The sequence below is a fragment of the Schistocerca serialis genome, chromosome 3 (assembly GCF_023864345.2).
Source record: "Schistocerca serialis cubense isolate TAMUIC-IGC-003099 chromosome 3, iqSchSeri2.2, whole genome shotgun sequence".
NCBI lineage: Eukaryota > Metazoa > Arthropoda > Insecta > Orthoptera > Acrididae > Schistocerca > Schistocerca serialis.
The window spans coordinates 7,647,035-8,158,426 of NC_064640.1; the positions used below are offsets into that span (position 1 = coordinate 7,647,035).

At 39.8% G+C, this 511,392-nt stretch overlaps 1 protein-coding gene across 4 annotated transcripts; it reads left to right on the plus strand.

Annotated features, from left to right (window-relative positions):
* Positions 1–35,739: 35,739 nt before the first annotated feature.
* On the plus strand, positions 35,740–472,346 carry LOC126469662 (uncharacterized). Of its 4 annotated transcripts, none has more exons than XR_007586038.1 (4): positions 35,740–35,969; positions 69,398–69,507; positions 110,634–110,819; positions 472,142–472,346. XR_007586038.1 is itself a non-coding variant. In XM_050096801.1 (4 exons), exons 2-4 carry the CDS (start codon positions 69,494–69,496, stop codon positions 164,725–164,727), a joined length of 486 nt encoding a protein of 161 aa, XP_049952758.1. In that variant the 5' UTR covers positions 35,740–35,969; positions 69,398–69,493; the 3' UTR covers positions 164,728–166,281. The 4 variants fall into 4 exon arrangements, 2 of the variants coding, with proteins under 2 accessions (XP_049952758.1, XP_049952759.1); XR_007586037.1 differs by lacking the exon at positions 472,142–472,346 and adding an exon at positions 178,761–179,532; XM_050096801.1 differs by lacking the exon at positions 472,142–472,346 and adding an exon at positions 164,442–166,281.
* The last annotated feature ends 39,046 nt before the right edge of the window (positions 472,347–511,392 follow it).

The window sequence follows — 511,392 nt, forward strand, 5'->3', positions numbered from 1 at the left end:
ACTGAGTATAGAACAGTGAATGTGTTACGTGTACATGTGGACGACGCAATTGGATTAACAACGCATCTGGATTGACGGAGCTGGCACTGAGTCTAGCGGTGCTACCGGCATCGCGAGAAGCCAGTCTCGCCGCACCGCAGTCGTCCGCTGGAGCAGCCGGCGCAGAGCCTGCAATTGCGGGCCACGCAAACACACAACAGCCGTCGGAGAGCCGTCTGCGGTTCAACGTGCCACGTCGCATCAGGAATCCTGGTACGCCGCGCCGGCAACGCCATACGTCGTGCAGAAGGAACTAAGTTAAGTGAAAAGCTGTTAAAAATTTTACTAACCTGCACTAAAAGACTGTCGGCGATGGAATCGCCAAAAGAAACTGAGGTTGAACTTAAATCAGAACCTATGTCTGTTGAGGGAACTGTAAATTCTGACAACGGTTCAAGTGTAAAAATGCAGGAAAGTAGTAATGTTAAAGTGAAACATGAAGTATTGTCTCCTGACAGTAGTGTGGGAAGGGGCAATGATTCAATAATAGAGACCCCTGTAGTAAAGCGGAAAGTAGAAATTGTAAATTTATTGGATGATAGTTTCTCTGATGAATTAAAAATGAAACAGTCATCAGAGATGGTAGAGTTTAAGAAGGAGCAGTTAGATATGACTAATCAATCAGAAGTTTCATGTAGTGGTGATGATTTTGGTATTGGAGCTAGTTTTTCGTCACCTGAGTGTGATAAAAAGCCAGCTACTGAGCAACCCAAAGATGCTGGGGCTGTTGATCTAAATGTTATATTACAAGCAATAGCTGCCAGTAATGCACAAATGACAGCTGAATTAAAGGCTGAAATAAGTGAACAGGTCAAAAGCAGTAATGCTGAAATGTCAGCCAGTAATGCTAGAATGAACGCTGAATTAAAGTCTGAAATTTTGGCCAGCCAAACAAATTTTAATAAACGATTGGAGGTAATGGACGATACCTTCAAGGCTGGTTGCAATAAGTTGAAAGAGGATCTAGACAGTTTGAATTATAAAATTGATTGCAATCATGAGGATATTAAGAAAAAGGTTGCTCAACAGTTTTCTGAAATGTATAAGACAGTTAAATCCGAAGTTGCTGAGGTTCGCAAAGACTTCCAAATGGAAGACGCGAAGCTGGAGCACAAGTTAACAGAAAAGATCGAGGCGGAGTCTGAACTGTGCTCAGATAGATTTAAAGATGCTAATATAAAAGTAAACATATGTCAAGCAGAAGTAGAGGCAATCAAAACTGACACTACTCATATTGTGCAAAGAGTAGATAATGTTGAAATGAAAGTAGAAAATATAAGTACTAACATTGCTAACATTGAGAGTAAAGTAGCTTCAGTAACTTCTGGTAATGGTAATGTACAACAAGTTGTAGCTGCAAACGCCGCTTTTATCGGGTGTCGGCAGTTCTTGCGGTTCGATCCAGATAAAAATATCCACCCGCTAGATTTCTGGAACGATTTTGAAGATGTGATTCCACCAACTTGGTCTGAACGAGAGAAAATCTCGTTTATTAGAAGCCATTTAGCAGGTGACGCCATGCGTTGGTCAGCTGATGTTATGTTAAAGTGTAAAACATTAGCGGAGTTTAAAACAGCTTTCATTAATGAGTATTGATCTAGCAATAAGCAAAATGAAGTGTTGAGAGAATTTTGGAGTGGAAAACGCTTCAATGCAGGCAAGGAATCTATTAAAGAGTTTGCTAGGTCATGGATTTCACGTTTGTCACATTTGGCGGAAAAGCTAAAACCAGAAATGATTATACTAGGTCTGGAAGCCAAACTGCCATGGTACTGGCAAACTAGAATTATATCAGCCCCTAGAGACAATCTGGATCGTTTCATTGAATATTTGGAACGTGTAGAACGTGTTGCTGCCAATGAGGAGCAAGCACGTAATAACCGTAATGCCAATAATAATAATAGTAATTTTAGGAACGAGCAAAATGGCAATGTAAACATCAGAACAGTAGGTGTTCGTCATCCTAAGAGAGATAGGAATTGGGGAAATAATTATCAGAACCAACAATGGCGTCCAAGGGATAATAATTTTGTTCCAAACAGAAATATGCATGTAAACAACAGTACGGAAAGTAAGGCTATGCCAGCTAACTATAATGAAAATAAAGGAAACAGTAGTAGACCTAGGCAGGAAAACTAGTTCCCGTCTATGAGGACACTGGCGCTCACCAGGCGGTTACTTTTCCTAAGCCAGTAGTTAAGGGAATTGGTAAGACAGATCAGAATACTCAAACTGAACAGATGGATGAAATGTCGGTAGCACCTAAGGATACAACAGAAATATTAGATCACTCACAGTATTTGATAGATACCGTGTTAGAGACGCTTTCTAAGTGGGAAGAGAAAGAGAAGGCGCAGCAGTGTAACAGTAGGGATGAGCTACAAAATACTGAATTGACAGGTGAAGAAGCAGAAGAAATTCATGCTTATATTTACGATGAGGATTATGTGCTCTTATCTAAAGTGCCTGTGCAGGATGTTGATAATGTACTAATAGATTTAGGACAGGAGATAAGGGGGAATGTAGAGGGTAGGCTGTTTGGGGTCGATGAACCCAGTAGCTGTGACCAGTTGTCACTTGAGAAGGAAACCGACGATAATGGTGAAAGTGGTTTAGCTGTAACTAATGTTATGCCCGGTCTGGAGGCGCAGAATCGCTCAGACTACAGTAATTTGGGTTATGTTCAGCAAACTAAATGTAATGAAGTCGTGCGGTGTTTCGATTTAAAATTAATAGACCGACTGGAAAAAGCAGCTGAAAATGTAATTCAGGAAACCCCTACACACTGTGACCTAAATGTAATGAAGACAGATGTTGATCACTTTAGTTGGAGACAAATCCAAAAGGAACTATTAGATGAATTTGAGGAACCACCTGTACAACCTAGAATAAGCCACCCTATAATAATAGTGAATATGTTGGGTATCAATGTACGTTGTCTCTTAGACAGTGGAAGTGAGGTGAGTGCAATATCTCAGTCCTTCTTTGATGCATTACCTGGTAAGGACAAGCTTACAGTAATGAGGGTATCAGGACTAAGAATAATTGGTGCTACTGGCAAGGTTTCAAAAACGGTAAAGCAAGAAGCTTTATTACCCTTTAACATAAGTGGTAATTTAATTGATCATCCATGTTTAATTGTAAATAATCTCAGTATTGAGGTTTTAATTGGCATAGATTTCTTGTCAAAATATCAGAGTGTTGTTGACTTTGAAAGAAGCCAGTTAAAAATGGTCTTGCCAATAACCGGAATAATTATAGTACCTTTTAGTGATAAACATGTAGTAACTGATCATGAAACTTGGGAGCTGCCTATACGAGTTCTGAAAAATAGGAGGTATTGGGACGAGGATGTTAATCTTAATAACAATAAGCTGAACACACAAGAAGAAGAAGAAGCAATTATTTTAGACAAGATAGAAGCTAAGTTGCAGGAAATCGATAAAATTTCCGCCAATCAGAAGGAAGAACTGAGACAGGTTCTAAAAAGGCATCATAAGGTATTTTCGGATCGACCTGGCATAGTCAAGGGTTATGAATGTCAATTACAAGTGAAACCCGGCCAAGTGTTTTTCAGGAAGCCATACCAAATACATGTAGCTAGGAAGGAGGCAGTTCGGAAGGAGATACAGAGAATGCTAGAGTGGGGTGTGATTGAAAAAGCGGTCAGTGAGTACAATAATCCTCTTGTTGTTGTACCAAGAAGAGACGGGAGTGTCAGATTGGTCTTGGACGCTCGTTGGTTGAATGAAATAGTGGTTAGGGAAAGTGATAGACCGCAGAACATGGACGAGTTACTGCAAAAATTCCGGGGAGTAAAATTCTTAACGTCTATGGACATCACGTGTGGGTATTGGAATTTGCCACTGGCGGAAAGTTCAAGGAAGTACACAGCTTTCTTGTACGAAGGAGTTTGTTACCAATACCGTGTGGTACCTTTCGGACTTAATATCTCTGTTTGTGCCTTCGTACGTGTGATGTGCCATGTTTTAGGACCAGCTTTAAGCAATAAAATAACAGTTTACGTAGACGATCTGTTAATAGCAACTCCTACCTGGGAAGAACACATAGATTTATTAGAGGAAGTGTTAGAGGCTATTGAGAAAGGTGGCATGAAACTAAAGATTGAAAAGACAGAGTGCGTTAAAGAGGAAATAGGTTTCTTGGGATATAGGATAAGTGGAAAAGGTATTCTGCCTGACCCAGGCAAGCTAGCAGTAATTGAAAAATTTGAGGCTCCCAGAAACAAGAAGCAGTTGAGATCAATGTTCGGTCTTTTCGGCTTCTATAGGCGTTTTGTTAGTGATCAGGCTTTTAATGCTCCCTGTCTTCACCTCCTGCTGAAAAAGAATACCCCTTGGGTTTGGACAGCAGAATGTCAACAGGCGTTTGAGGTGCTTAAACAGTCTTTAATTAATAGTCCAATTTTGCATCATCCTGACTTTGAAAAACCTTTCTGTATGTCTGTTGATGCTAGTGGCTATGGTATAGCTGTGGAGATATTCCAAGTAGAAATAGAGAACGAACAAGAAGTGCACAAGACTATAGCTTTTGCCAGTCGATCTTTACAGGCAGCAGAGAGAAATTACGGCATCTCAGAACTGGAAGCATTAGCAATTGTATTTGGGGTACAGAAGTTTGAGCAGTATCTATTAGGTCACAAGATAATAGTTTACAGTGACCATAAGGCATTGACCTTTTTAAAGACCTGTAAATTGAGGAATTCTCGTTTGGTAAGATGGTCATTGTATCTCCAGCAGTTTGACCTTGAGGTTAGATATATTCAAGGGAAAGACAATCTGGTAGCTGATGGGTTATCTAGAAGTGCGGAGCTCTGTGATGACGCGGGAATTACAGCAACAGACCTAAGTGAAGTACGAATGTTTGCATTGCACGAAGTAAAGGAGGAAAGTGCATTAAAGAGAGTGATTAAGAACTTGAGACGTGAGCAGAATGCAGATGACCAACTGAGATTAGTGAAGAGCTATTTAGGAAATGCGAACTATCCTAAGGTTTCACAATACTATTGTCTGCATAAAGGTATTCTGTTTAGAAGGAAGAAGGTAGGTGTTTCTGAGTGGAAGCTATGCTTTCCCTCACAACATGTAGACTTACTAATCGACTATGTACACCTGAGGTATGGGCACTACGGTGCAAAGAAGTGCATTGCCAAATTACAAGAGAAGGTTGTGTTTGACAACATGTACCGCCGTGTGGCCAAGCGTCTAGCATCGTGTGTAGTGTGCCAGAAAGTCCGTGCTGCCAACACCAGAATACAAGGAGATATGCATTCAGTAGAGCCAACTGAAACCCTAGAATTACTGGCTTGTGATTTGTTTGGCCCTCTTCCTGTTTCGAGAGGTGGTTGCACCCATGTTTTTGTTGTGGTGGATGGATTCAGTAAATATGTTAAGCTATACCCAATTAAAAGAGCAAATGCAAAAACATTGGTTGAAAAGTTGGAAAAAGATTTCTTCGTGAACGTTGGCGTTCCGAAGAATTTGCTGTCTGACAATGGACCTCAATTTACTTCTGATAGATTTAAGGAATGTCTAGATAAGGCAGGCGTGAAACATCTGAAAATATCTGCGTATTTCCCCCAAGGAAATATGAGTGAACGTATTATGAGGGAATTGAATAGGCTTTGCAGAACTTATTGTGCTCGGAAACACTCAAGTTGGGCAGAGCACATTAAGTATTTTGAGAATGTAATTAACAACCTAAGACATGATGCAACTGGTTTTGCACCTTGTGAATTGATGTTTGGCCAAGAACCGCACAATGTGATTGCAGATATGGTAGAATTCCCTATTCTAACGCAAATATCCACAGACGAGAAGAAACTAAAGGCTAGGGCTAATATGAGAAAAAGAGCGTTGGAAAGGAAGAAGCGTCATGACACAAAAGCTGTACCTACTAGCTTTGAAATAGGTCAATTAGTCCTGGTCAAAACCAAAGAAAAATCAAAGAAAGTAAATGCGGAAACAAAGAAATTCATGTTTGTATACCAAGGACCTTTCAGGATAGTAGGAAAACCACATGCCAATGCATATAGGCTAGAGTACCCTAAAAGTAAGAAGCTCTTAGGTCTCAGGAACGTGATTGACCTAAAGAAATTCATAGGTAGCCACTGAATGCTGTAGGGAGGAGGTTGTTCTTTAACCTCTACACAGTGTGGCAGCTGTGCAGTCCCAGCTGTGTGAGATCTTCTTTCCCTTTCAGGTCTCACTCATTCTTCATCTTTCCTATCCCCAGAAATTTCGACCTCTACTTTCTAACACAAAATTTTTCGTTATGATAATCAAGCCAGCATTAAACTAATGAATGCTGTAGGGAGGAGGTTGTTCTGTAACCTCTACACAGTGTGGCAGCTGTGCAGTCCCAGCTGTGTGAGATCTTCTTTCCCATTTCAGGTCTCACTCAATCTTCATCTTTCCTATCCCCAAAAATTTCGACCTCTTCTTTCCAGACATGAAAATTTTCCGTCATGACTAACAAGCCATGAGTTATGGAACCATTCTATCCACCGATTAGTGAAGGAAAAATACCTAATGTGACAAACCTAATAGTGACAAACAATAGAGAAGTATGACGTAATTAAGATACAAATGTATTTGAGTAACAATTATGTATAGAACCCTGGTAATATAGTAAGTACAAAGTGTTGTTTTATTGTAAATGGTCCACCAACAGTAATTTAAAAAGATATATGAATTCATGTACAAGCAGGATCTGAAATGGTAGTGAAACCTAGTGTATGCTGTAGAGCCAACTAATTAATAATAAAAGAGATTGCTTAGTGTTCGGAAAAATATGCAGATAAGTTGTAAGATTAAACTCACCTGGTGTAGCAAGGAAAGACAGTGTAATAGAAATGAGCAGTGTTTGTGGTTGAGACGTGAAGGACACGTCCCTGAAGTATTTATAAGGTTGGAGCTGGCCATTATTTTAGTGTAGAGTGTGACAGGATACACCTACACGTATTGAGGTTATGAGTTGGAGGCGTGAATGCGACCATAGGTACCCTCATGTTAGATGTGACAAAGCAGCTCATGGTGTCCTATAGGTTTAAGGAATTTAGCATTACGCTCGTCCATATTTACTTGATGCACTTTAGTGGTAGGTCTGAGAGAGACTACCTGAGGTTTCAGCGTCCGATCGAGTGGAAATGGATTGTCACGTGAGCAAACTAATCAGCTGCAGTACACTATGAATATGAAATAAATGTGCTTTCCTATGCTTTAAATTTAAATGGAGTGAGTGTTAAATAAGTTCATACACTAGCAATGTAAACAAGTACATAATGGCAGACGTAAAACCTTATTTTACCTCAGCATAAATACACTTCTAAGTAAGTAAGTACCTAATTGCAGATGTGGAACTGACAACAGCAGAGGACCAATAAGTGGATTTTGTAGTCAACTAAACGTAGTGTGTTTTGAACACTCACAACTGTACTATTACCAAAAGTTACTCACCTGTACAAGAAGCTGAGAAAACAACCACTAATCATACTCATACTATCTCTAAGAATAAGGTAATCAAAGATGAGTCAGTTAAGTGCTTAAAATGCAAATGTATGAAGGATGTACCGAGCATTGGTTCAGTGTTCCGGCCCAGAAATAATAAATTCAGATTAAATATGATTTATGATTATATGCCTTAGGAGCATAAATTTTCTCTAAAGTGACTAATGGCGTTTTGAACCATTTGTTTACCGATTTTATGACAATTAAGTAACCACGAGAGTAGAATTGAAAAAAAAAGATTCTGTTAACTTTGTTCCAGCAACATATTAAAGGATAAAATGTATATATCCCCATTTCTTTGTGACCCACCCTTAGATATTAAGTGAACAGAGTCTGAGGCACTCTTTTTGTTTGTTCTACAGGACAAACCAGATAATGGCAGCCTGGTAGCTACGTGAAAGCGTGGAGTGACTTGGACACAACTCACAGTGACCCCTCCCCTTTCCCCCATGTAATTTAGAGAGAACGTGAAGGACGCACACCATAGCAACTTCCCCTCCTCTACCCTTGTGAATGGAAGTGTAGGACGCCAGCCAAAGCGGCTACAACCACGTGTGTAAAAATTATTTGTGAACTTTTCTTTCAGGTTTAGAAAAGACTGCTAAGAGATAATCATCTGTTTATGTATCATGTTATTTTCTTTGAATTTGTGTATGTAAAAATGTATTTAATGTAGTTAAGATTTTTATAATTTTTCAATTTCTATGTGTTTGTTTGTCTAAGGCAATATGTATGCCAAAATATTTCATGACTTTGCTTTAAAAATTTGAGTAATGACATTGTTTAAAAAGGCAGTGAACATGCCTACAATTTAAATAATTAATGTAGGTAATCAGTTTTCTTTAATGTTTCTACAGGTTTATATTTCAATTTTGATTTTTCATAGGGAGTTAAACTGTACTCTTGCTTCCCCTTTTGTAATTAAATTTTTTTTTCATTCATTAACATTCATAAACAAAAAATTTAAGTAGAGGGTGATGTAGGGAAGCAGCCTACTCACGCTGTAGAAAATTCACATCGTTTTCCATTGTGTGCCAGCCAGTCTGCTGTAACTAGCTCTGACGTCATAAATGTTGCGCAATACCTTAAAATCAAGCAAATGAACTAAAACTTTTCTAGCATGTTAGAAATAATACTAAATTAATGTGTGTTAAATATCAGTTCGATAACTTCAGCCATTTCCGAGATTTGGACGTTTTTCTGGAAAAATCATTGGCGCAACAGAAAAGAGCTAGAGACTTCAAAATTTATATTTAGATTCATCTTTCATAATGATTTAATAAAAACAGTACTTTGGATTTTACAAATTAAGACTTTAGTGGAAATTCATGATTTTCTGGTTTTCGTCTCAAAACTGAAGGAAGCAAGATAGATTAAGTAGGTTAATAAATAAGGCTAGGATGTTTAGATTTAAATAGGTTGGAGGTCCGCTATGATTATGAAGATGTGTAAAGTTTCTTTTTAATACCTATAAAATTATAGCGATAGCGGATCTCAAAAGGGACAGTTCAGAGCTCATCTGCTGCGTGCAGTGTAATTTAATTAATTCTCTCGCTCAAAATATTTAACTTAGCCAAGTCAAAATTTTATTATCAATACTTACCTGCGTGCTGAATGCACGTTTAAATTAAGAGCTTCTCCGGCCATCAGCCAAAGAAGCTATAAATTATTATGTAACTTGAAGTGGTGCGTTACTAGCCCAGCGGCTAGTCGGGATAGCGGATTTGATCAGGCGTTCCCTCAGCCGTCCGCACCGCGGCTTTATATATAAGAACACTACGCGAGGAAGGAAGGCCCCAGTTCTCTCCAGACGCTGAATGACACGCCATCTGTGTCGGTAGTCGCGTCGCATCAGTGTATCTGCTACAAACAGCCTCGGGTGCCGTATTAAGTTACTAGAGATACGCGGAACTATGAAAACATTATATGTGAAGTGTTAATTCTGGAATGATTTTCATTATCTAGCTTCAGTTTGCGTATTGTCGTAATTTTCACGTGCCGTCGCGGGACAGACATTCTACCAAATATTTAGCGTGGCGTTTGATGAAATATTTTCATCAAATTATGGCGAGCATTCTTTTTAACATTTGATTCGGACATTTATAGTTGCATCAGCGCATTAGACTCTGAACTGTTCTGTTAGTTAGGTTGTAGGGATACTTGTGATTTTATTAGTGAATTTCAGAATATACTCAACTATTTTGGAAAACCGTTTTTGATTAGAAATCCCGGACAATCTCCTAATTCCTCAGAGCTATAAGCTGCAGCTATAAGAACATTCTCAGGTAAAGTGGGCACTAGGATATCTATTTACTGGCTCCAAGTTTTATTAAATCACTTTCTGGGGGTCACGGAGTAAATAGAGAGCCAGTGCTGAGAACGGCAAAAGACAGCAATAACAACATTCTAAAAGCTAGAAACTGATTCAACATGCAATCATTTATACAGTAAATTATTATTTTACACAAAATCATCCGCCGCCCCAATTAATTGTTGGTAAGGCGGGTACCAGGTTGAGATTAATTGGGAGAGTGCTTAGAAAATGTAGTCCATCAACAAAGGAGGTGGCTTACAAAACACTCGTTCGACCTATACTTGAGTATTGCTCATCAGTGTGGGATCCGTACCAGGTCGGGTTGACGGAGGAGATAGAAAAGATCCAAAGAAGAGCGGCGCGTTTCGTCGCCGGGTTATTTGGTAACCGTGATAGCGTTACGGAGATGTTTAATAAACTCAAGTGGCAGACTCTGCAAGAGAGGCGCTCTGCATCGCGGTGTAGCTTGCTGTCCAGGTTTCGAGAGGGTGCGTTTCTGGATGAGGTATCGAATATATTGCTTCCCCCTACTTATACCTCCCGAGGAGATCACGAATGTAAAATTAGAGAGATTAGAGCGCGCACGGAGGCTTTCAGACAGTCGTTCTTCCCGCGAACCATACGCGACTGGAACAGGAAAGGGAGGTAATGACAGTGGCACGTAAAGTGCCCTCCGCCACACACCGTTGGGTGGCTTGCGGAGTATCAACGCAGACGTAGATGTAGATGAAGATGCATGTACCCAATATTACAACTGAAGAGTTTGAGAAGGTAATAAGGCAAATGAAAAATAAAAATTCCATTAATGTGGATAAAATATCTATCAACGTACTGAAGCACTGCTGCAAATTTATTCATGAAGTTCTTTGCCACACATTTAATAAGCCCATAAATCAAGGTACCGTCCCCAATAGACTCAAATATGCAACTGTGAAACCACTGTTCAAAAATGGTGATAAAGCTGATGTTTCCAATTACCTGTCAGTTTCATCATTAACAAGTCTCTCTAAAATCTTAGAGAAACTAATGTTCAACAGAATCATAGCTCATTGTAATAAAAATAAAATCCTTCATGAAAATCAGTTTGGATTCCAAAAGGGTATTTCCACTGAACACACCATTTTCTCATTTGTCAAACAACTCCTTGAATCCATAAACAATAAAATGTTACCTGTTGGAATCTTCTGTGATCTGTCTAAAGCTGACTATGTAGATCACACAACTTCATGTATGAAGGCTGAGCAGTGTGGATTAAATGGTAAAGTAAGGATGTGGCTCTAGTCACATCTAGATGACAGAAGGCATTTCATGTACGAAGGCTGTGCAGTATGGATTAAATGGTAAAGTAAGGATGTGGCTCTAGTCATATCTAGATGACAGAAGGCAGAAGGTAGTATTGATCAATTCTGCAATGGAACCTGCCTGCTCTGACTGGCATACAGTAAACTGTAGTGCCACCAGGCTCAGTGCTTGGTTCCTTACTTTTCCTCATCTTTATCAATGATCTGCCATTCTGCATGACACAAAAAGCACACTTCACCCTGTTTGCTGATGACACAACCTTCGTGCAATCTAGAAAACACTGCAACCACTGTATTCAAAGAAGCTCTAGCTTGGATCACTTCAAATGGTCCGTTGCTCAATGTGAACAAGACTCAATTCATTCAGTTTCAAACAGCAAATAAAAAACAGGAAAATGTTGATATAAAATGTGGTGACAGAAATTTTGATAGTTGATTCTTCCAAATTCCTGTGATTTCACATGAACAACTCTCTAAACTGGTCAGTTCACATCAATGATCTACGTGAAAGACTGAATTCAGCAGCATTTACCAATCACTCGATTTCATCTGTTTGTGACTTGGAAACAATTAAGCTGCACACCCAGGATATTTCCATTCACTTATGACATATGGCATCATATTTAGGGGTAACAAGTCATGAGCAAACAGTGTGCACCTCAGATACTCTTGCAGAAATATGGTATGTGAACAATAATCATACACTTTACAAAAGAAACAGTGAATATCATGATCATGATACAAGAAGTAAACATGATCTTCACAAAGGTGTAAAAAGTCTCAGCATGGTACAGAAAGGAGTACATTATTCAAGTATAAAGGTATACAATAAACTTCCATTTCATGTTAAAACAGTCATTGGGGATACGACTAAATTCAAAAAACAGCTGAAACTTTATCTTTTGAATAGTTCTTTCTGTTCTTTACAGGGATTTTTTGACAGTGTGTAACAATTAGTACAAAGTGTTTAATTTTAAGCATTCCTATAAGAACTGACTATGTAGCACTGGCATATCAGCTGATGACAGAATGTTTTTTATATGTATTAGAATGTATGACTTATAATTTGTTTGTGTAATCATTATTACTACTATAATCTGTGTTGTTGTTGGTTAAACACTTGAACCTCATGTATCTGTTTGTATGTGATTTGGTTTGTAAGCCTCATGATCATTTACATATGATTATTACATGTTCTACATCCTAGCGATACACTTGCATCAAGGACCTAAGGAACACAAAAATAAATAAAACAATATAAAGTATGGTGGTTGAGCACAAAGTCAACAAAAATGGAATCCCTCAGTCATGAATCCTTGTAGCCTATGGATAGAATGAGAACATCACTGCAAAATTTTTCTGTAGTTGCTAACCGAAGTGGCTTGTGTGGTTTATGCACACTGCTGACAAGTGGACATGCCCAAGTAGCCATAGAACAATGGGACTTTCTACATCTTCACCTACATCCATACTCCGCAAGCCACCTAACAGTGTGTGGCAGAGGGTACTTTGAGTACCTCTATCAGTTCTCCCTTCTATTCCAGTCTCTTATTGTTCGTGGATAGAAAGATTGTCAGTATGCCTGTGTGTGGGCTCTAATCTCTCTAATTTTATCCTCGTGGTCTCTTCACAAGATGTACGTAGGAGGGAGCAATATACTGCTTGACTCCTCGGTGAAGGTATGTTCTCAAAACTTCAACAAAAGCCCGTACCGAGCTACTGAGCATCTCTCTTGCAGAGTCTTCCACTGGAGTTTATCTGTCATCTCCTTAACACTTTCGCGATTACTAAATGATCCAGTAACGAAGCGCACTGCTCTCCATTGGATCATCACTATCTCTTCTATCAACCCTATCTGGTACGGATACCACACCAGTGAGCAGTATTCAGGCAGTGGGTGAACAAGTGTACTGTAACCTACTTCCCTTGTTTTCGGATTGCATTTCCTTAGGATTCTTCCAATGAATCTCAGTCTGGCATCTGCTTTACTGATAATTAATTTTATGTGGTCATTCCATTTTAAATCACTCCTAATGCCTACTCCCAGATAATTTATGAAATTAACTGCTTCCAGTTGCTGACCTGCCATATTGTAGCTAAATGATAAAGGATCTTTCTTTCTATGTATTCGCACCACATTACAGTTGTCTACATTGAGATTCAATTGCCATTCCCTGCACCATGGGTCAATTTGTTGCAGATCCTCCTGCATTTCAGTACAATTTTTCATTGTTACAACCTCTCGACATACTACAGCATCATCCGCAAAAAGCCTCAGTGAAATTCCGATGTTATTCACAAGGTTATTTATGTATATTGTGAATAGCAACGGTCCTACAACACTCCCCTGTAGCACACCGGATATCACTCTTACTTTGGAAGACTTCTCTCCATTGAGAATGACATGCTGCATTCTGTTATCTAGGAACTCTTCAATCCAATCACACAATTGGTCTGATAGTCCATGTGCTCTTACTTTGTTTATTAAACGACTATGGGGAACTGTATCAAACGCCTTGCAAAAGTCAAGAAACACGGCATCTACCTGGGAACCCGTGTCTATGGCAGTCTGGGTCTCGTGTACGAATAGAGTGAGCTGGGTTTCACAAGATCGGCTTTTTTGAAACCCACGCTGATTCCTACAAAGTAGATTTCTAGTCTCCAGAAAAGTTATTATACTATAACGTAATACATGCTCCAAAATTCTACAACTAATCGACGTTAGAGATATAGGTCCATAGTTCTGCACATCCGTTCGATGTCCCTTCTTAAAAACGGGGATGACCTGTGCCCTTGGGCAAGTTCCTTCGTGTACTCTGCATTAAATCGAACTGGTATCCCATCAGGTCCAGCAGCCTTTCCTCTTTTGAGTGATTTTAGTTGTTTTTCTATCCCTCTGTCATCTATTTCGATATATACAATTTTGTCATCTATGTGACAATCTAAAGAAGGAACTACAGTAAAGTCTTCCTCTGTGAAACAGCTTTGGAAAAAGACAATTAGTTTTTCGGTATTTAGTCTGTCATCTTCTGTTCTTTATTAATCTTCTGAACAAATACAGTAACAGTTTCTTAGGTAAGAGTTTTATTATTTACGCTAGCCATACTCAAACCAGTTGCCACGGTTAGACCTAAGAGGGTATCACTGATATAGCCAGGAAGTGTTCATATGTGGACAAAGTCTGTGATTGACTAACTCACAATGACTTGGCACTTTGGATGCAGCACGCAAAGCACCGCTCTCAGATTGGTAGGCCATGGGTGTGGCCACTGTAAAGCCTGAAGTGTATTGTGAACTCAGCAAATGGAATCCTGGTTGAGGGAAGTTTAGTGTGGTTGACATTAGGCCCAGAGATCGACAAACTGTGATTTCCCGATATTGACTGGTACAGAGTGGCAATTTCCTATACAGCCATCCAGCAGGATACCAGGAAACAATGGTGGTGGTACTTGAGTCACAGAAGCAAGACAGTACTGATGACAGCAGGTTTGCGTGTGGTGATCATAGTGCCAGCAGGTACCGTGATGGCTGCTGGAGATGTGGTCTTCTGCAGTTGTGTTGCTGGTGTATTGGAAGGGTAGCAGTCCATGGTACACAACTGGTAGCTGGGCCATAGTGACAGTTGAGGATATAGCGTCCCTCTTTTGTACGGATAGGCTGGTAGAGCCATCTCACTATGTGGTCAGTGGCTGGTCCCAAGGGTACAGAAGGCACTATCAATGATTAAATCTTGACTGCTTATAAAATTCAGCTCTTTACTACCAAACTCATCAAATGATCTCCATTTTAAATTTTACTGTGAAGTGATCATTGATGCATAATACAATGAAAGGAAATTGAAGGGTCAGAACAACAATTTGAAATTTCTTGTTTCATTTTAGTAACTTTACTTCTTACCATATTTATACCTCCATCAGTGGTCACTTTTTTTTTTTTTTTACTTTTTTTCAACTCAATTTCATTTCTTTTAGACTTTGCACACTTTTTTAAGTATATGCCTTAACTAGATTGTACCCTTCAGTCTCTGAAGCGTTGTCAACTCTTTGTGTAGCACAAAGCTGTTGTTGGTACCTCTACTAACAACAGTAAATTTTACAGAGTCAGAGATGTTTGTATTTTCATTCATAGAGAGATAAATGAAGATAAATTTACTAGCACTTTTTAAATATTATTTCATCACCTATGCCTTCTGCTCTTCATTTCACCACTGAGAAACAGTTTCAGATTCTAATAACTTTCCAGGACATGTCACGCCTGCATATAATCTCTCAGCACAGATTTTCCCATTTCTACCTCATTGTGTGATCTACAGCCTCTTCATGTTATCTCAGAAACATAGTAAATATGTTGCAGAGTGGAAACATAATCTTTTGTTTACTTTGAGAAGATATTTTGTGTTGATGTAGGGTTTGCCTTTAATGATGAAAACCTAGTCTGGTGATCAAGGGGCAAATGCATGTCATATGCAGAAATTGATAATCTCTCTTCAAATTGTATTCCTTGAAGACACACATATTTCCTCCCCAAATTAAATACGTAGTGGGTTATTCATATGTTGTACACAAAAGCATCTCCGTCTGTTAACCAAATAAGGAAATAGTGAGGTAATAAAGAAGTATATGCAGATATGATTAAAACATTGCTGATATAGTTACATCAGATTCTAAAAACATTTTCAGTTGATCTGTCATTAGCAGTAGTTATCCTACTGGGTGGAAACAAAGCTTAATTTTGACAATACACAAGGAAGATAACCCAAAATCACTTGGCGACCAGAGGGTAGTCAACATATTGCTCACAGTATGTAAAGCATTTGAAGCAAATTGATTATGAACAGCTGATGGACTACCTTAAAACTTGTAAGATGTCAATCACGGTTCTCACAACATCATAGCACATGTAATAGGATGACCGGAGCGGGTGACACGGTCGGGGTTGTACGGCGTGGCTGGGTAGAAGGAGGTGGCTGTTTTAGCAATCTTCCTCTCTATTGTCGGTTCTTCCAATACATTTTCCGGCAGCTCAGCCCCACCGCTCGTGTCGTGGTGGAGACGTGCTGATGCACGCAGCCCAGGGAATGCGACACCTCGCTCGGTCAGCGGCTGTACGGGCGGTAGGAGGTTAGCAGCACGAGGCCCGACCCGACGCGCCTCCTGCAGATGCTGCGGCCCGTGACGACGCCGGGAGTCGCCGGCGCAGCAGCGGGCAACGCCCTCCACCGGCCGCTCCTGGCGGACAGTGTCACTGCTGACGATGACGTGACAGCGACCGATCGCCCAATCGGTCGAAGCGAATGCCGACGCCCACCTCTGATGCCCTTAAATTCAGCAGACTGCTGCTGAACCCACCGGTTACGCAGTGGCGTGTTTATTAGAAGGTTCTCGATGAGTTTGCTAATGCAACCATACCACACGCGGCCCGCGCCTGTGAAATTCTGCTAATGCTGCGTTCTGATGGCTGCCGCACACGTACACACATACCGACGCTCGTTACAAAACTGTGTCACCTGCATAACGCGCTGGCCAGCCTTCATCCGCCACTTGCCGTGAGGCTGGCGCATCACGAACTGAAACACACTACATCAGAATTTTGCACCGTATTTCCTAAAAATAACCCCTCATCCTCTACAATTCCTCCCTCGTACGAAAAGAATTCGGCTCAGAATTCAACCGAAAAGTCAAAACAACTACAGTTCACTTCAGAAACATCACCACAAAATGCGATTGATTCACTATTTACACTGTGTTCATTCATTTCTATCCTCAGTCTAATCTTTGTGAAGACTCCAGGCAACTTGAGATAGCCATGAATTCTTCTGTAAAATGCATGTGTAACATTCAATTATTTAATCATGTCAGTCCTCCCTACTTATACACAGTGACTACGTCTACTCATCACCACCAACTTTGGCCAGATTTTTGGTTGGTGCAGTGTTTGGCTGAAATGAAAGTGACAGAATTTGGAGATCAAGATGGCCAAGTACTAAGAAAATATAGCATTTTTGGTGTGAGTCAAATGAGGCATGAGCTATTTATGTTAGCATAGTTGCACCACAGCATTTGGTGCAGTGTAAAGAGCACAGAATGGTAAATTGAGGCTCATGGGTTTGAGCTCCTAGGCAAAACTTTTTTTTTTCAATTTTTATGTTACTTACACTGCAAGTAAGCCAAAATACTCAGTGTATTGAATTTAACAGTATATATCCATAAAAGGCATGAAAAGCAGTGCAAAGGAAAATATGGGATTGCAAATAAATTTCCAAGAAAGAATTGTAATTACAGCATCTGCAAGGACTCTGTAAATAACTCCACAAGAAAGGACTGAAATTAAAGTGTACAACACTCCCCAGTCCATTAATTCCATTTTGCCTCTTGAGCAGCCCTCAGCAGTTGCACCCAAACAGTAGTTTTCCAGTGCAGGTAAAATTGGCCCATTGATAGAGTAAAAGAAATCATATCCTGAGAAGACTGCTTCTAAATACATTCCATTGTACAGTACCAACTTTCCTCACCAATATTTGGCAAAGTAATGTGTTATGAATGGTTTGCTGCCAAACTCTGCAGTGAGAGAAAACTTTTCATGAATCTAAAAGATTACAACGTGACAGCCACTGAACTGGGATGGTATAAATCTCCAATAGGGGAAACACCAGCAAAACAGGAGCAGCACGCAAATGGACCATCCAAAAAACAGTAGCAACAGAGGAACCTATTACTGAACCAACAGCACGAAGAATCCTGTCAGCACCACCACCACATCCACTGCCATTACCACCACCACCACCTCCGGCCACAAAAGCACCAGCAGCAACAACAGCAGCAGCAAATGAACCAACAACAACAGTAGCAGCAGCAACAAAACCATCAACAACAGTTGCAGCAACACAACACTGCCTAAGGAGGAGTCAAAGACAAGGTACATCTACATCATTAAATAAGGATTTTTTATGGCTTCAGACAAAGAAATGGAAAAGATTGTGACAAATCAGCAAGAAAATTTGCAGATAAGTCACAACTACTATGGAAAAAGCAGCACATTACCAGGTAATGACAAAAGAAAAAATACTTGCAAAACAGTCAGGATAATGTGTCAGAATATTCAATGCCTCAGAAACGAAAGTACTAGATCTAGAAGTAGCTTTAAATAATCTTGCTGATGTCTCTTGTATTTGTTTATCTGAACACTGGTGCAAGGCTAGTGAATTAAGTCTCATAAATATAAGCAAGTTTAATTTAGCAACACATTATTGCTGAAGTGTTTTTAAAAATGGTGGGGTATGCATTTACTCTAGAGTAGGACTGCAGTTCAAAGTGAAAACAGAATTGGACCATATAAATATAGAAAAACATTTTGAATCATGTGCCATAGAGTTAAAAACTGAGGAGAAGAGTGAAAAACTAGTTGTCATTACAGTATATAGATCTCCACAGGGTGACAAAAACATATTCTTCAAAAAAATAGAAGCAGCATTAAACACTTTTTATAGTAATGAAGCGAAATTATTTTTATGTGGAGATTTTAATATTAACTTGTTAATTGAAAGTGAAAATAGACAGCTTTTGAGTATACTCAGCAGCTTCCACATGAAACCACTCTTTACAGATGCCACCAGAATAACAGAACTGTCATCTTCTCTTTTAGACAATATTTTCTCAAATATGGAGAATGGTATCACTGAGCCACTAAACGTAAACTTAGGTCTTTCGGATCACAATACACTATAAACATACATAAATTACTCTATCCCCAAGGCAGTAAAATATAAGTGGGGATACAAAAGGCACTTCTATACAGAAAAAGTAAATACTTTCATCCAGTTGTTAGCTAATGAAACCTGGGATGATGTCTTTGCACAAACTACAACCGAGGAATCTTTCAATGCTTTTTCTAGTACATTCATGTCCCTATTTGAGATGTGTTTCCCAAAAAAGCTCACAAAGGTCAATGTCATGCCTAGGAACACAAGCCAGTGGATAACACCTGCTATTAGAGTATCTAGTCAAACACTAAAACATATCAGTCAACTCAAAAAAGATAACAAAGATGAACACTTCACAGATTGTGTTAAGGCATACAAGAAAATTTACAGGAAGGTGATCAAAAAAGCCAAGACAATGCACAATGACAGTGTAATTGCTGGGTCAGCAAACAAATCAAAAGCTATATGGAATGTAGTAAAAAAAGAAATAGGCCCAAGCAAAAATGTTAGAAATCCAGATGACTTTGTTTTAAAAGATGATCAAGGTGTGCTAGTCAGAAATCGTACTTTAGCAAATTACATTAATGACTACTTCATAAATAGTCCAATCAATCTGCATAAAAATTGTCCTAAGATTAGTAGAACATCAATCCCTGAAGAACAAAGTGTTAATTCATTATTGCTACCTCCCACAAACAAATTGGAAGTTAATCAAATAATAAAAACAATGAAGAATAAAATGTCCTCAGGGATTGACGAGATACCTCGCTCAGTCATGATGAGATGTGCTAGTGTCATATCAGACCCACTCTCACACATCATAAACATATCATTTTCAGAAGGTGTCTTTCCACAACGAGTGGTTTCAGTCATATCTCCATAATAGGAAACAGGTAGTAGAAATTGCAACAACAAACAGTAAAAACCGAAGTATTGTTTACAGATCGGATATTCAGACTGTGCCAATAGGGGTACTGCAGGGGAGTGTTCTAGGACCTCTCCTATTTCTTCTTTACATAAATGATATCAAGATTCCAGTAAATGGTACTCATATAACACTTTTTGCGGATGACACAAACATTGCAGTAACTGACATAAACCGGGTATTGCCAACATCTGCAACCAGAGTTATAGAATATTTGCAAAATTGGTTTGAAGTGAACAAATTAACTATAAATATCTCTAAAACTAATTATATCCATTACAGGAAAGCAAAGTCACACTCTGATCTAGATCTCAGAATACAAAATAAAGAAATTGTGAGAGTTGCTACCACAAAATTCTTAGGTGTACATATAGATGAAAATTTAGACTGGAAATCCCATATCCTGTATCTCTCACATAAGTTAAGCTCTGCTTGCTTTGCTTTACATGTTATTAGCTTTGTACGTAGTAGGGAATGTAGCAGAGCTGTTTACTTTGCTTATATACATTCTGCTATTACCTATGGCCTCATCTTCTGGGGTCATAGTAAGAAAAATCTCAAAAGCATCTTCACTCTACAAAAACGAGCTGTTAGAATAATTACCGACAGTTCAAGGCTAACTCCTTCAAAGCAATTATTTAAACAGCTGAATATTCTACCCCTACCGTGCCTCTATATACAGAAAAGCGTAATTAATGTAAAACGAAATATTAACAATTTCCAATCCAACTCGGATCTACATACTTACAACACAAGAAAGTGCAATGACATTCTTATAAAAAGAGCTAACAAGGCTTTGGCACAGAAACAAACAAACATACAAGGAAGTAGATTGTATAACAAACTACCGGTAAAGATAAAAGAAATAAAAAAATTGTCTTCATTTAAAGAAGCAGTATTCAAATTTTTAATGACCAACTGCTATTATAGTGTAAAAGAATACCTGGAATAGCTCCATACTAAACAATTATATTTATGTACTCTGTGCCAATAGTAATTTTTATCTGACTGTTGCTATGATCTAAATAAATAATATGTACAAAAGTGCCTGAATTGTATGTGTTATATCTAACTATCCGCTGTGTATTCCATGTAAAAAGTCTTTCTCATACATCAATGTAAATAATCAAAGTTGTACATGCTATTTCAATGTGGTCTGATGTTATGTAGTCTACTATGCACATCTGTATTTTGTATAGTATTGTTCACCCGATATGTGTGTATAGATATACTATGTATTTTTACTACTAAGAAGTTTACTTTTCCATAGAAACATTAAAACTATTAGAACATCCATGTAATTGTAAAAATACTGTGTTTATAGCTTGTGCAAGATGATGAGATAATTATACTGCTTCCTCCATCATCAACGATAAAATAATAAAAGTATGTAGTTTATGCATGAAGTTTCCATATATGCCTTAATGTTCCTTCCTGGAAATTCATTTGCAATCCGAACTTTTCTATTGCCTTTTGCTTTCAAATCCTTTTATGAAAATATTAATAAACACAATGTATTGAGAATGAGATTTTCGCTCTGCAGCGTAGTGTGCGCTGTTAGTTTGGAAGGTAGGAGGCAAGATACTGGCGGAAGTAAAGCTATGAGGACCGGGCATGAGTCGTGCTTCGGTAGCTCAGATGGTAGAGCACTTGCCCGCGAAAGGCAAAGGTCCCGAGTTCGAGTCTCGGTCAGGCACACAGTTTTAATCTGCCAGGAAGTTTCAATGTATTGAGCATTATTTTGTGTTATTTGCAGTGTTAGTAACATATAAAAGGAATAAGGAACAAAGTATGTTCTCAGAGCGCAGGTGGAAAATATCAGTTGAGCTGACATGAGCTATGATTTACAGCCAGTGCTTTCAATGGCCAGTAGCAAAGCTTCCTCCACATTTTGATTGAGACAGCTCAGCTAGCATTCTGAGTGCACAGTGTGGCTTCTTTCCCAACCTTTATATTTTTCTGACAATGAGAGTGTTCTTTATGTGCCTAGTGTTGGAGCTCTGAATGATGAATATACTCACCCTGTGTGATTCTCCAGTCTTGGGAAGAAAATTGGCCACTGGTCCAATAGGCAAGGCATCCCATTCGAACTCAGATGTGTCATCAGCACTGAACAGCACCTCTTAGCTGCCACTTGGCCATGAGAGACATCTGTGCAGCCATTTCACACATTTTGCAGCCAGTTCCCACATTCACCTTCTGCTCAGAGATATGTGATCACACTGCTTTTCACCAATCACTCTCAAATGAGGACAAGTAGTAAGCTGTTATAGATCAGAAGAAGCATTGGCATCTAGCTTTTCATGGGATTCCAGTGACATAGTAGATGTCACTGCATTTACTACAGGTGCTTCAGTGATGCCGCAGCTTAGGATAGCAACATGAAGCCTGTAGACTGTGGTTAATACAGATTCTAGCTGTTCTTGGGCAGCAGCCAATTCACCCTGTATCTGAGCACAAGTGCTCTTATTCATTGCCTACTATATAAAAGTTATATAAAATCATGAAAAATGTACTAACCAAAACAGTCAGAGGCTGAGAAACAACAAGCAGATAACAACAATTGATCCTATTACCCAACTGAGGTACTGTAAGTGGCATAAATCTGCATTGCTTAAATTACGTTAATCATGGAGTACAAATAGGATAAATATAAACTAACTCATTTGCATTTAAGATAATTCTAAAAGATAATAACCATTGTTACCAAAATCTAAAGTACATGCCTCTATATGATGAGTATTTAACAGATCTCAGTTCGTCAACACTCAGGAAATTAACAAGTGGGTATTTTGTTTTGTTACTTCTCCTGTGCCTATCTGTCTTCTCTTTCCACTATCTCTCTTTGTGTCTCCTATTTACATTCATCTCCCTCTTTTGTTTATGATCTGATTTCACTTCTTTATTATAAATTACCTTGCTTCCCTTTCCATCTACCTACTTAAATCTTCTTTCTCCTTATTTCTGCAGGAGGAAATTCAGTTCAAAAAGTATGAAAGTAATGATGAGTTCTTTAGTGTTTCTGTCGTGCTTGACATGTTTTGTCATTTTTTTACGTGTCCAATGATTCTACTTATCTCCTATCAGTGTCATAATATTAATGGAAAAATGGTTGTTGATTATGCAGTCTTCTGTTTTCATTAAGTGCCTGAAGTCATATCCTTTTCAAATGAATGAATTCCCTGGACATGCAGAAATATGGAATATGGCATTAGATGTAAAAGTTAATTTTTACTATTGTATGTGAATACTGATGTCAGTTTTTCAATGAAAGAGGAATATTTTATTTTATTTTATTTTTTTACTGTAGATTTCAACAGAGAATGTGCTGCAGATATCTGTAGGTGGACTGTTTAGAGACAATCTTACTATAGTGCTGAGGGAGCCTCCTCATGAACTGAGAATACATAACAACACACTTGTACTTGAACGTTTTGAAACTCTTCTGAGGCAACTATGTAAGAGAGTTGATCCTTCACAAGATGAAAATCCACCTGACATTCCTAGAGAGATAGAAAACATTAGAGATTTACCTCAGAACCTGACATTGCTTAAGGTACGTATTACACTACTTGTGTAAAAAGTTCACCTCAAATTTTCATTTTTTTTAAGGGAACGGTTTTTCATTAGTTGTAAGTATACTTAAATGTCACATTTGATGTTCTAAGATGCAAATGGAACAGGAATTCATGCAAAAGGTGTATTTTTTATGAAACTCTGTACCTGTGGGTGATGGGAAGGTAATTTATTTTTTTGCGTGAAGAGAGACCCAGATTGTCAACCTCTACATGTGAAACAATGAAATTGATTACTGTATGGTATCATCTAATCATGCTTCATGAGTGCAGCTGGTCATTATTTACTACCACCTACAATACTTGTATTTCATCTGAGTACCTACCAGATATCTTCAGAAGAACTGTCAAACACAGCTCTCCTGAGGGTGTGTGGTAAATTCCCAAATGAAAAATCATGTGTGGTAGCAAACAGTGACCACCTGCACTCTCAAAACATCTACTGAGTATTCAGTGTGCCATAAAAATTACAAAGTTCAGTGGTATCATGTTATTCAATCTTTGTAGTCATATTCTGTGTCTTAAAAATTGATTTAAGGAATTGATTGAAGTTAAGAGGTTTCCTTGCTTATTTGCCTTTTTTCAGCTCAATAACATCAAAATGGATTGTCTACCACCGTCTCTTGCCAGACTTCTCAATGTTGTGCACCTTGAAGTAGTAAATTGCAATCTGATTAAGATTCCAGTCTTCATTGGCGATCTTCCCCAGTTGAAAGTATTAGTCCTGGCTCACAACAAATTAGGTGCACAAGAAAATTGGGACTTCCTTTCACGCCCTCATATTAGACAGAACTTAGTTGTACTTAATTTGCAAGATAATGAGGTACAGTTCTCCAAACAACTATTATACATTTTATTACAGTGATTCTATGCTTTTGTAATATTTAAAGTTGTTAGTTTTTGTATTGTATTTATAAACAAGCTTCTGAATATGATCTAATGGAAGTGATAACCAATAAATCATTAGGCAGTAGCTACAGTAACACTACTTATTATTTGGGTTAGTATTTCTCATTGAAATTTGGTATCATTATCAAAAGTTTCAGTCAATCCTCATAATAGACAATTTGCCGTAGGATATGACATATAATTGTAGTAATTTAAAGCCTTTCATTAAAAGTAAGTAATGGAAAGAGTACAGGTTACAACTTACTGTAAAGCTGAAGTTTCGATTCAGAGATAAATACATAGAAAAGTCTGAGAACGCTGCCTTCCAAAAGTGGTATTTAGTCTATGAAATATCCTAGTCCATCCTTATATCAGACCTGCTCCCAACCCTTTGACACAGGGACCATACCTGTCATGAAGTACAGGAAGTACAAGACCAACCCGACGCACCTGCCCAGTACGTCCTACTCTGGTCTGGTCATAGGCAGATCCTATCCTATCAGAGGACAGGCCACCTGTGAAAGAAGCCATACCATATACCAGCTCTGTTCTAACTTCTGCACACCATTTTCTGTAGGAATAGCAACCGACTAGTTATCCATCGGAATGAACTGTGACCGAGGGTGGAGATGCCCACCAAATGGTGCAAAAACTGCTGAGCACAACACAATCAATTTCAGTAGCTGCTTCACAAACTGTGTCTTCAGAAATTCTCCCCGACACCAGCTTCTCTGAATTATGCACATATTAATTGTCATTGCAACACATGCTTCAGTTTCATATCTCTCCTGTCCTCAATTTCTGCTAGCTTCTATCCTCCACTCACCTGCATCCCTGCCCTGTGATCCTAACAGTCCTGCACTCAACTCCTCTTCTCGATAGTATCCATCTTCTGCTCTTCTGTCTTCTCCTCTGATCCACTCCCCTATGTCATTAGACACTGCACACAACTCCCCCTTTGACCAGAACAAGTTCACATGTGCTGAATTGGTCCTGCTCCCCACCTCCTTTCTCCTCTTTCCCACTCCACCAGACTCAACCTCTCATCTGAAGAAGGATACATCTAAAAGTTAGCAATGTTCTCAGTGCTTTTTATGTGTTTATTGAGGATTGAATGCCTCAAATATATGGTGAGTTATTGATGTTCCTCATATTTACATAAAATGTAATTATTTTCTTTATAACATGACTGTATATACTCAAATAATTTTCACTTGTTTTTTCCCAAAGTTAAGGACAAAAAACTGGGATGTACAGATTATTTGAAACAAGATTGGTACTGCTCCACCTCCAACAATAGATCCTATTATATTATTGCATTGTCGTGACCTCAGTTTACGACGCATCAGTAGCATGTTAGAAGTGAAGAATTAACAACATCTTCAAACTTGTTAATTATGGCTAAAAGTTCTCATTATCGCTCGTACACTGCTAAAGAAAAACTGAAAATTATTGAAGAAGCCAAGAACATTGGAAACCTTGTAGCAGGAGGAAAGTATGATGTGAGTGCAAGTTGTATTCACAACCAGGGAAAAAAACAAAACACAGCTTCAAGAAACTAATAGTAATCCCCAAGCATTTCGTGGCCAAAAAGCAAAGCATCCGGGCCCCAAAAAAAGGCTCTACGATTACGTAGATGAGAAGCGACTATATGGATGCACAGTGAAATGTGCCAACTTAAAGCACTGGCTTTAGCCCAAGAACTGGGTATTACCAGTTTCAAAGCTAGGCAGGGCTGGCTACCAAGATTTTTCAATGAAAATGGATAAGGACTCTGGAGGAAAACTACTATCGCTCAATGGCTTCCAGGTGATGACCAGGAAAAAATAGTGTGCTTTCATCGTTACACGATACAACTGCGATGCGAATAGTCCTATATATTATTGTAAATTGGTAATGCGGATCCGATGCCAGTCTATTTTGAGATGCCCCTAGACAACACCATAAACAGGAAAGGAGACTCCAGCATCATGATACGAACTAGTGACAGTGAGAAGCAAAGGCGTACAGTAATGTTGTTTGCAACTGGCGATGTATGAAAACTGCCATCTAACATGATGTGTAAAAGGAAAACTATTCTGAAAATATCACTGCAAGGCATACTAGTGAGAGTGAATCTGAAAGGGTGGATAGACAATGATCTTGAGACTGACTGGGTGATGCACATTTGGCAACATTGTCCTGGTACGTTACTGAATTTACGTAACATGTCTGTCCAGGACAGCTTCCACGGACATACAGCTAAGGAAGTGCGAGACAAATTGCAAAAAGGGAAAACTGATTTGGTCATTATTCCTGGGGTCTAACATACATCCTACAACCATTAGGTGTGTGTATAAATCAGTCATTCTAAGTTGCACTTAAACAGCTATACATGCAATGGATGGCTTATGAAAACCACAAGTTCACACCGAGTGGAAAAATCAAATGCCCAGATTTGTCCCAGATTTTTGAGTGGGTGAAAAGTGCACGGGACTCCATTGTGCAACTACTGGTGGAAAAATCCTTCAAAAAATGTGGTGTCAAATTCATTGGATGCAACAGAGGATGACAATCTACGGAAACATGGATACGATAATTATTCTGCTGCTAGTGATGACGATGCAAGTGATGGTGAGGAGAGAGGTAATGCAGCATATTTACTGCCTAAAATATTTTATTGCAGATATTAACTTAAATTCTTAAACACGGTAATCTCATTTCTTTCCATTGCTAATGTAGGTAGGCCTATAGTCCCAGCTGACAGGGATAATGTTCCCCAGCTGACCGCCTAGCCAGCAGGCCTGCTAGCCAGCCAGCTGCGTGCCACCGAATCAGTTGCATTTTAATGATTTATCAACCTGTTCAACAGCATGTCAAGGTTTTGACACGTTTTTTCAAACCAATTGATATTATATGTAAATTAGAACAATTTTTTTCTAAATGGAACAAATTAAAGGAAACAAAAGAATTCCCCCCCTCAAAATTAGGGTGCACAGATTATTCGAGCGTTTGGATTATCTGAGTGTATATGGTATGTCGGTTGGATTTCTGTTCCACACTGCACTGGCAGACAAAAGCTATAATGTCATACTCCGCTGCATGGCAGGTATTGGGAGATAAGGTACACAGTGTGAAATGGAATGAGCATGTAAGATTGGTTGTAGGGAAGGTCAATTGTTTAGAGAACTGGCATTTGGGACAGACAGCAGAGAAATTCTACTGGAACCAACATACATCTCACATAAGGACCACAACAACAAGATAACAGAAATAGATTAGATTAGTTTTTCGTTCCATAGATCCCTGCTGAGGAGATCCTCGTGGATGTGGAACATGCCAACTTTTTTTTTCTGAAATAACAATATTAATAGTATGAATATATACAATACATCATTTGTTTCTATTAAAAAATTCGTCTATGGAGTAGAAGGAGTTGGCCGCTAGTAAGTCTTTCAGGCTCCTTTTAAATTGATCTTTATTTGTAACTAAATTTTTTATGTTTGCTGGCAAATTATTGAAGATGAGTGTTCCTGAGTAGTGGACCCCTTTTTGAACTAAAGTAAGTGCTTTTAAGTCTTTGTGCAGATCATTTTTGTTCCTGGTATTGTATGTATGAACTGAGCTGTTTGTTGGAAAAAGAGATATATTATTTAGGACAAATGTCATTAATGAGTAAATATATTGAGAGGCAGTGGTTAGTATACCCAGTTCTTTGAAGAGGTTTCTACATGACGTCTGTCAATTTACTCCACAAATAATACGTAGTACACGCTTTTGGACTTACTTGGATTTACCCCAAAATATTATACCGTATGACATTACGGAATGAAAGTAGACAAAGTATGCAAGCTTTTTCATTTTATGTCACCTATGTCTGCTAACACTCGAATTGCAAATACAGATTTGTTAAGGCGTTTCTGCAGTTCTGTGGTGTGCTCCTCCCAACTGAATTTATTATCAAGTTGTAATCCCAGGAATTTAAGACTGTCAACCTCTTCTATCTGCTCTTCTTCATACTTTATGCATATGCTGGGTGGAAACCTCTTACAGGTTCTGAATTGCATGTAGTGAGTCTTTTCAAAGTTTATATCCATGAAAATATCATTAGCAGATCTATCTAGAACTACACTCGACATACTATTTATTGCAATACTTGTATCATCTGCAAACAAAATGAACTCTGCTTCTGGCAGTGTAACTGATGAGAGATCTTTAATATACACAAGAAAAAGCAATGGCCCTAAGATGGATCCTTGTGGGACAACACATGTAATTTCTCCCATTCTGATGATGACTGATGACTTAATTCACTAGTCCCTTGTACTGACACCCTTTGTTTCCTGTTAGCTAGGTATGACTTGAACCATTATACAGCACTGCCTGTGACACCATAGAATTCTAATTTATTTAAAAGGATGTTGTGGTTCACACAATCAAATGCCTTTGACAAATCACAGAAAATACCTGCTGCTTGTAATTTGTTATTTAATGAATTAAGTACATTTTCACTGTAGGTGTAAATAACCTTCTCGATATCAGAACCCTACAGAAATCCAAACTGTGTTCTTGATAATATGTTGTTTGTGGTCAGATGGTTGAGAAGCTGCCTGTACATTACTTTTTCTAAAATTTTTGAGAGTGCCGGCAAAAGTGAAATCGGTCTGTAGTTTGATGGTAACTCTTTATCCCCTTTCTTGAATAGGGGCTTAACATCTGCATATTTTAGCCAGTCAGGAAATGTCCCAGTTATAATTGACTGGTTGCACAAGTAACTTAGAATTGTACTAAACTCACAAGAACATGTCTTAATTAAATTTGTTGATATTTCATCATAACCACTACAATGCTTTGCTTTCCAAGATTTTATTATGGAAGTTATTTCTTTTGGTGAAGTGAGTGATATATTCATGTAGCTGAAGCTATTTGTAAAGGTTAGTTTAAGATATTCAAGGGCAATAGTTACTGATCCTGACAATCCTATTCTATCAGTAACGGATATAAAGTACTTGTTAAATAGATTTGCCACACTATGCCCATCGGTTACTAATGTGTCATCTACCCTTAATGCTACTTGCTCCTGTTCCTTTCTGGTTCTACAAGTCTCCTCTTTCACTATATCCCATATTGTTTTTATTTTGTTCCCTGACATTGCTATCTTCTTCTCGTAGTGCATTTGCTTAGATGTCTGAATTACTTTTTTTAATATTTTACAGTATTCCTTGTATTTAGCTAAATCATCAGTATTGGAGCTATTCTTGGTCGACAGATACATTTTCCTTTTTGTCTTACAGGAAATCTTTATTCCTTGTGTAATCTATGGTTTTATTATAGACTTCTGTTTAATTTGAGTAACTTTTAGAGGAAAACAGTTTTCAAACATGGTACTGACATTGTTCATGAATGTATTATATTTTTCATTCATGTCATGGGCACAATAAACAGCTTTCCAGTTCATATCTTTCAGCAGTTTTCTAAAACACTCAATTTTTGGTTGACTGACTATTCTCCTGTACTCAGACTTAGCAGTCTTGATAATCTGCTCAGAATTTACATCTAAAACAAGGAGCTGCATGTCATGATCTGATAGTCCATTTATTACAAGTTTTGTGATATGATTTTGTTCCTTTGATTTGTCTATAAAAATGTTATCAATGGCTGTCCTTGAGGATTTTGTGATCCTAGTTGGAAAGTTTACAGTGTGAGTTAGATTGAAAGACAACATTACTAACTGCAGTAAATGTTCACTGGAAGATTGCATTAGAAAATCTGTATTAACGTCACCAAAAATCAAAATTTCCTTGTTTCTTCCTGTTAAATAACCCAAAAGAGCTTCTAGATGATTTATGAATAGATTATAATTTCCTGCAGGTGCTCAGTAAATAGTTACTATTATGTAGGATCTGTTATGGAACTCTACTTCTGTTGCACATGCTTCTAGATGCTGGTCTAAACAGAATTTATTAATGCCAATGTTCTTGAATTTATGGCAGTTTTTAATAAATGTGGCAACTCCTCCTCCATCCATATCTACTCTGCAGAAGTAGGAAGCTAACTTAAATCCTGAAATGTCTAACATATCTATGCCAGTGGTCACTTGATGTTCAGAGAGGCAGATTATGTCAATTTGGTTAGATGAATTCATTTCATCAATACAAATGAGTAGTTCATCAATTTTATTTCTGAGTCCCAGAATGTTCTGGTGTAGTAAAGACAACTGATACTGCATACTAATGGGATTATAACTGCTTTGGCGAAGATGAACTGGCAGTTTCTGATTACTTTCTGTTAAACATTGTTTAAATGGAATCTGTATGCTAAAACTGACTCCCGTTCATCTGTTTTCTCAAACTGAGTGTGTCTGCCAATCTCTCTTAAAACTCGTTTTCTTTCTCCCTTCTCTATCCTAAGAAAGGCATCCCTCTGACACCTGTGACCACTGGTATTTTACCACTTGTGACAGTGCCCCCCCTTACGTTTTCTGAAATCAACCAAGACAGTTTTCCCTTCCCTTTCCTATTGAGGTGAAGGCCATGCCTAGTGTAGTCCCACCTATCGATAGCATCCACAGGAATCAAACCAATATGGGACCCTGTATCCGTCCTAAGCAGCCACTCCAACTCCAAGTTCACCCTCCCGATGGAAGAGTTCAAATGAGGCCGATCATGGCGTCTCAACACAGACACAAATCGCACACTCGTATGCTTCGTTGCTGATGCTATCTTCACCAGGTCACTCTCTATGGAATATTCAGAGTCTCTGTCAATGCTATTTCCCAGACCACCCACTATAACCACGGCATCCTCCTTCGTGAAATCTTTGCACAAAGAACCTACATCCTCTGTTACCTGACCCAGATCTGCACTAGGCTTGAAAAAGTTTGTGACCTGGTACTCTGGACCCAGATTTTCCTGCAGTAGTTGGCCAACACCTGTACCATCGGAGCTACCTAACAACAGAACTTTCTTTTTCTTTACAAATTTCCCTACCTTTTTCAAGTCCTTGAAAGCTTGTTGTGCCATTTCTATGGCTTCAGCTACATGAGGCTCATCCGATTCTGACTGAGGCAACAGGTCAAATCTATTTTGAAGATTTATGACAAAGCTGTCTGATGCTCTCCTTTGCCTGTTCCCCCAATTACCTGTTGCCACTTCCCACCTCTGTTCACCCTTCTCCCTCTTTAACCTGTCCAGTTCCTCCCTTGCCTTGTCTAGGTCAGCTTGAAGAGCTACAATTTTCCCTTCCTGTTCCAGTATTTTCCTATCTCTACTGCAGATCCTACAGTACCACTGGTGAGCCTCATTTCTGTCCCCATTTCCCACGCCACTACATTCGCCCCAATGAAAGAAACTGCAGCACCCATCACACCATACCCTGGAACTAACGATCCTATGGCATGTCACACACTTCTCACTCATGGTAAAAACAGAAATCGTATAAACTGATGTAAGTACTGACTAAAACGTAAACAAAGGACCCTAGAAACTATTCAAGCAGATATAAATAAATTGAAAGATTACTGAATAAAAAACTGGTGATTACATATACGTTTAAGTCACTGTTTACTTACGATACGCGCGCTTGGAATTAAGCCTAAAATCCGTGCTATAGGCGCGAGAAGGAAAATAAACTTCTTACTCCGTTTAATCTTCTTTAACACTTCACTAACACTTCCACTAATGTAACAACACTTATATTATATTTATACCCTCAGGAAACGTTTACCTATAAGTTTAATTCACTGCTTACTTACGATTCGCACGCGTGAAATTAGGCCTAGGATTCGTGCTACAGGCGCGAGAAGAAAAATACGCTTCTTACCCCGATTAATCTTATTTTATACTTCACTAACACTCCTACTAATTTAACAACACTTAGATTATATTTCTAACAATTGTAAACGTTTAAAAACAGCTTAATAACAACGTTTTTTATAATTATTTAATGCAGCAAATACTCGAAGAGTCCGCGTCGGCTCAGCGTTGCCAACCAAATCAGGGCTTGTATGGAAGTATACAGACAGTTGTAACTCTTCAGACTTTCCCAGCGAGCTAATGACATCTTGGGTTGTCAGGTGTTCTGCTGGATAACAGCGTCATTCTTACATGATATTTCAGTAACGTAGCTTGTAACCTGAGACTGCTCCTCAAGTGGACCTGGCCCAGTATTTATGTCTGTGGCCTTCTCCCTCCACCGGCGGTTACGGGCAGTCTGCACCTGCTCGCCGCGACCTACTGGAGTGCTGCCATTCCATTTTCGGTCCGCTTATTCATCTAGACTCTAAAAACCCTTTTCTAGCATAAATATTCTTAATGCTTTCTTAAACTTACCGTATTTACTCGTATCTAAGCCGCACTCGAATCTAAGCCGCACATGAAAAACGAGACTCGAAATCAAGGAAAAAAATTTTCCCGAATCTAAAGCCGCACCTGAAATTTGAGACTCGAAATTCAAGGGGAGAGAAAAGTTTTAGAGTCCGCAGCTCGTGGTCGTGCGGTAGCGTTCTCGCTGCCCGCGCCCGGGTTCGATTCCCGGCGGGGTCAGGGATTTTCCCTGCCTCATGATGACTGGGTGTTGTGTGATGTCCTTAGGTTAGACAGGTTTACGTAGTTCTAAGTTCTCGGGGACTGATGACCATAGATGTTAAGTCCCATAGTGCTCAGAGCCATTTGAAAAGTTTTAGACCGCACCTCCAAATCGAAACAAAGTTCGTCCATTGTAACATGAGACACAGTTTAGGTCGAATGGATGAAGATACAGCTACAGCAGTTTGGCTCGAGTCGCAAGTAGTAGTTAAGCTTTACCAGGTAGCCATTGCTATGCGTCAGGCGCTCCGTCCGTATTTATACAGGTACCCTTCCTTTTTCACGTGCTTCGTCTGCTTTGAATCGATTGCTTATTTTGCTTTGATCTGATAGGTGCCATTCTCTTTGTTGTAAGTGTTTACGTCACTCTAAACTGAAAATGCACTATCGTACCTTGTCATGCACTGTTTGTTGCATTCAGATAATGACTGTATACGACCTGTTGCCGCTCGCAGCATGGCTTGCTTTTGTGTGCTCTACCACCGCTTACAATAAAAAGAATGAATTGTCGCATTAGCGAAACAATGGCAAGGGACTGCTATGTGTTGTTACTTACACTGCTGCCTTCTTTGACAATGACCAACAGGAACCAAATAATAGACTGGGTATGAAAGAAGATGTTCTGAACGAGAGTTAAGCAAAAAAAATTTCTCCGTTTGAAAATCTTTGCAGACGCCTCTTTAGTGCATTACATTCTGCACAGAAATTGGACTCATCTTAGATTTAAAAATCTAGTCAGTTGCCGTGCTTTATTTCTGACTGTATCACTATTCAGCATAAGAATAATACAAATATAAACATGACATGATACGTATATTTTTCTGCGTTTGCTGTTGCCTCACTCTAGTTTCGTAGTTTATTAGGAAGACAGGATTTAAATGAGATAACAGCAAACATGGCATAATGGTTCAAATGGCTCTGAGCACTATGGGACTCAACTGCTGAGGTCATTAGTCCCCTAGAACTTAGAACTAGTTAAACCTAACTAACCTAAGGACATCACAAACATCCATGCCCGAGGCAGGATTCGAACCTGCGACCGTAGCGGTCTTGCGGTTCCAGACTGCAGCGCCTTTAACCGCACGGCCACTTCGGCCGGCCATGGCATAGTGTTTACATACGTATTATTCTTATGGTGAACAGAATACTGCATAACTGCATGGGTTTCACGATTCATAAAATTTCCTATTAGCAACCATCTCTTGTCACCGTTGTACACGTCCTGTTGGTGTCAGTTGTCTGTCGCTTTTCGAAAGGCAGCCTGTGTACATGTGTTTAAGCTTGCCCTTAAATGGTTTATTCAAACAGACGTCAAGTGGTTGCAGAACTGAAGTCATCCCTCCTGGAATTACTGCCAAGTCGCTTTTGCTTTCCTCTAATTTTCGTTTTACTGCAGGTGTTGTATGGCCTGCGTATGCATTTAATACCAACAGACTGCGTAAACCAAGCATTGCGTCAGGACGACGATGCCACAAACGCCAAATCCATTCAAGCACCATGTCCTCCGAAAACCACCTAGTTTCGTTTGCTCCTACAATTACAGTTTTTGGAAACACTTCCGATTTCGGTAAAGTCTTTCGCTTGAAAACTGTGAATAGGGGTAATTTATGTCCATCTGCTGTGCAAGCAAGCATGACGGACACCTGTTTTTCACCCTCTTATGTAAGAACACTTATGTCTTTCTTTCCTTTGGCGTTAAATGTATAATTTGACGGCATGTCAGAATATACGGGAGTTTGGTCAGCATTTCCTATCTGATCAAGAAGGTATTGCTTTTTTGTGTGCCGCCTAATTATGAAGCGCTGGAATTCCACAAGTTTTTCTTCATAATTTTTCGGCAGCTTCTGTGCAACTGAAGTTCGCCTCCGAAGTGAAAAACCCCAGCGCTTCATAAACAGATCAATCCAGCTGCGACTAAACTTAAAATTTTCGATTTTTTGCTCTCTAGCATGCATTTCATGTGCCTTAATTTTTAAAATTTCGGCGTTCACAGGCAGGAATCTCTGACACTATTCCTTAACAAATTCATTTAAAATCACTTCTAGTGCATGATATCGTCCACACTTTGGCCCACTACATACTTTCCTGCTACTTGAACATTCATATAATTTGTCTCTCGTCAGTCGCCATAACCTGACGTTGCTCTCATCAATCCCGTATTGCAGACCTGCAGCACGACTAGAACCTTGTTCCGCTAAAGAAATAACTCCCCCCTTGAATTTGGCACTGTAATGAAAGCGTTTCATTATGGTTCACTAACACCAACAAGCATTTCCCAAAATTCCACTAAGCAATATGTGCCGCTACGTGAAATCTTAATGAGCGCCAGCGTGTCAACTCGTGCAGCAGTCCTAAAGTCTTGTGCATTGTTGGTATTTTTGTGTAAAGAAATTTATTTTTGTTGTTACGAATATTTGAAAGGCTGCTGCATTCGAAGATGAACAATACGGAATTTCCATTTACTTCGTTGGATAATGTATGAAAATGCAGTTGTCGAAACTCGGGGCGGAGAAAAAAGCTCGTCTTCTACCTTTTTTTTTAAATTTATTTTCTGACGCAGAGGTTTTGGCGCCAGTATTTATCTTTGTGCCCGCAATGCATGCCCGTGTAGCGCTACATACATTCGACGGCAGAAGTTAGTTGTGGCGGCACTTACCAACATTTTTCAGAACTTATGCTTACTTTGCACTCGATTCTAAGCCTCAGGCGGTTTTTTTGGATTACAAAAACCGGAAAAAAATGTAGCTTAGATTCAAGTAAATACGGTACTCTCGTTATGAATCTCTGTCTTTATTTTAGGTGGAAGAGCACTGAATAGTTTTGTTCCAGTGTAGTGGACACCCTTTTGCACCAAGCCCAAATTTCTTTGCTCATTGTGTTTGTCATTCTTCCTCCATGTGTTATGCTCGTGATAGTTATTGTTTGGTTGAAACATCTCTATATTTTTATAGACAACACACACAAGTGAAAAAAATATATTGGCATGTAGTTGTGTACGTTTTGAGTTTTTGAAAGCTATTTCTACATGAGTCTCTTGGGCGTAATCCACGTATAACTCTTAAAGCTCGCTTCCGAGCAATGAACACCTTCCTTGGTAGTGGCTGGTTGCCACAGAAGTGATGTCGTATTCAATGAGTGAGTGAAAATAGCCATAATATGCCACTTTTGTAGTGTTAGGTTTAATACATGTAGTGACAACCCGTAAAGCAAACGTAGCAGAGCTAAGCCTGTTACAGAGATCTATAATAAGTGGAGACCAGTTCATTTTCTTGTCAATGTAAAATCCAAGAAATTTTGTTGTTTCCATTCTTTCTATTGGCTGATTACCACATGTTTCACTTAGTCACTTAGTTCTCTCTCTTTTGCTGTTTTTGTACAGAACTGAATAAAATTGGTCTTACTGGAATTTAATGAGAGACCATTCACCTTGATCGATTTAACCACATCTGATAGTATGTGATTAATGGATTCCTCAAGATTCCTATCTGTTCTACTGCTCACAGAAATTGTGGTATCATCTGCAAATAAAGTAAATGTACACAGCAGCAGAAGAATTGAGCCCTGAGGCACTCCACATGTAATGGAAGTCCATTCAGAATGTACAGAAATATCACATACTCTACCGGAGCTATTCAAGACAAGTTTTTCTTTTCTGTCTTAGAGATACAACTGTAGCTAATTACCTGCAACACCACTTATTCTTACTAATTTTGCTTTTGGCAAGAGAATCTGGTGATCAACACAGTCAAATGCTTAGACAAATCACAGAAGACACCAATTGCTAGATGTTCTCATTAAGGGTTTCTAGGACTTCATTTCCAAGTGCATACATTGTGTCTTCTGTTACGGCCCTTTTGAAAGCCAAATTGGCTCTTCCTGAGAACCCCATTCAAGAGATGATCAGTAATTCTTACATTTGTTAGTTTTTCTGGAATTTTAGAAAAAGCTGTAATCTGAGACATAGGTTGATAGTTGACTAATTCAGTTTTATCACCCTTTTTGTATAGGGGCTTCAGAATGGCATACTTCAGCGTACTGGGAACAACACTTTTTTGAAGGGATACTTTGAAAATATGACAGAGAATGTCCCTTATCCACACACAAGAATATTTCAATAAATTATTAGAATGATTAACAACCCCTGCAGAGTTCTTACTTTTTAGAGACATGATGATGTTTTGAATATCGTCTACAGTGACAGGGTTAAGGTGTGTTTCTGAAATTGTGTTTGAATATACAGCTTGACAAAGAGCTATGGCTTCATCAACATCAGCTTGCAACCAATCTGTTGAGTTACTGATAGGAAGTGTGTATTGAAACCTCAGCCACACGTTTTGGCTTATTTACTAGTGTTCCTCTATTTACATCTTCTGTGCTTGTTGTATCACTTCCTATTTCTTTTTTTACAATGCTCCAAATTGTTTTTATTTCATTATTAGAATTATCCATTTTCTTCTCATAATAAAGGGCTTTTGATTTCTGTATTAGTTTCTTTAAAATTTTCCAGTATAATCTATAGTGTTCCCATTTTTCTACATCTTTAGATAATCTTATTGCAGAATACGTTTCCCTTTTGGTTTTGCATTACTGTTCTATATCTTTTGTAATCCAAGGCTTACTTACAGAATTGGAAGCACTGTTTTTGACCCATTTCTGTGGAAATATTTCTTCAAAAAGAGTTAAGAATTCATGTATAAAACAGTTAAATTTGGAGTCATTATTATCAAGGCTACATACTGAAGGTCAATCCATTTGCTACAACTTATGGTTGAAAGTTTCTTTTGCCTCTTTGTTCATTACTCTTAGGAGCTCCCATTGAGGAATTTTTTTTTAAACAGATTAACGTCATAAAGAATGAGAATTTGTCCATCATGATCTGAAAGCCCACTTATAAACTGCCTGACAGTATCATTCTAATGTCTACTTACACCTAAAAGAATGTTATCTGTCATAGTTTGGAACACAGATGTAATTCTTGTAGGAAAATTTATTACCGATATCAGATTATGTAAGGTCATCACAATCTCAGAGTCAATTTTATTCATATTTTCTGTCAAAAAGTTTATATTGAAATCGTCTAAACTACAATAACCTAGGCTTTTGCATGTAACCCTGACGGGAGGAGTTCTATTATATGTAGAAAATTTTTTATGTCACCTGAAGGTGCCATGTAGACAGCCAGCACTATTATTGTGTGGAAATTAGTTATTATTTCAGTTGCACATGCCTCAAATTGTTGTTCCACAGAGTATTTCTTAATGTTTATGGCTTTGTATGCTATACTATCCTTAACATAAATTGTTACTCCACCTTTGTCTTTACTTTTTCTACAGTATTTTGTTAGTAAACTATAACTTACTATAGATGGCAAGGCACATTTATCAACAGCATGGTGTTCAGTTAAGCACAAAACCTGAGCAATATTTATACAGTCCTTTTCATTAATGTTAATAAGTAGTTGATCTGTTTACCTAAGAGGCTTCCTATATTTAGATGAAATGCTTTTTTATTCTATTAGTGCTGTTGTTACCTGACTGAGAATCCACTGACACTACCTACTGTTGTCCCTTTTTTTCTTCAGGCCCATACATAAAAAATCCTTGAGATGTGAAGGAGGCTCAGTATTCCTTCTGCCCAACAACTTTTTATTTGGATTGCTTGATGAAGATTTCTTCCCATTTTTTGAATTTGGAATTTCCATTTTTCTCATACATGTCACATCTTTTTCTTCTGCAGGTGATGTTAATCTTGTAGGTGAAATCACAACTTCAGCATAGAAGAGTGTTTTAAATGGACTTTGCATCTCGATTTGTACACCAGCTGACAAGTTATTTTTCTCCTTTGCATTTTCAGCACCAGGATGTCCTTGTATTACCATTGCTAGGACAGTTTTGACTTGCTTCCCTTAGTTATGCTACTAATATGTCCTCTAATTTGATTACACATAAATCGCTTTACCTTATTATTTATATGCATACCATGCCTGGTATAATGAGCCCTTTCATGGGAATGACATTTGAGGAAAGATGAATTAGGACATGCTGTAGCAATTTTCTGTAGTTTCCTATTAGTATTTTCGGTTTCTTTGTTGATGCATGATGTAGGAATTAAGTCATATCTTGTTGGCATGCTTGAGATGATCATGTTTACATTCCATAAATTGCTTAGGGCTTTCACTGCTTCTCTGACAGCCTGTTTAGCATTATTATGGTACACATCATTAGAACCTCCAATTAAGATAACAACATCATTTTTTGTGAATGTCTCCAATAGTGTACAGCAGTCCTTTGTTACTTCATACATAGGTGCACTTTGTTTTATGAATGATGTTATGTTAATGTTCATTTCACTAAGCATCTTCAAAACATTTCATCCATGGATGGCTATCAACTAAAACTAGCACTTTTCTGTCTTTATAATTTATGTCATGGCACTTCATGTTGCCATGGGGAAACATACTGTCCTTGTTATTCAATTTTATGTACTTCTGTAACATTCATGGGAATATTTACAGTATCTAAAGAATCACTTGGTTTTCGCAATGTTTGAATTATCGTATGGGGACATTTATCATCTGAAATCACTTCAGGACTGTTTTTGGTAGACACGGCCATTGTAAACACTTGCTGGTATTGTTTCACACTTGAAAGTACTTTCAGCACAATGCAACAGTTCTCATTTTCACTACCACTACCATCACTAGACATTTTCACTGTGAGTGATTTTACGACTGTCTCCAAATTACAAACAAACCTTTTTGCTGCCATAAGTTTCTGTTGAAGTGCATCAGCAGTACTTTCTTTTACTCCAAGAGAAAACTTCTTAACAGCAGTTTCTTGAAGGTTGCATGTTTCTATGTCACAGTCACATGCTTTAGTTACTGTGCCTACACTCACCAAACACAAAATGTGAGCCCACACGTGTGTTACTGCACACAATCTGATACCTGTGACATCACTTTTGTTGCAACATACACATAAAAGATTAAATATATTTCCGATTTCTAGAGAACGATTTACAACCACATCTATTCACAATGCCATCTTGTGAGAATGGTGCATGTCTACTGATACACCTGAAGATGAGGGTGTAAACCCTCGAAATACATATTGGGAGAAAATGAAAGTGACTGATACAGATAATTGTTTTAATTTGTTTTTAATGCCATAAAAGTCACAATTTCCGAACCACAGTCTAATATGGACAATGTAAGTTTATGTTGTATATGTGTTAGATCAGACTAAGAGCCTTTCAACCATGTTAAGGAAAATATGGTACAAAATTATGAAAGACTGATTTTAAGTGTGAGGATGTCACAGAATTGCTGAGAAATCTTTTAACCAGAAGATACAGGAACATGCTCACCACCCATCAAACACCTGCTTAGGAAACTTCAGAAAGAGAGAAATCTGAAAGTGGAATATTATGCGTAATAATGAAGAGGACAAAAATCTTTCTGTTCAGTTCACAATAATTTCCTTGTTTCTTTTTGTGATGGATGCAATTGCATTTGATTTGGAGCACTCTAATTCAAATTAATAACTGTTGCCAGTATGAACATGGCAGACGTTACTGGTAAGTGTAGGAACATACTAATTCAAAGTAATAACTGTCATCACTATGAATGGAGTATTTCATGGGAAGTAATGAGAGAATGTCAATTCTTATCATCTTGGTGGTTAGGTGTCTCACTCAGTTCTGTAATAAACAATATATTATATCTGAAGTCTTAATATATAGAGACTTGGGATAAATTACCAGGTGGGCATTTCAAGTTTTATGTTGCTTGAGTTATTTTAAATATTATATTAATTTAAGAAACAGCTACTTTATTTGTAAGATGGATTGAGAGAAGTTAGGAATAATAGCTCTCCCCAATGAAATGAACATATGGCATTATTGGCCAGCAGACCCCATCTGGTGTTATCCGGCCTCTTGGGCAAAAACTTTCTATTTGATGCTACTTACGCACCTTGCCATAGAAGATGGTGAGATGGAACGATTAGGATGAAACAAACATGCTGTCCCCAGTAAAGTCATCTCTGACCTGGCTGGGAATGGAACCAGGGACTATGTGATCTAGAGGAAGTGACACTAATCATTAGTCCGCCAATGACTTGGCAGCAGAAAATATGGTACGGGGACATGAAGATAAAATGTCAATAACAAAACATCACATGGGAATCCATTTGCAGAGATTTGTGTCATGCTTCTATTGCAAATCTGATTTTCCTAAATCTGTTCGGGTAAAGACCAGGATAGTTCCTTTGAAAAGGGCATGGCCGATTTCCTTCACCATCCTTTCATAATCTGAGCATGTGTTCTGTCTCTAATGACCATGCAGTTAGTGGGACATTAAAGTTTAATCTTACTTCATTCCATTTGTCTGTAAATGAAAAAGAAAAGACTGTTATGTATACTCCAGTAAAAAGTATTGTCTGCCAAGCACTTGAGTGGTGTTTGTGATGAGCATTTATAGCTGTAGAAATACAATTGATTTCAGTTGGATAAAAATCATAAAATTGACATTGACTATTTCATTCAGATGGGTGTTTGACTAATAGACTAAACATCTAGGCCTTGATGCCTTAGTGCAGTACATACCTAGACCACTAATTCTAATACATGTTAGTACAGTAGCACTGAACTCAGAGGTTGACAGTTGTACCAGTAAAAGACATTTTCATAATCAGTAATTGGCTGATAAACACAAATAGAGTGATGACATTTTTTGCTTCATGGCCATACTGTGGACTACAGTCCTGAGTCCCCAAAACACTCCCAGTAGTTAATGAAGTTTGTGAGGGGATGTGACATCGTTGGTGATTCATTTGTAAGAACGAACATTAAGTTTTGAATTCCTGTTGGTGCTAAAATTGCAGTACTGTTCAGAAGTAAAGTCTCCACCTCTCTTTCATTTCCATACTCATGCATAATCATCATCTATGTCAGAGTTACACATCTGGAACATTGTGCAAAAGTCGTAAAAAAAAGCAATATCAAACCACTTACATTAGGATCTTGCCATGAGAATTGTCCTGGATATTCCACAACGTCACCATACTGTACCATGATTCGGACAATCAATTATTGGAGATGATACAGGATTGTAGTCAGACAAAACAGGGTAAAGTAAATAACTAAGTCACTCTTCCACATATTAGACTACAAAAAAAAGGTCATTATATTTGAGACTTGAAGCAGTATTATGAGTTATAGATTCTCTCTATAGTATGTATGAAAAAAATTTGCCCAACACTGAAATGTTCTTAATGTCTGCTACTCTTTGTTATGCTATACATGGTAAGACAACTAAGATAAGCCACCCCAAATACTGTCATGTCGAAACCACGGTCAAGTCCAAATCTAAAGACAGGGTCGTCAGTGAAATATGTTTATTACTGACACTAATTTAAAGCCAGAACAGAACTGAATTCCTGCATGCAGAGTGCTGCAGTTTAAACAAACATCAGATATTCCAGACTGTTGCTATTTATGCAAATGTCAAATATTCTAGAATACACAAACATTGCAAATATGAGATTTTTTGAGAAACTTTTTGAAATGATAATTGCTAAATAACAAGTAATGGCTGGTGGGCACATTTCAACTGGTGACCTACAGGACACTAGTCAGTGACACTAACCACTACACCACATTGGTAGCATCACGACTTGCAGCATTGCTCCCTCTCCTGGAGAAACTGTGACCCTCTGATTCAAAAGTTCTCATTGGGACCAACAACAGCATCCTGGATATAGAGCTTGTTAATGGTACCCTGTATGACAATGTTGGTGGTTGTGTTGTCATATCCTCTTCTCTATGTTAAGCTTTGAAAATAGCCCCTCCCTTCAGAGATTCATGATAGTTGAGCTGGTCTTCAGTTTCCTCGAAGCTCCCATTATCGATATGCCCCTCAAGACTGTGTTAGGACTTGATGTGGAGGACACAGATGTCATCTCTGCACTTTCATCTTCTTGATGAAAGGTCATAAGCTTCAACTTCATGTGTGATATATGATGTAGACCAGAGTAGCAAATTAGTTAACTCTTTGGATAGCCTCACTTTTAGCACATGTGTAAAAATCCATATCAAGTGTCCCAGGCTGCATCTCACCAGCTGGTATTTGGCACTAAAGCATTGTCAAGGTTTTTTATTGCTGTCCAGGGACTGTACGCAAGCCAGCTGCCTCTTTATTCATTCCTGGTAATAAGGTGTTTCAAGTAGTCATCCAGACAGTGTATCAATTGACATTTTGACCTCGCAACCATGAAGTAGAAAGAGCAGTGTTAAGCCTTTATTATCTTGCTTCATTTTGTTATATGAGAATATACTGATGGGCAACATTGTATCCAAATCTCTCTGTTCATCATTAAAATACATTGAGGGCATATCTGCCAATGTCGTATTAAAGAATTCTGTTAGGCCATTCATCTGTGAGTGGTGGGCACTTGTCATCCTGTGAGTGATGTCACAAAGTGAAATCACCTTGGGTAGTACTCTGGACAGTAAAAGCTTCCCACAATCGCAGATCATCACACATGGTGCTCCATGCTTCAAATTAATTTTTTATAGAAGTAAATTCAATTTCTGAAGCTATGGCAGTTGGTACAGCTTTGGTGACAGCATAGCAGGTGAGGTAGTCAGTGCAAACTATTGTACACTTAACTCCCATTTGTTTACTGGAGGAACTTGTCCAACAGGTTGATTCCAGTCTGGTGGATTGGTGCTGCTGCAGCCAGGATTGCTACCAGATATCCCAGAGATAACTGCAGCAAGTGGTACCATCCTTGGTGTTCCTTCAGTGGCTCATGTAGTGTGTAATTGGATCAGTAGAGACTTGGCCAGTGATACCTGCATCTGATTCTGTCTGGAATATCAATGAAAATAATCAGTTTTTGATAATATAAGTAGTTGTATAGCAGTAGCAGGAGTACACACACATAAAAGGTATTACAGTTCAGAAGCTTTCAGAGCCAGTGACTCCTTATTCTGGCAGAAGGCCTGAAGTGGAAGGTAGAGGGGTGAAGGTAAAGGATGGATGAGGCTTAGGAAAATGTTAGAGCTTGGAAGAGAAGCCTAGATCAGGGGAGACTTACTGGATGGGATGAGAAGGAAAGAGCCTTTCCTTCTCATCCTCTCCAGTATGTCTCTCCTGATCTGGGGTTCTGGGCGACTTTTCTGAACTCTGCCCCTATTACCAAACCTCACCAGCCCTTTTCATGCACCCTTCTTCCTTTCCCTTCATCCCTTCTCCCAGAAGAAGGAGTCACTCGCTCTGAAAGTTTGCAAACTGTGATGCCTTTACATATGTGTTCTCCTGCCACTGTTTGGTGAATTTTCATGAATCACAGGTGACCAGACATTGGAGAATCATGGAAATACTTCAAGAAAGCTGGCCACATATGAATTGGGGTGACGAGCAACCATTTCCATCCCACCAAATCATAGTTCCCCTTATACAGTGTTCCAATTGTTAATTGGAATTCTTCTTTGGTTGGTTCCTCCTTCCTCAAAGCTTCTGTGGTTTTCAGCAGTTCTGGATCTTCTCTCTGTTCAGCAGCAATGTAATTTAATGCAGTAATGACTGATATTTCATCCATCCTGCGAACTTAGAAAGTATCCTGTAATCGTAAGGTGTCACCTTTTCAGCACAATCCTGTGTTTATACTAGAACTATATGTATCCCAAAACTGCTAGCATCTGTGTGAACTTCTGACATGTCATTCTTGTCTTAAAATCCTAGAACTGGAGATGTTAGTGCCTTCTAAGGGCCAAGTGAAGACCTTTCCTGCATCTCGTTCTGGAAAATTTGGTGTCCCCTCGCAATAGTTCATGCAAGGGATGTGCCTTGGTACAGAAGTCCTTTACATATCATAGGTAGTATGAGCACATTACAGAAAAACTTTCACTTCACAAATATGCCAAGGAGTCAGAAAATCTTATTTTCTCTGAACTGGTGTGGCCTTCATCACCATTAACTGGGTACTCGAAGATCTTTGTTTCTTGTCCGATGAAAAGGCACTTTGTCAGGTTCAGGCAGAGGGCTCCGGTATGTACACACTTAAACACAGCTGACAAGCAGCTTAAACGTTCTTCAAAGGTCTTTGAAAAAATTATGGTGTTATCCATGATAGAAAACGATGTAGGGTTTTGCAGCAGGTTGTCCATCATACACTCCAAGGTGGCTGAGTGTTATCTGGTCCAGACAGCATGACTTTGAACTCACAGATGCTGTCAGATGTTATGCACGCAGACTTTTCCCAGTCTGACTCATAAATATTGACTCACCACTAGCATGTCTGCAAGGCCATAGTTGAGAAATACTTCGTTCCTTTCAAGCAGTCAGGATGTCATCAATGGGCAAAAATGGGTAGACTTTATTTTTCACGATTTTGTTTAGCCATTGGCAGGTGACCTAGAAATGTAACAAGCTGTTGTTTCACTTGAAAAGGACCACAGGTGAGGACTAAGGACTCTCTGAAGGTTCAAGGTGATATCATCTTCCAGCATCATCTCCACTTCCCCCCAGGATTATCTATCGGTCATCCAGTGACACCCCATATGAACCTTGGCTAATTGATGGATGATCCCCAGTATTGACACAGCATTTTACCATGTGCTGCTAGGCCTATCTTTTCTCCACTTTGGATTTGAAAACATCTGTGAATTAATGCAGAATGACTTTCCTTTGTCACCTTTGTTCTTTGGTGAGGCCAGATACTATTGGCAGTTTGATAGTAGCTTCCTCCCTGGTGTTGCATGTAGTGGTAGTGCAGAATGATTCTTCAGTGGTGACATTAAGGTGCCATTCCTGGTCTGGTTGAGCTATACTTATACAAATACTTTTAGGGATGAGTTGAAGCTGACAGTTAGTGATACGAAGTACTCCATGGCCACCTGCAGTGATTATGGTCATTGCTGGCAAGTAGATTTCTTTTGTGAGCCTGAGCAGTTTTTTGTAATTAAAGAACTTTCACAGTTTAGCTGAGCATCTTTATTAATGACTAGAGCTCATCTTGTTGACGATGGTGGGATAAAAATGTTTTCATCGGCAAACGACCACCCGGAGGAATCAATGTTATGTGAGCTTTTTGGAATAGCTTCATCAGTCTGGAGATCTGATCTTCTGTAGCCTATGACTGCTTGTGATGCATACAAGAGCTTCCATCCGAGGATAAGATTATCACTAGCTTCTGCTAAAATGACAAATTTGGAGCGTTGAGTTCTACTATTGATAATTATTCTTGCTATACGTGTTCCTTTTGGCTGGAAATATTTCCCATTTGTAGCTTTCAGCACAATTGCTTTATATCACGGACATAGTGTTCTTTAGCTGATGATGATCACAATCCCACATTACAGGGAAGGAAGACCCTGACTCAACTAGTGCTCAGACAGGTTGGCTGTTAATGATCATGTTACGGAATTTTGCTGACATCTAGGAGGATTTTTATCTGTGGTGGCCTCACCTCCTGAATTTTTTTTTTGCTAGGTGAGTGGCTGGTTTCTCTTTATGGTGATGGGAAATTGCTATGGTACATTGGAGAGTGACGTTGTCCAGGATACAGTGATGACCTTCGCCCTACAAGGTGACTATAATCATCTACAGTTGACTGGTATGAAGAGGATTGTTGTGATAGCGGACATCTCATAGCATAATAGTGATTGAACACTCATCTTCTTTGTCTACAGTAGTGTACAATGTGTCCAGACTATTCACAGTGAAAACATACCACCATGTTGTTCTCTGCCTTCCAAATGTCCATTTCTTTATGGGGCTTCGTATTTGGTGGAGCAGTTGGTTGTACCTTCACTGGTTTGATGCTGGGTTCTCATTTGACAGTTGGAACAGGAGTCCAAGTTGGTCTAGTCCATTATTCATTGTGCATTTGATTGGTGGTATAGATTGGTGCCAAAGACGGGTACACCTCTTATTCGTCGTTCTCTATTACGTCTCGATTTATGAGGTTCACATTCGTAGGTGCTGTACTTGGTCTGATATTTCTGACTTCCATACATTGCTGCAACTCTTCTTTTACTATCTGGCATATGAGACAGGCAAGGTCATGGCGGTCTTCCACAGTTGCCATGGGGACCACATTTGGGAGTCGGTCATACTTCTTTTGCCCAATTCTTTTCTGTTACAGTTCCTTGATGTGGTGGCACCACTTGATAAATTACTTTGTTGTTATGACATCCTTTACCAGAAGAGGTGGGTACATGTCTTCTCAAACTCCTTTCATCAAGTGCGAGATTTTGCCAGCTGCTGCCATATTTATATTCACAATGTGACATAGGGGCTAAAACATTCTGTATGTCATTCCCCTATGATGATGGGCCTTGTTCTTCAGTTGTTCTTCAACTATGTGGACTTGCTGCTGACTGTCACCAAGTATTCTCTTTAGTTTGGCCTGGAATTTGGTCCCGCTATTGAGCTTCTCTTCATTGTTCTCAAATCACTGTTGGGATCTGCCATACAGGTAAAAGTATATGTTAGTCAAACACATCATGTCATCCCACCTTTTGTATATTGTGGCTTGGTCAAATTCTTTCAGCCATTTTGTCAGGTCCTGACCAGCATCTCTGGAAAACACTAATGGATACCTCAGATGCAGCTTACTTACTTCTGTTTTAGAATCAATAGTCTCCTTAACATACATATCTTAGGAGTGCTGCACCGTTTGTATTACAATTCGTGTCCATGTAGGAGACGACTTTTATGTTGCCTAATTGGAACCATGGTGATGAAGACATATTGAAATAAGCTGCATCTTCACCAAACCATCTCATGTCAAAACCACAATCGAGTCCAAATCCGAAGGTAGGACCATCAATGAAGTACAACACTTAGCACTGAAAACACATTTATTACTGACTCCACAATATGGCCAGAACATAAATGAACTTCTGGACAGGTAGTGCTGCTATTTATACAAACCACAGCTATACCAGAATATACAAACGTTACAACTATAAGACATAATGAGAACATTTCAGAAATGATAATTATTGAGTAAAAAAATATTGGCTGGTGCTTAGATTTGAATTGGTGACCCACAGAATGGCAGTTGTTGACACTAACCACTACACCAGACTGCTAGCATCACAACTTAATAGCAGTAATCCACAATGAGTAAATGTATAGAGGTACAGTTTTCACTAAATAATAGCAGACAGTGGTGTGACGTATGCAAGTAATTTTTAACATTTGTTGGTGTTGAATTATTAAACCAACTTCCTTTCCTTAAAATGGTACTATAGACTTTTGCTGTGGTATTGAAAAGAGCATTAAAAAAGGACTTCATTGCCATAGCATGTGTGGAACTTGATCAAATAGTAATAATACAACAGTGCCACTAACTACCGTCTTGTTATCAGAAAAGGAGTCCCACAGGCATCTGCCCTACTGTACAAAATGTAAACCAACACCTACCTCAGGTAGGGTTCATATTTTCATTATTATGACTGTCATATTGAGAGTTCAGACCCTGAGCATTGACACAGGCTAGAAAACAATTCCAGGCAGACAATATTGCAGACTGAATTTCATCTGGACATATTACACCATCGGAATTTTATTTTTTTGGGAGTCATTGTTGTTTACTTTTAGTCCTCTTGTTTTAATTTTCTGTACATGTAAAAGTCCAGAGGTGCGAAGTCTGGTGAGCATGTAGATCACTGAATTACCAATCCAGTGATATCCAACTATTCAATTTAGAAGGTCTGTAATTATCTGTGCAGAATGCATGGGATACACAACGTATTGGCATCACATAGGGTGCTTTAGGTCTAGTTGGACATCTTTCAATAACTGTGACAGCACATCTTTTAGGAACTGTAGATATTTGTGACTATTTAGAGTCTTACAAACGAAACAGAGATCCCTGTAAAGCTCATACTACATGTTGACAGACCAAGGCTGTTGCCAGTCCTCTCCCCTAGCCAGCACTGATATTCAACTGACCTGTAGTGCACATTGTGAAGATTGATTAAGCCTCAGTATGTAAATGATGATTCACTTGTGAGCAAAATCATGCACAGAAATGCCACCTCACATTGCAGTTTTTGTAGACACCATTTGGAGAACTGTAATTAATTCTGAAAGTTATTGACATGAAGTTGTTAGTGGTGATAAATGTGGAAAGGGTAAATGTGTTGAAATATGGTGTTGTGTTCTCAGAACAGTCCTTTCGCTCACCCCACTCATTCACTGAAGCTGCCTCATAGTGACATGTAGACTACTACATCTACATCTACACGTGTTCTATGCACCATTGTATGGTGCTTAGTGAATTGTATCCTGTGCCTCTACTAATTATTTCCTTTCTTGTTCCACTTGCAAATAGATCAAGGGAAGGATGACTGTTTATATGCCTACGTGTGAGCCTTGATTTATCTTATCTTTATGGTCTTTATGCAACTGTGTGTTGTTGTTGTTGTTGTTGTTGTTGTGGTCTTCAGTCCTGAGACTGGTTTGATGCAGCTCTCCAAGCTACTCTATCCTGTGCAAGCTTCTTCATCTCCCAGTACCTACTGCAGCCTAGATGCTTCTGAATCTGCTTAGTGTATTCATCTCTTGGTCTCCCTCCACGAATTTTACCTTCCACACTGCCCTCAGATACTAAATTGGTGATCCCTTCATGTCTCAGAACATGTCCTACCAACCGATCCCTTCTTCTATTCGAGTTGTGCCACAAGCTCCTCTTCTCCCCAATCCTATTCAATACATCCTCATTAGTTATGTGATCTACCCATCTAATCTTTAGCATTCTTCTGTAGCAACACATTTCGAAAGCTTCTATTCTCTTCTTCTCTAAACTATTTATCATCCATGTTCCACTTCCATACATGGCTACACTCAATACAAATACTTTCAGAAATAACTTCCTGACATTTAAATCTATACTCGATGTTAACAAATTTTTCTTCTTCAGAAATGCTTTCCTTGCCATTGCCAGTCTACATTTTATATCCTCTCTACTTCTACCATCATCAGTTATTTTGCTCCCCAAATAGCAAAACTCCTTTACCACTTTGAGTGTCTCATTTCCTAATCTAATTCCCTCAGCATCACCTGACTTAATTTGACTACATTCCATTATCCTCATTTTGCTTTTGTTGATGTTCATCTTGTACCCTCCTTTCAAGACATTGTCCATTCTGTTCAACTGCTCTTCCAAGTCCTTTGCTGTCTCTGACAGAATTACAATGTCATCGACAAACCTCAAAGTTTTTATTTCTTCTCCATGGATTTTAATACCTACTCCAAACTTTTCTTTTGTTTCCTTTATTGCTTGCTCAATATACAGATTGAATAGCATTGGGGAGTGGCTACAACCCTGTCTCACTTCCTTCCCAACCACTGCTTCCCTTCCATGTCCCTCGACTCTTATAACTACCATCTGCTTTCTGTACAAATTGTAAATAGCCTTTCACTCCCTATACCTTTAGAATTTGAAAGAGAATATTACAATCAACATTGTCAAAAGCTTTCCCCAAGTCTACAAATGCTAGAAATGTAGGTTTGCCTTTCCTTAATCTTTCTTCTAAGATACGTCATAGAGTCAGTATTGCCTCACATGTTCCAACATTTCTACGGAATCCAAACTGATCTTCCCCGAGGTCGGCTTCTATCAGTTTTTCCATTCATCTGTAAAGAATTCGGGTTAGTATTTTGCAGCTGTCACTTATTAAACTGATAGTTCGGTAATTTTCACATCTGTCAACACCTGCTTTCTTTGGGATTAGAATTATTATATTCTTCTTGAAGTCTGAGGGTATTTCACCTGTCTCATACATCTTGCCCACCAGATGGTAGAGTTTTGTCAGGACTGGCTCTCCCAAGGCTGTCAGTAGTTCTAATGGAATGTTGTGTACTCCAGGGGCCTTGTTTCGGCTTAGGTCTTTCAGTGCTCTGTCAAACTCTTCACGCAGTATCATATCTCCCATTTCATCTTCATCTACATCCTCTTCCATTTCCATAATATTGTCCTCAAGTACATCGCCCTTGTATAGACCCTCTATATACTCCTTCCACCTTTCTGCTTTCCCTTCTTTGCTTAGAACTGGTTTCCCATCTGAGCTCTTGATATTCATGCAAGTGGTTCTCTTTTTTCCAAAGGTCTCTTTAATTTTCCTGTAGGCAGTATCTGTCTTAACCCCTAGTGAGATAAGCCTCTACATCCTTACATTTGTCCTCTAGCCATCCCTGCTTAGCCATTTTACACTTCCTGTTGATCTCATTTTTGAGACATTTGTATTCCTTTTTGCCTGCTTCATTTACTGAATTTTTATATTTTCTCCTTTCATCAATAAAATTCAATATTTCTTCTGTTACCCAAGTGTTTGTACTAGCCCTCGTCTTTTTACCTATTTGATACTTTGCTGCCTTCACTATTTCATCCCTCAAAGCTACCCATTCTTCTTCTACTGTATTTCTTTCCCCCATTCCTGTCAATTGTTGCCTTATGCTCTCCCTGAAACACTGTACAACCTCTGGTTCTTTCAATTTATCCAGGTCCCATCTCCTTAAATTCCCACGTTTTTGCAGTTTCTTCAGTTTTAATCTACAGTTCATAACCAATAGATTGTGGTCAGAGTCCACATCTGCCCCTGGAAATGTCTTACAATTTAAAACCTGGTTCCTAAATCTCTGTCTTACCATTATATAATCTATCTGATACCTTTTAGTATCTCCAGGGTTCTTCCATGTATACAGCCTTCTTTCATGATTCTTGAACCAAGTATTAGCTATGATTAAGTTATGCTCTGCGCAAAATTCTACCAGGCGGCTTCCTCTTTCATTTCTTAGCCCCAATCCATATTCACCTACTATGGTTCGTTCTCTCCCTTTTCCTACTCTCGAATTCCAGTCACCCATGACTATTAAATTTTCGTCTCCCTGCACTATCTGAATAATTTCTTTTATCTCATCATACATTGTGTGTTATTGCTGCTAAACTGTTGTTTGCATTTCTCTAACCAGTTACTGTTCTTCTTTGTTAGTGTATTTCATTCTTCATAGATACTGTTTCTGGAAAGTTTTTTAAGAATATTTGGAAAGACAGTTTTTAGGCGCTTGAAATGATCAGGATATCTTTCAGCATCCAACTGCACTGCTGTTCTAATCATTTGGCAACATTTGTCATAAACAAAAATCATATCCACTTTCTTGACTTTTGCAGTCATTCTGAATAGCTTCACAAGCAAATTTTCAGTTACTACAAGAGCATAGGACAGACTGATGCACTTCAAGTGCTCAGGCAAACACACAAACTGTTCATGAGTTATGTGTCTGTTTACATGTGCTACAGTATGGTAGACATTAGTGGCATATCTTCACCTGGCAGAGGTACAGCGATTTTCAGTGCTATTATCTTGGTTCTGTATGATCAAGTTCAACACGTACTATGTTTGTGAAGTCCTCTTTGATAGCTCTTTCTAATGTGGATATAATTCCACACTAAAAGCCAAAGTCAGTATTTTAATTCACCAGCAATAAACATTAAAAACTACTTGTGTACAGGGCCATAATAAGGAGGTGGTGAGATAGGAATCCCCCCCCCTCCCCCCTCCTGCTGAGGGTCTAAAAACTGACTGGAAAAATATGACGAAAGAAAGGTGGTTTAAAAATTAACTGAGAGAGGTATGTGAGTTCTCTTGTGCATTGTGATCCCATCTTCTTCCTACAAGAGGAATCCTTTTCTTCAGCCTGTGACTGTAAATGAACACTATTGTCACAGTATCATTTCATCCAAGTTGCATCATAAAGATGCAATTACTACCAAAAAATGTCTAATCGCTAACATGGTTTATGTGGCAACAGTGAGTTTAGGTCACACGGTTGCAATCCACACAGCTCTCTCATGTTCATCAGTGAAGCTCTTACTGCTGCTTCACTGCAGTATTGTAGGACCCATTTTATGTATTTATTTGCTGTCCATATAACAATCAGTTTTCAGACATTCTCATAGATTTAGTTCACATAGGCAAAGCTTTAATTCACACACACACACACACACACACACACACACACACACACACACACACACACAAAGATGATGTGACTTACCGAACGAAAGCGCTGGCAGGTCGATAGACACACAAACAAACACAAACATACATACAAAATTCAAGCTTTCGCAACAAACTGTTGCCTCATCAGGAAGGAGGGAAGGAGAGGGAAAGACGAAAGAATATGGGTTTTAAGGGAGAGGGTAAGGAATGTATATTACTGTTTATGTTATGAATTTAGTTTCACTAACATGATTGCCTGCAGGAATAGAATGTATATTACTGTTTATGTTATGAATTTAGTTTCACTAACATGATTGCCTGCAGGAATAGATAGAATATATGGTAAATATTTTATGTTTTCTGAAAATTTTTCTATAAGGCTCTCTCTTGTTTACCTTACCTACCACTCCAACTGCCTTTTTTTGTAGTCTATGAAGCCTGTCTGTATAGATTGCTGGTGCTCCATATCTCAGTACCATACTGAAGATGGGGTTGTATCAATACAAAATATATTTTCCTGAAGCTATCATGGCCCAGAAAGACTGAGTCCTGTTTCAATAGATACACATTTCCACGGATTTTCTTCCAAATATAACGTATGTGCTCTTTCTGTGATGGGTATTCACCAACAATAATCCCCAAAAATTTATATTTATTTACATAGTAAGTGCCAATAGAGGTTTCACTTTAGTACCATTTACGTTCTCACTATAGCGAAGCAGGAACTGCACTGTTACTGTCTTCCCTTCATTTACAAGTAACTTCCAGAATGAGATTTTAACACTGCAGTGGAGTGTGCACTAATATGAAACTTCCTGGCTGTTTAAAACTGTGTGCCGGACCGAAACTCGAACTCGGGACCTTTGCCTTTCATGGGCAAGTGCTCTACCATTTGAGCTACCCAAGCATGACTCACGCCCTGTCCTCACAGCTTCACTTCTGCCAGTACCTCGTCTCCTACCTTCCAAACTTTACAGAAGCTCTCCTGCGAACCTTGCAGAACTAGCACTCCTGAAAGAAAGGATATTGCGGAGACATGGCTTAGCCACAGCCTGGGGGATGTTTCCACAATGAAATTTTCACTCTGCAGCGGAGTGTGCACTGATATGAAACTTCCTGGCAGATTGAAACTGTGTGCCGGACCGAGACTCGAGCTCGGGACCTTTGCCTTCTGCGGGCAAGTGCTCTAGAGCATGTAAAGCAAAGGTCTCGAGTTCGAGTCTCGGTCCGGCACACACTTTTAATCTACCAGGAAGTTTCATACAAGTAATTTATTTGCAGTAAGGTGAGTTGACAGGAAATTGTAATTGATTTCACTACTATTGGCAGCAGTTTGCATATCATGGCCTCAGCTGACAAAATATGTCATCAGTACAGCTTATGGCGTTACATTTTTGGGAGTTGGTTAAATCATTAACACACACAAGGAATGCCCTTGAGACACACCACGCTGAAGTATCCTGTAGGTTCATTTCATTGTTACAAACTGGTTCATTCCTTTCATAAGTTAGATTGTCACTCTGTTTCCTGTTTTTCAAATAAGAGATAAGTAGTTGTAAGGCAACTCCTCTCATATTCTTGTTTATGCCATAGGATAGTATAATTCAGGATATCAAAAGCTTCATTCATATCTAGGAATGTGCCTGTTACCTTGACTCCCTTAACCAGCTTGTTTACTATTTCATGTATAAAAGTTGCTGCTGCTGTTACAGTACATCTTCCTTTCCTAAAACCACATTGTAAATTGTTGAATAGATTATGTTTGATGAAATATACCATGAACTGATTTAATTTTACTTTCTCTGATAATTTGCCAAGTTCTGAAGTGAATGATATTGGCCTGTGGTTTTTTGTGTGAGTCTTTATTCACTTCTTATACACTGCTAGAATTTCATTGATTTTCAAGGTGTCAGGGAATTCTCCATGACAGAGGGGGGTATTTATTAGGCATGTCAGAGGCTTCACTGAGTCTCCTCTTCATTTCTTTAGCAGCTTCAGAGAAATGTTGTCCCAGAATTTTAGCTTTAAGTTTTGAAATGACTGCCAGTAATGCCACTGCTGGAAACATATTGGCTAATGTTTCTAACAGTAAAACTAGGTGCCTAATTATGTACTTTATTTTTGCCAGTTGTTCTACTGTATGAATTTCTCCCACACTTCTTTTGGGTCATTTATCATCCCATAATTTTCTTTTAATGTTATGCTGTTATGTTCATAACATTGCTGTTGACCACCGTCTTCATACATAATGTTGAGACCTTACTAAGAGTCTAGTGGTAAATTTTCATGTCTCCTACTAACCACAATTTAGCCATATTCAAGGACATTTCCTCTGACCATTTACCAAATTCAGTGTCAGATATCACATCAGCAACAAAAGGAGATACATCTGTGGTTGCTTTTATGGAAAATGCTGCCATAAGATTAGCTGTTGTGGGTTGAAAAGGACAGGTACCCTCAACACAGTTTTCATCTTGATCACCAATGGCTTCCCATTCCTCTATCCTTTGACACAATTCCTCATTGTTCTGTTTCTGTAGGACTATAGTCTCTAATAACACAGCTATTTGCCCCTTCAGGGCTTCCAACATTTTATTTAGTGTCATTGGCCATATTTCTGGCATTTGTGCTACCTTCATCTGCCATTACATAAGAATAATACAGAAACAGTTTACTACACATAACTAGCACAGCTTGAACATATGGCAAATCATACCTGGATAGGTTGTAATACTGACATCTTGCTGGCTGTAGATAGACTTCCCTAGTATTTCCACGAAAGAAAGACAACTCCACAGTTTCTTGTGGCATAACAAATGACACTTTTAATTTATTGAGGAGATCCTCACAGCTCAGCGTGGTCATTACTGAATACTCAAGAAGAAGGCTGACAAATATAAGTCACTTACCATACTGCATCATAGCAAACTGCAATCCATAACTATTGACCTTACAGCAGAGCTGCACAAAAGATGACAGCTGCAGCTGTTGTAGACATATGGGTGTGGCAGCAAGCTCAGACGTCTCCACCATTGGTAGCCATTTGCTAACCCCAGATATAGTGGTGTCCGCCACTTCTGATGTTGGATATGTGTGACCAAGACAGCCCAGATCCCCACATGTGTCCGGACTGAACTGAGTAGGATGTGTTGAGAAGGATCTGCTCATGCTTGACAGCATAAAAAAAACATGAATCATAACAAAACATTTATCAATCAGAAGTTTAGGCAACGGTAGCTCCGTCAGGCCAGTGGAGTGCAGACCCAGTCAGCAGAAGTGAGAGTTCATCTTCAGCAGTTCTGCCAAATCACATAAGGATGGTGTGTTGGCCATTAATGACACAGCTTGGTCAGTGGCCCCAGACACTGACAGACATAGTCCTTACTGGACAATGGTGGACAGCAGCCTCTGTGGGCCAATCTCTGAGGTGCTCTCATTGAGTATGTGTGCCAGGAGACTCAATATCCAGCCCAGCTGGAAGTACTCATTGTGTAGAGTCCAACCCACGGCCCCTAGAGGCTGGCAGCATCATTGTTGGCTGCAGAAATGGGGCGAGCAGCAGCAGCGGTTCTTTCTCACATCGGCAGATAGTATACAGCTTCCTGGCCTGGCTGGTCAAGTCTCCAGTAGGCCAGCAGACTGGTGGCAGTCTCTGCACCCAATCAGTGATGACTCAGAAGTTGTCACTGCAGCTTGCAGTGTCAGAGTCTCACCAGTGAGATTGGCAACTCCATAGATGATTGTAGACCATAAGGCATGCAGAGGGTCAACTGACATAGCTTCCCCTGTATCACGGGACTGCTGCAACTGAGAGTTGCATAGTATTTATACTGGTACTTTCTGTCCACTCTGCTGCAGTGCAGGTAGCAATGACGTCATGTATACTAGATTACTTGCATGACCAGCTCTCCTATTAGCTTCATCTTTCCAAATACCAATTTCTGTAGAATCAGTGGCTGTATAGTTACTGTTGCTTATAACTGTGGTTTCTTGTGTCACTCTGCTCTGTTACCAGTATTATGATATCTGTCTGTTGCCACAATGTTGTTGTGCTTCACTTGCAAATTGGGGCACTCAGCAGGTCCCACTTGTCACAATCACATCCATGTTCATCTCAGTCTGCTCAGTATTTCCCCCCAGCTTGCAGTTTGACAGTTGTTGACTCACATGGCTTGACTTCTGGTGCCACCAGAAAAGAGTTTTAACAAATTTTTAGTGTTAGCCTGATATTCCAGGGTGCAGCAGAGCTTTAACATCAGTCAGATAATCTCTGTATTTTTTCTGGTGAGTTTGTATTTTGTTAAAAATATTGTAATTTAGTATCTCTAAAGAGTATATTACAGTCCTTCAAGTTCTCTCTCAGTTCAGTGATTGCTGGATGTCACTTGTATGTGCATATCTGAGTGAATCATAGGTAGGTGTATAGTGCTGTTGCAGGTCAAAAGTGCCAAAAATTAGTGGGTTTGTTTCATCATTGATGGACTGCACTGGAGGTGTGCTAGCAGTAAACCTGCAGCACAAACCATTATAATCATACTTAAGATGAATCCAGTGACATAAAATACATGGAAGAATATATTATGTGTTTTTGACACCCATATTCAGTTTTATCTGACTAAAATTTCCTATTAAGAAATGTCTTAATATGAAAACTCAGTATCATATCTTGAAAACTGTTTAAATGAATTCTTGTTCAGGGTGTGAAGGCCCAAGGGATGTCTGCTGGCCACCGTCTCATCCTCTATCTTCTGGCATTATGTGGATGCAGTATGGAGGGGCATGTGGTCAGCATACCTCTCTCCCAGCCAGTTTATAGACTTTCCATACTGTGGAGCCCTACTACTCAGTCAAGCAGCTCCTCAGTTGGCATCATGAGGCTGGGTGCACACTATACCAGTTCTCCCACAAAGGAAAAATCCTTGACACTAGCAGCAATTGAACCTCGGTCCTCCCCATGGCTGCCATCTATGCTCACCTCTCAGATATCGAGAGGAACTCATGAAAAATGTAGCAGAGACGTTTATACAGTGGAGACAGTTTATGAAATAGCTGCTTTCAAGTTAAAGGTTTAAGAGCTGATGAAGAGCATAGACACAATTTCCCATTCTGATATAAGTGTACGCTAAGAAATGTAATTCAAAAAGTTGTAATAATGTTAAAGATATTTATGACAATATTAGTGACTGCAGTATTTGGTGAACACAGTTTCAGCAAACTAAGGATTATAAAAATCTTTGTAAGGATAAGCATGAATGACAACAGACAATCAAATTCAACTGTCTTTATGGACTATGACACAGCTGCTAAACTTGACTTCCATGACATAATCAATTAGTTTGCTTTGCTCAAAAAAAGGAAATAAGACGTAAAATTATAATAAAAACAGAATTCTTGGAAGGAGATATTTTCTCAACTCTCAGTTATATATACCTTGATTATAATTATCGTCATTTGGTTTTATTCACCGATGACACATCAGTACTGATAGAAAAGAAAAATGCAGAAGATGTTCCTGAAAATGTCATAAAATCTCTAGAAAATCCTAAATGTGTGGTTCCATCTAAATGGTCTAAAACTAAATATTTCAAAAACACAGTTTGTGGAGTTTAAGACAAAACAATCTAAAATAAATGGTATTCAAATTACGCACAGAAGTCTGGAACTAAGCAAAACAGTGTGTGTTAAATTCTTAGGAATGGAGATGGGCAGAAATCTGTCTTGGTCATCATATATAGACGATTTAAAAAATAAACTGAACAGCCTGGCATTTGCTATGTCAATCTTAGCCAATGCAACTGCCACAGACATGAAAAAGGTAGTGCTCCATAGCTACTTTGTGGAAATAGTGAGATACACCACTGTCTTCTGGCAAAATGCTAGTAATTTGGTAAGAATATTAACTTTACAGAACATAAATATAAGGAACATGTGTAGCACAAAGCCAAGAGAATCTTGTCACCCACTATTAAGAGACCTAAACATACTAAGGGTTCCCTCACTGTATTTCTAGGAAATAATTGTTTTCACAAATAATAATCCAAAACTGTTTGCTTCAAATAACTTCCGGCACAGATATGAAACTAGAAACAGAGAAAGTTTCATGCTTCCTAGACATAGACTCAATCTTTTCATGCAGACCCTATGTTATATGGGAATGAAAATATACAAGTTTAAAAAGACAAATTTGCAAAAGATTGAAACTGATTCAGTAAAAAGAAAATTATATAGCACTCTGGTACAAAAATGCTATTACTCTATTGGTAAAGTTTTAAATGGTGATCTGACCATTTGAGCAGGATAAAAATTATAATAGTATATATATTCAGATAGCAATGGCCTTGCCGCAGTGGATACACTGGTTCCTGTGAGATCACCGAAGTTAAGTGCTGTCGGGCGTGGTCGGCACTTGGGTGGGTGACCGTCCAGGCCGCCATGCGCTGTTGCCATTTTTCAGGGTGCACTCAGCCTCGTGATGACAATTGACTAGCTACTCGACTGAATAGTAGTGGCTACAGTCCAGAATACCATCATACTGACGGGGAGAGCGGTGTGCTGACCATACGCCCCACCTATCCGCATCCTCCACTGAGGATGACAAGGTGGTCGGATGGTCCTGATGGGCCACTTGTGGCCTGTAGATGGAGTGGTTTTATATTCAGATATTTTATAGCTCTAGTAAACGTTGTTCTCCATGTACAATCTATTATAGTCATAAGCTTGACGAGTCTCCTGTACACTAAATCAATGATATAACATATATGTTACGAGACAATAAAATTCTGATTCTGATCTAATTCTTCTACATCTACATCTACATTGATACTCCGCAAGCCACCCAACGGTGTGTGGCGGAGGGCACTTTACGTGCCACTGTCATTACCTCCCTTTCCTGTTCCAGTCGCGTATGGTTCGTGGGAAGAACGACTGTCTGAAAGCCTCCGTGCGCACTCTAATCTCTCTAATTTTACATTCGTGATCTCCTCAGGAGGTATAGGTAGGGGGAAGCAATATATTCGATACCTCATCCAGAAACACACCCTCTCGAAACCTGGCGAGCAAGCTACACCGCGATGCAGAGCGCCTCTCTTGCAGAGTCTGCCACTTGAGTTTATTAAACATCTCCGTAACGCTATCACGGTTACCATATAACCCTGTGACAAAACGCGCCGCTCTTCTTTAGATCTTCTCTATCTCCTCCATCAGACCGATCTGGTACGGATCCCACACTGATGGGCATTACTCAAGTATAGGTCGAACGAGTGTTTTGTAAGCCACCTCCTTTGTTGATGGACTACATTTTCTAAGCACTCTCCCAATGAATCTCAACCTGGTACCCGCCTTACCAACAATTAATTTTATATGATCATTCCACTTCAAATCGTTCCGTACGCATAATCCCAGATATTTTACAGAAGTAACTGCTACCAATGTTTGTTCCGCTATCATATAATCATACAATAAAGGATCCTTCTTTCTATGTATTCGCAATACATTACATTTGTCTATGTTAAGGGTCAGTTGCCACTCCCTGCACCAAGTGCCTATCCGCTGCAGATCTTCCTCCATTTCGCTACAATTTTCTAATGCTGCAACATCTCTGTATACTACAGCATCATCCGCGAAAAGCCGCATGGAACTTCCGACACTATCTACTAGGTCATTTGTATATATTGTGAAAAGCAATGGTCCCATAACACTCCCCTGTGGCACGCCAGAGGTTACTTTAACGTCTGTAGACGTCTCTCCATTGATAACAACATGCTGTGTTCTGTTTGCTAAAAACTTTTCAATCCAGCCACACAGCTGGTCTGATATTCTGTAGGCTCTTACTTTGTTTATCAGGCGACAGTGCGGAACTGTATCGAACGCCTTCCGGAAGTCAAGAAAAATAGCATCTACCTGGGAGCCTGTATCTAATATTTTCTGGGTCTCATGAACAAATAAAGCGAGTTGGGTCTCACACGATCGCTGTTTCCGGAATCCATGTTGATTCCTACATAGTAGATTCTGGGTTTCCAGAAATGACATGATAGGCGAGCAAAAAACATGTTCTAAAATTCTACAAGAGATTGACGTCAGAGATATAGGTCTATAGTTTTGCGCATCTGCTCGACGACCCTTCTTGAAGACTGGGACTATCTGTGCTCTTTTCCAATCATTTGGAACCCTCCTTTCCTCTAGAGACTTGTGGTACACAGCTGTTAGAAGGGGGGCAAGTTCTTTCGCGTACTCTGTGTAGAATCGAATTGGTATCCCGTCAGGTCCAGTGGACTTTCCTCTATTGAGTGATTCCAGTTGCTTTTCTATTCCTTGGACACTTATTTCGATGTCAGCCATTTTTTCGTTTGTGCAAGGATTTAGAGAAGGAACTGCAGTGCGGTCTTCCTCTGTGAAACAGCTTTGGAAAAAGGTGTTTAGTATTTCAGCTTTACGCGTGTCATCCTCTGTTTCAATGCCATTATCATCCCGTAGTGTCTGGATATGCTGTTTCGAGCCACTTATTGATTTATCGTAAGACCTGAACTTCCTAGGATTTTCTGTCAAGTCGGTACATAGAATTTTACTTTCGAATTCAATGAATGCTTCACGCATAGCCCTCCTTACGCTAACTTTGACATCGTTTAGCTTCTGTTTGTCTGAGAGGTTTTGGCTGCGTTTAAACTTGGAGTGGAGCTCTCTTTGCTTTCGCAGTAGTTTCCTAACTTTGTTGTTGTACCACGGTGGGTTTTTCCCGTCCCTCACAGTTTTACTCGGCACGTACCTGTCTAAAACGCATTTTACGATTGCCTTGAACTTTTTCCATAAACACTCAACATTGTCAGTGTCGGAACAGAAATTTTCGTTTTGATCTGTTAGGTAGTCTGTAATCTGCCTTCTATTACTCTTGCTAAACAGATAAACCTTCCTCCCTTTTTTTATATTCCTATTAACTTCCATATTCAGGGATGCTGCAACGGCCTTATGATCACTGATTCCCTGTTCTGCACATACAGAGTCAAAAAGTTCGGGTCTGTTTGTTATCAGTAGGTCCAAGATGTTATCTCCACGAGTCGGTTCTCTGTTTAATTGCTCGAGGTAATTTTCGGATAGTGCACTCAGTATAATGTCACTCGATGCTCTGTCCCTACCACCCGTCCTAAACATCTGAGTGTCCCAGTCTATATCTGGTAAATTGAAATCTCCACCTAAGACTATGACATGCTGAGAAAATTTATGTGAAATGTATTCCAAATTTTCTCTCAGTTGTTCTGCCACTAATGCTGCTCAGTCGGGAGGTCGGTAAAAGGAGCCAATTATTAGCCTAGTTCGGTTGTTTAGTGTAACCTCCACCCATAATAATTCACAGGAACTATCCACTTCTACTTCACTACAGGATAAACTACTACTAACAGCGACGAACACTCCACCACCGGTTGCATGCAGTCTATCCTTTCTAAACACCGTCTGTACCTTTGTAAAAATTTCGGCAGAATTTATCTCTGGCTTAAGCCAGCTTTCTGCACCTATAACGATTTCAGCTTCGGTGCTTTCTATCAGCGCTTGAAGTTCCGGTACTTTACCAACGCAGCTTCGACAGTTGACAATTACAATACCGATTGCTGCTTGGTCCCCGCATGTCCTGACTTTGCGCCGCACCCGTTGAGGCTGTTGCCCTTTCTGTACTTGCCCAAGGCCATCTAACCTAAAAAACCGCCCAGCCCACGCCACACAACCCCTGCTACCCGTGTAGCCGCTTGTTGCGTGTAGTGGACTCCTGACCTATCCAGCGGAACCCGAAACCCCACCACCCTATGGCGCAAGTCGAGGAATCTGCAGCCCACACGGTCGCAGAACCGTCTCAGCCTCTGATTCAGACCCTCCACTCGGCTCTGTACCAAAGGTCCGCAGTCAGTCCTGTCGACGATGCTGCAGATGGTGAGCTCTGCTTTCATCCCGCTAGCGAGACTGGCAGTCTTCACCAAATCAGATAGCCACCGGAAGCCAGAGAGGATTTCCTCCGATCCATAGCGACACACATCATTGGTGCCGACATGAGCGACCACCTGCAGATGGGTGCACCCTGTACCCTTCATGGCATCCGGAAGGACCCTTTCCACATCTGGAATGACTCCCCCCGGTATGCACACGGAGTGCACATTGGTTTTCTTCCCCTCTCTTGCTGCCATTTCCCTAAGGGGCCCCATTACGCGCCTGACGTTGGAGCTCCCAACTACCAGTAAGCCCACCCTCTGCAACTGCCCGGATCTTGCAGACTGAGGGGCAACCTCTGGAACAGGACAAGCAGCCATGTCAGGCCGAAGATCAGTATCAGCCTGAGACAGAGCCTGAAACCGTTTCGTCAGACAAACTGGAGAGGCTTTCCGTTCAGCCCTCCGGAATGTCTTTCGCCCCCTGCCACACCTTGAAACGACCTCCCACTCTACCACAGGTGAGGGATCAGCCTCAATGCGGGCATTATCCCGGGCAACCACAGTCGTAGTCCGATCAGGGGATGCGTGGGACGAGCTGGCCGTCCCCGACAAACCCCCATCCGGACCCCCACAGTGACACCCATTGGCAACAGCCTCAAGCTGTGTGACCGAAGCCAACACTGCCTGTAGCTGGGAGCGAAGGGATGCCAACTCAGCCTGCATCCGAACACAGCAGTTGCAGTCCAGTTGCAGTCCAGTTGTGTTTGTAATCAATTATTTATGCACTATTAATATTTTTGGTAATTTATTTAGTATGATGATACATTTTATTTGTTGTTTGCAACATTTTTCATCAGTGTTCTTAATTTTAGTGAAGTTTTAAATATACTTCATTTCTAAGAAACCTACATACAAAATTATAAATTTTTCTAAATCTGTTTAGGGAAATACCCCCTGCAGAATGGTAGTTTTGTGGAAGGGGGGACAGCTCTGACTGTTCTTCTTTGGGGTGCATGATCACTTTGGCATAGCTTATGTGTGTCCAAAAACTCTTAACACTGTCCCCTAGAACTTGGCATCAACTACACTTTAATACATACTGATCACTGCCTGTAGAAACTACAGGTGTGTTGTGATGTGCCTAACAGCCATTTCTCAAAGAATTTCCTAGTGCAGCTTTCCTGGATGTTACTTCATGATGCGTTATTTCCAAGCAGTGATGGCTTGAAGTCAGTTGTTTGATCTTTAAGTGCTTCTAAGAGACATTAAATGGACGTTCCTGCTTCCACAAAGTTGGCCATGTCTTGAAAAATGTATTACAGGTGTAATCACTTCCCACTCACTCATTGTTGCAGTGCACTTCCATAATTGTCTTGATTGAAAAAGCTTTGTTGTAAAATTGGGCACACTATGATTGATGAAGAAATACTGATGCTTCTTGAAGTATCTGGTTCTTAAATCGATGATGCTTTTGAAATCAATGCCAGTATTTTTGAATTGCAGGGTAATTTGCCTGAATCCTTTATCTTATAAGCAGCAGCGACACAAAGAAATTGAAACTGTTTACATGTGGGAGGCTACAGCAACAACTGTAGCCCAACTGGAATGTGTTAATATACAGGGTGAGCCAAAAGTTCATTAGCATTTGAAGATGCACTAATTCACAGAATAATGTAGGTAGAGAGGTAAAAATTGACACACACATCTGAAATGGCATGGGGTTTTGATGGAACAAAAAGGTGCAAAAACTGGCCAGAAGCTGGCACTGGATAGCAACACATCAGTGACACCACATGAGAATCATGTATAAAATGTGCTGTAGTGTGTGTGTGTGTGTGTGTGTGTGTGTGTGTGTGTGCGTGTGTGTGTGTGTGAGAGAGAGAGAGAGAGAGAGAGAGAGAGAGAGAGAGACAGAGAGAGAGAGAGAGAGAGAGATAATCAGCCTGGATAAGAAACACCTGCTGGAAGGCATGACCTTTTATTCAGGATGGTGCTCCACCTCATATTGCTACACCTGCACATTGTTTGGTGAGGATCACATGCTGAACCACCGTAGCCATGATGCTTGGCCTACCTGGCCTCCCATGTCTCCAGACTTCAATCCGTGTGATTATTGGTTGTGGGGTTACCTGAAGCTGCAAGTCTACCTCGATCATCTGACCGCATTAGGGATGATAAAAGACAACGTACAACAGTAATTTCCTCACCATACCTACTCGTATGCTGTACAATGTTGTTCACAGCCTTATGTCTTGACTACAGGTATTGTTGATGAATGATGGCCAACATGCTAAGCATTTGCTATAAAGAACATTGTCTTTGCTAAAAATCAATTTATATGCTAATTATTGCTTTTGTGTCATATGAAGCAGCATATGTCAGTCACTTTGTGCACTTTTTTTGTTTCAGTAAAACCCTCTGTCATTTCAAGCATATGTGTCAATTCTCACCTCTCTACCTACATTTTTCCATGAAGTATTGAATTGTCAAATGTTAGACTTTTGACTCACACTGCATTTTCTCATTCTGAATATATTTTGGGCATCCTGTCTTAGTTGTGTCTCCTGCATATCAAAGTTTATTCAAATTCCATCCATAGGTGAACTATATATGGATTGTGTACAAAACATAGACCCATGCATGAGCAGTACTTAATTTAATTTTTGTATTTTCTGCAGGAGAAAGATGTAGGGACTACTGAAGACACCTTTACTGAGCTGGCTTCATCAGAAAATGGCCATTTTTTGATAATTCAGATACTTACATGTCACTGAACACATACAGTGTAATAAGCTGTGTTAGTGATAGCGTGTTACAATTGCAATGCAAAGATAAAAAAATTAGTGTTAACATTAAATGTACATGTTAAATATCTTATATTAAACAGATATACAACTTTAAAATTAAAATCTTAAAAATCAATTTCAACATTATATAATCATCTGCCAGTTCAGATTCTTCTTGAATTGTATGAGCTTCCACTATGTTGCAGACAAATTTTTAACCATTTTCATTGTTCTCCTTTGAATATACTCAGAATTTCCTGTTAAAGCAGAATAAGAATAGGTAAATTTTTAATTAATAGGATTTCTGTAGCTGTTGTAATAACGAGCTGATGTGTTCAATCCCTAGAGCTTGCAAAATGTTGCATTCAGTTTATTTCCTTCATCACCACTTTTTTTAAATCAGAATTGCACTTAACTCTGAAGTAATTACACAATCACATGAGCAAGAAACAGAAAATGTAACCTCGTTTACAAGTGCCTATTTCTCTATGTAATGTAATTATATATTCACTACATTTACTGTAATGATCTTACATAATAAACTTCAATGTTCTCTCAAGCTGAATTTATATCCTAACTGAAGACATGTTCAGCTAGTTAGATCTCTGAATTATGAGAGTACTTTATATTCGATGTTCCTATCAAACATAGAACAGTTATTATTTGACCTTATGTTCTTCATTGTACTAGAGGATATTTTTGAAATAGACATTTGAGGAGGAAGCAGTACCAACAACTTATCTACCATCTTTCTATTACTGCTAAATTGTGTAGGGAAAAAAAGAAGAAAGTAAACCAGTTACTCTAGTAAACTGATTATATTGAATATCACATGGGATTGGAATAGCTGAACAGTGTCCTACATCAGGGCTATGACTATTCTGTTTTCATTATTCCCAAAATGAGGAATATCAGTCCTGTCTCTTATGTAGTGGTATTGGCCATGCAACCTTAACTTTTCTACAAAACATTCTAATCCATCTTTTTGAGGTCCCAATGTACAACCACTTGCCTTATTGTTCATATCCATTTAAAATACTGACATGCAAGGCCTGTCCCATGCATCCATGGAGCACATCCTATTCCAGATCTGTCAACAGTGCAGCCAGAGGCAGGGTCACCTCTGACAGCAATCACATCATATGCAATACCTCTTCAACAGCTGCATGGCTTTTAACATGTGCACAAGTATTCATGAACAGTTCACCCATATGAATGACAATCACCAAACTACCAGGTGGTTATAATTAAAGTGTTACCCATGGAAGTTCAGTGTGAGCTGTAATTTTCATATAGCAGTAGAACTAAATGTGCTAATTGATTAATATGGAACTGATTTACACTGGAAAATTATTAGTTCCAATTTTGACCATCAAGTGCAGATCTTACACTGTACTTTGGTTGTATGACGGTATGACATCCACACTGTCATTTGACAAGCCGTATTGTGAGTGAGCAATGTGGCTATTGAAATGAGAGACTGTGCATTGTTAGTGAAACTGTTTTATGTAAATGGCAGCAATTACAGTGCTGCCTTTAGACAGTATTGCTGACCCAGAGCTCTGAGGAGATGCTTGATATCATTAAATGGTTTAAAGAAGATGTTACTGTAATTTGAAAACATGGGTGAGCTTTGCAAGGCACCAGGAAGAGGAAGGCATCCTATCCTGGTGGAAGTTATTGATGAGGTTCCTGTTGCTGTAACTGACCATGCAGCATGTGCCCCAGGTAGTGCTAGTGCTCGTGCAGTGTTATGAGAACTGTCCATCCCATGTTCAACAGAACAGAAAGTTTTATGGTCGATTTTACACCGCTACCTCTACAAGACTCATATGGTGGGCAACTGAAACCTTGTGATCTGCAGTAACTTTCTGAATTTGTTCTTCAGTTTCTGGCATACATCAAAATTGATGACAAGTGGCCAGGCAATATTCTATGGAGTGGTGAGGCACATTTTACTCTACAGGGTGCAGTAAATAAACAGATATGCGAGCTTTGAGATTCTGTTAAATCGATGTTGTGCACAAAGAGCCATTTCACTCACTGTATGTGTCTTTGTGGTGCGGATTTGTAAACACCTTTATTCTCTGTCCATTCTTCTTTGAACAGAATACATTCAGAAGACCTGTCAGGTGTAGCATGATGTCTGAAAGTTATTGTGATCTCCTTGTACAGCATGCTGTTTGGAAGAGCTCAACAGCATGGAAATCACTGTTTCTATGCAAGATGAGGCAACACCTCATTTCCCTCCACCACTGAAAGAGCTGATTAATGCAACATTCCTTGAGCATGCTATCTCCAGAGGTTTTCCAAATGCATGGCCTGCAAGATCATCTGATCTGAATCTATGTGACTTTTGGCTCTGGGGATATCTAAAAGGAGGCATTGTCAATGTCAGTGGCTTCTTTACAGTTGCTAGAATCTCGATTTATACCTAAGCTTCTCTGACTTGTGCAAATGGTAATTGCCCCTCAAATATATTTTCTGTTTCCACAGCCTTCCTGGTCTCATAAACAAGAAGACCTAATCATACACTGGTGTTCATCTCTGGTCCTGTCTCATTTCTTGTGACTCCCTCTCTACCCCATCAGACACTGACTTCTCACTTCTGTTCTCTGGATCCTTCACTTTAGGTTATTTTATGATTTAACAGTTTTTTTTCTTTTTTATTTATTTATTGAAAGCCAGAAATCTTGTGTTTCCACAAAGATAGATGGCTGATGGCAATAAAATTCTAAATACTGGATAAAAATGATTCTGTAAAGATACAGTATTTGCAACAACAAAAAAATGCTTATGACATGAAAAAGTACCATTTACCTTAAGCAGCAAGTAAGTGAAAACAGAAGATAGACAACAAAATTCTGCATACTCACTGTGCCAAAACAACAGCTGCTTTGCAATATAGAAATGAGAAAACTTACATCAGCTGTGCCAATATACAAAAATATAAAAAAAAAACAGTTTAAAAAATAGAAATGATACATGCTAATACATTCATAGAATATGACAGAAATAAATACATTTATGTTATTTCTTTATTTGGCCAGTGCATCTAACAGTGTAACAGCTGTTCGAGATATAGGGCAACTAGAACATTGCACTACGAGCAAATTTAAAACATAAAAACAAATTATATGCACTGTTGACCACTCTGTACATAATACATATAAGGAACAGTTTTTTTAAACTTAAAATCATTTGAGGGAGGGATGGAGGCCATAGTTAATGTAAGTTTGCCTTCAAGTGTTCATTACCAGGAAAAAGATGTACTGCAGTAGCAATTCCTTTATTTTTGTCCTCAAAGTGTTGTTTTTATACCTAATCAATCTACACCATTCTCTTAGTGGTCTTTCTGAACCTCCTTTATAATCCTGTGTCCTTATACTTGTGTGTAACACAAATCTACACTGTAGTGAACTATCTCTGATGCCACACATCTGTCCTGTTCTCCTCCAATCCAAACCCCCCTCCCCTTTCTCCATTTCAGTCTCCTTTTCTTCATCTCTTCTTCATTCTTCCACCAGAGACAACCAGTCATCCCATTCAAGCTGCAGAACCTGGACAGTGTTGCTGTGGGTATATGTGCGCTCAAAGAAGAGTACAAGTTTTTAATCTGAACTACTTTGTTGAAGCTTTGATCACACACTTATTCACTGCTTAAGTCCTCCACTGTATTTTGAGTGGCTGTCATTAATCATTCCATTGTTTGTATTGCATGTAGGATTTTGCAGTGTAATGTTTCAAGTAGTAACACTGCAGGTGACAATAATTAAAAAAACATTAAAATGATGCTGTGTTAGTGATCTTACAAATTTTAATTTAAGTGTTTATTTTGTTTTGACAGCTTCAGAATGTACCAAAACAAGTGGTGGGACTTGACCTTGCATTCTGCCTGTTGGATGATAATTTTCTAGTGACCCTTCCAACTGCTCTAAAAGAGATGGATGGTTTAAGGTATGTTATTGATATTTAGATTGCTGCAACTTCGATTTAATGAGACTAGTAATTATAATTTTTTCCAAAAAAGTGATAACCACTGTTCAAAATAGTGTGACTCTGTGATGCACTTATTTTACTATTTCTTTCCACACCTTCTCTCTGCTACTCTATGCTTATAACAGAATGAGTACAAGCTAATGCTCTGTGCGTAAAACATTTTCATTAACATTTCACTATGTAAGACATTCTGCACAAGAAAGTCTTGGGGATGTGTTATGTAGCTCACAGTTTTAGTCATTTATTTGTGGTGTCTTCAATTTGTGGTGCCTTACTTCTGATATATCATTGCTATGCAGGGAAAACACATAAGCATATGTTTCTGATGAGATCCAGCAAATTTGTGCCCAATGGTCCATGTAGTGCTGCCTTTAAAGTGACAGTGCATGTTATTTTAGTCTTCCAAATCATTCATGTGTCATCTGAAAAAATAAAGTAGGTTATCTTCAGGATGTATGATGCCTGCTATAGTCCCAAGAATTGGAAAATTCTTTCATAACTAGTGTATATTAGAAGAAATCACTTCCTCAGATTTCATGAATGATGTTACCACGTCATATTATCAGATATTGGGTTTTTTGATACTAAGCAGGCTTCATAATATGATAGTGACCGCTAATATTAAATATATTGCTCCAACCATTGTGATATTTTTCCCTGTATATTTTAGAAGTTGGTATCTGATATGCCCATGGGGATTCACATAATCATGATCAGTTAAAATCATAGTTTCCTAAGAACTTCGTATTCCACAATCATTAAACTTACAGCCATTGAGTGACAACTGCTGACTACCAGTGGATTATATCAGTCATTCTTTATTATTTTATTGATTAGATATACCAAAGGTAATACATTCTCAAAGTAACCAATGTATTCAAAAGTGTATCACCACAGGTAAATTCGATTATTATTACAGACAAGATTTATATTTTTAATTTGAATTTCACTTTATACGACTTTGGATCATAATAATGCTTAATGTTCTGCTATGTGCCTGACAAATATTTTTGTGTCTGTGCTATCATATAGTATTTGATTTATTTTAAACTCTTACCTGCATCTGACTGCTATGAATTATTGATATCATTTGATCAAATTTTGCGAAAAAGCTTTGCCACATTCAAAAAAATAGTTTGATACTGAAACTGCACAAATGGTCAAAATAACTTTCTCATATGACCCTAGCTATTTAGTGATGGTAAAGACATTTTTTCCTGAGTTAGTTTCTTCTTCTGTTGTTAGATTATTGCTATTGAGTTATTAATTATTATTGTTATCTCTCTAACTACATGTAAAATGAACACACAACGATACTGGACGAATTAAAGCATAGTACACTGATTGGTGTGGTGTTGACTCACATAAAAAATCTTAAAATCCCACTAATGATCTAAGGTTTTCCAATCTACACTTCCTATTCAATAGGAACAAACAAAAATTGGGACAAATCGTACACGTTTTTGATTACCAATCACTGTCCAACTCTCTCACTATTATTTTCCAAAATATTTTAGAAATTAGACTTAAACACCAATATCAACTTCAGAGATTCAGAATATGGTCTATCACATACATTACCACATTGTAACATACTAGTAGAGCTCCTCATTTACCACTATGACTGATGTGCTGACCCAGGCAAAATTCTAATGAACAGTCTCATGAAAGTCCTAAAACAGCCAAAGTTACAATGCTTTGGTTCTGTATTACAGCTGTTACAATGATGACCTTCAATTTTAGCAGCTAGCTCAAATTCATTTTTTGCAGCTAGCACATAATTGTGTCAACATCGGGCAATGTTCCTGGTACAGATTCTTGCTGATCTCGCAAGATGACTCTTCCGTCCCCTCTGTTCTCTTTCACCAATAAACATACAACATAACATGTAACAGCTATGCCCATTCATTTGAAAAAAATCTAATTTTCATAAATTTTCACATAAAAATATCTTTAATGAGCATCTTGACATTTTAATGCATGGAAATGAACATTTTATTTATTTATTATTTATTTTATTTACACTTCCTGATCAAAAAAGTGGAACATCCAGAAGGGAAGAAGGAAATAAAGTGAAACTCCACAGGTTGAGAGGGTATGCGATGTTATTTCAGTGACTGCAATATCAAATCAAATTTACAAAGAACTTGGCTGTATGAGCCCCCTTAACAGAATGATGTTGCACCCCTACTGACCTCTAGGCATGCACTGATTTGATTGGGAATGTTGTTATAATACCTTTGTATCCTCTCCTAAGATAACCTGGATTACAACTGTTGTAACTAGTCCTCGATATTCTGGATACTGGCACTGGGGCAGAGTTGACATTCGAGCTGGTCCTACATGTGTTGTTTCGGAGACAGATTTGGGGGCCTTGCTGACCATGGGAGTATCTCAATATCACAAAGACAACTCATACAGAAATGTTCCACATGTGGATGAGCATTGTCCTGTTGAAAATAGTGGCATCTCTCGACCACCAAATTGAAGACCATGGAAAAGGGAGAGGGGGGAACAGTTGTGACAGTACTGTCAACATATGTGCATGTGTTTTGGAACCGTCATCTGCAATGGTAAAAAATGTCATGGTAACTACAAACTTTGCTCAGCAGTCACCTCTCATAATGAGCAGAACAAATTGTAGAAAACTGAGTCTCCTAATGACCAAAATCTTGGACAGTGAGTCTGCATTGTGGTTTTTACTGTTTTTAATAACCATATCAAAAACTGCCTACTGATCTAGATCAGCTTTGCCACGAATGGACAATGTGTCGCACACTCTGCTTTGTATGATAGCAGCTCTGACAAATCCATATTCAGATGTACTAGTCATGATGCACCTTGTGCCTCCATTGTTGCTTCTGGCACTAATGCTGCAGCCTCCACAATGATGTTGCAACTTATTAACTACAATTCTGATTTGTTGTCATTAACTAATACACATGTTTTTTGGGCATTAGCAGTAACATTGACAAAAATGATTTTAGAAGAAAATCTAGTGCAAGCCATCAGCACTTTTTTCTGTGATAATACCACACTGCTAGACGTCACAGGCCAGGGTTAAAAGGTTTATCTGGTGTAAAGGAAGCCAGGCAGAGATACAGAGACAAGCACTGTGAGGGAACAGATTTATTAGCACTTTGCTTCTACACAGAACCAAGTCCGTAGGCTAACTGCCGTTAGCGGCCAACATCTTCCCAAAGCCCTCTCCTCAAAGATAGCACACTGACACACTGAACAAATATCAATATTTATTGTGCTCTATGCCACATAGCCCCGCCCCTTCCTCCCCCCCCCCTTTCCCCCCTGCCTGCACAGTATGGAGTACGTCCCTACGAATGGGGGGGGGGGGGGTGAGAAGTTTAGAAGGTAACGTACAGTTCTTCCGCGTCAGGCGGTGGAAGCGGTCAACGGCGAAGTCAGCAAGCAATATGCTGGTGGTTGAAGACGACGTCCCGTCCTGGAGTGGAGGTATAGCACTTAGTCAGCAGGTGGGCGGAGAATCACCTTGCCAGAAGGCCTAACAAAGGCATGTAAATTCCCACACGCAGCACTTGTGCTCAATTTAAAGCGGCGCTCATCGACGAGAAGACAGATGCACCGCCACAGCTGGGAAGGAGACCTGTTGCCGAGACACTCTTCGTAGATGAGCTGTCGCACATTTTCTCTCCTGGTTTTCGAGGCAAGCTCCAGTATCATCTATTTCACCACAGCATACTTCCCTGCTACGGGGGTGCTTTGACCAGATCGTAAATTAAATCGACGCGGTTGTGAAGATGGTTCATGAGGCAGGCAAAGCATGTGTCATTGTCCAAAGCACAGAAATTGAATGTTTGCTCAACCAGTTTAAACCAGAACTCCTGGTGAGCGGGTTTAAAGTCACTAAGGAGGTGCGGCTATTTCTTCGGACGGAAGTAGAGCATGCAGAAGATAGCGAGTCCGAATTATTGGCGTCCCGTAATGCGGGCATCACGAAATTCACTTGACGCTGGGGGGGGGGGGGGGGGGGGGGGCGGCTGAGAAGCGACGGACGCTCGAACAGTGTGAGGATCGTAGTCAAAATGTGCATTCTCATAGACATGGTAGCTCGGAGAGAAGCCACAAGTACTTAAAAACGCCGGTGAATGTCCGTTATGCACACTGTATTCATTCGACCGTGAGTGGTGGGGCTGGTTGTAGATGTCGGGGTAATTACTGTCCAGCACAGAATTGTTGACTTGATTAGAAGCAACACAAGGATCCCACACATGTCCACAAGGATGCACACTCGGTGTGATATTTGCTGTTTGGCGAGCATTGAGGATACACACATGGCAGGAACTGATTCGAGTTTGAATTTACTACTGGATTTTCCAAAGTAGCAAAACTTCGCTCGGCGCCACGAACTGTGTTGAATTGTGCGTTCGACACAGGAGTAGGAATGTTCCAAACAACACTCTGTGGAGAACACGTGGAAAGGTCTAGGCTAACAAAGCCAGGGTCCACGACCGTTGGCGGTTGGAAGAAACTGGTGGCACTCGATGAATTCCACTTCATGTTTGGACTGAAGGATTCCGAAGAGTCTTGCGGCATGTCCACTATGACGGCAGGAGTGCTGGTGAGATGTTGCTGAAATCCGGGCGGCGGTGAGTGCTGAGAGGCCATTGCCTGAAGCTGAACAACGGCCCTCGTGATCGCGAAGAAACCCGACGCGGTAGGCGCATAAATAACATTCGGGCGGTAACTCGGACGCATATTACACAAAAAATGGGGTCACCAGTGAGGGTATAGGATATAGTTGTAGGTAAACAACTAGAATTCCCTCAGACACAGATTTATTAGCACTTTGGTTCTACACAGAACCAAATCCGGAGGCTAACTGCCGTTAGCGGCCAACATCTTCCCAAAGCCCTCTCCTCAAAGATAGCACACTTATACACTTAACAAATATCGATATTAATGGCGCTCTACACGACAACTGCTTGAGAGACTGAAAATCCCATTGACAATCTGCAGCCCAGACAAACTTAACACCTTTCTGGTGAAGCCGGTTAAGAGGTTGGCAGATGTGCACACCTCATGGAGTGAACTGAGAATAATACAAAATCTTACCCAAAAAAGATGGGAACTCCTTCAGGTTCTTGTTTGGTGGCAGGTTCATGATGACTTTGATGCAGTCATCCACAGGAATGACACCATCTTTACTAAGCACATGACTCAAAAAGAGCACATTTAGGAAGAAAATCAGCACTTTTCCAGTCTGCAACAAATTCCATTCTCCAGGAGGCATTGGAAAATTTATTGCATGTTTTGTGGGTGTTCTTCCCAAGTAGGGCATATTACCCAGGCATCATCAGTCAAGGTAACTAACGCAACAGGGAATGTCCTAAATCAGTTGTTCCAAATAGTGTTGATTAAGTCCAGGTGCAGATGAGGTTCCAAAAGGCAAGCAAATAAACTGGAAAAGCCAGATCGGTATGTACAGGACCAGGAAAGTCCAAGAAAATGTGTCCAATGGCAACTGCAGGTAGGCATCTTACAAGCTGATGCAGGGAAAATATTGGTGACAACTTTGCCAATAATTCTGCCTGCCACAGAATGAGATACAAATCAGTGACACATTGTGCATTGATCATCAGTTTAAAATCACAGCAAAGATGCAAAGTGCTTTTGCGAATATGAATCACCACCTAAGGGGTGGCCCACTGACCCAACAAAATAGGAGAAATGACACCTTGATCCTGCCAACCCTGCCTATATCTTGTCATACATGGAAAAGGAAGTGAGAAGGAATGACAGGATTTGTGTACCACTGACAGCTTAAGAGAAATTTGTACCTCAAAACTTTCTGCTGGCTGTATGATTACAGTAAGGAGTTCAGATCTTGAAAAGGCACAGATTGAGACACTATATTTACTTTTTCAGTGATCTGGAACCCAAAAATAGAAAAAGTGTCTAATCCAAAGACAACTAACAATGTAAGTTACCATTCCAGATTCTCAGAAATGGAGAGGAGCCCTCACAAAGGAATGTGCTGTTTACTATAAGGTACAACCTGATAAAGAGGCTACTGCGACTCCAGGCACACCAAGAGCTTCTATGTATCTAAATTAATGAGGTTAACCATCATTCCTGTGTTTGCCTGAAATTTGACCAGTTACCTGTCCACTACCAATGTCAGCAAAATATGTAGGGGTGACCTGTGCGGGCAGAGTGCAGTGAAAACACTGGGGCATCCAGTGCCTCTCATGGCCCACTTACAGTCAGAAACAGATACCAAATGGCCTATCTGATGGATGACCATATACATTCAAGCAGTCTTGGTGAACACGCAACAAAAGACAATTGGGGCAGGCTTGCTGGCTCACGCAACAAGCAGGAGGAGAATGGCACTGATGACACAAGAAATGCTGCATGTGGAATTATGATGGTGTTAGCAGCCTAGACCTGCTGAGCCCACAAGGACAAGGATCGGCAGTGCAGCAATGCCAATGCACCTGAATCACCAATGGCGGCAACAAGTGCTGACTTGGTCAGAGGTGAGGCCACCTGGGAGGTCACACAGGTCGCTGGGGACTGTTTACCATGCTACCTAATTGCTCCACCTGCTAATTATCAGAAAAGATGTCCCTCACTGCCTCTGTATGCTCATGCGATTCTGCAATTTGGGAAACATTGGCTAAAGAAGGGTTGGACATAGTCAATGACCTAGTCTGAACTTTTAGATCAGGAGCTAACCAGATGATCATGTCTTGAATTAGTGAGTCTGAATAAGAGAAAGCTCATTTGGGCATTGAGAATGACACTTATGTGAAATGTCCTGCAGATCGGCTATCTAGACCACATATTACTGTCCAGGGTGCTTGTTGTGCTGGTTAAACTGCAACAGTGCCACCACCACACAGGTTTGATGTCTCAAATACCGTGTAAGTAACTGACAGAACTCATCAAAGGGAAGTTTCTTTAGCACAACAAAGAGCTCCAAATTTTGGACAACTTGGTACAAACCCGTGCTGATGGACAACAACAAGGCAGCCCTATCAAAGGGATGAACGATACATGTTACCTGATAATGTGGTATGAACTGGTGCAGGTAACTCTTCCAGCTTTCTGTCGACCCATCAAACTGACAAACAGCAGGTGGTAGGAGCAGTGTAGAAAACTTCAAGGGAACTGTAAGAGCACTAAGCAAGTCTGCATTCTGGTTTATCAGCACCTACTCCTGCTCCTGTTGCTGCTGCTGCAGCTGTCGCTCCTTCTGCAGGCACAACTGTTCCTGTCAGCATTTCAGAAGTTACAGGACTGTGGTGGCCCAAGTTAACAAAAAGAAAAGGGGCAATGGATAAAAATAGGGGTGTCACATGTGTAAGAACATACTTCATTGCCACTTTAGTATCTGCATAGGCATGAAATGCTGTTACTTGACAGGGTCAGTGTGGATACTTCACAGGCTAGCAGTGGCTCAATAATAGCCAGCGATCAGAACCTCCTGAGAAACAAAGAAATTTGCCATGCACTTTAATATACATGAAACAGATAGTCTGAAGCCATGTAGAGACAGGTGTGGATGGCTAATGGATAATGGCTAATGGCTAAGCACTCAGCAACAGCACACAGCATGAAGTGCAAGGCGAGGTCCATTGTGGTTGAACTCTGGATAATCACTGGCCCACCTTGCCTTCTGCTGCCAGCAGGTAAACACCTCCAGCAGTGGGTCTACCCATAATACACATTACATGCCTCCTCCGTGGAAGGTTTTTGCACTATTTTGCTGTGACACCTGTACCATCTCATCTGCCTCATCACGATGTCTATAGGCAGGAATACTAAACATCATTTTATAAATTTGTCTCATAAGTAATGTTCTTTAGTGTTGTTACCACCTGTGTACTGAGCGAGGTGGTGCAGTGGTTAGCACTTTGGACTCGAATTTGGGAGGACAACGGTTCAATCCCGTGTCCGGCCATCCTGATTTAGGTTTTCCGTGATTTCTTAAATTGCTCCAGGCAAATCCTGGGATGGTTCTTTTGAAAGGGCACAGCCAATTTCCTTCCCTGTCCTTCCCTAATCCAATGAGACTGATGACCTCACTGTTTGGTCTCTTTTCCCCAAACAACACCAACACACCACCTGTGTAGCAGTGGGATACTTAGTCAATCACAACTGATATTTCTGCTATGCTACTCGATATGGGCATCTATTTGTACATTCACTGAGAACATAAGGTGAATTGTACAGAATAAAGTATCATTGATTAGTGTCTTGTATGACTTATAGAAGGTATTTAACTCCTAGTGAAGAAAGAGGGTACAGAGAGGTACACTATGATGTTAGAGCAATATAAAGGGGAAGTGGTGGGGGAGGGGTACCACATTGTTTGCGCAGAAAGAGATCAAAATGAGCATTCCATAGAGTGTGATCAGGGCCCCATTACTTTTTCTTACTCATATTAATCAGGGATGGAATTAATACTTTTTAGAGATTCTACAAGCATTATTGTCAAGCATTGTAAAAAAGCCTTATCTGAGAAAATAGAAGATGATACTTTTATTAAAGCTACTAACAAATTTAAGATAATTGGCATTTTTTCCAAAAAAATAAAAATAAAAAAAAATACAGTTCTGTACTCTCGAAAACCTTGAAATTCCTGTTAATGTCTTGACCCAACAGAAAATAATAAACAGGTTAGAAAGTTCTAAGTTCTTATGCATGCATACTGATGAAAGCTGAAACTGGAAAAAACATTATGGCTAAGCACTCAGCATGGTAGACCTGCAAAATATTTACATTCAGCTATATTTACCATTATAATAACTGTCACCTTTCTGGATGTACAAAACAGTAAATTAGTATATTTATGTATACTATGATTGACTGATGGATGGATATCCAACATCTTTACCTACTTGTGGTTTCAGTTTTATAGCTTCTCCATTTCTGATATGCTCATGCCCAGGTGGTGGCCCATAATAATCTGCCATTTGACAAAGCCATTTATGTCAGTGAATTTCCCCATTTCACTAGAATCACTCCCTGTTCAGCTCTGCCCCACTTACATACTTTCCTCACTGTGGCATGTGCCCATGGTACCACCCAATGGCCTACACTCTTTCATTGATCGGTCGTCATAAGGTCAATGGTGTACTTGGTGTTAGAGAAAAATATAATGTAATCTGTAACTTAATCATAGGTTCCTTGAAAACTGTTGTCTTAAAAAAGAGATTTGTGTTATGAGGTTAAACTCTTCAAGAACCAATAACTTTTTAAAAACTAAGAGACGACTTTATGTGAAGTGAAGGGACATAGATTACGACAGTAAAAACCTATGTTTCAAACTTTGTTGTACAACTGTGAGCAAAGCCATCAGAGCATAAAAATACATGTGTTTAAAAAAAGCTCTTCCAATAACAAGAACTGTTTGGAACACAGAAATGAATTAGAAAAATGAGGAAATGTCTTTTGAGGAATATAAAGCATGGAGCACTTAAACTACAAAAACTATTGACCCTTTTAATAACTTGTTTTAGTCAGAAGTATAAGATTTAGATCTGAACACTTTCTTAGCAGATAACCTACAAATTCTACGAGCAGCATTTCAAAATAAGTTTAATAAAATTCATCTACATCTTGCATATCCAAAACAAGTTTTCAGTGTAACCAACTCTCTTAAAAGTAAATGTTTAAAAGCTTTGGGAAAATCAGTAGTAAAATAATCAAATATTGTTTGGTTGATCCTCATAAGTTGCTTATCTAATGAATCTCTTCACAATGGAAATAAAATGATAAAGTATTGGTAAAGATTTGTAGACTCATCTCATTAATGCCACTGTTTTCATAAATTTTTGACAAAATCATGTTCAAAAGAATCTATAAAAAGTTGTCACAGAAAACATTATCAGTTATAAAACGTTTGTATTTCAGAAAGGAGTATCAACTGAGCAGGCTATATTTACACTGAAGACCTAAGGAGCTGGTACACATGCCTAATGTTGTGTAAAGCTTCTGAGAGCACGCGGAAGTGCCACAACACAATGTGGCATGGACTGAAGTAATGTCTGAAGTAGTTCTGGAGGGAACTGACACCATGAATCCTGCGGGGATGTCCATAAATATGTAAGAGTACGAGGGGGTGGGGATCTCTTCTGAACAGCACGTTGCAAGGCATCCCAGATATGCTAAATAATGTTCATCCCTGGGGAGTTTGATGGCCAGCAGAAGTGTTTAAACTCAGAATAGAATTCCTGGAGCCACTCTGGAGCAATTCTGGACACATGGGGTGTTCCATTGCCCTACTGTAATTTCCCAAGTCCATTGGAATGCATAATGGACATGACTGGATGCAGGTGATCAGACAGAATGCTTACGTATGTGTCATCTGTCAGAGTCATATCTTGCTGTATCAGGGGTCCCATATCACTCCAGCTGCACAAGCCCCACACCATTGCAGAGCCTCCACCAGCTTGAACAGTCCCCTGCTGACATGTAGGGTCCATGGATTCATGAGGTTGTTTCCATACTTGTATATACACATCCATCAGCTCAATAGAATTTGAAATGAGATTCATCTGACCAGTCAGCATGTTTCCAGTCACCAGCACAATGTTGGTGTTGATGGGCCCTGGCGAGGCTTAAAGCTTTGTGTCATGTTGTCATCAAGGGTACACGAGAGGGTCTTTGACTCCAAAATTCCATATCGATGATATTTCATTGAATGGTTCGCATGCTGATGCTTATTGGTGGCCCAGCATTGAAACCTGCAGCAATTTGCAGAAGGGTTGCACTTCTGTCATGTTAAATGATTCTCTTCAATCATTCTTGGTCCAGTTCTTGCAGGATCTTTTTCCAGCTGTAGCAGTATCAGAGATTTGATGTTTTACCGGATTCCTGTTACTCACAGTACACTCATGAAATGGTCATATTGGAAAATCCCCACTCCATCAAAACCCACGTTAAAATAAATGTCAGGTTTCTTTTTTAATTTTTACCTGCTCATTCCCTAGTTCTCTTCGTTTATAAGCAGGACATCATTTTGTCATTTGTCATGACAGTGGGCTCCATTAAACTGTATGCACATGTCTACTAACCACACAGAGCTCAACATTAACTGGTCCTATCAAGGTCATGTAGGGCAACTTCCTGATAGACTATGCACACAATGAATATGTCCATGTGCTTTTGGTGCTGGGTGCATCTGATAACCAAGCTGCTGCTGTTGCTCATGTGTATTCTGCACAATACCCTCAAAGGTGCCATCCCAAAAAGAATGTTGTTTGTCACCAGGAGAAACACCTATGGCTAACTGGTAGTCTTGATCCACTAGTAAAGGGCAGAGGTCATCCAAGGACTAGGCATCTTCCACAAACAGAGGAAGCAATTCTTGAAACCATTCACCTCAGTGAAGTACCCATGATTTTGCAAGGCAGTTCAAAATATCTGAAAGACTGATTGTAGAAGTGTTGCACAACAAAGAATTACATCCATATCATTACACATTAACAGAACATCAGTGGTCAGAAGATCATGTTCAGTGAGTACAATTTTTGTGAATGGCTTTTGCATGAAGTAGGAGATAATAAACATTTTATAAATAAGGTGATATAGACTGATGAATCTAGCTTCGCATGTGAAGGTTATTTTCAACCTCCACAACAGCCATTATTTGTTGAAACACAACCCACATGTCCCACACGAGTACAGCTTTCAGCCATACTTTGTCATATACCTGCAGGCTGGAACCATGAGGGGAGAGCTTTTGGGCTCTTACCTATTGCTAGACAAGTTCAATGTGCCCCATTATCACCCATCTCTCTGCAGTGCTTTGTATGATGCATTAGAAAATGTCCACTTGGTGCTCAGCAACAGCCATTGTCTCAGAATGATGGTACACTGCTGCAGTTTTGAATGAATGTCCATATATATTTAGATGAGGCATTTCCACAGAAATGAATTGGTTGTAGAGGTCCAATGTTCTGGCCTCCATGTTCCCTGGACCTTAATCCACTAGAGTTTTATGTGTGGCGACATTTACAGGAGCCAGTTTGTAATTGCATCCATGGATGCACATGACCTAGCAGCTTGTGTACATACTACTTTCGCAGTGGTGGATGCAGTTATGTTGCATAGGGTCCAGAAAGTATGATCCAGGAAGTGGCAAGGTGTTTGAAAATGCAAGATGGTCACTTTGAGCATCTTCTCTCAAGTGAATGTTGCCCATACATGTACATACTGGCTGTGTGAAGATAATCCTGGGCATCAATCATACAGAATGTGCACTCTAGTGTAGTTTGTGTACATAATTTTTTGTGCCGCACTGGATACAGACAGTGTTACTGTATCCAGTTATTTCTATTGGCTTTATTTGTGTCACATACAAAACAAATTGGTCGTTTATGTCTGTAAGAAGGTAATCGTGTGTGTTAATGCTTAAATAAATTTAATAGTAACAGAAAGAAATACACAAGATAACACACGGTGGATGCAGATTTATGCTGTAACTGGAAAAAGTGTTTGGCATGAGTGCAACTCGAACATTGGTGAGTCTACATATCATTCCTCACAGCATTGCCTCATCTTACAGAGCTAATGGGACAGCTTTGGCACAGTGTAGAGTTCATGCTACCTGTTCTTGGCCATGCTGCATCTAGTTACAGCTTTGCCTCAATTTTTAAATCACATTTCTATAAATCCTATTGGTGGAATTGGATTTTGCTAGATACACTTTTGTGTTGAATTAGGATGAGGACTCACATGGCGACCACCAAATGTGGCACTTTTTTTTCATCTTGTATAATGGTAAGACATAGATTTTGGAACCAGATTTCAAATTGTAAGACATTTTAAGGGATAGATGTAGATTCAGACCACAATTTATTGATTATGAACTGTAGATTAAAGAAATTGCAAAAAGATAGGAAATTAAGGGGATAGGATTTGGAAAAGTAGAAATCACCACAGGTTATTGAGATATTCAGAGGGAGCGTTAAGAAACTAGAACTGGGGAAAGGAATACAGCAGAAGATGAATGGGTAGCTTTGAGAGATGAAACAGTGAAGGCAGCTGAGAATCAAATAAGTAAAAAGACAAGGCCAACTATAAATCCTTGTGTAAAACAGGAGATAATGAATTTAACTAATGAAAGGGAAAAATATAAAAATGCAGCAAATGAAGCAGGTGAAAGGGAATACAAATGTCTAAAACATGAGACTGACAGGATGTGTAAAATGGCTACTCAGGAATGGTGAGAGGACAAATGTAAGGATTTAGAAGCAGTTTTGCTAGGGGAAAGAAACATGCCACCTACAGGAAAATTAAAGACACCTCTGGAGAAAAGATAAGCAGCCATGTGAATATCAAGAGCTTAGATGGAAAACTAGTACTAAGTAAATAAGAGAAAGTTGAAAGGTGAAAGGAGTGTATAAAAGGTCTGGGCAAGGGAGGTAAACTTGAAGGCAATGTTATAGAAATTCAATAGGATATATATGAGGAAATTTCAAAGCTAAATGAACGTATTTCCAGTTTACAATTTATAGTCGGTGCCCTGAAACTGCACATAAAGAAACTTCAATGCAGGAAAGGTGAGGCACTGATGAACCAAGAAAATTCGGCCTCAGCAGACAAGTGGAACAAGGAAGAAAACAGCACCCAGGAAATACAATCTCAAAATAACAGGAAACTTCTGTGTGCAAAAACACTGAAACTTTGGTGCATAAAAACAGTAAACTCGAGTGCATAAAAACTTTTATGTGTTCACTGCTAAAGATTCAATGATCACACCAGCTGAAATCGGAAAGTTGGGAAATCAATCACAAAAACTAAACAGACCATTGCTAGTCGATCCCCTGAGTGCGAAAATTATAAAATACAAAAAAATATGTGTGTCTGGGAATACTCACGACTGGGAATATCCGCAGTGGTAAAGGAAAAATACAATTTCAAGGGATCTGAATTCTTGAAGCCTGGAGCTCCATTGTGTGAACTAGCAAACCTAACAAAATTTATTACAGAATGTATGTATAGCCGCCTCAGTGGCACAAAATTGTTGTCAAATTGACCATTGTTTCAACAATACTAGGGCAGTGTTCATTAGAATTAGCGGCTCTATACCTTGGTAAAAGTGTTTGTTGCGTAATTGCAACTGTTTGTTAAGAGTGAGATAGGTATTTAAAAATCTCTAGCTCTTCTTAGATGTTCAGCCTATCGGAAGAATTCAGAATTTTCATTTTCAAGTCTATGTATATCGTCACAGCCTTAGAGACCTCGGCAGGTGGGAATCATGAAACTTTAAACATTGTTATTGGCTGATGTCCAGCAACCATGGGTTAACTTAATTACAGAATGTATGTATAGCCACTTTGGCTGCATAAAACTCTTGTCAGATTGACCATGGTTTTGACAGAACTATGGTGGTCTAAATTAGAATGCAGGGTGGTCTCATTCTTAATGAACAGCTGCAATTACGCAACAAAAGCTTTTTTCAAGATAGAGCCACTAATTCTGATGAAGACCATTTTAGTGCTGCCAAAACCATGGTCAATTTGACAAATTTGTGCAGCCGAAGTGGCTATACATACATTCTGTAATTAAGTAAACATGTGGTTGCTGGACATCAGTCAATAACAATGTTTAAAGTTTCTAACAAAATTAAGTGAAGTATGTAACTAGTTTGACTTAGGACAATTTCATTATATTGCTGGGAGGCTGTAATGGCTTTTATCGAAGTTAGATTTACAAGTCTAGCACAGAACAAATAAAGTGCTTAAATAATTTAATTCATACAAATGTACTCATTGTGAATGACCCACAACATCATGATTTACTGAATGGCTAGTTGGTCATGCATGAACTGTGAAATTAGTGTTGCAAAAAAGAGTTTCACCAAAATATATACTAATTTCCAGAATATCGGTGTTATAGACATAGACATTTTGGAATGGAGTTTCTATACAGCTCATGGACTTCATTTAAATGCACCAGGAAAGGGCATACTTGCTGATAAAATATTTATTTGTATTTCACGGGACAATGAAGATATTAGGACAAGTGGCAATCAAATGCCTAACCACAAAGTGTTTGGTGAGCAGCAAACAGTAAAGCCACCAATCAGTTGCCAATTACAAAGTGGTTTAAGCCCAGTAGGTCAGAAAGTAACAATTAAACAGTAAAACAAATGCAAGTCACGAAATGGTTCAAGCCAATAAGAACAGAGGTGAATGAAGCACAGATTTTGCGAGCTTCAAAAATAGCTTCACCACTTCATGATCACCATGTATCAGCACCTAAAAATACACCAAGAACATCTTAGGCATAACATCACCTGCAGAAGAAGAAGAAGAAGAAGAAGGAGAAGAAGAAAAAGGAGTTCCAGCACCAACAGAAGTAAACACAACAGCAAAGCAGACTGCACAAAGAATAGTAAGAAGGTGGAAAGTGTGCGCCCATCTCGTGTGAAAGAATTTTTAACTAAACTACAGATACAAAGAACAAAAAGCACCCAAGACAAGTGCCACTTCTACAATCAAGTCTAACCGGTTTATCTTTCATGAAAATATTAGAGTATTATCAGCAAAGCAGATCAGCTAGCAGTTAATATAAATGAGAGAAATTGTATAAACAATGCTCAAATATTATATTTTCTTAAATAATGTATCACAACTGGCATTAATTTATTACATTTAGAGTCTGACTACAATATTGCATGCTACTGTTCTAGGGAGAACTAGGAAAGGGGTGGTGTAGCTATTTTCGTTGAAAATAATGTTTTGTTTAGAGCTATAAATGTAAGGAAATACTGTTTAGAACAACTATTTGGAGCGTGTGCAATAGAAATTAATGTAGATAACTCCCCAGTAAGAGTCGTGGTAATTTACAGAGCACATGGAACTAATTTTAGGTTGTTTTTGTTTTTTGTTCAAAAAGAATTATAGTTCTGATTTATTTACTAAAAATAGTGAAATTATTATTTGGGGGTTTTGATGTAGACTTTTTAACTGAAACCAACAACAAAATAGAGCTCCAACAACTGATGAATTCGTATAATCTTACTGCAGTTGATTTTCCCACTAGTATCACGCCTTAGAGTTAGGCTTTGATAGACAATGTATTTATAGAATTAAGCAGGTACCACAGCTTCACTGTCACCCCTGAATGGGTTGTGTAACCATGATGGACAACTCCTCACACTGTATGACAGTACACCTCTCAAGAAATTAATCCCCATCTGGAAATCCATTAGGTCAATGTCTAGAGTGGACATCTTTACACAAAAACTGCAACAGTTGGGCTAGAGCCCAATATACAGGGTGGCTGAGGTTAATGCTAAATTTAATATATTATTAAATGATTTCTCAGCCACCTCTGAAAAGGTATTCCCAAAACATGTTTGTTAGAAGCAATATTGGTACATTACCAAACAAACCTTGAGTCACAATGGGAATTAAACAATCATGTAAAACAAAGAGGGAACATTACATTGCAGTTACAATGACTAAGGGCACAATGAACTGGCTATTATAAAATGTGCTGTAAGATACTAAAGGAGGTAATACAACAATCAAAAGCATTGTTATTATAAGAAGGAAATTGATAAATCTCATAACAAAATGAAGACCATCTGGAATATCGTTAGAAGGGAGACAGGGAAGTCCATAAGAACTTTTGAAGATCTGAACATGAAGGAACTCTAGTACATGATTCTGAAAGCATAGTCAATATTTTCAACAACCACTACTTGTCAGATTCAGAACAGATAGACTGAAAGGGCTGTGTTAATGACGTACTGTGTCATATGCAAAAGACTCTACCCAAACATACAGGTAAAATTCATATTACACCTGGCAAAGCATCTGAAATTAAAAGAACAATCATCTTTCTAAGGAATATGTATTCCACTGGATTAGATAATATCTCTAATAATTTACTGAAACAGAGCTGTGCTTATATAAGTGATGTACTTAGTCACATTTTCAATATAACCTTACAACAAGGAACGTTGCCTAACAGACTCAAATGTGCTGCTGTAAAATCCCTTTTCAAGAAAGGTGACAAAACTGAAGCCACAAATTAAAAATTAGTTTCCCTTCTAACTACTTTTTAAAAAATTCTGGAAAAGCATATATATAAAAGACTTGTGGAACATACAGATAAATGTAACATTCTCAGTAAAATTCTATATGGTTTCCGAAAATGTCTGCCAACCGAACGAGCAATCTATGCTTTTGCAAAAGAAGTTCTGGATTCAATTAATGACAAAATGGTAACAATAAAATTATTTTGTGACTTGTCAAAAGCCTTTGACACTGTGAACCACCAAAACCCATTACAGTAAGCAGACCTATCAGGAATAAGTGGCGTACCTAATAAGAAAGGTGACAAAACTGAAGTCACAAATTGAAAACCAATTTCCCTTCTAACTGCTTTTTCAAAGATTCTGGAAAAGCGTATATATACAAGAATTGTGGAACATACCTCAAAGGCAGAATTTAGTAGTATATACTACTGATGAGACCCACACTGTCCTGCTCTCATCTAATTGGAGAACTATGAAACGTGGAATTAGTAGAATGAGATTTTCACTCTGCAGCGGAGTGTGCGCTGATATGAAACTTCCTGGCAGATTAAAACTGTGTGCCCAACCGAGACTCGAACTCGGGACCTTTGCCTTTCGCGGGCAAGTGCTCTACCATCTGAGCTACCGAAGCACGACTCACGCCCGGTACTCACAGCTTTACTTCTGCCAGTATCTCGTCTCCTACCTTCCAAACTTTACAGAAGCTCTTCTGCGAACCATGCAGAACTAGCACTCCTGAAAGAAAGGATATAGCGGAGACATGGCTTAGCCACAGCCTGGGGGATGTTTCCAGAATGAGATTTTCACTCTGCAGCGGAGTGTGCGCTGATATGAAACTTCCTGGCAGATTAAAACTGTGTGCCCGACCGAGACTCGAACTCGGGACCTTTGCCTTTCGCGGGCAAGTGCTCTACCATCTGAGCTACCGAAGCACGACTCACGCCCGGTACTCACAGCTTTACTTCTGCCAGTATCTCGTCTCCTACCTTCCAAACTTTACAGAAGCTCTTCTGGTTCGCAGAAGAGCTTCTGTAAAGTTTGGAAGGTAGGAGACGAGATACTGGCAGAAGTAAAGCTGTGAGTACCGGGCGTGAGTCGTGCTTCGGTAGCTCAGATGGTAGAGCACTTGCCCGCGAAAGGCAAAGGTCCCGAGTTCGAGTCTCGGTCAGGCACACAGTTTTAATCTGCCAGGAAGTTTCGTGGAATTAGTATATTGATGAGAGTTCTGGACCAAAGAACATTTTGGAATAAAGATTCCAGTTTATAAATCAAAATTCTAATTTCACAGAATTTCCAAACCAAAAAATTTATCAGTAACTGATGACCAAGCAGTTTGGACCATTCCCCCCACCCCCTTTTAAACCAACCAAAAAATTTATCTATACACACAAAACAAAATTCTCATTGAAAAATTTACAAATCTCACATTTTATTTTTTATAAATGTTGTTGTTGTTGTGGCCTTCAGTCCAGGGACTGATTTGATGCATCTCTCCTTGCTACTCTATCCTGTGCAAGCTTGCTTCTTAATCTCCCAGTACCTAATGCAACCTACATCCTTTTGAATCTGTTTAGTGTATTCATCTCTTGTTCTCCCTCTACAAATTTTACCCTCCATGCTGCCCTCCATTACTAAATTGGTGGTCCCTTGATGCCTCAGAATATGCCCTACCAACCGATCCCTACTTCTACTCAAGTTGTGCCACATTTTCTCTTCTCTCCAATTCTATTCAATACCTCCTCATTAGTTATGGGATCTACCCATCTAATCTTCAGCATTCTCCTGTAGCACCACATTTCAAAAGCTTCTGTTCTCTTCTTGTCTAAACTATTTAATGTCCAAGTTTCACTTCCATACATGCCTACACTCCATATAAAACTTTCAGAAACTACTTCCAGACACTTAAATTTATACTCAATGTTAACAAATTTCTCTTCTTCAAAATCACTTTCCTTACCTTTGCCAGTCTACATTTTATATCCTCTCTACTTCAACCATCATTAGTTATTTTGCTCCCTAAATAGCAAACCTCATTTACTACTTTATACGTCTCATTTCCCAATCTAATTCCAGCAGCTTCACCCGATTTAATTCGACTACATTCCATCATCCTCGTTATGCTTTTGTTGATGTCCACCTTATATCCCCCTTTCATGACACTGTCCATTCTGTTCAACTGCTTTTCCAGGTCCTTTGCTGTCTTTGTCAGAATTACAATGTCATCAGCAAGCCTCAAAGTTTTTATTTCCTACCCCGGATTTTTCTTTTGTTTCCTTTACTGCTTGCTTAATATACAGATTGAATAACATCGGGAATAGGCTACATCCCTGTCTAACTCCTTTCCCAACCACTGCTTCCCTTTCATGCCCCTCTTATAAATGCCATCTGGTTCTTGTACAAATTGTTAATAACCTTTTGCTCCCTGTATTTTACCCTGCCACCTTCAGAATTTGAAAGAGAGTATTCCAGTCAACATTGCCAAAAGCTTTCTCTAAGTGTAGAAGTGCTAGAAACGTAGGTTTGCCTTTCCTTAATCTATTTTCTAAGATAAGTCGTAGGGTCAGTATTACCTCACGTGTTCCAACATTGCCACAGAATCCAAAATGATCTTCCCCAAGGTCGGCTTCTACCAGTTTTTCCATTTGTCTGTAAAGAATTTGTGTTAGTATTTTGCAGCCGTGGTTTATTAAACTGATAGTTTGGTCATTTCCACATCTGTCAACATCTACTTTCTTTGGGATTGGAATTATTATATTCTTCTTGAAGTCTGAAGCTATTTCGCCTGTCTCATACATCTTGCTCACTAGATGGTAGAGTTTTGTTAGGCTCACACACAGTATCATATCTACTATTTCATCTTCATCTACATCCTCTTCCATTTCTATAACATTGTCCTCAAGAACATCACCCTTGTATAGACTCTCTATATACTCCTTCCCCCTTTCTGATTTCCCTTCTTTGCTTAGAACTGGGTTTCCATCTGAGCTCTTGATATTCATGCAAGTGATTCTTTTTTCTCGAAAGGTTTCTTCAGTTCTCCTGTAGGCAGTATCTTACCCTTAGTGATATGCGCCTCTGCATCCTTACATTTGTCCTCTAGCCATTTCTGCTTAGCCATTTTGCACTTCCTATGAATCTCATTTTTCAGACGTTTCCATTTCTTTTTGCCTGTTTCATTTAATGCATATTTATATTTTCTCCTTTCATCAGTTAAATTCAACATCTCTTCTGTTACCCATGGATTTCTACTACCCCTCATCTTTTTACCTACTTGATCCTCTGCTACCATACCTTCACTATTTTGTATCTCGAAGCTACCCATTCTTCCTCTACTGTATTTCTTTCCCCCATTCTTGCCAATTGTTTCCTAGGGATCTAAATAACAATCATCAAACCTTATTTATCTATATCGAAAAAAACGAATTCTCATTTGCTCATTTAAAAGATTTGCAAATATAATAAATTTTATTCTTTACAAAAAGAATCATCAAACATCATTTACCTATCCTGAGAAACTAAATTCTCATTATTCATTTAAAAATTTAAAAAATGTAATAAATTTTGTTCCTTATAAATAAGAAGCTTCAAACTTCATTTGCCCATACTGAAAAAAACAAAGTCTGGTTTATTTAAAAAGTAGCAACCTAATAAATGTTTCTCTTTGCAAATAGCATCAAACAAATCTTAGCTAGTTATATCATCAACCGAAATTTCGATTAAGAAACTCAAAGCTACATTATAAATGTAATCATCTTAATAAGATAAATATCAAATTTCATTCTATATAATTACAACCTAAATAAAATGAACAAGAAAGTTGAGTAATTTAAAAGCTTGGAAAATTATAGTAAAATAAAGTATGGATTGAGTTACAGAGATTTAGAAAATTTTTGGGAAGAAAATGGTTACTCAAATGTAACTAGAGATGATCTGACAGTAATTACTGATTATTTTAATAAGAAAGACATGAAGAAGTGAGAACTAAAATATAAGACTGTAAAAGAACTTCGATCAATTTGTAAAACAGAAAATTTAAACAACTATTCCAAGCTTAATAAACAAAAATTTAATGATCTTATTGTAAATCTTGATGACAATATTAAGAACAATGATAACGATAATGAGCTGAACAAAAATTCGTTAAAAGAACTTCATCAGATATTTAAAACGAAAAAAATAAAAAATTATTGTAAACTTAGAAAAAGACAATTAATCGATCTTATCAACAAATCTGAAGGTAAAATTAATGATGATAACAATTTGGGTAAGGAACCGTTAAGTGATCATTGTAAAATCTGTTAAACAAAAAAAAATTAAAAATTATTCTGACCTTAATAAACAACCATTAATTGATCTTATCAATAAACCTGAGTACAAAATAATGATAATGAAAATTATTTTCAAAAGCTGCTAATAGAAGAATATCAAGAAATTAATCAAAAACATGATCCAAAAAATTAACTAGGTTCCAATTTTCTAGATGATTAAGATTTCATCAAACCAACCAAACGAATTTATAGAAATAATATTGTGCAATCAAGAATAATAACTTGTGGAATTGATAATATTGTTGAACCACAGGAATTTTTTAATCCAGTTGAAGAAGAAATAATCACCAAAGTAAAGAATACTTTAATACATAGAAGTACAATTAAATGTAACATGATATTTTTGTAATTTTAAAAATCAAGATAAAGTACAAGAGTTTAAGTTTAAAACAACTAATCATTTATATTAAGAACAACTGATTTGGGAGATTAATATCAAAAATTAACAGATAAACTATTAACCGAAATGGAAGAAATGCAGATGAAAGAAACTGGTCAGCCTTTATTTTATAAAGATAGTTTAGAATTAAATGTTAACTAACACAGTCCAGCTTCTGGTTCTTATTATATGGATTCGCAAAAAGTAATTATAGACAAGAAAGCTGTAATTAATGTAAAAAATGTACATCATAAATGTTTTTCTACAATAAAATCATCTAAATATCCAGCAAATTATCAGGTAGAGGCCATTAATAATGATAAAAATATTTGATTAGAATTAGATGAAATTTTTGAAAAATCGAAAATTATTCTACCTGTTTGCTTAACAGATATTACAAAATTTGAAAAGAAATAAAATACTTCAGTTGATGTTTATGGATATGAAAGCAATGAAGAAGAAAAAATTATTGTAATCCTCTTTACCATACCCAAAATAAACCAGAAAAACCTGTTAATCTTCATTTAATTCGAGAAGAAAATAATTAACATTATTGTTAGATAAGAAATCTTTCTAGATTAATTAGTTCACAAACAAGTGAACACAATCGAAGAATTTAGCTTTGTGATCGATGTTTAAGATATTTCCATTCACAGGTAAAATTAGAGATTCATGAATACAATTGTGAAGAACACAAAGAAGTAAAAATAGATATGAGTTATACATGTCAGAAAATTGAATTTCAAAATTATAATCATTCATTAAGCATACCTTTTGTAATTTATGCAGATTTCGAATATTTATTAAAAGATATTAACACTTGTCATCCAAATCCTGAAGAATGTTATATTAACAAACATAAAGACATTTACCAATTTCATTCAGTTATTATGTGTAGTGCAAGATGGCGGCTAGTGTTAAAGTAAATCGTGTAGTTCCGCAAAAAAAAGTAAAATTCGATGGAAAAAAGAAATCGTGTATGAGTTGTAAGGACGAGATATCAAAGCTAAATGAACGTATAAAAAGTCTACAATTCATAATCGGTACTCTAAAACAGGATATAAAAGAACTTCAATCGGGAAAATACGGGAAGCAAGAAGACACGGCCTCCACAGGAAAATGGGAACCAGTGACCGAAGAAAACTCTATCCAGGAAGATATATCTCAAAGAAGCAGTGTAACTTTAATACAAAAAAAACAGTGTGCAAAAATCGAGTGTAGTAAATCATGGAATACAGCCATCTGAAGAAAAACTGTTGCAAGGAACTGAAAGTAAACAAAAACGTGTGCAAACAAGCAACTATAGCATGGTAGCGGAAAAGCATGAAAACAGATCAAACTTTCCTCGAAATCGCGAACTTCCAAACATACCGATAGTGAAAAGTAAACTGTCAAATTCTCAAAGAAAGTTATTGACTGATTCTAATATCGTGTGCAAAAACAGATTCAGTGTGCTATCAGAAAAAATGAACAGACAAAGTGAAGCAGATATACAAACGAAAGTTTCGGAACCGAAAACAACAAACGAAAACAGTCAACCAAAAAACAAGATGCTGGCGTTATTTATTTATTTTCTGATAGTCATGGAAAAGGACTGGCAAAGATCATGAACGAAAAACTAATAAATGAAAGTGTTATTGGATTTGTGAAGCCAGGTGCTCCACTGCGAGAAGTTACTCAGCATATTGACACACACAGTAACCATGGAAGTTGTAACTCTTGCATTATTTTAGCTGGCGCAATCGATGTCTACAAGAACGAGGCAAAATTCGCTTTGCGATCTTTAAGGGAAACATTGGCAAAAGTTATGGACATGAAAGTTTTCGTAATAAGCATCCCTATGAGACATGATCTCATCAAAACATCGTGTGTGAATGCAGAAATCGAAGCAAGTAACCGAAAGTTCGAGAAAATATGTAAGCTCTTCAGCAATGTGACATATATTAATGCAGACAGTCAAAAAAGAGAGAATTTCACTACCCATGGATTGCACAGAAACAAGAAAGGGAAAGTAGCACTGTGCGATGCAATCATGGAACAATTAAACCGAAATCAGCCAGGCTTGGTGCAGCCTCCAATTGCAGCAGCAGCAGCAACGGAATCACCAATTTCAAATGAAGAGAATATTACTCCAATGACTTCAGGAAGTGTTGAAGCGGCAAGAAGAGGATCCCCATCTAGCCTGGTTGCGGTTCCTCAAATTACAACTCCAAAAATTACAGCAGAAACGCCATCACACTACAAGTCAACTCGCCCAACACGAAACAGGAAAGAACCACAACGTTTTTTATGGCAAGTGATTCCAGAGAAATGTTGATTTCATCTTCTAAAACATCGCTCTGGAAAGAAAACTTCAATTGTAAAAGTGTTAAAAATGATATGTCATGTGCAGCTGTCGAACATAAGGTAGGCCAAAACAACCTAGTAAATAAGTCATCGTCGAAATTTATGCTCCTGCACCAAAATGTACAATCCTTATCAAATAAAGTTAGAGAGAGAGAAATATTGTTATCAGATGAACTAAAAGAAGTGTCTGTTATAAGTGTTAGTGAGCACTGGTTATCCGAAAATACGTTACATCACACAAGGATAGAGGGCTTTACCCTTTCATCTTTTTTTGTAGGAAAACCTCCATGCATGGAGGAACATGCATATATGTTAGAGAGGACGTCAAACACGAAAATTTAAAGTTCACTAACCAGCTAGGGGAAGAGCAAAACTTTGAAATTTCTGCTACAGAACTGACAAATTTAAATATAATTGTTATTTGCATATATAGAAGCCCAGATGGAAACGTAACTACTTTCGTTGAAAATCTTGAGAAGGCACTTAACAGTATAAAAATAGTTAGTAAAACAACCATCATATGTGGTGATTTTAATATAGAATTCAACAAGAACTCAAAAGACAGATTAAACCTTGAGGCCTTATTAAAAACCTACAACATACATACAACTATCAAATCCCCCACCAGAGTCACCAAATCGTCAAGCAGTGCTATAGATCAGATACTAATAAATACAGATAAATATTTATACAAATCTGGAAATATGAATACAGGTTTCAGTGATCATTATGCACAGTTTATTGAATTCCCAGTAGACACTGCAGGAAATACTGAACAACAAATGACAAGAAAAGGTAGAAATTTTAGCAAGCACAACCTAGAACACTTCAGGCACTTACTGAAAAAAGAAACATGGAATTATATAGACAACTATGAGGACGCATGTAAAAAGTTTGACATGTTCATGGAAATATTCTCCCATTATTTCAATATTTCTTTTCCAGTTAAAAACCAAACATTAAAAACTAAAAAAAGAAATGTTACATGGCTGACGAAAGGCATTAAAATATCATGTGCTGAAAAGAGGAGACTTTATGAAATCTCAGAAACACAAAATGTTACAGAAGAGTTTCTGGTGCATTTCAAGAATTATAAGAGAGTGCTTCACAAAGTCATAAAACAATCTAAAAAAACAACAAATGATCACCATATAAAAATGGCCAGGAACAAAATGAAAGCCATGTGGAAGATAGTCAGAGAACAAGTAGGAAACGAGACCTCCCAAAATGTAAATCTCCAGGTAATCCAAGATGGCAAAAAAATTACAAATCCAGAAGAAGTAGCCAATGCTTTTAATACATACTTTGCAAATATTAGTGAAAAATTACTATCTGACATAAAATCTTCAAATAAAAATCCTGCTACAACACCATCCAATCAAAATAGAAACTGCAACTCCCTATTTCTTACTCCAACCAACCCTAAGGAAATTATACTATCAATAAGAGAGTTAAAAACAAAATTTTCAACAGGTGTGGATGAGATTCCAGATTATGTCATTAAAAATGTGGGGGACCTCATTGCAATACCATTAGCCCACATTTTCAACAGTTCATTAACAAATGCAGTCTTTCCTTCCTGCTTAAAGACAGTGAAACTAAAACCACTGTTCAAAAAGGGTAAGAAAGAAGACATAGCCAATTATAGACCTATTGCCTTGCTATCTACATTTTTTAAAATCCTAGAAAAAATTTTTCATAAGAGGTTGCTAGATTTTCTAGAAAAGTGCAAAATATTATCCACAACCCAACATGGCTTCCGGAAAGGCCGATCAACAGAAACAGCAATATATGAATTTCTGAGTGAAGTACTTGAAAAAATTGATAGTGGACAAAAAGTAACTGGCATATGCCTTGATCTGTCTAAGGCTTTTGACATCATAGACCACACTCTATTGCTGCAGAAGCTTGAAAGAATTGGTATCAGAGGTATGCCTAACAGCTGGCTTAGATCATATCTTACTGACCGCAAGCAAGTAGTAGAAATACATTTTCACAAATAAAATAAATCAACAAGACATTATTCTGATTATAAAGCAGTAAAATATGGAGTACCGCAGGGCTCAGTACTTGGCCCCATCCTATTTTTGATATATATAAATGACCTAACATCAGCCAACCAGTACCACAGCACTATCCAGTTTGCAGATGACACAAGCATATTAGTCAGCGGGAAGACTGCAGAGATACTACAGACAAGACTGTCTGAGGCATTAACAAATGTTGTAAACTGGTTCAACCAAAACAAACTAATAATAAATAAAAGCAAAACAGTAGCATTAAATTTTCATAATATCAAGAGAAACATTGAAGAGGATATAAGAATTCAGATGTCAGACACGGATATTGCAAGTGTGCCTAATACAAAATTTCTGGGGATCTGGCTACAGGATAATCTTAGATGGGAAACTCACATTGACAACATATTAAAGAAGCTAAGTACCATGTGTTATTTAATGAGAGTGCTAGAAAACTGCTGTCATAAGGACTGTCTAATGACAGTTTACTATTCTAATATACATTCTGTCCTAAAATATGAGATCACTTTTTGGGATAACTCGCCATCCTGCCTAAAACTATTCAGGATGCAAACAAGAATAGTGAGAATCATGGCTGGAATAAAAAGGAACAAACCATGTAGACCATTATTTAAAAGGATGGGGATTCTTCCCCTTCCATGTATTTTCCTATTTGAAAGTGCAATGTTTATAAAGAAATATACAATAACAAATCCTAGTATCCTCCCCAAAAATGAAAATGTTCATCATAATAATACAAGACAGAAAACTGACTTTCATGTACTCCATACAAAAACCAGTTTGTGCCAAAAAGGAACATTACACCATGGAAAAATTATCTACAATAAATTGCCAAGAGAAATTAAAGTAATGACAGATGTAAAAAAATTTTAAAGCAGCATTAAAAGAATATCTGTTGACACATTGCTTTTATAGTGTGGAAGAGTTCCTCCAAAATCCTCGAGAGTCTAAGTGATGATTATGCAAATACTGTAACCATTAATATTGGCCTATAAATACATTCAGATGTAATTCTCAAGTTTATAATGGGGTTCAAGTATAAGTTGATTCTCAAGTTTATAATGGGGTTCAAGTATAAGTTGTATAGCGACTTGCCCAGTATATGAAGTAAAATTCTGTGAATGTAATTCTCTAGTGTACATGTCAGTTCATAGTGTAGAAGAGTTCCTCAAAAATCCTTAGAGCTTAAGAGAGGATCATGCAAATACTTAAATCGTTAATATTGGCTTATACATGTATTCAGTTGTAAACTTCAAGTTTCTAATGTGGTTTAATTGTAACTTACACATTGACTTGCCCAGTATATGAAGTGCTGTAAAATTTTGTGAACATAATTTTCTAGTTTCTAAAGTGTTTTAATTGTAACATATACTTTGACCTGTCCAATATCTGATGTGCTGTACTGTACATGTAAGATTTACTGCACCAATAAATACAATACAATACAAATACAAACATTCTAATTGTGCTTATAAAAATACTGGTACACATACTAGTAAAAATGCAGCAAGAAATTCCCTGAAATTTAAAACAAGAATCTAAAGTAATTGCTAAAATATATCAACGAAATATTCTGATGGCAATAACTAAAGAGACTGTAATCAATTTTAAAACCTCGGAAACTTGTTTTAGTAATTCTTAAAATATATAAAAGAAATATTCTGATGACAATAAGTAAAGAAAATGTAATCAATTTTAAAAATTCGGAAACTTATTTTATTTGGAAAACGATATGTATTTGGAAAATTAAGTAAGAGATCATTGCCATTTAACCAGAAAATATCTAGAAGTTGCACCTAAAGATTCCAATCTTAATTACCAAAACCTTAAATTAATTCCAGTTCATACTCATAATTTAACAAATTAAGATGTTCATTTGTTTATCAAATAATTAGCAGTAGATAGTAAAGATGGTGACTCTATTCCATATAATAAACAAAACAATATTCCTTATAGTAAATATGAGAATGATGGATTAACAATAACATTTTTCGATACATTTCAATTCATGGCGTCAAGTATTGATAAATTATCATCTAATCTTACAAAAGAAGAATATAGAGAAATATCAAAACGTGAGCAATTAGATTTAATAAGTAAAAAGGAAGTTTTTCCTTATGAATATGTGAATTCTGCAGAAAAGTTACAAGAAACAAAATTACATAAAAATGTTTTCATCAAAAACTTAATGAAAATATTATTTCTGATGCAGATTATAAAAGAGCAAAAACAGTTTAGAAAAAAGTCAATATTAAGCATATGGATGGATATACAAAATTATATAATAAATCTGATCTTTTAATTTTAGCAGATATATTCGAAAATTTTAGAGATTCACTTGTTCACTCTTATAAACTTCATCCATCTTCATATTTTACAGCACCTGGATTGTCTTGGAATACTATGTCAAAAATAACAAAATTTAGATTAGATTTATTACATGATTATGATATGGCTTTATTTCTAGAGAAAGGAATTTGAGATGGAATTTCTCAAACTATTGAAATTTACACTAAATGAATTAACAAATATATCTGAAAATCAAATTGTATTGCATATTTAGATTCAAATAATTTATATGACTGGACAAAGTCTTAATTTTTACCATTTGAAAAATTCACTTAGGTAGAATTAGAAAGTTTTAATTCTGAAAGAATGCTAAAAATTTCAGATGATTATAAATGTGTATATATTCTTGAAGTCGATTAAGAATATGTGAACAAATATCATGATTTACATAAGGAATTAATATTAGCACGAAAAGAAGGGAGTAACTTATTAACATCATTAAATATCAAAGAAAAATAAGTTTTACATGATATAACTCTTAAACAAAGTTTAAAACTTGGATTAAAATTTTTTAAAAATCATAGAATTTTATCATATTATCAGTCAGATCCGTTGAACAAATGCATTGATTTTTGTACAGAAATGAGAAGGAACGCAGCTAAAGATTTTGAAAAAGATATCTACAAGTTAATGAATAATTAAGCCTTTGGGAAAGCAGCAGAAAATATTAGGAATACACAAAATATTAAAATAATAAAGGATCCAACAAAATATACGAATTATACTTCAATCCAGAATAATGAACATACTACAGTATTTTGAGAAATTCTAGTAGCAGTTCATACGAAAAAAATTAAAACAATGTTGAATAGACCAATTTATGTGGGAATGAGTATTCTAAGTGTTTCTAATATAAAAATGTACCAGTTTTATGAAAACAAAATATGGAGAAATTATTGATTTATGTTATATGGATACTGATTCTTCCATTTATGATGTAAGAACTAAGGTCTTATATTTAAAAAAAAGCACTCCGTCTTCAGGCCACGAGTGGCCTACCGGTACCTTCATACCGCCGTGTCATCGTCAGAGGAGGATGCGGATAGGAGGGGCGCGGGGTCAGCACACCGCTCTCCAAGTCGTTATGATGGTATTCTTGACCGATGCCACTACGATCGAGTAGCTAGTCAATAGGCGTCACGAGGATGGTCACCCATCCAAGTGCCGACCATGCCCAACTGCGCTTAACTTCGGTGATCTCACAGGAACCGGTATATCCACTGCAGCAAGGCCGTTGCCAAGGCCTTATATAAGGACACAAAATTAGTGAAAGATTACTTTGATACAAGTTATTATCCAAAAGATAATATTCAGCAAGTAAATAAGAAAGTATAAAACTCTTTATCAAATTAAAACTACAAAGAGAAATCAGTGGGTGACTACAGGTATCAAAAAATCCTCAGAAACTCTTAGATATCTCAACTCCATAAAAAATAATCAGTCTAACCCAGAAGTTCTGCAATCCTACAAAAAGTACAGGAAAATTTACAGAAAGGTGTTGCTAGCCGCAAAAAAACTTTCAAACAACAAAATATTACTTGAAGCTGAAAACAAGAGCAAAGCAGCCTGGAACATTGTCAAACAGGAAACATCTAACTCTGCTAAAAAGGACCTCAATTCACATATTAAAAACAAAGATGTACCAGTAGGTAACCCTAAAAAATTAGCTGATTTTGTAAACTCATATTTCAGTAGTATTGCAAAAAAATTACAGCAGAAATTTCCAGATACGTATGATTTACCCACTCAGAACCAGCCAACAAACTCAATGGTGCTCTTGCCAACTACAGAAAGGGAAGTGGCACTAGTAGTACACCAACTAAAAAATAAAACTTCAGTAGGACTTGATGAAATTCCAGTCTGCGTAATTAAAGATTGTATAGACTCCATAAAGGGCCCATTAACAGACATAATTAATTAATCTTTCGAGTCTGGATACTTTCCGGAGTACCTAAAACAAGCAAAAGTTATACCTATCCTTAAAAACGGAGATGTGGAAAATGTAGAGAACTACAGGCCGATCTCTATACTGTCTATCATTTCTAAAATAATAGAAATACTAGTCAAAAAGAGACTGCTAAATTACCTGAATAAATATAATCTTCTTTCCAATGACCAATTTGGTTTTAGGCCCGGAAAAGGCACACAATATGCTATAGCACAGTTCACTAAAGCAATTTTAGAAGCACTGGACAAAGGTGAAAATGTAAGTGGTATCTTTTTAGACTTGTCCAAGGCCTTTGATACAGTTGACCACAAAATCTTACTTCATAAATTAGGGCAATTAGGAATAAGAGGTGTGACAAAGAAGTGGTTCAAATCATACTTGGAAAACAGAGTTCAACGAGTTGAGATATCACAAGTTTCAAACAATTCCCTTATAAAACACCTGTCTGACCCAGAAAATGTGAATATAGGCGTCCCACAGGGAAGTGTATTAGGCCCAATATTGTTTCTTATATACATTAACGACTTCCCACAAAGTATCAGACATGGCGAAAAAATACTTTTTGCTGATGATAGCAACATAGTAATAACAGGTGAAAATCCAACACAACTGTCAGAAAGAGCAAACGAGGCTCTCAATGATGTCCACAACTGGTCATTAAAAAATAAAGTAACCCTAAATGTAAAGAAAACTAACTATATTAACTTCCAATTGAACAAAAAACACAATGCCACTAGAATAAAAGTTAATAATAATGAATTAGAATGTGTAACAAGTACCAAATTCTTAGGGATGAATGTAGACAGCCAACTGAAATGGACAAACCATGTCAACATTTTGGCAAAGAAATTATCCACAGCATGCTATGCTCTTAGAATCCTTGCACCGGTATGCAATAATACCTGTCTTAAAATAACATATTACGGATATCTACACTCAGTCCTCAGCTATGGGATCATGTTTTGGGGAACAAGTGCCAGTAACCTACAAACTGTGTTCAAAGTACAAAAAAGAGCCATAAGGATAATAACAAATAGCAACAACAGGGCCCACTGTCTAGAATTATTTAGAAAGCTAGGAATTCTAACTGTTTCTTGTGAGTATATCTTTCAGAACATAATGTTCATTAAGAAAAATCTTAACATGTACAACACAAACAGCCTAATACATGACCATGAAACAAGAGCTTGTCACCACATCCATCTAGATAGAAAGAACAAGGCAAAGACACAAAAAAGTATATTTTACAATGGGATAAAACTGTACAACAAATTACCACAAGAAATTAAAGAAATAAATGAGCCCCTCACTTTCAGACAAAAGCTTAAAACCTTTTTAGTAAGTAAAAGTTTTTATACTGTAAAAGAATATTTAACATAGATGTAGATTATTAGCAACATATGACATTATCACCAAAATATTATGTAATTATAAATATGTGTATGACTAGTTATAAAAACTACACAAAATATGAGAAACCTGTTTAATTGTAAATGTAAATGTGTGCTCATGTGTTGTAATCTGACGACATCCATACAATATTTATTGTTCCACGGATGAATAAATAAATAAATAAATAAATAAATAAATTAACGACGAAAACTGGGGAAAAAATAGGTAGGAACATGTTACTTTTAGATCGGAAATGTGTGCTCATTATGTTGGTTATGAAGTAGAGAAAAAAATTTAAGAAATTACAAATACTTAACAAAGAACTAAATTACTTTCGATAATTTAAAAAAAATGTTAAACTGACCAAATAAAATAACATAGGAAAATGAATTTGATTAGATCATTTAAACTTAATTGTACATGGTACACATGTTTTATTACAAGATGGAATTAATACACTACCATATAGTCATTACAAATAATATCCAAATAAAATAAAAGATGATAAAAATGATTTCTTCCAAGATTTAAAAAAGTGCACAGAAAATAAAATAAAATAAAATAAAAACTTAACTAGTTTATATTATTCTTTCTTGATATGTTAATTTATGATGCCTTTCCAAATAAATTTTACAATCCAATTTTCCACAAATACATTCGACTCTTTGATAATGTCTTTATTTTTTTACATAGCAGAAAGCTATTTTCTCATCTTTTGAATGATCACAGCTATGTTATATTTAGCTAATTTTTAATTTGTTTTCCACATATTTCTCAAATAAACGTTCTCTAATAAATATGCCAATTAGGAAGATGTTCTTTTTGTCTCTGTTTTTTACAATTATTACAACCTGATTTTGGATGCATATTTTGTTTTGTTATATTAATTTCTTTATGAATTCTTTTTTTTATAGTACAATGGGCAAATGATTTTATTTTCACTTTCCATTTATGTGGAAAAAATGTTTTCGAATCTTGAGCAAATAATATTTTTTGATGTATCAATGATACCGCTTGTGGATTTACAAAATAACAATCTTAAATTTTTCACAAACAAATTTATGTAACCATTGATGGAAAAAATTATTTTTGGTTTTATGCAAATGAAGTTGCTGATATTTTAGAATATGGAAGTCCAAGGAATATAATAAAATAACGTATTGAACCGGAATATTGTAAAACATATGAAAATTAGAGTAGCACTGAAATTATGCTACGAAAAATGTTCATCCATACACAAATGAACTTGGTTTATATTCTTGAATTATAAAATCGAAATGCCTTTTACATAAAATTTTCGAAATTGGGTTTATGAAGTAGTTATACCATCCATTAGAAAACATACGAAATATAAAATGAAAGAGGAAATAACTCACTTGAAAAACTAAAATAAAATGAAAGAAAAAATTATAGAGAAGTAATTTCTGTTGGAATTGGAATAATAAACGAAAGAACTGAAGAAATAAATACATTATTGACATATGTGGCGCCTCAATTAAGTTATCAAAATTTAAATCAACTTTTGCTATCTTAAGATTACATCATTAAAAAAAATTGAAGAATTATTTGTTATCGAAATTATTTTAATACTTTGGCTGATTGTTCCCAAAACAATTCTATTAAGATATAATTAAACTAGTAAAAGTTTCCTAGAATTTAAATTAAATTTGTAGCTACTTTTTTCATATTTAAATTTAAATAACAGTCATAAATTTTTTTGTACATATAATATACAAAATTCGTTAAAACCATTTGATTTTATTAACTCAAATTTAAAATTCTCAAATTATTCAGTCAGTAGTCAGTTTTGTTATATATTTGAATACCACAATAAACTCTATATTCTTTAATGAAATAAAAAGCATAGTGAATATTGTATGCAATGAAAATTCGTTCAAGTTCACAACACTTTCCATTTATATTTAAACTTTATTTACTAACCTTTTAAAAAATTACATTACTTTTATTTACCCAACTGTTGCGTGAATTATCAAAACCTAACTATTTAACATACCATTTAATACATTCCATATTTTAAACTGCATCTGCAAAATTAATTTTCAGTAGTTCTTGTTCATAAAAATTTCCTTTTGTTTGTATGTCATTTAAATCCTTCAAACTATGTGTAATTGGATTAGAACAAATAACATGTTGAATTTAAACAATTTTTGTCTACCAACTTATTCTAACTTTATCACCAATTTTATATTCCTGTTCAGTATCCAATAAAACAGTAACATAAACAGTATTCAATAAGATTTTTCCAGTTCCTCTATTTACATCTTTCAGAACCATTTTTATCATTGAATGTCTTGTGTTACTATATTCATCAATTAACTTAGAAACTAAGTCAACCCATTTATAATTGCCTTGAAGAGCGAATTTCTTCCACATATTATCTTTCAGTGTTGTATTAAGACGTTCAACAACAGTTGATTTTAAATCACTAAAACCTGAATAATGCTTAATGTTAAATTTTTCATTAATTCTTGATATTCTTCATTATAAAATTCCGTACCATTTTTTCGTTATTTTGACTCAAATATTTATTCGAAAGAATGACATTAATTTTTACCTGTTTTGCCCTTAACTGGAATAGCCGTGCAAAGTTTGAAAAATCTGCTACATTTAATTTATTTATATCATTTATTTACTTTTGAAATTACTTGAATCCATTTCCACTAAATCAGATTGCCATAATTCATCTCTCCCGAAAGAAATGATATTTTTTCCTTTAAATCCTTTCTAATTGGTTTATGTAATTTATTAATCATTTGTTCACGAATATTCACACATACACTAACAAATATTTTTAACTAATTTACTCTTTTTACTTTTACTAATTGAACAACCTCAGCTGCTGACAGGTAGGTATAACAACAACACCTGTCGGCAGCTGAGGTTGTAAGTTAGTTATCATTTATTCCAGGAAAAAGCTGCACGGTCATCAACAGTAACTGTTCTTTCGAGAACAAGTTACTGTCTTCGTATATATAGTTAAAAGTCTACCCAGCCATTGACCTTCATCTGTGCGAATGCAAATAGGTTGCCCAAACTCTTATGGGAATCGCCAAAGCATGCGCGAGTAATGAGTGGATAGGCAAATGTCTATAAGGTACAATACATATGTAGAATTGTGGACAGTTGGGAATGTGAGTCTCACCGGAAGCGTGCAAGGAATAAGTCCCTGCAGTCGCCCTATTCATCTGTGTCCTCGGTGGCTCAGATGGATAGAGCGTCTGCCATGTAAGCAGGAGATCCCGGGTTCGAGTCCCTATCGGGGCACACATTTTCAGCTGTCCACATCGAGGTATAACAACAACACCTGTCGGCAGCTGAGGTTGTCAGTTAGTTATCATTTACTCCAGGAAAAAGCTGCACAGTCATCAACAGTAACTGTTCTTTCGAGAACAAGTTACTGTCTTCGTATATATAGATTCAGAAGGATTTAAGTTGCAGTAGTTATTCAGAGATGAAGAGGATTACACAGAAAATGTAGAGAGCTTCATCAAACCAGTCTTCAGATTGAAAATCACAACACCAATCGTACCGCACTTCTCATAGAGACCTTCAAGCTATAAAAATAGTCTACTTAAACAATGACATAAAATTCACACTGTATGTTGCTGCTTGTTCAAATTTCAGCTATTTAATGGTAACTAAAATGCCTGCATTGGCTACATAGTACGAACTATTTAAAATTTATCATACTGGACCACTATCAAACCTCATGACTATCTTCTGTGGTACAACAATTTAAATTTATGTTTTAAGATCTGTATGTATTAAAAATAGCTTTAAACTGTTGTGCAACTGACGTAGGGCATGAGACTCAATATTTGGATGGAATATAAATTTTAAATAAATTGTACTATGAAGTTCATCTTGAAATCTTAGTCACCACAAAGATCATCATCATCATCATCATCTTGGACAGTTTCCAGCCACTGGCTGGGTCTGTCGGGAACACAAGCCTCTCCATCATGTTCTGTCTTTCCACCATTCCCCCTCTTCCACCTTCGTCCAGTTCTCTCCTCTTCTCGTCACACATTCCTTCACTCCCTTCACCCATCTATCTCTTGGTCTTCCCCTGGACCTCTTCCTCTCCAGTTGCAGATCAAACATCCTCTTTGGAATTCTTCCCTCATCCATTCTCTTCATGTGTCCATACCACTGCAAGGTGGTGCAAGAGCAGTTAGATGTATGGGAGGCAACGGCAGCACAATATGGAATGCATTTCTCTGCAAAGGAAAGTGAAATAACTGTCACAACAAGGAAGAAGAATAGGCCAAATGTGGATATAACTTGTGGAGGGGAAAAACTACAAGTAGTAGAGAACTTCAAGTACCTGGGAAGCATGATTGAAAGTAAGGGGGGAAACGCAATGGAAATAAATGAAAGGTGCAGAAAAGCAGGGCAGTTCTTCAAATGCATTAGGGGGCTTATTTGGAGCAAGGAGGTGCCACAGAAATCCAAGGGAATTATATACCGAACCACAAAGATCATGAAATAGAATAAATAAATAATGTTAATTTTTATTGAATTACAAATATATCACAGTGTTAATTACAAAACCCTTGTCATGTATTTAATGAGACGCCTTAGTTCACTTACATTTTCAGTACACCTGGTATGTACTATAAGTAATTTAAAAATGAAGAAAGTGCTTTATTCTTCATCTTTCCATTTAGTCACAGAAATCTTAAAAAAAAATCTGGCATCCTGACAACTATTACAACTTAGATAAGCACACTAGGCCAAAAAAAAAAGAATAAATAAATAAAAATAAAAATAGAAAATAAAAAAATCCCAAGATATATCATGCTAATACAGTCTAACATCACATTAGCTTTGATAATGACCTCATTTGAGTGAGGAAGAGAGGCCATATGTTTCTTCAGCTATGCCATATGCATCTTATTGCTGCATTTCATCCACTGTTCCAAACAGGCCCAGATATTTGTATGGAATTGAGATTGGGGGATTCCATGGATAAACTGAGGCATGATTGAATGCCTGAACGTTCATCAAACTGGGAGCATAGGCATGCAGGTCTGTGAAGATGAATTTTGTCATCTTGGAAGAGAGGGTAGTATCTTCAGCATACTCATAATGAAGATGTGCAAGACAAAGCAACAAATGGTCAATGACAATGTTGAAATGCATTGTGTATTTCATATGTAAGTAGATCCAAGTCATGAAATGAAAAACATCATCAAAACATCACTTACCAAGCTTCACACACTGTGGGTTGAATGCCTCATTGGGCCATCAGTGCACTCAGTGCCTCACATCATTTGAAAAGAGGCAAAAATGTGACTAAGTGAACTGCACTGTAATCCTGCCAGTCAAGTACTGTCCAGTTTCTGTGATGATTGACCTACTGAAGACATACAGCTTTATGTAGCACTGTGATCAGTGATGTTTTGTAAGGTACCCAACTCCCAGTATCCATTGCATGCAGTTACCTTTATAATATTAACTTGGACTCTGGTTGAGATGGACTGCATTCATTGACAGCATCAGTTTCTATTAGTTAGTGAAACTGGCTGTCATTGGAAGAGTGTGACATTCATCTCTGGTTCCTTTCATTTAGAATCATTTTATGACCACTGTTCTTATGTCATGGTTGTGAGTGTACCCTATCTTATAGATGTCTCAGACAGTCTGTGTCAATACACCAATAAATTGAGCACATACATTCATGGTGTAATCATGGATGCCTCTGAACAAACATCATAGCTCCTTTTTTCCACTCTGTATGTCACCATGTTGACCCATCTTTACTGATTCCATACAATGGACTTCCATGTACACTTCACTTGACTGACATTACTTATGTCAGTGATAGAGGGCCATGTGACTGCCTGGTATCAGTTCTGCAGCATATACATCACCCCAAAGTGACAAGTATGCTCCTTTAAAGGCATCACTAATATTTCTCTAGTGAGCTCATATTAATTAATTAATGCCCATTGTTGTTTCTGAAAAGTGGAGCAAAGTACAAATCTGATACCAGTACCTATAAAGCTTCAATACATTAACATTAATACATAAAAGACTCATGCACACACGTGTATAACAACCAACTAGAGTGTATTAGATGTTGTATGGATAATTTGGTTACGATTAAGCACGAATTAAGGAAGTACCTTTTGATCAACACATTCTAAGTAACTGAAGAATATCTGAACAGAATCTCTTAAAATTATTATTTTAAATCAGTTTTAATTATTGTTAGCACTTGATTGCAATAATATGTCATTATGTCAAGTCATTTCATTATATTGCTATCATTTTACAGGGTGTATAAAAAAGAATCATCCAATTCATAAAAATCAGAACTGTTACACTATTTGCTATAAGTGTGTTGGAAAGAGGAAACTCTGGAGTTTTGCATGGCTCCCACTAGGTAGCAGTAGTGTGTGCCCACTTCATTTCTAGTAAAAATGATCTCAGGTCAACAGAAAGCATATTTTGCTCTATGTTTTTCACAGTGCAGGTCAGTAATAACTCTTCAGTGTGACTTTCGTACTAGGTATGGTGTGGAGAAAGAGGTTGTTTGTGTAAAGGCAAATCACCAAGCCGTACCTGACTGTCAGACATAGACGTTGAAAGCGTGTGCCGTAGTTTCACAAGGAGTCCGTAGAAATCCATTCATCGTGCATCTCGACAACTCAATATGCCCCTGATGTCCATCTGGTGTGTGTTGCATCGATGTTTACCCATCAAACCATACAAAATTCAGCTACTGCAGGTTCTTCATGAAGGTGACAAACAACAACTTGTGGAGTTCTGTAATTTCATTCTTGGTGAGATGGAGGATGACAGTTTTCTTCCAGGCTTAGTGTTCAGTGACAAGCCAAAACTCCTTTTAAATGGAAATCTGAACTGTCATAATGTGAGAACACGGGGTACAGAACAACCACGCAAAGTTGTACAACATGAGATGGACTCTCCAAAATTTAATATGTTTTGTTCAAAGGAAAAGGTTTATGGTTCATTTTTATTTGCCGAGAACACTATTACATAAAGCATGTCTCTCGATATGCTTCACAGTTTTCTTTTCCCAGAGTTGGATACTGATTCAAATGACTTCATTTACCAACAGGTTAGGGCACTACCACATTGGCATCTGGAAGTGCGGGAATTTTTAAATCAAAAGGTTACTGAACTTTGGATCGATCGCACTGGACCGAATGATCCAGTCTTACATTACTGGCCTCCAAGGTCACCGGACCTGACTGTATGTGATTATTTCCTGCAGGAGTTTATAAAAGACTTTGTTTATCTGCCTCCATTACCAACAGTACTGAATGAACTGAGACACTGCATAACAGCACCTGTGGAAGCTGTAACTCAAGACCTGCTTGGTGCAGTGTGGGAACAATTTGAATACCACATTGACATATGCTGTGCATCTCAAGGGGGCATATTGAACACCTATAACGAGATATGAAAAAAAAACTTTTTGAGTTTCCTGTTCATCATAAAACAAAATTCATTGTATATGTTTATTAGTTTCAGAAATACAGACATGCCAAATTGGATGATTCTTTAGGATACACCCTGTATTACTTTCCACAACCCAGAGAGACACCTCTCTGCAGCATATGACTAACGCAATGTGTTACAGTGTTCAGATGTGCTATTTCATGCAGTTTCAGGGAGATGCTTAACATAATTGTGATTTTATTAATTTGGTGACTGATCAAAGTGATGAAATTCTGTACTGTGTCATTCTAACAATTCTAATATGAAATACATATGAGTGTTGGCAATAGCCACCTTAGCAAAGGCCCCTTCTGTTTGGGAAGGAATCCAAAATTGTCAGTTTGGCCATTTCCATAAGGAAATCACAGTGCTGACAGGCATTTCTCTCTACCTTACACTGCTGCCACCTTAGCAAAGGCCCCTTCTGTTTGGGAAGGAATCCAAAATTGTCGGTTTGGCCATTTCCATAAGGAAATCACAGTGCTGACAGGCATTTCTCTCTACCTTACACTGCTGCTGCTGCTCTGCACTGTGTGAAGCTCAGATTTAAACACCTCAGATTTATACACACTAAAAAATAAAGTTAAAGATACCCTTGCTAAGAGTTCATTATTGTTTAGAGCGAACGGTTTTCTACAAAATGAAAGTAAGACCCAGGCACTTTCCTTTAGCTTAAGAGAGAATCATGAGTTAGAAAGTATAAAAATTTTAGGTGTTATAGTAGACAACAAGTTGACGTGGGAACCACACGTCAAACATTTATCTGCCAGACTCTCAAGAGTTATCTATTTAATTAGAAACTTAAAAAGACATGTCCCTAATAGTTATATAAGATCAGGATATTTTGCTTTCTTTTAAAGTATCATATCATATGGAATCTTATTGTGGGGCAATAGCAGTCACATAAAGGGCATTCTACTTTTACAAAAAAAAATAGTAAGAATAATAACTGACTCAGATAAATTAGAACACTGTAAACCCTTGTTTGTTAAATTGCAATGCCTGACCGTTATAAACTTGTACATCTATAATGTTCTATCGTATGTTAGGAACAATATTTCAAATATATCATTAAGAAGGGATGTACATAGCCATAACACCGGGAACAAATCATGTTTAGATGTACCATATCAAAGACTATCCAAGTCACAGAATTCATATTTAGTTATTGGACTTAAGTTGTACAATAAGTTAAGTATAGATTTAAAAGAGTTACCTGTCAAGCTAAGTTGTGCAGAATACTAGTAAATAATCCTTTCTACACAGTAGACAAATTTTTTGAAACTGAAAATACTTTCTTTCAACACTGTATCTAGTTGATGGCCTTATGTAATCCAAACTAAATTGTATTTAGTAATTAATGTTAAAAATGTAAGTTATCTTGACATTGTCTATTGCTTTATGAGCTGAACGACAATAAAATTTGATTAATTGATTGATTGATCATAGCTGTTCTTGCAGACTTAGGAGGTGATACCATATGTGCAAATGTAATCTCTACCCACAGAGCAGAATAACACCTAGTACTTACCACATCACTAGATCTTTCTTCAGTCAACAATTTCACTGTCATAGTCTGTTGCACCAGATGAGCTATATCTTCTAATGAACTTTCATGAAAGTGACATAAATATGGCACACAAGTTACTGTTATATGTATTTCTTATCATACCTAATTAGATAAGAACAGGAGAGAAACTGTTGTTGATGGTATAGAATTAGTCACTTTGTTAACTGATAATATCTTCTTGTTCTTATTTTTCAGTGTTCTAACGGCCTCCAACAATATGATGCGAATTTTTCCATACAATTTGTTTCCATTACATGAATTTGCTTTGGATTTGTCAAATAATCCATTCACTTCACGCTATTTTGTGATACCAGATAGACCTCAGAAGTACAAAGTACCATCTCTCAAAGAACTTGCTGCCCGAACTGTGGTTGACTACAGGTAATTTCTTGCATATTTTTTCTAGAGCTACAATATACTGATGCACAATTCTATCAAACTTTCTTCCATGATCACTTATTTTTCTTCTGAAGTATAGCCCTTTATACATTTGCTTGCTTACTTGCTTGCATTGTTCTTGCAGTATCATCTTTGTAGATTGACTGAACAGAAAACTGTGTTCCTATGAAAAAAATTTGTACTTCACTTGGTACATATATGCTTCCATCTATGAGGTAGGCAACCATTCAGAATTGACACTTAATTGTCTGTGGAAAGTCTTGGTTACAATTTAATTTGTTGACACAATTCCGTGCAACATCATCAAGTCATAGCCATGTTAGAAGGAATTATGGCATGAAATACCACAGAACAGTTATACGCTGAGGTGAAAAATTCATGGAATACCTCCTATTACTGTGTTGCACCTCCGTTTGCCCAGCTTAGTGCAGCAGCTCCATGTGGCGTGGACCCAACAAGTCGTTGGAAGTTCCTTGCAGAAATATTGAAACATGCTGCCTCTATAGCTGTCCATAATTGTGAAAGTGTTGCTGGTGCAGGATTTTGTGCACAAACTGACCTCTTGATTATCTCCCATAAATGTTTGATAGGATTCATGTCAGGTGGCCTGGGAGGCCAAATCATTCACTCAAACCGTCCACAATATTCTTCAAACCAATTGCAAACAACTGTAGCCCAGTGACATGGCACATTGTCATCAATAAAAATGCTATCATTGTTTGGGAACATGAAGTCCATGAATGGCTGAAAATGGTCTCCATGTAGCCAAACAGAACCATTTCCAGTCAATGATTGGTTCACTTGGACCAGAGGTCTCAGTCCATTCCATTGAACACAGCCCACATTATTATGGAGGCACCACCAGCTTGCACAGTGCTCTATCGACAACTTGGGTATGTGGCTTCTTTGGCTCTGTGCTACACTTGAACCCTACTACCATCTCTTGCCAACTGAAAGCAGCACTCATCTGACCAGGCCACAGTTTTCCAGTCATCTACGGTCCAAGCAATATGGATGAGGAGAGAAGTTTCAGGTGGTGTCGTACTGTTAGCAAAGGCACTTGTGTCAGCTGTCTGCTACCATAGCCCATTAATTCCAGATTTTACCGCACTGTACTAGTGGATACCTTCATCATATGTCCCACAATGATTTCTGTGGTTATCTCACATAGTATTGCTTGTCTGGTAGCACTGACAACTCTACACAAACAGCACTGCTCTCGGTCATTAAGTGAAGGCTGTGGTGAGAAATAATGCCCAAAATTTGGTATTCTAATGATTCCCAAAATGGGATGTCCAGTGCATCTACCCCAGCTACCATTCCATAATCAGATACGTGGCAGATATGATACACGAGTTGGGACGGACGTGATTTAAGCAAAGATGTTTTTCGTCACGGCGAGATCTATTTATGAAATTTCAGTCACCAACTTTCTCTTCCGAATGTGAAAATGTTTTGTTGAGCCCAACCTACATAGGTAGGAATGATCATCAAAATAAAATAAGAGAAATCAGAGCTCGAACAGAAAGGTTTAGGTGTTCGTTTTTCCCGCGCGCTGTTCTGGAGTGGAATGGTAGAGAGATAGTAAGATTGTGGTTCAATGAACCTTCTGCCAAGCACTTAAATGTGAATTGCAGAGTAATCATGTAGATGTAGATGTAGATGAAAGTCCATTAATTCTTGTCGTGTGGCCATAATCATTTCAGAACCCTTTTCAAGTGCATCATCTGACTATAAATGACAGCTCTGCCCATGCACAGCCATTTTATACCTTGTGTATGTGTTACTAATGCCATCTGTGTATCTGCATATCTGTATCCCATAACTTTTGTCACCACTGTGTGCAAAAAATAGTCAGCTGTTACATCAATACTTAGAAATAAATACAAGAACTAACCACACAGCGGTGGGGAAATAAGATATCAAAAACAAGTCATACATATGTGAAACTTAATGCCAATCTGAATGCACATGGGGCCAGTTGTGGTGAGAAAAACAACATTGGCAACTAATACTGTGCATAAATAAGTATCAAAAAATGTAACAAACAGGAGGTCACACAATGAACATTGATTGTGTACATGAGGGAAGCATGCAGACATAGTATTCAAAAATTTATGCAATGCACAGAATAAAACAAATAATACTACAGAATATTCATATTTCATGTGGAATGTTAACTGGTACAATTACTAAACATTAACCTTGTATCAGTTTTAAATCTTGAAATTCTGGTGCCCAACAGCTTTCAGAAACAGTGTCTGACAGCTTCCCAATTGTCACAATCAATAGATTTGTCTTGCTACCACAGTTTGCGTTGTTGTGCTATCTGTCAGATAGAGGAAATCAGATTATTATTTGTGGGGACTTCAATGTTGATTCACTGAAAGAGTGTAATAGGAAGAATGACCTGGAAGACTTGCTCGGTTCTTTCAATTTGACATCTGTCATTAATTTTCCTAATTGGGTAGTAAAGGACAGCAGCACATTGATAGATAACACTTTTGTACACCAAGATAAGTTTAAAAACATAAATTCATGTCATTTTGAGAATGGCCTTTCTGATCATGGTGTCCAGCTAGTTACAGTATATGACATAGCTCCATTCAGTAATTCAAAACTACCCTGCAAAGTTGTGCGTTCAATTAAAGACTCAACAATTAGAAATTTCAGGGAAAATCTTCAGCAGTTAGACTGCGATGAAGTGTACTAGGAACCCAATGCTAATTTAAAATATAACTTATTTCATGATACACTTGTAACATAATTTGAAAACTGTTTCCCCAAGAAAGTAGTTAAATCTAATTATAAGAAACCATGCAAAAAACCTTGGCTTCCTAAAGGAGTAAAAATATCTTGTAACCACAAAAGGGAACTGTATCTAACAACAAGAAAGAGTAATGGCCCAGAAACAGCCAAATATTATAAAAACCACTGTGCTACATTAAGAAAGGTTATTAAAAAGTCTAGAAGTATGTGCATCATGTCTGCGATTAATACCTCTGATAACAAAATCAACCAGGTCACCAATTTTTTTAAACCTAGTGCTGGTCTGGAGCAGGTGACGGAGGATTTAGGATCACTTTCCAAAGATTTCACTAAGGAAGACACTGTGGTTATAGTGGGTGGGGCAGGTAACAGTATTGACAGAGATCCTGGGTACAGTATAGAGTGTGACCTGGCGAAGATTGCATCAGCATCGAAGATAACTAGTGTTGAGTTTGTATCTGTTCTTGGGTGCCATGACCGACCTCATTTGAACTGTTCTGTCAAGAGAGTTAATTTGGAGCTGGAACGGCTGCTCATGTCGGGTGCGGGGTCACACATTGGTGTGGTTCATGTTGATTCTCTCAGTAGGTGGGATTATACTAGGCATGGCCTTCACCTCAACAGGAAGGGGAAGGGTAAATTGGCTGGGGAAATAGCAGGAAAGTTAAAAGGGGGAGGCACTGTCATGAGTGGTAAAATACCAGTGGTTATAGGATTCAGAAAAGACCCTTTTTGAGGGTAGGGAGGACAGAAAGAAAGCAAATTTTAAGAGAGGTTAGAACTGAGACAAACCTTCAGTTTGAGAAAGAAATCAAGAAACATAATTCCAGCTTATTACATCAGCATAAACAGCCATTGGTTAAGAATTTTCAACTGTCAGCAGATATTTTAACTCCACCCAAATTTAACTCAGTCAATGAGAAATGTCAGCTATCTTTATTGCATCAAAATATTCGAGGACTGAGAAATAAAATTAATGAATTAACTATCTGCATAGATGAATTAGAGTCTTCAAACCCAGCTGACATAATCTGCCTCTCTGAACATCATGTGACCACTGGTATAGAACTTTTAAGTGTTACAGGGTTTAGGTTAGCATCTCACTTTTGTAGATCAGAAATGGAGAAAGGAGGAGTTGCCACATTCATCAGGACCTGTCATAAATTTAAGAACATAGACATTCATAAATTTTGCCTAGAACAGCATATGGAAGCATGTGCAACAGAATTAGAATTTCACAAAAAATCCTTCATAATATTAAGTGTATATCGAGCACCTGCAGGTAACTTTAATCTGTTTGTCAACCACTTTGAAGCTGTACTGGCCCATTTAACAACCAAAAACAAAGAAATAGTGGTTGCTGGTGATTTCAATGTAGATTTCCTTAAAGACTCTCCCAATAAGAACTTATTTGAGTTAGTGACACTATCATTCAACTTAATTCCCACTGTAAAGTTCCCCACTAGGATAGCCACTTGCTCACAAACAGCCATTGATAATATCTTTATAGAAAAGTCCAATGAACAAAATTATATTACAAAACCAATGGTCAATGGCCTCTCAGACCATGACATGCAGTTCCTTCTGTTAAATGTTAATACTGAACGGGATATAAAATCTGTTAAATCTGATTTCAAGAGGGTAATCAGTAAGCCAGAAATTGATTATTTTAGGACACTGCTCAGAGACATTCACTGGACTGATGTTTACAGTGCTCATGGCATGAATGAAAAATATAACATTTTTGCTAATAAAGTGCTTACCTTATTCGAACACTGCTTTCCCCCAAAACTTACCAAGGTTAGAGAAAAGTCTACAAAGAAGCCATGGATTACTCGAGGAATAGGGGTATCTTGTAAAACAAAAAGAAAACTGTATCTGTCAATCCGAAACATTTCCAATGTTGATGCTATAACACATTATAAGAAATATGGCAAAATATTGAGGACTGTAATACAGATGTCAAAGCAAATATATTAAAAGGAAAAGATAGTCATATCAGATAACAAAAAAAGACAATATGGGATATAGTGAAGGAGGAGACCGGTAGAACCAGACATGAAGAGGAAGAAATAGCATTAAGAGTAAATGATACATTGGTGACAGATGGGTATAGTGTTGCAGAACTTTTTAAGAAACATTTTATAACTGTTACTGAAAAGATGGGGTTGTCAGGTTCAGTAGATGCTGCTATGGATTACCTTAGACCAGACATTTCAAGTAACTTCCATAATATGAATTTGACCCTCACTACCCCAACAGAAATAATGTCCTTCATAAAATCTTTAAAATCAAAAAGCATCTAGTGGGTATGATGAAATATCAACAAAGTTAATTAAAGAATGTGATTCTGAGCTAAGTAACATATTAAGCTATCTGTGTAACCAGTCATTTATTAGTGGAATATTTCCTGAATGGCTGAAATATGCTGAAGTTAACCCACTGTTTAAGAAGGGAGATAAAGAAATAGCATCAAATTTCTGTCCAATTTCACTGTTGCCAGCATTCTCAAAAATTTTCGAAAAAGTAATGTACAGTCATCTTTATAACCATCTTATCTCAAATAACATATTGTCAAAGTCACAGTTTGGATTTCTAAAAGGTTCTGATATTGAGAAGGCTATCTACACTTACCGTGAAAATGTGCTTAATTCATTAGACAAAAAATTGCAGGCAACTGGTATATTTTGTGATCTGTCAAAGGCATTTGACTGTGTAAATCACAATATCCTTTTAAGTAAGCTAGAATATTATAGTATAACAGGAAATGCTGCAAAATGGTTCAAATCTTATATCTCTGGCAGGAAACAAAGGGTGTTATTAGGAAAGAGACATGTATCAAGCTATCAGGCATCATCCAACTGGGAACTAATTACATGTGGGGTCCCACAAGGTTCCATTTTGGGGCCCTTACTTTTTCTTGTGTATATCAATGACCTTTCATCAGTAACATTACCAGATGCCAAGTTTGTTTTGTTTGCCGATGATACAAACATTGCAGTAAATAGCAAATCAAGTGTAGTCTTAGAAAGATCAGCCAATAAAATATTTGTGGACATTAATCACTGGTTCCTAGCCAATTCTTTGTCACTAAACTTTGAAAAAACACACTACATGCAGTTCAGAACTTGTAAGGGGTGTCCCAAGAGTATATGTCTAACATATGATGACGAGAAGATAGAAGAAGTGGACAGTGTTAAATTCTTGGGATTACAGCTTGATAATAAATTCAACTGGGAGGAGCACACCGCAGAACAGCTGAAGTGTCTTAACAAATCTCTGTTTGTAATGCGAATTTTGTCAGACATAGGGGATATAAAAATGAAAAAGTTGGCATATTATGCTTACTTTCATTCCATAATGTCATATGGGATTATTTTTTGGGGTAATTCATCAAGCCAAGCTAAAGTTTTCCGGGCACAAAAACGTGCAGTGAGAGTTATATGTGGTCTCAACTCAAGAACATCCTGCAGAAGCCTGTTTAGGGAACTAGGGATACTAACTACTGCTTCCCAATATATTTATTCCTTAATGAAATTTGTCATTAAAAATATATCACTTTTTCAAACCAACAGCTCAATTCATGGAATCAATACTAGAAATAAGAATAATCTTCACAAGGATTTAAAGTCACTTAGTCTTGTACAAAAAGGTGTGCATTATTCAGGAACACACATTTTCAATAACTTGCCAGCAGCCATAAAAAGCTTAACAACCAATAAAATTCAGTTTAAGAGAAGCCTAAAGGATTTATTGGTGGCCAACTCCTTCTACTCCATTGATGAATTTCTTAGTAAAACCAACTGATTTGTATATAAGTACAACATAACTTCTGCACAATTTCAGTGCAGTAATGTGTTCATTGAAAATTTGTGTGTGTGTGTGTGTGTGTGTGTGTGTGTGTGTGTGTGTGTGTGTGTGTGTGTTAGTATAATCTAACTTCTGCACCATTTCAGTGCAGTAATGTGTTCATTGTAAATAAGTATTACAGTAGTTGTATTACCTTATAAATAAATAAAAAAACTTTGTTATTTTAAATTCAGTGCATTAGTATTTGTAAAATGACTCTTAGTGTTCATTAAAAAATGACGATCATTCCACTTGGGACCTGTGGAATGGTACATTAGCTTATTTGTTTTAGTTGTAAATATTTGTCATGTATTGTTATTTTTCTGACATGTTCCACATCCTGGAGGACCTCCTCACTACGGATCAATTGAAATGAAAGTAAATCTAATCTAATCTAAAAACGATTTGAGATTAATACCTCTGATAACAAAATCAAAACAATTTGGCGTATTATTACAAGGGAGACAGGGCAACGGAGAGTACAGGATGACAGCATTACCATCAAAGCGAATGGAAACTTGACAAACAACAAGCCGGAAGTCAAAAACGTTTTGAATGGTCATTTTTTAAATGTTGTAGAGAAAATAGGATCTATATGTTCATTAGAAGAAGCAACACAGTTAATGGAAGAGGCCTTACCCACACAATTTGATACAATTGGAATTCCCACCTCTGCTTCTGAAATTAGGAAGATGATAAACTCTCTCAAGAATAAAAGCTCACATGGAATTGATGGCATTTGCAGCAGGATAATAAAAGCTTGTTCCCAAGAGATAAGTGGGATTCTTAGCCACTTATGTAATAGCTCTCTGAGCAGGGTATTTACCCAGATAGAATGAAGTATCCCATTGTTAAACCACTGCATAAAAAAGGGGATACATCTGATGTCAACAACTACTGCCCAATCTCTCTTCTGACTGCCTTATCCAAAATATTTGAAGAAAGTAATGTATTGTAGAGTAGCTAAAAATAAAGTTTTAACAAAATGTCAGTTTGGTTTCCAGAAGGAGTTTTTCAACGGAAACTGCCGTATATACTTTCATTAATGAAATATTAAATGCTCTGAGTAACCGGAAGTCACCCGTTGGGATATTTTGTGATCTCTCTAACTCTTTTGATTGTGTTAGTCATTGAATACTTCTAGATAAGCTCAAGTACTGTGGTATGAATGGGACAGCGCTCAAATGGTTTAAATCATACCTAACTGGAAGAGCGCAGAAAGTTGAAATATGCAGTTCACATAATATGAAAAAAACTGGTGAATTCTCAAACTGGAAAACAATCAAGAATGGGGTGCCGCAAGGTTCTGTCTTGGGTCCTCTGCTGTTCTCAATATATATTAATGACTTGCCATTCTATATTCACAAAGATGCAAAGCTGGTACTTTTTGCTGATGATACAAGTATAGCTATCACACCCAAAAGACAAGAATTAACTGATGAAATTGTAAAAGGATGTTTTTCAGAAAATCATTAAGTGGTTCTCTGCAAATGTGCTCTCATTAAACTTTGACAAAATACAGTATATACAGTTCCACACAGTAAATGGAATGACACCATTAATAAATATATACTTTGATCAGAAATCAGTAGCTAAGGTGGAATATTCAAAATTTCTAGGTGTATGCATTGATGAGGGGTTGAACTGGAAAAAACACACTGAGGATCTGCTGAAACGTTTGAGTTCAGCTACTTATGCTATAAGGGTCTTTTCTAATTTTGGCGATTTACATCTCAGTAAACTAGCCTACCATGCCTATTTTCATTCCCTGCTTTCGTGTGTCATCATATTCTGGAGTAACTCATCATTGAGTAAAAGAGTGTTCACCGCACAAAAATGTGTAATCAGAATAATTGCAGGAGTTCATGCAAGATCATCCTGCAGACACTTATTTAAAGAGCTAGGGATCTTCACTGTAGCCTCACAATATATATATTAACTTACGAAATTTGTTATTAACAATCCGAACAAATTCAAAAGTTTATTTATTCGTTCGGCATATACAAGGCAAATATTACAGTGGCATTACAATCCACCAGGAAATTACAACACTACACAATGCTACTTATAGTTTTGAGCCAATCTATGGCTAGGTTAGGCAAGTAATGTCTGTCCTTCAGTTCACCACTATATCCTACTACTTCACACACCAGTAGGATTAGATGTTTGCATCTTCCCACGCTTGTTCTATAGTGATTTAAGGCAACCCAGAGCTTCCGAGGGAGATCAAAACCATTTATCTTCTTGCTGGGGTCATCGATAAGCTTTTGGTTCTTGTGTGTCCCTTTGCGCCATGATTCCCCTCAGGCTAGCTTTGGGTCGAAGTCCTGTAATTCCCTGCCAATCTTCCAAAAGGGGGACCTAGATTTTAGCCTGTTGTTGGGTGATAAGTTTTGATGTATAGGGAGTTCTGGATTGTGTTCGATCTTCCTATACATTCTTGAGGTCGCCATGGAGCACCTTATATCAGGGGGTTCTATGTTGGCAAGGACTAGGAGCCAGTCACATGGGGTAGCCCTAAGTGTGCCTGAGATAATTCTTATCGTCTCTTTCAATTGGGTGTCTACTTTATTTACGTGCGCACTTTTCGCCCAGACTGGTGAACAATATTCAGCCACACTGTACACGAGGGCTAATGCTGACATCCTTAGTGTATTAGCTCCGCACCCCCATGATGTTCCGACCAGTTTAGACATGATGGCATTTCGAGATTTTAATTTCTGTTTGGTGTCTTCCAGATGGGAGCTAAACGTTAGTGTACGGTCTAATTTTACTCCCAGATATTTGGGCTTATCTTCATGTCTGATATGCCGGTCATTCAGGGAAAGCTGTAGTTTCCTGCTTGAAGCTCTGTTATTAAGGTGCATTATGGTACTGGTCGTTTTATTGGGGTTGGGATGCAAATGCCACTTGAGGTAGTAGGTGTTCAGCGCTTCAAGGTCCGCTTTCATTGTTTTTTTAAGATCTTCGAAATTTTTGCTTTGGTATGCGATGGCCAGATCATCCGCATACGCAAATTTACGCGACCTGGTGCTCAGCATATCAGTTATGTATAAATTAAAAAGGGTCGGCGCCAGGGCTGACCCCTGCGGCAGGCCATTGTTTATGACCATGTTTTTGCTGCTCTTTCCATGGAGGTAGACCTTGATCATCCTGTCTGTCAGCATGTTCTTTAGTAATGTGTATGTCTGATTGCATTTGATAATTTGAGTAAGCTTGAGCAGTAGTCCTTCGGTCCAGACAGTGTCATAGGCTGATGTAAGATCTATTAATACGAGACCTGTTTTCAGCTTGTTCTGATAGCCTTTCTCTATATATGTTGTAAGGGACAAAACTTGTTCACAGCAGTTCCCTCCCACACAGAACCCTGCTTGATAGTCCGGGAGGTTCGCCTCAATGTATGGTGCTAGTCTGGCCAGTAATGTTCTCTCAAATAGTTTGTAAGAGGTACAAAGCAGTGAGATCGGTCTATAGTTCTTTGGATTATCTCCATCCTTCCCTGGTTTCAGTACCGCTATTACCTTAGCTTCTTTCCATAACGTCGGGAGTGCACCTGATTTAATACATTCCGTGAAGAGCTTGGCCATCCATTTCCTCCCAATGTGTCCCAGCTCCCTCAGAAATTCTGGGAGGATTTCGTTGGGTCCGGCTGCTTTCCCTGTTTTCATTAGTGTTAGGGCCTGGGTAATCTCCTCGACGTCTACTGCTTTGACAATATCTAGATTAGTTGGATTATTGGCTAATTCCTTGGTTAGGTTCCTGGAGATCCTTTTCTTCACCTCAATCTTCAGGCGTATTTTGGAGGTCTGTTTCATGGCAGTCGCTATTTCGGATGGGCCCACACCCGCAGTCGATCTTCGTGGTGTTGTGACACCACCCAGTTTCCGTAGTAGACCCCAGCTCTTCTGCAAGAATGGGTAAAGTCCAGATTCTCCATTGCCATCTTCCACCTTTTCCTACGTTCCTCGTTCATAGTGTTGATCAGTCGTTCTGCAGTCTCGTCCTCCCCACTCCTCTCATACTGCTCTAACAATGACTCACACTCCTCTGACCAGCAAGGAATGTATTCCCTCCGGGCCCCTCGGGGGATTGCCTTTAGGGCCCGTTTATATATCAGGTTTACAAACCTTTGGTAGTTCTCTGGACTTGGTGGAATTCGATTTATTGTCTTGTCAATAAAAGATTTATATTTCCCCCAGTCTGCTTTTCTCAGATTCCACTGTGAAATCGGGGGGCTCTTTATGATCGGGATGGAAAGGCCGATCTCCACAATAATCGGGAGGTGTTGGCTCCGTGGGAAAGCTTCGAGGACTCTTCTTGTAGCTTGCATTAGTACGCCCATTGCGCCACGTGTGACAAAGGTCAGGTCAGGTGTCGTCTTTGTGCCCCATACTTTTGAATTAAAGGACGCTCTGTCCTTGGGATCAAACAGGAGGTGTAGGTCCCGTTGTCAGCCCAGTCACTTAGTCCAATGCCTTCCGGAGTGGTTCTCTGATGTCCCCATCTGGTGTGCTGGGAATTAAAGTCGCCGGCATAGATTGCTGGATGATTAGCCTGCGGTAAGTTTCCTATAGGCCATTGCTGCGAAGGTGGTTTGTAGACATTGTAGAATGTCATCTCTCCCAGTTTAATGCCTATTGCGTGTGGAACCGATTCCACATTGTCCTCGAGGTTTCCTAGAAACTCATTTTTCACCAGGGTCGCCATACCATGTTTGTTGTGTCCTGAGTATCCCACATTGGTGAATCCTGGTATGCATAATCGTTCGATGTTTTCAACCGTCAGATGTGTCTCCTGCAAGAGTATGACACTTAATCTTTCTCTTGTTACAATTTTTTTAAGGATTTCTCCTTTCGTCCTTGTGTAGCCTTCTATATTGAAGTGGCACACTCTCACCATCTTCGTGGAGTCATTCTGCTTCTGAATCGTTTGCTTCTTGTGGGCCGGGAGGCATTTGAGCGTCCGGTCACCGGAATTGTGTAGACTTTTTGCCATTGCATTTTACTGCAACGTTGCACGGGGAGCACCATCTTGGAGGTTGTCTACACATCGCTCCCCAATTCAAAAGTAATATCAGTGTACATGGCTACAACACTAGGAGAAAGGATGATCTTCACTACTCAAGGTTAAATCTAAGTTAGGCTCAGAAGGCGGTAAATTATGCTGCCGCAAAATTGGTCACTTACCTAATAGCATCAAAAGTCTGACAGATAGCCATATAGCATTTAAAAGGAAATTAAAAGAATTTCTGAATGACAACTCCTTCTACCCATTAGATTAATTTTTGGATGTAGTAAGTGGGTAATTTCCCACCCCCAACCCAAAAAAAAGTCTTGTAATATTTTGTGTAATGTAATATTTTGTATATACACCTTTTATTAACCTGACACATTCCACATCGTCCCTCAGAGCTACCCATTCTTCTTCTACTGTATTTCTTTCCCACATTCCTTTCAATTGTTCCCTTATGCTCTCCCTGAAACTCTGTACAACCTCTAGTTCTTTCAGGAGAAAAGATGAAAGGAGAAAATATAAAAATGCAGTAAATGAAGCAGGCAAAAAGGAATACAAACGTCTCAAATATGAGATCGACAGGAAGTGCAAAATGGCTAAGCAGGGATGGCTAGAGGACAAATGTAAGGATGTAGAGGCTTCTCTCACTAGGGGTAAGATGGATACTGCCTACAGGAAAATTAAAGAGACCTTTGGAGATAAGAGAACCACATGTATGAACATCAAGAGCTCAGATGGAAACCCAGCTCTAAGCAAAGAAGGGAAAGCAGAAAGGTGGAAGGAGTATATAGAGGGTCTATACAAGGGCGATGCACTTGAGGACAATATTATGGAAATGGAAGAGGATGTAGATGAAGATGAAATGGGAGATACAATACTGCGTGAAGAGTTTGACAGAGCACTGAAGGACCTGAGTCGAAACAAGGCCCCCGGAGTAGACAACATTCCATTGGAACTACTGACGGCCTTGGGAGAGCCAGTCCTGACAAAACTCTACCATCTGGTGAGCAAGATGTATGAAACAGGCGAAATACCCTCAGACTTCAAGAAGAATATAATAATTCCAATCCCAAAGAAAGCAGGTGTTGACAGATGTGAAAATTACCGAACAATCAGTTTAATAAGCCACAGCTGCAAAGTACTAACACGAATTCTTTACAGACGAATGGAAAAACTAGTAGAAGCTGACCTCGGGGAAGATCAGTTTGGATTCCGTAGAAATATTGGAACACGTGAGGCAATACTGACCTTACGACTTATCTTAGAAGAAAGATTAAGGAAAGGCAAACCTACGTTTCTAGCATTTGTAGACTTAGAGAAAGCTTTTGACAATGTTGACTGGAATACTCTCTTTCAAATTCTAAAGGTGGCAGGGGTAAAATACAGGGAGCGAAAGGCTATTTACAACTTGTACAGAAACCAGATGGCAGTTATAAGAGTTGAGGGACATGAAAGGGAAGCAGTGGTTGGGAAGGGAGTAAGACAGGGTTGTAGCCTCTCCCCGATGTTATTCAATCTCTATATTGAGCAAGCAGTAAAGGAAACAAAAGAAAAATTTGGAGTAGGTGCCGATGACATTGTAATTCTGTCAGAGACAGCAAAGGACTTGGAAGAGCAGTTGAACAGAATGGATGGTGTCTTGAAGGGAGGATATAAGATGAACATCAACAAAAGCAAAACGAGGATAATGGAATGTAGTCGAGTTAAGTCGGGTGATGCTGAGGGTATTAGATTAGGAAATGAGACACTTAAAGTAGTAAAGGAGTTTTGCTATTTGGGGAGCAAAATAACTGATGATGGACGAAGTAGAGAGGATATAAAATGTAGACTGGCAATGGCAAGGAAAGCGTTTCTGAAGAAGAGAAATTTGTTAACATCGAGTATAGATTTAAGTGTCAGGAAGTTATTTCTGAAAGTATTTGTATGGAGTGTAGCCATGTACGGAAGTGAAACATGGACGGTAAATAGTTTGGACAAGAAGAGGATAGAAGCTTTTGAAAGGTGGTGCTACAGAAGAATGCTGAAGATTAGATGAGTAGATCACATAACTAATGAGGAAGTATTGAATAGGATTGGGGAGAAGAGAAGTTTGTGGCACAACTTGACCAGAAGAAGGGATCGTTTGGTAGGGCATGTTCTGAGGCATCAAGGGATCACCAATTTAGTATTTGAGGGCAGCGTGGAGGGCAAAAATCATAGGGGGAGACCAAGAGATGAATACACTAAGCAGAATCAGAAAGATGTAGGTTGCAGTAGGCACTGGGAGATGAAGAAGCTTGCACAGGATAGAGTAGCATGGAGAGCTGCATCAAACCAGTCTCAGGACTGAAGACCACAACAACAACAATTCCACATCATTGCGAAGCTTATTAGAAGTTGGCTCAGTGAATTTGTGTACAATGTGTAAAATATAAATTTAAAAGAAAGCTCAGGCTCTACAGTTTTGCTTCATGCCTTCTCTCACAGATGCTAATTTTTACGATCAACAGTGTATGTAGTTTTTGCAACTATATTGTGCCAGATTTGAACATGAAAGTCTTTCAAATGTGCTATCATGGAAACCTTGTTCTATTTCTGTGTGACATCCCTGCCATAGCAAATGATCTGCACAAAAAGTATATTTTCAGCACTTCGCAGAAGGCTTTCACCCCTACCTGCATTCCCGGTGTTGAAGGGCCACTCTCCCTCTTCCACATCCAGCAAGTAAGCTCATTTTATGTGTATCAGTGTGGTGTGGTAGCTGCACTGGCTGTTGTGTGGTGTAACAAGTTACCAACCAATAACAGCTCACTAGCTGGGAATAAGCAATGTTTCCTTGATTCTGATCAAGCATATTCTTTGAGACTTGGTGTTTCCATTTAAAAGATTGGCAATCAATATTGTTGCTGGATACAGTGCATCAGCAATACATGCAAAAAGATGAAACTAAGTTGTAAATGACACAAGAAAAGGTGGCAGCTGGGCTTATTTGTCACATATTGGCTCAGTCCAGAACACGTCACATTAACTTGCATTTTTTTCCATTCCTGCCACAACCTAGCAGTAGTTGTATTATAACTGCATGGTGAAGCTAAACATTGTAGGTGTGCTGGCAATGCTGGTAGTAGATTTCTCTGGTGCATTTTAGTGCTGGTAGTGTATTTCCTCTTCATGTCTCCCCTCTTTGGAATGGCCTAAACTATTGTGTTAACTGTGCCATCACTCACAGTGCAAACTGTCTGTCTTACGTGCCACTTATAACTTGTTCAGACAGATCAAATGTCAGTAGGAAAAAAATGGGATGAATTCAAGTGAGACATCAAGGAGGAACGTAGAATTGAGATAGCCTGACATACCTCATCTGAGAGCTCATATTTCTATATTTCTAAAGAACATGTTATCTTTTCTGACAACATGTAATTGCTTGTACTAGTTTAAAGACATTCAGCTACCATATTTACTCGAATCTAAGCCACACTCGAATCTAAGCTGCACCTGAAAAATGAGACTAGAAATCAAGGAAAAAAATTTTCCCAAATCTAAGCTGCACCTGAAATTTGAGACTCGAATTTCAAGGGGAGAGAAAAGTTTTAGACTGCACCTCCAAATCGAAACAAAGTTCGTCCATGAGACACAGTTTAGGTTGAATGGATGAAGATACAGCTACAGTAGTTTGGTTCGAGTCGCAAGCTTAGCAGTTAAACTTTACCAGGTAGCCATTTCTATGCGTCAGGTGCTCTGTCTGTACTTATATGGGTTCCCTTCCTTTTTCACGTGCTTCGTCTGGTTTGAATTGATTGCTTATTTTGCTTAGATCTGATAAGTGCCATTCTCTTTGTTATAGGTGTTTATGTCACTCTAAGCTGAAAATGCATTATCATACCTTGTCATGCACTGTTTGTTGCATTCAGATAATTAGTGTATACGACCTGTTGCCGCTCACGGCATGGCTTGCTTTTGAGCACTCTACTGCCGCTTACAATAAAAAGAAGAGAGGAATTGTCTCATTAGCGAAACAATGGCAACGGACTGCTATTTGTTGTTACTTACACTGGTGCTTTCTTTGACAATGATCAACAGGAACCAAATAATAGACTGCGTATGAAAGAAGATGTTCTGAACGAGAGTTAAGAAAAATTTTTCTCCATTTGAAAATCTTTGCAGATGCCTCTTTAGTACATTGTATTCTGCAGAGAAATTAGAGTCATCTTAGATTTAAAAATCTAGTCAGTTGTCATGCTTAATTTCTGACTGTCACTATTCAGCATAAGAATAATACAAATATAAACATGACATGGTATGTATGTTCTTCCGCATTTGCTGCTGTCTCACACTAGTTTTGTAGTTTATTAGGCAGACAGCATTTAAATGAGATAGCAGCAAATACAAAAGAATACATGCCATAATGTTTACATTCTTCTACCTTTTTTTAAATTTATTTACTGACACAGAGGTTTTGGCGCCAGTATTTATCTTTATGCCTGCACAGCATGCCTGTGTAGCGCTACACATATTCGACGGCAGAAGTTAGTTGTGGCAGCACCTACCAACATTTTTCAGAACTTCTGCTTACGTTGCACTCGCTTACAAAAACCAGGAAATACGGTAATTGTTAACCAAAATAATGTCTTTACCTAAAGTGAATATATATTGTATACTTTTTTTGTCTTTCATATAAATATCTAAAAGGTAATATTGTATTCTGTAATTTGCAATATCTGTCCTACACATATTTTTAAAGAGACATCACACAAAGTGGCAATCAGTCAGCAGCAAGCATTCAAAGATAGCAGTTACTGTGGTTGTGTGTTCAGTTGGCACAATGTAAGTGCATAGGTATGTGTGGCTGTGCCTGCAAGCTTGTGTGTGTGTGTGTGTGCGTGTGTGTGCGCGCGTGTGTGCACATGCACGCATGTATGTTTGTTTGTACTCTAGCTCAGTGCTTTTCAATCTGTGGGTCGTGAGTCCTGGACTTTCCAAAGTCTTGTTCGGTGGCCACAGTTGCGGGAGGAAGCAGTAGCAGCATAGCCGATAACATATGCTTCATGATAATCATCTGCTATGGTAGAAATGTCAAACAGGAGTGACAAGGTTTTGTGGAAGAACATTGTAAAGACTCTCACATTCAGATTTGGTACTTATTTGTAGTAATGACTATGAAATTAATTTAAACCTGTTGAACAATTCAAATTGACAAAGACTTGCAGTGGTAAGATGTGACACAATGTCCATCAAACTTATCTAACACCTAAAAAACCTGACTAGTGTGGCAAGTGTCAATAAGCCCTGTTCAGACCATATCCATGAGTTCACCTTTGAGAGGTTTGTGGGGAGAGGAGAAAGACCACATTAATTTCTGGGTGGAAATGGCTTTCTCAGGGCAGCATCTTGTGCTGCACTGACAATTTAGTTTCCATGCTGATCATCTGCGCTGGTAAAAATATCACACAGAACTACAACAGCTCATGAAAGTGCATTTAAAAGATGCTCATGTCGAAATGTGATACAAAATGGCTGCAACAACACACACACAGTTCATCTGCAGGACTTTGCTCCACAGTTACTTGAATGAATTTCAGTAACTGTGGTTTGAATCAAACAATAGATCACTAGGATTGGCACCAGTTAAATAAGGCATCAAGTACAGCAGTTTCTCCCAGGTGGATCTAGGACTCTTGAGCTCACCTTAGATTATAATTGACGCACTGTGTGTTGACATTTCTATTTTTCATAGCTCTGTGGGTTGATCAGGATTCCAACAAAATCTTCATTACTTATTGCCTCAGAGCATTTAATATTTCATTAGTGAAAGTATATATAGCATTTTCCATTTAAAAACCCTTCTGGAAACCAAACTGACATTTTGTTACAACTTTATTTTTACAAAGGTGTGAAGCTACTCTACAATACATTACTTTTTCAAGAATTTTGGATAAGGCAGTCAGAAGAGAGACTGGGCTGTAGTTGTTAACATCAGATGTATCCCCTTTTTTATACAATTTTTACAAATCTGTGAGGTTCAGGCTTATTTTTCTGCCATTTGTTTAGTTGTTTCACCTCCTAGTCCTCATTCCATATTGTTATTGCTTTATATCTGTAAGGCACTCAGCTGATCATTTTCATTTGTTATTACACTCCTTACATTAATACACTAACATTTTACATTTGTGATGGATTTTATGTTTTTTACATATTTCTATGTCACTTGAGTCCATAATGTATCATATATGTGATGATTTACTTAGCTTGGTGTATGTTACCATTAATTTTTATCATTATTGTTCTGCCTTTTATCCTTTGTTCATTCATTTTTCTATGTTCCATTGCTCTGTTTCCTAAAAATATCACAAGGTATTACATATTTGAGAGTTAATTAGCCTAATGGCATACCACAGCTCATTCATATTCTATTACATTTTTAAATGGAGTATTGCAAGTGCTCGGACCAGTCAGTCCAGATATTTTCTATATCTATGATGATAATGTCAGTCTGATTGCTCATACGCTACTGGTGCCTGTGCTGCACCATGTCTCCAGACCTCTGGCATGGCCCTCCAGTCAGTTGTTGTTGGTATACATACTGTGCAGCTGCCTCACGGCGCACAGAATGAGTGCAGAGTTTGTTCTTGGTTTTTGTTTCCTTCATCCCACCTGCCCGTATATTACACTTTTAGGTCAGTTTGATTGTTAGACCCTCTCCATTTTTCTAGTTGCATCAAGTACTCTTGCACTTACTGAACCAGTCATATTTTATACATTACCAAATGCACTAAGTGAGTTGCCTTGTTTCAGTAGTCTGCTCTTTTGGTTTTTACAGGTATGTCATATTATATTTCTTCCCTCCTTATGCCTAAAGATAAGATTTTAAAATCCTGAAACTGCTCACTGTTTGAATACATAATTAGTGCAATTGACATGGATCTCTCTAAATTAATATAATGTAGATTGTTTTTAACTATATCATGTTAACAATAAGTAAATGCAGCACCTGAGAACTATTTCAGGAACTGATCAATAACTAAATGAATGAGATACAGTGAGTAACTTTGAGAAATTTGAAAAAGATCTATCTCTTTAATAACTGACTCTACAGTGGGATTCGCTTAATGAGCATAGTTCAGTTTTCAGTATTACCTGCAATATGAAACACTCATTCTGTGAAACATATTTTCTGTAGGAATTCACTTAAAAATAGGATAATGTGTTCCAGTCTGAAAAAATTAAAACAACTTATAAAATAGTAATATATTATACAACAATGTATGCTTGTTTTTATAAGACTGTTGTCTAAAGACATTTGTTTTTGCCTTCTCCTCAAATGAGTTCAAAACACAGTAGACAGCTAGTGAAATGAAGCATCTCTTTATGTATTGGTTAATGGGCAGTTTTATTAAATTCTTGTTGGTTAACAGTGACAACTCTAAAATGGAATTTTGGAATAGGTATTTCAAGACCATGAATTAATATGAGTTAGCAGATCATGGAATATCGTCACAGAGAATTTGCAACATTGCCAGGAAGGCCAGAGCAGAAGTACTGGAGACAACAATCGCAATGCGAGAAGTCTTGCTAACAATAATAGGTAGGAAGTGGTGAATGACACTAATAATTTCAAAGCTTTCCTTTTCAGCTGTGGATATTCTTCTTTTCTCTTCACCCAGATGTCAGTCTCTTGCATGTTAAATGCCATTTTAAACATGCCATCAGTAGCAAAATCTATTTGTGTTTCATATTTGTGCTCAGATCAGCCAGTTGTACTGACATATCCAAAAAAGTATTTAGTATCTGTCTATGCCCATTTTCACCTTCAGGGTCCAGCTCAGGTTGATACCTTAAAGTTTTTCTTCCAAATCATTATAGGAACAGAAAGCTGACTAAATCCGGAGATAAATTCTGCCGAAATTTTTACAGAGGCGCAATCCGTGTTCAGAAAGGATAGATTAAATAAAGTAGGTGGTGGTGTGTTTGTGTCTGTTGGTAGTAGTTTATCTTGCAGTGAAGTTGAAATAGATAGTTCCTGCAAATTACTATGGGTAGAGGCTATACGCAACAGCCGTGCCAAAATAATAATTTGCTCCTTCTACCGCCCCCCCGATTCAGATGATATAATAGCTGAACACTTCAAAGAAAACTTGAATCTCATTACAAATAAGTACCCCACTCATACACTTATAATTGGTGGAGCCTTCAGTCTACCCTCAATTTGTCGGCGAAAATACATGTTCCAAGCTGGTGGAAGACAGAGAACATTTTCCGAAACTGTACTAAATGCTTTCTCTGAGAATTACTTTGAACAATTAGTTCATGAGCCCACGCAAATTGTAAATGGTTGCGAAAACACACTTTACCTCTTAGCTACAAATAATCCTGATCTAATAGAGAGTGTTATGACGGATACAGGGATTAGTGAGGGCAAGGTCATTGTAGCGCAGCTTAAAATGATATAAACCAAAACCACTAAAAATAAATGCAAAATATATCTATTTAAAACAGCAGATAAGAATTCTCTTGATGCCTTCCTAAAAGATGATATCCATACCTTCCAAGCTAATTATGTAAGTGTAGACCAGATACGGCTCAAATTCAAAGATACAGTATCGACAGCAATAGATAGATTCATACCGCATAAGTTAATAAGAGACAGGACTAATTCATCACGGTACACAAAACACGTAAGAACACTGTTGCAAAAGCAACAAAAAAAGTATGCCAAATTCAGAAGAATGCAAAATCCCCAAGACTGGGTAAGTTTCATGGAAGCTCAAAATTTAGTGCAGACGTCAATGTGAGATGCAATAGTTTCCACAATGAAACATTGTCTCAAAGTATGGTAGGAAACCCAAAGAGATTCTGGTCATATGTGAAGTACACCACTCACAAAAAACAGTCAATACCGTCACTGAATGATAGCGATGGAAATGTTACTGATGATGGCGTCACTAAAGCAGAGTTACTAAATACAGTTTTCCATAATTCCTTCACAAAAGAAGACGAAGTAAATATTCCAAAATTCGAAACCAGAACAGCTGTTAGCATGAGTGACATAAAAACAGATATCTCAGGTGTTGCGAAACAACTCAAATCACTTAAGAAAGGCTAGTCTTCTGGTCCAGATGGTATACCAATCAGATTCCTTTCAGGGTATGCAGACACAATAGTGCCTTTCTTTGCAATCATATACAACCGCTCACTTGATGGAAGGTCTGTTCCTAAGGACTGGAAAGTAGCACAGGTCACACTAATATTCGAGATAGGAAATAGGAGTAACCCATTGAATTACAGACCCATATCACTGATCTGGAGGACAAATGTAAGAATGTAGGAGCATATATCACGAGGGGTAAGATAGATACTGCCTACAGGAAAATTAAAGAGACCTTTGGAGAGAAAAGAACCACTTGCATGAATATCAAGAGCTCAGATGGAAACCCAGTTCTAAGCAAAGAAGGGAAAGCAGAAAGGTGGAAGGAGTATATAAAGGGTCTATACAAGGGCAATGTTCTTGATGACAATTTTATGGAAATGGGAGAGGAGGTAGAAGAACATGGAATGGGAGATATGATAGTGCGTGGAGAGTTTGACAGAGCGCTGAAAGATGTAAGTCGGCAAAAGGCCCCGGGATTAGACAACATTCCATTGGAAATACTGACAACCTTGGGAGAGCCAGGCCTAATAAAACTTCACCATCTAGTGAGCAAGATGTATGAAACAGGCGAAATACCCTCAGACTTCAAGAAGAATATAATAATTCCAATCCCAAAGAAAGCAGGTGTTGACAGATGTGAAAATTACCGAACAATCAGTTTAATAAGCCACAGCTGCAAAGTACTAACACGAATTCTTTACAGACGAATGGAAAAACTAGTAGAAGCTGACCTCGGGGAAGATCAGTTTGGATTCCGTAGAAATATTGGAACACGTGAGGCAATACTGACCTTACGACTTATCTTAGAAGAAAGATTAAGGAAAGGCAAACCTACGTTTCTAGCATTTGTAGACTTAGAGAAAGCTTTTGGCAATGTTGACTGGAATACTCTCTTTCAAATTCTAAAGGTGGCAGGGGTAAAATACAGGGAGCGAAAGGCTATTTACAACTTGTACAGAAACCAGATAGCAGTTATAAGAGCCAAGGGGCATGAAAGGGAAGCAGTGGTTGGGAGGGAGTGAGACAGGATTGTAGCCTATCCCCAACTTTATTCAATCTGTATATTGAGCAAGCAGTAAAGGAAACAAAAGAAAAATTCGTAGTAGGAATTAAAATCCATGGAGAAGAAATAAAAACTTTGAGGTTTGCCGATGACATTGTAATTCTGCCAGAGACAGCAAAGGACCTGGAAGAGCAGTTGAACGGAATGGACAGTGTCCTGAAAGGAGGATATAAGATGAACATCAACAAAAGCAAAATGAGAAAAATGGAATGTAGTCGAATAAAATCGGGTGATGCTGTGAGAATTAGATTAGGAAATGAGACGCTTAAAGTAGTAAATGAGTTTTGCCATTTGGGTAGCAAAATAACTGATGATGGTCAAAGTAGAGAGGATATAAAATGTAGACTGGCAATGGCAAGGAAAGTGTTTCAGAAGAAGAGAAATTTGTTAACACTGAGTATAGATTTAAGTGTCAGGAAATCTTTTCTGAAAGTATTTGTATGGTGTGTAGCCATATATGGAAGTGAAACGTGGATGATAAATAGTTTACACAAGAAGAGAATAGAAGCTTTTGAAATGTGGTGCTACAGAAGAATTCTGAAGATTTGATGGGTAGATCACATAACTAATGAGGAGGTATTGAACAGAATTGGGGAGACGAGAAATTTGTGGCATAACTTGACTAGAAGAAGGGATCAGTTGTTAGGACATATTCTGAAGCATCAAGAGATCACCAATTTAGTATTGGAGGGCAGTGTGGAGGGTAAAAATCGTAGAGGGAGACCAAGAGATGAATACACTAACTAGATTCAGAAGGATGTAGGTTGCAACAACAACATCACTGACCTCAATTTGCAGTACGATTTTGGAGCATATACTGTACTCTGACGTTATGAATCACCTAGAAGAAAATGACGTATTGATACATAAACAGATTCAGGAAATATCATTATGTGCAACACAGTTAGCTCTTTAATCCCATGAGGTAAAATTGCTGTTGACAAGGGATCTCAGATTGATTCCATATTCCTAGATTTCCAGAAGTCTTTTGCACCATTCCTCATAAGCGACTATTAATCAAATTGCATACATATGGAGGATTGTCTCAGTTGTGTGACTGGATTTGTGATTTCCTCTCAGAGAGGTCACAGTTTGTAGTGATAGATGGTAAATCATCGAGTAGAACAGAAGTGATATCTGGTGTTCTGCAAGGTAGTGTCATAGGTCCTCTGCTGTTCCTGATTTAGATAAATGATCTAGGTGATAATCTGAGCAGCTCCCTTAGATTGTTTGCAGATGACGCTGTAATTTACTGTCTAGTAAAACCATCAGATGATCAATTCCAATTACAAAATGATCTAGAGAGAATTTCTGTATGGTGTGAAAAGTGGCAATTGGCACTAAACAAAGAAAAGTGCAAGGTCATCCACATGGGTACTAAAAGAAATCTGATAAATTTTGGTTATACAATAAAATAAACTGCACAAATCTAAGTGCTATCAATTTGACTAAATACCTAGTAATTAAAATTATGAGCAACTTAAACTGGAAAGACCACATAGATAATATTGTTGGGAAGACGAAACAAAGACTGCGCCTTGTTGGCTGAACACTTAGAATATGCGACAAACCCACTAAAGAGACAGCCTACATTACACTTGTCCAGCTCTGCTGGAATATTGCTGTGCTGTATGGGATCCTTACCAGGTGGATTGACGGAGGACATCAAGAAAGTGCAAAGAAGGGCAGCTCATTTTGTGTTATCGCACAATAGGGGTGAGTGTGTCACTGATATGATACATGAGTTGGGCTGGCAGTCACTGAAACAAAGGTGGTTTTCTTTGCTGCGAGATCTATTTACAAAATTTCAATCACCAACTTTCTCTTCCGAATGCGAAAATATTTTGTTGACACCCACCTACACAGGTTGAAATGATCATCATAATAAAATAAGAGAAATCAGAGCTCGAACAGAAAGATTTAGTTGTTCCTTTTTCCCACACGCCATTCATGAGTGGAATGGTAGAGAAATAGTATGAAAATGGTTCGATGAACCCTCTGCCAGGCACTTAAGTGTGAATTGCACAGTAACCATGTAGATGTAGATATAGCTGCAGATGAAGCAAGTGAAACTGTGTGCCTATGCAACCACTGATCCCTTCTCACCCCTACATCACTGCTGTGGCAAAGAATATATCACTGCCTGCAGAGCACTGCAACTACCTTGCACAATGCACTTGATTTCTCAGTCAGTATAGAGTCAACAGAAAGAAAATTAAATATGTTGTCTTCGAAACCATTAAGATAATTTTATTATGGTTCTGTGCATCACCAGAATTTTTTAGTTGGAAAATGGTCACTTATCCAAAAAGGTTGAAAAACACTGTTCTAGCTCATCAGATGTTTTCTTCCAAAAGCTGTCAAAGTTTTCAGTCTGTTTTCTATGTGCCTGCCATCAACTCAACACTTCTAATATTTGGTGAGTGGTCACCTTTACTCCCAAATTGTTTACTTGTTATGCAGTTGCTTCATTAAGTCAGTCCATAGCTAGGTATCAATAAATGCCCCCACTGTATAACATTCCATGTCCACAGTGATAAATTGGGCCATGTAAATACAGCACCTTGTATGGAACAGTCATCATGTGATGAACAGAGTGCTATTGGCACTTGCATGTAAGCTTATTGACCTGTTAAATGAAATGTTTAAACACTAATCTACAACTGATCATCATTGTGAGTGATAACATGAACAAAAATATGTTAATGTGAAAGTATAATCCAATGATATTGTGTGAAATTCATAAACAAACAGCGTCAAATTAATTTTCAAGCTAAGGTCAAATGTTGATCCAATAAAGGCTAATTTAAGGCGCCAAATCAAGCCTGTAAGGTTACAAGTTGTGATGTAATTTGTATATTTCTGTTTGTCTATCCCATTTTTGAAGCCTATTGTTATGTGATATTTACAGTGAGGAAATATACATAGTTGTAGGTAAACAACTAGAATTCACTCAGATACAATCTCACTTAGGTTCTACACAGATACAAGTCCGGAGGCTAACTGCCGTTAGCATCCAACATCCTGCCCCAAAGCCCTCTCCTCAAAGATAGCACACTTACGCACAGAACAAATATCGATATTTATGGCGCTCTACGCCACATAGCCCCCCCCCCCCCCCCCCCCGCCCTGCACAGTATGGAGTACGTCCCTGTGAATTGGGGGGGGGGGGGGGGTGAGAGTTAGGAAGGTAACGCACAGTTCTTCTGCGTCAGGCAGAAGCGGTCGACTGGTAGGAGACCGGGGGGTGAAACCCGGTACGTCGACGGTGAAGTTAGCAAGCGACACCAGCGTCCGAAGACAACGTCCCGTTCTGGAGTGGAGGTGTAGCACTTCGTCAGCCGGCAGGCGGAGAATCACCTTGCCAGAAGGCCTAACAAAGGCATGCAAATTGCCACACGCAGCACTTCTGCTCAATTTAAAGTGGCGCACCACACGAGATTCTGCACTTACTCCCTCAATTTTGTCACACGTGAGTACCACACACACCGTATCGCCATCTATGACAACAAATAATTTATGTATGTCATCAGGGTGCACATGTGTTGTGAATTCTTGGATGGCACCTGTATGAGCAATGGTAGGGAGGCAGGGAGGTGTGGGAAAGCCATGGCAGGGGGAAGCATCTGCTAAGAGGGGGGCGGCAGGTGCACTAGACTGCGCAGGAGACAACCTCGGGCGATGAGCTGACAGACGAGGGAGCGTGACCGAAGGCAACGAGGAGCCAGCATGGATTGAACGGCGTGACAAATAGCTGTCACACGAAGATGGTAACACAATGGTAGAATCCGAGTGGTTGGCAGATCCACTGAGAGGGCTGTGAGGAGTGAAGCCCCGAAAAGATTGGCCACTCGAATTAGATGAACGCAGAGAAGGAGCAGTGCTCGACAGAGAAACACGCTGTGGAGAATCAATACCCGAATGCATGGTGTGGGAAGATGGATGGCCGCTCGAAGCAGGAGTGGGAGAAATAGGGGCAGAATCAGGGAGGTTCACCTGAGGCTCAATGAAAGCTGGTTTCACTCGGTTGAGTGAGACCGTGGTTACAGAGTCTCTTATGAGGAGATCCATGTTATTCTCAGAGCGTTTGACGACCTTGTAAGGACCTGTGTAGGGCAACTGAAGCGGGGCTTTGACTGAGTCATCTCTGAGAAACACGTACTCACAAGAGTCTAGTGTGCGCGGTACGTACACGCGCGGAGGTGTATGAGCAGCCGGAGGTGGCGGCTGAATTTTGCTGCAGTGCAAGCGCACCTGCTCGACAAGTGAAGGGAGTTCAGAGGGCCGTGGAAGTGGAGTCGGAGTGACTAATTTTCCAGGCAAAACTAGAGGTTGGCCATACACAAACTCGGCTATGGAACCTTTGAGGTCTTCCTTGAAAGTGGCACGAAGGCCAAGAAGCACGAAGGGCAGTGCCTCTGTCCATAGTGAGTCATGGCAACGCAGGGCAGACTTTAAGGTGCGATGCCATTGCTCGACAAGCCCATTGCTTTGGGGGTGGTATGCAGAACTATGAATTTTGACAATACCACACATTTTACATAAGTCAGAGAAAACTGAAGACTCGAATTGTCGCCCTTGGTCAGTGGTGAGGTAAACAGGTGAGCCAAATTGAGAGATCCACAAATCTAAGAATGCTCGACTTACTGTCTCAGAGATAATGTTCGGAATAGGCACAGCCTCAGCCCACCGAGTCATCCTGTCAATAGCTGTAAACAAGTAACGGAAACCCTCGGAGGGGGGCAAAGGGCCTACGAGGTCAACATGAACATGGTGAAACCGGCCTGGCGGTTGGGCAAAACAGCCAAGGGGTGGAGAAGTGTGCCTGGAAACTTTGTTCTGTTGACACACCACGCATGCCCTTGCCCAAGACTGACAGTCACGGCGCATGTCTCTCCAGGCAAACCGTTCAGCTACCAGACGGGTGGAAGCTTTGACACCGGGGTGTGCTAATGTGTGTAGTTTGTCAAAGACCTGGCGTTGAAGGGGCTTAGGAATGAATGGCCGCAACGTACCAGTCGATTCATCACACCACACTAAGTCAGATATGCCAGGGAAAGTAGAGCGTACCGGTTGGAGAGAGGAGCTGTGGTCTGAAATTAACTGCATGGTATCGGGGTCTGCCGATTGCAACCGAGGTAGGTCCGTTAAGTCAATTAGGGTTGTGACAGCGACCACATTGCCCACTCCTCGGATGTAGCGAATGTCATTTGTAAATTGCAAGATGTAATCGATGTGACTAAAGCTTCGTGGGGGCGGATCAGCCGCAGGATTTTTTATGGCAGGAACCAACGGCTTGTGATCAGTGAGCACATAGAAATCTCGTCCCTCAACATCAATTCTGAAGTGTCTTATGGCCTCGTAAACTGCAAGTAATTCTCTGTCGAATGCTGAGTATTTCTTCTGCGCATTGTTTAGCTTTTTTGAGAGAAACTGCAGGGGGTCATAACATCGTTGTATGTCTGACTCAGTACTGCACCGATAGCATTGTCACTAGCGTCAGTAGTGATAAACATTGTGGCGTCCGCCCGTGGGTGAGCAATAGTGACAGCGGAGGCCAACAGCTGTTTGAGTTCATTAAATGCCTTGTCCATGTCCGGTGTCCATGGTACCTGGCGGGTGCCAGAAGTTTGTGGGCCAGCGAGGGCATCTGTGAGAGGAGCCTGCACTGCAGAAGCGGCTGGCAAATGTTCCCAGTAATAATTAACTGTTTCGATGAACCTGCGTAATTCCCTATAGGTCTGAGGGTGTAGCACCTCGAGAACAGGCTTGATCTTGTCCTGTGGTGGTGTCAGACCGTCCGATGACACAACATAACTTAGGAATGTGACGGATGACTGGTGCAATTGAGTCTTTTTATTGTTCAGTTCAATACCAGCAGCTGCTAAAATATCTGTCACGACTTGAACACGTTCCTCACTCTGTTCTAAAGTAGAAGCAAAAACCAATATGTCGTCCATGTATACGAAACAAAAGTCTAGATGGGATAAAGTTTGACTGATGAAACGCTGCCACATTTGGGGGGCGTTTTTCAACCCAAACGGCATAAATTTGTATTGGAACAGCCCAAAGGGAGTGGTTATGGCAGTCTTTTCAATATCCTCCGGAGCCATAGGAATCTGATGAAATGCGTGCTTACAGTCCTAAACAGAGAAGTACTTTGCACCTGCGAGCGCATGATTGAAGTCTGCAATGTGTGGGACCGGATATTTATCAATGATGGTGCGGGCATTTAAATGCCTATAGTCTCCAACCATACGCCAAGTACCGTCTTTCTTTTGGTCAAACAGGATAGGACCAGCCCAGCAACCGGAAGAAGGTTCAATTGTTGCCTTTTGTAACAGATCGTCCAATTGTTCTTTTGCTATTTTCATAAATTCTGGCTTGAGGCGGCGTGGGCGTTGCGATATGGGCGACCCATCGGTTAGACGTAACCGATGAACTGTGCCGTTAGTGACTACTGCAATACGTGGCGCGGCACGACAGTCAGATGTTCGTGAAGCGGAGCAGGCAGTGGCGGACGGGCCAAGCTGTGGCGCTGAAGGCACGGAAGTACAGGTGTGCCACCCGCTCGTAGGCTGCGTAAAGGCCGCACACGTGTTAACATGAGCGAGGTTGGTACACTGGTTCTTGGTAGCGGGCCGTGCCGCTACGAGTGCTGTAGGCACGAGTGGGCGTGGCTGAACAGCAGATGGCTGTAGTTCATTGCCACGAGCTTGGCAATTTAATTGTCCATTCGGAACGCAAGGAGCATGAGCACTCGGGCATACCCTATCATTACAAAAGGGGGTGCTGACACAGTTTGCAGAGTTCACAACATTGTCGTTAACGTGCGCGGGCACGGGAACACCAGATTGGCATGGACTGACCTTGTCTGTAGCCAACGAGTCATCTGCTTGTAGTGCCGCGAGGCGTTGTTGTGTGGAGGCCAACTCGTGGTGTATGTCGCGGAGATGCAACAGCATTTCCGTACGCTCCATCCGCAACTTCAAAGACTTGGCGCACTCCACTATCCACTTGTTTGTCCAAGATTGCAGCTCCAAGGATAGGTTTACACACTTCTTAGCACAGCACACATGTTTGGTGTTGGCCAAACTGTCACTCGGCGAAGCGAAAGCAATATGTTTGTAAAGGGGGGGGGGGGGGGGGGGTAAAACACAGTATTTTGCACAAAATCTAATGACAACTGATAGTGCTTGAGGAAATCAATTCCGAGAATAGGTTCTTCAATTTTTGACACTAGAAACGTTCACTCCAGCTTGCACTCGGGCGAAAGTTTCACTGTATACAAAGTGAAACCCGAACACTGTAGGGTAGACAAGTTCACTGCACGAAGTACTGTTTTGTGTGGTTGCACTTTATTGGTTGCTAGGCAAACCGGCAGCAAAGAGACGTCTGCGCCAGTGTCTACCAGAAAACATACACCTGATCGTAAATCGCGAACATAGACTCGACCACACTTACTGTTATTGTCCAAAACGAAGTGCAACGTAGGATGGTGCCCGTTGTTTACATCACAGGAGGTGGCACCATAGCCTACCTGCGGTTGGAGTTTGGGTAAGAACACGGTGACTGGCATTTGCGAGCTTGCTCCCCAAATCTCGTGTGGAAGAAACAGTAAGGTTGGGCGGGCCTGTGCTCCTGTGGGTAGTTGCTAGGTGACGGAGTATGTGCCCCAGAGTCTTCCACAGAGGCCGATGCACTGTCGTTGCGGGGAGTTGAAGGTGCAGGCGGGGCGGCTAGTTTAACAAACTTGTTATTAGCAGCACCAGACAAAGCCGTGGCGTCAGAAAGCGTCTTAGTGCGGTCACGTCCAGAATGCAGTGCACAGAGCTCACGTTGCCTGGCGGAGTATGCTCTGTCGGCGGCGCGTAAACGTTCATCTACTGGCCTATCTTCATATGCAGAGATTGCAGTCTGGACAGGCAAAGGCAGCTTTTCAGTCCAGATTTCTGCGAGCGTGTCATCAGGCATAACTTGCTCATCAACGAGAAGACGGATGCACCGCCACAGCTGGGATGGAGACCTGTCACCGAGACGCTCTTCGTAGATGAGCTGTCACACATTTTCTCTCCTGGTTTTAGAGACGCGCTCCAGTATCGTCTGTTTCGCCACAGCATACTTTCCTGCTAGGGGGTGTGCTTTGACCAGATCGTAAATTAAATCGACGCGGTCGTGAAGATGGTTCATGAGGCAGGCGAAGCGTGCGTCGTCATCCGAAGCACAGACATTGAATGCTTGCTCAACCAGGTTAAACCAGAACTCCGGGTAAGCGGGTTTGAAGTCTGGTAATTTCGGCAGATTCGGCACTGCAGTCACTGTGGAGGTGCGCCTATTACTTTGGACGGAAGTAGAGCATGCAGAAGATTGTGAGTCCGAATTATTGGCGTCCCGTAATGCGGGAATCGCGAAATTCACTTGACGCCAGAGGGGCGGCTGAGAAGTGACGGACGCTCGAACGGTGTGAGGATCGTAGTCAAAATGTGCATTCTCATTGACGTGGTAGCTCGGAGAGAACCCACAAGTGCTTAAGTACGCCGGTGAATGTCCGTTATCCACACAGTATTCACTCGACCGCGAGTGGTGGGGCTGATTGTAGATGTCGGAGTAATTACTGTCCAGCACAGAATTGTTGATTTGATTAGGAACAACACAAGGATCCCACACACGTCCACTAGGATGCACACTCGGTGTGATATTTGCTGTTTGGCGAGCATTGAACCCCTGTTGACTAACCGGCGCGGAAGGATACACACGTGGCGGGAACTGAGTCGAGTTTGAATTTACTACTGGATTTTCCAAAGTAGCAAAACCTCGCTCGACTCCATGAACTGTATTGAATTGTGTGTTCGACACAGGAGTAGGAATGTTCCGACCAACACTCTGTGGAGAACACGTGGGAAGGTCCAGGCTAGCAAAGCCAGAGTCCACGACTGTTGGCGGTTGGAAGAAACTGGCGGCACTTGATGAATTCCACTGCATGTTCTGGCTGAAGGATTCCGAAGATTCTTGCGACATGTCCACTATGACGGCAGGAGTGCTGGAGAGATGTTGCTGGAATCCGGGCCGCTGTGAATGCTGAAAGGCCATTGTCTGGAGCTGAACAAAGGCCCTCGCAATCGCGGAGAAACCCGACGCGATAGGCACGTAAATAACCTTCGGGCGGCAACTCGGACGCGTATTACACAAAAACGGGGTCACCAGTGAGGAAATATACAATAGTTGTAGGTAAACAACTAGAATTCACTCAGATACAGATTTATTCTCACTTAGCTCCTACACAGATACAAGTCCGGAGGCTAACTGCCGTTAGCGTCCAACATCCTGTGCCAAAGCCCTCTCCTCAAAGATAGCACACTTACGCACAGAACAAATATCGATATTTATGGCGCTCTACGCCACAACAGCATTGTCTGACAAAGTAAGGCACGTGAAAAAACTACATTATAGATTAGATTAGATTGGATTAGATATACTTTTTGTTCCAATTGATCAATAGTGAGTAAATCCTCCAGCATGTAGAACATGTCAGAAAAACAACAATACACAATAAATGTTTACAAGGAAAAACAAATATGCTAATGTACGTTCCTCAGATCCCAAGTGAAATGATTGTCATGGATGTAGAATGAGTGAAAATATTTAAACATATTTTCATTTAAAAGATATTAAACACTAAATTGAAAAATAATTCAAAACACTTGTTTACAGTGATTGCATTTTGCACTGAATTTGTACAGAAGTCAGACTGCACTAATACACAAAATTATTTGATATTATTAGTAACACACACACACACACACACACACACACACACACACACATCAGTTGGTTCCACTAAGAAATTCATCAATAGAGTAGAAGGAGTTGGCCACAAATTAATCCCTTAGGCTCATCGCAAACTGAATGTTACTTGTAGTTAAACCTTTTGTGGCTGCTGGAAAACTATTGGAAAATTAGTGTACCTGAATAATGTACACCTTTTTGGGCAAAACTAAATGACTTTTAATCTTTGTGAAGCTTATTCCTATTTCTAATATTGGTTCCATGAACTGAGCTGTTAGTTTGTAAAAGAAATATATTTTTAGTAACAAATTTCATTAAGGAATGTATATATTGGAAAGCAGTAGTTAATATTACTAGTTCCCTAAACAGAACTCTGCTAGATGCTCTCGAGTTCACACCACAAGTAATTTGTATCCAGGACCTCTGTCAATACTCTTATTTGGCCACCCACTGTAACTACAGTGTCTTCCATGGTGAAATTTTTGCAAAGTGATCCTAAATCCTCTGTCACCTTCTCCTGTCCAACACTAGGTTTAAAAAAACTGATTATCTGGTATTCTGATCATAGTTCATTCTGCATAAACTAGCCAACACCTCTAGCACAAGAACTACTTAATAACAAAACTTACTTTCTCTTTACAGCTTTCCTGAATTTTTAATTTTCAATTTATTGCTGAAAGTTTTTTGTGCTCTATCTACACCTACATCAGTTTTAAACTGAAGTAACAGGTCAAACATTCACCACAAAGCTGTCAGATGAAGTCCTAAGTCTGTTCTTTCTGTTGTCTATTGCCACTTCCCACCTCTACTTGTCCAGATCTTTCCTGGCCTTTTCTAATTCAGCCTGTTCCACTGTCCTCCTATCTCTGCTATGTATCCTGAAGAGCCTAGATTACTTCCCCAATTCCCACACCACTACATTTACTCACGTGAAAAAAACTACAGCACCTGGACCTAACAGTTCTATGGCAAGTCAGGCACTTTTCATTCATTATAAATATAATACTTTAATAATACTAAGTCAGTTAAATTATTGATAAACAAGATAACACATTTAGAAAAATTAGGCCCAGACACAACTGTATGTAGACAAACAACTAGTGCAATTTTTCTGAATCAACACAAAATTTACACTGCTTTCTGGAAATGTGAACTAAATAATGAAGATATGCACTCTACTTAAATTACTGGAAAGCAGAAAGAACAATTAAATGAAATTCTCTAGGTTTACTACATCGGAACATAAACAAGACTATCTTGATGCAATAATTTACCAACAGCTGTATGTATTGAAGAAATTTATTTTATTTTATGAACTTCTGTGTGCTACCAGTTTGTTTTTAGAAACAAATTAAGACATTGTTTGAAGTCTTTATTTCGTACAGCTTCAAAGGATACCTAGAAGTTAAACAGTAGAGAGGATCTCCCACAAAACAAGAAGAACATCATAAAATGTTTTTGTGTCCATGAACCAGGAAACATGAACATACAACATACATGTTTTCTTGTTGTATAAGAATGATCCTGCAGTTGCTTGCTCTTTTTTTATCATTCTGGGTGCCTTAGATAGACATGGTGATACAAAGTGAGGGTGACATAACATTAGACAGTAAAGATCAGTGGGTGCATCATGTACACTGCAGAAGTTAAATGATGAAAGTTCAAAATCACAAAAATAAGAAGGTGAGTGTGTGAATTTATTGTGGACATCAAATTACTGTTATTCATATTTTTATTTAATTCATTTTATGTTAGTGAAATACTGGTTTGATGTTGGGTATGATAAATTTTGACTAAATTAGGTGATTCTTTGTAATGACATTTGTATAAATGCAACTGAAATTGTGTATAATAGAGGGAAACATTCCACGCGGGAAAAATATAAAAGGACGGGTATACACTCGCACACACACACATATCCATCCGCACATACACAGACACAAGCAGACATTTGTAAAGGCAAAGAGTTTGGGCAGAGATGTCAGTCGAGGCGGAAGTTTGCCTCTGTACTTCCGCCTCGACTAAACAGTGAAAACTATTAACAACAGCATGACATAGGCAGAAGCATTTGTGTCCTAATGTTACATATAGTTTTAATGATATACAATATATCTCTTTGAGCCACTTACATAGTTAACATGATACCTGTCAATTGTTTACGTATGTTCTATTTTTTTATAATAGTACATTTCTTCTACTCGTTGTACAGGGCCCTGAAGATGGCAGGTACTTTATTTCAGTGCACAAACATATCACACAAACTAAATAGACCAACAAAATAAATATTTTCTCTCTCTATCATTAAACAATACAATGTGGTTTAGATTTTAGCCCCTTCAAAGTACCCACCCTTTGTCCTCAGAACAGTTGCACAAACTCTTGTGATTCTCGATATGAGATATTGCTATATTTTTGCAGGTACTTTAGTCCAATCCGACATATATGTAAATTACTACATATATCTTCAACATTAGATGGCCTCAGTTTCCTGACATTCCTCTTAAGTCCATCTCATAAGAGTTCAGTGTGATTAAGCTAGGTGACTGACATGGCCAAATCATATCCTTCAGTTCCCCACAGTTCTCTTTTCTGTTGACATACCCGCTTCATAATGTGGAAGCATGTTTGGGATCACTGTGCTGCTTCTGAACAATTCCATGACCAATAAGTCTCATGTCAGATGGAACTGGATTCATATCCCGTGATACCCTTCCTTCTTTAATTTCACGAGATCACCAGCTTTTTCACCCACAACTCATCTCAACACCATGACCAACCCTCCACCATGCTTCATCATTGGCTTCACAGACTGACTCTTCATATGTTCTTCAAAAACTCAATGAATAAAGATTTGATGGTGGCTTCCAAATATTTCAAACTTAGATTCATCCATGAATAACACCGTGGACCATTGCTGCATGCCTTAGTTTTTATGTTGCTATGCCCATTGCAATCTTTTCACCTTGTTTTGTCAGCAGAGTAAAGGTTTGGTGGCCCCTTTAAAGCTTATCCACACTGACAATATTGCACTGTTGAAATGGAGATTGGAGCTGCTCGTATACTATTTACTTCCTACAGAATTTCAGGTGCTTTACATGTCTTCTGACATTTACTCTGTACACATATAAATTGATCTTTCCTGTATGATATTAATTGAGGTCTTCCAGAGCATGAGACACTTGGAAGAGCACCAGTTGGCTTCAACTACTGAAAAGTATACACCACTGTAGATTGGGCTATGTCAACCTTTGTTGCTACTGTCCTACTAGAATAGCCTTCCTGATGCAGAGCTTCAATTACAGTGTGTTTTTCAATTCCAGTCTCCTGCTTCTGCACCATTACAAAGTAATATGGTATGTACTTGATCAGGTATACAAACACACTGCTAGGTGCACATAATGTATTGTAAACTAGTGCAAATTGTTCGATACACAGACAATTGAAGGAATAAGGGTCATTCGAAGGGACCATCTTAGATAAAGGCATGTCAGTATTGTTCTTGATACTCATCACCACCAGTCTATGTGAACAACCAGTCAGATACACAAGAGAGGCAGTTAGTCTCAACATGATTATACTTGTTTTGTTATCAGATTTAGGATTTGATAGAATATTCAAAATGAAATCCCTGTTTTAACCACAAATCCATAGTTGTGATAGTTGATCAAACACTTTTGACTGGTAATGTATATCTTTATTTAACTGTGCAGTACTATTTGTTTTGAAGTGCATTATTGTTGCAAACAAATATAATGAATGGATAGTCATGACATTAAGTTCTCTAAATTTATTTTCGCAGGATTGTCTTGGGGTAACATTTGTGATGTATCCAACAGCCTTCTTTTTAAGCTTCGGTAACCTATGAATATGTATGTGTGCTGCATATCACTAGACTGTAATGCAGTATGATAAGTGAGTGTAGACTAGGCCATAGCACATTGTTGACTGTATACCTGTGTTCACTGCCCTTGTCATTTTTCTCGTTAAGAATAGGGTAGCAATTGCTTTAGAGCATACTTTGCTGGTATTGTCCTCTGGTGTCAAGTGTTTGTTAGCAATGATATGAAAGAATTTGTGATTCCCTACTTTGCTGAGAACTGAATTAACTAGTTCAAGGGAGACATTGTCAGTCTTGGTAGTTTTAGTTGCTTGTAACTGTATGTATGTTGTCTTATTTGCATTTACAAGCAAGTTGTTTTCCCTGATCGGTCATGTAATGCATTTTAATATTTAAAATTTCACATCATGCCGGAACTTGCTCCATATTTTTACAACAGACTGAGGTCAGTGATACAGGCCTATAGTCATGTACATATGTCTGATGACCCTGCTGTATAATATGAATGATCTGCACAGTTTCGTAATAATTTGGAACAGTTCATTACTCCAACGGCCTATGATAAACAGGTGCTGAAAGTGAAATAGTTTCTTGTGCATAACTGACACTTATAAAAAGGAAAAAAAGTGTACCTTGTTTTTGGAACCGTTAGTTCTGTTCTAATCCTACAAGATAATACCACATGATGGCTGACATAACAAACTTTATTAAATCTAGAAATCTATTTATTATAATGTGTACACTAGCCACGGAGTGGCTCACAATAGCAATGTGATAACACACATGCAGAGGTAAATATGCAACTGAGTTAGAGCTGGGTGGACCTGTCTCTAAAAGCTTTTAGACAGCTGGTAGAATGTGTGGATGAGAGCCTGTGCACACATTCGTGAGTGACACTCCCTGACAGTCGTCAGACTTCTAGCTACATCTCGTAACTTCGGTGGAGCACCTTATGACTGCATGCCCCGATCTCGAGTGAGTATCTACATGGGTCAGCTACAGCCCTCCCCCATCGAGAGTGTCGCTGATCCCCGAGGTGAATTACAGACAACTGCGATTTGGAGGCCGGGCAGACGAGACGAGCTAGCAGCGAGCAACTGCTGAATGCCAAAGACCCGGGGATACGAGGGTGAAAGTGGCCAGCATAAGGAGAGCCAGCCTCTCCCCCCTGCCTCCCGTCAGAGCACGAGATGACAAAACCAGAAACGAGCAGTCCGAGTCGAGATCCATGGCGACGTCCAGCGGCAGTGCAGAAGGTGGAAGTGACGCCACAGCGAGCTGAGGCTGCTCCTGTGACATAGAACCAGTGATGAATACGTGGTATGGCTGGACTGTTCGAGCAGAGCTCTTGCCAGAGTCTGTCAAGGTGTAGGCTCTTTGGGTGAAAGTTTTGCCACTGGTGGAACAGGAGGCCAGAACCCATGAGGGTAGGTGGTGCCCAGTGACCAGGGTACTGGTGGAGGTGGTGTTGTGGCCAGGACTGGGGGAGGGGGTGGGGTTGCTTATTCAGACTCAGAGCTGATTTTGATGGCACTGGACCTCCCAGTCCTCTGGCCATTGGGATGTACATGCGGCAACCATCCTGCTGCATTATGACTGCTGGTTTCCAATGGTGGTAACCACATCCCCAGTGTAAAGCCCTGTATGCCAGAACATGATGGCGGGGAGATCCAGGATGTAGGAGATGGAGCAGTGTCCTCAGTTGGTGAGTGTGGAGAGGCTCCACTGGGCTACAGGAAGCGATACGAGTAGTCCAGTAGGTTGTTGGAAAAAAATATAATGCTTCTTCGGTGGGGAAGTTTTGCAGATATTTTTTTCCTCTGGGTCTTGAGGGTCAAACCATGTGCTCAGTTTTCCCGTTAGAGTGTGGGTGAAAGGGGGGGAGAGAATGTGTCGAATTCCTGACTGAAGAAAGAAATCACGTAATGCCCGAGATAGGAACAGGGGCCCATTTTCTGAAACACGGGTAACTGGAAGACCTTCCACAGGAAAAATTTTGGAGAGAGCTTGAATAATGACCTCATTAGTGGCTGAGGGCACCAGACCTCACATGGTAATTGTAAAAATGCGTCATTGAGAACCTACCAGAACACATTCAGAAATGTACCCACAAAATCAACATGGATGCGTTCCCAGGGCTGGCTTGCTGGAGGCTATGGAGAGATCAGTGACCTGGAAACTGCCTGTTGACTAGCACATTGTGGACATGCAGCAACCATTTGTTCCAGCTTTTGGTCAACACCAGGCTAGTAAACATATCTGCAAGCCAATGTTTTGGTGTAGGAAGCACTCCAATGCCCCTCCAGTAAGAGCTGTAAAACGTCTCGCCGAAAACTGCCGAGAGTGGCCACTCGGGGAGCTGTGTCATCTGTGGAGAGAAGGAGGACCCCCTCTGAGACTGCGAGACAACGGCACAAAACAAAGTAGTTGCAAAGTGGATCAGACGAGTGGCCTGGAGGACAAGAAGGCCAACCCTGTCGGATGAGGCAGAGTACCTGACTGTGGATGGCTCTAGTGATCAGAAAACCGTCTACTGCTTGGCAGGAGGAGACTTATGAATTGAAACACTTGAGGTCCTCCTGATGAAATTCAGGGTCCGGGCCTACGCGCAGTGGGGATAAGGCGTGCACATTGACGTGTCATCCTGAGGTGGGAAAATGAATGTCATAGTTGTATTTGGAGAGGAACAAAACCCACTGCCGAAACATGTGGCCTGCCTCTTCAGGAACCCAGGTGGACAGACTAAATAATGAAATTAAGGGCTTGTGGTTCACAATTAGTTGAAATTTTGTGACCACATACACAATGGCCAGAGCCTCTTTCTCAACCTGAGAGTATTCAACCAGTGCTGGGCTGAGAGTTTTGGCTGTCTGCATTCCATTGGCAAGGACTGTGCTCACGCTGTGATGTGCACGTGGCCAAAATCAATGGTTTATTGAGATCAAAGATAGATAGACACAGTGCTACTGGAAGCATTCCTTCAGCATGGTGGAGGCCTGGTCACATGCTGGAGACCAGACAGGGAGAGCATCTTTGTGGAGAAAGAGATGCAGTATCTGCATGATGATGGATGCCCCAGTAATGAACCAGTGATAATAGGCAATTTTACTTTAAAAAGCCTGCAGTTCACACAATCTCGGGGTATATGGTAGGTCTGTATTGGCCCTGAAAAGACCTTTCATGGGTCAGACACCCTGCCTTGAGCTGAGGAGGCCCAGATAACCAACAGATAGTTGAAAAACATGGACTTATGTAGATTGCATTGGAGACCCACAGTCCAGAGGTTTTGAAATAGGGCCCAGAAGTTGTGCAGGTGGTCTCTCATAGTATATCCTATAATGATGATGTCATCCTGGCAGTTAAAGCAGTGTGAAGTCCACCCCCGGTAGCTGAGTGGTCAGCGCGACAGACTGTCAATCTTAAGGGCCCGGGTTCGATTCCCGGCTGGGTCGGAGATTTTCTCCACTCAGGGACTGGGTGTTGTGTTGTCCTAATCATCATCATTTCATCCCCATTGACACACAGGTCGCCGAAGTGGCGTCAACTCGCAAGACCTGCACCCGGCGAACGGTCTACCCGACGGGAGGCCCTGACCTCACGACATTATTATTATTAAAGCAGTGTGAAATATTGGACATGACCTGTTCAACAGTGTTGAAAAATTGCAGGAGCACTTGCCACCCCACACATCAACTGTTGGTATTGATGAAGGTCGAATGGCATGTTAATGACAATGATTGCTTGTACTCATCATCCAGGGGTAACTAGTGATATGCTTTGGAAAGAGCAAATTTTGAGAAGAATTGACCTCCTGCTATACATGTGAATAGTTTGTCAGGATATGGCAATTCCTAAGTGTTGACCACATACTGTGAATTCATGGTAACCTTAAAATCACCCCCAAAGATGCATTTTCCCAGAGGATTTCTTAAAAATGGAAAGTGGTGTGACCCATTTACTAAAGTAAATGTGAACCACAACGCTGAGAGAGGTGAGCTGGTCCAGCTTCACTTTTCCTTGGGGGTGGAGGGCTAGGGAAATCTGCCAAAAATGAAAAAATCTGGGAAGCGCCAACTTCTTTGAAGTTATGTAGTCTTGAAAGTCTGTGGCACACCCTAGGACTTCGTCAAAGGTATCCTGAAATTCTGAGCACAGAAATTCCAAAGACTGACAGGGCACCTTGGCAGATTCCAACTGTATGGAGTCTGTGACCAAAAAGCTAAAGACATGAAAGGTTTATTGAACTAGTGTCATGGATGACAATAAACGTAATAGGTTGAGTCACTGTTTGATAGGTGACATCCCTCATGTATTGGCTACACAAGGGGATGTGCTGTTTACTGTACCCATGAGATGCCTGTTACTGGTGACAATTGCAAAGAGCCGAGGTGCAGCTGTAACTGGAGAACCAAAATGTCAAGAAAAAGCTTGTTGGAATCTTGATTAGGAACTGGACTTGATGACAACACTTCCTGAATATCCATATCCATGGCCTCTGATGCTGTTTTCTGTGCAGCTGAGTGGCAGACTACTGTAATGTGACCTTTTTTCTGACACAACAGATGGCCTAACAATGTGGACACTCTGATCTGCCATCTTTGGAGTAACATGACACACAGGACAGCAACAGGAAGTGGTGGCTGCAACACTACAGTACTTCACAGGAGCTGCCGGACTGGATGGATTGTACCACCACAATGTCATTCTTTCCAGATGCAGTTGGACACAGCTGGGCCAACTTTCAGTGTCACAACATCGCACCAGGCTTCCAGATGCTGACCAGCAGCTTGTGAGACTTCATATGACTGAGCAGTTGACAAAACCTCTTCGAAGGAAGGGTTCTCTAGCTGCAGGACCCATTGTTGGGATTCCTTATCTGGGATGGAGCAGATGATTATAGTGTGAACTATGACATCTGCATATGACTCTTTGGATTTAGTTGTGACAAAATAACACTTGTGATTAATGCCACGGAGGATCATGACTCAGGCACAATAAGACTGATGGGGCTGCTTCTTGCACTGGTAAAATTCAACCCTAGTGGCCATGACATCTGTGTGGCACTGATAAAAGAAAGACAACAATCAACATAAGGTGTGAAACAACAATGAGGAAGGTTCCTACAATACTGTAACACCTGACAAAAGGTAGGGGTAAATCCATGTCAAAAATGGTCCATTACATATCTCTGCACCTATAATGTGGAAGGCGTGAAAATGCTACCATGGGTAGTATTTGTACACCTCCCAATCTTTTGCTGCCCTATTTAACAGCATGAACTGAGGAGGAAATGGAGCTGGAGATGAATTTTTGGATAGCAATGCTGGCAAAGCCTGTTGCATGACTGTTATGAGGTCCTGTTGCTGCACCAATGTTTGAGTCAGAGAATCATCCACGCTATAACAAAATGCAAAAAGCAACTGTACAATGAAAAACATGTGAAGATATGACCCTACCCATTGCCAATGTGTCCCATAAGAGAATACCACACAATAACTGACACACTAAACTTTATTAAGTCTAAAAAACAACTTATTATAAGGAGTGTCTCACAGTAACAGTCTGATGACACATATGCAAGGTAAACATGTAACTGAGTTAGAGCTGGCTGAGCCCATCTCTAAAAGCTGTTATCCAGATGGTGGAGTGTGCAGACAAGAGGCTGCATATGCATCCATGAGTGGCAACCTCCGATTGTTGTCAAACTTGTAGCTACATCTGCTGACTTCTGTGCCACACCTTACAACTGCGTGACAGGATATCACGTGTGGATCTATCTGGTTCACTACAAGTTCTCCTTTAAGGATAAAAAACATACAGGTTGGGAGAGTTTAGACAGAAGGGACAGGTCACCCACACCCCAGACTGAAAGGGGTCCATTTCTTGTTGTCCATGTGTCACGAACCCGCTCTACTGTGCAGGAAAAGTTATCACCATAAGGACACCGTTACGGTGTGGCTAATGGCTGTATAGTACTTTAGTAGAGCTGGCCATGATGTCTCCTTTGTTGATGCTGCTGAGTCTGCGTTGTCCATGTGGCTTCTCGTTGTCTAGGCGATGATTCCTCCACTGCTCTGGGTCCAAGAAAAGGTGCGGGTTTTTTAATTATTACTGTACTATCGAAAAATGACGCAGTATTCCACGGTTTCTTTGTATCAAAAACATATTTATTGCCAAATCTATATACACAACTGTACTCAACCGCGGCCAACACTCAAGTGCCCGAAAACCCGTTGCAGACCAAAGATCACGGTCATAAGCTACAAAGAACATACAATTCCATTATCGATTATTGATCGCAACACCTGACTTAGTATTATCTTAAGCAAAAGCATTTTGAACATGACTTTAGTGTATAATAAAATTAAATGACATCTATTTGTCAGTTCCATTACAATAGCCCCCCAAGAATTTTGTAAGTATGAAAATGCGAACAAAATTCTGACACCAGAATAATGGAACTGCCAAGAATATGTTTCTAAATAAATTAAAATTTTTAATAGGACTCTTTCCTTTGAATTATGCTAACACTGAAATTGTTATACTCAGTAAAGGAAAACATAGAATTTTTAACCATAGAGTAAATGAAATACAAAAGAAGATTCACAATTTTCACTTAGAAGAGTTCATAATGTTGTAGCACGTCATATGAAACCATTGAAAGACTGTAACTTTTAACTGCAGGCTTGTTTTAATTTCTTTTGTTGCCCACTTTTCACACTACTCACAGTCTGCCCCACATTGTCCATCTGCACATAGGTGACGTCCGTTAAAAGGTCTGATTTCTGCTTGTCCTGCAGTGCGTCTGTTTCCAAAGCTTAGCTGTTTGTATCGCTTCATTGACTATAATGCCATGTTATCTAAAAATCACATACAGACATCACCTTTTGGTTACATAATGTTTATATGTAAGTACACGGTTAGGATACATAGTTGACCTTCTGATAACGTTTATCTAGTGGGAGAAGTTTACAATATCTGTCTGAATAATACTACACAGATATGAACTGGTCCAAAAAAAAAAGATTCTTTAAATACTACTGATAAATTCAATAAACTTGTAATACAAATGCATTAACATATTGGGTGTAAAGTATCTTATCACAAAGACATTACTCCAAGGATAGAAAAAATTAAATTGTTTTCAAAAGTAAAGTTACAGGCAGTTTGTTACAAGGGTTCATATTCACAGTAAGAGAGCAAAGGTAGAATCATGGATGAAAGTTTTGGAATGGTACATATCTATCAAAATTAAAAAATATTACTGCCTATGCATTTGCAGTGGTTGAGAGAGAAATATACAGTAATTCATGTGGTTTACTGAAAATGATTGTCTCCTTGTAGAGTTGGACATTTCAAGCACTTAGTGTGTAGTAATTAGGACTTTGCCTTTAAGATTAAAAAAACTTAATTGTTGCAAGACAGATTTAGTGCTGATTAGTGGTTTGAATTTTAAATGATGTCTCAACAAGTGTGGTGTGAGAGTCACACAAGCTAAAATTACACAAATTATCAAACATCAATCAAATTGTATAAACATACAGAAATATCAAAAAACTAACATGGCTAGCACATTACGCAGAAAATTCATTGCAAACACTTCATACAATGAAGACATATTAAACAAATAATAAACATTTTCAAGGGCACAAAACTGTATCAAAATCAGACAACTTTTTATATACACAATTTCAAAATTTCCAGTGAAAAACTTTTGTTGAGTCACCTTTTAACTTTCTCAGACTAGTCTTATCCCTTCTGTTTATACAATTTCAACAAAACAATATTCCTTAGCCCGAGAACTTTCCTGGATTTAGGATACACCAACCGGTATGCATTTGGGTGTGGATGCTCCACAATCTCGAATGGACCCATGTATATATCAAAGAATTTCTTTATTTCAGAAGTTAGAATTTTTGATTTCTCATGTGATTTTACTAAAACATAATCTCGTACTTTAAACTTGGATGCTTTGATCTTGCCATCATGTCGTCTTTTTCTAATTTCCCCGTTTTATCATTGTTTCTTTGATTATGGCTTCACATTCATGCATAGTCATCGTTGTGCATGGTGGAAATTCTACGAGTTCAGTGATAATGTTGTCTGGTTTTAGATGAAACATAATTTCATAAGGTGAAAATCCTGTGGAAGTGTGCTGCAAGCTGTTCATAACGTCTTCAAAGTCTCGTACATGGTCGTACCATGTAGGATGTTTATGACTGCAATATGTACGACATAAGCGACCAATCTCGCGCATATACCTCTCAGCTGGGTTTGACGATGGATTATATACAGATATTTGAACATGTTTGATTCCCGATTTATCAACAAAGGCTTTCCAAACTTTTGACAAAAACTGAGAACCGTTATCCGACAAGATTGCTTTTGGCTTCCCAACATTTAAGAAATAGTCTTTTTCAACTTTTGTTACTATCTCTTTACCTGTGGCTTTTCTGACTGGATACAACTTGATTAGTTTAGAAAATACGTCCACCATGACAAAAATGTAGCAGTGGCCACTCCTACTCCTTGGAAGAGGCCCACAGAAATCAACAGCGACTAAATCTAGAGGTTGTGCAGGAATAATGTTTTGCATTTCACCTTGACATTTTCTGTTACTTACTTTGACTCGTTGGCACTTATCACAAGTTGACAATTCTTTTCTAACTTTGTTGGCCATATTGTAGAAGTATATGTTTTCTTGTAATTTCTGCATACACTTCTGTATGCCACAATGACCATAGCTCTCATGAGTATATCTAATTAACCTCTCAGCTTCCTCCTCAGGCCAACATAGTTTCCAATTGTCCGAGTCTTCGTCAGTTCTCCTAAACAGAGTACCTTTAAACACCTTACAGTAATTGTCTAATTTTTAATAGTTCTTTTTCCCTAAACAGCTCTTTACTAATTTCCAATTTGCATCACGGTTCTGGCTCCTGATTTTATCACACAATGATCTAACAACTTTTTCGTCTGTGACCCCTTTAATATACCTCATTTTAAACTGTTTTTCTTCATTCTGATCAAAATTTTCTGTTTCCCCTCCTACTGGTAGCCTTGATAGAGCATCCGCAACTATGTTGTCAGTGCCTTTAATATACTTAATTTCAAAGTTGAATTGTTGTAAATACAATGCCCATCTTGTAAGCCTATCATGATACAGCTTGCATTCCTGTATATAGCTTAAGGCTTTATGATCAGAGTACACTATTACCTTATGTTTAGATTAGATTAGATTAGATTAACTTTCATTCCAATTGATCCGTAGTGAGGAGGTCCTCCAGGATGTGGAACATGTCAGAAAAACAACAATACATGACAAATATTTAAACTAAAACAAATAAGCTAATGTACCATTCCACAGGTCCCAAGTGGAATGATCGTCATTTTTTAATGAACACTAAGAGTCATTTTACAAATACTATTGCACTGAATTTAAAATAAAAAAGTTTTATATTTATTTATAAGGTAAGAAACATGTAATACAACTACTGTAATACTTATTTACAATGAACACATTACTGCACTGAAATGGTGCAGAAGTTAGATTATACTTACACACACACACACACAAATTTTCAGTGAATACATTACTGCACTGAAATTGTGCAGAAGTTATGTTGTACTTATATACAAATCAGTTGGTTTTCCTCAGAAATTCATCAATGGAGTAGAAGGAGTTGGCCACCAATAAATCCTTTAGGCTTCTCTTAAACTGAATTTCATTGGTTGTTAAGCTTTTTATGGCTGCTGGCAAGTTATTGAAAATGTGTGTTCCTGAATAATGCACACCTTTTTGTACAAGACTAAGTGACTTTAAATCCTTGTGAAGATTATTCTTATTTCTAGTATTGATTCCATGAATTGAGCTGTTGGTTTGAAAAAGTGATATATTTTTAATGACAAATTTCATTAAGGAATAAATATATTGGGAAGCTGTAGTTAGTATCCCTAGTTCCCTAAACAGGCTTCTGCAGGATGTTCTTGAGTTCACACCACATATAATTCTTACTGCACGTTTTTGTGCCCGGAAAACTTTAGCTTGGCTTGATGAATTACCCCAGAAAATAATCCCATATGACATTATGGAATGAAAGTAAGCATAGTATGCCAGCTTTTTCATTTTTATATCCCCTATGTCTGACAAAATTCGCATTGCAAACAGAGATTTGTTAAGACGCTTCAGCAGTTCTGTGGTGTGCTCCTCCCAGTTGAATTTATTATCAAGCTGTAATCCCAAGAATTTAACACCGTCCACTTCTTCTATCTTCTTGTCATCATATGTTAGACATATACTCTTGGGACACCCCTTACAAGTTCTGAACTGCATGTAGTGTGTTTTTTCAAGGTTTAGTGACAAAGAATTGGCTAGGAACCAGTGATTAATGTCTACAAATATTTTATTGGCTGATCTTTCTAAGACTACACTTGATTTGCTATTTATTGCAATGTTTGTATCATCAGCAAACAAAACAAACTTGGCATCTGGTAATGTTACTGATGAAAGGTCATTGATATACACAAGAAAAAGTAAGGGCCCCAAAATGGAACCTTGTGGGACCCCACATGTAATTAGTTCCCAGTTGGATGATGCCTGATAGCTTGATACATGTCTCTTTCCTAATAACACCCTTTGTTTCCTGCCAGAGATATAAGATTTGAACCATTTTGCAGCATTTCCTGTTACACTATAATATTCTAGTTTACTTAAAAGGATATTGTGATTTACACAGTCAAATGCCTTTGACAGATCACAAAATATACCAGTTGCCTGCAATTTTTTGTCTAATGAATTAAGTACATTTTCACTGTAAGTGTAGATAGCCTTCTCAATATCAGAACCTTTTAGAAATCCAAACTGTGACTTTGACAGTATGTTATTTGAGATAAGATGGTTATAAAGACGACTGTACATTACTTTTTCGAAAATTTTTGAGAATGCTGGCAACAGTGAAATTGGACGGAAATTTGATGCTATTTCTTTATCTCCCTTCTTAAACAGTGGGTTAACTTCAGCATATTTCAGCCATTCGGGAAATATTCCACTGATAAACGACTGGTTACACAGATAGCTTAATATGTTACTTAGCTCAGAATCACATTCTTTAATTAACTTTGTTGATATTTCATCATACCCACTAGATGTTTTTGATTTTAAAGATTTTATGATGGACATTATTTCTGTTGGGGTAGTGAGGGTCAAATTCATATTATGGAAGTTACTTGAAATGTCTGGTCTAAGGTAATCCATAGCAGCATCTACCGAACCTGACAACCCCATCTTTTCAGTAACAGTTATAAAATGTTTGTTAAAAAGTTCTGCAACACTATACACATCTGTCACCAATGCATCATTTACTCTTAATGCTATTTGTTCCTCTTCATGTCTGGTTCTACCGGTCTCCTCCTTCACTATATCCCATATTGTCTTTATTTTGTTATCTGATATGACTATCTTTTCCTTGTAATATATTTGCTTTGACATCCGTATTACAGTCTTTAATATTTTGCAGTATTTCTTATAATGTGCTATTGCATCAACATTGGAAATGTTTCGGATTGACAGATACAGTTTTCTTTTTGTTTTACAAGATACCCCTATTCCTCGAGTAATCCATGGCTTCTTTGTAGACTTTGCTCTAACCTTGGTAAGTTTTGGGGGAAAGCAGTGTTCAAATAAGGTAAGCACTTTATTAGCAAAAATGTTATATTTTTCATTCATGCCATGAGCACTGTAAACATCAGTCCAGTGAATGTCTCTGAGGAGTGTTCTAAAATAATCAATTTTTGGCTTACTGATTACCCTCTTGAGCTCAGATTTAACAGATTTTATATCCTGTTCAGTATTAACATTTAACAGAAGGAACTGCATGTCATGGTCTGAGAGGCCATTGACTATTGGTTTTGTAATATAATTTTGTTCATTTGACTTTTCTATAAAGATATTATCAATGGCTGTTTGTGAGCAAGTGGTTATCCTAGTGGGGAACTTTACTGTGGGAATTAAGTTGAATGATAGTGTTACTAACTCAAATAGGTTCTTATTGGGAGAGTCTTTAAGGAAATCTACATTGAAATCACCAGCAACCACTATTTCTTTGTTTTTGGTTGTTAAATGGGCCAGTACAGCTTCAAGGTGGTTTACAAACAGATTAAAGTTACCTGCAGGTGCTCGATATACACTTAATATTATGAAAGATTTTTTGTGAAAATCTAATTCTGTTGCACATGCTTCCATATGCTGTTCTAGGCAAAATTTATGAATGTCTATGTTCTTAAATTTATGACAGTTCCTGATGAATGTGGCAACTCCTCCTTTCTCCATTTCTGATCTACAATAGTGAGATGCTAACCTAAACCCTGTAACACTTAAAAGTTCTATACCAGTGGTCACATGATGTTCAGAGAGGCAGATTATGTCAGCTGGGTTTGAAGACTCTAATTCATCTATGCAGATAGTTAATTCATTAATTTTATTTCTCAGTCCTCGAATATTTTGATGCAATAAAGATAGCTGACATTTCACATTGACTGACTTAAAATTGGATGGAGTTAAAATATCTGCTGACAGTTGAAAATTCTTAACCAATGGCTGTTTATGTTGATGTAATAAGCTGGAATTATGTTTTTTTATTTCTTTCTCAAACTGAAGGTTTGTCTCAGTTCTAACCTCTCTTAAAATTTGTTTTCTTTCTGTCCTCCCTACCCTAAAAAAGGGTCTTTTCTGAATCCTATAACCACTGGTATTTTACCACTCATGACAGTGCCTCCCCCCTTTAACTTTCCTGCTATTTCCCCAGCCAATTATGTCCAAGTAAATAGGTCCTGAATTTTGAAAATGACCACTGTATGGCTAATAGCTCTTTTTCTGTTACTGTATAGTTCTTTTCATGCTTCAGTAACATTCTGCTTGCAAATGCAATTGTAGCATGAACTGTCTCCCCATTGTTTTACTTGAAATAATTCAGCACCTAGCCCATAATCATTGCTGTCAGTATGTAAACAGAAAGGTAAATTGAAATCTGGTCTGTGTAACAGGTTCTGGTTATTCAGTTCCTTTTTTATTATGCCAAAAGCCCCTTGACAATCTTTACTCCATATCCAAACAGTGTCCTTCTTTAACAAGTTACTTAGACAGGGTGTGTTCAAGCTTTGTTTACTTACAAATTTTCTGTAAAAGCCACATAGCCCATAAAATAATTTTAGTTGTTTTCTGTTACGGGGTATAGGAAACTCTGCAATAGCTTTAATTTTGTCTGGATCAGCCAAAATTCCTTTTTCTGTTATGACATGTCTCAAAAATTTTAACTCAGGTACTGCAGATTTACACTTTTCTAGTTTTAGAGTCATTCCCCCTCTTCTAAGTTTCTCACATGCCTGTCTTAAAAGCCCAACATGCTCATTCCAATCTTGTCCAGTTACTAAAATGTCATCTACATAAATCACTAATTTGGATACAAGTTCCTGCCCAAGCACATGGTCTAAAGCTCTAATGAATTCTGCTACCGATGAGTTCAAGCCAAACGGGACTACATAATACTGATAGCAACGGCCATTGTAAAGAAAAGCAGCGTATTTCCTAGATTTGGGTGCCAGGGGTACTTGGTGAAAGCCTGAGGTTAAGTCTAGACTTGACATTAATTTTATGTCCTTGAACTTGTGCAATAGCTCATCAATGTTTTCAGGGTGGTCTGTTACCCTGTATAAGATCTTGTTTAATGGCCTGGAGTCAAGAACTATTCTCACTCCCCCATCCCTCTTTGACACAACTACCAGAGGGTTATTATAAGCACTGATACTCCTTTCAATAATGTCACACACTTCCATCTTATGTAATTCTTTCTCAACTGCTGTACGTTTTGCTATGGGCACACCATATGGTTTTATGAAAAATGGGTCATGTGGTCTTACTTGCAAAGTACATTCGTAACCCCTAACTTTCCCTGGAATGTTGCTAAAGACATCACTGTATTCCCATAACAAAGACTCTAGTTCCTGTTTTTGCTCATTGTTTAGACCGCTAGCTTCGGAAATCTTTGTGTTTACCAGTGTTTTGAAATCTACTTCACTTAAATCTAGCTCTGTTATGTGTTTGTCAACATATCTTTTCTCCTTTACAAGATTTATAGTGTTAAATTTATCATTACACAAAACTGTATTTGATCTGACAAACTCGGTGGAGATACACCCCTCATTTGGTGTTGTTATGTTAAGTTTTTGTCCTCCCCAGTCAAATCTTGCATCTACACTCCGAATCCATGACATCCCAAGAATACAGTCCTCACTGAGGCCTGGTTTAATTAGGCATCCATGTGTAAATGTGACTCCCTCAATTGTAAAAGATAACAAAGTTTGTCTTTTCACAGTTTTACTGTGTTTTCCTGTAGCCCCTCTTATTTTCACCCCAATGACTGGCATTTCAATGTAATCTTTCTCGCACTTCAGCTTTTTGCTTAGAATTTCAGATATTCCTGACACCTGACTCCCTGTGTCTATAAGGCACTTGCCTTCCCAGGTACCAACTTTTGCTCTAATGAACGGACTACCCATATCATCACCTTTTTCAGGCTGAACATATTCATACAATAAATCATTTTGAATTTCACTGAAACAATGACTTTCTGACTTACAAGTACCTATATTACTGTCACCTTTATTATCTACGGTCATTACATTAATACACACATCATTAGCACTGTCGCTTGCATTGATAATTTCATTGATCCAAATATTTTCACCCATATAACATTGCTCACCACTAAGGTATTTATCCTTCAGTTGTTCAACAATAATATGTTTAGTGTTTTGCCACCAATCAGGATATGATATTTGAGACATATTAAGAATCATTTTTTTAAAATTGCTATCATTTTTAATTGCATCACTATCTAGCCACATATTATAATGAAATAATTCACCTTTGTTCATTGCAAATGGTAGCCTACTTGTACAGTCAGTTTTACTGTTCAGGGAATATTTATCAACTGCGCAGGTTCTTTCATAAGATGTTTGATTACAGAGCCTATTGGTTGTGACACTGGCATTAACACCACTTAAACTGTTAATAACATCCTTGGGTACATCTACAACATGCATATCAGTTTCTCCCACAACACCTAATGCCTCCGATTCCTCTTTCAAGCAAACAAAATATTTTTCACCATCATCATGTATTATTAAATCTTCATTTTCCCAAATACTACAATCATCAACCTCTCTCTCCCGAAAACTTAAAACATTGCTTTCACACCCAAGTTTGCTCGTTAAATCAGTGTCAACAATTTGCTCACCTGGTTCCTTCATCAGTGCATCAGTTCTTAAATCATTTACATCGTTAACCTGCTGGTCCTCTGACAAACTACAAGCTTCTGCCCATTCATAAAATTCAACTAAGTCAATTATTTTCTCTGGCTCTTTATTATAACCAATGTGTTCATTCTTAACAGGTACTGTGTTTAGAGGGTAGTACACATTCATAAGATAACTACTCATTACTTGAGACGTATCTCTTGGTGCAACGTAGTCACTGTTATTGGTCCATCTATTATCTATGCTTTTCGCCCCTACCTTGTGGACCGACAATGGAGCGCATGCTAGTTTTTTACTTCATGACTTCCCATAGCATTTTGACTCCTGGTGTCACTACGTTCACACCAATTCCTGTTTTCAGACTCCCTGTTATTACTTCTGTTCCAATTGTTCCCAGATTGTCCTCTTGAATGGAAATTATAGTTTTCCCTTGAATGGAAATTATTATTAATATTGTGACTATTTTGTTCCCTATGATGAAAACTATGGTTGTTGGGCCTACTGTTTTCCCTCCTGTTGAAATTAGTATTTCCCCAACTATGATCCCCACCTCTTTGTGCGTGATTGAAATAGTTTTTTAGTTTCCCCACTTTGTCTATAATCCTGTCAAGTTTGTCCACATAGTTTAAAAATTGTTCAATGTTGTCATCTGGTCCATACACTAGGTCCCATTCCACATCTGTTGGCAACCTTCTCTTTAAAGCATCTATCTGTGTGAGCTCATCAAAGGGTTTGCTCAAATGTACAAGTTTCTTCAGTTGATTCTTACAAAACTGTTTCATAGTCCCCTGTGTTTCTCTATAATTTGGTCCATTCAGGAACTCGCTCTTTATCCTGGCTTGTTCAGTTTCTGACCAGAACTGTTTTAAGAACTCAATTTCAAATTCTGCATAAGACATGTCCATAGAAAAATTTTGATTGGCCCATGACAAAGATTCCCCCTCCAAAAATTTTTTAACAAACTTAATTTTGAAACTTTCACTCATATTGGGCAAAAAATTGTCTCTACAACTCTGCAGAAAGTCAACAGGATGCAAACTACACTCATTAGAAAAGTTTTTAACTGGAATATTGGCTAATAAGGTACATGTGTTCATAGAAAAATTTTTGTTAGCTACATCATTGCTAAATATTTCAAACTTTTGGTTTAACTCTGATACTGTACTTTTTAATTCACTAACATCTGTCTTAGTTTCAATCTCATGGAGTTTTACTGTGTTACTGACTGTTTCCACTTTATCATTCACAACATTTAGTTTAGAGTCTACTCTACTTTCAAGATCTACTGCCATAGCTTTTACATTTACACAAACTGTATCTATTTGACTATTAACATTCACAAAACACTTTGCACTTTTCTCTCTGTCTGTGACAAGTTCATTTCTTACAGACTGGATTTTGTTACTCAGACTAGATGTTACTTCTCCCACTTTAGATTCTACCGCCAAAATCTTTGTTTCTGCCTTGCTAAGCTTCTTGTCTATCTTTGATATATCGTTGCGAAGTTTATTGCCCCAAAGTAAGACATTATCAAATTTTTTGTTCATAGCTTCCTCTAGACGCGACACTTTCTGATTTATAACACAAAAACTGTCCGCGACCGTCTGATTCATGCTTTGCAATTGTTCTTCATTAGCTTGTAAGCGGGCTGCAACAGTCTGATTTAAAGCTGCAACAGCCTGATTTAAAGCTAACGATTGTTTCATCATTTGTAACAGTGATTTAATGTCCGACGTCTCACGTTCTGATGAATTAAGACTTTGATCCCCTTCTTTGACTGACTCATCTTCCGTTTTTATCGGCATGTTTACGTCCCCAAACACTAACAAATTTTCACAATCCTGCTCGGATTCAGCACCACTTTCCTCTTTCACAATGGTCATTTTCTTTTCAGTCTGGGTTCTCACTCGTGTGGTCAGTCCACTTTACTGCTTCGTTTCATCTCCCTTGACTTCCATGTATAGCACTTCTTCGTACCACGTGGTCATTAGACTTCTGCAAAACAGATTTCGTCAATCCAGTACATATAAATGTCTTAATCCCGGCAACGAGCCCCCAGTTGTCACGAACCCGCTCTACTTTGCAGGAAAAGTTATCTCCATAAGGACACCGTTACGGTGTGGCTAATGGCTGTATAGTACTTTAGTAGAGCTGGCCATGATGTCTCCTTTGTTGATGCTGCTGAGTCTGCGTTGTCCATGTGGCTTCTCGTTGTCTAGGCGATGATTCCTTCACTGCTCTGGGTCCAAGAAAAGGTGCAGGTTTTTTAATTATTACTGGACTATTGAAAAATGACGCAGTATTCCACGGTTTCTTTGTATCAAAAACAAAACTATATACACAACTATACTCAACTGCGGCCAACACCCAAGTGCCCGAAAACCAATTGCAGACCAAAGATCACGGTCATAAGCTACAAAGAACATATAATTACAATATCGATTATTGATCGCAACACCTAACTTAGTATTATCTTAAGCAAAAGCACTTTGAACACGACTTTAGTGTACAATAAAATTAAATGGCGTCTATTTGTCAGTTCCATTACACATGCAACATGTGAATCCCTATCATCCTTGATGCTGAATGAACTGTCCCTCCTTTCTAGCCTTCACCAACCTTTCTTTCGTGAGGGAGAAACTAACCATTCCAAAAACTAGTCATAATTTGCCACTGCTCTCCCCCCCTCCCCCCCCCCCCCCCCACACACACATGCACACATTTTTAAAAGTGTCTATTAACTGTACTTAAAACTTCATCTCCTGGAAGTAAGATTCTTTTTAAGATTCAGCTTATGTATTAAGTGGTAACATTACATTGATATGCATCTTAAAATGTGCTTTTTTCTTTCAGATTACCTGTGACCACTTTACCATGGTGTCTTATAGAGTATCTGCAAAGCGTGCAATTTTGTGCAATATGCTCTGGTGGATATTTTGAGAGCTCTATTGCATGCCGTTATATACCCAGTTTCAGAGTCTGCATTGAGGTTTTGCCAGGAAATGGACACTTACATGGTCCAGGTTTCATTATAAACTTGTGTTCAAGAAGCTGCATGCAGCCAGAGTTAAAGTTTTGTGAGGTTCTCAATCATTTAACCCCTGAACAATATTACGACTGGATTAAAGAAATGTTTTGAGCTGTACGCACTCTAAGTATGCTGACAGAGTTAAAGTTTTGTGAGGTGGACAATGATTTGATACCTGAACAGTATGATGATTTGATTAAAGATATATGTTGAGCTGTGGTTACTCTCTTTCTAGCATATCACTGACATAAGCAGGTCTATGCACTGTTATGAGCACTTGCCATATTTTATTTTTGTAATTTTAGAGGTAGTTTTCTGATGATTTATTGGCAGAATTTGACACTTTGAAATGTTTACAACCAAAAGTTTTATGTGCTTTGTTACACATATTAAAATTCTGTTGTTGTTTATTTGTAATGAATCTGTATTTGCAGCCAGTTGTTCAGTAAACAATGAAGGTGTAAAGTTTTAAATCTTGGACCAATACTCTGTTGGGACATCGTGATATTTGAAATCCCAGTGCTATGGAGGTAGTGATTTGATTTGATATATTATTGGTCCTGTAGATCATACAATTTGTACAGCAAAGCACATCATGATATAGGACAAGTCAATTTGAAAAATTATGTTAAGATGGTATATGACGAGAGATGACAGTAGTGGTACATAACTCACATAGCAGAATACATACAGGATATATAGACAAAATATAAAAAAGGTGGTGTGTGAAGAGGGATGACAGTGGTACATAATGCACATAGCAGAATACATATATGAGATAGTGGAGGTGAACATGATCTGTTTTCAGTGATTGCCTTATGTACAAGCTCAGTTTGTAATTTTGCATTTTCAGTACCTATTTCAACAATATTTGAAACCATTTCAGTGGTTAAGGACTTTGTATTTGATAACTATATGTATAACTTATTCTGCACATTTTTATCTTCTAGTCAGAGCATTAATTTCATTGTAGGGAAGTAATACTCAAATGCAGCTGTTTATACCTAGTGCTCATTTTGGACAGCATGTTTTCATGGCACAGTCACTGCAATTTTGCAAATTTAAAATAAAAGTACAGGTTTAGGAAAGTTATGTCACTGTTGGTGGTATTAATTTGCATAAAATCTGCAAAACATAATTGTCACTCTTATACTCACATTGTGGTATCTGTACAGTCCACTGAGAGGAAGTGATTTACAGAATCATTAATTCATGTCATGGGTTACTAGTTGTTGGCAAACACTGTCACCACTGGTACTACATTACTCTTGCGCCTTAAATATGTGACTATAAAATTTAATAGAAGCTGTGTTTCAGTAATAGCATTAAGAAGTTATTAGCGATAAATAAGCTTTACAATAAATTCAAAAATAGAACTATAAGTAAATGTGTGTTATCCAGTAGTTAATGAGTGTAATTGTAGATTTTAATTAATGTAATGCTGTAGTGGGACTTCCTGTTTTGGCTGCAGCTCAGCATTACTCACAGAGAATGTATGTAATATGTAATGAGAACAACATGACACACATGAGCTTTTGTGCATCTGATTTACATTTTATTAATGAATTGTAACCTATATTTTGAAAGTGGAGCATAAAAATGCACTACTAGTGCCCATAAATTGTGTTCTTCACTATATAAGTTATAATTAGGAAACTAACAAATATATTACAGTGTAAAAATATTATTAAATTACAGAAATAAAGATTATTATTCTAATAAATGAGCTTCCCAGTCTCATTCATCATCATTAAGAAAAATGTTAGCTGTTTAAAAACAAGCCCCCCAAGTAAATCATTCCTTTCCTGTGTTCCTGTTTCCACCTATTCTCCTTTCTACTATTCATGTCATCCTGTCTTTCCAGTTTTCTGGCATAATTTTTCCATTTATCTGTAATTTACATTTAATGAAATTTCCTTCATGCCTAATAGATGTCTACGCACCATTACCCTAATGAGGTATTTAACAGATTCTGCTTTGATAGTGAACCAGCCACTCTTGTTGGTACGTTTTTAAAATGTATTGATTTTTATTTTCTTGATGCTGCAAGCACATCATAGTAGTGATGCTGGAGGTAATACCTATGACCAACAGGACTCTTAATAGTCTCAAAAGAGGACGTAATAGGATATGTGAGCTTGGTATTCACAGTGTATATACAAACAAGAACCCAATAAATCCTCAACACACAGGGAAAAAATTGTTTAATAATTTAATAATTGTTGATATCATTTTGGAACACAGCAGTCATACTTAATATTTTATTAAAAAGTAGACCAAATCACAATAAAATTTAATTTTTAATTCTGGTTACTGGTTTTCATCTATGCGACCATCCTCAGTCCAAGTTTCCAGATGATGTAAGGAGGCAGAGCAAGGAGCTGCTGTTAGACTGACAATTCTGGACCAGCTCCAGGGCAGACAGTACACAGAGTCAGTATGTAGTACTGGCATACCTGCCAAGAAGTGCCCAGTTCTGGAGCAGTTCACAGAAGGTAAAAGTCTGCACTATGCAGCGGGTCTATACACTGGTTTCTCGTGTCATCTGGAGTCATGATCTGAAGATGGTCTTATAGACTGATAACCAGAATTAAAAATAAAAATTTATTTAGACCTGTACTGCTTTTTATTTTTTAAAAATCAAGTGAACCAATTTACGTTTAGTTAGTTACATATGTTCCACAGATCACAATAATATGTCAACTGAAAAAACATAGACTTAACTTCATTTCTCTGGCCTCTTTTGGGGTATATGGCATCCAGGAGAACTCATCATCCACATCTGTCTTTGCTCATTTCCCTCAATTCCAACATGAACTTGCCAACCATCCTTGCTTCCCCTTCCACCATCCTCTTCCATGTAGCTCTGGGCCTCTTTCTCTTCCTTAGTCCCTGAGGGTTCCATTCAAATGCATCCTTCTTAATTGCTCTGTCTGACTTTCTCAGTGTGTGCCCCATCCATCTTTGCCCTTTTCTTTTTAATTACAAAAACCACAGTACATATATTTTAAAAAATAAAGTTGAAAAATATTTATGTACCTACATGCTCTCCATTGACAGGCCTTTTCTCTATACTCAACTATTTATTTATACCCCAGAATTGCTCAACAGTATAGAAATAGTTGTCAAGGAGAAATATCTTTACTCTACATTTGGAAACACTGCTATTGTCTGTCAGACATTTATTTTCATGTGTAGATTTTCAAAAAGTTTTAAAAGTTAGATTGATTAAAGGGTGTCTCAGATCATTTTTCCTTCGAATGTTATGGCAGCTAATATCACTGCTACCCTCAAACACAGATGAATTGTTTATAACAAATGTCAAAAGTGTATAAATGTAATGTGAGGCTGTGGTTAATATTCCCAGTTGCATAAAGAGACGTCTGCAGGAAGATGGTCAAGTGTAAATTCTAGACATAATTCTAATTACTTATTTTGTACAATTAGTACTTTTTACATAAGTAAGGAGTTACTTTATTTTATCCTGCAAGACATCAGTGAATTAAAATATTCAAACTATATTAACTTAACCAAGTTTTATATCTCCAAAGTTAGCTATTATTGTAATGTCAAAAGTAGCCACATTTAACATTTTAACAGGTCAGTTATATGGATTTTACAGTTTAAGTTTTCATCACCATACATTCCTAAGGACTTTGAAGTTTCTAGTGTGTTTATTACTTCTTGTTGATGTAGTATGTTAATAGGAGATGCGATATTTTTGATAGTAGAAAACTGGATGAGCTACTTTTTTTTTCAAACTTTAAAGCTGTTGATGTAGTATGTTAATAGGAGATGCGATATTTTTGATAGTAGAAAACTGGATGAGCTACTTTTTTTTTTCAAACTTTAAAGCTAGCCCTTTTATGCAAAATCACTAAGTAACTTTCACAAAAAAGTATTTGCTCCATCTCTAGTAATGCTCATTTGCTCTCTCTCTGCCATGCATTTCACAGTGGTTCTCAGAATACAGATGTGGGCACAGTTTCACATCAGTGCTTGTATCATCTGCAACCAGGACTGATTTGCACTCCTTTGTAGGTATAGTCTGGATTGGAAAGAGGTGCAAGCTTTTAATTAATATATAGTACTGAGGTTTATAAAAATAAACTGTATCTGTTTATTAGCACTTGGGGTGGGGGATTATATAATTATATGGCAAGGATTGCTAGGGGGTGACAGAAGATAACTGTAGTAGCCCCAAAGCCATCTTAAAAGAGAATGGCAAATACAAAGGTGTAGGAAATAAGACAATAAGCATCTGCTCCAGGTGGTGGAACAGAAAAGAGCGATGTTTTTCATCCACAGCTCCAACAGTCCTCAGTCTTACAAGTCTGGGGAACCAGCAACATGTTTGGTAAGGTGGCTTTACTGAAGGCGATTCAACACATTCTTGCAGGAAGTGGTCAATTATAGTTGGAACAGCTGGAGGGTGATGGACAAAAAAAGCAGCCTCTTTGTAAAATTTAAATAATGAAAATTACTTATGGTCTGGGGCCACCTTGTACATCTCCACTCCTCTCCCTGAAAGAGTTCACCACGCATCAATTTCACAGTCTCAATGGGGCCATAATTCTAGGCAATAACAATATTTGATTTTTATTAACAGTACAATACATATATTGCATTTAAAAATTAAACTCTTGGAGTGTGAATATAATTGTTATGTCAATGTGCAATTACTATAGTTGTTGACACAGTACTGTGACAGTGGTGGCACTACAAATATAGTCAAAGCTGGTTTCAGAGACAGCTTTGAGGAGTACAAGCAACTGAAACACTCGAATCACAAGGATTAGGATATAACTCAAAAATAATCAACACATGTTTACAGGCCAGTTTTTCTTTTAATATTCTCTAATAATAATGGAAATGAATGATTGACTTCTATCATTATTAGAGGAGATAACAGACGCAATGAAATTTGTGATAGAGCAGGGGCCACATGGCATTGAGAGGCCTCCTCATCAGACTGCAGACAGTTACCTTTTTTTTTAAAAAAAAAAAAAGAATGGTGATGGGCATACTGTGTGCAACATCCTTACATGGGGCCTGGGTAACCATTAGGGTGGCACAAATTGGCTGCTGACCTCATGACGGGACAGGTCAAAGTCGCAGAACAGAATTTTGAAACACAACAGTTTGCTTTAACTTAATCATGGGGATGCATGCATTGCAAGTAAAATTCAATTTGAGTTTGTTAGCCACATGAGTTACATCCTCTGACTAACAGTCTAACTACTTAACTGACCAAAGAAAAATTGCACAACTGAAAAGTATATTAATGTGTGTAAGGCATCATGTCAACTGCCTGATTAAATTTCTCTGAGCATCAACCAGAATGATGTTTGAAATTAAATAGATTTAACCCAGAAGTATAAATTTACAAATACAAAACATGATGATTCTTATTGCATTGATGCTTCTTATAAACAAATAATAAATAATTTACAACAAACACCAGAAGGGTTATTCTTTCAACCTAATTTTACATGATCACAAAAGCTAAATAAATAAGTTCAGTTAAACTGAACAGAAAGGTCATAAAAATAACCAGTGACATTAAAAAATATCAAATGAACAAATTAGCACATAATAAAAGACTACTGTCTGAATTCACAGAACTAAGCAGTTTGTAAGAGAAATACAAAGTAGTAGTTCTAATTCAGGAAACAACTCTAAGCCAGATTATAAAATTACATTTCATGACATTAGAAAAATAAAAGTCATAAATAACTTTTGCAATGGAACTTAGCCAAGGGATGTGGTCAGCTGGAGAGGCTGTATTTGTTTCACTACATAAATTGCATATGAAACATCATTATATAATCACACTCACTATCAGAGTAGCCAGCAGGGTTAGAATCACTGTGGGAACAGTTATTTCTTGTAAAATATGGTAGAATGCCATCATATGGGCAGCAGCTCAATCTAGTGAAATTTGTTGGTGCTACTGTGCTATCAACTAATCCAAGGACTTGAACAATTCAGTGTTTTTGGTATCTGGGAGAGCTGATAAGGCAGAATGTGTCCCGAGAGAGAAGTTAAATTCTGGCATGAATAGCAGGTATGATTTGATGAGGCATTTAAAGTTTCTTTCAGCTGAGTGGACAACCAGAATTCAGCTTGCAGGATATAGCAATGAATGCTTTGAATAGAAGTCTGTTACTCAGAGTGTATGTGGAGTGAAATTCTGATGGGAACACAGAGTCCACAAAAGATTCTGAATTGCACCAGCAGTGTCTACTCAGATGCCGGGCACGTGAAGCTGGGTTGAGTTGCACTTATTCAGTGGCAGTTGAACAGTAGGTTGTTCAGTTCAGCAGAGAATGAGATCCTATTTCTGCAGATTTCTTCAAAACAATGTGGTGGCATTCTCCATGATGTTGGCATGTGATCTGTGCTTTTGTAACGTAAGTTTTCATGTTCTGTAAACTTTGAACATAACATCATTATACCATGCAACAGTGAAAACTATGTAGCAACAATGTCTCAACATAGCAAAATAATGCAAACTATATGACAAAACCATTCACTAGTAGAGGCATATAATGAAATATAGAGGAATAAGTAAGAGAGTGAAATCAGGCTGAATAGGGCATACCAGTTAACAGAGAGAATGTAACATACAAAAGTAAAAGTAGTGGTGCATCAGTAGCACAGGTACATGCTAGTCATGTGGAGCTCAGATGCAACCACATTAGAATGTGAGAGTGGCACACAGTGGGCAAAAGGTGCCAGCTTTGTGTCTGGCATTGATTTACAAAGTCCAGATGTTCGTAACAGACTGGCTGTTGTCCATAGCAACAATCCAATGGAGGAGAAGTTTTGTAGAGGCAGAAGTGCTGTCAAACTAAAATGTTTTATGCATAAAATACCCATAAGGCATAAAGGCAACTTTACAAGAATGGCAGAAATGCAACAATAAGAAAAATATTCTAGTTATGAGGGCCTGGCTGAGACAAAATCACAACAGAATCTTGAAAATGTCAAAATAATAGACTGGCATAGAATATAATAACTCTACCTCCCACCTATGACTTGCAATAAAATTTGTTCTCAATCCCTAGACCATGGGTTAACAAACTTTTCCTCTGATGTAATATTTGGAGAGTCTTGGTACTTGGACAGAACACCTCATTTATTTTTAAGGTTAATAAAATTCTGAAACAATGGGAAAGACTCATTTTACTCAGTCATTAGTCCAATTCTAAATTACAACTAATAACAAAATTCAGAATAAAATTTTTAAAAAGTAAGAAAAAATGCCGTATTATTAAGCACTTATTCACTTCTTGTGGAACACCAGTGCTCCATGAAATACGATTTGGAAAACCCTGCCCCAGACATTAAATTGTATGGAGGCATGGTATGTAAATTATAGTGCTCAGAACTCATTGGCTGCTGTGTAATAGTTGTAGTGCACACTGCTTTTGCACCAAATGATCCTTTCTGAGTTTCAATGGATCTGCTACAGGAGATTGTATGTCTAGATCTTTACATTTGGTTAAATAATCAAAATGGACTACAGTCTTCCCATCTGGGAGCTGTAATTTGGCATTGGTAGGTGACATGAAACGCAATATTTGAAATTATCCCTCCCAGGGCCACATAAATTTCTTAGTTATGCCTGGTTTTGTGGCAGCTTGTCATGACATTATATAATCTCCGACTTGGTATAGTGGTAACCTAGCATTCTTTCAACTATGGAGCTGTAGCCTCTACATCTACATCTACATCCATACTCTGCAAATTTCCATTGTTACAACCTCTCGATACACCACAGCATCATCTGCAAAAAGCCTCAGTGAACTTCCGATGTCATCCACGAGATCATTTATGTATATTGTGAATAGCAGCGGTCCTATGACACTCCCCTGCAGCACACCTGAAATCACTCTTACTTCAGAAGACTTCTCTCCATTGAGAATGACATGCTGTGTTCTGTTATCTAGGAACTCTTCAATCCAATCACATAATTGGTCTGATAGTCCATATGCTCTAACTTTGTTCATTAAACAACTGTGGGGAACTGTATCGAATGCCTTGCGGAAGTCAAGAAACATGGCATCTACCTGGGAACCCGTGTCTATGGCCCTCTGAGTCTCATGGACGAATAGCGCGAGCTGGGTTTCACACGACCGTCTTTTTCGAAACCCATGCTGATTCCTACAGAGTAGATTTCTAGTCTCAATAAGAGTCATTATACTCGAACATACTACGTGTTCCAAAATTATACAACTGATCGACGTTAGAGATATTGGTCTATAGTTCTGCACACCTGTTCGACGTCCCTTCTTGAAAATGGGTATGACCTGTGCCCTTTTCCAATCCTTTGAAACACTACGCACTTCTAGAGACCTACGGTACACCGCTGCAAGAAGGGGGGCAAGTTCCTTCGCGTATTCTGTGTAAAATCGAACTGGTATGCCATCAGGTCCAGCAGCCTTTCCTCTTTTGAGCGATTTTAATTGTTTCTCTGTCACTCTGTCGTCTATTTTGATATTTACCATTTTGTCATCTGTGCGACAATCTAGAGAAGGAACTACACTGCAGTCTTCCTCTGTGAAACAACTTTGGAAAAAGACATTTAGTATTTCGGCCTTTAGTCTGTCATCCTCTGTTTCAGTACCATTTTGGTCTCAGAGTGTCTGGACATTTTGTTTTGATCCACCTACTGCTTTGACATAAGACCAAAATTTCGTAGGATTTTCTGCCAAGTCAGTACATAGAACATTACTTTCGAATTCATTGAACGCCTCTCGCATAGCCCCCCTGACACTACATTTCGCTTCGCGTAATTTTTGTTTGTCTGCAAGGCTTTGGCTATGTTTATGTTTGCTGTGAAATTCCCTTTGCTTCCGCAGCAGTTTCCTAACTCAGTTGTTGTACCACGGTGGCTCTTTTCCATCTCTTACGATCTTGGTTGGCACATACTCATCTAACGCATATTGTAAGATGGTTTTGAACTTTGTCCACTGATCCACAACACTATATGTACTTGAGACAAAACTTTTGTGTTGAGCCATCAGGTACTCTGAAATCTGCTTTTTGTCACTTTTGCTAAACAGAAAAATCTTCCTATCTTTTTTAATATTTCTATTTATGGCTGAAATCATCTATGCAGTAACTGATTTATGATCACTGATTCCCTGTTCTGCGTTAACTGTTTCAAATAGTTTGGGTCTGTTTGTCACCAGAAGGTCCAATATGTTATCGCCACGAGTCGGTTCTCTGTTTAACTGCTCAAGGTTAGTTTTCAGATAAAACACTTAAAAAAATTTCACTGTATTCTTTGTCCCTGCCACCCGTCATGAACGTTTGAGTCTCCGAGTCTATATCCGGCAAATTAAAATCTCCACCCAGAACTATAACATGATGGGGAAATCTACTCGAAATATTTTCCAAATTATCCTTCAGGTGCTCAGCCACAACAGTTGCTGAACCAGGGGGCCTTATAGAGACATCCAATTACCATGTCTGAACCTGCTTTAACCGTGACCTTCACCCAAATTATTTCACATTTCGGATCTCCGTCAATTTCCATCGATACTATTGCACTTCTTATCGCTATAAACACGCCTCCCCCTTCACTGTCCAGCCTGTCTGTGCAGTATACATTCCAATCTGAGTTTAAGATTTCATTACTGTTTACGTCTGGTTTCAGCCAACTTTCTGTCCCTAGTACTATATGGGCGTTGTGACCGTTTATTAATGAGAGCAGTTCTGGGACCTTTCTATAGACGTTCCTGCAGTTTACTATTAGCAGATTAATATTGTTATTCCCTGTTGCATTTTGCCTACTCCTACCTTGCTGCGTCTCTGGAGGCGTCTTGTCGGGCCTGGGGAGGGAATTCTCTAGCCTAAAAAACCCACATGTGCACTCGACACATACTCCGCTACCCTTGTAGCCGCTTCCGGCGTGTAGTATTAAAGTAATATTCAAAAATCTGCAAAAAATTGTCATATTTTTCATTTGTAGTTGAAGAAGTAAATACGGTTTGCCAGCCTTCTTTCTTTAAGCCAAGTACAAAGTTATTTATGTTACTGTCACTATAACTTCTACACTTAATAACTGTTATCCTGTTGGGAGTACATTGAGTGGTGGATTAAAATGTATTGTTAGTGCAGTGTGGGGTGCACTCAGCCGCGTGATGCCAATTGAGGAGCTACTCGACCGAATAGTAGCCACTTCGGTCAAGAATACCATCATAACGACCAGGAGAGTGGTGTGCTGACCCCACGCCCCTGCTATCCGCATCCTCCATGGAGGATGACATAGCAGTCGGATGGTCCCGGTAGGCCACTCGTGGCCTGAAGACGGACTGCTTTTTTAGTGCACTGTGATCTGAAAAACCAACATCTATAATTTTACAGTGCAATCAGTGTTAGTAGCAGACCTAATCAAGATAGCTGTTTAATCTCTTTGGACATTAAACTTTCATATTTAAGTTGAATGACCCCATTAAATTTACTAATTGCGACTTTTGAGCAGATTCTTCAAGGAAATCAATGTTGAGGACACCACATATTATTATATTTTTTGAGTTATTGTGACATGCTTTCTCTAGCAGTAGTGAAAAGTTTCTGAGGAACTGTACTTTCACAGTTTTTGCCGTTTTCAACTAAGTTTAGCACTTCAGATTCATTAGAAAGTAGAATATTGTCTTGTTCCTGGGATCTGAATGTGCTATATTTTTTAGGAAACACAAAATCATACTCATAAATTTTATAGTTCACTTCATCCAAACCTGATGACACCAACTGATCATTGCTCACACAAATACCCAATAAGAACTCATTGTTTTGATCATGTACTTGTTTTTGAGGCTGCAACTGTTTTTGAAGATCTTTAATTATTTCACTTATCAGTTCTAAATCTAAGTTGTACTGATGTCCAGTTTCCACGATACAAAAAAGCTCATTGCCAAGTCATAGTTTCACCCACATATTTAATGTTGACTCCTGTACCCTTTTCATGTAGGCAGAAGTTGCACTGTTTACACATCAGTCCTCTCATCATCTTTTTGAAACTTCCTATGCTTATTACTATGTGAAATCTCATTTTTATCAAATGTATTTACGTTTTCAGTATTATGGTAGCTGTTAAAGACATGACTGCTGAGACAACCATTTGGAAGTCCAGAGACTATTAAAAACAGACCAAGGGACAAACTTTATGTCCAGTCTTACGGTAAAGGTATGTCAGCTATGGAAAATAAAGAAAGGGAGAACAATGCATTCTGACGAAGTAGGCGAGTGTCAGCAATATGTCTTGCGGTCTTATTGTGGCATGTTTATCTTCTGCCCTTAGGTCAGACGATAGAAATGCCACTTGCACACTTAAGAGTAGCAGATTGACGGTGACCAACTTTAAATAGACCTTGATTAATTTTCACACACATTTATTAAAATAATAAAAAGCATAGACATTACATAACTTGATTCTGGATGCTGTTTACAATTGACAATCTGAAGTTCTTTTCATCTTGGTATGTTAATTTTATTCCCACATATCTCTAATACTTGACAAAGTGTCTATACATTTCTCTTCATGGCTATGTACAGGAATATGATAATCTTATTAGGTGCAGACTGAAACTTGACTATAGACTGGTACAGACTAATGCAGACTCGTACAGACTGGTGCAGACAAATGCAGACTGACTAATCAGAGGTCTGTACACTCATTATAATACCTCGCGCGTTCATGTATCATTGCATGAGTTGATACGCGAGGAGAAAAGGTTCTACATTAGCAGCAATCTAATTGGCTGCGTTACATATTAATATGCAGATCTGGGGAAGCAGAATTTGGTCCGTCTCCAATGCAGCGTCACCTCATAGTGCGGAGACGGACGGGCGCTGCGCCTGCGCTGTTGTGCTTAGCGGGGCGCGCTATAGTGGGAAAGTTGTGTACGCGCTGACTACGTGGAACTATGTACACAACAGCAACACCTTGAAACATTTTAGCAGTTGCTCGACGCTTGCAACCGATACAGCATGATGCTTGTTTCAAGGAGCAAAATGTTCTGCGCATGCACCAACTCCATTCCACTACCCACCGATACAGCTGTCACACGCAGCTCTGACAGTTCAGAAGCATCTGCTTTGTGTTTTCGGATCTGTGTTTTAGTCAAGTGTATTGCGTAATGACTGAAACAGGAGAAGATGGTGTGGTCAACGATACAGTTATCGATGTTGATAACTTGTAGCCCTCATGGAAACCAGACCCGAGTTGCACGTGATTACCAGGAAAGATCACCACAAGCAGGACGTGATCACCAAACCATGACAACACACAGGTCAGGAAATGAAGATCTCAGGTAAGAAATGTATAATTAAAATACAAATTAATATAATTCGTGCAATTTTGGTTATCACTGTTAGCATTCAACCACGATTCTAATACATATTTTAACAACGCATTTCAAGAGACAATGCTCTCATCATCAGGTTGTAAAGTCTATGTCGTGAAATTAAACGGACTACAAAGACAAAATACCATCACAAATAGTTGGGAAGTCCATAGAGTAAAACAGAATGAAAAGTATATTGGACTGTGGGTCCTCATCTTACATTGGAGTTGTTGACACAAGTCAATGGCCGTCCCATAACTACCAAGTATGCTGTTGCACTGTGCCGGCTCGGGAGGACCTAGGCACGTCAGTCCAATATACTTTTAATTCTGTTTTACTCTATGGACTTCCCAACTATTTGTGATGGTATTTTGTCTTTGTAGTCCGTTTAATTTCATGACATAGACTTTACAACCTGATGATGAGAGCATTGTCTCTTGAAACGCGTTGTTAAAATATGTATTAGAATCGCGGTTGAATGCTAACAGTGATAACCAATATAACGACAACTGCTACCTCGACTCCATAATGGATTATATTAAATCGTGCAATTTTATCAAGAATGAACTTCATGAGTTATAAAAGTGTTCATATTTTGAAAACCTCTTCTTTCAATTGTTTTATAGCTTTAAACATAATGTTTTATAAAGATTTAAACAAAAATATTTAAAAATTGATCATAAATTACTATTTAGTAAGATAATAGGATAATAATTTAATCGTTATCATTACTTTTGTACATGAGTTCATTTCTACATTCAGGTCTATACGTTAATAATTCTTCACACACTGATTGATATCTTAATTACAGAAGGCCATCCTGTCTTGCAAAGGAAAAGCACCTGTTGGTCAATTAAAAAACCGAATGTAGCTTTCTCTAACTTTGTACGCTGCTTTTGAGGCTCGTGCTCCAGCCTGCTGTGGTTCTTCATCAACCTCAACAATATGTGTAAGCTCATCATAGGCTTCTGCTAGTTTGCCTTCCCTTTTTCTTATGGAATTGTGCAACACACAACAGTCTAATACAATTTGTTTTGTGACATCTGGGTGAACGAGCATTGCTTGCTCAAGAACTCTGAATTTTTTATCCATCATACCAAACGCGCATTCTACTATTCTGCGAGCTCTAGATAACCTGTAATTGAATAATTTTCTCTCATTACTTAGAAGTGTTGCTCTTGGAAATGCTTTCATCATATTGATCGCCAAACCATATGCATCATCAGCTACAAACACGTAAGGAAACGAAACGTTTTTGTTTGGGTACAATAATCGGGGTACAGGGAGATTTAACCTCTTGTCAACGCATCTCTGTCCAAAGCTCGAAGAGAGAAACACACCAGCATCATTGTTTCTACCCGGTGCTCCTACGCCAACTATCAAAAAGTTTCCTTCAGCATCTACCACTGCTTGTAGCACAATAGAGTGAAAGTTCTTGTAATTATATTAGGCTGATCCACAGTTCCATGGTCCCTCAATTCTTATATGTTTTCCATCTACTGCGCCACAGCAGTTTGGAAAATTCCACTAGTCTTCAAAGCGTACAGCTACCGACGCCCATTTTTCAGGTGTAGGCTCAGTCATCATATACAACAGTGGCAGTACTTCCCAAATGTAAGTACATGTCTCAGCTACTATTTTTCCGACTGTCATTTTACCAGCACGAAGATTGTAATGGACATATTGAAATCTATCCCCAGTAGCCAGAACCCTGAAAATACCAAATACCATTAGCATACAAATAGTTTTTAACTTATTTTACTAATTTTTGTTGTTTTGTTTTAGGTAATGAGTGCAAGTCCAAATGGCACGTTCTGAGGTCCTCATACGTGAGATATCTGCGTGAGCTGAAAAAAATGCCAGTGGATCAGGTGGGAACAAGAAAAAGTGGTATTTGGCTGACGCAATGAGTTTTTTGCTGCCCTGCATTGGACATCCAAAAAGTACAACCAGCAATATGGTTCGAAGGCTAACAGATGTAGCAGCTGAGAAAGGGACAGAAGAGAACTTGGAACAACCCACAACTGAGACAGATGTTGCCACAGTCGCTGGTACTTCATCTTCACTTACAGCAGTGGTCGAAATGAATCCAAGGAAAAAAAGTTAACACACTAGCAGAGGTAGTGGCTGAACCAATGGCTGTATATTTTAAATCGATCACCCAAAAAAATCATCTGAAGAACATCCTATGATGCTTTATTTTAGAGGTCTAATGCCTGAAACTGAAAAATTGTCTGACACTTCACAAAGACGTTTCAAAATATATGTTAAAAACAGTTGAACTACTATCTTGATCAAGAAGAAGCGGTTTATTCAGGACAACCGAATGTCCCTCAAATTTCACCAGCACCAAATTTCTGCAGTTCTCATGGCAGAAACCCGTCAGGTGATTCGACACCGTCTCAGATATCTGCTCAAGATGAATATAATCTGTTACAGCTTGGTGACTATCATAATTCAAATAACCTTTTGTGGTTCAACAAAAAGTAACTCTTCCTTGAAAAATATGTTTTGACATTTCATTATAATGTAACAATTATATTTTGAATTTCCATTGAACAGTATTGTTTGCTTTTGTTTGGTATCAATTTTATTTTATAATTAATAAAATATGTTAATATAACTTAAGGTTTCATTTCATTTTACCTAATGACATGTGTGATGGTATAAATAAGTAGCGCTTATTTATTAGGCCTATGTTCTATGAGCATGACATTTAAGCCTAAAGACTTAAATTTATGTTCCATATATTACAATATGAGCAACATATAGAAACGAAAATGTACAAAATAAATTCAACTATTTTCTTGATAAATTTAGAAAAGAAACATATTTAGAATACGAAATAGGCGATTGATTTTATATGGATGTCCCATTTCTGTTACGTAAGTGAACTGTGAATTGCTGCCAAAAAGAAAAGAAAAATATCCCCATGACTGATTTAAAAACGAAATATTGTATGTGGTCTGCCTCAGATTCTGAAGGGTAAGAAGTGGTCCTCAGCAGTAACTGGTATAGCCGTTCCACATTACAAATTATAATTATAAATTTTAATTATAAAGTTATTACGAGGCTAATTACGACACTTACAAAGTTCATCAAGCGTCGTAGGTAACCACTGTGATAACTGCACATTTTACATAACCGTTTGAATCGTAATTGCAGTAAATTAAACTTACCTTAGAGTTATTAACAGTCGTTCTTCAGCAGGGATGCTGCATCTCCAATTAGTGTCCTTTTTGAAAATTTTATCTCCGACGAGTTCCAACAACACTTCAAAACAGTTGACACTCATTCTACAATAATTCTTAATGTCTCTCCTCTGATTGATCGGGTGAAACCAATATTTCATTTCATTTGAGTCCAGCATTTGCAAAAACTGCCACAAAGCAGTATCTACGTTGACTTCCTCGTCACACATGTTAATTGCACCACTACTGGAGGAGAACAATACAAACAATATTACGTACTGTTGCTTGAAACAAAATATTACCTCCTGCACACTGGAGCAGCAAAGAAGCAAAACGCTTGCAGCAACACGCTGCGCAACATTTTGCTTCAGGTGAAATGCTGGACCTGTGTGTTCCCAGCCTAAAGAGGGAGCTGTGCCCCGCCGCCACTGTATGATGACACGGAGAGCCAATAGAGCTTAACATATGATGGTAACATGTGTAAAATATAAAATATAGGTCTAGCTGTAGATAAAATATTAAGGATTATATAAAGTGAGCAGGGTGCAGTAGTAATTATTGTACCCTGGCTCAAGTAATTAGCGGCATATGTAAACAACCAACAGAAAATTATTTCTGCCAATGAAAAACAATTACTACTACATCCTGACTGAATTAAATAATCCTTAATGTTGTATTTTATCAACATCTGGATCCACGATTTGTCTTTTACATATGCTACCATCGTATATTATGCTCTATTGACTCTCAACTATGTCATGCAGAAGGCGAGGGGCGGAGCTTCGTGTGAGAGTTTTGATGCTATTTAGTAGCTACCAGTGTTGTCCTCTGACACCAATGCTCCACCGTCATCTGTGCTCGCCACTCACGATATATAAACTTTTTGTTTTATGAAATGTAATTTTGACGCCTATTTCCCTCTAAAGAATATTAATGTTTAACGTTACAGAGACATATTCTGAAGATGCTTTTTGATTAAATCGAAATCAGTTACCATCTGAAATGTTGTTTTTAGTTTTCAATAAATCCTTGCGACCAAGACTGATTAGTATTTCAATTAATCTCGTAGACATGTTTGCAATGAGTCCGCCTGCTTAGCTGAGTGGTAACGTGTTTGCCTACCATGCAATGGGCCCAGGTTCGATTTCCAGCCACGATGAAGGTTTTCTCCACTCGTGGACTGGATGTTTTCCTTTCCTCATCATCAACGACATGCAGAGCGCTCAATGTGGCTTCACCTGGAGTAAGATTTGCAACCTGGCACCCGAAGTTCCTGCATGGGGCCTCCCGGCCATCTATGCCACACGATCATTTCATTTTTTTCGTTTGCAACGAAATCCACAAACAGAGTAATTCTTACCTCTGAAATACCTGCACCTGGCATGTCTGTCCATGACATAATTTTCATGACCTGCTCGCAAGAGGTTCATTCCACGCCAGACCATCCAGAAATTTTACGAAATGACGCCCATTAGCAAGCAAATCCTTGAAATTTTGAGTAGTGGAAGTTTACCTAGCTGTATTCACGTTTCCAAAATGTAAATGTTGCAGGTCAATTACTTTTACACTTACGATAAATAGAAGTTGTACAGATTAAGGAATTCAGTCTTTCATAGACGAACTCCTTTATAATTTAAAAAAGCAATAGTTCCTAAAGTTTTTGCAGTGGAAGCTTGAATTTCTTCTTTAGTTAAAGAGAAAGATTTATATTTTTATAGTCACAATTATTGTAGTGAATATCCATCAACTACATCTCAGAGAAAATTGTAAATAATTTCTTTTAAACAAAATCCATATATGAACATTATAATTTCTTTAAGGTATTGGCCCCTCATAAACACCTTTCAAAAATTTACAGTATTATTATAAATATTCCATTATGTCACACAAAAAGAATCTGTTTGTAGAAATAATGGGAAGTGTGAAAAACAATGTTATTGTAAAAGAAATATTGAAGTTGCTAATTCATGACTACCATGTTATCACAATTGCTGAAGTTGGCTATACTGGATCTCCTTAGGAACAAATCATAGCTGGTGTAGAGGTATGGAAACTGTTGGGATGCACCGTATTAAAGGTTGTCCGAGTTTCCCAAGTGACTTATTATTTCCAGCTAAGTGCCCCCGTTCCTCTCAGTCTGGGTCACTGGGTCCTGCAATGCTGAGGACACCACTTCGCTGTCTGTGAAATGGCTTGGCGCGGAATGTCAGCCTCAGTGACTTGTGCAACGCTCTGCTGTGTGTTGGCCTTTTACAGCCGTGGAGTTCTGACGATGTCTCAGCGGTCTCCATCCCTGCTGCCTCAGCGCCACCCACTGCAAGGCTGCACGTGGCGTGCTTCCTCACAGGTGCGGCTAAGATCGCGGCGACAACAAGCACGCATGATCCAGCGTCAGAATCTGGAGCCCTCATCTCGGGATGCCTCCAGCATGTGTTGGGAGCCAACAAGACTACCCACAGTAGGGAGCTGTGGTGTGGCCCGCCGCTATGGCCTCAGAGTGTCGAACCAGCGACCTGCCGTGGACAAGAATGTTGGCGCCCCATCTCCTGCAGTGTAAAGCCAGTGGTGTAACACGCCCCGCTGTCCAGGAGAGGTGTCACACTGGGATGCCTTGTTAGTGAATCGGCGCTTATTTATACGTGGCTGTGCGCCTCTGTTTTGCTAATGGACTGCTACGAGTCATGCACTCATAACACCTGGGTTGGTCCAGAGGGCCCCTTCTGCCTGTAACTTGGGCCATACTAACCACTGTGTTTACTCTTTTCATCGGCTCTACGGCCCTGTGGCCTCCCTTCTACTTCATAACCGCTGGTAGTGTAACTTATTGCCAGCATCCCTGCACCTGGCTGTAACTTGTGCACTCAGAAATATTGCACTGAAGCTAACCTTTTCCCCTCTTAAACGGTGATGCCACTACACTGAGAACACTGTTTTATTGCCACAACATGTATTGCATCATCCATTTCCTTTGCTTTGAGTCATCTGTTACGATGTAACGGGCGAGTTGTGGTGCCCTGAAAATATTTTAAGTTCAGAGTTGGCGTGGCCTCACAGGCCACTCGGCAAGATGGGGCTCGTCAGCAACTGCTTGGTGACCAACATTAGCCGGAGCAAGAGGGGCAGCCCCAGCACGGGGTCCAGTTCGACAGTGTAGCTGGGATTTCCATGTTGACACTGTGTCGACGACTGTAATTTGTGGCGATGAAGGAGATTTGTATGCCGGGAATGCGAAAGATGGCGGACTTTGTGAAACCATAATGGCAGACATTTCACATTTCATGCAGAAATTAATAATAGCCAGACAAATCATGATACCTTAAAAAGAAACATGTACATTACTACTATTTGCTCGACGATTCTGTTGGTGTAATCAGATTTTCAATACCTTTATTAGTTTAAAGTTTAGTACCTGACTGTTAATTATATAAGTAACACCTAGCAACGAGTTTCCAAAACCTATACGGTTCATCCGATTTTGTCGATTGATGTGTCTTTAGAAAGCTATTAGTGTAAACCTAAATTGGTATGAATTACAGGCATGTAACTTGAATAGTAAATGAATTATTGGAGGTCAAAGTGGCCAATTACTATTGAATGCATCAGGCAGAAGTACTCCACAGTTACACAGAAAAACGGTAGCAGCATGCTTATAAATATATCTATTCATCTGTGTCTTTGTTTATATCCCATATATACTATTCATGAACAAATTGGTCAAATATTTACTGTGTTTTAGGAAGCACAGAGACATTAGGCTACTGGCCTACACGTGTTTCTATTCCTTTGATATATGTTTATTTGATTTGTTTATTTATTTAATAATGTGTGTTAGAGCGTGTTTATGGTCCATCCATAGGAATATTTATTTAATTTCAAGTTACTTAAATGTAATGCCAGTATTTCGTGTGTATTTCAATATGTTTGTGAGTGTGTGTTGGCTTGGAGATATGGCGGGACCACTCTAGCAAATCACAGCGCTTGTTACTACGGTAGGAAACTACCAAAGTCAACAGAGAGACTGTAAGGAAGTGGGGGAGGAGCACCGGGTCGCACAGGACACGACAGGGGTGCTGGATGGGGAGGCGTGACGGACGGTCGCAGGAAATACTTGTAGAGTATTGAGCAGTTTGCGCATGGTTGCAGGAGATAGAAATAATTTGTAGTGCCGACATGTGCACTTGTGAGATTTCCGTGGCTTCTGCAGTGAAGACGTTGTATGCGTTTAGAAGTGAATATCTCGCGAGCTATGTTGTTGTTCATAACTAATTACGTGAAGTAGGAATCTATTGTTTCCCTGTAATTCAACTTATATTTTATTTTAATTCTGGACCATCGACACCAACAAGTGTTTTACAGTAATAAATGGCATTCTTAAAGCTACTTCTGATATTGTACTCATCATTTAAAGTTGTTAAAATAGTACCTGCAGATTTTATTTCATTACAATCTTTCATTTATAAATTTCTATGTTACATCCAAAATTCGCAATTTCCAAGTGATAGGAACTTTTGACCATTCGATTCATGTGTATGATTTACGGTCGCTGCTCGACCTGGGAACCACATGGAGCCCACCATTCATGTGTATGTTCATACTGTATACTGTAGACTCAGCAGTATTTGGCTTGTAATGCGGCAACTACGTATCCCAGCCCCTAGACAACGAAACCAGCCAAAACTTTTAATATTTCAACTCTGAGCCTGAGGGAACATAGTTGATGGTCATATTTTTATACAAAAGCCCGCAGTGTTCACTGAGCATGCAGTTCTGAGCTCTTGTACCGAGTTGTACCTAGAGTCAATTATTGGTTAAAAATTCAGTTGTTGCAGTTTTTAACTGTTTATTCCAAAAGAAAAGTAAGTCCCCTCGTGTTACAATAATAACATGAAATACTTTTGTAATGAAAGAATGGTATGGAATGATTTTTCATTGCTTAAGTACATTTTAGGTTGCACCAATCATGTATTGAATTATTTACGACAAATATTGGTCTTATGAATGAAGCAGTATGGAAAGTACAAGTAGGCAGTGTTTTCTTGGACAGTATCTGCAAGATATATATGATTATGCCCTGACTTGTGCAAATGAACTTTTATTATAGTGAAGCAACAGTCATTCATACTGTGATTTAACTGTTTCATGTGTTTGTGTTAAACACAAAGACAGATACCTGCACAGATTATCTCTATATATGAAAATTTGCTGTGATGCCCTCAAGCGCCATAAACGATCTGTTTCACCTTGATTGAGTAAAATTAGTTTAGAAAAGGCAAAGACCTTCAAAATGGGATGCTCCAGCGTTATTTATGGGGAGAAAATGTTCCCAACCTGTATCAATCTTATTAATGAAAAACAAGCAAGTGACATCTATCTCCAGAATATATAAATGAAAGTAATGTGAAGGTGCAGACTCCTGAAAAATCTGTGCTCAATACTAGCTTAACTACATTATGAGTATCTCCTGCAAAGCTGCATTCAGTTGCTCAGTATAGTCGGTATGCAACAGACAAACGAAAATTGGAATCAGCAGTTGGGGCTCTGAAAACTAAAATTTCACCTACATATCAAGTTGAGCTGGCTGCTGATGCAAGCATTATCCCTGGCAGTGATTTAACAGAACTGGAAGAAAAGGCAGAACATCATGATCAACTCATGGACAAAATCAAACAGAAAATTGATTATGCAAATAATGGTGAAAAACATTCAGTTACTCTTGTGCCACCAACTAGGTCTCGTCAGAAAGGCAGTTCCAAATTTCAGGTTTCTGAATATTTGGTATGACAAGCAAGAGTTCTTTTATCTATGGCTGAGCAGGAAAGAGGAAAAACATTGCCACATGATACAGTGCAAAAAGTAAAGAGTTTTTATTTGGATGGCGAAAACACAAGAATAATGCCCGGGAAAAAATCCAAAGTGAGCACCAGCAAAAATACCTATGAACAAAAGTGTCTTGTCTTAAGTAATTTAACTAAACTGTATTCTCTCTATAAAAAGTATGCTCAAAATAAAACAGGATTCTCAAAATTTGCTTCTCTTCGACCAAAACAGTGAATACTTGCAGGATCATCAGGAACACATACCGTATGAGTGTGCATTTACCACCAAAACGTTAAATTGCTTCTAAATTCCATTTCTATTAAAGAAACATACCAAGATCTTGTTAAAATATTAACATGTGATATAAATAACCGAGCCTGTATGCTTCGTCTGTGTGAAAAATGCCCCACCAGTTCATTGCTTCAAATCCATTTAGAAAATGAAATAGAAGTATATGATCCTGATGAGATGGTTCAGTACAGTCAAAGAGTATCAACTGATAGAATGACTTTAAGTGTTCAAATCACTTCTCTACCAGAATTCTGTGACACACTAATTAAGAAAATTGAAAAACTTACTCCATACTCTTTTATTTCTGAATCACAATCTGATTATCTGAAAATGAAGAAGGAAACACTTGATGAAGGATCAGTGTTAAATTTAATGGATTTCAGTGAAAATCTCAATTTAGTTTTCAAGATAAGTACAGGGGTACCATTGGAACAATGGCAGCTGCTCTCTCCGCACTGTCCTTATATGTTACAAAAAGGACAAACAGTTGCATGCAAAGAGTATTTGTATTGTTTGTGATGATCTAGAACACGATGTTGCCTTGGTGTATCAGACTCTGAAGACGCTACTGATTTTTTTTTTAATTTCCAGTAATTCATCTTGTGCATGTTGAATATTTCACTGATGGTTGTGCTGCACAGTATAATAACTGTAAGAATTTCAGAAATACCTGCTACCATGAACATGACTTTAACATAAAGTGCAGCTGGTCCTTTTTTGCTACCAGCCATGGCAAATCTCTGTGATGGTACTGGTGGCACTGTTAAAAGACTTGTCACAAAAACAAATTTGCAAAGAGTTTATAAAAATCAAATACTTACTGCTTCACATGTATTTGAATTCTGTCTCGAGAAACTGCAAGGCATTTCAGTTCTCTTTGTTTCCAAAGATGAAATGGTACAAGTCAGATAATATCTTTCTCAGCACTTCACAAGTACAAACACAATTCCTGGAGCACGATCTATGCATCACATTGTACCAATGTCACCAACCAGGATTGAAGCAAAAAGGCTGAGCTGTGATACGGATTTTAGTATCGTGCATGATTTCTCAGATGCACTTCTGCCACTAATGCCACAATACACTGTACAACTCAACTGCTATGTAGCATGTGCATATGACTCTTCTTGCTGAGAAGGTGATTTGTCAAGAAGGAGATGTTACAGTAAGTTTCATGCACCCTCATGGACCATCCCCGTCCTTCTATTGGCCTGATAAAGATGTCTGTGATGTTTCTTTCTCTCATATTCTGTGTGAAGTTGATATCATCACAGCAACAGGCCATACTTATTCTCTGAGCAAAGAGTTCTCAAAGTTGGTGGAATAAAAGTGGTTCTCATACAAAGTGTCTCGTCACATGTATAGTTTCGAATCATCTTGAATGCAGACTGCAGCACCAACATTTTGTGCAGTGTTGACAATACTAGATTCTGACAAAATGCTTAAATATTATAAACAAAATGCTATGTATTTTGACACTGAGTTAATTTGGCTATGCTAGAGGTAAGAAAATGTTGATATTTCATGTGACATACAAGTTGCCCTATATTTTATAATGTGTAATTTTGTTTCAAATATTGCAATTTTTGATCCATTTTGATATTGTTATGTGCACTTATGTTGTTAATGTCACTTGAGTGGTAGTTGTATTTCTCTCTAGTGCCATTCATTTCTCAAAACTGTTTTTTGTCTGATGAAACCTTAATATTTGTAGATCACTTTCTAATTTTTTCACTGTTTTCCAGAGGGGAGAAATTGTCCAAAATATTTTTTCTAATTTAACAATAAAATTAAATGAAATTCATTTGCAAAAATTTAACTGGACAATTCTAACATGTTTTCAGAAACTACATGTCCGTGAGGATATGCAGGCAAAAAACTGTCAGCATACCATTTTTTTAAAAAAACTGCAGCCAGTTTTCAAATTTTTACAGTTTGCCTTGAAGTAACGCAACTGCATCAAACTTTCAGCAATTGCTACCAACAGAATGTATACAAAGCAATAAAAATTGGCAAAAGTTCATGATATTAGTTACATAAGCAGTACACAAAATCTCAGTTCACAACTAGGTAATGGGTTTCATGGCCTGGATGACTTGACATGGAATGAACCTAGAATGTTCCAGAAAGAAACCACAAGTAATCACATACTGAGACTTCAAACGCATTGATTTATTTCAATTTGCTACTGAAGGGCAAGAAATAGTTTGGGGAACGTTCCTATTCACTTCTTGCACATAAAAGAAGAACGTAATAGACTTATGAACGAACTTACTCAACTATATGGCAACTATTCTCCCGTAAAGACCAGAAAAGTAAGAAGGAAACCTCACCTTGACTAACTGAAAAACTGAAATAGCTCATGAATCTCAAAAACACTGCATAGCAGGCATACAAACTACCTCCCACACCTCCTGAAAATCATATTGTTTACAAGCAAAAGCAGAACACAGTCAGTCAAGTTGTGTGAAATGTAATCCTCAAGCATGCCCACACATTAACCGACAACAGAACCAGACCATTTGTTCTGTGGAAAAATCCAGGTCCCCTTGGTACAGACAAAGTAAAAGCTGCAGCTGATCCAAATGTCCCAGCTGAAGAACCGAGCCAGTACTTCACAAAACCTACATCCACAACTGAACCATGAACGAAACAAAGACTCTTTGATTACTCCATGGGGGTAAGTGACTGTACTCACGAAAAATTTTGTCTAAAGCATATTACTTGCAATACCATCAAAAAAGGCATCATGCATATTAGATCAGCATCTACTGGACACGATTGCATCACGGTCCACAGGATGAAAATTATTATCCACTCACTACTGCCCATTATAAATGGTATCTTCATCCACTCCTTAATCGCAAGCATTTTCCCTGAGGCCCAGAAACAGGGACTAGTTAAGCCACTACCTAAAAAGGACATTGTCACAGCACCCTCTGGTTACCGACCTATTTGCAGTCTCCCTGCGCTGTCCAATGCCTTAAAATATTTAGTCCACGACCAGCCAACAAACTGCCTAACCGCGAATAACCCACTAGACTAAAACGAATTAGATTTCTGTAAACATCCTAACACAGATTTTGCCTAAATAAAGGAAACAGATGACCTGAAGCTTGACACAGATGCGCAAGAGGCGACTATCATGTATTTCTTCAGCAAAACTTTTACACTGTCGACTTCGACATTTTCCTTGCCAAACTTAGCAACCTAAATCTTTCACCAAGTGCAGTGCAATTTTTTCACTCATATCTGACATCTCGCCAGTAATGTATCATGTCTGGTACCATAAAGCCCCAATGGAGGCAGATACTATCAGGCTTCCCTCATTGTTTGGCATTAGGTCCTATACTCTTTTCGTTGTGTGCCAATGATGTGTCATCTAATTTGTCCTGCTGCGAATACCACATGTACAGTGATGACTTCCAGTTGCATCTAAGAGACAAAGCGATAAACCTGAAGACAGCTATTGAGAATCTCAGTACCGAGCTGTGTGAACTATCAAAATGGACGCAGGATATAGGGTTAAACCTCAAGCCATCCAAAATCCAAGTGGTACTGGTTGATCATTCTACGTTCATTAGCCCAAATTATGGGGAATCTCTACCATGTTTAACTATAAATGGGACAAATATCAACTTCTCTCCTTCAACAAAGAGTCTAGGAGTAATAGTAGTAGAAAATCTAAGTTGGTCTACTTACTTAACTGCAATGTGCAATGTAGAAGAAGGCACTGGCCTGCCTCCATGCCCTACAAAAATATGGGAAGCTTTTTCCTCTTGGCCTGGTAAAGAAACTTGTGCACACTTATACTTCCAGTTACTGATTAGAGCGATGTTATCACGGAACGACTTTCTCAGGAAACCTCACGGTGCCTGGAACTAGTTATGAATGACTGTGTTTTTTACATCTCTGATGTTCGACACTGATTACATTTGAGAATCATATCCACAGCAATCCTGACTCTGTGCATTCAAGTGCAGAGATTTCCATGCCCTCTGTCTCCTCAACTGTGTTATGAAAAGACATTGTCTCCCTATCTTTCTTCGACCATTTCGCTCTTGTCTAGACAACACGGCAGAAACACATATTCTCATAAGAGCAAAATCCTTTCTGTCCCACTTCATTGTTCAGCCACTTTCTCTAAGTCCTCCTCAGTAGGAAGAATTCTACACTGCAATAATCCCCTGCATTATGTTAGAGAACTAAATAACATCTCCAGCTTCAGAAAACAGTTAATGATATCTACTAAAGCAACAATAACGATTACCATTGTCCCTGTAGGTACTAGTTACACCCAATAATCAAATTTTCCAATCAGATCTTCCTCACTTCCAAGTATTCTTCCCTGGTGCATTCTCCTTAAATTTCCTAAGAACTCGCTATGTCAGAAAACATCTATTTTGTACACTTATAAACTCTTAATCCACACATCAAAAAACAGTTTTGAATCACCACAGTTCCCAGAACTCCTGAAGATAGACGTTGACTGTGGATATTGTATCACAGACACAGTCCCTTTGACTGTTCAGAGATGTCACTAAACCCGCCCAAAGATGTAAACAACCATGCATGAGCAGCTCCTATTAGACGGAGGGGGTTCGACAGATCATCAGTTCCAGTCAGTCCACCAGGAAGGAGGTACACGGCTCGTGTTGTCTGTAGTTCAACCATGCCTAGACGGTCAATGCGCGGTTCGATCGCGTCCGCATTGTTACTTTGTGCCAGGAAGGGCTCTCAAAAACAGAAATGTCCAGGCGTCTCGGATTGAACCAAACCGATGTTGTTCAGACATGGAGGAGATACAGAGAGAAAGTAACTGTCGATGACATGCCTCGCTCAGGGCGCCAAAGGGCTACTACTGCAGTGGATGGCTGCTACCTACAGATTATGGCTTGGAGGAACCCTGACAGCAACGCCACCATGTTGAATAATGCTTTTCGTGCAGCCACAGGATGTCGTGTTACGACTCAAACTGTACGCAATACGCTGCATGATGCGCAACTTCACTCCCGACGTCCATGGCTAGGTCCGTCTCTGCAACCACGACACCATGCAGCGCGGTACAGATGGGCCCAACAACATGCCGAATGGACCGCTCATGATTGGCATCACGTTCTCATCACCGATGAGTGTCGCATATGCCTTCAACCAGACAATCGTCGGAGACGTGTTTGGAGGCAACCCGGTCAGGCTGAACGCCTTAGACACACTGTCCAGCGAGTGCTCCAAGGCGGAGGTGCCCTGCTGTTTTGGGGTGGCGTTATGTGGGACTGACGTACTCCGCTGGTGGTCACGGAAGGCGCCGTAATGGCTGTAAGTGAATGCCATCGTCCGACCAATAGTGCAACCATATCGGCAGCATATTGGCGGGACATTCGTCTTCATGAACGACAATTCGCGCCACCATCGAGCACATCTTGTGAATGACTTCCTTCAGGATAACAACATCGCTCCGCTGGAGTGGCCTGCATGTTCTCCAGATGCCTGGGATAGATTGAAAAGGGCTGTTTATGGTCGAACATGCCTGGGATAGATTGAAAAGGTCTGTTGATGGACGACGTGACCCACCAACCACTCTGAGGCATCTGCGCTGAATCGCCGTTGAGGAGTAGCACAATCAGGACCAACAGTACCTTGTTGAACTTGTGGATGGTATGCCACGACGAATACAGGCATGCATCAGTGCAAGAAGACATGCTGCTGGGTGTTAGAGGTACCGATGTGTACAGCAATCTGGACCACCACCAGTGAAGGTCTCGCTGTATGGTGGTACAACATGCAATGTGTTTTTTCATTAGTAATAAAAAGGGCAGAAATAATATTTATGTTGATCTCTATTCCAATTTTCTGTACAGGTTCCGGAACTCTCGGAATCGATGTGACGCAAAACTTTTCATTGATTTGTTATATCTCCCACCATCATTACTGTTGTTATTGTCATTATTATTATTATATTATTATTACTGTCCTTATTTTCGCTATTAGTGGTAGCAGCAGCAGCAGTAGAAGTACTGCCAGTATTAACTTTATTAATTCATTGTCAGTAATATTTACTCTCAATTTAGCTATAGATACTGAAATCATTTTAATATAATTTTCGTATTAAAATTGTCATTTCTAAGGTAACTATGGTGTAAAAAAAGTACTTTACTTGTGAAATCCTGGTCTGATGTAAGAGACAGCCTGATTGCCTTAATCAGATCAAGTTACGAGGGTTGCCCAGAAAATAATGCACCGCATTTTTTCTTCAAGAATTCTTTATTGAAAATAATGAAAATAACACACACGAAAGAATGTTGTTTTACCTGCAGCCCCTATTTTTCCACGTCATCTATATCCCATCCCATGGCCTTCCTGAAGCGCGAAACAAGGGCGTGTATGCCCTGTCATTACCAATCCTTGTCCTGGTGGCGGAGCCAGAGCTTCACTGTATGAACCACCTCCTCATTGTCCTCAAAATATCTTCCACGAATGCGTCTGTCCTCACGAATGACATCAACTCGCTGCAACGTGTCACGTGTGACAGCCGTGGATGGTCTTCCCGATCGCTGCAAGTCATTGAGTTCCGCAGAACCGCCTTCTGATGACCTCACCGTCCGTGCCCAGTGACTAACTGTACTACTGTCGACAGCAGATGCTCCACAGACTTTGCACTAGCGTTTGTGAATATTCCCTACAGTTTCTTCTCTGCACTGAGAAATCCAATAGCGGCACACATTTTGAAACTGTCCTACAGCTACACTGTCTGTCGGTAGTGACGGAAACTTGGCATGCACACTCAGGAGACTTCAGATAATACATACGTAACGTTTCGCATGCATAGCATTTCTTTCTGCCGAGGAAAAAAATGTGGTGCATCGCTTTTTGGGCAACCCTCGTAAGTAAATAAATGAACGTTGGACTCCATCCATACCGATGATGGGCACCATGCTGGTAAAGATGTAAATATCTAGGGGAGAATAAAATGGGTTATACTCCGTCGTTGTCAGCCCCTCGATGTTTTCCATCGTGGAACTACACAGATACTCCCACTTTGTTCCTGTAAACTGCACTTCAGCACCACAGTGAACATTCACGATTGCTATTAGTAGTTCAATCTCACTATTCAGTACTATGCCCACATTCACATGTTTTCATCTGCTGGTGATCAGTTGATAAGTAGCACTGAACAGCAGTATAATGAATCCATTTACCTACTGCTCGACATGTGATACTGGAAACTCAGCGTCTGGGAACAGTTGTGTGGCTGCTCTGATATATTAGGTAGTCTGCTGCTTTCTGCTCCAGTGGATCAGGGTGCTGTTGTCCTCAGGGAGAAATAATAAGTGAAAATTCATATACAAAACAAATAATGATAACGATAATAATAATAATAATAATAATAATAATAATAATAAGCAGTGAGAGAGAAGAGAGAGAAAAGGGTTAATACTTACACTCAACTGTGCGATACAGATTTTTTTATGTTGCCTGAAGGTGGCTGACCTCTGCTGATAGTTCATGATGCACCTTTCACGACAGCAGAGATCCCTAGTCCATATGATGGGTAGTAGGACTGGATATTGCGGGTGAGCGGTGGACGTAGGTGACTACAGTGCAATGGAAATTGGAGTAACGATTTTGGACTGGGAGGTGGTGGGGCAAATCATGTTTCATTGTGGCAGCCATATTGGTCACAAAATATAGCAATAAGGATGCGTGGGTGATAAATTGCAGCTGTAAGGATGTTGTTGTTATGGTCTTTGGTCCAAAGACTGGTTGGATCCAGCTTTCCATGCTACTCCACCCTTCGCGAGCCTCTTCACCTCCGAATAACTACTGCAACCTACATCTTTCTGAATCTGCTTACGGCATTCATCTTTTGGTCTGCCTCTACGATTTTTGGTCGCCACACTTCCTTCCAGTACTGAATTGGTGATCTCTTAATGTCTCAGAATGTGTCCAATCAACTGATCTTTTGTCAAGTTGTGCCATGAATTTCTTGTCTTCCCAATTCTATTCAGCACTTCCTCATTAGTTATGTGATTGACTCACCTAATATTCAGAATTCTTCTGTAACACCACATTTCGAAAACTTCTATTCTTTTTTATCTTAACTGATTATCAATAGTGTCTCAGTTTAATACATGGCTACACTCCAGACAAATACCTCCAGAAAAGGCTTCATCTACATCTACATCTATATGACTACTCTGCAATTCACATTTAAGTGCTTGGCAGAGGGTTCATCGAACCACAATCATACTATCTCTCTACCATTCCACTCCCGAACAGCGCGCCGGAAAAATGAACACCTAAACCTTTCTGTTCGAGCTCTGATTTCTCTTATTTTATTTTGATGATCATTCCTACCTATGTAGGTTGGGCTCAACAAAACATTTTCGCATTCGAAAGAGAAAGTTGGTGACTGAAATTTCGTAAATAGATCTCGCCGCGACGAAAAACGTCTTTGCTTTAATGACCTCCATCCCAATTTGCGTATCATATCTGCCACACTCTCTCCCCTATTACGTGATAATACAAAACGAGCTGCCCTTTTTTGCACCCTTTCAATGTCCTCCGTCAATCACACCTGGTAAGGATCACACACCGCGCAGCAATATTCTAACAGAGGACGAACGAGTGTAATGTAAGCTGTCTCTTTAGTGGACTTGTTGCATCTTCTAAGTGTCCTGCCAGTGAAACGCAACCTTTGGCTCGCCTTCCCCACAATATTATCTATGTGGTCTTTCCAACTGAAGTTGTTCGTAATTTTCATACCCAGGTACTTAGTTGAATTGACAGCCTTGAGAATTGTACTATTTATCGAGTAATCGAATTCCAACGGATTTCTTTTGGAACTCATGTGGATCACCTCACACTTTTCGTTACTTAGCGTCAACTACCACCTGGCACGCCATACAGCAAACTTTTCTAAATCGCTTTGCAACTGATACTTCCAGCACTTAAATCCATGTTTCATGTTAACAAACTTCTCCTCTTCAGAAATGATTTTCTTACCATTGACTATCTACATTTTAGATCCTCTAGTTGAGCTACCATCAGTTATTTTGCTGCCCAAATAGCGGAATTCATCTACTACTGTAAGTGCCTCGTTTCCCAGTCTAATTTCCTTAGCACTACCTGATGTAATTTGACGACATCCCAATAATCTTGTTTTGCTTTTGTTGGTGTTCATCTTATATCCTCCTTTCAAGACACTGTCCATTCCATTCAATTGTTCTTCCAATTCCTTTGCTGTCTCTGACAGAATTGCGCTGTCATTGGAACCGCCAAGTTTTTATTTCTTCTCTTTGAACTTTAATTTCTACTCTAAGTTTTTCTTTTCATTTCCTTTACTGCTTGTTCAATGTATATATTAAATAACATCATGGATTTCTACGACCCTGTCTCACTCGCTTTTCAAGCACTGCCTACCTTTCACGCCCCTCTCCTCTTATAACCGCCATCTGCTTTCTGTACAAGTTGTAAATTGCCTATTGCACCCTGTGTTTTACCCATGCTACCTTCAGAATTTGAATGAAAATATTTCAATTGGTTCAAATGGCTCTGAGCACTATGGGACTTAACTTCTGGGGTCATCAGTCCCCTAGAACTTAGAACTACTTACCTAACTAACCTAAGGACATCACACACATCCATGCCCGAGGCAGGATTCGACCCTGCGTCCGTAGCGGTCGCGCGGTTACAGACTGTAGCGCCTAGAACCGCTCGGCCACCCCGGCCGGCGAAAATATTTCGCTCAACACTGTCAGAAGCTTTCTCTAAGTCTACACGTGCTATAAATGTGGTTTTCCTTTCCTTAATCAATCATCTAAGGTAAGTCGTAGGATTAGTATTGCCTTGCGTGTTCCTACATTTATCTGCAATCTGAACTGATCTTCCCTGAGCTCGGCTTCTAGCAGTTCTTCCATTCTTCTGCAAAGAATTCGTGTTAGTATATGCAACCATGACTTATTAAATTGATAGTTCGCTAATGTCAGCAACTGCTTTCTTGGGAATTGGAATTATTACATTTTCTTCAAGTCTGAGGGTATTTCGCTTGTCTTATAGATCTTGCACATCAGATGGAAGAGTTTTGTCATGGCTGGCTGTCTCGAGGCTATCAATAGTTCAGACGGAATAAGATATAACCCTGGGGCCTTGTTTCGACTTAGATCTTTCAGAGCTTTGTCAAATTCTCTCGCAGTATCATGTCTCCCATCTCATCTTCATCTACGTCCACTTCCCTTTCTATAATGTTGCTTCCAAGTTAATCTCCCTTATATAGAGCCTCAATATACTTTTTCCATGTTACAGCTTTCCCTTCTTTGCTTATGACTGATTTACCATCTGAGTACTTGATATTCATACAGCTGCATCTCTTCCCCAAAGGCCTCTTTAATTTTCCTGTAGGCAGTGTCTATCTTTTCCGTAGTGAAAAATGCTTCTAACTCCTTACATTTGTCCTTTAGTCATTGCTGCTTAGGGGTTTTGTACTTCTTGACAATCTCATTTAAAAACGTTTTTATTCCGTTTCGCCTGTTTCATTTGCTGCATTTTTAAATTTTCTCCTTTCATCAGTTAAGTTCAATATACCTTATGTTACTACTAGGAACTGTCTTTTTACCTTTTACATCTCCTGCTGCCTTCACTATTTCATCTCTTAAAGCTACCCCTTTGTCTTGTACTGTATTCCTTTTCCCTGTTCTAGTCAACTGTTACCAAATGCTCTTTCTGAAACTGTCTGCAGCCTCTGATTCTTTCAACTTATCCAGGTCCCATCTCCTTAATTTCCTGCCTTTATGCAATTTCATAAGTTTTGATCTACAGTTCATAACCAATAAATTTTGGTCAGAGTCCTCATCTGTCCCTGTAATTGTGTTACAATTTAAAATCTGGTCCTTAAATCTCGGTTTTACCATTATATAATCAATACGAAACCTTCTAGTGTCTTCAGGTCTCCTACATATACACAGCCTTCTTTCATTATTCCTAAACCAAGTGTTACCGACGATTAAGTTATGCCCTGTGTAAAACTCTACCAGCTGGCATCTTCTTTCATTCTTTTCCGCCAGTCCATATTCACCTACTATTTTTCTTTCCCTTCCTTTTCCTACTACCGAATTCCAATCCCCATCACAATTAAATTTTCGTCTCCTTTATCTATCTGATAATTTCTTTTATCCCATCATACATTTCGTTAATTTCATCATCATCTCTGGAGGCAATTCGCATCCAAACTTGCACTACTGTGGAAGGTGTGGCTTCGTGTCTGTCTCAGCTACAATAATGCATTTGCTATGCTGTTTAGAGTAGCTTACCCAAAAAATATCTATTTTCTTATTAATTATTAAACCCATTTCCACATTAATCCTGTTTTATTCTGTGTTTATAACCTTGTATTCATCTGACCAGAGGTCCTGTTCATCGTGCCAATGAACTTCACTAATTCCCACTATATCTAACTTTCACTTACCCATTTCCCTTTTTAAATTTTCTAACCCACGAACCTGATTAAGAGATCTAACATTCCAAACTCCAATCTGGAGAATGCCAGTTTTGTTTCTCCTCATGATAACATCCTCCTGAGTTGTCCCTGCCTGGAGATACAAATGGGGGACTATTTTACCTCGAGAATACTTTACTCAAGAGGATATCACCATTATAAAACCATACAGTAAGAGCTACATGTCCTCATGAAAAATAACGGCTTTCTTTCACCCATGCTTTCAGCCATTCACAGTACCAGTACAATAAGGCCGTTTCGGTTGATGTTACAATGCCACATCATTCAATCATCTAGAATGTTGCTCCTACAAATTCTGAAAAAGCTGCTGCCCTTCTTCAGGAACCACGTATTTGTCTCGCCTCTCAACAGATGCCCCTTCCTTGTGGTTGTGCCTATGGTACAGCTATCTGTATCTACATCTACAATCACATCTATACTCCGCAAGCCACCCAACGGTGCGTGGCGGAGGGCACTTTACGTGCCACTGTCATTACCTCCCTTTCCTGTTCCAGTCGTGTATGGTTCACGGGAAGAACGACTGCCGGAACGCCTCCATGTGCGAATCTCTCTAATTTTAGATTTGTGATCTCCTCGGGAAGTATAAGTAGGGGGAAGCAATATATGCGATACCTCATCCAGAAACGCACCCTCTCGAAACCTGGACAGCAAGCTACACCACGATGCACAGCGCCTCTCTGGCAGAGTCTGCCACTTGAGTTTGCTAAACATCTCCGTAACGCTATCATGCTTACCATATAACCCTGTGGCGAAACGCGCCGCTCTTCTCTGGATCTTCTCTACCTCCTCCGTCAACCCGACCTGGTACGGATCCCACACTGATGAGCAGTACTCAAGTATAGGTCGAACGAGACTTTTGTAAGCCACCTCCTTTGTTGATGGACTACATTTTCTAAGGACTCTCCCAATGAATCTCAACCTGGCTCCCGCCTTACCAGCAATTCATTTTATGTGATCATTCCACTTCATATCGTTCCGTACGCATACTCCCAGATATTTTACAGAAGTAGCTGCTACCAGTGTTTGTTCCGCTATCATATAGTCATACAGTAAAGGATCCTTCTTTCTATGTATTTGCAATACATTACATTTGTCTGTATTAAGGGTTAGTTGCCACTCCCTGCACCAAGTGCCTATCCGCTGCAGATCTTCCTGCATTTGTCTGCAATTTTCTAATGCTGCAACCTCTCTGTATACTACAGCATCATCCGCGAAAAGCCGCATGGAACTTCCGACACTATCTACTAGGTCATTTATATATATTGTGAAAATCAATGGTCCCATAACACTCCCCTGTGGCACACCAGAGGTTACTTTAACGTCTGTAGACGTCTCTCCATTGATAACAACATGCTGTGTTCTGTTTGCTAAAACCTCTTCAACCCAGCCACATAGCTGGTCTGATATTCCGTAGGCTCTTACTTTGTTTATCAGGCGACAGTGCGAAACTGTATCGAACGCCTTCCGGAAGTCAAGGAAAATGACATCTACCTGGGAGCCTGCATCTAATATTTTCTGGGTCTCATGGACAAATAAAGCGAGTTGGGTCTCTCACGATCGCTGTTTCCGGAATCCATATTAATTCCTACAGAGTAGATTCTGGGTTTCCAGAAATGACATGATACGCGAACCAAAAACATGTTGTAAAATTCTACAACAGATCGATGTCAGAGATATAGGCCTATAGTTTTGCGCATCTGCTCGACGACCCTTCTTGAAAACTGGAACTACCTGTGCTCTTTTCCAATCATTTGGAACCTTCCGTTCTTCTAGTGACTTGCAGTACACGGCTGTTAGAAGAGGGGCATGTTCTTTCGCGTACTCTGTGTAGAATCGAATTGGTATCCCGTCAGATCCAGTGGACTTTCCTCTATTGAGTGATTCCAGTTGCTTTTCTATTCCTTGGACACTTATTTCGATGTCAGCCATTTTTTCGTTTGTGCGAGGATTTAGAGAAGGAACTGCAGTGCGGTCTTCCTCTGTGAAACAGCTTTGGAGAAAGGTGTTTAGTATTTTAACTTTACGCGTGTCATCCTCTGTTTCAATGCCATTATCATCCCAGAGTGTCTGGATATGCTGTTTCGATCCACTTACTGATTTAACGTAAGACCAGAACTTCCTAGGATTTTCTGTCAAGTCGGTACATAGAATTTTACTTTCGAATTCACTGAACGCTTCACGCATAGCCCTCCTTACGCTAACTTTGACATTGTTTAGCTTCTGTTTATCTGAGAGGTTTTGGCTGCGTTTAAATTTTCAGTGAAGGTCTCTTTGCTTTCGCAGTAGTTTCCTAACTTTGTTGTTGAACCACGGTGGGTTTACCCATCCGTCATAGTTTTACTCGGCACGTACCTGTCTAAAACGCATTTTACGATTGCCTTGAACTTTTTCAATAAACACCCAACATTGTCAGTGTCGGAACAGAAATTTTCGTTTTTATCTGTTAGGTAGTCTGAAAACTGCCTCCTATTACTCTTGCTAAACAGATTAACATTCCTCTCTTTTTTTATATTCCTGTTTACTTCCATATTCAGGGATGTTGCAACGGCCTTATGATCACTGATTCCCTGTTCTGCGCTTACAGAGTCGAAAATTTCGGGCCTGTTTGTTATCAATAGGTCCAAGATATTATCTCCAAGAGTCGGTTCTCTGTTTAATTGGCTCTGAGCACTATGCGACTTAACTTCCGAGGTCATCAGTCGCCTAGAACTTAGAACTAATTAAACCTAACTAACGTAAGGACATCACACACATCCATGCCCGAGGCAGGATTCGAACCTGCGACCGTAGCGGTCGCTCGGTTCCAGACTGTAGCACCTAGAACCGCACGGCCACTCCGGCCGGCCTCTCTGTTTAATTGCTCGAAGTAATTTTCGGGTAGTGTACTCAGTATAATGTCACTCGATGCTCTGTCCCTACAACCCGTCCTAAACATCTTAGTGTCCCAGTCTATATCTGGTGAACTGAAATCTGCACGTAAGACTATAACATGATGAGGAAATTTATGTGAAAAGTATTCCAGATTTTCTCTCAGTTGTTCTGCCACTAATGCTGCTGAGTCGGGAGGCTCTGTACCACAGGTCCGCAGTCAGTCATGTCGACGATGCTGCAGGTGGTGAGCTCTGCTTTCATCACGCTAGTGAGACTGGCAGTCTTCACCAAATCAGATAGCCGCCGGAAGCCAGAGAGGGTTGTTCCACAGATCATGAATACGACACTTCGTAATGATGTGGAACGTGTCAGGTTAATAAAAGATGTCTGTACAAGATATTACATTACACAAAATATTGCATGACACTAATTTTTAAGTTGTTGTTTTTTTCCCTTAATTTATATCTAAAAATTCAGCCATTGAGTAGAAGGAGTTCTCATCTAGAAATTCTTTTAATTTATTTTCAAATGTTAGCTGGCTATCTGTCAGGCTTTTGATGCTGTTTGGTAGGTGACCAAAGACTTTTGTGGCAGCATAATTTACCCCTTTCTGTGCCAAAGTCAGATTTAACCTTGCATAGTCAAGATCATCCTTTCTCCTGGTGTTATAGCTATGCACACTGCTATTACTTTTGAACTGGGTTGGATTGCTAACAACAAATTTCATAAGTGATTATATATACTGTGAGGTTACTGTGAGGATCCCTAGATCCTTAAATAGATGTCTGCAAGATGACCGTGGGTGGGCTCCAGCAATTATTCTGATTACACGTTTTTGAGCAATGAATACTTTTCTACTCAATGATGAACTACCCCAGAATATGATGCCATACGAAAGCAGTGAATGAAAGTAGGCATAGTAAGCTAATCTACTGAGATTCTTATCACCAAAATTTGCAATAACCCTAATGGCATACGTAGCTGAACTCAGACGTTTCAGAAGACCATCAATGTGTTGGTTCCAGTTTAGCCTCTCATCAATGGATACACCTAAAAATTTTGAAAATTGTACCTTAGCTACAGACTTCTGTTCAAAGTCTATATTTATTACTGGAGTTGTGCCATTTACTGTATGGAACTGTATATACTGTGTTTTATCAAAATTTAAAGTGAGTCCATTTGCTGAGAGCCACTTAATAATTTTGTGAAAAACATCATTTACAATTATATCACTTAGTTCTTGGTTTTTGGATGTTATTACTATACTTGTATCATCAGCAAAAAGAACTAACTTTGCATCTTCATCAATGTGGAATGGTAAGTCATTAATGTATATCAAGAACAGTAACGGACCTAAGACCGAACCCTGTGGGACCCCGTACTTGATAGCCCCCCAGTTTCAGGAATCCACTGTTGTTTTAACATTACATGAACCACTTACTTCAACTTTCTGCATTCTTCCAGTTAAGTATGAATTAAACCATTTGTGCACTGCCCCCCTCAAACCATAATGATTTAGCTTATCTAAAAGAATTACATGATTTACACAATCAATGGCTTTTGAGATATCACAAAAAATACCAATGGGTGATGTCCGGTTATTCAGAGCATTTAATATTTGATCAGTGAAAGCGTATATAGCATTTTCTGTTGAAAAGCCTTTCTGAAAACCAAACTGACATTTTGTTAGCACTTTATTTTTACAAATATGGGAGGCTACTCTTGAATACATTACTTTCTCAAAAATTTTTGATAGAGCTGTCAGAAGAGAGATTGGGGCGGTAGTTGTTCACATCCGATGTAACCCCCTTTTTATGCAATGGTTTTACAATGGCATATTTCAGTCTATTAGGGAAAACACTCTGCTCCAAAGAGCTATTACATACGTGGCTGAGAATCCTACTTATCTATGGGGAACAAGCTTTAAGTACCTTGCTGGAAATGCCATCAATTCCGTAAGAGCTTTTACTTTTCAGTGAGTTTATTACTTTACTGGTTTCAGAGGGAGAGGTTGGTGGAATTACGGGTGTTTCAAACTGCACAGGTATGGCCTTTTCCATTAGTAGCCTTGCCTCTTCTAGTGAAGATCTAGATCCTATTTTCTCCACAAAATTTAAAAAATGATTATTGAAAATATTTTCAATTTCTGATTATTTGTTGGTACACTTGTCATTCAGTTTTAGGGGACTAAAGTCTTCCTGTGCTCTTAGTTGCCCTGTTCCCTGTTTCCTCTGATCCATAGCGACACACATCATTGGTGCCGACATGAGCGACCACCTGCAGATGGGTGCACCCTGTACCCCTCGTGGCATCCGAAAGAACCCCTTTCCACATCTGGAATGACTCCCCCCGGTATGCACACGGGGTGCACATTGGTTTTCTTCTTCTCCCTAGCAGCCATATCCCTAAGGGGCTCCATTACGCGCCTGACATTGGAGCTCCCAACTACCAGTAAGCCCACCCTCTGCGACTGCCCGGATCTTGCAGACTGAGGGGCAACCTCTGGAACAGGACAAGCAGCCATGTCCGGCCAAAGATCAGTATCAGCCGGAGACAGAGCCTGAAACCGATTCATAAGGCAAACTGGAGAGTCTTTCTGTTGAGCCCTTTGGAATGTCTTTCGCCCCTGCCACACCTCAAGACGACCTCCCACTCTACCACGAGTGAGGAGTCAGCCTCAATGTGGGCAGTATCCCGGGCAGCCACAGCTGTAGTTCTGATCGGGGGATGCACGGGACGAGCTGGCCGTCCCCGACAAACCCCCGTCGAGACCCCCACAGTGATGCCCATTGGCAACAGCCTCAAGCTGTGTGACCGAAGCCAGCACTGCCTGAAGCTGGGAGCAAAGGGATGCCAACTCAGCCCGCATCCGAACACAGCAGTCGCAGTCCCTATCCATGCTAAATACTGCTGTGCAAAGAACGTCTGAACTACTCTACAGAGAGAACAAACAATTGGACACAAAATTTAAATGGTTATTAAAACACAAGACTGCCTAGTAAATGCAGTAATGCTGCTACTTGCTCACTGCTGACACACTGCTTGGCGGCAGAAGGCTAACTGTACTGTCAGTAACGTACAAAGGCTATTTGAAAGAAATAAACAAACGACAGACAACTATGCGACTTTGCATGTCACAGATATTAAAATTCAAATCTGCCCCTGATAATTACGAAACTACACAATGATTCGACGGATTTAAATAACTGAGGCAGAAAATCCACCCTACCAATGGCAACGTCCATGGTTCATGCGAAGGGAAGGGGGGGGGCGGTGTAAAGATAGGGGAGAAGGAGAGGAGCTTGGGAGAGAGTGGAGGGAAGCCAGCTGACCTTAAAAGTGACAGAGGTGACAGGTGAGAGAGGGGGAGCATAAATCATTGGCCTGCAATTCCCTCTGTCCCATTACTTGGGTTGATTTGTATATCCAAGATAGCCTCAAAAATAGGAAACTCTGCTCTTGTAACAGCCAACAACTGATAACTTGTGATGTGTTCAACATGCACCTGGAAGTCTTTGCAGTATATCAGTAGAACAGTGTATTGATTGTGTGTCAGTAGGTGATTGTCTACATGATATATGTAAATAGTGTTTATCTCTTCTCGATTTCTGGGATTAACGACAACAATTTATGAGCAGAGGTTGTTTTTCTAGCAAAAGCAAACGTTCCTCGTTTGTAGCGTTACCTGAAGACCTTGAAAAGCACTTAGCATAATCAGCTACTGACCTTATCAAACCCAATACTCTGGGACTGCAGCGAGCATACGCGGATCCAGTGATACTGAAATGCAGTGGCCAGTTGGGTAGTTACCATTAGTGTATATTAGACAGATTCCTTCAGGACCCTCTGATTCTGAAATTCATTAAGAACTGTGGCGTCATTAGGTCACATCGACCACACAAATTACGATCTTTGGAACATTAACTGCTCCGACGAGGAGCCATGTTTAATTCGGTCTGCTTTTGTACTTCATGCAGTGTTCATGTGTATCAGTCTTTATGGTAAAATATATGTGTATATAGAAAACTTGGGAACTGTTTATTACGTATATTACGATCCATATGCAGAATACTATATTGGTGACCCCGGACAAAAAGTTCTACCTCTTCCGCGACTTCCGCGCCGGTCGTATAGGATCAACAGGTTTCACGTACTACGCCACGGCTACATCACCTACCATTCTTTACGAAAATTTGGAGGCCCCGCTCTTACAACCAGGCCAACACAACCCTCCGCCGTCGGTTATTTCGCAGCTAACGGACAATGATCTACGATCTTCGACGAGGATAACCTCTACTTTAGCAACTCCACAACGACCGAGTGTTACGCAGTTACCACAAACAATGGACTCAGGTTTTGTTTCGCCGGATTACACACAGCAACAAGTGAAAAGTAAAGTGGACGATCTACTAAATAGTGTGACGATCAATCGCTCCTACGAAGTTCAAAGGGACCGAAATTCGCACACATGCTTTGATCCTCTACACGCCACTTCGTCGGTTACAGTAGTGCCGTGTGCAACGCCGCCATTTGAGGAAAATGCACACTCGGTCAACTATTACCAAGCTTCACCAGCCTCGCCTTCATCACAAATCAGTAACAGACAATTTTATGCCTCCAGTTCGCCAGAACAAACCACCGGATCGCCGGCCCAGTTTCGGGACCTCGTTGGTATGAGTGCACTCAACATAGCCTCTTCACCCAGTAACGTTGTACTACGACAGTGTGACCGCCAACAGGTTTCACCAGTGTTTTATGGTCCTACCACGATGGGTGCTTGGCCAGTGTGTGTGGAAAACTTCCGCTGTTGCCACTTTAGGCTCCAGGCCACCCCCCCCCCCCTACCCCCCCATGGGGTCTGCCGCGCCAGCCTTCCACGTCATTTCCAAGTTGGGCAATGTCAGTGCTATTCTTGCAATTTCCTGTGCAGTTTAGGGGCCCTCATTACACGCTGCTCACCCGTTCACTTCCACGGTACCGACTGTGCCTGCCGGGTCGTGTTTTCGGGCATTTTCAGACATTACAATCAGCAGTTGTTCTGAATGTGTGTGCTAGTAACATTTCCGCTTTGGTAATGACGGATCCCAGTATGAACTCTTGCGCAGTGGGACCTCAGGCCTTCTGAGATATGCCGAAGCCACCTTCGTCACCACCTCCAGGCCGCCTATCCGAGCTACCTCCCCTATAGGAGAACAATCCAGTTCATGGTTTGCACTAATGGAGCACCTCTTCGAGCTGCATCAAGTGACTGATGACAACTCCAAGTTCCTATGTTTGGTCACACACATTCACGACCATACGGATTTAATTTGAGATCTCCTACTTTCGCCTCCACCGCCATCGAAGGACGAGTTCGCCAAGAAAACGACACTGGACCGACTTGCCTGCTCGCCACAGGAATTGATAATCAAGATTCTGTACGAGGAGCACCTAGGGAACTGCACTCCGTCACAACTTTGACGCCACCTCAGATTACACGTGAGTGAACACGCAATGCCAGACGTCACACTGTGGGCGGTACGGTCTGCCAAGTTACCTACTGACCTACAAATACACCTCTTTCAAGTCTATCGGTTCTCACCTACGCATTGCAGATCACCTGTATGCGCTCCTGCGCCAGAAACACCCAGCTCATCCACCATCGCTGTGTGACACTACACCTGCTGTTTAGCGGCCGTCTGCAGGCAGGGGCAGGGCCAGTTCCACTTCCACGCCTTCTACGCCACCAGGCAGTACTCGTTTGCTCTCTCTTCTTTCCGAGCACTCAGGAATCACCCACGCTCCGTATGTCCCAGTTTACGTCCCAGAGCAGATCAATGAGGACAAGCCTCCCCCGCCATCACAGTCACCGCCACTGCCACATCCAGCTCATCCACACTGTTGGTACCACAATAGGTGCTGAGGCCAAGAAGTGCAGGTTACCTTGCGATCACCCAAACACCGACCGCAGGAACTAAGTGCCGCTGAGTCCTGCAGAGAACTTCATAGACGTCCCCTAACATTGCACTCCATCCACTCGTCCCCTCGGCCGAGCGGTCATTTGTACGTGACAGACATTTCATCACAGTTTGTCTGCCTAATTGACACTGGCGCTGACGTGGCTATCATACCACAATCGTTGGCTCCTGCCGACTTTTCGCCGACGAAGCCTCTCCTACGAGCTGTCAACGCATCAACATTACAAACTGTCGGTTCTGTGAAAGTGATGGTGCACCTATCCCCTTCTCTGCGTTTCCCGTGGACCTTCTACGTCGCCGACATGGATAAACCAATTCTCTTTATGGACTTTTTGTCCCATTACAAGCTCTCCCTGAACATAATCCAGTGTTCAGTGTTACACCACCCATCTAACACTCAGATACCGTGCTCTGACACCCATTGTCCTCCCTCCGTTTCCGCTGCAACATAGAATTTAGTTCGCGAGTGTTCCACCCTCGTGGGCATGCTTGTGACCTGTGTCACTAACTTACTATCAGAATACGACTCAGTGGTGCACCTCCGCCAGGAGAACGACGAGCTGAAACATTGCTCACACTTACAATGAGCTCACTGCGGCCCACAACTCACTGTTGAAACTGCAATCTGCAGTTTCTTCACTGGATCGAGCTTCATCATCAAGCATCAGTTTGAACACTCGTCAGGTTAGTTCAAAAACATTCACTGCATGTGACGATTCGCGTTCAGTGACCTCTGCACTGTCCAAGTGCCCACTACGCGCAGTGCCTCATCTTTCAAACAGTGTCTCTAATAACAGTCGCTCACGCAGCACGACCACGCCCACTACGCACGCAGCTGCCCTGCTTGTTGATAAACATTCCCCCTCTCCCGCGCGCCAGCTGAGAAACTCGGTGGCCATCGCTATCCCTCGCGCGACGCCAGCGCCTCTCTCGCCCGCACCGGTTGCCCAAGGCAAAGTTTAAAACAGACAGTCGCTGTGCTCCCCACTCCGATCCGCGCTGCCCGCGCAGCCGACCTCTACAAACAAGCAAGCTCACGCTGGCTCGCGTAAGAGGCATGTGATTTTCGTGCTGCCTTTTCCCACTCCCGCTGATGGCTACGCCTCATTGTGCCGCACTCATCTCAAAACTCCATGGCAGAACGTTACTCAGCCTCGTGAGCACTTCCCAGTCTCTTCTGTCACTGACAGAACGACACACAAGATAATTACTACTGCCGACCTTCCTGTTAGACACAAGGTTCGACGCCTCAACCCCATTAAGTTGCGCACGGCGCAGCAGCAAATTAACGAACTTCTGGAGGCAGGCATCCTACAGGCATCAGACAGCAATTGGTCTTCACCAATTCACCTCATCTCCAAATACGACGGTTCTTTTCGAATGTGTGGTGATTACAGACCTTTAAATGCTCGCACTCTCATGGACAAGTACCCCGTGCCAAACATAAACGATTTCACTCGTATGTTATCGTTCGCCACAATCTTCAGTGTGATTGACTGCAAACGTGCTTATCACCAGATTCCTGTAGTGCCGGAAGACATTCCAAAGACTGTGATCATCATGCCGCTCGGTTTCTTCCAATGCAACTTCATGCCATTTGGTTTAAAGAATGCGGCACAAACATGGCAACGTTTCATCGAATCAATCTTACGACAATTCGAGTTCTGCTTCACATACCTGGATGACGGACTCATTTTCAGCAAATCGACTGAAGACCACGAAGATCATTTATCCCAAGTCCTCCAGACTCTTGCATCCAACGGTGTTGAGGTCAACAAAGACAAATTCCAATTGTGTCAGTCTGTCAGTCTTTTGTGACATTTCTGGGTTACACTGTCTCTGCATACGCAATACAGCCTCCCAAATCCCATGTGCAGCGTATCACGTCATTGCCACCCCCAACTACGTAGAAAGAACTCAGACATTTCCTAGGTACTATAAATTACTACTGTTGCCATCTACTTTCTGCTGCGACCGTGCAATCCCCGCTGACGGACTCGCTCTGCGGGCGTTAAACTAGTCTGTTGGACTGAACCCATGCTAGAGCCTTTCAGGGCTCTTAAAACAGCTTTAGCACATTCAGTCGTACTCGCCCACCCTGATCCGTCTGCCGATTTGTTCATCAGTAGGGACGTCAGCGAGATCGCGGTCTGGGGGCAGTATTACAACAGAGCAAAGGCGACACAGTTTCACCACTTCATTTCTTCTTCAAAAAACCGTCTACAGTGCAGAAGAAATATTCCACTTTTGATAGAGAGCTTCTCGCTGTATACCACGCTGTCAAACATTTCCGCACTGACATCGAGGGCCATCCTTTCTTCATTCTTACTGATCACAAACCGCTGGCGGATGCCTTCTGCAACCCACCACAGGATCCCCCCGCCCCCCCCCCACCCGCCCCACCCACGACTACAGACGTATGCTACAACAAAGGCACGGAGAACATCGCCACTGATTTTCTCTCGCGGATCGATGCCGTTTCAAGTATCGTCGATTTTTCCGACCTCAGCACTCTACAGGCTTTGGACGAGGACACTTAGGGTCTGCTCACGGACCTGCAGTCTTCGCTCGTGTTTACCAAGGCTAAGTTCCCTGGCATTTCGGACGAAGTGTGGTGCGACTCTTCTATGGGCATTCTGCGGCCTTTGCTCCCGCCCACGCTGCGCTGACAGGTTTTCGATACCTCGCATAATCTCTCCCACCCCAGCATCCGAGCCACCACTCGCTCATCACCAAGCGTTTTATGTGGAAAGATGTGAAACGGGACTGTCAAACGGGCATGCAGCTGCATTTCCTGTCAACGAAACAAAATAGGACGTCACACCTCTCCACCACTCGGCAAGTTTGACATCCCTAAGGGACATTTCCGTCATGTACATATCGACCTTATCGGTCTCCTGCCTCCGTCGGAGGGCCACAGGTATATCCTCTCCAAAATATACCGAATGTCTCGTTGGGTGGAAGCCGTCCCCTTATCCAAAATCACAGCAGAAACTGTGGAAAAAAGATTCGTTTCTTCTTGGTTCACTATGTTCGGCTGCCCGTCCACCGTCACAACCACCCAGGGTCGACAGTTCGAATCTGCACTTTTTTCGATTCTCTGTAATCTTTGTGGTATTAAAAAGATCCATGGGACAGCCTACCCCCCCCCCCTCCCCTGCCCCAAAGCAACGGGTTGGTGGAACGATGGCACCACACCCTTAAAACTGCAGTCAGGTGCCACGACTATCTCTGGTCTGAGGCACTTCCTTGGGTGTTGCTGGACCTATGTTCTACATTGAAACCAGATTTACCTGGGACGATTTACGAATTCGTTCTCGGCGAAAACTCGGTTTTACCTGTGAAACTAATTCTCCCCCAAGATCCCAGGGATTCCCCCTCCTTCCCAAACTTTATCAGAAGGATGCGTGAACACTTTAGAAACACCTGGCTATTCCCACCTGTCAGCCATTTTCCACCTGACATGTACGTGCCGACCGCACTCAGCACTTGCTCACACTTCATGCTCAGAGACGACTGTGTCAGACAACCCTTACAACCCTCTTACCTCGGCCCCTTCGAAGTACTCCGGAGGGGCGAGACGACGTTCGACATTATGATAAAAGATCGCCAGAAAACCATTTCCCTACACAGGCCCAAGGCTTCCTTCGTAGACTCCGACACCCCTCTGCCGTCCCAGTCGGACTACCCGAGCACACGCTCTTTTGACAAACCCGCTAACGAGTCCGTTCAACCTACGGCTGGGTTTTCTCCGTCCAACGAGTCACCACTGCAGTTTGCGGTTTCCTCAGGCATGTCATCATCATCCCCATTCACAGGTTCTGAAGACATTTCAGGCACTAGAGACGCGGACGCCCCATCCTTCGTTTTGCGCTGCAAGGTACCATCTGACCGCGTCGACGACGTGTCGATTACGGTGGTAGGTAATCATGTGCTTGTACTGCTCACCGACAGCACACACCTGACCCTCACCGCGGAACTCAATGTCAAGATAGTGCGCAGCTTGTCCCTCCCTCAAGAGTGCGACCCATCATGTGTTCGAGCTTTCATTTCTTCGGACGGCTCAGTATGCATTCGGGGAAGGCACGCTCATACACCACCTCCTCTTCCATACCGTTACTCCCGTTACTCCAGTGTTGGCCGACGCATCATTACCCCCCGCTGGTTTTCAGATTACGAGTTTTACCGACGGCCGCCCGCCGCACCTTTGCACGCCGACCCAACGGAGATGGAGCTTCTGGTCGTGCGCCTACCGCCTACCACTCACGCCGATGCTGACACCCACACGACCCCCCCCCCCTCAGGTCTCATAAACCGTACTCCGTACTGCGGGGGGGGGGGGGGCTGTGTTGCGTCAATAGTGTAACACCCCACCTGTCACTTAGCAAGTTTTGGCGTGTGTTCACCCCAACTAATTGACTAACAGATCAACAGTGAGTGCAAAACTGCCGCAATATCGGATAACGCAAAAAGGTAATATGGCCCTGTGACTCCCGATTGAACTGCGGTGGCAGTGATGACATTAATTTATTCAGAATTGATCACTTTTAATTAAAAGAGGTGCACATTGATGTTATATTCCGCTATTGAATACCAGATGCAAATGCTGAACATAAAATTAATTGAGAAAGTGACTTGGGATTTCAACTACTTGATTGAAAACAGATGCAGTCGATTAGCACAAATTTATTTTAACTCCCGACCTTCGATCATCACTTTACAAGACTCTCCTATCAGGCAGTGGTAATAAATTGCGTTTGCATGGAGTTAAGCGCGATAACTCAAAAGTAATTCCTATCGACTGACCCAGGCGTAATGCGAAGTGCGAGAAGAATTCTAGAATACACGGCCCATGAAACCCTCGCTGAAACTTTGTCAATGTGATCCAACAAATTAATCAGTGGCCGGAGCGGGTGCAATATCACCGAATACAGCGTGGCGGAGCGGCGTCATTGTGTGGGCGTCGGCCGACCTCGTGGTGCTGCAAGGCTGCGCTCGTCAATTCACTCCTAGCTATCTTGCTCAGTACATAGCTGAACCAGATCCTTCTATCTCCAAGCTCAATCTTTCCATTTGCTAAGTCCTAAACTGCAGTGATGCTCACTCTTTCTCAGGCAAGCTGAGTAAAGAATGCCACGTCCGCACTCTAGGCAAGCTGGGAACGGAAGACCTCTACTGAGACTTCTGCCAGTCTGCTCTTTGCCTCGGTTTCCCCTCCAGCAAAATCACTTACACCAATTGCAGCGCAAGTCGCCGACCAATGCCTGCTCTGGGAAGTGAACAAATGCCCTCAAAATTTCCCTTCCTCTCAACTTCTTCTATTTAGCTCCCCCCAGGCCACCCATCAACGTTAGTGTATGCACAAACTCCAATTTTTCCGGAATTCTGACTGCCAGGGGAGTACTTCAAATTCCTTGGTCCTACATTCCCATCGGAGGCGGGCGTATTTCATGCTGTCGCTCTTCACCTGATTTACTTCAGGCTCTGCGGACCGTGAATTCAGCGTGAAGTTGCTATAGTCACGAACACGCATATTTTCACCTCTGTTAACCACTCCACTGTAGCTTTGCGCAGCTTTCTCGCATGTTTCACAGTAAACGGGACGACAGACATTTATCAACAGGCGTGCAAGTTCTCCATCTGTTTCCTGGTACACCTGCATGGAGTCGGGGTCAACCACCCACTCACTGTCACTCATCTTAAGGCGACTGGAGGCCTCGCCACCTCACCGCTTTCTCAGAGCATAAGCTGCCCTAAGCTGCCTATTGTTGCTTCCATTTGCCGTTCCCCAGCCGGCCACGGTCGACTATAATGCTTCCCTGGGGTAAACTAGAGTCCAGTAAATCGACTCGTTTCCACAAAGTTTTTGGGCGCTAATGACCTCAGCAGTTGAGCGCCCTTAAACCCTACCAAAAAAAAAAAAAAAAAAAAACACAAAGTTTTCATGTCGTGTGAATTACTTTAAAACCATCACCCGACATTAATTATTCAAATACGTCCATACTATACCCTCTACAAGATGCATTGTGCCTTGTCAGTCATTTTTTGTTCAGCCCTACTGTTCGTTCAACGTGAGTTAGGTTTCTTTAATGACTTCTTGTAAGTGGCATAGTTCTTGCCATCTTACAATAGGTCGCATCGACCACACAAATTACAATCTTTGGAGCATTAACTGCTGTGACAAGCCGCCATGTTTAATTCAGTCTGCCTTTGTACTTCGTGCAGTGTTCATGTGTATGTGTATATAGAAAATTTGGGAACTGTTTATTACGTATATTATGATCCATATCCAGAATCCCATAGAACTATAACTGTGAGAAAGTAGAATATTCATGCCATTCTAATAGATTTTAATACTTAATACATCACAGTTACACATGAACAGTTAACTAAAATACACATTTTTCAGAGCAGGACATTTGGCAAACGTATTCGACAAAGCATTGACTATGAAAGCTCCTGCACGTGATGGGTGGAGATTTACAGGCACAAAAAGATGTGGAAATTGCAGCAGTCACCATGAGGTGACACTGATAGAAGAGAATGTTGCTACTTCTACTTCATACAATCCGTTACTTAGTGTATTTACCAATAAATCAGACGTACAACATCTTTTCTGCAATGAGATGACATAATCAAACACTGATCGCTTTCTCTCACAAGCACATTCACTTCCTTGTGAGTAGGGTTGTAAATCACCCAGGTTAACTGGATTCCACCTGGTTTCTAGCGGTCTCTTTCAAGCCCCGGCTGACAATCTATAAAACAGTAAAAAAAACTATTTTTGAACTTTCACGTCAAGTTGTTGCTCTGCGATATCAATAAAAGCAGGTTGGCAACACTTTAAGCGATCGTCGACTGCTGTGGCACGGCGATTTGGTCTTCAGCTTCGTTCCTCTAATAGTGTCGTACAGCGCATCGAGACCTCTGCAGTCGTGGGTCTTCATTAATGTTAGCTATTGAGATTATAGAGAACGTTTTGTATATACATTAAGAAAACTGTAAATGCATATTTAAACTACAAAAATCTCACATGTTTTCAGTATTACAATAACATCAAATCCATGAACGAGTTACGGTATGTAAGAAGATTCGAGGAAGTGAGAGATACTCTTTTGAAAAAAAGTAACTCAATTTCATGCACGTAATTATTGCTTGTCATTCCCCCCCTCCGTTTTCTTTATTTGGAAATATGGTAACCCTACTTGTGAGAGACCTTGCTGATTGAGATATAATGCCCACATCAATTAGTGGGTTTACGTTACTTATCACTCACAGTTTTATACTCTGATGGGTGTGGAAAGTGTTACATCATGAAATCCCAACATGATATTTGTTAAATTTTTTAGAGATGTTATTCCCATAAATGGCATTACATTATTAAAATTTCAGTCCGTTTAGAACTAATGACTGTTATCGAAATAAATATGGAATATTGTAACATTGAAGTAAACACGCTCTGAATGTCACGCCGTGGAATATATTTCATGCCTGAAACACATGGGGTGTTGGTTCATGAAGATTATATCTTCCCATCACATTCCAGGTATGCTCTATGGGCGATTGACAAAACGATCCATATTTTCCTCAAGGAGTTTGTGGCGTGAACAGCAGGGCAGTGGTCGTGAACGATATGACAACATTCATCACCATCTACATGCTCGGCAAGTTACCATACGGTGTGTAGCGGAGGGTACCTTGTACCACTACCTGTCCTGCGCTACACAAATGGAGCAAGGGAAAAACGACTCTATGCACGCCTCTGTGCAATCTCTAACTTCTCCTATCTCGTCTTCACAGTATGTATGTTGACAACAGTAGAATCACACTGCAAATGCCGGTTCTCTAAATTTTCTCAATAGTGTTTAGCAAAATGACTGTCGCCTTCTCTCCAGCAATTCCCATTCGAGTTCACAAATCATCTATGTGATAGTTGAGTGTTGATTAAATCTACTGGTAACAAATCTAACAGTATGTCCCTCAATTGCTTCGATGTTTCTCTTTAATCCGACCTGGGGGGGGATCCGAAACACTAGTGCAGTGCTCAAGAATGGCTTACGCTAATGTTTTACACGTTATTTTATTTATAAATGAGATACACTTTTCTAGAATCCTCCCAATAGATGGAAGTCAACCATTCGCCTTAAGTGCTCTTTCTATGTTGTATCACTTTGCAACAATACACCTAGATATTAAATGAACATGACTGAGTCAAGCAGCTCACCACTAATACTGTATTTGAATATCACAGGACTGATTTTCCTGTTCATCTGCATTTACTTACATTTTTATATACTTAGAGCAAGCTCTAATTCATCACACAAAATAGAAATTCAGTCTTGCCACACACTGGTGAGCATCCAGTAACAACTCAAAAAGTACCAGTTCACTCCGGTTGCCATATCCAATAAATGATCTTCCACCAGGCTGTCTGTGGACATGTTGACGTCGATATGAACACTACCAACAGAAGTGGGCCTCAATGCTGAACACCATGTAAGTTAATTAAGAACGCGAAAAAGTATCTGGTATACTGTCATTCATTTATTAATACCGATCACTGCACAGACTACACTTCCTTTCCTCATGACCCACGCAATGGACCTCGCTAAGTTGGGGAGACTTACATGCCTCAAGGATACAGATAGTCGTACTGTAAGTGCAACCACAGTGGAGGGGTATATGTGGAGAGACCAGACTCACCTGTGGTTCCTGAAAAGAGGCAGCAGCGTTTTCGGTAGTTGCAGGGGCTGGATGACTGACTGATCTGGCCGTGTAACATTTCCCAACATGGCCTTGCTGTGCTCGTACAGCAAACGCCTGAAAATAAGGGGAAACGATACCAAAGATATTTTTCTTGAGGGAATGCAGCTCTATTTTATGGCTTATTGATGATGGCATCATCTCAGGTAAAATGTTCGGGACATAAAATAGTCGCCCATTCAGGTATTTCTGTGCAGGTACTACTCAGAAGGATGTTACCATCAGTTAAACAAAACTAGCCTTATAGGGATCAGAGCATGGAATGATAGATCCCTTATTCAGGTAGTTAGGTTAAAGAATTTAAAAAGGGGAAATGGAAAGACTGAAGTTAGATATAGCTTGAGTTAGTGATGTGCAGTGGCGGGAAGAACAGTGTGTTTTGTAAGGTTAGTATTGAGATATCAATACGAAATCACACAGGTGTAGTGCAAGAGTAGGACAAATAATGAATAAGAAAACAGAAATCTGGGTTAGCTGTTATGAACTGCATAGTAAATGCATGAATTTTTAAATTTTACTTTTCTCTCTTATAGTTTGTCTGTTTGTACCAATACATGTCTACCAATTGCTGTGCTATCTTTCAGAAATAACTGTTAGAAGTACCTGTCAACTACTTGTAGTCAGTTAGTTGACTATTATTTTCCAATGATTATTTTTTACTGTGGTTAACTGACCTTGCACCCAGTTTCCTCTTTTGAAAACTTGCTATTTCTGAAATTACATACTAGATTGTCACTTGCTAGTGCGTTTGCTTATGTCCTTTTAACCTAGGTAACAGGTGATAGCTAGTGGGCGCCAAGTCAGGACTATAGGATGGGTGGGTGATTATGTTCCACTGAAACTGTTGTAGGAGAGCAACGGTTTGCCAAGCGATGTGTGGGCGAGCGTTGTCACGGAGAATGTGTACACCCTTGCTCAACATTCCTCTTCTCCGGTTCTGAATTGCCCTGTTTGAGTTTTTTCAGAGTCTCCCAGTACCTGTCAACGTTAATTGTGGTCCCAACGATTCAGCTCTGACGACAAGCTGAAAGAAGAGGTTCATAACTTTCTGAACAGCATGGCGGCAAGCTGGTATGACATGGGCATACAAACACTGGCACAGCGTCTACAAAAATGCATCGACATAAATGGTGATTATGTTGAAAAATAGCTAAATGTTCAAGCTGTAAACTGATGTAAACCATTGTAGAAATAAACAGGTCTAGGTACTTATAAAAAATAGGAGACCATACTTTTGGATTACCCTCGTATATAAGGTGCTGTCTTCTCTGACATTACTTCCCACTTGTGTATTTTGTGATTATAGACGCTACTGTCTCTGATGTCTGCTGAATCTACCTGTGCTTTTCTCATATCAGTTTTGACTTGTGCCATCCTAGGTGTAGTGGTTTTGAGTCTCTCTATGTATCTCAGTATTCTGTTGGTGAGTCTGATCTGTGGGAATTTACTGATGTGGCTGTAAAATTTTAGTCGCCTTTTTCTGATGTCCACTGTGAGCTTGTCAACTTCTCTGTAGTGTGTCTGGACTGAAGCCTGTATCGTTCGTCTCTGAATTTTGGTCCAATAATTTTCCTGATAAGTTTTCTTACTTCTGTGAGGATCTTCACTAGGTCGCCCTTAGTGTAGAGCATCAGTGTCTCGCAGGCATATAGCACCTCATGTTTGGTTACAGTATTGTAGTGACGAATTTTGATGGAGGTGGTCAGATATTTTTTGTTGTTGATACCCTGTGTCTTGTATAAGGCTCTCTTCATCTTCAGTAACCTAGTTTCTGCGTGATTTTCTCTTTTCCTGTCGGTTCGAGCACTTATTCTAAGTATTTAAAATGTGTTACTCTGTTGATCTTGTCATATTTTGTGTTTAAATTCAATATGTTGAATTTTGTGCAGAAGAACTCTGTTTTTTGGAAGAAGGTCTGAAGCCCTACTTTTCTGTGCACACTTTGAGTAATTCTACCTGCCTGATTGCTGTGGTTTCGTTGTCTGCAAGTAGTGCCAGGTCGTCCGTGAAGGCTAAACAGCCAACTTCCAGTTCATCCTTGGGTCGTCCTAGTCTCACTGGTTTCCAGTATCCTTGTAATTTCTGAGAAATACTGTGCCAGCACCCTGCAGTTACTCTTATTTGTCAGTGCCAATTTTCCATCACTTTTCCTGAAGCAGAGGTTCTGTGGTGTGTATCCTGGGATTTGCCCTGCAAACCTTGTAAGACGTTGTGGTCTCCTGACCTTTATTGCTTACATATTCCGCCCTCACAGTCATATTCCACACATCAAGACGCTTCATTCGAACCCAAACTCGATAAGATAAAGTCAATGTTGTATGAATTCATGTAAATGATATGCAATTAACAAGTAAGCGCACCATGGTTGAAATACCCGAGGCTGGCATACACACATACATTCCAGACATGACAGTCATAGAAGCTTTTAGTTCGGGGGAGAAACCGCACAACGAGACGCTGGTCCCTTCAGAGGACGACCCAGCCTATATCAGCCAGTGACCTCCCGTGTAGCGGACAGCGTGGGCCTGAGTGAAAGGGGGAACAACCCCGTGTTCGGCTTAAAAGCAAATTCCGCTACACTGTGTGGGAGCGGCCAGCCTATGCATTCTTTACACACAGCATGCAGTTTCAGAGATTTTCACAGGGAGACAGCAAACGCCAAACGCTAATACTACAGGTTTCTGGATTGGTCGCCTTAAACGAAACGTCAGTCTCCTGTTTTAGAAGAACAATGCTGATTGGCAGACGATATTTCTGACGCCTTGAGTTGAAAGAATAATGGAAGAAACCGAAAGACATACCCCTTCATGTCTGGCACGGAGAGGCGCCGTTCCGTTGTCGCTCTTGGAGCGAGGAGCAAGTCTCTCCTCAGTACTTCACTGGGAGAGCACCTCTGTCGAGAGCGAATCAAAGAGTGACTCCATATTGAGTCCTTGCGATTAAGCGTTGTTCACTGTGTTGGCCGACTTGCTTATTGTGCGGTGTGAACGGACAGAGCTATAGTTAAACGCCTGCGAGTGAATTTTTGAGTGGCATCGCGGTGGACTGGTTATCTGACTGGTGTACCACGCCAGTAGTTAGACTAGGGGCGAATAGGAATCCTTGACTTCATCAAGTCGTAGGGAGAGTTTGATTGGCGAAGGTCAATCCAGATAGAACGAGAGTTATCTTATTTGTCAGCAGCGAGCTTCGCAGACAGCAGTCATCGCAGCTTACGGTATTGTGCGCTACAGATATTGCAAGCCCCATATTTCCTCCAAAACAGTACACTTCACTGCATTTCACACGCGACAGCCTTGACCGTACCTAGCGACATTCTAAAGGATAATTATTCAAGTTGAGTAGGCACGCCTCTCAGCCATTCTGCCAAGTCAACAACCATCTTAAACTTTTTATAGAAATTTCATTAGCGAATCCTATCCTTGAGAGGTAACTTCACATTCCGAAAAGAACCAGGATATAACTTGTTCAATTCATAACTAAAACTGCCATTGTGATTTCTCAGAATTTTTGCAAAATAAATAATAACTTTCGTTAGTTTCATGTTTTTCTTACACTAACTAGCACTACTCCAGTACCCAAGTATCCCACTAGTTATGTAAGAAATTTTGTGAATTTTTGTGTCATTTCCCTACACTGGCCGACTCCAGAAGATATTTATTGCTGAAAGTTTTTCAGCCATTTCTCTTTAGAACGTTAGGAGCGTATGTCTGACTTCTGTAGTAGTGTGGGGGTGGAAATTACATCTTGCAGGAGCCACAGGGTAAAGGGTACATCTCAGATTAATCCGTTGTGCAGAATGACAGAATAACAGATCAACCCCACACCACAGAACATCATGTAGAAATTTTTTGTGTTGTAGTTACGGAAATTGTCGTCTATGGAGTCCAACTGTTCTTTCATGATTTTTCTCTTGGGTTGCCGATAATTTTTGCGGTTGTTTTTCGTGTTTCGTTGAAAGCCTGAAAATGTTTTTGGGATTTTTTGCTGTTGTATTTCTGGTATGCAACTGTCCAAGTGACGAGTGTATTCTTGCAGTCGGTGTCCCACCAAGGCAGTTCGAGGGCTCTTCACAGGAGTGAGGGCTTGTGCTTTTTATGTGATTTTTGGTGGAAATTTTGGCTGTCATTTACATGTTCTTTTTCCAGGCTTCTCTCATTCCAGGTTCTACTATCTTCTTTGTGTCAAATTTTGGTACAGGGTTTTTCTTACTGAAAGTTCTCTCTGAGGCGAATTTGACTTTGAGTCATGTGAGGTAATGATCCGAGTACATGTTGACTCCCCTGCATACTGTAGTGTAACGACGTAAGTTTTGTATAAATGGTTTTCTTTTGACATATGACCATGTGCGGACTTCGTCACCTACGTCAGTTACAAAACACTTCAAAATTATTTAAATTCTTTTTAAAGTTGTTTCTGAATGGTTCTTGAACGAAACTGTAATTAAAACATCATCATTTGAGTCATATGCGCAGAATCACGTCACTCAGTCCATTTGGTTTGCGCAAACTTTTTTCAATTTAGATGTCGTTTGTTTCTTCTCAGAAATTATATTAATGCAAGTTATCTGCTTTGATAAATATTAAAACCACATTGAATAAACTTTTAAGACTCAAACTCGGTAAGAACGTTGTGGAAAATTAATAATCTTGTCAAATAAATCAGTAATACTTCTTCCTTAATATAATTCTTCATAAATAAATTCTCGGAACACGTATTTAAACTTTTGTAGTATACACTAGTTTATTATCTTCATATATACTACATATAGACGTGAACATTAGCATTGACAAGATAGGACTCAACATTTACAACATGATTAAACTTTCTATGACGTCATTGTTGTAGAAACATTACAAGTTCTTATTTTTTCAGTTTTTAGAAGCACGACGCAACAACTCGGTTTCACGATCTTCTGTTGCTCTTTGGCTGTCGACCCGCGACGTATAGTGGCCAGCAATTTTCTCTCTGGTCCCGGCACTGAAGATGCTGTCTCCGTTCGTTGCGCCACCCTCTCCGTACATGAAACATAAAAATAAATACAAAACTTTAGATAATTCACAAACATTACAAATATTACAAAATACATAAACAAAACACTAAATGAAACTTATATTCACCTGCAAACTGGTCTGACACTGGTGGATGGGTGACGCTTCAATTTCGCGTCCCACTACATACCCCACCCACAAGCTCAGTTTGTCAGGTTTTAACCGAAAATAAAACTTCTTCTATATGCAATATTTAACTGTTAATATTATACATTTTTCTCAAATTTTCAGTTATCTAAAGTCCTTGTTCTTAGATAGATTCAATCCTTTTAGGACGATATTGTTGTGACTATTTGTCATTTACTTTTAATTATGCTATTATTGTAATTCATATCTGAATATATGGAAATTACTCCTTTTCATTTAATAGTGCTAGTAAATAATAATTTAGTACATTCTTTAACGTTGTTACATTAGGACAGAGCGTTCAAATTGTGATAGGTTAGTTTCAGTTTTATTCATTTACTAAAGTTATTCTTTCCAAAATATATATTACTAATAAGTTTCTCACAATAACTAATAGTACTATTTACTTTACGTCGTTCTTTTGCATAACTCTTTATTTATGCATGAGGTCAAGAAGAATCAAGCAAAACTTCCTTTAGAATCTCGGCATGACTTTCTTTACCTTCGGACACTTTGTTGGGTTATGGCAATTTATTTAGGAGAAACAAGCGAGAGAGCCCCGTTTGGTGTGTTCTATATTAACACTATTACAAATCTCTATTAAAGGCACTCTGCTATGTTCTCGTGAGCCATATAGCTCTGAACGCCCATGGTCCCTAAAATTATTAACCATCCCCTTTGGTTCCTACTATCCGAGTAAATATAAAATATACAAAATTCCTTCTGTCCTAATAACAAAAATTTCTTCCATATAAATCCGTTTTTAGTTATCTTTCCCTTTTTGAAGTACCGGTAGATTATTGTAGAACACATGTTTAAACTTCCTGTCTTTTCTTTAAAATAACACATAAGTATCACGAAAAACTTCACATGAATAAACTATGAACGCTCGTCCGTATGTAACATATACTAAATATTAACTCATTTAGGAATGAAGGGTTTAATTTGATCGACACTATATAATCCTTTAATTACACCTGATGAACGTTCCATAAGAAGTAGCGCTTTGGGGTGTACAATATTATGAACAACATATGGACCTTCAAAGATAAAGAAGAATTTTCTACATTCCTTATTGATCTTCGTATCCTAATAATTTGCAAGGTTGTGACCATACCCTTTCTATCATTCTTTCCTTTACATAATACGGTAACCTACTAATTAGGACTCGTATTAGATGACTTTCAATAATTGGTTCTTCAATTAATTTAGCACGGTTTAAATGCCATTCGAAATAATTCCTATAACCTCCCCACCGTTTAGAATAAGGAGGAGGGTCTAACAACTCTAAAGTTAAGTGTTGTTGTTTTCCTCTTGACCAATAATTTTGTTTAAACTGCTTAACAAAATCATCCCAGTCCCTAAATTCAGTTCTATGCAGTACTGCCCATTCCGCAGCTTCTGCTTCTAAATGTCCTATTACAAACTGAATCCCTTTTTCATTACTTCATTTAGGAGATAATGAAGTTTCAAAAGCTTTTATAAAGATGAAGGGTGAAGTTCGCCTCCTGGTTTGAATACAGGAAATCGACTTGCTACATTTGAATTTGTCGTTATATCATCCCAAAATTCTGCGAGAGACATAGTTGGATTTTGTTTAGATTGCAGAGGCGGAGTTGCGTCGGATTTGCTTGCCGTGATGTCTTTATTTTTATTGTTGTCGTCCGAGCTAGCAAACACGATGCGACGGTTGTCTCTGATTACATTATTACTTCTACTACTTGAAATGCTTTCATTATTATCTAATTCCGATAACCGTTTAGTAACCTCCTGTATTCGCATTTCTGTACTGGATACACGGTTAGCTAAAATCGATTCTTCACTATGTTTACGATGTGAACGCTCTGTATCTTCGTCAATATTATTATCTTTGGAAGTCTCAAGGTTACTGCATATTTCAATAATTAAAAATTTCATGTTTTCTATTTCAGTGTTGATCTTTTTCTACTCGATGAGTTAATGTCTCTAATTCTACATTACCTATTGAAGAAATCTCTACAGGTTCGGTAGACACCTCTTTAATAGATTCTAATAATTCTATACTAACAGTTTCTGTTTGCATAGAAAATTCATCTCGTAACTTATCGTTATTTTTCTCTATTTCATTTACTACTAAGACATTGACGTTATCTAGTCTCTTGGTTAAGTCAGTAATATCATTTCCCATGCAAGCTTTTTCCTCACGCGATTCCTGGATATGTTCTTCTAAGCTTTTACAATTATCAGCAATCTTATTACTAAGTCCTACTAGTTTTTCCTGCATTTCAATTTTAGAGGCTTCTATTTTATCACGTAATTCTCGACTGGTTTCATTAAGATGTTCCTGTAACCTGTCTGTAGATTTTGTTACTTCCCCTTTAAGTTCCTCTTTTAATCTAGCCGCAGATTCTTCGTTAGATTGTTTTAATTCCTGTTTTAGTTCCTCTTTTAATCTAGCAGTAGATTCTTCGTTAGATTTTTTTTAATTCAGCTAAAAATTCCCCGTTAGATTGTTTTAATTTAGCGATCGCCCTAAAAAGGGATCTCATGCTCCTGTCGGACACAGATTGCTCTTCGTCTGACATTTCACTTCCCGACATTATTGTAAGATATTAACTAGTTACACATGTAGACTTGCATTCAACAATCCTATTAAAAGCACACTCCTTATGTACAACACTCCACTTCCAACTTAAAACAGACTCACCGGACACTAATATTGTAGTTTGTAGTTCTCAGTGATCAGTGTTATGGGCTGCAGAAGTAACAGCCGTCGGTGCAGCCGCTGAGATGCTGCGACCCCGCTTCCGCAACCGGCAAGACGCTGAGTCGAACACCGGAGACGTCACTGGCTGCAACCACACCCGGCCGCACCGTAGACAGGCGAAGCCCTCAGCAACATCTCTAATACCAGCCGGAGGAACGCCCCCTAGCTGACGTACTGGGCCTGTTAGTTTATGGAGAAAAAGGTTGTCGGGGTTTGCAGCGTTCAGCTGCTGCCCAACATATGCGCCTTCTCGTGGAATAACTGCGCGGCCGTACTGCTTGGCTGCGCTCCGTCAGATGCCCACACCCGCGAAGTCGCCACTGGCTGGTGAACGCTCCACGAAGACTCGCGTTGCCTTCCGAAGGACTCTTGATGTTTTAATTGTTTCGTACCTGTGTGCCTTAGTTGCACACAAGTCCTGTTCATAAGGTCGCCACGGTGTAGTGTAACGACGTAAGTTTTGTATAAATGATTTTCTTTTGACATATGACCATGTGCAGACTTCGTCACCTACGTCAGTTACAAAACACTTCAAAATTATTTAAATTCTTTTTAAAGTTGTCTCTGAATGGTTCTTGAACGAAATTGTAATTAAAACATCATCATTTGAGTCGTATGCGCAGAATCACGTCACTCAGTCCATTTGGTTTGCGCAAACGTTTTTCAATTTAGATGTCGTTTGTTTCTTCTCAGAAATTATATTAATGCAAGTTATCTGCTTTGATAAATATTAAAACCACATTGAATAAACTTTTAAGACTCAAACTCGGTAAGAACATTGTGGAAAATTAATAATCTTGTCAAATAAATCAGTAATACTTCTTCCTTAACATAATTCTTCATAAATAAATTCTCGGAACACGTATTTAAACTTTTGTAGTATACACTAGTTTATTATCTTCATATTTTCTCTCTGGTCACGGCAGTGAAGATGCTGTCTCCGTTCGTTGCGCCGCCCTCTCCGTACATGAAACATAAAAGTAAATACAAAACTTTAAATAATTCACAAACATTACAAATATTACAAAAGACATAAACGAAACACTAAATTAAACTTATATTCACCTGCAAACTGGTCTGACGCTGGTGGATGGGTGACGCTTCAATTTCGCGTCCCACTACAATACCTGCACTTTGTGGATCTCTTTCTATACTGATTGCACATAGTCGATTTGGAACTCATCTAACTGCTGAACTGGTGAGCTCCAAGTTTTCTGCTTTCTGAGGTCTTTTCTGAGGGATGTCGACATGACCTTATATATATATTTATAAGAGAAACGTTCTTAGCAGAAATTTCGAACTGATTTTGAATGAATTACTTGAAATTTTTACACTATCCTCTAATAAACGTCTGGATGGACATAGGCTTTTATAAAGTTGAAAAGTTGAAGGTTTCTCGGATCTCCAGCCGGGTGGCAGCGTTGACATATCGCGACGTTTCGGAAAGTGTCAGAGTACCCATCTTCTGGCGAAGTGTCGAGATCCGCGGATAGCAGGGTATTTACACGCGCGGTCTCCCCCTCCACTAGTCCTCGGGAGGCCACGAGCGCGTGCTAGTGGGCGTAGCAGCCGTCCCCAGCGGCCGTGTTCGGCTCTCGGTGTGGGCATTCTGTCTGCGTCTGTGGCGGAGGATGTTGGCGGGTTCCCAGAAGCAAGATGCTCGGCGCAGCACCTTCCGTGTTTTCGAAGTTGACGGTGTGTTCTTCATTTATGCGGTGTTCTGATATGGCCGATTTTTCTGTGTGTCCTAGTCGTACACATCTAATTTGTTCTTCACAGCGTTTATATATATAGTGCTGTGTTTGTCCAATGTGCTGTTTTCCTCATTTACATGCGACGCTGTTTATTCCTGGCGTGTTAAGCTTCAGCAAGTCTTTGGCAGAACCTTGGACCTCCGTCGTCTTCCATGGTGGGCGGAGAACGGTTTTGATACTGTGTTAGCCCAGACGTCGTGCAATTTTGGCTGAGACCGGACCAACGCACAGGAGGAATGCGAGTCGTTTGTCTTCTTCTTCTTCTTCTGAGGTTGTCACTGCTTCTTTCTTCCTTTATAGCGCCTCGTTGATCTGTGTTTCGCTGCAGCCATTTTGGCGAAAGACCTCCCTCAGGTGTTGCAGCTCGGTTGGTAGGCTGCCTTTGTCTGCCTTCCTCTTAATTAGTATATCAAGGAAGGGGGGGGGGGGGGGGGCATCCATTTTCCTCCATTTACAATGGCTCCGGCGACTGCAAACCTCTATATGGAACATTTGGAGGAGGTGGCCCTTCAAAGCTCTAGACGGAAACCAAATCATTACTTCCGCTACGTCGATGACACTTTTGTCGTGTGGGGGCATGGCAGACAGGCGCTAAACGAGTTTCTGGAGCACCTCAACAGCATCCATCCGACAATCAAATTTACGACGGATGTCGAGGAAAATGGATGACTTCTCTTCCTTGACATACTAATTAAGAGGAAGGCAGATGGATCACTAGGCCATACAGTGCATATGGAGGAGACACACACAGACCAGTACATTCACGCAACAAGCTGCCACCATCCAGCACAAAGACAGACAGTGCTGACCACCCTGGTGCATAGGGTGCGCGTATCTGCGGCAAAGACAGCCTACCAACCGAGGGAGGTCTTTCGCCAAAACGGTTACAGCGAAACGCAAATCAACAGGGTGCTAAAAAGGAAGAAAGAAGCAGTGACAACCCGAGAAAAAGAACAAGAAAAAGACAAACGACTCGTACTCCTTCCGTACGTCGGTCCGGTCTCAGCCAAAACTGCACGACGTCTGGGCAAACACAGTATCAAAACCGTTCTCCGCCCCCCGCCGAAGACGAGGGAGGTCCTAGGTTCTGCCAAAGACTCGATGAGCTTAACACGCAAGGAATATACACAATCCCATGTAAAGGCGGAAAACAGTACATTGGACAAACTCAGCACTGTATATCTAAACGCTGTGAAGAACAAATTAGATGTGTACGACCAGGAGACACAGAAAAATCAGCCATATCAGAACACAGCATAAAGGAAGAACACACCGTCAACTTCGAAAACACGAAGGTGCTGTGCCGAGCATCTGGCTTCTGGGAACGTATTACCAAAGAATCCCTAGAAATAAGGATGCACGACAAGCCGGTCAAAAGCGATGAAGGATACCAACTAAGCGCAGCGTGGAGCCCTGCGATAGCGGCAATCGGTCGGGAGCGCGCCCTGCAACATCCTTCGCCGCAGATGCAGACAATGTCTGTATGTCACTTTTCGAATCGTCGCGATATATCAACGCTACCACCCGGCTGGAGACCCGAGAACCTTCAACTGTAGAACATGCCGGGAAAGTCTACAGTCACAAGGTTACAAATTGTCAACAAAAATCTTGAATAGTTCTTCACAGACTTACTTCAAATTTTTGCACAGTACTCTAATACACATTCAGATGGACATAAGCTATATGTTTTTTCAAACAACGCTGTACAGGATTTCTCATAAAACCGACTTTGAGAAAAACTGCTGTGCTGTCACAATCTGTCTTTTTTTTCTTTCTTGCAGTCAACTTTAACTATGATAACAGAACATTTAAACAATTAGATATGTTGTTTCCCTTATATATGTCCTTCTTCCTTACATACAGCTTTAAGGTTCAAATGGTTCAAATGGCTCTGAGCACTATGCGACTTAACTTCTGAGGTCATCAGTCGCCTAGAACTTAGAACTAATTAAACCTAACTAACCTAAGGACATCACACACATCCATGCCCGAGGCAGGATTCGAACCTGCGACCGTAGCGGTCGCTCAGCTCCAGACTGTAGCACCTAGAACCGCATGGCCACTCCGGCCGGCACAGTTTTAACTAAACTTGGCGTACAGACCAATGTGCAGTGCCATACTATTCCCATATGTCGGTCCTAACAGAAAACAGGACAGTTCTATTTATGGCTTATTGGTTTTTGATTAGAGCAACACTATGGAATCTGAATCGTCTTAAACTTTCTAATCCTACCCCTTTGCACATTAAAACCAGCAAAAATACTGTAACTGAATTTACTATACTCACAGTTGCAGCGGCTGAAGAAGTCTCTCTCATACGCTGTCTATCAGTGCTCCCAACAGATTAACTCATTCATTTTAAGCGACTTCAGTTTCCAGTCAAGGTATCTCTTGCAAAACCAGTAAACAAGGATCAAAGTCAGAGAGAGGGGCGAAGAGGAGGTGGACACAGAGGCGGAAGGGAAGGGGGAGAGGCACAGAGAGAGGCGTAAAAGCAGATGACAGAGAAAAGGAGAAGGAGGTGATTCACAGAGAGCCGGCCGGAGTGGCCGTGCGGTTCTAGGCGCTACAGTCTGGAACCGAGCGACCGCTACGTCGCCGGTTCGAATCCTGCCTAGGGCACGGATGTGTGTGATGTCCTTAGGTTAGTTAGGTTTAATTAGTTCTAAGTTCTACGCAACTGATGACATCAGAAGTTAAGTCGCATAGTGCTCAGAGCCAGCCATTCACAGAGACGGGGGGTGGAGAACGAGATGGACAAGGAGTGGGGAAGGAGGAATGGTCACAGTGGGGGGGAAAGTAGAACAACAGAGAAAAGGAGGAGGAGGTGATTCACAGACACAGGGGGTGGAGAACGAGATAGGCAAGAAGTGGGGGAAGGAGGAGATGGTCAGAGAGGGGGGAAAGTAAAACAAGAGAGAAAGGGAGGAGGACGTTATTCACAGAGAAAGGGGGCAGAGGATGAGATTGACAGAGAGAGGGGTAAAAGTAGAATGACAGAGAAATGAGGTGGAGGTGATTCACAGGGAAAGGGGAGGAGAACGAGATGAGTAAAGAGTGGGTGGAGGAGGAGATGGACAGAGAGAGGGGGAAAAGTAGAACACCAGAGAAAAGGAGGAGGAGGTGATTCCCAGAGACAGGGGGTTTAGAACAAGATGGACAAGGAGTGGGGGGGAGGCGGAGATGGTCAGAGAGGGGGGAAAGTAGAACAACAGAGAAAGGGAGAAGGAGGTGATTCACAGAGACGGGGGGGGGGGGGGGTGGTATAGAACGAGCTAGTCCAGGAGTGGGGGAGAAGGAGATGGTCAGAGAGGGGGGGAAAGTTGAACAACAGAGAAAACGAGGAGGAGGTGATTAACAGGGACAGGGGGTGGAGAACGAGATGGGCAAGGAGTGGGGGGGAGAAGGAGATGGTCAGAGGGGTGGGGGGAGTAAAACAACAGAGAAAAAGAGAAGGAGGTGATTCACAGAGACAGGGGGTGGAGAACAAGATGGGCAAGGAGTGGGCGGAGGAGGAGATGGTCAAAATGGTTCAAATGGCTCTGAGCACTATGGGACTCAACTGCTGAGGTCATTAGTCCCCTAGAACTTAGAACTAGTTAAACCTAACTAACCTAAGGACATCACAAACATCCATGCCCGAGGCAGGATTCGAACCTGCGACCGTAGCGGTCTTGCGGTTCCAGCCTGCAGCGCCTTTAACTGCACGGCCACTTCGGCCGGCTAGATGGTCAGAGAGGTGGGGAAAGGAGAACAACAGAGAAAGGAGGAGGAGGTAATTCACAGAGACCGGAGATGGAGAACGAGATGGGCAAGGAGTGGGGGAGGAGGAGATGGGGGAAAGTAGAACAACAGAGAAATGGAGGAGGATGTGATTCACTGATACGGGTGTGGAGAACGAGATGGGCAAAGAGTCTGGGAGGAGGAGATGGTCAGAGAGAGGGGGAAAGTAGGACAACAGAGAAAAGGAGGAGGAGGTGATTCACAGAGATGGGGGTGTAGAATGAGATGGCCAAGGAGTGGGGGGTGGAGGAGATGTTAAGAGAGGGGGGGAGAACTTGAACAACATAGAAAAGGAGGAGGAGGTGATTCACAGTGACATGGGGTGGAGAACGAGATGGGTAAGCAGTGGGGGGAGGAGGAGATGGTCAGAGAGAGGGGAAAAGTAGAACAACAGAGAAAAGGAGGAGGAGGTGATTCACAGAGAAAGGGGGCAGAGGATGAGATGGACAGAGAGAGGGGTAAAAGTAGAATGACAGAGATATGAGGAGGAGGTGATTCACAGGTAAAGAGGGAGGAGAACGAGATGAGTAAAGAGTGGGCGGAGGAGGAGATGGACAGAGAGAGGGGGAAAAGTATAACAAAAGAGAAAAGGAGGAGGAGGTGATTCACAGAGACAGGGGACGGAGAACGAGATTGGCAAGGAGTGGGGGGAGGAGGAGATGGTCAGAGAGGGGGAAAAGTAGAACAACAGAGAAAAGGATTGTGAGGTGATTCACAGAGACAGGGGGTCGAGAACGAGATGGCTGGGAGTGGTGGGAGAAGGAGATGGTCAGAGAGGGGGAGGGAAAGTAGAACAACAGAGAAAGGAGGAGGGGGAGGAGATGGGGAAAGACAGGGGAAAAAATAGAACGACAGAGAAAAGGAGGAGGAGTTGATTCACAGAGAAAGGAGGAGGGGGGGGGGAAATGGGCAAAGGGAGAAGGAAAAGTTAAACGTTAGGGTATAGGAGGAAGAGGTGATTCGCAGAGATTCTGGGAGAAGGAGGAGGAATGAGCAAAGAGAGGGGGAGGAGGAGTTGGACAGAAAGAGGGGGAGATAATGATTAGAATGTACATCCAATACCTATACATATTTAGCAGCTTCGAAACATTGCTGGGTTCGCTAGTACATACATAAAAACTAAATTTTTAAGTAATGATAATGATAACAAATAACCAATAGCACCCAAATATTCTAAACACAGCAAAAGTAAAGAAAAAAGTTTTAGGGTAATTCACACTTCTGTTAAGTTCTAATAGCCTGCATTAATTAGCACAACAACCTTACATAAATAAGGAAGCGCAAGTTATGCCATACTGCAGAAAATGCTAATACAGTTACAATGCATGAATAAGCCCATAGGAGGCCTCAGGGGGGCGAAAGTAAATGAGGCCCCCAGTCTGCTTAATATCTGATGTATTTATATTTACATTTTGAGTAAAATGAACAACGTAGATGTAATGGCTGACAGAAGGATCAAATGTTGATAATGTGTACTCTGTGATGCTTCTAACATGCACTACCTGAAAAACTGCAACACCCACAAGAACTGTGTTCATTTGTACCAGGGATTGTGCACACTGAGGGGTTGTACTGTTATGATCCATTTGTCACGGTCATCAACGATCAGTTGCCACTCAGGAAGCCTAACTGTACGTTCTCTGATTCTGCTCCACAGGCAGTAACTGTGCTGAATTTAGAGGTGAACAGTGTTTACGACCAGAAGATGCAACAGGTCCCACCAAGAAGTACACTACTGGCCACTAAAATTGCTACACCAAGAAGATGACGTGCTACAGGCGCGAAATTTAGCCAACAGGAAGAAGATGCTGTGATATGCAAATGATTAACTTTCCAGAGGATTCACACAAGGTTGGCGCCGGTGGCGACACCTACAACGTGCTGACATGAGGAAAGTTTCCAACCGATTTCTCATACACAAACAGCAGTTGACCGGCGTTGCCTGGTGAAACGTTGTTGTGATGCCTCGTGTAAGGAGGAGAAATGCGTACCATCACGTTTCCGACTTTGATAAAGATCGTATCGAGACATTGCTGCTCGCGTTGGTCGAGATCCAATGACTGTTAGCAGAATATGGATTCAGTGGTTTCAGGAGGGTAATACGGAACGCCGTGCAGGATCCCAACGGCCTCGTATCACTAGGAGTCGAGATGACAGGCATCTTATCCACATGGCTGTAACGGATTGCGCAGCCGTGTTTGGCGACATCATGGTGAACGCACATTGGAAGCGTGTATTCGTCATCGCCATCCTGGCGTATCACCTGGCGTGATGGTAAGGGGTGGCATTGGTTACACGTCTCGGTCACCTCTTGTTCGCATTGACAGCATTTTGAACAGTGGACGTTACATTTCAGATGTGTTACAACCCCCGGCTCTACCCTTCATTCGATCCCTGCGAAACCCTACATTTCAGCAGGATAATGGACGACCGCATGTTGCAGGTCCTATACGGGCCTTTCTGGATGCATAAAATGTTGGATTGCTGCCGTGGCCAGCACATTCTCCACACCTCTCAACAACTGAAAACGTCTGGTAAATGGTGGCCGAGCAACTGGCTCATCACAATACGCCAGTCTGTACTCATGCTGAACTGTGGTATCATGTTGAAGCTGCATGGGCAGCTGTAACTGTACACACCGTCCAAGCTCTGTTTGACTCAATGCCCAGGCGTATCAATGCTGTTATTACGGCCAGAGGTGGTTGTTCTGGGTAATGATTTCTCAGGATCTATGCACCCAAGTTGCGTGAAAATGTAGTCACATGTCAGTTCTAGTACAATATATTTGTCCAATGAATACCCGTTTATCATCTGCATTTCTTCTTGGTGTAGCAATTTTAATGGCCAGTAGTGTACATGCTGCTGTTGAACAGTTTCAGCCATTTGAACAGAGTCGCATTGTGGACCTGCGGAAAGCTGGATGGACATATCAACGAATCACAGCACATGTTGGGCGTGTGTATTGGTGGTGTGCCACAGCTTTTAACAGAGAGCTACAGAACACTCTGAGAACTGTAGACCAGGTTTTGTACATCCATGCAGTACAGACAAACGTCAAGACCAACACATTGTGCAAGCAGCGGTGGCCGACCAGACATTATCCAGGGACGAAAGTTGTGCATGTGTAGCATCTGCTGTGTCATCAAGGACCATTGAGAACCGTCAAATTGCAGCAGGATTAATCATGTGGTGTAGTTGTTTACTGCAGAGGACAGTTGTTAATGTCCCTTCTTTGGTATTTTTACACAATCCTGAGAATGCAAATGTGTGCAGTCCACTGCAATGGATACTCGCTACATTACACAAGCTGTTATCCCCGTGCTTCTGCCAGCTCTATGACCGGAAGTTGGTGTGTTTTTCAACAGGACAATGTGCATCCACATATGGCTCCTGTGATGCAACATGCTCTTCGTGTTGTACAACTAGTGTCTTGACCAGCAAGGTCACCGCTTCTCTCGCCATTTGAACATGTATGGGGAATAATGAAGCAGGAATCTAATCGTTCTCCAGGAACCATGGGAACCACTACCAAACTATACAAAAATAAATAAATAAATAAAAACGCAAGATGTTAGGTATAATCTGTTTGCAGGAGCTATCTGGCATCTTTATGATCGTTCACTTGTGAGATCGCATGACTGTGTTGCTGCCACAGGAGGGTTCACTGTGTATTGATGAGACTGCCTAGATACCCTTTACTGTGACGTACCTTTCATTTGGCCTGACTTTATCATAAGGCCCTATAATGATTAGCTACCCACCACCTCACTTGTCAGTAAAATGATGCCCTTAAGGATGCTGCATTTTTCTGGCTGTGTACATACTTAAATATAAAGGTGAGAAACTTAGAACACAGATCAACAATGTGCACAGTAACCACCAGGTAGGGAGCAGAGAAATAATAAAGAATGGAATAAGAAAAATAACTTACTTTACATGACAGGAAACAAAGCTTGTACATTATTATAATACCAGTTTCGTAACCTTAGTATGAGATAATAGTAATTATTCTGATTATGTTATTAAATGTTTCGGTGCCTTTTTTGCACTGAAATTCTCAGTAACATCATTGAGTTCTACTTCATCTGAAACAGTTTGACTAGTCGTTGGTAGTGGGACAAGGCTGGTGTCACCCCACTCTGCATTGTTGCCAAATTTATCCAAGATGGCGGATACAAGATGGGGGATACAAGATGGCGGCGACAAATACGGTAATGTCGCAATTTTTGGCAGGAAAAAGGCCACTTGGCCTACCTCCACTAACCTAAGAAAATAGCAGGAAAATTTTGATGGGAAAATACATCACTTGGGCTATTTTCACTACCCTGAGTCACCTCTTCCTTGGAATTCGTGGGAAAAGGGCTCAGTCTGTGCTGGGCTACTGGATAGGATGAACATAAGCCTTTATTTTGCAGGCAGTCTTTGTTTCAACAATATGAGGTAATATCTCCATCCAGTGTGTTCACCATTAGGTCTGGAGTCCAGTTGACCTAGTACACAGTACTGCCACAAGAGGGAACTGTCGTACCATGGCGGTCTTGGGGGATGGGTGTGGAAATGGTGGGAAAAGGATTCAGTCTGTGTCCAGCTGCTGGAGAGAGGAAGGACTGCAATTTATTTATTTCAGAACAATATATTTGGGGATGTAAATCAAGTAGTTTTTTATTAGAGTGATACAAAACACTCATTCTGAACTGCTTGGTGTCACAATACACAGCCTGCAGACCTGCAAACAACTAGTAAATCACCAAAATAATGCATTGCAGTCTACAGACACGAAAATAGATAGTAAATGGTCAAAATAATGCTTGTAAAACACAATGCAAACACCCTCACAGCGATTAAGCAGCCCGAATAATGAACTGCAAAAGCACTCATTCCATGTAGAAAACACTTTCGGACTGTCATTAAGATATTCGATTGTGAGGTATCAGCATACTGCCCCCCTACGGAGCACCAAGGCGCGCATGCCAGACGGCGCACTCACATCAGTCCCATACATGAGCTCTCGACCGCGAGTACATGTTTGTCATTGTTGGCGTGATACCTATATACCTGCAGTCCAGTGAAGACCTAATTGCTGAGTGACTCACCATTGTAGGTGCAGATAAAATGTTGTCAGTGTTATACTAATGTCTCATGTCTATGTAGAATGACAGCCAAGTCTCTGGAGCTTTCGTGATTCTCAGCTTGTATGCATGGAAATGTTCGTGCTAACAGGAGCTATTTACAAAAATAGCCCAGAATAACACTCAAAAATGGTCTACAGATTGTCAAATATGGAAAGACACTTGCTCCATTACACTGAGGATGGAAGCTTGAATATTACAGCATGAAACCAATCTCCAAACCAGCAATATACACTATGTGATCAGAAGTATCTGGACACCCCCAAAAACTTACATTTTTCATATTAGGTGCTTGTACTACCACTACGTCCAGGTACTCCTTATCAGTGACCTCACTAGTCATTAGACATCGTGAGAGAGTAGAATGGGATGCTCCACAGAACTCACGGACTTCGGACGTGGTCAGGTGACTGGGTGTCACTTGTGTCATATGTCTGTACGCGAGATTTCCACACTCCTAAACATCCCTAGGTCCACTGTTTGCGATGTGATAGTGAAGTGAAAACGTGAAGAGCCATGTACAGCCCAAAAGCGTACAGGCTGACTGCTTCTGCACATTTCCAGTCTTTATTTGGTTGAGAGCCCATCGACTGTGCTGTGTGTTGTGTGCATGTAGCAGGTGAAAGACGGGTGGAAGACAAGCTTGCTGGTTCTCTGGACATGAGAAACCCCTTAGCTGACTTTGTAAATTATAAAGATGATTTGGATTCTATTATATCACCGAAATTAGTATTCTCGAGTGGAAATATCAGTTTCCTCTATTTATTTAGTTTTCACTTAAAGATCTTCGCCGACAGGATAAGTTTCCAGTTACTCAGTGATCTACAGCACGCTGCATCTCGTTAAGGTTTCGGATTTCTAGAGAAATAATTTCCAGTCTATATCTTCGGAATCACACTGTGAAAGTGATACTGCTATGCAAGTGATACTGCTAAGTGGTTCATGTAGAGACGTATCGCGTGAATGGTATAATATTCTGCCAAATCATGTGAAAATACATCTGTTCTTCTAATCCCAGAGTCTGGAGATGGGTATAGAAAGCAAGCAAACAAGCAGGTTAGGGCCAGAAAAAGTAACGCCTTTATGTAAAGGGAACTGACCCCAACTTTGTACAACAGTTTGGAGAGTTTCTTCAGAGCGCTGAGGGAGATCTGGTCACGTGTTGGTTGTGGATGACTTGTGACTGTCGGCTGTGGTGGATGACCGACCTTGCGGGATAGATCTAGTGCTGCGAGGAGTATATACGGAGCGTAAGCTAATGCTGTCTGTCTTCGCAGTGTATGTATGAGTGTCTCGAGGTCGATAGCTATATGCATGATGCAAAATGGGCGAGTTTGTATGGCACAGGATAAGAATTGTATGCTTACAACATCAACATGGTATGTGGTGATATATTGCTGGGTTGGAGATCAGCTTCATGCTGTAATGTTCAAGCTTCTGTCCTCAGTGGCAGAGCAGTCTAATTGAGCAAATGTCTTTCCATATTTGACAATCAGTAGACCACTTTTTTAGGGTTTAACTGTCAGTGCAATATCGTGGTCTGTACAAAATAGTTTTGTTGCTGGAAGTATCATCTGCATAAAAAAAATGGCAAACAGTGCTCCTTCACTGGCAGCAGTGGCAGTGTGGCAGGTAAATTCAGTAAGAGCCAATCAGAGTTCTCCATTCATTCACAAGACATCCTTTGTGCTGGGACGAACGAGCCTCTACATAGGGGTGAGAACGTTTACTGTTTCTGAGACATATGTCGAAAGCAAGTTGTCACGATTTTCAGGAAGAGTAACGTGTGATGTACGGGGTGCATTGTTAGGACCATCAGGATGAATGCAGTCACTGTTATTCTGGGCTATTTTCGTAATCAGCTCCTGTTAGGACAAAACCTTCCATGCATACAAGCTGAGAATCATAAAACCTCCTACAAAAGCGACTGTTCCCTATTTCTGCGCCACTTTTCGGTTTCTGTGAGGGTCTGATATGTGATGGACGGGCTCTGCCGTTAGGAGCAGCAGAAAGAATGCATTCGTTGTTATTCTGGACTATTCACGTTAAAAGTTTCTGAAAGGATTGCAGAAGATTTCCATAGCGCGTCTAGAGGGTGGATTGGCTGTTATTTACATAGACATGGTTCAAATGGCACTGAGCACTATGGGACTTAACTTCTGAGCTCATTAGTCCCCTGGAACTTAGAACTACTTAAACCTAACTAACCTAAGGACATCACACACATCCATACCGGAGGCAGGATTCGAACCTGCAACCGCAGCGGTTGCGCGGTTCCAGACTGTAGCGCCTAGAACCGCTCGGCTACTCCGGCCGGCTACATAGACATGAGAAATCAGTATAGCACTGACAGCCTTTTAGATGCGCCTGCCCTGGTGAGCCGTTACACGGACATGTCTCACTTGGCAATTAGGTCTTCGCTGAACTGACAGGTACGTGTGTTGGCTGAATAAACACGTATGCCGCCTGCAGCGTCTCGCTTGTCCCGTTACGATCGCTAGGGAGACTGCACCCAGTCCTGTTCTAGGAAACATTGCAACAGACTTTTGTAGCACATTCAGAGAGGATACTTGGCTCTTATTTACATAGACCTGTGACATCAGTATAACACTGACAATCTTTTATCTGTGTCTACAATGGTGAGTCGCTCACGTATAGAACCAGTGTGAGCGTGCCCTCTGGTGTGCGCCCATTGGAGCTCTGTACAGTGGCAGTTCGCTGATACATTGCAGTCGAATGTCTTAACGATAGTCCGAGAGCGTTTTTTACATGCAATGAATGTTCGCGCAGTGCATTATTTCTGCTCTTTAAGCACTGTGTGTGTTTGCATAGCGTTTTACACGCGTTATTTTGACAATTTACCAGCTATTTTCGTGTCTGTAGACTGTGCAATGCATTATTTCCGTAATTTACGAGTGGTTTGCACTTCTGCAGGCTGTGGATTGTGACCCCAAGCACTTCAGAGTGAGTGTTTTGTATCACTGTAATAAATAAACTACGTGATTACTGCCCCTAAATATATGGTTCCAAAATAAATAAAGTGCGCTCCTTCCTCTCTCCAGCAACTGGACACAGACTGAATCCTTTTCCCGCCATCCCCCCCCCCCCCCCTCAGACCGCCATGGAGCGACAGTGAACTCTGGCGGCAGTACTGTGTACTAGGTCAGTTGGACTCCAGACCTCATGGTGAACACACTAGATTGAACTACTGCCCCAAATTGTTGAAATAAAGACTGCCTGCAAAATAAAGACTTATGTCCATTATATCCAGCAACACAGCACAGGCTGAGACCTTTTCCCGGCAATTCCAAGGAAGAGATGGCGGTTGGATGACTTAGGTTAGTGGAGGTAGGCCAAGTGACTTTTTACTGCCAAAATTTGATCTGGGCCAGAGGAAGGGGAGGGGAAGGGAGGGGTTGGGTTTGCCTAGGTAGCCCAGTTGACCTATTTTCCCCCCAAAATTTGAACTTCCCACTATGATGTCATTACCACACCTATCGCGATCTTGGGTCGCCATCTTCAATAAATTATCAATAATGCAGAGTGGGGTGATGCTGGCCTTGTCCCACTGTTGTCGTTCTTGGTCCATTGTAGAGTGAAGATAATTTTTATTGGTTTCAGCCATACAGAGTGGCCGCACGGTTTGAGGCATCACGTCATGTACTGCGCGGTCCCTCCCGCTGGAGATTCGAATCCTGCCTTGGGCATGGTTGGGTGAGCTTTTCTTAGCGTAAGTTACTTTAAGTAGTGTGTAATTCTAGGGACCGATGATCTAAGCAGTTTCGTCCCATAGGAATTCACACACACACACATTGGTTTCGGTTTAGAAAAGCTCTATGTCATAGTGTGACTGAGAGAAACAATGGTCAAGAAACAATGGCTTATAAGTAATGTACAGGATAACAATTCACTGAAGGGTTTCATGCACAGTCCATCTGACAACAAATATCCACAACTGTAGCAGGTGCCTGCGATTTATTTTTATTTGTTGCAGCACCTGCTCCTTATCAGACTTATCACATATTTCTCCCACATTCACCAGTGCTGCAGCCAGAGTGTCATCGGAAGCTTCAAGCTAAAATTTTCTCTTAACAGTTTGGAAAATGTTAGTGATTCCTTTCATAGCCATGTATCGTCGTGACAGTTCTTGCATAAATCAGTCTATGCATTCAAACATTCATTGACAAACTTTTTCTTGAATCGATAATACGGCGCCATGATCTAGCTCACTGAAGCGACAAAGAAACTGGTATAGGCATGCGTACTGAAATACAGAGATATGTGAACAGGCAGAATAGGGCGCTGCGACACCTATATACAAGTGTCTGGCGCAGTTGTTAGATCGGTTACTGCTGCTACAATGGCAGGTGAGTTTGAACGTTGTGTTATAGTCGGCGCACGAGAGATGGGACACAGCATCTCCAAAGCAGCGGTGAAATTGGATTTTCCCGTACGACCATTTTACGAGTGTACCGTGACTGTTCGGAATCCGGTAAAACATCAAGTATTCGACATCGCTGCTGTCGGAAAATGATCTTGCAAAAACGGGACCTACGACGACTGAAGAGAATCGTTGAACGTGACAAAAGTGCAATCTTTCCAAAAATTGCTGCAGATTTCAATGCTGGACCATCAAAAAATGTCACCATGCGAACCATTCAACGAAACATCATCGATATGGGTTTTCGGAGCTGAAGGCTCATTTGTGTACCCTTGTTGACTGTGTGACACAAAGCTGTATGCCTCGCCTGTGCCTGTCAACAGCGACATTTGACTGTTGATGACTGGAAACATGTTGCCTTTTCGGACGAGTCTCGTTTCAAATTGCATCGAGCAATGGACGTGTATGGGTATGGAGACAACATCACGAATCCAGCGACACTGCATGCCAGCAGGTGACTGCTCATGCTGGTGGAGGCTCTATAATGGTGTGGGAAGTGTGCAGTTGGAGTGCCTGATACGCCTACATACGTTTCTGACAGGTGACACTTACGTAAGCATACTGTCTGATCACCTGCACCCAGCTGGCCGGAGTGGCCGTGCGGTTCTGGGCGCTACAGTCTGGAGCCGAGTGACCACTACAGTAGCAGGTTCGAATCCTGCCTCGGGCATGGATGTGTGTGACGTCCGTAAGTTAGTTAGGTTTAATTAGTTCTGAGTTCTAGGCGACTGATGACCTCAGAAGTTAAGTCGCATAGTGCTCAGAGCCATTTGAACCTGCGTCCATTCATATCTATTGTGCATTCCGACGGACTTGGGCAATTCCAGCAGGACACTGCAACACCCCACAACTTCATAATTGCTGCGGAGTGGCTCCAGGAACACTCTTCTGAGTTTAAACACTTCCGCTGGCCACCAAAAACCACAGATATGAACGTTATTGAGCATATCTGGGATGTCTTGCAACATGCTGTTCAGAAGAGAACTCCACCCCCTTGTACTCTTACGCATTTATGGACAGCCCTTGAGGATTCATGGTGTCAGTTCCCTCCAGCACTGCTTCAGATATTAGTAGAGTCCATGCCATGCAGTGTTTCTGCGTGTTTCCAGGGGGCGTACACGATATTAGGCAGGTGAACCAGTTTGTTTAGCTCTTTAGTGTATTTTATTTACCCTTCTCCTTCCTCGTTGGTCAATATTGATGTCCATTTTAGTGCCAAAAGTAACACCATCGTACATGATTGTAGTTTGTTCCATCACTAAAAATTCATTCATGGTATTTAATTGGGCGAGTTATTTATTGAAAGTCATTTTTGGAGACTGCACATATTGTTGGACCATATTTACTTCCTCCAGTATCGTGTGCCAAAAGCTGATGTAGATCAAAAAGATAAAACCACATATAACTGGAAAGAGCAAGCTTTCTGCAGCTCTAGTATCAAGGTGTGCCTCGGCTGGATCTTACATATCCTCCAGAGTTTGTTACAGTGGCTATCAGACAATACTTTCTGACTTTTTCCTTTTTTGCTACAAGTAATTCCCAATTGTATGAATAAGACAAGGACGAAAGAAATATAACTTCTCTACAGTTCCAAACCAGACAACACTAGAGCGAACACTTTAGTAACGCAGCATTCTTATAACCTAGAGAACTGCACAAGGTAATATCCAGGACATCTTTTCCAACTACAATAGAATATCTTTCGATATATCCTCCTCAGTATAAGCGTAGACTTCCGCTGCCATTGTCACAGTCAATACATTTTTTTCTTTGTTTGTAACCGCATTGTCGATATGTGAAACTCCCAACGTTTCGGTCACTGTAGCAAGTGACCTTCAGGGTGTTTTTGTTTAACATTGAACGTGAAAACTTTGTTTATTATACACCTGCAGACATGGATACTATCTAATTCTGACAGGCTATTAAGGGTGATGGGAAGGGATTTTAGAAGTTCTTTATTGGTGGTTTTATTATTTCTTTTCATTGGTGGAAACCCGACGTTTTGATTGGTGTTTGCATTATTGCTTGTGATTGGTGGAAATCGGCGAATGGAAAGCCAGGCAGCAGTTGTGATGTGGCGTTGTTTCCCTGCTTTCTAGAGCTGGATGAGGCGCGACAGTACTCTATGTACCTGCATACATACACACATACATAAATCCTTGTTCCATAGATCATGAATATGACATTAAATAATGATGTGGAATGTGTCACTTTAACATAAGTTTTCTCTAAACAAAGTCATTAATTAATTAATTGTATGGTTACTACTTCATATCGAAGAATTCGTCTATTGAGTAGAAAGAGCTGTCATTCAGAAATTATTTTAATTTGATTTGAAATGTTGGTTGGCTATCTGTCAGACTTTTAATACTATTTGGTAATTGATGAAAGAATTTTGTGGCAGCATAATTCACCCCTTTCTGTGCCAAAGTGAGATTTAATCCAGAAAAGTGAATATCATCCTGTCTTCTAATATTGTAGCTATGCACTTCACTGTTGTTTTTGAATTGGGATGGGTTATTAATGACAAATTTCATAATTGAATCTATGTATTGCGAAGGTACTGTGGCCGGCCGCTGTGGCCGAGCGGTCCTAGGCGCTTCATTCCAGAACTGCTCTGCTGCTATGGTCGCAGGTTCGAATCCTGCCTTGGGCATGGATGTATGTGATGTCTGTAGGTTAGTTAGGTTTAAGTAGTTCTAAGTCTAGGGGATTGATGACCTCAGATGGTAAGTCCCATAGTGCGTAGAGCCATTTGAACCATTTTGAAGGTACTGTGAATATCCTGAGTTCCTGAAATAAACGTCTGCAAGGTGATCTTGGGCGGGCTCCAGCTATTATTCTGATTACACGCTTTTTTGCAATGAATACTTTTTCTCTTAATGACGAATTGCCCCAAAATATGATGCCATATGAAAGCAGTGAATGAAAATAGGCATAGTCGGCTAATTTACCGCTATGTTTATCACCAAAATTTGCAATAACCGTAATAGCATAAGTAGGTGAACCTAACTGTTTTAGCAAATCATCCATGTGTTTCTTTCAATTCAATTTCTCATCAATGCACACACCCAGAAATTTTGAGTATTCTGCCTTAGCAACAGACTTCCGTTCATAGTCTATATTTATCAATGGTGTTGTACCATTTACTATACAGAATTGAATAAACCACTTAATAATTTTCTGAAAGACATTATTTGCAATTTCCTCAGCTGATTCTTGCTTCTTGGGTGTGGTTACTATACTTGTATCATCAGCAAAAAGAACTAGCTTTGGATCTTCATGAATGCAGAGTGGCAAGTCTTTGATATATATTAAGAACAATAAGGGACCCAAGACTGAACCCTATGGGACACCATTCTTGATACATCCCCAGTTGGAGGACTCTGCCGGGTTTTGCAGACTATTTGTACTGTCAATTTCAACCTTCTGCAGTCTTCCAGTTAAGTATGGATTAAACCATTCGTGCAGTGTACCACTCATACCACAATACTTAAGTTTATACGGTATAATTTCATGATTCGCACAGTCAAAAGTCTTTGAGAGATCACAAAATATCCCAATTGGTGATGTTTGATTATTCAATGCATTTAATATTTGATCAGTGAAAGCATATATAGCATTTTCTGTTGAAAAGCCTTTCTGAAAACCAAATTGACATTTTGTTAGTACTTTATTTTTACAAACATGTGATGCTACTCTTGAAAACATTACTTTTTCTAGAATGCTGGATAAAGCTGTCAGTAGTGAGATTGGACGGTAGTTGTTAGCATCAGATCTATTCCCTTTTTTATGCAATGGTTTGACAATAGCATATTTCAGTCTAACTGGAAAAACACCCTGTTGCAGTGAGCTACTACATATGTGGCTGAAAATTCTACTTGTTTTTGGGAACAAGCTTTTAGTACTCTGTTGGAAATGCCATCATTTCCATGTGAGTTTTACTTTCGAGTGAATTTATTATTTTCCTAATTTCAGTAGGAGAGGTGGGTTGAATTTCACTTTTATCAAATTGCATAGGTACTGCCTCTTCCATATACTGCCTTGCATTTTCTAATGAACAACTGAATCCTATTTTCTCTACAACACATAAAAAATGATTATTAAAAGTCTTTTCTACTTCTGACTTCTTGTTAACTAACTTTTCATTGTGTCTGATCGAAGTACAGTCTTCCTGTGCTTTCGGTTGCCCTGTTTCCCTTTTCACAATATTCCAAATTGTTTTAATTTTATTATCAGAGGTGATATTCTCAGACATAACGCACATACTTGGGGACTTTTTAATAACCTTTCCTAATACAGTACAGTACTCTGTTTCACTGTTTTGGGATCAATACTCCTCCTAGCTATAAGATACATTTCCCTTTTCAGTTTACAAGATATTTTTATCCCTTTAGTAAGCCATGGCTTTTTACATGGTTTCTTACGATTATGTTACACTGCTTTCTTAGGGAAACTGTTTTCAAATATACTCGCAATGGTATCATGAAGTAGGTTAAATTTTAAATTAGCATTACGTTCCCTGTACACATCATCCCTGTCTAACTGTTGCAAGCTTTCCCTAAAATTTTGAATTGTTAAATCGTTAATAGAATGCACTATTTTGGAGGACTGTTTTGCATTACTGTGTGGAGCTGTATCCTATACTGTAACTAGCTGTGCGTCATGATCAGACAGACCATTCTTAAGAGGAAAAGATTTTATTTGATTAAATTTATTTTTGTCTATGAAAACGTTATCTATCAGTGTGCTGCTTTCATGTACCATCCAAGTAGGAAAATCAATAACTAATGTCAGATTGAAAGAACCATGTAATACTTCAAGGTCAAGCTTTCTATCGGACTCTTTCAGAAAATCTAGATAGAAATCCCCACAAACAATAATTTGCTTTCCTTTGTCTAACAGGTAGCACCACAAAGAATCCAAGGTTTTCAGAAATAGTTGAAAATTTCCCAATGGGGACCTACACATGGCTACAATTATAAAAGTGCCATTATTTAGTCTAAGCTCACATGCATATGCTTCTATTGTAGTTCCCAAGTTTTTCACACTGGGACTGATTTTAACATATAAGGTAGCTCCTCCTCTCTCAATAGTGTCTCTACTTACATGTGCTCAAAGCTTATATCCACCTACATTTACCATTTCCATAACTGTGACTGTATGACGTTCAGACAGGCATAGTACAGCTATTCCACCCCCAGTTTCTAAATCTTCTAAGCAAACTAGAAGCTCCTCTACTTGTTTTTTTTTTAATCCCCTGATTTCTGATGCACTATATTAACATTATTTTTTGGTGTGCTTTTATGTGAATCTTGTGGCATACTAAAATTGTTTTCACTGTATTGTTATGAGAATCTTGTGATATTTTCGCATCTCCAGTACCTGCCTGTCTGAACTTCTCATTAAGCTTAATTTCAATCAATGTAGGATCACTGGACACTGATCTTAGCCTAAAAATATACTCCCATGAGTTTCAGTGACCCCCCCCCCCCCCCCACTTGAAGATTTTGCTGTCATCCCCGGCTTTCCTATTGAGATGCAGGCCATGTCTTATGAAGTCCCACCTACCAATACCATCAACAGGGACCAAACCCACGCCTGACAAAGAAGCCACCTGAAGCAGCTGATCTAGGTCCATATTGACCCTTCTGACAGAGCTGTTCAATTGTGGGCAGTCATACCGCATGAAAGCAGGAACCAAACCAACATTTGTATGATTCATTGCAGATGCCATCTCCCGCGAGCCTGTGTGTATCGCTTCACGTGGATTGTGGTCCCATAAGACCTCGGAAGTCAGTACCCGTGTTCTCTTTTCATGTGGTCGGGTCGCTTAGCTATTTCTATTACCTCTTTAATCCTCCTCCTGAAAGTAAGAGGCAGTTTCACCAGTACTCGAGCTTCACCAACATCAGTCTCTTTGGCACACACATCCTGGTGTTGTGCCTACACGACTCGGTGTTTTGTCTCAGTAGGATATATCTTTTGTGTTCAGGTATAGATAACAGCCAGGTCTGCAGGCATGTAAGAAACAAAATTTTCTCATTCAACAGTAAACAAAAACACCATGAAGAAGGTCACCTGCAACAGTGACCGAAATGTTGGTAGTTTTATGTATTGACAATGTGGTCACAAACCCAGAAAACATTTTATTGACTGTATCCTCTTCAGTGTTTCCTGGCATCTATTTTTCAAGTATTTTGCATAAGTATGGTGCCTCTAAGTCCAAACTGCCTCTTATTTACTGAACACATTTTGGCCTTATTTGGAATCTGATTAAAACTCTTCTGGTCCTGGGGGGCTTCTAAAGCTCGAAGCCCTCGAGTTTTGTGGCTCTCCAGGCCTAGAGGCCTCAGGGAGCCCACTCCCACACCCCTCTTAGTCCGCCACTGTACATTTATACCAACTGTCATATATGGAAGCCATACTGCAAGAACTCTAGATATTTATAGATACCGAAAACTTTTAAAAATCATATTTGCACTAATATGTAGAGCCATATTATTTTATAATCATGTTCTCTTGTGCATTTTCAGCACTACACTTGGTCCTTATTTTGCCTTCTTTCTGACTGACCTTAGTTTCCAAATGGAAAAGGAAATGTAAACTATAATTTCGTAATTGGTTTTCATTTTTTTTTTTTTTCAAGAAGAAGAGCTAATATTTTTCGTGGAACAGTTAATATCCTCCAAAAGTTTGTCCATGTGATATACAACACTTTCCACATATCATTTGAATCTGATGTTTCAGTGAGAAAGAGTTTTCATCCAAGTAAGGACTGATCCATATATAACTATCTATCTGCGCAAATCTCTGTACACATCACCTCTGCACAGAGAGAACACAGAGTGTGTACAGAAGATTTACTCACATGTGAGATGTGTGCAGAAGTTGGAGTTTGAAGTTTGAACAAAAATGCTCAAATATCCAAGCTGAAGTAATATCTGCACAGACAACTCGTAATAGGTGAACAGATCAAATCTGGTGCTCCAAATTAGTTTGACTCAGCTGTTTATTCAGTATACTGTTTCTTGTCTTTGCATACACAGTGACTTCTAAAATGGTTTATATGTGTCAGTATTGTAGGGAGTTCATTGCTTAATTTATTGAAATGTGCATGCTTGAGTAAAGTGAAAATCAAAGATTACAGTGAGCGAGATAAGAAGGCCGCTGCTTATAATTCTTTAATGGAGGAGCAGTTGACCCCATGGCAAACAGAGAAACTGTAAATCTAGAAGAAACAAAAGTCTTAGCAGGCTTCACCAAAATTATTAGTACTGCTTGCTTTGCACTTAGAAATTCTTTCATTGTGATGCCCTAAATAAACTAGCGTACTGTCAGTCAGTACAGTCCTGCCCCATAATCTTTTTTTCAGTGTAGATACAAATAATAGTACTTAATCTGCAGAAGAATGCAGTCAAAATATTGTATTAAGTTGATAGAAAAATATATCCTGCAGCAGTGTCCTCAGAGATGTAGGGATTCTTACACATGTGTGTCAATACATCTAGTCTGTAATTGAATTTGTGGTTCATAAACACAGTGAGTTAAAGGTAAACTATGCAGTTCACTACTACAGTATTAAAACTTTTCGTATAGACAATGAATTCATATCAAGAGTTCAGAATGGAGTTTTATTTTATGGAGAAAACATTTCTGGTAGATGGTGGATTCAAAATTCCCCTATACTCACAAATAAACTAAAAGCTACCTCTTTTACCACACACATACAGTTTATTATAAGATATAAAATTTAAAACAGTCTAAAATCTAAAAGTATTATCTGTTATTTGTCACAGTTGATAAATTACATACTTGAGATGCTTCAATACAGAACTGAATGGGAGGGTTATAAATGATGAGTCACAGGTAGCAAATACATTTAATGGTCTTATCTTTAATATAGTAGAAAGTACAGGGACAAAAAATTGAAAAAAATTTCATGAATATGTTGAGAAGGAACTCTTGTGCAATTCAATAATATGAATGTATCACCAACTTCATATGGTTCAAATGGCTCTGAGCACTATAGGACTTAACATCTGTGGTCATCAGTCCCCTAGAACTTAGAACTACTTAAACCTAACTAACCTAAGGATATCACACACATCCACACCCGAGGCAGGATTCGAACCTGCAACCGAAGCGGTCACACGATTCCAGATTGAAGCGCCTAGAACCGCTCGGCCACACCGGCCGGCTATCACCAACTTCTCCCTCCAAAATTAAGAAAGTTATGTATTCTCTCAGAAATAAGAGCCCACCTGCTTTTGATTGTGTTTCCAATAGAGTACTAAAGATTTGCTCCCATATAATAAGACTGTCTTATCTGAAATGTGTACTGCATCATTATCTCAAGGCATCTTTCCAGAGAGACTCAAATATGGCATTGTCAAATTCCTCTCTAAGAATGATGATAGACTTAGATAACCACCAACTTGCTTCGCTGGTGATATTGTTTTCTAAAATTTATGAGAAATTGATGTATTCTAGAGTAGTATCTCACCTGAGCAACGATAACATCCTTAGGAAATCATGGTTTGGGTTTCAGAAACGTTGCTCTACTGAGTGTGACATTTGTATGTTCACTAACCAAATTTTATGACCACTAAATAAAAAAATAACGCCAGCTGGTATTTTCTGTGGCCTATCTAAGTTGTAAGGCGTGAGAATCACAATATTCTCCTCTATAAATTGAAGTTTTACGGGATTGACCATGTAACCAACCAATGGATAACATCATACATGAGTAAAGGAATGCAGGAAGTCGTATTTAGTAGTTCAACCAATGTAATCCAGGGAGATTACTCTGGCTGAGGAGAAATCACATACTGGGCTCCCAAAGGTTAAATCTTAGGTCTGCTATTGTTCCTCATAATTGTAAATATTCTTCCATCTGATATACAACAAGCAGAATTACATCTTTTTGCAGATGACAGTAGCATTGTTATCAGTCCAAGCATACTTACAGCAACAGAAGAAATGATAAAAAATGTTCTTAAAGGTATCATTGACTGGTTTTCTGTAAATGTCCTCAGCCTCAATTTTAAAAAGACACAACATATTCACTTCTGCCATATCTAGGGTTAATACACCAATGATAAGTGTAACATATGGTGAGGAAATAATATATGGGATGGAAACTTCAAAATACTTCGGTGTCTGTATTAATGAGCATTTAATCTCCAAAAGCAAATTTCGAAATTTCTAAACAACTTAGTCCATCTATGTTCGCACTTAGAATCATTGCAAATGTTGGGGGGAGACAAATCTATAAGTTGACTAAGCTGACATATTTTGCATATTTTCATTCAGTAATACCATACAAACTAATGTTCCATGATAACTCATCTTTAAGAAAGAAATTGCTCAAAAATGTGCTGGGAGAATAATATTTGGTGTTCAACCACGATCATCTTGTAGACATCTGTTTAAGGAGTTAGGCATTGTGACTACATTTTCACAGTATATTAATGCCTTCATGAAATTTGTTGTAAATACTCCACTACAGTTCAAGAGGAACAATGATGTATATAATTACAACACTAGAAGGAAAAATTATATTCATTAGTCCACATTAAGGTTGTCTTTAGCACAAAATGGGGTGCACAGTCGGCAACTAAAATTTTGATAACTTACCCAGTGATATAAAATGTCCGACAGACAGCATAGTAAAATACGAATATACTGATAAAATTTTCTCGGGCTTCCAGCCATGTCCAGGGATTTAAAATCCATGAGCTTTCAACCGAGTTCTCGTCGGCCATTGTCAAGTGGTGACTGTCGAATGACTGCTGCTGCTGGCCTTATATAACCGCACTGCCTTCAGGACAATAACAGGAAAGATTACCTAGCTTCTAAAGAAGCATAAAATCGATACTGTTTTTAGGGCAACAGGTAAAATTGGACAGCTAGTGGCTAGTGAGGCCTGTGAAAAATGATGTTGGACTCAGAGTGCCGTGAGTGTATAAAGTACCGTGTGGGTGTAGACAGTTCTATATTGGACAGACTGTAGGTACTATTGAACAGTGCCATGTGAAATATGAGAGATGTCTTCGCCTAAGGTGTCCTGAGAAATCAGCAGTGGCGGTACATGCTTTAGAAAATGGACACCGTATTGCATTTACTGAGACATCTGTTATTACGCGAACTACTCGTTTTTGGGACAGTGTTATAAAAACAGCGGTCGAGTTAAGAATTTCTGACAATACCCTCAATAAAGCAGCGGTCTGCAGCTAAGCACAACTTGGAACCCAGCCATTGGAAACTTGAAATGGGCGAAGCAAGTGCGTGGTGAAAACATTACCATATACACTCCTGGAAATGGAAAAAAGAACACATTGACACCGGTGTGTCAGACCCATCATACTTGCCCCGGACACTGCGAGAGGGCTGTACAAGCAATGATCACACGCACGGCACAGCGGACACACCAGAAACCGCGGTGTTGGCCGTCGAATGGCGCTAGCTGCGCAGCATTTGTGCACCGCCGCCGTCAGTGTCAGCCAGTTTGCCGTGGCATACGGAGCTCCATCGCAGTCTTTAACACTGGTAGCATGCCGTGACAGCGTGGACGTGAACCGTATGTGCAGTTGACGGACTTTGAGCGAGGGCGTATAGTGGGCATGCGGGACGCCGGGTGGACGTACCGCCGAATTGCTCAACACGTGGGGCGTGAGGTCTCCACAGTACATAGACGTTGTCGCCAGTGGTCGGCGGAAGGTGCACGTGCCCGTCGACCTGGGACCGGACCGCAGCGACGCACAGATGCACGCCAAGACCGTAGGATCCTACGCAGTGCCGTAGGGGACCGCACCGCCACTTCCCAGCAAATTAGGGACACTGTTGCTCCTGGGGTATCGGCGAGGACCATTCGCAACCGTCTCCATGAAGCTGGGCTACGGTCCCGCACACCGTTAGGCCGTCTTCCGCTCACACCCCAACATCGTGCAGCCCGCCTCCAGTGGTGTCGCGACAGGCGTGAATGGAGGGACGAATGGAGACGTGTCGTCTTCAGCGATGAGAGTCGCTTCTGCCTTGGTGCCAATGATGGTCGTATGCGTGTTTGGCGCCGTGCAGGTGAGCGCCACAATCAGGACTGCATACGACCGAGGCACACAGGGCCAACACCCGGCATCATGGTGTGGGGAGCGATCTCCTACACTGGCCGTACACCACTGGTGATCGTCGAGGGGACACTGAATAGTGCACGGTACATCCAAACCGTCATCGAACCCATCGTTCTACCATTCCTAGATCGGCAAGGGAACTTGCTGTTCCAACAGGACAATGCACGTCCGCATGTATCCTGTGCCACCCAACGTGCTCTAGAAGGTGTGAATCAACTACCCTGGCCAGCAAGATCTCCGGATCTGTCCCCCATTGAGCATGTTTGGGACTGGATGAAGCGTCGTCTCACGCGGTCTGCACGTCCTGCACGAACGCTGGTCCAACTGAGGCGCCAGGTGGAAATGGCATGGCAAGCCGTTCCACAGGACTACATCCAGCATCTCTGCGATCATCTCCATGGGAGAATAGCAGCCTGCATTGCTGCGAAAGGTGGATATACACTGTACTAGTGCCGACATTGTGCATGCTCTGTTGCCTGTGTCTATGTGCCTGTGGTTCTGTCAGTGTGATCATGTGATGTATCTGACCCCAGGAATGTGTCAATAAAGTTTCCCCTTCCTGGGACAATGAATTCACGGTGTTCTTACTTCAATTTCCAGGAGTGTATATCACTGGAGCGAGCACCAGCGACGTCACTGAAGACAACGCAACTATATAATGACGGCAGCAGCAATCATTCGACAGTCACCACTTGCCAATGGCTGAGGAAAACACGATCGAAACCTCACGAATTTTAAACCACTGGAGGTGGCTGGAAGCCCAAGAAAATTTTATCAACATAGTAAACTTTGAAAGCAAACCTAAACAGTTACTTCTTGACAAATCCTTTTATTACGTAGAAGAATTTATATGTGGTTTGGAATTACTAACTCACGTTTGTGCATGTAATAATAATAAAAAATTGTAAATGTTCAGCATGTAGCCACATTTACAAATTAACTTGCAATGTGAATTTTAAAATGAATTATTTCATATAATCATGATTTATCATGCAAGTGATCCATGGAACATAAAACTAACTAACTGTGAGAGAGAATAAATAAATAAATAAACTAATTAACTAACTTTACATGTCTTCATGAAATACTTCTTCAGGACTGGTATACAGCTTCGCATGTGCCAGGTATTGATTCATTCCATTAGATTAGATTGGATTAGATTAGTACTTGTTCCATAGATCATGAATACGACACTTTTTAATGATGTGGAACGTGTCAGGTTAATAAAAGGTGTCTATACAGGATATTACAATAGACAAAATACTGCATGACACTCAATATTTTTATTCTTTGAAATTTTTTAATTTTTTTTTTTTTTTTTTGGTAGGTTTGGAAATTACCCACTTATTATACCCAAAAATTCATCTAATGAGTAGAAGGAGATGTCATTAAGACATTCTTTTAATTCCCTTTTAAATGTTATATGGCTATTGGTCAGACTTTTGATGCTATTAGCTAAGTGACCAAAGACTTTTGTGGCAGCATAATTTACCCCCTTCTGAGCCAAAGTTAGATTTAACCTTGAGTAGTGAAGATCATCCTTTCTCCTAGTGTTGTAGCCATGTACACTGCTATTACTTTTGAATTCGTTCAGATTGTTAATAACACATTTCATAAGTGAATATATATATATATTGTGAGGCTACAGTGAAGATTTCTAGCTCCTTAAATAAGTGTCTGCAGGATGATCTTGGATGAGCTCCAGCAATTATTCTGATTACCCGCTTTTGTGCAATGAACACTTTTTTACTCAATGATGAGTTGCCCCAGAATATGATGACACATGAAAGCAGAGAATGAAAATAGGCGTGGTAAGCTAATTTACTCAGATCTATATCGCCAAAATTTGCAATGACCTTAACAGCATAAGTAGCTGAACTCAAACGTTTCAGCAGATCCTCAGTGTGTTTTTTCCAGTTCAATCCCTCATCAATGCATACACCTAGGAATTTTGAATATTCTACCTTAGCTACCGATTTCTGATCGAAGCCTATATTTATTAATGGGGTCATTAAATTTACTGTGTGGAAGTGTATATACTGTGTTTTCTCAGAGTTTAATGAGAGACCATTTGCAGAGAACCACTTAATGATTTTCTGAGAAACATCGTTTACAATTTCACCAGTTAATTCTTGTCTGTCGGGTGTGATAGCTATACTTGTATCATTGGCAAAAAGTACCAGCTCTGCCTCTTCGTGAATATAGAATGGCAAGTCATTAATATATATTAAGAACAGCAGAGGACCCAAGAACGAACCTTGTAGCACCCCATTCTTGATTGTTTCCCTGTTTGAGAAATCACCAGTTTTTTGCATATTATGTGAACTGTTTATTTCAACTTTCTGCACTCTTCCAGTTAGGTATGATTTAAACCATTTGAGCAATGTCCCATTCATACCACAGTACTTGAGCTTATCTAGAAGTATTCCATGATTTACACAATCAAAAGCCTTTGATAGATCACAAAAAATCCCAATGGGTGACTTCCGGTTACTCAGAGCATTTAATATTTCATTAGTGAAAGTATATATAGCATTTTCCGTTGAGAAACCCTTCTGGAAACCAAACTGACATTTTTTTGCAACTTTATTTTTACAGAGGTGTGGAGCTACTCTACAGTACATTACTTTTTCAAGAATTTTGGATAAGGCAGTCAAAAGAGAGGTTGGGTGGTAGTTGTTGACATCAGTCGTATCCCCTTTTTTAAGCAGTGGTTTAACAATGCCATACTTCATTCTATCTGGGAAAATACCCTGCTCAGAGAGCTATTACATAAATGGCTAAGAATCCCACTTATCTCTTGGGAACAAGCTTTTATTATCCTGCTGGAAATGCCATCAATTCCATGTGAGCTTTTATTCTTGAGAGAGTTTATTATCTTCCTAATTTCAGAAGAGGAGGTAGGAATTTCAATTGTATCAAATTGTGTGGGTAAGACCTCTTCCATTAACTGCCTTGCTTCTTCTAATGAACATGTAGATCCTATTTTCTCTACAACATTTAAAAAATGATTATTCAAAATGTTTTCGACTTCAGCCTTGTTGTTTATCAAGTTTCCATTCGATTTGATGGTGATACCATCATCTCGTACTCTTGGTTGTCCTGTCTCCCTTGTAATAATATGCCAAATTGTTTTGATTTTGTTATCAGAGGTATTAATCTCAGACATGATGCACATGCTTCTGGACTTTTTAATAACCTTTCTTAATGTAGCACAGTAGTTTTTATAATATTTGTCTGTTTCTGGGTCATTACTCTTTCTTGTTGTTAGATACAGTTCCCTTCTGTGATTACAAGACATTTTTATTCCTTTAGCAAGCCAAGGTTTTTTGCATGGTGTCTTGTAATTAGATTTAACTACTTTCTTGGGGAAGCAGTTTTCAAATTATCTTACAAGTATCATGAAATAAGTTATATTTTAAATTAGCATCCAGTTCCTTGTACACCTCATCCCATTCTAACTGCTGAAGATTTTCTATGAAATTTCTAATTGTTGAGTCATTAACTGAACGCACAACTTTGGAGGGTAGTTTTGAATTACTGAATGGAGCTATGTCATGTACTGTAACTAACTGATCATCATGATCAGAAAGCCCATTCTCAACAGGGAAAGACTTTATGTTTTTAAACCTATCTTGGTCTATAAAAGTGTTATCTATCAATGTGCTGATGTCCTTTACTACCCGAGTAGGAAAATTGATGACAGATGCCAAACTGAAAGAACTGAGCAAGACTTCCAGATCATTCTTCCTATTACACTCTTTCAGTGAATCAACACTGAAGTCCCCACAAATAATGATTTGCTTTCCCCTATCTAACAGATAGCACAACAAGGCATCCAAGTTTTCCAGGAATAAATGAATGTTTCTTGAAGGGGACTTATCTACTGTTACAATTGTAAAAGAGCCCTCCTCCAGTTTAAGTTGACAGGCACATGCTTCTATATATTGCTCTAGACAAAACTTTTTTGTATCTAAGGTTTCTACACAGTGATAACTTTTGGCACATATGGCAACTCTTCCTCCCACCTTATTCTCTCTACTCATATATGCAGCTAGTTTATAACCACTGATATTTACCTTTTCCATATCAGACACAATGTGATGCTCAGACAGGCATAGTATATCTATTACATTATCAGATTCAATGTCATCTAAACAAACCAGGAGCTCATCTACTTTAGTGTTCAATCCCGGAATATTTTGGTGAAAAATGGTAACATTATTTTTTACTTTACTTTTGTGAGAATCTGCTTTTTTCTTTGATCCGCCAATATTTTGTTTAAATATGGTAACATTATTATTTACTTTCCTGTTGTGAGAATTTTGTGAGTTTTGGACCTCTTTAGCACCTGCCTGCCTGAACTTCTCATTGGGCACTGGTATTAGTCTACAAAAAGAGTTACATCCATGAGTACTAGTGTCCTCCCTCATGGATTTCACTAACAACACTGCCAGTTTACCCTTCCCTTTCCTATTGAGATGTAGGCCATGCCTTGTGAAATCAATAGCCTCGACAGGAACCAATCCAATGTCTGACAGAGTGTCCACCCTACGCAATTGATCCAACTCCATATTTACCCTCCTGACAGAGCGGTTCAACTAGGGCTGATCATGCCGCACGAAAGCAGGCACCAGCCCAACACTGGTATGGGTCGTTGCCGAGGCTATTATCACCAGGTCTCCCTCAATGCTGTAGCTCTGATCCCTATCAATACTGTTTCTCACTCCACCCACTATCATCACATGATCCTGCTATGTGAATCCCTTGCACAAGGAACCTATATCCTCTACCACCTGGCTAAGACTTGCACTTGGCTTGAAAAAGTTTGTGACCTGGTACCTGTCACCTAATTTTTCCTGCAAAATCTGGCCCACACCTCTTCCATGGCTGCTACCTAGCAACAGAACTTTCCTCTTACTTTCTACTTCTTTTGACACATTTGGTTTCCTAGTGATATTCTGTTGCATCTTAACTACATCTACTTCTACTGGAGCCTCTTCCTTACTTAACTGTGGTAAAAAAGCAAATCTATTGGTTGTGCCAATTGGGAAACTGTCAGACACTGCCCTCTTTCTGTGGCCCCTGTTCCCAGCTACCACTTCCCACCATGCTTCTCTGAACTTGTGTGTGTGTGAGAGAGAGGCAGCTACAACCATCGACAGTATCAAAAAGGAAAACCTATCCTTTATCTCATCAGAGTCTTGCAAGATGAATTAAAAGAAATATGTAAGGAATACAAGATGAATCCATGTAAGTCAGACACTCGTGATTCTCATATTGTATAAGCAGAAAATTTAGTAATTCTGAATCGTCTGCGCAGTAATTGCGAGGCAAAACAGATGTGAAAAGAAACAAAAGTGAAGTGTAGTGTAAGTAGTGATTCGAAGGTACATCAAGTGAGAAGAAAGAAAACAGAAATCTCGTGATAGCCACAGTAAGCGACTAGCCCTAGAATTACTAAAAATAGTTCAACACACAAAATAAAGGGCATTGTAAAGTCTGGTGCACATTTCGATGATGTAACTGAACATGTCGTAAGTAAGAAATATGAAGAACATGATACAGTTGTGATTTGTGCTGGATCCAACGACATATATTGCAATAGTAAATTATAGTGTTAAAGAATTATCTAAGACTATTTGTTCTTCTTATTAGCACAGATATTACTGTAATTCGTTACAGCAAGAGACATAATTTTCCTGAGTGGTCATGTGTGAACAAGAAAATTGACTGAATTAATAATAAGCTTAAGAGATTTTGTACTAAGTTCTCTGATGTTAAATCAGTGGATGTAAGCATGTATGATAGGTCATGTTTAACTACCCACAGTCTTCAAATGAAGAGCCAAACAAGCACTCCTAGTAAATTAATATATTAGCCCTCAGTCACACACACTAGTCAAAGAACAAAGGGTGGAACAAAAGTATTAATATGCTTATTACTGTAGACAAGGTTTCTTGTGAGAGCAAAGTTGGTCTGAACAATTCAGTAATGTAGCCGATAGCAAACAAGGCCTGAAACTAATGCACACAAATATTCAGTACCTCAGAAATAAACTAGACCTTTTACAAGTTTTTGTGACTGAACAACACCCTCCCCCATGTCGTTGTGATTACTGAATATGCTCTTAAAGCAGAAGAAATAAAATTTTGTAAATTAGAGCGTTATATTCTAGCTAACAGCTACTGTAGACAGCGATATAAAGACGGTGGGGGTGGCTATTTTTGTTCAATAGACTTTAATTACTACGAAAATGTCATTCCTGGATAGACATAGCAGTGAAAGAAATCTAGAAATTGCTGGAATTATTCTTGAACTGAAGGGAGAGGGTAGTAATTATACAAAAAATTATACACAAAGTAATAGTAATTTATCACCCACGGAATGCAGATATATCACAATTTTTAATACACTCAGCTGAGTAGTTAATTAAGTGGCCTAGTAATCGTACCATACTTCAGGATCTGAATATTATAGCAAATTCCAACAACATGACTAACTTGAAGCTGACAGATATATAGAATTTATGCAACATTGTGAACAAATTAGACACTGATACAAGAGTGGCAGACTACACCTCCAGCAGGAGAGATTATGTCATAATCAGTAAACATGCTACAAACGGTGTTAAGAACAGCAATATAGAATTTCACTACTCACACCACAATCGACAGTTTGTTGAGTCCATGGGTATAAACACAGCAGAAGTAGCAAATGTTATTGAATACAAACAAATCTTGAACTATCATTGACATTTACCAGTCAGTTGTACACATCAAAAATAACATTGCTAATTACTGCACAAACAGCTCTGTCCATGACCATGCAACAAGTGACAGACTCAACTTACATTCACCAAGAGAAAATGAACAAAACACTCAAAACAGTATTTTCTACCAAGGAATAAAAATGTGCAATAAATTACCAAAAGACATTAAAGAAATTGCAAAAATATACTTATTTAAAAAGGCAGCTAAAAAGTACCTGTTATGCAATACATTTTATACATTGAAGGATTACTTAGATGAAACAGAGTAGGGTTTTGGTAAAAAATGTTATACAAATAAATAATAATAATGGTTATAAAACATCCAACATTCCACATAAAACCTTCACACTATATTTTTTTTCCTTTTTTTCCTATTCTATAAATACTTACCCCCAAGCTATGCATAGCACATCAGCACCTCTTCCTCTTTCTGAGATCAACACCTCACTTATTATAGAGGGCTGCTGACTCAATTTTCCAGGATAGCAAATGGGAAGTTGTGGTACAGAAAACAGCCCAGAGAGCAAATGTGTGTGTGTGTTATGTGTGTGTAATGAGTGAAGTGCTATGAAACAGACTGCTTTTAGTGTGTGCAGTGACTGATAGTGAGATATGAGTGAACAGTGTGACATGAAATTACTTAATAAGTTATTTTAAAGAAAGAATGCATACCAGGAGTAAATTTAATGATTGTCTCTAACTAGAAGTACGTAAATGTACGTGTATACGAATTAGCTTATTTTAAATTGATCCAAACTTGTAAATACTTTCAGATGTCCTATATCCTGGTAAAAAGAGATCTACAGATGACTAAAGCTGCTACTACTACTACTATCATAATTCAAACTGCCTCTAACATAAACTAGTCCAGGAGGAATGGAACAGTGTTTATATGGTAAAATGCCCAAACAATAAATGAAATGAATTTTATGAAACAGTTTTGAGACTCTAATACATGGAAAGAATCCAATGTGGAAACTATGTGGTAGTCTGATTAAACTGAAGCAGAATGTTCATGACCTCTCCTTACTTTACAAATCTAAAAAGGATATCATTGTCAAGGAAAGGTATTGCAAAGCCATGAAAATGTTTAAGACATAGCTTTCAAATTTCAGAAGAAAGATCTCAATGTTTTAATAATTAAATCTGACAATGTGAGTAAAGCATTTTGGAAGCTCATTTATCTACGCCAGAAAGCACCATCAAACATGAATACAGAAGAAACAAGCATATTGCATGAGGGAAATTAACAGAAGATCCAATAATAAACTGTGACTCTTTAATACATGTTTCGTCACTCTGTGAAGCATCTCAGCTCAATCTATTGACCAAAACATTCAGATAAACATTTGCTCACCCCAAGGTACAAACTTTGAATTCAGAACTATAAGTGAGCTTGAAATAAGTCGAATAATCAAGACATCAGAGACCGAGCACTCAACTGGCTGTCATGAGATATCTTGTGCTCTAACTAAAAAGGGTCATACAGAATTACTTTAACTTATTACCTATTTCATTAACTGCTGTATTAGGGAAAACAGCTACCCAGACTCATTAAAAATGTCCTTACTTAAACCAGTATATAAGAAAGGATCCAAAAAATTTAGCAAAATCTATGAATATTTTTGACTTTCACAACTCAGTGACGATTTCACAAAAAATAGTCAACTTACAGAAACACAATATGATTTCAGGTAAAACCACAGCAATCTGTGACTTTTACATAATGGATGTAGTGTACTACACAAAGGAATTGGCAACAGGCATATTCCTCGATTTATTTAAATGTTCCCTATTAATAAAGAAACTTGAGGCATGTAGCTTAAAAGTTTCAGCAATACTACTGCTGACCTTCTATCTGTCAAACCAGAAGCAGTGCACAAAGCTAATTTATCAAATTAATGATCACGCTGTAACCTCTCAGTCTTGTAGTGAAACAAGAAGTCCCCCAGGGATCAATTCTTGGCCCCTCTCTTCTTAGTCTATGTGAACAATATCACCCAGCCACAAAACTCCAAAAGGCTGAGAGATGCAGATGAAAGATCTTTGTTGTTTTTTGGCAAAAACACCTGTCAACTTACATCTTCTGCAGCAGATGGAGTAATAAACAAAATTAATTACTTTCGTGATCAAGATCTAAATGTAAATATTAACAAATCGCAATATCATTTAAGATTGTTAACTCTTACCACACCTCTGTAAACCATATATGTAGAACTGAACCAACTGATGCCACTAGCAGCAAATTCTTAGGCCTAAACTTATCTATGTGGTAAAATTACACTGTTCTACAAAAAAAAAGTTTTTTTCCAATTCTGATAAAAAATATTGTGATCCTAGTTGTATTTTGAGTGCTGAATTGAAAACTGTTTTTGGTTTTTTTCTGTCAGGGATAGTTTATGAGTAATCGCAATTTTATTTCTCTTTTCAGTTTCTGATATAGTGCAGCAAACGTGAGGTGAAATTCAACAAACAAATGCATATCTTTATGATGTTATAAGTTCATCACATTAATGGAGGGTGGGATCTAACATATAACACAGTAACCTTTGTGTATACACTTTGAAGCATTTATTTGACATGAGAAATTACAGAAAATTGACAAACAATGAGCCACTGCCTTGTAATGCACATCACTTTTTTCTCTTGTATTGTGAATCTTTCTTCTCTCGAATGATATTCCAGCAATAATTCGCTAACATAGAAGGTACCCACTTCCCTTCATAGCGCTTTTCTATGGTAGAAATGTCTTTATGGAATCTTTCCCCATGTTCATCCGATACTTCACTACAACTCTCTGTGAAGTAGTCCAGATGAGAGTCCATCATATATACCTTCAAAGACATATTGCACCGCAAATCCTGATATGCTTTGATCATATCCTTCACCATTGCTTTGTAGTTAGTAGCTCTTCTTCTTCCGAGGAAGTTTTCTGACACCATCTTGAAACAGTTCCATGCAGTTTTTTCTTTATCAGTTACACATGCTTCAAAATTAGCACCTTTCTGCAGCTCCCTGATTTGTGGGCCCACAAATACACCTTCCTTTATTTTTGCAGCTGAAAGACGGGGGAATTTGGTAGCTAGATATGCAAACCCATAGCCTGTTGGATCCATGGCCTTCACGAATTGTTTCATCAGGCCAAGTTTGATGTGAAGCAGTGGAAGCAGTATATATTCAGGAGCGACCGGACTTTCACGTTGTACATTCTTTTCGCCAACTTTCCATCTTCACCTAGGCCATTTCTTTTTCACGTAGTGAGAATTTCGGTCTCAACTATCCCACTCGCAAAGAAAACAGGCATATTTTGTGTAGCCTTGTTGAGTTCCCAGTACCATAGCAATTACCTTGAAATCTGCACATATTTTACATTTGTGTTCATTGTCTTTTAATGAATTTGGCATCCTTTGCACGAATTCGTAATTAAAGCTACTGGAACAGAGGGTATTTTATTTCCGTTATGGAGCGAAACACCCTTCAGACTTGTTTTCGATGCATCTATGAAAAGTCTCCACTCCTGTGAAATATAAGTGATTTTCAGCATTTTCATCAGGCCAGCAATGTCATTGCAAAATGTCAGTGCTTTGTCAGTTGAAAAATAAGAAATAAAGGCATGTTCTCTGTGCCTGAACACACTGATTTTAGTACGTTGGTGCAGCAGATTACACTCTTGTAATCTTGAACCAAGCAGCTGCACCTTTTGTTTACTTAGTCTTAGATCACGTACTAAATCATTTAAATCTGCCTGTGCTAACAAATGTGGTGATGACTCACTTGTGCAGTAATATAAAGAATCATCATCTGTGATTTCTTCAGTACTACTTATTTCACTGTCACTTGGAATTTGACCTCGAGCTCTTGAAGGTACTGGAAGGTTGTCGGAATGCTGCACTGGCATTCTCACTGAAGGCAGATCTGGGTAAACAATGTGCCTCTTTGACTTTTTGTTTGTAAAACCCTGAATTTTTGTTAGACAGAAATAACAATCAGTAACATTGTCCTTAGGCTCCCTCCACACCATGGGAACAGCAAACAACGCCACATTCTCTTTACCTTTCCATCACTGAATTAGTTAGCAGTAACATGTAGCACAACAGAAATGTGGTGCCCATTCTTTATCTTGGTCTCCTACCTCTACTCCAAAGTAATGTTTGTAGGCTTTCTGTATGACTGAAGAAATGCTCTTCCTATTTCTGGCAAAAGTGAACTTCCCACAGATGTAGCAGAAGTTGTCTGGCTTATATCGACCTCCACGACGAAATGGCATTTCTGCAAATTTAAAAATACCACTTTAGTAATACACCTGCATTAAATTAATGGAAAGGGAACTAGAGGAACGCTGATGTGTAAAAACAAACAGTCATTTTACCTTCAGCACCAGACTCAATCAGCTTACACACAGGAACTAAAAAATTCAACCGTGCTCGGTAATATGACAGACAATTACTTGTCAGCCAAAATACCCACTTGTTAAGACTGACACAAATTGCGGCTAACACCACTGTTGTAAACTCAATGCACCTGCACCTAGGAGGCGTGAAGCTTTACTGCCGAGGCAGCGACCGGCTGTCGCCGTTCGAGTTAATGAGATGTTTCAGGTGGTCTTAATGACATAGGTGTGGCGGGAGATAACCTAATGATGTCTGATTCTTCCCACCTGCTGTTGCACAACAAATTATCACGTTCTATCACTATTGAATGCGGCACCATACCCGTATTTCTCTATAACATCTCTGTATTTGCCATGAATTGTGAATATACATATATATACATATTACATAAAAAGTATCCCTGACAACGATATTTTGTTTACATATTTGAATTTCCCACGGTAAAATGGTCTAGAAGCACACACTTTAATATCAGAAATAGAACCCATGTCGAACAGTGATATCAGTGGATTGTATCTATGCAGTCACCTAGCAAAAATAGTTACAAACTCTACTAACAAAACTGTTTAGTATGGAACAATATATCCTTTACTAAGCTCTTCCCAACCAAGATCGCCGCCGAGTTAGAGCACAGGTATTTTCTTTGTCCACTAAGAGAACTTATTTAAGAGGAAATAGTGTCGAATTTAAATTTTCTTTGTTTTTTATACTTCCTGTAGTGTCCGTTCTTGTCACACAACTGAATATTAGCATCCCATCAGCGCTTGTTCTTGAAAAAAACGAAAAAATTTTGTGTGACGTAAAATTTGTTTAAAAAAAGACTGCTACTAGTTTCATCAGTGTCTATTGTCGCAATAAAAGTGTAATTAGACGTTTCTAAATCGTATTTAACTAATACATCTAGTATTGTTTACTAGTTAGATAGACGTGATCTAGGCCTAAATTTTCTGAGTTATAAACGTTTGAAAACCTGACCAAACACGCCTGATAACGTAAATTCTCTAAAAGCAAATTAACTACAAATACATTCTTCTGCCATTGTATCTCTAAATCAGGGGAAAAAAAAACCACACAACACCGCACATAAGACCTTTGTGTCGTTTTTTGTTTACACACAGCCAATTTCGCGTCCTTAACAAAATTAAAACATTCTTTAAACATAATTAGTCTTTCGAAACTGACCATGAGTGAGAAAGGTGGGAGCTGTTATAGGGTAGTGAGTCGAGGGATTTGTTGCCAATCTGGAAGGGATGAAGTGGGGAGAACGTTGGGAGAATAGAAGAGGCTCTCTCCTGAAACTGCAAAGTATGCAGTAGGAACATTTTGATTGGGACCAGAAAAGGATAACCTGTGCCCTTCAGGCACAGTTGGAGGAAGCAAGGAAGGAGCTCAGAAGGATCAAGGGAGGTAGGGGGAAGGAGGATGGTTGGGAACTGGCAGCTGGTAGGAGGATAGGAAGAAAGATACCGGTAACGCAATCTGACAGTTTTATCATCAACACCAAAAACAGGTATCTACCACTGCCAGAGTTAAGTGGAGAAGAGCCTCAGGTAGAACGAGGAGCAGGACATGTGCAGCACACTTCAAGAGGGCCAAGAAGCCTAGGAATGTACAAAGTGTTAGGAAGAAGAAAGTGCTGCTGCTAGGTAGTAGACATGGGTGAGGTGTGGGCCCTCAGTTACATGAAAGTTTAGGGGCAGCGTACCAGGCCACCAGTATCTTCAAGCCAAATGCAGGGCTAAGTCATGTGATAGAGCACCTAGGGTCTTTATGTAAGGACTTTACAAAAGAGGACCATGTAGTGATAGTGGGTGGGGCGGGAAAAAGTTTGGACAGGGATGGGGCATATGACATAGGTGGTGACCTGGACAAGATAGCTTCTCTGACTCATGGCACCAACGTACACTTTGTTGAACTGTTCCGGCGTCATGATCGACCACAACATGATGGAGCTATGAGGCGAATCAATGTGGGGTTAGGGATGGCTCTGAGGACGGCCAGCTTTGCTCATGTTTCTCTGGTGCCCGTTGGGACAGTCAATAGATGGGGTTTCACTAGGTATGGCCTACACCTAAACAGGAATGGGAAGGGAAGATTGGTACAGCTGATTCATGAAAGTATAGGGGGTGGATCTTGGGCCACACATGGTCAAATATCAGTTGTCATATGTAGGAAAAGTAGGTCCTTTTTAGAATAAATCCGGACAACAGGTTCCGCTGCTCAAAGAGCATCTCCAGCACTTTAGAAAATACTGAAACAAGCACTCACAAGACAGATTTTAACACCTCAAATATCACATATATCAGATGTCACAGAGAAAAATAAACCACTGGAAGGAGTAACATGGGGCATTTTACAGACTTAACAATCCTCCATCAAAACATGCAATCAATAAAAAATAAAATAAAACTATTAGAAGTTGAGCTCCAATCTTTTAACTGCACAGTAGTTTGTATTACTGAGCACTGGTGTGGAGTCACAGAAATCCAACATGTAGTGTTATCATTGTACGAAAAGGCAAGCTTTTACTGCAGAACTAGATCAAGGGGTGGAAGATCATGCATTTGTATCAGAAAAGGAACACAGTTCAAATCAAGACATGACCTCAGTACCGTAAGTGAAGACAAAAACTTCGAAATATCAGCTATTAACTTAACAGGGTTTGATATCACCAAGAAATTGATCATTTTGTGGGTGTGTAGATCTCCCAGTGGTAGTGTGGACACTTTTTTCAATAAGTTAACAGAAGTTCTAGATAAAGTCTCAAGTACAAAGGTCAATGTAATTCTGTGAGGGGACCTTAACATCAACACTAACATCATAAATGAATCCAGCAGCACTTTCATAAAAATCCTCCAAAATTTTGGCATGTCTCTATTTGTCAATAGTACAAGAAGGGTTATCACACTGACTTCATCAGTAATTGACCATGTGGCCACAAATATGGACAGGCAAAAATGTGATGTACCTGTAAAAGATCTCAGATTATCAGACCATCTCTGTCAAACAACAACAGTAAAATCAGGCATTGAATCATTCCCTAAACTACAAGCCTACAAACAACATCTATCAGAAACAAAAATAAAAGATTTTTCAAAGCAACTAGAAAAACAAAGCTGGGATGAAGCGTATAAGGAAACCAATGTGAATATGAAATTCTCTAAATTCTCCACATTGTTTAAATTGAACTTTGAAAAGGTATTTCCAGAAGTATGCATGTCTGTATCAACATCCCACCAAAACAGATGGATAACAGCAGGTATTAAAAAGTCCTCCCAAACACTTAAACGCCTCAGTTCCATGAAAAAGATTCGCAATGATCCAGAATTCTTAAATTTCTATCATAGATACATAAAGATCTCTAGAAAGGTGTTGATTACTGCAAAAAAGTCATTTAATGACAAAATAATATATAATACAGAGAATAAAAACAAAGCAGTCTGGGATGTTATAAAAAAGGAAACAGGAAGAGGCAAACAAACGCAGAATAACACACTGCTAAGGAAGAGGGATAAAGTTATAAATGATCCACAGCACTTACCAAGCTATGTAAATGAGCATTTTTCAAGTATTGCAGAGAAGTTACAGCAAAAATTCTCCCAAACAAACATAACACCTGTAAATAATGTTGCACTAGATACAATGTTTTACTTCCAACCACAGAGAATGAAGTCAGTAAAGCAATTCAAAAACTAAAAAATAAAAATTCAGTAGATTTAGATGAAGAACCAATGTGTGTACTAAAAAAATGCATAGGGATTACACAAGGCCCCTTAACAAATATAATAAATGAATCCTTCACATCAGGGACATTTCCAGAGCAGTTAAAACAGGCAAGAGTTGTACCTTTGCTTAAGAAAGGTAATGCAGAAGACATAGAAAATTACTGGCCCATTTCTCTGCTGTCAGTATTCTCAAAAGTAATAGAAGCAGTTATGAAAGACAGATTAATGAATTACCTGAATAAATACAATCTTTTAAGCGAATCACAATTTGGTTTCTGAACTGGCAAATATACAGAGTCAGAACCACTCCATCTACAGACCACAAGTGGCCCATCGGGACCATCCAACCGTCATGCCATCCTCAGGGGAGGATATGGATGGGAGGGGCGTGCGGTCAGCACACCGCTCTCCCGGTCATAATAATGGTATTCTTTACTGAAACTGCTACTATTCAGTCAAGTAGCTCCTCAAGTCGCATCACGCGGCTGAATTCACCATGAAAAATGGCAACAGCACATGGGGGCCTGGATGGTCACCCATCCAAGTGCCGACCAACCCCGACAGCGCTTAACTTCAGTGATTTAATGGGAACCACTGTATCCACTGCAACAAGGCCGTTGCCTGTCAGCCATAGTAAACTTCACAAAAGCTGTACTTGATGCTCTTGTTAAACATGAGTGTGTCACAGGCATATTTTTGGATCTTTCTAAGTTGTTTGATACCATCGACTACAAGATTCTATTAAATAAATTAGAAGCATCAGGAATAAGAGGGGTAGGTAATGACTGGTTTCGATCATACCTAACAGATAGGGTACAAGGAGTAGAGATAACACATACTACAAATAGATCTAAACATTTAGTAAAACACTTATCTGAACAAAAATACATTAATATAGGGGTTCCATAAGGTAGAATATTAGTGTTCCTGATATACATCAATGAATTTCCCAGTAGTGTTACTCATGGTGAAAAAATCCTCTTCGCTGATGACAACAATATTATAGTCACTGAAAAAACCAGAGAATTCCTTGCCGAGAAAGCAAATGAAACTCTCAAGGAAGTTTATGATTGGTCAATAAGTAATAAAGTGACATTGAACATAAAGAAAACTAATGCTTTGAATTTCAGTTTGAAGAGGAAAAATGATAATGTTAAATTAAATGTGGATGGCACCTCTATAGATTGTGTAACAAATGCAGAATTTCTAGGAATGAATATTGATTCTCAGTTGAAGTGGTGTGAACACACAAAGGTAGTTGCCAACGGAATGTCATCAGCATATTATGCCCTTAGAATCCTATCGTCAGTATGTAACATGCAGGGTCTTTTAGTTACATATTATTAATATGTACACTCAGTTCTTAGCTATGGCATTCTTTTTTGGGGAACAAATGCACAAAATGTGAACACAGTTTTCAAACTCCAGGAAAGAGCCATAAGAATAATAACTAAAAATACTAGTCGAGCTCATTGTAAAGATCTGTTCAGAACACTGGGGAGTTTAACTGCTCCATGTGAATACATTTAGCAGTTACCCTTGACACTGCATCACAGACAGGAGCGCCTGCGATGATGCACTCAACGACGAACCTGGGTGCACGAATGGCAAAACGTCATTTTTTCGGATGAATCCAGGTTCTGTTTACAGCATCATGATGGTCGCATCCGCGTTTGGCAACATCGCGGTGAAGGCAAATTAGAAGCATGTATTCGTCATCGCCATACTGGCGTATCACCGGGCGTGATGGCATGGGGTGCTATTGGTTACACGTCTCGGTCACCTCTTCTTCGGATTGATGTTTTAACAGTGGACGTTACATTACAGATGTGTTACGACCCGTGGCTCTACCCTTCATTCGATCCCTGCAACACCCTACATTTCAGCAGGATAATGCATGACTACATGTTGCAGGTCCTGTATGGGCCTTTCTGGACACAGAAAATGTTTGACTGCTGCCCTGGCCAGCACATTCTCCAGATCTCTCTCCAATTGAAAACGTCTGGTCAATGGTGGCCGAGCAACTGGCTCGTCACAATACACCAGTCACTACTCATGATGAACTGTGGTACCGTGTTGAAGCTGCATGGGGAGGTGTACCTGTACACGCCATCCAAGCTCTGTTCGACTCAATGCCCAGACGTATGAAGGCCATTATTACAGCCAGAGGTGGTTGTTCTGGGTGCTGATTTCACAGGATCTATGCACCCAAATTGCGTGAAAATGTAATCACATGTCAGATCTAGTATAATATATTTGTCCAATGAATGCCCATTTATCATCTGCATTTCTTCTTGGTGCAGTAATTTTAATGGCCAGTAGTATAGTACATTCTTGGTATATATTTAAAGTATTTTTATTTTTTCAACGTCGTCAAAAACATGCTAGAAAATGCAATGACATATATGACCACAATACTAGAAATAGAAATAACTATAATAGGCAAAGAACTAATCAAAAATAAGTGACCGCACTCCTTACATCAATGGTTAAATCTGGATTAACAAATTGTCAAAAAATTTATGCGCGCTTGATGGAAATATCTTGAAATAGAAAATTAGGTTATTCTTGGCAAAAAAATTTTATACTCACTTTCTGAATTTTCAGTTGAAAACAAGTGACATTACAGTTTTTATTACAAATTAAACATATTTTAATTGTACACCTACTTTTGTGGCTTATTCTTTTTTATGCTTGTATTGCAGTTTTGTTAATTTATATCAACTATCTACTTTATTGGCATTTTAAAAGAAATTCTGAAAATGATGTAAAACAACACTGATGTTTGCAATCTATACAATCTATACAAAAAATAAATAAATAAAAATAAATGTATTGCTAAATCTTTGTAACTTCATACTGTTGCCTGGAATCGCAATATCGCTGTAAGACGGTCGTGTGCTGAAATTACTCTCCTCATACAAGTATTTCACCGTGTGATATGGGGAGTCCATTCTAAAATAATTTCGCCAATCGTCAGGTTTTGCATTTAGCTTGCGAAGCACATTATTTTATGAAAAGCGATTAAGTAGCTTCCTAAAGATGTTTTGGCTGAGATTATTTTATGCTTATAGGCGTTTCTCCCACAACGAACATGAAAACAGAACCCTGTATTATCTCTCATATTAACTAATAATCTCCTCTTTGTGAAAGCGAACATTGGAACAAACCAATAAACCTGGAATGTGTTTGCTATACTGTACGTGCTAGAAGTGAGGACATTCGAGATATCGAGTGGTAAACACAAATAATATCTACGGCAGAGATTATGGTAGCCGTTGCTGCGGACATTTTCTTGACTTCTGGTAGATGTATCTGTAAGTGCGAAAGGTGTGAGCATTAAAATTGGGTTTCATTCTTCAGTTGCATGAATTTTTTACAGTTTTATATGTTTTATTACTTGCTTACCTTTACGCTAATTTTGTTAAGCCTTCCCGTTTTATGTGTACCAATCGGCTATGATGAAATGAGATTTTACGACTTGCTTATCGTTACGCCATATTTATTAATTCTTTCCATGATATATGTAACAGTTATTTGTGTTTTAAAGAGGCCGTGCTTCAAATAATTATTTGATGTTTCGTAGTCGAAGAAAATGAGGCTAGCAGGGAGCGTGGAAATAACCGACTACTTGGAAAATACCGTGCTTCAAAACTACGATTCAGTGGTGTCTCTTCATTCCGCTCATGGCGAAGACTTTTTGTCCGTAGTGAATCCGCACCTCAAACCCGGCCTGAGATACAAGGTACTGGGCTGTTACCATAAGTTATGTTTCACGAAAGGCTACCATTTCATGATATCTTATTTTAAAATGTGTACTGCTTTGCATTCTCTCATTTGCAGTGAATTTACAGAGTCGTATTTAGTTGTTCGTACGTAACATATAGCATATTGGGCGCGTTATTTGGTACGATGTTCATGCAAAACTTCTATCTTTTGTGCAAGTGCAGCTTAATGTTTCAGTGATCTTAACGTGCTGACAACAAAATGTATTTTGTGAAGATGTCGAAAATTGTGTTTAGTCAGTCATTCAGCTACACCAACTAAAGCATTTCACCCTGAAAGTGCGATCTGTACACTATGCCACACTATGATCACGTTAACAGATATTTTAATGAAGCTGACTATGATGATAACTTAATGTTAATAAACTGTAACTTTAATTCTTTTATTTAAATGAATATCTGATAGATATCTAAAACTACGATAATGTTTTTATGTAATAGAGGCCTAGAAAATCTCGTCTTAGTTACATGTTGTTTCCAGTAATCTCTGTTGCACATATCATCACTTATGTCCAAGGCCGTACCCAGGATCTGAAATGGGGGGGGGGGGGGGGAGGGGGGAAGGGCGGGAGGTCATACTAGTCTCAGGAAACAAGGACTCAAGACAACATATAGCACTTCTTATTAAATAAAACAGTAAACCAGTGAAAAACTGCTTTTAATAAACATTTTAAATACGAGAATGCACTTGTACAATCCGAGAAAACATGCAGCATTTCTTATTAAATAAAACAGTAAACTAGTAAAAAACTGCGAATATCTTCTACGGGGGGGGGGGGGGGGGGGCAGCAGCAGCTTATGTCACTGCCATAGTTGCATTGCTTGGAGTTCATTCTCTCTTCCAGGAACTGTAAGCTGCATTTATGCAAGTTAAATCTGAGTTGTAAATTCTATGAAGTTTTATTTTTTTGTGCTGTGTAGAAGACTCTATAGCTGCATGGTTATGTTTTGCTCTCTTGTGTTATTTTAAAGATCAAGATACTGGTGTTTGTAATAAGTCACATTGTTAAGTGGGCCTAATAATCTATCTTCGTATTGCATTCTTACTGGCATGTCCATATCTGTTGGTGCTAATTGTTGACCATTATCACAGGCTGTGTGCGACACTGTTTATAAAATAGTTATTACTTTTGAACACACAGAAGTGTTGTTCTGCATGTATAGTATTAGCTGTAACACATAATGTATAGTTAACAACAACAACAACAACTGTTACATAATTGTGCATTTTTACAGCTGCATTTACTAAATACATACCGGTACTTGAAATTTCCAGGATATTGGGTAATAGTCTGAATAGTATACCTTTTCCTGGCTATGTAGCTATATATTTATGGATGCGTACAGTCATTGCTAAAGTTTGTTCTGGTTAGAATATGGTCTTTGTCTAATGTTTTGAAGTCTTGTGCTGCTCTAATAACCACCCTCCTCCCTTAAATTACTTTTGGTGTTAGCCATTGAATCAAAGTGTGTTTCATGAAAGACAAAATTATATTGTAGTGATATCCATAGAGAAAACTAGGCACCAGCAAGTGTATAATATGTCATCAAAGTCTGCCGACAACGTTCTTTCATTTGTTTTTCTTTGCAAGGAGGTGGTCTATAATAGCTTACAGCTGAGTTTTGGTTTGTAAGCTGTATCACTTCTAGTAGTTGTTTTCACAAGGTTGGATGCAGAAGTTGCCTGTGGTGATTTACTAACCCCAGTGGTATTAAGGATTTATTTTGTAATTAACATGTTTTTCTTCTGTTTGATGTTTGAATTACAGAGTGACAAACTATTAGCCTCTCTGGAATCTGAAATAGTTGTGAGCTATAATGTGAGAACATATTTAAGTATAATTATATTTTGTGACTTCTCTTTCATATGAGAACTGGTGGTAGAAACCAGAACTGTAGCAGAGACATAATTAATGTTGTTTTCAGTACTCCAAGGAGACAATTTGTTGGACTCCCTGGAAGGCTAAATGGCATTTGGTCATTATAATAATATGAGAGTTTTAAGTGCACATCCATAAAATGTCTTTTATATTCTTTGCCTTTCATGTAATCTGTTTTATTACCAACTGACAAGACTTTGAAGAGACAGTATTTGTTATTATGTGAATTCAGTAACCGTAAATAAAACTTTACTCATCAAAAGAAGAGGTTTTTGAATAGGAAAAGCACATAAGTTCTATTACATACTTTATTTTGAATTGTGGACCCCACATTCCAAATAGAAGTTGGAAATCTTCATGACAGTTTTGTATCTATTCATTGCCATTGGAAGATATCAAGCAACACTGTGTTCATCAGAATTGTAGTACTCATCGATTAATGCTATTTCAGTTTTGTGGTACACAGTTCTGTAGTAGCAAGTATTGTGATTGAAAATGTCACTACTTAAGGTGATTGAAGCTACAGATTCATTTACACCAAACAATTAAGTGCCTGATAGCTTTGTGTCACTTCAGATTTCATAAACTATGTCAGTCTACCTATAACTCATGTTTTCATTAACTGTTGGGCTGATTAACAATTTACCCATAATGTGTTTTCATTTTGCTTATCCAGTAACAAGTCCTGACAGTGTTCAGGACTCAACACATATGAAATGTGATCTAGATTACCTTTAGCATATGGACATTGTTCAACCCTGTAACAGTTGTTACTGAGTAAGCAGATTGAGCAGATATGATGGGCATTCTATAGCCTGATGTTGAATGTTTTACTGTGCTGAAGACAATGATTAGATAAAAATTATATCTGCTTTTAAATACATATGAACTTTACAAATTCTAGACTGACCACTGGAAAGTGATATGGAGTATCACTTGAAAGAGTTGGTTATCAGAGTGCAAGATGGTCAGGAGTTATTTTTCTTTGTCTGTATCTACCTTTTGAATATAGCAGTTGTGTTGGTGAAGTATTGACTCTTATGAACGTTTTATCTGTGTAGCAAGAGTTATTGAGTTTTACTATTATCTTACATCTTTTTAATTTTCGGTTGTAGATATTCCACAGAAACAACACTGATCTTTTGTCATAATTTTAGAGAGTTTGATTGATAATTGACAAGCTTCTGCAAGATGTGGTCAAATACCCATCAGCTTTCAGTCTCATAAACTATTTTTAAAACTATGATAGAATGGTATGAATATAATTTGTGTTCATTTATGACTGATAATCCTGTTTAGTTTGTAATGACAGTGAAAATCTGAGTCATGGGTGAAGGTATGCTTAGAAAACTTTATTGCTGAAGCAATTTCTGACAAAAGCAGGAAATACAGGTTCAAGTCATGACCTGTTACAAATTTTAAGTTGTCGTGATATATTTATTAAATTTCAGATTCGACAATTATGAATGATTTGCACTGTTATAATTTCCTTTTACTGCAGCTTAATTGACTTCATCCCCATCAATCAATTTATTTCATTTCAAATATATCCCTTATAGCAGGGAAATTAGTGGCCATCTACTGTCTTGATCTGCCAGTGATGCTATTCTCACATACCCTGTAGGAGAACCTCTGGTATTAGTGTTAAGAAATTACAAACAGAAACGTCAGTGACAGTAAATCACTGATTCTGTCCTGGAGGCATACACAAGTAACCATAATGGTTAACACAACTCCTCACAAATAACAGGAAATCCAGGTTTGGGTCCCAGTCTGGCACAAAATTTCAAATGTCGTGATACGTATTCGTTGCATTACAGGTCTGGTGTTTCAGAACGGACTGCACTAACATAATTTCATATCATTGCACTGTTGTTGATTTCTTTCTCATTCACCTGTTTATATTCATTTCAGCGCATTTAGTTTATTTCAGGAAAATAATACTGTAACCAATGAAGGATCAAGCCCAACTTTTCAGTTTCTTGTCTGATATTTACACGCTTAAGCACTGAGCCAGTGCAATGAAAAAATTTGTCACTGCATATATAGGTAGCCATGCTGTTTGATAAAAAAAGTTTATACATTAAATGCAACTAACAACACGCAGCTTGATGTGAGAACTGCTTGAATCATGAGGGAAAGAAGCCATAAAAAAATAATCATATTGTGATTTAAATAAGTGGGAGTTGTGTGAAAATATTAAATGGACTTTGAGGAAACATATGAACAGCTAAGCAATATCATAATTGAAATGACAGGATAGTTTGCCAACCAAACAAATTTATGAGGAACAGGTAATCTATTTTGCTGAGCTTGCATTTATTGCCTACCCTCATATAATGTCTTTGGAAGGCATACTGCCAGATCCTAAAACACATGATGCCTTTAGGAACTGCTCTGTTCCTCAAAGCAAGAGGCAATTAAAGGCATACTTAGGCCTAGTGTCATTTTTCAGGAAATTCATTCCCTAACCAAATTATGAACACTGATGCTTTACTCAGTCTTCTCTGGAAAAACAGTGTCGAATTGATTTTGAAAACATCATGTAAGCCTTGTTAAATGTTAATATTTTATCTCAACCAGACATGAAGAAAGATTTTTGTTTATGCACCAACATGCCAACTCACAGTCTGGGTGCATGCCTTTTCCAATGGTAGAAGAAGAGGGAAATCTCAACCCTAAAGTAATTAGCTACACTGAAAATTAACTGACCTATATGTTTCTTTTAAAAAATCAAAATTTATTATATTTTCTTTGTATTCACACACACACACACACACACACACACACACAGATATATATATATATATATATATATATATATATATATATATATATATATATATATATATATATATATGTGTGTGTGTGTGAATACAAAGAAAATATAATAAATTTTGATTTTTTAAAAGAAACATATAGGTCTGTGTGTGTGTGTGTGTGTGTGTGTGTGTGTGTGTGTGTGTGTGTGTGTGAGGCTCTGTGAGCATATTTCTTTTCCCTGGTGAATTTTTGAACAGAGTATTAAACATCTGGTAGACTAATAATTACTGACGGTGTTGTATAGACAGCATTTGTTTAGAAGATGAATTATACATATTTACAAAATTAGGAAAATTGATTTTCAAAATGAAATTACAGCCACATAAATATAGAGAATACCACAACTGATTAGATGACAGCAGACATAGATACAGTGAAAAGTTAGTGTAAATGCTAGTGTTTGGAACCAGATAGTCCTGCATCACCCAGAAGTAGGAAAGTGGGTAGAGAGAATAGGACTATTCATGGGTCAAGAAGATAAAATATCCAGGACATTGTACCATAGGAGTTACAGCAGTTTAAGATGAGACAATTTTTCATTCTATAATTTATCATACGAACTTAACATTATTGTGTCACCTGGTCCTTGTGTGGTGTAGGAAAGTTACGGTATATGGAATATCTGAGGTGTTCACAGAAATGTGCCCAAGGAATGAAGTTTGGTGAAGGGGTTGGGGGGAGCAGTTTGTGAAATACATCCGGTATGGTGTATTTTGAGATGTGTCATGCTCAAAGAACTAAATTTTACTGGATATGTGAAAAACTTGTTGGATCTCAAGAAGTGATAGTTATCCATTCAGTATCTTTTGTAAGTAGTTTATATTGATACTTTCTTGAAAATATTATTTCATTGGTCTATAAGCAAATATTTTACAATATTATTGTTATTATGGATACCATCATTTTGAGTTAATGATCTGAAATCATAATGTACAATAATAATTAAATTTTACTGGATATGCATAAAACCTATTGGATCTCAAAAACTGATAGCTATCCCTTCAATAATTTTTGAAAGTAGTTTACCTCAAAACCTACCTCGAAAATATTAAATCATTGGTGTATACAAAGTATATATTTTATATTATTACTATGATTATGGATACCAACATTTTGAGTTAATGATCTGAAGTGGTATCATATCATTAATTAACTCCAGCATGTAACCAGCAGTGTGTTGCAACTCGCAACATATTAGTAGTTGCCAATTCCTGGAGAGGACATCTTTTTGATATGGACACATTCTGCATGGTCTTTTATCATCCTTGTGCCTGTCACACTGAATGTAATGTCAATGAGATTCCACAGGTCTTGTTTGCGTTGTGTAAAATATAAACTGCTGTTGTGGTTAAGTTGTGCAGCAAAAAGGGTGCAGACCATGTGGAATTCGTAAGTGGTTATCAGTAAAGAATGCTATTGCATTGTGTTGGGGTGAAGAAACAGAACTGCCTTTGGACTCCACATGCCAATATAGTGGACTGATCTTTTCCTGTGGTTTGATTAGAATTGTATGAGGAAGAGGTTGGGGACAATATCTTGACACTATTCAGTAAAAGTTCACATTGCCTTGACTCCAGGACAGCGTTCAAACCACTGTCACCCCAAAGAAGTGGCTTAATTTTGCATGAACACTGTGAATACCAAATAAACTTAAGTTGCAGAGTGTTTCATGTTCAGCAATGCTATATTTGTGGTCTCTAGGAAAACAGACAATCATTTCTAAAAAATATGACAATTCTACTACGAGTAAAATGTTTGTGTCACGGATTCCAGGGGGAAGGGGATGTCTGTGTCAAGTAACTCCGCTTGCCTTTCTTTGTGGCTGCACCTGAAAAGTAACAAGAGGCTGCTGTAGAAGAAAAAGTTTTCACTTTTCTTACATTAAGTGAGAATCACAAACATGATGCATAGTAATTGTTTGAGTAGGCTATTACATGAAGTACAAGAGGTTCTGGGTTCTTGATCTGTGAATTTACTTGTCCACTTTCATCTCCTGGAGTTAAGAAATTAGTGCATGTCCTTATATTTTAAGATTAATGTTCTAAATGGATTGAAAGTCTTGCTGTGAAATGTGACTGGCTTATCACATGTTTCTGCATATCTTTCTTGCTGTATGATCTTGGAAAAACTCAGGCGTGCTATACAGCATTTTAATTTAGCTATTTTGTGCAACTGTATGATAGCAGAACATTACACCACTGTTATTTATGTGGACATGAGAGTAAATCATGAAACAACATTATGTTGTTGTGAATAATATAATGACATATTTTTTAAAAGAACTCATAAGTACCTAATTAGCTATACTTCTTATTGAATCTGTCTGTGGAACAAATGTTTCAGTGTTCCTGTACATATTTACAATTGCAGCATTTGACTTGTTGTTTGATTGAAAGATTCTTGTCTCATATCTTTCTCTGATTTCTTTTCTGTACTTCTGCTTCTCACTATCCTCACTGATTATGGATTTGGAGCAAGAATATAACTGGGTAAGTTAATTAAGATAGTATTTCCACCTATTTCCCTTACCAATAGCAATAGCAAAACTGCAGGTCCTTGATATTTTTACACTTGCCAATACTTATTATATGTAGTAGATGTATGGCCTTGCTGCAGTGGATACACTGATTCTGGTGAGATCACCGAAGTTAAGCGTTGTCGGGTGTGGTCGGCACTTGGATGGCCGACCATCCAGGCCGCCATGTGCTGTTGCCATTTTTCGGGGTGCACTAAGCCTCATGATGCCAATTGAGGAGCTACTCGACCAAATAGTAGCGGCTTCGGTAAAGAATACCATCATAATGACCTGGAGAGCGGTGTGCTGACCCCACGCCCCTCCTATACGCATCCTCCATTGAGGATGACACGGTGGTCAGATGGTCCCGGTAGGCCACTAATAGCCTGAAGACAGAGTGCTATTTAGTGGATGTAACACTAAAACTCCCTCACAAATCAGAGATCTTGCTCGGTAGAAGAGACATCCATGTTTCAATGATACAGTCAGCAACATTATAGGAGTAGCAATGTCTGATGTGTGATGTGTGTCCATGGAGAGGCCAAACTAACATATGTTCTCTGACAGGCAACTCCTCTTTGATGTTGAATGATGACGAAGATATCCTGACTATAATATGCAAATTTTAAAGTAGGTCCCCACTCAGATTGCATGGTGGGGACTACCTGAAAAGATCTTTTTTGGAGCAAACAAACAGTAGACATTCTGGAGTGTCAGATCCCTTAATTGTGTGTATAGTTTCGAGAACTTGGAATTAGAAATGAATAGACTGAAGTTAGATACAGTGGGAGTTAGCGAAATTCGGTGGCTGGATGGATAGGATTTACAGTTGAGTCAGAACAACATTATCATTACCACACCAAATAGAGATAATGAAGGAGTAGGTCCAGTAATTGAAAGTTAAGCGGGAGTGTAGGTAGACTGCTATGAATAACATAGTGGACACATTACTGTAACAAAGATAAACTGGAAACAATGGAATACCATAATACTTATATGCCTTCTTGCTCTGCTGATAATAAAGAGATTGTAAAAAAGATAAATGATACTATAAAGAAATAATTCAGTATGTTAATCCTTTCATACTCGATTTTTTTCTGGAAAAAGGAAAAGCATCCTTTACACTGTAATGCTCTTGGCGAGTTATTAATGATTTTAGTTGCAAAATTTAAACAAAATATGTACCTGTTTTCGAAATATACATTTTACAACTGATTTCTTTTCATGGATTAAAATAACTAATTTTGAAACTTTCACAGTTGAAATAAATAAACTGATAATTCACAGAGCCTTCAGCAGCCGCTGGTGAAGTATCAGTGCAGTAGCGGGTCTCATATTTAGCTTTCATAAATGTTTTGCAGTTTGATTCTTAATATCTTTCCGAGTGTTTGTGCATTTGCATATTTAATTACATAAAATCCTTACATATTCTCGTATTTGAGAGAAGTAATATTACTTATTGATAGCCGTAGAGTATAAATTCGTAGAGTTGTTAGATATTAGCAGTAGGATGGATAGGGTGTGTGCGTGCTGTGTGCAGGCACAGGAGGAACTGGTCATGGTTCGCGAGCAGCTGAGCGTGCTGTTGGCCACGGTCAGCTGCCTTCAGGCTGCTGCATCGAGGTGCAGTGACGGCGGAAGATCTGGCGCGTCGCTTGAGACACCCCAGGTGTCACTTGCTGTGTCTGCTGACTCAGCCGCTGAGGCACCTTCTAGTGTACCCAGCGCGTTTGGGCCGCCCTCACCTCAGGGAGAGTGGCGGACTGCAATGCGTTCACGTCGCTCAAGGCGTACGTCGAATGTGGAAGCTGGCCGGCTGGCCTCGACCGTTCATCCTGTCAGTGGGCAGGCGGCCACTCCTTCAGCAGGGCCCGAGCAGGCACACGGGGGCAAAGGCTTGCTGGTTATTGGGAGCTCTAATGTTAGGCGGGTGATGGAGCCCCATAGGGAAATAGCGTACAGGGCTGGAAAGAAATTTAACGTGCACTCGGTTTGTCTGCCGGGGGGGCCTCATACGATATGTGGAGGTAACCTTGTCTGTGGCTATTGAGCATACGTGGTGCAGTAGTCTGCAAGTAGTTGCTCACATCGGCACCAATGATGCTTGTCGTTTGGGTTCTGAGGCGATCCTCAGTTCGTACGGGCAGCTGGCGGATTTGGTGAAGACCGCTGGCCTCGCTCGCGGGGTGCAAACACAGCTCTCTATTTGCAGCTTCGTTCCCAGAGTGGATCGGGGTCCTTTGGTTTGGAACCGAGTGGAGGGTCTCAACCAGAGGCTTCGTCGACTCTGTGGCGGTCTTGGCTGCAAATTTCTATAGACTTGCGCTATTGGGTGGGGAATTGTAGGATGCCCCTAGATAAGTCAGGGGTGCACTACACAAAGGAAGCGGCTACTCGGGTAGCAGAGTACTTGTGGTGTCCACATAGGGGATTTTTAGGCTAGGCAGTAGTGCTAGGTGTCCTGATAAACACTCACCAGTCGACATGCAGGAAGGGAAATCAGGACGTGCTCAGTATAAAGACACTTCAGCTATCAAGATATTAGCAGTAAATTTTCAGAGTGTTCGGAATAAAGTTCATGAATTTACTGCCCTCCAGGAAGCGTGTGGTGTGCAAATTATTCTCGGGACTGAGACCTGGCTGAACGCTGAGATAGGAAGTGCTGAAATATTTAGTAAGGGTTGGCACGTGTATCGGGAAGACAGATTAGACACTGTAGGAGGTCGTGTCTTCATTGCAGTTGACAAAAATATTGTGTCTACTGAGGTTGAAGTAGAGTGTGATTGTGAAGTTATCTGGACACATTTAACAGGGCTAGGGGAAATAAAGTTAATTGTGGGGTGTTATTACCGGCCACCAGGTTCCACTGTGACAGTTCTAGAATCATTCAAAGGGACTCTACATTCTGTATTGTAGCAGTACCCGGATCGAGATATATTAGTTGGAGGCGACTTCAACCTACCTAGTATAGACTGGGATGTCTATGGATTCATTACAGGTGGTACCGATGAGCCGTCATGTGAATTACTTTTGAACACATTATCTGAAAACTGTCTTGAGCAGCTAAATCGACAGCGAATGCGTAATGGAAATATTTTAGATCTGGTAGCCACGAACAGACCAGACCTCATCGACGGTGTCAGTGTTGAGACAGGGATTAGTGATCATGATGTTGTCATTATGATTATGGTTACGAAAGTTAAAAAGTTGGCCAAGAAGGCTAGGAGAGTATTCTTACTAGAAAGAGCAGATAAGCAGTTGTTAGCATCCCACTTAGTAAATGAATCGACTTCATTTACTTCTGGTACGATGGATGTGGAAGAATTATGGGCAAATTTTAAACACATTGTAAATCACGCATTGGACAAGTATGTGCCAAAAAAGTGGGTTACGCACAGAAAAGATCAACCGTGGTTTAACAGCGCAACTCGGAGAATGCTCAAGAAGCAAAGGTAGTTGCACTTGTGGTACAAGAAAGATCGGGAGAATGACGACAGGCAAAAGTTAGTAGAGATTCGTGCTGCTGTAAAAAGAGCGATGCGCGAAGCATACAACCACTACCACCGTCATACATTAGCTAAAGATCTTGCTGAAAACCCAAGGAAATTCTGGTCTTATGTAAAATCGGTAAGCGGGTCGAAGGCTTCCATCCAGTCACTCACTGATCAGTCTGGCCTGGCAGTGGAAGTCAGCAAAACGAAAACTGAAATTTTAAGTTTAGCATTTGAGAAATCTTTCACGTAGGAGGATCGTACAAACATACCGTCGTTTGAGTCTTGTACAGATTCCCATACGGAGGACATAGGGGTTGTGAAGGAGCTGAATGGGTTGAAAATAAATAAATCGCCAGGTCCTGATGGGATTCCAATTCGGTTTTACAGAGAGTACTCTAATGCATTGGCTCCTTACTTAGCTTGCATTTATCGTGAATCTCTTGCCCCACGTAAAGTCCCGAGCAACTGGAAAAAAGTGCAGGTGACGTCTGTATGTAAGAAGGGCACAAGGACGGATCCTCAAAATTACAGACCAATATCCTTAACATCAGTTTGTTGCAGGATTCTCGAACATATCCTCAGTTCGAATATAATGAATTTCCTTGAGACAGAGAAGTTGCTGTCCATGCATCAGCACGGCTTTAGAAAGCATCGCTCCTGCGAAACGCAACTCGCCCTTTTTTCACATGATATCTTGCAAACCATGGATGAAGGGTGTCAGACGGATGCCATATTCCTTGACTTTGACTCGGTGCCCCACTGCCGACTCCTAATTAAGGTACAAGCATATGGGATTGGTTCCCAAGTATGTGAGTGGCTCAAAGACTTCTTAAGTAATAGAACACAGAACTTTGTCCTCGATGGAGAGTGTTCATCGGAGGTGAGGGTATCATCTGGACTGCCCCAGGGAAGTGTGGTAGGTTCGCTGTTGTTTTCTATCTACATAAATGATCTTTTGGATAGGGTGGATAGCAATGTGCGGCTGTTTGCTGATGATACTGTGGTGTACAGGAAGGTGTCGTTGAGTGACTGTAGGAAGATACAAGATGACTGGACAGGATTTGTGATTGGTGTAAAGAATAGCAGCTAACTCTAAATATATATAAATGTAAATTAATGCAGATGAATAGGAAAAAGAATCCTGTAATACCTGAATACTCCGTTAGCGCTTGACACAGTCACGTCGATTAAATATTTGGGCATAGCATTGCAGAGCAATATGAAGTGGGACAAGCATGTAATGGCAGTTGTGGGGAAGGCGGATAATCGTCTTCGGTTCATTGGTAGAATTTTGGGAAGATGTGGTTCATCTGTAAAGGAGACCGTTTATAAAACACTAATGCGGCCTATTCTTGAGTACTGCTTGAGCATTTGGGATCCCTACCAGGTCGGATTGAGGGAGGACTTTGAAGCAATTCAGAGGCGGGCTGCTAGATTTGTTACTGGTAGGTTTGATCATCACGCGAGTGTTATGGAACTGCTACAGGAACTTGGGTGGGAGTCTCTAGAGGAAAGGAGGCGTTCTTTTCGTGAATCGCTACTGAGGAAATTTAGAGAATCAGCATTTGAGGCTGACTGCAGTACAATTTTACTGCTGCCAACTTACCACAAAGATAAGATGAGAGAGATTAGGGCTCGTACAGAGGCATAGGCAGTCATTTTTCCCTCGTTCTGTTTGGGGATGGAACAGGGAGAGAAGATGCTAGTTGTGGTACGAGGTACCCCCCGCCATGCACCATATGGTGGATTGCAGAGTATGTATGTAGATGTAGATGTACCACACAAAATAAGAATAATAATACTCAATTATACAGTGGAATATAACTAACCAACTGCTTCCATGTATTCTGGCGATCACAAGCTGGTGCACATTGCTGCTTTGACTTGTCACTATTTCTATAGTGATGCCCAACAGTTGGCAGCACTTGTGCATGATGAAAAGACTGAACATTCACAAATGTGTACATGAGGTTTCCATTGGGTAACAATATTTCTGTTGCAGCTATGATACAGTAAAGATTAATGTACATGTTTGTATTAAATGGATCTGAAAGGGTTAATGGATACAAGAATGTAATTGTAATGGGAGACTGATATTTGATACTTGGAAAAGGGAGAGAAGGGAAAACAGTAGGAGAATATGTACTGGAGGAAATGGATATGGGGAGCAGCCATCTGATAGAATTTCACCCAAAGTGCATTGATAAGATTTGGACTCTGATCATAATTTATTGGTTGTGAAATGTAGATTAACTCTGGGTGAAGAAGAATAGTATATTACGAAGATGAGACCAGGATAAATTGAAACAACCAGATTTTGTTGAAAGTCTCAGGGGAAGCATTGTGCAATAGCTGACTGAAATAGGTAAATGGAACACAATAGAAGATGTATGTATAGCTTTGAGATCTGATACAGAAAAGTCAGCTGAGTAACAAGTTGGTAGTATTTTTAAAATTTGAAAAAAAAAAAAAAATTATATAGCTGATGCGACACTATTTGAAATTCTGAAATTATTGATGATAAAATACAATGAGTGAAAGCCTATCTGCAACTTACATGGCAGCCTGACTGCATCTGCAGGAGTTGAAGGACATGAAATGGAGGCAGTAGTTGAGAAGGTAGTGAGACAAGATTGCAGTCTGTACCCAATTTTATATGTTATCCTTTGCATACACAGATCAAACAGCAAATTAAACTAACAATTTGGAAAAGGACTGAAAGTTCAGAGAGATAAAATAAAAACTTTAAGGTTTGTTGATGACACTATAATTCTATCAATGATGGCAATGGATATAGATCAGGTGAGTGGATCAGATAATTTCCTGAAAACAGGCTATAATATAAACATCAACAAATTTAAAATAGGTAAATGAGTGCAGTCAAATTAATTCAGCTAATGTTGAGAGAATTAGATTATGAAATGAGACAGTAATTCATTAAATGAGTTTTGCTATTTGGACAGCAAAATAATGATGGCAGAAGTGAAGAGGATATAAAATTCAGGCTAGAAATAGTAAGATAAGTGTTTCTGAAAAAGAGAAATTTGTTAATATTAAATGTAAACTGAGGTATTACAAAATCTTTTTTGAAAGTATTTGTATGGAGTGTAGCCTTATACTGAAGTGGAATATGTGGGATAAACAGTATAAACAAGAGGAGAATAAACGTTTTTGAAATATGGTGTTACAGAAGAATGCTGAAGAGTAGATGTTTAGACTGGGTAGTGATAAAAATGCACCCCATCAAGTTCTGGAGAAAAGAGCTTTATGGCAAAATTTGATGAAAAATGAGATAAGTTAGCAAGACATATCATGACACATCAGCGATGTATTTAATTTGGTAATGGAGGGAAACATTGGAGATAAAAATTGTTGAGGTTGAACATTCTTCATTCTTGATTACAATAATCAGGTAGAAATGGGATGCGTGCTGAAGTAGTTATGCAGTGATGAAGAGACTTGCATGGAATAAACTAACTTGGGAAGCTGTATCAAACCAGTCTTTGGACTGAAGACTACAACCATAACGATATAACCGCCCAAGCCAAAGGTCTTACCTATATGTCAAATGCTACTATTTTTCTATAATCTCTCTGCTGTAATGTAAATATTCAGCTCATTTAGATAATATGGTTGTAGTAACTTCACACACAAAAATAAGTATGCACCTAAAGTGTAAATCACTTAAATGAGTTAACAGTTCAGAAATTCCATACACAGTCCAAGTACAATGCCAGGCAAAATACAGTAGTGCAGATTCAAGTTAAAATGAGAACACACTGTAACACAATGAGGCTGAGTGTACACCACTCTAGGATTATATCAGGTAGATTTCTTGTCAGTAACTTGAGCTGGTACTGTCCATTGCCTGCGTGCATTGTTCCCAAAACGGTGCTGCGTCCAGTATTTGATCCTACTGCCACCTGGCAACTGGAGCTGTGCCACTGGGCACCAGCACTAACAAGTTGAATCATGTTGGTAGCAGCTGCCTAGGTGCCAGTATGATACGAGTGGTAACAGAGTGTTACCACAGTTATCTTGGTAACTTCAAAGTGTCAGAGAATTCATTTTCATCTTCACTTGTAATGCATTCAGGGTCCATTTTCTTTGTAGACAAATCAGCATATTGATGGCTTATTTAAGAAGCAAAAATTAAGAAAAAGACGTTTAGTCTTTTATCTAAATGCAGAAGAGATAAATTTACAAGATGGTACAAATGCAATGGGGAAAAACTGAATGCAATAAACAGCTTCAAAAGAAAGTTTATTTGTATTGTGCAGTGGAAGGCTTTGTTATGGTATGACTCTGGAAATACTATTTTGACCTCATATTATCTAGTTGCAGTTTTGGCAAGAAAAGATTACATATCTTGGTACTGGGTGGAAACAAAGATAGATAATATAATTATAAAGTCCCATGTTCTCCCTCATACATGCCCAGTCTGGACAGACTGAATAGTGTGCCATCCTCGACCAATGACATGACTTGTACGTGGTATGGGTGAATGTGGGATCAGCACACTGCTCTCCCAGGTGTTGTTGGGTCTGCTGATCTTGGAGCCACTGCTTCTCACGCAAGTAGCTCCTCAGCTGACATCACGAGACTGAGTGGACTCTGTTCCAGTCCTCCCACTAACAGAAAGATTCCTGGCAGTACCAGGTATTGAACCCAGGTCCACCAAATGACAAACAGCTGTGTTGACTACTCAGCTACAGAGGCAGACAAAAAGAAAGAAGGGAATATGAAGTATCTGCACTAGCAGATTAAAAATGTGGAAAACACAAGTTCAGAAACAGTTTATTGGACTCACCAAAATGAAACAATAATACAATCTCCAAAAGAACAGCCGAGTTGATCCCAACTGCGGATTGACACAAATATAATATAACAAATAATAATAATAGAAAAGATCTGACTCTTCGTGGGGAGCGAACACGACAAACAATTCTACAATGTCAAGATGTTTGTCGACTATACCAAGTCCATCTACAAGAGATCAGCCAGCTAGAAGAGAAATCTGGCCAGCTAGAAGAGACATCTGGCCTCGGCTGCTGAGGCGGCAGCTCTGTATCCTTCCAGCAGAACTGCCTTTTGCCAGCAGTGAACCACCTTATAAAGCCCGTTGGCAGATGGATGTGCAGAAACTATTTCCGACCATGTGCCTGGGATATCAGAGTAGTTCCTGGGCTAGCTACGACCTCTGGTGAAGCTGTTCTGCAGGCTCCACAAATGGGTAGCAGTTCCTGACGGCCATTGGTGGAGACCTGGTGTTGTGTTGTGTTGTGGCCACTAGTAAGTATTTGTTTTGACAAGGCAGATGGTGTAGGTTTTCCTGGTGAATATATGCCCTGTGATGCAGGCATCCTATGTCGGTTGGACATGAAGTGGGATGCCAATGCAGTAGGTGCTACGATGTATGAAGTGGACAGCCACAGCAGAATTAAAATTCATTTGTAATTTCCTTGGATCGTGCGGCCCAAAATAATTTGTGACATTTTTTAACATGATGTAGTGTAAGCACATGAAACACAAATCAGATTATATTGTTTCTTGTCTAGAAATTTTGATCTTAAAAATACACCTCCATCTTCTCAATTTAGAATGTGAAAAGTCAATGAAATCTTGAGAAAAACCGAGCAACACAAAGGCTGATGTCAACAGAACAGTGCTTTACAAGGTCTGGTCCTATTGAAGCTAATACACCAATGATTTCTTTTGACCTATTGATTAAATTATCAAACCCATTATAGGGGGACTTCCAGATTAACATGGACTCCTTAGGAGAGTCTGACTTGGCATTTGTTACATTACTGAATCATTGCTATACATTAAAGAAGTATCTTTGGATTTGTGTTCTGACAATATAAGCAGTTTCACAGTATTAGCATATTAGCATATAGAAATATGAAAGAAACGAAAGTCAATCATGAAACGGCTTTGAGGCACTTAAATAAGACTGTATAGTAACAGTTCAATTCCATATTATTTGACAGTGATTTGAAACTACATCTGCAAAAAATAGCTGAAAGAGAAAGGATTTTCACAATTTTTGAAGCCACTCATTTTTCCTCTCCAGTGTATATATCTTACATGTGTTGACTGGACGTTCTCCACTTTCCTCTGCCCTTAGCCTCTTCCTCCATGTCTTTTCTCTGAAGTTTTTCCTTTGATCACTCTTCGTTGCAGGCAGTATGTCCCAGCTAAGTTGTCCTTGTTATTTATTTATACATGTTCTACAGATCCGGTATACAAAAGAATTGCATGGATATGTAATGAGTCACAATATAAATTAACACAGTAGCTTACTTGTATATGCTAACAAATGTAAGTTGCAATTGGTGTATAAGAAACAAAATATGTTAATAGTTACAGGTTTAAGCACTTTCCATGGTAAAACAGAGGTATAAAATGATAAAATAATAAATTACAATTTTCCATATTACAAACTATACATTAGCAGGAATTTGATAGTGCCAATTGTCTGAACACGAATTCCCATACTGGTGTAAGATGTATTAAGTTACAAAGTAGCAATAGCAAATACTACAAGTAAAGTATTACATCTAAGTTACAATGTTACACTAAAGAATTGATTAAGAGAGTAAAAAGCTTTTTCCAGAAGATATTCCTTCAATTTACTCTTAAATTTTGGCGTTTCACTGGTAAGATTTTTTGTGTCAGATGGGAGTGCATTAAACACCTTTATGCTTGAGTAGTATACTTCCTTTTGTATCAGACTCAAGTTTTTTCTGTCAACATGAAAGTCATGTTTTGTTCTTACGTCATAGTCATGATAAGAAGTATTGGTTTTGTACATGTGTAGGTTCTTAGCCTAAAAGCATATAAGGGATAAGATATATTGTGAGGTCATTGTTAATATCTTGTGTGTTTTAAAAAGATTTCTGCATGAATGATTCCTGTTAACTCCACTTATAATTCGAATTGCTCTTTTCTGAGTTACAAATACTTTATTTTCCATTGCTTGGTTACCCCAGAATATTAAGCCATAGGATAACAATCCCCCCTCCCCCCCATGAACCATGGACCTTGCCGTTGGTGGGGAGGCTTGCATGCCTCAGCGATACAGATAGCCGTACCGTAGGTGCAACCACAACGGAGGGGTATCTGTTGAGAGGCCAGACAAACGTGTGGTTCCTGAAGAGGGGCAGCAGCCTTTTCAGTAGTTGCAAGGGCAACAGTCTGGATGATTGACTGAGCTGGCCTTGTAACAATAACCAAAACGGCATTGCCGTGCCGGTACTGCGAACGGCTGAAAGCAAGGGGAAACTACAGTCGTAATTTTTCCCGAGGGCATGCAGCTTTACTGTATGGTTACACGATGATGGCGTCCTCTTGGGTAAAATATTCCGGAGGTAAAATAGTCCCCCATTCGGATCTCCGGGTGAGGACTACTCAAGAGGATGTCGTTATCAGGAGAAAGAAAACTGGCGTTCTACGGATCGGAGCGTGGAATGTCAGATCCCTTAATCGGGCAGGTAGGTTAGAAAATTTAAAAAGGGAAATGGATAGGTTGAAGTTAGATATAGTGGGAATTAGTGAAGTTCGGTGGCAGGAGGAACAAGACTTCTAGTCAGGTGACTACAGGGTTATAAACACAAAATCAAATAGGGGTAATGCAGGAGTAGGTTTAATAATGAATAGGAAAATAGGAATGCGGGTAAGCTACTACAAACAGCATAGTGAACGCATTATTGTGGCCAAAATAGATACGAAGCCCACACCTACTACAGTAGTACAAGTTTATATGCCAACTAGCTCTGCAGATGACGAAGAAATTGAAGAAATGTATGATGAAATAAAAGAAATTATTCAGATTGTGAAGGGAGACGAAAATTTAATAGTCATGGGTGACTGGAATTCGAGTGTAGGAAAAGGGAGAGAAGGAAACATAGTAGGTGAATATGGATTGGGGGACAGAAATGAAAGAGGAAGCCGCCTGGTAGAATTTTGCACAGAGCACAACATAATCATAACTAACACTTGGTTTAAGAATCATGAAAGAAGGTTGTATACATGGAAGAACCCTGGAGATACTAAAAGGTATCAGATAGATTATATAATGGTAAGACAGAGATTTAGGAACCAGGTTTTAAATTGTAAGACATTTCCAGGGGCAGGTGTGGACTCTGACCACAATCTATTGGTTATGACCTGTAGATTAAAACTGAAGAAACTGCAAAAAGGTGGGAATTTAAGGATATGGGACCTGGATAAACTAAAAGAACCAGAGGTTGTACAGAGATTCAGGGAGAGCATAAGGGAGCAATTGACAAGAATGGGGAAAATAAATACAGTAGAAGAAGAATGGGTAGCTTTGAGGGATGAAGTAGTGAAGGCAGCAGAGGATCAAGTAGGTAAAAAGACGAGGGCTAGTAGAAATCCTTGGGTAACAGAAGAAATATTGAATTTAATTGATGAAAGGAGAAAATATAAAAATGCAGTAAGTGAAACAGGCAAAAAGGAATACAAACGTCTCAAAAATGAGATCGACAGGAAATGCAAAATGGCTTAGCAGGGATGGCTAGAGGACAAATGTAAGGATGTAGAGGCCTATCTCACTAGGGGTAAGATAGATACCACCTACAGGAAAATTAAAGAGACCTTTGGAGATAAGAGAACGACTTGTATGAATATCAAGAGCTCAGATGGAAACCCAGTTCTAAGCAAAGAAGGGAAAGCAGAAAGGTGGAAGGAGTATATAGAGGGTTTATACAAGGGCGATGTACTTGAGGACAATATTATGGAAATGGAAGAGGATGTAGATGAAGATGAATTGGGAGATATGATACTGCGTGAAGAGTTTGACAGAGCACTGAAAGACCTGAGTCGAAGCAAAGCCCCCGGAGTAGACAATATTCCATTGGAACTACTGACTGCCGTGGGAGAGCCAGTCCTGACAAAACTCTACCATCTGATGAGGAAGATGTATGAGACAGGCGAAATACCCTCAGACTTCAAGAAGAATATAATAATTCCAATCCCAAAGAAAGCAGGTGTTGACAGATGTGAAAATTACCGAACTATCAGCTTAATAAGTCACAGCTGCAAAATACTGACACGAATTCTTTACAGACGAATGGAAAAACTAGTAGAAGCCAACCACGGGGAAGATCAGTTTGGATTTCGTAGAAACACTGGAACACGTGAGGCAATACTGACCTTACGACTTATCTTAGAAGAAAGGTTAAGGAAAGGCAAACCTATTTTTCTAGCATTTGTAGACTTAGAGAAAGCTTTTGACAATGTTGACTGGAATACTCTCTTTCAAATTCTAAAGGTGGCAGAGGTAAAATACAGGGAGCGAAAGGCTATTTACAATTTGTACAGAAACCGGATGGCAGTTATAAGAGTCGAGGGACATGAAAGGGAAGCAGTGGTTGGGAAGGGAGTAAGACAGGGTTGTAGCCTCTCCCCGATGTTGTTCAATCTGTATATTGAGCAAGCAGTAAAGGAAACAAAACAAAAATTCGGAGTAGGTATTAAAATTCATGGAGAAGAAATAAAAACTTTGAGGTTCGCCGATGACATTTTAATTCTGTCAGAGACAGCAAAGGACTTGGAAGAGCAGTTGAATGGAATGGACAGTGTCTTGAAAGAAGGATATAAGATGAACATCAACAAAAGCAAAACAAGGATAATGGAATGTAGTCTAATTAAGTCGGGTGATGCTGAGGGAATTAGATTAGGAAATGAGGCACTTAAAGTAGTAAAGGAGTTTTGCTATTTGGGGAGCAAAATAACTGATGATGGTCGAAGTAGAGAGGATATAAAATGTAGGCTGGCAAAGGCAAGGAAAGCGTTTCTGAAGAAGAGAAATTTGTTAACATCCAGTATTGATTTAAGTGTCAGGAAGTCATTTCTGAAAGTATTTGTATGGAGTGTAGCCATGTATGGAAGTGAAACATGGACGATAAATAGTTTGGACAAGAAGAGAATAGAAGCTTTCGAAATGTGGTGCTACAGAAGAATGCTGAAGATTAGATGGGTAGATCACATAACTAATGATTAAGTATTGAATAGGATTGGAGAGAAGAGAAGTTTGTGGCGCAACTTGACCAGAAGAAGGGATCGGTTGGTAGGACATGTTCTGAGGCATCAAGGGATCACCAATTTAGTATTGGAGGGCAGCGTGGAGGGTAAAAATCGTAGAGGGAGACCAAGAGATGAATACACTAAGCAGATTCAGAAGGATGTAGGTTGCAGTAGGTACTGGGAGATGAAAAAGCTTGCACAGGATAGAGTAGCATGGAGAGCTGCATCAAACCAGTCTCAGGACTGAAGACCACAACAACAGGATAACAATGCATGGAAATAGCCAAAATAAGCATCCTTAACAGTATCACTATTAGCAGTTGTTGCTATAATACGTAGAGCATAAGTTGCTGAAGCAAATCTGTTTCTCAAGTCCAAAATATGACAAAACCAATTTAATTTATTGTCAATGTGGAGGCCTAAAAATTTTGTTGAATAAACTTGATGTATATCTTGATCATTACAGCTTAGACTTGTGTCATCCTGAACTTTGTGAGACCCATGGAAATGTATGAACTGGATTTTATTTAGATTTAATGTTAGGCCGTTGCATCTGAACCACTTATGGAGGTCATGGAACACCAAGTTGGCAGATGATGCAATATCATTTTGAGGTGTTTTTTCAATTACAAGGGATGTATCATCTGCAAAAAGAGTAAATTTGATGGTAGCCTTAGAACAGTGAGGAAGGTCATTAATAAAAATAAGAAAGAGCAAAGGGCCAAGCACCAAACATTGCGGCATGCCTACACTAACTGTTCCCCAGCCAGTGGAAGCTATTGAGCTATCTTCATGATTCATCAATACCCTCTGCTTTCTGTCAGTCAGGTATGATCTGAGCCACATTCCCACTGTGTCAGTTAAACCATAATAGGCTGCTTTTGAAAGGAGGATTTCATGACTCACACAGTCAAAGCCTTTGGTTAAGTCGCAAAAAATACCAACTGAAGCCAATTTATTGTTCAGTGCTACTGGAACATTATTAGTAAAGGAGAATATGGCATCATCAGTTGACAGGTCTGATTGGAAACCAAATTGGCATTGACTAAGAGCCTTGTGGAAATTCAGGTGTTCTACAATTCTCCTATGCATCAGTTTCTCGTGAACTTTGGAGAAGCATATTAAAAGGGATATAGGGCGGTAGTTAGAAGCATCAGTTTTTTCACCCTTCTTGAACAGTTGTTTCACATCGGCATGCTTCATTCTATCCAGGACAATATCTTGTCGAAGGGATTCATTAAATATATGGCAAAGTATTACACAAATGGCATTATGACAATGTTTAAGTACCTTAGTGGAGATACTATCAAAGCCAGATGACATTTTGGTTTGCATTTTAGTGATGATCCTTTTCACTTCACTGACTGTAACTGGGGCTATGAGCATTTGATTAATTTTGCACAGACCAGATCCTTTCAGAAGGTCCATATCCCCGTTGACTGAACTCTTTTTCTTCCCACTTCTGTTCTTGCAAGTCATTATGGGTTCAGAATTTGACACATTAATAGTAATGCAAGAAAAATGTTGTTCTTGAAGTAAGATGAAGCTTTTTGAATGGGGTTGAAGTGAGGACTGGCACATGCAAGATCTTCTCATACTGCCGCAAGTGTGTGTTTGGTTGGGGAGGGGGGACATGGTTCAAAAATTATTCGTGATTGGCAACCCCTCAAAAATGGAGAGAACTTGGTATCTCCACTTGCAGTATTGAACTTGCAATATCAGATTACTTTTTGTTTCAGTCTCTATAGAACTTTTGTGATGTTGTAAATTTGATTTTAAAATAGTCCTGTAAAAAGTGTTTTCATGGTTTTTCACTCAGAAATCACAGTAGTTCTACAGCAGCTGAATTACGTTTTTATCATAATAATGGCAAAAGTTTTTAAAAAAAGGCACATATTTCAGTTGATAAATTTCATTTAAAATAAAAACTCTCTCACTTTTGCATTAAAGTATCAAAAAATTTTCTCCCAACCCTCTCACTTGGGCTCCAGTCTCAGAACAGAGCAAAGTTCAGCAGTGGCAACAGCAGTTTATTGTTTGTGTACGGTTAGTTTAATGGACTTTTTACATCCTTCTGAGTAGAAGTCAACAGTGGATGTTTATTTATCTGCTTTTTGTGGTGTTACTTATTTTGTTGTAAGAGTTTGCACATTTTTTGGGCATTTGTGCTGAGTGAGTTCAACTTCTTGGGTTAGTGTTACATTAGCTGAGGTACAGGAAAAGAATGATTAAACATTTATGTGTATTGCACTTGTTATGTATGAATGCAAGGGGAATTGTCCACTGTCCATAATTAACTGGAATCTGTGTTGCCACAGTTGACAACCTTCAGGTTGCTGGCCTTGGCTGTAGTGGCATCTGAGATAGCTTCTTTGGCACCTCTGGAGCCTATAGCATCACTTGAGATCTCTGATGGCACTGCAGCTTCTGATTCACATGTCATGACCAGTCAACACTTACCTTTTGGTGACTAGTGACAGGATTGTGAATCTCTGGGCAGAAGGCAAAAGTGGGTACCAACTATACTGCTGTCCCTTTATGTCTTAAAAGCACTCACCTACTGGAACTGTGGCTGATCTTCCTGAGAGGTCTGGGCAAATGTAGAGACTGGCATTACTTGTTACTGGGTGCTTCAGTGTTAGACAGGAGATAGAGCCCTTCAGTGAAATACCAGGCAGTTCAGGGAAGAAGGCCAGTGTCTTCTCTGTTTGATCACTGGGGGTCTCTTCCAAGACGTAGAGGAGGATCTTTCAGCAGTGATTGAGCACACTAGGTACAACTGGCTGCAAATTTTGGCTCATGTCAGCATGGATTCAGAGGCCATCTTTGGTTCCTACAGGCAGCTGGCATAGAGCAGGGAATCATTGATCACAAGGCCATTTTTGAGCCATCAGCACAAAGATTTCATCTTCATCACTAACAGCATTCAGTAGCAATGGAGAAAGTTCAAGAGCATTGTATGGTACACTTTAGACCGGTATGTTATGAGCAAATTTATGAGTAATGGAGAAGACCCAATGTGGTTCGACAACCATGTTAGAAAGTTTCTATGATAGCAGAGAGCACATCACTGCAAATTTATGCAGCCAAAGCCTCAAAGACAAACAAAAACTAAATGAAGCAAAAATTAATGTAAGGAGAGCCATCTGTGAAACATTTAATTAAATCAGAAGTAAAATACTGTCTACTGATCTTACAGAAATCCTAAGAAGTTTTGGTCTGATGTTAAATCATAGCTAGATTGAAGCCATCTGTCAAGACACTGTGATTATAATGGCATTGAAATAGAGAATGACATAGAAAAGACAGGAATGCTAAATGCGTTTTTCCAAAACTGTTTTACAGAGGAAAATTGCACTGTGGCATCCCCTTTAATTCATCACACAAACAACAATATGGCTGTTATTGAAGTAACCAAATAAGTGGCCATGGGATAGAAAAGCAACTGAAACTGCACAACAGAGAGAAGGTCACAAAATCTAATGGGATTCCAGTATGGTTCTATCTAGAGTATGCTAAAGAACTTGCATCTTCAAGCAGTGGTGTACCTTGGGTCTTTGGAGGGGCAAAGTGTTCCCGATGATTGGGAAAAGGGACAGGTAATTCCTGTTTCCAGGAAGGGTTGTCAAACAGATGCATAAAGCCATAGGCCTGTATCTGTGTATCATTTGCAAAAAATTGGAACATGTGTTATTCCCACATATTATGTCATTTCTGGAGACCAAAAATCTCCTGTATGGGAATCAATGTGGGCTCCAGAAACAACAGTCATATGAAACCCACCTTGCTCTCTTCATCCTTGAGACCTAGAATGCAGTAGTTACTGGTGCCCAGGTAGCTGCTGTGTTCCTTGACTTCTGTTAAGCATCTAGTACAGTTCTGCACTGCCACCCGATGAACAATATATGAGTGTACAGAATATCTGACCAACTGTGTGAATGGACTGAACCGTTTCCAGCAAACAGAACCTGGCAAGTCATTATCAATGAGGAATTGCAGTATTGAAAAACAATCAGTGGAAGCAGTTACTTCCATAAAATGTGTATGAGTTTGTGCATGGAGTGATTTAAAGTGAAACAACCACGTAAAAGTAATCATAGGAAAGGTAGATGCCGAACTGAGATTAATTGGAAGCGTCCGCAGAAAATGTAGTCCCTCAACAAAAGAGGTGGCCTGCAAAACTTTCTTTTGACCATTACTTGAACATTGCTCATCAGTATGGGATCCAATCCAAATAGGATTGACAGAGGAAATAGAGAAGTTCCGAAGAAGAGCAGCACATTTCATTAAAGGTTCACTTATTAAGAACGATAGTGTCACAGAGATAATCAACCAACTCCAGTTGCATTCAGTGTGATCTAGACAGTTTGTATCATGCTGTGGTTTACTGTTAAAATTCCAAGAGTGTACATTCCTAGAATAGTCAACAAATATAGTGCTTCCTCCCATATGTTTCTCACAAATAGGCCACAAAGACAAAATTAGAGAAATAAGAGTCCACACTGAGTCTTAGCAGCCATTGTTCTTCTAGTGAAACATTTGTGACTCAAGAACAAAAGATGGAGGTGACAGTGGTACACAGAGTACCCCCTGCCACATGCTGCAAGATGGCTTGCAGAGTGTAGATGTAGAAACATAGACTGCCGTATCTATTTAAACAACAAAAGACATCAGTTGTGGAGCCAGGCTGTACAATTTCCTGGCAGGTGAGAACATTTTGGTGGGTTTGGACTATAAAAGAGAACCTTGGCTTTACTTGCAAAGCTCTTTTACCATCTGAGCTATCCAGACATGTCTCAGGATCTGCTCTCACAGCTCCGCTTTTGCCAGCTGTTCTCTCCTAGTTTCCAAATTTTGCGTACGCTTGCCTGCATATTTTGCTGGAAGAAAGAAGAGATATACTGCTGGAAGTGAAGCCATAAACGAGCTCATGTGTCACGCCTGGACAGCTCAGTTGGTAAGAGCACTGGCTGTGAAAGACAAGTACATCAATTCCTGCTTGCAGCTAGGGTGTCCATTTAATTATCATTTCATTTATAGCAAAGCTGCATGGTCATCTACGGTAACTGTTCTATTGGGAACAGATACTACCGTCATATACAGACAAGTTTCCGATTTTTACAAAAGGCCTACTACACAATCTTAAGTTGTCAGGAAGTTTCAAAACACCACATATTCTACTGCAGATTGAAATATTTGTGTTACTGTCATATAATTGAAAAAGAACAGATAATCTGGTAAGCGTAGTCAGTAAGTTGTTGGGGCTGGCGTCTTGGATGCCAGCTTGACAATATCAGCTTTAATGTTGGCTGCACAAATTTTTAAAAATAGATGCAAACTCTTACCTAAAGTCTTGATAGCAATTTGTAATTCTTTTCTTAGAGAAAAATTTTTCTTGCACTCTGAAATGCTGCCGAAGACAGTGTAGTGTGCAGGGTGCAGACATGTTTACTTCGAGAAAGGGTTTGGAAGACTGGGGAAGACTGGCATAAGATAAAAGTGTAATGTTTTTATTAAATAAGGCTTTGAAGCCCCATTACCTCCATCTGTATAAAGTTTCTGGAACTTTCAGGACATCCACTACAATTACTTATATTGCCTGAACACATGTATTACCAGGAAAACTACTTTTTTTCATCATTAAGTTCTGCAGAAGGAATCAAACAAGACAGAAAATGCCCTAAATTTATGTTTTTGATATGGCCTTTAAAGTTTTGATTTTGTCATCAAATGCTTTTACATATGAATAGATTTAACAAATTTTCCATCTCCTTGTAGTTCCAAATTTAAGTCATTCAAGTGGAAAGTGAGGTCACATTTTCATCTTAAATTGGCAAGTTCTTCATTGGGCTTGACTTTCTTTGGGGAAAAAATTATTTGTTTACAAATGTTCCAGTATGTTGAAAATACTTAAAGAACTTATCCTCAGCTAAGTCCGTGCACATTAGAATGATAAATTGTGTTTCCATATTCACTAGGCATGTTAGCCAACACCACTGAAACTGAATTGTCTTGTGTGGTTTATGTTTGCTACTGATAAATAGACATGCCAAGGTAGCCAAAGAATATTGGAACTTTATTAATCTTCTGATCAAATACAGTACTAGTTTCTTAGAAGAAAAGAGCCATATCATTTATGCTAGACATAGTCAACCACGTTGCATTGATCTGCCCTAAAAAAAGTCTCTTACATTGCTGAAAAATGTGCATATGTGGACGTAGTCAACGATTGAGCCACCAGCGATGACTCATCAGTTTAGATGTAGTATGTGAGGCAGTGATCTCCAGTTGGTGAGGCTAGGATTTGGCTGATGTAAAGCCTGGAGTGTACTGCACACTTGGCAAATGGTACGCTGATTAAAGGACCACTTAGCATGGTCTATGTGAAGCCGATAGAAGTGTGAAGTGTGAACTGCCAATGCCAACTGCCTGAAGAGTGGACAGACAGTGTCCTATAAAGCCATCTGGTGAAAGCACAGTGGGAAAACACAATGGTGACACGTGACTCGCAAAAGGAAGATAGTGCTGACAACAGCCACACTACATATGGCAAGTGTAGCACTGCCAGGTGCCGTGATTCTGCTGGAGGTGTGATCTTTCCCAGTTGTGTTGCTGGCATACTGGATGGTTGGCAACCCATGGTAAACCACTAAATGGCTCGTGGCTCTATTGTAGGCAACAACCAAGGGTAGAGCATATCTCTTTCCCAAAGACATGGCAGGGCCATCTCACTATGTGGTCAGTAGCTGTAACATAGGTGACAGCTAAAGATACAGCATTATTATTTTGACTGTGGTCAATGGCTGTGACATAACTGACAGCTAAGAATACTGCACCCTTTCTTCCTCAATGGGGAGATGGAGGGACCATCATGGAGCAGAGGCACTTCCCATAGAGAGGAGGCATCCTGGAGCAGGACAGCAGATCCACAAAAGGGTGACAGGTTCAATGGAGATGTGGACTTGAAATTGAGGCCAAAGGTCAGTGATGTGGAGGTGGTCATAAAGAAAGGGAGGTCCACTCATCTGAGGATGTGGAGGGCTCAACCTGGAAAGAAGAGATATGCAGGATCATTGTTGAGGAAGGGCAAATGAACGTGGTGTGAGATGGTGTAGCCAGTCTTTGCAGCAAAATTTCGAAGGCTGAAGAACAGGAATTCTGGGGGAATCTGGCAGGACTCCCAAGCGGGATGTTGACATGTGAAAAGGCAGGCACTCTGTGTTGAGTGGAAGGCCCTGGAAGTTGCAGGAGACATCCAGAACCAGTGATGTCTAGGGGTAGCAACCAGTATGGGGTAGCACAGGGTAGGAACCTGCAGAAGGTATGGTGCATGCTGTGAAGTCATGTGTCAGAGAAGAAAGCAAGAGCGTGATCCACACTTGAAAATGAAGAGGCCTAGGAGAGGAAACAGGGTGCCGAGGATGTGGGCTGAGCACCAGAAACAGGGAGAGAGGAAGGTGTAACTGAAGGCAACCAGTCAGCAGGGAACAAGTTGTGGTCTGTGGAGCCAGAAGAGAGTGGGGCAATGCCGCCATTGGAAGGAGAGGGTGAATTCATGGAATGAATGGATGTCAGTAGCAAAGTAAGCAAGGAAGAGCGGACTGGAGATGGGCTTTGTATGGGCCTGTGGCATGAGGACTGGTGAAGGAGATGCTGGCAGCATTTGAGCCAGTGGTTCCGGAGCTGGTGGTGCTGGGGCCAATTGCACCTGAGTTAAGGGGGGGGGGGGGGGGGAGTGCTAGAGTCAGTAGTGCTGGAGCTTAGTGTGCCTCCATTTCTGCACTGTACTCAGCCCAACTGCCCCACTGGCCATCAGATCCTCTGAATGTGGGTGCTGATATGGACATTGCTTTTTGGGATGCTGCTGCTGTAAATTGTAGTTGAAGCACCTGATTAACATCTTGGAACAACTGCTGGGTCTACTGAACTCGTAACTGTAAAAGCTGAATGAGACATGCTGAAGAGACATGCTATGACTACTGACAACCCAGGAGGCAATTAGTGAAACAACAACTATCATCCACAGTTCCCTAGAATGGGTAGCACGCATACAATGCCAATGAAGGTCTCAAGCTCCCATAAATACCAACAATAACAGTTTGCAATCTGATTATGAGGTGGGAACCAACTGAAAACGCCATGTGTAGAGCACATGAATGTGGTGAGTGGAGGGAGATGATACAAACTTCAAAATAACCCACAAATTACCTTTTTCGTTGTTACTGTTCCATGGGGACATTATTTAATAGAAAAATTGTGTGTTACTATTGGAATCATGAATACTAATAGGAAACAACAAAAAATTTGTAAATCATTTCCCAATGCAACTTTCATACCAGTTGACAGCTCTAAGAGAAAGCACTTTACAAAACATGGTCAGCACTGAAATAGCAGGGGTAAAGATGCCATGCGTGCTGGAATAGTGAAAGCTGTTCTATCAACAAATAAAATAAACAATATCTCAGTTTCCCTGGCAGCAGTGACAAGTATTGAAGATCCAACCATATCTTTGCAAACAACAGATTACTCAACAGCAACACTACCTCAGACATCAGGTGCTGCAACAGTGGAATCTCAAAATGCAGCAGTCAAACCTGCAACTTCTGTCCCCCTGCATTCACCAGCAGCAGTGGTAGAAATTACATCTACTGTTGACTTTCCATCAGCGACTCAAGACACTTAATTAGTCTGAGTCCCTCCACAATCTACAGAAGGACAAGACCCTACTCCACCTGATGAGGCAAGCAGAAGAATCCCAAGAACCAGGAAATGCACAAGTCTACAAGAGCTTTGGTACCCAGCCTCAGTTCCAGGACTAACTTAAGTCAAAAATCTGTAGGTACATTGCCTGTAATCACTAATTCCAATTTACAACAAAACAGTGACATCAGAACAAAGAGTTTAGGAAATGACAAACTTCGTATTTTTCATTAGAATATAATAGGTCTAAGAAAGAAAATTGACCAGTTGGGCATTAATGTCAATGATGCAATAAATAATGCTCATATGTTATGTTTAACAGAACATCATTTGACAGAAAAAATAGAAATGGTGCAACTATATAATTACAACCTAGCAGCTCATTATACAAGAAATACAATGGATAGTGGTGGAGTAATAATGTATGTTAAAAATAATATAGTGTACAGGTCTGTAGATGTAAAAAAATTATTGTGTTGATCAACATTTTTAGGCTTGTTGCATTGAACTCCACATTAATACTTTGCCTGTTTATGTGATTACTGTTTACAGAGCACCCTCATGAAAGCTTCATATCTTTCTCAAGCAAATAGAATTACTTTTAATTCACCTGTTCTCAAAAACACAAAGAATAATCATGCTTGGTGATTTTAATAGAAATTTTCTTACCTGTAATAATTATAGAACATATATTGACAATGTAATGAGCTCTTTTAATCTGAGGGCAGTTCTTGACTTTCCCACAAGAGTGACTAAGAACTGCACAAGTCTGATTGACAGTATTTTTGTAGACAATAACAGAATTGATAATATTTATATAACACAAATCTTAAATGGCCATGCTGATCATGATGGGCAGTTTTTAAAAGTGCATGATGTAAGCCCAGCCAAAAAGAGTAGTTTTACATATCAAGCTAAGGATGTCAATAACAAATTTAACAAATTACTGAATGAATTCATTACCATTTTTGAAGCTGTATTTCCCAAAAGAATTTTAAAAAAAGTACCAATCTGAAAGAGTACAGGAGACTTTGACTCACTAAGAGAATCAAAACATCCTGTAAAACAAAGAGAATGCTTTATGTTTCACTCAGAAATTATAAAAAACCTCAGGATAGGAAGCACTACAAATTATACTGTAGCAGCCTAAAGAGTGTCATTAAAAAATCAAAGAGCATGTTTATTAATTCTGAAAGTAACAATTCAAATAAAAAGATAAAAACTATTTGGAATGTGATCAAAAGGGAGACAGGAAAAATTACAGAAAGTACAGACAGTATCAAAGTGTGTCATAATGGAAGCATGGTAGATGAGGGTGATATAGTTGTCAAGATCTTGAACAACCATTTTTTGACTGTAGCAGATGAAACTGATTGTAAAGAGTCTAGAGTTGAAACCATGAGTATTCTACAAAAATTAGTGCAGAACAAAATTAGTCAGATGCATGTACCCAATATTACAACTGAAGAGTTTGAGAAGGTAATTAGGCAATGAAAAATAAAAACTCCATTAATGTGGATAAAATATCTATCAACGTACTGAAGCACTGCTGCAAATTTATTCGTGAAGTTCTCTGTCACACATTGAATGAGCCCATAAATCAAGGTACCATCCCTAATAGACTCAAATATGCAACTGTGAAACCACTGTTCAAAAATAGTGATAAAGCTGATGTTTCCAATTACCTGTCAGTTTCATCATTAACAATTCTCTCTAAAATCTTAGAGACACTAACGTTCAACAGAGTCATGGCTCATCGTAATAAAAATAAAATCCTTCATGAAAATCAGTTTGGATTCCAAAAGGGTATTCAACTGAACACACCGTTTTCTCATTTGTCAAACAACTCCTTGAATCCATAAACAATAAAATGTTACCTGTTGGAATCTTCTGTGATCTGTCTAAAGCTGACTATGTAGATCACACAACTTCATGTATGAAGGCTGAGCAGTATGGATTAAATGGTAAAGTAAGGATGTGGCTCTAGTCATATGTAGATAACAGAAGGCAGTTCATGTACTAAGGCTGAGCAGTATGGATTAAATGGTAAAGTAAGGATGTGGCTCTAGTCATATCTAGATGACAGAAGGCAGAAGGTAGTATTGATCAATTCTGCAATGGAACCTGCCTGCTCTGACTGGCATACAGTAAACTGTAGTGCCACCAGGCTCAGTGCTTGGTTCCTTACTTTTCCTCATCTTTATCAATGATCTGCCATTCTGCATGACACAAAAAGCACACTTCACCCTGTTTGCTGATGACACAACCTTCGTGCAATCTAGAAAACACTGCAACCACTGTATTCAAAGAAGCTCTAGCTTGGATCACTTCAAATGGTCTGTTGCTCAATGTGAACAAGACTCAATTCATTCAGTTTCCAACAGCAAATAAAAAACAGGAAAATGTTGAAATAAAATGTGGTGACAGAAATTTTGATAGTTGATTCTTCCAAATTCCTGTGATTACACATGAACAACTCTCTAAACTGGTCAGTTCACATCAATGACCTATGTGAAAGACTGAATTCAGCAGCATTTACCAATCACTCGATTTCATCTGTTTGTGAAACAATTAAGCTGCATACCCAGGATATTTCCATTCACTTATGACATATGGCATCATATTTTGGGGTAACAAGTCATGAGCAAACAGAGTGCACCTCAGATACTCTTGCAGAGATATGGTATGTGAACAATAATCATACACTTTACAAAAGAAACAGTGAATATCATGATCATGATACAAGAAGTAAACATGATCTTCACAAAGGTGTAAAAAGTCTCAGCATGGTACAGAAAGGAGTACATTATTCAAGTATAAAAGTACACAATAAACGTCCATTTCATGTTAAAACAGTCATTGGGGATACGACTAAATTCAAAAAACAGCTGAAATTTTATCTTTTGAATAGTTCTTTCTGTTCTTTACAGGAATTTTTTGACAGTGTGTAACAATTAGTACAAAGTGTTTAATTTTAAGCATTCCTATAAGAACTGACTATGTAGCACTGGCATATCGGCTGATGACAGAATGTTTTTTATATGTATTAGAATGTATGACTTATAATTTGTTTGTGTAATCATTATTACTACTATAATCTGTGTTGTTGTTGGTTAAACACTTGAACCTCATGCATCTGTTTGTATGTGATTTGGTTTGTAAGCCTCATGATCATTTACATATGATTATTACTGCAATAATCTGACATGTTCTACATCCTAGCGATACACTTGCATCAAGGACCTAAGGACCACAAAAATAAATAAAATAATATAAAGTATGGTGGTTGAGCACAAAGTCAACAAAAATGGAATCCTTCAGTCATGAATCCTTGTAGCCTATGGATAGAATGAGAACATCACTGCGAAATGTTTCTGTAGTTGCCAACCGAAGTGGCTTGTGTGGTTTATGCACACTGCTGACAAGTGGACATGCCCAAGTAGCCATAGAACAAAGAGACTTTCTACATCTTTATCTACATCCATACTCCGCAAGCCACCTGACGGTGTGGGGCGGAGGGTACTTTGAGTACCTCTATCAGTTCTCCCTTCTATTCCAGTCTCTTATTGTTCATGGAAAGAAAGATTGTCGGTATGCCTCTGTGTGGGCTCTAATCTCTCTGATTTTATCCTTGTGGTCTCTTCGCAAGATATACGTAGGAGGGAGCAATATAATGCTTGACTCCTTGGCGAAGGTATATTCCCAAAACTTCAACAAAAGCCCGTACCGAGCTACTGAGCATCTCTCTTGCAGAGTCTTCCACTGGAGTTTATCTTTCATCTCCGTAACACTTTCACAGTTACTAAATGATCCAGTAATGATGCGCGCTGCTCTCCATTGGATCTTCACTATCTCTTCTATCAACCCTATCTGGTATGGATCCCACACCAGTGAGCAGTATTCAGGCAGTGGGCGAACAGGTGTACTGTAACCTACTTCCTTTGTTTTTGGATTGCATTTCCTTAGGATTCTTCCAATGAATCTCAGTCTGGCATCTGCTTTACTGATAATTAATTTTATGTGGTCATTCCATTGTAAATCACTCCTAATGCCTACTCCCAGATAATTTATGAAATTAACTGCTTCCAGTTGCTGACCTGCTATATTGTAGCTGAATGATAAAGGATCTTTCTTTCTGTGTATTCGCAGCACATTACACTTGTCTACATTGAGATTCAATTGCCATTCCCTGCACCATGCGTCAATTTGTTACAGATCCTCCTGCATTTCAGTACAATTTTCCATCGTTACAACCTCTCGATATACGACAGCATCATCCGCAAAAAGCCTCAGTGAAATTCCGATGTTATTCACAAAGTTATTTATGTATATTGTGAATAGCAACGGTCCTACGACACTCCCCTGTGCCACACCTGAAATCACTCTTACTTTGGAAGACATCTCTCCATTGAGAATGACATGCTGCATTCTGTTATCTAGAAACTCTTAAATCCAATCACACAATTGGTCTGATAGTCCATGTGCTCTTACTTTGTTCATTAAACGACTGTGGGGAACTGTATCAAATGCATTGCAGAAGTCAAGAAACACGACATCTACCTGGGAACCCGTGTCTATGGCAGTCTGGGTCTCGTGTACGAATAGCATGAGCTGGGTTTCACAAGATCGACTTTTTTGAAACCCACGCTGATTCCTACAGAGTAGATTTCTAGTCTCCAGAAAAGTCATTATACTTGAACGTAATACATGCTCCAAAATTCTACAACTGATCGACATTAGAGATATAGGTCTATAGTTCTGCACATCTGTTCGATGTCCCTTCTTGAAAACGGGGATGACCTGTGCCGCCGGGCAAGTTCCTTCGTGTACTCTGCATTAAATCGAACTGTTATCCCATCAGGTCCAGCAGCCTTTCCTCTTTTGAGCGATTTTAGTTGTTTTTCTATCCCTCTGTCATCTATTTTGATATATACCATTTTGTCATCTATGCAACAATGTAGAGAAGGAACTACAGTAAAGTCTTCCTCTGTGAAACAGCTTTGGAAAAAGACAATTAGTTTTTCAGCCTTTAGTCTGTCATCCTCTGTTCTTTATTAATCTTCTGAGCAAATACAGTAACAGTTCCTTAGGTAAGAGTTTTATTATTTACGCTAGCCATACTCAAACCAGTTGCCATGGTTAGACCTAAGAGGGTATCACTGATATGGCCAGGAAGTGTTCATATGTGGACAAAGTCTGTGATTGACAAACTCACGATGAATTGGCACTTTGGATGCAGCACACAAAGCACCGATCTCAGATTGGTAGGCCATGGGTGTGGCCACCGTAAAGCCTGAAGTGTATTGTGAACTCAGCAAATGGAATCCTGGTTGAGGGAAGTTTCGTGTGGTTGACATTAGGCCCAGAGATCCACGAACTGTGATTTCCTGATATTGACTGGTACAGAGCAGCAATGTCCTATACAGCCATCCAGCAGGATACCAGGAAAGAATGGTGGCGGTACTTGAGTCACAGAAGCAAGACAGTACTGATGACAGCAGGTCCGCGTGTGGTGATCATAGTGCCAGCAGGTACCGTGGTGGCTGCTGGAGATGTGGTCTTGTGTTGCTGGCATATTGGAAGGGTAGCAGTCCATGGTACGCAACTGGTAGCTGGGCCATAGTGACAGCTGAGGATATAGCATCCCTCTTTTGTACGGATGGGCTGGTAGAGCCATCTCACTATGTGGTCAGTGGCTGTACCCAAGGGTACAGAACGCACTATCAGTGATTAAATCTTGACTGCTTATAAAATTCAGCTCTTTACTACCAAACTCATCAAATGATCTCCATTTTAAGTTTTACTGTGAAGTGATCATTGATGTATAATACAATGAAAGGAAATTGGAGGGTCAGAACAACAATTTGAAATTTCTTGTTTCATTTTAGTAACTTTACTTCTTACTTCTATAAATAACTCCATCAGTGGTCACTTTTTCTTTTCTTTTTTTCAACTCAATTTCATTTCTTTTAGACTTTGCACACTTTTTTAAGTATGTTCCTTAACTAGATTGTACCCTTCAGTCTCTGAAGCATTGTCAACTCTTTGTGTAGCACAAAGCTGTTGTTGGTATCTCTAATAACAACAGTAAATTTTGCAGAGTCAGAGATGTTTGTATTTTCATTCATAAAGAGATAAATGAAGATAAATTTACTAGCACTTTTTAAATATTATTTCATCACCAAAGCCTTCTGCTCTGCATTTCACCACTGAGAAACAGTTTCAGATTCTAATAACTTTCCAGGTTATGTCATGCCTGCATATAATCTCTCAGCACGGGTTTTCCCATTTCTACCTCATTGTGTGATCTACAGCCTCTTCATGTTATCTCAGAAACATAGTAAATATGTTGCAGATTGGAAACATAGTCTTTTGTTTACTTTGAGAAGATATTTTGTGTTGATGTAGGGTTTGCCTTTAATGATTAAAACCTAGTCTGGTGATCAAGGGGCAAATGCATGTCATATGCAGAAATTGATAGTCTCTCTTCAAATTGTATTCCTTGAAGACACACATATTTCCTCCCCAAATTAAATACGTGGTGGGTTATTCATATGTTGTACACAAAGGCATCTCTGTCTGTTAACCGAATAAGGAAATCATGAGAATTACTTTTGAATATGATTAAAACATTGCTGATATAGCTACATCAGATTCTAAAAACATTTTCAATTCATCTGTCATTAGCACTAGTTATCCTACTGGGTGGAAACAAAGCTTAATTTTTGACAACATACAAGGAAGATAACCCAAAATCACTAGGCGACCAGAGGGTAACCAACATATTGCTCACAGTATGTAAAGCATTTGAAGCAAATTGATTATGAACAGCTGATGGACTACCTTAAAACTTGTAAGATGTCAATCACGGTTCTCATAACATCGTATCACATGTAATAAGATGACCGGGGCGGGTGACATGGTCGGGGTTGTAGGGCGTGGCTGGGTAGAAGAAGGTGGCTGTTTTAGCAATCTTCCTCTTTATTGTCGGTTCTTCCAATACATTTTCCGGTAGCTCAGCCCCACCGCTCGTGTCGTGGTGGAGACGTGCTGATGCACGCAGCCCGGGGAATGTGACGCCACGATCGGTCAGTGGCTGTACAGGCGGTAGGAGGTTAGCGGCACGAGGCCTGGCCCAGCACGCCTCCTGCAGATGCTGCGGCCTGTGACGACACCGGGAGTCGCCGGTGCAGCAGCGGGCAACGCCCCCCGCTGGCCAGTCCTGGTGGACAGTGTCACTGATGACGACGATGCGACAGCGACCGATCACCCAATCGGTCAAACCGAATGCCAACGCCCACCTCTGATGCCCTTAAATAGAGCAAACCGCTGCTGAATCCGCCAGTTACGTGTCGGCGTGTTTATTAAAAGGTTCTCGATGAGTTGGCTAATGCAACCACACCACACGCAGCCCCCGCCTGTGTAATTTTGCTAATGCTGCGTTCTGATGGCTGCCGCACACATACACACATACTGTGTCACCTGCATAACGCGCTGGCCGGCCTTCGTCCGCTTTTTGCAGTGAGGCTGGCGCATCGCACATTGAAACACACTAAATCACAATTTCGCACCGTATTTACTAAAAATAACCCCTTGTCCTCTACAATTCCTCTCTCGTACAGAAAGAATTCGTCCCAGAATTCAACCAAAAAGTCAAAACAACTACAGTTCACTTCACAAACACCACCACAAAATGCGATTGATTCACTATTTACACTGTGTTCATTCATTTCTATCCTCAGTCTAATCTTTGTCCATAAACATTACTCAGTGTTCTGCTGCAGTGCTTCACGACTGTTCAGTGATTTTGTCTGGACCCTTAGGTTAAAGGTTGGAAGGGGCGGAATTTGGGCTACCTTCCTCTTGAGCCGATAGTACACTAATCCTATGACAAAGATAAAAATACAGGTGGCGGTGGTTGATGATCCAATAACTAGTAAGCATTGCTTATGCTCATTGCGCTACTCATGCACTCGTTGAAAAAGATGTTCCATAGTTATACGTCCATCCTGAGCTGCTAGCATCTGGTCCAAAGAGGCGAGCAAAGTCTGGTCTAATGTGTTATTCAGAAGAGTGAGATTTTCTTTCATGACGAATTGCACCAGTTGGTCGGGTACATACATCAATGTACGTGTTATGTTCATGATTGTAGCTCCAGTACTCATGGCTGGTGAACGGAAAGTTGGCACTGAAATGTCACACTGTGTGCCATTAATTAACAGTCCCTGCCCCTGCAATTCTATTCTTTGTGTACTCCTTTGCTTACCCTGCTCGTAACAAACGCAAATAACGGCTGTGTTTTCCATTACCGAAAATACCCAATGTGGACCCACATGCTGAAAGAACTGCACCGTGCCTACTATAATTTCCTTAGAGCACTCCGTGACTGGTTCTTGAGAGCGGGATGGAGAATACTCACAAGATTTGGGAACAGTGTGTAACAATTTCGCAGGGCAGATGGTAACTGGACCTGTTCGACAACGCAGCAAGTCTTGTGCAGTGAGGAATGCACAAGCTTGTCTGTTACGTGCCACTAACAGTGTTTCCCGTACGGTTAATTGTATGAATTTCTGCAAAATTTCCCACTTCACTGGATACGTATGCAAGGTGTAACATTCAAATTTACAATCCTTACATGTTAGTGGTATTATGATATGAATTCTCAGCAGGGTACCCATCTGCATACTGGTAACAGTGGCCATTTTGTAGAGATAAGTGTTCGTCTGTTAATGTCGTCAGTAGCTCCAGGGATGCGGGCAATTCCGATTGAACTTTCCGTAATCCTTCCCGAAGTTGTTCCGAAGGTAACAGTACCGGGGTTAGGTGCCCACGCATTGCGTGCAACAAAGCCTCCTGTAGTTCCGTGGCTTCTATGTGTGCTTCCGTAATACTATCAGCAAGAAAACGGAGCAGCTTAGTGATTATCAGCTGTGAATTGATGTTATCCAACCGGTACTTGATTATACCCCAGTCGTGATTGGTTGTGTCAGCTGTGGCCTTAATGTGGGAATCAAGGTCGCGGCCAAAGCTCGCAATTGGCGCGTATTATTCACTACATCTTTCTCCAAACTCTCTAATTGGGTTGTGTGAAGATCTATCATTCTCTGGTTGCTATTCGCATTATCCTGTACCTGCCGTACCATTTCATTAATACTTTTAATCTTCTGTGTCAGCGGTCCCAAAAACAATTTTTAGGATATGACCACCTGCGTCTAACCATCCTCTTTTTCTAAAGACGTGCGGGATTAACCCTGCAGTTTGCCGCAACTGAGCTTGTAAGTGTGCAAAAGCTGATCGTAGTAGCTGATATTCCCCCTGTGTGTCATTAAACCTTGACTGATTAGCCACCATGGAATGAAGTTCATTAAATGTATCCTCTAATTGACAGATTTCGTCTTCAACCGCCCAAACATTACAGTCCACCCTTAATGTCCATTGATGTCCAGACATAATTACGTCCGCTTGTCGCGAGAACAAAACACCACTTGATATAGGGCATACTTTCAAGGCTTCAACTAAGTGCAACAGCAAAACAGAATAACTATGCTGAGAGATAGTACACACCTTCCCTCTTCAGCGCAACCCGTGACTCTGGAACTGCTGGTCTTACCAGAACGTCACGCCTCCTGAGGAACAAAAGAAAAACAAATCACATTAGCTCCTCCTTTTTACGCGTGGCCTAAGAGCATAACGGCATGTCTGATCGCTTCCACAATTAACTCGGTTCTCCTGTTTATCTACTCCTTTCTTATTCATTTTCTTAGATTCATCTTTCTCTCCGCTAGAAGTTACTGCAGACAATGAAGGATGTTCCTCAAAATTCCCCTCGAAAGGCCTAATTCGGCTCACGTGCACAATAGTAGGGTGAGTCGGAAGCTGTAATTTTACATTCACCGGTGATGTCATCTCGATCACCCGGAAAGGACCTCGATAACGGGATACTTATTTTTTCGTTTTGCCTTTTGGCACATACGGATTAGTCATCATCACCCATTGTCTGAAATGATATTTGGGTAAAGCTGCCTTTATATTGTGAACTTTGTCCTGTCTCTGTAACGCTTTAGTGTTCATTTTTTTCACCTGCCGCCAGATTGTTTTCAGCTTTGTCGATAAATCTTTAACGGCCGGAATATGGGTTTCCAGTGGGGTCTCAAGCAATTCAAACGGAGATGGCATCTTCTGACCGAACAGTAATTCGTACGAAGACAATCTTGTACTTTCATGCACTTTCGAGTTATATGCCGTGGTTAAAAACACCAATAGGGTATCCCAATTGTTGTGTTGCGAATATACATAATAAGTTAACATCTTAGCCATTGTACGATGAACTCTCTCGGTCTGACCATTAGCCTGCAGGTGTAACACTCTCGTTCTCAATTTCTTTACATGCAACAACTTGCATAAAGGTTCAAATGGCTCTGAGCACTGTGGGACTTGACTTCTGAGGTCATCGGTCCCCTAGAACTTAGAACTACTTAAACCTAACTAACCTAAGGACATCACACACATTCGTGCCCGAGGCAGGATTTGAACATGTGACCAGACATAAAGTTTGACCCTTGATCTGTATTTATAGTTTCAGGTGTTCCGAATTTCAATATCCATTGATGTACCGTGGCGTGAGCCACTGTTTTGGCTCACCGGTCCGGAATAGCTGTCATAGACACACAGCGCGAAAAATGATCTTTTATTGTTAAAACATAGCGATTACCCACTGGTGTTTGCACAAACGGTCCCGAGATGTCTACGCCCAGTTATTGGAGAGGTCTATCCACTTCCGGTAGTCGTTGCAACACAGTTTTCTGATGACTCAGTTCCGCTCGTTGAGCACACGGAATGCAATTCTTTACATACTGATCGACATCTTGCCTACGGGTTGACCACCGGTAACTCTGTGCTAACCTCCTTTCTGTTACTCTGCGACCCGAATGACCAGAAAACATTGAATCATGTGCTTGCCTTAAAATTTCGCTTCGCAATTATTCTGGTACGACTATGCGTCGACCGTTCCTAGTTTTATGGTACAATACCCCGTCTTCCACGACGAACTGTCGCTGCAAGGTAAATCGTTGGCAATCTGTGTTGGCGGTTTATGCCTCCACCCATTTGTTCTCATTTATTCCTATGCATTCCACGGCGCATACTTTACGACTCAGACCACCCGCATTTCTGTGCGATTTACCCAGTCGATGAATCACTTCAAAATCGTATTCACTAAGACACGAAGCCCACTTAGTTAATCTACTCGTTGGGTCTTTAAGCCCTAACAACCACTTAAGTGCTGCATGGCCAGTAATCACCCTGAAACGTCGTCCGTACAAATAACACCGGAAATAGGTTATTCCGAAAATTAATGCCAATAACTCCTTCTCGGTTGATGAGTAATTTTTTTCTGCATTGTTTAGCTGTCTGGAAGCATATGCTATCGGGTGTTCCTGCCCATCTATTTCCTGAGATAATACAATACCCAAAGCAAAATTGCTAGAGTCACAAGATAATATAAACTGTTTACTAAAATATGGAAAAGCCAAAACCAGACTAGATGTTAACAAATTTTTTAACTTTTGAAAAGCCTCTTCACATTCTGCTGACCAGTGAAATTTTGCTCCCTTCTTCAACAACTGCGTGAGGGGCCTTGCAATTTCCACAAATTTTGGAATATACCTCCTGTAAAAATTGGCGAGACCTAAATAAGACTGCAACTCTTTTACTTTTGTAGGTGGCGGAAAATTCATTACCGCCTCTACAAGTTCTGGATCTGTGCGGGCACCCTCCTGCCCTATAATATGACCTAAATAACGGACTTCTTGCAACAAAAAATGACATTTTTCCATATGAAGAGTTAACTGCGCTGCTTTCAGACGATCAAAAACTTCGCGCAAATGGCGCACATGTTCTTGCACGTCCTTTGAGAAAACAATTATGTCGTCCAAAGATACCATACACTGATTAGGTTCCAGCCCTCGTAACATGCTATCTAGTAACCGTTAGAAGGTTGCCGGAGCATTTTTGAGCCCGAAAGGCATTCGCCGATACTCAAAATGACCTGTAGGTGTTGAAAAAGCTGTCTTCGGTCGGTCTTCTGGGGCGACCTCCAACTGGTGGTATCCGCTTCGAAGATCTGAGGTCATGAAGTACCGACATTGACCCAAATTATCCACAGTTTCAGTGATATTAGGCATTGGATATGCATCCGATACAGTTTTTTGATTCAGGAAATGATAATCACAACAAAATCGACATGCCTTGCCCCCATCAGTTGATTTTTTACCCACTATTACGACAGGAGCGGATCGGGGCTACTACTGGTTTCTGTTATCCCATCCTTAAGTTGTTGATTAATAAATTCTTCCATGACAGGCTGTAAACTTTTTAGAACACGATATGGACATTTATACACCGGTGCTTCATTTCCAGTGGGGATGTAATGCTGAACTAACTGTGTGGCGGGCATTGGACAATGAGAACTAAATAACTCTTTATATTCCGTCAAAAGGTTCTCCATGACCTCTCTGTCTTGCCCTTCTAAATGTGCTACTTTATCCCTCAGTGCGGACCAGCTGACAGACTCTCCCCGCATTGTGTAATCTGCTGTGAAATCCTTACCCAGTTCATCTTCCCCTATTATCTCCAGATTAGCTATTACGGTACCCAGTGCTAACTGCGCCTCTTCAAGGCCAAAATTATCAATACTGACAGGAACAACCTTTTTTCCTTGTATCTCCCACACGTAGGACACGCTACAGCACGTAAAACACTTCATTTTATCCAGCGGCTCATTCTCAGACAATGGTTCAACGACATATAACTAATTTACCGGCACGCTAGCTCGAACATCTGCCCAGATTATTTTCCCTGTACCCTTCGGTATAGTATCCCGCGAGTTAACCCTAAGGGACCTTGTACGCAGTTTAGGTGGCCCACCCGACGTCTGGGCGGTTCCTTGCGACAGTAATGGTTTTTCGACCGCAGAACCTAGGCGAAATTGTATTCCGTCCAGTTCTACGGTACATCGCTCCAGGTTAACTTTTGTGTGATGCGCAACCAGGAAATCCAATCCGAGTATGACATCATAGCTGCTGCTATCAACTGGAAGAACTTCTATCATAACCTGAAAGTTCCTCATTTCCACTCAGTAGTTCAACACCGCTGATCCGAGTGACTTAACTTGTCCCCCACCCACGCCACTTAACGCACAGCGTGGTGGTTTTAATTCTACTTTACCGAGTACATTTCTACTCACCACGGATACCTGAGACCCGGTATCCAATAAAATTTTGCACAGTCTGCCCCTCACCAAGCCGGTCAGAAAAAAGTCTGCCACTGATTCTGCACCAACAGTAATCCTTACCGGGGGTGTTGCACAGTGGACACACCACCCCCTGCCCCGTTTAACTGAGGGGGGTGAGGCCCACCTTGCGTTTCCTATCATGTTTCTGTCAGGACCCATTGCAATTACGCTCCCGATGACCCCAACGTCTGTATTTCCTGTATTGCATTTCCTTGCAATCGTGTCTAATGTGTCCCATCCGACCACATTGGAAACATTTTATTTCTGCATTAAACACTGTTTTCCCGTCCCGCGTCTTTGTTACTGCTTCAACTTCCTACAACGCCACAGCGATACCGACTGCCCCATTGAGAGTCTTAGGGAATTCCATCCTAATCTTGCGAGAGGTTTCGGGTTGTATTCCCCACAAAAATGCGTCTAGTGCCCTCTGCTCTGCCTTCTGCAGAATGGCTTCATTAACCCTATTGGAATCCGTTAGCTCATAGGTATTAACATTAAGTTTTGGAATTCGATCTACAAAAGCTTCTATTGATACCCCATTCCTTTGATACATTCTATTCAATTGTTCCCGATCATATCTAGGCATATTTTTCCTCCGATATCTTTTCAGCAACAATTTTTGAATACTTCAAATGTCCGAGCATCCCTTAATTCTTCATGGGATGTAACGTACACTCTGGGATCCCCAGTTATTTTCAGCTTAGCCACATGAAAAATTGTTTCTGCACCCCAATTTCCCAATTTAGCGGCCGTGCCAAGGTTCTAAAAAAAAATCATAACATCCTCCACAACTTTTCAGGAGAAAGGGGTGACCAAAGTGTCAAGAATTACTGCATTAACAGGAAACCGTTCCTTGCTCGCTTCTTTAGACCGAGCAAGCTCTGTCTCTAATTCTGACACTCACTCAAGTAGCTGCTGAATAGCCACCTCGGCTGACACAGACTGCTCCATCACTACCAGCTATCGAATCAAGACTACAGTAAGCCCAGAAAGAAGAACAGGAAGGGAAGACGGGCTATGCTACAGGTTCAGACAAACCCCCAAATGAAAAATTGGCACTTACTTGTCATGTCGCTGTAGTTGCTGATTCATTGTTGCCCTTCTCATGTGCCACATATCCTCGTCGATTATTAGCCACAATTTCCTCCAATTCCAGGGAGAAGACAACTATTATCACCAATTGTAACAGGAGTGTGTGATGCGCAGGTTGCCCGACTGACACAACTTGTAATAGGATGACCAGAGTGGGTGACGTGGTCGGGGTTGTAGGGCGTGTCTGGGTAGAAGAAGGTAGCTGTTTTAGTAATCTTCCTCTCTATTGTTGGTTCTTCCAATACAGTTTCCGGTAGCTCAGCCCCACTGCTCGTGTCGTGCTGGAGACGTGCTGATGCACGCAGCCCAGGGAACGCGACACTGCCCTCGGTCAGCGGCTGTGCAGGCAGTAGGAGGTTAGTGGCACGAGGCCCGGCTCAGCACACCTCCTGCAGACACTGTGGCTCGTGACGACGCCGGGAGTCGCCGGTGCAGTAGCGGGCAACGCCCCCCGCCGGCGAGTCCTCGCGGACAGCGTCAATGATGACAACGACGTGAAAGTGACCTAACGCCCAATCAGTGTAACCGAATGCCGACGCCCACCTCTGATGCCCTTAAATAGTGCAGACCACTGCTGAATCCGCCGGTTACACAGCGGCGTGTTTATTAGAAGATTCTCGAAGAGTTTGCTAATGCACCCGCGCCACACGCAGCCAGCACTTGCGTAATTCTGCTAATGCTGCGTTCTGCTGGCTGCCGCACACCTACACACATACCGACACTCGTTGCAAAACTGTGCAACCTGCATAACGCGCTGGCCGGCCTTTGTCCGCCGTTTGCAGTGAGGCTGGCGCATCGTGCACTGAAACACACTAAATCACAATTTCGCACTGTGTTTCCTAAAAATAACCCCTTGTCCTCTACACACACCAACTGCATTAATCAAATTGATAGATGACATCAAACATGGTATGGACACATGTGAAGCGACTATTTTAACGTTGCATGGTTTCAGCAAGGCTTATGATATCAATTTTGATAAATTAGTTATGAAAATGAATCAACTGAATTTCTCAAACAGTGCTGTACTGCACTTCAATAACTACCTTACAAACAGAAGTCAATAAGTTTTTTTTGGGTCTGAAGTGTCACCATGGAAACTTGTGCTCTCAGGAGCCCCCTAAGGTACAGTCCTTGGTTCACCACTTTTTTTGCTTTTTATCAATGATATTTCATATCTGCTACATTATTGTAACTGCCACTTAATTGCTGATGGTATCCAATTCTACGCGCTGGGCCTAAGGACACTGATGCTACTGTGGTTGGTGTGATTAATGATCTTTATTCAGCACCACGATGGACACAAAATCTGGGTCTTAAGCTTCATCCTAAGAACCCCAATAATTTAAGAAAATTATTAGTTGTATTATGCTTTGTAAAATCACAAAATTATGTTGGAATTTTTTATTTTCCTTGTTTGATGATAGTTACCTTTTAAAACACATTCAGGAAAGAGTTAAAACAAATAATTATTATGGTAGTAAGAAGGTTAACTGAAAATGAGTGATGTGAATCATGATAGTGTTATGGTGCTACGGGTGCACATAGAATTTGTCCTGGTGCGGGAACCTTTGGGTAAAGTCTGGCGACAGTGGGCCGGTGTTCCAGCCGCGGCAACATCAAAAGGACTGGAGCAGAAGCACCTGGAACCGTCCACATTGCATCGCCTTGACGCATCGGGACATTGCCATGCCATGGCTATATAAAGCCCACCCAGCTGTTGCGGTCATTCATTGTGAATAGTTTCGTTCAGTGCATGCTGCAGATGTGTTTAGTGTTCCAACTTTAGTGTCTAGTGGACTGTTTTATATGACAATATTTTATTCGTTTACTTTAGTCTGTTAGTGTATTGTAAATTAAGTTTGCAATGGATAAATTTGTTACCAAAACGGTGCGCTTGGAAGTTGTTGATACTGCAAGTCAACCTCCTACAATTATTGTGTCATCAATTGCTTTGTCGTCTTGAGGCGAGAACATTCACAGGCAAAATCTGGAAATCCAGTAAGGGAAGATCATTTCAGAAGTCTTGGTTGATCAAATATACATCGCTATAATATGAAGCATCTACCGAAAAAGTTTTTTGCAAAACCTGCAAAGAGGCAGATGCTTAAAATGTATTACAAGTTTCTTCAAAAAAAAAAAGAAGATACCTTTACCTCTGTAGGGTTTTCTAACTGGAAAAAGGCTTTGGAAAAATTCTGTCTGCATGAAAATATGTTTCTGCCTAAAGAAGGTGTTCTGAAACTAAATTCTATCACTAACTGAAGTTAGTGAATAAACAGTTAGATAGTGATATGAAGAAAGGCTGTTTAGCTCTTGAAACAATTTTTACTACTATGCTGACAAGGACTAGCAATTAGAGGGCACAAAGATGTAAACACAAATTCTTTTGAATTGTTGGAACTCCGAAAGAATGACATACCTGAGTTTAAAGATTGGTTAGGGCATTTGGGGTATAAGTGGACATCCCACAATATTCAAAACGAGAGCATTGATCTACTAGGAATGTCTGTGTTGAGAAAGGTATTGGCTTCAATCAAGAAGACTGAACATTTTTCTATTATGTTTGATGAAACAAGCGATTCTTCAATTCATGAACAAGTGTCATTTTATATTCATATTGTCAATGATTCCTTAATCATCAACGAAGACTTTATTGGCTTATACGAGACCCCAAGCACTGAATCACAAACTCTGTTTAGTATTTTAAAAGATGTTTTTGCTAGTCTTGATTTGTCAATAGATAACTTAAGAGGACAGTACTATGGCGGTGTCTCAAATATGTGAGGTAAGTCCAAAGGACTAAAAAAGTTAGTTTTGGACATACAACCAAAAGTACGTTATGTGCACTGCACTGCTCACGGTTTGGACTTGGCAGTTCTTGACAGTCTCCACCATCTTACATCTATGAGGGATATGTTACATCTATGAGGGATATTATGGCTTTAGCCAAGGACTTAATAAACACTGTAAGGGAATCCAACAGAAGGATAGGACTTTTCAGAAGCACACACTGTGAGAACGCCAACGAACAAGCTGGTATACAACCCCTTTGCTTGACTCAATGGTCTGTGTGAGCTTCTTGTATCTTGAGAATATTGAAAAACTTTGAAGAACTTCTAGAGTTTTTTGAAACATTTTCTTCAGAGGACAAAACAGAGGCAGGTTACAAATGTGCAGGCTACCTTGAGTCGACGTTACAATTCAAGACTTATTTCTTCTTACGTCTTTATTGCCATGCAGTGAACCCAGAAGAGGATGTCAATGAAAAAATTCAATGCCCTCATCTAAGTGTTGCTCATCTGGAAAAAATATATGAGGACTTGATTTGTATATTGAATGGAAGGCATGATAGTTTTGAACACTTTTGGGAATTGTGTTTGAAAGAAAACCCTTCACAGATTGATGATCCTTCGCTGCCTCAGAATTGAAGTAAACCAAGGAAGTATGAAAACAAGAGAGCCAGCTCACCACACACTTTCAAAACCCCAAAGGAATACTACAAAGCTACTTAAATTGAAGTTTGTGAAACAGTACAGTCTTGCATTACTGAGCAGTTTACTTCAACTGGACTCACACAGGTCACTGCAGTTGAACAAGAGTGCTTGCTTTTAGTAAACAGAGGTGAAAAAAACTTGAAAAAATTAACTGAGTTTTCAAAAATGACCTAGACATAGAAAGACTGCACTTACATTTTGAATATGTTAGCCGATATTGCTAATAAAAAACAATTGGTCTTAAAAAACATGCATGATGTAAGAAAGTACATTCTACATCTACATCTACATTTGTACTCCGCAAGCCACCCAACGGTGTGTGGCGGAGGACACTTTACATGCCACGGTCATTACCTTCCTTTTCTGTTCCAGTCGCGTATGCTTTGCGGGAAGAATGACTGTCTGAAAGCCTCCGTACGCGCTCAAATCTCTTTAATTTTACATTTGTGATCTCCTTGGGAGGTATAAGTAGGGGGAAGCAATATATTCGATACCTCAACCAGAAACGCACCCTCTCGAGACCTGGCGAGCAAGCTACACCGCGATGCAGAGCGCCTCTTGCAGAGTCTGCCACATGAGTTTGCTGAACATCTCCGTAACGCTATCACTCTTACCATATAAAACTGTGACGAAACGTGCCGCTCTTCTTTGGATCTTCTCTATCTCCTCCGTCAACCCGATCTGGTACGGATCCCACACTGATGAGCAATACTCAAGGATAGGTCGAACGAGTGTTTTGTAAGCCACCTCCTTTGTTGATGGACTACATTTTCTAAGCACTCTCCCAATGAATCTCAACCTGGCACCCGCCTTACCAACAATTAATTTTATATGATCATTCCACTTCAAATTGTTCTGCACGCATACTCCCAGATATTTTACAGAAGTAACTGCTACCAGTGTTTGTTCCGCTATCATATAATCATACAATAAAGGATCCTTCTTTCTATGTATTTGCAATACATTACATTTGTCTATGTTAAGGGTCAGTTGCCACTCCCTGCACCAAGTGCCTATCCGCTGCAGATCTTCCTGCATTTCGCTACAATTTTCTAATGCTGCAACTTCTCTGTATACTACAGCATCATCCGCGAAAAGCTGAATGGAACTTCCGACACTATCTACTAGGTCATTTATATATATTGTGAAAAGCAATGGTCCCATAACACTGCCCTGTGGCACGCCAGAGGTTACTTTAATGTCTGTAGACGTCTCCCCATTGATAACAACATGCTGTGTTCTGTTTGCTAAAAACTCTTCAATCCAGCCACACAGCTGGTTTGATATTCTGTAGGCTCTTACTTTGTTTATCAGGCGACAGTGCAGAACTGTATCGAACGCCTTCCGGAAGTCAAGGAAAATAGCATCTACCTGGGAGCCTGTATCTAATATTTTCTGGGTCTCATGAACAAATAAAGCGAGTTGGGTCTCACACAATCGCTGTTTCCGGAATCCATGTTGATTCCTACAGAGTAGATTCTGGGTTTCCAAAAACGACATGATACGCGAGCAAAAAACATGTTCTAAAATTCTACAACAGATCGACGTCAGAGATATGGGTCTATAGTTTTGCGCATCTGCTCGACGACCCTTCTTGAAGACTGGGACAGTACACAAGAGCCTGCAGTTGGAGAAATGTTATGTGAAGTAGTGAAATGCATTAAGCTTCTCCAAGTAGTTCAAATCATGTCAGCAACAGCAGAATTGTCATTTAGCTCCCTTAGACGTCTTAAGTGATATCAACAATGGGACAGAAGCGATTGAACAACTTGCTTGTTCTTCATGCCCACCGAGATTTTTTTGGATGAATTTGATATCTGACTAGTCATCAACGACTTCACATTCAGTAATCCAGTCAGACATTTGCTCCTTTCTAAAGATACTCTAGCCCTAATAATGGCATTTAGAACAATATTAAAAATCTTTATAAAATAGAGAATTAAATACATGCATAATGTTAAATTTTCAGTTTCAAAGTATTAGTACTAGTTTAGCACTGTATTACTATATTACTATAGTACTGTATTAGTTATTTTCAAATACTTATATATTTTTAGGGTGTAAGACCCAATTAAAACTTACTATTTACATACTTTTTGACTGAAAGTATTTGGCATACTGTATTAACTTTATTAACTGTATTAAAGCATTAACTCTGACATATTGTTTTTATTTAATGAACCATGAGCCTTATTCAAAGTAAGCTTAAATTAGCTGTTTCACTTGTTAATCAAAGTGCTATTACTGTGCAACAGCAATATTTTATGTTTTATTCTTTTAATAATAGTTTGGGATTTATTTAAATATAATTTCAGTATTTTCAGAGATATACAGGGTGATTCAAAAAGAATACCACAACTTTAAAAATGTGTATTTAATGAAAGAAACATAATATAACCTTGTGTTATACATCATTACAAAGAGTATTTAAAAAGGTTTTTTTTTCACTCAAAAACAAGTTCAGAGATGTTCAATATGGCCCCCTCCAGACACTCGAGCAATATCAACCCGATACTCCAACTCGTTCCACACTCTCTGTAGCATATCAGGCGTAACAGTTTGGATAGCTGCTGTTATTTCTCGTTTCAAATCATCAATGGTGGCTGGGAGAGGTGGCCGAAACACCATATCCTTAACATACCCCCATAAGAAAAATCGCAGGGGGTAAGATCAGGGCTTCTTGGAGGCCAGTGATGAAGTGCTGTGTCACGGGCTGCCTGGCGGCCGATCCATCGCCTCGGGTAGCTGACATTCAGGTAGTTACGGACAGATAAGTGCCAATGTGGTGGCGCTCCATCCTGCTGAAATATGAATTGTTGTGCTTCTTGTTCGAGCTGAGGGAACAGCCAATTCTCTAACATCTCCAGATACTGTAGTCCAGTTACAGTAGTACCTTCGAAGAAAAAGGGACCAAAAACTTTATTGGCTGAAATGGCACAGAAAACGTTCACCTTAGGCGAGTCACGTTCATATTGAGTTGTTTCCCGCAGATTCTCAGTGCCCCATATACAGACATTGTGACGGTTGACTTTCCCGTTTGTGTGGAAAGTTGCTTCATCTCTAAACACAATCTTTGAAATGAAAGATGCATCTGTTTCCATTTGAGCTAAACGCCTAGTCAACAGCGCCTCAAGCGAACAAATGTACAACTAAATGAAACATTATAGCTCCCTTAATTCGCCGACAGATAGTCCTTAGCTCTGCCTTTTGTCGTTGCAGAGTTTTAAATTCCTAATGTTGTGGTATTCTTTTTGAATCACCCTGTATATTCACTGCTCTGTAATAGTCTATGATTCACTGCTCTGTAATAGTCTGTGAGTATGATTATTATTGTAAATGAAATTAGCTTTTTATGAAAAAATCTTGTGTGTTTATGGTTTGTTTCTTTTTTCAAAGTCAAAAAAAAGTGTCAGGCTTGTTGAGTTTCCCGTTGTGTCGAGTTATCAAGAGTCCAGTTTTCGTGGTTCTAATGTTGATCATATGACTCTAAAATGCTTAAAAAACTTTAAAAATCACTATTTTTCATCTAGAACTTAGAAAATTTCCTGTGGCAAGACCCCCAGTATGCTCACCCCCCACCCCACCCCCCAATATTTGTTATCAGTTGGTGCCCCTGGTAGCTAATTACCCTATCAAATAATAGTAAAAGGTCTATGCATAATCTTTGATGAGCACTTAATCCAGAAGAAAAAACTGTCACAACACACAGAAAAATTTTTTCTTGCCTGCTTGCAATCTAAAAATTTAGAAAAACATGTTAAGCTAAAATAAAACAAAAGCTTGTCTGGTTTCCAGTCCTTTTACTTCCGTGATGTATTTCTGAACAGTGCAAATAGTGAAGACTCCAGGCAACTTGATATGGCCATGAACGCTTCTGTAAAATGCATGTGTAACATTCAATTATTTAATCATTTCAGTCCTTCCTACTTACACACAGTGACTACGTCTACTCAACCCCACCAACTTTGTCCAGATTTTTGGTTGGTGCAGGGCTTGGCTGAAATGAAAGTGACAGAATTTGGAGATCAAGATGGCCAAGTGCTAAGAAAATATAGCATTTTTGGTGTGAGTCAAATGAGGCATGAGCTATTTATGTTAGCATAGTTGCGCAACAGCATTTGGTGCAGTGTAAAGGGTTGTTCTTGTTGTTGTGGTCTTCAGTCCTGAGACTGGTTTGATGCAGCTCTCCATGCTACTCTATCCTGTGCAAGCTTCTTCATCTCCCAGTACCTACTGCAACCTACATCCTTCTGAATCTGCTTAGTGTATTCATCTCTTGGTCTCCCTCTACGATTTTTACCCTCCACGCTGCCCTCCAATACTAAATTGGTGATCCCTTGATGCCTCAGAACATGTCCTACCAACCGATCCCTTCTTCTGGTCAAGTTGCGCCACAAACTTCTCTTCTCCCCAATCCTATTCAATACTTCCTCATTAGTTATGTGATCTACCCATCTAATCTTAAGCATTATTCTGTAGCACCACATTTCGAAAGCTTCTATTCTCTTCTTGTCCAAACTATTTATCGTCCATGTTTCACTTCCATACATGGCTACACTCCATACAAATACTTTCAGAAATGACTTCCTGACACTTAAAAATCTATACTCGATGTTAACAAATTTCTCTTCTTCAGAAACGCTTTCCTTGCCATTGCCAGTCTACATTTTATATCCTCTCTACTTCGACCATCATCAGTTATTTTGCTCCCCAAATAGCAAAACTCATTTCCTAATCTAATTCCCTCAGCATCACCCGACTTAATTCGACTACATTCCATTATCCTTGTTTTGCTTTTGTTGATGTTCATCTTATATCCTCCTATCAAGACGCTATCCATTCCATTCAACTGCTCTTCCAAGTTCTTTGCTGTCTCTGACAGAATTACAATGTCATCAGCAAACCTCAAAGTTTTTATTTCTTCTCCATGGATTTTAATACCTACTCCGAATTTTTCTTTTGTTTCCTTTACTGCTTGCTCAATATACAGATTGAGTAACATCGGGGAGATGCTACAACCCTGTCTCACTCCCTTCCCAACCACTGCTTCCCTTTCATGTCCCTCGACTCTTATAACTGCCATATGCTTTCTGTACAAATTGTAAATAGCCTTTCGTTCCCTGTATTTCACCCCTGCCACCTTTACAATTTGAAAGAGAGTATTCCAGTCAACATTGTCAAAAGCTTTCTCTAAGTCTACAAATGCTAGAAACGTAGGTTTGCCTTTCCTTAATCTTTCTTCTAAGATAAGTTGTAAGGTCAGTATCGCCTCACGTGTTCCAGTATTTCTACGGAATCAAAACTGATCTTCCCCGAGGTCGGCTTCTACCAGTTTTTCCATTCGTCTGTAAAGAATTAAACTGATTGTTCGGTAATTTTCACATCTGTCAACACCTGCTTTCTTTGGGATTGGAATTATTATATTCTTCTTGAAGTCTGAGGGTATTTCGCCTGTTTCATACATCTTGCTCACCAGATGGTAGAGTTTTGTCAGGACTGGCTCTCCCAAGGCTGTCAGTAGTTCCAATGGAATGTTGTCTACTCCCGGGGCCTTGTTTCGACTCAGGTCTTTCAGTGCTCTGTCAAACTCTTCACGCAGTATCGTATCTCCCATTTCATTTTCATCTACATCCTCTTCCATTTCCATAATATTGTCCTCAAGTACATCGCCGTTGTATAGACCCTCTATATACTCCTTCCACCTTTCTGCTTTCCCTTCTTTGCTTAGAACTAGTTTCCCATCTGAGCTCTTGATATTCATGCAAGTGGTTCTCTTTTTTCCAAAGGTCTCTTTAATTTTCCTGTAGGCAGTATCTGTCTTACCCCCTAGTGAGATAAGCCTCTACATCTTTACATTTGTCCTCTAGCCATCCCTGCTTAACCATTCTGCACTTCCTGTCGATCTCATTTTTGAGACGTTTGTCTTCCTTTTTGCCTGCTTCATTTACTGCATTTTTATATTTTCTCCTTTCATCAATTAAATTCAATATTTCTTCTGTTACCCAAGGATTTCTACTAGCCCTCGTCTTTTTACTTACTTGATCCTCTGCTGCCTTCACTATTTCATCCCTCAAAGCTACCCATTCTTCTTCTACTGTATTTCTTTCCCCCGTTCCTGTCAATTGTTCCCTTGTGCTCTCCCTGAAACTCTGTACAACCTCTGGTTCTTTCAGTTTATCCAGGTCCCATCTCCTTAAGTTCCCACCTTTTTGCAGTTTCTTCAGTTTTAATCTACAGTTCATAACCAATAGATTGTGGTCAGAGTCCACATCAGCCCCTGGATATGTCTTACAATTTAAAACCTGGTTCCTAAATCTCTGTCTTACCATTATATAATCTATCTGATACCTTTTAGTATCTCCAGGGTTCTTCCATGTATACAACCTTCTTTCATGATTCTTAAACCAAGTGTTAGTTATGATTAAGTTGTGCTCTGTGCACCTGTACAGAATGGTAAATTGAGGCTCATGGGTTTGAGCTCCTAGGCAAAACCTTTTTTTTTTTCAATTTTTATGTTACTTACACTGCAAGTAAGCCAAAATACTCAGTGTATTGAATTTATTAATATATCCATAAAAGGCATGAAAAGCAGTGCAAAGAAAAATATGGGATTGCAAATAAAGTCCCAAGAAAGAATTGCAATTACAGCATCCGCAAGGACTCTGTAAATAACTCCACAAGAAAGTACTGAAATTAAAGTCTACAACACTCCCCAGTCCATTAATTCCATTTTGTCTCTTGAGCAGCCCCCAGCAGTTGCACCCAAACAGTAGTTTTCCAGTGCAGGTAAAATTGGCCCGTCAATAGAGTAAAAGAAACCATATCCTGAGAAGACTGCATCTAAATGCATTCCATTGTACAGTACCAACTTTCCTCACCAATATTTGTCTAAGTAATGTGTTATGAATGGTCTGCTGCCAAACTCTGCAGTGAGAGAAAACGTTTCATGAATCTAAAAGAAGTTTACTTTTCCATAGGAACATTAAAACAATTAGAACATCCATGTAATCGTAAAAATACTGTTTTTATAGCATGTGCAAGATGATGAGATAATTATCTTCAACCATAAAATAATAAAAGTATGTAGTTTATGCATGAAGTTTCCATATATGCCGTAATGTTCCTTCCTGGAAATTCATTTGCAATCTGAACTTTTCTATTGCCTTTTGCTTTCAAATCCTTTTATGAAAATAATAATAAACACTATGTATTGGGCATTATTTTGTCTTATTTGCAGTGTTAGTAACATATAAAAGGAATAAGGAACAAAGTATGTTCTCAGAGCCCAGGTGAAAAATATCAGTTGTGCTGACATGAGCTATGATTTGCACCCAGTGCTTTCAATGGCCAGTAGCAAAGCTTCCACCACATTTTGATTGAGACAGCTCAGGTAGCATTCTGAGTGCACAGTGTGCTTCTTTCCCAACCCTTATATTTTTCTGAGAGTGTTCTTTATGTGCCTAGTGTTGGAGCTCTGAATGATGAATATACTCACCCTGTGTGATTCTCCAGTCTTGGGAAGAAAATTGGCCACTGGTCCAATAGGCAAGGCATCCCATTCGAACTCAGATGTGTCATCAGCACTGAACAGCACCTCTTAGCTGCCACTCGGCCATGAGAGACATCTGTGCAGCCATTTCACACATTTTGCAGCCAGTTCCCACATTCACCTTCTGCTCAGAGATATGTGATCACACTGCTTTTCACCAATCACTCTCAAACAAGGACAAGTAGTAAGCTGTTATAGATCAGAAGAAGCATTGGCATCTAGCTTTTCATGAGATTCAAGTGACATAATAGATGTCACTGCATTTACTACAGGTTCTTCAGTGATACCGTAGCTTAGGATAGCAATATGAAGCCTGTAGACTGTGGTTAATACAGATTCTAGCTGTTCTTGGGCAGCAGCCAATTCACCCTGTATCTGAGCACAAGTGCTCTTATTCATTGCCTACTATATAAAAGTTATATAAAAGCATGAAAAACGTACTAATCAAAACAGTCAGAGGCTGATAAACCACAAGCAGATAACAACAATAGATCATATTACCCAACTGAGGTACTGTAAGTGGCATAAATCTACATTGCTTAAATTACATTAATCATGGAGTACAAATAGGATAAATATAAACTAACTCTTTTGCCTTTAAGATAATTCTAAAAGATAATAACCATTGTTACAAAAATCTAAAGTACATGCCTCTATATGATGAGTATTTAACAGATCTCAGTTGGTCAACACTCAGGAAATTAACAAGTGGGTATTTTGTTTTGTTACTTCTCCTGTGCTTATCTGTCTTCTCTTTCCATTATCTCTCTTTGTGTCTCCTATTTACATTCACATCTCTCTTTTGTTTATGATTTGATTTCACTTGTTTATTATAAATTACCTTGCTTCCCTTTCCATCTACCTACTTCAATCTTCTTTCTCCTTATTTTTGCAGGAGGAAATTCAGTTCAAAAAGTATGAAAGTAATGATGAGTTCTTTAGCGTTTCTGTCGTGCTTGACATGTTTTGTCATTTTTTTATGTGTCCAATGATTCTACTTATCTCTTATCAGTGTCATAATATTAATGGAAAAATGGTTGTTGATTATGCAGTCTTCTATTTTCATTAAGTGCCTGAAGTCATATCCTTTTCAAATGAATGAATTCCCTGGACATGCAGAAATATGGAATATGGCATTAGATTTAAAAGTTAATTTTTACTATTGTATGTGAATACCAATGTTAGTTTTTCAATGAAAGGGGAATATTTTATTTTATTTTATTTTTGTACTGTAGATTTCAAGAGAGAATGTGCTGCAGATATCTGTAGGTGGACTGTTCAGAGACAATCTTACTATAGTGCTGAGGGAGCCTCCTCATGAACTGAGAATACATAACAACACACTTGTACTTGAACGTTTTGAAACTCTTCTGAGGCAACTATGTAAGAGAGTTGATCCTTCACAACATGAAAGTCCATCTGAAATTCCAAGAGAGGTAGAAAACATTAGTGATTTCCCTCAGTACCTGACAATGTTGAAGGTATGTATTACACTACTTGTGTAAAAAGTTCACTTCAAATTTTCATTTTTTTAGGGGAACGGTTTTTCATTAGTTGTAAGTATACTTAAGTGTCACATTTGATGTTCTAAGATGCAAATGGAACAGGAATTCATGCAAAAGGTGTTTGATGAATTTTTATGAAACTCTGTACCTGTGGGTGATGGGATGGTAATTTACTTTTTTGCGTGAAGAGATACCCAGATTGTCAACTTCTGCATGTGAAACAATGAAATTGATTACTGTATGGTATCATCTGATCATGCTTCATGAGTGCAGCTGGTCATTATTTACTACCACCTACAATACTTGTATTTGATCTGAGTACCTACCAGATATCTTCAGAAGAACTGTCAAACACAGCTCTCCTGAGGGTGTGTGGTAAATTCCCAAATGAAAAATCATGTGTGGTAGCAAACAGTGACCACCTGCACTCTCAAAACATCTACTGAGTATTCAGTGTGCCATAAAAATTACAAAGTTCAGTGGTATCATGTTATTCAATCTTTGTAGTCACATTCTGTGTCTTAAAAATTGATTTAAGGAATTGATCGAAGTTAAGAGGTTTCCTTGCTTATTTGCCTTTTTTCAGATCAATAACATCAAAATGGATTGCCTACCACAGTCTCTTGCCAGACTTCTCAATGTTGTGCACCTTGAAGTAGTAAATTGCAATCTGATTAAGATTCCAGTCTTCATTGGCGATCTTCCCCAGTTGAAAGTATTAGTCCTGGCTCACAACAAATTAGGTGCACAAGAAAATTGGGACTTCCTTTCACGCCCTCATATTAGACAGAACTTGGTTGTACTTAATTTGCAAGATAATGAGGTACAGTTCTCCAAACAATTATTATATATTTTATTACAGTGATTCTATGCTTTTGTAATATTTAAAGTTTTTAGTTTTTGTATTGTATTTATAAACAAGCTTCTGAATATGATATAATCGAAGTGATAACCAATAAATCATTAGGCGGTAGCTACAGTAACACTACTTATTATTTGGGTTAGTATTTCTCATTGAAATTTGGCATCATTATCAAAAGTTTCAGTAAATCCTCATAATAGACAATTTGCTGTAGGATATGACATATAATTGTAGTAATTTAAAGCCTTTTATTAAAAGTAAGTAATGGAAAGAGTACGGGTACAATTTACTGTAAATCTGAAGTTTCGATTCAGAGATAAATACATAGAAAAGTCTGAGAACGCTGCCTTCCAAAAGTGGTATTTAATTTCCCTCCCAGTCTATGAAATATCCTAGTCCATCCTTATATCACACCTGCTCCCAACCCTTTGACACAGGGATCATACCTGTCTTGAAGTACAGGAAGTACAAGACCAACCTGACGCACCTGCCCAGTACGTCCTACCGCGGTCTGGTCATAGGCAGATCCTATCCTATCAGAGGACAGGCCACCTGTGAAAGAAGCCATACCATATACCAGCTCTGTTCTAACTTCTGCACACCATTTTCTGTAGGAATAACAACCAACTAGTTATCCATCCGAATGAACTGTGGCCGAGGGTGGAGATGCCCACCAAATGGTGCAAATACTGCTGAGCACAACATAATCAATTTCAGTAGCTGCTTCACAAACTGTGTCTTCAGAAATTCTCCTCGACACCAGCTTCTCTGAATTATGCACATATTAATTGTCATTGCAACACACGCTTCAGTTTCATATCTCTCCTGTCCTCAATTTCTGCTAGCTTCTATCCTCCACTCACCTGCATCCCTGCCCTGTGATCCTAACAGTCCTGCACTCAACTCCTCTTCTCCATAGTATCCATCTTCTGCTCTTCTGTCTTCTCCTCTGATCCACTCCCCTATGTCGTTAAATACTGCACACAACTCCCCCTTTGACCAGAACAAGTTCACATTTGCTGAATTGGTCCTGCTCCCCACCTCCTTTCTCCTCTTTCCCACTCCACCAGACTCAACCTCTCATCCCCGTCAAGCTGCACAATGTTGTCGGCTGGACACTGCAGTCGTGCAGGTATATGTGTATGTGTACGTATGCGTGCATATATGTATTCTGTTAGCTTTGAAGAAGGATACAACTAAAAGTTAGCAATGTTCTCAGTCCTTTTTACGTGTTTATTGAGGATTGAATCCCTCAAATATATGGTGAGTTATTGATGTTCCTCTTAATTACATAAAATGTAATTATTTTCTTTATAACGTGACTGTATATACTCAAATAATCTGCACTTGTTTTTTCCCAAAGTTAAGGACAAAAATCTGGGATGCACAGATTATTTGAAACAAGGTTGGTACTGCTCCACCTCCAACAATAGATCCCATTATGTTAATTGCATTGTTGTGACCTCAGTTTGTGACACATCAGTAGCATGTTAGAAGTGAAGAATTAACAACATCTTCAAACTTGTTAATTATGGCTAATAGTTTTCGTTATCGCTCGTACACTGCTAAAGAAAAACTGAAAATTATTGAAGAAGCCAAGAACATTGGAAACTTTGCAGCAGGAGGAAAGTATGATGTGAGTGAAAGTTGTATTCACAACCGGGGAAAAAAACAAAACACGGCTTCAAGAAACTAATAGTAATCACCAGGCGTTTCGTGGACAAAAAGCAAAGCATCCGGACCCCCAAAAAAGGCTCTACGATTACGTAGATGAGAAGCGACAATATGGATGCACAGTGAAATGTACCAACTTAAAGCACTGGCTTTAGCCAAAGAACTGGGTATTACCAGTTTCAAAGCTAGGCAGGGCTGGCTGCCAAGATTTTTCAATGAAAATGGATAAGGACTCTGGAGGAAAACTGCTATTGCGCAATGGCTTCCAGGTGATGACCAGGAAAAAATAGTGTGCTTTCATCGTTACACGATAAAACTGCAACGCGAATAGTCCTATATATTATTGTAAATTGGTAATGTGGATCCGACGCCAGTCTATTTTGAGATGCCGCTAGACAACACCATGAACAGGAAAGGAGACTCCAGCATCATCATATGAACTAAAGTGCGCGTCATTTATGTTGGCGGCCGAGTTTAGGTTCGTTCTGCGCATCTGATGACACAAAACACAGTCAGCGAATGCACATAGAATGACGTTGCCAAAGCTCGACTGCAGTGCAGAGCACGGACGAGTGTCTTCAGTTTTAGAATTGTTCAGTCATAAATAAAGTAATAGAACAAAAGCAATGTCTTGATAGCAGACTTTCTTTTATAGAATGTTTGGAAAAAGCATTCTTTATACCAATAGCTTCATATTCTGTTAATTAATTAAACCAAACAAGCAATATGACTCCTAATTCAGGCGATGCCAAGTAAAGGTGTTTGTATAAATGTCACCAACCGCTTTTTCGCAATAAAGAACAGCGGTAATTGTTTATTTCCTATTGTACTTCGATGAAGCGTGAGTAATTCATAGTCACACCAACAGTGTTTGTCAGTATTTTGCGTGACATGTTACAATCCTCTGGAGTTTTGTTGTCGGACGAGTTGCGTTAGTGTAACGGCTAAGGTGATAGCCAGCACGGTAGCTCAGCGTGTATGGTCAGAGGGTAATGTGCCCTCTGTAATAAAAAAACTGAGTCAACAGATCAACAACGAACGTAACTGGATGTCTTACGACGTCCGCCCCGAGCAGATCCAACGAACTAAAGCGAAAAAAAAAAAAAAAAAAAAACTGAGTAGAAGGATCAACCACCGTACTTGAACAGGATGTCTTGAGACGTCCGCAACAACCAAACACAACGATCAATAACGAACAAAATGAAAAAAAAAAAAGGTGTTGGGATGATAAGTGCAAAGTTATGAGTTCAAACCTTGTGCGGTGCTTAATATTTTCTTTATTTAAAAACAATATTTAAGTGCCTTGCTTCACGAATTTTATTCGTTTCAATGCAATTTTTTGAAATTGCTAGTGCTTTGTCTCTTCATTAACCCTGTCGCTGCTGCCGACACATGCTCCCCGCATTCCCCATTGTGCGCGATTTTGTCATCACTGCACTGCTTGCCTGTACAGACACATGGTGTTCCCAACGCTTTGACACACTTATCATTCGATTTCACAAAAACTATTTGGATCAAAAATTTGATTTTAACACGTCTTCTTGACTGATACCTTCCCCCCATAAATGACTTCGATGTTCAATGCAGTTATTGTGCAGCATTAAATGTAGTAAACCATTGCACGAAATTTTGAAGAGTTTGCTTTAAAATAAAGACAAACATGCCAGGTGTAAATAAAAATTTTGTTACAGTTGCGAAAGATGGAATATTTCTCAATATTACATACGACACGTATGTAGTACTTAAATTAAATGAGATATTGTTATACGGTAAATTTTATATGAAATTTAGGTATCTTGTCCACATTTCATTCTCAACATTGTGGCAACTAAAATCGACCATACGGAAAGTATACGCTATGGAATTTTACCTCTGCAAACTCTTCGAAATTTTGTGCAATAGTTTACTATATTTAATGCTTCATAATAACTGCATTAAACATCAAAACATATTTAAGTCATTTATAGTGTGAAGGTATCAGTCAAGAAGATGTGTGAAAACCTAATTTTTTGCCAAATAGTTTTTGTGGAATCGAATGATAAGTGTGTCAAAGCAGTCGGAACACCATGTGTCTGCACAGGCGAGCAGTGCAGTGACAAAATCGTGGGGAGCACGTCTGTGTAGCGGCGAAAGGGTTAATGCGGCCGTGGTGGCTTTACTTCATAAACTGCATGCTCCCCCCTAAACGTAAACTTGCGAACTATGCTATACAATGGCGCTGCTTCTCTTGGCACGTGCATCATGTGCAACTGGCAACGCAGCAATCTTCCGCGTCTGGGCGGGCATGCGCGAGCCGCCAAGATAAAAGAATTGAACTATAGTGACAGTGAGAAGTAAAGGCGTACAGTAATGTCGTTTGTAACTGGCGATGTTTGAAAACTGCCATCTCACATGATGTGTAAAAGGAAAACTATTCTGAAAATATCACTACAAGGCATACTAGGGTGGACAGACAATGATCTTGAGACTGACTGGGTGATGCAGGTTTGGCAATGTTGTCCTGGTACGTTACTGAATTTATGTAACATGTCGACCCAGGACAGCTTCCACGGACATACAGCTAAGGAAGTGCGAGACAAATTACAAAAAGGGAAAACTGATATGGTCATTATCCCTGGGGGTCTAACATACATCCTACAACCACTAGGTGTTTGTATGAATCAGTCATTCAAAGTTGCACTTAAACAGCTATATACGCAATGGATGGCATATGAAAACCACAAGTTCACACCGAGTGGAAAAATCAAATGCCCAGATTTGTCCCAGATTTTTGAGTGGGTGAAAGTGCACGGGACTCCATTGTACAACCACTGGTGGAAAAATCCTTCAAAAAATGTGGTGTCACAAATTCACTGGATGCAACAGAGGATGACAATCTACGGAAACATGGCTACGATAACAATTATTCTGCTGCTAGCGATGACGATGAAAGTGATGGTGAGTAGAGAGGTAATGCAGCACATTTACTGACTAAAATATTTTATTGCAGATATTAACTTAAATTCTTAAACACGGTAATCCTCATTTCTTTCTTTTGCTAATGTAGGTAGGACTATAGTCCCAGCTGACGGGGATAATGTTCCCCAGCTGACCGCCTAGCTAATGGGCCAGCCAGCAGGCCTGCTAGCCAGTCAGCTGAGTGCCACCGAATCAGTTACATTTTAATGATTTATCAACCTGTTCAACAGCATGTCAAGGTTCTGACACGTTTTTTCAAACCAATTGATATTATATGTAAGTTAGAACAATTTTTTTTCTAAATGGAACAAATTAAAGCAAACAAAAGAATTCCCCCACCTCAAAATTAGGGTGCACAGATTATTCGAGCGTGTGGATTATCTGAGTGTATACGGTATGTCGGTTGGATTTCTGTGCCACACTGCACTGGCAGACGAAAGCTATAATGTCGTACTCTGCTGCATAGCAGGTACTGGGACATAAGGTACACAGTGTGAAATGGAATGATTTGAAATGGAATGAGCATGTAAGATTGGTTGTAGGGAAGTTCAATTGTTTAGAGAACTGGCATTTGGGACAGACAGCAGAGAAATTCTACTGGAACCAACATACATTTCACATAATGACCACAACAACAAGATAACAGAAATCAGGGCTTGTATGGAAGTATACAGACAGTTGTAATTCTTGAGACTTTCCCAGCGAGCTAATGACATCTCAGGTTGTCAGGTGTTCTGCTGGATAACAGCGTCATTCTTGCACGATATTTCAGTAACGTAGCTTGTAAACTGAGACTGCTCCTCGAGTGGACCTGGTCCAGTATTTATGTCTGTGGCCTTCCCCCTCCACCGGGCTTACAGGCGGTCTGCACCCGCTCGCAGCGACCTACTGGAGTGCTGCCATTCCATTTTCTGTCCGCTTACTCATCTAGACTCTAAAAACCCTTTTCTAGCATAAATACTCTTAATGCTTTCTTAAACTTACAGTATTTACTCGAATCTAAGCCACACTCGAATGTAAGCCGCACCTGAAAAACGAGACTCGAAATCAAGGAAAAAAAAATTTCCCCTGAAATTTGAGACTCGAGATTCAAGGGGAGAGAAAAGTTTTAGACCGCACCTCCAAATCGAAACAAAGTTCGGCCATTGTAACAAGAGACACAGTTTATGTCAAATGGATGAAGATACAGCTACAGCAGTTTGGCTCGGGTCGCAAGTAGTAGTTAAGCCTTACCAGGTAGCCATTGCTATGCGTCAGGTGCTCCGTCCGTATTTGTACGGGGACCCTTCCTTTTTCACGTGCTTCGTCTGGTTTGAATCGATTGCTTATTTTGCTTCGATCTGATAAGTGCCGTTCTCTTTGTTGTAGGTGTTTACGTCCCTCCAAACTGAAAATACACTATCATACCTTGTCATGGACTGTTTGTTGCATTCAGATAATGACTGTTATACGACCTGTTGCCGCTCGCTTTTGTGCGCTCTACCACCGCTTACAATAAAAGGAATGTATTGCCGCATTAGCGAAACAACGGCAAGGGACTGCTATGTGTTGTTACTTACACTGCTGCCTTCTTTGACAATGACCAACAGGAACCAAATAATAGACTGGGTATGAAAGAAGATGTTCTGAACGAGAGTTAAAGCAAAAAATTTTTCTTCGTTTGAAAATCTTTGCAGACGCCTCTTTAGTACATTACATTCTGCACAGAAATTGGAGTCATCTTAGATTTAAAAATCTAGTCAGTTGCCGTGCTTTATTTCTGACTGTATCACTATGCAGCATAAGAATAATACGAATATAAACATGACATGATACGTATATTCTTCTGCGTTTGCCGTTGCCTCACTCTAGTTTCGTAGTTTATTAGGAAGACAGGATTTAAATGAGATAACAGCAAACACAAAAGAATACATGGCATAATGTTTACATACGTATTATTCTTATGATGAAGAGAATACTGCATAACTGCATGGGTTTCACGATTCATAAAATTTCCTATTAGCAACCATCTCTTGTCACCGTTGTACACGTCCTGTTGGTGTCAGTTGTCTGTCGCTTTTCGAAAGGCAGCCTGTGTACATGTGTTTAAGCTTGCCCGTAAATGGTTTATTCAAACAGACGTCAAGTGGTTGCAGAACTGAAGTCATCCCGCCTGGAATTACTGCCAAGTTCCTTTTGCTTTCCTATAATTTTCGTTTTACTGCAGGTGTTGTATGGCCTGCGTACGCATCTAATACCAACAGACTGCGTAAACCAAGCATTGCGCCAGGACGACGATTCCACAAACACCAAATCCATTCAAGCACCATGTCCTCCGAAAACCACCCACTTTCGTTTGCTCCTACAATTACAGGTTTTGGAAACACTTCCGATTTCGGTAAAGTCTTTCGCTTGAAAACTGTGAATGGGGGTAATTTATGTCCATCTGCTGTGCAAGCAAGCATGACGGACATCTGTTTTTCACCCTCTGATGTAAGAACACTTATGTCTTTCTTTCCTTTGGCGTTAACCGTATAATTTGACGGCATGTCAGAATATACGGGAGTTTGGTCAGCATTTCCTATCTGACCAAGAAGGTATTGCTTCTCTGTGTGCCGCCTAATTATGAAGCGCTGAAATTCCACAAGTTTTTCTTCATAATTTTTCGGCAGCTTCTGTGCAACTGAAGTTCGCCTCCGAAGTGAAAAACCCCAGCGCTTCATAAACAGATCAATCCAGCTGCGACTAAACTTAAAATGTTCGATTTTTTGCTCTCTAGCATGCATTTCATGTGCCTTTATTTTTAAAATTTCGGCGTTCACAGGTAGGAATCTCTGACACTATTCCTTAACAAATTCATTTAAAATCACTTCTAGTGCATGATATCGTCCACACTGGACCACTAAATGCTTTCCTGCTACTTGAACATTCAAATAATTTGTCTCTCTTCAGTCGCCGTCACCTGACGTTGCTCTCATCAATCCCGATCGCAGACCTGCAGCACGATTAGAACCTTGTTCCGCTAAAGAAATAACTCCCCGCTTGAATTTGGTACTGTAATGAAAGTGTTTCATTGTGGTTCACTAACACCAACAAGCATTTCACAAAATTCCACGAAGCAATATGTGTCGCTACGTGAAATCTTAATGAGCGCCAGCGTATCAACTCGTGCAGCAGTCCTAAAGTCTTGTGCATTGTAGGTATTTTTCTGTAAAGAAATTTATTTTTGTTGTTACGAATATTTGAAAGGCTGCTACATTCGAAGATGAACAATACGGAATTTCTATTTACTTTGTTGGATAATGTACGAAAATGCAGTTGTCGAAACTCGAGGCGGAGAAAAAAGCTTGTCTTCTACCTTTTTTTTTAAATTTATTTTCTGACGCAGAGGTTTTGGCGCCAGTATTTATCTTTGTGCCTGCAATGCATGCCTGTGTAGCGCTACATACATTCGACGGCAGAAGTTAGTTGTGGCGGCACTTACCAACATTTTTCAGAACTTCTGCTTACTTTGTACTCGATTCTAAGCCACAGGCGGTTTTTTGGATTACAAAAACCGTAAAAACATGTGGCTTAGATTCGAGTGAATACGATACTCTCATTATGAATCTCTGTCATTATTGTAGGTGGAAGAACACTGAATAGTTTTGTTCCAGTGTAGTGGACACCCTTTTGCAACAAGTCCAAATTTCTTTGCTCATTTTGTTTGTCATTCTCCCTCCATGTTTATGCTCCTGATAGTTTGGTTGAAACATCTCTATATTTTTATAGACAACACACACAAGTGAAACAATATATTGGCATGTAGTTGTGTACGTTTTGAGTTTTTGAAAGCTATTTCTACATGAGTCTCTTGGGCGTAATCCACGTATAACTCTTAAAGCTCACTTCTGAGCAATGAACACCTTCCTTGGTAGTGGCTGGTTGCCACAAAAGTAGTGTCGTATTCAATGAGTCAATGAAAATAGCCATAATATGCCACTTTTGCAGTGTTCGGTTTAACACAAATAGTGACAATCCGTAAAGCAAACATAGCAGAGCTAAGCCTCTTACAAAGATCTATAATAAGTGGACACCAGTTCATTTTCTTGTCAATGTAAAATCCAAGAAATTTTGTTGTTTCCATTCTTTCTATTGGCTGATTACCACATGTCACACTTAGTTCTCTCTCTTCTGCTGTTTTTGTACAGAACTGAATAAAATTGGTCTTACTGGAATTTAATGAGAGACCATTCACCTTGAGCAATTTAACCACATCTGATAGTATGTGATTAATGGATTCCTCAAGATTCCTATCTGTTCTACTGCTCACAGAATTGTGGTATCATCTGCAAATAAAGTAAATTTACACAGCAGGCTTGTACATGACGGTAAATCATTTATAAAAGTGAAGAATAATAGTGGTCCAAGAATTGAGCCCTGAGGAACTCCACATGTAATGGAAGTCCATTCAGAATGTACAGAAATATCACATACTGTACCTGAGCTATTCAAGACAAGTTTTTCTTTTCTGTCTTGGAGATACAACTGTAGCTAATTACCTGCAACACCACTTATTCTTACTAATTTTGCTTTTGGCAAGAGAATCTGGTGATCAACACAGTCAAATGCTTTAGACAAATCACAGAAGACACCAATTGCTAGATGTTCTCATTAAGGGTTTCTAGGACTTCATTTCCAAGTGCATACATTGTGTCTTCTATTACGGCCCTGTTGAAAACCAAATTGGCTCTTCGTGAGAACCCCATTCATGAGATGATCAGTAATTCTTATATTTGTTAGTTTTTCTGGAATTTTAGAAAAAGCTGTAATCTGAGAGTTATGTTGATAGTTGACTAATTCAGTTTTATCACCCTTTTTGTATAGGGGCTTCACAATGGCATACTTCAGCGTACTGGGAACAACACTTTTTTGAAGGGATACTTTGAAAATATGACAGAGAATGTCCCTTATCCACACACAAGAATATTTCAATAAATTCTTAGAATGATTAACAACCCCTGCAGAGTTCTTACTTTTTAGAGACGTGATGATGTTTTGAATATCGTCTACAGTGACGGGATTAAGGTGTGTTTCTGGAATTGTGTTTGAATATACAGCTTGACAAAGAGTTATGGCTTCATCAACATCAGCTTGCAACCAATCTGTTGAGTTACTGATAGGAAGTGTGTATTGAAAACCTCAGCCACACTTTTTGGGTTATTTACTAGTGTTCCTCCATTTACATCTTCTGTGCTTGTTGTATCACTTCCTATTTCTTTTTTTACAATGCTCCAAATTGTTTTTATTTCATTATTAGAATTATCCATTTTCTTCTCATAATAAAGGGCTTTTGATTTCTGTATTAGTTTCTTTAAAATTTTACAGTATAATCCATAGTGTTCCCATTTTTCTACATCTTTAGATAATCTTATTGCAGCATACGTTTCCCTTTTGGTTTTGCATGACTGTTTTATATCTTTTGTAATCCAAGGCTTACTTACAGAATTGGAAGCACTGTTTTTGACCCATTTCTGTGGAAATATTTCTTCAAAAAGAGTTAAGAATTCGTGTATAAAACAGTTAAATTTGGAGTCAATATTATCAAGGTTACATACTGAAGGCCAATCCATTTGCTACAACTTATAGTTGAAAGTTTCTTCTGCCTCTTTGTTCATTACTCTTATGAGCTCCCATTGAGGAAATTGTTTTTTAAACAGATTAACGTCATAAAGAATGAGAATTTGTCCATCATGATCTGAAAGCCCACTTATAAACTGCCTGACAGTATCATTCTGATGTCTACTTACACCTAAAAGAATGTTATCTGTCATAGTTTGGGACTCAGATGTAATTCTTGTAGGAAAATTTATTACCGATATCAGATTATGTAAGGTCATCACAATCTCAGAGTCAATTTTATTCATATTTTATGTCAAAAAGTTTATATTGAAATCATCAAAACTACAATAACCTAGGCTCTTGCATGTAACCCTGACGGGAGGAGTTCTATTATATGTAGAAAAGTTTTTATGTCATCTGAAGGTGCCATGTAGACAGCCAGCACTATTATTGTGTAGAAATTAGTTATTATTTCAGTTGCACATGCCTCAAATTGTTGTTCCACAGAGTATTTCTTAATATTTATGGCTTTGTATGCTATACTATCCTTAACATAAATTGTTACTCCACCTTTGTCTTTACTTTTTCTACAGTATTTTGTTAGTAAACTATAACTTACTATAGATGGCAAGGCACATTTATCAACAGCATGGTGTTCAGTTAAGCACAAAACCTGAGCAATATTTACACAGTCTTTTCATTAATGTTAATAAGTAGTTGATCTGTTTTACTTAATAGGCTTCCTATATTTAGATGAAATGCTTTTTTATTCTATTAGTGCTGTTGTTACCTGACTGAGAATCCACTGACACTACCTACTGTTGTCCCTTTTTTTCTTCAGGCCCACACATAAAAAATCCTTGAGATGTGAGGGAGGCTCAGTATTCCTTCTGCCCAACAACCTTTTATTTGGATTGCTTGACGAAGATTTCTTTCCATTTTTTGAATTTGGAATTTCCATTTTTCTCATAGATGTCACATCTTTTTCTTCTGCAGATGATGTTAATCTTGTAGGTGAAATCACAACTTCAGCATAGAAGAGTGTTTTAAATGGACCTTGCATTTCGATTTGTACACCATCTGACAAGTTATTTTTCTCCTTTGCATTTTCAGCTCCAGGATGTCCTTGTATTACCATTTCTAGGACAGTTTTGACTTGCTTCCCTTAGTTATATTACTAATATGTTCTCTAATTTGATTACACATAAATCGCTTTACCTTATTATTTATATGCATACCATGCCTGGTATAATGAGCCCTTTCATGGGAATGACATTCGAGGAAAGATGAATTAGGAAATGCTGTAGCAATTTTCTGTAGTTTCCTATTAGTATTTTCGATTTCTTTGTTGACGCATGATGTAGGAATTAAGTCATATATTGTTGGCATGCTCGAGACAATCATGTTTACATTTCATAAATTGCTTAGGGCTTTCACTGCTTCTCTGACAGCCTGTTTAGCATTATTATGGTACACATCATTAGAACCTCCAATTAAGATAACAACATCATTTTTTGTGAGTGTCTCCAATAGTGTACAGCAGTCCTTTGTTACTTCATACATAGGTGCACTTTTTTTTATGAATGATGTTATGTTAATGTTCATTTCACTAAGCATCTTCAAAATTTATAGCTTATGTCATGGCACTTCATGTTGCCATGGGGAAACATACTGTCCTTGTTATTCAATTTTATGTACTTCTTTTGTACTTTTGTAACTTTCATGGGAATAATCACAGTATCTAAAGAATCACTTGGTTTTCGCAATGTTTGAATTATCGTATGGTGAAATTTATCATCTGAAATCACTTCAGGACTGTTTTTGGTAGACACGGCCATTGTAAACACTTGCTGGTATTGTTTCACACTTGAAAGTACTTTCAGCACATTGCAACAGTTCTCATTTTCACTACCAGTACCATCACTAGACATTTTCACTGTGAGTGATTTTACGACTGTCTACAAATTACAAACAAACCTTTTTGCTGCCATAAGTTTCTGTTGAAGTGCATCAGCAGTACTTTCTGCTACTCCAAGAGAAAACTTCTTAACAGCAGTTTCTTGAATGTTGCATGTTTCCATGTCACACTCACATGCTTTAGTTACTGTGCCTACACTCACCAAACACAAAACATGAGCCCACACGTGTGTTACTGCACACAATCTAATACCTGTGCCATCATCTTTGTTGCAACATACACATAAAAGATTAAATATATTTCCGATTTCTAGAGAACGATTTACAACCACATCTATTCGCAATGCCATCTTGTGAGAATGGTGCATGTCTACTGCTCCACCTGAAGATAAGGGTGTAAACCCTCGAAATACATATTGGGAGAAAATAAAAGTGACTGATACAGATAATTGTTTTAATTTGTTTTTAATGCCATAAAAGTCACAATTTCTGAACCACAGTCTAATATGGACAATGTAAGTTTATGTTGTATATGTGTTAGATCAGACAGAGCCTTTCAACCATGTTTAGGAAAATATGGTCAAAATTATGGAAGACTGATTTTAAGTATGAGGATGTCACAGAATTGCTGAGAAATCTTTTAACCAGAAGATACAGGAACATGCTCACCACCCATCAAACACCTGCTTAGGAAACTTCAGAAAGAGAGAAGACTGAACGTGGAATATTATGCATAATAATGAAGAGGACAAAAATCTTTCTGTTCAGTTCACAATAATTTCCCTGTTTCTTTTTGTAATGGATGCAATTGCATTTGATTTGGAGCACTCTAATTCAAATTAATAACTGTTGCCAGTATGAACATGGCAGAGGTTACTGGTAAGTGTAGGAACACACTGATTCAAAGTAATAATTGTTGTCACTATGAATGGAGTATTTCATGGAAAGTAATGAGAGAATGTCAATTCTTATCATCTTGGTGGTTAGGTGTCTCACTCAGTTCTGTAATAAACAATATATTACATCTGAAGTCTTGATATATAGAGACTTGGGATAATTTACCAGGTGGGCATTTCAAGTTTTATGTTGCTTGAGTTATTTTAAATATTATATTAATTTAAGAAACAGCTACTTTATTTGTAAGATGGATTGATAGAAGTCAGGAATAATAGCTCTCCCCAATGAAATGAAATGAACATATGGCATTATTGGCCAGCAGACCCCATCTGGTGTTATCCGGCCTCTTGGGCAAAAACTTTCTATTTGATGCTACTTACGCACCTTACCATAGAAGATGGTGAGGTGAAATGATTAGGATGACACAAACATGCTGTCCCCAGCAAAGTCATCTCTGACCTGGCTGGGAATGGAACCAGGGACTATGTGATCTAGAGGAAGTGACACTAATCATTAGTCTGCCAATGACTTGGCAGCAGAAAATATGGCATGGGGACATGAAGATAAAATTTCAATAACAAAACCTCACATGGGAATCCATTTTCAGAGATTTGTGTCATGCTTCTATTGCAAATCTGATTTTCCTAAATCACTTCGGGTAAAGACCAGGATAGTTCCTTTGAAAAGGGCATGTCCGATTTCCTTCACCATCCTTTCATAATCTGAGCATGTGTTCTGTCTCTAATGACCATGCAGTTAGTGGGACATTAAACTTTAATCTTCCTTCATTCCATTTGCCTGTAAATGAAAAAGAAAAGACTGTTATGTATATCCAGTAAAAAGTATTGTCTGCCAAGCACTTTACTGGTGTTTGTGATAAGCAGTTATAGCGGTAGAAATACAATTGATTTCAGTTGGATGAAAATCATAAAATTGACATTCACTATTTCATTCAGATGGGTGTTTGACTAATAGACTAAACATCTAGGCCTTGATGCCTTAGTGCAGTACATACCTAGACCACTAATTCTAATACATGTTAGTACAGTAGCACTGAACTCAGAGGTTGACAGTTGTACCAGTAAAAGACATTTTCATAATCAGTAATTGGCTGATAAACACAAATAAAGTGATGACATTTTTTGCTTCATGGCCATACTGTGGACTACAGTCCTGAGTCCCCAAAACTCTCCCAGTAGTTAATGAAGTATGTGAGGGGATGTGACATCGTTGGTGATTCATTTGTAAGAATGAACATTAAGTTTGGAATTCCTGTTGGTGCTACAATTGCAGTACTGTTCAGAAGTAAAGTCTCCACCTCCCTTTCATTTCCATACTCATGCATAATCATCATCTATGTCAGAGTTACACATCTGGAACATTGTGCAAAAGTCATAAAAAAAAGCAATATCAAACCACTTACATTAGGATCTTGCCATGAGAATTGTCCTGGATATTCCACAACGTCACCATACTGTACCATGATTCGGACAATCAATTATTGGAGATGATACAGGATTGTAGTCAGACAAAACAGGGTAAAGTAAATAACTAAGTCACTCTTCCACATATTAGACTACAAAAAAAAGGTCATTATATTTGAGACTTGAAGCAGTATTATGAGCTATAGATTCTCTCTATAGTATGTATGAAAAAAATTTGCCCAACACTGAAATGTTCTTAATGTCTGCTACTCTTTGTTATGCTATACATGGTAAGACAACTAAGATAAGTCACCCAAAATACTGTCATCTCAAAACCACGGTCAAGTCCAAATCTAAAGATAGAGTCGTCAGTGAAATATGTTTATTACTGACACCAATTTAAAGCCAGAACAGAAGTGAATTCCTGCATGCAGAGTGCTGCAGTTTAAACAAACATAAGATATTCCAGACTGTTGCTATTTATACAAACATCAAATATTCTAGAATACACAAACATTGCATATATGAGATTTTTTGAGAAACTTCTTGAAATGATAATTGCTAAATAACAAGTAATGGCTGGTGGGCACATTTCAACTGGTGACCTACAGCACACTGGTCAGTGACACTAACCACTACACCACACTGGTAGCATCACAACTTGCAGCATTGCTCCCTCTCCTGGAGAAACTGTGACCCTCTGATTTAAAAGTTCTCAATGGGACCAACAACAGCATCCTGGATATAGAGCTTGTTAGTGGCACCCTGTATGGCAATGTTGGTGGTTGTGTTGTCATATCCTCTTCTCTATGTTAAGCTTTGAAGATAGCCCCTCCCATCAGAGATTCATGATTGTTGAGCTGGTCTTCAGTTTCCTTGAAGTTCCCATTATCGATATGCCCCTCAAGACTGCGGTAGGACTTGATGTGGAGGACACAGATGACATCTCTTCACTTCCATCTTCTTGATGAAAGGTCATAAGCTTCAGCTTCATATGTTATATATGATGTAGACCAGAGTAGCAAATTAGTTAACTCTTTGGATAGCTTCACTTTAGCACATGTGTAAAAATCCATATCAAGTGTCCCAGGCTGCATCTCACCAGATGGTATTTGGCACTAAAGCACTATCAATGTTTTTTATTGCTGTCCAGGGACTGTACGCAAGCCAGCTGCCTCTTTATTCATTCCTGGTAATAAGGTGTTTCAAGTAGTCATCCAGACAGTGCATCAATTGACATTTTGACCTCGCAACCATGAAGTAGAAAGAACAGTGTTAAGCCTTTAGTATCTTGCTTCATTTTGTTATATGAGAATATACTGATGGGCAATATTGTATCCAAATCTCTCTGTTCATCATTAAAATACATTGAGGGCATATCTGCCAATGTCGTATTAAAGAATTCTGTTAGGCCATTCATCTGTGAGTGGTGGGCACTTGTCATCCTGTGAGTGATGTCACAAAGTGAAATCACCTTGGGTAGTACTCTGGACAGGAAAATCTTCCCACAATCGCAGATCATCACACATGGTGCTCCGTGCTTCAAATTAATTTTTTTATAGAAGTAAATTCAATTTCTGAAGCTTTGGCAGTTGGTACAGCTTTGGTGACAGCGTAGCAGGTGAGGTAGTCAGTGCAAACTATTGTACACTTAACTCCCATTTGTTTACTGGAGGAACCTGTCCAACAGGTTGATTCCAGTCTGGTGGATTGGTGCTGCTGCAACCAGGATTGGTACCAGATATCCCAGAGACAATTGCAGCAAGTGGTACCATCCTTGGTGTTCCTTCAGTGGCTCATGTAGTGTGTAATTGGATCAGTAGAGATTTGGCCAGTGATACCTGCATCTGATTCTGTCTGGAATATCAATTAAAATAATCAGTTTTTGATAATATAAGTAGTTGTATAGCAGCAGCAGGAGTACACACACATAAAAGGTATTACAGTTCAGAAGCTTTCAGAGCCAGTGACTCCTTATTCTGGCAGAAGTGGAAGGAAGAGGGGTGAAGGTAAAGGATGGATGAGGCTTAGGAAAATGTTAGAGTTTGGAAGAGAAGCCTAGGTCAGGGGAGACTTACTGGATGGGATGAGAAGGAAAGAGCCTCCAGTATGTCTCTCCTGATCTGGGGTTCTGGGCGACTTTTCTGAACTCTACCCCTATTACCAAACCTCACCAGCCCTTTTCATGCACCCTTCTTCCTTTCCCTTCATCCCTTCTCCCAGAAGAAGGAGTCACTCTCTCTGAAAGTTTGCAAACTGTGATACCTTTACATATGTGTTCTCCTGCCACTGTTTGGTGAATTTTCATGAATAACAGGTGACCAGACATTGGAGAATCACGGAAATACTTCAAGACAGCTGGCCATATATGAATTGGGATGACGAGCAACCATTTCCATCCCACCAAATCATAGTTTCTCTTATACAATGTTCCAATTGTTAATTGGAATTCTTCTTTGGTTGGTTCCTCCTTCTTCAAAGCTTCTGTGGTTTTCAGCAGTTCTGGATCTTCTCTCTGTTCAGCAGCAATGTAATTTAATGCAGTAATGACTGATATTTCATCCATCCTGCTGGGTTCCACAACAGGATTCCGTGAAAGACTGTTGGCATCCTTGTGTTTGTGTCTGACTTTGTATACCACTGTGACATCATACTCCTGAAGTCTCAGTACCCATCTCACCAGTTGACCCAACGGATCCTTCAGGCTAGTTAGCTAGCGTAGAGAATGCTGGTACACCATGATGGTGAATGGTTTGCCAAATAAAGACAGAACTTCTTGATGGCCCAAACAACAGCAAGGCCCTCTTTCTTGAATGTACAGAAGTTCATTATGAACTTAGTAAGTATCCTGGAATCATAAGGTGTCACCTTTTCAGCACCTTCCTGTGTTTATACTAGAACTATATGTATCCCAAAACTGCTAGCATCAGTGTGAACTTCTGACCTGTCATTCTTGTCTTAAAATCCTAGAACTGGAGATGTTAGTGCCTTCTAAGGGCCTTTCCTGCATCTCATTCTGGAAAATTTGGTGTCCCCTCGCAATAGTTCATGCAAGGGATGTGCCTTGGTACAGAAGTCCTTTACATATCATAGGTAGTATGAGCACATTACAGAAAAACTTTCACTTCACAAATATGCCAAGGAGTCAGAAAATCTTATTTTCTCTGAACTGGTGTGGCCTTCATCACCATTAACTGGGTACCCGAAGATCTTTATTTCTTGTCCGATGAAAAGGCACTTTGTCAGGTTCAGGCAGAGGGCTCCGGTATGTACGCACATAAACACAGCTGACAAGCAGCTTAAATGTTCTTCAAAGGTCTTTGAAAAAATTATGGTGTTATCCATGATAGAAAACCATGTAGGGTTTTGCAGCAGGTTGTCCATCATACACTCCAAGGCGGTTGAGTGTTATCCGGTCCAGACAGCATGACTTTGAACTCATATATGCTGTCAGATGTTACGCACGCAGTCTTTTCCCAGTCTGACTCATAAATATTGACTCACCACTAGCATGTCTATGAGGCCATAGTTGAGAAATACTTCGTTCCTTTCAGGCAGTCAGGATGTCATCAATGGGCGACAATGGGTAGACATTTTTTTTTTCACGATTTTGTTTAGCCATTGGCAGGTGACATAGAAATGTAACAAGCTGTTGTTTCACTTGAAGAGGACCACAGGTGAGGACCAAGGACTCTCTGAAGGTTCAAGGTGATAGCATCTTCCAGCATCATCTCCACTTCCCCCCGGGATTATCTATCAGTCATCCAGTGACACTCCATATGAAGCTTGGCTAATTGATGGATGATCCCCAGTATTGACACAGCATTTTACCATGTGCTGCTAGGCCTATCTTTTCTCCACTTTGGATTTGAAAACATCTGTGAATTAATGCAGAATGACCTTCCTTTGTCACCTTTGTTCTTTGGTGAGGCCAGATACTATTGGCAGTTTGATAGTAGCTTCCTCCCTGGTGTTGCATGTAGTGGTAGTGCAGAATGATTCTTCATTGCTGACACTAAGGTGCCATTCCTGGTCTGGTTGAGCTATACTTATACAAATACTTTTATGGATGAGTTGAAGCTGACATTTAGTGATACAAAGTACTCCTTGGCCACCTGCAGTGATTATGGTCATTGCTGGCAAGTAGATTTCTTTTGTGAGCCTGAGCAGTTTTTTGCAATTAAAGAACTTTCACAGTTTAGCTGAGCATCTTTATTGATGACTAGAACTCATCTTGTTGACGATGGTGGGATAACAGTGTTTTCATCGGCAAACAACCACCCGGAGGAATCTATGTTATGTGAGCTTTTTGTAATAGCTTCATCAGTCTGGAGATCTGATCTTCTGTAGCCTATGACTGCTTGTGATGCGTGCAAGATCTTCTATCCGAGGATAACATTATCACTAGCTTCTGCTAAAATGACTAATTTGGAGCATTGTGTTCTACCATTGATAATTATTCTTGCTATACGTGTTCCTTTTGGCTGGAAATATTCCCCATTTGTAGGTTTCAGCACAATTGCTCTGTATCATGGACATAGTGTTCTTTAGCTGATGACGATCACAATGCCACATTACAGGGAAGGAAGACCCTGAGTCAACTAGTGCTCAGACAGGTTGGCTGTTAATGATCATGTTATTGAAATTTGCTGACATCTAGGTGACTGTTGTCTGTGGAGGATTTTTATCTGTGGTGGCCTCATCTCCTGAATTTTTTTTTGCTAGGTGAGTGGCTGGTTTCTGTTTATGGTGATGGGAAATTGCTATGGTACGTTGGAGAGTGATGTTGTCCAGGATACAGTGATGAGCTTCACCCTACAAGGTGACTATAATCATCTACAGTTGACTGGTATGAAGAGGATTGTTGTGATAGCGGACATCTCATGGCATAATAGTGATTGAACACTCATCTTCTTTGTCTACAGTAGTGTACAATGTGTCCACACTATTCACAGTGAAAACATACCATCATGTTGTTGTCTGCCTTCCAAATGTCCATTTCTTTATGGGGCTTCGTATTTGGTGAAGCGGTTGGTTGTACCTTCGCTGGTTTGATGCTGGGTTCTCATTTGACAGTTGCAATAGTAGTCCAAGTTGGTCTAGTCCATTATTCATTGTGCATTTGATTGGTGGTAGAGATTGGTGCCAAAGACGGATACACTTCTTATTTGTCATTCTCTATTGCGTCACGATTTATGAGGTTCACATTCGTGGGTGCTGTACTTGGTCTGGTATTTCTGACTTCCATACATTGCTGCAGCTCTTCTTTTACTGTCTGGCATATGAGACAGGTAAGGTCATGGTGGTCTTCCACAGCTGCCATGGGGACCACATTTGGGAGTCGGTCATACTTCTTTTGCCCAATTCTTTTCTGTTACAATTCCTTGATATGGTGGCACCACTTGATAAATTACTTTGTTGTTATGACATCCTTTACCAGAAGAGGTGGATACATGTCTTCTCAAACTCCTTTCATCAAGTGCGAGATTTTGCCAGCTGCTGCCATATTTATATTCACAATGTGACATAGGGGCTAAAACATTCTGTATGTCATTCCCCTATGACGATGGGCCTTGTTCTTCAGTTGTTCTTCAACTATGTGGACCTGCTGCTGACTGTCACCAAGTATTCTCTTTAGTTTAGCCTGGAATTTGGTCCAGCTATTGAGCTTCTCTTCATTGTTCTCAAATCACTGTTGGGATCTACCATACAGGTAAAAGTATATGTTAGTCAAACACATCATGTCATCCCACCTTTTGTATATTGTGGCTTGGTCAAATTCTTTCAGCCATTTTGTCAGGTCCTGACCAGCATCTCTGGAAAACACTAATGGATACCTCATATGCAGCTTACTTACTTCTGTTTTAGAATCAATAGTCTCCTTAACATACATATCTTAGGAGTGCTGCACCGTTTGTATTCCAATTCGTGTCCATGTAGGAGACGACTTTTATGTTGCCTAATTGGAACCGTGGTGATGAAGACATATTGAAATAATCTGCATCTTCACCAAACCATCTCACGTCAAAACCACAATCGAGTCCAAATCCGAAGGTAGGATCATCAATGAAGTACAACACTTAGCACTGAAAACACATTTATTACTGACTCAACAATATGGCCAGAACATAAATGAACTTTTGGACAGATAGTGCTGCTATTTATACAAACCACAGCTACACCAGAATATACAAACGTTACAACTATAAGACATAATGAGAACATTTCAGAAATGATAATTATTTAGTAAAAAAAATATTGGCTGGTGCTCAGATTTGAATTCGTGACCCACAGAATGGCAGTTGTTGACACCAACCACTATGCCAGACTGCTAGCATCACAACTTAATGGCAGTAATCCGCAATGAGTAAATGTATAGAGGTACAGTTTTCACTAAATAATAGCAGACAGTGGTGTGACATATGCTAGTAATTTTTAATATTTGTTGGTGTTGAATTATTAAACCAACTTCCTTTCCTTAAAATGGTACAATAGACTTTTGCTATGGTATTGAAAAGAGCATTAAAAAAGGACTTCATTGCCATAGCATGTGTGGAACTTGATCAAATAGTAATAATACAACAGTGCCACTAACTACTGTCTTGTCATCAGAAAAGGAGTCCCACAGGCATCTGCCCTACTGTACAAAATGTAAGCCAACACTTAACTCAGGTAAGGTTCATATGTTCATTACTATGACTGTCATATTGAGAGTTCAGACCCTGAGCATTGACACAAGCTAGAAAACAATTCCAGGCAGACAATATTGCACACTGAATTTCATCTGGACATATTACACCATCGGAATTTTATTTTTTTGGAGAGTCATTGTTGTTTACTTTTAGTCCTCTTGTTTTAATTTTCTGTACATGTAAAAGTCCAGAGGTGCGAAGTCAGGTGAGCATGTAGATCACTGAATTACCAATCCAGCGATATCCAACTTTTCAATTTAGAAGGTCTGTAATTATCTGTGCAGAATGCATGGGATACACAACTTATTGGCATCACATAGGGTGCTTTAGGTCTAGTTGGACATCTTTCAATAACTGTGACAGCACATCTTTTAGGAGCTGTAGATATTTGTGTCTATTTAGAGTCTTACAAACAGAGATCCCTGTAAAGCTCATACTACATGTTGACAGACCAAGGCTGTTGCCAGACCTCTTCCCTAGCCAGCACTGACATTCAACTGACCTGTAGTGCACATTGTGAAGATTGATTAAGCCTCAGTATGTAAATGATGATTCACGTGTGAGCAAAATCATGCACAGAAATGCCACCTCACATTACAGTTTTTGTAGACACCATTTGGAGAACTGTAATTAATTCTGAAAGTCATTGACATGAAGTTGTTAATGGTGATAAATGTGGAAAGGGTAAATGTGTTGAAATATGGTGTTGTGTTCTCAGAACAGTCCTTTGGCTCACCCCACTCACTCACTGAAGCTGCCTCATAGTGACATGTAGACTACTACATCTGCATCTACACGTGTTCTATGCACGACTGTATGGTGCTTAGTGAATTGTATCCTGTACCTCTAATAGTTATTTCCTTTCTTGTTCCACTTGCAAATAGATCAAGGGAAGGATAACTGTCTATATGCCTACGTGTGAGCCTTGATTTATCTTATCTTTATGGTCTTTATGCAACTGTGTGTTGTTGTTATTGTTGTTGTTGTGGTCTTCAGTTTTGTGACTGGTTTGATGCAGCTCTCCATGCTACTCTATCCTGTGCAAGCTTCTTCATCTCCCAGTGCCTACTGCAGCCTACATCCTTCTGAATCTGCTTAGTGTATTCATCTCTTGGTCTCCCTCTACGATTTTTACCCTCCACGCTGCCCTCAAATACTAAATTGGTGGTCCCTCGATGTCTCAGAACATGTCCTACCAACCGATCCCTTCTTCTAGTCAAGTTGTGCCACAAGCTCCTCTTCTCCCCAATTCTATTCAATACATCCTCATTAGTTTTGTGATCTACCCATCTAATCTTTAGCATTCTTCTGTAGCACCACTTTTCGAAAGCTTCTATTCTCTTCTTCTCTAAACTATTTATCATCCATGTTCTACTTCCATCCATGGCTACACTCAATACAAATACTTTCAGAAATGACTTCCTGACATTTAAATCTATACACGATGTTAACAAATTTTTCTTCTTCAGAAATGCTTTCCTTGCCATTGCCAATCTACATTTTATATCCTCTCTACTTCTACCATCATCAGTTATTTTGCTCCCCAAATAGCAAAACTCCTTTACCACTTTGAGTGTCTCATTTCCTAATCTAATTCCCTCAGCATCACCTGACTTAAATTGACTACATTCCAATATCCTCGTTTTGCTTTTGTTGATGTTCATCTTATACCCTCCTTTCAAGACACTGTCCATTCTGTTCAACTGCTCTTCCAAGTCCTTTGCTGTCTCTGACAGAATTACAATGTCATCGACGAACCTCAAAGTTTTTATTTCTTCTCCATGGATTTTAATACCTACTCCAAACTTTTATTTTGTTTCCTTTATTGCTTGCTCAATATACAGATTGAATAGCATCGGGGATAGGCTACAACCCTGTCTCACTCCCTTCCCAACCACTGCTTCCCTTTCATGTCCCTCAACTCTTATAACTGCCATCTGCTTTCTGTACAATTTGTAAATAGCCTTTCGCTCCCTGTATTTTACCCCTGCCACCTTCAGAATTTGAAAGAGAGTATTCCAATCAACATTGTCAAAAGCTCTCTCTAAGTCTACAAATGCTAGAAATGTAGGTTTGCCTTTCCTTAATCTTTCTTCTAAGATAAGTCGTAGAGTCAGTATTGCCTCACGCATTCCAACATTTCTGCGGAATCCAAACTGATCTTCCTCGAGGTCGGTTTCTATCAGTTTTTCCATTCGTCTGTAAAGAATTCGCATTAGTATTTTGCAGCTGTGATTTATTAAACTGATAGTTCGGTAATTTTCACATCTGTCAACACCTGCTTTCTTTGGGATTGGAATTATTATATTCTTCTTGAAGTCTGAGGGTATTTCACCTGTCTCATACATCTTGCCCACCGGGTGGTGGAGTTTTGTCGGGACTGGGTCTCCCAAGGCTGTCAGTAGTTCTAATGGAATGTTGTCTACTCCGGGGGCCTTCTTTCGGCTTAGGTCTTTCAGTGCTCTGTCAAACTCTTCACGCAGTATCATATCTCCCATTTCATCTTCATCTACATCCTCTTCCATTTCAATAATATTGTCATCAAGTACATCGCCCTTGCATAGACCCTCTATATACTCCTTCCACCTTTCTGCTTTCCCTTCTTTGCTTAGAACTGGTTTCCCATCTGAGCTCTTGATATTCATGCAAGTGGTTCTCTTTTTTCCAAAGGTCTCTTTAATTTTCCTGTAGGCAGTATCTGTCTTACCCCCTAGTGAGATAAGCTTCTACATCCTTACATTTGTCCTCTAGCCATCCCTGCTTAGCCATTTTACACTTCCTGTCGATCTTATTTTTGAGACGTTTGTATTCCTTTTTACCTGCTTCATTTACTGTATTTTTATATTTTCTCCTTTCATCAATTAAATTCAATATTTCTTCTGTTACCCAAGGATTTCTACTAGCCCTCGTCTTTTTACCTATTTGATCCTTTGCTGCCTTCACTATTTCATCCCTCAAAGCTACCCATTCTTCTTCTACTGTATTTCTTTCCCCCATTTCTGTCAATTCTCCCCTTATGCTCTCCCTGAAACACTGTACAACCTGTGGTTCTTTCAGTTTATCCAAGTCCCATCTCCTTAAATTCCCGGCTTTTTGCAGTTTCTTCAGTTTTAATCTACAGTTCATAACCAATAGATTGTGGTCAGAGTCCACATCTCCCCCTGGATATGTCTTACAATTTAAAACCTGGTTTCTAAATCTCTGTCTTATCATTATATAATCTACACTCCTGGAAATTGAAATAAGAACACCGTGAATTCATTGTCCCAGGAAGGGGAAACTTTATTGACACATTCCTGGGGTCAGATACATCACATGATCACACTGACAGAACCACAGGCACATAGACACAGGCAACAGAGCATGCACAATGTCGGCACTAGTACAGTGTATATCCACCTTTCGCAGCAATGCAGGTTGCTATTCTCCCATGGAGACGAACGTAGAGATGCTGGATGTAGTCCTGTGGAACGGCTTGCCATGCCATTTCCGCCTGGCGCCTCAGTTGGACCAGCGTTCATGCTGGACGTGCAGACCGCGTGAGACGATGCTTCATCCAGTCCCAAACATGCTCAATGGGGGACAGATCCGGAGATCTTGCTGGCCAGGGTAGTTGACTTACACCTTCTAGAGCACGTTGGGTGGCACGGGATACATGCGGACGTGCATTGTCCTGTTGGAACAGCAAGTTCCCTTGCCGGTCTAGGAATGGTAGAACGATGGGTTCGATGACGGTTTGGATGTACCGTGCACTATTCAGTGTCCCCTCGACGATCACCAGTGGTGTACGGCCAGTGTAGGAGATCGCTCCCCACACCATGATGCCGGGTGTTGGCCCTGTGTGCCTCGGTCGTATGCAGTCCTGATTGTGGCGCTCACCTGCACGGCGCCAAACACGCATACGACCATCATTGGCACCAAGGCAGAAGCGACTCTCATCGCTGAAGACGACACGTCTCCATTCGTCCCTCCATTCACGCCTGTCGCGACACCACTGGAGGCGGGCTGCACGATGTTGGGGCGTGAGCGGAAGACGGCCTAACGGTGTGCGGGACTGTAGCCCAGCTTCATGGAGACGGTTGCGAATGGTCCTCGCCGATACCCCAGGAGCAACAGTGTCCCTAATTTGCTGGGAAGTGGTGGTGCGGTCTCCTACGGCACTGCGTAGGATCCTACGGTCTTGGCGTGCATCCGTGCGTCGCTGCGGTCCGGTCCCAGGTCGACGGGCACGTGCACCTTCCGCCGACCACTGGCGACAACATCGATGTACTGTGGAGACCTCACGCCCCACGTGTTGAGCAATTCGGCGGTACGTCCACCCGGCCTCCCGCATGCCCACTATACGCCCTCGCTCAAAGTCCGTCAACTGCACATACGGTTCACGTCCACACTGTCGCGGCATGCTACCAGTGTTAAAGACTGCGATGGAGCTCCGTATGCCACAGCAAACTGGCTGACACTGACGGCGGCGGTGCACAAATGCTGCGCAGCTAGCGCCATTCGACGGCCAACACCGCGGTTCCTGGTGTGTCCGCTGTGCCGTGCGTGTGATCATTGCTTGTACAGCCCTCTCGTAGTGTCCGGAGCAAGTATGGTGGGTCTGACACACCGGTGTCAATGTGTTCTTTTTTCCATTTCCAGGAGTGTATCTGATATCTTTTAGTATCTCCAGGGTTCTTCCATGTATACAAACTTCTTTCATGATTCTTGAAACAAGTATTAGCTATGATTAAGTTATGCTCTGCGCAAAATTCTACCAGGCAGCTTCCTCTTTCATTTCTTAGCCCCAATCCATATTCACCTACTATGTTTCCTTCTCTCCCTTTTCCTACTCTCGAATTCCAGTCACCCATGACTATTAAATTTTCGTCTCCCTTCACTATCTGAATAATTTCTTTTATCTCATCATACATTGTGTGTTATTGCTGCTAAAATTTTGTCTGCATTTCTCTAACTGTTCTTCTTTGTTAGTGTATTTCATTCTTCATAGATACTGTTTCTGGAAAGTTTTGTTAATAATATTTGGAAAGACAGTTTTTAGGCGCGTGAAATGATCAGGATATCTTTCAGCATCCAACTGCACTGCTGTTCTAATCATTTGGCAACATTTGTCATAAACAAAAATCATATCCACTTTCTTGACTTTTGCAGTCACTCTGAATAGCTTCACAAGCAAATTTTCAGTTACTACAAGAGCATAGGACAGACTGATGCACTTCAAGTGCTCAGGCAAACACACAAACTGTTCATGAGTTATGTGTCTGTTTACATGTGCTACAGTGTGGTAGACATTAGTGGCATATCTTCACCTGGCAGAGGTACAGCGATTTTCAGTGCTATTATCTTGTTTCTGTATGATCAAGTTCAACATGTACTATGTTTGTGAAGTCCTCTTTGATAGCTCTCTCTAATGTGGATATAATTCCACACTAAAAGCCAAAGTCAGTATTTCAATTCACCAGCAATAAACATTAAAAACTACTTGTGTTCAGGGCCGTAATAAGGAGGTGGTGAGATAGGAACCCCCCTCCTGCTGAGGGTCTAAAAACTGACTGAAAAAAAAACAGAAAGAAAGGTGGTTTAAAAATTAACTGATAGAGGTATGTGAGTTCTCTTGTGCATTGTGCTCCCATCTTCTTCCTACGAGAGGAATCCTTTTCTTCAGCCTGTGACTGTAAATGAACACTATTGTCACAGTATCATTTCATCCAAGTTGCATCATAAAAATGCAATTACTACCAAAAATGTCTAATTGCTAACATGGTTTATGTGGCAACAGTGAGTTTAGATCACACAGTTGCAATCCACACAGCTCTCTCATGTTCATCAGTGAAGCTCTTACCGCTGCTTCACTGCAGTATTGTAGGACCCATTTTATGTATTTATTTGGTGTCCATGTAACGATCAGTTTTCAGACATTCTCATAGATTTAGTTCACATAGGCAAAGCTTTAATTCACACACACACACACACACACACACACACACACACACACACATATATACATATATATAAAACAAAGATGATGTGACTTACCAAATGATAGTGCTGGCAGGTCGACAGACACACAAACATACACACAAAATTCAAGCTTTCGCAACAAACTGTTGCCTCATCAGGAAAGAGGGAAGGAGAGGGAAAGACGAGAGGATGTGGGTTTTAAGGGAGAGGGTAAGGAGTCATTCCAATCCCGGGAGCGGAAAGACTTACCTTAGGGGAAAAAAAGGAAAAAAGGACGGGTATACACTCGCACACACACACACGTATCCATCCACACATATACAGACACAAGCAGACGTCTTTAAAAACGTCTGCTTGTGTATGTATATGTGTGGATGGATATGTGTGTGTGTGCGAGTGTATACCCGTCCTTTTTTTCTTTTTTCCCCCCTAAGGTAAGTCTTTCCGCTCCCGGGATTGGAATGACTCCTTACCCTCTCCCTTAAAACCCACATCCTTTCGTCTTTCCCTCTCCTTCCCTCTTTACTGATGAGGCAACAGTTTGTTGCGAAAGCTTGAATTTTGTGTGTATGTTTGTGTTTGTTTGTGTGTCTGTCGACCTGCCAGCACTTTCATTTGGTAAGTCACATCATCTTTATTTTTAGATATATTTTTCCTACGTGGAATGTTTCCCTTTATTATAACCATATATATATATATATATATATATATATATATATATATATATATATATATATATATATATATATATATATATATACTGATTTGCAAAAACAAACTTATGGCTATTGGCTATGTACATTGTTTTACAAAGAGACAATTCAATTTGAAATCTTTTACTGGAAGCAGATTTTCTCTATCAATAAAAGTTTCAGTTTATTATTTAAGGTGTTTAAATTAGCTATCCGGAGCTCAGACTGTAGTCTGTTGTAAAAAATCATTCCCATTGTATGTGGATTATGGTCTGTAGCCTTATTTTACTTGCAATTCTGTGAAAATTTTCCATTATGTATATTACTGTTAATGTTATGAATTTAGTTTCACTAACATGATTGCCTGCAGGAATAGATAGAATATATGGTAAATATTTTATATTTTCTGAAAATTTCTCTATAAGGCTCTCTCTTGTTTACCTTACCTACCACTCCTACTGCCTTTTTTTGTAGTCTATGAAGCCTGTCTGTACAGATTTCTGGTGCTCCATATCTCAGTACCATAGTGAAGATGGGGTTGTATCAATACAAAATATATTTTCCTGAAGCTATCATGGCCCAGAAAGACTGAGTCCTGTTTCAATAGATACACATTTCCACGGATTTTCTTCCAAATATAACGTATGTGCTCTTTCTGTGATGGGTATTCACCAACAATAATACCCAAAACTTTGTATTTATTTACATAGTAAGTGCCAATAGAGGTCTCAATTTAGTACCATTTACGTTCTCACTATAGCGAAGCAGGAACTGCACTGTTACTGTCTTCCCTTCATTTACAAGTAACTTCCAGAATGAGATTTTAACACTGCAGTGGAGTGTGCACTAATATGAAACTTCCTGGCTGTTTAAAACTGTGTGCCGGACCGAAACTCGAACTCGGGACCTTTGCCTTTCATGGGCAAGTGCTCTACCATCTGAGCTACCCAAGCATGACTCACGCCCTGTCCTCACAGCTTCACTTCTGCCAGTACCTCGTCTACTACCTTCCAAACTTTACAGAAGCTCTCCTGCGAACCTTGCAGAACTAGCACTCCTGAAAGAAAGGATATTGCGGAGACATGGCTTAGCCACAGCCTGGGGGATGTTTCCACAATGAAATTTTCACTCTGCAGCGGAGTGTGCACTGACATGAAACTTCCTGGCAGATTGAAACTGTGTGCCAGACCGAGACTCGAACTCGGGACCTTTGCCTTTTGCAGGCAAGTGCTCTAGAGCATGTAAAGCAAAGGTCCCGAGTTCGAGGCTCGGCTCGGCGCACAGTTTTAATCTGCCAGGAAGTCTCATACAAGTAATTTATTTGCAGTAAGGTGAGTTGACAGGAAATTGTAATTGATTTCACTACTATTGGCAGCAGTTTGCATATCATGGCCTCAGCTGACAAAATATGTCATCAGTACAGCTTATGGCATTACATTTTTGGGAGTTGGTTAAATCGTTAACACACACAAGGAACGTCCTTGAGACACACCACGCTGAAGTATCCTGTAGGTTCATTTCATTGTTACAAACTGGTTCATTCCTTTCATAAGTTAGATTGTCACTCTGTTCCCTGTTTTTCAAATAAGAGATAAGTAGTTGTGAGGCTACTCCTCTCATATTCTTGTTTATGCCATAGGATAGTATAATTCAGGTTATCAAAAGCTTCATTCATATCTAGGAATGTGCCTGTTACCTTGACTCCCTTAACCAGCTTGTTTACTATTTCATGTATAGGAGTTGCTGCTGCTGTTACAGTACATCTTCCTTTCCTAAAACCACATTGTAAATTGTTGAATGTATGATGTTTGATGAAATATACCATGAATTGATTTCATTTTACTTTCTCTGATAATTTACCAAGTTCTGAAGTGAATGATATTGGCCTGTAGTTTTTTGTGTGAGTCTTTATTCACTTCTTATACACTGCTAGAATTTCATTGATTTTCAAGGTGTCAGGGAATTCTCCATGACAGAGGGGGGTATTTATTAGGCATGTCAGAGGCTTCACTGAGTCTCCTCTTCATTTCTTTAGCAGCTTCAGAGAAATGTTGTTCCAGAATTTTAGCTTTAAGTTTTGAAATGACTGCCAGTAATGCCATTGCTGGAAACGTACTGGCTAATGTTTTTAACAGTAAAACTAGGTGCCTAATTATGTACTTTATTTTTGCCAGTTGTTCTACTGTATGAATTTCTCCCACACTTCTTTTGGGTCATTTATCATCCCATAATTTTCTTTTAATGTTATGCTGTTATGTTCATAACATTGCTGTTGACCACCGTCTTCATACATAATGTTGAGACCTTACTAAGAGTCTAGTGGTAAATTTTCATGTCTCCTACTAACCACAATTTAGCCATATTCAAGGACATTTCCTCTGACCATTTACCAAATTCAGTGGCAGATATCACATCAACTTCAAAAGGAGATACATCTGTGGTTGCTTTTATGGAAAATGCTGCCATAAGATTAGCTGTTGTGGGATGAAAAGGACAGGTACCCTCAACACAGTTTTCACCTTGATCACCAATGGCTTCCCATTCCTCTACCCTTTGACACAATTCCTCATTGTTTTGTTTCTGTAGGACTATAGTCTCTAATAACACAACTATTTGCCCCTTCAGGGCTTCCAACATTTTATTCAGTGTCATTGGCCATATGTCTGGCATTTGTGCTACCTTCATCTGCCATTACATAAGAATAATACAGAAACAGTTTGCCCAATACAAAAATAAGAACAAACTGCACCTAATCTTTGTGCTGTATCATGACCCAGCTGGACTCTGTACATCTACATGTAATACACATAACTAGCACAGCTTGAACATATGGCAAATCATACCTGGATAGGTTGTAATACTGACATCTTGCTGGCTGTAGATAGACTTCCCTAGTATTTCCACGAAAGAAAGACAACTCCACAGTTTCTTGTGGCATAACAAATGACACTTTTAATTTATTGAGGAGATCCTCACAGCTCAGCATGGTAATTACTGAAGACACAAGAAGAAGGCTGACAAATATAAGTCACTCACCATACTGCATCATAGCAAACTGCAATCCATAACTGTTGACCTTACAGCAGAGCTGCGCAGAAGATGACAGCTGCAGCTGTTGTAGACAGATGGATGTGGCAGCAAGCTCAGACGTCTCCACCATTGGTAGCCATTTGCTAACCCCAGATATAGTGGTGTCAGCCACTTCTGATGTTGGATATATGTGACCAAGACAGCCCAGATCCCCACATGTGTCCGGACTGAACTGAGTAGGATGTGGTGAGAAGGATCTGCTCATGCTTGACAGCATAAAAAAAAACATGAATCATAGCAAAACATTTATCAATCAGAAGTTCAGGCAATGGTAGCTCCGTCAGGCCAGTGGAGTGCAGACCCAGTCAGCAGAAGTGAGAGTTCATCTTCAGCAGTTCTGCTGCATCACTTAAGGATGGTGTGTTGGCCATTAATGACACAGCTTGGTCAGTGGCCCCAAACACTGACAGACATAGTCCTTACTGGACAATGGTGGACAGCAGCCTCTGTGGGCCAATCTCTGAGGTGCTCTCATTGAGTATGTGTGCCAGGAGACTCACCATCCAGCCCAGCTGTAAGTACTCATTGTGTAGAGTCCAACCCACGGCCCCTAGAGGCTGGCAGCATCATTGTTGGCTGCAGGAATGGGGCGAGCAGCAGCAGCGGTTCTTTCTCACATCGGCAGATAGTATACAGCTTGGCTTGGCTTGGCTGGTCAAGTCTCCAGTAGGCCAGCAGACTGGTGGCAGTCTCTGCACCCAATCAGTGATGACTCAGAAGTTGTCACTGCAGCTTGCAGTGTCAGAGTCTTACCAGTGAGATTGGCAACTCCATAGATGATTGTAGACCGTAAGGCATGCAGAGGGTCAACTGACATAGCTTCCCCTGTATCATGGGACTGCTGCAACTGAGAGTTGCATAGTATTTATACTGGTACTTTCTGTCCACTCTGCTGCAGTGCAGGTAGCAATGACGTCATGTATACTAGATTTCTTGCATGGTCGGCTCTCCTATTAGCTTCATGTTTCCAAATGCCATTTTCTGTAGAATCAGTGGCTGTATAGTTACTTTGCAAAAACAGACATAATGTCTTATGGGATAACAGCAATCAGTGATTTTATGATACTTTAAATCCGTCTTGATTGCAAATATTTTTTTTTTTTTTTTTTATAAAAAAAAAAAAAATTGCAATCAAGACGGATTTAAAGTAACATGTATAGTTACTGTTGTCTTATAACTGTGGTTTCTTGTGTCACTCTGCTCTGTTACCAGTATTATGATATCTGTCTGTTGCCACAATGTTGTTGTGCTTCACTTGCAAATTGGGGCACTCAGCAGGTCTCACTTGTCACAATCACATCCATGTTCATCTCAGCATGCTCAGTATTTCCCCCTAGCTTGCAGTTTGACAGTTGTTGACTCACATGGCTTGACTTCTGGTGCCACCAGAAAAGAATTTTGACAAATTTTTAGTGTTAGCCTGATATTCCAGGGTGCAGCAGAGCTTTAACATCAGTCAGATAATCTCTGTATTTTTTCTGGTGAGTTTGTATTTTGTTAAAAATATTGTAATTTAGTATCTCTAAAGAGTATATTACAGTCTTTCAAGTTCTCTCTTAGTTCAGTGATTGCTGGATGTCATTTGTACGTGCATATCTGAGTGAATCATAGTGAGGTGTATAGTGCTGTTGCAGGTCAAAAGTGCCAAAAATTAGTGGGTTTGTTTCATCATTGATGGACTGCACTGGAGGTGTGCTAGCAGTAAACCTGCAGCACAAACCATTATAATCATACTTAAGATGAAGAATCCAGTGACATAAAATACATGGAAGAATATATGGTGTGTTTTTGACACCCATATTCAGTTTACTCTGACTAAAATTTCCTATTAAGAAATGTCTTAATATGAAAGCTCAGTATCATATCTTGAAAACTGTTTAAATGAATTCTTGTTCAGGGTGTGAAGGCCCAAGGGATGTCTGCTGGGCACCGTCTCATCCTCTACCTTCTGGTATTATGTGGATGCAGTATGGAGGGGCATGTGGTCAGTATACCTCTCTCCCAGCCAGTTTATAGACTTTCCATACTGTGGAGCTCCACTACTCAGTCAAGCAGCTCCTCAGTTGGCATCATGAGGCTGGGTGCACACTATACCAGTTCTCCCACAAAGGAAAAATCCTTGACACTAGCAGCAATTGATCCTTGGTCCTCCACATGGCTACCATCTATGCTCACCTCTCAGTTATGGAGAGGAACTCTTGAAAAATGTAGCAGAGACATTTATACAGTGGAGACAGTTTATGAAATAGCTGCTTTCAAGTTAAAGGTTTAAGAGCTGATGAAGAGCATAGACACAATTTCCCACTCTGATATTTTGAAGAATATTTTTTTTTAAGTGTAGACTAAGAAATGTATATTCAACAAGTTGTAATGATGTTATAGATATTTATGACAATATTAGTGACTGCAGTATTTGGTGAACACAGTTTCAGCAAACTAAGGATAATAAAAATCTTTGTAAGGTTAAGCATGAATGACAACAGACTATCAAATTCAACTGTCTTTATGGACTATGACACAGCTGCTAAACTTGACTTCCATGACATAATCAATTAGTTTGCTTTGCTCAAAAAAAGGAAATAAGACGTAAAATTATAATAAAAACAGAATTCTTGGAGGGAGATATTTTCTCAACTCTCAGTTATATATACCTTGATTACAATTAACATCATTTGGTTTTATTCACCGATGACACATCAGTACTGATAGAAAAGAAAAATGCAGAAGATGTTTCTGAAAATGTCATAAAAACTCTAGAAAATCCTAAATGTGTGGTTCCATCTAAATGGTCTAAAACTAAATATTTCAAAAACACAGTTTGTGGAGTTTAAGACAAAACAATCTAAAATAAATGGTATTCAAATTATGCACAGAAGTCTGGAACTAAGCAAAACAGAGTTTGTTAAATTCTTAGGAATGGAGTTGGGCAGAAATCTGTCTTGGTCATCATATATAGACTATTTAAAAAATAAACTGAACAGCCTGGCATTTGCTATGTCAATCTTAGCCAATGCAACTTCCACAGACATGAAAAAGCTAGTGCTCCATAGCTACTTTGAGGAAATAGAGAGATACACCACTGTCTTCTGGCAAAATGCTAGTAATTTGGTAAGAATATTAATTTTACAGAAAATAAATATAAGGAACATGTGTAGCACAAAGCCAAGAGAATCTTGTCACCCACTATTAAGAGACCTAAACATACTAAGGGTTCCCTCACTGTATTTATAGGAAATAATTGTTTTCACAAATAATAACCCAAAACTGTTCGCTTCAAATAACTTCTGGCACAAATATGAAACTAGAAACAGAGAAAGTTTCATGCTTTCTAGACATAGACTCAATCTTTTCATGCAAACCCTATGATATATGGGAATGAAAATATACAAGTTTAAAAAGACAAATTTGCAAAAGATTGAAACTGATTCAGTAAAAAGAAAATTATATAGCACTATGGTACAAAAATGCTATTACTCTATTGGTAAATTTTTAAATGGTGATCTGACCATTTGAGCAGGATAAAAATTAATAGTTTATATATTCAGATAGCAATGTCCTTGCCGCAGTGGATACACCAGTTCCTGTGAGATCACCGGAGTTAAGTGCTGTCGGGTGTGGTCGGCACTTGGATGGGTGACCGTCCAGGCCGCCATGCGCTGCTGCAATTTTTTGGGGTGCACTGAGCCTCGTGATGCCAATTGACTAGCTACTCGACTGAATAGTAGTGGCTACAGTCCAGAATACCATCATACTGACTGGGAGAGCAGTGTGCTGACCATACGCCCCTCCTATCCGCATCCTCCACTGAGGATGACAAGGAGGTCGGATGGTCCCGATGGGCCACTTGTGGCCTGTAGATGGAGTGGTTTTATATTCAGATATTTTATAGTTCTAGTAAATGTTGTACTCCATGTACAATCTATTATAGTCATAAGCTTGACGAGTCTCCTGTACACTAAATCAATGATATAACATATAAGTTACGAGACAATAAAATTCTGATTCTGATCTAATTCTTGTGTTTGTAATCAATTATTTATGCACTATTAATATATTTGGTAATTTACTTAGTATGATGATACATTTTATTTGTTGTTTGCAACATTTTTCATCAGTGTTCCTAATTTTAGTGAAGTTTTAAATATACTTCATTTCTAAGAAACCTACATACAAAATTATAAATTTTTCTAAATCTGTTTAGGGAAATACTCCCTGCAGAACGGATGTTTCGTGGAAGGGGGGACAGCTCTGACAGTTCTTCTTTGGGGTGCATGATCACTTTGGCATAGCTTATGTGTGTCCGAAAATTCTTAACACTGTCCCCTAGAACTTGGCATAAAGTACACTTTAATACATACTGATCACTGCCTGTAGAAACTACAGGTGCGTTGTGATGTGCCTAACAGCCAGTTCTCAAAGAATTTCCAAGTGCAGCTTTCCTGGATGTTACTTCATGATGCATTATTTCCAAGCAGTGATGGCTTGAAGTCAGTTGCTTGATCTTTAAGTGCTTCTAAGAGACATTAAATGGACGTTCCTGCTTCCACAAAGTTGGCCATGTCTTGAAAAATGTATTACATGTGTAATCACTTCCCACTCATTCATTGTTGCAGTGCGCTTCCATAATTGTCTTGATTGAAAATGCTTTGTTGTAAAATTGGGCACACTATGATTGATGAAGAAATACTGAGGCTTCTTGAAGTATCTGGTTCTGAAATTGATGATGCCTTTGAAATCAATGCCAGTATTTTTGAAATGTAGGGTAATTTGCCTGAATCCTTCATCTTATAAGCAGCAGCAACACAAAGAAATTGAAACAGTTTACATGTGGGAGGCTACAGCAACAGCTGTAGCCCAACTGGAATGTGTTAATATACAGGGTGAGCCACAAGTTCATTAACATTTGAAGATGCACTAATTCACAGAATAATGTAGGTAGAGAGGTAAAAATTGACACACACATCTGAACTGGCATGGGGTTTTGATGGAACAAAAAGGTGCAAAAACTGGCCAGAAGCTGGCACTGGATAGCAACACATCAGTGACACCACATGAGAATCATGTATAAAATGTGCTGTAGTGTGTGTGTGTGTGTGTGTGTGTGTGTGTGTGTGTGTGTGTGAGAGACAGAGAGAGAGAGAGAGAGAGAGAGAGAGAGATAATCAGCCTGGATAATAAACACCTGCTGGAAGGCATGACCTTTTATTCAGGATGGTGCTCCACCTCATATTGCTACACATGCACATTGTTTGGTGAGGATCACATGCTCAACCACCAGGCAGTGATGTCACCAGACTTCAATCCATGTGATTATTGGTTGTAGGGTTACCTGAAGCTACAAGTCTACCTTGATCATCTAACCGCATTAGGGATGCTAAAAGACAATGTACAACAGTAATTTCCTCACCATACCTACTCATATGCTGTACAATGTTGTTCACAGCCTTGTTTCTTGACTACACGTATTGTTGATGAATGATGGCCAACATGCTAAGCATTTGCTATAAAGAACATTGTCTTTGCTAAAAATCAATTTACATGCTAATTATTGTTTTTGTGTCATATGAAGCAGCATATGTCAGTCACTTTGTGCACTTTTTTTGTTTCAGTAAAACCCCCTGTCATTTCAAGCATATGTGTCAATTCTCACCTCTCTACCTACATTTTTCCATGAAGTATTGAACTGTCAAATGTTAGACTTTTGACTCACACTGCATTTTCTCATTCTGAATATACTTTTGGGCATCCTGTCTTAGTTGTGTCTCCTGCATATCAAAGTTTATTCAAATTCCATCCATAGGTGAACTATATATGGATTGCGTACAAAACATAGACCCATACATGAGCAGTACTTAATTTAATTTTTGTATTTTCTGCAGGAGAAAGATGTAGGGACTACTGAAGACACCTTTACTGAGCTGGCTTCATCAGAAAATGGCCATTTTTTGATAATTCAGATTACTTACATGTCACTGAACACATACAGTGTAATAGGCTGTGTTAGTGATAGCGTGTTACAACTGCAATGCAAAGATAAAAAAATTTGTGTTAACATTAAATGTACATGTTAAATATCTTATATTAAACAGATATAGAAATTTAAAATTAAAATCTTAATCAATTTCAACATTATATAATCATCTGCCAGATCAGATTTTTCTTGAATTGTATGAGCTTCCTCTATGTTGCAGACAAATTTTTAACCATTTTCATTTTTCTCCTGTGAATATACTCAGAATTTCCTGTTAAAGCAGAATAAGAATAGGTAAATTTTTAATTAATAGGATTTCTGTAGCTGTTGTAACAACAAGCTGAAGTGTTCAATCCCTAGAGCTTGCAAAATGTTGCATTCAGTTTATTTCCTTCATCACCACTTTTTTAAAATCAGAATTGCACTTAACTCTGAAGTAATTACACAATCACATGAGCAAGAAACAGAAAATGTAACCTCATTTACAAGTGCCTATTTCTCTATGTAACATATTTATATATTCACTACATTTACTGTAATGATCTTACATAATAAACTTTGAAGTTCTCTCAAGCTGAGTTTATATCCTAACTGAAGACATGTTCAGCTAGTTTGATCTCTGAATTATGAGAGTACTTTATATTTGATGTTCCTATCAAACATAGAACAGTTATTATTTGACCTTATGTTCTTCCTTGTACTAGAGGATATTTTTGAAATAGACATTTGAGGAGGAAGCAGTACCAACAACTTATCTACCATCTTTCTATTACTGCTAAATTGTGTAGGGAAAAAAAGAAGAAAGTAAACCAGTTACTCTAGTAAACTGATTATATTGAATATCACATGGTATTGGAATAGCTGAACATGTCCTCCATCAGGGCTATGACTATTCTGTTTTCATCATTCCCAAAATGAGGAATATCACTCCTGTCTCTAATGTAGTGGTATTGGTCATGCAAACTTAACTTTTCTACAAAACATTCTAATCCACCATTTTGAGGTCCCAATGTACAACTACTTGCCTTATTGTTCATATCCATTTAAAATACTGACATGCAAGGCCTGTCCCATGCATCCATGGAGCACATCCTATTCCAGATCTGTCAACAGTGCAGGCAGAGGCAGGGTCACCTCTGACAGCAATCACATCATATGCAATACCTCTTCAACAGCTGCATGGCTTTTAACATGTGCACAAGTATTCATGAACAGTTCACCCATATGAATGACAATCACCAAACACATAATTAAAGTGTTACCCATGGAAGTTCAGTGTGAGCTGTAATTATCATATAGCAGTAGAACTAAATGTGCTAATTGATTAATATGGAACCGATTTACGCTGGAAAATTACTAGTTCCAATTTTTACCATCAAGTGCAGATCTTACACAGTACTTTAGTTGTATGATGGTATGACATCCACACTGTCATTTGACAAGCCGTAATGTGAGTGACCAATGTGGCTATTGAAATGAGAGACTGTGCATTGTTAGTGAAACTGTTTTATGTAAATGGCAGCAATTACAGTGCTGCCTTTAGACAGTATTGCTGACCCAGAGCTTTGAGGAGATGCTTGATATCATTAAATGGTTTAATGAAGATGATAATGAAATTTGAAAGCATGGGTGAGCTTTGCAAGACACCAGGAAGAGGAAGGCATCCTATCCTGGTGGAAGTTATTGATGAGGTTGCTGTTGCTGTAACTGACCATGCAGCATGTGCCCCAGGGAGTGCTAGCACTCGTGCAGTGTTATGAGAACTGTCCATCCCATGTTCAACAGAACAGAAAGTTTTATGGTCGATTTTACACTGGTACCTGTACAAGACTCATATGGTGAGCAACTGAAACCTTGTGATCTGCAGTAACATTCTGAATTTGTTCTTCAGTTTCTGGCATACATCAAAATTGATGACAAGTGGCCAGGCAATATTCTATGGAGTGGTGAGGCACATTTTACTCTACAGGGTGCAGTAAATAAACAGACATGTGAGCTTTGAGATTCTGTTAAATCGATGTTGTGCACAAAGAGCCATTTCACTCACTGTATGTGTCTTTGTGGTGTGGATTCATAAACACCTTTATTCTCTGTCCATTCTTCTTTGAACAGAATACATTCAGAAGACCTGTCAGGTGTAGCATGATGTCTGAAAGTTATTGAGATCTCCTTGTACAGTATGCTGTTTGGAAGAGCTCACCAGCATGGAAATCACTGTTTCTATGCAAGATGAAGCAACACCTCATTTCCCTCCATCACTGAAAGAGCTGATTAATGCAACATTCCTTGAACATGCTATCTCCAGAGGTTTTCCAAATGCATGGCCTGCAAGATCATCTGATCTGAATCTATGTGACTTTTGGCTCTGGGGATATCTAAAAGGAGGCATTGTCAATGTCAGTGGCTGCTTTACAGTTGCTAGAATCTTGATTTATACCTAAGCTTCTCTGAATTGTGCAAATGGTAATAGCCCTTCAAATATATTTTCTGTTTCCACAGCCTTCCTGGTCTCATCAACAATAAGACCTAATCATACACTGGTGTTCATCTCTGGTCCTGTCTCATTTTTTGTGACTCCCTCTCTACCCCATCAGACACTGACTTCTCACTTCTGTTCTCTGGATCCTTCACTTTAGGTTATTTTATAATTTTCTTTTTTATTTATTTATTGAAAGCTAGAAATCTTGTGTTTCCACAAAGATAGATGGCTGATGGCAATAAAATTCTAAATACTGGATAAAAATGATTTTGTACAGATACAGTATTTGCAACAACAAAAGAATGCGTATGACATGAAAAAATACCATTTACCTTAAGCAGCAAGTAAGTGAAAACAGAAGATAGACAACAAAATTTTGCATACTCACTGTGCCAAAACAACAGCTGCTATGCAATATAGAAATGAGAAAACTTACATCAGCTGTGCCAATATACAAAAATATAAAAAAACAATTTAAAAAATATAAATGATACATGCTAATACATTCATAGAATATGACAGAAATAAATACATTTATGTTATTTCTTTATTTGACCAGTGCATCTAACAATGTAACAGCTGTTCGAGATATAGGGCAACTAGAACATTACACTTCGAGCAAATTTAAAACATAAAAACAAATTATATACATTGTTGAACACTCTGTACATAATACATATAAGGAACAGTTTTTTTGAACTTAAATCGTTTGAGGGAGGGATGGAGGCTGTAGTTAATGTAAGTTTGCCTTCAAGTGTTCATTACCAGGAAAAAGATGTACTGCATTAGCAATTCCTTTATTTTTGTCCTCAAAGTATTGTTTTTATATCTAATCAATCTACACCATTCTCTTAGTGGTCTTTCTGAATCTCCTTTATAATCCTGTGTCCTTATACTTGTGTGTAACACAAATCGACACTGTAGTGAAGTATCTCTGATGCCACACATCTGTCCTGTTCTCCTCCAATCCAAACCCCCCTCCCCTTTTTCCATTTCAGTCTCCTTCTCTTCATCTCTTCTTCATTCTTCCACCAAAGACAACCAGTCATCCCATTCAAGCTTCAGAACCTGGACAGTGTTGCTGTGGGTATATGTGTGCTCAAAGAAGAGTACAAGTTTTTAATCTGAACTACTTTGTTGAATCTTTGATCAGACACTTATTCACTACTTAAATCCTCCACTGTATTTTGAGTGGATGTCATTAATCATTCCATTGTTTGTATTGCATGTAGGATTTTGCAGTGTAATGTTTCAAGTAGTAATACTGCAGGTGACAAAATTTAAAAAAACATTAAAATGATGCTGTGTTAGTGATCTTACGAATTTTAATTTAAGTATTTATTTTGTTTTGACAGCTTCAGAATGTACCACAAGAAGTGGTGGAACTTGACCTTGCAATCTGCCTGTTGGATGATAATTTTCTAATGACCCTTCCAACTGCTCTAAAAGAGATAGTTGGTTTAAGGTATGTTATTGATATTTAGATTGCTGCAACTTCGGTTTAATGAGACTAGTAATTATAATTTTTTCCAAAAAAGTGATAACCACTGTTCAAAATAGTGTGACTCTGTGATGCACTTATTTTACTATTTCTTTCAAACACCTTCTCTCTGCTACTCTATGCTTATAACAGAATGAGTACAAGCTAATGCTCTGCTGTGTAAAACATTTTCAATTACATTTCACTATGTAAGCCATTCTGCACAAGAAAGTTTTGGGGATGTGTTATGTAGCTCACAGTTTTAGTCATTTATTTGTGGTGTCTTCAATTTGTGGTGCCTTACTTCTGATATATCATTGCTATGCAGGGAAACACATAAGCATATGTTTCTGATGAGATTCAGCATATTTGTGCCCAATGGTCCATGTAGTGCTGCCTTTAAAGTGACAGTGCATGTTATTTTAGTCTTCCAAATCATTCATGTGTCATCTGAAAAAATAAAGTAGGTTATCTTCAGGATGTATGGTGCCTGCCAGAGTCCCAAGAATTGGAAAATTCTTTCATAACTAGTGTATATTAGAAGTAATCACTTCCTCAGATTTCATGAATGATGTTACCACGTCATATTATCAGATATTGGGTTTTTTGGTACTAAGCAGGCTTCATAATATGATTGTGACAGCTAATATTAAATATATTTTTCCAACCATTGTGATATTTTTCCCTGTATATCTTAGAAGTTGGTATCTGATATGCCCATGGGGATTCACATAATCATGATTTGTCAAAATCATAGTTTCCTAAGAACCTCGTATTCCACAATCATTAAACTTACAGCCATAGAGTGACAACTGCTGACTACCAGTGGATTATATCAGTCATTCTTTATTATTTTATTGATTAGATATACCAAAGGTAATACATTCTCAAAGTAACCAATGTATTCAAAAGTGTATCACCACAGGTAAATTCGATTATTATTACAGACAAGATTTATATTTTTAATTTGAATTTCACTTTATATGACTTTGGATCATAATAATGCTTAATGTTCTGCTAGGTGCCTGACAAATATTTTTGTGTCTGTGCTATCATATAGTATTTGATTTAATTTAAACTCTTACCTGCATCTGACTGCTATGAATTACTGATATCACTTGATCAAATTTTGCGTAAAAGCTTTGCCACATTCAAAAAAATAGTTTTATACTGAAACTGCACAAATGGTAAAAATAACTTTCTCATATGACCCTAGCTATTTAGTGATGGTAAAGACATTTTTTCATGAGTTAGTTTCTTCTTCTGTTGTTAGATTATTGCTATTCAGTTATTAATTATTATTATTATTATTGTTATCTCTCTAACTACATGTAAAATGAACACACAATGATACTGGACCAATTAAAGCATAGTACACTGATTGGTGTGGTGTTGAGTCATAGAAAAAAATCTTAAAATCCCACTAATGATCTAAGGTTTTCCAATCTACACTTCCTATTCCATAGGAACAAAACAAAAATTGGGACAAATCGTACATGGGTCCACCATGTTTTTGATTACCAATCACTGTCCAACTCTCTCACTATTACTTTTCAAAATATTTTAGAAATTAGACTTAAACACCAATATCAACTTCAGAGATTCAGAATATGGTCTATCACATACATTACCACATTGTCACATACTAGTAGAGCTCCTCATTTACCACTATGACTGATGTGCTGACCCAGGAAAATTCTAATGAACAGTCTTACCTAAGTCCTAAAACAGCCAAAGTTACAATGCTTTGGTTCTGTATTACAGCTGTTACAATGATGACCTTCAATTTTAGCAGCTAGCTCAAATTCAATTTTAGCAGCTAGCACAAATTCATTTTTTGCAGCTAGCACATAATTGTGTCAACATTGGGCAACGTTCCTGGTACAGATTTTTGCTGCTCTCACAAGATGACTCTTCCGTCCCCTCTGTTCTCTTTCACAATAAACATACAACATAACATGTAACAGCTATGCCCATTCATTTGAAAAAAATCTAATTTTCATAAATTTTCACATAAAAATATCTTTAATGAGCATCTTGACATTCTAATGCGTGGAAATGAACATTTTATTTATTTATTATTTATTTTATTTACACTTCTTGATCAAAAAAGTGAAACATCCAGAAAGGAAGAAGGAAATAAAATGAAACTCCACAGGTTGAGAGGGTATGTGATGTTATTTCAGTGACTGCAATATCAAATCAAATTTACAAAGAACTTGGCTGTATGAGCCCCCTTAACATTATGATGTTGCACCCCTACTGACCTCTAGGCATGCACTGATTTGATTGGGAATGTTGTCATAATACCTTTGTATCCTCTCCTAAGATTACCTGGACTACAACTTTTGTAACTAGTCCTCGATATTCTGGATACTGGCACTGGGGCAGAGTTGACATTCGAGCTGGTCCTACACGTGTTGTTTCGGAGACAGATTTGTGGGCCTTTCTGACCATGTGAGTATCTCAATATCACACAGACAACTCATACAGAAATGTTCCACATGTGGATGAGCATTGTCCTGTTGAAAATAGTGGCATCTCTCGATCACCAAATTGAAGACCATGGAAAAGGGGGAGGGGGGAACAGTTGTGGCAGTACTGTCAACATGCGTGCACGTGTTTTGGAACTGTTATCTGCAATGGTAAAAAATGTCATGGTAACTACAAACTTTGCTCAGCAGTCATCTCTCATAATGAGCAGAACAAATTGTGGAAAACTGAGTCTCTTAATGACCAAAATCTTGGACAGTGAGTATGCATTGTGGTTTTTACTGTTTTTAATAACCATATCAAAAACTGCCTTCTGATCTAGATCAGCTTTGCCACGAATGGATAATGTGTCGCACACTCTGCTTTGTATGATAGGAGCTCTGACAAATCCATATTCAGATGTACTAGTAATAATGCACCTTGTACCTCCATTGTTGCTTCTGGTACTAATGCTGCAGCCTCCACAATGATGTTGCAACTTATTAACTACAATTCTGATTTGTTGTCATTAACTAATACACATGTTTTTTGGGCATTAGCAGTAACATTGACAAAATTGATTTTAGAAGAAAATCTAGTGCAAACCATCAGCACTTTTTTCTGTGATAATACCACACTGCTAGACGTCACAGGCCAGGGTTAAAAGGTTTATCTGGTGTAAAGGAAGCCAGGCAGAGATGCAGAGACAAGCACTGTGAGGGAACGGGTAAACAACTAGAATTCTCTCAGATACAGATTTATTACCACTTCGCTTCTACACAGAACCAAGTCCGTAGGCTAACTGCCGTTAGCGGCCAACATCTTCCCAAAGCCCTCTCCTCAAAGATAGCACACTTACACACTGAACAAATATCGATATTTATGGTTCTCTATGCCACATAGCACCCCCCCCCCCCTCTCCCGCAGTATGGAGTACGTCCCACCTATGAATGGGGGGGGGGGGGGGGTGAGAAGTTAGGAAGGTAACGTACAGTTCTTTCGCATCAGGCGGCGGAAGCGGTCGACGGTGAAGTCAGCAAGCAATATGCCGGTGGTCGAAGACGACGTCCCGTCCTGGAGTGGAGATATAGCACTTCGTCATCAGGTGGGCGGAGAATCACCTTGCCAGAAGGCCTAACAAAGGCACGTAAATTGCCACACGCAGCACATTTTCTCTCCTGGTTTTTGAGACGAGCTCCAGTATCATCTATTTCGTCACAGCATACTTCCCTGCTAGGGGGGGGTGCTTTGACCAGATCGTAAATTAAATCCACGTGGTCGTGAAGATGGTTCATGAGGCAGGCAAAGTGTGTGTTGTCGTCCGAAGCACAGACATTGAATGTTTGCTCAACCAGGTTAACTACGGGTGAGCGGGTTTAAAGTCGGTAGTTTCGGCAGATTCGGTACTGCAGTCACTGCAGAGGTGCGCCTATTTCTTCGGACGGAAGTAGAGCATGCAGAAGATAGCGAGTCCGAATTATTGGCGTCCCGTAATACGGGTATCACGAAATTCACTTGACGCTGGGGGGAAGGGGGGGGGGGCGGCTGAGAAGCAACAGCCACTCGAACAGTGTGAGGATCGTAGTTAAAATGTGCATTCTCATTGACATGGTAGCTCGGAGAGAAGCCACAAGTACTTAAGTATGCTGGTGAATGTCCGTTATGCACACTATATTCACTCGACCGTGAGTGGTGGGGCTGGTTGTAGATGTCGGGGTAATTAATGTCCAGCACAGAATTGTTGACTTGATTAGAAGCAACACAATGATCCCACACATGTCCACTAGGATGCACACTCAGTGTGATACTTGCTGTTTGGCGAGCATTGAGGATACACATGTGGCGGGAACTGATTTGAGTTTGAATTTACTACTGGATTTTCCAAATAACAAAACTTCGCTCGGCGACACGAACTGTATTGAATTGTGCGTTCGACACAGGAGTAGGAATGTTCCAAACAACACTCTTTGGAGAACACGTGGAAAGGCCTAGGCTAACAAAGCCAGAGTCCACGACCGTTGGCGGTTGGAAGAAACTGGCGGCACTCGATGAATTCCACTGCATGTTTGGGCTGAAGGATTCCGAAGAGTCTTGCGGCATGTCCACTACGATGGCAGGAGTGCTGGAGAGATGTTGGTGAAATCCGGGTGGCAGTGAGTGCTGAAAGGCCATTGTCTGAAGCTGAACAACGGCCCTCGCAATCGCGAAGAAACCCGACGCGATAGGCGCATAAATAACCTTCGGGCGGTAACTCGGACGCATATTACACAAAAAATGGGGTCACCAGTGAGGGTATAGGATATAGTTGTAGGTAAACAACTAGAATTCTCTCAGACACAGATTTATTAGCACTTCTCTTCTACACAGAACCAAGTCCGGAGGGTAACTGCCGTTAGCAGCCAACATCTTCCCAAAGCCCTCTGCTCAAAGATAGCACCCTTATATACTGAACAAATATCGATATTTATGGCACTCTACGCCACAACTGCTTGAGAGACTGAAAATCCCATTGACAATCTGCAGCCCAGACAAACTTAACACCTTTCTGGAGAAGCCGGTTAAGAGGTAGGCAGATGTGCAAACCTCATGGAGTGAACTGAGAATAATACAAACACATTTAGGAAGAAAATTAGCACTTTTCCAGTTTGCAACAAATTCCATTCTCCAGGAGGCATTGGAAAATTGATTGCAGGTTTTGTGGGTGTTCTTCCCAAGTAGGGCATGTTACCCAGATATCATCAGTCACGGTAACTAACGCAACGGCGAATGTCCTAAATCAGTTGTTCCAAATAGTGTTGATTAAATCCAGGTGCAGATGAGATTCTAAAAGGCAAGCAAATAAACTGGAAAAGCCAGCTGGGTATGTACAGGACCAGGAAATTCCAAGAAAATGTGTCCAATGGCAACTGCAGGTAGGCATCTTACAAGCTGATGCAGGGAAAATATTGGTGACAACTTTGCCAATAATTCTGCCTACCACAGAAAGAAATACAAATCAGTGACACATTGTGCATTGATCATCAGTTTAAAATCACAGCAAAGATGCAAAGTGCTTTTGCGAATATGAATCACCACCTAAGGGGTGGCCCACTGACCCAACAAAATAGGAGAAATGACACCTTGATCCTGCCAACCCTGCCTTTATCTTGTCATACATGAAAAAGGAAGTGAGAAGGAATGACAGGATTTATGTACCACTGACAGCTTAAGAGAAATTTGCACCTCAAAACTTCCTGCCGGCCCAAGGTATTTTCAAACAGCTGGCTGTATGATCACAGTAAGGAGTTCAGATCTTGAAAAGGCACAGATTGAGACACTATATTTACTTTTTCAGTGATCTGGAACCGAAAAATAGAAAAAGTGTCTAATCCAAAGACAACTAACAATGTAAGTTACCATTCCAGATTCTCAGAAATGGAGAAGAGCCCTCACAAAGGAATGCACTGTTTACTATAAGGCACCACCTGATAAAGAGGCTATTGCGACTCCAGGCACACCAAGAGCTTCTATGTATCTAAATTAATGAGGTTAACCATCATTCCTGTGTTTGCCCGAAATTTGACCAGTTACCTGTCCACTACCAATGTCAGCAAAATATGTAGGGGTGACCTGTGCGGGGTGCCGGAGGCAGCCCCAGAGTGCAGTGAAAACACTGGGGCATCCAGTGCCTCTCATGGCCCACTTACAGTCAGAAACAGATACCAAATGGCCTATCTGATGGATGACCATATACATTCAAGCAGTCTTGGTGAACACGCAACAAATGACAATTGAGGCAGGCTTGCTGGCTCACGCAACAAGCAGAAGGAGAATGGCACTGATGACACAAGAAATGCCGCATGTGGAATTATGATGGTGTGAGCAGCCTAGACCTGCTGAGCCCACAACGACAAGGATCGGCAGTGCAGTAATGCCAATGCACCTGAATCACCAATGGCAGCAACACGTGCTGACTTGGTCAGAGGTGGGGCCACCTGGGAGGTCACACAGGTCACTGGGGACTATTTACCATGCTACCTAATTGCCCCACCTGCTAATTATCAGAAAAGATGTCCCTCACTGCCTCTGTATGCTCATGCGATTCTGCAATTTGGGCAACATTGGCTAAAGAAGGGTTGGACATAGTCAATGACCTAGTCTGAACTATTAGATCAGGAGCTAACCAGATGATCATGTCTTGAATTAGTGAGTCTGAATAAGAGAAAGCTCATTTGGGCATTGAGAATGACACTTACGTGAGATGTCCTGCAGATCGGCTATCTAGACCACATATGACTGTCCAGGGTGCTTGTTGTGCTGGTTAAACTGCAACAGTACCACCACCACACAGGTTTGATGTCTCAAATACTGTGTAAGTAACTGACAGAACTCATCAAAGGGAAGTTTCTTGAGCTCAACAAAGAGCTCCAAATTTTGGACAACTTGGTACAAACCCGTGCTGCTGGACCACAACAAGGCAGTCCTATCAAAGGGATCAACGATACATGTTACCTGATAATGTGGTATGAACTGGTGCAGGTAACTCTTCCAGCTTTCTGTCGACCCATCAAACTGACAAACAGCAGGTGGTAGGAGCAGTGTAGAAAACTTCAAGGGAACTGTAAGAGCACTAAGCAAGTCTGCATTCTGGTTTATCAGCACCTACTCCTGCTCCTGTTGCTGCTGCTGCAGCTGTCACTCCTTCTGTAGGCACAACTGTTCCTGTCAGCATTTCAGAAGTTACAGGACTATGGTGGCCCAAGTTAACAAAAAGAAAAGGGGCATAGGATAAAAATAGCGGTGTCACATGTGTAAGAACATACTTCATTGCCAGTTTAGTATCTGCATAGGCATGAAATGCTGTTACTTGACAGGGTCAGTGTGGATACTTCACAGGCTAGCAGTGGCTCAATAATAGCCAGCGACCAGAACCTCCTGAGAAGCAAAGAAATTTGCCATGCACTTTAATATACATGAAACAGATAGTCTGAAGCCATGTAGAGACAGGTGTGGATGGCTAATGGATAATGGCTAATGGCTAAGCACTCAGCAACAGCACACAGCATGAAGTGCAAGGCGAGGTCCATTGTGGTTGAACTCTGGATAATCACTGGTCCACCTTGCCTTCTGATTCCAGCAGGTAAACACCTCCAGCAGTGGGTCTACCCATACTACACATTACATGCCTCCTCCGTGGAAGGTTTTTGCACTATTTTGCTGTGACACCTGTACCATCTCATCTGCCTCATCACGATGTCTATAGGCAGGAATACTAAACATCATTTTATAAATTTGTCTCATAAGTAATGTTCTTTACTGTTGTCACCACCTGTGTACCGAGCGAGGTGGTGCAGTGGTTAGCACACTGGACTCGAATTTGGGAGGACAACGGTTCAATCCCGTGTCCGGCCATCCTGATTTAGGTTTTCCGTGATTTCTTAAATCGCTCCAGGCAAATCCTGGGATGGTTCTTTTGAAAGGGCACAGCCAATTTCCTTCCCTGTCCTTCCCTAATCCAATGAGACTGATGACCTCACTGTTTGGTCTCTTTCCCCAGACAACACCAACACACCACCCGTGTAGCAGTGGGATAACTTAGCCAATCACAACTGATATTTCTGCTATGCTACTCGATATGGGCATCTATTTGTACATTCACTGAAAACATAATGTGAATTGTAAAGAATAAAGTATCATTGATTAGTATCTTGTATGACTTATTGAAGGTATGTAACTCCTAGTGAAGAAAGAGGGCACAGAGAGTTACACTATGATGTTAGAGCAATATAAAGGGGAAGTGGTGGGGGAGGGGTACCACATTGTTTGCACAGAAAGAGATCAAAATGAGAATTCCATAGAGTGTGATCAGGACCCCATTACTTTTTCGTACTCATATTAATCAGGGATGGAATTAATGCTATTTAGAGATTCTACAAGCATTATTGTCAAGCTCTGTGAAGAAGCCTTATCAGAGAAAATAGAAGATGATATTTTCGTTAAAGCTACTAACAGATTTAAGATAATTGGCGTATGTGTAAACTTTGCAAAAAAAAAAAAAAAAAATAAATAAATAAAATAAAATAAAATAAAATAATTATCCAGTTCTGTACTCTCAAAAACCTTGCACCTCCTGTTAATGTGTTGAACCAACAGAAAATAATAAACAGGTTAGAAAGTTCTAAGTTCTTATGCATGCATACTGATGAAAGCTTAAACTGGGAAAATCATTATGGCTAAGCACTCAGCATGGTAGACCTGCAAAATATTTACATTCAGCTATATTTACCATTATAATAACTGTCACCTTTCTGGATGTACAAAACAGTAAATTAGTATATTTATGTACTATGATTGACTGATGCATGGATATCCAACATCTTTACCTACTTGTGGTTTCAGTTTTATAGCTTCACCATTTCTGAGATGCTCATGCCCAGGTGGTGGCCCATAATAATCTGCCGTTTGACAAAGCCATTTACGTCAGTGAATTTCCCCATTTCACTAGAATCACTCCCTGTTCAGCTCTGCTCCACTTACATACTTTCCTTACTGTGGCACGTGCCCATGGTACCGCCCAATGGCCTTCACTCTTCCATTGATCAGTGGTCACAAAGTCAGTGGTGTACTTGGTGTTAGAGAAAAATATAATGTAATCTGTAACTTAATAATAGATTCCTTGAAAACTGTTGTCTTAAAAAAGAGATTTGCATTATGAGGTTAAACTCTTCAAGAATCAATAACTTTTTAAAAACTAAGAGACGACTTTATGTGAAATCAAGGGACATAGATTACGACAGTAAAAACCTATGTTTCAAACTTTGTTGTACAATTGTAAGCAAAGCCATAAGAGCTTGTGTTTAAAAAAAGCTCTTCCAATAACAAGAACTGTTTGGAACACAGAAATGAATTAGAAAAATGAGGAAATGTCTTTCAAGGAAAATAAAGCGTGGAGCACTTATACTACAAAAACTGTTGACCCTTTTAATACCTTGTTTTAGTTAGAAGTAGAAAATTTAGATCTGAACACTTTCTTAGCAGATAACCTACAAATTCTACGAGCAGCATTTCAAAATAAGTTTAATAAAATTCATCTACATCTTGCATATCCAAAACAAGTTTTCAGTGTAACAACTCTCTTAAAAGTAAATGTTTAAAAGCTTTGGGAAAATTAGTAGTAAAATAATCAAATATTGTTTGGTTGATCCTCATAAGTTGCTTATCTAATGAATCTCTTCAGAGTGGAAATAAAAAGATAAAGTATTGGTAAAGATTTGTAGACCCATCTCATTAATGCCACTGTTTTCATAAATTTTTGACATAATCGCGTTCAAAAGAATTTATAAATAGTTGTCACAGAAAACGTTATGAGTTACAAAACGTTTGTATTTCAGAAAGGAGTATCAACTGAGCAGGCTATATTTACACTGAAGACCTAAGGAGCTGGTACACATGCCTAATGTTATGTAGAGCTTCTGAGAGCACGCAGAACTGCCACAACACAACATGGCATGGACTCAAGTAATGTCTGAAGTAGTTCTGGAGGGAACTGACACCAAGAATCCTGCGGGGATGTCCATAAATATGTAAGAGTACGAGGGGGTAGGGATCTCTTCTGAACAGCACGTTGCAAGGCATCCCAGATATGCTAAATAATGTTCATGCCTGGGGAGTTTGATGGCCAGCGGAAGTGTTTAAACTCAGAATAGAATTCCTGGAGCCACTCTGGAGCAATTCTGGACATATGGGGTTTTCCATTGTCCTACTGTAATTTCCCAAGTCCATCGAAATGCACAATGGACATGAATGGATGCAGGTGATCAGACAGAATGCTTACGTACGTGTCGTCTGTCAGAGTCATATCTTCATGTATCAGAGGTCCCACATCACTCCAGCTGCACATGCCCCACACCATTACAGAGCCTCCACCAGCTTGAACAGTCCCCTGCTGACATGTAGGGTCCATGGATTCATGAGGTTGTTTCCATACTTGTATATGCACATCCATACGCTCAATAGAATTTGAAATGAAACTCATCTGACCAGTCAGCATGTTTCCAGCCACCAACACAATGTTGATGTTGATGGGCCTAGGAGGGGCTTAAAGCTTTGTGTCATGTTGTCATCAAGGGTACACGAGAGGGTCTTTGACTCCAAAATTCCATATCGTTGATATTTCATTGAATGGTTTGCATGCTGATGCTTATTGATTGCCCAGCATTGGAACCTGCAGCAATTTGCAGAAGGATTGCACTTCTGTCATGTTAAATGATTCTCTTCAATCATTCTTGGTCCAGTTCTTGCAGGATCTTTTTCCGGCTGTAGCAGTATCAGAGATTTGATGTTTTACCAGGTTCCTGATACTCACAGTACACTCATGAAATGGTCATATGGGAAAATCCCCTTTCATCAAAACCCACATTCAAATAAATGTCAGGTTTCTTTTTTAATTTTTTCCTGCTCATTCCCTAGTTCTCTTCGTTTATAAGCAGGACATCATTTTGTCATTTGTCATGACAGTGGGCTCCATTAAACTGTATGCACATGTCTACTAACCACACAGAGCTCAACATTAACTGGTCCCATCAAGGTCATGTAGGGCAACTTCCTGATAGACTATGCAAACAATGAATATGTCAATGTGCTTTTGGTGCTGGGTGCATCTGATAACCAAGCTACTGCTGTTGCTCATGCGTATTCTGCACAATACCCTCAAAGGTGCCATCCCAATAAGAATGTTGTTTGTCACCAGGAGAAACACCTATGGCTAACTGGTAGTCTTGATCCACTAGTAAAGGGCAGAGGGCATCCAAGGACTAGGCATCTTCCACAAACAGAGGAAGCAATTCTTGAAACCATTCACCTCAGTGCAGTACCCATTATTTTGCAAGGCAGTTCAAAATATCTGAAAGACTGATTGTTGAAGTGTTGCACAATAAAGAATTACATCCATATCATTACACATTAACAGAACATCAGTGGTCAGAAGATCATGTTCAGTGAGTACAATTTTTGTGAATGGCTTTTGCGCAAAGTAGGAGATAATAAACATTTTATAAATAAGGTGATATGGCATATACCTGTAGGCTGGAACCATGGGGGGAGAGCTTTTGGGCTCTTACCTATTACTAGACAGGTTCAATGTGCCCCATTATCACCCATCTCTTTGCAGTACTTTGAATGATGCATTAGAAAATGTCCACTTGCTGCTCAGTGACAGCCATTGTCTCAGAATGATGGTACACTACTGCAGTTTTGAATGAATGTGCATATATATTTAGACGAAGTATTTCCACAGAAATGAATTGGTTGTAGAGGTCCAGTGTTCTGGCCTCCACATTCCCCGGACCTTAATCCACTAGAGTTTTATGTGTGGCGACATTTACAGGAGCCAGTTTGTAGTCCCATCCATGGATGTACATGACCTAGCAGGTTGTGTACATACTACTTTTGCAGTGATGGATGCAGTTGTGTTGCATAGGGTCCAGAAAGTATGATCCAGGATGTGGCAAGGTGTTTGAAAATGCAAGATGGTCACTTTGAGCATCTTCTCTCAAGTGAATGTTGCCCATACATGTACATACTGGCTGTGTGAAGATAATCATGGGCATCAATCATACAGAATGTGCACTCTAGTGTAGTTTGTGTACATAATTTTTTGTGCCACACTGGATACAGACAGTGTTACTGTATCCAGTTATTTCTATTGGCTTTATTTGTGTCACATACGAAACAAATTGGTCGTTTATGTCTGTAAGGTCATCAAGTGTGTTAATGTTTAAATAAATTTAACAGTAACAGAAAGAAATACACAAGATAACACACGGTGGATGCAGATTTATGCTGTAACTGGAAAAAGTGTTTGGCACGAGTGCGACTCAAACATTGGTGAGTCTGCATATCATTCCTCACAGCATTGCCTCATCTTACAGAGCTAATGGGACAGCTTTGGCACAGTGTAGAGTTCATGCTACCTGTTCTTGACCATGCTGCATCTAGTTACAGCTTTGCCTCAATTTTTAAATCACATTTCTATAAAACCTATTGGTGGAATTGGATTTTGCTAGATACACTTTTGTCTTGAATTAGGATGAGGACTCACATGGCGACCACCAAATGTGGCATTTTTTTGCATCTTGTATAATGGTAAAACACAGATTTTGGAACCAGATTTTAAATTGTAAGACATTTTAAGAGATAGATGTAGATTCAGACCACAATTTATTGGTTATGAAATGTAGATTAAAGAAATTGCAAAAAGATAGGAAATTAAGGGGATAGGATTTGGAAAAGTAGAAATCACCAGAGGTTTTTGAGATTTTCAGAGGGAGCGTTAGGAAACTAGAACAGGGAAAAGGAATTCAGCAGAAGATGAATGGGTAGCTTTGAGAGATGAAACAGTGAAGGCAGCTGAGGATCAAATAAGTAAAAACACAAGGCCAACTATAAATCTTTGTGTAAAACAGGAGATATTGAATTTAAGTAATGAAAGGGAAAAATATAAAAATGCAGCAAATGAAGCAGGTGAAAGGGAATACAAATGTCTAAAACATGAGACTGACTGGTTGTGTAAAATGGCTACGCAGGAATGGTGAGAGGACAAATGTAAGGATTTAGAAGCAGTTTTGCTAGGGGAAAGAAATATGCTAGCTACAGGAAAATTAAAGACACCTTTGGAGAAAAGATAAGCAGCCATGTGAACATCAAGAGCTCAGATGGAAAACCAGTACTAAGTAAAAAAGAGAAAGTTGAAAGGTGAAAGGAGTGTATAAAAGGTCTGGACAAGGGAGGTAAACTTGAAGGCAATGTTATAGAAATTCAAGAGGATATATATGAGGAAATTTCAAAGCTAAATGAACGTATTTCCAGTTTACAATTTATAGTCGGTGCCCTGAAACTGCACATGAAGAAACTTCAATGCAGGAAAGGTGAGGCACTGATGAACCAAGAAAATTCTGCCTCAGCAGACAAGTGGAACAAGGAAGAAAACAGCGCCCAGGAAATACAATCTCAAAATAACAGCGAAACTTCTGTGTGCAAAAACATTGAAACTTAAGTGCATAAAAACAGTAAACTCGAGTGCATAAAAACTTTTCTATGTTTACTGCTAAAGATTCAATGATCACACCAGCTGAAGTCAAAAAGTTGGGAAATCAATCACAAAAACTAAACAGACCATTGCGAGTCGATCCCGTGAGTGCGAAAATTATAAAATACAAAAAAAACATGTGTGTCTGGGAATACTCACGACTGGGAATATCCGCAGTGGTAAAGGAAAAATACAATTTCAAGGGATCTGAATTCTTGAAGCCTGGAGCTCCATTGTGTGAACTAGCAAACCTAACAAAATTAATTACAAAATGTATGTATAGCCACCTCAGTGGCATAAAATTGTTGTCAAATTGACCATGGTTTCAACAACACTAAGGCAGTGTTCATTAGAATTAGCGGCTCTATACCTTGATAAAAGTGTTTGTTGCGTAATTGCAACTGTTTGTTAAGAATGAGATAGGTGTTTAAAAATCTCTAGCTCTTCTTAGATGTTCAGCCTATCGGAAGAATTCAGAATTTTCATTTTCAAGTCTTTGTATATTGTCACAGCCTTAGAGACCTCGGCAGGTGGGAATCATGAAATTTTAAACACTTTTATTGGCTGACGTCCAGCAACCATGGGTTAACTTAATTACAGAATGTATATATAGCTACCTCTGCTGCATAAAATTCTTGTCAGATTGACCATGGTTTTGACAGCGCTATGGTGGTCTAAATCAGAATGAAGGGTGGTCTCATTCTTAATGAACAGCTGCAATTACGCAACAAGAGCTTTTTTCAAGATAGAGCCACTAATTCTGATGAAGACCGTTTTAGTGCTGCCAAAACCATAGCCAATTTGACAAATTTGTGCAGCCGAAGTGGCTATACATACATTCTGTAATTAAGTAAACGTGTGGTTGCTGGACATCAGTCAATAACAATGTTTAAAGTTTCTAACAAAATAAGTGAAGTATGTAACTAGTTTGACTTAGGACAATTTCATTGTATTGCTGGGAGGCTGTAATGGCTTTTATCAAAGTGAGATTTACAAGTCTAGCACAGAACTGATAAAATGCTTAAATAATTTAATTCATACAAATGTACTCGTTGTGAATGACCCACAACATCATGATTTACTGAATGGCTGGTTGGTCATGCATGAACCCTGAAATTAGTGTTGCAAAAATGAGTTCACCAAAATATACACTAATTTCCAGAATGTCGGTGTTATAGACATAGACATTTTGGAATGGAGTTTCTATACAGCTCATGGACTTCATTTAAATGCACCAGGAAATGGGATACTTGCTGATAAAATATTTATTCGTATTTCACGGGACAGTGAAGATATTAGGACAAGTGGCAATCAAATGCCTAACCACAAAGTGTTTTGCGAGCAGCAAACAGTAAAGCCATCAATCAGTTGCCAATTACAAAGTGGTTTAAGTCCAGTAGGTCAGAAAGTAACAATTCAACAGTAAAACAGATGCAAGTCACGAAATGGTTCAAGCCAATAAGAACAGAGGTGAACGAAGGACAGATTTTGCGAGCTTCAAAAATAGCTTCACCACTTGATGATCACCATGAAGCAGCACCTAAAAATACACCAAGAACTCCTTAACATCACCTGCAGAAGAAGAAGAAGAAGTTCCAGCACCAACAGAAGTAAACATAACAGCAAAGCAGACTGCACAAGGAATAGTAAGAAGATGGAAAGTAGTGTGCCCATCTCGTGTGAAAGAATTTTTAACTAAACTACAGATACAAAGAACAAAAAGCACCCAAGACAAGTGCCACTTCTACAATCAAGTCTAACCTGTTTATCTTTCATAAAAACATTAGAGGATTATCAGCAAAGCAGATCAGATACCATGGAACAGTAGGCCTCTTCCCAGGTCACAAAAGAACTTCAAAAAATGGAGAAAGGCTTATAGAGGTATGTAGGCATTTCAACTTGAAAATAATGACAACACATTTCAAAAAGCTGAGCCGAAAAACTAAAACATGGAGATCACCAAATCCACTTCTCGGAGAATTCCAAATTGACCATGTGGCTATCTCACTTCATTGTCAAGAAGAAATTCAAAACACTAAAGTGCTGTAAAGCCTTGATGTTGATTCAGACCACTATTTGACTACGATTAAATTCAGACCACTCCCATTTCGAAAAGAGAAGAAAACCTTTTACAAAATTCCAAAATATAACACAGAAACGTTAAAAAATGAAGAAATTAAACAACGGTTTCAAAGAGCATTGCACAAAGATAGCGATGGCATATCCACAATAAATAAGGAAGCGGGATGGGAGGAGATCAAAAACGAAATAGTTGAAATAGCAAAAGAAAATTGTCTCGTGAAAAGAGTAAGAAGACATCCATGGTGGGACAATGAATGTGATGAGAACCTGGAGAAGAGAGAGAAATTGTGGCAGAAATGGAACTCCACAAAAGATCCTCAAGATCTTGACAATTTTAAAATCCAGAGAAGAGAAACAGCTAAGCTTTTCCGTAATAAAAAAAGAAGACAATTTCAGGATAACCTAGAACAGATTGAGGAAGACTTTAAAAGAAATAATTCTAGAGATTTCTACAAAACTTTTAGAAAACAGCTAACCAAATACCAATCCCCAAATTTATGTTTTAAAGATGAAGAGAACAAGCTAGGTTTGACAAACAAGACTAATTGTGAAATATTAGCAAAATATTTCGAGAATCTACTAAATTGTGAACCACCCAAAGATAAAATGAGTTTTGAAAACCACCGAAATACTAATACCGAGTCAAAACCTCCAGACGCTGAAGAAATAAAACACATAATACACAGTCTAAAAAACAATAAAGCCCCAGGTGAAGACTCCATAGTACCAGAAATCCTAAAAATAATGGATACCAACCTCCCACAAGTTTTGGAACATATGTTTAAGAAGATCTGGGACGAAGAAAGAATTCCTGAAGACTGGCAGTGTGCCCTGATACACCCACTACACAAAAAGGGGGATAAGATGAATGTTAATAATTATAGAGGGATCTCGCTACTACCAGTAGGATACAAAATTTTGTCAAGGAAATTACTTCAAATCGTGGAGCCAGTTCTGGATAAAAAAATAGGTGAATATCAAGCAGGTTTTAGACAAGGTAGATCCTGTGTTGAACAAACATTACTGAAAGTATTGGAAGAATTTGGGGTCGATACGAAAACAATTCAAATTATCAAACAGACGCTAACAAACAGTAAGGCCAAAGTTAAATTTATGGGTGAAATTTCAAGGAAGTTCGAAATTAAAACAGGTGTTAGACAAGGTGATGGTTTATCCCCAATCCTCTTCAACTGCGTACTGGAAAAGATATTGAGAATATGGAAAGAAGAACTCAAAGGCACCAAGAATGACATCAGAATTGGAACAAAAAAAGAAAAAATAGAAGTGGACTGTTTAGCTTTTGCAGACGATCTGGCAATAATTACAGAAAATGAAGAAATAGCTCAGAACTACCTGGAGAAACTACAAGAAGTTTCGGCCAGAGCTGGACTGCAGATTTCATTTGAAAAAACCGTGTATATGTCTAATCATAGAAATAACAAGAAAAATCTTATTACTAAGCACGGCAATATTAAGAGAGTAGAAAAATTTAAGTATTTAGGTGAAATAATTCAAGTGAATGGTTTAGACAAGAGTGCAAACCAGGCGAGAGCAAGGAAAATGGAATTTGCTTTTCAAAAAACCAAAGACATATATAACAAAAAAAACATTTCGATTCAAGCTAAATTAAGACATTATAAAACTGTCATTAGACCAGAATGCCTGTATGCATCGGAGTGCCTAACTCTTAACAAAAAGGGGGAAATAGAAAACATGGAAAAGAAAGAAAGGAAAATTTTGAGAAAAATATTAGGACCGAGAAAGATTGGAGAAGAGTACAAGCTAAAGAGTAATAAGGAAATATACAAAACTATTGAGAAAGTGAGTGAGGCAATGCGTAAACGCAGACTAACGTTTTATGGTCACCTGTCGAGGATGGATGGAAACAGACTAACAAGAAAAGTGTTTGAACATAGTAACAGGAACGAAAAAACCAACAATAAATGGATACAGATGGTGAAAAAGGATTTGGCCTATTTTAATGTCACCCATGAGTCAATCAGGGACAGGGAAAAGTTTAGACAAATAGTGAACGAAATTAAGTGTTTTCCAGAAGAAACGAAACTAAAGAATAATAACAGGAAATGGTCAGAAGAGCGGAGGAGGAACCACTCGAAAATGATGAGGCAATATTGGGAAGAGAGAAAAAAAGATCAAAAAGCCGGGCAAGTGAATTGTTGAACGTGGTCCAAAGATGGCCGAAATCGAAAGAAGAAGAAGAAGAAAGCAGATCAGCTATCAGTTAATATAAATGAGAGAAATTGTATAAACAATGCTCAAATATTATATTTTCCTAAATAATGTATCACAACTGGCATTAATTTATTACATTTAGAGTCTGACTACAATATTGCATGCTACTGTTCTAGGGAGAACAAGGAAAGAGGTGGTGTAGCTATTTTCGTTGAAAATAATATTATGTTTAGAGCTATAAATGTAAGGAAATACTGTTTAGAACAACTATTGGGAGCATGTGCAATAGAAATTAATGTAGATAACTCCCCAATAATAGTGGTGCTAATTTACAGAGCACCTGGAACTAATTTTAGGTTTTTTTTTTTTTTTTTTTGTTCAAATAGAATTATAGTTATCTGATTTATTTACTAAAAATAGTGAAATTATTATTTGGGGGTTTTGATGTAGACTTTTTAACTGAAACCAACAGCAAAGTAGAGCTCCAACATCTGATGAGTTCATATAATCTTACTGCAGTTGATTTTCCCACTAGTATCACACCTTAGAATCAGGCTTTGATAGACAATATATTTATAGAATTAAGCAGGTACCACAGGTTCACTGTCACCCCTGAATGGGTTGTGAACCATGATGGACAACTCCTCATACCGTAAGACAGTACCCCTCTCAAGAAATTAATCCCCATCTGGAAATCCATTAGGTCAATGTCTAGAGTGGACATCTTTACACAAAAACTGCAACAGTTGGGCTAGAGCCCAATATACAGGGTGGCTGAGGTTAATGCTAAATTTAATATTTTCATAAATGATTTCTCAGCCATCTCTGAAGAGGTATTCCCAAAACATGTTTGTTAGAAGCAATACTGGTACATTACCAAACAAACCTTGGATCACAATGGGAATTAAACAATCATGTAAAACAAAGAGGGAACATTACATTGCAGTTAGAATGACTAAGGACACAATGAACTGGCTATTATAAAATGTACTGTAAGATACTAAAGAAGGTATTACAATAATCAAAAGCATTGTTATTATGAGAAAGAAATTGATAAATCTCATAACAAAATGAAGACTATCTGGAATATTGTTAGAAGGGAGACAGGGAAGTCCATAAGAACTTTTGAAGATCTGAACATAAAGGAAGTCTAGTACATGGTTCTGAAAACATAGTCAATATTTTCAACAACCACTTCTTGTCAGATTCAGAACAGATAGACTGAAAGGGCTGTGTTAATGAAGTTCTGTGTCATATGCAAAAGACTCTACCCAAACATACAGGTAAAATTCATATTACACCTGGCACAGCATCTGAAATTAAAAGAACAATCATCTTTCTAAGGAATACGTATTCCACTGGATTAGATAATATCTCTAATAATTTACTGAAACAGAGCTGTGCTTGTATAAGTGATGTACTTAGTCACATTTTCAATGTAACCTTACAACAAGGAACTTTGCCTAACCAACTCAAATGTGCTGTTGTAAAACCCCTTTTCAAGAAAGGTGACAAAACTGAAGTCACAAATTAAAAATCAATTTCCCTTCTACCTAGTTTTTCAAAAATTCTGGAATAGCATATATATAAGAGACTTGTGGAACATCCAGATAAATGTAACATTCTCAGTAAAATTCTATTTGGTTTCCGAAAAGGTCTGTCAACCGAACAAGCAATCTATGCTTTCGCAAATAAAGTTCTGGATTCAATTAATGACAAAATGGTAACAATAAAATTATTTTGTGACTTGTCAAAAGCCTTTGACACTGTTAACCACCAAAACCCATTACGGCAAGCAGACCTATCAGGAATGACTGGCGTAGCAAATAAGAAAGGTGACAAAACTGAAGTCACAAATTAAAAACCAATTTCTCTTCTAACTGCTTTTTCAAAGATTCTGGAGGAGGAGGAGGAGGAGATTAGTGTTTAACGTCCCATCGACAACAAGGTCATTAGAGACGGAGCGCAAGCTCGGGTGAGGGAAGGATGGGGAAGGAAATCGGCCGTGCCCTTTCAAAGGAACCATCGCGGCATTTGCCTGAAACAATTTAGGGAAATCACGGAAAACCTAAATCAGGATGGCCGGAGACGGGATTGAACCGTCATCCTCCTGAATGCGAGTCCAGTGTGCTAACCACTGCGCCACCTCGCTCGGTAAAAAGATTCTGGAAAAGCGTATATATACAAGAATTGTGGAACATACCTCAAAGGCAGAATTTAGTAGTAGATAGTACTGATGAGACCTATACTGTCCTGCTCTCATCTAATTGGAGAACTATTAAATGTGGAAGTAGTATATTGATGAGAGTTCTGGACCAAAGAACATTTTGGATTAAAGATTCCAGGTTATAAATCAAAGTTCTAATTTCACAGAATTTCCAAACCAAAAAATTTATCAGGGACTGATGACCATTCCCCCCACCCCCATTTAAACCAACCAAATAATTTATCCATGCCCACAAAACAAAATTCTCATTTAAAAATGTACAAATCTCATATTTTATTTTTTATAAATGTTGTGGTTGTTGTTGTGGCCTTCAGTCCAGGGACTGGTTTGATGCATCTCTCCATGCTACTCAATCCTGTGCAAGTTTCTTCATCTCGCAGTACCTAATGCAACCTACATCCTTTTGAATCTGTTTAGTGTATTCATCTCTTGTTCTCCCTCTACGATTTTTACCCTCCATGCTACCCTCCATTACTAAATTGGTGATCCCTTGATGCCTCAGAATATGCCCTACCAACCGATCCCTTCTTCTAGTCAAGTTGTGCCACAAATTTCTCTTCTCACCGATTCTATTCAATACCTCCTCATTAGTTATGTGATCTACCCATCTAATCTTCAGCATTCTCCTGTAGCACCACATTTCAAAAGCTTCTGTTCTCTTCTTGTGTAAACTATTTATTGTCCACGTCTCACTTCCACACATGGCTACACTCCATACAAATACTTTTAGAAACTACTTCCGGACACTTAAATTTATACTCAATGTTAACTAATTTCTCTTCTTCAAAATCACTTTCCTTACCTTTGCCAGTCTACATTTTATATCCTCTCTACTTCAACCATCATCAGTTATTTTGGTCCTCAAATAGCAAACCTCATTTACTACTTTATACGTCTCATTTCCTAATCTAATTCCAGCAGCTTCACCTGATTTAATTCGACTACATTCCATCATCCTCGTTATGCTTTTGTTGATGTCCACCTTATATCCTCCTTTCATGACACTGTCCATTCTGTTCAACTGCTCTTCCAGGTCCTTTGCTGTCTTTGACAGAATTACAATGTCATCGCCAAGCCTCAAAGTTTTTATTTCTTCTCCATGGATTTTAATTCCTACCCCGGATTTTTCTTTTGTTTCCTTTCCTGCTTGCTCAATATACAGATTGAATAACATCGGGAATAGGCTACAACTCTGTCTAACTCCTTTTCCAACCACTGCTTCCCTTTCATGCCCCTCTTATAAATGCCTTCTGGTTCCTGTACAAATTGTTAATAACCTTTTGCTCCCTGTATTTTACCCTGCCACCTTCAGAATTTGAAAGGGAGTATTCCAGTCAACATTGCCAAAAGCTTTCTCTAAGTCTACAAATGCTAGAAACGTAGGTTTGCCTTTCCTTAATCTATTTTCTAAGATAAATCGTAGGGTCAGCATTACCTCACGTGTTGGAACATTGCCACAGAATCCAAAATGATATTCCCCGAAGTCGGCTTCTACCAGTTTTTCCATTCGTCTGTAAAGAATTTGTGTTAGTATTTAGCAGCCGCGGTTTATTAAACTGATAGTTCGGTAATTTTCACATCTGTCAACTTCTAATTTCTTTGGGATTGGAATTATTATATTCTTCTTGAAGGTCTCTTCAGTTTTCCTGTAGGCAGTATCTTACCCTTAGTGATATGCGCCTCTGCATCCTTACATTAGTCCTCTAGCCATTTCTGCTTAGTCATTTTGCATTTCCTATGGATCTCATTTTTCAGACGTTTCTATTTCTTTTTGTCTACTTCATTTAATGCATATTTATATTTTCTCCTTTCATCAATTAAATTCAATATCTCTTCTGTTACCCACGGATTTCTATTAGCCCTCGTCTTTTTACGTACTTGATCCTCTGCTACCATACCTTCACTATTTTGTATCTCGAAGCTACCCATTCCTGCTCTACTGTATTTCTTTCCCCCATTCTTGTCAATCGTTCCCTAGTGATCTAAATAACAATCATCAAACCTTATTTATCTATATCGAAAAAAAACGAATTCTCGTTTGCTCATTTAAAAGATTTACAAATATAATAAATTTTTTTCTTTACAAAAAGAATCATCAAACATCATTTAGCTATCCTGAGAAACTAAATTCTCATTATGCATTTAAAAATTTACAAATGTAATAAATTTTGTTCATTATAAATAAGAAGCATCAAACTTCATTTGCCTATACTGAAAAAAACAAAGTCCACTTTATTTAAAAAGTACCAACCTAATAAATGTTTCTCTTTATAAATAGCATCAATCAAATCTTAGCTACCTACATCATCAACTGAAATTTCGATTAAGAAACTCAAAGCTACATTATAGCTGTAATCGTCTTAATAAGATAAATATAAAATTTCATTCTATATATTTACAACCTAAATAAAATTAACAAGAAAGTTGAGTAATTTAAAAGCTTGGAAAATTATAGTAAAATAAAGTATGGAATGAGTTACAGAGATTTAGAAAAAAAATTGAAGAATTATTTGTTATCGATATTATTTTAATACTTGGGCTGATTATTCACAAAAACGATTCTATTAAGATATAATTAAACCAGTAAAAGTTTCCTAGAATTTTAATTAAATTTGTAACTATTTTTTTCATATTTAAATTTAAATAACAGTCATAAATTTTTTGTACATATAATATACAAAATTCGTTAAAACCATTTGATTTCATTAACTCAAATTTGATATTCTCAAATTATTCAGTCAGTAGTCAGTTTTGTTATATATTTGAAAACCATAATAAACTCTATATTCTTTAATGAAATAAAAAGCGTAATGAATATTGTATGCAATGAAAATTCATTCAAGTTCGCAACAACATGTCCCATTTATATATAAACTTTATTTACTAATCTTTTAAAAAGTTACATTACTTTTATTTACCCAACTATTGCGTGAATTATCAAAACCTAACTATTTAACATACCATTTAATACCTTCCATATTTTAAACTTTTTCGACATGATAAACATCTGCAAAATTAATTTTCAGTAGTTCTTGTTCATAAAAATTTCCTTTTGTTTGTTTGTCATATAAATCTTTCAAATTATGTGTAATTGGATTAGAACAAGTAACATCTTCAATTTAAAAAACTTTTGTTTACCAACTTATTCTAACTTTATCACTAATTTTATATCCATGTTCAGTATCCAATAAAACAGTTACATAAAATGTATTCAATAAGATTTTTTTCAGTTCCTCTATTTACATCTTTCGGAACCATTTTTATCATTGCATGTCTTGTGTTACTATATTCATCAATTAACTTAGAAACTAAGTCACCTCATTTATAATTGCCTTGAAGAGCGAATTTCTTCCACATATTATCTTTCAGTGTTGTATTAAATCGTTCAACAGCAGTTGATTTTAAATCACTAAAACCTGAATAATTTTTCATTTATTCTTGATATTCTTCATTATAAAATTCCGTACCATTTTTTCGTTATCTTGACTCGAATATTTATTCGAAAGAATGACATAAATTTTTACCTGTTTTGTCCTTAACTGGAATAGCCACGCAAATTTTGAAAAATCTACGACATTTAATTTATATATATCATTTATTTACTTTTGAAATTACTTGAATCCATTTCGACTAAATCAGATTGCCATAATTCATCTGCTCCAAAAGAAATTATATTTTTTCCTTTAAAATCCTTTCTACTTGGTTTATGTAATTTATTAATAATTTGTTCACGAATATTCAGACATTCACTAACAAATATTTTTAACTAATTTACTATTTTTACTAATTGAACAAGGACTTTCAATTCCTTGTCTTCTATTTTTAGTTGTTAATTTGAGAGGATTAAATGTTTCAATACATCAAAACTCACCCAAAAATCAAAATCATTTAATGTTAATTCTCTGTTTAAATTTTCACAAACAACAATTACTTTTTTAAGAATCAAATTATATTCATTGAAATTGTGCATTTTCTCTTCACCTCCAGCCTTAAAAGTAAATTGAATAATTTATTTGTCATATACTTCATAAATAGTTTTTTAACCTATTTGAGTATGAAGTTAAATCTATTTCTGTGCTAACTTCTATAAATTCATTTTTTTTAAGTAATTACTTAGTTCTTGTTTAGTAATGTAATTATTGGGTTGTGTTACAATATTTGTATATTCAGATTTTGCAACAAGAATTCATAACTCATTCTGTAAATATTGATTGTTCAGTACATCTTTTGCATCTGTTTGATCACTTATATTCACAATTCTTCTACGATTAAAACCAATCTAACCTCTAGTTACTTTAAAAATAACTTTTAATTTTTTAAGTTGTTTAATTACATTAATTATTTTTGAGTCTACTGATGATTGAATATTTTTTATTTTGAAATTTATTCATTATTAATTTTTGTTTCTAATAACTGAGCATAATAGCTTTAATACAAAAAAAAAGAAACAAATTTCCACACATTGCTTCATTGGAGTTTCGTATTGATTCGATACTGAAATAGTTGTTTACATATATTTCCTCCATATTAATCAAAAACTAACTTCATATCTTTATTTTTATAATCAGAAAGCGAATGAGTACCAACATGATCAGAAGCATCAAAATTTACTGTTCAACATTCTACATTTTTGCTTAACTGGGTACTAGTTACTCATCAGTCACAAAAATGCCACAAAACTGATTAAGTTGTTTAATTAATTGTTATTGTGAAAATTAGATAGGGAATTATTAAACATTTCAATTATTTATTTGATTTTTTCCATTTTCTTATTTTTCCATTTCTAAATTATGACTTTTGGTTCTTCTAATTCTTTATCACTTAGTTTCTTATTTATAACTGCATTTGAAATTGCTGCAGAACCACCAGCAGAATAAAAAATAGTTGCTAAGTATCGTAATACAGCTAATATTAATGGTATAATTCAACCTACATGTTTTGTTTCTTTCTTTTTTCTAAGACATTGAACGATTCTTTTCTCAACAAGAAAATTTAATGAAACAGGTAATATTCCACCAACAGTTTTAAAGTTTTTTTCTTTTTCATGTATTGGTCAAAAATTGCTCATTACTATTTAATTGTCCATTATTGACTTTAAGTGATTTTGGTTTAATTTGTCACTAGATAACACAGAATAATCAATCGGAAAGTTATTAATTTTAATAGATTAAAAATTAATAAATAATTTTTTATTATCACTCTCCACTTTTATCAGCATCAACACTTTCTAGTTTTCCAGTTGCAACAATTTTTTCTCCTAATGAGGAATCATTTGCATTCATTGTTTCTTTTGCTAATAATTGAAGTTTTTGTCTGCTTCATGTCTTTTTTCTAATTCTTAATTAGCTCTATCAGTAATATCGTGGTTTTTTACATTTTTCATCTAATAGATAAGTCTGTTACTACCTCTAGCTTATCTTCCTTCAAATTTTGGTCCAGGACCACAAAATGTTGGTAAATGCTTTTCAAATGGTAATTTATTAATTAAACTATTAAGTAATCCTTTTCCATATTTTTCACTTTTCCAGAAGGTGTATGGTAAATAATTGAAAAAATTCTAATTAAATAAGAAATTCCTTTTGGTTCATAAATAATAAATTGCTAAATTTGTTTGTTAAGATTTGAGTTATTTATAAAGGATAAAAATATGTTAATTATTTTTCTATCTATCTATCTATATCCAAATCCCGCTCCAGCTACTGCCGGGTCTGCGTGCTGACAAGTCCTCTCCATTTAGTTCGGTCCTCCGACCACTTTTCTTCCTCCACTTGCTGCCAGGTCACACCTCTCCTTTCTACAGATATTCTCACTCCCATTTTCCACCGTGTTCTTGGGTGCCGTCTAGGTCTTTTCCCATCCATCTTTAGTTCTTCCATTCATTTTTATTCTACTATAATTCTTTATGTTCAGTGTTCTTGTGTTCTATGTTTAAGTTCAAGGTTTTTATGTTCAACATTTAAAAAGTTCATAATCTTTTCTCTGTAGTTACCATTATTAACGTTTCGTGTCATATCAGTTGTAATTTACCTTCATTCCAACATTTACTACATATATGTTTAAATTCATCAAACTTTAAATCACTAACAACTATTTCATGATAAATATGATTTAAATTTCTATCATGATCTAAGAAAATAATTAAAAAATTTAAATTGTCTGTAACTAATTGTTTTGGTATTTCTGAAAATGTTTGCTTTAAATAAACACAATATACTCCTTTATGTCTTCAGATAGTAAAATATTCTCTAACTATATCTTGATTTTCGAGAGTGCAATCATAAAACAACTGAATTATTTTCACATTCACCTACTGGAATAGTTTCATGATAACTGTCAATACAAGTTGCAAGTCTTTTGTTAATTTTATCTTCAGTTTTTTCACATCTTTTCATTAATTCTTCATATTTTGGTTTATCAAAACTTTTAAAATAAACATAAAGATGCTTAATTTTTCCTTATTTAACCATCCAGGTGCTAAAATATAATTATCAATCACCAATGATGTTTTTCCACAATCACTTGGTCCTGTTACACTACATCGAATGGAATTTGGCAAAAGTTTACCATGTTTATTTTATAATTTCTTTCCTTGAATTCTTATTTTTGGTTCCCAATCCGCCATTTATTGGCACAGTTTTTCTTTTATATAAGTGAGTAGATTATTTCAACTGAGTGATAATTCACCTTTTGTGAAGAAAAGATTAACTATTACAATAAGAAAAACGTAAAACATTTTTTCATTAGTTGGTTTTTTCTGAACTTTCTTAACTCCAAATATTGTATTGAAAAATATTAAAACTTTACAGTATTGGAGAATCACTAGTATTTCTTGTTGGTCAATATAGTTTGAAGAATTGAGAAAAAGGTATTCATTCAAAAAATACAAAAATTCATATTAAAGCAGATAAAATTTTAGATAGAATTGTTATTGAAAGCGATGTTAATTTAGTGATGGATAAAGGAGATGCTGTTTGTCAAGTTTTAAGGTTTGATAATCAAATTACCAAAGGTAATAAAAAAACTATTGTTAAAGCTGTTCCTAAAATTATTTCATTTGAATTAAATAATGTAAATTTTAATTTGGCTGATAGAATGTTTTTATACATTATGAATGTGTAAAAACATTATGATTATTTTCATCTAGGAACTATTATTGCTTCATTTAAACAAAATGCTGAATTTGGTGGTCCAATAATTTATGAAAGAAATCACCCTATAAATATGTACTCCAGTATTTGATACTGTTCAAAATTTAGGTGTAACTATAACTGATGATATTGATTATTTGATTGACTTTAAAGGTGCTTTTATAATATCTGTTTTAGAAATGAGTAAGTAGATTTTTCTCTTAATAAATAATGAACCATATCAAAAGTTACCAGTTTCACTCATATCCCATTAATGAGAAAACTAAAATTAATTTAAATCATCCTAACAAGGTAACAAATTCATATTAAATGGGTGATTGTTGCTTTCATCCTATTGTTCATAACTATACAGGGTGGGCCGAAAATGTGTGAAATACTTGTAGGGATGTTACAGGGCAGGTTGTACTGAGATAAAAATGTTAAGAAAGAAATTCGATACATTGCGCCGTTTCCGAATTATTTAGCATTGAAGTTAGCCAATCGGGGCATTGCGCACTCGCATTCAAGCGGCCTGCCAGGGGCGGTGTAGCCCAATGAGTGCTTTATCTCATTAGCTGAAACTTGAATTTACACGCGCAACTATCTGATTGGCTAACTTCAATGCTAAATAACTCGGAAACAGCGCAACGTATTGAATTTCTTTCTCAACATGTATGTCTCAGTACAACTTTCCCTGTAACATCCCTACAAGCATTTCACACATTTTCTGACCAACCTGTATATGACATTTGATGTTATTTGCACAGATGGAACTGATTTTTCTGCACGTGATGGTAAATCAGATATTAAATTAATTGATAATTATGTTTTAAAGGTGTTCAATAATTACAATTAAAAAAGGAAACAGTATTTTATCTAGAATCGAACATCCGTTTATTTCTTCTTCAGTGCTTATTCGATTAACTTCTTCTCTGTTGAATGAATTAAATGTGGAAGGACATATTCTCACAATGGAAAATTAATGCCAAACAAAATGAAAGTCTCTATCCCCTAGAATTATTTGGTGGCTTTTGTAAAAGTTTATTAGTAAATAATGTGGAATGGTGATTTTATTGTAATTTTTACTCGGAGTTCGAGAAAAGATGAAGAAGATTACATTCTTTGTTGGACTTCTAAAAATGATAATGCTACACTTCCAAAAGAAGGTAAAATTGTTGTCAAAGTGTGGAAATACGTGCTCCTTTTGATAAATATGAGCCAGAATATTCACTTGAACTAGTACTAGAAAGACTTAAAATTCCAAAAAATAGAATTTCTTTCTTCAAACTGCAAACAACTGAATTTGCTGGATTACAAGGAAAAATAAATTTTGAATTAGACATTGCGAATTACTATAATCTGACCAAAATTGATACACCTTACTTTATTTTCGTTGTTCTCCAAACTACCCAACAAAATAATGAGTTACCGGTACATGAGTCTTCTTTATTCGATCATGTTACATTACAAAGTAATTTTTTTAAAAATGGAGGAAATGTTTTGCCTCAATAATTATGGAATGTTGAACCACCAAATAACTTCTTAAAAGCTTATGATTCTTTTGAAGATGTTAAAAGATAAACCAATTAAATAATGATGTAAATGTAACTCCTTTCAACTTCATTCAAAATTATCCTATCTATGTAATCAGTACAACTACAAGAATGAATGTTGTAAATACTCAAAAGACAACAATGAAACTATGTGCATTATTTAATTAAAATACTCCAAATGATACAAATGCGTATGTTATTACATATGGTAAAAAGAATTTGACTGATGATTCACAACATAGAATGCTTACTGGAAATTTTTATTTCCTTAAATGAAAAAATTAGAAAAAAAATTAAAGAACTTTTCACTTCCTATCTCCATTTCCTTTAGAAATATTTTCAGAAAAATAGAGAAGATAAAAACTGAAAAATTTACATTTTCAAAAATTAAAACTTTTTCCAAACGTTTTCAAAACACTTGAAAAAAGATTTTAATATTTGATTCTTTAAATTTTTTCTGTATAATTAAAAATGAACGTCAATGGTTGTATTGAAAATCTGTTAACTGAACTTAACAATATGGTATTTCTGAAATGTTCGCTGAATTACCAGAACTTAAAAAACGTAAATCTTGCGCCATTTCAAAAGTCAAAATTTTACTAAATTTGGGGATAAAGTCTTATACCCTTCCACAATGTTATACACAAATCTTTACAAATGATGTTGAAATTGGATAAAATTGTAGGATTACATTTTATTTATCAATGTAAAAAACAAAATAAATTTCGTCCCATTCATGGTATTGCATTTGAATAATATTTTTAAATTTTTTTTGTGTTTTTCTTTTAGTGGAATTGAAAATTGTGTTTACCTTAATTTTCAAATTTTTTCTAAGTATCTCAACTTTGTTGTTCATCTTGTTTTGGTTGTAATTATGTAGAATTTGGTTGGGACATTGTGTGAAATTAGAATCTTTCTTTATAACGTGGAATTTTTATTCCAAAATGCTCTTTGGTCATCTCTCATCAAAATACGACTTGTGGAGTGCCTCAAGGATTCATTCTTGATCCTTCACTGTTCCTCATATTTAAAAATGACATTCCTCAATGTACAAAGCTACAGTGCTCTTTTACCATCTTTGTTGATGATACCAGGATTATGATTGATGGTCATGCATCTGAAGATCTTCAAGAATCTGTTAAGAATATTCTTATTGATTTAATAGAATTGTTCAACGTCAATGGACTCTCATTGAACCTTAATGAGTTAACTGTGAAGTGTGGCACAGAGTCAATAGAAAGAGCTGAAATTGTAATTGATTCAAGAGTAAACTGGTCTCATCATATAATAAATCTTCAGAAGAGAGTATGAGGGAATATGGTATAGTTGTAGGTAAACAACTAGAATTCTCTCATATACAGATTTATTCACACTTAGCGTCTACACAGATACAAGTCCGGAGGCTAACTGCCATTAGCGTCCAACATGCTCTCCAAAGCCCTCTCCTCAAAGATAGCACACTTACGCACAGAGCAAATATCGATATTTATGGCGCTCTACGCCACATAGCCCCCCCCCCCCCCCCCGCGCAGTATCGAGTACGTCCCTGTGAATGGGGGGGGTGAGGAGTTAGGAAGGTAACACACAGTTCTTCTGCATCAGGCGGAAGCGGTCGACTGGTAGGAGACCGGGGGGTGAAGCCCGGTACGTCGATGGTGAAGTCAGCAAGCGACGCCGGCGGCTGAAAACGCCGTCCCGTCCTGGAGTTAAGGTGTAGCACTTCGTCAGCCGGAAGGCGGAGAATCACCTTGCCAGAAGGCCTAACAAAGACACGCAAATTGCCACACGCAGCACTCCTGCTCAATTTAAAGCGGCGCACCACACGAGATTCTGCACTTCCTCCCTCAATATTGTCACACGCGAGTACCACACACACTGTATCGCCATCTACGACAACAGATAATTTATGTATGTCACCAGGGTGCACATGTGTTGTGAATTCTTGGATGGCAACTGTACGAGCAATGGTAGGGAGGCAGGGAGGTGTGGGAAAGCCATGGCAGGGGGAAGCATCTGCTAAGAGGGGGGTGGCAGGTGCACTAGACTGTGCAGGAGACAACCTCGGGCGATCAGCTGACAGACGAGGGAGCGTGACCAAAGGCAACGAGGAGCTAGCGTGGGTTGAACGGTGTGACAAAGAGCTGTCACACGAAGATGGTAACACAATGGTAGAATCCGAGTGGTTGGCAGCTCGATTGCGAGGGCTGTGAGGAGTGAAGCCCCGAAAAGATTGGCGACTCGAATTAGATGAACGTGGAGAAGGAGCTGTGCTCGGCAGAGAAACACGCTGTGGAAAATCAATACCCAAATGCATGGTGTGGGAAGATGGATGGCCGCTCGAAGCAGGAGTGGGAGAAATAGGGGCAGAATCAGGGAGGTTCACCTGAGGCTCAATGAAAGCTGGTTTCACTCGGTTGAGTGAGACCGTGGTTACAGAGTCTTTTATGAGGAGATCCATGTTATTTTCAGAGCGTTTGACGACCTTGTAAGGACCTGTGTAGGGCGACTGAAGCAGGGCTTTGACTGAGTCGTCTCTGAGAAACACGTACTCACAGGAGTCTAGCGTGTGCGGTACGTACACGCGCAGAGGTGTATGAGCAGCCGGAGGTGGCGGGTGAATTTTGCTGCAGTGCAAGCGCACCCGCTCGAGAAGTGAAGGGAGTTCAGAGGGCCGTGGAAGTGGGGTCCGAGTGACTAATTCTCCAGGCAAAACCAGAGGTTGGCCATATACAAACTCAGCTATGGACCCCTTGAGGTTTTCCTTGAAAGTCGCACGAAGGCCAAGAAGCACGAAGGGCAGTGCCTCTGTCCATAGTGAGTCATGGCAATGCAGGGCAGACTTCAGGGTGCGACGCCATCGCTCGACAAGCCCATTGCTTTGGGGGTGGTATGCAGAAGGATGAATTTTGACAATACCACACATTTTACATAAGTCAGAGAAAACTGAAGACTCAAATTGTCGCCCCTGGTCAGTGGTGAGGTAAACAGGTGAGCCAAACCTAGAGATCCACGAATCTAAGAATGCTCGACTTACTGTCTCAGAGGTAATGTTCGGAATAGGCACAGCCTCAGCCCACCGAGTCATCCTGTCAATAGCTGTAAACAAGTAACGGAAACCCTCGGAGGGGGGCAAAGGGCCTACGAGGTCAACATGAACATGGTGAAACCGGCCTGGCGGTTGGGCAAAACAGCCAAGGGGTGGAGAAGTGTGCCTGGAAACTTTGTTCTGTTGATACACCATGCATGCCCTTGCCCAAGACTGACAGTCACGGCGCATGTTTCTCCAGACAAACTGTTCAGCTACCAGACGGGTGGAGGCTTTAACACCGGGGTGTGCTAATGTGTGTAGTTTGTCAAAGACCTGGCGTTGAAGGGGCTTAGGAATGAATGGCCGCAACGTACCAGTCGATTCATCACACCACACTAAGTCAGATATGCCAGGGAAAGTAGAGCGTACCAGTTGGAGAGAGGAGCTGTGGTCTGAAATTAACTGCATGGTATCGGGGTCTGCCGATTGCAACCGAGGTAGGTCCATTAAGTCAATTAAGGTTGTGACAGCACCAACACCCGAGAGAAAATCAGTGACCACATTGTCCGCTCCTCGGATGTAGCGAATGTCATTTGTAAATTGCAAGATGTAATCGATGTCATGAAAGCGTCGTGGGGGCGGATCAGCCGCAGGATTTTTTATTGCAGGAACCAACGGCTTGTGATCAGTGAGCACATAGAAATCTCATCCCTCAACATCAGTTCTGAAGTGTCTTATGGCCTCGTAAACTGCAAGTAGTTCTCTGTCAAATGCTGAGTATTTCTTCTGCGCGTTGTTTAGCTTTTTTGAGAAAAACTGCAGGGGTGTCGTAACATCGTTGTATGTCTGACTCCGTACTGCGCCAATAGCATTGTCACTAGCGTCAGTAGTGATAAACATTGTGGCATCCACCTGTGGGTGAGCAATAGTGACAGTGGAGGCCAACAGCTGTTTGAGTTCATTAAATGCCTTGTCCATGTCTGGTGTCCATGGTACCTGGCGGGTGCCAGAAGTTTGTGGGCCAGCGAGAGCATCTGTGAGAGTAGCCTGCACTGCAGAAGCGGCTGGCAAATGTTTCCGGTAATAATTAACTGTTCCGATGAACCTGCGTAATTCCCTGCAGGTCTGAGGGCGTAGCATCTCGGGAACAGACTTGATCTTGTCCTGTGGTGGTGTCAGACCGTCCGATGACACAAAATAACTTAGGAATGTGACGGATGACTGGTGCAATTGAGTCTTTTTATTGTTCAGTTCAATACCAGCGGCTGCTAAAATATCTGCCACGACTCGAACACGCTCCTCACTCTGTTCTAAAGTAGAAGCAAAATCCAATATGTCGTCCATATATACGAAACAAAGGTCTAGATGGGATAAAGTTTGATTGATGAAACGCTGCCACGTTTGGGGTGCATTTTTCAACCCAAACGGCATAAATTTGTATTGGAACAGCCCGAAGGGAGTGGTTATGGCAGGTTTTTCAATGTCCTCCGGAGCCATAGGAATCTGATGAAATGCGTGCTTACAGTCCAAAACAGAGAATTACTTTGCACCTGCGAGCGCATGATTGAAGTCTGCGATGTGTGCGACCGGATATTTATCAATGATGGTGCGGGCATTTAAACGCCAATAGTCTCCGACCATACGCCAAGTACCGTCTTTCTTTTGGTCAAACAGGATAGGACTAGCCCAGCAACCGGAAGAAGGTTCAATTATTCCCTTTTGTAACAGATCGACCAGTTGTTCTTTTGCAATTTTCATAAATTCCGGCTTGAGGCGGCGTGGACGTTGCGATATGGGCGGCCCATCGGTTAGACGTAACCGATGAACTGTGCCGTTAGTGACTACTGCAATACGTAGCGCGGCACGATAGTCAGATGTCCGTGAAGCAGAGCAGGCAGTGGCGGACGGGCGAAGCTGTGGCGCTGAGGGCACGGAAGTACAGGTGTGCCACCGGCTCGTAGGCTGCGTAAAGGCCGCACACGTGTTAACATGGGCGAGGTTGGTACACTGGTTCTTGGTAGCGGGCCGTGCCGCTACGAGCGCTGTAGGCGCGAGTGGGCGTGGCCGGACAGCAAATGGCCGTAGTTCATTGCCACAAGCTTGGGAAGTTAATTTTCCATTCGGAACGCAAGGAGCATGAGCACTCGGGCATACCCTATCATTACAAAAGGGGATGCTGACACAGTTTACAGAGTTCACAACATTGTCGTTAACGTGCGGGGGCACGGGAACACCAGATTGGCACGGACTGACCTTGTCTGTAGCTGACAAGTCGTCTGCTTGTAGTGCCGCGAGGCGTTGTTATGTGGAGGCCAACTCGTGGTGTATGTCGCGGAGATGCAGCAGCATTTCCATACGTTCCATCCGCAACATAGAAGACTTGGCGCACTCCACTAGCCACTTGTTTGTCCAAGATTTCAGCTCCAAGGATAGGTTTACACACTTCTTAGCACAGCACACATGTTTGGTGTTAGCCGAACTTTCACTCAGCGAAGTGAAAGGAATATGTTAGTTAAGGGAGGGGTAAAACACAGTATTTTGCACAAAATCTAGTGACAACTGATAGTGCTTGAGGAAATCAATACCGAGAGTAGGTTCTTCAATTGTTGACACTAGAAACGTCCACTCCAGCTTGCACTCGGGCGAAAGTTTCACTGTATGCAAAGTGGAACCCGAACCCTGTAGCGTAGACAAGTTCACTGCACGAAGTACTGTTTTGTGTGGTTGCACTTTATCGGTTGCTAGGCGAACCGGCAGCAAAGAGACATCTGCGCCAGTGTCTACCAGAAAACATATGCCTGATCGTAAATCGCGAACATAGACTCGACCACACTTACTGTTATTGTCCGAAACAGAGTGCAACGTGGGATGGTGCCCGTTGTTTACATCGCAGGAGGTGGCACCGTAGCCTACCTGCTGTTGGAGTTTGGGTAAGAACACGGTGACTGGCATTTGCGAGCTTGCTCCCCGAATCTCGCGTGGAAGAAACAGTAAGGTTGGGCGGGCCTGTGCCCTTGTGTGTAGTTGCTACGTGACAGAGTATGTGCCCCAGAGTCTTCCACAGAGGCCAATGCACTGTCGTTGTGAGGAGTTGAAGGTGCAGGCAGGGTGGCTAGTTTAAAAAACTTGTTATCAGCAGCACCAGACAAGAGCGTGGCGTCAGAAAGCGTCTTAGTGCAGTCACGTCCAGAATGCAGTGCACGGAGCTCACGTTGCCTGGCGGAGTATGCTCTGTCGGCGGCGCGTAAACGTTCATTTACTGGCCTATCTTCATACGCAGAGATTGCAGTCTGGACACGCAAAGGCAGCTTTTCAGTCCAGATTTGTGCGAGCGTGTCATCAGGCATAACTTGCTCATCGACGATAAGACGGATGCACCGCCACAGCTGGGACGGAGACCTGTCGCCGAGACACTCTTCGTAGATGAGCTGTCACACATTTTCTCTCCTGGTTTTAGAGACGCGCTCCAGTATCGTTTGTTTCGCCACAGCATACTTCCCTGCTAGGGGGGGGGGGGGGTGCTTTGACCAGATCATAAATTAAATCGACGTGGTCGTGAAGATGGTTCATGAGGCAGGCGAAGCATGCGTCGTCGTCCAAAGCACAGACATTGAATGTTTGCTCAACCAGGTTAAACCAGAACTCCGGGTGAGCGGGTTTGAAGTCTGGTAATTTCGGCAGATTCGGCACTGCAATCACTGTGGAGGTGCGCCTATTACTTCGGACGGAAGTAGAGCATGCAGAAGATTGCCAGTCCGGATTATTGGCGTCCCGTAATGCGGGAATCGCGAAATTCACTTGACGCCGGGAGGGGGGGGGGGGCGGCTGAGAAGCGACGGACGCTCAAACGGTGTGAGGATCGTAGTCAAAATGTGCATTCTCATTGACGTGGTAGCTCGGAGAGAAGCCACAAGTTCTTAAGTATGCCGGTGAATTTCCGTTATGCACACAGTATTCACTCGACCGCGAGTGGTGGGGCTGGTTGTAGATGTCGGAGTAATTACTATCCAGCACAGAATTGTTGACCTGATTTGAAGCAACACAAGGATCCCACACTCGGTGTGATATTTGCTGTTAGGCGAGCATTGAACACCTGTTGACTAGCCGGAGCGGAAGGATACACACGTGGCGGGAACTGATTCGAGTTTGAATTTACTACTGGATTTTCCAAAGTAGCAAAACCTCGCTCGACACCACGAACTTTATTGAATTGTGTGTTCGACACAGGAGTAGAAATGTTCCGACCAACACTCTGTGGAGAACACGTGGGAAGGTCCCGGCTAACAAAGCGAGAGTCCACGACCGTTGGCGGTTGGAAGAAACTGGCGGCACTCGATGAATTCCACTGCATGTTCTGGCTGAAGGATTCCGAAGATTCTTGCGGCATGTCCACTACGGTGGCAGGAGTGCTGGAGAGCTGTTGCTGGAATCCGGGCTGCGGTGAATGCTGAAAGGCCATTGTCTGGAGCTGAACAAAGGCCCTCGCGATCGCGGAGAAACCCAACGCGGTAGGCGCGTAAATAACCTTCAGGCGGTAACTCGGACGTGTATTACACAAAAACGGGGTCACCAGTGAGGGAATATGGTATAGTTAAAGGTAAACAATTAGAATTCTCTCATATACAGATTGATTCACACTTAGTGTCTATACAGATACAAGTCCGGAGGCTAACTGCCGCTAGCGTCCAACATGCTCTCCAAAGCCCTCTCCTCAAAGATAGCACACTTACGAACAGAACAAATATCGATTTTTATGGCGCTCTATGCCACAAGTACATCAAATTTTGCTCTACGTGTTCTCTCCAAGAGCTACCGAAGCACGACTCACGCGAGGTACTCACAGCTTTACTTCTGCCAGTACCTCGTCTCCTACCTTCCAAACTTTACAGAAGCTCTTCTGAGAACCTTTTATATTACCTATGTATAGATTGTTTAGTGACACACACTATATCCTTGTGAGTTTATTACAGTTAAGATGGAGTAAGAAATAAATAAATAAATAAGAAGTTGAATGGAGTGGACAGTGTTTTGAGGAAAGGATATAATGATGAACACCAATAAAACCAAAACAAAGATAATGGAATGTAGTCACATTAAATCAAATGATGCTGATTAGGTTTGTAAATGAGACGGTTAAAGTAGTAGATGAGCTTCGCTATTTGGACAGCAAATTAACTGATGAGGGCTGAAGTAGATAGGATATAAAATGTACACTGAAAATATAAATTAACCCTGATCTTGAAGCATACTAACATAATACAGTATTACGAAGTTGAAGAATTCCGCTATAAAATTGGAAATTCAAGAAACATACAGACAGGGATGGTGTATGTGAGTGGGACGCCCCACAGTGGCACCTGTGAAGAGAGTGGGTGTTCAGCTGCAGAGGCGGCAGTTCTTCAGGAAATAGCTACCGCCAACTTAGCACCGGCTCAAACAGTCTACGCCTAATTTCAGGCAGGCAGCATTCGCACTGTGCTATGCCGCGCTGCAGAGTGCTGCCGCTTGTACACAGCCGGCGGAATTAGGCTCATTTCTGTCTGACGTCTGAGCAGCCGACCGACCGGCGGGAACCTCACATGTGGCTGTCATGGTACCTCCAAGCAGGAGATGCAGTTGAAACGTGCTGTACGAGATGCAAGGGTGACGATGCAAATTTGTTGCTTTAGGTTTGCTAACTTAGAGGTAAGCTAGACCAGTGTTACCAAAAGACCAGTGTTACCACCCTCGGGGGCGTGAGAGTTTATTGGGTGGGTGTGGCGGTAAGGGGAGGGGGGGGGGGTGTAGACATCTCAGAAGAAAGCAGGTAAATACGGTGAGACAAATAAAAAATTGTGGATTTTTTGTAGAGTTGTCAGCAACAGCTTTGCCTTGCATGACAACTAGTTATTGCTGGCACAACAGATATTTTAGTCTTTAACAAGGAAAATTGGCAAACAGCAACTTGAGAAGTTCCTTTATTTTCACAACCGGTTTCGGAAATTTTGTATGCCGTCTTCAGTCCCCATGTGCACGTCATGTACTCGTATAGACACTCAAATGTATCGATATTGACATTCTGGTGCCAACAGTTTCTGGATGCCATGAATTCGTATTTCAGATGCTCCTTTTGAAGCCTTTGAAATCAAGTCTTCAAAGGAAGCACTTGAAATATGAATTCCAACATCCAGAAACTGATGGCTTCAGTATGCAAATATCAGTTCGTTCGAGTGTACATACATGACGTGCATGTCGGGCCTGAATGGCATATTTAACTGCCAAAACTGATTGTGAAAATACAGTAAAATAGCTTCTCAAATTTCACGGCTGCTTGGCGATTTAGCAAGAAATGTGTTTGAGAATAAGAAGAGATATTTGTCTACGCCATATATAGATTTAAGAGTTAGGAAATCTTTTCTGGAAGCATTTGTATCGAGTGTAGTCGTGTATGGAAACAGAAAATGGATGATCAGCAGTACAGGAGTTTAAACAAGAATAGAAGAGAAGCTTTTGAAATGTAATACTACAGAAGAATAGTGAAGATTAAATGGATAGGTCACGTAAATAATGAGGAGATACTGAAACAGAATTTTGGAGAAGAGACATTTATGGTACAACCTGAATAGAAAAAGGAATTGTTTAATAGAAGTCATTCTGAGATATCAAGGGATCACCAATGTAGTATAGAAGGGAATTGGGTGGGAGGTAAAAATCGTAGAGGGACACCAAGAGATGAACACAGTAAGCAGATTCAGAAGGATTTAAGTTGCAGTAGTTATTCAGAGATGAAGAGGATTACGCAGGAAATGTGGAGAGCTTCATCAAACCAGTCTTCAGATTGAAAATCACAACACCAATCATACCGCACTTCTCATAGAGACCTTCGAGGTATAAAAATAGTCTACTTAAACAATGACATAAAATTCACACTGTATGTTGCTGCTTGTTCAAATTTCAGCTATTTAATATTAACTAAAATCCCTGCATTGGTTACATAGTACGAACTATTTAAAATTTATCATACTGGACCACTATCAAACCTCATGACTATTTTCTGTGGTACAACAATTTAAATTTGTGTTTTAAGCTCTTTATGTATTAAAAATAGCTTTAAACTGTTGTGCCACTGACATAGGGCATGAGACTCAACATTTGGCTGGATTATAAATTTTAAATAAATTGTACTATGAAGTTCATCTTGAAATCTTAGTCACCATGAAGATCATGAAATACAATAAATAAATAGTGTTAATTTTATGGAACTACAAATATATAACAGCGTTAATTACAAAACCCTTGTCATGTATTTAATGAGATGCCTTAGTTCATTTACATTTTCAGAAAGTGCTTTATTCTGCATCTTTCCATTTAGTCGCAGAAATCTTAAAAAAATCTGGCATCCTGACAACTATTACAACTTAGATAAGCACACTAGGCAAAAAAAATAAAAATAAAAAATAAATTTAAAATTTTTTTTAAAAAATCCCAAGATATATCATGCTAATACTGTCTAACACCACATTAGCTTTGATAATGAGCTCATTTGAGTGAGGAAGAGAGGCCTGAAGTTTCTTCAGCTATGCCATATGCATCTTACTGCTGCATTTCATCCACTGTTCCAAACAGGCCCAGATATTTGTATGGAATTAAGATTGGGGGATTCCATGGATAAACTGAGGCATGATTGAATGCCTGAATGTTCATCAAACAGGGAGCATAGGCATGCAGGTCTGTGAACATGAATTTTGTCATCTTGGAAAAGAGGGTAGTATCTTCAGCATACTCATAATGAAGATGTGCAAGACAAAGCAACAAATGGTCAATGACAATGTTGAAATGCATTGTGTATTTCATGTGTAAGTAGATCTAAGTCATGAAATGAAAAACACCATCAAAACATCACTTACCAAGCTTCACACACTGTGGGTCGAATGCCTCATTGGGTCATCAGTGCACTCAGTGCCTCACATCATTTGAAAAGAGGCAAAGATGTGACTAAGTGAACTGCACTGTAATCCTGCCAGTTAACTACTGTCCAGTTTCTGTGATGATTGACCTACTGAAGACATACAGCTTTATGTAGCACTGTGATCAGTGATGTTTTGTAAGGTACCCAACTCCCGGTATCCATTGCATGCAGTTACCTTTATAATATTAACTTGGACTCTGGTTGAGATGGACTGCATTCATTGACAGCATCAGTTTCTGTTAGTTAGTGAAACTGGCTGTCATTGGAAGAGTGTGACATTCATCTCTGGTCCCTTTCATTTAGAATCATTTTATGACCACTGTTCTTATGTCATGGTTGTGAGTGTACCCTATCTTATAGATGTCTCGGACAGTCTGTGTCAATACACCAATAAATTGAGCACATACATTCATGGTGTAATCATGGATGCCTCTGAACAAACATCATAGCTCCTTTTTTCCACTCTGTATGTCACCATGTTGACCCATCTTTACTGATTCCATACAATGGACTTCCATGTACAATTCACTTGACTGACATGACTTATGTCAGTGGGAGAGGGCCATGTGACTGCCTGGTATCAGTTCTGTAGCATATACATCACCCCAAAGTGACAAGTGTGCTCCTTTAAAGGCATCACTAATATTTCTCCAGTGAGCTCATATTAATTAATTATGCCCATTGTTGTTTCTGAAAAGTGGAGCAAAGTACAAATCTGATACGAGTATCTATAAAGCTTCAATACATTAACATTAATACGTAAAAGACTCATGCACACACGTGTATAACAACCAACTAGAGTGTATTAGATGTTGTATGGATAATTTGGTGACGATTAAGCATGAATTAAGGAAGTACCTTTTGATCAACACATTCTAAGCAACTGAAGAGTATCTGAACAGAATCTTTTAAAATTATTATTTTAAATCAGTTTTAATTATTGTTAGCACTTGATTGCAATAATATGTCATTATTGCTATCATTGTACAGGGTGTATAAAAAAGAATCATCCAATTCATAAAAATCAGAACTGTTACACTATTTGCTATACGTGTGTTGGAAAGAGGAAACTCTGGAGTTTTGCATTGCTCCCACTAGGTAGCAGCAGTGTGTGCCCACTTCAGTTCTAGTAAAAATGATCTCAGGACAACAGAAAGCATTTTTTGTTCTACGTTTTGCGCAGTGCAGGTCAGTAATAACTCTTCAGTGTGACTTTCGTACTAGGTATGGTGTGGAGAAAGAGGTTGTTTGTGTAAAGGCAAATCACCAGGCCGTTCCTGACTGTCAGACACAGGCGTTGAATGCGTGTGCCGTAGTTTCACAAGGAGTCCGTAGAAATCCATTCGTCGTGCGTCTCGACATTTCAACATGCCCCTGATGTCCATCTGATGTGTGTTGCATCGATGTTTACCCATCAAACCATACAAAATTCAGCTACTGCAGGCCCATCATGAAGGTGACAAACAACAACTTGTGGAGTTCTGTAATTTCATTCTTGGTGAGATGGAGGATGACAATTTTCTTCCAGGCTTAGTGTTCAGTGACAAGCCAAAATTCCTTTTAAATGGAAATCTGAACTGTCATAATGTGAGAACACGGGGTACAGAACAACCATGCAAAGTTGTACAACATGAGATGGACTCTCCAAAATTTAATGTGTTTTGTGCAAAGTAAAAGGTTTATGGTCCATTTTTATTTGCCGAGAACACTGTTACAGAAAGCATGTGTCTCGATATGCTTTACAATTTTCTTTTCCCGGAGTTGGATGCTGATTCAAATGACTTCATTTACCAACAGGTTAGGGCACTACCACACTGGCATCTGGAAGTGCGGGAATTTCTAAATCAAAAGATTATTGAACTATGGATCGATCGCACTGGACCGAATGATCTAGCCTTACATTACTGACCTCCAAGGTTACCGGACCTGACTGTATGTGATTAGTTCCTGTGGGAGTTTATAAAAGACCCTGTTTATCTGCCTCCATTACCAACAGTACTGAATGGACTGAGACATTGCATAACAGCACCTGTGGAAGCTGTAACTCAAGACCTGCTTGCTGCAGTGTGGGAACAATTTGAATACCACATCGACATTTGCTGTGCATCTCAAGGGGGCATATTGAACACCTATAACAAGATATAAAAAAAAACTTTTTGAGTTTCCTGTTCATCATAAAACAAAATTCATTGTATGTGTTTATTAGTTTCAGAAATACAGACGTGCCAAATTGGATGATTCTTTTTGATACACCCTGTATTACTTTCCACAACCCAGAGAGACACCTCTCTGCAGCATATGACTAATGCAATGTGTTACAGTGTTCAGATGTGCTATATCATGCAGTTTCAGGGATATGCTTAACATAATTGAGATTTTATTAATTTGGTGACTGATCAAAGTGATGAAATTCTGTACTGTGTCATTCTAACAATACTAATATGAGATACATATGCGTGTTGGCAATAGCCACCTTAGCAAAGGCCCCTTCTGTTTGGGAAGGAGTCCAAAATTGTCAGTTTGTCCATTTCCATAAGGAAATCACAGTGCTGACAGGCATTTCTCTCTACCTTACACTGCTGCTGCTGCTCTGCACTGTGTGCAGCTCAGATTTAAACACCTCAGATTTAAACACACTAAAAAATAAAGTTAAAGATACCCTTGCTAAGAGTTCATTATGGTTTAGAGTGAACGGTTTTCTACTAAATGAAAGTAAGACCCAGGCACTTTCCTCTAGCTTAAGAGAGAATCATGAGTTAGAAAGTATAAAATTTTTAGGTGTTATAGTAGACAACAAGTTGACATGGGAACCACACGTCAAACATTTATATGCCAGACTCTCAAGAGTTATCTATTTAATTAGAAACTTAAAAAGACATGTCCCTAATAGTTATATAAGATCAACATATTTTGCTTTCTTTCAAAGTATCATATCATATGGAATCTTATTGTGGGGCAATAGCAGTCACGTAAAGGGCATTCTACTTTTACAAAAAAAAATTAGTAAGAATAATAACCGACTCAGATAAGTTAAAACACTGTAAACCCTTGTTTGTTAACTGTTGATTGTAATAAACTTGTACATCTATAATGTTCTATTGTATGTTAGGAACAATATTTCAAATATATCATTAAGAAGGGATGTACATAGCCGTAACACCAGGAACAAACCATGTTTAGATGTACCATATCAAAGACTATCCAAGTCACAGAATTCATATTTAGTTCTTGGACTTAAGTTGTACAATAAGTTAAGTATAGATTTAAAAGAGTTACCTGTCAATATCTTCAAAGCTAAGTTGTACAGAATACTAGTAAATAATCCTTTCTACACAGTAGACAAATTTTTTGAAACTGAAAATACTGTCTTTCAACACTGTATCTAGTGGATGGCCTTATGTAATCCAAACTAAATTGTATTTAGTAATTAATTTTAGAAATGTAAGTTATCTTGGCGTTGTCTATTGCTTTATGAGCTGAACGACAATAAAATTTGATTGATTGATTGATTGATTGATCATAGCTCTTCATGCAGACTTAGGAGGTGATACCATATGTGCAAATGTACTCTCTACCCACAGAGCAGAATAAAACCTAGTACTTACCACATCACTAGACCTTTCTTTAGTCAACAATTTCACTGTCATAGTCTGTTGCACCAGATGAGCTATATCTTCTAATGAACTTTCATGAAAGTTACTGTTATATGTATTTCTTATCATACCTAATTAGATAAGAACTGGAGAGAAACTGTTGTTGATGGTATAAAATTAGTCACTTTGTTAACTGATAATATCTTCTTGTTCTTATTTTTCAGTCTGACAGCCTCCAACAATATGATGCGAATTTTTCCATACAACTTATTTCCATTACACGAATTTGCTTTGGATTTGTCAAATAATCCATTCACTTCACGCTATTTTGTGATACGAGATAGACCTCAGAAGTACAAAGTGCCATCTCTGATGGAACTGGCAGCCCGAACTGTGGTTGACTACAGGTAATTTCTTGCATATTTTTTCTAGAGCTACAGTATACTGATGCACAATTCTATCAAACTTTCTTCCACGATCACTTATTTTTCTTCTGAAGTATAGCCCTTTATACATTTGCTTGCTTACTTGCTTGCATTGTTTCTTGCAGTATCATCTTTGTAGATTGACTGAACAAAAAACTGTGTTCCTATGAAAAAATTTGTACTTCACGTCTGCGGAAAGTCTTGGTTACAATTTAATTTGTTGACACAATTCTGTGCAACATCATCAAGTCATAGCCATGTTAGAAGGAATTACGGCATGAAATACCACATAACAGTTATATGCTGAGGTGAAAAATTCATGGAATACCTCATATTACTGTGTTGCACCTCCGTTTGCCCAGCTTAGTGCAGCAGCTCCATGTGGCGTGGACCCAACAAGTCGTTGGAAGTTCCTTGCAGAAATATTGAAACATCCTGCCTCTATAGCTGTCCATAATTGTGAAAGTGTTGCTGGTGCAGGATTTTGTGCACAAACTGACCTCTTGATTATCTCCCATTTTGGTAGGATTCATGTCAGGTGGTCTGGGAGGCCAAATCATTCACTCAAACTGTCCACAATATTCTTCAAACCAATTGCAAAAAACTGTAGCCCAGTGACATGGCTCATTGTCATCCATAAAAATTCTATCATTGTTTGGAAACATGAAGTCCATGAATGGCTGGAAATGGTCTCCAAGTAGCCAAACAGAACCATTTCCAGTCAATGATTGGTTCACTTGGACCAGAGGTCTCAGTCCATTCCATTGAACACAGTCCACATTATTATGGAGCCACCACCAGCTTGCACAGTGCTCTATCGACAACTTGGGTATGTGGCTTCTTTGGCTCTGTGCTACACTTGAACCCTACTACCATCTCTTGCCAACTGAAAGCAGCACTCATCTGACCAGGCCACAGTTTTCCAGTCGTCTACGGTCCAAGCAATATGGACGAGGAGAGAAGTTTCAGGTGGTGTCGTACTGTTAGCAAAGCCACTTGTGTCAGTTGTCTGCTGCCATAACCCATTAATGCTAGATTTTGCCACACTGTACTAGTGGATACCTTCATCATATGTCCCACAATGATTTCTGTCGTTATCTGGCAGCACTGACAACTCTACACAAACAGCACTGCTCTCGGTCATTAAGTGAAGGCTGTGGTGAGAAATAATGCCCAAAATGTGGTATTCTAATGATTCCCAAAATGGGATGTCCAGTGCATCTACCCCAGCTACCATTCCATGTTCAGATACGTGGCAGATATGATACGCGAGTTGTGATGGAAGTCATTAAAACAAAGACGTTTTTCGTCGTGGCGAGATCTATTTACGAAATTTAAGTCACCAACTATCTCTTCCGAATGTGAAAATATTTGGTTGAGCCCAACCTACATAGGTAGGAATGATCATCAAAATAAAATAAGAGGAATCAGAGCTTGAACAGAAAGGTTTAGGTGTTCGTTTTTCCCGCGCGCTGTTCGGGAGTGGAATGGTAGAGAGATAGTAAGATTGTGGTTCGATGAACCCTCTGCCAAGCACTTAAATGTGAATTGCAGAGTAATCATGTAGATGTAGATGTAGATGAAAGTCCATTAATTCTTGTCGTGTGGCCATAATTTCAGAACCCTTTTCAAGTGCATCATCTGACTATAAATGACAGCCTTGCCAATGCACAGCCATTTTATACCTTGCGTATGTGTTACTAATCTGTGTATGTGCATATCTGTATCCCATAACTTTTGTCACCACTGTGTACAAAAAATAGTCAGCTGTTATATCAATACTTAGAAATAAATACAAGAACTAACCACACAGCAGTGGGGAAATAAGGTATCAAAAACAAGTCATACATATGTGAAACTTAATGCCAATCTGAATGCACATGGGGACCAGTAGTGGTGAGAAAAACAACATTGGCAACTAATACTGTGCATAAATAAGTATCAAAAAATGTAAATACAGGAGGTCACACAATGAACATTGATTGTGTACTATATAATTTGCAAAACCATGAAGGAAGCATGCAGACATAATATTCAAAAATTTATGCAATGCACAGAATAAAAATAAATAATACTACAGAATATTCATATTTCATGTGGAATGTCAACTGGTACAATTACTAAACATTAACCATGTATCAGTTTTAAATCTTGAAATTCTGGTGCCCAACATATTTCAGAAACAGTGTCTGACAGCTTCCAAATTGTCACAATCAATAGATTTGTCTTGCTACCACAGTTAAGTAAGCAAGAGGCTCCAATAAAATAGATGTAGTTAAGATGCAGGAGAATCTCACTACGAAACCAACTGTTTCAAAAAAGTAGAAAGCAAGAGGACAGTTATGTTGCTAGGTAGCAGCCATGGAAGAGGTGTGGGCCAGATTTTGCAGGGAACATTAGGTGACAGGTACCCGGTCACAAACTTTTTCAAGCAAAGTGCATGTCTTAGCCAGGTGTTAGAGGATACAGGTTCCTTGTGCAAGGGTTTCTCAAAGCAGGAACATGTGAAGATAGTGAGTGGAGTGGGAAACAGTATTGATAGGGATCAGGACTACAGTATTGAGCGTGACCTGGTTAAAATAGCCTTTGCAACAACCCATACCACTATTGGACTGGTGCCTGCTTTTATATTGCGTGATCAGCCCCAGTTGCACCACTCTGTCAGGAGGGTAAACATGGAGTCGGATCGGTTGCGTGCAGTGGCCACTCGGTCAGACATTGGATTGGTTCCTGTCGAGGCTATTGATAGGGGGGATTTCACAAGGAATGGCTACAACTCAGTAGGAAAGGGAAGGGTAAACTGGCAGGGTTGTTAGCGAAGTGCATAAGGGGGGACGCTAGTACTCACGGATGTACCTCTTTTCTAGACTAATATCAGTGTCCAGTGAGAAGTTCAGGCAGGCAGGTGCTAAAGAGGTTCAAAACTCACAAGATTCTCACAACAGGAAAGTAAATAATAATGTTACCATATTTAACCAAAATATTGATCGATTAAAGAAAAAAAGTAGATTCTCACAAACGTAAAGTAAAAAATGATGTTATCATTTTTCACCAAAATATTCCGGGTTTGAAGAATAAAGTAGATGAGCTCCTGGTTTGTTGAGATGACACTGAATCTGATAATGTAATAGACATACTATGCCTGTCTGAGCATCACATTGTGTCTCATATAGAAAAGGTAAATATCAGTGGTTATAAACTAGCTGCACATATGAGTAGAGACAATAAGGTGAGAGGAGGAGTTGCCATATATGTCAAAAGTTATCACTGTGTAAAAAGCTTGGATACAAAAAAGTGTTGTCTAGAGCAACATATAGAAGTATGTGCCTGTCAACTTAAACTGAAGGAGGGCTCTTTTATAATTGTAACAGTGTATAGGTCCTCTTCAGGAAACTCATTTATTCCTGGAAAACTTGGATGCCTTGTTGTGCTATCTGTCAGATAGGGGAAAGCAAATTATTATTTGTGGGGACTTCAGTGTTGATTCACTGAAAGAGTGTAATAGGAAGAACGACCTGGAAGACTTGCTCGGTTCTTTCAATTTGACATCTGTCATTAATTTTCCTAATTGGGTAGTAAAGGACAGCAGCACATTGATAGATAACACTTTTGTAGACCAAGATAAGTTTAAAAACATAAATTCTTGTCGTGTTGAGAATGGCCTTTCTGATCATGGTGTTCAGCTAGTTACAGTATATGACATAGCTCCATTCAGTAATTCAAAACTACCCTCCACAGTTGTGTGTTCAATTAAAGACTCAACAATTAGAAATTTCAGGGTAAATCTTCAGCAGTTAGACTGCGATGAGGTGTACAAGGAACCCAATGCTAATTTAAAATATAACTTATTTCATGATACACTTGTAAGATAATTTGAAAACTGTTTCCCCAAGAAAGTAGTTAAATCTAATTATAAGAAACCATGCAAAAAACCTTGACTTACTAAAGGAGTAAAAATATCTTTTAACCACAAAAGGGAACTGTATCTAACAACAAGAAAGGGTAATGACCCAGAAACAGCCAAATATTATAAAAACTACTGTGCTACATTAAGAAAGGTTATTAAAAAGTCTAGAAGCATGTGCATCATGTCTGAGATTAATACCTCTGATAACAAAATCAAAACAATTTGGCGTATTATTACAAGGGAGACAGGGCAACCAAGTGTACAGGGTGACAGCATTACCATCAAAGCGAATGGAAACTTGACAAACAACAAGCCGGAAGTCAAAAACATTTTGAATGGTCGTTTTTTAAATGTTGTAGAGAAAATAGGGTCTAAATGTTCATTAGAAAAAGCAAGGCAGTTAATGGAAGAGGCCTTACCCACACAATTTGATACAATTGAAATTCGCACCTCTGCTTCTGAAATTAGGAAGATAATAAACTCTTCCAAGAATAAAAGCTCACATGGAACTGATGGCATTTCCAGCAGGATAATAAAAGCTTGTTCCCAAGAGATAAGTGGGATTCTTAGCCATTTATGTAATAGCTCTCTGAGCAGGGTATTTTCCCAGATAGAATGAAGTATGCCATTGTTAAACCACTGCATAAAAAAGGGGATACGTCTGGTGTCAACAACTACTGCCAAATCTCTCTTGACTGCCTTATCCAAAATTCTTGAAAAAGTAATGTATTGTAGAGTAGCTAAAAATAAAGTTTTAACAAAATGTCAGTTTGGTTTCCAGAAGGAGGTTTTCAACGGAAACTACTGTATATACTTTCATTAATGAAATATTAAACGCTCTGAGTAACCGGAAGTCACCCGTTGGGATATTTTGTGATCTCTCTAAGTCTATTGACTGTGTAAGTCATTGAATACTTCTAGATAAGCTCAAGTACTGTGGTATGAATGGGACAGCGCTCAAATGGTTTAAATCATACCTAACTGGAAGAGTGCAGAAAGTTGAAATAAGCAGTTCACATAATATGAAAAAAACTGGTGATTTCTCAAACTGGAAAACAATCAAGAATGGGGTACCGCAAGGTTCTGTCTTGGGTCCTCTGCTGTTCTCATTATATATTAATGACTTGCAATTCTATATTCACAAAGATGCAAAGCTGGTACATTTTGCTGATGATACAAGTATAGCTATCACACCCAAAAGACAAGAAGTAACTGATGAAATTGTAAAAGGATGTTTTTCAGAAAATCATCAAGTGGTTCTCTGCAAATGTGCTCTCATTAAACTTTGACAAAACACAGTATATACAGTTCCACACAGTAAATGGAATGACACCATTAATAAATATAGACTTTGATCAGAAATCAGTAGCTAAGGTGGAATATTCAAAATTTCTAGGTGTATTCATTGATGAGGGGTTGAACTGGAAAAAATACACTCAGGATCTGCTGAAACGTTTGAGTTCAGCTACTTATGCTATTAGGGTCATTTCTAATTTTGGCGATATACATCTCAGTAAATTAGCCTACCATGCCTATTTTCATTCCCTGCTTTCGTGTGTCATCATATTCTGGAGTAACTCATCATTGAGTAAAAGAGTGTTCATCACACAAAAATGTGTAATCAGAATAATTGCAGGAGTTCATGCAAGATCATCCTGCAGACACTTATTTAAAGAGCTAGAGATCTTCACTGTAGCCTCACAATATACATATTCACTTATAAAATTTGTTATTAACAATCCAAACGAATTCAAAAGTAATAGCAGTGTACATGGCTACAACACTAGGAGAAAGGATGATCTTCACTACTCAAGGTTAAATCTAAGTTAGGCTCAGAAGGCGGTAAATTATGCTGCCGCAAAATTGGTCACTTACCTAATAGCATCAAAAGTCTGACAGATAGCCATATAGCATTTAAAAGGAAATTAAAAGAATTTCTGAATGACAACTCCTTCTACCCATTAGATTAATTTTTGGATGTAGTAAGTGGGTAATTTCCCACCCCCAACCCAAAAAAAGTCATGTAATATTTTGTGTAATGTAATATTTTGTATATACACCTTTCATTAACCTGACACATTCCACATCATTGCGAAGCTTATTAGAAGTTGGCTCAGTGAATTTCTGTACAATGTGTAAAATATAAATGTAAAAGAAAGCTCAGGCTCTATAGTTTTGCTTCATGCCATCTATCACTGATGCTAGTTTTTACGATCAACAGTGTATGTAGTTTTTGCAACTATATCGTGCCAGATTTGAACATGAAAGTCTTTCAAATGTGCTATCATGGAAACCTTGTTCTATTTCTGTGTGACATCCCTGCCATAGCAAATGATCTGCACAAAAAGTATATTTTCAGCACTTCGCAGAATGCTTTCACCCCTACCTGCACTCCCGTTGTTGAAGGGCCACTCTCCCTCTTCCACATCCAGCAAGTAAGCTCATTTTATGTCTATCAGTGTGTGTGGTTGCTGCACTGGCTGTTGTGTGGTGTAACAAGTTACCAACCAATAACAGCTCATTAGCTGGAAATAAGCAATGTTTCCTTGATTCTGATCAAGCATATTCTTTGAGACTCGGTGTTTCCATTTAAAAGATTGGCAATCAATATTTGTTATCTTTTCTGACAACATGTAATTGCTTGTACTAGTTTAAAGACATTCAGCTACCATATTTACTCGAATCTAAGCCGCACTCGAATCTAAGCCGCACCTGAAAAACGAGACTCGAAATCAAGGAAAAAAATTTTTCCCAAGTCTAAGCTGCACCTGAAATTTGAGACTCGAATTTCAAGGGGAGAGAAAAGTTTTAGACTGCACCTCCAAATCGAAACAAAGTTCGTCCATTGTAACACGAGACACAGTTTAGGTTGAATGGATGATGATACAGCTACAGTAGTTTGGTTCGAGTCGCAAGCTTAGCAGTTAAACTTTACCAGGCAGCCATTGCTATGCATCAGGCGCCCTGTCCGTATTTATACCGGTACCCTTCCTTTTTCACGTGCTTCGTCTGGTTTGAATTGATTGCTTATTTTGCTTTGACCTGATAAGTGCCGTTCACTTTGTTATAGGTGTTTATGTCACTCTAAGCTGTAAATGCATTATCATACCCTGTCATGCACTGTTTGTCGCATTCAGATAATGAGTGTATACGACCTGTTGCCGCTCGCGGCATGGCTTCCTTTTGTGCGCTCTACCACCGCTTACAATAAAAAGAAGAGAGGAATTGTCTCATTAGCGAAACAATGGCAAGGAACTGCTATTTGTTGTTACTTACACTGCTGCTTTCGTTGACAATGGTAAACAGGAACTAAATAATAGACCGCGTATGAAAGAGGATGTTCTGAACGAGAGTTAAGCAAAAATTTTTCTCCGTTTGAAAATCTTTGCAGATGCCTCTTTAGTACATTGTATTCTGCACAGAAATTAGAGTCATCTTAGATTTAAAAATCCAGTCAGTTGTCATGCTTAATTTCTGACTGTCACTATTCAGCATAAGAATAATACAAATATAAACATGACATGGTATGTATGTTCTTCCACATTTGCTGCTGTCTCACACTAGTTTTGTAGTTTATTAGGGAGACAGCATTTAAATGAGATAGCAGCAAACACAAAAGAATACATGCCATAATGTTTACATTCTTCTACCTTTTTTTTAAATTTATTTACTGATGCAGAGGTTTTGGCGCCAGTATTTATCTTTATGCCTGCACAGCATGCTTGTGTAGCACTACACATATTCGACGGCAGAAGTTAGTTGTGGCGGCACCTACCAACATTTTTCAGAACTTCTGCTTATGTTGCACTCGCTTACAAAAACCAGGCAAAAAGTGTGGCTTAGATTTGAGGAAATACGGTAATTGTTAACCAAAATAATGTCTTTACGTAATGTGAATAAATATTGTATACTTTTTCTATCTATCATATAAATATCTAAAAGGTAATAACTTTATATTTTAACATTTTGTAATATCAGTCCTACACATATTTTTAAAGAGACATCACACAAAGTGGCAATCAGCCAGCAGCAAGCATTCAAAGATAGCAGTTACTGTGGTTGTGTGTTCAGTTGGCACAATGTAAGTGCATAGGTATGTGTGGCTGTGCCTGCAAGCTTGTGTGTGTGTGTGTGCGTGTGTGTGCGCGCGTGTGTGCAAACGCACGCGTGTATGTTTGTTTGTACTCTAGCTCAGTGCTTTTCAATCTGTGGGTCGCGAGCCCAGGACTTTGCAAAGTCTTGCTCGGTGGCCACAGTTGCGGGAGGAAGCAGTAGCAGCATAGCCGATAACATATGCTTCATGATAATCATCTGCTATGGTAGAAATGTCACACAGGAGTGACAAGGTTTTGTGGAAGAACATTGTAAAGACTCTCACACTCAGATTTGGTACTTATTTGTAGTAATGACTATGAAATTAATTTAAACCTGTTGAACAATTCAAATAGACAAAGACTTGCAGTGGTAAGATGTGACACAATGTCCTTGAAACTTATCTAACACCTAAAAAACCTGACTAGTGTGGCAAGTGTCAATAAGCCCTGTTCAGACCGTATCCATGATTTCGCCTTTGAAAGGTTTGTGGGGAGAGGAGAAAGACCACATTAATTTCTGGGTGGAAATGGCTTTCTCAGGGCAGCATCTTGTGCAGCACTGACAATTTAGTTTTCACGCTGATCATCTGCGCTGGTAAAAATATCACACAGAACTACAACAGTTCATGAAAGTGCATTTAAAAGATGCTCATGTCGAAATGTGATACAAAATGGCTGCAACAACACACACACAGTTCATCTGCAGGACTTTGCTCCACAGTTACTTGAATGAATTTCAGTAACCGTGGTTTGAATCAAACAATAGATCACTAGGATTGGCACCAGTTAAGTAAGGCATCAACTACAGCAGTTTCTCCCAAGTGGATTTAGGACTCTTGAGCTCACCTCAGATTATAATTGACACACTGCGTGTTGACATTTCTATTTTTAGAATGAGATTTTCACTCTGCAGAGGAGTGTGCACTGATATGAAACTTCCTGGCAGATTAAAACTGTGTGCCCGACCGAGACTCGAACTCAGGACCTTTGCCTTTCGCGGGCAAGTGCTCTACCATCTGAGCTACCGAAGCACGACTCACGGATGGTACTCACAGCTTTACTTCTGCCAGATACTGAGTATCTCATTTCTATTACTGTAACTATTGTAATTTTCATTTGTGTGCCGCTTTTCATCACGCGGACCTGACCAATCGTTCACGTGATTTCTATCAATTCCATACCGGCGTGGACCATAATCTGTATTATATCTTCGGTCTTCACATCTCTGTGGTGCCGAATTCCTCCGATTTCCATAATTTCAGTTTCCATTATTTGGCCTTGTCGCATAAGGATGCCAACTGTGTGGGTTTTGTCCACTGCCATTAAAATGATATCGGTTTACGTTGTTTTGATTGGTTCCGGAATGATCATTCCGATTACTTGTGCTCGGCTCTTCTTCGTATATTAGATCAATTGAGTCAAGCACGGAAAGAAAGTATTCAAGGTCGTTCTCCGGTATGGTTACCAATTTCTCGCGTAAGTTCGCGAGTAGTCTGTTTTTCAGAATTTTGAGAACATCTACGTGCGGTATTGGATTGTTCCAATAGCACGTCTTATTCAAATACTTTTCGAAATACTTTCTCAACCCGCCGTTTTTGAGGTTGAACGGTTGTGGGGTGAATACTTCACGTCGCAGTCTTTCTTGGACCCCAGCAGACCAATATTTCTCCAAGAAAGCTCGTTCAAATTGTTCGTAGGTGACGCACTGTTCAGCCATGTCTGTGGACCACAAAAGTGCGTCGCCTTGTGTGAAGCCTACTACATATCTAATCTTCTGTGCCTCAGTCCAGTTCCTTGGTAAGACATTTTTAAATGCTCTTACGAATACGACTGGATGAGTTTTTCTGGATTCTGTGGAGAAAACTGGAAACTGTCTATGTTTCAAAAGGCTCTCATCGACTAGAATCGTAGAGATGCAAGGCGACACGCCTACTGCCTGTTGCAGCACCGCGTTTGGCGAATATCCATTGTTTGCCTGCGCCGGTGTGTGCACATACGCCGGACTGGGCGCGCGATGTTCTGCGTTATTGACATCGTAATCGGGCACGGGTGAATAAGTGTCAGGCTGCCTGTTGCTTGACGTAGGCAAATCATTTGAAACATTTAGTATACCTGCAATTTCCTTACGTATTCTGTCCTCGGCTACTTTGATTTCATTACCAAATTTTTCAAAAAGTTTTGTTTCCCGGTCAGTTGTTGATTCATTTACATTAACGGTTTCTACAGTTTCATTTATTTTGATAATGTCCGCCTTGATACGTCCAGTCTCCTGTTTCAGAAGACCGACTTCTTCGTTAACTTTATTAACTTGGTCAGGTATTTCTTCACATGCGGACTGTACTCTAGTTGAATTTAATTGAATAGCCTGTACGTTTTCATGTATTTCTTTTTGTACCGTTTGTGTTTGATTGTGTGTTTCTACGATTTCTGACAGTTCCTGTTCCTGTTTGTTTGTAAGATCTGACAATTTCTTTTCTAAATCATTTGCCAATACATTGTATACACTATTGACTGTTTTGATGACTTTGTCTTCGATCTTTTGATCGATTTCATTGGTGAGTTTATTTAAGCGTTGATCAAAATGTTTGTGCATATTTTCAAATTGCATGTTTACACTTGAAAACTGCTGTTGGAACCCAATTTCCATGTTTGTGTTTGTTGTGTTGTGACTGATCTTTAAATCAGATAATTGCTCGCTCACGTTTGACATCAGACTATATAATGCCTCAGGCGTAACTGACAAAGCTTGTGTGTTTGTATTTATGCCATTATTTGTAGCCATTGTTTCTCTACCACGATCTGATTGAATCGAAACCGGGCTAGGTTCACTGATTTCACGCGAAATATTTTCATCTGATCTGGTAATCGATGCTTCATCGACTGTGTACAAGGTTTCATTTGCGAGTGGTTCGTTATTGTTAATCCCTGTCGAGTGCAATTGAACTGTATTTACTTCTACATTATGTTGTGCTGAAAAACTAATTGCGTCACTATTGTCAGAATCGGTGACGCATCCATGAACATTTGTCAAATTAAAGTTTTCTGATTCCATTGTGGAGATATTATTTTTATCTGTACTTTACTGTTAATCTAAATCTTTAAATTCTCTCGCAGTTGAATTAATAAAAATATCTCGCGATTGTTATTTGTTGCGCGTCGGAAATTTACAAGATGGTGCACTACGTCTTCTAATTCTGCGATTGTTGAACATAAAAAAGTAATTATCAAAGTGTAATTGTGTGTTGCCACAAACACTACCAGTATTTTAATATGGAAAGGAAAAGGTTCTGCTTTAAGTGGAGCTAAGCCAAGGTGCAGCCGCTGCATGCGTTTGCGCTTTCCTACCTTAATTCCGGCTGAGCTGCGTCACTCACGATTACGTTAGTTTTGTAAATCCTTGTCCTTGTTCCTTCTGGTTATTGTGCCATCCGTTTATACAGTTAACATTGTTTCACCTTATTTGTCATTTTCCATGTGCGTCATGTAACAGAGAAAAGGGTAATTAGTACAAGTACGTTTGTAGCACAACAATCAAGTACTTACTCTTTGTTCCACCAGCACTGTCCCTGTCAGCAGTCGCCAGTGTGGCGAAATAAATAAAAAACATTTGAATTTATTGGTTTTTTGAAAAGAGGAAAAATTATGGATATGGAACCGTAACTTTAGAATTTTTGAAAGGCTTTTTTACGGATTGTATTGACCGGCTTGAATGCGGACAAATACAGTGCTGCATGAAATATGCCTGTAATATAATTTACCATTCCGATTAATTGCATTTTGAATTCTACGTCATTGTTGATTTAATCAGAGTTCTCAGCTTAGACGTAGAATTAGTCCTTCTGCCACAATATTAATTCATCAGTCGCCATCAATGTTCTTCTCTTTGTTGACCATGTGTACCATCATGAGTCGGCATCGGTTCACTTCACGAAGACGGTGGAAACCAAGGAATACAATGCTACGTCACTTTAAATAATTTTCATAACACTTTGATACTTTTCACTATTTTTTATTCACAACACAATAAGACTTGCTGTGCTCGTCGCACAAACCATAATTACTAACAATATGGCTGCCTTTCTGCACACACCAAAAATTACGTCCATCCTCCATGAGGCAACAATCGAAAGTGTCTCTTAGCTCCTTCTAGGAGTATGAAACAAAAGAGAATCCAATGTGAACATTACAAAGATTATAATCTACATGCCTCTCAATTTAATCTTTGGCGCAGCTTTTAAGGTAGTGTATGTCTCTGCGTCGGAATGTGTCATTACAGCAGGTGCTTCTATATGTTGCTCTAGACAACACTTTTTTGTATCCAAGCTTTTTACACAGTGATAACTTTTGACATGTATGACAACTCCTCCTCTCACTTTATTGTGTCTACTCATGTGTGCAGCTAGTTTATAACCACTGTTATTTACCTTTTCCATATCAGACACAATGTGATGCTCACACAGACATAGTATATCTATTACATTATCAGATTCAATGTCATCTCAACAAACCAGGAGCTCATCTACTTTATTCTTCAATCCCGGAATATTTTCATGCAAAATGGTGACATTATTTTTTACTTTACTTTTGTGAGAATCTACTTTTTTCTTTAATCCACCAATATTTTGGTTAAATATGGTAACGTTATTATTTACTTTCCCGTTGTGAAAATTTTGTGAGTTTTGGACCTCTTTAGCACCCACCTGCCTTAACTTCTCATTGGACACTGATATTAGTCTAAGAAATAGGTGCATAAATGAGTACTAGTGTCCCCCCTTATGAATTTTGCTAACAACCCTGCAAGTTTATCCTTCCCTTTCCTACTGAGTTGTAGGCCATTCCTTGTGAAATCCCCCGTATCAATAGCCTCAACAGGAACCAATCCAATGTCTGACAGAGTGGCCACTCTACCCAACTGATCCAACTCCATATTTACCCTCCTGACAAGAGCTCCAAATGACTGCATCTTGGCAGAAATAGAAAAAAAGGAGAGGACCTGATAATCAAATTGACCTAAAAATGTAATGTCTCAGTGGGTGGGATGAAGGAAGTAGAAACTGAAAACAAACACTGTACTCACACTGTCACTGTTGGGCAGCCACACAGTATGAATGCTAACAACGGCTAAGTGGAGGGCCACACTGGAGATCTGGAGGCATGGTGTGGTGCAGGTACCAACAGTGTACAAGCAAATAAAGTAGCATTATTAGCGAAAATATAGAAAAACTGGACTGACTGGCCTGTGCACTTGCAATACTTTATTTATAATCATAATTGAATATGAATGAATCCTACAATTGAATATGTTATTAGCCTACATAACTGTCAAATATTAACGCCATGTGACATTTTTTGCAACAAGACAATGTTAGATAGGAAAAATAAATGAGCAAAAGATAAAAACAGAGCAACAATGATAAAAATTAATGATAACATAGACCGTGCTTAGTAAATCATCACATATATGGTACATTATGTGTTCGTCTAACAAGGGGCACTCAGCCTGAGCATGTCAATTTGTCATTTTGCTCATAGCAGTGCCATACGTGCATTTTAGATTTTTATGATGGTTTTTATATTTTTATATTTTGATATATTTAATTTTACATCACTTGAACCTATAATGTATCCTACATATCAGGTGACGTAGTTGGTATAGTTATCTTACTTTTTTTTTTATCATGGCTTGTAGTGTCTGATCCCTTGTTCACTCATTTGGCCTACGTGACATTGCCTTGTTGCCTATTACAGCACATATTTTTACAAATCTGTGAGGTTCAGGCTTATTTTTCTACCATTTGTTTAGTTGTTTCACCTCCTAGTCGTCATTCCATATTGTTATCGCTTTGTATATGTAGGGCACTAAGCTGATCATTTTCATTTATTACACTCCTTACATTAATACACTAACATTTTACATTTGTGATGGTTTTTAACGTATTTTTATGTCACTTGAGCCCATAATGTATCATATATGTGATGATTTACGTACCGTAGCTTGGTGTATGTTACCATTAATTTTTATCATTATTGTTCTGCCTTTTATCCTTTGTTCATTCATTTTTCTATGTTCCATTGCTCTGTTGCCTAAAAACATCACAAGGTATTACATATTTGAGAGTTAATTAGCCTAATGGCATACCACAGCTCATTCATATTCTATTACATTTTTAAATGGAGTATTGCAAGTGCTCGGACCAGTCAGTCCAGATATTTTCTATATCTATGATGATAATGTCAGTCCGATTGCTCATACGCTACTGGTGCCTGTGCTGCACCATGTCTCCAGACCTCTGGCATGGCCCTCCAGTCAGTTGTTGTTGGTATACATACTGTGCAGCTGTATTATCTGCAATATGAAACACTCATTCTGTGAAACATATTTTTCTGTAGGAATTCACTTAAAAATAGCATAATGTGTTCCAGTCTGAAAAAATTAAAACAATTTATAAAATAATAATATAATATACAATAATGTATGCTTGTTCTTATAAGACTGTTGTCTAAAGACATTTGTTTTTGCCTTCTCCTCAAATGAGTTCAAAACACAGTAGACAGCTAGTGAAATGAAGCATCTCTTTATGAATTGGTTAATGGGCAGCTTTATTGAATTCTTGTTGGTTAACAGTGACAACTCTAAAATGGAATTTTTGAATAGGTATTTCAAGACAATGAATTAATATGAGTTAGCAGAGCATGGAATATCATCACAGAGAATTTGCAACATTTCCAGAAAGGCCAGAGCAGAAGTACTGGAGACAACAATCGCAATGCGAGAAGTCTTGCTAACAATAATAGGTAGGAAGTGGTGAATGACACTAATAATTTCAAAGCTTCCCTTTTCAGCTGTGGATATTCTTCTTTTCTCTTCACCCAGATGTCAGTCTCTTGCATGTTAAATTCCATTTTAAACATGCCATCAGTAGCAAAATCTATTTGTGTTTCATATTTGTGCTCAGATCAGCCAGTTGTACTGACACATCCAAAAAAGTATTTAGTATCTGTCTATGCCCATTTTCACCTTCAGGGTGAAGCTCAGGTTGATACCTTAAAGTTTTTCTTCCAAATCATTATAGGAACAGAAAGCTGACTAAATCCGGAGATAAATTCTGCCGAAATTTTTACAGAGGTGCAATCCGTGTTGAGAAAGGATAGATTAAATAAAGTAGATGGTGGTGTGTTTGTGTCTGTTGGTAGTAGTTTATCTTGCAGTGAAGTTGAAATAGATAGTTCCTGCGAATTACTACGGGTATCGGTTATACGCAACAGCCGTGCCAAAATAATAATTGGCTCCTTCTACCGACCCCCCAATTCAGATGATATAATAGCTGAACACTTCAAAGAAAACTTGAATCTCATTACAAATAAGTACCCCACTCATACACTTATAACTGGTGGAGCCTTCAGTTTACACTCAATTTGTTGGCGAAAATACATGTTCAAAGCTGGTGGAAGACAGAAAACATTTTCCAAAACTTGTACTAAATGCTTTCTCTGAGAATTACTTTGAACAATTAGTTCATGAGCCCACGCAAATTGTAAATGGTTGCGAAAACACACTTGACCTCTTAGCTACAAATAATCCTGATCTAATAGAGAGGGTCATGACAGATACAGGGATTAGTGAAGGCAAGGTCATTGTAGCGAGGCTTAAAATGATATAAACCAAAACCACTAAAAATAAATGCAAAATATATCTATTTTAAACAGCAGATAAAAATTCTCTTGACGCCTTCCTAAGAGAGTATCTCCATACCTTCCAAGCTAATTATGTAAGTGTAACCAAGATATGGCTCAAATTCAAAGATACAGTATCGACAGCAATAGATAGATTCATACCGCATAAGTTAATAAGAGACAGGACTAATTCATCACGGTACACAAAACAAGTAAGAACACTGTTGCAGAAGCAACGAAAAAAGTATGCCAAATTCAGAAGAATGCAAAATCCCCAAGACTGGGTAAGTTTCACAGAAGTTCAAAATTTAGTGCAGATGTCAATATCAGATGCAATAGTTTCCACAATGAAACATTGTCTCAAAGTATGGTAGGAAACCCAAAGAGATTCTGGCTGTATGTGAAATACACCACTGACAAAAAACAGTCAATACTGTCACTGAATGATAGCGATGGAAATGTTACTGATGATGGTGTCATTAAAGCAGAGTTACTAAATGCAGTTTTCCATAATTCCTTCACAAAATAAGACAAAGTAAATATTCCAGAATTCGAAACCAGAACAGCTGTTAGCATGAGCGACATAAAAGCAGATATCTCAGGTGTTGTGAAACAATTCAAATCACTTAACAAAGGCAAGTCTTCTGGTCCAGATCGTATACCAATCCGATTCCTTTCAGGGTATGCAGACACAATAGCACCTTTCTTTGCAATCATATACAACCGCTCACTTGACGGAAGGTCTGTTCTGAAGGACTGGAAAGTAGCACAGGTCACACTAATATTCAAGAAAGGGAATAGGAGTAACCCATCGAATTACAGACCCGTATCACTGATCTGGAGGACAAATGTAAGGATGTAGAAGCATGTATCATGAAGGGTAAGATAGATACTGCCTACAGGAAAATTAAAGAGACCTTTGGAGAGAAAAGAACCACTTGCATGCATATCAAGAGCTCAGATGGAAATCCAGTTCTAAGCAAAGAAGGGAAAGCAGAAAGGTGGAAGAAGTATATAAAGGGTCTATACAAGGGCAATGTTCTTGAGGACAATATTATGGAAATGGAAGAGGAGGTAGAAGAACATGAAATGGGAAATATGATAGTGCGTGAAGAGTTTGACAGAGCGCTGAAAGATGTAAGTCGAAACAAGGCCCCGGGATTAGACAACATTCCATTAGAACTACTGACAACCTTGGGAGAGCCAGGCCTAACAAAACTCTACCATCTAGTGAGCAAGATGTATGAGACAGGTGAAATAGCTTCAGACTTCAAGAAGAATATAATAATTCCAATCCCAAAGAAAGTAGATGTTGACAGATGTGAAAATTACTGAACTATCAGTTTAATAAACCACGGCTGTGAAATACTAACAAAAATTCTTTACAGACGAATGGAAAAACTGGTAGAAGCCGACCTCGGAGAAGATCAGTTTGGATTCCGTAGAAATGTTGGAACACGTGAGGTAATACTGACCCTACGACTTATCTTAGAGAATAGATTATGGAAAGGCAAGCCTATGTTTCTAGCTTTGTAGACTTAGAGAAAGCTTTTGACAATGTTGATTGGAATACTCTCTTTCATATTCTGAAGGTGGCAGGGGTAAAAAATAGGGAGCGAAAGGCTATTTACAATTTGTACAGAAACCAGATGGCAGTTATAAGAGTCGAGGAGCATGAAAGGGAAGCAGTGGTCGGGAAGGGAGTGAGACAGGGTTGTAGCCTATCTCCAACTTTATTCAGTCTGTATATTGAGCAAGCAGTAAAGGAAACAAAAGAAAAACTCATAGTAGGAGTTAAAATCCATGGAGAAGAAATAAAAACTTTGAGGTTTGCCAATGACATTGTAATTCTGTCAGAGACAGCAAAGGACCTGGAAGAGCAGTTGAACGGAATGGACAAAGTCCTGAAAGGAGGATATAATATGAACATCAACAAAAGCAAAATGAGGATAATGGAATGTAGTTGAATTAAATCGGGTGATGCTGCGAGAATTAGATTAGGAAATCAGACGCTTAAAGTAGTAAATGAGTTTTGCTATTTGGGTAGCAAAATAACTGATGATGGTCGAAGTAGAGAGGATATAAAATGTAGACTGGCAATGGCAAGGGAAGCGTTTCAGAAGAAGAGAAATTTGTTAACATTGAGTATAGATTTAAGTGTCAGGAAATCTTTTCTGAAAGTATTTGTATGGAGTGTAGCCATATATGGAAGTGAAACGTGGATGATAAATAGTTTAGACAAGAAGAGAATAGAAGCTTTTGAAATGTGGTGCTACAGAAGAATGCTGAAGATTAGATGGGTAGATCACATAACTAATGAGGAGGTATTGAACAGAATTGGGGAGATGAGAAATTTGTGGCATAACTTGACTAGAAGAAGGGATCGGTTGGTAGGGCATATTCTGAGGCATCAAGAGATCACCAATTTAGTATTGGAGGGCAGCATGGAGGGTAAAAATCTTAGAGGGAGACCAAGAGATGAATACACTAAACAGATTCAGAAGGATGTAGGTTGCAACACCAACATCACTGACCTCAATTTGCAGTAGGATTTTGGAGCATATACTGTACTTTAACGTTATGAATCACCTAAAAGAAAATGACTTATTGATACATAACCAACATAGATTCAGGAAATATCATTCTCTTTAATCCCATGAGGTAAAATTGCTGTTGACAAGGGATCTCAGATTGATTCCATATTCCTAGATTTCCAGAAGTCTTTTGCACCATTCCTCATAAGCGACTATTAATCAAATTGCATACATATGGAGGATTGTCTCAGTTGTGTGACTGGATTTGTCATTTCCTCTCAGAGAGGTCACAGTTTGTAGTGATAGATGGTAAATCATCGAGTAGAGCAGAAGTGATATCTGGTGTTCTGCAAGGTAGTGTCATTGGTCCTCTGCTGTTCCTGATTACATAAATGATCTAGGTGATAATCTGAGCAGCCCCCTTAGATTGTTTGCAGATGACACTGTAATTTACTGTCTAGTAAAGTTATCAGATGATCACTTCCAATTACAAAATGATCTAGAGAGAATTTCTGTATAGTGTGAAAAGTGGCAATTGGCACTAAACAAAGAAATGTGTAAGGTCATCCACATGGGTACTAAAAGAAATCTGATAGATTTTGGGTATACGATAAACTGCACAAATCTAAGTGCTATCAATTTGACTGAATACCTAATAATTAAAATTATGAGCAACTTAAACTGGTAAGACCACATAGATAATATTGTCGGGAAGACGAAACAAAGACTGCAGCTTGTTGGCAGGACACTTAGAATATGCGACAAACCCACTAAAGAGACAGCCTACATTACACTTGTCCAGCTCTGCTGGAATATTGCTGTGCTATATGGGATCCTTACCAGGTGGGAGTGACGGAGGACATCAAGAAAGTGCAAAGAAGGGCAGCTCATTTCGTGTTATAGCGCAATAGGGGTGAGAGTGTCACTGATATGGTACACGAGTTGGGCTGGCAGTCACTGAAACAAAAGTGGTTTTCTTTGCTGCGAGATCTATTTACAAAATTTCAATCACCAACTTTCTCTTCCGAATGTGAAAATATTTTGTTGACACCCACCTACACAGGGTGAAATGATCATCATAATAAAATAAGAGAAATCAGAGCTCGAACAGAAAGATTTAGTTGTTCCTTTTTCCCATGTGCCATTGATGAGTGGAATGGTAGAGAACTAGTACGAAAATGGTTCAATGAACCCTCTGCCAGGCACTTAAGTGTGAATTGCACAGTAACCATGTAGATGTAGATGTAGCTGTAGATGAAGCAAGTGAAACTGTGTGCCTATGCAACCACTGATCCCTTCTCACCCCTACATCTCCGCTGTGGCAAAGAATATATCACTGCCTGCAGAGCACTGCAACTACCTTGCACAATGCACTTGATTTCTCAGTCAGTATACTATCAACAGAAAGAAAATTAAATATGTTGTCTTCGAAATCATTAACATAATTTTATTATGGTTCTGTGCATCACCAGAATTTTTTAATTGGAAAATGGTCACCTATTCAAAAAGGTTGAAAAACACTGTTCTAGCTCATCAGATGTTTTCTTCCAAAAGCTGTCAAAGTTTTCAGTCTGTTTTCTATGTGCCTGCCATCAACTCAACACTTCTAATATTTGGTGAGTGGTCGCCTTTACTCCCAAATTGTTTACTTGTTAGGCAGTTGCTTCATTAAGTCAGTCCATAGCTAGGTATCAATGAATGCCCCCACTGTATAACATTCCATGTCCACAGTGATAAATTGGGCCATGTAAATACAGCACCTTGTATGGAACAGTCATCATGTGATGAACGGAGTGCTATTGGCACTTGCATGTAAGCTTATTGACCTGTTAAATGAAGTGTTTAAACACTAATCTACAACTGATCATCATTGTGAGTGATAACATGAATAAAAATATATTAATCTGAAAGTCTAATCCAATGATATTGTGTGAAATTCATAAACAAACAGCGTCAAATTAATTTTCAAGCTAAGGTCAAATGTTGATCAAATAAAGGCTAATTACAGGCATCAAATCAAGCCTGTAAGGCTACAAGTTGTGATGTAATTTGTATATTTCTCTTTGTCTATCCCATTTTTGAAGCCTATTGTTATGTGATATTTACAGCATTGTCTGACATGGTAAGGCACGTGAAAAAACTACATTATAGATTAGATAAGATTAGATTGGATTAGATATACTTTTTGTTCCAATTGATCGATAGTGAGTAAATCATCCAGTATGTAGAACATGTCAGAAAAACAACAATACACAATAAATGTTTACAAGGAAAAAAAAATATGCTAATGTACCTAACTCAGATCCCAAGTGAAACAATTGTCATGGATGTAGAATGAGTGAAAATATTTAAACATTTTTTCATTTAAAAGATATTAAATACTAAATTGAAAAATAATTTAAAACACTTGTTTACAGTGATTGCATTTTGCACTGAATTTGTGCAGAAGTCAGACTGTACTAATACACAAAATTATTTGATATTATTAGTAACACACACACACACACACACACACACACACACACATCAGTTGGTTCCACTAAGAAATTCATCAATAGAGTAGAAGGAGTTGGCCACCAATTAATCCCTTAGGCTTATCTTAAACTGAATGTTACTTGTAGTTAAACCTTTTGTGGCTGCTGGAAAGCTATTGGAAAATTAGTGTGCCTGAATAATGGACACCTTTTTGGGCAAAACTAAGTGACTTTTAATCTTTGTGAAGCTTATTCGTATTTCTAATATTGGTTCCATGAATTGAGCTGTTAGTTTGTAAAAGAAATATATTTTTAATAACAAATTTCATTAAGGAATGTATATATTGGAAAGCAATAGGTAATATTACTAGTTCCCTAAACAGGACTCTGCTAGATGCTCTTGAGTTCACACCACAAGTAATTTGTATTACACACTTTTGGACCCTCAATTTATCCAGGACCTCTGTCAATACTCTTATTTGACCACCCACTGTAACTACAGTATCTTCCATGGTGAAATCTTTGCAAAGTGATCCTAAATCCTCTGTCACCTTCTCCTGTCCAACACTAGGTTTAAAAAAGTTGGTGATCTGGTATTCTGATCCTAGTTCATTCTGCATAAACTAGCCAACACCTCTAGCACAAGAACTACTTAATAACAAAACTTGCTTTCTCTTTACAGTTTTCCTGCATTTTTAATTTTCAATTTACTGCTGAAAGTTTTTTGTGCTCTATTTAAACCTACATCTGCTTGAGGGTCATCAGTTTTAAACTGAAGCAACAGGTCAAACATTCACCACAAAGCTGTCAGATGAAGTCGTAAGCCTGTTCTTTCTGTTGTCTATTTCCACTTTCCACCTCTACTTGTCCGGATCTTTCTTGGCCTTTACTAATTCAGCCTGTTCCACTGCCCTCCTTTCTCTGCTATGTATCCTGAAGAGCCCAGATTACGTCCCCAATTCCCACACCACTACATTTACTCACATGAAAAAAACTACAGCACCTGGACCTAACAGTTCTATGGCAAGTCAGGCACTTTTCATTCATTATAAATATAATACTTTAGTAATACTAAGTCAGTTAAATTATTGATAAACAAGATAACACATTTAGAAAAATTAGGCCCAGACACAACTGTATGTAGACGAACAATTAGTGCAATTTTTCTGAATCAACGTAAAATTTACACTGCTTTCTGGAAATGTGAACTAAATAATGAAGATATGCACTCTACTTAAATTACTGGAAAGCAGAAAGAACAATTAAATGAAATTCTCTAGGTTTACTACATCGGAACATAAACAAGACTATCTTGATGCAATAATTTACCAACAGCTGTATGTATTGAAGAAATTTATTTTATTTTATGAACTTCTGTGTGCTACCAGTTTCGGCATTAAATTGATGCCATCTTCAGGCCCCTGTACAATGAGTAGAAGAAATGTACTATTATAAAAAATATAGAACATACATTAACAATTGACAGGTATCGTGTTAACTATGTAAGTGGCTCAAAGAGATATATTGTATATCATTAAAACTATATGTAACATTAGGACACAAATGCTTCTGCCTATGTCATGCTGTTGTTAATAGTTTTCGCTGTTTTACTCAAATAAAGTATGATATATGAACATATGTGTACGCTATTATTCATAAAACCGTAACACAGTTGTAATAGGCCACGCAACACATCAGATGAACTGCGTACATTCATATGTCCAGAGGAACAGTGGAAGAATTTTTTTAAATAAAAATTAACTAATATAAGTAACAATGAAATAAATTAAAATACAAGAAAATGTGACAACCATGTCAGAATACGTAGTTACTTATATGTGGTCTAGGTCGTATTATGTGTGGTACAACAAACAGCTCCTGCAATATTAACAATAAAAAGCATAAAAGAGTTCGTCTTAAAATCCAAATGCATTCGCAAAGTAAACCAATTCAATCGTACTATGAAATCATCAAACACCTGGTCATCGTAGACACTTCATTAGGACCCTTATGTAGGACAACCCCACATTGTGCTAGATTAGATTAGATTAGATTTACTTTCATTCCAATTAATCCGTAGTGAGGAGATCCTTCAGGATGTAGAACATGTCAGAAAAACAACAATACATGACAAATATTTACAACTCAAACAAACAAGTTTATGTACCATTCCACAGGTCCCAAGTGGCATGGTCGTCATTTTTTAATGAACGCTATATGAAAGAATCATTTCACAAATACTAATGTACTGGAATTAAAATAAAAAAGTTTTTCATTTATTTATAGGGTAATAAATGTGTAATACAACTACTAAATACTTATTTACAATGAACACATTACTGCACTGAACTGGTGCAGAAGTTACATTATATATAAGTCAGTTGGTTCTACTGAGAAATTCATCAATGGAGTAGAAGGAGTTGGCCATCAATAAATCCTTTAGGCTTCTTTTAAACTGAATTTCATTGGTTGTTAAGCTTTTTATGGCTGCTGGCAAGTTATTGAAAATGTGTGTTCCTGAATAATGCACACCTTTTTGTACAAGACTAAGTGACTTTAAAGCCTTGTGAAGATTATTCTTATTTCTGGTATTGATTCCATGAATTGAGCTGTTGATTTCAAAAAGTGATATATCTTTAATGACAAATTTCAGTAAGGAATAAATATATTGGGAAGCAGTAGTTAGTATCCCTAGTTCATTAAACAGGCTTCTGCAGGATGTTCTTGAGTTCACACCACATATAACTCTTACTGCACGTTTTTGTGCCCAGAAAACTTTAGCTTGGCTTGATGAATTACCCCAAAAAATAATCCCATATGACATTATGGAATGAAAGTAAGCATAGTATGCCAGGTTTTTCATTTTTATGTCCCCTATGTCTGACACAATTCACATTGCAAATAGAGATTTGTGCTGACTGGATTAATGCAATGCCAGTAGCTGTCTCATGTACTCATGGTTACAAAGAAGTTTCTCAATGTCTATCTCCCTACATATAAATCCTATACAAATATGCAGGATTATACCAAGTGGAATCGATTGAATAAAAGGAAAGGAAGAAAAAGAGAAATATAGGAGGCCACCTATATCTATGAAGATAAACCTCAAAATGAAATGTATACAATCCCTAAGACTAAGGGTGTGATGTATAACCATGTCAAATCATTCTGAGGTTGCATTAAGGGCAGGTGTTGTAGTGTATGAGATGACTATCTGGATCTTAAGTACATCATCCAGTGTCATCATATTCTGTCTAATTATTTGAGTAAAACAGTGAAAACTATTAATGACAGCATGAAATAGGCAGAAGCATATGTGCCCTAATGTTACATATAATTTTAATGATATACAATATATCTCTTTGAGCCACTTACATAGTTAACATGATACCTGTCAATTGCTAATGTATGTTCTATATTTTTTATACTTTTTTATAATAGTACATTTCTTCTATTCATTGTAAAGGCGACTGAAGATGGCATCAATGTAATGCCAAAACTGGTAGCACAAAGAAGTTCATAAAATAAAATAAATTTCTACAATACATACGACTGTTGGTAAATTATTTGCATCAAGAAGTTCATGCCAGCTATCGTCCCACAATCCATAATGGATCAACGAAGATTAAACAAGACTATGACAACAACACTGCTGTATGATTTTTCACATTTTCTGAAATATTACAAAGAAAAGTGAAACCTTTTAACAGTAACATTAAAAACATGCTAATATACATATTTAATCGGTAATATATGTGCTAAAGTAATTATTACAATCTACATGTCTTATCTGTATGAGAATACAAAAACTTGCCCTTCTCGCCTGGCAAAAGGCTGAACCAGTCCTATAAGATATATTGTTCAGAGATGCGTTGTTTCTTTATTTATTTAATCATTAATCCTTCTGTAGTCCATTTCCATAGTATAGATGTAGCCAAGACATACAGAATTTCACTTGCACTTATACAAATGTCATTACAAAGAATCACCTAATTTAGTCAAAATTTAATTTATCATACCCAACATCAAACCAGTATTTCTCTAACATAAAATGAAGTAAATAAAAATATGAATAACAGTAATTTTATGTCCACAATAAATTCACACACTCACCTTCATATTTTTGTGATTTTGAACTTGCATCATTTAACTTCTGCAGTGTACATGATGCAGCCACTGATCTTTACTGTCTAATGCTATGTCATCCTCACTTTGTATCGCCATGTCTATCTAAGGCACCCAGAATGATTAAAAAAAAGAGCAAGCAACAGCAGGATCATTCTTATACATTAAGAAAGTATGTATGTTGTATGTTCATGCTTCCTGGTTCATGGACACATAAACATTTTATGATGTTCATCTTGTTTTGTGGGAGATCCTCTCTACTGTTTAACTTTTAGGCGTCCTTTTAAGCTGTACAAAATAAAGACTTCAAACAATGTCTTAATTTGTTTCTAAAAACTGATGTCTTTTCAATGCATCTTATTCTGTGTGATAATTTATTGTACAAAATGTGTCTAACATTTTTGGGTTCTTTTTCAGGTAACTTGAGCCTCTTCCTGTGTAGATAATAATCAGCCCTATTTCTTGTATTGTAGTTATGTACATTACCAGTCAAAAGTTTTTGATCACCCACAAGAAAAACTGTATACTTTATTTCAGTGCACAAACATATCACACAAACTAAATAGACCAACAAAATAAATATTTTCTCTCTCTATCATTAAACAATACAATGTGGTTTAGATTTTAGCCCCTTAAAAGTACCCACCCTTTGTCCTCAGAACAGTTGCACAAACTCTTGTGATTCTTGATATGAGATATTGCTATATTTTTGCAGGTAATTTAGTCCAATCCGACATATCTGTAAATTACTACATATATCTTCAACATTATATGGCCTCAGTTTCCTGATATTCCTCTCAAGTCCATCTCGTAAGAGTTCAGTGTGATTAAGCTAGGTGACTGACATGGCCAAATCATATCCTTCAGTTCATCACAGCTCTCTTTTCTGTTGACATACCCGGTTCATAATGTGGAAGCATGTTTGGGATCACTGTGCTGCTTCTGAACAATTCCATGACCAATAAGTCTCATGTCAGATGGAACTGCATTGTTGATCAATATCCTGTGATACCCTTCCTTCTTTAATTTTTCATTAATCCTCACGAGATCACCAGCTTCATCACCCAGAACTCATCTCAACACCATGACCAACCCTCCACCATGCTTCATCATTGGCTTCACAGACTCACTCTTCGTACGTTCTTCAAAAACTCAATGAATAAAGATTTGATGGTGGCTTCCAAATATTTCAAACTTAGATTCATCCATGAATAACACCGTGGACCATTGCTGCATGCCTCAGTTTTTATGTTGCTGTGCCCATTGCAATCTTTTCACCTTATTTTGTCAGCAGAGTAAAGGTTTGGTGGCCCCTTTAAAACTTATCCACAGTGACAATATTGCATTGTTGAAATGGAGATTGGAGCTGCTCGTATACTGTTTACTTCCTACAGAATTTCAGGTGCTGTACATGTCTTCTGACATTTACTCTGTACACATTTAAATTGATCTTCCCTGTATGATATTAATTGAGGTCTTCCAGAGCATGAGACACTTGGAAGAGCACCAGTTGGCTTCAACTACTGAAAAGTATACACCACTGTAGATTGGGCTATGCCAACCTTTGTTGCTACTGTCCTACTAGAATAGCCTTCCTGATGCAGAGCTACAATTACAGTGTGTTTTTCAATTCCAGTCTCCTGCTTCTGCCCCATTACAAGGTAATATGGTATGTACTTGATCAAGTATACAAACACACTGCTAGGTACACATAATGTATTGTAAACTAGTGCAAATTGTTCGATACACAGACAATTGAAGGAATAAGGGTTATTTGAAGGGACCCTCTTAGATAAAGGCATGTCAGTATTGTTCTTGATACTCATCAGCACCAGTCTATGTGAACAACCAGTCAGATACACAAGGGAGGCAGTTAGTCTCTACATGATTATACTTGTTTTGTTATCAGATTTAGGATTTGATAGAATATTCAAAATGAAATCCCTGTTTTAACCACAAATCCATAGTTGTGATAGTTGATCAAACACTTTTGACTGGTTGTGTATATCTTTATTTAACTGTGGAGTACTATTTGCTTTGAAGTGCATTATTGTTGCAAATGAATATAATGAATGGATAGTCATGACATTAAGGTCTCTAAATTTATTTTTGCATGATTGTCTTGGGGTAACATTTGTAATGTATCCAACAGCCTTCTTTTGAAGCTTCGGTAACTTATGAATATGTATGTGTGCTGCACATCACTAGACTGTAATACAGTATGATAACTGAGTGGAGACTCGGCCATAGCACATTGTTAACTGTATACCTGTGTTCACTGCCCTTGTCATTTTTCTCGTTAAGAATAGGGTAGCAATTGCTTTAGAGCATACTTTGCTGATATTGTCCTCTGGTGTCAAGTGTTTATTAACAATGATATGAAAGAATTTGTGATTCCCTACTTTGCCGAGAACTGAATTAACTAGTTCAAGGCAGACATTGTCGGTCTTGGTAGTTTTAGTTGCTTGTAACTGTATGAACGTTGTCTTATTTGCATTTACAAGCAAGTTGTTTTCCCTGATCGGTCATGTAATGCATTTTAATATTTAAAATTTCACATCATGCTGGAACTTGCTTCATATTTTTACAACAGACTGAGGTCAGTGATACAGGCCTATAGTCATGTACATATGTCTGATGACCCTGCTGTATAGTATGAATGATCTGCACATTTTCGTAATAATTTGGAATATTTCATTACTCCAACGGCCTATGATAAACAGCTGCTGAAAGTGAAATAATTTCTTGTGCATATCTGACATGGAATTGTACAGGTGTCCCATTATGTCCACATGCCTTTTTTCTGTTGAATAATTTTAGATGACTTTTCATAGTGTATCCCCTTATTTATCTGTCAGTGGTGTTTGTACAATGACTGAAATAATGGAAGGTAACAGAATTCACTAATGTTACCTTCTCTGTATTATTCTCTGATTTGGTGCCACAATCACTGAAGAGCTGGATTGGTGTGTTTGAACAGTTAATGGCTTTATGTAAGACTATCTCCTCTCTATGGAGTACCCATAGGTTGCTCAAAACATGGAAAGAGGTTACCAGGGCAAATGAGTTGTAATAAATGCTGGCTGCAGTGTAGGTTTATATTGAGAAGCACATACATTTACATGAGCCCTCATAAGTCTGCCATTGTGTCTCACCAGTCAGTGATAGGGAAACCTACTGCATAGTTATGTACTTCCATTTGTACTAATCTGTACTTCAGTATTCTACAGCTAACTTGTGCATTCAGCAAGGCTATGCACCACTCCATTTCTTGCAAGTTATTGTAGAGTTATTTGAAGAAAAATTCGTATACATGAAGATACTGTTGTGATCCCCAGCCCACTTGACCTCAGTCATATCAGGGCATCTGTAATGCTCTGTACATGTGCCTTGGACCCAATTCCTATTTCCATAACTGTGGGCAACAGTTAAGTCATCCTGGACCTCCCAGTCCTCCAGCCATTGGGATGTACATGCGGCAGCCATCCTGGTGCATGATGACTGCTGGTTTCCAATGGTGGTAATGACCAAATCCACATCCCCAGTATAAAACCCAGTATGCCAGAACATGATGGGGGGGGGGTGGGGGGGGAGGGAGGGGGGGAGATCCAGAATGTAGGAGATGGAGCAGTGTCCTCAGCCGGTGAGTGTGCAGAGGCTCCGCTGGGCTACGGGAAGTGATACCAGTAGTCCAGTAGGTTGTTGGAAAAAAAATTAATGCTTCTTTGGTGGGGAAGTCTTGCAGATATTTTTTTCCTCTGGGTCTCCAGGGTCAAACCACGTGCTCAGCTTTCCCGTTAGAGTGTGGGTGAAAGGGGGGGAGAGAATGTGTCGAATGCCTGACTGCAGAAAGAAATCACGAAATTCCCAAGATAGGAACTGGGGCCCATTTTCTGAAACACGGGTAACTGGAAGACCTTCCACAGGAAAAATTTTGGAGTGGAGAGAGCTTGAATAATGACCTCATTAGTGGCTGAGAGCACCAGACCTCACATGGTAATTGTGAAAATGCATCATTGAGAACCTACCAGAACACATTCAGAAATGTACCCACAAAATCAACATGGATGCATTCCCAGGGCTGGGTTGCTGGAGGCTATGGAGAGAACAGTGACCTGGGAACTGCCTGTTGACTAGCACATTGTGGACGTGCGGCAATCATTTCTTCCAGCTTTTGGTCAACACCAGGCCAGTAAACATATCTGCAAGCCAATGTTTTGGTGTAGGAAGCACTCCAATGCCACTCCTGTAAGAGCTGTAAAACGTCTCGCCAAAAACTGCCGAGAGTGGCCACTCGGGGAGCTGTGTCGTCTGTGGAGATAAGGAGGACCCCCTCTGAGACTGCAAGACAACGGCACAAAACGAAGTAGTTGCAAAGTGGATCAGATGAGTGGCCTGGAGGATAAGAAGGCCAACCCTGTCGGATGAGGCAGAGTACCTCACTGTGGATAGGGTCGGTCACTGTTGTCTCGGTGACTCGGGCTCTAGTGATCAGAAAACTGTCTACTGCTTGGCAGGAGGAGACTTATGAATTGAAACACTTGAGGTCCTCCTGATCAAATTCAGGGTCCGGGCCTACGGGCAGTGGAGATAAGGTGTGCACATTGACATGTCATCCTGAGGTGGGAAAATGAATGTCATAGTTGTATTTGGAGAGGAACAAAACCCACTGCTGCAACATATGGCCTGCCTCTTCAGGGACCCAGGTGGACAGACTAAATAATGAAATTAAGGGCTTGTGGTTCACAATTAGTTGAAATTTTGTGACCACATACACAATGGCCAGACCAATTGGCAAGGACTGTGCTCATGCTGTGATGTGCCCGTGGCCAAAATCAATGGTTTGTTGAGATCGAAGATAGATAGACACAGTACTACTGGAAGCACTCCTTCAGCACAGTGGAGGCCTGGTCGCATGCTGGAGACCAGACAGGGGGAGCATCTTTGTGGAGAAAGAGATGCAGTATCTGCATGATGGTGGATGCCCCAGTAATGAACCAGTGATAATAGGCAATTTTACTTTAAAAAGCCTGCAGTTCACGCAATCACGAGGTATGTGGTAGGTCCGTATTGGCCCTGAAAAGACTTTTCATGGGTCAGACACCCTGCCTTGAGCTGAGGAGGCCCAGATAGTCAAGAGATAGTTGAAAAACATGGACTTATGCTGATTGCATTGGAGACCCACAGTCCTGAGGTTTTGAAATAGGGCCCAAAAGTTGTGCAGGTGGTCTCTCATAGTATATCCTGTAATGATGATGTCATCCTGGCAGTTAAAGCAGTGTGAAGTCCGCCCCCAGTAGCTGAGGGGTCAGCGCAACAGACTGTCAATCTTAAGGGCCCAGGTTCGATTCCCGGCTGGGTCGGAGATTTTCTCCACTCAGGGACTGGGTGTTGTATTGTGCTAATCATCATCATTTCATCCCCATTGACACGCAGGTCGCCGAAGTGGTGTCAACTCAAAATACCTGCACCCGGCGAATGGCCTACCCGACGGGAGGCCCTGGCCTCACGACATTATTATTATTAAAGCAGTGTGAAATATTGGACATGACCTGTTCAACAGTGTTGAAAAATTGCAGAAGTGCTTGCCACCCCACACATCAACTGTTGGTATTGATGAAGGTCGAATGGCATGTTAATGACAATGATTGCTTGTACTCATCATCCAGGGGTAACTAGTGATATGCTTTGGAAAGAGCAAATTTTGAGAAGAATTGACCTTGTCAGGATATGGCAATTCCTAAGTGTTGACCACATACTGTGAATTCATGGTAACCTTAAAATCACCCCCAGAGATGCATTTTCCCAGAGGATTTCTTAAAAATGGAAAGTGGTGTGACCCATTTACTAGAGTAAATGTGAACCACAACGCTGAGACAGGTGAGCTGGTCCAGCTTCGCTTTTACTTTGGAGTGGAGGGCTAGGGAAATCTGCCAAAAATGAAAAAATCTGGGAAGCGCCAACTTCTTTGAAGTTATGTGGGCTTGAAAGTCTGTGGCACGCCCTAGGACTTCCTCAAAGGTATCCTGAAATTCTGAGCACAGAGATTCCAGAGACTGACAGGGCACCTTGGCAGATTCCAACTGTATGGAGTCTGTGACCAAAAAGGTAAAGACATGAAAGGTTTACTGAACTAGTGTCATAGATGACAATAAACGTAATAGGTTGAGTCACTGTTTGATAGGTGACATCCCTCATGTATTGGCTACATAAGGGGATGTGCTGTTTACTGTACCCATGAGATGCCTGTTACTGGTGACAATTGCAAAGAGCCGAGGTCCAGCTGTAACTGGAGAACCAAAATGTCAAGAAAAAGCTTGTTGGAATCTTGATTAGGAACTGGACTTGATGACAACACTTCCTGAATATCCATATCCATGGCCTCTGATGCTGTTTTCTGTGCAGCTGAATGGCAGACTACTGTAATGTGACCTTTTTTCTGACACAGCAGATGGCCTAACAATGTGGACACTCTGATCTGCCATCTTTGGAGTAACATGACACACAGGACAGCAACAGGAAGTGGTGGCTGGAACACTACAGTACTTCACAGGAGCTGCCGGACTGGATGGATTGTACCACCACAATGTCATTCTTTCCAGATGCAGTTGGACACAGCTGGGCCAACTTTCAGTGTCACAACATCGCACCAGGCTTCCAGATGCTGACCAGCAGCTTGTGAGACTTCATATGACTGAGCAGTTGACAAAACCTCTTCGAAGGAAGGGTTCTCCAGCTGCAGGACCCATTGTTGGGATTCCTTATCTGGGATGGAGCAGATGATTATAGTGTGAACTATGACATCTGCATATGACTCTTTGGATTTAGTTGTGACAAAATAACATTTGTGATTAATGCCCCGGAGGATCATGACTCAGGCACAATAAGACTGATGGGGCTGCTTCTTTCACTGGTAAAATTCAACCCTAGTGGCCATGACATCTGTGAGGCACTGATAATAGAAAGACAACAATGAACATAAGGTGTCAAACAACAATGAGGAAGGTTCCTACAGTGCGTCCAATTGCTGCAACACCTGACAATAGGTAGGGGTAAATCCATGTCAAAAATAGTCCATTACATGTCTCTGCACCTGTAATGTGGAAGGCATGAAAATGCTGCCATGGGTAGTATTTGTACACCTCCCAATCTTCTGCTGCCCTATTCAACAGCATGAACTGAGGAGGAAATGGAACTGGAGATGAATTTTTGGATAGCAATGCTGGCAAAGCCTGTTGCATTGCTGCTATGAGGTCCTTCTGTTGCTGCACCAATGTTTGAGTCAGAGAATCCACGCTATAACAAAATGCAAACAGTAACTGTACAATGAAAAACATGTGAAGATATGACCCTACTCATTGCCAATGTGTCCCATAAGAGAATACCACACAATGACTGACACACTAAACTTTATTAAGTCTAAAAAACAACTTATTAGAAGGAGTGTCTCACAGTAACAGTCTGATGACACATATGCAAGGTAAACATGTAAGTAAGTTAGAGCTGGCTGAGCCCATCTCTAAAAGCTGTTATCCAGATGGTGGAGTGTACAGACAAGAGGCTGCATGTGCATCCATGAGTGGCAACCTCCGATTGTTGTCAAACTTGTAGCTGCATATGCTGACTTCTGTGGCACACCTTACAACTGCATGACAGGATATCAGGTGTGGATCTATCTGGTTCACTACAAGTTCTCCTTTAAGGATAAAAAACGTACAGGTTGGGAGAGATTAGACAGAAGGGACAGGTCACTCACACCCCAGACTGAAAGGAGTCCATTTCTTGTTGTCCATGCAACATGTGAATCCCTATCATCCTTGATGCTGAGTGAACTGTCCCTCCTTTCTAGCCTTCACCAACCTTTCTTTCCTGAGGGAGAAACTAACCATGATCATAATTTGCCACCGCTGCCCCCCCCCCCCCACACACACACTTTTAAAAGTTAAAAGTGTCTATTAACTGTACTTGAAACTTCATCTCCTGGAAGTAAGATTTTTTTTTTTTTTTTTTTTTTTTTTTTAGATTCAGCTTATGTATTAAGTGGTAACATTATATTGATATGCATCTTTAAATGTGCTTTTTTCTTTCAGATTACCTGTGACCACTTTACCATGGTGTCTTACAGAGTATCTGCAAAGCGTGCAATTTTGTGCAATATGCTCTGGTGGATATTTTGAGCACTCTATTGCATGCCGTTATATACCCAGTTTCAGAGTCTACATTGAGGTTTTGCCAGGAAATGGACACTTACATGGTCCAGGGTTCATTATAAACTTGTGTTCAAGAAGCTGCATGCAGCCAGAGTTAAAGTTTTGTGAGGTTCTCAAGCATTTGACAAACGAGCAGTATAACAATTGGATCAATGAAATGTTTTAATTTGTATGCAGTCTAAGTATGCTGACAGAGTTAAAGTTTTGTGAGGCTACTCTCTTTCTAGCATATCACTGACATAAGCTGGTCTATGCACTGTTATGAGCACTTGCCATATTTTATTTTTGTTATTTTAGAGGTAGTTTTCTAGTACCCATAAATTAAGAAAGAAAATTGTGTTCTTCACTATATAAGTTACAATTAGGAAACTAACAAATATATTACAGTGTAAAAGTATTATTAAATTACAGAAATAAAGATTATTATTCTAATAAATGAGCTTCCCAGTCTCATTCATCGTCACTAAGAAAAATGTTAGCTGTTTACAAACAAGCCCCCCAAGTAAATCATTCCTTTCCTGTGTTCCTATTTTCCACCTATTCTCCTTTCTACTATTCATGTCATCCTGTCTTTCCAGTTTTCTGGCATAATTTTTCCATTTATCTGTAATTTACATTTAATCAAATTTCCTTAGTGCCTAATAGATGTCTATGCACCATTACCCTAATGAGGTATTTAACAGAGTCTGCTTTGATAGTGAACCAGCCACTCTTGTTGGTACGTTATTAAAATGTATTGATTTTTATTTTCTTGATGCTGCAAGCACATCATAGTAGTGATGCTGGAGGTAATACCTATGACCAACAGGACTCTTAATAGTCTCAAAAGAGGACGCAATAGAATATGTGAGCTTGGTATTCACAGTGTATATACAAACAAGAACCCAATAAATCCTCAACACACAGGGAAAAAATTGTTTAATAATGTAATAATTGTTGATATCATTTTGGAACACAGCAGTCATACTTAATATTTTATTAAAAAGTAGTCCAAATCACAATAAAATTTGATTTTTAATTCTGGTTACTGGTGACCATCCTCAGTCCAAGTCTCCAGATGATGTAAGGAGGCAGAGCAAGGAGCTGCTGTTAGTACTGACAATTCTGGACCAGCTCCAGGTGCCATGGGCAGACAGTGCACAGAGTCAGTATGTAGTACTGGCATACCTGCCAAGAAGTGCCCAGTTCTGGAGCAGTTCACGGCATGTAAAAGTCTGCACTATGCAGCGGGTCTATACACTGGTTTCTCATGTCATCTGGAGTCATGATCTGAAGATGGTCTTATAGACTGATAACCAGAATTAAAAATAAAAATTTATTTTGACCTGGACAGCTTTTTATTTTTTAAAAATCAAGTGAACCAATTTACGTTTAGTTAGTTACACATGTTCCACAGATCACAATAATGTGTCAACTGAAAAAACATAGACTTAACTTCATTTCTCTGGCCTCTTTTGGGGTATATGGCATCCAGGAGAACTCATCATCCACATCTGTCTTTGCTCATTTCCCTCAATTCCAACCTGAACTTGCCAACCATCCTTGCTTCCCCTTCCACCATCCTCTTCCATGTAGCTCTGGGCCTCTTTCTCTTCCTTAGTCCCTGAGGGTTCCATTCAAATGCATCCTTCTTATTTGCTCTGTCTGGCTTTCTCAGTGTGTGCCCCATCCATCTTTGCCCTTTTCTTTTTAATTACAAAAACCACAGTACATATATTTTTAAAAATAAAGTTGAAAAATATTTATGTACCTACATGCTCTCCATTGACAGGCCTTTTCTCTATACTCAACTATTTATTTCTACCCCAGAATTGCTCTACAGTATAGAAATAGTTGTCAAGGAGAAATATCTTTACTCTACATTTGGAAACACTGCTATTGTCTGTCACACATTTGTTTTCATGTGTAGATTTTCAAAGAGTTTTAAAAGTTAGATTCATTAAAGGGTGTCTCAGATCATTTTTCCTTCGAATGTTATGGCAGCTAATATCACTGCTACCCTCAAACGCAGATGAATTGTTTATAACAAATGTCAAAAGTGTATAAATGTAATGTGGGGCTGTGGTTAATATTCCCAGTTGCATAAAGAGACGTCTGCAAGAAGATGGTCAAGTGTGAATTCTAGACATAATTCTAATTACTTATTTTGTACAATGAGTGCTTTTTACATAAGTGAGGAGTTACTTTAATTTATCCTGCAAGACATCAGTGAATTAAAATATTCAAAATATATTAACTTAACCAAGTTTTATATCTCCAAAGTTAGCTATTATTCTAATGTCAAAAGTAGCCACATTTAACATTTTAACAGGTCAGTTACATGGATTTTACAGTTAAAGTTTTCATCACCATACATTCCTAAGGACTTAGAAGTTTCTAGCATGTTTATTACTTCTTGTTGATGTAGTATGTTAATAGGAGATGCAATATTTTTTATAGTAGAAAACTGGATGAGCTACTTTTTTTTAAAACTTTAAAGCTAGCCCTTTTATGCAAAATCAGTCAGTAACTTTCACAAAAAAGTATTTGCTTCATCTCTAGTAATGCTCATTTGCTCTCTCTCTCTCTGCCATGCATTTCACAGTGGTTCTCAGACTACAGATGTGGGCATAGTTTCACGTCAGTGCTTGTATCATCTGCAACCAGGACTGATTTGCACCCCTTTGTAGGTATAGTCTGGATTGGAAAGAGGTGCAGGCTTTTAATTAATATATAGTACTGAGGTTTAGAAAAATAAACTGTATCTGTTTATTAGCACTTGGGGCGGGGGGGATTATATAATTATATGGCAAGGATTGCCTGGGGGTGACAGAAGATAACTGTAATAGCCCCAAAGCCATCTTAAAAGAGAATGGCAAATACAAAGGTGATTTTCAGCCACAGCTCCAAGAGTCCTCAGTCTTACAAGTCTGGGGAACCAGCAACATGTTTGGTAAGGTGGCTTTACTGAAGGTGATTCAACATATTCTTGCAGGAAGTGGTCAATTATAGTTGGTACAGCTGGAGGGTGATGGACAAGAAAAGCAGCCTCTTTGTAAAATTTAAATAATGAAAATTACTTATGGTCTGGGGCCACCTTGTACATCTCCACTCCTCTCCCTGAAAGAGTTCACCATGCATCAATTTCACAGTCTCAATGGGGCCATAATTCTAGGCAATAACAATATTTCATTTTTATTGACAGTACAATACTTATATTGCATTTAAAAATTAAAGTCTTGGAGTGTGATTATAATTGTTATGACAATGTGCAATGACTACAGTTGTTGACACAGTACTGTGACAGTGGTGGCACTACAAATATAGTCAAAGCTGGTTTCAGAGGCAGCTTTGAGGAGTACAAGCAACTGAAACACTCGAATGACAAGGATTAGGATATAACTAAAAAATAATCAACACATGTTTACAGGTCAGTTTTTCTTTTAATATTCTCTAATAATAATGGAAACGAATGATTGACTTCTATCATTATTAGAGGAGATAACAGACGCAATGAAATTTGTGATAGAGCAGGGGCCACATGGCATTGAGAGGCCTCCTCATCAGACTGCAGACAGTTACCTTTTTTTAAAAAAAAAAAGAATGATGATGGGCATACTGTGTGCAACATCCTTACATGGGGCCTGGGTAACCATTAGGGTGGCACACATTGGCTGCTGACCTCATGACAGGACAGGTCAAAGTCGCAGAACATAATTTTGAAACACAACAGTTTGCTTTAACTTAATCATGGGGATGCAAGCATTGCAAGTAAAATTCATTTTGTGTTTGTTAGCCACACGAGTTACATCCTCTGACTAACAGTCTAACTACTTAACTGACCAAAGAAAAATTGCACAACTGAAAAGTATATTAATGTGTGTAAGGCATCATGTCAACTGCCTGATTAAATCTTTCTGAGCATCAACCAGAGTGATGTTTGAAATTAAATAGATTTAACCCAGAAGTATAAATTTACAAATACAAAACATGATAATCAAAATATCCATGGGTGTGCTGCCGGTCTATAGTGTCCAACGGGCACAATATTTCGGCAAGCATACATGCCGCCATCATCAGGTGAACTGACGGCCTGAGCTCCTGTGAACGTGCCGGCATGGAGATCCGTACGCTATGGCTGCTCAGAGGGAACTGGGTTAGGTCGCGGCGGCGGCCGATTTAAATACCCTCCGCCCGCGGCGCGCTCCCTCCGCTGTCCGCGCCACGGTCGCGCGGTGGAACAGATTGCGACAGCGTCTGAGATGACGTCGGTGTGATGGCTCTGTCCGCTGTGGTCGTCACACTATAGACCGGCAGCACACCCGTGGATATTTTGATTATCAAATACGCCGGGAGAAACTCAAGAATCACACAAAACATGATGCTTCTCATTGAATTGATGCTTCTTATACACAAATTGTTGTGGCGTAACAAGCTTGTTACGCCACACTGGGAAGGGAGCCGAAAGAAAGGCACGCCTACACACACGCCGACTGGCGTCAACTCTGGAACAGGATAACTAGTGAATGGTAGCAAGAAAAGTACGTAGCTGCTGTATACTTAACTTTTAATCTGGGTTGGTTTACACGTTCTTCTAGAGACATTTATACGATAACTCTCAAAGTAGGTAAGGCTAATGGCGCCTTGCTAGGTCGTAGCCATGGACTTAGCAGAAGGCTATTCTAACTGTCTCTCGGCTAATGAGAGGAGGGCTTCGTCCGTCTTGTCGCTAGCAATGTCGTCCGTACAACTGGGGCGAGTGCTCTATCGTATCTCGAGACCTGCCTTGTGGTGGCGCTAGGTCTGCGATCACACAGTGGCGACACGCGGGTCCGACATGTACTAAATGGACCGCGGCCGATTTAAGCTACCACCTAGCAAGTGTGGTGTCTGGCGGTGACGCCACATTCCTCCCCCGCAAATCGGCGAACGGTCGTGTTATAAGGCATCCGCCCGCCGTGGGGAGGACCCCATGTTGACGTATGCGAAGAGGTGGGGAGCCTAACAACAGGTGAGGCTGTGCCACCCGCACCCGGCCATTCGGTCCGAGGGGAGCTAGGAAACGCCTGAAAACCTACTCCAGGGTGCACGTCAACATGCGGTGTATGCGCCTGTAAAGAGACAGGAGGGGCCGAAGGGTCGACCTCCATTGCGTCGGGGTACCCGACGCGCGATGACGTCATGTGGTCCGGAGCGGGCAAGAGTTCCTTGGCGGAGGACAGCTGGTCACGGGAAGCGTCGGCGGCGCGTGACCCAGGGAGGCGCTTGGCGGCTGCAGCGAAGCGTCGAATACGGGCGGCGCCGGCGGGAGAACAGGCGGCGGCGACGGCGGCGGCCGCTGCGGCGGCGCGTCGCCATGGGGCAAAATGGAAGGCATCGTCGGTAACACCTGGGGATGAGGCGAGCCAGTAGATGGGTCCCCAGGGCGCTGACCGGACGGCACCGTCGCTGAAAGCAGACGGGGAGCGGCAGAACCCGTGCGACGACAGAGGCGCAGCTGATTGAGATGCCGACGCACCCCTCACCAGAGGCCCCCAAAACCAAATACATCGCGCGGCCGAGGCAGCGAAGAATGCGCGCTGCGAGCCAACGCCGTGAACCTCGATAGTGGCGATAAAATACAACGTCGCCTGGAGCATAAGCAGGAGTCTGCCGCTGCACAGGAACCTGATGCGGCGGATGCAGCAAAGACATCAAGGTTCGATGAGGACGACCGTGGAGCAACTCAGCCGGCGAGCGACCATCTCAGGGCTGAGAGCGATACGAAGACAAAAAGATCAACAACGCGTCCTCCCGAGAATGCGACTCTTTCAACTTCAACATCTGTGACTTGAGAGTTCGGACCAATCGTTCAGCGGCACCGTTTGACTGAGGCGAAAACGGCGCGGATGTCAGATGTTGAATACCATTGGCCTGGCAGAATGACTGAAATTCTGCGGACATGAATTGTGGGCCATTGTCGGAAACAATAGTCTGCGGAAGACCTTCAATGCAAAAGATAGCAGACAACGCTTGGATGGTGGCGGAGGACGTCGTGGAAGACATCCGGACAACAAAAGGAAAATTACTGAAGGCATCTACCAGAACCAACCATCGAGCATTCCAGAACGGACCAGCAAAATCAATGCGCAAGCGTTGCCAAGGGGAAGTGGCTTTTGGCCATGCAAAGACTTTCCGCGGCGGCGCGGATTGTTGTTCGGCACACGTCATGCAAGAAGAACACATATTCGTAATCGCAGCATCGATTCCGAACCAAGTACAGTGCTGACGAGCAAGTTGTTTCGTTCGCACTATACCCCAATGTCCTTGGTGAAGAAGCCGTAAAACAGAGGACTGTAACGAACGTGGGACCACGACTCTGGACTGATCATTATCAGAACGCAACAACAAAACACCACGTCGAACAAAAAGTCTCTCCTTGTGAGCAAAATATCGGCGAACCAACGGATCCTCGATCCGAGACTTTGACAAAGGCCATTGCGTAGCAACAAAACGCAAAACGGTAGCAAGGACAGGGTCAGCAGCTGTGGCTGTAGCTACACGACGAAAATCAATCGGAAACGATTCGACCACTTCATCTGTTTCCGAATCAATGAACATGCAAGCAAGTTCGGAAGAATCGAATGCTTTATCCTCAGCAACAGGCAAACGGGACAACGCATCGGCGTTTCCGTGCTTAGCAGTGGACCGATACAAGATATCGTAGCAGTACTGCGAGAGGAAAATAGACCAGCGAATGAATTTCTGCACTGTACGCGGAGGTACAGGCTTGTTCGGATGAAAAAGCGATGTCAAAGGTTTGTGGTCTGTGATGAAGGTAAAGTGACGACCATACAAGAAATCATGGAACTTAGTAACACCAAACACGAGAGCCAAAGCTTCTTTCTCTATCTGGGAATAATTTCTTTGCGCAGACGAGAGCAATTTGGACGCAAAGGCAATAGGGCGATCATGCGAGCCAACTTTGTGCGCCAGCACAGCACCGATCCCGAAATCCGATGCATCTACCATCAACAAAAGGGGTTTCTGGGGATCGAAAGGCGTGAGGCAAGTATTAGAAAGCTACGCCGATTTCAACTGGCGAAAGTCGCGTTCGCATTCCGTCGTCCAGACGAACGGAACACCTGTACGGCGGAAGCGATGAAGCGGAGCTGAAATGGAAGAGGCATTGCGCACATTCACTCACACCTTGTGATGCTAAATCGTGTAATGTTCTTGCGACCGCAACACGCAGTGCGTGAGGAACATTGCGCGCTCGGAAAAATGTCAGTTGCGCGTTTACTTTCAGTTCCAAACGTGCTGCATAGTTTGTAGCGCAACCCAGGCCCGGTGCAAAAATGTCTGCAAATTCTTCACATAAGCGAGAAACACTGTCTGAAGGCACAGTCTGATTCACTGATAGGACCTGATTTACAATAGACATGTTAAACAACTGAAATAAATCTAAACCAAACAAGTTCACTGCAGAAGAAGAACGAAGAACATAAAATGACACAAGTTTTGTTTGTCCCTTGTATGTTGCAAGAAGAGTGCACTGTCCTAACACAGGTATTTTCTGTCCTGAATATGTTTTTAACTGAACATTTGCGGCACGCAACGGAGGTGCGCCCAGTTGCTTGTACGTGTCGTGATTGAGCAATGAAACTGCAGCTCCGGTATCGAGCTGGAATGGTATGAACTTGCCAGTAAAGTCCAAATCTACAAAAAGTTTATTGTCCTGCTGACGACAAGAGCGACTGTTTTGGGCAATTTGAACAGACACTTGTACAGAATCACTTGCTAATTGACGTGATTTCCGGCGACGTCGACGCACACTGTTTGTGGGACGAACACAGTCACTGTTAGAGAAAGTGGCACTGGACGGGGTGGAAGTAACGACATGAATGTCCATGGGCGAAGGTCCACGAGCCTGAGTGTCCTTGGTTCGATTCCGGCGCGAAGCAAAGGGCCTGGAATGGTTGTGATTGTCTGATCTGAGCTTTTTCTGGCAAACACTTTGAACGTGTCCTTTCCTATTGCAGAAAAAGCAAATAGCTTGGCGTGACGGGCAATGTTCACGCGAATGTCTAGTAGCACATCACGGGCATGATTTCACTGCATTTGTGTGCTGGCATGGCACACCTGGTTTAAAGCGTGGCGGCAGCTGTGCGGACGTGCGCGAGGGCAGTTTACCGGGTCGCGCAGCGCGTCCAGCGGGCCGGTTAATGTGACACACAGCTGGCGAAGTTTCAAAAGATTCCTGAGCACAGTCAAGTGTGTCTTGTCTATCCAATATGTCTATCACTTGTTGAAGGGAGGGATTAACTAGTTTCAAAATTTGCTCCCGTATGCAAACATCAGAAACGTTCTGTGCAATTGCATCACGTACCATTGTATCTGAATAAGAAAGGCCACAGTCACAGTCAAAGGCACAGTCCCTAGTAAATCCTTGCAATGTTGCTACCCACTCCCTATTATTTTGACCGGCCGTACGTTTCGTACGAAAGAAAGTATACCTTTTTGCAACCACATTAACTGTTTCCTTAAAATAGGCATCTAAAGCAGACAAAATTTCTTCGTAGGACAGAGTTGCTACGTCGCGTCGGGGAAACAATTTCACTATCACACGGTAGGTGGACACACCAACACAAGAAAGCAAAAACAGCTGCCGCTCATTACCTTGAATTCTGTAGGCGGCTAGATGAAATGCGAACTGTCGGGACCATTCAGTCCACGACTCGTGCGCCGGGTCGTAGTGCCTAAAAGGCGGTGCAACTGCGAGTTGTGGCTGCGGTAGCGGTGAAGCGGCGGCTGCCGCATCGGTTTGCAGCGGACGTTGACCCTGGACGAGCTGTCCAAGGGCATCCAATAACGCCTGCGTCTGCTGATTCTGCAAGCAATAAAATTCGGACAGTACATCTGGCGAAGCCATGACACAAGTAAATGTAAGCAATTAGAAAGAACAAGACCCTTTCCGTTGTCTCGTCGCCAATCTGTTGTGGTGTAACAAGCTAGTTACGCCACATTGCGAAGTGAGCCGAAAGAAAGGCACGCGTACACACACGCCGACTGGCGTCAAGTCTGGAACAGGATAACTATTGAATGGTAGCAAGAAAAGTACGTAGCTGCTTTATACTTAACTTTTAATCTGGGTTGGTTTACACGTTCTTCTAGAGACATTTATACGATAACTCTCAAAGTAGGTAAGGCTAATGGCGCCTTGCTAGGCCGTAGCCATGGACTTAGCAGAAGGCTATTCTAACTGTCTCTCGGCTAATGAGAGGAAGGCTTCGTCCGTCTTGTCGCTAGCAATGTCGTCCGTACAACCGGGGCGAGTGCTCTATCGTATCTCGAGACCTGCCTTGTGGTGGCGCTAGGTCTGCGATCACACAGTGGCGACACGCGGGTCCGACATGTACTAAATGGACCGCGGCCGATTTAAGCTACCATCTAGCAAGTGTGGTGTCTGGCGGTGACACCACACAAATAATAAATAACTTACAACAAACACCAGAAGGATTATTCTTTCAACCTAATTTTACATGATCACAAAAGCTAAATAATTAAGTTCAGTTAAACTGAACAGAAAGATCATAAAAATAACCAGTGACAATAAAAAATATCAAATGAACAAATTAGCACATAATAAAAGACTACTGTCTGAATTCACAGAACTAAGCAGTATGTAAAAGAAATACAAAGTAGTAGTTCCAGTTCAGGAAACAACTCTAAGCCAGATTATAAAATTACACTTCATGACATTAGAAAAATAAGTCATAAATATCTTTTGCAATGGAACTTAGCCAAGGGATGTGGTCAGCTGGAGAGGCTGTATTTGTTTCACTACATAAATTGCATATGAAACATCATTATATAATCACACTCACTATCAGAGTAGCCAGCAGGGTTAGAATCACTGTGGGAACAGTTATTTCTTGTAAAATATGGTAGAATGCCATCATATGGGCAGCAGCTCAATCTAGTGAAATTTGTTGGTGCTACTGTGCTATCAACTAATCCAAGGACTTGAACAATTCAGTGTTTTTGGTATCTGGGAGAGCTGATAAGGCAGGATGTGTCCCGAGAGAGAAGTTAAATTCTGGTATGAATAGCAGGAATGATTTGATGAGGCATTTAAAGTTTCTTTCAGCTGAGTGGACAACCAGAATTCAGCTTGCAGGATACAGCAATGAATGCTTTGAATAGAAGTCTGTTACTCAGAGTGTATGTGGAGCGAAATTCTGATGGGAACACAGGTGAAACCAGAAAGGGGTGTGGGATGATGTATAACTATCTGATTCTAATGCCACAGAAAAAAGATTGCATCAGTTTGACTACCAGCTGAGGACCAGTTTAATTTGCTATGTATGAGACAAACTGTATTTGGTATGTTCTAAGGAGAAACAGAGTCCACAAAAGATTCTGAATTGCACCAGCAGTGTCTACTCAGCTGCCGGGCACGTGAAGCTGGGTTGAGTTGCACTTATTCAGTGGCAGTTGAGCAGTAGGTGATTTGGTTCAGCAGAGAGTGAGATCCTATTTCTGCAGATTCCTTCAAAACAATGTGGTGGCATTCTCCATGATGATGGCATGTGATCTGTGCTTTTGTAAAATAAGTTTTCATGTTCTGTAAACTTTGGACATAACATCATTATACCATGCAACAGTGAAAACTATGTAGCAACAATGTCTCAACATAGCAAAATAATGCAAACTAGATGACAAAACCATTCACTAGTAGAGGCATATAATGAAATATAGAGGAATAAGTAAGAGAGTGAAATCAGGCTGAATAGGGCATACCAGTTAACAGAGAGAATGGAACATACAAAAGTAAAAGTAGTGGTGCATCAGTAGCACAGGTACCTGCTAATCATGTGGAGCTCAGATGCGACCACATTAGAATGTGAGAGTGGCACACAGTGGGCAAAAGGTGCCAGCTTTGTGTCTGGCATTGATTTACAAAGTCCAGATGTTCGTAACAGACTGGCTGTTGTCCATAGCAACAGTCCAATGAAGGAGAAGTTTTGTAGAGGCAGAAGTGCTGTCAAACTAAAATGTTTTATGTGTAAAATACCTATAACGCATAAAGGCAACTTTACAAGAATGGCAGAAATGCAACAATTAAGAAAAATATTCTAGTTATGAGGGCCTGACTGAGGCAAAATCACAACAGAATCTTGAAAATGTCAAAACAATAGACTGGCATAGATAATAATAACTCTACCTCCCACCTATGACTTGCAATAAAATTTGTTCTCAATCCCTAGACCATGAGTTAAAAAACTTTTCCTATTTTGAGAGTCTTGGTACTTGGACAGAACACCTCATTTATTTTTAAGGTTAATATAATTCTGAAACAATGGGAAAGACTCATTTTACTCAGTCATTAGTCCAATTCTAAATTACAACTAATAACACAAAATTCAGAATAACATTTTTAAAAAATAAAAAAAAATGGTGAAAAAATGCCATATTATTAAGCACTTATTCACTTCTTGTGGAACACCAGTGCTCCATGAAATACGATTTGGGAAACCCTGCCCCAGAAATTAAATTGTATGGAGGCATGGTATGTAAATTATAGTGCTCAGAACTCATTGGCTGCTGTGTAATAGTTGTAGTGCACACTGCTTTTGCACCAAATGATTCTTTCTGAGTTTCAATGGATCTGCTACAGGAGACTGTATGTCTCGATCTTTACATCTGGTTAAATAATGAAAATGGACTACAGTCTTCCCATCTGGGAGCTGTAATTTGGCATTGGTAGGTGACATGAAACGCAATATTTGAAATTATCCCTCCCAGGGCCACGTAAATTTCTTAGTTATGTCTGCTGTTATGCCAGCTTGTCGTGACATTATATAATCTCTGACTTGGTATAGTGGTAACGCAGCATTCTTTCAACTATGGAGCTGTAGCCTCTACATCTACATCTACATCCATACTCCGCAAGCCACCTGACGGTGTGTGGCGGTGGGTACCTTGAGTACCTCTATTGGTTCTCCCTTCTATTCCAGTCTCGTATTGTTCGTGGAAAGGAGGATAGTCGGTATGCATCTGTGTGGGCTCTAAACTCTCTGATTTTATCCTCATGGTCTCTTCGTGAGATATACATAGGAGGGAGCAATATACTGCTTGACTCCTCGGTGAAGGTATGTTCTCGAAACTTCAACAAAAGCCCGTACCGAGCTACTGAGCGTCTCTCCTGCAGAGTCTTCCACTGGAGTTTATCTATCATCTCCGTAACGCTTTTTCGATTACTAAATGATCCTGTAACGAAGCACACTGCTCTCCGTTGAATCCTCTCTATCTCTTCTATCAACCCTTTCTGGTATAGATCCCACACTGCTGAGGAGTATTCAAGCAGTGGGCGAACAAGTGTACTGTAACCTACTTCCTTTGTTTTCGTATTGCATTTCCTTAGGATTTGTCCAATGAATCTCAGTCTGGCATCTGCTTTACTGATAGTTAATTTTATATCACTCCTAACGCATACCCCCAGATAATTTATCGAATTAACTGCTTCTAGTTGCTGACCTGCTATATTGTAGCTAAATGATAAGGGATCTTTCTTTCTATGTATTCGCAGCACATTACACTTGTCTACATTGAGATTCAATTGCCATTCCCTGCACCATGCATCAATTCGCTGCAGATCCTCCTGCATTTCAGTACAATCTTCCATTGTTACAACCTCTCGATATACCACAGCATCATCAGCAAAAAGCCTCAGTGAACTTCCGATGTCATCCACAAGGTCATTTATGTATATTGTGAACAGCAACGGTCCTACGACACTCCCCTGCGGCACACCTGAAATCAATCTTACTTCGGAAGACTTCTCTCCATTGAGAATGACATGCTGCGTTCTGTTATCTAGGAACTCTTCAATCCAATCACACAATTGGTCTGATAATCCATATGCTCTAACTTTGTTCATTAAACAACTGTGGGGAACTGTATCGAATGCCTTGCGGAAGTCAAGAAACATGGCATCTACCTGGGAACCCGTGTCTATGGCCCTCTGAGTCTCGTGGACGAATACCGCGAGCTGGATTTCACACGATCGTCTTTTTCGCAACCCATGCTGATTCCTACAGAGTAGATTTCTAGTCTCCATAAAAGTCATTATACTCGAACATACCACGTGTTCCAGAATTCTACAACTGATCGATGTTAGAGATATTGGTCTATAGTTCTGCACATCTGTTCGACGTCCCTTCTTGAAAACGGGTATGACCTGTGCCCTTTTCCAATCCATTGGAACGCTACGCTCTTCTAGAGAGCTACGGTACACTGCTGCACGAACGGGGACAAGTTCCTTCGCGTACTCTGTGTAAAATCGAACTGGTATCCCATCAGGTACAGCGGCCTTTCCTCTTTTGAGCGATTTTAATTGTATTTAGTATTTCACCCTTTAGTCTGTCATCCTCTGTTTCAGTACCATTTTGGTCACAGAGTGTCTGAACATATTGTTTTGATCCACCTAACGCTTTGACATAAGACCAAAATTTCTTAGGATTTTCTGCCAAGTCAGTACATAGAACTTTACTTTCGAATTCATTGAACGCCTCTCGCATAGCCCTCCTCACACTACAGTTCCCTTCGCGTAATTTTTGTTTGTCTGCAAGGCTTTGGCTATGTTTATGTTTGCTGTGAAGTTCCCTTTGCTTCTGCAGCAGTTTTCTAAGTCGGTTGTTGTACCACAGTGGCTCTTTTCCGTCTCTTACAATCTTGCTTGGCACATACTCATCTAACATGTATTGTACGGTGATTTGAACTTTGTCCACTGATCCTCAACACTATCTGTACTTGAGACAAAACTTTTGTGTTGAGCCATCAGGTACTCTGTAATCTGCTTTTTGTCACTTTTGCTAAACAGAAAAATCTTCCTACCTTTTTTAATATTTCTATTTACAGCTGAAGTCATCGCTGCAGTAACCGCTTTATGATCACTGATTCCCTGTTCTGCGTTAACTGTTTCAAATAGTTCGGGTCTGTTTGTCACCAGAAGGTCTAATATGTTATCACCTTGAGTTGGTTCTCTGTTTAACTGCTCAAGGTAGTTTTCAGATAAAGCACTTTAAAAAATTTCACTGGATTCTTTGTCCCTGCCACCCGTCATGAATGTATGAGTCTCCCAGTCTATATGCTGCAAATTAAAATCTCCACCCAGAACTATAACATGGTGGGGAAATCTACTCGAAATATTTTCCAAATTATCGTTCAGATGCTCAGCCACAACAGCTGCTGAGCCAGGGGACCTATAGATACATTCAATTACCATGTCTGAGCCTGCTTTAACAGTGACCTTCACCCAAATTATTTCACATTTCAGATGTCCGTCAATTTCCTTCGATACTATTGCACTTCTTATCGCTATAAACACGCCTCCCCCTTCACTGTGCAGCCTGTCTCTGCAGTATACATTCCAATCTGAGTTTAGAATTTCGTTACTGTTTACATCTGGTTTCAGCCAACTTTCTGTCCCTAGTACTATATGGGCATTGTGACCGTTTATTAATGAGAGCAGTTCTGGGACCTTTCTATAGACGCTCCTGCAGTTTACTATTAGCAGATTAACATTGTTATTCCCTGTTGCATTTTGCCTACACCTACCTTGCCGCATCTCAGGAGGTGTCTTATCGGGCCTAGGGAGGGAATTCTCTAACCTAAAAAACCCACATGTGCACTCCACACGTTCTCCGCTATCCTTCTAGCCGCTTCCTGCGTCTAGTGCATGCCTGACCTATTCAGGGGGACCCTACATTTCTCCATGTCACAGCTGCATCATTTTGATGAACTCTCTTCCAAATAAACTTTAATCATTTAGCCAGAAGCTTCATTTCACTAGACTTAATTACAGACGACGACTTCTTTATCTCAAACTGCAAATTGGGGAGGGGGGCTCATTTTGCAACTGTAAACAACTTCAAAGGGACTCAACCCTGGTGCTTCATGTATCCTGGCATTGTACAAATAAATCACAAATGTGAATAGTCTGTCCCAGTCTGAGTGTGAGCTATTCACATAATAAGACAACATTTTAACAAATGTTTTATGAATGCCTTCAACCCTGCCATTACTCTTAGGATGAAATGGCGTTGTTCTCGCTTTCTTTATTTTCCATAGCTGACATACCTTTACCATAAGACTGGACATTAAGTTTGTCCCTTGGTCTGTTTTTAATAGTCTCTGGACTTCCAAATGGTTGTCTCAGCAGTCATGACTTTAACAGCTGCCATAATACTGAAAACGTAAATACATGTGATAAAAATGAGATTTCATATAGTTTTAAGCATAGGAAGTTTCAAAAAGGTGATGAGAGGACTGATGTGTAAACAGTGCAACTTCTGCCTACATGAAAAGGGTACAGGAGTCAACATTAAATATGTGGGTGAAACTATGACCTGGCAATGAGCTTTTTGTATCGTGGAAACTGGACATCAGTACAACTTAGATTTAGAACTGATAAGTGAAATAATTAAAGATCTTCAAAAACAGTTGCAGCCTCAAAAACAAGTGCATGATCAAAACAATGAGTTCTCATTGGGTATTTGTGTGAGCAATGATCAGTTGGTGTCATCAGGTTTGGATGAAATGAACTATAAAAATTATGAGTCTGATTTTGTGTTTCCTAAAAAATATAGCACATTCAGATCCCAGGAACAAGACAATATACTACTTTCTAATGAATCTGAAGTGCTAAACTTAGTTGAAAACGGCAAAAACTGTGAAAGTACAGTTCCTCAGAAACTTTTCACTACTACTAGAGAAAGCATGTCACAATAATTCAAAAAATATAATAATATTTGGTGTTCTCAACATTGATTTCCTTGAAGAATCTGCTCAAAAGTCGCAATTAGTAAATTTAATGGGGTCATTCAACTTAAATATGAAAGTTTAATGTCCAACAAGATTAAACAGCTATCTTGATTAGGTCTGCTACTAACACTGATTGCACTGTAAAATTATAGATGTTGGTTTTTCAGATCGCAGTGCACTAAAAAAGCAGTCCATCTTCAGGCCACGAGTGGCCTAACAGGACCATCCAACCGCCATGTCATCCTCCGTGGAGGATGCGGACAGGAGGGGCGTGGGGTCAGCACACCACTCTCCCGGTCGTTATGATGGTATTCTTGACCGAAGCCGCTACTATTCGGTTGAGTAGCTCCTCAATTGGCATCACGAGGCTGAGTGCACCCCACACTGCAGTAACAATACATTTTAATCCACCACTCAATGTACTCCCAACAGGAAAAACAGTTATTAAGTGTAGAAGTTATAGTGACAGTAACATAAATAACTTTGTACTTGGCTTAAAGAAAGAAGACTGGCAAAACCGTATTTACTTCTTCAACTACAAATGAAAAATATGATAATTTTTTGCAGATGTTTGAATATTACTTTAATACTACATGCCGGAAGCGGCTACAAGGGTAGCGGAGTACGTGTGGAGTGCATGTGGGTTTTTTAGGTTAGAGAATTCCCTCCCTAGGCCTGACAAGACGCCTCCTGAGACACGGCAAGGTAGGAGTAGGCAAAATGCAACAGGGAATAACAATATTAATCTGCTAATAGCCAACTGCAGGAGCGTCTATAGAAAGGTCCCAGAACTGCTCTCATTAATTAACGATCACAACGCCCATATAGTACTAGGGACAGAAAGTTGGCTGAAATCAGACGTAAACAGTAATGAAATCTTAAACTCAGATTGGAATGTATACTGCAGAGACAGGCTGGACAGTGAAGGGGGAGGCGTGTTTGTAGCGATAAGAAGTGCAATAGTATCGAAGGAAATTGACGGAGATCCGAAATGTGAAATAATTTGGGTGAAGGTCACTGTTAAAGCAGGCTCAGACATGGTAATTGAATGTATCTATAGGTCCCCTGGCTCAGCAGCTGTTGTGGCTGAGCATCTGAACGATAATTTGGAAAATATTTCGAGTAGATTTCCCCACCATGTTATAGTTCTGGGTGGAGATTTTAATTTGTCGGATATAGACAGGGAGACTTAAACGTTCATGACGGGTGGCAGGGACAAAGAATCCAGTGAAATTTTTTTAAGTGCTCTATCTGAAAACTACCTTGAGCAGTTAAACAGAGAACCGACTCGTGGCGATAACATATTAGATCTTCTGGTGACAAACAGACCCGAACTATTTGAAACAGTTAATGCAGAACAGGGAATCAGTGATCATAAAGCGGTTACTGCATCGATGATTTCAGCCGTAAATAGAAATATTAAAAAAGGTAGGAAGATTTTTCTGTTTAGCAAAAGTGACAAAAAGCAGATTACAGAGTACCTGATGGCTCAACACAAAAGTTTTCTCTCAAGTACGGATAGTGTTGAGGATCAGTTGACAAAGTTCAAAACCATCGTACAATATGCGTTAGATGAGTATGTGCCAACCAAGACCGTAAGAGATGGAAAAGAGCCACTGTGGTACAACAACCGAGTTAGGAAACTGCTGCGGGAGCAACGGGAACTTCACAGCAAACATAAACATAGCGAAAGCCTTGCAGACAAACAAAAATTACGCCAAGCGAAATGTAGTGTGAGGAGGGCTATGCGAGAGGCGTTCAATGAATTCGAAAGTAAAGTTCTATGTACTGACTTGGCAGAAAATCCTAAGAAATTTTGGTCTTATGTCAAAGCGGTTGGTGGATCAAAACAAAATGTCCAGACACTCTGTGACCAAAATGGTTCTGAAACAGAGGATGACAGACGAAAGGCCGAAATACTAAATGTCTTTTTCCATAGCTGTTTCACAGAGGAAGACTGCACTGTAGTTCCTTCTCTAGACTGTCGCACAGATGACAAAATGGTAGATATCGAAATAGACGACAGAGGGATAGAGAAACAATTAAAATCGCTCAAAAGAGGAAGGGCCGCTGTACCTGATGGGATACCAGTTCGATTTTACACAGAGTACGCGAAGGAACTTGCCCCCCTTCTTGCAGCGGTGTACCGTAGGTCTCTAGAAGAGCATAGCATTCCAAAGGATTGGAAAAGGGCACAGGTCATACCCGTTTTCAAGAAGGGACGTCGAACAGATGTGCAGAACTATAGACCAATATCTCTAACGCCGTTCAGTTGTAGAATTTTGGAACACACAGTATGTTCGAGTATAATGACTTTTATGGAGACTAGAAATCTACTCTATAGGAATCAGCATTGTGTGAAACCCAGCTCGCGCTATTCGTCCACGAGACTCAGAGGGCCATAGACACGGGTTCCCAGGTAGATGCCGTGTTTCTTGACTTCTGCAAGGCGTTCGATACAGTTCCCCACAGTCATTTAATGAACAAAGTAAGAGCATATGGACTATCAGACCAATTGTGTGATTGGATTGAAGAGTTCCTAGATAACAGAACGCAGCATGTCATTCTCAATGGAGAGAAGTCTTCTGAAGTAAGAGTGAGTTCAGGTGTGCCGCAGGGGAGTGTCATAGGTAACCGTTGCTATTCACAATATACATAAATGACATTGTGGATGACATCGGAAGTTCACTGAGGCTTTTTGCAAATGATGCTGTGGTGTATCGAGAGGTTGTAACAATGGAAAATTGTACTGAAATGCAGGAGGATCTGCAGCGAATTGACACATGGTGCAGGGAATGGCAATTGAATCTCAATGTAGACAAGTGTAATGTGCTGCGAATACATAGAAAGATAGTTCCCTTATCATTTAGCTACAATATAGCAGATCAGAAACTGGAAGCAGTTAACTCCATATATTATCTGGGAGTACGCATTAGGAGTGATTTAAAATGGAATGATCATATAAAGTTGATCGTCGGTAAAGCAGATGCCAGACTGAGATTAATTGGAAGAATCCTAAGGAAATGCAATCCGAAAACAAAGGAAGTAGGTTACAGTACGCTTGTTCGCCCACTGCTTGAATACTGCTCAGCAGTGTGGGATCCGTACCAGAAAGGGTTGATAGAAGAGATAGAGAGGATCCAACGGAGAGCAGCGCGCTTTGTTACAGGATCGTTTAGTAATCACGAAAGCGTTACGGAGATGATAAATAAACTCCAGTGGAAGACTGTGCAGGAGAGATGCTCAGTAGCTCGGTACGGGCTTTTGTTAAAGTTTAGAGAACATACCTTCACCGAAGAGTCAAACAGTATATTGCTCCTTCCTACGTACATCTCGTGAAGAGACCATGAGGATAAAATCAGAGAGATTAGAGCCCACGCAGCCGCATACCGACAATCCGTCTTTCCACGAACAATACGAGACTGGAATAGAAGGGAGAACCAATAGAGGTACTCAGGGTACCCTCCACCACACACCGTCAGGTGGCTTGCGGAGTATGGTTGTAGATGTAGATGTAGAATAGCCATTTCCCTGAGAAAACAAAAACTGTCACTTAGAAAATACAGAATGCTTGGGTCACAAAAGGTATTAAAACTTCACCCGAATAGATGAGGCTGCTGCACAGACTTAGCAAACTGGACAGCAGCAAATCCAAAGAGTTCAAGGTATACTATAAAAATTAAAAAACCACATACAGGAGAGTTATCAAATGGACTAAAAAAGCCCATAATGATAAAACAATTAGGTGCTCTTCCAACAAATGTAAGATCGTCTGGGGTATAGTAAATGAACAGACTAGTAGAAAATTAGAATAGATTAGTACTTGTTCCATAGATAATGAAGACGACACTTCGTAATGATGTGGAATGTGTCAGGTTAATAAAAGGTATCTACACAAGATATTACATTACACAAAATAATACATGACACTTAATATGTGTGTGTGGGGGGGGGGCGGGGGGGGGGGAGAGGGGGGTTGGGCAATTTGTCCACTTACGATACCAAAAAATTCATCTAATGAGTAGAAGGAGTTGCCATTAAGAAATTCTTTTAATTTCCTTTTAAATGGTTTATGGCTATCTGTCAGACTTTTGATGCTATTAGGTAAGTGACCAAAGACTTTTGTGGCAGCATAATTTACCCCCTTCTGAGCCAAAGTAAGATTTAACCTTCAGTAGTTTTCTTTTAATTGTCGTAGTGTGTGGCTTTTTGTGTGCGCTACTTTTTTACAGTTTTTATCTCCATTTTACAGTCGCCTTTTTTTTGTCTATTGCCTTCCCCATTTTTTATATCTATGTTCACAATATTCTCTCCTTTGTATATTTTTCAATGCCTTCTATTGTTTGTTCTATGTCTTTCGGCTGAAGAGCAGCGCATATGCTGCTGCCAGCCCGCCTCGATGGGGAATTGAAATACAATAAAGAAAAAAAAAAGTGCCTAGCGGTATACGGCGCTTAGGGACTGATGACCTTAGCAGTCCCATAAGATTTCACACGCATTTGAATATTTGAGAGGCTTGCAGTGATTAGAGTTGTTAGCAGCAGACACAGTGGCTGCGCCAAAGACTGAGTCGGCGTAGAGTTTTACAATCATTTATTGAAAATTCTTTCCAATTTCTCCCTCGTCGTCGCTCCCCAGCCCTGCGGATCCCTCCGCCTGGCTGCTGCTGTGTAGATTCTCCGACAATGCGCGCAACGCACGCCGCTGATCGCAGTCGGGATCCTCAGACCACCAGTGCTCCACTGAAGCCAGGACGCCCTGTGGTTGAGATAAACTCGTCGCCGCTCGGCGTCCCAGTACGGCACGCCCACGGAGCCGCGTCGCCGTGAGGTCAGCTGCCGACGCCTGCTGCACCGGCGGCTGGGAAGCCGTCAGTCACGATGTCCGCGAGGTCCCGTCATGGACGGACCACGGGCCGTGGGGCCGTTCCACATACTGCTCTATATCTCTTGAAAAAACTAAAATGTCATCCATGCATTTTTCGGTTTCAACCCGCGAAGGACTCCGTCCAACAACCTCTGAAATGTTGGTGGAGCGTTTTTTAGTCCAAACGGCATTCTTGTATACTCGAAGTGACCACAATGCGTCGTAAATGCTGTTTTTGGCCTGTTCTCCGAACATACTTCAATCTGGTGATAACCGCTTCCCAAATCCATTGTGGAGAAAAATTTACACTGCCCTAGGTTGTCTAACGTTTCTGTGATATTTGGAATCGGATATACGTCCACCACTGTCCGTTCATTCAAATGTCTGTAATCGCAACGAAAGCGAAATTTTTTTCGGCCCGTCCGGTGTCTTCTTCGGAACTAGGACCATGCTACTAGACCAAGGACTATTACTGTGCTGGATTACCCCATCTTCCAGTTTTTGGTCCATTAATTGCTTTACTACTGGTTGTAATTGTTTCGGTAGTCTGTATGGCTTACGATACACCGGAGGGTGATTCCCTGTAGGAATACGATGTAATCGGTATAGCAGGTAACATACCCTGTGCTTCAAAGAATGCTTTATACCCGAACGATCATTTCCTCTCAAATGATTTACCTTGTCACGAAGTGCAGACGTGCTGACGGTTTGCTTTACATCATAGTCTAGCCTCGAACTATCGATGTCATCTTCATCCATTAACTCTATTGTGGGTATTACTAATCCTTCGGCAGATCGACATCATCCCGCCCGAAGTTATCTAAACTCACCGGAACCATAAACTGCCCGTTTATGTCCGTTACCCGTGATACACTCCTACGAATAAAGCAATGCTTTTCGTCTAAAACCTCATTACTCGGTAGTGGCTCAACTAAGAATAACCCCTGCTGTGGCACATCGACATCCACCGGTACCCAGATCAATTTCTCTGTACCTGTTTCGCCGGCCGCGGTGGTCTAGCGGTTCAGGCGCTCAGTCCGGAACCGCGCGACTACTACGGTCGCAGGTTCGAATCCTGCCTCGGGCATGGATGTGTGTGATGTCCTTAGGTTAGTTAGGTTTAAGTAGTTCTAAGTTCTAGGGGACTGATGACCACAGATGTTAGGTCCCATAGTGCTCAGAGCCATTTGAACCATTTTTTTGTACCTGTTCGTACTTTGTCACACGAAATCACCATTAATGCACTTGTACGTAGTTTAGTTGGTATCACCTTAGCTATCGGTGCGCCTTGCGACTCTGAAACATTTGCAATGGCTGTACCCATTGAGAACAAGTTCCCATTTAGTTCCAGCGTATGTTGCGAAAGGTCAATTTTTGCGTGATGTTTAATCGGAAAGTCCAACTCAAGTATCGCTGAAAATCCCTGTACTGTGCCTAGTGCATCTGATTTTTTATCACCTACTGCGCGCAATCTGTATCTCGGAACTTCCAATCCTTTCTTACCCACGAGGTCCACACTGACAACTGACACATGAGCTCCAGTATCCACTAAAACTCTTCGGCACTTATGTTTTATCCAAACCATCAAACTACAATCCGCCTCTACGTGCACTCTCTGAGTACCACTTTTTGCTGGGAATGCCTCCCGACGGCAGGAACACTCCCTTTTTCGCTTAACAGTTTTTTACCTGCTGTATCATTAACCCGTTTCCTGGCTTTACACCGCCGTGCCTTATACCCTATTTTCTGAAAACTGAAAAACTGCGATTCCCGACATTGTCCCTTAAAATTACCTTGCTTCCCACAACGGTAACACTCTTTGAAAGACGAAAAAATTTCCTTATCATTGCGACTTCTAGTGGCGCTATCCACTTCCTGCAAATGAGTATCTACACGCAATGCTGCTGCTAAGTCACTTAGACTTTCCATCCGTATCCGGCGTGAAAAATCCGGCGAGACCCCTCGCAAAAATGCGTCTAAAGCTCTATTCTCTCCTTCTTTCAATAGAACTTCATTTGCTCTCGCACCTTGCGTTAACCCATACATGTGTGCATTCGTTCTCCTAATTCTGCTCGCATTCGGGAGGACGACGGTTCAATCCCGCATCCGGCCATTCTGATTTAGGTTTTCCGTGATTTCCCTAAATCACTCCAGGCAAATGCCGGGATGGTTCCTCTGAAAGGGCACGGCCAACATCCTTCCCTAATCCGATGAGACCGATGACCGCGCTGTCTGGTCTCCTTCCCCAAACAACCAACCAACCATCCTAATTCTGTCCGAAAATTCTTCTACCGTTTCACCCGTTTTTTGCATCGTCCTCCCCAATTTTTCTCAAAAAAATCCGGCACAGTTTCATTTCCTAAATCTTTGCAATGATCCCTCAGCCAACTCTGTGAACGTAGCAGCATCCTTTAACCCTTTGTGGTATGTCGCATAAGTCTTTGTGTCACCTACTAACCGTAACCTCGCCCTTTGCAAACACATTTCATCCAACCACTCACACAGTCTAGCCGTACTACATACGTCACCTATGAAAACATTCACATCCTCTGATGTTTTACCCGAGAAGGAAGGTATCAAATTAGCCGCTGAACAATCTGCCACACCGAAAAAGACAGTACCCTTGCATTCTACACTATCGCTTCCAGAGCCTGATTGAGTATTTTGCAACAATTGCTGCTCCATCCTCTGCATGTGCTGCTTTTGCAACTTACTTTCGTCAATCAGTTTCTTAACGTGCTCTGTCAATGCGACTACGGCGTCACTTGTCCCGGTTGCACGTGTCTCTGGCATTTTCCGTGTGGTATACCTCATCTCACAAAAATAAAACTGTGTTACCCAGAATTAAGTTCATTCCTAGCACGTCTAATGGCAAGCCATCTAGACTTACCACATTGCCCCGTTACATGACCATAGAAGCCACACACATCACAAGTGCTTCGTACAAATTTATCGCAAGTAGCGACATGACCTGTTAATTCACACACTACACATTTCGATGGTACTAAGTTAACGTGACTATCATTCCCACGAAACTGCGATAGGCCTACAGGGCTGCTAGGCCTTTCAAATGACAGTCTCACATCCCTTAACGTTACCCTCGACATGTCTAGCTACACAGAAAACATAGAGAGAAGGCAGTTGCTGGACTCACCCTATTCGGTGTTTCTCGGTTACTACGCACGGTGCTAGTCAAGTCGTGGCGTGGGTGCGCCTGACACCACTTGTTACGACTTCTGCACCACTTGTTAGCAGCAGACACAGTGTCTGCGCCAAAGACTGAGACGGCGTGGAGTTTTACAATTATTTATTGGACTTTCTTTACAATTTCTCCCTCGTGGTCGCTGCCCAGCCTTGCGGGTCCCTCCGCCTGGCTGCTGCTGTGTAGATTCTCTGACATTGCGCGCAACGCACGCCGCTGATCGCACTCGGGAGCCTCAGGCCACCAGTGCTCCGCTGAAGCCAGGATGCCCTGTGGTTGAGATGAACTCGTCGCCGCTCGGCGCCCCAGTACGGGCACGCCCACGGAGCCTACTGCACCGACGGCTGGGAAGCCGTCAATCACGATGTCCGCGAGGTCCCGTCATGGACGGACCACACGCCGTGAGGCTGACTTGCCGTGAGGTCCGGGCGTCGTCCCCGGCGGCGCCTGTGACCAAGGCCGCGCTGCGGCCGGTCCTGCTGGAAGTTATCGCTGTAGTTGGTTGGTTGGTTTGTGGGTTTAAGGGACCAGACAGCAACGGTCATCGGTCCCTGTCGCTGTAGTTAGTCAGCCATAGTGCCGACCGAACTCGGGCCGACCTCCGTAGCTGAAGTTGACATCTGGCGGCGAACGGATGACTCCTGCAAGCTGGAACAGATTTCCGGAATCGTCACCCACGAAAATTGAACATTCGGACATGAACCACGTCCGTCCTCAGATCCGAACTGCTTCCTAATGGCTTCTGTCTGTTGCTGCCTGCGCTCCACTATTTATATCCGGCAGGAGGACGTTTTTTACCCTCGGTGGTAGGTTTTTGTCAATACTCCTACAGTATATTGCAGCGTAACTTAGTGTGTTGGCCTCACTTCTCCTTACTCAGCACTCTCCAGGCTTCACTCGACGCTCGGTCTGTGTGATTCCTCGCGTCAGCCTGTTGGTAGACTGCCGCTGCCAGCAAGGCTATCTGTGCATGGTTACTTCGCAACGCCTCGGTCGCTGGCGTGCCTCCGTTTTACCATTCTCCACTGTGTGAAGGAACGCTCACTACATGTGCCAGCAACGTAGTAAAACATTGTCAGATACGGCAAGGTAGGCATTGGGCAGAAAGTCATTTTGCCAGTTAGGCAGTTTAGCTGGTTCTCTATATTTTGCTTTATCCACTACTGGCCATTAAAATTGCTACACCAAGAAGAAATGCAGATGATAAACGGGTATTCATTGGACAAAAGTGTTATACTAGAACTGACGTGTGATTATATTTTCACACAATTTGGGTGCATAGAACCTGAGAAATCAGTACCTAGAACAACCACCTCTGGCCGTGATAGCGGCCTTGATACGCCTGGCCATTGAGTCAAACAGAGCTTGATTGGCGTGTAGAGGTAAAGGTGCCCATGCAGCTTCAACACGATACCACAGTTCATCAATAGTAGTGACTGGTGTATTGTGACGAGCCAGTTGCTCGGCCACCATTGACCAGACGTTTTCAATTGGTGAGAGATCTGGAGAATGTGCTGGCCAGGGCAGCAGTCGAACACTTTCTGTATCCAGAAAGGCCCGTACAGGACCTGCAACATGCGGTGGTGCATTATCCTGCAGAAATGTAGGGTTTCGCAGGGATCGAATGAAGGGTAGAGCCACGGGTCGTAACACATCTGAAATGTAACGTCCACTGTTCAAAGTGTCATCAATCCGAAGAAGAGGTGACCGAGACATGTAACCAATGGCACCCCATACCATCATGCTAGGTGATACACCAGTATGGCGATGACGAATACACGCTTCCAATGTGCGTTCACCGTGATGTCGCCAAACACAGATGCAACCATCATGATGCTGTAAACAGAACCTGGATTCATCCGAAAAAATGACGTTTTGCCATTCGTGCACCCAGGTTTGTCGTTGAGTACACCATCACAGGCGCTCCTGTCTGTGATACAGTGTCAAGGGTAACCGCAGCCATGGTGTCCGAGCTGATAGTCCATGCTGCTGCAAACGTCGGCGTACTGTTAGTGCAGATAGTTGTTGTCTTGCAACCGTCCCCATCTGTTGACTCAGGGATCGAGACGTGGCTGCACGATCCGTTACAGCCATGCGGATAAGATGCCTGTCATCTCGACTCCTAGTGATGCGAGGCCGTTGGCATCCGGCACTGCGTTCCGTATTACCCTCCTGAACCCACCGATTCCATATTTGGCTAACAGTCATTGGATCTTCACCAACACGAGCAGCAATGTCGCGCTACGGTAAACCGCAATCGCGATAGGCTACAATCCGACCTTTATCAAATTCGGAAACGTGATGGTACGCATTTCTCCTCCTTACACGAGGCATCACAACAACGTTTCACCAGGCAACACCGGTCAACTGCTGTTTGTGTATGAGAAATCGGTTGGAAACTTTCCTCATGTCAGCACGTTGTAGGTGTCGCCACCGGCGCCAACCTTGTGTGAATGCTCTGAAAAGCTAATCATTTGCATATCACAGCAGGTTCTTCCTGTTGGTTAAATTTCGAGTCTGTAGCACGTCATCTTCGCGGTGTAGCAATTTTAATGGCCAGTAGTGTAAATTTCAAGCACCTCTAACAAATTAAGAGCACGGCCTGTTTTCACTCTGTGAAGTACACGCATACAATTCTCAATGCTCCCTGTGGAACGACCAGTATCAGATAAATGCTGTCCCAAAGCCGTTTTGTTTTTTGGCTGTGAGTGTTGTTTACGACTGGGCGCACACTGATCCAGCATTTCACCTAAAGCAAGTGTTGCGAAACAAAATGTTTTGCTGTGTACGAGCGCTCCATGTATTTCAATGTGAGCCCGCACACCGATCAAGCAAACGTTGCGAGGCGTTTCGCAACTGTGGTGTGGTTACTGTTAAGACCTTCGGTACACACACCATCAGATTATTTGACTTGTCGCTCTGACGAAGTAGGCGAGTGTCAGCTATATGTCTTGTGGTCTTATTGTGGCGTGTTTATCTTCTGCCGTTAGGTCAGACGATAGAAATGCCACTTGCACATTTAAGAGTAGGAGATTGACAGTGACCAACTTTAAATAGAACTTGATTAATTTTCACACACATTTATTAAAATAATAAAAAGCAGACACATTACGTAACTTGATTCTGGATGCTGTTTACAATTGACAATCTGAAGTTCCTTTGGTCTTGGTACGTTAATCTTATTCTTACATATCTCTAATACTTGACAAAGTGTCTATACATTTCTCTTCATGGCTATGTACAGGAATATGATAATCTTATTAGGCGCAGACTGAAACTTGACTATAGACTGGTACAGACTAATTCAGACTGGTGCAGACAAATGTAGACTGACTAATCAGAGGTCTGTACACTCATTATAATACCTCGCGCGTTCATGTATCACAGCGCGAGTTGATCCGCGAGGAGAAAAGGTTCTACGTTAGCAGCAATCTCATTGGCTGCGTTACGTATTAATACACAGATCGGCGGAAGCAGAATTTGGTCCGTCTCTATGGCAGCACCATCTCGCAGTGCGGAGATGGACGAGTGTTGCGCCTGCGCTGTTGTGCTTAGCAGGGCACACTCTAGCGGGAAAGTTGTGTACGCATTGACTATGCAGAACTATGTACACAACAGAAACACCTTGAAACATTTGAGCAGTTGCTCGATGCCTGCAACCGATACAGCATGATGCTTGTTTCAAGGAGCAAAACGTTCTGCGCATGCACCAACTCCCTTCCACTACCCACCGATACAGCTGTCACGCGCAGCTCTGACAGTTCAGAAGCGTCTGCCTTGTGTTTTCGGATCTGAGTTTTAGTCAAGTGTATTGTGTAATGACTGAAACAGCGGAAGATGGCGTGGTCGACGATACAGTTATCGATGATGATAACTTGTAGCCCTCGTGGAAACCAGACCTGAGTTGCACGTGATTACCAGGAAAGGTCACCACAAGCAGGACGTGATCACCAAAGCATGGCAACACACAGGTCAGGAAATGAAGATCTCAGGTAATAAATGTATAAATAAAAAACAAATTAATATAATTCGTGCAATTTTATCAAGAATGACCTTCATGAGTTATAAAAGTGTTCATATTTTGAAAACCTCTTCTTTCAATCGTTTTACAGCTTTAAACATAATGTTTTATAAAGCTTTAAACAAAAATATTTCAAAATTGATCGTAAATTACTATTTAGTAAGATAATAGGATAATAATTTAATCGTTATCATTACTTTTGTACATGAGTTCATTTCTACATTCAGGTCTGTACGTTAATAATTCTTCACAGATTAATTGATATCTTAATTACAGAAGCCCATCCTGTCTTGCAAAGGAACAGCACCTGTTGGGCAATTAAAAAACCGAATGTAGCTTTCTCTAACTTTGTACGCTGCTTTTGAGGCTCGTGTTCCAGCCTGCTGTGGTTCTTCATCAACCTCAACAATATGCATAAGCTCATCATGGGCTTCTGCTAGTTTTCCTTCCCTTTTTCTTATGGAATTGTGCAACACACAACAGTCTAATACAGTTTGTTTTCTGACATCTTGCTGAACGAGCATTGCTTGCTCACGAACTCTGAATTTTTTAACCATCATACCAAATGCGCATTGTACTATTCTGCAAGCTCTAGATAACCTGTAATTGCATATTTTTCTATCATTACTTAGAAGTGTTGATCTTGGAAATGCTTTCATCATATTGATAGCCAAACCATATGCATCATCAGCTACAAACACGTAAGGAAACGAAACGTTTTTGTTTGGGTACAATAATCGGGGTACAGGGAGATTTAACCTCTTGTCAACGCATCTCTGTCCAAAGCTCGAAGAGAGAAACACACCAGCATCATTGTTTCTACCCGGTGCTCCTACGCCAACTATCAAAAAGTTTCCTTCAGCATCTACCACTGCTTGTAGCACAATAGAGTGAAAGTTCTTGTAATTGTAGTAGGCTGATCCACAGTTCCATGGTCCCTCAATTCTTATATGTTTTCCATCTACTGCGCCACAGCAGTTTGGAAAATTCCACTAGCCTTCAAACCGTTCAGCTACCGACGCCTATTTTTCAGGTGTAGGCTCAGTCATCATATACAACGCTGACAGTACTTCCCAAATGTAAGTACATGTCTCAGCTACTACTTTTCCGACTGTCGTTGCACCAACACGAAGATTGTAATGGACGTATTGAAATCTATCCTCAGTAGCCAGAACCCTGAAAATACCAAATACCATTAGCATACAAATATTTTTTAACTTATTTTACTAATTTTTGTTGTTTTGTTTTAGGTAATGAGTGCAAGTCCAAATGGCACGTTCTGAGGTCCTCATACGCGAGATATCTGCGTGAGCTGAAAAAAATGCCAGTGGATCAGGTGGGAACAAGAAAAAGTGGTATTTGGCTGACGCAATGAGTTTTTTGCTTCCCTGCATTGGACATCCAAAAAGTACAACCAGCAATATTGTTCGAAGGCTAACAGATGTAGCAGCTGAGAAAGGGTCAGAAGAGGACTTGAAACAACCCACAACTGAGACAGATGTTGCCACAGTCGCTGGTACTTCATCTTCACTTACAGCAGCGGTCGAAATGAAACCAAGGGAAAAAAAAGGCTAAGGCACCAGCGAAGGTAGTGGATGAACCAATGGCTGCATATTTTAAATCGATCACTCAAAAAAATCATCTGAAGAACATCCTATGATGCTTTATTTTAGAGGTCTAATGCCTGAAATTGAAAAATTGTCTGGCACTTCTCAAAGACGTTTCAAAATGGATGTTAAAAACAGTTGAACTACTATCTTGATCAAGAAGAAGGGGTTTATTCAGGACAACCGAACGTTCCTCAAATTTCACCAGCACCAAATTTCTGCAGTTCTCATGGCAGAAACCGGTCAGGTGGTTCGACACCATCTCCAATATCTGCTCAAGACGAATATAATCTGTTACAGCTTGGTGACTATCATAATTCAAATAACCTTTTAAAGTTCAATAAAAAGTAACTCTTGCTTGAAAATATGTTTTGACATTTCGGTATAATGTAACAATTATATTTTGAATTTCCATTTCTTTCGTTTGGTATCAATTTTATTTTATAATTAATAAAATATGTTAATAAAACTTAAAGTTTTATTTCATTTTACCTAATGACATGTGTGATGGTATAAATAAGTAGCGCTTATTTATTATGTTCTATGAGCATGAGATTTAAGCCTAAAGACTTAAATTTATGTACCATATATTACAATATGAGCAACATATAGGAACGAAACTGTACAAAATAAATTCAACTATTTTCTTGATAAATGTAGAAAAGAAACGAATTTAGAATACGAAATAGCCGATTGATTTTATATGGATGTCCCATTTCTGTTACATAAATGAACTGTGAATTGCTGCCAAAAAGAAAAGAAAAATATCCCCATGACTGATTTAATAACGAAATATTGTATGTGGTCCGCCTCGGATTCTGAAGGGTAAGAAATGGTCCTCAGCAGTAACAAGGTTGAGAACCACTGGTATAGCTGTTCCACATTACAAAATATAATTATAAATTTTAATTATAAAGTTATTACGAGGCTAATTACGGCACTTACAAAGTTCATCAAGCGTCGTAGGTAACCACTGTGATAACTGCACATTTTACATAACCGTTTGAATCGTAATTGCAGTAAATTAAACTTACCCTAAAGTTATTAACAGTCGTTCTTCAGCAGGGATGCTGCATCTCCAATTAGTGTCCTTTTTGAAAATTTTGTCTCCGACGAGTTCCAACAACACTTCAAAACTATTGACACTCATTCTACAATAATTCTTAATGTCTCTCCTCTGATTGATCGGGTGAACCCAGTGTTTCCTTTCATTTGAGTCCAGCATTTGCAGAAACTGCCACAAAGCAATATCTACGTTGACTTCCTCGTCACACATGTTAATTGCGCCACTACTGGAGAAGAACAATACAAACAATATTACGTACTGTTGCTTGAAACAAAATATTACGTCCCGCACACTGGAGCAGCAAAGAAGCAAAACGCTTGCAGCAACACGTTGCGCAACATTTTGCTTCAGGTGAAATGCTGGACCTGTGTGTTCCCAGCCTAAAGAGGGAGCTGTGCCCCGCCGCCACTGTATGATGACACGGAGAGCCAATAGAGCTTAACATATGATGGTAACATGTGTAAAATATAAAATATAGGTCTAGCTGTAGATAAAATATTAAGGATTATATAAAGTGAGCAGGGTGCAGTAGTAATTATTGTACCCTGCCTCAAGTAATTAGCGGCATATGTAAACAACCAACAGAAAATTATTTCTGCCAATGAAAAACAATTACTACTACATCCTGACTGAATTAAATAATCCTTAATGTTGTATTTTATCAACATCTGGATCCATGTTTTGTCTTTTACATATGCTACCATCGTATATTATGCTCTATTGACTCTCAACTATTTCATGCAGAAGGCGAGGGGCGGAGCTTCGTGTGAGAGTTTTGACGCTATTTAGTAGCTACCAGTGTTGTCCTGTGAAACCAATGCTCCACCGTCATCTCTGCTCACCACTCACGATATATAAACATTTTGTTTTATGAAATGTAATTTTGACGCCTATTTCCCTCTAAAGAATATTAATGTTTAACGTTACAGAGACATATTCTGAAAATGCTTTTTGATTAAATCGAAATCAGTTACCATCTGAAATGTTGTTTTTAGTTTTCAATAAATCCTTGCGGCCAAGACTGATTAGCATTTCAGTTAATCTCGTAGATATGTTTGCAATGAGTCCGCCTGCTTAGCTGAGTGGTAACGTGTTTGCCTACCACGCAATGGGCCCGGGTTCGATTTCCAGCCACGATGGAGGTTTTCTCCACTCGTGGACTGGGTGTTTTCTTTTCCTCATCATCAACAACATGCAGAGCGCTCAATGTGGCTTCACCTGGAGTAAGATTTGCAACCTGGCACCCGAAGTTCCTGCATGGGGCCGCCCGGCCATCTGTGCCACACGATGATTTCATTTTTTTCGTTTGCAACGAAATCCACAAACAGAGTAATTCTTACCTCTGAAATACCTGCACCTGACATGTCTGTCCATGACATAATTTTCATGACCTGGTCGCCAGAGGGTCATTCCACGTCAGACCATCCAGAAATTTTACGAAATGACACCCATTATCAAGCAAATCTTGAAATTTTGAGTAGTGGAAGTTTACCTAGCTATATTCACATTTCCAAAATGTAAATGTTGCAGGTCATTTACTTTTACACTTATGATAAAAAGAAGTTGTACAGATTAAGGAATTCAGGCTTTCATAAACGAACTCCTCTATAATTTAAAAATGCAACAGTTCCTAAAGTTTTTGCAGTGGAAGCTTGAATTTCTTTTTTAGTTAAAGAGGAAGGTTTATATTTTTATAGTCATGATTCTTGTAGTGAATATCCATCAACTACATCTCAGAGAAAATTGTAAATAATTTCTTTTAAACAAAATCCATATATGAACATTATAATTTCTTTAAGGTATTGGCCCCTCATAAATACCTTTCAAAAATTTACAGTATTATTATAAATATTCCATTATGTCACACAAAAAGAATCTGTTTGTAGAAATAATGGGAAGTGTGAAAAACAATGTTATTGTAAAAGAAATATTGAAGTTGCTAATTCATGACTACCATGTTATCACAATTGCTGAAGTTGGCTACACTGGATTTCCTTAGGAACAAATCATAGCTGGTGTAGAGGTATGGAAACTGTCGGGATGCGCCGTATTAAAGGTTGTCCGAGTTTCCCAAGTGACTTATTATTTCCAGCTAAGTGCCCCCGTTCCTCTCAGTCTGGGTCACTGGGTCCTGCAATGCTGAGGACACCACTTCGCTGTCTGTGAAATGGCTTGGCGCGGAATGCCAGCCTCAGTGACTTGTGCAACGCTCTGCTGTGTGTTGGGCTTTTACAGCCATGGAGTTCTGACGATGTCTCAGCGGTCTCCATCCCTGCTGCCTCAGCGCCACCCACTGCAAGGCTGCCCGTGGCGTGCTTCCTCACAGATGCGGCTAAGATCGCGGCGACAACAAGCACGCATGATCCAGCATCAGAATCTGGAACCCTCGTCTCGGGATGCCTCCGGCGTGTGTTGGGAGCCAACAAGACTACCCACAGTAGGGAGCTGTGGTGTGGCCCGCCGCTGGCTGGCTGTGGACCCCACGTTGGCCTCAGAGTGTCGAACCAGCGACCTGCCGTGGACAGGAATGTTGGCGCCCCATCTCCTGCAGTGTGAAGCCAGTGGTGTGACATGCCCCGCTGTCCAGGAGAGCTGTCACACTTGGATGCCTTGCTAGTGAACCGGCGCTTATTTATACATGGCTGTGCACCTCTGTTTTGCTAATGGACTGCTACGAGTCATGCACTCATAACACCTGGGTTGGTCCAGAGGGCCCCTTCTGCCTGTAACTTGGGCCATACTAACCACTGTGTTTACTCTTTTATCGGCTCTACGGCCCTGTGGCCTCCATTCTACTTCACAACCGCTGGTAGTGTAACTTATTGTCAACAGGCCTGCACCTGGCTGTAACTTGTGTACCCAGAAATATTGCACTGAAGCTAACCTTTTCCCCTCTTAAACGGTGATGCCACTACACTGAGAAGACTGTTTTATTGCCACAACATGTATTGCATCATCCATTTCCTTTCCTTTGAGTCAACTGTTATGATGTAACGGGCGAGTTGTGGTGCCCTGAAAATATTTTAAGTTCAGAGTTGGCGTGGCCTCACAGGCCACTCGGCAAACTGGGGCTCGTCAGCAACTGCTTGGTGACCAACATTAGCTGGAGCAAGAGGGGCAGCCCCAGCACGGGGTCCAGTTCGACAGTGTAGCTGGGAATTCCATGTTGACACTGTGTCGATGACTGTAATATGTGGCGATGAAGGAGATTTGTACGCCGGGAATGCGAAAGATGGCGGACTTTGTGAAACCATAACGGCAGACATTTCACAGTTCATGTAGAAATTAATAATAGCAAGACAATTCATGATACCTTAAAAAGAAACATGTACATTACTATTATTTGCTCGACAATTCTGGTGGTGTAATCAGGTTTTCAATACCATTATTAGTTTAAAGTTTAGTACCTGACTGTTAATTATATAAGTAACACATAGCAACGAGTTTCCAAAACCTAAACGGTTCATCCGGTTTTGTCGATTGATGTGTCTTTAGAAATCTATTAGTGTAAACCTAAATTGGTATGAATTACAGGCATGTAACTTGAATAGTAAATGAATTATTGGATGTCAAAGTGGCCAATTACTATTGATCGCATCAGGCCAGAAGTACTCCACAGTTACACAGAAAAACGGTAGCAGCATGCTTATAAATATATCTATTCATCTGTGTCTTTGTTTATATCCCATATATACTATTCACGAACAAATTGGTCAAATATTTACTGTGTTTTAGAGAGCACAGAGACATTAGGCTACTGGCCTACTTTTGTTTCTGTTCCTTTGATATATGTTTATTTGATTTGTTTATGTATTTAATAATGTGTGTTAGAGCGTGTTTATGCTCCATCCATAGGAATATTTATTTAATTTCAAGTTACTTAAATGTAAATCCAGTATTTCGTGTGTATTTCAATATGTTTGTGAGTGTGCGTTGGCTTGGAGATGTGGCGGGACCACTCTAGCAAATCACAGCGCTTGTTACTACGGTAGGAAACTACCAAAGTCAATGGAGAGACTGTAAGGAAGTGGGGGAGGAGAATTGGGTCGCACAGGACACGACAGGGGTGCTGGATGGGGAGGCGTGACGGACGGTCTCAGGAAATACTTCTAGAGTATTGAGCAGTTTGCGCATGGTCGCGGGAGATAGAAATAATTTGTAGTGCCGACATGTGCACTTGTGAGATTTCCGTGGCTTCTGCAGTGAAGACGTTGTATGCGTTTAGAAGTGAATATCTCGCGAGCTATGTTGTTGTTCATAACTAATTACGTGAAGTGGGAATCTATTGTTTCCCTGTAATTCAACTTATATTTTATTCAATTTCTGGACCAACAACAATAAGTGTTTTACAGTAATAAATGTCATTCTTAAAGGTACTTCTGATATTTTACTCATCATTTAAAGTTGTTAAAATAGTACCTGAAGACTTTATTTAATCACAATCTTTCATTTATAAATTTCTATGTTACATTCAAAATTCGCAATTTCCAAGTGATAGGAACTTTCGACCATCCGATTCATGTGTATGATTTACGGTCGCTGCACGACCTGGGAACCACATGGAGCCCACCATTCATGTGTATGCTCATACTGTATACTGTAGACTCAGCAGTATTTGGCTTGTAATGCGGCAACTACGTATCCCAGCCCCTAGACAACGAAACCAGCCAAAACTTTCAATATTTCAACTCTGAGCCTGAGGGAACGTAGTTGATGGTCAAATTTTTATACGAAAGCCCGCAGTGTTCACTGAGCATGCAGTTCTGAGCTCTTGTACTGAGTTGTACCTAGAGTCAATTATTGGTTAAAAATTCAGTTGTTGCAGTTTTTAACTGTTCATTCCAAAAGAAAAGTAAGTCCCCTCATGTTACAATAATAACATGAAATACTTTTGTAATGAAAGAATGGTATGGAACGATTTTTCATTGTTTAAGTACTTTTTAGGTTGCATCAATCATCTTTTGAATTATTTGCGACAAATATTGGTCTTATGAATGAATCAGTATGGAAAGTACAAGTAGACAGTGTTTTCTTGGACAGTTTCTGCAAGATATATATGATTATGCCCTAACTTGTGTGAATGAACTTTTATTATAGCGAAGCAACAGTCATTCATAATGTGATTTAACTGTTTCATGGTTTTGTGTTAAACACAAAGACAGGTACTTGCGCTGATTATCTCTATATCTGAAAATTTTCTGTGATGCCCTCAAGCGCCATAAACGATCTGTTTCGCCTGGATTGAGTAAAATTAGTTTAGGAAAGGTAAAGACCTTCAAAATGGGAGGCTTCAGCGTTATTCATGGGGAGAAAATGTGCCCAACCTGTATCAATCTTATTAATGAAAAACAAGCAAGTGACATCTATCTCCAGAGTATATAAATGAAAGTAATGTGAAAGTGCAGACTCCTGAAAAATCTGTGCTCAATACTAGCTTAACTATATTATGAGTATGTCCTGCAAAGCTGCATTCAGTTGCTCAGAATAGTCGGTATGCAACAGACAAACGAGAATTGGAATCAGCAGTTGGGGCTCTGAAAACTAAAATTTCACCTACATATCAAGTTGAGCTGGCCGCTGATGCAAGCATTATCCCTGACAGTGATTTAACAGAACTGGAAGAAAAGGCAGAACATCATGATGAACTCTTGGACAAAATCAAACAGAAAATTGATTATGCAAATAATGGTGAAAAAAATCAGTTACTCTTGTGCCACCAACTTGGTCTCGACAGAAATGCAGTTCCAAATTTCAGGTTTCTGAATATTTGGTACGACAAGCAAGAGCTCTTTTAATGTAGAAGGATATTTTATCGATGGCTGAGCAGAAAAGAGGAAAGACATTGCCACATGATACAGTGCAAAAAGTGAAGAGTTTTTATTTGGATGACGAAAACACAAGAATAATGCCTGGGAAGAAACACAAAGTGAGCACCAGCAAAAATACCTATGAACAAAAGCGTCTTGTCTTAAGTAATTTAACTAAACTGTATTCTCTCTATAAAAAGTATCCTCAAAATAAAGTAGGATTCTCAAAATTTGCTTCTCTTCGACCAAAACAGTGAATACTTGCAGGATCATCAGGAACACATACCATATGAGTGTGTGTTTACCACCAAAACGTTAAATTGCTTCTAAATTCCATTTCTATTAAAGAAACATACCAAGATCTAATTAAAATATTAACATGTGACATAAATAACCGAGCCTGTATGCTTCGTCTGTGTGAAAAAAGCCCCACTAGTTCATTGCTTCAAATCCATTTAGAAAATGAAATAGAAGTCTATGATCCTGATGAGATGGTTCAGTACAGTCAAAGAGTATCAACTGATAGAATGACTTTAAGTGTTCAAATCACTTCTCTATCAGAATTCTGTGACACACTAATTAAGAAAATTGAAAAACTTACTCCATACTCTTTTATTTCTGAATCACAATCTGATTATCTGAAAATGAAAAAGGAAACACTTGATGAAGGATCAGTGTTAAATTTAATGGATTTCAGTGAAAATCTCAATTTTGTTTTCAAGATAAGTACAGGGGTATCATTGGAACAATGGCAGCTGCACTCTTCGCACTGTCCTTATATGTTACAAAAAGGACAAACAGTTGCATGCAAAAAGTATTTGTATTGTTTGTGATGATCCAGAACACGATGTTGCCTTGGTGTATCAGACTCAGAAGACGCTACTGATTTTTTTTTTTTTTTAATTTCCAGTAATTCATCTTGTGTATGTTGAATATTTCACTGATGGTTGTGCTGCACAGTATAATAACTGTAAGAATTTCAGAAATACCTGCTACCATGAACACGACTTCAACATAAAGTGCAGCTGGTCCTTTTTTGCTACCAGCCATAGCAAATCTCTGTGATGGTACTGGTGGCACTGTTAAAAGACTTGTCGCGAAAACAAATTTGCAAAGAGTTTATAAAAATCAAATACTTACTGCTTCACATGTATTTGAATTCTGTCTCGAGAAACTGCAAGGCATTTCAGTTCTCTTTGTTTCAAAAGATGAAATGGTGCAAGTCAGATAATATCTTTCTCAGCGCTTCACAAGTGCAAACACAATTCCTGGAGCACGATCTATGCATCACATTGTACCAATATCATCAACCAGGATTGGAGCAAAAAGGCTGAACTGTGATACGGATTTTAGTATCGTGCATGATTTCTCAGATGCACTTCCGCCACTAATGCCAGAATACACTGTGCAGCTCAACTGCTGTGTAGCATGTGCATATGACTCTTCTTGTTGAGAAGTTGATTTGTCAAGAAGGAGATGTTACAGTAAGTTTCATGCACCCTCATGGACCATCCCCGTCCTTCTATTTGCCTGATAATGATGTCTCTGATGTTTCTTTCTCTCATATTCTGTGTGAAGTTGATATCACCACAGCAACAGGTCATACTTATTCTCTGAGCAAAGAGTTCTCAAAGTTGGTGGAGTAAAAGTGGTTCTCATACAAAGTGTCTCGTCATATGTATAGTTTCGAATCAACTTGAATGCAGACTGCAGCACCAACACTTTGTGCAGTGTTGACAATACTAGATTCTGACAAAATGCTTAAATATTATAAACAAAATGCTATGTATTTTGACACTGAGTTAATTTGGTTATGCTAGAGGTAAGAAAATGTTGATATGTCATGTGACATACAAGTTGCCCTATATTTTGTAATGTGTAATTTTGTTTCAAATATTGCTATTTTTGATCAATTTTGATATTGTTATGTGCACTTATGTTGTTAATGTCTCTTGGGTAGTAATTGTATTTCTCTCCAGTGCCATTCATTTCTCAAAACTGTTTTTTGTCTGATGAAACCTTAATATTTGTAGATCACTTTCTAATTTTTTCAGTGTTTTCCAGAGGGGGGAAATTGCCCAAAATATTTTTTCTAATTTAACAATAAATTTAAATAAAATTCATTTACAAAAATTTAACTGGACAATTCTAACATGTCTCCAGAAACTACATGTCCGCGAGGATATGCAGGCAAAAAACTGTCAGCATACCATTTTTTTAAAAAAACTGCAGCCAGTTTTCAAATTTTTACAGTTTGCTTTGAAGTAACGCACTGCATCAAACTTTCAGCAGTTGCTACCAACAGAATGTATATAAAGCAATAAAAATTGGCAAAGTTCATGATATTAGTCACTTAAGCAGTACACAAAATCTCAGTTCACAACTAGATAATGGGTGTCATGGCCTGGATGACTTGACATGGAATGAACCTAGAATGTTCCAGAAAGAAACCACAAGTGATCACATACCGAGACTTCAAACGCATTGATTTATTTCAACTTGCTACTGAAGGGCAAGAAATAGTTTGGGGAACGATCCTATTCACTTCTTGCACACAAAAGAAAACCTTAATGGACTTATGAACGAACTTACTCAACTATATGGCAACTATTCTCCCTTAAAGACCAGTAAAGCAAGAAGGTAACCTCACCTTGACTAACTGAAAAACTGAAATAGCTCATGAATCTCAAAGACGCTGCATAGCAGGCATACAAACTACCTACCACACCTCCTGAAAATCATATTGTTTACAAGCAAAAGCAGAACACAGTCAGTCAAGTTGTGCGAAATGCAATCCTCAGGCATGCCCACACATTAACCGACAACAGAAACAGACCATCTGTTCTGTGGAAAAATCCAGGTCCCCTTGGTACAGACAAAGTAAAAGCTGCAGCTGATCCAATTGTCCCAGCTGAAGAACCGAGCTAGTACTTCACAAAACCTACAGCCACAACTGAACCACGAACGAAACAAGGACTCTCTGATTACTCCATGGGGGTAAGTGATTGAAGTCACGAAAAATTTTGTCTAAAGCATATTACTTGCAATACCATCAAAAAAAGCATCATGCATATTAGATCAGCATCTACTGGACACGATTGCATCACAGTCCACAGGATGAAGATTATTATCCACCCACTACTGCCCATTATAAATGGTATCTTCACCCACTCCTTAATCACAAGCATTTTCCCTGAGGCCCAGAAACAGGGACTAGTTAAGCCACTACCTAAAAAGGACATTGTCACAGCACCCTCTGGTTACCGACCTATTTGCAGTCTTCCTGCGCTGTCCAATGCCTTAAAATATGCAGTCCACGACCAGCCAACAAACTGCCTAAACGCAGACAACCCACAAGACAAAACCGAATTAGATATCTGTAAACATCTTAACACAGATTTTGCCTAAATAAAGGTAACAGATGACCTGAAGCTTGGCACAGATGCGCAAGAGGCGACTATCATGTATTTCTTCAGCAAAACTTTTGACACTCTCGACTTCGACATTTTCCTTGCCAAACTTAGCAACCTAAATCTTTCATCAAGTGCAGTGCAATTTTTTCGCTCATATCTGACATCTCGCCAGTAATGTATCATGTCTGGTACCATAAAGACCCAATGGAGGCAGATACTATCAGGCTTCCCTCATGGTTTGGCATTAGGTCATATACTCTTTTCGTTGTGTGTCAATGATGTGTCATCTAATTTGTCCTGCTGCGAATACCACATGTACAGTGATGACTGCCAGTTGTATCTAAGAGAAAAACCGATAAACCTGAAGACAGCTATCAAGAATCTCAGTACCGAGCTGTGTGCACTATCAAAATGGACGCTGGATATAGGATTAAACCTCAAGCCATCCAAAACCGAAGTGGTACTGGTTGATCATTCTACGTGCATTAGCCGAAATTATGTGGAATCTCTACCATGTTTAACCATAAATGGGACAAATATCAACTTCTCCCCTTCAACAAAAAGTCTAGGAGTAATAGTAGTTGAAAATCTAAGTTGGGCTGCTTACTTAACTGCAATGTGCAATGTACAAGAAGGCACTGGCCTGTCTCCATGCCCTACAAAAATATGGGAAGCTTTTTCCTCTTGATCTGGTAAAGAAACTTGTGCACACTTATACATCCAGTTACTGATTAGAGCGATGTTATCACGGAACGACTTTCTCAGGAAACCTCACGGTGCCTGGAACTAGTTATGAATGACTGTGTTTTTTACATCTGTGATGTTTGACACCGATTACATTTGACAATCAAATCCACAGCAATCCTGACTCTGTGCTTTCAAGTGCAGAGATTTCCATGCCCTCTGTCTTCTCAACTGTGCTATGAACAAACATTGTCTCCCTATCTTTCTTCTACCATTTCGCTCTTGTCTGAACAACACGGCAGAAACACATATTCTCATAAGAGCAAAATCCTTTCTGTCCCACTTCATTGTTCAGCCACTTTCTCTAAGTCCTTCTCAGTAGGAGGAATTCTACATTGCAATAATCCCCTGCATTATGCTAGAGAACTAAATAACATCTCCAGCTTAAGAAAACAGTTAATGATGTATCTACTAAAGCAACAATAACGATTACCATTGTCCCTGTAGGTACTTGTTACACCTGATAATCAAATTTTCCAATCAGATCTTCCTCACTTCCAAGTATTCTTGCCTGGGTACACTTATAAACTCTTTATCCACACGTCAAAAAAGTTTTGCATCACCACAGTTCCCAGAACTCCTGAAGATAGACGTTGACTGTGGATATTGTATCACAGACACAGTCCCTTTGGCTGTTCAGAGATGTCACTAAACCCGCCCAAAGATGTAAACAACCATGCATGAGCAGCTCCTATTAGACGGAGGGGGTTCGACAGATCATCAGTTCCAGTCATTCCACCAGGAAGGAGGTACACGGCTCGTGTTGTCTGTAGTTCAACCATGCCTAGACGGTCAATGCCGCGGTTCGATCGCGTCCGCATTGTTACTTTGTGCCAGGAAGGGCTCTCAACAAGGGAAATGTCCAGGTGTCTCGGAGTGAACAAAAGCGATGTTGTTCAGACATGGAGGAGATACAGAGAGAAAGTAACTGTCGATGACATGCCTCGCTCAGGTCGCCAAAATGCTACTACTGCAGTGGATGACCGCTACCTACGGATTATGGCTCGGAGGAACCCTGACAGCAACGCCACCATGTTGCATAATGCTTTTCGTGCAGCCACAGGTTGTCGTGTTACGACTCAAACTGTGCGCAATACGCTGCATGATGCGCAACTTCACTCCCGACGTCCATGGCTAGGTCCGTCTCTGCAACCACGAAACCATGCAGCGCGGTACAGCTGGGCCCAACAACATGCCGAATGGACCGCTCAAGATTGGCATCACATTCTCATCACCGATGAGTGTCGCATATGCCTTCAACCAGACAATCGTCGGAGACGTGTTTGGAGGCAACCCGGTCAGGCCGAACGCCTTGGACACACTGTCCAGTGAGTGCTGCAAGGTGGAGGTGCCCTGCTGTTTTGGGGTGGCGTTATGTGGGACCGACGTACTCCGCTGGTGGTCATGGGAGGCGCCGTAACGGCTGTAAGTGAATGCCATCGTCCGACCGATAGTGCAACCATATCGGCAGCATATTGGCGGGACATTCGTCTTCATGAACGACAATTCGCGCCACCATCGTGCACATCTTGTGAATGACTTCCTTCAGGATAACGACATCGCTCCGCTGGAGTGTCCAGCATGTTCTCCAGACATGTACCATATCGAACATGCCTGGGATAGATTGAAAAGAGCTGTTTATGGACGACGTGACCCACCATCCACTCTGAGGGATCTGCGCCGAATCGCCGTTGAGGAGTAGCACAATCAGGACCAACAGTACCTTGATGAACTTGTGGATGGTATGCCACGACGAATACAAGCATGCATCAGTGCAAGAGGACGTGCTGCTGGGTATTAGAGGTACCCGTGTGTACAGCAATCTGGGCCACCACCACTGACGGTCTCGCTGTATGGTGGTACAACACGCAATGTGTTTTTTCATTGGTAATAAAAAGGTTGGAAATAATATTTATGTTGATCTCTATTCCAATTTTCTGTACAGGTTCCGGAACTCTCGGAATCGATGTGATGCAATACTTTTTTTTGATTTGTTATATCTCCCACCATCATTACTGTTATTATTGTCATTATTATTATTATATTATTATTACTGTCCTTATTTTCGCTATTAGTGGTAGCAGCAGCAGCAGTAGAAATACTGCCAGTATTAACTTTATTAATTCATAGTCAGTAATATTTACTCTCATTGTAGCTATAGATACCGAAATCATTTTAATATAGTTGTCGTATTAAAATTGTCATTTCTAAGGTAACTATGGTGTAAAAAAAGTGCTTTACGTGTGAAATCCTGGTATGATGTAAGAGATGGGTAGTAGGACTGGATATTGCGGGTGAGTGGTGGACGTAGGTGACTACTGTGCTATAGAAATTGGAGTAACGATTTTGGACTGGGAGGTGGTGGGGCAAATCATGTTTAATTGTGGCAGCCATATTGGTCACAAAATATAGCAATAAGGATCCGTGGGTGATAAATTGCAGCTGTAAGGATGTTGTTGTTATGGTCTTTGGTCGAAAGACTGGTTGGATCCAGCTTTCCGTGCGACTCTACCCTTCGCGAGCCTCTTCATCTCCGAATAACTACTGCAACTTACATCTTTCTGAATCTGCTTACTGCATTCATCTTTTGGTCTGCCTCTACGATTTTTACTCGCCACACTTCCTTCCAGTACTAAATTGGTGATCTCTTAATGTCTCAGAATGTGTCCAATCAATTGATCTTTTGTCAAGTTGTGCCATGAATTTCCTGTCTTCCCAATTCTATTCAGTACTTTCTCATTAGTTATGTGATTGACTCACCTAATATTCAGAATTCTTCTGTAACACTACATTTCGAAAACTTCTATTCTTTTTTATCTTAACTGTTTATCAACCGTGTCTCAGTTTAATACATGGCTACACTCCAGACAAATACCACCAGAAAAGACTTCCTAACATTTAAATCCATACTTCATGTTAACAGACTTCTCCTCTTCAGAAATGATTTTCTTGCCATTGACTATCTACATTTTAGATCCTCTAGTTGAGCTACCATCAGTTATTTTGCTGCCCAAATAGCGGAATTCATCTACTACTGTAAGTGCCTCGTTTCCCAGTCCCATTTCCTTAGCACTATCTGATGTAATTCGACTACATCCCAATAACCTTGTTTTGCTTTTGTTGGTGTTCATCTTATATCCTCCTTTCGAGACACTGTCCATTCCATTCAATTGTTCTTCCAATTCCTTTGTTGTCTCTGACAGAATTACGCTGTCATTGGCAAACCTCAAAGTTTTTATTTCTTCTCTTTGAACTTTAATTTCAACTCTAAGTTTTTCTTTTAATTTCCTTTACTGCTTGTTCAATGTATATATTGAATAACATCATGGATACTCTACAACCCTGTATCACTCGCTTTTCAAGCACTGCCTACCTTTCACGCCACTCTCCTCTTATAACTGCCATCTGCTTTCTGTACACGTTGTAAATTGCCTTTGGCACCCTGTGTTTTACCCTTGCTACCTCCAGAATTTGAATGAAAATATTCCACTCAACACTGTCAGAAGCTTTCTCTAAGTCTACACGTGCTATAAATGCAGTTTTGCCTTTCCTTAATCTATCTTCTAAGGTAAGTCGTAGGATGAGTATTGCCTTGCGTGTTCCTACATTTACCTGCAATCTGAACTGATCTTCCCTGAGCTCGGCTACTAGCAGTTCTTCCATTCTTCTGCAAAGAATTCGTGTTAGTATATGCAACCATGACTTATTAAATTGATAGTTCGCTAATGTCAGCAACTGCTTTCTTTGGAATTGGAATTATTACATTCTTCCTCAAGTCTGAGGGTATTTCGCTTGTCTCATACATCTTGCACATCATATGGAAGAGTTTTGTCATGGCTGGCTGTCTCGAGGCTATCGGTAGTTCAGACGGAACAAGATATAACCCCAGGGGCCTTGTTTCGACTTAGATATTTCAGAGCTTTGTCAAATTCTCTCGCAGTATCATGTCTCCCATCTCATCTTCATCTATGTCCACTTCCCTTTCTATAATGTTGCTTCCAAGTTAATCTTCATTATATAGAGCCTCAATATACTTTTCCATGTTACAGCTTTCCCTTCTTTGCTTAGGACTGATTTACCATCTGAGCACTTGATATTCATACAGCTGCATCTCTTCCCCAAAGGCCTCTTTAATTTTCCTGTAGGCGGTGTCTATCTTTTCCGTAGTGAAACATGCTTCTAACTCCTTACATTTGTCCTTTGGTCATTGCTGCTTAGCGGTTTCACGTTTTTATTCCGTTTCGCCTGTTTCTTTTGCTGCATTTTTAAATTTTCTCCTTTCATCAGTTAAGTTCAATATACCTTATGTTCCTACTAGGAACTGTCTTTTTACCTTTTTCATCCCCTGCTGCCTTCACTATTTCATCTCTTAAAGCTACCCATTTGTCTTCTGCTGTATTCCTTTCCCCTGTTATAGTCAACTGTTACCAAATGCTCTCTCTGAAACTCTCTGCAGCCTCTGATTCTTTCAACTTATCCAGATCCCATCTCCTTAATTTCCTGCCTCTATGCAATTTCATAAGTTTTGATCTACAGTTCATAAACAATAAATTTTGGTCAGAGTCCTCATCTGCCCCTGTAAATGTCTTACAGTTTAAAATCTGGTCCTTAAATCTCTGTTTTACCATTATATAATCAATACGAAACCTTCTAGTGTCTGCAGGTCTCTTACATGTACACAGCCTTCTTTCATTATTCCTAAACCAAGTGTTAGCGACGATTAAGTTATGCCCTGTGTAAAACTCTACCAGCTGGCTTCTTCTTTCATTCTTTTCCGCCAGTCCATATTCACCTACTATTTTTCTTTCCTTTCCTTTTCCTACTATCGAATTCCAATCCCTATCACAATTAAATTTTCGTCTCCTTTATTATCTGAATAATTTCTTTTATCCCATCATACATTTCTTTAATTTCATCATCATCTTTGGAGGTAATTCGCATCTAAACTTGCACTACTGTGGAAGGTGTGGCTTCATGAATGTCTCAGCTACAATAATGCATTTGCTATGCTGTTTATAGTAGCTTACCCAAAAAATATCTATTTTCTTATTAATTATTAAACCCATTTCCACATTAATCCTGTTTTATTCTGTGGTTATAACCTTGTATTCATCTGACCAGAAGTCCTGTTCATCGTGCTAATGAACTTCACTAATCCCCACTACATCTAACTTTCACCTACCCGTTTCCGTTTTTAAATTTTCTAACCCACGTACCTGATTAAGAGATCTAACATTCCAAACTCCAATCTGGAGACTGCCAGTCTTGTTTCTCCTCATGATAACATCCTCCTGAGTTGTCCCTGCCTGGAGATCCAAATGGGGGACAATTTTACCTCCAGAATACTTTACTCAAGAGGATATCACCATCATAAAACCATACAGTAAGAGGTACATGTCCTCATGAAAAATAACGGCTTTATTTCACCCATGCTTTCAGCCATTCACAGTACCAGTACAGTAAGGCCGTTTCGGTTGATGTTACAATGCCACATCATTCGATCATCCAGAATGTTGCCTCTACAACTTCTGAAAAAGCTGCTGCCCTTCTTCAGGAATCACGTATTTGTCTCGCCTCTCAACAGATGCCCCTTCATTGTGGTTGTGCCTATGGTACAGTTATCTGTATCTACATCTACATCTATACTCCGCAAGCCACCCAACGGTGTGTGGCGGAGGGCACTTTACGTGCCACTGTCGTTACCTCCCTTTCCTGTTCCAGTCGTGTATGGTTCGCCGGAAGAACGACTGCCGGTACGCCTCCGTGTGCGAATCTCTCTAATTTTATATTCGTGATCTCCTCTGGAGGTATAAGTAGGGGGAAGCAATATATGCGATACCTCATCCAGAAACGCACCCTCTCGAAACCTGGACAGCAAGCTACAGCACGATGCAGAGCGCCTCTCTGGCAGAGTCTGCCACTTGAGTTAGCTAAGCATCTCCGTAACGCTATCACGCTTACCAGATAACCCTGTGAAGAAACGTGCCGCTTTTCTTTGTATCTTTTCTACCTCCTCCGTCAACCCGACCTGGTACGGATCCCACACTGATGAGCAATACTCAAGTATAGGTCGAACGAGAGTTTTGTAAGCCACCTCCTTTGTTGATGGATTCCCCCAATGAATCTCAACCTGGTTCCCCCCTTACCAGCAATTCATTTTATGTGATCATTCCACCTCAAATCGTTCCGTACGCATACTCCCAGATATTTTACAGAAATAACTGCTACCAGTGTTTGTTCCGCTATCATATAATCATACAATAAAGGATCCTTCTTTCTATGTATTCGCAATACATTACATTTGTCTGTGTTAAGGGTCAGTTGCCACTCCCTGCACCAAGTGCCTATCCGCTGCAGATCTTCCTGCATTTCGCTGCAATTTTCTAATGCTGCAACTTCTGTGTATACTACAGCATCATCCGCGAAAAGCCGCATGGAACTTCCGACAGTATCTACTAGGTTATTTATATATATTGTGAAAAGCAATGGTCCCATAACACTCCCCTGTGGCACGCCAGAGGTTACTTTAACGACTATAGACGTCTCTCCATTGATAACAACATGCTGTGTTCTGTTTGCTAAAACCTCTTCAATCCAGCCACATGGCTGGTCTGATATTCCGTAGGCTCTTACTTTGTTTATCAGGCGACAGTGCGGAACTGTATCGAACGGCTTCCGGAAGTCAAGGAAAATGGCATCTGTGGTATACACCACTTCTAACAAACACCGAACAACGCGCTCCAGCACGCGGCCGCCAAATACATCGCTGGCCGCACTTCTCTGGGCGGTCCGCTGCTTCCATCGCTGGCCGTCTTCACACGCACGCTCCCTTACGTGGCCGAGAAACACATCGCTGGCCTCACTTCTCCGGGCGGCTCGCGGCTACCATCGCTGGCCGCCTTCGCGCGCGCGCGTTTGTCAGCACACAGCAATTGTCTACGCCAGGAAACATAGCGATTGGTTTTTCTGGAAAACAGCGACCCCAGCCGACGGCTCCATTAACTAGCAAACCTTATATAAACCCGGCCGCCGCCGCAAACGACAGTTCTCATCTGGAAGTGCAGTACACCGGGTTCCAGCTGCTTGTGGATGACTCGCCACACCACTCGAGGTTACCTGGCTGCTCGGCGGAAATCTTGCGACTTCACTTGGAGAGACTGAACTTCACTGGACTTGGGAATAACTACGGAACGTGCACCCCACCATGCACATTTGGGCATTGGTATAACCAAACTTTTATTATGCATTACTTTTGAGTGTGAGCCTGGGTAGACGCTTGGCTAACATAATTGTTAAAAAGTGATTTGTGATTTAATAAACCAGACTGAAGAGGTTATTGTGTTATTTCTGGTTATAACAGCATCTACCTGGGAGCCTGTATCTAATATTTTCTGGGTCTCATGAACAAATAAAGCGAGTTGGGTCTCTCATGATCACTGTTTCCGGAATCCATATTTATTCCTACAGAGTAGATTCTGGGTTTCCAGAAATGACATGATACGCGAACCAAAAACATGTTCTAAAATTCTACAACAGATCGATGTCAGAGATATAGGCCTACAGTTTTGCGCATCTGCTCGACGACCCTTCTTGAAAACTGGAACTACCTGTGCTCTTTTCCAATCATTTGGAACCTTCCGTTCCTCTAGAGACTAGCAGTACACGGCTGTTAGAAGGGGGGCAAGTTCTTTCGCGTACTCTGTGTAGAATCGAATTGGTATCCCGTCAGATCCAGTGGACTTTCCTCTGTTGAGTGATTTCAGTTGCTTTTCTATTCCTTGGACACTTATTTCGATGTCAGCAATTTTTTCGTTCGTGCGAAGATTTAGAGAAGGAACTGCAGTGTGGTCTTCCTCTGTGAAACAGCTTTGGAGAAAGATGTTTAGTATTTTAACTGTACGCATGTCCTCCCCTGTTTCAATGCAATTATCATCCCAGAGTGTCTGGATATGCTGTTTCGATTCACTTGCTGATTTAACGTAAGAGCAGACCTTCCTAGGATTTTCTGTCAAGTCGGTACATAGAACTTTACTTTCGAATTCACTGAACGCTTCACGCATAGCCCTCCTTACGCTAACTTTGACATCGTTTAGCTTCTGTTTATCTGAGAGGTTTTGGCTGCGTTTAAATTTGCAGTGAAGGTCTCTTTGCTTTCGCAGTAGTTTCCTAACTTTGTTGTTGAACCACGGTGGGTTTTTCCGTCAGTCACAGTTTTACTCGGCACGTACCAGTCTAAAACGCATTTTACGATTGCCTTGAACTTTTTCCATAAACACTCAACATTGTCGGTGTCGGAACAGAAATTTTCGTTTTTGATCTGTTAGGTAGTCTGAAATCTGCCTTCTATTACTCTTGCTAAACAGATAAACCTTCCTCCCTTTTTTTATATTCCTATTTACTTACATATTCAGGGATGTTGCAACGGCCTTATGATCACTGATTCCCTGTTCTGCGCTTACAGAGTCGAAAATTTCGGGCCTGTTTGTTATCAATAGGTCCAAGATATTATCTCCAAGAGTCGGTTCCTGTTTAATTGCTCGAGGGAATTTTCGAATAGTGCACTCAGTATAATATCACTCGATGCTCTGTCCCTACAACCCGTCCTAAACATCTGAGTGTCCTAGTCTATATCTGGTGAACTGAAATCTCCACGTAAGACTATAACATGCTGAGGAAATTTATGTGAGATGTATTCCAGATTTTCTCTCACTTGTTCTGCCACTAATGCTGCTGAGTCGAGAGGCCGGTAAAAGGAGCCAGTTATTAACCTAGCTCGGTTGTTGAGTATAACCTCCACCCACAATAATTCACAGGAATTATCCACTTCTATTTCACTACAGGATAAACTACTACTAACAGCGACAAACACGCCACCGCCGGTTGCATGCAGTCTATCCTTTCTAAACACCGTCAGTGCCTTTGCAAGAATTTCGGCAGAATTTATCTCTGGCTTCAGCCAGCTTTACGTATCTATAACGATTTCAGCTTTCTATCAGCGCTTGAAGTTCCAGTACTTTACCAACGCAGCTTCGACAGTTTACAATTACAATACCGATTGCTGCTTGGTGCCCGCTTGTTCTTACTTTGCCGCGCACCCTTTGAGGCTGTTGCCATTTCTGTACTTGCCCGAGGCCATCTAACCAAAAAAACCGCCCAGTCCACGCCACACAACCCCTGCTACCCTTGTAGCCGCTTGCTGTGTGTAGTGGACTCCTGACCTATCCAGGAGAACCCGAAACCCCACCACCCTATGGCGCAAGTCGAGGAATCTGCAGGCCGCACGATCGCAGAACCGTCTCAGCCTCTGATTCAGACCCTCCACTCGGCTCTGTACCAAAGGTCTGCAGTCAGTCCTGTCGACGATGCTGTAGATGGTGACCTCTGCTTTAATCACGCTAGTGAGACTGGCAGTCTTCACCAAATCAGATAGCCGCCGGAAGCCAGGGAGGATTTTAGATTAGATTAATACTTGTTCCGTAGATCATGAATATGACACTTCGTAATGATGTGGAACGTGTCAGGTTAATAAAAGATGTCTGTACAAGATATTACATTACACAAAGTATTGCAGGACACTAATGTTTAAGTTGTTGTTTTTTCCCTTAATTTATATCTAAAAATTCAGCCAATGAGTAGAAGAAGATGTCATCTAGAAATTCTTTTAATTTATTTTTAAATGTTAGTTGGCTATCTGTCAGGCTTTTGATGCTGTTTGGTAGGTGGCCAAAGACTTTTGTGGCAGCATAATTTATCCCTTTCTGTGCCAAAGTCAGATTTAACCCAGCATAGTCAAGATCATCCTTTCTCCTGGTGTTATAGCTATGCATACTGCTACTACTTTTGAACTGGTTTGGATTGTTAACAACAAATTTCATAAGTGAATATATATACTGTGAGGATCCCTAGATCCTTAAATAGATGTCTGCAGGATGACCGTGGGTGGGCTCCAGCAATTAATCTGATTACACGTTTTTGAGCAATGATTACTTTTCTACTGAACGATGAACTACCCCAGAATATGATGCCATACGAAAACAGTGAATGAAAGTAGGCATAGTAAGCTAATTTACTGAGATTCTTATCACCAAAATTTGCAATAACCCTAATAGCATACGTAGCTGAACTCGGACGTTTCAGCAGACCATCAATGTGTTGGTTCCAGTTTAGCCTCTCATCAATGGATACACCTAAAAATTTTGAAAATTCTACCTTAGCTACAGCCTTCCGTTCAAAGTCTATATTTATTACTGGAGTTGTGCCATGTACTGTATGGAACTGTATATACTGAGTTTTATCACAATTTTAAGAGTCTGTTTGCTGAGAACCAATTAATAATTTTGTGAAAAACATCATTTACAATTATATCACTTAGTTCTTGGTTTTTGGATGTTATTACTATACTTGTATCATCATCAAAAAGAACTAACTTTGCATCTTCATCAATGTGGAATGGTAAGTCATTAATGTATATCAAGAACAGTAAAGGACCTAAGACCAAACCCTGTGGGACCCCGTACTTGATAGCCCCCCAGTTTGAGGAATCAGCTGTTGTTTTAACATTACATGAACCACTTATTTCAACTTTCTGCATTCTTCCAGTTAAGTATGAATTAAACCATTTGTGCACTGCCCCCCTCAAACCATAATGATTTAGCTTATCTAAAGGAATTCCATGATTTACACAATCACAGGCCTTTGACAGATCACAAAAAATACCAATGGGTGATGTCCGCTTATTCAGAGCATTTAATATTTGATCAGTGAAAGTGTATATAGCATTTTCTGCTGAAAAGCCTTTCTGAAAACAAAACTGACATTTTGTTAGTACTTTATTTTTACAAATATGGAAGGCTACTCTTGAATACATTACTTTCTCAAAAATTTTTGATAGAGCTGTCAGAAGAGAGATTGGGCAGTAGTTGTTGACATCCGACGTATCCCCGTTTTTATGCAATGGTTTTACAATGGCATATTTCAGTCTACTGGGGAAAACACCCTGCTCCAAAGAGCTATTACATACATGGCTGAGAATCCTACTTATCTGTGGGGAACAAGCTTTAAGTACCTTGCTGGAAATGCCATCAATTCCGTAAGAACTTTTACTTTTCAGTGAGTTTATTATTTTACTGATTTCAGAGGGAGAGGTTGGTGGAATTACGGTTGTTTCAAACGGCACAGGTATGGCCTCTTCTATAAGAAGCCTTTCCTCTTCTAGTGAAGATCTAGATCCTATTTTCTCCACAAAATTTAAAAAATGATTATTGAAAATATTTTCAATTTCTGATTATTTGTTAGTACACTTGTCATTCAGTTTTAGGGACTAAAGTCTTCCTGTGCTCTTGGTTGCCCTGTTCCCTGTTTCCTCCGATCCATAGCGTCACACATCATTGGTGCCGACATGAGCGACCACCTGCAGATGGGTGCACCCTGTACCCTTCATGGCATTCCACATCTGGAATGACTGCCCCCGGTATGCACACGGAGTGCACATTGGTTTTCTTCCTCTCCCTTGCAGCCATATCCCTAAGGGGCTCCATTAAGCGCCTGACGTTGGAGCTCCCAACTACCAGTAAACCCACCCTCTGCGACTGCCCGGATCTTGCAGACTGAGGGGCAACCTCTGGAACAGGACAAGCAGCCATGTCCGGCCAAAGATCAGTACCAGCCGGAGACAGAGCCTGAAACCGGTACGTCAGACAAACTGGAGAGGCTTTCTGTTCACCCCTCCGGAATGTCTTTCGCCCCTGCCACACCTCAAGACGACCTCCCACTCTACCATAGGTGAGGGGTCAGCCTCAATGTGGGCAGTATCCTGGGCAGCCACAGTCGTAGTCTGATCGGGGGATGTGTGGGACGAGCTGGCCGTCCCTGACAAACCCCCGTCCACACCCCCACAGTGATGGCCATTGGCAACAGCCTCAAGCTGTGTGACTGAAGCCAGCACTGCCTGAAGCTGGGAGCAAAGGGATGCCAACTCGGCCCGCATCCGAACACAGCAGTCGCAGTCCCTATCCATGCTAAATACTGCTGTGCAAAGAACGTCTCAACTAATCTACAGGGAGCACAAACAATTGGACACGAAATTTAAATGGTTATTAAAATACAAGACTGCCTAGTAAATGCAGTAATGCTGCTACTTGCTCACTGCTGACACACTGCTTGGCGGCAGAAGGCTAACTGTACTGTCAGTAACGCACAAAGGCTATTTGAAAGAAATAAACAAATGACAGACAACTATGCGACTTTGCATGTCACAGATATTAAAACGCAAATCTGCCCCTGCTAATTACGAAACTACACAATGATTTGACGGATTTAAATAACTGAGGTAGAAAACTCACCCTACCGATGGCAAGGTCCATGGTTCATGCGAAGGGGGGGGGGGGAGGGAGGGAGGAGGTGTAAAGATAGCGGAGAAGGAGAAGAGCTTGGGAGAGAGTGGAGGGAAGCCAGCTGACCTTAAAAGTGACAGGTGTGAGAGGGGGAGCATAAATCATTGGCCTGCAATTCCCTCTGTCCCATTACTTGGGTTGATTTGTATATCCAAGATAGCCTCAAAAATAGGAAGTTCTGCTCTTGTATCAGCCAACAATTGATAACTTGTGATGTGTTCAACATGCACCTGGAAGTCTTTGTTGTATATCAGTAGACCAGTGTATTGATTGTGTATCAGTAGGTGATTGTCTACATGAGATATGTAAATAGTGTTTATCTCTTCTCGATTTCTGGAATTAACCACAACAGTTCATGAGCAGAGGTAGTTGGATCCAGTGATAACGAAATGCAGTGGCCAGTTGGGTAGTTACCATTAGTGTATATTAGACAGATACCTTCAGGACCCTCTGATTCTGAAATTCATGAAGAACTGTGGCGTTATTAGGTCCCATCGACCACACAAATTACAATCTTTTGAACATTAACTGCTCCGACGAGGCACCATGTTTTATTCAGTCTGCTTTTGTACTTCATGCAGTGTTCATGTGTATCAGTCTTTATGGTAAAATATATGTGTATATAGAAAACTTGGGAACTGTTTATTACGTATATTACGAATCATATCCAGAATACTATATTGGTGACCCCAGACAAAAAGTTCTACCTCTTCCGCGACTTCCGCGCCGGTCGTATAGGATCAACAGGTTTCACGTACTACGCCACGGCTACATCACCTACCATTCTTTACGAAAATTTGGAGGCCCCGCTCTTACAACCAGGCCAACACAACCCTCCGCCGTCGGTTATTTTGCAGCTAACGGACAATGATCTACGATCTTCGACGAGGATAACCTCTACTTTAGCAACTCCACAACGACCGAGTGTTACGCAGTTACCACAAACAATGGACACAGGTTTTGTTTCGCCGGATTACACACAGCAACAAGTGAAAAGTAAAGTGGACGATCTACTAAATAGTGTGACGATCAATCGCTCCTACGAAGTTCAAAGGGACCGAAATTCGCACACATGCTTTGATCCTCTACACGCCACTTCATCGGTTACAGTAGTGCCGTGTGCAACACACTCGGTCAACTGTTACCAAGCTTCACCAGCCTCGCCTTCATCACAGATCAGTAACAGACAATTTTATGCCTCCAGTTCGCCAGAACAGACCACCGGATCGCCGGACCAGTTTCGGGACCTCGTGGGTACGAGTGCACTCAACATAGCCTCTTCACCCAGTAACACTGTACTACGACAGTGTGACCGCCAACAGGTTTCACCAGTGTTTTATGGTCCTACCACGAAGGGTGCGTGGCCAGTATGTGCGGAAAACTTCCGTTGTTGCCACTTTAGGCTCCAGGCCCCCCCCCCCTACACCTCCACCCCCCCATGGGGGACCTCGATTCCGACCATACAACCGCTCGCTCCTCCTACAGTACCATCTGCGTCTGCCGCGCCAGCCTTCCACGTCATTTCCAAGTTAGACAATGTCAGTGCTATTCTTGCAATTTCCTGTCCAGTTTACGGGCCCTCATTACACGCCGCTCGCCCGTTCACATCCACGGTACCGACTGTGCCTGCCGGGTCGTGTTTTCGGGATTTTTCAGACATTGCATTCAGCAGGTGTTCTGAACGTGTGTGCTAGTAACATTTCCGCTCCGATGATGCCGGATCCCAGTATGAACTCTCGTGCAGTGGGACCTCAGGCCTTCCGAGATATGCCGAAGCCACGTTCGTCTCCACCTCTAGGCCGCCTACCCGAGCTACCTCCCCTATACGAGAACAATCCAGTTTCACGGTTTGCACTAGTGGAGCACCTCTTCAAGCTGCATCAAGTGACTGATGACAACTCCAAGTTGCTATGTTTGGTCACACACCTTCACGATCACTCAGATTTAATTTGTGATCTCCTACTTTCGCCTCCACCGCCACCAAATGACGAGTTCGCCAAGAAAACGACATTGGACCGACTTGCCTGCTCACCGCAGGCATCGATAATCAAGATTCTGTACGAGGAGCACCTAGGGGACTGCACTCCGTTACAACTTTGGCGCCGCCTCAGATTACACGTGAGTGAACACGCGATGCCAGACGTCACACTGTGGGCTGTACGGTCTGCCAAGTTACCTACTGACCTACAAATACACCTACTGCCGCACTCTTTCGAGTCTATCGGTCCTCACCTACGCATCGCAGATCAACTGTATGCACTCCTGCGCCAGAAACGCCCACCTCATCCACCATCGCTGTGTGACACTACACCTGCTGTTTACCGGCCGTCTGCAGGCAGGGGCAGGGCCAGTTCCACTTCCACGCCTTCTACGCCACCAGGCAGTACTCGTTTGCTCTCTCTTCTTTCTGAGCATTCAGGAATCGCCCACGCTCCGTATGTCCCAGTTTACTTCCAAGAGCAGATCAATGAGGACAAGCCTCCCCCGCTATCACAGTCACCGCCGCTGCCACATCCGGCTCATCCACACTGTTGGTACCACAAGGCTTTTGGTGCTGAGGCCAAGAAGTGCAGGTTACCTTGCGATCACCCAAACGCCGACCGCAGGAACTAAGTGCCGCCGAGTCCTGCAGGGAACTTCATAGACGTTCCCTAACATTGCACTCCATCCACTCGTCCCCTCGGCCGAGCGGTCATTTGTACGTGACACACATTTCATCACAGTTTGTCTGCCTAATTGACACTGGCGCTGACGTGTCTATCATACCTCAATCGTTGGCTCCTACTGACTTTTCGCCGACGAAGTCTCTCCTACGAGCTGTCAACGCATCAACATTACAAACTGTCGGTTCTGTGAAAGTGACGGTGCACCTATCCCCTTCTCTGCGTTTCCCGTGGACCTTCTACATCGCCGACATGGATAAACCAATTCTCGGTATGGACTTTTTGTCCCATTACAAGCTCTCCCTGAACGTAATCCAGTGTTCAGTGTTACACCACCCATCTAACTGGCACCCATTGTCCTCCCTCCGTTTCCGCCGCAACATAGGATTTAGTTTGCAAGTGTTCCACCCTCGTGGGCAAGATTGTGACCTGTGTCACTAACTTTCTATCAGAATACGACTCAGTGGTGCACCTCCGCCGGGAGAATGACGAGCTGAAACATTGCTCACACTTACAACGAGCTCGCTGCGGCCCACAACTCACTGTTGAAACTGCAATCTGCAGTTCCTTCACCGGATCGAACTTCATCGCCAAGCATCAGTTCGAACACTCGTCAGGTTAGTTCAAAAACATTCACTGCATGTGACAATTCGCGTTCAGTGACCTCTGCACTGCCCAAGTGCCCACTACGCGCAGTGTGTCACAGTGTCTCTAATAAACAGTCGCTCACGCAGCACGGTCACACCCACTACGCACGCAGCTGCCCCGCTTGTTGATAAGCATTCTCCCTCTCCCGCGCGCCAGCCAAGCAACTCGGCGGCCATCGCTGTCCCTCGCGCGACGCCAGCGCCTCTCTCGCCCGCGCCGGTTGCCCAAGGCAAAGTTAAAAACAGACAGTCGCTGTGCGCCCCACTCCACTCTGCGCTGCCCATGCAGCCGACCTCTACAAACAAGCGCACGCTGGCTCGCGTAATAAGCATGTGATTTTCGTGCTGCCTTTTCCCACTCCCGATAATGGCTACGCCTCATCGAGCCGCACTCATTCCAAAAGTCCATGTCAGAACGTTACTCAGCCTCATGTGCACTTCCCAGTCTCTTCTGTCACTGACAGAACGGGACACAAGATAATTACCACTGCCGGCCCTCCTGTTAGACACAAGGTTAGACGCTTCAACCCCATTAAGTTGCGCACGGCCCAGCAGCAAATTAATGAACTTCTGGAGGCAGGCATCCTACAGGCATCAGACAGCAATTGGTCTTCACCAATTCACCTCATCTCCAAACACGACGGTTCTTTTCGAATGTGTGGTGATTACAGACGTTTAAATGCTCGCACTGTCGCGGACAATTACCCCGTGCCAAACATAAACGATTTCACTCATCTGTTATCATTCGCCACAATCTTCAGTGTGATTAACCGCAAATGTGCTTATCACCAGATTCCTGTAGTGCCGGAAGACATTCCAAAGAATGTGATCATCATGCCGCTCGGTTTGTTCCAGTGCAACTTCGTGCCATTTGGTTTAAAGAATGCAGCACAAACGTGGCAACCTTTCATCGAATCAATCTTACGACGATTCGAGTTCTGCTTCACATACCTGGATGACGTACTCATTTTCAGCAAATCGACTGAAGACCACGAAGATCATTTATCCCAAGTCCTCCAGACTCTTGCATCCAATGGTCTCTGCATACGCAATACAGCAGGAGGAGGAGGTGATTCACAGAGACAGGGGTTGGAGAACGAAATGGGCAAGGAGTTGGGGGGAGGAGGAGATGGTCAGAGAGGGGGAGAAAGTAGAACAACAGAGAAAATGAGGAGGAGGTGATTCGCAGAGACAGGGGTGGAGAACGAGATGGGCAAGGAGTGGGGGGAGGAGGAGATGGTCAGAGAGGGGAGGGAAAGTAGAACAACAGAGAAAAGGAGGATTAGGTGATTCACAGAGAAAGGGGGAGGGGGAGGAGATGGGCCAAGAGAGAGCGGAAAATAGAACGACAGAGAGAAGGAGGAGGAGTTGATTCACAGAGAAAGGAGGATGGAGAGGAGATAGGCAAAGAAAGGGGGAAAAGTTAAACGTCAGGGTATAGGAGGAAGAGGTGATTCACAGAAATTCGGGGAGAAGGAGGAGGAATGGGCAAAGAGAGGGGGAGGAAGAGTTGGACGGAAAGAGGGGGAGATAGTGATTAGAATGTACATCCAATACCTTTACATATTTAGCAGTTTCGAAACATTGCTGGATTCGCTAGTACATACATAAAGACAATATTAGTAAGTAATAATAATAATGATAACAAATAACCAATAGTACCCAAATATTCCAAGCACAGCAAAAGTAAAGAAAAATTTTTTTAGGGTAATACGCACTTCTGATAACTACTAATAGCCTGCATTAATTAGCACAACAACCTTACACAAATAAGGAAGCCCAATTTATGCCATACTGCAGAAAATGCTAATACAGTTACAACGCATGATTAAGCCCATAGGAGGCCTCAGGGGGGCGAGAGTAAATGAGCCCCCCAGTCTGCTTAATATCTGATGTATTTATATTTACATTTTGAGAAAAATGAACAACGTAGATGTAATGGCTGACAGAATGATCAAATGTTGATAATGTGTACTCTACTCTGTGATGGTTCTAACATACACTACCTGAAACACTGCAACACCCACAAGAACTGTGTTCATTTGTACCAGGGATTGTGCACACTGAGGGGTTGTACTGTTATGATCCATTTGTCACGGTCATCGACTATCAGTTGCCACTCAGGAAGCCTAACTGTACGTTCTCTGATTCTGCTCCACAGGCAGTAACTGTGCTGAATTTAGAGGTGAACAGTGTTTACGACCAGAAGATGCAACAGGTCCCACCAAGAAGTACACTACTGGCCATTAAAATTGCTACACCATGAAGATGACGTGCTACAGACGCGAAATTTAACCAACAGGAAGAAGATGCTGTGATATGCAAATGATTAACTTTCCAGAGGATTCACACAAGGTTGGCGCCGGTGGCGACACCTACAACGTGCTGACATGAGGAAAGTTTCCAACAGATTTCTCATACACAAACAGCAGTTGACCGGCGTTGCCTGGTGAAACGTTATTGTGATGCCTCGTGTAAGGAGGAGAAATGCCTACCATCACGTTTCCGACTTTGATAAAGATCGTATCGAGACATTGCCGCTCGCGTTGATCGAGATCCAATGACTGTTAGCAGAATATGGAATCAGTGGGTTCAGGAGGGTAATACGGAACGCCGTGCTGGATCCCAACGGCCTCGTATCACTAGGAGTCGAGATGACAGGCATCTTATCCGCATGGCTGTAACGGATCGTGCAGCCGTGTTTGGCGACATCATGGTGAAAGCACATTGGAAGCGAGTATTCGTCATCGCCATCCTGGCGTATCACCTGGCGTGATTGTATGGGGTGGCATTGGTTACACGTCTCGGTCACCTCTTGTTCGCATTGACGGCACTTTGAACAGTGGACGTTACATTTCAGATGTGTTACAACCCCCGGCTCTACCCTTCATTCGATCCCTGCGAAACCCTATATTTCAGCAGGATAATGGACGACCGCATGTTGCAGGTCCTATACAGGCCTTTCTGGATGCATAAAATGTTGGACTGCTGCCATGGCCAGCACATTCTCCACATCTCTCAACAACTGAAAACGTCTGGTCCAGGGTGGCCGAGCAACTGGTTCGTCACAATACGCCAGTCTCTACTCATGCTGAACTGTGGTATCGTGTTGAAGCTGCATGGGCAGCTGTAACTGTACACACCGTCCAAGCTCTGTTTGACTCAATGCCCAGGCGTATCAATGCTGTTATTACAGCCAGAGGTGGTTGTTCTGGGTAATGATTTCTCAGGATCTATGCACCCAAGTTGCGTGAAAATGTAGTCTCATGTCAGTTCTAGTATAATATATTTGTCCAATGAATACCCGTTTATCATCTGCATTTCTTCTTGGTGTAGCAATTTTAATGGCCAGTAGTGTACATGCTGCTGTTGAACAGTTTCAGCCATTTGAACAGAATCGCATTGTGGACCTGCAGAAAGCTGGATGGATATATCAACGAATCACAGCACATGTTGGTCGTGTGTATTGGTGGTGTGCCACAGCTTTTAACAGAGAGCTACAGAACACTCTGAGAACTGTAGACCAGGTTTTGTACATCCATGCAGTACAGACAAACGTCAAGACCAACACATTGTGCAAGCAGCGGTGGCCGACCAGACATTATCCAGGGACGAAAGTTGTGCATGTGTAGCATCTGCTATGTCATCAAGGACCATTGAGAACCGTCAAATTGCAGCAGGATTAATCATGTGGTGTAGTTGTTTACTGCAGAGGACAGTTGTTAATGTCCCTTCTTTGGTATTTTTACACAATCCTGAGAATGCAAATGCGTGCAGTCCACTGCAATGGATACTCGCTACATTACACAAGCTGTTATCCCCGTGCTTCTGCCAGCTCTATGACCGGAAGTTGGTGTGTTTTCAACAGGACAATGCGCATCCACATATGGCTCCTGTGATGCAACATGCTCTTCGTGTTGTACAACAAGTGTCTTGACCAGCAAGGTCACCGCTTCTCTCGCCATTTGAACATGTATGGGGAATAATGAAGCAGGAATCTAATCGTTCTCCAGGAACCATGGGAACCACTACCAAACTACACAAAAATAAATAAATAAATAAAAACGCAAGATGTTAGGTATAATCCGCTTGCAGGAGCTATCTGGCATCTTTATGATCGTTCACTTGTGAGATCGCATGACTGTGTTGCTGCCACAGGAGGGTTCACTGTGTATTGATGAGACTGCCTAGATACCCTTTACTGTGACGTACCTTTCATTTGGCCTGACTTTATCATAAGGCCATATAATGATGAGCTACCCACCACCTCACTTGTCAGTAAAATGATGCCCTTAAGGATGCTGCATTTTTCTGGCTGTGTACATACTTAAATATAAAGGTGAGAAACTTAGAACACAGATCAACAATGTGCACAGTAACCATCAGGTAGAGAGCAGAGAAATAATAAAGAATGGAATAAGGAAATTAACTTACTTTACATGACAGGAAACAAAGCTTGTACAATATTATAATACCAGTTTCGTAACCTTAGTATGAGATAATAATAATTAATCTGATTATGTTATTAAATGTTTCGGTGCCTTTTTTGCACTGAAATTCTCAGTAACATCATTGAGTTCTACTTCATCTGAAACAGTTTGACTAGTCGTTGGTAGTGGGACAAGGCTGGTGTCACCCTACTCTGCATTGTTGCCAAATTTATCCAAGATGGGGGATACAAGATGGCGGCGACAAATACGGTAATGTCGCAATTTTTGGCAGGAGAAAGGTCACTTGGCCTACCTCCACTAACCTAAGAAAATAGCAGGAAAATTTTGATGGGAAAATACATCACTTGGGCTATTTTCACTACCCTGAGTCACCTCTTCCTTGGAATTGGTGGGAAAAGGGCTCAGTCTGTGCTGGGCTACTGGATAGGACGAACATAAGCCTTTATTTTGCAGGCAGTCTTTGTTTCAACAATATGAGGCAATATCTCCATCCAGTGTGTTCACCATTAGGTCTGGAGTCCAGCTGCCCTAGTACACAGTACTGCCACAAGAGGGAACTGTCGTACCATGGCGGTCTTGGGGGATGGGTGGGGAAATGGTGGGAAAAGTATTCAGTCTGTGTCCAGCTGCTGGAGAGAGGAAGGACTGCAATTTATTTATTTCGGAACAATATATTTGGGGAAGTAAATCAAGTAGTTTTTTTTATTACAGTGATACAAAACACTCATTCTGAACTGCTTGGTGTCACAATACACAGCCTGCAGACCTGCAAACAACTAGTAAATCACCAAAATAATGCATTGCAGTCTACAGACACGAAAATAGATAGTAAATGGTCAAAATAATGCTTGTAAAACACAATGCAAACACCCTCACAGCGCTTAAGCAGCCCGAATAATGAACTGCACAAGCACTCATTCCATGTAGAAAACACTTTCGGACTCTCATTAAGATATTCGATTGTGAGGTATCAGCATACTGCCCCCCTACGGAGCTCCAAGGCGCGCATGCCAGACGGCGCACTCACATCAGTCCCATACATGAGCTCTGGACCGCGAGTACCTGTTTGTCATTGGTGGCGTGATACCTATATACCTGCAGTCCAGTGAAGACCTAATTGCTGAGTGACTCACCATTGTAGGTGCAGATAAAATGTTGTCGGTGTTATACTAATGTCTCATGTCTATGTAGAATGACAGCCAAGTCTCTGGAGCTTTCGTGATAATCAGCTTGTATGCATGGAAATGTTCATGCTAACAGGAGCTATTTACAAAAATAGCCCAGAATAACACTCAAAAATGGTCTACAGATTGTCAAATATGGAAAGACACTTGCTCCATTACACTGAGGATGGAAGCTTGAATATTACAGCATGAAACCAATCTCCAACCCAGCAATATACACTATGTGATCAGAAGTATCTGGACACCCCCAAAAACTTACGTTTTTCATATTAGGTGCTTGTAGTACCACTACGTCCAGGTACTCCTTATCAGTGACCTCGCTAGTCATTAGACATCGTGAGAGAGTAGAATGGGATGCTCCACAGAACTCACGGACTTCGGACGTGGTCAGGTGACTGGGTGTCACTTGTGTCATATGTCTGTACGCGAGATTTCCACACTCCTAAACATCCCTAGGTCCACTGTTTGCGATGTGATAGTGAAGTGGAAACGTGAAGAGCCATGTACAGCCCAAAAGCGTACAGGCTGACTGCTTCTGCACATTTCCAGTCTTTATTTGGATGAGAGACCATCGACTGTGGTGTGTGTTGTGTGCATGTAGCAGGTGAAAGACGGGTGGAAGACAAGCTTGCTGGTTCTCTGGACATGAGAAATCCCTTAGCTGACTTTGTAAATTATAAAGATGATTTGGATTCTATTATATCACCGAAATTGGTATTCTCGAGTGGAAACATCAGTTTCCTCTATTTTTTAGAGTTTTCACGTAAAGATCTTCGCCGACAGGATAAGTTTCCAGTTACTCAGTGATCTACAGCACGCTGCATCTCGTTAAGGTTTCGGATTTCTAGAGAAATAATTTCCAGTCTATATCTTCGGAATCACACTGTGAAAGTGATAATGCTATGCAAGTGATATTGCTAAGTGGTTCATGTAGAGACGTATCGCGTGAATGGTATAATATTCTGCCAGATCATGTGAAAATACATCTGTTCTTCTAATCCCAGAGTCTGGATATGGGTATAGAAAGCAAGCAAACAAGCAGGTTAGGGCCAGAAAAGGTAACGCCTTTATGTAAAGGGAACTGACCCCAACTTTGTGCAACAGTTTGGAGAGTTTCTTCAGTGCGCTGAGGGAGATCTGGTCACGTGTTGGGGGTGGATGACTTGTGACTGTCGGCTGTGGTGGATGACTGACCTCGCGGAAAAGATCTAGTGCTGCGAGGAGTATATACGGAGCGTAAGCTAATGCTGTCTGTCTTCGCAGTGTATGTATGAGTGTCTCGAGGTCGATAGCTATATGCATGATGCAAAACCGGCGATTTTGTATGGCACAGGATAAGAATTGTATGCTTACTACATCAACATGGTATGTGGTGATATATTGCTGGGTTGGAGATCAGCTTCACGCTGTAATCTTCAAGCTTCTGTTCTCAGTGGCAGAGCAGTGTAATTGAGCAAATGTCTTTCCATATTTGACAATCAGTAGACCACTTTTTTAGGGTTTAACTGTCAGTGCAATATCGTGGTCTGTACAAAATATTTTTGTTGCTGGAAGTATCATCTGCATAAAAAAAATGGCGAACAGTGCTCCTTCACTGGCAGCAGTGGCAGTGTGGCAGGTAAATTCAGTAAGAGCCAATCAGAGTTCTCGATTCATTCACAAGACATCCTTTGTGCTGGGACGAACGAGCCTCTACATACGGGTGAGAACGTTTACTGTTTCTAAGACATATGTCGAAAGCAGGTTGTCACGATTTTCAGGAAGAGTAACACGTGATGTACGTGGTGAACTGTTAGGACCATCAGGATGAATGCAGTCACTGTTATTCTGGGCTATTTTCGTAATCAGCTCCTGTTAGGACAAAAACTTCCATGCATACAAGCTGAGAATCATAAAACCTCCTACAAAAGCGACTGTTCACAGTTTCTGCGCCACTTTTCGGTTTCTGTGAGGATCTGATATGTGATGGACGGGCTCTGCCGTTAGGAGCAGCAGAAAGAATGCATTCGTTGCTATTCTGGACTATTCACGTTAAAAGTTTCTGAAAGGATTGCAGAAGATTTCCATAGCGCGTCTAAAGGGTGGATTGGCTGTTATTTACATAGACATGGTTCAAATGCCTCTGAGCGCTATGGGACTTAACTTCTGAGCTCATTAGTCCCCTGGAACTTAGAACTACTTAAACCTAACTAACCTAAGGACATCACACACATCCATACCGGAGGCAGGATTCGAACCTGCGACCGCAGCGGTTGCGCGGTTCCAAACTGTAGCGCCTAGAACCGCTCGACCACTCCGGCCGGCTACATAGACATGAGAAATCAGTATAGCACTGACAGCCTTTTAGTTGCGCCTGCCCTGGTGAGCCGTTACACGGACATGTCTCACTTGGCAATTAGGTCTTCGCTGAACTGACAGGTACGTGTGTTGGCTGAATAAACACGTATGCGGCCTGAAGCGTCTCGCTTGTCCCGTTACGATCGCTAGGGAGACTGCACCCAGTCCTGTTCTAGGAAACATTGCAACAAACTTTTGTAGCACATTCAGAGGGGATACTTGGCTCTTATTTACATAGACCTGTGACATCAGTATAACACTGACAACCTTTTATCTGTGCCTACAATGGTGAGTCGCTCACGTATGGAACCAGTGTGAGTGTGCCCTCTGGTGTGCGCCCATTGGAGCTCTGTATAGTGGCAGTTCGCTGATACATTGCAGTCGAATGTCTTAATGATAGTCCGAGAGCGTTTTTTACGTGCAATGAATGTTCGCGCAGTGCATTATTTCTGCTCTTTAAGCGCTGTGTGTGTTTGCATAGCGTTTTACACGCGTTATTTTGACAATTTACTAGCTATTTTCGTGTCTGTAGACTGTGCAATGCATTATTTCCGTAATTTACGAGTGGTTTGCACTTCTGTAGGCTGTGGATTGTGACCCCAAGCACTTCAGAGTGAGTGTTTTGTATCACTGTAATAAATAAACTACGTGATTACTGCCCCTAAATATATGGTTCCAAAATAAATAAAGTGCGCTCCTTCCTCTCTCCAGCAACTGGACACAGACTGAATCCTTTTCCCGCCATCCCCCCCCCCTCAGACCGCCATGGAGCGACAGCGAACTCTGGTGGCAGTACTGTGTACTAGGTCAGTTGGACTCCAGACCTCATGGTGAACACACTAGATTGAACTACTGCCCCAAATTGTTGAAATAAAGACTGCCCGCAAAATAAAGACTTATGTCCATTATATCCACCAACCCAGCACAGGCTGAGACCTTTTCCCGGCAATTCCAAGGAAGATATGGCGGTTGGATGACTTAGGTTAGTGGAGGTAGGCCAAGTGACTTTTTTCTGCCAAAATTTGATGTGGGCCAGAGGAAGGGGAGGGGAAGGGAGGGGTTGGGTTTGCCTAGGTAGCCCAGTTGACCTATTTTCCCCCCCAAAATTTGAACTTCCCACTATGATGTGATTACCACACCTATCGCGATCTTGGGTCGCCATCTTCAATAAATTTAGCAACACTGCAGAGTGGGGTGATGCCGGCCTTGTCCCACTGTTGTCGTTCTTGATCCATTGTAGAGTGAAGATAATTTTTATTGGTTCCAGCCATACAGAGTGGCCGCACGGTTTGAGGCATCACGTCACGGACTGCGCGGTCCCTCCCGCCGGAGGTTTGAATCTTGCCTTGGGCATGGTTGGGTGAGCTTTTCTTAGCGTAAGTTACTTTAAGTAGTGTGTAATTCTAGGGACCGATGATCTAAGCAGTTTCGTCCCATAGGAATTCACACACACACACACACACACACACACACACACACACACACACACATTGGTTTCGGTTTAGAAAAGCTCTATGGCATAGTGTGACTGAGAGAAACAATGGTCAAGAAACAATGGCTTATAAGTAATGCACAGGATAACAATTCACTGAAGGGTTTCATGCACAGTCCATCTAACAACAAATATCCACAACTGTAGCAGGTGCCTGCGATGTATTTTTATTTGTTGCAGCACCTGCTCCTTATCAGACTTATCACATATTTCTCCCACATTCTCCAGTGCTGCAGCCAGAGTGTCATCGGAAGCTTCGAGCTAAAATTTTCTCTTAACAGTTTGGAAAATGTTAGTGATTTCTTTCATAGCCATGTATCGTTGTGACAGTTCTTGCATAAATCTGTCTATGCATTCAAACATTCATTGACAAACTTTTTCTTGAATCGATAATCCGGCGCCATGATCTAGCTCCCTGAAGCGACGAAGAAACTGGTATAGGCATGCGTACTGAAATACAGAGATATATGAACAGGCAGAATAGGGCCTGCGACACCTATATACAAGTTTCTGGCGCAGTTGTTAGATCGGTTACTGCTGCTACAATGGCAGGTGAGTTTGAACGTTGTGTTATAGTCGGCGCACGAGTGATGGGACACAGCATCTCCACAGCAGCGGTGAAATTGGATTTTCCTGTACGACCATTTTACAAGTGTACCGTGAATGTTCGGAATCCGGTAAAACATCAAGTATTCGACATCGCTGCTATCGGAAAATGATCTTGCAAAAACGGGACCAACGACGACTGAAGAGAATCGTTGAACGTGACAAAAGTGCAATCTTTCCAAAAATTGCTGCAGATTTCAATGCTGGACCATCAAAAAATGTCACCATGCGAACCATTCAAAGAAACATCATCGATATGGGTTTTCGGAGCTGAAGGCTCATTTGTGTACCCTTGTTGACTGTGTGACACAAAGCTGTATGCCTCGCCTGTGCCTGTCAACAGCGACATTTGACTGTTGATGACTGGAAACATATTGCGTGTTCGGACGAGTCTCGTTTCAAATTGCATCGAGCAATGGACGTGTATGGGTATGGAGACATCATCAGGAATCAAGCGACACTGCAAGTCAGCAGGCGACTGCTCATGCTGGTGGAGGCTCTATAATGGTGTGGGAAGTGTGCAGTTGGAGTGCCTGATACGCCTACATACGACTCTGACAGGTGACACTTACGTAAGCATACTGTCTGATCACCTGCATTCAGCCGGCCAGAGTGGCCGTGCGGTTCTGGGCGCTACACTCTGGAGCCGAGCGACCACTACGGTAGCAGGTTCGAATCCTGCCTCGTGCATGGATGTGTGTGACGTCCTTAAGTTTGTTAGGTTTAATTAGTTCTGAGTTCTAGGCGACTGATGACCTCAGAAGTTAAGTCGCATAGTGCTCAGAGCCATTTGAACCTGCGTCCATTCATGTCTATTGTGCATTCCGACGGACTTGGGCAGTTCCAGCAGGACACTGCAACACCCCACAACTTAATAATTGCTACGGAGTGGCTCCAGGAACACTCTTCTGAGTTTAAACACTTCCGCTGGCCACCAAACCCCACAGATATGAACGTTATTGAGCATATCTGGGATGTCTTGCAACATGCTGTTCAGAAGAGAACTCCACCCCCTTGTACTCTTACGCATTTATGGACAGCCCTTGAGGATTCATGGTGTCAGTTCCCTCCAGCACTGCTTCAGACATTAGTAGAGTCCATGCCATGTAGTGTTTCTGCGTGTTTGCAGGGGGCGTGCACGATATTAGGCAGGTGAACCAGTTTGTTTAGCTCTTTAGTGTATTTTATTTACCCTTCTCCTTCCTCGTTGGTCAATATTGATGTCCATTTTAGTGCCAAAAGTAACACCATCGTACATGATTGTAGTTTGTTCCATCACTAAAAATTAATGCATGGTATTTAATTTTGCGAGTTCTTTACTGAAAGTCATTTTTGGAGACTGCACATATTGTTGGACCATATTTACTTCCTCCAGTATCGTGTGCCAAAAGCTGATGTAGATCAAAAAGATAAAACCACATATAACTGGAAGGAGCAAGCTTTCTGCAGCTCTAGTATCAAGGTGTGCCTCGGCTGGATCTTGCATATCCGCCAGAGTTTGTTACAGTGGCTATCAGACAATACTTTCAGACTTTTTCCTTTTTTGCTACAAGTAATTCCCAATTGTATGAATAAGACAAGGACGAAAGAAATATAACTTCTCTACAGTTCCAAACCAGACAACACTAGATCGAACACTTTAGAAAACATGAAGTCCAAAAAGAGTTAGGGAATGATTAGCTCAGGGATTGAACAGAGCTTTTGGACTGACGTCTTGAATTTTTTCGTTGCACTCCCCCATGAACACCTAACGTTAACGCAGCATTCTTATAACCTAGAGAACTGCACAAGGTAATATCCAGGACATCTTTTCCAGCTACAATAGAATATCTTTCGATATATCCTCCTCAGTATAAGCGTAGACTTCCGCTGCCATTGTCACAGTCAATACATTTTTTTCTTTGTTTGTAACCGCATTGTCGATATGTGAAACTACCAACGTTTCGGTCACTGTAGCAAGTGACCTTCTTCAGGGTGTTTTTGTTTACCATTGAATGAGAAAACTTTGTTTATTATACACCTGCAGACATGGATGTTATCTAATTCTGACAGGCTGTTAAGGGTGATGGGAAGGGATTTTAGAAGTTCTTTA

Bases quoted from the DNA above. Each gene is read 5' to 3' on its own strand.
- LOC126469662 (XM_050096801.1), top strand. The intron at 110,820-164,441 runs GTAATTTCTTGC...TTTTTCTTTCAG, and splicing joins CGAACTGTGGTTGACTACAG to ATTACCTGTGACCACTTTAC.